This window comes from Acanthaster planci, linkage group LG17 (assembly GCF_054643075.1).
Source record: "Acanthaster planci isolate LZ-2023a linkage group LG17, COTS_SCS, whole genome shotgun sequence".
NCBI classification, from domain to species: domain Eukaryota; kingdom Metazoa; phylum Echinodermata; class Asteroidea; order Valvatida; family Acanthasteridae; genus Acanthaster; species Acanthaster planci.
The window spans coordinates 6399316-6976031 of NC_141793.1; the positions used below are offsets into that span (position 1 = coordinate 6399316).

Here is a 576716-nt window from a genome sequence, read left to right on the forward strand (position 1 = left end):
TGTTTGGACTTGGCGTATTAAAGAGGTACAACACACTGCAGAAACTCATGTTGGAATATCAATGCGAGGGGGATCGCAGTGAGATTTGACCATAAAGTGTGACAAACCTAGCAGTCGTCACCCAGACGTTGCGGTGTGTGCATCGTGCATCTCTGAGGTTAGCAAAATGAAATCTGTCTCCATGCCTTCACCGAAGTTCATAGACATGTAATGTGTATTTTTGCGGCTGTGCACACCCCGATCGTAGTATCGCGCAGATGACATTTCGGTTGCAACTTTCTAACGTCAGTTATAAAGACACGTTTTAATTAACTTCCTATAAGGACGCTTCTATATAACACTTTATCAGTAATTTATTGATATAAATCGTTTAAATAAATAAAATATGATCACAGCACATAGGCCTAAGTGAAATGATAAAAATCCGAAATCATTTTGTTTTCAATCCAACACAAATCTTCACATCCTGCACATATTTGAGCCAAAGAAAAGATACTTTATACCAATTTTCTTGAATTACAATGCTCCCAAATGAATAAGGGTGAAGGAACAGAGGTGAGATTGAATACTGTAACTAAACATAGCGACGTTACCAAACAAAATTACTCAACAGTGTTGAAGTCTCAAGTCCGTGCCTAAGTTCCTTCACGAGTCCAGACAAAAGTAACAGAGTGAATGATAACAAAGAAACGCTTTTGTCGCAATAATGATGGCCAATTGATGGACTCCATGGACTTGTGATGGACTAGACTGCACCACTTTATACATAGTTTTCTACCAAATATGCAGGGGCGTTGCATCAACCGAAAAAAACCCACGTGATCAAGGTTAAGCGTTTTCAGACTCACTTTCATCTATTCAGTGCAGTTTAATAAATAAATAGCTCTGATATATCACACGTTAGGTGATTTAACAAGCAATAGCGCTATGAACATTACTCTACCTGTGTTCATTCCTTTCCTGGTTCTCTGCCTGAATAATTTGTTAAATGCGTGTATCTAACAGGTACTTAAACACACAGGTAGTTATATAATCAAGGAAATACCTCAACCGATGATGACAACTACTTTTATATAGTACATACAGACAACTTAAGGCTGACGAAATCTAAAACTGCAATTAACGTATGTTAGATCACTTATCACGTTAGTGCGCCTTCTTTCGCCCGCGAAAACCTGCAGCCTAATGTCGCCGGAAAACTGACCAAAATCTCGACACAAATCTGCCCTATTTGGGCCCGAGTGCCAGAAGAAACTATCACAGTCAGGTGTCGTAGCTGACTGGTGAGCTTACGGTTGTATTTGTTATTTTTTTGTTCTAAATAGAACAGTGTTTTTGCAGTTATACACGTTGAAAGTTCTAACCTTGCCACATGGAATCTGCACGTTACACACGACTGTGGGGACGCCATATTTAGACCACACGGCTTATGCAATCCATTTTGATCAGTGCAGTGTCAATTTAGCGCATTTATAAATACACATGTACAATTACATGTATAGGTATCACATCTCTGCTGGGCGAAACTCATAGTATTAATCTGTAAAGAGAACCTTGTTAGTGCCAAAACAATTTCGGGCATTCACGGGAGAAATTTAAGCCATAATTCTCACCATTTATGATTTATAGAGAGTTCCCGCTTAGAAGTAAGAATTGCAGAATACCAACAATATTTCATGTTTTCAGTTTGGCTCGGAATTCACAGCTTGGATCGTAACATGAATGAAACATTAATATTTCTGAGTCCATAACTACAACTTGGAGCATTTTCTACTTACAGTGTACAATGCATGTACGAGACAACCCAATTTTTGTTTCATATGTGATAGGTTTGTTCACTTTTTTACATTTAAATTACCTTGGTAAGTTTGTGTTTGTGCTTGCACTATTTAACCTTTAACTATTTGGATAGTTGCAGACAGCAAAGTCAGCAAAGGGCCCGAATGTCAGAGTTCGAGGCGTAGAGCAGTCACATCACGTGAGCATCACTATAAATGTTCTTCTCTAATTAATAGTGCTATTTCTCGACAAATTTCCAAATTTGTTATTGAATATACCGTACTTTAATTGTTGGTAGACTTGATTATGTCTGTATAATTGTTTAAGTTTAGATTTCTCGATAAACTGTGACAACGTACATAAAACCTTTTCTGATTCGAACCAGTTTGTATTTTTCCTTTATTTTTTTTTCAGTCACCAGAGGATAAACAGGTAGTCACTCAGACATGATTGGGACAAATAAACGTTGATAGTCCAATTGATGGTCACGTGTTGCCTGTTTCTGCCGTCTGTGTGAAGTGGCTGAGAGCCCCCCCCCCATAACGGCCTTGGGAGCAGTTAACAACGTATTTATACTAGCAATGACTATTGCCTTAAAATAGCTCTTCAACTGATATTCATTTCATCAGTGTGCCTAAGACTAATGTTTGGGTACATACCGCCAGTCTCGTGACACATAGTTATTTTAATCATGAATATTTCATAGAACGCAGTGGGTTGTGTTTAATCATGCTTAGCTAAAATATCTTTTGCTTTCACCAAACCCGAAAATAGCACGAGTGTAATAAGCCTTTAGCGAAGTGAATTTGAATAAATCTGGTACACTGAGTTATCTGATTGTGTGCCTTTGTCAATCGAAAACAGTGTATTGGTGCCAGGCGTCTCTTATGTAACTAATCACGAGGTAAGCAACAGTGTTTTTAGTATGGATAATTCAAACAATGATGTTCACGTGAATTTAAAGAACTCAGTGTACCAGATTTCATTCAAATTTAAGTAACAAAATGCTTATTAATGCCAGTGTTCAAACTCTGGCATCTATAAATCAAAATAGTGTAACGTGGCTTATTTTTCGTGCGAGTTACAACGTCCTTGTAGCCAATAGGTAGTCTGAATGCCTTTCCCCTGCGAAAAGAGCCCAATTTGATAGATAATTATTACCGGGGTATGTGTTTCTAAAGCGCATTTGACAGAATTCTACGTAGAAGTTTTGTAGGGTTTTAGGTTGTTTGGGTATTTTCATTGTTGCTGTTACTGCTGCTGCCGTCAGTCGGTCAGTGTATCGGTCGATCGGTGTGTCAGTCGGTTGGTGCGTCGGTCAGTGTGTTGGTCGGCGTCGGTCAGATGGTGTGTTTGTCGGTCGGTTGGTTGGTCGTTCTGTCTGTCTGTTTTTTCTATTCACTCGGGTTTTTCATGCAACTTTAGTTTAAAGAATTAAAAGCTGTTACCTTAATTTCAACGGCTCCTCTCAGACGAACGATGAAACATCCAAAGTTCTTCAATAAAGTCAGTGTATTAGAACTAATGTGTATCTTCATAGCTTATGAAGATGAGAAAAATTACAGAAAGATTATTCGGAATTTTACGAATAATTTGTGGAGGTTATCGGACATATATGAGGTCGTCTTCATTTTACTTTCAAAGGTAAGTGATTTTAAGATTATTCATCCCATTCAACAAAGTGCTCGGTGTTTTTCACTTCAGTGATACTGGTACACATTCGGAACCCACAAATTAAAGTTTTTACGTACTATATCCCCAATTTAAGTAATTGCGTCGAGTAAGCTACTCATAAATGAATAAGCGCACCTTCTCCAGTTGATTCCATCCGTGATGCAGTGTTCACCGTGTCACCAAACAGACAATAACGAGGCATCTTGAGTCCCACAACACCCGCTACACAGGGACCTGAGACATGTTGTTGGATATGCCAGAAAATAACACACTACTTTTAAGGGGTGATAATGAATTGGATTAGAATGCGTGCAGTCTTTCTGGAAGCTCCGAGAGAACAATGACATAATCTGAACTTTGAAGCTTTTCATGGTGAAGGTAGCAAGCTAGTCGAAGAGGTTTGAGGTAGTACCATGCAAGAATATCTCATTTATGAGTATGCGTGGTTCTGAAAAGAACTGGGGGGTACTGCTTTTGCTCGAGTACTTTTGTTTGGGTCCCGAGTTAACTTCTTCACACCTCACCGCATCCAGACACAATCAACAGCTTCTGCATTGGAACCTCTGCAGTCTCCCGACGGCGGACAGAGCACACTGTCCGAAACCTTGAGTACCCTCCGGTTCTTTTCAGAACAACACATACTTTATTAAAGAGATATTCTTGCATGGTGGTACTGCGAACATTACAACTAAACAAATGGCATAATCTCCCAAATGTCAATTATTACTGCGGCAAGTAGCAGTATCAAAGTCATTACTCGTTCATCATGGAAAGCAACGGGAAAAGGGGGGCAGGGAATAAGGTTTAGTCTGTGGCTAAATGCAGACAGCTAATAGTCTGGTTCCCTGGTAAAGCAATCTTTTGTAACCTCTGGTAACCCCAGTGGATACAAATAACGAGCGACCTATATTGTTGGGATTGCCAGAAGCTTGCTCTCAGCTTTTGTCAGTGCCTTCAAACATTGAGCAAATAACCAACCATTTCCAGTCAACTTTCGGCCACCATGGGAGTTGTTCAACCAGGTGCAAGTACGTCATTTCAAAGCACAATATCCAGACTTTCCAAGAAGCCGCGATATTAGAACTTGTAAAAACAAGTTGGGTTGTTTCGGAGCATTAGGTTTTGCAGTATGTGAAATGTAATGGGCTTATCTTACCGGTATGTATCCCAGCCCGTAACTGTAATTTCCTGTCTTGCTTATGTCTTATCTTAAATGAGTCTACCGCCTGGATCAGTGCCAGCGCCATGTTGCCAATCTCCCGCGCATGTACATTTCCATTACGGACGGGGACTCCTGAAACCACCATGTAAGCATCTCCAATGGTCTCAACCTAAAAATAAAATAAATAAATAACCTTCTTTTGAGCTCATAAATCATGAAAGTCAAAGGTTTGGTTTTGAAATCATTCACTGGTATAAAGTTTGTACATTTACATTTGTTCTTAATAACATAGCACAATTTAGGCCTACCTTATAGACGTCAAAATGACCAATGATGCTATCGAAGCACGTATATAAGTCGTTCAACAACATGACTACCTGAACAAAAGGATTATTCATTAAACTACAGTTACTGTGTGCATACAAAGCCACAAGAGATTCAAAGGACGAAGATTTTTGTCTTGTCCGATTGGTTTGACTGCCATGCTTTAGACAATACCTTGTGAACAGTCAAGCTTGCCAGCATAATAACCTATCATTAGCATAAAAATACTGCAAATATTGACCAAATAGTGCGTAAAATGCTCTTATTTCACTCTAGTGTACAGATGTCAGATGCAACCAGGAGTTTTCGCACACGCTTGAGGATCATGCACAAGCTCCAATGAACAAAGGGAACCTTATCCACCGCCACTCTAATTATTCTGAGTTAGAACAATAATCGAGGTCTGGAAACATCATTTACACTAGACTAATAATAAAAACGGCATACGTCAGTCACGAGAGACATATGCAGCAAGGTATGAGACGGAGAGAACCCGCCCTGCTTTGTGTCGGTCATTGTCTCGCAGGAATCTGGGGAATTCCTTTCAGACACCTTGGGGGATGTGTCAAGTAACAATAGTCTGGAATGTGTATAGGGATTGGACATGTTGGGGGGGTACCCCTCAGTCTCATTTTTTGCTGGGTATAACGAGAGAAGAAATATTGACTGGTAGCAGAACCCCCAGGGAAGCTATCTCCATTATGTGCCAATGTCGTTTACCCATGGATTCACTCGGAAAACTGAGCATAAAAGCCAACAGTACTCGTATGGCGGGGATCCTAGTGGGACAGGGGACACGTCCCTCTCCTCCGAGCATATTTGGAACGGGGACAGATACGGCAATTACCCATTCCCAATAATTTTGCTCGTGTCATATAAATTATGTGGTTCATTAATTGGCTTGTACTTCTGAACAATCAGTCCGATTTTTTTTACCCTTTTTTCCTAGGAGCATGACCATTACTGTAGGAGTTTTACATCGAAACACATACATGTACATGTGCTACAAATGATTCTTGGAACAGTTAAATGAAGAAAAATGTGGGTGGGTCACTAAGTTGGAAGGAGGATGGGTTTGGTGCATGAGTAAATGGCCTCCCCACCCTGTATACTTGAAAAGCCGTCTGGTAATAGCGCATACAAGATTCGCCATTAAGAAGCAACACTAGAGTTTCTTATTTCCATTTGCAGTCCTGCTCACCTGCATGGGAGTGCTCTGGGCCGAGAGTTCTGTGAAACCTTTTATGTCACTAAAGAAGACAGTGACGCTGTCATATGATTCCGGTTCCACAGCCTTGCCCTCTTTCAGACGGTCAGCAACAATCCTTTGTAAAACAGAGTGATCTCATATTTTTATCAAGGTCAAACTGAAATCCCTAAAGTCATCAAATTGAACTCAAGCGCCTCATATTTCAATTCGGGAATATTTCATTGTGTTGTAATACCACGTAATAGCGCCCTCTGAGCACTACAATGTATGGGTTGCGTCATGTTCGCTAATGTTACGAGTTTGGGAGAATAAAACAGGATTATTATATTACCGGTGTATAACTGATTCTCTTTCACCATAAAATGTAATGCCATGTAAAAGCCTTCAATACAGCGCACTGGTGTCATGTATAGTCCGCTACCAAGGAAACATCGTTTTAAATTTTACAATACGGCTCCGCGCTCGGGCTATATATAGAACGTGCGACAGCGAGTTTCACAGCGCTCTCTACCGTAGGCAAAAAATCGGCGCTTACGGGTGGCAGAAACTTATGGAACGCAAAAGGGGCAAAAACTTGGAGGCAACACATCGATCGTTCTTCAACATCGATCGATCGTTCCCCTACATCGATCGATCGTTCTTCTGCATCGATCGTTCTTCTACATCGATCGATCGTTCCCCTACATCGATCGATCTCTTTTGATCGATGAAGAAAGAGCGATGAAAAAAGAGCGATGAAGAAAGACCGATGAAGAAAGACCGACGAAGAAAGACCGATGAAGCTACATCGATGAAGCTACTTCCTTTCTTACGCGATCCCATTTCACGGCCGAAAAAAAATTCTTGCTACGGTGAGAGGGAAATTTGTCAATGCGCATGCATATTTTGAAATCGTCTGCCGAAAAAACAAATGTTTGCCGTCTGCTGCGCGGAATAATGGAGGCCGAAAGTATAAACACTGAGGATTTTTTCCTCATTTATTAGTGCAATGGACATTTCTCTCTCATCCTATTGAAGCCCCTTTAATTTCAACAAAGTTGACAAAGAGGGACTATTGTTAAATCTGAATTTGGTCCAAACTTGTTTTTGCAAAAAAAAAAAAAAAATTCATGAGGACCTTACCGGTAACGGATTGTGCGTGATCTTCTTTCTTGAAGACGGCGGCTACCGATCACCATTTTTCTCCTTTTTAAGCTCATATTGGCCCTTAACCGCAGAATGGCGGCGCATGCGCTGGCCCTTCAACAATTACGTGTTAGACCTTTTTAAAAGTGGAATCATCGCTTACGGAGCCCGTGAAATAGATTCTGTGCGAACGGCGCCTCGCAGGCGCAGAATTCCACAGTAAGCAGCGCCGTGAAATTGGCCTCATGCAGGGCCAAGCCCAATTTCTTAGAGCTGCTTACAGCAGCATTCCGCAGTTCAATGTGTATGTTTTGTACGTACATAGCTCACCATTGAACCTGGTCATAGCTTGGAGTAATAGCGTAGGAATATCCGGTTGTTGTGTTTCGGGTTGTACGACAAGACAAAGCGTAGATTCCAAAGAGAAAGGGGTCTGGTTCTTCGGATTTCCCAAGCGCAGAAAGGAGAAAATCGAATGGGTACAGTACATGTACATTGAACATCAGTACGTATTTACAAATGCACAGGTTGGCTCCAAAACACCAACGATGTAATTTATACTACTTATGATGGAAGGGGCCATACTAATAACGGCGATCTCGTGAGCACAGAAAAATTCACTATATAAGGTCTTTTCACAAAGCACTAAAAATCCCGCTTATATTAGAAAATAATGGCAACAACGATTAAATGGGATTTTCTGAAGAAACACAAATGAACAAAGCAAGAAAACTTGCGAGATAATGATCATCAAAGTCGCATCCCGGTACCTTTTCAATGGCCCGCTCACACTTCTTGCCAAGGCCATTTGTGCGCATGCGTGCATAATTATGAATTTAATAGTGAAAAGGGCTATAACTCATCACGTTTCATGTCTGAGTTAAGAAACCTCACGAACATTTCAAGGATGCATCTGACATAATCGTGTTTTCCTGGCAAACTACCCAGACGTACATTGTGAGCTGTCAATCTTTCCTTAAATGTTTGGCCACGTCATTCACTGCAAAGGAACAAATTCGACTCGTGTCCAATGTAAGGGCGTTCAGTTATTGCTTTGTTAAACTCAGCAGCACTAGCTGGATTAGATGAACTCTTCACCCAAGCAGGACACAAATTTTCAACAACATCATAACCGGGTGTTAGGATGTAATGCATGGCGGGCAATACAGGATTCATTAATTTTGAGCATTAACACAATGCTGGGCAAGAACAGTAACTGTTGTGGTATAGCCTAATTTTCCATCGTTTTCGTCATTTTCTTCACAATTTAGCTGACCTGACGTTTGCAAGCTGATACTTGCAAAACACAGCAGGTAAATTAGTTGACAAGTTGGCAGCCTTTTCACCGGCATAATACTACCGGTACTGATGACCCGAATGACTTGATAAGCAAAACCAAAACCTACCGATCACACCGACATTTCCAAAATAAATGAATCAAACACCAGGCCCTAACTGGAAGTGAAGTGAAGATTTTTCAAAGAAAATTGTTTTCCATTTTGTTATTTACCGAGGTAGCAACTCATACAGCAGCGTCTCGGCTCGCTTCTTCTCCTCTAGAAAAGCTGCGGTCCGCTCGCCAACCAACTCCTCTAAATTGTTGGCATACTGCTCCATCCGACGCAATAGGTTATCAAGGATACATGTGTCCAAGTTATTCTCTCTAGAAAAAAAGGTGAATCGAGAATTTTGTATCTGTCACAGTGGGAACCAGCAGCTGAAGTCGTGCGACAATATGAGAATAAGTACAACCAACACCAAATTGCAATTCCCATGCCATGCTCTTGCGAACGAAATATGCAGGAAACTTACGAAAGGGACACACACTACCAATAATATAACATTCCTGGATGTGTACATAGTTCATCAGTATATCTCTATTTGTCTGTCAAAAGGCGTAGATCGTGATGGAATCGAGCAATATCACCCCCACACTTTGACCAGGAATGGGCCATATCGGAACATCAGCACTACTTCTTTACCTTAAAAGCAGATCATACAATCGATACTGCTTGTGATATGTGTTTGGCGTTTAGGTTATGTCTACTTCTCTTCCAGTCTAACAAATATGCTGATTTCATCATCTGCTCCTAGTAAAGTCACATCTACGTCCTTGTTGCTGTCGTTAGCTTTCAGTTCTTTCCCACATCCCATCAAGGACAATATTCTCTTAGACCATCTTCTAGTGTTCGGAAATTTAGAGTCAATTGATTGAAATTTCGAATTTGAGGTTATAGCTCCCATCGTGTAATTATTACGGAAAGGAGTCTAGTAGAAGTAAATTGTGTTCTATTTTATGAACTTTTCCTGTGTCTCTCATTGTCACCAGATGAACTTTGATCTCCCCATTTCAAAGACGCAGCACAGTGTCTCTCGATACAAAGTCGGCTGGCACTCCTTTCGAACCATCCCCCATCCTGAGGCTAGTTCGACATGGGAGTCGTGCCAGCCCGGACAGTTTTCGACAGAACTATATAGGCCTATAATTACCGAGAGACCAATTACTTATATAGAGACTACGGCAGTGCAAATGTACGGTGTTCAAACTGTCTTCTTGATTTTATTACATGTACTAATAAAAGTAAGCTTTCGGGTCCTGAAAATTCTAATTGTTGCGGGATCATTCGACACAAGGTGCACTGTCCAAATTTCACAGGCCCTGACATGTTACCGCTTGTAACCCTTGCGCGGATCGTGAACCAATTCTTTCTCGGTGGGGGAAAGATGTTTGGGGACAAACACATTCCAGAATGTCTACATGTATTCCCTTTAAGCTAACAAATGAGAATCCATTTGGGGCCTTTCTTACACGTATTTGGAAAGAAATGAAATAGTAAATGAATCGCCCGGTTTTCATTACTTTTACTTTTCAAAAACTAAAAAAATGTCTGTGCTTTTGGTGGGCAAGGCTTTGCGGTACCCATTTCCATTGGCTACTTTCTTCGCAGTGAATCACATTTTCTTGGAATCTTCAATTGATGGACTTATTTGAAATATTAACGCGACTCATTTCTTCCATGTCATAGAGGTGCACGCAGAATGTATGCGCACTAATGAAGCTTCCCAAATATTGAGAAGTGTGTTAGCCTATCCCAGCATCGATAGCTGCAGTGGGGACAACCAAAGGAATGGGACTGCATTTTAAAATCGATTACGGTGTTGTTGGTAGCCTCTGTTGCCGGAAGTTAGTTGAAAGATGCCAACCAAACTGATGCTCCAACGCGCATACCACTCGCGGGTCGGGGAGGAAAATAACAAAGCAACATGATCGTGACTCTAAAACCCAACCTGTTGATTTTACTCATTGAGACATGAAGCGAGTTGGCTGTTGGTCTCTCCTGAGGGTTCTCTGCCCAGCATGCCTGAAACATTTCAACGATCGTTGTGTGGACATCCTCAATTCGAACTGAAGGACGGAACGGTGCTCCGTTGGCCGCTGGGTATTTTATTTTTTCCACTACATCTGTTAAGAAGGAAATAACCTTGGTCAAGGCGTTCGTCATTCGTCACAGCGCAGCGCGCACCAGCCGCTCGCTGACCTAGAGGGCGTATTTGAAACCCCATTCTCATGGGACTCACGAACAGCGCTCTTCGGTCGTTGATTATGAAGTGCAAAAGGAGTTCAGCTGCGCTGAAGGTCAAGATAGCAGTCGCCATTTTGACACCAAATGAATTAAAAGATGGCATGACATTTACCATCTCACATTAAATAAAAACCCTAAATATCCATATTAAATGGTCAGGGTAAATTTTCTCCAATAGCCATGAGTATTTGGCCTGGATTTTATTTTCCTTATTGAGAGTGTTTTTTGTTTTACAAAACCAACAGTAAGTTACAGTATGTGCCTATATCCGCCATCTTAAATTTGTTCTTGATGTTCTTCATCTACTCCCCAGAAAGTGGGAGTGAGAATCTTGCTCGCGAACAATGCTCGCGTGTTGATTCTTCCCCTTCGAAACCCGTTTTCGTGTTCGTCTAACACGAGAACGGGCTTTCGCTGCCACATAATAACTGCATAATTCAAGTCGGGCCGTAAGGTGGAAGGTTAACTGAACGCACACGTGGCTATACACGTACATAAGTCAACAATACTTATTTTGCCAGCTGATCAGAGTAATCGGAGATCAAGTTCGCCTTTGCTTTGCTTTGCTTTACTGATTGTGATTGATTTTTTTCCAACCATTTAAATTAGTGGACAAACAATATCTGGCTTTCCGTCTCGGAAGGTCCGCCATTTTACATGGTTATCATGCATGCCAGGTCATGCTGATGCATTATGCATATATCTACTTAGCTGCAATTGGTCACTGTGTACTCATCGCACGCCTGCATCTATCCATATTCGCATACGAGGTCGTGCGCTAAAAATCTATCAAAAGTGAAGAAAAACAAGCATCCGCGGACGGTTGCACCAAGGCGCTCGTCCTGGTTCAGCTGATTTGCATATTTCTTGGGCCTGCGTGAGGTTGCTCTTCGTCTTGATTTTGCAATGTATGCAGGTACGTGCAGACGTACGCAGGTAGGCCACGTACCGGTACTAGGTCAGCGAGCGGCTGGTGCGCGCTGCGATGCGACGATTGACGAACGCCTTGACCAAGGCTAAGAAGAAAACAGCGTATTATTGTACAAGAATGGACTGGCGATGAGGTCACTAGAGCAAATCTACATGCGCCCCGAGGGACTGTGAGTAACCATGCAGAAGCAGGGTCGGATGCAGGATTTCCCAGGGGGGCGTAGACGCGGCTGTAAAATTAGGGAAGCAGAACTGTAGCTTTCCATGCCTTTGTCACATTTATGTGAATAATTCCCTCCTTAGCTCTTTTTCTTCTCTTTTTATTTGTTTTTTTAGGGTGATAGGGGGGCGTGCGCCCCCCGCCCCCGATTCGGCCGCCCCTGAGAAGAGGATCCGATTTCCCAAGGCTGAAGACTAAGGGGAAATAGGACACTTTTCTTTTCACTCACAGGCCCGAGGGGCCATTGATATTACTTCACGAAGTAACTCCCATCTTTATTCCACCAGTTTAAAGGTTTTTATCATTTCATTTCCTGTAATCCCATAAGATAACGGACTATTCACACTCTTGTCAAAAGTTTTATTAAACGTTTTATTAAAAACAGTGTTAATTTTAATTACGGGTTTTGCCCTTACCCGATGTATACATTTATAAACACTGTATACACTATGCTTGTCCGAGAGCTTGTGAAAAAATTCACACGCTTACTCGAATGGGACTCAAACCCACGACCTCCTGCTTACTAGTGCAGACGTCTTAACATCTCCCCGATGCAAAGTTTGTGGTAGCCGCTGCTACATCTGACTCAGACCGGCCAGCCAACCCCTCCAAGGTCAGTGGTCGAGTGGTTAAGACGTCTGCACTAGTAAGCAGGAAGTCGTGGGTTCGAGTCCCACCCGAGTAAGCGTGTGAATTGTTTTCACAAGCTCTTGGACAAGCACTGAGTATACAATGTTTATTAATGTAAACGTCGGGTAAGGGAAAAAACCCGTGATTAAAATAATTTATTAACATATCTCGACGCAAAATACATCTTGACACAGAACTTTTTGTTCATGCTAAGCCCTAAGCATCCGAGGAAACTACGCAAGGCTATAATGTTTCAGTTTGAAAACAGCACGCGTGTTGGGATGTCACGCATGTTGCAGGCTAGTTGCATAATTTCCACCGGTCATTTTGCAAGTGGTATGAAAATGCATATTCTTGCCCCCGTTATCATAGTCTGCTGCCGCCCTAGAAATTAGATGCCTGTCTAAGATCTTCTTTTGATATGGGCCCTGAACTGGACTCAAAGAGGGTGAGATTTTCTAGCAGCGGGGCGCTGCTTTGGTTGGTAGTTGGTTCACGAACGACTATGAGATGCATGTGTTGCGTGCGTGTCGCTATCAACAAAACGTACACTCTCGACAAATGTGGCTCATCTCAAATGATGAGGGGTTGCTTTTCAAGGCGGATAGCGTTTAGTTTATGACACCGATGCGTATAGAGATTGTAGAGTGATAGTTCGCGACCGTGGAATTAAAAACAGGAAAGTCTTGGAGCCAAGACTAATTAGTGAACCGAACGAAGCCCGTATTTCAGTCAGCGCAGGATAATAAACCGGCAGAGGTGCTTAATAATATATATATATAGACACACACACATAAACTTACACAGCAACGGATCATTTTGCCAATGTATACAACAGCGGTATGTGTGCAGATATCGTTGGAATAAATGTGATTTGTTTCATCAGCACGTTTATGGCAAACGTTTTATTTGCATAAATCTGCCCATGGATGTTCAAAGAGTTGGTCTTCTGCCAATAATACTTGTCCACTTGCGGATATTTTGAGAATCAAAAATTCAAGTACATACATGATGCAGTGCATGACAGCTTTAATGTGTGGTTCTTAGAAGTATGTTCAAGACACGTTACGGTTTTGATGCCCTTGCAATCACAAACGAAGAAAAATAAAGTTTCCTTTTATTACCCAAATCGCCGGAAGTAATGTGCGTATAAGAATGTTGAAATGAAGCATATTTTACAGATACAAAAGGAATGTCAAAAACCAACAGAAATAATTTCGAAAGGTCAAGCTCGGCTCGGCGAGTTCTTGTTGTAATTTCTCATCTCGCCGTGGCCCGGTGAGACGACCCGTCATGAGAGAGTAACTCGCTTGAGCCTAGAAACCACTTTGAAAACAAAATTCAAAATCCTTACGAATTAAAACTCATAGATGCTTACCAGTGATATCCATATACACCAACTCAGTGTTGTAGGGTCCCTCTCTTGTAACCACTTCACTCATAATGACGCCCACACTGTAAATGTCGCCCTCTTTTGTTGGGCCTCGCAAGGGATCTCTCAGTATTTCTGGGGCCACCCAGAGCGACTCTGCGTGTCGAAAAGGGAAACAAGGCACGGCCACGAAACAGGATATGCAATAGTAAGTCTGTAAGTAACACCAGTTAACTTAAATGGGTTTGAAAGGATACATGCGTTAAGCTAGTGGTAGTGAACGCCGACGGCACTCAAGATCTCAAGACGCAGTCGCAGAAAAAAGGAGCCGCTGCGTGACGTCATTTCACCAACAAAATGGCGTCCGAAACTCGGAAAATTTTCACTCGAAATGCCTTTTTAGGTTGCAATACTGCATCTTTAGGCCAAACTGATACACTAGTGTGATGTCTTTTGTTTACAGTCAGCTGTTTTGTGGACAATCGGAGCTTCATTTGTGAGAAATCAGGAGAAAACGGACAAAATGAGTGGTACTGTGTGTTTGGAAAGGCCTCCTCTGGCGCAGACAGTTTGCAAAGTTAAACCTGATCAAGTTTCCCGACTGTCTGCATCAATTATTGCATCGGTCAAAGTGTTTTCATATCTATGTGTATCGTCGCAAACTGATCGGCGATGTTTTCTTCGTCTCTTTACTTTCGTACGGAAACCATGTCTTTAGTCAGCTGAAACTGTCTCTGAATCTGAGACTAACGACTGAGGCAAGAACACAAGCGACGCTCAGACGAATAGCACAGGTAGAAACATCTTGATTCGCAAAGACTATGGTAATTGCGCTAACAAAAAAATTACAAAAGCTATCCTGTGAGTTTATACCAGTCTTGCTTCAGCCTACCTTACCGACCTTTAAGGATTTATTCAAGCAATCGATAGCGATGTCCTAGTATTAAAGTTTTTTTTTTAGGAATGAACTGGTTGGAAAAGAAACTTCTTGTCATGTAGCCGTGTGAGCCCTCCACAAAGGATAGGTTGATCAGGGTTTTGGTAACGTTTTCTGGCATACCAGTAACCAAGAACTGCAACGTATCTAAAGATAACCGTAATACAATATGCATAATTGAAATTGGCACTCATTTGTGTCAAAAGGTGCACGCATGTACCACAGGCCTGACACAGATCTCAAGTGCATTTTGACAAGTAGTCTTGGGCCAAGACAGCAGAACTCGCAAGCAGACTCGATCGAGCATATGCTGCGCGCGCCGATTTCTATTGCGCCCTCTCGTGACTTAATTTCACCAATCGATGGCTTGTTCTACCGTCTTGGAAATCTCCTACAACCGAGGCGTGGCCTTTGTGTGCAAAATAGTAGTTTAATATGGAAACTCACAATTGACCCTAGGATATCGATGCGCAATAGGATAAAATACAGAACGTGATAGCGTTGGAGCGGGTTCGCATCAATATAGTCAGTTTGTTATTTCTTTAGTTTTGTTGTAGGAAGTCTTTTACAGGCTTACTTCTTCGCTCCTTGTTTCAATGCATCGACCGCGGCCATTTTTAACGGTGACAGTATTGGTACTTTTAATAGTTGTACGTTCAGCGTCGCGTAGTAGTAATACTGCTTGTGTAATGTGCATTATATCGCGAAGTAGGTCACGTGATACAGGTCATTGATCTATATTCATCACATAAGGATTCAACTGGAATTTCCCAGGCGCTGATTGGTTCCTTCAGAAATCCGAAGGAAAAGTAAACAAAAAGTTGAACGGTTTGTTGGAGATTCCCAAGACGGTAGAACGAGCCGTCGCGACGGCTCGTCGGTTGGTGATATGAAGTCACGAGAAGGCGCAATAGAAATCGGCGCGCGCGGCATAATGCTTGATCGAGTCCGTTATTGAGTTCAGTCGTCTTGGCCCAAGACTATTTGTTAAGGCAAGGTTCGCATTCTTGGCACAAAAGCAAACACGAAAGAGAAATTGTAAAGTCAGATCAAATATTGGCGTTGCGAATTCATATAAGTTGAATACCTTTCAACGGAGCTGAAATTTCGCTGCACGTTTTTCGTGAGGTCAAATACACTTTGTTTTGCCTGAAGTATGAAGCGATCTTTACGATGGAACGCTGCCAAGAAGGAGGTCAAATGTACGAAGTCAAATTGCATTCTTTATCTTTTTATGTATTGACACGATAATGAAACAACGTTGATTATAGGAGTCTCAAGGCAGGTTCATATACTTCACCCGAAAGCAAACACGACCGCGAATCTGTACCGTTAGATTAAATATTCGTGCTACGAATTCGCAAAAGTTGAGTACAATCTTTCGTGACGTCAAATTCGCTTTGCTTTCGCATTCGGAGGAGATATGAACCAGCCTGTATGTTTTCACACTCCTCGAGGACAAATGGACAAACGCCACGTATCCTCAAGAGTAAGTCTTCTCATGTTCAACCTCACATCTAACCAATTTTCAACCGTTCTTTTTGTTCATACAAACTGCTCCATTTTTCCACTCACTTGTCATCAGTGCATGGTTGCCGCGCAATTTTGCTGCGTCCTCTCGGAGAGTATATAATCCAAAATCAACCAGTTTCAACACAAAACGGCCATCGATAAGGCAGTTAGAGGAGTTCAACCGGCCGTGCACTGCCAAGTTGCTTCTGTGAAGGTATTTCACTCCCTGCAATGCAGAAATAATTATTTTCTCAGTGACATATTATGACATAAGGTTTCACGTTCAGTTACGCACATTATACCGTTTCAATAGAATTATCTCTGTTAATTAAGGTAATGGGTTAACTTTCTTATATAGGACATAAAATATAAAACAAAGTGTAGATCGTTTTACCTTAATGACGTCATTAATGAGGGAATATTTGAATGGCCAGTCGAGTTTAATTGAATCATTCTGGAGAATGTCCTGCAGTCGGGTAAACGTTTACAAACAATGGTTATGCATTTATCTTTAAGAAATAGCACTCAACATAATAATTATAATTTAGAGACAAAGTGAGTTGTATTTCTTGATTTCGTACGAAAGTGACATAATAGTAGCAAGCCTATCATTTTCAAACGGAACTGAGCTCCGCACGAGCTAAGTGAAGAAAGTAATTCTAAATCTATTTGTTAAACGGCATCTGTAACTCCACATGCACCTTTACAGTATGCTTAATTTAATATCTTAATTTGAATGAATTTCTTTGTACACGAGGTCTAATAGACGTGACTCGTTCGAGGTTGAGAGCTTTCAGGATTATGTGGAAAAAAATCTTGATTCGTGAGTACATAATGTATGTCCTTATCCAACGTAGTTACTATGCCTTGAACACACCATGAGGCTCCCCTTGGAGCAGTACTCGTTGATAATAGCCATGTTGGGAACATCCACACAGAGACCGATGAAACGAGCCACATTGGGATGATCCAAATCATGCATCTAGTGAATGAAAAGAAAAATGCCGAAGACATTTCATACACAAGAGAAACAATTGGTACAGCATTAGAACAATGCAGATCATTTCTGCATTCCCCATGTAAATATAATGCAACGCGAAACCGGAAAGGTCAAAGAGTCGAAGGGTACCCTGCTATTATTTAATTCACTTTTTGGCCGGGTAAGTCGAACTTTTATCCTTGTGATATTGAGATCGATGTCCATAGGATACACGACATCATAGCACGCTCTTTTTTATTCCTAATCTGTCTACCTATAGGTAACACAAATAAAACATGAATATAACCTCAAATGAAACATTAAAGACAAAACTGACTGTAGAACAAAATTTTAGACCTGTTTCAATTCGATGAGAAGATTTTTCTTCAGGTCGACATGATTCTTGTTGGCGAGCATCTTAACAGCCACAATGCGTCCCTGTATGATAATACAATGTTTATTTTGTCTTCAAACATATGCATTTGGAATTAACAACATGACTGTTTGCGAGATGGAGATTTTTATAAGCTTCCTCATAACGGATGGCAGCGTGCTGAAATGCTTCTCGGCATAAGAACTGTAAAAATGAAAAGCACGACAAAGTTTCGCGTCTGTATCGCCTTGGAAATTTCAGCGCAGCAAATAAGCCTACCACTGTCAACGTTTAACTGACAAAAACGTACTGAGATATTAGCTCATGTATTTTTTAGGGTAATACCAATTATATTTATTAGTTTTATTTGTTGCCAATGCAGGTTCCCACATCCATGAGCAAACCTGTGACGTCAGTCAGACTAAAAAAAACTCGGTCATTCATTAGTTTCATACTTTAAAGGGGATTAGAAAGTTGGAAAAAGTGTGTCCTGAAATAATTCATCGCACAACCCTTTAACCAGAGTTAAGTCATTTTAACGTGAAGTCAAGTCGAGTCTTGGCAAAAATTAAGCTCCAGTCAAACCGAGTTACAAATATTTGACCGCAATACAATAAACAAAAACAAGACTGGCTCCGTACACTTGTCCAGACGTGTTTTAGTGCACCACGTCGAGCTGCCTTTACAGATCACCAAAAGTGAAACAGGGATCTTATATCTGTTTAGCTTCAGGTGTAGATTTTTGTCCTCTGATTGCTTACAACGTCAAAACTAAAATGCGTTGTACAAATCTCTTTATAATTATTTAAATGTAGGCATGAGTCCATTTATGTTTGAACATTAGCTAGGGCATAAATTTAACCGGCCTGCCATAACGAGCTTTCATAATAATCGAACGAACAATGGTGAAACCACGAATTGGGAAATGTATGTTAAGCCCAGTTCCGGGTTACCTTTACATGCTACAGAACCGAAAGTTAGGGATACCCGACGCGGTTTATGATTGTTGTACCGTGAAGGAAGGGCCGCCATGCACCAGTAGGAGATTGTAATATGCAGCGCGACGGGAAAATTACCCACCGGCACCTTTAGTTACGGCATTTTTTTTTTTTTTTTGGAGAAGAAGGAGAAATGTGGTTTTATTGTGGGCACTCGAGTCTTATTAGCTTTTGCTTTAGTCGGATCTTCTGATGAAGGACTCGAGTAGAGTCCAGTCACTTGCAGTCACTCACAGTAAGTGGAGTCGAGTCACCCGTCGGGACTCGAATCGACATATGCAGCAAGGTATGAGACGGAGAGAACCCCCCCCCCTGCTTTGTGTTGGTCATTGTCACGCAGGAATCTGGGGAATTCCTTTCAGACATCTTGGGGGGATGTGTTGAGTAACAATAGTCTGGAATGTGTATAGAGATTGGACATGTTGGGGGGGGGGTACCCCTCGGTCTCATTTCTTGCTGGGTATACTAATCGAGTAGCTAATTTGGGACTCCAGTCAGATTCTAGTCATCGACTTAAGTCAATACAGCTCTGCCACCACCTTACCTGATAACATAACGTCCTTGTGAATCTCTGCTTCAGTTCTTCAGTTTTCACAGAGGCACTTCCCTACGGAACAAAAAACCTTAACTACAACAACTGTTATCGAAGTTCGGACTACAGTTCACCATCCATGAATCCATGAAGTTTTCCCGTGTGTTAATTTACCATGTTAATAGTGCTGTGCATTTGAGAAATTAGTAAAAAAGAAGGTGTAATTGCTGCGTTAGAGCCATTCACTTTGTTCATTATCTCATCATCGAGCGTACAAGCCATGCACTGAACAGGGGAGAGTGGTTGCAACGTACGCTTTCAGAAAATATTTAAATTCTATTTAATGATATACACGTTTTGAGAAGGGCAATAGATCTAAAAGATGTAAGTACTGATGTGATGCTCGTAAAACTGATTTCACAAATCGATGTTCCCTTATGGTGCACAGTGGCGTAACTAGGGTTAAATGTCCAGAGAGACACCCGGGGTGCACTCATTTTTTCAAGGGGGGCACCACAAGAAAATAAGATGCAGCTGCATAGTTACGTAAACTCGACGGCGATTATTTACAGGCTTGACATGGGGAGGGGCACCCAGGGGGGGGCACAGCCATCCGTGTATATCATTAACATGGAATTTTTACTAATTCCGCAAGTTACACCACTAATGGTGCACGACAACGTAAAAGAGATTTACTCAACCTTAGTCATGTAAAATCATGCGCTGTAGTATAGCCAACATCCTTTTTTGTAGGAAATTGAGTTTTCGTCATGCCAATCTCCAGTAATCACCATTCCAATTATCTCCTCAGAATTATTTGAATTATTTAATTAATTAGAAACAAAAAATTGACTGGAGCGGGTTTTGCACCTGAGACCTCCGGAACACTGTATCGGTGTTCTATCAACTGAATTATACAGCCCTAGGTTGATGGCCCTTCCATTTGTCAATACGGGCAACTCACAATAGTGCGCCACCAAGAGTTAACAACACGTTGGCCAATCATAACGACATTTGTCGACAAATTTCGCGCATTTTGATTGGTCAACGCGTTGGCAAACTCTTGGTGGCGCACTTTTGTGAAACGGCCTTATTATCCTTGTCCAAGGGAGCTTGTCAGAAGCCCTTAAACCTAAAGCACCATCTGTAGCCAAGAAACGCGCCATTAAATATATGATGCAACCTAGGAGAAGTGCTAAAGAGGAATCAATCAGGAGGACACAGCTATTTAAACACAAGAAATGAATGCAATTTCCAGTTGGGTTGAAGGACTTACCAAAGAAAACGAGGAACTTCGAGGATGCCCCTGTCCTTGTCCGTAATTGCATTGTGCCAGCTCGTCCCATTTGATTTGCCACGTCCTGCTTTGGATTTGTGCATTCCGCTTCAACTTTCTGTGGTGTTGGGTGAACACACATGGGGGATTGGTTGTGCTTAGGAGCATGGGATACAGGTAGATCATTGTGGGAAGTTAGGGTCTCTGTTGTAAATGAGGTAATGAAAAGAACTGAAGAACCCAACGCAACTCAACTGGAGCATACTGCCCAAAATATTGCTTCCTCCACCATGCAAATCTTAAGATTTGACATTAAAATGTTTAAATAAAATATATTTGGCTACTTTGCACTCAAGTACAGCGAGCCATTTTGTTATTGGAACATGACAAGGTCATTAATTAGAGAAAAAACTCCTAACGTTACAATAGCTCCACTGAGATTTTCATTGCGCGAGTTAGCATATGGCCATCCTCGTTCTCCATATTGCACCGTTGTTATCCATCATTATTGGTAAAAGAAATAGAGATCAGTGGGTCGTGGTCCTGGTTCCAGCCATGCCTTGCATAATTGCAATACCTACTAGTTTGTAACTCAAAAATTGAAGTGCATGGATTGCAGTCTATGGACTTGACACGCAGCATAGTTTACTATGCTTTTACTTGTATGATTTGACTGACTATAGCCAATCGGCGTCATTTTCGTATTGCAGCGGATTGTCCCTGAGGACTGCCCGGGTCGGTCTCGACCAGCATCGGTGAGCGGTCTAACCTCTGCGGCAAGTCTACCGCCAGACCCGCAGCACACCACCAGGAGAACACCCTCACACGCTCTCTCACCAATCACAACCGGAAAGGGAGGGGGCGTGGAGGGAAATTGGACACAGGTTTTGCGCCTACCCTTGTCTTACCGATTTATAGTTTGAGCTAATCAGACAACTTTGGAATTATTGCACGCATAGGTTGTACAGTACGCGCAGACAGAAATACAAATTCCTATTAAGTTGACGTAGTTAACTGGCGAACCAATCAGCAAACGAGCACTGAGTAGGCGAAATAAAGTTTCCCAACCGGAAGACGTTACAGGAATAAACCCTTCCCCTCATAAATTCTAATTTGCATGCGTATAAATGGCGGCAAAAACTTGAGCGGCCTGTTGAAAAAATACAGGAGCACAAATTTCAACGTCATTTTCTCTAAGCTTCTGCACTCATCTCTTTTTACTTATGACTTCGGAAGACCCTATAAAATTATTATAGATATTACTTTCTGGTCTGAAGGGATTTTACACTGCACTAAATGAAAAAAAAACAGTCTTTGCTTTCTTCCCAAGTGCACGAGGTCAAAAGAAATTAACAAGGCTCCTTTCCGACCATGTCCAATTAAATAGTTATGTACTTCAGGGTACTATGCACTACTCGTACTAAGTTGAATCACGGAATGAACGCAGAGTAAATTGAGGGTTGGCTTCAGACTGGTTTAGGTTTGTTTCGCCACGTACGTCATCGACCAAGAATGGTGGATGGTACCACAACGTATGGTGAAAAATTTGTTTTATAGCTCACACGGAACACAACCCTACTGATTTCTTTCACCGTCGTGCAGATCAAACGAATGAAAGCTTTTAAGTGTTTATTTTGCTCTCCAAAAATTCCTCCCCACCAGAAAGAAATAGCCATATTGATTTTAGAGGGTTTTCTGAAGACGAAAATAAAAAAGGGCAGAAGCTGAGAGAAAATGATGAAATTTGTGCCCCTGTATATTTTCAACTGGCCCTCAAGCTTTTTGCCTTCACATGGCATTTACGCGCATGCGCACATAAATAAGAATTTATTAGTGAAAGGGTCTGTGGAAAGGACAGCCGCACAAATAAACGGCCGGTGAGGCCAGAGTGCGACAGTGCTAAATGGGCCGACTCGAGCGCGCGTCATGTATGTACACCCCTATTGATCTCCATTATGCACCCCTTCCATTTAGTTTGTCCGCGTGCGCTAAAAATGTTAGGCCTACTTGTTAAAATGGCGACTCCAACCACCAAACGGTTATACCAGAGATCTTGTTGTAAATGTTGTGTAAATGTTTGCTGGATTTATACCAGAGATATGATCAGGCTTCAGTTTTCATCTTGTGATGTGTTTCTTGTTAAACATTTCTGAGAAAATGGGGTGAAAGATGTCTGTGTACGTTACATTTCCGAACGTAAAAAAGGGTATTTTAAAATCGAAATTTTGAATTGTTCTTCCACACATGCTGCAAATCTTGATAATTGAAAAGGTGTTTGAAAAAGGTAACCATGTTATGTTTACGCTATGTTTGCGAATTGTTTATTTTCAAATTTTGGTAGAGTTTATTGTTTAAATCACTTTTTCAGAATTTTTCTCAAATTTTGTACAACTGGGTTCATATCACACGGATGTCTAACGTTGTCTTATCAGTTTTTTAGTTATCAGGTTATCTCCGTGAGCTTTATTTGTTTGTATTTGTTAAATGATTTATGGTCTCCATTTGCAGAAGAAGTGTCGAAACAGTGTCTAATCGAGTCTGCCCAAAATTCACAATAAAGTGATCGAGTGCGCATGCGCGAACTCTCAACAAAGTGGTGCACAAAGGCATGAGAGTGAACATACGTGACGTGCCGATTGACCAATGGGTTTATTCCACAATGGCCAAACTTCCACGTGCGAGCTTATTAACATGTTGTGATCCATTGATCGGGTTTTTACAATGAGAGGTGCCACAATCAGGACTGATCATAGAGATATTTGTTTAGATTATGAATTTAGGAGTTGTGATTTCCAACTCGATATTTTCGTTCACAAAAGCCTCCAGCCTGTGAACGGCCGGCAACATGCACAGCTGAGAGCATAGGTTTGCTACTATTTTGGAGGTGCGAATAACAAACTCGCATGGCTCACCCTTATAAGGTTGAAAAGAAAACCAAAGTTCTGGCCATAATCGTGAAAAAAGCGATGCAAACCTCTTCCTGAGAGTCACCAGGCGGCGCTATTCCTGTCCGGTTTTTCATTGTTTCTTGTTTAATGGGCGCGTATTTTAAGTGCAATCCTATGACGCGTTTCATTTTCAGCGTGCGCTGTTCCAAACTGGCTCATTCGCATTATTACTGGAATATGTACCAATTAAAAAAAAATACCCATTTGTTTCAAACAAGGCAATATTTACCTGTACACTAAAAGAATAACGACAAGGCTGATGATTAAGATACAACAGGATATGACGATGAAGGTCGCCAAGGTCACGGATGGATCTTCAAAAGAAATAAAAGGAACGGGTGTTTGTGGCTTGGGGAATGCTTTGTTTTCTGTTCAAATCTTTTTTCCCTGTTTTCTGTATTCTGATAAAAAGAATCTGTCTGATAACCCAACAGCTAACCGGCTACTGTGACAAGAATTAACACTGATTTGAAACGTGGCAAAACCATAGTCTATTAGAAAAACAATGTGTGCAATACTATCACACCACAGAGCAATTAACGTCAGTCATAGCAGTGTCGACGCTATCGCCAACAGCTCGGGCTTCACAACTGCCGTTGTAGTTTAACATGAGCAAAATCGAAATCTGAAAAAAGAGCATAGCTATATATACCCACCGTCTGGTTGACATAAAGGATTTTCGTTGTCGAACCCACAGGGAGGAGTGTCCGCTGGTGGCCCTGTGGCCCCTCCGGGCCAAGCAACGTCATCCACAAATTCCAACTTCCCAGTAGCCCCATAAAAATTTGCCACAATCTATGAAAGGGCATATGAAAAAGTGAGGTACCTGTGTACATTGTGTACCAAATGTACGTGTATTCTAACTTTTGTTCGTTTTCTCTCAACATCTCCTGAACATTTTTAGAAAACTCTACAAACTTATCTCACCTATTTCAGTATTTTTAGTCCGAAATGAACTTGAGACTGTAATTATTGAAAGAAATATTAAAAGAAATTAGCAGGGTTATTTTCTAAACGAACTTAATTGCTAACTTTGCTCTTTGTTGTACCATGGACCATTCTCGCGACCTGAACTGCAGGCCACTTGTGGTTTTCCATTTCTTAGTCTAGGTTCTGTTCATGGCTTTCCCTGCTATCTGTCTCTGTCTCTGTAGTTCTAAGCTCGGTAAAAGACATGTTTTGCTACAGCAAAATGTAATTTTGTAATATCCCACAGCAGAAAGCGTTTTCACCAACTTTGAGGACCACAGCCACAGCGTACAAAAATTTTTTGTGTCAGATATGAAGCCTCACAGGGTGACCAAGCCGAGAATTGAAAATCACCAGAGTTGGAGCTGATCATTCGCACACGTATTGGTGCACTGTACCCTGCATTATCAGAATCGCGCTACTGGAAAAGTATGGTGTAGTATTTACGACACACATTTCTGCTTCTCTCCAGCCTCTTCCAAGCCGACGCAACTACACGACGCGACGGCACGACAGCTCCCTTGCGTCGTGCTGTTGCATCGCGTCGTCGCATTCTTCCCATTACGTCCCACGTCGCATCGTGTCGCGTCGCCTGAACCACGACGCAACGCGTAGTGTGCTGTCGTCCTTTGCTTCATGGTGTTTACATGGGGAGCCTTTACTGTTTTCTTTATTTCCGTTCCCCGCGCTTGCAAATACGCGCCTGAGCCACAGGCCTTGATTTTTCTTGTTTGTGTTTCATCCATTCTTAACTTTGAAATAGTTTCTCTCATATATTATTTAAACAATGAAAAAAGGAGCAAACAGAAACCCCCGTACGTAGGAATTGGGTCATCGTCGTTAACTTCATGAGCAGCACATTTTCAATGATATTAGTCTGTGTTTCTGAATAAAACACTGTCGTTCCGGTGTTTACATGAAAACTCAATTTGTCCCTACGCCGTAAACCGGTAACACAACGCCCTGTACTGTGTCTACGGGCAGCTGGCTATAAAAGTCAACTACATTACCGTGAAGTTTCCATTAGCTGTATCAGTCATGTCCCAAAGTGAGTAATCGTAGTCACGATCACCATTCTCATTCACCGTAACTTTCCCAGCGATACCTGTTGGAAAACAGTGCACCTGTCAGTATTTACAAAAATTCTGTAGCACTGGATTGGTGACATCAGTAACAACGCACAAACCAAGACTTGTAACATGTAACGCAGAAATATCTAAAACAAAAGTGAACAAACCAAACTAGTAAAGGAAAACAACTGGCGCTAAAATAACACGGAAATTTGTCAACTGTATGCACAACAACAGCGTCACCCATTATGAAAAATTAAATGTGCTTCCCAAGTCCTTCAACAATATTGTTACACCACGATCTAAATTGTAAATCTCTATTGGTCGCGAATTGATCACGTGATATGCTACAGGCGCGTTTGTATCATTCACTCGTTGCGTGCACAGGCGTTGTTGCCAGGCCCAAAAATGATGGATAATGGTGATGTGGTGTATCTCTATATCTGTATTGTGTAATCTTGGGTAAGAGGGTGGAGAGCCACAGTGGATACGCGCCAATCATTGTAGGAGATGTGCTCTGCTTGCATGGGGGACATTGAAACACTGTGTCTGTTCGCTTGTGATACTTTCTTCACTCTGATCATGGCGGAGCACCCAGCTATGCTCGTGTAACACGAGTATGCTCTGATTACTGCTTCTGCTGCGATTGCCATTGCTGTTTATATATAACGCCCATGCCAAGTCTCTTCTCAACCACTCTTCAAACTTGTCAATACTTTTCAACGGAATTTTGTGTAAATAATGTCTTTAGATTCAACCAGTCTCACAACTCCTAGTGCTTCAGGAATCACAGGTTTCTCTTTTAAACAAGTTCGTTATAAATCCTGGATTTCTCTCCCCCCGCCCCCCCCAAAAAGAGGACATCAAAATCTATAAATTTCCTTGAAATTTAATACCTAATCTACTGTTCATGTGTTTAAATTTGCCCAAAGTGTAAATAATTTATCTCAAATTTATTTTTTCAAATATTTATTTTAAATTTATTTCAAATATGCATATATTACACATAAAAGAACATTCTAGTGAAATCCATGACCATGGTGTAACAAACTAATTGTTGCCTGCAGTGATGAGCAATGGGTTTTGTACTACCCTCGAGGGCAAATGGCACCTTCGGCTTTGCCTCGAGTGCCATTTGCCCCTCGGGTGTGCAAACACCATGGACCCCTACACAGCAGGCAATAAATGCAAAAGGACCACATATGATGCAAACGTGTTCGTTTATGTTCATTCCCAATAAAATAATTATGTTCAGCACATTATACAACAAAATAATAATAACCTAGTCAGCGTGATTGTCTAAAAGAAGCTGGGCATGTTTTACGAAGCACTTTACACTTTGAACGACTTACTGATAAAAACAGCATTTTGAGCCTATTTAGTAAATCAATTACCATCGAAAGTCCTGTTCCACATCTTTCTAGTCAGCGACAAGCCGTCGGATAAGTTCCCATGTTCTCCCAAAGTTTCGTTCACGGCGAGGGAAAACAGAATCACGGCGTCATGGAAAGTGCCCGTGAAGAAGTTGTACTAGTGAGCACAAAAGTCAAACCATAAATATTTTAAGAATATACACCATTGCTAGGAGACATCGCTGAACAACTAACGATATCATGATAATTCATTTTATCAAATCCTAAAAGATAAAATGATTTATACACAGCGCCATAAGAAGTTACATTGCTCACATATCAATTAGACATTCCAAGTGCATGCGGGGGGGGGGAAACGCACGTGGCGGGCGCGCGAAACGTGCGTGACCTGACTGGAATGTTACACAATGTATAACAACTGAAAATGAATTGCTGGCCCTTACGACAAATCAATCATTTTCGTCACAGCCTTACTTCGCAAGCACACGTGTGACATTGTTTCTCCACAGAATGAAGCAAAGAAAAATATCCCGCCACCTCCCCATTTCCCCCATTACACAGCTTGCGTCAATTTTGGTTGGGGGAAAGGGCAGATTCGGAACGGAACCACACGGCCAATTGTTGTAAATAATCAGGTAAGGTTGTGTCATTTCAATTAAGCAGTTGTTTATGTAGAATGTGAGGAATATGCACTAACTATAGTGCCCCACGTACCACAAGGACTAGTCCTGACTGTTAGTGCCAACGGTCACACGGGCAGTGCTTGTTACCCCTACTATTGTTTCAATTGTTATTTGATTAGCTTACGTGAAGTTCTTGTAAGCTTGGACTAGTTGACTCAATTACATAGGTTTTCCTAGTACTATCAGTGCGGAATGTCATGATGTTACACATTCCCTGTAGTAGTCATGCACAGGGTATAACAATTAACAGACAAATAATGGGGCTGGGATTTCATCTGATCGATTGCCTTAGACTGGGATCTGGGCTAACATTGGTGGGAATTGGATCTCATTATACATTGCCTCCAGCCTAACATTGATGGGACTGGGATTTCATCTAGACTGGGATCTCGGGCTGAAATGAACGAGACTGGGATCTCATCGGATAAAGAACTGCTTAGACTGGGATCTAGGCTGAGTGAGACTGGGATCTAGGCTGAGTGAGACTGGGATCTCATCGGATAAAGAATTGCTTAGACTGGGATCTAGGCTAAGTGAGACTGAGATCTCATTGGATAAAGAATTGCTTAGACTGGGATCTAGGCTGAGTGAGACTGGGATCTAGGCTGAGTGAGACTGGGATCTAGGCTGAGTAAGACTGGGATCTCATCGGATAAAGAATTGCTTAGACTGGGATCTAGGCTGAGTGAGACTGAGATCTCATCGGATAAAGAATTGCTTAGACTGGGATCTTGGCTGAGTGAGACTGGGATCTCATCGGATAAAGAATTGCTTAGACTGGGATCTAGGCTGAGTAAGACTGGGATCTCATCGGATAAAGAATTGCTTAGACTGGGATCTAGGCTGAGTGAGACTGAGATCTCATCGGATAAAGAATTGCTTAGACTGGGATCTAGGCTGAGTAAGACTGGGATCTCATCGGATAAAGAATTGCTTAGACTGGGATCTAGGCTGAGTAAGACTGGGATCTCATCGGATAAAGAATTGCTTAGACTGGGATCTAGGCTGAGTGAGACTGGGATCTCATCGGATAAAGAATTGCTTAGACTGGGATCTAGGCTGAGTAAGACTGGGATCTCATCGGATAAAGAATTGCTTAGACTGGGATCTAGGCTGAGTGAGACTGGGATCTCATCGGATAAAGAATTGCTTGGAGTGGGATCTAGGCTGAGTGAGACTGGGATCTCATCGGATAAAGAATTGCTTAGACTGGGATCTAGGCTGAGTGAGACTGGGATCTCATCGGATAAAGAATTGCTTAGACTGGGATCTAGGCTGAGTAAGACTGGGATCTCATCGGATAAAGAATTGCTTGGAGTGGGATCTAGGCTGAGTGAGACTGGGATCTAGGCTGAGTAAGACTGGGATCTCATCGGATAAAGAATTGCTTAGACTGGGATCTAGGCTGAGTGAGACTGAGATCTCATCGGATAAAGAATTGCTTAGACTGGGATCTAGGCTGAGTGAGACTGGGATCTCATCGGATTAAGAATTGCTTAGACTGGGATCTAGGCTGAGTAAGACTGGGATCTCATCGGATAAAGAATTGCTTAGACTGGGATCTAGGCTGAGTAAGACTGGGATCTCATCGGATTAAGAATTGCTTAGACTGGGATCTAGGCTGAGTAAGACTGGGATCTCATCGGATAAAGAATTGCTTAGACTGGGATCTAGGCTGAGTGAGACTGGGATCTCATCGGATAAAGAATTGCTTAGACTGGGATCTAGGCTGAGTAAGACTGGGATCTCATCGGATAAAGAATTGCTTAGACTGGGATCTAGGCTGAGTGAGACTGGGATCTCATCGGATAAAGAATTGCTTGGAGTGGGATCTAGGCTGAGTGAGACTGGGATCTCATCGGATAAAGAATTGCTTAGACTGGGATCTAGGCTGAGTGAGACTGGGATCTCATCGGATAAAGAATTGCTTAGACTGGGATCTAGGCTGAGTAAGACTGGGATCTCATCGGATAAAGAATTGCTTGGAGTGGGATCTAGGCTGAGTGAGACTGGGATCTAGGCTGAGTAAGACTGGGATCTCATCGGATAAAGAATTGCTTAGACTGGGATCTAGGCTGAGTGAGACTGAGATCTCATCGGATAAAGAATTGCTTAGACTGGGATCTAGGCTGAGTGAGACTGGGATCTCATCGGATAAAGAATTGCTTAGACTGGGATCTAGGCTGAGTGAGACTGGGATCTCATCGGATAAAGAATTGCTTAGACTGATTTCTAGGCTGAGTGAGACTGGGATCTAGGCTGAGTGAGACTGGGATCTAGGCTGAGTGAGACTGGGATCTAGGCTGAGTGAGACTGGGATCTAGGCTGAGTGAGACTGGGATCTAGGCTGAGTGAGACTGGGATCTAGGCTGAGTGAGAATGGGATCTAGGCTGAGTGAGACTGGGATCTCTTCTGAAAAATAAAGAGAAAACAAAAGAGAATTGGAAACAGAATGAACAAAATGAATTAATATCAAAAAACATGTTTGGGTGTGGCCAGAAAGGCAATAGAAATTTCTCCCATGTTACTAATTTTGGAGTCTGTGTATAATATGATTTAAATTCAACAAATATCCATTAAAACCGTTGAAGATTAAATACACTTTTGGGTTATCTATTTATATTCAAGTTAAGGCGGAAAAGTGAACTTTATAACGAGAACCATTTATTCCTTTAGAAATTAAATTATCTTCACAGGACAGAATGCGCTAGTTGCTAGGAGAGGATGTAATTTTACCTGTAAACTGCTCGATTTAAAATGAGCAGAGCCCAAGAATTGCTGTTGAAGTTACTGATATCCTGACTTACTTTATTTCCAGAAGGCATTTTTAAGGCAAGATGTCGGCATCCACGGATACTATATGTTAATTTAGTTTTGTTTTATTTCATAATTATTCATATATTTCGGATAAAATTGTAATTTTCAATGAAAGATTAAGTACGGTTGAAAATAAATTTGCAGGGTAAAAATTGACAACGAAACAAATATAAACTTCAAAACTTAAAACACAGGCCTAACTGTAACACGAATCTGGCCCGCACATTAAAATGAATCAGGTTCACTTTGGGCATGGTGACGGATGATCAAATCCAGGCCTGAATATGTCAACATTTTGAGATAAATTTATCACTGACACCATATTTTTGTGCATGCATGAAACCTCCTTTTTGATGTCCACCTGAAAACTTGTTGTGAATGGAGATTATGAACCCCTGTACATTTTGACCCGAGACACTGTGTCCTGTTTTTGCCACAGGATATTGTCCTGCTATCCTCTGCCTCCACGGAGCATCTCCCCTCTCGGATATTGCGCTCTCACGTTTCAACCTTCGCCGAGAAGTTTGAAAGTGTCAATACTGATTCTTGGAGGGAGGACTGAACTAGGTTTGCTACCACATTCCACTGGTTCATCTTCCTGATCAGCAGCTTCATCGCATCCTGGTCAACAAATTGACTGTATTCCTCAATCGTACAATGAACGCCGGCTAAGCATTCCTTCGCTTGTCCCCACCGCCCATGTAGAGCGCTGGGGTGGACTTTTTTTTCAGGTTGCTTGAAGTATAGTCTGATTTCCTGACCAAAGATTCCATGACGACTCTTGTAACAATTTTAGGCCAGTTATCACTCATGGATATGAATAGATCATGACGCAACATGTCAAGGGTCACAGGGAAAGACTTTGGGTGGGTGTGACGACAGTGACATCACAGACAGATTAGCCTCGGGTTATTTACGTACGGTTACACCTTGGTTACACAACCACATCTGGCAAGCATCTATAGTCGTTTGCTGCATGTTCAAAGCATCAGCCATCAACTAGGCTTTCCTTTAACTTCGATCGCGCGCATACTCTGCGCTGATCGATTCACCCCGGCCCGATCGCGACTCTTCAAACCATCATCAATCTCATTATGCGTACAGAAAAGGCATAAAAATACCCGAATATTGACGATGCTATCCGAATGTGGACAGGACGCTTTCGGAATACTTCAGCTATTTTCAGGAACTGGTGGAATTCCTCCAGTTTTGGTCAAGGACAATGGGCAATACCGACCCTTGATTCGACGAGAATAGTCAGAATGATTGGGTCTGGTATCCAGACCTAAGTGAGGTAAAGACGCTTAAGTTTCTAGGTACTGTCATTGCATATTTATTTCAAGATCACGGGCTTCATATGAAAGATGGACAGGTTATCCTTACGCAGCCCACAAGGTCACTGAAGCCACCAGCGGCCATCTTACCATACCGAATACAAAGGTAATACAAAAGCTGCACGTCATACATGTACATTGTAGTTACTAGGGCAAGCTAGTATTTGGCACCCGTAAAATGACCGCAGGTAGCTTCATTTGGTACAAAGGTATATTGCAACTCCATATATTATAATATGGCGTCCGTGGCCGCTATTCACCTATTCCAAGTGAAACCAACTAATGCCGTCCTGAGCTCGAAGATGAAACGTGAAGTGTTTGGAAGAGATCAAAGCGCCATCGTGACCCCGGAACAGTGTCATTAGAGCATAAGAACGGGATAACGACATCCCAAGAGCGGGATATTGACACACTATCTCGGAACACCGATACCATAAGTATAGTATGTGGACATCATGAGCCATTTTATCACGTGATGGCATTATCCTGAACGCAAAATGTCGATTCAGTGTTTAGGTACGAAGCCCAATTATTGCCATTTTTACTGGGTGATATGTATTTCGCAGGGTGGTGCATAGGGCCCTTCTTCTCAGGGGTAACTTTATCCTAAACATAAGCGATATCCACATTCCTTTTCATGATGTCTTTGTCCCATGAAAAAAAAATAATTTCAGGGTGTCGTCATCCTGTGAAACGTTGCGACAAGATGTCGACATCTTAGGCCTACTTGTAACATGTCGCCATCCTGACATAATATTATTTGGAATACCGATAAGTCAAATGGCACGTCCATAGCTTTGAAGAAATTTAAGCTGGGGGGGGTCCTGTCCAACCTCAAGAAAAAGAAGAAAACAACACACCGGTTCTCCAGGCAAGCTTGTCAAATTGAAATCGCGCTGTTGACGGCGCTGAACCTCGGCTTGGAACTCCGTGAGCTGGTCGCTGTTTGGTTCGAACAAGCGAAACGTCATGAGGGCTTCATAAGCAAGTTTAGCTTCAGCATCCATACTGTCACCCTGCAAAACAATATGTCAATCAACTCAAACAAATTTGTGCATTAATCACAAAAATGAATCTTGGACTCAACGAACGTACCACGAAGCAAGTAAATTTCTGCATGGTTTTTGTATGATGGTTTCATTATATTTCTTTATATTTCTTGTACTACATACATGTACATGTACTTCAGACCTCTAAAATATTTACGCGGCTTCCTCTTTTCTAATTTTAATGCATCGTTTTACAGCGCCTTCAAACACATGGAATACCAATATTAGAGGCCAACCAGGTCAGTCTATCAGTCTATCAGAGGCCAACCAGGTCAGGCTATGGGGAAGTAATTTCTTTTGTACACATTTTATTCTTCATTATGAAAGCCCTGGAGTTCCATCTAGTATACCTATTAATAAAAAGTGAAATATATTTTTTGCTTGTTCGTTTTTATGAAATATATATTTATTTTCAACTTCTGAAGTTTGTTTGTTGGAGACATACATTATTCACATTGTTCTTATGAGATCTAAATTTAGAAACATCTTTTTTATAACTTTTTTGGTTTTGTTTTGTTATGATTTTTTTATTAGGTTTGGTTTTATAAGATATATTTTCCCGTAATTCAGGAGATATGTCTTTTCACGTTTTGAGAAATCATTTCTAAAAAAAAAATCAAAACAAGTAACTAAAACAAACGAACTTTAAAAAAATTTCCTAAAAAACGAATTTGAAACACATGTTAAACTAAAAGAGGATTGACGGTATTCGCTGATACTTTATGAAGTCGATTGCATTTTTAATATTTTTAAGAAAGAAATTATCGCATATGATTGTTATAACCTTAAAATGCGTAGAGCATGTAGTCGTTGTAAGTCATGGGATTCTGTAATACACACTAGCATTTTGTGCGTGACAAGACTTCTCATGAACTAGCATTGATCGGAACTGTCTTAATCCGATAAAATGCTTTTGTTTGATAAGTCTTCCTTTTTAATCACCTACATTACACAGATTCCTTAGAAACAGACTTTAATATTCGTCCACCCAAATGGTCAACCCAATTCCCAATTTCCATTTTAAAAAAAGCCACAACCTAATTCAATTAAGGTGCAATAAAATCTTCAATTTTGTAGCATTTTAACCGCCCTTCTTACGGCACAATAGTATCATGTGGTGATCGGTGGTTAACCCTAACTCCCTAGGGTGTGTGCAAAATCGTATTAAAATTGGAGGATTCGGGAATGTTAGGGTTAATGTTGTGCAAATCCATTACTAGTTTTCCTGCAGGAAAATGAAGGAAAAGAAATCGACTTTTTGTGTTTATTATTTTGTTTTTAAACAAAATTTTGACGGGAAAAAACATATGACAACCACGACGGAATTCCTTGTTGATACATTTTCAACTATCGTAGCGGTGCATTTCTTTTCATTGTTCCGAAACGTCATGAGTTTGGTTCTGACACCCAGTGATAAAAAATAAGACACACCGTGTCACAGATGTCCATTTTTATAACAGCTTTGCAAAAAAAGTTGATTTTTGTATACAGTGAGCTCATTGCAAACATAAAGGTGACTAAGAAATTATTTTCCAAATTAACCTTGATCGGTTTGAAACAGTGATTCTTAGTTTCATCATGATTGCTTGTAAGTCATTTTGTAACCTTGGGAGCGAACGTGCTCCTGGCTGCAGTAAGTTCCAGAAACTTGCTCAAAATTTTACATTACAGCATTTCATTATTTAAGGATAAAATGCCTTATTCTCAGACTGATAAAATAGATAAACACCAATAATTCCAATAATGACACAGCTCTTCTTCATTCACAACTCATCACGGACGACAAGGCCTTTCAACACAGATTAATAAAATCTTGAATGAACATTAATAATGAACTAAAAACCATCCAGGCACAGGATGTTCCCCCGCTTAGTGCTATATGAGCTACGGGAGGAATGGCCCTATTGAACCTACAGGGAGCCATTACCATTGCCTGTCATCAAGTATTGGAACTATCGTCATAGTATTTACATTTCATGATAGGTAAATTTCTACTCTCTGAAATACACTTACTGGCCTTTATGATAGTGTACGAGAAATTTAGCCTGTGTCTGTCGAATTCAAGCTAGAAAAATGCCCTCCATTGTTAGCAAGAAAACCCCTATGCTGCCTTCACTTAGCAATGTGAAACTGGAGGTGACTATATTTTTTACATAAAATTCTCCTGTTGAAACCTACGGGAAAAATTATGGTTCTAGGCAGACCTACTGGACACCAATGACATCTAGTAAACTGTAAAGCAAAATTGGTTAAGATTTAAACAATACGGATAAATGTCCTTGTTATATCTATTCAATTGGTGGTGATGGGGTGGAGGTGAGCAATTTGACAATTAAATTTCCCCAATGTGTTTCCCACAAAGGGCTGTGACAAAGTGACCTCAAGCTGCACTTACTTCCCCACCAGAGCGAGCAAAGTAAGAATTAAGTACTATTGATACAAGCTTGTTTTAATTTTTCATGAAAGTATAACAAAAGTTTAACAAAGTTTCTTCACTGAATTTTGTACATATTGCATGAGCTACGTGCTTTTAAAATTTTCTACACAAACATAAAGAGTTCTTCCATCCGATGAGCTGACACTTTGCAGAATTCTGTATTTTCTAATCATTCTGCCATGTCATTTGTATCAACTAAACTTCACATAACGACAAACTTGTTGCTAAAAAGTGCATTGTTTCCAAAGTAATAATTCTATGTGGGACTAAACCCTACCGTATAGAAGGGTTTTTGTGTCATAAAGTGCAGTGTCCTGTTTCAATTGTATGAATTTACACATACAGTTCCACACCTCGCCCAGAATAACCAACCTATTGAATATTCATGAAAAAGTTACCAACCCTGCCCTTGATTGGTTGTTCCTGATCAGCTCAGGATAATGTGTTCACACAAGATTTCCAGTGGCATTTTGTGCAGTAATTCTCCATGGTGGAACCATAGGCTAGGAATACATGTACTGTGTATCGCGCAAAGCAGTGTGCACTACTACACTAGTATTTCACCAGATCTATACTGCAGTTCTTTAGTTTCACATGTGCTATAACTTGTGGGTTTTAAGGTTAATTCCGTCGGCATTGTTCATCCATATCTGAATTACAATACCAACTGAAATTCTGAGAATAATTTGTGGAATAAAGCACCCGAACCGTGTGAATTTAATAAATACATTACTCTCCTCCAATCTCTAATCTGAACATATCATAACAATAACTGCCTTCCGGGCTTTTTTTTAATGGATCAAGCTGAAAGCACGCTCTTACTCCATTCATAAACACCTCTTTGGGAAGTTAAACTTCTAACATTTTTTTCTGTCTTTTCGCTTGATGCTTTGCAAATACTCTTCCTGTGTTTCTCTCACGATCGTGACGAAGCGTAAACACACATCTCTCCATCCGTTCCATCATGCCCAGCACACAAGGAAATTAGTCACTTTCTTGAACTTGTCACTCCCTATCCTGTGCTGCGTTGAACATTAACCAACTACTTCATAGTACACTATATACACTTGTTTGAGAAGAGCAAATTACTTTGTGGCATTCAGGATTAACGTTGACGTCTTGAAACCGCAATTTTGTTCATGCCATTAATTTCGCTTCAGAAATAATATAGGCTTTCCTGGCCAGTTTGAAAGATTTTGCAGCCCAATTCATGTCAAATCATCCCTTTAGCACGAATTTGAATACACATTCAGATCATCATTCAAGTAACCAATAAATTTGTTTGATTGGGTTATGAAAAGGTGTGATCTCAAAATTCTGTCCTTCAGTTTGTAAAGGACAAATTAAAGGGACATGTAATAAAAATAGTGTACTAACCCGGAAGTGGCCCCTTTGTGTTTAACTCACCTTATTTTCAATTAAGCCAGCAGGCTACCTTTTCTAAAACATGACTGTTATCAAAGAGCAATATGGGGCTCAAAATTTACGGCTCGTAACTCTGAAAAGATTTCATACACGGTAGGAGAGTTTAGACATGCACAAAAAGTGATTCTAAAAAAAATCACTGCATTGTTCCTTTACATTGACATTCAAATTAACAAAAAATAGGCATTCAAATCAGTCGAAGCTTGCAACTGCGTGTGGTCATTCCAATTCGCCAGTAAACAAGCATTTTGAAATACTAGCAACAGAATTTTAATGGGTAATTGTTTATTTATCTGATAAACATTTTTTCATGGGTCCCATTTTAGAAGGAATGTATACTGAAATTGTCTCTTTAATTATTCTACCATTGGTCTGGGTAAGTACCACTCTAATTGATTTAAGCACTACAGACCTGAACGTGGCAACTGTACGTGCGCGGTAATTACGAATGTGGACCGAACACCTCTACTCAAAGCGGTCGAAAGTAATATCCAAGGCTATATATAATAAAAGTATTTGACTGACAAAAAAAAACTACGAAAACTTGTTATGCACACGTAAAAAACATGCGCACGAGACCTGATTTGCCATAAGTTACTGAAGAAAAAAACCATTTTCGACTCTTAAAGGAAATGGAAAGAGTCCGTATTTTCATGTTTTCGTTCTGTTAAAACGGTAATAAAATAGACTACGACAATAGGAAACTCAGAAAAGGTAAAACTAAACAAAATTTTGCATCTTGAATTTAATATTATTGTTTGTGTTTTTGTGTGTGAGCAAAACCTACCAAAGGGAATGCGTATGGTGAAAACGGAAACACAAAATCGCACAACAATATTAAAAGATAAGCGTTCACCACTGACAATAATGAGAACGACTCAAACAACTGGCATACTTTCAACTGCAGATTCTTCAAAATCAAGATGTCCTGCCCCAAGAAAGAATATGGTTGCCAGAAATCTATGAATCATTACGCCTACAGCTTCAATTTGGACACCTCAATGTTTATTTAAATACATTTTGGTAGTTTTATCGGGAAAATCTATATTTTATACACATAATGGAAAAGATTACAGATTTGCAGTGACAAGTATCAAAATTTTATGTTGAGACGTTCAAAATATATGCTAAACTTAAACATTTCTTCTTTATTATGGATCTATTCTGGCCAATTACCAGCGAAAAAGTCCGCTGCTACATCTGACTCGAACCAGCAAGCCGGTGGTCGAGTGATACGACATCTGCACTGGAAAGCAGGAAGTAATGGGTTCGAGTCCACCCGAGTATATTCGTGGTTTTTTCAAAAGCCCTCGGGGCAAACTCTGAGAATACAGCGTTATAATGCACGTCAGGCAGGTCAGAAATCTAAAATTAATTAACATCTCCTCAGCACAAATTCATCCTTGTAATGGTTTTAATGTTTTGTTTTGTTTTTTGAACAATTTTAGTCAATCTGTTGCGATCAGGCTTGAGTGCCGTAGGTATAAATAATGCCCCATTCTTTTAGCATGAATACTCTGTCCGAGAAAAACCGATCTGTTACACTATAATAATAATTATTATTATTATTACCGCTAATGGGTCATTAGGGAGACATTCCCATGAGAATGTGCACAAAATCGTTTCAACTTTACCATCCCATAATTCAATATTCCCTAATCTGATCTGAACCAAACTTTGAATGTTTTCATTTTAGACCGTAATTTATCATCTCTCAAAATTTGGACGGTAAAATTCGGCCTCCTTCTGGTAGTTTGAAAATAGGAAGACTCTAAAATGTCTCCCTAAAACCCAAAGTCTCCCTCATGCTGAAAAAGTTACCACAAAACGTCTCCCAAATGACCTATTTGTAAACATACAGGTATTTAAAAAGCGCCTTTAACATATATTAAAGCCCTGTACACCATTATTACCCCTGTTCACTGGGCCCATGAAACATTCCAAATACCATCTCATCTCAAGCTGGGGAGTATACAGCTCGATGCAGCCACTATTCGGCGCAAGGCGGCTAAATCTGCCACAATACCCATCTGTGCCCTCACAGGTACCCATTATCTTGATTTATTTTGTCCTTGTTTTTGTAACGCTGGTCGAATTGAGTTGCGTGTATGTTAAATCAAGGCATGACCGTCCCCTGTGATTGTGTAAACAATCTTTTTTTGTTGTTGTTTTTTTGTCTACATTTCTCTTCTAATTCAAAGGTTATCGTGTTTACATGAAAAGCTAGTTTTTGCTTTTCTCTGAATTTATTGAAATCTCATTCTGTTTTCCCTGTGTAGTTCAAATATATTCAAAAATATACCTGTTGGAATTAACTGCTAGGAGATTAAGTTAGAGCCTCGATCAGTGCTGGAAGGCCTCAGACAAAAAGGCCTACGAGTTAACGATACAATTATTTGAATCAGAATGGACTGGTTTACAAAAAAACCTTCGAGTGCCATTTAGCATGAATAATTTCTGACATAAACAGTCATTTAATTCAAAACGAGTGTGAACAGGTCTCGTGCAACGACTTTTCATGCAATGGTCTGGAACACCTGTGTAATCATATCTGTACTTTTATAAATTATGTTTTACAGTGTTGTATTGCACAGAAACCTATTTGTATTCTTTTTTGACTACTAATATTTATGATAAATATACCTTCCGAGTGATTGCCGTGTTTGCTACTGTCGAAACAAAAATCCACCATAGCACTGGAACAAAGGAATTAAACGGAATCTATAAATCCCCGACTGCGCATTTGTGTCCTACCTGTTCCCAAGATGGGTCCCCAGGAATGAAGCTGTAGTGCAGGGAGAGAAATACGTATTGGCCGTCAATGAAACCAGCCTGGTAGGCCCGTACCATCAAGTCCCGCTGCACATCAAATGGTGTCAGGAGAATTATTACTGTGTAAAAATATGAGGATGATTAAGATGAAATACGTCGGACTGGAGGTCATGTGACCACAGTGACATTCCTTTTACACTAATTGAGTCACAGTGATTTGGAAGTCACGCACCTGATTGTCGCGGATTTGCTGTATTTTATCAGGTGTTTTTTTTTCTTGGCTGAAAAAGAGTGTTTTGTTTCACTCTTATTATCTGCTAAAACACTTGATTTTTTCTCAAGTTTGTCATATGGGTAAAAGTCATTATTGGTTGAAATGATTCCATAGATTAAAATGGAAAAAAATAAGTGGGTTCCTAGCTCTACAAACGCCAATCCTACAGGATGAAGGATAAGTAACGTCTCTTAACCACTTCACCTGCAAAAGTGCCTAACTTTAAAGGTTAACAGAAATAGAAAACATTTAGTTTACGTGAAGTATTTCAAAATAACAATAAATACGTAACCATTTCAAAAACATCAGAAATTTAGCGTTTACCCCATTCATCGTGACCCTAACCTGAATAAAACGATCCTAGGTTTCCCCGCCCACACAAAATGCTCCCAGGCTAATTTGATGACGTCATCGGCAGAACGCCTACACGTACAGTACATTTGACAGTACAGCGTACATGTTGTATCGCACGCTTGCAACAGACCACGTTTTGTTTGATGTAGGTTGGCTCACAGACAAACACTGTCTCGGTTCAAGGTAGAATTTAAAAACACAGTCCTGGCTAGCACTGTGTTTTTGATAACAGCTCACTGTAAGAAACAGAACACCAGTTGAAATTTTACGGTAGGCCTACCGCTGTAATTGGCTCCCACATTTTTAACATCGTGGTCTACCCCGGAATGCATTTACTAGTGAGCATTATTAAAGTTGTCTACAGATATAGGTAAGGATTTTGAACAGGAAATTAACAAACAGCGTTACATTTTCACGCTTACTTCTTGATCGCTGGGTAGCAGAACGCAAAGCTTCTTGAGTTGATCCACCAGTGTGGGTGACGGGGATGTAATCGATACTAGCCTCTTCGAATCTTGCCATTAGATTTCTGCCTGTTAACTTGTATAAGCCGAGATCACCTTCGGACCAAACAATAGAGCATCGTGTCCACGACCACCTGCGAAATAGGGCCACTGCAAAACGTCCCAGTGCGTCTGTGCGAAACGCAGTGCGCGTCAGCGTTCGGTACTGTGTCTTGTCATCCAGCACTCCCGAGATCGCGGCGCCTGAAAGTACTGCAGTGTTCCAGTAAGCAGCAAGGTCACCGACACTTTCGCATTGGAGGCTGCAACCCGGACCGAAAAACACCCTCACGCCGCGACGGTAGTACAGTTCAGCAGCAATGGACGGAGCCGACATAACTGACTGCTTACATATCGGACCGGTGGACCGGTATTCGTAGGACATGCTGAAGTTCCAGTAGACGCTGATATCCACACGTCTTTTCACCTCCTCTAGAGCAATGTCAATAGCGGGTTGAATTTGAAATCGATCAAAGGGTTCTGGGCTGTCCATCTCCACCAGAAGTGCAGCCCGGATCGTCGGAGCTTCTGCTAAAGCATAGTCATTTTCTAGTGATCGAATCACTTTGTAAACTAAAAGCAAATGAATTAGCCAAAAACGCATTATCAGCATTTTTGTCGAAATCCACGGACTGAGTAGTAATCGACTGACGACGTACATCAGCTCATCTGCCAGGTATAACTTGAGTTGACTGAATTTATACACGGATGTCCACAGCCCATAGCCTGTACGGTCATTTAGTTGTTTGCTCGTGCGCATGTGCAGACGACCTTGTTGGCAAGCATGGTCGCCGCTTATGCGCGTGAAAAAAGCGAGGTTTTCGCAGCACTAGGAGATTAGAGCTTGGGCAGAAATCAGGCCACATTGCAAACGTGTCAATTGCTTCCAAGAAAATCTTTACTTTAGAAAGATTACCGGACTGGCGACAGGACCAGCTTTAACGTGTAAGATTTGGTAATTTTTTCAGAATTGTTTATCATTATAGCATGAGGACAAATACTGAAGCTTGTAACGGTGCTTCATGCAACTGTATTTCCCTCCAGTTTTCTCTAAGTAAATGAGTTTTCCTGAAAACAAGCGCGTTCATTCCCAGCAGACAGCCAAACACCCATTATCCACATGCTGCTGGGTGCTTTTAAAAAGGCAGTGCACACATACGGCCGATTTTCAAGATTTCCAGTTTTCAAAATTCTTCAAAAATTCATAATTTCATTTAATGGACGTTTGCATCCACACGAGTGACTCTTTGGTGCTACTCTAAGCAGACAGGCTACCTTCATTGACTCATGAATATTTCAGCCAGGCGTGCCTCCCTGTAAAGAGAGCCCAGAATTGTGAGGTGTTGCGTAATTTCCTTTAGTTTGTCCCCAGTGAATGCGAGTGGCGTCTTTTCAAACGCGGTTGGATTAGCAAGCAGCGGTGCTGTGTCCTTCATCAATAGGGTCCTAGCGCACTTTTGTCCGCGGTGCTAATCTGCGGGCATGCTTTGCCCAAAACAGTGTTGTACAATTTAATTAAAATCAGTGACGGATTACCTTCGAAAAATGCAAGGCGAAAATGATGGCAATTCCCAGCAGCAGGACTTTTGTTTCCACTAGGGTCTTTTGTTACACCGACCAACTCTTTTGTCCCATTTCGGGGACCCCAGCTCTGCGCATTAACCAATGGTGCTCGAAACGGGGTTCCCCGGCAGCAAGTGGTTTTAATCTTGGCATCTACCAGGGGCGCACTCTTTGGGCAGTTTTGTCAGTGTCATCATGACCATTTCAAGCAGCCGAAAGAGCTCGTATTTGGACACAAACGTGAAATTTTAGTCCTGCGCTGCGGTACAGCCAGGGCATTCTTTACAAGTGTTGTCTTGTGATGAGGGCTGGGATTCAGGTCTAGGCAACAAGATTACGTTCTTTTTTATTTTGTTTGTGTGGATTTCTCTGCTGACAAGAAATGTAGCAAGAAAAAATGATCTAAAATAGCAAAAAAAATGGGGGTTTTAAATTGAACACTGCCGGTGTTATCAGAGGACTACACCAACACTTTTCACTAGTGTTAAAATTTGGGTGTTACTTTTAAGACCCTCCAGGTACTCTAACACTTATGTGACCGGCTCCACAAAATTGGGTATTATGGGATTTTTGTTTTCAAAATTAGAAAATTTCAAATTAGCACATTTAAAATTTGTTACATTATAAACTTTAATTTAGTGAAGCCCTTAAACCCTGTTGCATTTTGCAATCTGGAGATATATTGATATTTGCATAACCATATAGGCCTATATATTAGCAGAATTGCTCTCAGGGATAAAGCCCTTTAATCACAAGAAATGGAAAGAGAAATCTGCCAAGAATACAGTCTTTTAATACCGGTACGTATAGCAACAGTTAGGTTTCTTGTATGAATTGTGAAAGTACTGATATAATAGAAGCCACTAAACCAAGAAGTAAAAAAAGCTTCAGTGTGAAATAGCACAGAGTCCCTTAATTGCGATTAAATTCACCTTTTTTGACAATGGTATTTTTCAGGATTTACTAAAACATAGGGGGAAAAGTTTGGCTGTCCCCTTCCATCACAAGTCAAGAAAGTAACACAATGCTTTATGTCTAGGAAACATTGGGAAGCCCGGGTCCTTAATAAGCCACCTGAACAGTATATAACCTATACGAACAAACGTAAAAAAAATTGTGCTTCGGTTATCTGAGACGCACATTAGTCCGGCATTTCATCGTGTTTGCTATTTTAACAATTAATGTGGAAGGCACGTGATGGCTTCCCGAGTGAGGAAAAATGAAAACAATCTTGGAAATGGCTTTTGTAGGGAAGCGTATTCAGGACATGCCTGAAGAAAAATTCTGGCCTGCTATTTCGCCCGGGCGAAATAGTAATCCGCCAGGAGGAAATAATAATCCGCCAGGGCAAAATAGTAATCCGTCCAGGCAAAGTGGTAATCCGCCCGGCATGTCCTAAATACACTCCCGTACTTGGGTGGGCGTGATTGTGCAAGTAACGTAGTCATATATGTGACAGCAGGTTATGAAACAGTCTTAAGGTACTATTGCAAAGGGCGATCACTCAAGGACCCTCAAAGCACATGCTATTACAATAATGCTATTACGATAAATGGAGCAAAGTGCAAGGGCCGAGACATGACACGAGGTGATTCAAAGAAGCTGCAGTCTCATGACCCACCATCACATGTATAGCATGACATCGCCGTATTAAATTCTATCAAGCAAGGCTACACATTATAAGATGGGGTAGAGGCCCTTGAAAATTGGGCAAAACTTTTAATAACGGGGCGAAATACAGACTCTTTAGTAAGTGCAAAACAACAGACAGAGGAGGATATGGTGAACTGATTTATGATAAACGGTATACGCATGTACCAGCAAAATTTTTGCGACCCTGGCAGTCTTAATCAATTTCGAACAGTTGTCATAAATGGAAAGCAAAATGTCAAGTTCTCCGAGGCCATATTTTCGACAATTTTAGCAATTAGATTTTACTGCCTTTAGATGTAACTTGCAATCAGCCATGTGTACGAGGTGACAATGCATTGTCATTTTATGTGTTAATAAATGACAGGGTCATCTTCAATTTCTACACAAAACAAACAGACAAACGAAGAGAGGCGGTCGCTGTTCGAAAGTCAATTCCATCCCTCCCATCAGTGCAATGTAATTAGTCTTGCAGCTTCCAGAAAAGTGTGTCACTACCCCTATTTTTAAGCGTGATGAAAATGCAATTGAATAACGCATGCGAGGCATCACGTATAAACTTGGCGACGGTCTAAATTCTATGGCGAAGAATCCAGCCAGCGGGAAGAATTATTCCAGCTGGCAAACATTGGGTTGGAGGGTGCGCACTGTAATAAGTCAGCTTGAGTTTCGGTTTAGTTTAGGTTGGGATTTATAAGTTGCTTGCTTGCATCCTTCCAGAGCTTGCTAGATTGCTTGCTATTGTATTCCTCGATAAAAGAAATCACCCTTTGAAAAACTATCTTCATTCGGTAGTCCACTTTGTTATCCAAACTTACTTTTTGATATTTGTTATGTACTAATAAGATATTACGAAAACTTGTGGTGCCGCCAAGTACATATTTTTGTTTTGAAGTTAGTGTTTATGAAGTTTTTTCAACTTGGTTTAAATTAGAAATTTTTCCAAATTCATTTGTACAAGATATATATTCTCCAGTTCATAATCATAAAATCTATTTTTAAAAACAATTTTAGAAACATTGTTTCTAGATTTGGAAACAAATCATTAACATTTTGATCAAGTTTATTTTCATGAGTTTTTTTTTTCAAATTAAAATTCAAGAGGAATATTCTTTCAAGTTTTATTTTGTATCTCATAAAAACAAACTTGTAAAGCATCTCATAAACACGAACTTTAGAAAATAGGCCTATCTCTCGAAAAAACTGTTATAAATGATTGAAACGTTTCTATAGGGACGCGGCTTTATGATCGTATCTGTGGCAAAATGAATAGGAACAGTCCAGGAAATCATTAGGAACATCTGTTGTATTTGTGGGGTAGTAAAACGGTATTACATGTAACACAGAGCAAGACAAGTAGTTTCATTATTTTAATACAGTACATGACTGGTTATTCAATCGCCATCCTTAAGTATATTTTAAGTGGATAAGCTAACAAAACAGCTTTTGTTTTTATAATGCATAACTGCAATACATATTCTTGATTTCATTTCACTCTACTTCTCTTCGCCAGAGTGGATCTCACCCAGCTACAGGGTGATTTTCACGTGCCACCTTCTGAGATCTCAGACTAATAAATTAAACTAAACTTCGAAAAAAAATAGGCCTACTTCAGTTTTGAAAATACAAAGGCCTGCTTGATTGCACTTCGGGTAAGGATTGACTGCGGCACTGTAAAATGGAAGCCCATTCAATTCAATCACTTGGCACATTGATTTTTTAAAGTGAAATTTGGCTTATTGGTTGAAATGATAAAAATGTTAGAAGTTAAAACACGTAATCAATTAAACATTAAAAGAAACAGTTAATTTAAAAGTCCAAAGAGAATTCCTCACCGACACAAACAAGCAAATATGTTTGGATATTCTTTATCTCAGGACTACGATCGGCTCTTTTTTCACAGAAGTGTTGATTCGTCAAAGTGATAAAAGAAAAACGTAAAATGAGGCTAACTGGATATAAGCCTAGTCAACAAATATTAAATTAAAACATCAGTTAATCAAACGGTATTTAAAACATGCAACCACAATATGAAATTAAATGAAAAGGACCAATCCGTCTTCAAATATTTTTGGTATTGCTTATTTAATTCATTAAATATACGAATTGCACTAAGTAAAGATGAAAATTTGTGTCAAGTAGTAGGCTTATGTGCGAATCTCCCTGACCTAGTGTAACTGATCTCAGAATTGAAAGGACGCGTCCTCTCTATACAAATCAGGTCAAATCGATTAGTTGTTTTACATTAATAACAACGATTCTGCTGGCCGCTCTGGTGATCCTAGGCCTCTTGAGTTTCTTCGGATTGTTACTGTTCAGAAATTAAATCATACACACTTGAAAATGTTGTGACTGATTGAATAACACTGTGTAAAAAGTTCATTCACCTACATGTGTTCACCTGCAAACGCGCATACCCTGTAAAAGCCACAGACATATAAAATACCAGTACCTGCAGACCAACAGCGCCTATGGAATGATACCATGCACGATGGGTACCCCCCCCGTCCAATCAATATACAGACTCTAGACTATTGTTACACACACACACACCCAGAAGTCTGTAAAGAATTCCCGAGATTCTGATCAAAAACGACCAACACAAAGGCAAGGGGGTCTCTCCGCCCCACATCTTGCGTCATAATGTATGGAATTCAATGTCTGGATACCAGACGGAATAAAGTGGACAGTTGAAAAATACATGCGTCTAAAACAGCAAAAAACTGAAATTAACCCAGAGAGCACAGATGAAAAATGCTCTTGAAACACAGAGATAATCTAAAACTTGTAACGTAAAATAAGAGAGGGACTATTAGCAACTTAAAATCGGGTATTTAAAAATAACACTCCTGTGAAACCTACAGTCTATGTGCAAAGGCATACTGCGCTGAAAGCCACAAAAGGAAGGTCGACCGAAATACCAACTGTGCATGCGCTCAGGGGATTAATGCAAGCACATTCCTGTGGCATTCATTAAAACATAGGCAGATTACCTGTCTTTATAAACAACTTTTTTTCTGAGAAAAAAAAGAACCAGGGACTAAGGCATTTTCTATGCTGCCTAAAACCGAAAAAGGTTTGTCACAAAACCTAAAACAATTTGAACATCGCCCAGAATGTAAAAAAAAAGAGAAACCACAACTCTGTCGTTAAAAGTGTTCACGAAACCTAAACACAGGCACTCAAGCAATTAAAACCTGGACAAATGTACGTTACAAAACTTATAACAACGGGTCAAAGATACAAAATTTCAAAAGCCTCAAAGAAAACGAAACCATCAAATCCTTCCACATGTATTCAAAACCTACCAGCCATCAAATGCTCAGTTTAAACCACTAAACTGAGTCTAAAAAAGGATCGGATCGAACTATAATCTAAGGAAAAAATATTAGCTACAAGCCCAAAAAAAGACTGAATCTGGATAAAAGATTATCAAATAGGTATTGAAACATATTTTTGCATTATTTTACATACAAGAAAAAGTGATGGAAAATCATACCCTTATCAAAAGAAGTGCATCAATTGAACAAAACAGAGAGGCTAACCCAAAATCTGTAAGTTTCTGCTCCTTGAAAAATCCGCTGGCCGAGTACTTTCATTCACGAACATGCACTCTCACCTGAAGTTAGTTTAGATCTTTCCTCATCGAACGCGGGTCACTGATGTACATAGCTGAATGGGGGTATCGGGCATAATAACGCACGTGTATTCAAAAGAGCTTTCAGGACTTGTCCGCGCTGGTTCATTGAATCTTTAGGCCAGAAAAACTTTTCAAGGCGCAGCACCCAAGTCCGTGGATGAAATCGTGACAACTTCCACAAAATATTGCAACTATTCTCGATTTTATAGATTTATTCTTCACGTAACAGGCCTGCTGATACAAAGCAGCGGGTTGCATCGTCGGAGAGCGTTATGTATCCAGTTTTACGTCGCCGGAGCACACAAACAAGATTTCACAAGAATTCAGGCGAGAATATGGATGTCGACGTGTCAAAACGAGTCCAACATTACGAAACATTCTTCTTGTCAAGCTTTAATCTATTGCTGATCTACCAATGTGTATAGCTTTGTCAGATGCCTGGAGCCAACGCAGTCCCCTTAGCGAAGTTACAATAATGTGAAAGACCCTTCAATTGCATTGTCCTTAAGCTATGTCGCACCCGAGGTTTGCGCCAGCATGTATAGATGTCTTGGCTACAATTAACGGTAAAACACTAAGTGAACCGAAAATAACTACGTTTCTGAATGGTAAGAGTATATAAATGTTTCATTTCATCAAAGACAGCCGCAAATTACCAATAAAAACCTATGCAAACTCATCGCCCCCAAAGGAAATGATATAGTCAGTGTTTGTAAAATGTCAACGACAGGAGGGTCCTAGAGGGGCTGTGAATGAGTGTAGTGTCCACATTAGCTGTGGAGAAGACTTTTGTTCCCTGACTGATGGCTTGCGGATAATCTGCCTAAATAAATTGGCTTTGTAAAAGAAAAGACCCATTCCAAGTTAAAGCAGACAAAATGGGGACAATGCGTCTATTACAAAAACAGGAGGAAATTAACCTTAATTTTCATTTAGGACACACTGTTTTTATTACACAATGATATTAAGTTAAAGTCGTATATGATTAAAAATGCTTTTGTGGCTTCAATGCACTGACTGGTGTGAGCCCTGTAGATCTGCCATTAAGTGCAGCAGGATGAAGTTATTCTCATGTACATGTATTTGTGTACCAAAATGTTCACGTAAAAAGATAAGGCCAAAAAAGTCTCGAGTTTCTGGTCAGCGTGCGCGTTGCCGTAGGCCTGCCTATCGGCAAAATATGTATTTTTGATTTGGTATAAAACGATGTTCAAAAGTTGCCAAACTCAACTGGAATCCTGCTACTTCGTAATTTTAACGCCCTTTTGATTGGTACGGTTGAGTAATTATGTACAATACAGGTGTCTCTGTAGTTCCCCGTACATGTAGCCGGGCACTCTTTTTCAGATAACGTAATATCTGTATTATACATTTACATCTAGGAACAAGACAAACGAGGTGTCCTATGTCCTGTTAACATGCACAAGCTGAAAGTGCTTTTAAACAGTAAAAGTGTGGGGGCCAGTCTATTTCAGTGTTGGTAGCGGGGGGGGTTACGTGCGCATGTAGTTGCGATGGACGTCGCACGTTTCTTACATCCTTTCCAGAAAAAAAGCAAAGGTAAAAAAAGCCGCGTCGCCGCAGCACTTTTGGAGCCAGTTCCTGACCAAAAACCGGAGACTTTTTTGGGGGGGCCTAAAGCTCTGTTCTCAAAAGCTGTACAGACATTGCACAAGATTACGGGAAACCACATTCCCCAGACTTATGTACATTTATCTTAATTGACACTTGCTACTTGTATTGGCACTTGGTTTAAATAAAAATATTCAATATCTGACAGAAAGTGCATATTTTTAAAAGACTCCATTGACGTAATGACGTATCATGCCAAAACATGATGTTTATCTTTAAGTTCAAAGACTGCATATGTTTATAAAAGTACACTTTGACACATTCAAATCAGAACAAAAAAATCGAGAAGGCAAACGCTCGCTGACGAGCAATTTGTCTTAAATTTGAACCACTTACAACACTTCTTTTATATTTTTATATAATATTTCAACAAAAATAGTTTAAAGTTAGTGTTAATATGTTCCCAAAAGTCCCCCAAACCACAAGTACTGAAGGGATGGCAGTTATGTAACAAAATACTATGCTGCCGGAAAATTCCGAAATTGTTCCAAGTTTTCAAAATATATCTCTTTGATACTAGTCGCTGTCTTTAGCACTCGTAAATGGCTTAGGCGTTTAAATTAACTCCCCAGTTATCTTCCTGCAATTTTTGTTGATGGGTTTGAATACTTGTGCCACTTAAACACAACATTTGATAAAACTGCCTTCAAGACCTAATGGACGCGCACGTTCAGCATCTTTAAAAGGGCATATTGGCATCCCGACATTATGTCATTTTTTACTGCGTGACGACTGCTCAAAGTAACACAGAATAGAGCCTGAAAGTAAAAGGTCACGCAGCAAGCTTCCGGAACCCTCGCACAGTCTGCCCATGGGATTTTACATTTGGCCGTCTTATCACATTCGATAATTTTTGGAAAAATAGTTCCTTACTGAAAGCACCCCATGAAATACTCGTGTCGGAATTTTACCTTTGTCTTCCTCAAGTAATATTTTGGAAAAGTCACCTGAAGATGGGTCGGGTTGGCGTAGTGGTTCTTTCCTCGCCTTCCACCTCTGCGGCCCGGGTTCGAATCCAGGCCCGGTCAACATGTGGATTGGGTTTTCAGTCCCTACCTGATTCCGTGGGATTTACCCAGAATATTCCTCTGGGGTTTTCCTCTCACCTCTAAAACTGCTTCTCATTGTCTCCTCTCAACAGGTTTCTTCAGGCCTGCGAGCTACAGTGCCAAGGGCGCTTTTGAGGAATCCTTGGTGTCATTACCAGAAATAAATAATAATAATATTAAAAATGAACTTCATCAACGACCTTTCACGTCCAGCGATATCGTACCTAGGTCTCTTTGTACATGCACGTTTGTTTCACTCGCCGTGCTTTCTTGAAAACGAGATTGTACAACCTTGCAAGGATTTACCTACTTGCAGTCGATGGGTTTCAGATTCCGTTGAGTTGACATCACACAGTTGTTGTCAGCAAAGGTTAGATAAAATATCAAAATCTTTCGTAAAAGTAGAATACTGCTTTATGTTTATTACCTTATAAATTATGAAAACGTGTAAAATATTTCGATCTGTTTTATTGCGACTTTTACCCACCGACTACCATAAAATTTCAAACCGTAAATGTTCATCTGCGTACGAGACTGCATGCCGCATTGAATTATTCTTCATGTATTTTAGATTTTCGGAAGTGATGGGTCAATTTTTGGCAGGATATTTCTCTTTTAGATCAGGTATTTTTTTCAGTTTCTATGAATTGATATACTAGCAAATATTTTTCAAAGCCCTTTTTCCAAGTCGGATTTTTATAAGAAGAAACTGAGCGAAAAAATATTACAAATTCTAAAATCTTTACACGTTATTTTTCCTATCCAAGGGTTCCGGAAGCTCGCCATCAGGGGTCAACTTTCATTTTCTATCCTTATCAGGTCGGGGCCCAAGGCTGAATCTAGCGACGCCGCTGTCCCCTGCGAGCGGAACAAAGAGGGCGTTTTTGTTTTGTGGTTGTTTTTTTTTTTTTTACTCCCTGAATAGGCGCGCCATGAGACGCGCAAGTATATGTGTTTAACGCGAAGCACGCCGAGTACGTGTAACTAATTTATTCCGGCATGAATCCGGTTCGTATATAAAGTGTCACGTCACGTCAGTTTAACCACGCACACTGCACATACACTGCACAGAGTTATATGGATTTGATCGCCGTTTACATGGAACCATGGAACCGGAAGTTATCGCGTAACTTCAGCGAAAGAAACTGAAAACTTTAATCTGACCTGAAAGAGAAATATCCTGCCAAATACTGACCTGTCACTCCGGATATTTTCTAAAATATATGAAAACCATTGCCATTACGTGTTCTCGTAAACGCAGATGAAATGTTATGAAATTATAGTTTATGGTAGTCTTTCGTTGAAAACTAAAATAAAACAGATCAAAACATTCAGAGGATTTTACAATTTATAAGGAGGTAAACTTTAAGGAATAATCTGCATTTACGAAAGAATCTAACGGTTTAATCGAACCTTTGCTGATAAGAACCCAGTCAGCTCAACTCCACTCCATCTAGAACCAGGTAGAGGAATCTTTGCAACGTTGTCCCATCTCGTTTTCATATATAAACACATGACGAAGTGAAAACAAACGTGGATAAACAAGAAGACCTAGGAACGATATTGCCAGAAGTTAAAGGTCGTTAATGAAATTCGTTTTTTACCCATCTCCAGGTGACTTTTCATAATATTACTTGAGGAACACAAAGGTAACATTCCTACATGAGTGTTACTTGGAATGGTTTCAGTTAGGAATTTCCGAACGTGGTTGGACGGGCCCATGTATGTAAAATCCCCATTGGCGGACTTGCAAGAGGGTTCTGGAAGCTCGCTGTGTGAACTTTTTTACTTTCAAGCTCTATCATTGTCCCTCTAAAGTGCATCGTCAAGATTTCTTGACCGAAATTTTCCTGGCAGTGTTGGATTTTGTACTACTAGGTACACCACTACAGCGGACAGAAACGTACTTGAAAAGATCAGAGTTTAGACTATAGTTCCTCGTCCCCCTTTCATGGCAGACTGCCAAAGTAAAACGACGTGTTAAAGGAAATAATTTTTTGCTAAGCTTTTAGGTGTAGAAATGTTTCTGAGAAGTTTCATCAGTCTCCTCGTGCAACCTACATGATTTTGTGTGGTTTTTCAAGAATAGCTGTCAAGAATGAAATCTCAGAAAGGTTTTAAAATCTCGCAAGAATGGAATGAAGTTATGGTCGCATCCGTAAAATAAGTGATGTAAGCACAATCTAGCGACGTCGCGACCTGGTTATGACAAGGAACAAAATGAGTGTAGCAGGTCACAAGTTGCATTGTCGATATAGGAATTGCATATATCATGAAGAAACGAACAGTTATTATAGACCTAGTTTAGTGACACTGCTGCAGAGATGTTCGTGTGGAGGTATGTATTGGTAGACCCTGCACTTACCGAAGAATAAAACCAAGGTCGATTAATATATTCTAAGAATCCCTCGTTCCTACATATTGTTCGACACTTGTGTCCATTCACCAGTCACCACTTTTGGGATACTCACGCTTGGCCGGCTATTTCCTCAATAGTACTGTTCACCAACCACATATTGGAACTTTTGAACTTGGCAATCTTGGCGGCACGCCCACGGATGCTGGCAGCATGCATTACAACTGTGGAATAATTTGCCTTTTTCTCTAACAGAGAATAAAACTTGGGTCCCCATGGGAAAATGTTGGTGTCTAGGGGTTTGATCTTCACATACACAGGTTTGTCAGCATGTACGAGTCCATTCAGAACGCTTTGGTCAGCGAGAAGCTTCCCCTTTTTGTCGTTTTCCTGCATAGTTTGAATCCATGTATTTACGAGCTGCAGTGTGGCATTCGTTGGCTTGTAATATACGAACCCGGCACAGTAATCTCCACGATTCGTCCGGACCGGATAAGGTGAAATTGAGTCAATTAAAGAAATGTCGAAATCTCCCTTGAAGAATGGAAAGGGATCCCGGAACCAAAATGTGTCAGCGTCTGAAAAGAGAACGTCCAGGCCTTGTTGGAGCATAGTCAGGAGGTAAGATTGGCGCTTGTTAAAAAGCGCGTAGTACTGACGGCGTTGAGTGCGTAGTATCTCTTTACTCGTGGATTCTCCGGAGTTGGTCAACACCACATGTACAGCTGGGTCAGCCTCTGCTCTCTTACTTAAATATCGGTAACATTTCTGGTCCTCTGCAATGATGGTCGTGTTCACACAGACTCCTATTCGTTTGATGCTTTCCAGCATGTTTAATGTGATATCTAGAAAGCCTAGGTTTGTTGTACTCAGCAACATAACCTTTGACCTCTTCATGACGTCCCCTAGAGTGCAGTTTGAAAGTGGCCCGCGGATATCATTTTGGACAGGCATGCACAAATGGACAGTTTCATTTTTCAGTGTTGTTTTATTCGAGCTACAGTTGCAAGCATTTGTAACTCTGGCTTTTGGTGAAGGCTGCAATCTTGATCCGTACAAAACACCTGGATTTTGCGAATAACCTGCGGATTGGAACAAATACATTATAATTTCCAACTAAGGAGTTCAATATAAAAACTGAACCTCATGAGTGTTTAGCATTGTCAAAACACAAAGAAACTTCGGTTATGGGTGCCTCTAATAAGATTAGATCTTGTATCATCAAAAATGAATCCAAGAAGTATGCTTGTGGTCTTCGATATTAGCGCAGTTTAAACTGAAGACGCATAAAAGGATAAAACAGGGATAATAGCCTTACTTGGATTGTAGACAAAAACCACAATAATCAAGCAGTGGCATGCCTTCCCACAGCGGGTTAGGGTTATCTTCTCTCCTTTCCCCCAAGCTCCAAATTTCTTAATGCTTGACCCCTTTTCCCACGAAATGCTTATTCCCGAGCACCCCTTTACGAGTGCTTTTAATAAATTGAGCCAGTATGACAAGGGCCGCTGGATTTCCGATTCCGTCCCCTTTAAACAACGCACACAGAAAACTGGTGTCAGACCACCTCCCCCTCCCCAACACACAGCTTTTCATTTTCACGAGTGCTTGAATGACCGATGGAATAAATGTAGTGTAGCTGAGTCGTTTGATTTGGTGGGGTGATGTGTTTAGCATTTTGTACTGATAGAAACAAAACCTGTTTTTCATCAGTCACTCCACCTCCTTTGAAAAAAGGTATAGGAGGAGTCTACACGATCGTTGTATGTTGTCAGTAAAATTGAAATGTAGACAATTTCCGACAACAGGGTGCGCTCTACAGGCAGCATAGCCGCATTCGCGCAACATTAAAGAGCAACTCAAAGGAAAATATGTTTTTCTCTAATTTTATCTGTTCTAATAAATATGGAACATGCACATCGAATGCAGTGTCATTTATCTTCTGAGCTCAACTGTAACAAGCTAAAATGGCCTTTTTCTGTTCACGCCAAGATGCGAATTCTGAACATGCTGAATGTAGATTGCGTCATTCTGAGAAAACAGAGAAACTGAGGGGAACCCTCGCCCTGTGTTCGTAGTGGATAAGCCTTCTGCATGTCAAATAGTGCATGTAGCCATTGTTTGTAGCCATTGTTTGACATGCACAAGGGTTTATCCACTAAGAACACAGGGTGTGGGTTCCCCTCGTTTTCCATGTTTTCTCAGAATGACACAATCTACATTCAGAATTCGCATCTCGGCATGAACAGAAAAACCCTTTTTAGCTCGTTATAGTTGAGCTCTGAAGACAAATGACACTGCGTTCGATTTGGATGCTTCCATATTTATTTGAACAGATGAAATCAGAGAAAACATTTTTTCCTAAGAGGTGATCTTTAAATGCTCTCGTGGGAAAAGGGCGCTATAAAAAATAAGGCATAAGGAATAAGGTAGGCCTACTTGTAGGGGAAAGGCCACGTTACAAAAAATACGCGGTAAATACCCACATCCCCAGTCAGTACGCCATCTTCAAGTACGGATGCATCTGTCCTTTTCAAAAAAAAACCGATTGACTCTTACCAATAAAAACGAACATGCCATATCAATGAACAGTATTATTCAAAGTGAATTATCCCACTAGCCTGTTCGAGGTACAGTGGACACAATAGGAGGGCGCTATTTGGCTTGTTAATATGCTCCAAATTTAAAAATTAATTCATTAATTTTCAAAAAACACTCTCTTCAAGCTTCAAAAAGACAAGCACGCCTTTTGTGAGTTAAATTGCAATAAAATCTGGTACACTGAATTCATTCACTTCACGTGAACATAGCAATTTGAATTCTCCATACTAAAAACAGTTGCTTTTCCTCGCGTTTCGGGGCAAGCGTTTGCTTGATAGATGCCTTGCAACAACACTGTTCTCAATGGATAAGGACACAGAGGAACCAGTCCATTCCAGAGATGGTGGTCGTTATGCAAAAGCTAGCCTCAATCACAGGGTATAGCAACAGTGTCTCTAATTCAAATTGTTACGTTCTTGTGCAAACAGATAACTCAGTGTACCAGATTTTATTCAACTTTAGCTCGCAAAAGACGTATTGGAGGTGATGTCATGCCAAGGGAAAACGATGTATAACTGTAGGTCGTTAAGAAAAATCAACCAGTCACCCTCAAGAGATGGTAGCCTTTGAGCGCCGTAAATCAACCTATTTGCATCAAATAAGAAATTTAATATCCCTGACACTTTATCAGAAGCCATAAAGTGACTGCCAGATGTATATTTGAAGGATTTTATTTTTTTCTTTTTTCATTTATGTTTCTGTGTCTCTTGAAATACTTACTTATAATTAGCATGATGAAAGCTGCTGATTGAACAAAGAAGAGGACTTTATACACGTGCTCCTGGGCCATATTCACGGTGTACTGTTAAAAATACACGAAAAGTAAAAAACGCACTGTAATTATACTACATACGGAAAATTAATGGTAAATACAGAACAACATAGAACACATTTTACATAAAGAGGTGTACATGTAGTGGGAATTCGATTCATACAAGGATGCAGATTTTGTAGATGGTTCGAAATGATGACAGCAAATTTCCCAGATGACTGAAATTCGAGCAATTTGTTCCTCGATTAATAATTCAATTCAGCCAGATAAACAGGGCAGGAGACTTGCATTCAATTCAGTTTTGTTTACATGTGTGCAGTATAATTGTGCACGGAATCGATTGCACAAGAGGGTTATCGGAGAGGGAAAATGCAATACAAAAAAGTTGTAGAAGTGAATGTACATGTAGGAACGACTTGATTTAGAGAGTTTCACATGGCGGATAACTGAATTCGTGACAGAAAGATGCTCAATTCTCCCGTGAATGTGGCCGGACTTTTACGCTAATGGAGGCCAATCCCTCTTGTACTAGCAGCTGCAGGGCTGAATTACGAAGGTCAAGCCCAGACAGCTGCCAAATCATGCAATTTGCTGAATTTTACAACGAGCACAGCTACAGATCGATAGCACTCTCCTTATTAAAGAAAGCTGCGTGCTCATAATCAACAACTGTACGAGCATCACGTGGCCCATAAATGAACTCAGGTAAGAGGTGAGCACTTCACGCACAAAGCCACCCGTACGAGACAGAGTGCTGTTACTCTGGATCACCGCTGTTTCGGCACGGAAAAGCGGTTGTGCGCATATTCCCAAGATTTGCGCCATTTAAGTGCGCCCTCTTGTGGTAAAAAAGTACTATGAATATTAATGAGCCGAAAGGGTCATCTTAATTAAATCCTTTTTGAGAGGAACTGTGTTAATGGATATTTATAGAATAGGCATATTAAAAAATTAAAAATTGGCATTTAAATTGTCAGTACGTTCGGCCATTTTGGTTGCCGGATACGCGTGAGAAGAGTGTCTAAAAGTTAATGTCTGTTGGTGATTGATCGACGATTACGGGATTTTTGACCGTTGTCAAAGCTTCAAAAGCATCGCTCCTAGAGTTTTGCCAGTCTAGGCTTGACATCCAGCGTGAAGAATGGACCTATTACAATGTATTTGCGCTCTGTGAACTGTGCAAAGCTAGCGGTATGCATTTGCAAGGCATTACACGACACGCTGATTTTTGCATTGATACACTACATCTTGGAGGAATATCCACGAGAGCTCTACGTGCGTGATGGTTTCATGGGCGTCCTCACCGTGAAGGAGTTGCTTCAAAGTACATGCCGTCAGGTACGTATCTTCAAATAGCATTATTTTTAACAAGTTTGACAAAGACATACATATACACGACAAATAGGCCTGTGTGTTTACAACATTGCACAGTATATGTACGATCATTTACAAATATGTCGGTTTTTGGTTTATAGATTATGTTATTATTATTTGCAAACCGTGCTTACAACATAGCTAAGGCTATGCATGTCTCTATACATCAAAAGTTACTGCATGGTTCAGAATATCTCTGAATATCTTCTCATCAACAGGTGCTGAACTTTGTGGATTACTGCAGTCATGTCTTTCTGCATTTTTGAGCCAACTGCTTTGGTGGCAGTTCTTGCACTTGACCCTCCCATTCATGAGGACATTCACAAAGTAGTGCTTGGCAGGTTGGATATGCAGAAGGCTGATTTGCTCCTTACATACTGGGCAAAGAACTGTTCAAGGTGACGATTTGGAAAACAGCTCTTCTAGGCATTCCAATCAACCAATGTGCTCACACTGTGTTTCGGTAGATCTGTTGAAGATTTTGCAGTAGTACTTGCAAATGAAAGAACTATCATCTGACTGAAAATTCTGCCCCATTGCCGGAGTCGTTGTTTGCCTAAGCCACTCGAAGTTCCTCTGCACAGTTGCCTTGGCAACTGTGTCATAAGACGAGCATGTTTCCCTTTCGAAGGACGACCACCTCTTTTGGAAATGTTCACCTTGTCACAAATGAAGCAGGGGGTTGTTGGAGGGTTGGGGGCCAATCCTTTGGCACAGGGTGTTTCTTTGCAAAATAAAGATTTGAACTGCAAAGATGGCACATGAAGGGTGGGTGGCAATGTGGCCCATCGGTTTCTACATTGATTTTATACTTTGCTTGTATCTTCTCTTGATTTTCTGAGCAAGGCTTAGGTTGTCTGTTATGGATTTTCCATGGATGAACTCTGTCACCACATATTCTGTATAATTTGTGGAGATTGTCTATGTAATCAAAGAGCCACTTTCCAATAGTCTGTCAATTAAAAGTAATAAATTTACATGCCTGTATCCTTGAAACTTTTGTCAAGAGTAGCTTTGTTCTTTCCTTTTTGATTGGTATGTAGTTCCAGAACTATTTTTTTATTTAAGGTATTAAAAAGCGACAAATTAAAACAAACGGTTTCAGTGTAAGAAAACAATTTCAAATTTTCTTCCAAAGCCTTTCAAGTAAAAATGATCCACATAATATGTAGCTTTTGAAAGAGGACTATTTCATTTATCAACCTCTGAGGATGTTATTTAAAATACCAGTCATTTAAAGGTTTTGACAATACCCCATCCAACCTGTTTATATATCAGGAAGTGGAGGTTATCTTGCACTGCTGGGAGGTCATAATTTACCAAAGAATATCGAGTTAAAGTGCTAATCGCCCCGCATTTTTTTCTCGTCAGGCGGGTATGCAGTAGTCAGTCGGGCAGACCGGTACCGCGCTTACGCGGGCTACCGAAAATGGCGGTTCAGGCTGAAAATATCACCCATGTGAAGTCCACATTTCTCGAAAACCTTGGGGTTTGCACAGAAGAGAAAATACAGTTTGTAAGATGAAGAGTTGTTTTGTGATATTATGTGTTGTTTTAGGCTAGGAAAACTCTAGGTCATACAGAATTTTCATCTGTAAATCTTACCTCACCAGAAACACAAAATCAGAGCAGCTCAGTTTAAGTTCATAATGAGGACCGTGAGAATTCGTGCCAGGCAAGCAGGTGCTTAATTTCATGAAATTTACATCTTATTTTCAGTTTTTGGAAATAAAAAGTCCGGCCCAACATATTTTCAGGGTAAGATAGGCATTTTCCTAAAGCGTTTTGTGAAACTAAAATTGATAATAGAACCAGAATGGTCCAAACTAGTGATTTTTGTGAAAAGCTCTTCTCGTAAGCGGTAGTTTGTTTACGTTTCGATGCGATTTTTGAAGGCTCGAAACAAAGCATTCAAAGTTTTTTCCGAAGTTTTTAAAACTAGGATGTGGTGGTGAAAGGTATGAAGGCTTTAGATTTACTGACGGTTTTCAGCTAGATTTTTTTCTCTTCCCGACCGAACGGCGGACGCATTTGCATATCGACCTAACTCAGCCAAACATTACATGACATATACATTGTTTATAATGAAATTGATGCACTGGGGCGTGCTGTCTTGTGTTTAAATTTATTTTAGGTAGTTTTCATTATTTCCCTTTTTTCTTATTTTTGTCTCACAGTGGGGAGGGGATCGACCCCTCAGATCTGCACCTGCTCCATCTAAGCAAATGTGTTTCTTGCCGAATAAAATGCATGTACGAATAATTACATGAAGCATGTTTTAAATACCAAAATACACTCGGCTTTTTAGAATTCCGTGCTTCGGTGCAGTTTGAGGTCAGACCAACATCATAATCTGCAGTGTGTTGGTTTGAAATAATAGACCCGTAAACAGGGTCATTTGTCGATATCGTATACGGGTCTAGACTTACCTATAGACCTTTTTCACCTACGTGACTAAATGTAAACAACACCACCACGTGTGGACCGCCTTGGCCATGGTGATCGCATATATTCCTATGGACAGCTTCAGCCAGGTGCAAGCGCACGTGCGAACGCTGCATGCTTGACTAGTTTATCTTGAATAGGTAGATTACCATCACAACACTATGCGCTCATTACCATCACAACACATCATAGGTCTCCGTGTCTCTGCACACATGTACACAACTTACAGTTATTTCCCATCGAATAAATTCATGAAGACCAGTCTTCTCAACTCATTGCAATCAACTTAAGCGTGCTGAGCAAACTTGTCTTCCTGGCCGCTACACGAATGTACATGTACATTATGTATGTTTCCTGAATTTTATGGCAGACCTATTACATGTGCATGTACACACGTACATGTAAGTACATGAGCTGACATGCATGCAGGGCCGGAAGTGTAGCAGGCAAAACCCAGAAAAACGTCTGGTGTATGTAAATTACATGCAAAACTGTCACTTAAAGCACAAGAACTGTGTAAAAAAAAATAACATTTCGCATTGCTCTCATGCTCGTGGTCTCACAAGAAATTATTAAATTAATTCTTCGCTGGTACCATGAAATGACCTGTGCTAACTTTTGAAAAACTAGAGATTTGAGCACTTCGTAAATAATGAAATCGTGATCGCTACGAAAATGTCAAAAAGGTATTCCCAGCAAATTTTATTTTTAGAAATCGTTCAGTTTACACGAGGCCTATTCAAAACTGTTGACAAATAAACGCTATTTCGTACCCGCATTTAAAAGTGCCATTTAACGAAGTTCATCGACTAGCCATTTAAATGAATTGATTCAAATTTAAATTATGGTTTCGCTCATTTAAATTCGTCGAAATCGCCTTGGGAATCGGAAGAGATGGTCAAGAAATCAATTCAATCAGATGACAACCAATTTCATTATGCTTCCATTCAAATTCGTTTCTGTGGCATCATTTTTATGTTTCCCCATTCGCACGGTAATTAGGCCTATACCCATACAAGTGTGGGACTTTTCTGGAAAGTAAAACAGACAAAAGGTGAAGACTGCAGAGAAAACAAACCAAATTTGATCTCATTGTTAAACTATAATCCTGTGTTTATTTTTGCCTCTGTCAACTGTTCAATTTTTTTAATGTTGCTGACTGTTAAACACCAATGAATGTGTGGGAACTGTACCTAATACAATTGGGGGCGTCCTGAGCGTTACGTCTTCCACTTTCTTGACCGTCAAGGGTATACAGGTGGAGCTTAATAACCGGACATTCCGCGTAAACGTGTACGAAGACGGGTTTTGTGGGTATATACAGGCATGGCAAAAATACACGTAGTGTGAACCTCCACGAAGTTAAAAGGGTATGAAGACGTGAGGACTCCGCACACGTCCACTGTTTCCTTCTCCGAAAAACCACTTTAGAGGTATTTGGGGGTCAGGGTTATCTGTGGCATAAGAAGAGGAACAGTCCAGAAAATCATTAAAATTGGAGCTCGAAGCAGTTAGCAGAGTGGAAGAGAAATGAGTTGAGTTTTTGAATGTCTACACTGTGCATGTGAAACAAGTGTGTGAAATAACGTGTTTAAGAAAAATAAAGGTACCTTGTAGAAGTTGTAGGGTATACATACCAGAATAACGGGTGTTACCCCCATACAGGCCTTACGGGGTACTTAAGCGGTACCCTACAAGGATTTTACGAAAATCATACATGTATTAGGACGTTTCTCGAAAGGGAAATTTTCCAAAGTATTATCCATCACAAATTGCAGTATTTTATTTATAAGAACATTCAAGCCAGGGAAACTACGCTGGTTTAAATAAGAGCAATTCAAAACCGGCACTTTGCACAATAATATTTCATTGGCGTTTCAAAAACAATTCAGAACAGTTCTAAAAGCAAAATGTTGTTTACTTTCATAACTAATCCTAACCAGCATCTGACCAATAGACTTGTCTCTGTATTTCTCTGTTTTCACGAAATCAGACAAAAAGTCACCTCGTTATTTGGGCCAAAAAGAGACAATAATATACCTGTACGAATCAGGATGCGACTGTAGTGTAAACATGCACGCAAACGATATTGAACAAAGAGTGTTTAACTTTTAAGCTCTGAAATGTAACAAAATTCATTCATTTTTTTCACGGGCGTGTTTTCACGAATGACAAAAAGAGTGAAGGCTTTTAGGTTTTGCTGTTTTCACGAAGTGAAAAAAGGGTAATTAATGACTTGCTATTTAATTTTTAAAAAATTCTGCAACTGGGTGTGGATTAGCATTATAAAAATCTTGCGTATCATGACTTCGTACACCATTCCTAAATCTGTAACAACAAAATAGTCGAAGAAGTGCTATGGAATGGGGACTATTCAAACGCGTTTATCTTGGACTGTCTACTATTTGCATGCTATAAGGATTGCTGGAATGTGGAGTGTGCCATATCATCTTTACTTTAGCAGTACAAAGTTTACTTAACTTTGTACAAAATTGTAGATAATGATGCATTCAAGAAGTTCAATTACTAGTGGCGTGACGGGAGGTAGTATCACACAGACGTCACGAACGCACGAGTTTTTACAATACGACAGAAAATAAAAAATACACGGTCGGTTTCTTTTCTTGCAAATATAATTTACTATATTGTCTAGGCCAACGATGTCCCACTAACATTTTCAACAGTTTCGATTTGCCAGTTAACGGCGAAGATGAACTTGCTGGTTGTCGTTTTTAATTGGTAGCTGTGATATGGCAAGTTTATTCTTTGTTTCTTTGTTAATTTCTGTATAAAAATAACCGCTTTTCCGAAATAATTTCTTTTGAATGTTGAATATTTCTAGATTTGACGATTTTTCATTACCAAGTAATAATATATAATAGAAATGCCAGCATACGTGCTTCATGTACTGTCTTATCACAGAATAGGTGGATCCGGTCATTCATAAAGATCATGGTGTTCATCATTAACAAATGTAAACACATCGAACTCTAAAACTGCAAATTTAGCCATCATACACACGTTACTTTAGTCTTTACAAGCACGCCATCCGAGGGACAGGAGCTCAATCTTCCGGATCGTCAGCGTTAAACAGCCATACATGTATTCTCGTTTTGTAGCAGTGGATGATTATTATTATGATTATTGACGGTGGAGATACATGTAACATCGTTACAAACCTTATTAATTTACCCCCAGAATTGTGGGGTCCGCTCTGCTCCACGTGGGAGCAGAGCGGACGTCGGATCGGACCCCGCAGTTCCGGCTGTTGTTGAACTCCACATCGTGCTTGATCAATGCGCCATTGCGCACGTACCCAACCAACAAGCCACGTTATGCATGCCGAGGCAACAATAATAGGCATGGTTTTGTTCTGCAGCTTCCTTCATGGGGCTGTCTTGCTGAATGAAATCTGCAGGGACAAGAGAGTTTCTAAGCATTAAACAAGGCATAACATACCTTTCAGGTAAACCAGTGAACGGGAAGCTCCAATGGCACTTGTCGTAGCTGTTACCGTTGACCTGCTCCTACTACACAAGCTGTGTACTGTCATGGAGTCATCGTAGATTGGTCTGTGCATGCTTTGTGCATGTGGCACGGTGTGTACAATTGTACATACGTACATGTACAGTACATATACGTACGTACAGAGCGAGGTTGGCAGTCCAGGTTTGACCTTGGGAGGGCGTTCCGGTGGTTGCCAGATGCTGCCAGCATTTTAAGTACTAGTTGCCACCGTACCGTGAGCTAGCAGTTGCGAATGCTGTTTACCACCATGGAGGTAGGCTAACCTTTACCGTGGGCTCTGTAGCTTTTGCTTCCTTCGGGTTCGTGACAAGGGCTCTGATTGTTTTAATCCTCATACATTTACAAAACATAATAACGCGTTATTTATTTGTTGTTTCTTTCCATTTTGGGTGACAAACACATTTCCAATGTGTTTATGATGGTGGATTTATCCGTATACGTTATATTGTTACCATTATGATGGTGGATTTATCCGTATACGTTATATTGTTACCATTATCATTTAGAGAAGATGGTAGTGTTTCATGTGAATTGTGATTCCGACTTGTTCCGAATTTCACCGTGGAGGGCAATTTCTAAAAAGACTAAAACATTTTTGAAAATTGTTTTGACAATTTATTCGTATACCTTTTTTTGCCAAAAGTAGTGTACACGATTTGCACGTACTGCAACTTTGGGAGGTATGTATTCATTCCACGGACTTTGATATTATGAGTTCATTGCTTTGAGAAAAAAATCAAGAAAAATACTTGTCATTTTTAACGCTCAAAGTGCAGTTCCTGTAAATTTGTTTTGCAGAAATCCATGGGAACAGGACGTTCCCGATTGCTGGATAATCCAGTTGTGAGGCTGATCTTCAGTGCATTAAGTGCATTTTTCCACGGTTTCGGAAAATTTACCTTCAACAATGTCTCCGACGACAATGCTACGCAGAAAAAAAATCGAATAAACAACCCTTCATGCATTTGTGTAAGTGTGACCGCCCTCTATTGTGAGCAGGCTGGGAACACACTGCATGCACAACACGAACACAGTCTAGCTGCAGCAGATTTCACGAAACGTAGCGTAACTTTGAACAATACATGTATCAGCATTACAACACAAATTTTATGCCGTAGCTGCGCAGTATACTTATGTTCGATTTCACGAAAATTTACCTAGCTGCACCACATTTTGGAAATATTAAATGTCTTGGACGAGGACAAAAACGGCTTTTACGAGGCTGTTCCTTTCCAGAATAACAACAGTCAACAGTCGTTCAACAACCTTCGTCAGCCATTTATTTTGAAGTCTCGCAGTTCTCTCACTGAGCCAAACAACTCTTCATTACCTTCTTTAACAAAGTTGGACGTTTCTTGTATAAGCCTTTTTAAGTTCAGCAATGATTAGGCTCACCCGAATGCGATAATCTTTCCTTTTCACTTCGTTTGGCGTAACTTATATACGCCACGAAAAAAGACTGCGAGAGTTACGCCATAATTTGTTCATGGGGCTATAAAAAGGGCTCCATGATTTGTTGAAGAAGTCGCACAATTATGGCCGGTTCATACTTCAGGCGAATGCGAAAGTGAAGCAAGTTCGAAAGCACGAAATACTGCAGCAAAATTTCGCTCGAGTTGGAACTTTTATCAAATTCGTAACGCGAATATTTGATCTGACGTCACAAATTCGCATTTTGTTTCCGCGCAAAGTATGGACCGGCCTTTAGTGCGTAAGTTTCGTGAAATCTGTCTAAATTTGTCAGTGGAGTTACGTTAATGTGTAAAGTTTCGTAAAATCGGCTGCAGGAAGTGGACCCTTTACTGTTTTTATAACGGTGAAACTGTAATGGGATAAATACAGTTTTACCGTTTTTGTTTTAATAAAATTGACTACTGTACAACAACCAATGACTACCGCCTACTTTTCTCACCACAAAAAAAGTAGTGAGGATGATGCAATAGCCCATCCGCCACCCAGAAGTTGGGAATCTATATCCCATCCCCAAGATTTACGCCCATGCCGGATTAATAAGTGAAGGTCATGTAGGTCAAGTATTCCCATCTTGTTTGTTGGGACATTTATCACAAAGAGGCTATTTTTTTTCTTTAAAATCAATATCTATTCCTTCTATGTTTTATTCATGCATAAATAAAGTGCTTTCCAAAATGTTGAGGAATGTAGTGACTGAAAAACTTCATCAATAAAATAACAAAAAGTCTTAAGTTTAATTTTACACACTCACAGGAAATATTGCACTGAAAGTTATTAATCTATTGCATAAAATTAATAAAAACCGACATGTGGTATGAAGAAGTGTAACCGTGAGTATAAAATGCCGGAACGCAGCTAAGAACAGCCAAACTAAGATACTGCCGTTTTTACCACAGACACTTGTAGATTAGAATTTAAAAAACTTGAGTTCACAACCTGACCAAAGATTTACATTGAAAAACTACATTATACTTTCCGAAATGAAAAAAGTCAGTTTTAACAGAGAACGAATATGATTTTATGATTTAGACAAAGTTTCTTTCATTGCATTCTCTTTGAATTTCCTTATTTGTTCTTCATTCGACGGAAACGTCAGCTTTCTGCTTCTCACTTTGGTTTCATCTCTGCCCTGAAGAATCGTGTCGCTCATATCACATTGTCTGTTGCACGATTTGGGTTCACTGCGTCCGCAGATAAGGTATTAACACAAATCATGGACTTCTTGGATTTTTTTTCCAGTGAAATCTGGGGGAAATAAATGACAAATTGATAGTTCAGTTTTTGAAACCACTTTTGCCGATGCGTAATGTCTCAGACGGTCCCAACTTTGATGTAATGAAGTCTCATATACGAAGCCTGATAGGCTAGCTATACTATACTATAATACTGTCTTAAATTTCTTACTTAACAGGCCTGAAGTCAAGCATAATTCAAGTACAAGTCATGCAGAAACTTTCTGTAAGTGCGACTTACATGTCAAAAGCTGTTCCTTCTAAACTTGATTTACCATCTATCTCTAGCAATGCACTACTGCGCACACCTCAACTATTACTGCTTCCAAAATTATCCATTCTGGGAGCAGAATTCAGTTCTGTTGTCGAAACAAAACGTGTCCAAAAGTGTGTACACTGTTAGAAACTTTCTCCTTAAAAAAAACCAGAAAAGTGCCTGCAGCAGAGTCTCGAGAACTCCTGTAATTTTTCTGCATAGTTCTTCTCATAATTTACAGCTTATCTGTTTTTAACAGACAATCTGTATGTGATAAATGCGATTTCTCTTTAAAAACAGTAAAGTGTCTGAACCAGAATCTTGAGAACTCCTGTAGTTTTATTGCATAATTCTTGTTACAATTTACAGTTCATCTGGTTGTTTACAGAACATCTGCTTGTGATAAATAAAGTTTACATATAAAAACACAAACTCTACAGACTCTGTTGTAGGCACCTTATTTAAATTTACAGAAACACCAGTCAAGCAACTGCAATATTCTGTAATTTGAATGGTTTATTCCTCAATAATATGCAAAAATTTAATTACATGTACAGGTAATTACTGATCTTTCTTCATACCTAGTGGACCCAGATAAAAACATCCACACGGCATACCTGCAGGTAGTATTTACTTAAAGTTTGTCCCAACTGGCAGTTAATCTGGACTCATATCTTTCACATGTTATCTCTGAAACAGTTTCATCTTTGAAATTGTAAACACAACTAAAAAAAACCTTAAGTTAGAAGTTTGTGCCAACTTGCAGTTAATCTGACGCTGAGAAAAATGTAAAAATTATGGAAGGATACAGGGTCTAAATGTCCTGAGTTGCAACAAGTGTGATATTGATCAGTTTGCCAATCTGCCTCGAATTCCATGATTCCGCGAAGGAGGGCAATAATTTTGGGAGCGACAGTCCTTTTCTTCTTCTTCTTGCCTCCGGTCTTTGTGGTTACCACTGGGCCCTCTGGGTTGATGCCAATCAGTTCCCTAAAATACAAGAACAGAAGTTATCTGGCACATTTCTAAATATAACAGAGCTCAAAGGTCTTGCTGCTACAGAGGGTACAATACACCAATCTTCAAAATGGGACTGGGTTGAACAATGAGAATTCTGAGAGCAAGGCAAACCATGGGTGGTGGGAATGCCTTCCATGTAACCCGTTCACAGTGTATGCCCTGGTAAGCCCATAGGAACTTGTCTTTTTTCAGATACTGGCTCAAGATTAATTAACATGGCAAGAGGAATTTTGACAAATCATAATACGAGAGTGGTGCAAGAATTGTGATAGCGGACAACCGGTTCAAAAGCTATGCTTCAATACAAAGTTTCATTCACGAGAACACCTTGGCCTTGTTCAAAACATCAATTGAGACAATGTTGATTTTTAAAATTTAGAAGAAAATTGAGAAATACCAAAAAAGAACCCCGAACAAAGAATACTCCCCAATCATCAAAACTAATCTATTTAACATTGTCATTAAACTGCCGCAAAAACAAGTGAATGCAGACGTCACGGACAGGATGAATGCCTCAAACTGAAATTTTAGTCACTCCCGAACACCATTATGACCACAGTGAGCCCGTGTGAAGTTCCGCTGTAGGCTATTTTATTTCCATTTGGCAAATGGTCGCAATGTGTACGGGGGAAAAGACAGCTTTTGAAGGAAGATTTGACATCCTTCTTTCAATTAAGGACAGTTTCTTGCAGTTCCTAGCATTGATATCTTAACAAAAAATTAGACGTGATTGGCACACACACTTCAGACATGTACAGCACATGTAGGTCTGGTACAGCACATTCAGGATTTCGTAAGGGATTCACTTGACGGTAAAAATATCCATGCATCCAACAAAAATCTTCTACCCTGGTGATAACAGGACCTATGTGTTTTGAATCCCACATATATTTAATCACAGTTTGGTTTCGACGACCTGATTGAGAGAGATTTCAACATTTTGATCTAATACCCACCTGAAACACAGCGGCAAACGTCACAAGGTGTGCGTGAGGCGGGCGCTCGAGCCGGTTCCGGTGAAGAACTGGCATGGTTCCCGTCCATAGAGATAACATACTAATAAGGTTAATTAATACTTATATCCCTTCATTGCGTCTGTAGATGTCGTCGACCAGACATGGGAACTCGATTACCAGTCTTCGCTGGTCATGTGATGCGTGTTGCGCTTAAAGAATCGTAAAATTAATGTAAGAAATGAAAACATATCTTTCATTTATGTGATTCCTTTCATCCACGAAGCACTGTAGCAAACTACAGAAAATTATTATTTGGGGTATGACAGAAAAATAGATTCTTGGGGAAAAACAACCAAATTGTTCCAATGTTTTCATTTCCTCTCTTTTATTTAAGAATGTTTATAAAAAGGAAAGTCTGAAACTAACAAATTTCCCGTTAAATTACATAAAATACTACATTTCAATAAAATAAATGAAAAATTAGATTGAAACCAGTTGTTTCGTTGCTGTCAGGATTTTTGCTTTAAATAACAGCATTTCTAGTACAATAAATGAAAATTCTGTTGAAAGCCAGTTATTTCGTTTCTTTAAGAAGTTTCTCTGCAAAATTACAGGTTGTCTGCGACTAAAATGGTTCATAAAACAATGTCGTAAGAAAACAGATCTTTTATTAAAAACGAGGTTTTTAATAAAAGTTTAGTTTAAATTCACGATGTACACTGAAATTATAGAACATCAGTATATGAGGTCTGAAATTATACAAAATGTCTTGAAAACAACAACAAAATAATGTTTTTAGAAATCTGTTCTGTTAAATTGCAGAAAATTTCCAGTTACAACAATTTAAGGAGTGATTCTGTAATTTTTTTTTGTAAAATCTTCTGTTTTTTTAACAGTGTATAGCAAAAGTGTACAAACAACTGGCCATGTTTAGACGATGCAAGCAGTGTACTCTTTTTTTAACCCAACAATTTCTCACTGGGGGTGGTCCAGCCCTCTCCCATATCCAGATGTAATCATTTTATGCACGTACAGCCCTATACACAGCATCAGACTTTGGAGCAATCGTCAACCAGATAATACCACTTTTGATTACATTACAGATCACGTTTATAGTTTTGATTTAGCTTTACCAGGCTAGACTGTGACCATCCTGCAGTCGATGTGAATTGCGGCAAGAGCTGGTTGAATGCTGCAAAATATCGATTTCTCCATATTTAAAACCTTAAACACGCACACTGGATAAAACAGCGCTTCCATATTGTCCCAACAAATTGGAATTAAATTAAACTTTAGAATTAGATGTTGATTTTACAACAAACCGCAGCACTTCACTTGAGAGGTGACTTCACAATGACAACATTCATATTTGTTGTATTCTTGGAATTTTCGTCTCTTGTAGCTAACGGGATAGGCCTACCGTTGACACACAGACCTTGTATTTTTCATTCATTTTTGTGGTTTGGTCATTCATTTTTTTTTAATGTAAAGCCATCAGATTTGTATTAGCAGAGGTTTTTCGTCTACACCGTATTGATAAACGTTTAAAAAGTATTTTCTACCCTTCTTCAGTAGGGGAATAGTAGTTTAAACCATAATGAATGGTCTTTACATGTCGGTCTTTTCACGAAGGGACAAATTCTTTGATATCACTGTAGAATAAGGCTTTTTCGAGAAAATCGCATTTGAAGTTGGTCTCTCTTTCAAATGCCTAACTTTCCCCAGTATTAAGCATGCCTTTGACTTTATTAAGTATGCTAATTCTACTGCATGGAAGAGGGGATTTAAATGACACAAAACTGCCAGATAATAGGCCTATTCATAGATAATTAAAACTGTTTATTTTGTAAACAAACATATTCGCCTCTTCGTGAAAGCGCTAAAATTCAGTCACTTCTGTTTTGCTGTAGCGCGTGCCGGGTGCAAAACTGTTACATTTTTATACATTTCCAGAGCAAAATTTGCCTCTTCGTGAAAACGGCGAAACGAATTTGCCCATGAATTTTCCCTTTATTACTAACACTTTATCTATGGAAAAAATTCCTCTTCGTAAAAACGGTGGCGATGTGATTTTAAAAACAAACTATGAACGAATGTAAAAATACACTAAAATTTTGGTTGATTTTCTTGACAAAAGGTATAATATTGCGCTCTTTGTTTTTAACAAGGTTACAGGTAAGATAGTGAAACTATTAACCAAGCATAAAATTGCCTAGGCCTGTAATAATGGTGGAGATCTTTGCGGGAAATTTGTGCGGTTTTCTTCATGGGATAATATGATTTCGAAAGTGTGAATTCACACTTAGTAGTCCACTTGTCATATACTCATCCAAAAAAAGATAAAATCCTGAGTGTTATTTCGGGGGGGAAGGTAAATAAATTTTGGAAATTTCTTTATGTCTGAATTGCGTGGTTTGAGGGTTAAAAATACATTCGTTATATCATATCCATAGGAAAACTATGACGGTGCTGCAGTGCAATCTATGCGAATTGGGCAACAGCTGGGTGCATGTTGATAAGGCCGTCAGCTGGGTGCATGTGTGCTCAATATTGGTTTACATTTGGACAGAACAACACGTCAATATTGTGCCATGAATTCGTCGGGCTTTCGATTTTACACACCACCATAGCATTTCACTCAGCTTGCAGTGTAAATTCACAATCATACACTGCAAAAACTTGGGTGTTAAATTTAACACCCACGAGCTGCAATGGGGATAATGACCGCGTCCAATAAGAATGACCGGGCTCGAGACGAAACGGCGAGGGTGTGATGATGGTTGCAAATTTTGGATTGATTCTCCCACAAACTGGAACTAGATTGAGTTCACAAACTGTCTCTTCTGGAACAATATTCAGCTCTGCACTTCACTTGGTCTGGATGGATTTTTCTTACAAGTGTCGCTCCACAGACAACTCGCCACCAACTTACAGCCCGCGTACGATATTGTCTTCCAAAATCTCTCTTGTAGTTTGTGTGTCTCTCTCTGTTTCCCGTGTCTTTGTCTACTGGAGCCTGTTCTTATAGTCTATACAATGCTTCCGGAAATTTCTTCTCTTAACGTAGGTTTCTTAAAATCTGACAAGAATCTTACAAGAAACTTCTGGGAAAAAAACAGATAACTGGAAATATCGTCAGCTTACTAGAAATTTCCCGGACGTACAAAACGCGAATAATCATGACTACATTGAGGTCATTCACTGCATGGCCTGGGGTCAAACGCGGGTCACACACAGAATCGTGTGCGGTACCATTACATAATCTGCCTCACGTACAGAGACTTTGTGTGTATACATAATAAAAGTAACACCAACGGTGTAAAGTGTGGTTGTCTGATAACACCAAATAGTGTTGATTTTAACACCACCGTTTTTGCAGTGTAGCATACTTATTTGTTCTACTCCTGGCATTTTAGATTGTGAACTAGAGCCCATTGAATATACACAACTACGCGCAATAGAGACTTTTACATGTATATCCCAAAACACCAAATTCTAGACATGTTTAGATGCTTCAGATGAACATATAAATTTAGCCATTTAATCCAGGTTTCTTCCTATAAATCAATTAATAAAAATCTACTCTGTTGTGAAGTCATACTTACTGGCCCACCTGTCATAATTATGCTTATCCAAAAAGTTTACAAAAGTCCTCAAAAGGTCAATAAGATACGGTCCTTCTTACATCCAGCATGACCTTCAGTATTCTCGGTGTTGTTTGTCAAACACTTTAAAATCCTTCAGACCAACACGTCTAAGTTGACTCCCCGTGTGTAGGTAATAAGCTGAACAGATATACGCTACAGGGAATGACATTCTTATATTACAAATAGATTGCAGTAAAGTTATTTTATTGCTTCAGGCGCAGTGCGTTTAATGAAAGACACAAAATGTATTTTTGCGAAGGATCAATCTGTCGACAAAACTAAACGATGTGCTTAATTTGAAGCTTTTTTATGGCCAGTTGAGTGAAAAAGGTTTGTAGTAGCACCATGCAGGAATATCTCTTTTGTGAGTCTGTGTAGTTCTGAAAAGAACAGGAAGGTATTCATGTTTAGGACAGTATATGCCGTCCACAGGAGACTACAGAGATTCCAATGATGAGGGAAGTGCGAGAAGACGGACCTCCCCACCAGACTCAATGAAAACAGAGCCCATGGCAGGAAAGGAGAATTTGAAAAGTCAGTCATCATCAAGTACTCCCACACCGACGACCACCAGATCAACTGGAGCCAAGCCGAACTCATCACCAGCATTGTATATTATGATCCTCGCTGCATGAGAGAAGCCATCGAAATCTCAAACACAACACAGTTCCCCAAGACATTGGTTTCAATATCAGCGACTTCTGGCGCCCATCCTTACATCCCAGTCCAATGGGTCTCCTATAACCTAGGACATGTTCCCAGCCTATGGGTCTCCTATACCCTAGGACATGTTCCCAGCCTATGGGTCTCCTATAACCTTGGCAACCTTCCCCCTCCGCACGCTCCCCTCCTGTAGATTGACACATCACTGATCATCTGGAATCTCATGTTCTTCTCTAACGCCCTTAGTTGTATCCTGAGTTAGCATCCTCTTCACATCAGACACCAAATAAGCATGGAGGAAGGACACAACTCTAGCACTTCAAAGTGCTCGATGATCGTCGCCGCCCAGCCAACGAATAAAAGAAACGAAGGCATGAATGGTCACTTTCCTATACTTCATTACATAAAAATTTAAGGATGCAGATTGCCAGCGGAAAGATTGCAGCGGCGATCATATGATACGAAGGGGTGTGGTTGTGAAACAGCTGCAGCCGATTTCACGAAACGTGAAATACTTTGAACCATGGGCAAGCCTTGCACCACAAATTTATGCCGTAGCTGTGCAATGAACTGACATTCGATTTCACAAAGAGTTGCGCTGCACCACGTTTAAATGATGTTGAATTCTTAGACGATGACAAAAACGGCTTTTACGACGGCTGTTCCTTTTGGTATAGTCATCAAACAGTCGTTGAATAACGTCCACCCTCCATTTTGAAAAGGTTTTCGTCTTTTCTTCGTCGGAACCGGACAAAAAGTGTCGCAGCCAAACAAGTTTATGATTATTTTTACAGCAAAGTTCTTTGTGTCTCGTATAAGCCTTGTCAAGGTCAGCAATAATGAGGCTTCGCTTCGTTGGGCGCAACTTAGTAGGCTACGCCTCCTAAAAATCACTGCGTAAGTTTCGCCACAATTTACGTTAGGCGCGGACTTAAGGCGCCTTTCCATCTGTACGTTTTTTGTTTTGTTTTGTTCTGTTTTGTTTTGTTTTTGTTTTTTGTTTTTGTTTTTTTGGTGCGTTGCATACACAATAATGTTCATGCGTTTGACTCTTGCGGACTGACACTCCGACACACGTGTGCGTTGCATTCGGCTATCAAAATCGCTCCGGTTCCGTCATGGGTAGCTTTTTTGCGTCCGTGAAATTTTAACGCATTAACACATCGTGTACGCAATGCACCCAAAAACGCACATATGGAAAGCTGGCTTTACATAGTGCGCAAGTTTCGTGAAATTGGTCTTAATTTATTGCGCTATTACGCTATTACGTAAGTGGAGTTACTACACCTCAAAAATATTCATCAGAGTGTGGCGAAACAGGGTAGCTGCGCAGACTTGTGTTTAGTCTGGGTCATTAATAATTCAGGCACGTCTTAATCATGCATTAAACATGCACGCGGCAACCAATCAGAGGCGCGCATTACCTTAGGTCTGGGCGCTGGCTGCGTGGGTTGCCGGGACTTCTCAAGATGGCAGCGTGCTAACCAGAGCTCTGTGGAGTTGTGTTGTTTTCTGAGTTTCGAGAGAAAATCTGACGTACGACCGCTGGTGGTTGGGGATCTACCTCAAGTGTACCTGGTGCGATCGGTTAGTGTGGTGCTTGTTCTCAGTTGCCGGAGCTGCCGATTATATCAGATCTCTTTGAAGATTGGGAATCGTTAGACAGTCTCGTTTATTTAAGAAGCAGTAGATTATAGGGTTAGGGAACCCGAGCGAACCAGTTAATTGGGGAATTAGCGAAGCTTAGACTAGAAGGATTGTGTGCCGTTGTTCCATGCTTGTTGGCATAGCGACGGTTGGTTGCGGTCCTGGTCTGGGAGCTTGCTTTCCTCGTTGAGGTTTACTGGGTGCAGGTTTCCGTTAGAGTCTGGTGAGGACTATTATAATCGCCTTCTTAGTCAACTTACCTGTGTTATTTCATAATAACTTGAAGTGGGTGAGGGTTATTTAAGTCACCTTAAACCTTGTTGCAGTTTGGGAACTGTGTTGCTTTGTAAGGCAGTAGAGATTATTCTTGTATAAGTGTACCCTGTTGTGTTGTACAGTTACGAAGATTGTAATTGCTTGTGTGGTCAAGACTTATCAGTTATAAGCCATCAGTAGATTATTTATTTAGACTTGAGGGTTACCCTGATCACTGCGAGGGTTATTCTGGTGTAGGTTAAGGATAAGGCTTATTAATCACGTTCGTGGTGCAGTTGACCACGTAGAACTACCTCCCCGTGAGGACAATTTTGTATATAGTTAATTGCTGTTGTATATAACGGATAACTGAGCACTGACATTGAATAAACCAATCATATAATTGCCTTAGAGATCACTGGTCACCGTGAGATTTAGTCAGTCCTGTATCACTTGTATTGACATTAATTATAATCTTTATTGACATTGGGATCAATTACCTAATCACAGAGCGGTGGTAAACTTCCACCAAACGAACAGCCCCTAAGGCATAGTCCACCGTTCGTTAACTGATATCCCCCCTTGCGTCAGGATAGCCGCTCATTCTTGCGTAAGGTTAATAAATATATTTGTGGGGTAGGCCAGGTCAATTCTATCTCCGATCCGGCCAGTCTGCTGGTCCGCCACAAAAAGGTGTCAGTTGTCACGCCGCAAGAGCAAATCGGAGCGCGTCACTGGCCGACTCCACCTCGCGTCTGGGAAGTAGAAGTGATTCGCGACTGGTGACGTCATGACGGTGAGTGTCCACTTCGAAGCCGTCCGGTAGTTTTTTCTGGTAGCATAAAAAAATTCCGTCTGGAACCCGCCGCGCAAAAATGTAGTCTGTGTCATGTAATCTTTACGGAACCAGTCTGGAGTTGTATCCTGATAACTATTACAGTAAAGACCCAAAACGTACGTCAGCACCAGACTATTGAAGCCCTGTTTTTCTGCACATCTGCGCTCCACTATCATAGGCCGTTTTCCAATACTCAACTTCGTCTCCGTCTCAGGCTTCGTATAGGAAACCAATCCCCAATTGTGGGCCTGAAGCGTTTAACTTAAATTGAAGTACTGTAATGTCAGGCTCTTTTGCATCTTACTTGATGTTTTGTGGCACTATCAGAGTTACTATTGCGCTTATAACCTCAAAGTCAGGAAGTAAAAAACAGTTGAAGCCTGAGACAGAGCCCAAGTCGAGTATTGGAAAACAGCCATTACATGGAAATTTAGCAGCTGAGAAACAACAATGGCGTCTGTCAGTACAAGTGACGTGAGTTTGAATTACTGGTCCCGAGGTGTAGGTCAGTTTGACTACCTCCCTCCGCTTGGTAGTCAAACTGACCTACACCTCAGGACCAGTAATTTACACTTTTTTCCCTCAAACCATGCTGTATTTATATATTACGCCATTGCGTAAACCGGCTGCTGAAATCAGCAGCTCAGATACTACCAGTCTGAGCTCAAGAACAGTTCCGTGCAGAATCAAATTTCCGGGGTTCCATGGGGGAGGGGGACTTTGAAGATTTCTGCAAATCACACAAGACTTAATATAATTGCTACAGCCACTATAATGATGGACTCGTAATTTCGAGTAGCAGCCTTGTGCACGGCCGGGCGCTGCTAGGGGGATGTATACCCCTCCCCCATAGTCAGTTTTGTCGGCAAAATCACGGTGCTATTGGCATGAGCGGAAACAGAGGGGGGATAGAAGAAGAGGTAATGTAAGTGTCAGGTCGGGAAATCTGCCAAACTTTCGTACTCCTTCCTGAGGTCAGGCATTACCACACAATAGATTAAAAGGTATTTAAATGAGCCCTCAGCCATTTAAAATTCTAATCTATTATGTGGTGACGCCTGACGATAGGAAGGAGTACGACAGGTTGGCAGGTATGCATTACCATGTCACAGTCCATCAGCACAATTAATGATCCCATGGCCTTATGACCGTTCAAAACGAAATTGCTTCAGTGCATGCTTCTTTGAAGGAAATGGAATAGCCCCCAAATCGCATTCCTCATCATTTTCATGTTCAAAACACATAGAAAATGCTGGAGGGCACAGTCCCCTTTTCACCTCCCCCATCCGCCATTGTCTGAGCTAGGATATAATTATGCAATCAGATTCCAGGTTGCAGCATTTCCTGTATACAGAGTGTCCCAAAAAGGAAACCCACGAGCAGAGGCACAATATCGGTTTTTATCTTAACTCAAGAGTAATAGGGGGTCCTAAGCATTGCTTTTATACCCTGGATGTATCTTATGGGATCATCACCGTTTTTAAGAAGAGACAAAAGTCTATCGGTGAAGTGAAATCCAGGTTTCGAGAAAACCGCACTTAAAGGTGGTCTCTTTTGCAACGATCATTTCTCCAAGACTTGACTTTTCCTTGACTACAAAAAAGACCTCATAAAAGATCAGTTCTTAGATGACACCAAAACCACAAAATCATATTTAAAGGAATCAATTAAAATTGTTCATTTTGTAAACAAACCCATTTGCCTGTTCGTAAAAACGCTGGATTTTGTGTGCATAACTTCGTGAGAACGATTCTTATTGTTGAGTGCCAGGTGCAAACTGTTACATTGTACAATCCCCGACTCACTTTTGTGCGGAGGCTACCATTATAAGGGCCAAATACCAATAGTTTTTTCGAGTTACTGTCTCGCCATGGCGAGTTAAATAACTGAATGTGTATTTCACCGCGGCGAGTTAAAATATCTTGCCGGGACATCAAATTGATATCCCGGTTTTAGATTGCTAATCAGAACAAAAGGGGATGTCACATTTCAACAAAGCTTGTCTTCCAACACAAAAGAAAACAAAAGAAATCTTATTTTGTGTTGTGAATTTCCACATTCACATGAGGGGTAGACAGTTTTAATTCCTCCCTATATTTTCCAAGCCTCAAACAGAAGCAAGCAGACTTGAAAGTTACATTTCAACTTTCATCAGTCCAAATTTATTATTTTAAAGTGCTGAAAATGGAGATCCAAAGCAGTACTTTTACAAACGCAACGCATGAAATACCTCACAGCTTTGAACGCTCAAAGCATTTTAGGTTACTTATTAGTGCCCTAATATCCTTAAGTGAACACGTGTCATGCACAGGAAGTGTCCACCCGTGTTCAGATGTAAAAATGAACTTCATCCAATGAGCTCTCGACAAAAAATACCTTATGTATATGCCCTTCCCAGCGCCCTGCGCTGTATAGCTGATTTGTGACGAGTGAACGCATGGATGTGAGGTCAAAGAGCCTGGGGATTTCAATTCAGTTGGTGAAAAAGTGTATGTTTGTTTTCCTTTCACCTTCAATTCACATTTTTCGCCTGTTAAAATCTCCTAAATCATAACAAATTTCAATGTTACAATAATATCATTGAGGATTGGTCCGAATGGCAACACACATTGGCTAAAAATATGCATGGGGGTCACTATACGCTGTTTTCGATTTAAAAAAAAAATCAAAACTAATGGTGCAAGTAGGTCTTTAACTTAGCACGAGAAATTTAAAATAGGCACCCTTAAACTCTAAAAAAAGGTTACATTTATGTTTTAATAACAAATTTACTGCTTTCAGTAAGTATGAAATTTACCACATAAGGGCCAGGGTTAAGAGGGTCTTTGCAACCTCGGTCTTACACCTCAGCACGTTCCCAGAAGGATAAATCCAATTGCGGTTAAACTGATGCACGTGCACCATCCAAAAGGTGCCTTTCCACATAATACGTTTTTGGGGTGTGTTGCGTACACGTGTCCATGGATTTCAATTTCACGGACACAAAAATCTACCCCATTAATAGCACACGACGCGTTGCGTTCGGTTGTCAAAATCGCCCTAGGAGCAAATTTGAAAATGATAAACATATTTGGAATATATCTGGTGAAAACCAATATTTTCCTTGAACTGGATGTCTTCCCAACAATCTATTGCAGTTTTAGATTGTTACCCAATGTCGACATTGAAAGCGAAAAACAGAACCGTGTGAAGGTAAGGGGTGCAACTGATAAAAAAAACCATCACGTGATGTTTTCAATATAAAAGATTATGACTGTATACGATTGTCCGTAACTGCCGCTCTCAAAGGCCCGGACACATTGCTGATTACGTTGATCCATGGACCTGTTTCCCTATATTCAAACTGTCACTCCTCACTCACTGTTATGTTGCCCACCAACCACATGTTCGAGCTCTTAAACTTTTCCACTTTTGCAGCGTGTCCGCGTATGCTGGCGGCGTGCATCACAACAGTCGAGTAGTTGGCTTTTCTCTTCAAGAGCGTGTAGAACTTGGGCCCCCATGGGAAAATATTGGTGTCAAGCGGCTGAATGTTGACGTGCACGGGTTGGTCAGTGTTAAGTAGGAAGTTCATTACGCCCTGATCCGCCACAAGCTTTCCAGACTTCTCGTTGTCAGCCATAGCTTTGATCCATGCCTTAACAAATTGAAGTGACACATTTGTAGGTTTGAAATAAACAAAACCGGCACAGTGATTCGATTTGTCAGTCCGAAGAGGATAAGGGGATCTAGAATCAATCATAGACAAGTCGAAGTCTCCTTTGAAGTAGGGAAAAGGATCTCGGAACCAGAAAGTATCAGCGTCGCTGAACAAAACTTCGTATCCCTGTTCAAGTAATTCCAAGATGTACTTCTGACGCTTATTAAAAAGCGCGTAGTACTGACGGCGTTGAGTGCGTAGTATCTCCTTACTCGTGGACTCTCCGGAGTTGGTCAACACCACATGTACAGCTGGGTCAGCCTTTGCTCTCTTACTTAAATACCGGTAACATTTCTGGTCCTCTGCTATGATGGTCGTGTTCACACAGACTCCTATTCGTTTGATACTTTCCAGCATGTTGAGAGTTACGTCCATGAAGCCCAAGTTTGTCGTGGACAACATGACGACACCGGGTCTCATCTCAACGTCTGCGAGTGTGCAGTTGGACAGAGGTCCGCGCGTTTGGACAAATGCTTCGCCATGGTACCGGTACACTTTCTTGGGGTCTTTTTGTTGACATTCACAACCATTGGGTACCCTTGGATATTTACGAATAAACCCAGGATACCCAGCAAAATCTGCAAAATAAATGGAATGGGAGTATTATAACGTTGGTTAGTATTTAAGTTTAGACTACTTCAGAACTATCATCCAAGTAGGAAATCGTCTGGGCCCACCTAACTGTACACATTCATTTGCTGTCAAAGGAGCACACGTATAGTCAAATAAGGTATGCGTTAGTTTTGTTAAAGTTCAAAACATGCTGATATGCGTCGTAGTATGGCGAGGTCGTCGAAAAATTGTCGACGTATGCCAGCGTATGGCTCATACGTCCCGCATAGGCAAGCTATAAGTTCTAGGTAAGCTATGGGATCGTTGACACACGTCCATACACGTTACTTGTAAGTTACTCATAAGTCGGAATACATCGAGGTAATGTCTATCTTACCTATTTTTTATAACCTATTTTCTAGCGTATGAGCAACGTGCTTGGAACTTATGAGTAACTTATATCGAACTTATCTCTAAGGCATATTGACAGACCGGTACATTGACGTATTTGACATGTTCCGGACGACCACAGAACTTACTGGACGTGTTTCAGTAAGCTACCGTAGGCACTATATACGTTATCTATAAGTTATCGAAACGTTCTATGTAAGTTATTAATAAGTTATGTATACGTCCAACTCTTTATGAATACGCTACGTATATGTCCAAAATTGAAAAAGAAAATCGATAGTCCAGCGTATTCGCCATTTTTCCATACGTCGGCACTGACGCTGGCTAAAATGTCAGTGTGTGACAGGGCCTTAACCAACATCAGCACAACAGCAAAAACCTGAAGTCATGCATACCAATCACCAACGTCGGTATGACTGAACGTTACCAGGTCGACTTCAAAATGTTGGCTGTTTGCCAACAGTAGCGCCGTAAAAGTGAACGCGACAGTTCCGACGATTGCCGACGTCGGTCCAACATTTCATTGCTCTAGGCCTAGCTCGGAGAAAACTGTCTGTCGAAAGTTGAGTAAGTATAAGTTTACTGAATGACTAATATGTGCCGGCACTTGTTGAAGCAAATTCAAATACTTCAAAATTAACATCATTGATCAGCATTGATTGATTCAGTATCAAAGCGCAGCCACAGATGGTTTTTTCTGAATAGAAAAATCACGTGAAGCTGCAAAAGCAAACAATAAAGCTGTAGCTAGCCTATTCAGAGATAAAGTTGCCTTTTCCTGATCAATAACATTGAATAAAGAGCATTCATGTTTTGTTTTGCTTTTTTAATATCAATTTGGTAAATGTAGCCTGCAATCTGTACGGAAGGATTAGTGTCAGGTGCAACCTGTAACTACTTCAATCTCCAGTTGGTTTCACTCCATGTGTCCTACAGTAAGAGAAGCAGAGTCAGAAATTAGAGTTTCAATACATTTGAACAGGACAGTTCCTTTTAAATATATCAGAGCAGTTATTGTAGATTTCCCCTTCACGTCCTTAAAGTAGTGCACCCCATTTATTTGTCTCAGCCCCAAGGCAGCCCATGGACTGATTACTTCGACCTATGCTTCGACATGTGAGGCTATTTGAATACCTAATGAGCCTCATTAGCCTGTGCACAACCCATAAAGAAACAAAAGACAACCTCAGCTATGTGGCTTTGGCCACTGCTACATGCACTTCCCAAGATTAACTACAGTCATATTCTTTACTTCCTTTCTTGCTTTGCAGATAAGGTCAACGATTCATAGAGGTTTTCAGGTTTTGGTTTATGAATCTATCTTTAGTGACATCATTGTCAAGCATTTGGTTTTAGTCAATTTTATTGGATTTTTCATTCTAAGGTTTGGTTTAAGTGGTTGATTTTTCATCATGATATTTCTGTGAATAACTTTATCTTTGTCCTTATATGTTTAAAAATTTGGATTTGGCAAATGAGTCAGTTTCTCCCGACTTTACCATTCAAAGGTCAGTTTAGATAGAGTTTCTTAGATGTGCAAGTTCCCCACAATGTGCATTTTCCCCACATTATATAAGATTTTCAGACTTAAATCGCAAAGCCCCAGTTTCCTTTGGCCCCTTTCCCGTTAGTTCGCCCCAGATGTACCCACTCGACCATCAGAAAATACCCTCGTCGCTTGCAACCTCGCGCGAATTCATACTTGATTCTAATGCTACAACCTGGTTCCAGCATGGCCTCAGTAATAAGTTACGGCATACGATGACACATATTGCAGACAAAATTTCATGAGTAACTGTAGCACAAATCATACCTAATTTGTTATGTTATCAGGAACAGTCTTTTCTCAAGATTTCAATGAGACGATCCCTACTCAGAAAACTTTATACTTCCCCAAACAGGACATGCTACACTGACGATGTTTAAATAATTGGCGAGAGATAATGGAACGCCAAAGCAGAATTTATTCACGGAAACAATCTACATTACAAAATATTCCACAACTTTAAAACAAAATGGCAGCATTTTTCAAATCATTTTCAAACGCAGTCAAAACATGTACCAATTTTGTAAGAAGTACATTGTTTGTCGATTCAACCTATGAAAATGGATGCCAACATTAAAAAAAAAGTCAAGACTCTCGTGAAAAATAAATGTCAGCCTTGTTAAAAAAGAATCTGCCCAAACTCCGTGAAAAGTAATTTCGCGTAAAAAACTATGGTAAAGTCTGCCGAAAGACCTATGCCAATAATTATTGTAAGAAACATGCCAACCCACTAAAGAAATGTCAACATTGCAAAAAAAAATGTGCCAACCCGGTGAAAAATGAATGACCGCCATTGTTAAAAATTAGTCAAGATTCGCGTGAAAATACATGTCAACAGACACTCAAAAAAAATGTCAGCATACCGGTACACTCGAGAAATAAACGTCAACGCACACGTTAAAAACATGTCAACAAACACTACATGTACACGCGAAAAGTGGCAATAGCGGTCGTTGCTTCAGCAGGTCACGCGACGAGTACGCACTCTAGATTACAGACGCAGATATCCAATAGTCGTACAAAAGCCGTACAAAAATTTCAATTTTCAATATGACTGTTTGTGCACAAAAATGAGTCAGTGCTGTAAGTTTCTATGTAACATTTGCGATTCACCATAGTGCACCTCCAAGAGTTTGCCGCTTTGGCCAATCACGATGCGCGAAATTTGTCGACCTAATGCGCGTTTGGAAAGGGTCGACAGATTTTGCGCGTTGCAAACTCTTAGAGGCACACTATTGTGAATCGCCCGTATCATAGCTCTGTGGTTAAGACGCTCTTCATTACTGTTCTTCCATTCTGACGCGCACAGCGAGCTAAATAAAGTACCGAAGTGACTATGTCACGCGCATAACTAGTGTGTGAAAGGAATTAGCTCGAGAACCTGGGCGTGAACCAACAAGGGCGCGTATTCTATCCGTTTGCACTGTACTTTCTGGTTCAAAATGACGTCACACTTCGGTACTCTATAGAGTAATGAAATGTTCCACTCTATTATAAGGGAATGATACATTTCATCTCTCAAATGAATTATTCTTGTCATTGTACGAAAGTGAAACATTCATTATTTGTTTTATATGATGTATGTATAAATCCTCTTATGGTGTGCTAGAACAAACGGTCCGCTCGTATTTACGTTCCTCATTTTGCAAAACAGATTTGCACAATATTAATATAGTTCCCGTCCATTAATTTATTTTTATTGGGGATGAAATAATGGCAAAAACCAGTCAAGTGAAGTTCTATTCAACGAGTACCGTGAATAAAACGAATACTTCAGTGACGTGATCAACAATTAACCAATCAAGTGACGAAGATTTATGTAGGTATTGCACAATCACGAATCGGAGGTCTATTACTATGGTCACACGTTGCGCTCAAGCATCTTCAAAATGCTTTTGAGTCGTGCATTTAGCTAAATTTTCGCCGTTCCGTCCATGCCCATATTCTTTTGTATTGTTGTAATCAAATTCAAGGGTAAATCCACAATCTATTGGGGGAAGTTTTCTTGGCCATTGGGACGATAACATTGCGACTTTCTAAACGTAACATTTAAACAGCTAGATTTTGGGGATTTTACACATATGTTGGAAGGAATAGAAATGTAAATAGCCCCCAAACCGTCTTTGAATCCCTAGTTTCATCATCACGTGCGTATGCATACTCTTTCCCTTGAACTGTTGCCCCTCCTTTGGCATATTAAGAAAAAAATGGACTGTTATTACCATCATAGTTTCAAAAAAAACTCCCTATCGTGTACGGATTATACTCTTGTAAAAATGACAAAACTGAATAACTTATGAGACAGAACATCCGACAACCAACCTCTTATGTGAACAAGAGGAGTAAAAGAAGTTTTTTAATTATTTTATCTTTATCACTTCTGAAGAATTTTTAACTTAATTTCTGCGCGTATTCAATAATTAATTTGTGCAAGAAAACGTGACCCTGTGCGGTTTCATAAATAATGAACAAGTTCTGCATACACGCCGTTTGGATGTGTTCAATTCCCCATAAGTATTAAACATCTATCCACAGAGAGCCACAACAAGGAACGGTGAAACAGAGTGACAAATCCTGCCAAATGGGACCCTGATGACTGTGGTTGCTATCGAGACTGTTAAGCATTAGAAACAATTTTTAGAACGTACTTACTGATAATGAAGGCAATAAAGGCGGCTGACTGCATGAAGAACAGAATCTTGAACAAGTTGTCTGTGGTTATCACACTAGCTTTACTTATAGCAAGAGCCATTGCAAAAGAAATGATTAAATTGCCACGCTGTAACCTAACATCGACTTTTTGCCCAGGACTTTTTGCCGTTCAACCTTACCCTCTCTTTCCTGTCTATAGAGGGCGCAGTCATTGCATTCGATTCGCTCAGACTGAGGGGTGCACTGAACGAATTCAATCTCCATTAAAAACAGTATAGAATCAACGGAGTTTGGGCCCCATGGCAGGCAACTGAAGTCCCTGGGGCTTCTCAAACAAAGAACAATGTGGTGCTTGGTCCTTCAGATTTCATTTGATTTTAAACAATGAATTTTTCATCATCTGCCAAACACAAACTCACCCCCCTCCAAAACAATGAATGTTGCCAAGTCTTCTCAGCAGCCATTTTTCAAATGACATCCCTCACCTTTCTGACAAAATTTCAATCACATTTTTGTCTGCTTTGCCCCCAGATGGGTGCCCCTGAATCTATAGAGATGATTCTGGGCCATACTTACACAATTCCACTATTTCTTGGCCCACACAGACTCTGTAAGGGCTACTTTTAAGCGCCTTCTCCTGGTGGAGAATTTTCCTTCAATTATTTGGGAGACATGCAACCTGAGTGCTGGGCGCGACCGTCGCTCGTCGCGTAATTTTTTGTATGGGCGTGGTTAACTGCAAGCTCGATCAATTTAGTGAACACTTAGGTCGAGTTCGGCGGCCTGTTCTTGACACGGGTTTCTCGAACGCCCGAACGGCAGGAACGCGACTCAAAAACACTGTTCTCGGAACAGGATCACACACCACCTCTTCGTCAGGGTTTTACAGGAACACACGGAAAACTCGCGAGATTTTGATTTTTGAAAAGCTGCAAAAAGTAGAGAGATGGCTTCCAAATCCATAGACAATGGGAAGTTTTGCAAGATTAACATTAATTATTTTCCGTAACACAGAAATGAATGTTCCTGTTTATACAGAAAAGAATTCAGCCCATCGAAACATTAACTCTCGAATAACGTAGCCTACATGGACGCCGCCATGTTGCATGTTGCTTGTCACTATACCAGCGGTAACCGGTTGTTTGTTCCCAGCGTTCGAGCGGCCGACCCACAAACAACAAATCGAGCTGTTCGTGAACAGATGGGAACATGCCGCCCAAACTCGGCCTCGGAGACTTAAGTTAGAAGGTAAATTTCGGGCTTTACTTTCCTATTATAAAAACGTCCTCTTACCAACTAATCCCCCCAGAAAAAATAACTGCATACATATAGGCTCGAATCCCAAGTTGCCGCTTACAAGTCGAGCACTTTTCTGAGCTACCATGCAACTGGCCGAGAGAGCAAACTTTATTATAATTGCCCCCCCACCTTCCTACGAAAAACGCGAGCGCAACGGTATGCCCACCTTATTAAACTTACTCCTAACCCTCCTAGAAAAAATTACATGAACAGGGATAGGATGAAAAGGGCTTTTATGGCATTAATTGTAAAGACTGGACGTAGGACATCGCACGTTGTGTACAAAATGCGCGGTCGAACAATGGCGGCGCGTTGCATTTCAGGAGAGTAATGTCATGCTGTATACTGTGTATTTAGTCAAAATTAATTGTGGAGAAAACCTTTTTCTCATGGGACGGAGGCTAAGCCCTCGACCTCTCTCACGAAAACAAGCAAAAACTAAACACATATATATATATATATATATGAATATCGTTTCCGAATCACGGAATTAACTGACCATTCTCTAATTAAAATAACCCACTCGAAATCGATGATATTAACCTGTTTTGTGTATGTGTGTTTTTTTATTCGTTTTCCATATCTGCGGTCTTGCTTGAGCAATATCTTGACTTTGCGTCGGTGCAGTCGTGATTTGTTCAGTGTGTAAAAATTTGAGAATTCGCAATACCCGCCAGTAAATATATGATGTCCAAACTGTCCACTTGCTTTTCTGTCTGATTTCGATGAACCAACACTGAAAAACTTCATCAATAAAATGAAATAAATTTAGTTTAATTCTTAAATTTAGTTTTACACACTCACAAGAAAATTTGCACTGGCATTTATTCATATATTGAATAATTTTTTTCAAACCAACATGTGGCATACTGAAGTGTGAGAATGAGCGCAGCTATAATGAATGTCCAAACAAAGTTACTTACTACAGACACTTATAAATCAGATAAAAAAAACTTGAGTTCACAACTTGACCAAAGACTTACATTTAACAACTACTTTCCGAAATGAAAAAGTCAGTGCTAACTGAGAACAAATATAATTTTATAATTTAGACAAAGTTTATTTCATTGCGTTGACTTTGCTTGTTTGTTACTTCATTGAACAGAATCGTCAACTCTTTAGTTTCATCTTTACCCTGAAGAAGAATTCTGTCACTTACATCACATCGTCTGTTTTGGTTCAATGTGTCTGCAGATCTGACAAAAACAAATCATGGCTTTCTTGACATCTTTTGGTAAAATCTGGAGAAAAACAAACGACAAAACATTCAGTTTCTGAAACCAGAAGTGATATTTCAGACGGTCCCAACTTCAATATAGTTAAGTCCATTACACTAAGCCTGATAGGCTGAATAAACTGTCATAAATTTCTTATATAGGCCTGAAGTCAAGCATTATAAAATACAATAGGCATGCAGCAACTTTCTTTTAGTGCGCCTTACATGTCAAAAGCTGTTCCTTCTTCCAAACCTCAAACAGTTTTTGAAAACTTTGTTTGAAACTATGTCACGCAACAAATGCACGCAATGTTCGTTATTTACCTTCCTGAAAACAGGAATACGCTCAAAGACATAAATATCCGCCCAGAGTTGAAGTGCACCCCAAGCGGCAAAGGAAAACGTTATTAAGATTAATAACACAACACAGAGTAATAACTTATTAAGATTATTTATGTCAGTGGTTAGTACAGACATATAAACGCCACTAAGGATTCTGTGCTTAAAGGGTTAGCGCAGAATGGAGATCGTAAGCGCGGAATTCTGCTGTAAGCAGCACCATGAAATTGGGCCCAGAACGCGTGCAAGAACCCGCTTGGAAAACTTACAAACATCTGTCTTTCCTTTGCCGCTTGGGGTGCACTTCAACTTTGGACAGAGACATCAATGGCTGAGTTCGGGCGGCTTGTTCCGTATGTTCACGAACATATCGATTTGTTGAAAGAAACCCGTGTCAAGAACAGGCCGCCCGAACTCGACCAATGTTTTATAGCGTGCAAAATTGCGACGCGTGTTGTCGCCCTTTGCTTCATGTTTTTTGTAGAGGGCGCCTTTACTGTTTTCTTTCATTTCCGCCCCCCGTGTATTAATCGTGCTCCAGGTAGCAGGCCTTGATTCTTTTGTTGTTCTTTTTCATGTTTTCTTTCTAATTTTGCGTTTTCGTTAAGAGTAAGTTGTTAAAAAAGGGTTTTTGTTATTGTTATTTTTGTTTTCTTTAAATTGGTTTTAACTCAAAAGTAGTTAAAATGTGCGTTGCGCATGCGTCGAACTATGTCTCCCAGAAATAAGTAACATTAACGTCAGCCACAACAGCTTTTCCTGCTGTAATTATGATCTTTCTAATAATTATTGTAAATCCATTTTAATTAAGATACAATACATAAATCATTATTACGTGCTTGCTAATATAACACGTGGATCTGACGAGATATTTGCGTGGTCAAAGAGAGTTGAAGAAAAGACACCGTCATAATGATAACAGAGTCTACAGTGTTTTATTCAGAAATACGGACTACTATAATTGAAAATGTGGTGCTGATTAAACGGGAAAGACTGAAGGAAGAATGAAGGACCGCTTGGAAACTGCCGGGATGGACCTTTCGTTGTAGTGGCAAGCTCATAATGTAATGTTTTTGCGCGGTTCTTATATACTGTATTGATTAATCGTTCCATTCATCAAGTTTGAGTGCATGTATTTTTGTCATAAAACATACCTTGTGCAGTTTGTAGTTTCGGACAGGAATCTCGTACACTGAGACTTGGTATCAACGTTTCCGTGCAAAACCGTGTTGAATCGATTGTTCCTGGAAAGCAGCGCATTTAGGGTAAATTTTGAACCTTTTCAGTTGCTGCAAATGGGAAATACTGTGCCAAGAATTTTTGAGGACTGCTTCGACAAATATCCAGTATTTCCAAACTCACGCCGAACTGAGAAAAGCGACGCATAGGCCTCGCCGACTGCTTGTGTTGTATTGCATGGATCTGCCGGTACGGTGTATGTATACGGTGCTGTGCTGCTGGTCCACCGCCAGGTTTGCGTTTGGGTCCGCCACAGTACTGAGCCCCGCAACACTGCCTGGTTGCTTGCCGTCGTCCTCATTTATCGGCGAGTAAATGGTTACTTTCATAGGGACTGAATCACAAGAACAATCCTATGTGTTCATCTCTTTTCCTTCGACACACTGAACATTGTAAGCTTAGCAACAAACAAGCCCGCATAAAGACTTGAGCTGCACATTACAAGGTACATGTAGAACGCGATTCAGCAAAGATTCCGGTCTGGGTACTGACTCCTACACTGCCCGCCTTATTATAGGGCATTCTCCACGTTCAATGTCTCGCACTCCATCATTTCAGAACAAATCTCACAATTATTTTGACCAGCTAATAAGAGTAAGATTTAAGTTTATACATCTTGGAGATAATGTAAAATATTTTGCATTTCTCCACGTCATTAAAACTCATGTTGATGCATTCCGGGGTCACATCGATGCCAGCTTACATGTTTATTCATGCATGCATCATGCATGGCTGCTGTGCAGTGACTTTCTCCCCATGACGTCATCAACCCAACGTAAACACAAAATTTGACCCCGCGTGTTTCCGAAATCGGCCCAGTTGGTTGTGGAAAGAAAATCGTCTCTTATTTCTTTCGTGTTGATTTTCAGGAGATAAATCCATTGTATACTGGATTCTAGGTGGCCAATCTACCTCCAAAACCCTCGATGTCGAAATATTTGAAGCCTTTTTAATACCACTTTAAAGAGTGACGAATTCTGGTCTTACGGTTATTATGTGAGAGCTGTTCCTACATACGCTAATTTTCTATTTGATTTTTTTTACAATTTTTTTCAATAAAATATGACAGAAATTATTTAAAGGTTAATAATGGATGAAACACAAACAAGAAAAATCAAGGCCTGTGGCTCAGGCGCGTATTTGCAAGCGCGGGGAACGGAAATAAAGAAAACAGTAAAGGCTCCCCATGTAAACACCATGAAGCAAAGGACGACAGCACACTACGCGTCGCGTTGTACGTCTTGTCGTCCCCGCGACGTGCGACACGACATACGACGCGAGGGACGACAGTGCAACGCCACAGGCGACAGGAATAGCGACGTTTAGGCAAAACATGCAACAATAAGGAAAGGGTGTCTTAAAGACAGCACGACGCAACGGGCGACGGCACGACGTGACGCACAACTCGACGCGTCGTGTGTGTACAAACGTAATGGCAAGAACTGTTGCGTCGTGCCGTCGCGTCGTGTAGTTGCGTCTCCTTGGAAGAGGCTAGAGAGAGGCAGACATGTGTGTCGTAATGGAGATATCTATTAGCGATTATAATCTGCTTCCAATAGAGATGAACTATTTCTAATAGAGATACATGTATCTCTATTCTAATCTCTACTACTAATAGAGATATCTCAATTTTGTTTCCTGTTTTGGATGCCCTCTAAAATCTAGGGTAATTGGAATGAATTTATACACCGAAATGCAGAAAGCCAGGGCCTTACTCGGTAGCGGTATGCAGTGGAAATGACACGCATTTGTGAGCTGGAATTGTAGTAGGAATGGGCGGACTATTAGCTCTGCGTTTAACGTAGTTGAGGGGCGCTCCAGGGTTCTCTAAGTGACCAGGTTTTCAAACCACAATCACACTACCCCAATCTCCAGAAGTGGAAACGAAATAGAGATATCTCTATTTGTAATATAGATAATCTCCATGGAAATAAAGAGATCTCTGTTTCACTATTAAAGGTTTGCTTTACATGTCTCCAAGATATCTTTATTTCGTGATTAAATGTTTACTTTGCACGCCATAGGCTTTGCACTGTGAATGGCTACTTTTTTGTACATCAGAGAGACTTTGCAAGCGTCGCCTTGGTGACCTCTTCGCGGAACACTTGCGCAGTGTGCGCCAACAGACACCGGGTCCATTGATTTCCATTATCCGCCCCGAGCTGAAGTGCACCCCCAATCGGCGAAAAGAAAGACAGGTGGTTGCAAACGGGTTCTTGAACGCGTTCTGCGTGTTCGCAAAGACCATACATGCCGGAGGAAATTAGCTACACGTACTCAGCGTGCTCCGCGTCAAACACACATTAAACTTGCGCGCCTCACGGCGCACTTGTGCGGTAAGTACCAAAAAACCACGCCCTCTTTTGTTCCGCTCGGAGCAGATAATGGAGATCAATGACCCAGTCTCACTGCCGTGCACATTGATCTCCATCCGGTTCGTGAGTGTGACATTACTTCAGTTTAAACCACGCCCACTGCACATGCACTGCACCTAGAGTTACATGTATTGATCATCGCTTACATGGAACCGGAAGTTAACGCACAATTTCAGCAATCGCCCAATGGGAGCCTGCATATCGTTGCGCGTCCGCCTTTGTGACGAAGTCACTTACGAACTTGATAGAGGTCAATCGTCGTGACGTATTTCATTTACTCTAAAGTGAGCGAGGAGACAACCTCGACTCTATGGGCTGCGTGTGTGATGGGGGGGGGGGCGTGCAGAATGCAAAAATGACACTGACTGGCTATTCAGGATGAATATAGACTAATCTGATTAGACGCCTAACTGCGGTGGCACCGCACTCAAACACCCATTCTTCAGCTTGACGTGCATTTGGCAAATCACGACACTCTGTTGGTCGAAGAGGCATGTATACGCCTGCGTACCACCTGTCCACGAGCGTTGTGCCACTGCAGTTATGGCTTCTAATTCTGCTGGTCGAATTAAACTATATACATAAACGTAAAATGAATCGCACGCGTATTTCAAAAGATACACGTATTCTCCTGCTTCACGCACGTACAAATCTGTGTCGCGCGTAAACACACTGACAGTGGGTGCGTTCGATTAGCTTCCCTGAACACACCAGTGTTACACTCAAGGGAAGCCTCAAAATGAGGCTTATCGAACGCTGCAGAGTGTTTTCCAAGGCATCCTGGGAAAAAGGTCAAGTCCCCGCCTCGTTTCATCATGTACGTCCATGCTCGAACAATCCATCCGTGACGTCATTACACTCGGGCAGCCTCCAGAAACCTGCTCGCCAGCTGGGGTAGTGGTGGCTGACACCATGGCAGGCACGAACATCAAGTGATGGCTAAACGAACGCTCTCGTGTAAGTTTGACTTACACGTGTAAGCTAATCGAAGGCCTAATTTAAATAGCCCAAATTGGGTGCGTTCGATTAGTTTACTCGTGTAAGTAAAACTTACACAGAGCCATCATTTAGCCATCACGTGATCTAGTCGTTCGGCCTGCCCTGGTGTCAGCCACCTGACTACCCCGGCCGGCTGGCGAGCGGGTCTGTGGAGGCTGCCCGATTGTAATGACGTCATGGATGGACTGTTCGAGCACGGACGTACGTGGTAGAACGTAGCGGGGGCTTAACCTTTTTTCCAGAATACCTTGGCCTCATTTCGAGGCATCCCTTGGTGTAACACTGGTGTATTCAGGGAAGCTAATCGAACGCACCGACAGTGGGATATTTAAAACATACAATACCTGGGGTTAGATCGCTAAAGGATGCATTCCACCAAATGGTCATATTTCTGCGCGCGAGCTCATAAATATTTTGTGATCCCACCGTGTTTTTACAATAAGACATGCCATACCATAATCAGGAGGGATCATGGAAATAAAATCCTGAATTTGGGGCTGATAGTTTCCAGTTCGGGGTATTTCTTTCACAAAAAGCCCCAAATTGCGGGCCTGTTTTGGATAGAGGCGGGTGGCTACATTCAGAAATGAGCGCTGAGTTTTACTGCTGTAATGGGGCTTTCTTCCTTGAAAGGCGAGTAAAATAATTTTCGTGGCTAACCCCCATGAAATTGAAACTAAAAGTGGTCTTCTGGCCATAATCTGAAATTCCAGTGAAAACGCTGAGGCCAACCGCTTCACGAGAGTCAACAGGCGGCGCTATTTCGGTCCGATGTTGCACTGTTTTCTATGGGCGCCTATTTGGTGTAGTGCAACCGTAACGCGTTCGTACGTACGTCGAGTCGCGTGTTTATAAATGGAGGCGACATACGATGCCAACCTCGATCCCCATGGGCTGAGTGCGCGTTCCTTCAGATCGCGCAAGGCATGGTGGGAACCAACATTGCGCGGCAAGATCGTACCCATGGAAACGAGGTTGCCCCACAAACGCATGACACGTTCGCTTAGACGTAGTCGTAGTCACTAGCTGTTTTGAACAGGGTGCAACCTGAAGGTCAGTGGTCTTATATAGTCATCATATTGACAAAAACATATACAGTCAGTGCTCTTAATTCATCTTATTGCCAATAAGATCAGATAAATTAAGAGCACTGACTGTATATATTTTTGTTGATAATTTTTCTGATCACGGTGCTATGCAGCCCTTTCATATTTCTCTGGTCGTAGTCTTAGTCATGTCGCGCCGGCGCCATTTTATCGACAAGAAAAGAACTCATGACGTCACGCAACGTCAACACGTACTCGAACTCCATCGATATTATGCACAATTGTTCATTAATTACATTACAGAGATAGTACATGTACAGCTTTCTACTACATAGAAAGTAGAACTAATGTGCATGTAGCCTACCAGAACTCGAGCGACTGCCACGCTGATCGACTGAAGAACTATGGTAACATGTGTAAGTAGTATAGTAATATTATTAAACATTTTAAAGCCATGTTAATGCCACATTTTCAGACTCGGTCATTTGATGATCTGATGATGGTCTAGCCCCACTAGTGTGATGTGGCACGGACCCTCACTCCTGATCCATCCTTAGCTACACATCCGTATACACAATTTCGTGTCGGCGTATTGAACATTTCGGCGCACCCACTTATCATCGTGGGCGCAATTTCTTTTGCTCACGGACATGATCCTTGACCTTTCTGCTTTCTAAAAACCATTTATTGAATGATTTCACTCGCGTTATTGAGGTATTTTCCAGTCTTTTTGCCTTTAATCTAACAGGCTCGCTCTCTCAGTTGCCATCTTTAAAATAAGATCGTTGAACAATACGTCACTTGACCCGTCGTCGTCTCGACGGCTGTTCCATGTCAAGACATATGTAATAAACGGACTGAGCGATAAGATTCTACTTGTACCAATGGGGTCTTATAAACGGACTGAGCGATAAGATACTATATGTACCAATGGGCTCTTACAAAACTTTGGCAGCAGTTTAGATGTCTTGACATGGAACAGCCGTCGAGACGATGAGGGGTCAAGTGACGTAATCTTCAACGACCTTATTTTAAAGATGGCGACTGTGAGAGCGAGCCCATTAGATTAAATGGATAAAGGCAAAAAGACTGGAAAATACCTCAATAACAAGAGTGAAATCATTCAATAAATGGTTTTTAGAATGCGGAAAGGTCAAGAATCATGTTCATGTGCAAAAGAAATTGCGCCCATGATGATAAGTGGGTGCGCCGAAATGTTCAATACGCCGACACGAAATTGCGTATACGGATGTGTGGCGAAGGATGGATCGGGAGTGAGAGTCCGTGCCACACTAGTGGGGCTAATGATGGTCATATTCTACTCCGTCATTGTCCATGTGACTTCAGGCCAATTACATGGTGTTCATTACCGTTCATGCCTTCAGCACCCTTTTCCTAGAAATTATAATAATCATAATAAGGGAATAAATTTTTCTTTTTTTTCTTTATCTAAACAAGTTGTTGGTGATATCCTCTTTCATATCAGAAAAAAAGAGGGAACAAAGCTTTTGGTTTTTGAGGAAAATTTAGGGGTAAAACGGTAGTGGGTCCTACTTTGAGAACTCGAAGTCATTAATTCCGTGATACTACGGGGTATCGAAGTCAACTCCATGATACTATGGAGTATCACGCAGTTAGTGACTTCAAGTTCTCGAAGTAAACTAAAACGGCAGCATACATGACTGACCCGAAGAGCTGTGAACGACGACAAATTAGCAAATGTAGTCTGGACCTGGATGGAGGTTTTTTGATAAATCCAACATTGCTGACATGGCTGAGTTAGGGAGTCTGGCACTTTTCAGCTTTTTGTTTGACCCCCACAAATTTAGTACCATTGGAAAGAAAATTTTAAAAGAAATTAAATGGTATAAAGTTTAGCTCAATAGCTGTAAGTATAGTGAAGTTACAAATTTTTTGGTTGTTGAAATTAGGTGTAATTAGTCCATCTCTTTTTGGGGGTGGACACAAATGTTATTTTCATCAATGTATTTGAACCACATGAAGTCTTGTTCCTCATCGGTTCCACTTCCAGGCATGGCAGAGTTGGACAAAGATCTGTAGTTAAGTCACAGAAGAAGTGTAAAGTAAACAATATCTTTTATTATGGAGAACTTTATCAATAATAAACATAGGATACATGTACATGTATACAGTAACAGGTCGTTTGAGTTGGGCTTGAAATGTTTAGGGATGTGTGAAAGGTCACTGAAGTATAGATTTGATATGATATTTTGTCATCAATAAATAGCTATAAAATAGGGGACCAAGTCTGTCAGATGTCGTAAGTTCCTTTAAGTCAGTTCATTTTTGACAGGGTCTTTTGGTAACATTTCATTGAAACAACACATGCGGTTTATGCGCTTGTTATTTGCATCTTACTCCCCGTTCACCATGCGTCAATCTGATGCACATGCATACACCATACAGTATGTGCACAGCTGCGTGACAGTACCCTAATACAAAAGGGCTGTTCGGCACCAGTTTGAAATCGTTTTTGGACAAAAAACAACTTCCTTTTCTTCCTTAAATTCCAAGCTTCCAAGTAAACACCATTTCATATACATGTACATGTATGTTTCATCAACTCCTTATATGTTTTGGGGGATTTTCAACAAAAAATGCACGTTTTTCGTCACCTTTTTGTAGTCTTCACAAACCAAAACAAGGCTTGGCAGTGCTTTAAGGTAAATTTGTGCACCTTACAAAAAGTGGCCAGCTCCATGTACATTTGTACATGTAGCGTATAGCAGACATTGGCCCCCTGTTCGTACCGGTATATGTTGTCTTGAGTCAGTGTATGTACAACTGTTCATGAATATAGTTTGTTCAAAATGGCGAATGGAATGTTTTGTGAAGGCGCATGTACATTATGTATATGTACTTTGTACATGTATTAGTGTACATGTACATACCTCGTAGAGGCTGGAGGGCATATTTCACACACTTTCCTGGCCTACTTATGGTGTTTTACACAAATGCACACCTGTACATGTACAATTCTATGCATGTTGCAGTTAGGAGTGGAACTTGAATCCAGTTGGTTTTTGTTTTTATTTAGTTTTGACAGTGGACTTGTACTATTCATTTTCTGAGTTGTGAAACCAAAAATCTGACAGAAAAAAAAGAATGAAGAGTCTGTCGCAAGGGAAAAAGACACTTTTGCCTTTTGCTCAACCCAGTCTCAACTCATGTGGGAGAAATTGGTACATGTACATGTATATTCATTAAAATACATGTACATGTAAAAACACATGTACTGCACCTGGAACAAGTTCACTTTAATAATGTCTGCAAATGATTACATAATAGAGAAGTTTAGCTGCAAGTTTTACATGAACACAAACATGAGGAAAGTGTGGACTTTTGCTGATGTCAGCGCTTCCTGTGCATTGTTTTTGCAGAAATCAGATGATCAGACGTGTTTGATTTTTCTGAAATTCAGGCAGTTGGATTTGGAATTACTGACTTTGTCCCACCACAGCATTTACAATGTACATGTAGTTGGTGTGTGGTACATTTTTGTAACTTCTTATACGTTTTTAGATTACAGTACTTCAGGTACACATCTACAGTGTACACGTATATAAAGCACCAAATTGTTGCACAGTCCACATATATCCCACATACCTGTACTATCCTGTTTATGGTCCATCTGTTCTCAGATTTCTTGGAGATCAAGTCTGCCTAAGTAGATTTCTTTTCTATACATGTACCAGAATGATATTGTACCACAGACACATCAGACTGTGGCTTAGCAATGCAGTGAACTTTCTTTGCAGTGCAGGGAACTTGAATTCTTTTTCTTTTGTTTTTCTTGACAGTAACCCTGCATGTGCAGACACTTGAGTGTCCAAAGTAAAGTACAATGTACACAGTTACATCAATTCAAACTTTCTGAGACCCTGAAAAGCAGAAAATACCAACAACAGACTGTACTGCATACCGGAAGACAACAGCAAGTCACATTCTACTGTAATTAAATAGGCAAACAAATTTGGTGTAGCTGCACCCATCAGAACTTGTAACTCGGCACACCATAGCTGACTGGAGAATGAAAATTGATATCCATAATCACATTCTTCCTGAGAGATGGCCAGACCTTAAAGAGGTGAGTTCTTTCAGGGAAACGGAAGTATTCTAGGTTTTCTGCTGTGCCATGTACATGCAATCTTCAGCTACATGTACAGTACATGTACTTCAAGGCCCTGAGATGTTAAGAAAATGCTCCGCCTCCTCGCCCCCCCCCCAAAAAAACCCCAAAAACTAAATTGTATCTTCACCAACTGCAATGGCATTCAAATTGTACTGTAGCACTTTGGAGTCTTATAAAATTGGAATGGCTGATGATTCTTACTTTACAACTAACACAACAACTTTACAACTTTCTACAACTAATGGATTCAGTTGTGTTGAGCTTACAACTATTACTTGTACTTGGTACTGTATGCCATGGTCCAGTTTTCTTTACAGGTTTGGATTTGGTCAGATTCAAAAGGTTCCAGTGGAAAACACTGGAGGATTTTCATGAATGGATGTAGTTTCTTTTGCATTTTGTTCATAGAGTTAGACAAACAGTCATGACAGTTCCAAAACAGTTGTGATTGAGTAATGCTGAAATACATGTACATGTATGTGCAGAGAAACATAAAAGGGCTGCGTAGCACCGTGATCAGAATATTGACAAGAATATAATATAAAATCAGTGCTCTGAAATATGTGACTGCCGAGCTTCTGGTAACTGAGTACCTTCTTCAGAGATTGCCGAGCTTTCGATGTAATTCCCTGGCTGTCCCTTTTCCCTTCCCCCTTGATATTTTATGTATTTTTCTCAAAAGCCTGTAACCTTGCTTACAAAAATTAAAAAAAAATCTGTGGTCAGATTTGTCTCTTTCAATGAAACCTTGTTAACAGAAGGTCTCATTTTCTGTGGCAGCGATATGGCTATGGTGGTTGGATCCAGATGTACCCTCACTGTGAGGGCAAGTCACGCATGATGAGAGATGGTAAACTGTTCCGCATCATTGAGGACAACTGTTACAAGCCTGAAGAAAGATTACGGGAAATGGATGCCACAGGTACTAACTGTACACAAAAAAAGGGAATTGTTGCTGAATTCCTTTCACCATTGCTAATTTCAGCCATGAGTGTCAGGTGATGGATCTAACTTTTTAGACAAACTAATTTCTTTCAAACATTTTTCCTCAGACTTAAAAACAAAGAAATTAAAAGCTGTTCATCTTACCACATACATGTATTTGGAATTTATTGTTATTTATTTATTTATTTTTTATCCATTTATTTATTGTTAATGTTTTTTATTTTCAAATAGCATCTTTTTGTACATGCACTGTAGGATTTACTTTTCATTTCATACAGTGATGTACATGTACGTGTAGCTCTACTTGAGAGGCATGCAAGTTTCTTTAGTTCTAGTTAATTTGTAATATGTTTGTCTGCACTGGTAGTTTCTATATACAGTAGTATTATTGTTATAAGTGTCTGTGGGGCCTCTAGTTGATAAGCTATGCTTCTTGGGTCTCCATCTATCAACTTAATGTGTACCATCTTTATCTCTTTATATTACTGTAAATGGAAATGAAGTGAAATGAAGTTGGTTTTTTTATAGCATGGAGCACATGCAACCAGTTTCCATTTGAATTTACTGTTGAGACAGGGGCACAGGGCACCCTTTGAAATGACCACCCACAAGCCTCTGTCTTCTTTGCCAGCAATGTCCACAAAGCTGATTGTCTCCATCCATTTTCTGCTGACTGGCAGTGAAGTTAATCCTTTCAAAGATGTTCATGTCATTATGTTCTCTGCCCCCACCATCCATCATACCCATTGACCTAATCCATGACTACTGAAAGAATTTGAATCTTTCTTTGTGAAAATTCTAAACGTTACATGAAGGTGTAACAGTGCAGGCGCTGTCCACAGTCCCGGTGATGTTCAGCTACTGGGCTAAGCCTGAAGACACTCTGGATCTCTGTCACATTCTGAATGATGACTTGGCCAAGACTGTCCAGAAATACCCCAAGCGCTTTGTGGGCCTAGGCACTCTCCCCATGCAGGCACCAGAACTGGCTGTCCAAGAGTTAAGGAGATGTCGGAAGGTATCATGTCTTGTGCTTTGTTCACTCCACAGCTGGTTCCTTAAGCATTTAGCTTGTTGTTTCACTAGATCTTTTTGATTTTAATAATTGCATTTTCAAAAGAATTTAATTTCCAATGTGTAGGTTATACGTCTGTCCACCTTTAGAGTATTTTTAACATACTCACATGTAAATATTTTAGTAACAGATTATGGAGAAAGGCTGCTTTCACAATGACAACAAGTTCAAGCTAACAGATTTAGGAACTGTGAAGGTATTATTGATGTCATTGGTACATGTAGTTATTGATCTTCTTTGCAGGAGCTTGGCTTCCCTGGCGTGCAGATTGGCTCCCATATCAACGATTGGAATTTGGATGCACCAGAATTACAGCAAGTCTTTGCAGTAAGCAACAAACATTAAAAAAAACACAGCCTATTTTCTTTTGTATTCATCGTTGTCCGGTGAATTTAGGTTGCAATAATGCAAGGAACAGCATTTATAGTGGAGTACTGCAGGGACCATCAAACACAATAAATTCTGGGTGTAACCAACACTAGCACTGTAGTATGGTATCAAATACTTGCATGGTTTCTGATAAATCATGATAACTGTACATAAACCAAGAGCACTTCTCTATTGCTACCTTAAGGTCATGCTTAAGACCATACATGTACTCGTACCTCTGGCAATTGCAAGAATTCTAGATTTTTAATGTTTTTTGGGGGAAACCTCTTGCCTTCGGCATTTGTGGACTGGAACATCAATATTTTGAACACAGGAACTCTAATACTGAATCTAGCACTTACAGCACTTTCCAGTTTCCATGTGCTATGGTACACATGAAAGTGAGTTTGATTTACACATACTGTGGGGCACTGTACATGTATGAGTAGTTTGGTGTGTGGAAATCCAATTTGTGAGGAGCTGACTTCATTGGTTCCCATGCAGTTCATCTTCACTGTAGATAACTGAAGTAGGGAACCAGATATGCTTGTGCTTGAAGTAGTTTCGCTAGCATGTGCCTGCATTATGCTCATATTATGGAATAACACAATGCGGGCATTGTTTTGTGTCACAGTTGAACATTGCATTAAGTTTGACTTCTTAATACAGTTGACTCCCGTTATAACGAGCTCGGTCATAACGATAACCCGGATGCAAGGAGCATATTCTCCCAGTCCCGAACAATTTGTGTTCATTGCTATGGAGAAATATTTGGTTATTACGTGCACGAATATTGCGAGACTCCGCCTACAACGACGATTTGTGCCGACCCCATGCCAGCAAAAGTATTGTTCTCAACCCATTTACAGCGACTTTTTCCAAACCGTATTATCTGCAGCTGTCAACGACAAATCTTTTGTCCCGATTCGGGCATCATACGTTTTCCCAGTCTGTCAAGACCTTATCAATGCACCTTTGTAAGAACTTAAACGTAATATTGTTTCATCTCACCAATCTTTAATCAATGACATTGCGCCCTCTCTTTTCCCATTTTGTTAAATGCAAATCTAATGTGAAACGCATCCCCCTTAAAACAGGTGCAGGAAAATATGCCCTACAAAAAGCATCAACATAATCCGAAGCTATTATTTGCATGTATAAAAGAAAAATTCCACTAGAAAAATAATCTCATCTACATCTCAACGAAAACTCCGGACATACTGGTAATAGTGACGCCCTCTTTTGACTGGTTTTAGCCAATTCATGACGAAAGCAAAACGAACACTCAGGATGTGTGACGTACATGTACTTACTGGCACGGACTTGAATGTTTCTTCTCACTCGGCTGTTCTTCTCGGCTTCTTCTGATCCAGGTTGTCAAATATTTGACATTAAAATGTACTTTATTGATATCATTTTATTCATCAACATTAGATAAAAATTTAGCTTCAATAAGAGACACATAACATTGGCTTTTCATGTGTTTGGCGTGCGGTATCGTTGTACCTGTACATGATTACAACAGACATATACGTGGCTATAAACTTGTTCAAAATGAGTTTGAAAAATTGCGCTCCGGTTTTAACGACGCTCCGGCTATAACGACAGAATTGTGAAAGTCCGCCGGCCCTCGTAATAACGGGGTTGAATGTATGTCAAAATGGAAGTTGAAAGTGCAGAAAATGTAAAATTAATTACTGAAAGAGTGAAAAATGAGTTTCCCTCTCACTGGCTAGAATAAAAAACAGCGATCGGATGTTTGTTTTGTGTTAACGTTACATAACATAATATCGATTGAAAGCAATGTGCTACCATATACATCCTTTTGCCAGGAAGCCATCGCTAGGCTTACAACAAAGCCACACGTGTTTACTCTTTTGCAAGCAAAATAAAAGCTTGAGTCATTCAACAGCACAGTTTCTGTTCATGAAAAGAAGGGGCCAGGAAACCTGTAGGTGCTCATTATGTGCAACTGATATTAGTCAGATCTGGTGCACACCTATTTTACCCGTATTTTCCTGTACATGCTTACCCAATTTCATGATTTTTTGGTGTGGACTTACAACCCCCGGCATCCCTGCATGGTACAGTATGCTGACTTTAGTGCATGTTATGAAAGGCTCTAGGTTCCCCTTGATCACTGCGAAATAATCTTGGCTACACCAACTTCAGTGGGGTACTCACACAAAGACATCATGAGTGATACATGTTCAGATCGTGTGTATGGATGTGGATATTACAACATACATGTACATGTATAGGTACACGTACCGGTATATGTACATGTCTGTGTGAAAGAGAGCACACCTGCCGGATGTCATCCCCAGAGAATGCTATTATTTGGTAAGAAAGTGCCCTCTCCTGTTCAAGTATTGAGCCCATAGTTTCAGACCGTCATAGGCATACATGCACTCTTTGTGGTTTTGTGTAGGCTGCAGAGGAGTATGACTGTGCAATTTTTGTGCATCCTTGGGACATGGAGCTTGGTGGTCGCATGTCTAAGTATTGGCTACCTTGGCTAGTCGGTATGCCAGCAGAAACAGCTACAGCAATGTGCTCTATGATCTTTGGAGGAGTCTTGGAACATTTCCCAAAGCTCAAAGTCTGCTTTGCACATGGAGGTAGGTGCAACATTTACATTGGGCTATTAAATATGCTGCATTTACTTTGGGAGTACTGCAAGATATTTAGAAATTAAGAGGAAAGTATTAACCACTTCCTGCTGGGGCATTTATCAACGTTGATGATGCTGGGCTGAATATTTATCATTTTCTTTCTGTTTTCAAAATTCTTTAAAAATTCTTATCTTCATTTATTGGACACTTACAAACACGTGAAGGCATGTCTGGTGTCCACTCTAGCCAGACAGACAAAATCTATTGACGCCTGAGTATTTCAGCCAGGCCTGCAGCCTTGTAAAAAGAGCCAGATTTTGTGGTGTTACTTAATATTCTTTTGGTCACGAACCTGGCTCAGTGCACTGCTGACCTCTTTTCAATAGGGGCCAGATTAGCATGCAGCGGTGCTGTGTGGCTCATCCCTGTGGTGGTGGAGCGCTTGTCCCCAGTGTAATCCGCTAGCTCTCAATGCCCCAAACTGTGGTATACTGTTTCAAAACAAGGCAGGATTATCTCCACTTTTGAGAGTGAAAAAATGTTGGTAATGCCCAGCAGCCTGGTCTTTTGTTCCGAGTACGGTCTTTTGTTACAAGGCCCTGTTCCCTTTGTCTGAGTTTGGAGACCCGGCCACACATATAAAGCATACATTTCCAGATCCGGAGTCCCCGGCAGGAAGTGGTTTAGATAACTGTAAGTCTGACTCAGCATGTTAATATTTCAGTGAAAATTCTTTACACTGCTTTCCCACCGTACACATCCATTCAGATGCAGTGCTGGTTTCACATTGTTTGCTTGCCTCCACTATGTTTAAACAATAGCCACCATTACTTCAAGGATGAATAACCACCATGTTTAAAATCTGGCTGCCAAGTTAAACATTTTGGATGTTGCATTTACATTCTGGAATATTTCATCTTACTCAATACCTTGATGAAAAAAGCAGTTTATTGATGTCAAAAAATTACTTCAAATTGTTATGGAGAAGAAGTTGATCTTCCCCAAGATGCACAGAAATATACCAGATCTGTGTGCCAAAATGGGGGCGGGGGGTCCTTAGGTCTGTAAGGGTCCTGAACTTCATGCTAAGGCTTTTCCTCCCACCCCATGTCAATATTTTATCATTTCCCCACCAAGTCAAAACTCAGAGAATACTGACAGTGTCCGCTATAAGTTGTTGCATGTTGTTTTGTTATAACCATAATTATCTCACTTCTTTGTAAGAGCTGATGACAAAAAAATAACCACATGCTTAACTTAAGTCAGTTCATGTACCAGTGTACCGGGACCTGTAGATGTCTTGGCTTTTGTAGCAGGTATTGGTACTAACATTTGTTCCAACATTGACTTCATGGCATCACTTCATGTATACAAAATGCACACCAACTCAGTGCCTTAAATGTTCAAGGCTTGCTACTGCCACTTTATAAAAGGTGTGTTACATGGTTGAGTACGTGTTGATGTACAGTATCAGTGCCAGTCCATTGTCTCTTCCTGCTTGATGCAAAAACTTGCTACCTGTATGACTGATGTCAACCTTTCAAAATATACCAAACACTTTATCTGTGGCTATTTTTTTCCTACATGTACATGTAGGTGGTGCTTTCCCATATACCATTGGCCGCATTGAGCATGGCTTCAACGTCCGCCCAGATCTCTGTGCCGTTGAGAATACCGTCAACCCACGCAAATACATCGGTCGCATCTACACAGACTCCCTGGTTCATGATGAGAAGGCACTCCAGTTTCTTGTCGCTACAATGGGCAAGGTAATCAGAATTGTAAAGAGAGGATGGGGAATGACATCTGGTTTGAGTTGTCTGTTTTGCTCTTTCCATCATAAATTTTGTCAATTTCTATCTTGGTTGCCTTTGCCTTGCACTGTCTGAGTGGTAGCAGCTGTTACTTTTGCGGTTGGCAATATTGCTGTGTGTTTTCACTGGCCACACTTGGATGCTGTTTCCTTTTGACTGGTATTTGTTGAACAAAGACTGAGAAACCACCAACATAAGGTAGAGGGTGTTTTTAAGTTGTGATCCACTGTTCATTGCAGGCTTAAGTTCAAATTGTAATTTTGTCAATTTGGTAACATTGTAAATATTGTAAATAGAAGAAAATGGTATAGCATGCACAGATACATGTACCGGTATGTAACCTGACCTGAAAGGTATAAGCTTATATAGATTGTTTAAAGCCCTGTTTGACACTGCAGCTGTTATCATGCAGCAACACCTACAGCCAGACAGTATTTGTGTTCTGTCACTTCACAGCTATCTAAAAACTGTGTGAAATAAGACAAAACGCTACTACCAGGGGACAAAACACGCAGTTTTACTTTGTGTTATCAGGTTCTGATCTGCTGTGGCAAAGGCACATACACATGTAAGCTGTCACTTGCAGATTCAAAGGGTACAGTAAGTAGTCACCAAGAAGACACTATTGCAGTACTTACCAGGAATACACTGTTACCTTGCCCTGTAACATGTACTGCCATACCCAAAAAGCTAAACATTACATACAGTACACTTGCAATATCAAAGTCAGTTAACTCAAAACTCCACTTATCTTGAAGACATTCTTCATTCTAGCCTGAAGAATAGGCTTCTATGTACAAAAGTACCACTGTATCTCAAAGTACCCACACCAGTACATATGCTTAACTAAAAGTTTTCATAGGACTAATCCAAAAATCCGCCACGAAGTCACTGACAATTAGTAAAAAAAGAAACATTCTGCAAAGCACACTTTGTCTTTTCTGCATGAGGACACACGCATGCTTGCTGCCATTGTAATTGACTGTCGCAACCATCACCTCTAGCCTAAATAAATCCCAGCTTTTAAGCAAGCCTGATTGCTATCGCGGCCCAAATGTAGCTGTGTGCATGGCACTGCAGTGTGCGCTGAAAGAAAAAAATGAAATGAAAGAAATGTCACAAAAAAGTACACAGTTTGGGGGTTTATTTTATTTATCAATAGAACAGAAATCTTACCTGAGAAAAGCCCATTTTTAGAATAATCTTATTCCTGGATATAAGGAAAGAACCACTAATAACGTCCACCACGTAGCCATCATGGGAGCAAGTAGGGTTACTTATGCACTACGGGTGTATGTGTGGACAAGACTCAGGAACTTCTGTTTGCTCAAAATCTGGATAACTCCAATTTTTTATCCGTTCCCCTGCAGTTTTAGTTATTGAGAGTTTACTGTATTTCATTCCACACACTTTAAGACAGTGTGGAAATGCATGCAAGACTGGCTGTCGGTAGAATAATGACTTTACTTCCACATTCAAACACATTTCAAGCAAATGGGGAAAAAAGAGGGCAATATCTGACCACACGCCGTAATTCTATGCGGTCTGAAGTTTGGTGCTGGAACTCTATCTTGTCCCAGCTTCTTCTCATGCATATGGGTGTCTCTGTATTTGATTTTCAGGACCATGTAATGCTTGGCAGTGACTACCCATTCCCCCTTGGTGAGCATCATCCAGGAAAACTCATTGAATCTGTCCAGGAGTTCACTCCAGACCTCAAGGTGAGAAACCATTCTCTTGTGAGGTAAATGTGACACAGTATGACACAAGCACATATTCAAGTAAAAGTCAGAAGACAATACCTGCAGATATGGTACCTCCCAGAAAGCAGTTACAATTCTTTATCTTGTTTGTTGATGATATAACTTAGGTTTAAATGTAGTGAAATGCAGTTCCCTTCTTTTTAAGACTCTGCAACTAGATATTTGAACCAAAGAAAATCATGATGCAAAATGTATCACAGTATTACATGATGAGAAGTGTTGGGGATACGGAAGGGGTGGGTTTTAAACTTATCATCTCTTCAACAAAGTACAGATATCACAGATTTTTAAAGGGTTCAAAGCAACGTTGCTACTACTCACAGAATTGCATATTCGTGCATATTGCATCCTCAGTAAACGAAGTACGGGCAATTAGAAGTGAAGTCTCCAGTTCCAAAGGGATTGTTTGCCTGTAGTTTGTATAAATGTGTGTATGCCAGTAAAGTAAATCAAGTGAATTCTCATCATCACCCAACAGTTGAGCCAGATGTGACATTCATGCTTTTGTTACTGGTATATGACAGGATGCTTTACTGGCTGGGAATGCACTGGAGTTCCTAGGCCTAGAGAGGTCACAGTACGAGTCCACTGACCCTGTGGCATCAGCCTCAAACACCAGTAACAACTGCTCAACCTTACCAATGGAGATGGAACCCCCTCCAAAGAAACAGAAACTGGATATCTGAAAAGGGATCTCAAAGACGGGGAAAGACTCAAGGCAGAAGGAAGCTGACAGTACGTAAAGATAACAAGGGAAAAAGATGGCATTGTTTCCTACGCGATGTTTGCCTCTCCTGTAATCAAGATGTTATGATTGTCTCAAAAACTAAAAGTCTAATGACCATGGTCACTTATGATGATTAGCAATGAGTCAATTTTCCTGTATCCACAGGATCTGAAGGCCTAAATCTACCAATTTAAATTGTACACAAACATGCACCTTAATAAAACAGTGCTTTTGAAGTGGTCATTTCTCACAAAGCTACCCCATGTAGACAGAATACTGTAATGAAACGTCTCAAAAAGAGATTACTTCTCAAACCTTCCTATGCTGAAGTCACTCTTTGGATCACTTAGTAAACACCTCAAAGAAGCACAGCCGTGTTGTGTTGTGCACTGCACCAACTGTCCCTCACAGGAATACCAGATTGCACTTTTGTGCTGCCCAACAACTGTGCTTCACTGTTTCAAGTGCATAATTGTGCAGTAAACCAAATGCAGTGAAGAGGACTGCACAAAAGACCCTGTGTCAGTTTGTGCTGGCAATCTACTGTGTACACACTGAACCTGTGCATGGTTGTGTTCCATATAGAAAACACATGCAAGAGAGTGACTGTGGGCACTTGTGCATATTTGTGCTCTAAAACCAAAGGAGGGTTATCATTCTTTGCATTCCAAATTGAGACATCTCTTTAGCCTGAACAAGATGCTGAGCAAACTATTTTACTCATTGTTCCTATTAAGTGTTGAGGATTGTACTTATACCAAGCACTTGCCAAGGGTGTACGGATTAGTACATCATAATTAAGTAGAAAGGTGTGACCTCCAAACAGTCTATGGCCAGTTAAATCACTTCTTGTCTTGTTGCTGCTCATTTGATGTCAAGACTTGACTCTGACATTGAGGGACTCAACCTATCCCCCAAAAGATGCCATGATGATGTATATGCAGGGGCAGATGAACAAGATGTATTCTTAAAACAGTATTTTCTGTTGTAAAAATGTAAATATATCATGGAACTTGCATTGCAGCATGTGCGAAGCACATTGTAAAGTTTTTGTGTGTGTTTATAGATGACCACTATGTTCTGGATCGTGTTAAAGGGAGTGTCTCAAAATTTGGGAATGTTGATGGTCCACTGGAATGATCCTGTTCAGAACACTGGCATTTCTTTGAAATGTGCTGTGTTCTGGATAATAGCAGTTGGGCATACGTTTGCCTACTTTAATGTAGTGGAATGGATAAACCCCCATGTACATGTAGCACAAAGCACAGATATATACATTCAGCCTCATCACAATGTTTCAAATAAGTTTTGTTGACTTTTGGACAGGTGTTACATCATAAATGGTATATTACTTTTATACTAAAAGCCTTTTTTCACAGCTGTAAAAATAGAACTCCATGGAATTCATAAAATCAGACAAATGAGTTTGTTGTAAGTGATGGAATTTTAGCAACAGGAATGCTGTTGTGTTGTGGGTTGTCCAGTCATTGTTTTTCCCCCAGAACCCTCAATATTTCTATCCTCATATCCATAACAATTTGCTGAACAAGGTACTGATTTAGTGTTACAGATTTCAGGTCTTAGATAGTTCTCGGACAAGGACCTGTAAGTGGTGATTAACAGACAACATTGTCTCTGAAATCTCACAACTTACATTATCAGGATTTTTAACACTGCCACCCAAATAAACAGTCACCGGTAAATTCTATTGTAATTATTCCCCAGGTTGTATCAAATAAAACAAGTGTTATCCATTAGCACTCCAAAAACAAGCAAAACCTACTCTCAAAGGACTGTTATTGGCAAGGACATTCATGTAACTGACAGATTTCCAGTGAGCAAATGCATCGCTACAGGTTGTGGGAACAGTCCCATGGAATGAAGTGCTCTTGGCTGTTCCACTTGACCGTCTCAATGAAACGGTGTGTTCCTAATGGAATGCTTGAGCATTTGGCTGTTGCAACATGCTGTTCCAGTGAGAATGTTCCAAGCGTTCTGAATTTTGAGACGTTTCAGAAGTGCATTTTCCATGACGGGGTAGACATCGATATGTACATGTACCATTTTCTGTTTTGTTTTAATTTTGTTTGTTTTTTCAATCAGATTTGAATGTTAAGTTTTGATGTCATCATCCATGAAAAGTAGTATTGCAGTTGCCTTGATCCACTGGCACCAATTCCTCTTGGCAATGGTGGAGTTTAGGAACATCAAAGGGAACAGATCCTCCTGTTTGTTGACCAGATATGCAATAGACAATGACTTCTCTGTGTTTCTTCCCAATATGGGGATACTTAAAATGATCTTCTATGCTGCAACAAAATTAGTACATGTATGAAGGCACCTTTCCACATATGTTTTGAGTGTTTGTTGCGTTTCACTTTTATGGACATAAAAATCGACTCCATTAACATCATACACTGTGGGTTGCGTTTGGCTGTCAAAGGAGCAATTTTGATGGATATGCAATGCTTGGCACAAGTGTTGCCATGCACATGGAAAGGTGCCTTGACTGTTGTAAGGTTAACAATTCTGCCCCTCCAAAGTACAACTATGGGAATATGCATTAATCACAACGTATTCACCTTCATGAAAAAAAAATTTTTTTTTGTTGGAAAGTGGAAGTTACTAAGAACCATTTCATGTACATGTAGTATTGACAAGCTTATAATTTATAGCCCATCAACAGTGTAATTTATTGGAAATGAAATACATCATAAATAAAATTGTCATTTTAAACACATGAAAGACAGAAATGTGACAGTTGTGTCACACGGAATATTTTTTGTTGGAAGAGACTTAGTGTTGTAGTCGAGACCATCACAAGACCATGCACAAGACCAGTCACAAGTAGCAGTGAATAACAAAGGAATGGATTTGTTGCAGTTCATTTGAATAGCTTGTGACTTGAATTCAGACTAGAGGTCTTGTGTTGGTCTTGTGAAGGTCTTAAATGATCTCAATTACAACTCTGAAGAGACTCTATTTCAGTTCTTGAAATCCAGAATTTGTTATTGTAAATAATGTATGTTGTGCTACTGCTGCTGGAAATAAAACAATGATAGTTCCAGAAAATGTTTTGCCCAAATGTTATCACTTTGTAGACATGTACGGTACATTTTAACGTGATGAGATTCCTGTTCATATGGATTACTCTTATTTGTGCACTGCAAAGCAGTTAAAAACATTTTTCTTGATGTATATTCGAACCTCGTTAACAAGAGGTCCTTTGGACTTGGCAATTTCCCTTGTTATAACAGCAACCTTGTATTATCTGGAAGAAAAACAAAGAATTGGGGCCTAAAAATGTCCTTGTCATGAGCAGGATCTGGTATAAACAGTGCTCCTATTAATGAGGTTTGACCGTATTGCATTTCCTGACATTGTGGATGATACTTCAGATCTATTGTGCATGGCTACGTGTGCTGCATAGGTAGACAAGGTCATATCTCAACCACTGCAAGTCAGGAAAATTGGTTTGTGTGTCTTGCATAATTTCCATTTGCTTGGCTCAGTTAGCAGTGTCACCAGGAACAACTCAACCTATGACACTTCACCAGAAATAACTCAACCTTTGACACTTTCATTGCCTCAGTACTTGCAAGGTTTGTGCTGATGCCTTCCACTTTGTTGTTCTCTGATAGAAATTAAACAATCAGCGAGCACGGTGAGAGACATGTTAGATAAGAAATAGTACATGTAACTTACTTTCGCCTTCAATCTGTCAGGTTTGTGATCCATGGAGCCAAGGGCAGATGGGGACAAAACTTTTCAAGTGGGTGGAAAAGATTTGGGGAATTTCTACAACCGTTTATGCCCCTCCCCATTTACCAGTACATAGAGCATGCTGTTATTCTACCTGTACAAATTATGCCCAAATGATTACTTCTGGAGGCTAGTTTTCATCATCATTACATCATGAACAGATACATGTAGATGAGCCTTCTGGGCTGCTGGTTAGAGCATCCATCCTGTTTGCAAACTCATCAGTGGCTGCAAGAGCAACTCATAGAAGAGCATCTACCATGGTAATCTCTGGTCTACTTTGGTTCTAATGTCAATCCTTGCACTGCCTACGTGGAGCACTTTGCAAGCAACCAGCTCAGTTGATAGTGCCCTACAAAAGCTATCCTACCATTTTGCTACCCGAGGTAGAACGCTATACAATTCCTGTTTAAATATACAAATTTCCCAGCCAAAGTTAATGCCAGTTTTAATGAGTTAATATAGTGGGTAGTTTTTATTCGATGGATAATATTGCAGTTTCACAAATCTGGAGTTTTCATACTAATAGATTTTGTTGCAAGCAACAAACATACAAGTCCATATACAGTGTTCTAATCACATCCACTGTGCAAAATTCAAAGATGAATTCAATAAAGAGACTGAAACTTGGACAGATACAGGTGCTATTTTCATTGCGTGGTATTCCTCATGCATGTAGATTGCGCTGTTCAATGTCTAGACCCTCCCAAAGTTTGTTGTTCTTTTTGTCTCACTTTTCCAAGCATCTGAAGAGAATAGTGTGGAGGAGAGACTACAGAAATGCACTTTGTGAGACGTTTATTGAATAGTTGCATTACAATAATTTTTGTTATGGGTTATTCTTTTGTGTAAGTCCATCTTTTCACTCATATTTCTGAAAGAACAAATCAGTGGATATATAATTATACCAAGAAGTCAAATGAACCGTTTAAAGTAATCCTACACAAATGTCAATGATAGTGAGCATAAATCCATGTATCAGATCCAGAAGAGAATAGAAGTGAACACATGGTACAGTGGGAAAGTCTGAGCTTTTTAAAGCTCAACTGTTGAACCACGGTAAATGATGCAGTCAATGTATATGCACTACATCCTGTGATGTGACATATCATCATGGAATAACGGAAACAACTGGCATTAAAACAGGTTGTGCAACATATCGGATTCTGTTTTTTAAACCTACAAAGCCACAGCTGGATACCCATAGTTTATAAAATGAGCCTGAACATAAAGTTTCATAACCGTAGTTGATGATTAATAAAACTGTTTTGTTCATTACTGCCAAATATACAAAATTTAGCATGAAACCTTTTATGAGTGAACGAACATCTTGTAAATATTTGTATGTCACAAGCACCATACACTCTAAGGCACCAGAGCCGATCCCCAAGTTATAGTTTTCTTTGGCAAAAGAACATCAGATTTAGTGTTCTTGGCAACAGATTGATGCTGAAGGTTCTAGAACTCTTTTGCAGCAGAACTGGTACTGTAGATTTTAGTGTTCTTCATTCTTCAGCAACAGAATTGATGCTGGGGGATTTAGAGTCCTAAAGCAGCATGCTCAAGGCTCTAGTGTTCCTTAGCAGCAGAGCATATACTCTAGCTTCTTTGGCAGCAAAATCGATGTTGTGGAATTGACTGTCAATTTTCATCCATGTCCAGCCTTCTCTCTCTGATCTTGCTCTTTCAACTCCTCCTCATAATCATCAATGACAGTCCGTATTCTCTGTGTCAGGAGGTCCAGGCCAAAACCCTCCTTGGCAGAGACAGGGATGACATCCTCAAAGTTCATGACAGATTCTGCCATTAGCTCTTCAGAAATACTGGCAAAATCCCCTGCATAACATGAGAGAAAAGCAAGGGGGCATTTGATTTCTCAACAGAATAAAATACAAACAAATCAAAACACAAAACCAAAACACGAAACCAGACATAACACAAAAAGCAGCGGCAAGCTGCTCATCAAAGGAGTGACCTAGGTTATATAGTGGGATTCTGGACAGGTTAACAATTGAATGCTTACAGAAGCTTCCTTTCATGCTGAACTGTCTGTTTGTCCCTATCTGCTGGGGTCAAAGTTTCTGGCCCTCATCGCTTAGGGGCATTAGTGTGTCATAAGAGTCTATTTAATATGCTCTGGGACCTTTTGAATTTTAATATACAGGATGACAAATAAGGTTTCCTTTTTCCACCGGTATGCACACATTACATGATCACTGATGATACCGTACTCTGCACGTTAACAGACTCTCATCTGATAACATTAAATCTTTACAGCTATAATGCAAATGCTGGGTTTTTTATTTTGTTTTGATATGCCACAACAAAGCAAAGCAAGATACACTGGGGAGCATAAATTCCACTTCAAATATATATGTTCCAATGGGTATAAATTCCATACAGAATAATAAAATCACAATTTAAACTTTGGGTTAAAAGAAATAGAATGGATAGAAGATAAATCCTTAATGTTCAGAGCATTTAGAATGTACTAGGGAAACAAGTCTTTTAATGAGGAATTGTCATACTTCGCACTGAGAATGTACAGGGATATCAATGTGATTGTAAGCACACCAAGCCTGGAAACTTTGGCTAACATACAGTCATTTGCAAAAGTTTAAGACCACTTTGAATTTTATTGGTATTTCTAAGCCTGCATTACACTGTCTCACTGAATGATTACTTAACAGGATTTTACAGTGGTATATACCCATTTGAAAGACATTTTTGGCAAAGGCAGGTCTTGTGTGACATTTTGTCTGCAAGGCAGCATGGGTAAAAAAAAAGCCAGTCTAAGCAATCAGAAATAAGGGAAGGCACACTGAATATTAGACTGTTAACATGTCAAATCATGGAAATGTAGTCAAAAATGTTCAACCAATGTACTAAGGTTACACGTTAAAAATAAACATAAATTGCCATGATTGATTGGTTTAAGTTTGGTTTTCCTTCAGGTTAATGCATTTTCTGTGGGTGATCCTAAACTTTTGCAAATGACTGTATACTAGATATAGTCAAATCCAGTAGATTTTTTTCTGAAACCGACTCCAAGAATTCCAGCCTCGCTTGGCCACAAAGGCCACCTGCCAAACTGCAAATTCTCGGTTTGAGGCCCTGCGTGCTCTGCATGCTTTGATTTACACAGTGAAAAGGCTCATTGTTCGGTGGCATGCGGCTCTATTCACGCTTCCACATTCCTGTTGCCTCTTTTCAAAGTGGGGACTATTGTGTAGCTGGTGATTATGATGCAAATTTGGCCTTTTCATTCTTGGCAACACACAAAGGCCAATCACCATATATACAAGAGCCACTGTATGTCTTCTTTCACCATGTTTGCTCGAGCATGGACCAAAAAAATTGGCTGAAAAGCAGGCTGAGGGATCTCAATTTTTACGGCAGCTCTTACTACTTCCGGTGCGAAGGGGTTAACAGGACATTCCCAATGGCCACCTTTATGGTGAAAAACACTGTGTTTGGTCTTATACAGAGAGACTGCTATGGAAAAGTGGCTCAGAATAATAATGATCACATGGCTTACTGCTATTGGTGGAGGCCACAGCAAATCGCTGGTGATAGTGCTCCCTGGGTCATTAGATTTGTCTATAGAATGGGGGGGAGGCAAGCGACAAAATTTTGGGGCCTGAGGTACAAAGTGTCTCGAGCCACTTACTCTCTTGAATTAACCGTCTTGCTTCTCTCATATAACCATCAGCACCCTCCACATCTATCTTGTTCAATGCCAGAATGGCAGGTTTACCAGTCAGCTCTTGTTTATACAGCTCAAGCTCCTGTGCAGAAAAGACAGAGAGAAAAAAAATCTGTTGACATTTCTTTTTACACTTGTCTAATATGAGCACGAAATCAACATGTTGCAAGTTGTTTTGCTTCAATTTCAACATCAGTAATCACACATGATACGTGTCACAATTTAGGTATGAAGACTCAGCCTGCTACTGATGAATGCATCTCTAAAGTCTCAAGTTGACAGTTAAATTAAAGTTGGTTCAAGAGTAAGCATTGTTTTTCTTGAATTAGGGGAAGAAGATATAACCTTTTGCAAAAGCTTGTGAATGAAATTGGCTAAAATTTGGTTAATTGTTTTACTTCTGTGTCTGCAGCCAATTAAATCCTGTTATCAGTTATTACAGAGCACAGTCCATCTCCAACTTTATCAGCATTCTGGCTATCAACCTTCCTGAATCTGGTAACCAGGGACGCATTCTTTGAACTAGAAATGTTCAAGTGGCATTAAGCTCCATGTACTGTACAAACCTGTTGGTTAGGCTCTACCTTCCTCAATCCCGGAGGTTTTGAGGGCCAATAGCACTGAAGGGTCTGAGGTATACATTTGTGTGGTACACATTCCAGAGTGTGGTAGCCTGCCTCATGAATGTTTCTGCATTAGGATTTTGGCCAAGTCTCGGGCAAAAAATCAAGTTAAAAATGATAACACACTGAAATTTGTGCATTTTGTTCAATAAGCATGTCCATTTCCTTTCATATTTGGGTAATTCCAGAAATTTGGGGGCCCTTTTTTTTGGTGTTCCTGTCATATCTGACATATGATTTTGTAAGTTCAGAACACATTTTCTAATTTCTAAGAGTGATGAAATAATGCAAATTACCTGCCAAACAAATAGTAATAGTTTGAGATCAATCTCAGTGATATTTCCATGTCAAATAACAAAGGTCAGATGCAACAGTGACCCAAAATGTCACACCTTTGGACCCCTAATTTCTGGAATTACCAGTTTCACCTTTTCGGCAGTTCTCACTATAAGTTGAATCATAAAACAAAATCATTTCTCGTATGTTTTTCTCATCACTTAAATATTGCGGGTTCCCATTGGTTGGTTGGCATATTACAGATGGGCCAGGAACCATTCCACGGCACTGGAGCCACACTAATACATGTTGGAAACAAGTTAGAAGAGTCATGCAAGCACTGTTGAAAACACTAAAACTAAAAAAATATTTAATGAAGATTTCTGCAAATTGAGACACAATGTCTGTCTGCATAAAATCCTTTCCTTGAAGTGGTAAAAAATGCAAGATTTTCATATCAAAGTCACCAGTGTTGCATGCACATACTTGGTGACAGGTTTATGATGATCTGGACTGTGCTGCATGTTGGCTGTTGGTCGTTCACAGATTTCTCAAAATATGGAGGGCCTGACGTTTCGATCCTAGCAGAATCTTTCTCAAAGGCAAATGACAAGTGGACAGGACAAACAAGCAAACAGATGACCAACCAAGTATGGGTGAATGCAGGAGGACAAAAGGAAAGGTCAAGAAAGATGCAGGCTGGATAAAGGGGACTGCATGAAAGGCACTGTTGAACAACAAAGGATTGTAAAGTGGGAAGAGATTAAAGAAAAAATACAATGGAATGAACTGGACTCTAAGTGGGAAGGGGGGCATAATCTGCAAACAAAAGAGATAAAAAGAAAAAAGTGTTAATTAGTAGTTTCCCTCTTGGGTGTTCAGGCCATGGGGTTCTATGGTGCGCAGGCGTTTGATCCAAAGCTTCTCCCTGTTAGAGCAACCAGCATCTTTATGGTGCCCAAGTGATTCTATGCCCTGTAAGATCATGTCAGACATAGAATGGTTAGGAGGTTTGAAGTGGTGGCCTGCAGGGGTATCTAGTCATTTGGTGTTCACCATGGATCTATGGCCATAGAAACGCTTCTTGAGAGTGTTCTTAGTCTCTCCAACATACTGAACACTGCACACCCTGCAAGAGATAAGATCTATGACATTAGAAGAGCTACAAGTGATAGTGCCTTTGGTTCTGTGGGTGGTACCGGAGGAGTGTCCAAAGAATGTATCTGATTCCAGGATATGGTTGTGGCAAACAACACATCTGTTAGAATCACACTTGAACGTGCCATGCTGGGAGGTAGGAAGGGTATCCAAAGGGGGCACTTCTGCCCGAATGATAAGGTCCCAGGTTGCAGGGACACCTGTAGGCCACAAGTGGGGTGTCTGGGATGGCACTGGCTAGGCGGTCTGAAGTGTGGAGGATATGGTGATTGTCGGTGATTATTTGCGGAGGGGAGGAAGACAAGGATGGAAAGTGGTGACCAAGGGAACCATGGGGGTTGTTTCGTCATGGGGGGGTCTTCTCCTTGAGTGCAAGACTTCTAGGGACGGAGTGGGCCCTATTGATAGAGTGTTGAACCTCGTGATTTCCTTAACTTATGAGTCAATATCATCAGTCATAATGTTTGGTACAAATGTATAGAAAACATAAGAGCCAAGGGGAATGTGCGGTATACCTGATTGTTTGGTATAGCAGTGTTTGGTATATCAATGTTTGGTATAGCAATGTTTGGTATAGTAGTATTGCACTGTAGTGTAGACTGCATGGGTTGCAATAATCTAGAAGTCATATTATATCATGAAGCACTTTAATTGCTCAATGCTAATGTATATGTCAAGTACAAGAAAACTATCAGGGTTATTTTCCCATGAGAGACCAGTATGCATTCAGGTACATGGTAATTAGAAATAAGGTTATAAAAGGCCTTTAAAAAATGTGGTATTAAGTGGCAAAGTCCATTTTGGGGGTCGCCTTATTGGACGTAGTCTGGTTCCCTGCACAAAGATTCCTGGACGACCCTTGATAACGATTCGTCGGGTAGTCAGAATCATGGAGTCTGGTATCCAGACTATATGGAACGAACTTAACCAATGCCCGTGTGTGGATGAGTATATGTTTTCTGTATGGTAACTGTACAGAAAACATTCCTCCATGATCACGAACATGTACATCCATACTGCACTGTCGAGTCGTGATGTGATATGCAAGTGGCTTGCCGTCTTTGCTTCATCCTTAGGGGCACATGATCAATTATTGAATTGGTAGGATAATAATCGAGAACAAATTTGCTGGGATCGACCATGGAGGTAGAAATAAGCCACGGTAAATCAAAGCCATTGAATTAGTGCAAGGAATCATAATGTACATAGGCAATACATGTGTACCTGTAAGTCGGCAAAATGATGCCTTCAGCACAAGTCGGCGTTCGCGTAAGTCGTCATAATTTCTTGAGTTCCGAAAGTGCCGACTTAGCCAGAGTTTACCGTATCTTTAAGAATAAACTTCTGTATTTTCTCAAGTATTGCTCAATTTATCTTTACCTTCCTGTGGCAACAATCACAAACAGTGAAGACATATGTAAGCAAAAAATATCAGCAAAATTTTACAGTTGGAAATTTGACACTGAAATCTGACACAAATGCTAGAGACAAAACCAATGTTAGAATGATGTAAAATAATAAACAGTGCCATTCCATGATAGTGACTGAATACCTGATTGAGAAGCATGACAGTTTCAAAGGCACTTCGGAATGGATGTCTGTCAGATAGTTGGAAGCCATGAACATCTACCATAAAAAGCAACAATTTGGTCCTTTCTACGTGCTGCAGGAATCGGTGGCCCATGCCATAGTTCATGTGAGCGCCCTCTATCAATCCAGGTAGGTCAGCCAAACTAATCTGGTTATAACAAGCAAACAAAAAAAATCTTTTGATGATTACCAGTACGACTCTTTCCGCTGGCTAATTTGACAAGCCAACCCTTAGAGGGACTGAAAAGAAAAAGTGAAGTTCTGTACACATTCTGACAAAAATTTGAAAGTAACATTCCTATAAAATACACAGGTCAAGTCTGACTGGGCAAAAACTGTACTGGCATATGAAGTATGAATGTCTTTAGGTGTTCCCAAGTTTCAAAGAAATTTATCTCAGTATGCAGCCGAGTTAAAGGACAAAACACTTGTCAAAAGAGCTCAAAAGAGCTCTAAATTCACTATTAAGGTTATGGTTCCTGCATGGCTGTTATGTTTAAATTACAAAATGCACAAACTAGATGTGGGTCTACTGTATATTTGCAAAAACTCAAAGGAAGACACAGAAATAAACTACCCCAGTGACCCCAACATTCAAACCGAGTCTCATGCTAACATTTTTCTTTTGAAAGTTCAGAAACTTGATTTAAGTCACTCCACAAGGCCAGAGTAACGTACATCAAGGAACCTTTTCAAACCAAAAAAGTTCAATTGTTGGGCAATGGGAAAGAAAGTAAGTACTTACTTGTCTCTGATCAGGATATTCAATTACTCCAACTTGAGGTCTGATGGTTGTGACTGAAATGTAAAACAAAATTTCACATTGCAAAATGGCATTGCAGTTTTAATGCAGGTTTGCAATCCAACCTGGTCCCACTCAACAAATAAGCTCACATCCAAATGTATCTTGGACTCTAGACTTCAGAAAGCATTTTCTTAACAGTCTTTGCAAAGTCTTGCACATTAGCATACATGAATATTCCAGGCTCTTAAAGGAAATATGAATTGGGAATTCAGCTCAACTCATTTTCATACAAATTACTATGCACTACAATACAACCAAGATTTAAATACTTCTTTTCATGTGCAGAAAAGTTATGTTATGGGTATCTGTGCTCGGTATGAGTAGCACATTACCTATCTGTATGTCATGTTATGGGTATCTGTGCTCGGTATGAGTAGCACATTACCTATCTGTATGTCATGTTATGGGTATCTGTGCTCGGTATGAGTAGCACATTACCTATCTGTATGTCATGTTATGGGTGTCTGTGCTCGGTATGAGTAGCACATTACCTATCTGTATGTCATGTTATGGGTATCTGTGCTCGGTATGAGTAGCACATTACCTATCTGTATGTCATGTTATGGGTATCTGTGCTCAAGATGAGTAGCACAATACCTATCTGTATGTCATGTTATGGGTGTCTGTGCTCGGTATGAGTAGCACATTACCTATCTGTATGTCATGTTATGGGTATCTGTGCTCGGTATGAGTAGCACATTACCTATCTGTATGTCATGTTATGGGTGTCTGTGCTCGGTATGAGTAGCACATTACCTATCTGTATGTCATGTTATGGGTATCTGTGCTCGGTATGAGTAGCACATTACCTATCTGTATGTCATGTTATGGGTATCTGTGCTCGGTATGAGTAGCACATTACCTATCTGTAAGTCATGTTATGGGTATCCGTGCTCGGTATGAGTAGCACATTACCTATCTGTATGTCATGTTATGGGTATCCGTGCTCGGTATGAGTAGCACATTACCTATCTATAAGTCATGTTATGGGTATCCGTGCTCGGTATGAGTAGCACATTACCTATCTGTATGTCATGTTATGGGTATCTGTGCTCAAGTTGAGTAGCACAATACCTATCTGTATGTCATGTTATGGGTATCTGTGCTCGGTATGAGTAGCACATTACCGATCTGTATGTCATGTTATGGGTATCCGTGCTCGGTATGAGTAGCACATTACCTATCTATAAGTCATGTTATGGGTATCCGTGCTCGGTATGAGTAGCACATTATCTATCTGTATGTCATGTTACGGGTATCTGTGCTCAAGATGAGTAGCACATTACCTATCTGTATGTCATGTTATGGGTATCTGTGCTCGGTATGAGTAACACATTACCTATCTGTATGTCATGTTATGGGTATCTGTGCTCGGTATGAGTAGCACATTACCTATCTGTATGTCATGTTATGGGTATCTGTGCTCGGTATGAGTAGCACATTACCTACCTGTATGTCATGTTATGGGTATCTGTGCTCAAGATGAGTAGCACATTACCTATCTGTATGTCATGTTATGGGTATCTGTGCTCGGTATGAGTAGCACATTACCTATCTGTATGTCATGTTATGGGTATCTGTGCTCGGTATGAGTAGCACATTACCTATCTGTATGTCATGTTATGGGTATCCGTGCTCGGTATGAGAAGCACATTACCGATCTGTATGTCATGTTATGGGTATCCGTGCTCGGTATGAGTAGCACATTACCTATCTGTATGTCATGTTATGGGTATCTGTGCTCGGTATGAGTAGCACATTACCGAACTCTATGTTTTTAATTTTGTTTCACATTTGTCAAAAAGAAATGACTATGAATTTTTATCTTATGTGCATTGAATCTCAAGAAATTATCCAGCATCCATTTTTGGATATCTTCCAATTGAAACATGCAAGCAAGGGATGAGAAGTTTGACAAGTGTCCTGCACTATCATACCAAAGCCAAGTATTTCTTGTCTGATAAGAGTGAGTTCCCACAGCAGTACTGTTCTACTTACATGGGTAGTCTGCAATTTTGGGTTGACTTCTTGACAAAGCTTTCAGCAACGTTGATTTACCTGCATTTGGAAAACTGGGATGCAGGAAGTGCAAATTCAGATACACTCTAATTTACAAATTCAATGAAACATTGTAAATGTCCACTTATGAAGAAAAAGAAAGGTAAAAAAGGAGAAATTCAAGGTAGCCACAACAATTATCCAGTTCAATTTTCACGAATGCTACACAGTGTGCACATCCATGACTTAGTATGGTGTAACCTCTGCAATCATTTCACCCAGTTTAAGTTGTGCCAGACAAAGTGGAAATGAACGATTTAACAAATTAATCATTTTCAGTTAAGGCTCATTATTGCTCAACCAAACAAGATTTATACAAGACACACATTTTTGGAGAGGGAGGAGGTAATGAGAAGCTAGGGAGAACTTAACAATTTTCTGTGACTGCTGTAACATTGTTAAAGAACATCCGCCATAAAGGCCATAATTGTCTCAATCCAAGAACTTTAATAGAACTAAAATGTTGCACGGCTAAGCAACTTTCAGTGAAATCGACCGAAGTACATGTTTATTGCACAGCTATGGCAAAAATCTGTGATGCAAGGCTTATGTATGGTGCAAAGTTACTCCACATTTCATAATCTTATAAACATGTAACTTAACACCAAACCTTACCTTAATGCATGCAACAAAATGTTCACAAATAAAAGAACATGTCAAATTTATTGCTATAAGAAATTTGAGTGACATTTCTAACATTAATGATCAACTAGAATGACATGGATGTACTCCAAAACAAACATTCCAAGGATTCACTTTATCCACCAACCACCAACAAACGTGAAATACTGAAAAGTGTAGATACATGACGTCGTAGGATGCCAAATTCAAATGTGCATTTTGCTACTATACGAAATAACATTGTTTTTAAAACTGAGCCAGTTCCACATTCCAACAATGCATGCTAAAAACAATGAAGTGCACCCAATGTCATTCAGAAATAGTAATACATGTACACGCATGTGTGATCTACTCTATCAGCATGATCATTCCCACATGTACTTGTCAAATGACTTTTGTCTTTTGAAAATGCTAAACTGTCTAAAACAGCCCGTTCCCACTTGATCCACCAATTGGGGGATCTGATCCACCTTTTGTCACATTGCTGGATCAGATACCTCAATTGCTGGATCAGATCCGGCAATTGTGTGTAGTGGGAACGCTAACTGTTACAAGGTGGATCAGGATCAGATCCCCAATTGGTGGATCAGATCCAGCAATTGGTGGATCACGATCAGATGGAAAGTACAAAAGGTGGATCTGATCCGGCAATTTGACCTGTCAACATCCGTGTGTGCACAAGTGGCACGAAACTTTTCCGGTCTGATGAACAAAGAAATATGTTTTTTGGCATGTAGCTCATGTGAAATTTTTAACGTGCACAGCATGCACAATAAACAACTGCTGAACTACAGGCTAGCAAAATGTGTCACCACACATGCGCGATGCATGCATGCCGCGATGTGTACCTAGCCCTTTTACAATTTTCGTTGTGCATTCGTCTGTTTCTTATCCTTTTCCATTTGTGTAATTTCACTTGTTTCCATCAAAAACTAATTCTGTGTTAGCGTATAGCCTGCAGCGTGTAACAGAGTATCAAAAATGGAAGCAAAGTTTGAAGAGACAATGTACTAGGCTCTTGGGCTCGACATTTCCGTCCAAAAAGGTGGATCAAGCATAAGTGGGAATGCGACTTGCGGTTTCATTGCAGTAAGATAACGATCACACCAAAATGCCGGATCAAGATCCGCCTTTTCCCAATTCAAGTGGGAACGCGCTGTTATTGATACCACATCTGGCCATACCCAACAAGTCCAACGTCTGCGATGAGTTTCAGAATCAACTTGATGCTAAGGCATTGCCCCTTCTGTCCAGACCATTTATTGCCATTGAAACCTCCTGGGCCTCCTTTTGCAACCAATGCTTGTTTCCCTTCCTGATCAAGATCTCCTGAAGACAAAGAACAATGGAGAATAATCCCCAAGAATTTACCCCCATAGCTGTTTCCTCCTCTTTTACACAAAATTTTCAGTAAAGCATTTTACAACATAACAAGCACTGCAGATGACCTAAAATTATGTGCCACCAGATGATACTTAAACAATTCATCACTGTTGTTGTTGAAGTGATGTCCTCTCATGACCAGTGCTCATCCCATGAAACAAGTGTTTATCAGTCTCATCATCGTTATGACTCACACTAGCTTCCTCTTGTTTTTATGTTAAGGAAATTTTTCTTTTTGTGTTAAGGAAAGTTTGAGGAGGTAAGCTGACTACACAGCTATACGTAGATATCAACTAGGCATATGAATCCATTAGCCACTTGGAACTGTTTATGATGTGTGTGTGCAGTGTGAGACGTTTCTACTTTCTATGAATAAAATGTTTCAATAAACTCACCCAGAACTTGCCCTTTATCTGTTGTGACACATATGCCAAGTGGGGCGTTGATGGTGACATCATTTCCTTTTGACCCTTGCAAAGCTCGAATCCTAATCAACAAAATTTACATGAGTAGGTCAGGTGATAAAAAGCAGCATTTTCCTAATCCTCAACAAAAACAGTGACACAAAAGAGCCTCAAACAACACAAAATTCCATACTCCAGAACATTCAGAAATTGAATGCAGGTGCAAAACTTGGTTGCACAACTGAGCAATGCGTACAATGTACCTGTACATGTAGGTTTTACATGCAGGATCTCTGTATACTTGGCTGGGGAAGAATTGACTAGAGTTTCCTTCACACTGTTTGTAACCTTCAAATACTGTTAAAAATCCTACAGCAATTTACACATAGGACACGAAAAAGTTGGACTCTTGATTTCTAGAATAAGCAATGCACATGTACCTTTATAAGGACCCCCATACTTTTGCAAGGATTCCTTCCAAACATATTAAAATCAAATACAATGCCATAAATCAATGACTGCTGTGTGCCATTAAAAATTTGACAACACATTCTGGAGCTATGTGGCCCAGTAGTTAGGGTGGGGGGTTGAATCTACATGTAGCTGCTTGTTACAGGTGCATGTTGTGACCTTTGGCAAGTCACTTTTATTCCCACCCAGGTTAGGGCAGAAATGGTTGTTGCATTTGATTAGTTGTTTTTGCCAGAAGTAGTCAGCATCAAGCTGCACATTCCCCATGGAGCTACAATAGTTTAAAGGATGTTTGTAACACCATGAACATAGTCCACAACATGCGCCTTCCATGTAATTTGGCGCAACCATCAAGATTCTACCGTAAGCAAATTACATGTACGGTCTGGTAAGTGTTGAAGAATACTCTCAATGTGTAAGGTCAAGGGGAACCACTGCCAAGTAAACAGACACAAATGAGAAAACTAGGGTGAATCGATCAAGTCCACTTTTTTTATTCCTTATTCCTTGCTTTCACTGACCTACTATTTTCTCCTGTTCCAGCAGAGTAACGTTTCTTGTTTTTTAAATCTTTCATGGTGACAGTCTTGCTTGCTTTGACATAGACATCTCCACCACTGCCTCCTTCCCCACCATAGGAAGGATAGCCCTGACCACCACTTCCACCCTTGACATAAATCCTAACTTGATCAATGAAGTTAGTTCTCCATCGTCCTGCCTGTGTGAAAACAAACATTACATTTTGGCAAAGAGATGCATTGGAACCAATTATACATGTAAATCTTGAAATCTAATCAAATCAAGAAAGGATCCATGGATGAAATCTGGGGGCTCAAAGTTTCATGACTGCAAACAAGGTCAAAGATTTGAAATACACATAGCCGAATTTGCATGCCTATCAGGCCTACATGCATCTCTTTTAGAAGTAGTTGCACAGTACGTTCAACTGCAGGCAGCATATACTTCAGACACAGCTAAGGAAGACAAACCTTGCAGGTAACCCATACTCATAAAATGTAGCAGATAAGAGCTAAAATTGTCCACTGGTTGACATGTGATTGTTGACCAAATTTGGTTGGTTATTTTGCCAAATCAAAACCAAAAAAGTGGCAATGACAGCCACCTCAATTATCACCGAAAGGGCTTAGAATCTGGTGGAATACTACGGAAATCTATGCTTTTGGATAGCAACATTGCAGTGAAGCACAACACTGCAATACTGATCAGTTACAAGCTTTTGTAATCACTATAGCTTTTAAGACATGACCAGTCCGAAATTTCAAATTTGTTAATAGCAACAGTGAACCTTCATACATAAAGTATACGTTTGTTGTTAAGAGGAGACTATCATTAACACCAGATACCATCAGGTACCCTAACGAGGTAGACTACTAACCCCAGACTACGGCCACTTTACTAGACTACAGGTATTCTTTGCCCTAGAAAAAAAAGCTTGGCAAAAGCCCAAACTTTGTAAACAAGCTTCCTGTGAGGCCTATGTTTCTCTATTAAAGTTTAAATAATTTATTAATTTGCCTGGATGTCCATTCCCCCTCTGTTCTCGTGACCTAGGACCAACTTGACTTGGGATTGAGTTGACTTCAGGCCAAGTTGACTGAGGACTGAGTTGACTGAAGACTGTGAGCTGAGGACTAAGTTGACTAGGGGCCAAGCTGACCTGGGACCAAATTGACTTGTGATGGAGTTGACTTGGGACTGAATTATCCTGGGACCAAGTTGACTGAGGACTAAGCTGACTGGGAACCAAATTGACTTGGAACAGAATTGTCCTGGGATGGGGTTGACCGAGGATCAAGTTAACTTGGGATTGAGCTGCCTACATGTAGGGTCTGAGTTGACAAAGGACAGAGTTGGCCTGGGACCAAAATGACTTGGGGGGCAAGTTGACTTGGGACTGAGCTGAGGACTGAGTTGACCAAGAATTGAGTTGGCTTGGGACCAGCTTGACTTGGGACAGAGTTGACTTGGGACCGAATTTACTTGGAACTGAATTGTCTTGGGACTAGGTTGACTGAAGTCTGAGTTGACTTGGAATTGAGTTGACTAGGGTGAGTTGACTATAGGACCGAGTTGGCCTGGGACCAAGTTGACTGAGGGCCAAGTTGGCTTGGAACCCAGTTTACTTGGGATAATGCATGCAGTTGAACTGTTATGGACAATTTCAGTATCATGAAATTCAGGTGATGTCAACAATGGGTTTCCAGAGTTACGGCTACAGTGTACATGAACATCTACCATCAGCGTGTCTCTGCACATTTCCAATGGGATGAAGGGCCATGTACATTTCATTCATACGTTTTCCGATTTGAAAATGAAAATCAAGCAACCAAAACACAAGTTGTTTTCCATTTTTTTTTATTTGCAAAAAAAAAAAGAAAAAAAAAACAAGTTCTTTCTCGCCTATCATTTGAAAATGAAAAAGAAAATATGTTCCTTTTTCCATTTTTCAAAGTGAAAATGAAACAGCGCAATCTGCTGCTCCAAGAACGAAAACAAAAAAATTAAATTTTTCATTGTGTAATGTAAGAAACGTCTTTGTAAGCCATCAAATCAAACATGGTGAACTAGAGGAATACAATGAACCTGTTGCTTATTTATAAGGAAAAGGAAGAGCAACTCACAAGAAAATTTTTCAGAAGCTCAAAGGTAACTTTTATTTTTTGATTTTTGTTTTCATATCAGAAAATGGAAAAACGAATTGTGTTTGGTTGTGTGATATTCGTTTTGAAATAAAAAAACAAATAAACAAAACGTACACAGACCCATGTACATTTCATTCATTTGTTATATTTGAAAACGAAAATTAAAAAAAACAAAAATAAAACATTTTTCCATTTTATTATTGTTTTTTGAAAACAAATGAAAATCAAAAACCAAAGTCGTTTCTCAATTTAAAAACGAAATATGAAAATTGGAAACCAACTTGTTTCCCGTTTTGCAATTTAAAAACAAAAGTTTCAACACAGAGAAACAATTCCTTTCTCGTCTTTTACTTAACATAAAAAAGGCAATCACCTTCTTTCCCTTTTTCAATGTGACAACAAATAACATTGTAATCTATTGATCCAATTTTTGAAGAGTGAAAAACAGTTCCATTTTTCATTTGTAATGCAAGAAATATCTTTTTTACCCACCAAATCACTGAAACATGGCTAGAGGAAGACAAGGAATTTTTTGCTTCTAAGTAAAAGAAACAGCAACCCGCAAGGAAATTTCTCACATTCTCAAGAGCAACTTTCATCTTGAAAAGTGTTCAGAGAGATCTGTGAAGCATCCTTGAAATTACATGTGCAATCATCAAACAAGCTTGGAATTTTGCCACATTGCACTTTGCCCTATCCACTCTTCGCCCCATTTCCACATTGCCCTATCCACTCTTCGCCCCATTTCCACCTCGCCCCAATGTAAACTTTAACGTCTTTAACTTGCATGTAGTTTTAACCTACTGGTGAAGGTTGCAATGTCAACAGTTTATTTGCCCAGCCAAACTAAAGCTTCAGATTCATGTAATTTGCCAAGGAAAATGTTATAATAAATATGATTATTTCATTAACAGTCTGTAGGCGTCAAGCCTATGCAATGTGGGTGGGTCAGTCACGTCATGTAGCCAGGCAACAGATTGTTGAATGGATAAAGATTGAATGGATAAAGGCAAAAAGACTGGAAAATTCCTCAATAACGTAAGTGAAATCATTCAATAAATGGTTTTTAAAAAGCGGAAAGGTCAAGAATCATGTTCGTGTGCAAAAGAAAAAAAGTGTGTGCGCCGGAATGTTCAATACGCCGACACAAAATTGCGTATACGGATGTGTGGCTAAGGATGGATCGGGAGTGAGAGTCTGTACCGTACCACACTAGTGCAGTGGGGCTAGATAAGTACAGTACATGAATGATGAAGTACTCAATTAACGCTAGGCCTAGTGTAGTGTAGTACTCGTTGACTCACTAGAGTCATGTTGTGTACCTTTGATGCAAGGCTTATACTTGCAAACACCATGTTGCAACAACCTGAATGTTCTACAAAGCGATGATCTAACTGTAAGGAGAAGTCTCATGCATGGGCAGACGGGTAAATTATTGCTCGGATGAACATCACACACATGCACTTCATGCACTTTTCACATGTGTGAATTGTGCGCCCTCAAGGGTTCGTTCGCTGTTGTCGTCTGCGCCGCGTCGCGACATACGTGTATGTGGCGCCCTCTCTCGCATCGAACCGGAATATTTTTAGATGTCTTGCCTCATCGAAGTCCTGCACTGCAGTCAGGGGGTCATTATATTTCGCTGTAGAAAAACACTTGTTTAGAGAGAAAAGTTATGATTCAAATGAGAAAATTCAAGACCCTTATAACTCGCCAGGTATGTGTTTGTTAAGCTTGCTTTGGAGTAACATTTGTTTCCACGTGTCTCAGTTACTAATCGCTCATCAGTCATGTCTTCCTACAGTTGTACCTTCAAGGTTTACATGTATCCTATGCTTTATGGTCATAATGATTGATGATGTGACAAGTCATGATGACAGTAGCCCGGCCCAGGTAGGTAGGTGAACTCCCTGACCGTACTAACTACCACTACGGAGGGAGTCCAGTATATAAAGGTCAAAACCAGGCGAAAAATTTCACAACTAAATTTTCAATACTTTACCTGGAAAAAAGCTGCATCCTGACTCCACTTCAGCAGTTGTATACAAAGTCTATGGGGATTGAAGAGAATTTTCTAAGTATTTCCCAACAACATCAGTAAATGTTTCTCAATCCAGAATTCGTCTCTCCAGCATTCCTGTAATGACTGACTTTTATTGAGATGATATATGATGAGAAAAGTGGAGTCAGGATGCAACATTTTTTCCTTTTACCAAAGAAGCCAATTTGACATCGGTAAATCCTATGCGTCCTTATTTCCACAGCCAGTGGGTTAAGAAATTTGATAAATCACCACAACAGACAGAAACAGGACAATAAACTCCGAAATAACCTTGAAATTCTTGTTATTGTTGCTGACTGTTTTTAGCTGTTCTCTAGTACATGCAGTTCGTACAGTATGCCGGCCCAACTACGTATATTCCGCATAGGATCAGGAGATTCCGAGCTGTGTACACGCACAATGTGGTTCTCAACCCCAAGTGCATGCAACATCCCGGGCGAGGCTGTGGCTCATTTTGGTGACGGTAGACCCATGAACATGTAACTGCATGCAAGCTTACAATTGAGGGAAACTGAAATTTAGGATTTGTACTAATCCCGGCCATTTTTTCAACAATTGCATCGCAAGCCTTTGTATAATGTGTTAACAGTTCGACTTAAAAAAGACTGACCAATGGTGTCCACAAATTTCGATAAAAACTCCTGACATTATCCAGCAAGGCTTTGGCAAATTTCTTTCGCTAGCAATGTACATGTACTCCTATTTGTTGAGTTGTCCCATTTGAAAAGTGAAGCTTACGGCCAGAGAATTTTTCTTTTCTTTCTTTTTCAAGAAGCGCAGGTACAAATACATGTAAGTGTCATTTAAAAAAAAAACAAGACTTCTGTAACACGAGTCAATAAAGGCGATTTACCATCATGATCTCTTTGGCTTTAATTTAAAAACAAAAAAGCACATACGTGTGTTGTCTTTTATATTCATTGCCTTTTTTGAAATGACACATTTTCAAGGGATCTACTGTCAGATAACCAGACAGAGCTCTAGCATGACCATAAATTTCAACCTCCCCAATAAGCCAGTGAATTTTAAGACAAAGATGTTCCAAATCAATGAAAAATGTTGACAAAAATATTGGAAGGCATGAATGATTACTGAGGATTCCAAAAATGCTACATGTGAAAGTTTCCAGCTGTTTGATGTGAGGCAAATTGAAGTAGGCCTCCGTTAGGCTTATGGTTTGAAGAGTATTTTCTGGCTCCTCCCCCCCCCAAAGTATGCCACAGACCAACTCGCTTGACATTTTTTAAAAATCAACATAATCTAGCTATCTACTGCTCTAAAATTCAACTCGTCATTGCCAATCATTCCAATTAAAAATTCAATCTTGCTTTAATGTCTTAGATTATGAATACAAAAAAAGGCTGATCACCATCACAATTTGTGTGTGATCACTACTTACCACATCTTCGCCAGCACTCTGCATACTGTGTTCCCAATCCGTAGCGTCACTCTTGCCTCATTTATCAAGATAAGTTACTGTTTCTTAATAAAAATCGGATCTCTACAATATTGTGTATTTATACATATTTAATCATAAAAATCTATGAACAAATTAAACACTTCAAAGAGATCACTGATGAACTTCTTCCTATACAAGCATCCTGCATAAAACAGGCATGCTAACCGAGATTATTTTTATAAAATAGCCGTTGTTTTGCAAATTTATGTTTATAAACCTAAACATGAAGCAGAACAAAATATGAACATTTTAGGGGTAACCTAATCCAATAGGGGATTAATTGGTCAGTCTGAAGCCCCTGATCCAAAAAAATGGAAAAAAACAAAAAAGTTTATATCGGCAGGTGGGTTATAGCCGCGTACCAGTAACGGTCTCCGTGTAGCAGGCATGCAACAGACCTTTACTTGAAATCGCGCATGTGTAATGAGTGCACGCAGCTCGGATTCCTGTACATGCGTGCATTTTGCAACTCAAGAACGATGAATTACGCCTACTACCGTAAAAAACAGTAACGTTGTCTCTGTATGTATTTTCCTGGATTTTGTAGTCCATGGTTCATTCTGAAATTCCTTAACCCCCCTCAGACGGATAGATCAAGTCATGAAGAATTTGTAAATCTGAAATTAACCAGGAACAAATTAGAACCAAATTTTTGGTCATCTTGTACACAAGTCTTAGGACCTGGACATCAGTCATAATGTAATGAAGACTGGTATCCAACCTGGGCTAGATGACATACCAGATAGGCCTAGCCTAACGTTCCATAGGCCTATCTGGTAATTCATGGATTTTGATTAAACATGTTAGAGTTGTAATGTACTCAAGCTAGTTTGGTACTTGTATGCCAATCACTGGCTGTAGCTACATGGTCATAGCACTCTGCATGAGTAAACAAAGGCACGATCATGTTTAGCCATCTGATCTGGCCGCGCTGCATGTTTAAGAAAAATTGTTTCAAAACAGGGAAATACAGAGAAGGAGATTTCATGCAGTATCGACCAATTATGCAGAGCATTCAGGTGATCAGCTGGTCATGCCCAACATGATAACTGCCCCTTCCAATAAACAATTTTTTACTGTATGGAATGTTCTTTGCTACACTCTGTATACATATAAAGGGGCCCAAAGGTGTTGATAGCAGTGTTAATAAGTCATAATTTGATGTATGTCCAGCTTCATGCATGTCATGAATTTAAAAAAACCCTGGCCACTGTGGAAGTGGCTGGATTTGAAAAAATTGAAAAATAGTAATAAAAGCTGTCTTGAAATTAAAATACCATACAAAAAAGTTCCACCTCCCTCCCCCAAAGCTTGGATGCCAAGCATTTTTATACTTGGCCCTGCTTTAGGGCTGAGTCAATTCGAATAATTCGCTAGTTGAATATTTGGCCTTCAATTTGATCGAATATCTGAATATTCATTTGTACCGACCAGCAGATTGTTGAGGAACAAACCATATACAAAATCAGTTGTAATGATGCACACAATTGTAAATTCTGATCACTACAATAGCTTCTCACGTCTAGGAGTATCTCCAGCCATTATTTAGCAAGGTTAAAAGACGAACAATACTCCATGCCCTATTGAAAATTTCTATTCCTTTTAAATTGTGTAATGAATAATTAAAATTTTGAATCATTTTTCATTTGAATCTGCTTGAAACAAGCCTCTATGGTGCAGTTTTTCTCATTTAAAACAAAGGAAACTCCCCGTTCCTTTTTATGAATTTTGCATTCAAATATTCAAATTTGGAAAATAATATTCAAATATTCAATAATTGATCAAATATTCAGATATGTACAATGTAGATACTCGGCACAACCCTACCTTGCTTAGTTTATATGAATGAATTGGTTGTAAGGATACCGCATTCTTTTCCCTTTAGTGCTTTTTAGTGTGTAAAAAATATTATCTCCATACAAGGAGTATTTTATCAATGCAGAAGATTATGTAGTGTTGGTTGGAGTACAGTTGTCCACAGGTGCTTGAGCCCAGTTAGAAACCTCCTGGAAGCATACTAGTAGATCTCTTCTTTGCTGATGAGATGTTTCCTTTTAGCACTAGTCTGGGCACGTACACTAATGGTGGATATACTTGCACATGTGCTTTATAAATGAGTCAGTCCAGCATTTCAAACAAGCCAATGTCTTTCAGAAACAAAGTGCATGTGAGAGTCAGTGTATGGCTGTGCTGACGGGACAGGCTGTTGCTCATCCACATAGCCTCGTAGTGCATGTGAGAGTCAGTGTATGGCTGTGCTGACGGGACAGGCTGTTGCTCATCCACATAGCCTCGTAGTGCATGTGAGAGTCAGTGTATGGCTGTGCTGATGGGACAGGCTGTTGTTCATCCACATAGCCTCGTAGTGCATGTGAGAGTCAGTGTATGGCTGTGCTGACGGGACAGGCTGTTGCTCATCCACATAGCCTCGTAGTGCATGTGAGAGTCAGTGTATGGCTGTGCTGATGGGACAGGCTGTTGCTCATCCACATAGCCTTGTAGTGGGAATGCGCTGTTGGAATACCAAGATGGGCTGGCTTATTCACACATATGATGCTCATGGTAGCACACCTGACCCTTCCTGTTCTGTCTGGTGTCATTTCAGGGCAGTGGTAATAAAGATGACAAAAGTCCAACTGATGAAGTGGCCAGAACACCTAGTCCTGTGGAACCCATTCGTTATAAGGTACAATGCCTTGAATTCTTTGAATATACTTTCCACTAGCACTTGGTGTAAATTGCAAGGTGAAAATCCTAGTGAGTGTCAAATACATTATGTAACATACATGTACATGTACCCAGTACCGATCAATTTTGAGTGCAAAGACCTACGGTATTTAAAATTCAGAATAATGTACAGTGTACATGTATCTCAATTTACATGCATTTTGAAGTTTGCAATCAATTAAAGAATCAAAGAATGTGCCTAAAATGTACAAAAATAATGTTGGGTATATAAATTGACTATGAATCTTCCATGTAACTTCTGAACTTCAAAATAAACCACTGTTACCTTTTCTTCCATGTTTTCTTGTACACAGAGTGAACAGAGAGAGTTTGCCAATGATCCTGCTGCTGAAGCAGAGGTGAACTTACTGGCATTGTGCTTTCAAACTAAGTAGATCCTTTTATTCAAGTGCTTCATTTGAAGTCCCATCAGGGCAACTCAGACACTTATCGTCATCATGCTGTAGTAATGTTCAGTGACTAAAATATGACGTATACGGGAAAGTTGGATTTCATTTGTGTCAGTGAGAACGGTCGTGTGCAAAACTGACAATTTGCCAGTATTCAAGAATGTTTATAAGTGCTGTTGGGAGAATAAGATCATAAGATGACTGATGAGATTTTCTATTGTATTTTGCCTCTTAGAATAACAGATTCCATTGAACACTAAACATTTATTATTTTGAATTCCAACATTCACTTTGAGTTAACCTTATGACCTTTGCTCCATGACTACAGATTATTGATAGCATTGAGAAGGAGTACTTTAATGATGAAGACTTTGATGGTAGTGAGTTTGAACTCCTCAAGGTGCCAGAGTTGGAAAAGATTGAATTGAGCAAACTAACTGCTGATAGAGACCGACTCAGGAGACAGCGTCAGGCGGTACAGTTCTCACACTTCTCAGACATTTTAAACTCAGGGTTTTTTGTCCTTCAACTTAAAACCTGTCCTGTATCTTCAGTGTAGATTCTATACTTTTCAGAATTCTTATTTATCAGCCCTCTTGGTCCAAAGACCACAAAGTCTGTAAGGTTTACTAGCTTAACCCTCCTATGCTGAAGTCACTCTTTGGATCACTTAGTAAACACCTCAAGGAAGCACAGCTGTGTCATGTTGTGCACTGCACTAACTGTCCCTCACAGGAATATCAGATTGCACTTTTGTGCTGCCCAACAACTGTGCTTCACTGTTTCATGTGCATAACTGTGCAGTAAACCAAATGCAGTGAAGAGGACTGCACAAAAGACCCTGGGTCATTTTGTGCTGGCAATCTACTGTGTACACACTGAACCTGTGCATGTTTGTGTTCCATATAGAAAATACATGCAAGTGACTGTGGGCATTTGTGCACATTTGTGCTGTGAAACCAAAGGAGGGTTAAGCTTCATTAACATTCATCTCAAATGATGTTGGTGGTAAAGCTGTTGAACAACTGTATTTTCTCCAAAATTAAACATTTAACCATGCTGTATGGCTGTGTGTAGGTTTTCTGTGGACACCCTCCCTGATCTAACAAAAGCAAACTTAAAATGCATATTTGTTGGATTTAAAAGGGATTTGTTTAAATGGAACACCAAGATAATTACCACATAAAATAAGACTGTTGTAATGAATGCGAGACAGAGACAACATGGGGACAGATGACATGGGTCATTGATTTTGCCTGACATACATGTATATGTACATGTATATGTACATGTATGTGTACATGGGTGATCAGGAAAACAATCCTCTAGTCAGAGCTGCAGAAATCCACTCCTGTTGGACATGCATTGCTTGATTTCATGGATTCACTGCTAGTCCTAGTAGATGTAAGTGCTCATTGAGAGTAGTCAATGAAGAATTTGACCATATTTTCTACTCCTCAGGTTTCAAAGAAGGTGTCTGATGTCGTGCTTGAGAATCAGTCATCATATAGCAGGGTAGGAACTAGTCTCATTGTTTTCTAAAACTGAATTTCCATCTTCTGACTTATTTATTCTGTTTTCTTCAGTTTTCTGAACATTTATTAACAAAGTAAAGCAAGGACATAACATGCATGTATTAAAGACATTGAAGTCACCAGTTCCATTGATTTCATGGTATATTCTTTGCCCCTGATCCTGTCAATGTCACTTTAATCAAACCCACATTGTAATCATGCACAATGTATAATACATGGAAATCACCTCTAATTAGCTGCTGTACTGTTGTTCAAGTTCGACCACTTTGTTACATGATGGTAACCCTTTACTGCTAGTACTGCCAATTGTAATAGACCCAGCTTTTCTTTAATATTAAGTGAATGCAATATCAAAATCTGAACTGTTTGTGTTGTAGGAACTACAACGAGTGACTGATCTACAAGCCAGCTTACAGACAGCCAACATCATCTGTACTAATGGAAGAAGGTATCCACAACCTGTCATTTTTTCAGTGTGTATTGATTCTCTGCACAAATATTAAACATCTGGGGTTACCGTAGATGCAATATGTTCTAACAAGCAGAAGACGTTTCCACAAGTGATTGAGTAAAAGGCTAAAAGTGGAACGTTTGTGGATGGATGGAATCCCCTAAAAAGGGCACCCTATAGCAAATTAAAACATGTTTTTGTTTTGCTTTTAATTTGACCAGTTGTTTCCCATCCATTTTTAAGTGGTAACCCTGTGACATGATCATTTACCTGTGACATGTTCATTTCCCTGTGACATGTTCATTTCCCTGTGACATGTTCATTTCCCTGTGACATGTTCATTTACCTGTGACATGTTCATTTCCCTGTGACATGTTCATTTCCCCATGACAGGTTCATTTCCCAGTGACATGTTCATTTACCTGTGACATGTTCATTTCCCTGTGACATGTTCATTTCCCTGTGACATGTTCATTTACCTGTGGCATGTTCATTTACCTGTGGCATGATCATTTACCTGTGACATGTTCATTTACCTGTGGCATGATCATTTACCTGTGGCATGTTCATTTACCTGTGACATGTTCATTTCCCTGTGACATGTTCATTTCCCTGTGACATGTTCATTTACCTGTGGCATGTTCATTTACCTGTGGCATGATCATTTCCCTGTGACATGTTCATTTCCCTGTGACATGTTCATTTCCCTGTGACATGTTCATTTCCCTGTGACATGTTCATTTACCTGTGACATGTTCATTTCCCTGTGACATGTTCATTTCCCTGTGACATGTTCATTTCCCAGTGACATGTTCATTTACCTGTGACATGTTCATTTCCCTGTGACATGTTCATTTCCCTGTGACATGTTCATTTACCTGTGGCATGTTCATTTACCTGTGGCATGATCATTTACCTGTGGCATGTTCATTTACCTGTGGCATGATCATTTACCTGTGGCATGTTCATTTACCTGTGACATGTTCATTTCCCTGTGACATGTTCATTTCCCTGTGACATGTTCATTTACCTGTGGCATGTTCATTTACCTGTGGCATGATCATTTACCTGTGACATGTTCATTTACCTGTGGCATGATCATTTACCTGTGGCATGATCATTTACCTGTGACATGTTCATTTACCTGTGGCATGATCATTTACCTGTGACATGTTCATTTACCTGTGGCATGATCATTTACCTGTGACATGTTCATTTACCTATGACATGATCATTTACGTGTGACATGTTCATTTACCTGTAGCTTTGTCTTTCATGCACATCGTACATGCAGGTGTTATTTTGCACAAATGATGGCACATAATATTTTCTTATGTGAGGCATCCAAATAATGCCATGTCAACGAACCAGAAGTTGAATATCACCAAATACAAGACTAGTTTTTATTTTGTGACAAATACCTTAAAAAGTGAAAAGAAAGTGGACATTTTGTGTTCTTGCATAGACAACTGGCCATGGCTAAACAAGGTTTCACGGTGGCTAGCTTGAGTATTCTTGCCAACTTCAGGAGAAGACAACAACTCCTTAGCTTGATGAAGAGCTTACACACAATCAAAACACTGGTCTGTATCCAGATCCCTGATTGATATTGATATCAAATAGTTATTATAATGAGCTTTAGCTTCAATATGACCACATCTTATTTCTGAAACCATTTTGGCTTTCTCAGTGCCGTATTACATAGATTAAGTCCAATGATAGCATCGTATCCAAGCAATCATAATCATGACCATGTACATGTAGACATGTATTTAATGTTAATGATAATCAAATGCAAGCAAGTAAAAGGGCAGCAGGAAACAACTTAGTGATCCTACTAGTCACTTCATAAATATCTGATACCCACATAGAGTGTCTGAGATTTTGAAATATAAAGATTTATATCAGGTCATATTTAAACAGTCGTTGTAGGTTACATTTTAGTTTCTTGTAAGGAAAAAAGTGAAATATCACCTAATGTGAATGTAACTATTGTGTTTTTTTCATATCTGTTTTCTTTTCCTATGTTTTCTCCTCAACAGCAACAAACAGATGTTAGGTTACGGGAAATGTTAGAGGTGAGTCCTTTGACAGCTCAAGAAGGACCTACTACAGTCAGGCCATATTTCCTTTACAATGGTGCAAATGAAACTAAGAAATGACAAAATTTAAAATTGAAATTGTAAAATTGCCTCATTTTGCTAAATGTATGTTCATGTCTTTTTGCATTTTACCTCTCAGGTAGTCCTCGAAGATAGAATTGTGGAACTGAAATCACGTTTTCATTGTGTACTCACGTGCCCCATGCAGTGTGGTTACACTGGTTCTTACTGGTAAAATGGCACTTCAATAAATGGGCTGGGCTGGGAACCATTTTAATACATTAGTACTGCAGGCGCACTTTGTATGTCCAAAGTTGCCAATAAAATTTCAGGCAAGCATTTTTTAAAAAGATTGAAACCAGCAAGATGTTTATTAACCTCCTACGGTTTTACAACACAAATGTGCACAAATGCCCACAGTCACTGGTGAGCATGTAGTTTCTATATGGAACTCAAACATGCACAGGTTCAGTGTGTACACAGTAGATTGCCAGCACAAAATGACCCAGGGTCTTTTGTGCAGTCCTCTTCACTGCATTTGGTTTACTGCACATTTATGCACATGAAACAGTGAAGCACAGTTGTTGGGCAGCACAAAAGTGCAATCTGATATTCCTGTGAGGGACAGTTGGTGCAGTGCACAACACAACACAGCTGTGCTTCTTTGAGGTGTTTACTAAGTGATCCAAAGAGTGACTTCAGCATAGGAAGGTTAAAGATTTCTACAAGTTAGGTAACGAATGCCAGGGTCTATGTGCATATTTATTTTCTGTTTTGATGGGGGTTCTGTAGGTTAAACCCTGGCTTTGTAGTGATTATCACTTTTTCCCTATCTGAATCACCAGTGTTGCTGACGCGTGCTAGGCAGCTGGTCTATATGGCTACCTATAGACACACACACTGTTAATGTGCACAATACTCATGAATGATATGGAGTACATCAACTCTTGACCTCGCTTTCTTTATTAGTACAATTTTCCTCCACTTTTAAGTTATTATCATCAATCCTTAATAAGTTTCATTTAAAGCAAATCTGTAATGTTCGGTAAAAACGTAGAGAATAATGGAAACCAAGGAGGGTACCGAGTATACCCAAATGTTTAATGTTTAATATAGCTGTGTTTTTTTTACAGCAATGCTCCACTGGAATACCAGACGTGATGTGAATTATAGCAAATATAAAACCCTTTTATGGACCAGCCACAAAGGAGATGAAGGGAATTCGATGTATGGATGTATTGTCTTGACTTCCGATCTGGTTTAGGATCACTTTTAAAGTGGCTGTCACAATGAGAGGCATATGTAGACTGTGATTGTCAACCTTAACAACCCTGTTGCACTTCCTGCCTTACCCTAACATTGAGGTTCATTTTGTAGGAGGAAGATTACCCAGGAGCCATTCAACTCTGCTTGGAATGTCAGAAGGCTGCCAGTACATTTAGGCATTACAAATGTATCAGGTAATCTTCTGTTTTGCCGTAAATTTTGTTTCTTTCTTTTTTTCTCTCTTTTTTTTTTTTTTTGCTACCTGTGTACACAAGACATAGCCAGTGACCCAATTATCCTACATATGCATGAAGATCCTTGTCCTTCATATGAAACAAAGGCCGATATAGTCATGAACTAATTGGGCTGTGTGCAGATGGTTCCATTTCCCTGAAATAACTGTAAATTTCAGCATTGGGTTTGGCTCTTCACTGAAGTCAAAGAATGTGTACTATGAGGTAATAATTCACAGTCTGTCCCTTTCCCTCTTGCTTTGCATACTGTGGTCAGTTGACTCTGGCAAGTGGTCAAGTGATTGAGGAAATAATTCACAGTCTGTCCCTTTCCCTCTTGCTTTGCATCTTGTGGTCAGTTGACTCTGGCAAGTGGTCAAGTGATTGAGGAAATAATTCACAGTCTGTCCCTTTCCCTCTTGCTTTGCATCTTGTGGTCAGTTGACTCTGGCAAGTGGTCAAGTGATTGAGGAAATAATTCACAGTCTGTCCCTTTCCCTCTTGCTTTGTATCCTGTGGTCAGTTGACTCTGGCAAGTGGTCAAGTGATTGAGGAAATAATTCGCAGTCGTCCCTTTCCCTCTTGCTTTGCATCCTGTGGTCAGTTGACTCTGGCAAGTGGTCAAGTGATTGAGGAAATAATTCCCAGTCTGTCCCTTTCCCTCTTGCTTTGCATCCTGTGGTCAGTTGACTCTGGCAAGTGGTCAAGTGATTGAGGAAATAATTCACAGTTTGTCCCTTTCCCTCTTGCTTTGCATCCTGTGGTCAGTTGACTCTGGCAAGTGGTCAAGTGATTGAGGAAATAATTCACAGTTTGTCCCTTTCCCTCTTGCTTTGCATCCTGTGGTCAGTTGACTCTGGCAAGTGGTCAAGTGATTAAGATGTGAACTTGCAAGCAGGATATTGTAGTCCCACTATCTGAGATGCCATTGAGTAACAAGGTGCTTCAAAATTATATTGATGAAGAGCAAAAAGATTTTATGAAATGTGAATGCATTATAATACATGTAGTTGCCATTGAATTAATATCGCAAAGATTACCTGATATCTGTTTGTCTTCTGTGTCACAGTGAGCTGAGTTCCAAGCTTCAGGATACATTAGAAATGATCGAGGTAAGAGAACAACTTGGGCTACAATTAATGAGCTGAACTACCATTTGTCAATCACTAGGTGATTTTGCCTGGTACTCGGGATATATTTTGAGCATAGGTTAATACTAACAAAGGAGATTATTCATCCACCGTTTCTGTTGCTCACGATACTTCTTGGTACATGTACATCATTATTACCCCCTGCTGACTGAGCCTATAAACGTCGCTAAAATCATCTCTGCTCCCTGGTTAGGTTACCAGCTCAATGCTGACATTTCAGGTTCAAGTGGCTTACCAAACACACCAATCTTCTCTATCCTCATAGGTACCTACTTACACTTCTGGGTAGAGGGAGACAGTGCAGAGAAAAGTGACTTGCACATATTGACCAGTGATAGATGAAGGGTTTTTTGAGTGAACCTGGGCAAATATAGAACAATCACATGGTACCAGTATAACAATAATAACAATGCATTTAGATAAAGTGCCAAATCTGTAAAAATGCTCCAAGGTGCAGATACAAAATACAATAAACACAATAGAAACAGAGCAATCTATAATAAACAATTAAACCCAGAATACCTGTGATACATACATGTACATGTACGTATATTGCTTGAATGGTATTTACTGCTTCCAGCAAACATTCTATCAACTGGCCAGTATTCTTTTCCTAATTACTCAGTGCAGTAAGGCATCAATTTAAAAGTTGAATCTAATAGTTCTCAATCAGACATCATGAAGAATGACGCAATAGTCTGTCATTTTTCCTGGTTCCTATTGTTTTGGGGTTGAGAAGAGTCTTGAGGATCTTTTAAACGGCATTGAAATGCAGGATTAAGATCACCTCTGGACATCTGAAAATGACAGCCTTTTTAATGTGTTATTCCACTAACTCAAAGTCAACATAATCACACTGCTAGCCCATTCTGGGTGCAGCCTCATTAACGTTGAGTTAGAGTACCAGTTTCAATAAGGTACCTGCAAATGTGCCAACTGTACATGTTGCAATGACAGGTGTCAAGAGTTAAGCTTTATTGTCGTCAGTGTTAGCTGACTCGATAATGCACTTGCATTTAAATGAATATTGTCAACATGGAATAGCATTAACATTGTATACTTGACTAGACGGCCTGTGTACCCCAGTATATCAAGGGAAAATCAGAGTTGATAAGTATTAGGACAAATGGGTTTATCTAAATCCCAGGTAGGACGTGTCTGGTTGCTGGTTTCCTTTTGTAAAAAGATGACTCATTCATTAATCAAGGCAACCTCTTTGTACACCAACAGGAGCAACTTGACCAAGCCTTAGCCAAGACCTGTATGAACTTTGATGTCAAACACTATGAGAAAGTTCAAACAGCCTACACACTCTTGGGCAAGACACAGGTAATTGGGGGAACTCACAGACTATTAGTAAACACTTAGTTTGTGTTTTGGTCAGTTCTTTTTAGCAAGCTGCAAAGCAAATGTGAGTCTATGTAATACCAATTTCTATTCATCTTGCCAGCCATCTGTGCCTCCGCTTTTCACATTATAATTAAGTTGTTGATCACAGGTATATGCATAATAGCATGTCATTACTGTCTGTTTTTGCTTTGTTTTCATCAATACCAAAACCTTATGTAGGATTATTGGCTTGAAGTGTCTTTTAATGATTATTGAATGGAGAAAGTTTGAAATATAGAAAGTTTTAAATTCCTAAAGTAATAAATTCAAACATTTCAATGTATTACATGTACAAGTACAAAAATGTAAGTACATGTACAGACACACAGTGCATGCCTATAGAGGTTATGCACAGCAGCCATCTGGCCAATCAGTGCTTTTGTTATGGGGGATATGCACAAAGGGTCTACTCATGCATATCCCTGTGGAACAAAAACACTGACCGGGAAGATGGCTGTCATGCTTAACATGTGTACAGATTACATGTACACTAACAGTAAAGCATTTGAAATCCATTGACTTTCCCAGAAAATACTAATCCCGAATAAAATAAGAGAAATATTCTAAGATTAAATGCAGTTTATCTGCCAAAGTGATGCAGAATTTTTTTGTAACCATTCACTCAATATGCTGAAATTTTTGTGCCTCCAACATTTTGAGAGGTCTTTGTGAACATGTAAAGGAACCAGGAAATAGAAATATTTTTATAAATTTTACTAAAAACCCTTGAAATTGCATCTTTGGGTTTCAATTAACTTGATTTTAAATTTTTGTTTTGAAATTTTGAATCCATATTTTGATGCTTTTTGGTTAATATGCTAATGTTATTTGCATATTTATGAGCAGAACTATGGTGTCATCCAAGGCACCGAATTTCAATGTTGCATTGATTTGTGCACAGAATATTTGCCAGATTTTTTTAACCACTGCTATGGCAGATTTTATTTTCTTTGGCAATTTATTGCTGTGTAAGTATAAGCAATAATCCAGCAAAAATCCTTTTCACAGAAATGTTCCCAGATAGCAAATTTGGGATTCACAATTTTAACATGAAACCCCAGCAAAAATCCTTTTCACAGAAATGTTCCCAGATAGCAAATTTGGGATTCACAATTTTAACATGAAACCTTGCAACCTGAACCATGCCTTCCTGGATTTACATCAAAGTAAAAGCGCCCTAACTTGTCCAGAAATGCTTGGTCAAGTTTTAATGTTTGAAAAGTGCACCGTTCAGTTCAAGAAACTCAAACAAGATGTCAAACAGTCTTCACATATGGCAAAAGAGTACAGAGATACATGTACACAAAAAGTGATTCTAAGAAAACTTCCTGGTGCCTTTAAGTTTGAGTTTCACAATTACAGAAATGAGAAATGTAAATTAAGAAAACCAGATTTTCAACTTGACTTCTTTCTTATTTATTTGCAGACAGCCATGGATCAGTTACACATGCACTTCACCAGTGCAATTCATAACTCTGCTTTCACCATCGTTGTGGGCTACGTAGAGCTCATGAGTGGGTCAGAAGATACCAACTTCCAGAAGATGCAGTACAAAGACCTCTGTAGTGTATGTTTGTTATCTTTGCTCTTGTTTTGGTTTGGCACAGATGTGACAGTCAGAAAGCTCTGAATCGGCCAAGAAAATACAAAGTGGCAATATGCTTTGTAGTTGGGGAGGGGTAGAAATGATGTCAAACACTACAGCATACTATTTGTCATTGTCAAAAAAAACTGTGAAAAGCATTTACCACTCGCCGCCGGGGATTCTGGTTTCAGACACACATGCTTTATACTCGTGGCAGGGGTCTCCAAAATCAGACAAAAGAAACTGGGCCTTGCAACAAAAGACTGTACTCATAACAAAGGACCAGGTTGCTGGGAATCACCTACATTTTTTCACTCTCAGTAGTGGAGATAATCCAGCCTTGTTTTGAAACAGTATACCTTGGTTTTGAGGATTACCACCAGGGACAAAAGTGCTCCACCACTGCAGTGATGAGCCACACAGTACCGCTGCACGCTAATCTGGCCCCTATTGAAAAGAGGTCAGCAGCACACTGTGCTAGGTTCGTGAACAAAAGAAAGTTACATAACACCGCACAATTGGTGCTCATTTTACAAGGCTGCAGGCCTGGCTAGAATACTCGGGCGTCAATAGATTTTGTCTGTCAGATTAGAGTAGCCACCAGACAGTCATTCGTGTGGGTGTAAACGTCCATTAATTCAAATGATAAATTTTTGAAGAATTTTGAAAACTGGAAATCTTGAAAATGTCCCGATTATGTGCACTGCATTTTTCAAACCACCCGGCAGTAAGTGGTTAACAAGATCCAAGAGGTCAACTGTCTGAAAACCAAACCGCCTCAAAACTCCCTCAACACCAACCACTGAAAGAGCCAATGGAGATGCATAATTGTGTTAGCTTAGCTTACTGCAGTATGTGATTGCTGACTACAGTCTGTGTAACTATGACACCTTGTTACAGCTGGCAGGGATAGGGGCATGGAAACCCTTCTCTTAGTAAACTTCAGCACACATGGTTTCAAAACTCTAATCTTTTTTTTTTCTTGTTTAACAGCATGTCACTACAGACACCTACATTCCATGCTTGGTGGACCTCTGCAAGGCATTATGGGAAGTGATGAAAAGTTACTACAAGACAATCGAGTGGCATGAAGCAAATGAGGATCCAATCAGCCCAATAGCAAAGGAGCAAATAGGTATGACGGACGTCTCAGAATGAAGAATTCTAATATTTACATCACAGATTGTAGCCATATACATGTACACTGAACAAACAGTCTGATAATGCTGTGGATGTGAGGAGTTGGAACTTGAATGAGCACACTGTTGAGTGTACAAAACAGTAGATCTGTATGAGATGACTAGAGCAGTAACTCCTCATGAGTTGGAACTTGAATGAGCACACTGTTGAGTGTACAAAACAATAGATCTGTATGAGATGACTAGAGCAGTAACTCCCCATGAGTTGGAACTTGAATGAGCACACTGTTGAGTGTACAAAACAATAGATCTGTATGAGATGACTAGAGCAGTAACTCCTCATGAGTTGGAACTTGAATGAGCACACTGTTGAGTGTACAAAACAATAGATCTGTATGAGATGACTAGAGCAGTAACTCCTCATGAGTTGGAACTTGAATGAGCACACTGTTGAGTGTGCAAAATAATAGATCTGTATGAGATGACTAGAGCAGTAACTCCCCATGAGTTGGAACTTGAATGAGCACACTGTTGAGTGTACAAAACAATAGATCTGTATGAGATGACTAGAGCAGTAACTCCCCATGAGTTGGAACTTGAATGAGCACACTGTTGAGTGTACAAAACAATAGATCTGTATGAGATGACTAGAGCAGTAACTCCTCATGAGTTGGAACTTGAATGAGCACACTGTTGAGTGTACAAAACAATAGATCTGTATGAGATGACTAGAGCAGTAACTCCTCATGAGTTGGAACTTGAATGAGCACACTGTTGAGTGTACAAAACAATAGATCTGTATGAGATGACTAGAGCAGTAACTCCTCATGAGTTGGAACTTGAATGAGCACACTGTTGAGTGTGCAAAACAGTAGATCTGTATGAGATGACTAGAGCAGTAACTCCTCATGAGTTGGAACTTGAATGAGCACACTGTTGAGTGTGCAAAACAGTAGATCTGTATGAGATGACTAGAGCAGTAACTCCCCATGAGTTGGAACTTGAATGAGCACACTGTTGAGTGTACAAAACAATAGATCTGTATGAGATGACTAGAGCAGTAACTCCTCATGAGTTGGAACTTGAATGAGCACACTGTTGAGTGTACAAAACAATAGATCTGTATGAGATGACTAGAGCAGTAACTCCCCATGAGTTGGAACTTGAATGAGCACACTGTTGAGTGTACAAAACAATAGATCTGTATGAGATGACTAGAGCAGTAACTCCTCATGAGTTGGAACTTGAATGAGCACACTGTTGAGTGTGCAAAATAATAGATCTGTATGAGATGACTGGTGCAGTAACTCCTCATGAGTTGGAACTTGAATGAGCACACTGTTGAGTGTACAAAACAATAGATCTGTATGAGATGACTAGAGCAGTAACTCTTCATGTCATTTCAGAGAAACCATGCCGCTGTCCAAAGAGCAGGACTTTTGCGAAGTAAGATGGAACAAATTCTGAGTGATGCACTCTAAATGCAACACGCAGTACAACATATGCAACGAAATATGCGACAACATACGCAACAACATATGCAACAACATATGCAACAACACAGCAGGGCATTGTCTGTCAGTATTATTACTCAGTACAAAACATAAACAGAATTCATCTACGGCACATACAAGCATGTTCATGTGTTTGCATTGCTTTACACCTAGCAACATTAAGTACTGATTTACTGATTTTATGTTAAGGTTTCTGGCATGGCAGCTTGTGGATGCATCTTTCTGTAATACAGAAGTGGATATGCAAATAGCCTTACTAAAGCCAAACAAAATTTTGCACAGTTTTGTGAACAAACATGAATAATACACCCAGGAGGCTTCACTTAGTGTGGCGACTTAGTACTCTAGAAACTGAATATAGCACTGTCTCACAGATGTTGACAGCACAATCCAACAGTGAACAACTCGTTACAACTTTATACAGGAGCATGTGGCCTAATGGTTAGGGTTTGTAGCATCTGATCATAGGGTTGGGGTTCGAATCCAGCTTGCTGCAACATGTTGTGATCTTGGGCAAGTCACTTTACCCCCATGTGCCTCTCTCCACCCAGGAGTAAAATGGGTACCAGTGAGGGTAGCTTTGGTTATATTTAGCCATGTGTGCCTAATATGGCAGCATCAGGCTAGTAACCTCCCCAGGGAGCTCAGATGGTTTCAGAAATGTTCAGATGATGTGAGCCCAATGAGCACGGCAAAGATAATGATAATTAGTGCATAGCAACATTCCGTAATATGTGCTATGTAAGAACTGACTATTATTATTATGTGGTTGCAACAGTGTTATGATTATGAGCTCATGCAGGGAGGGCTGAGTTGGTTTGCTATTTCTTCGAAATATTCCTGGATGCTGGTACTTAAGTGCACAGTATTGTTAGTGAAGAAAACTTCATGCCAAAGAGATGAAACATTCACACCTCTCTTGCTGAGCTGTTTTGGTACTTTCTAATATCCTGGCTTTAGAGGAAGCTGTTGGGACTGATATGGAGGCTTCATTCAATCGTCGTTACATCAAGACTAAATTAGGACATGGTCTGACTAGAATCTGGCAGGTAAGATACCTGCTACTACCCTGTGGATTATGATGTAATCTCATGACATCTCATATCAAGCAAACACGCTGTTATCATAGACAAGTAGTCTGAATTTTGGCTCCCACTGAAGGTTAATTAAACACCTTTCTTTCTTTTTTTTCAATTTTTTTTAAAGCATGTTTATTTTGTCTGTTTTGAAAATCCAAGTCCTGTATAATGTGTGAAAAATTCTATTGACATTGGAGAACTGAGGAATGCTTAGAAAAGTTAGCTGGGCATGGACCACTTGAATTATTTACTGCCTTTCATTCCCACCTGTGCAAACCTGAAGAATGATAAACCTTCTTGGGATCCTACTGGCCTGTTGTTTTGGCAGGCAAGCAGGAAGAATTCACATGTACAAATATGCAAACACAAGGATTGTGAATTTGACAAATGTATTGTCCAGCCAATAGTCAGTTTTCTGCATTCAAATATGCAGCAACGCATGACACCATCCATTTTCACCAGACTGTTTTGGCATGGTCGCCATTGTTATTTTTAATCTTTATGCTTCTCTTTCCATAACCTACTTTGTTCCATTTTGCAATAGATGACTTGTTGCTTCCCTCAGTGCCACAGATTTGTTTCCAAACCACACGTCTAGATTGATGTTAACATGTAAATTATGAAATTCTTTGCTGTAAGATTTTGATTCCGATTTAAAAGAATCCAATAGTTGAACTAACAGACTTGTATCCAGGGTAACACATCCAGGGTAACACATCCATGGTAACACACTACCAAATTCCTATACTTGAGAGTACATGGACGCTGTTGTGTTCCTGTTGACCTGGAATTGGGCTATTTTTCTTACAGGATGTACAGCAAAAGGTCAAGATATTTCTCCTTGGAACTGATTTGTCCAATTTCAAATATGATGATTTCATCCATGTCTTAGATCTTGTTAATAGGTAAGATATATAAACAGCCATTGTTGCGTGAGGTTGAAACAGGAAATTAAAAAGCAAATTTCATTGGGCAACATTCCTTAAACAACATGGAACGACTGAATGAAAAGTACTTGATTGAAAGTGCCATTGCTGTAGCTTATCTCAAAGTTTGATCAGTGTTGAGTTTGTTTGACAAGGGATCCCTGCTGGAAATTAGTTTTGTCATCTACTCTTGAAATGTTGCTGACACATCAAAAACGTTTTGGTCCAAGTGTAAAGTAAAAGCACATAGATCCATTATGGAAGAGATACAACAAATGAGTGATATTCAGTTGGCTCTTTTACTTTTAAGACTTATTCGCGTTGGTGAGGAGTTTTGCGGCAGTAAATCAGAGAGTCTTCATGATTCTGTGAGACAACAGAGTCTAAACTACTTCAAGAACTACCACAGGTAAAAAAATTATGTTGCACCCATTGGCGGGGCCTCATTGACATCCTAGAAAGCTCATATCTTTTTTCTTTTGACTTGGGATTCTTTTAGCTATCTAGCCACAAATACCTTGTACACATTACTTTGCAACTATTATCATGCAAACTGTATTTAAATTTGCATTAATTTGAGACATTTCAGCAGTTAGTTCTTCACAGTATTAATTATCTGATACCCGCAGGTCTCGTCTGGATGAACTCCAAATGTTCCTGGAGAACGAAGGTTGGGAACTCTGCCCTGTCAAGCCCAATTTCACCATCACCAATTTGCATGAGTTTCGCTTTGTCCGGCTGACAGGCCTGACTCCAAGCACTGACCGCAGTAACCCGTCCAGTCCTTCCATTCAGAGTCAGGCTAAGGATAGTTTCTTCAATCGATTTGGGGATCATGGGAGTCCATTTGACCGACGAATGGATGAGGAAGAAGGGGAAGAAGTGATTGGAACAAATGGGGTAAGTCATAAAAGTAGCTTCATAAAATCCATTTTTGTCCATTTTTACTTTTAAGTGCTGAGGTTTTTTGATTGAGTTTTCCAATTTTTGGTTCAGGTTGAAGATATTGATGATGAGTCCCATGGTAATGAGGACTCAGATGATAGTGATGTACCTGATGAACTCAAACAAGATTTCATTGATGAATTGACTGAAGAGAAGCCCATGAAAAGGTGTGTAGCCCCTTGGTGATGGAATACATAAAGTGTGTGTTACATTAACATGCACAACATTCCTCTTATGAAATACCACATAATGTTACAGAACAGTGCATTACTACATGTATGGAGCGCCATAGGAAAAACTGACGTATGCATGCACCATGTACATACTGCTGCACACACAGACACCATACGGTGTCTTGACACTGACTCCATCAAGGTATCGTGTTTGTACCAATGAGAATATCGCTCTGTACTCAGCTGGAAACAAAGACAATCTGGTACTCAATATAAAAAGACCAGTGACAAGTATTTATACAAGTCATGCACTTTAGTCATCTATATGGCAGCAGCATGGATTTTTTTGGGGAAGTTTATTTTTTTTTCGACCGACCGACCCCTCCCTTGATTGAAAAAAGATATGAGAACCATAGAATGTAAAAAGGCTGTCCTCAGTTGAACAAAATATTTTTCTGTTGCATGGTGATGATGTGATGAATTATGCCCTTGCTAAACCTTTGATGTAGAACATGTCATGAAGTGCACTTTGGTGTTGGCGGTAGCATCCTTTGCGTATCTGTACATTTCTGACTGTCTTCATAAAACATTCTACAACTGTAGACTCCTACACATTTTTTGTTTTCTGTAGTGTTAAGAAGAGGAGATCCGTCACAAAAGGTCCTGTGCCAATTCTAGCCAACACAACACTTAACGTTCTACGACTCTTTGGTAAGCTGCAGTTTATAGTTTATGAGGGAAGGTAGTACACAATGTGTGGTCTTGGGGTGTTGGTAGGTTTGACTTCCCTTATCTTTGAGATGTGAATATATATAATGCACTATGGGTGGAAAACCTTCAAACTGTGTTGGCTTCATTAGGATATAGTTTCACTATAAAAGGAATCAGTATGATTTAGTGGATTCCAAACTTTAAAGTTCAAGTCTTGTGTTAGTGAATGTTTCTCTACAAGTTGTCACACTGTTCTTCCTATTCAGGCAAATACATGCAGATGATGACAGTTCTCAAGCCTATAGCCTTTGATGTTGTTCTGTGCATGTCACAACTCTTTGACTACTACCTATTTGCTGTATACACCTTCTTTGCTACAGACATGGTAAGTCTAAAAGTACTCAACTACTGTGTGCACTGTGAAACACCTTATCTTGGTAGAAGTTGAACACTGATTCCTGTAACGACACAGTCATTGGCTGGTCTTTAACTGGAAATGTGCATTTGTTTATCTTTAGCTGAGGGCAAAAACTGATTGACCAGATTTTTGTGATTTAACATTTGAAATTGGAAGTCAAGAAAGCGGCGTTTTCAAATTCCAGCCAAACAAATTGTCATGGCAATCTAGCTACTTATCAAGAGTTGCCAGCAATTCCTATGAATGTTGTTAGTGGAGAATTAATCTTAATCTGTGAATGTTGTCCTTTTACCAGAGTGAATCATTTGGGTTGAGCTTGAGTAACAAGATTCGTACCACTCTGAAGCGTATCAGTGACAACATGATACTGCATGAACCCCCACCAGGCATGCTGCCAAACCCCATGGAAAACAGGGTGAGATAAACACACATACAGCCTATGATGCAGAAATACTTCCATTAGAAGGCAAGCTGTGAACTGATTGCATACATCCCCAGCTCTGCTCCATCAAGGGTCTAGTGTAGGCTAGTCAAGGCTTGTTTTCAATTCATCATAAACATTCCTGTGTAACATCTTGTAACCAGTGTTGTATTTGAGTCCGTCACCAGTCCTTTCACAAGTCCAGTCACAAGTCCCTTCACAAGTCCAGTCATAAGTCCCTTCACAAGTCCAGTCACAAGTCCCTTCACAAGTCCAGTCACAAGTCCCTTCACAAGTCCAGTCACAAGTCCCTTCACAAGTCCAGTCACAAGTCCCTTCACAAGTCCAGTCACAAGTCCCTTCACAAGTCCAGTCACAAGTCCCTCACAAGTCCAGTCACAAGTCCCTCACAAGTCCAGTCACAAGTCCCTCACAAGTCCAGTCACAAGTCCCTTCACAAGTCCAGTCACAAGTCCCTTCACAAGTCCAGTCACAAGTCCCTCACAAGTCCAGTCACAAGTCCCTCACAAGGCCAGTCACAAGTCCTTTCACAAGGCCAGTCATAAGTAACAGGGTGAACAATGCCAAAGGAATGCTTTGGTCACATCTCATTATAGCTAGTGAATTGGCCTAAGACTGAATGACTTGTGATGGACTCAAATCCACCACCGTAACTTACATTTCCACTTGTAACATTGATTGGAATCCTCTTGTTCTTGCATTTACCATGTTGAATGTATGAGAGCATCAGTAACAAAGAATAAACACCACAACCAAGCAGAAAACTAAATACCTGTGTTAGGATTCGATGGGACTTTCTCCTTCACATTTTTCCTCAGGTTTTTAGACCAAGTTTACTTTCTATACATTCTCACCCATAAAATGAAATCTGTGAATTGTTTTGCATTTGTATCTATAGGAACGGATAGGTTTCCCTCATGTGTCCCCCATTGTAGAGTTGACTGGTGTTGAGCAGCTCCATGGATTAGCAGAGAGGATTGTAGGAACAGACTCACTGTAAGAACTCTATTCAAACACTATCCGTCTATTACATCATCTCTTACTTTAACTGCAGTTATTTTTGTAAAGTCATCTTGAGATGCACAATAAAGAACTCACTTGAGATGAGTTTAGAAGCTTACAGCTAAAGTTTGATATTTTTCATCTTTTACTTTGGTGGCAGAAACCCCAAATATGTAAATGTATAAATTGCCCTCAGATTTTGGCCATTGGATAGGTTTGGTTCAGTTTAAATCAACCAATTCTTGCATTTTTCACTCTGTGGAATTTAAGATAAATTTGACAATAATGAAAGTTGAAATGTTTTTCTCAGTTTCAATACTTTTTTTCATCGTACAATAAGGTGGTCCAAATCTGATCACATGATCTTCTTGTATCTCATTGTCAGGAGATGGTGATTTGGCCAATTTAATTTCTTCAAGTACTAAAGCAGTGTTTATAATGTAAAACTGTACATTAAGATTTCTCCTATATTATACACAAAAAACCATGTAAGATTAGTCAGGTATCAAACATTATTACAGTTCCCATAGTTTGTTCTGTGACTTTTTGATCAACTATAGACTTAATTTGAATTTCTTAAGGTTTAAACTGGAAGGACTCAGCAGCGCTTGATGAAGAAATTATGATTTAAACCTGGGGCTTCAAGAAAGATTTGAGATTTCTGTTCAACAGAACCTGTTCCTTATGTTGAATAGTATGACTCTATAATGTTTTTCAATAATATTCTATCTAGTATTAAAACACTGATTTTTTTTGCTGTTTTTTTCATCAACAGAGTTTTCTTAGCAGAACAGTTTCAGCTTCTTCAGCCCCATCTTGAGTCTGTCATTCCATCATCCAAGAAACCATTCCTGCAACAGTTTTATTCACAGGTGCTCCTTGCATCCTTTAATTTTCTTAACAAGCCTAAGTGTGTTTTGTGCCTGATGTGTTTTCCATGTCCTAGCGACAGTATGACTTGCGTAATCAAAATATTGAGTAGTAGAATAATTGCCCTTTACGTATTCCTCAGTGCCAGGGCCACATTTGTTTTTAATATACAGATTCTTTAATCTCTGGGCTGATGAAGTCTTTATAGGTTTAGCTTATATTTATAAAAGATTGGCTTGCCAATCTTGTGGAATATCAGTATTTGATGCAGGCTGCAGTAAACTCGTTTACATTCACTAGGCATCGTAAAACAAAATCTCAATTACTAATGACAGTTTTGTGCAGTTATACCAAAATTGGCAGAATGTCAAACACATCTGCAGCTTCCTTGGACGGTAAATCATACAGCATAACATATCCAATGCACTGCTTTTTCCTGGCTTCAACGTTTCAACTGATCCTGCATGTTTCTGTCTGTCATATATCAAGTACTTGGCTATATTTGGAAGAGTACTTGATTTTGTTCTTTTAGACCGTGAGTGTAGCCAGTGAGTTACGTCGTCCTGTCTACCGCGGTGTAGCCTCCCGTTGTATTTTCTTTGAGAGAATTCTACAACTCATGTCTACAGTCAAGTGGGACATCAAAGAAATCATGTCACAGCACAGCACCTATGTAGATATACTTCTACAGGTATATCCAATTGCATTCCTTGCTATTGTAAGTGATGTGAAAAGTACATCCAGCTAGTTTTGGTCCATCTGAGTGTCACTGAAGCAGTCTAAGTCAGCCAGTGAATCATGCAACAAAATGACTGTGAAATTGATTTTCTTTTTACCCACCAATTTGGGAGCATTTGTGATCCTTGTCCAAATAAAAAAAAAACATGAAGTCGTGTATGAAAACTGCATTCTCTTGTTTTTCAAATAAGCTGTTTGAAAAAGAAAAACTTACCAGTTGTTTGAAACATAGAAACCTGCCCTAAGTAGGATGTAGTTCTGGGTCCTCCGCAATACTATGCATGTTCTACCATTGGTGTTTCAAAATGTTGCAACTAAACATAATGAGGGACAAAGTGGTGATGTAAAGTCCATGATTGAAGCAGCTGTAAGTAATGCAGTTCATTCACATGAACATTTAGGCAAGTGATAATGCATTTGTTTTGACTCTTAAAGCTTGATGATATTGAATAATGGTCATGTATTGGAGTTTTATTGTCTTGTCTTGACAATAGAATGGTGTCAATCTGAGGTGTGCTTTAGCTAAATCACTGAATTCACTGAATATTAATTCTGTCACGCTTTGTTTTTCTTGACAGGATTTTGTGATATTTAGTGCACGACTAGATGAAGTGGGAAAGTGAGTATTTTCAGTGATTTTTTTCTGATTGTATTTGCAATATGTACTTTCATTTTAGGGTAAGGGAAACATTGTCAATGACAGCATGTCAGAACTATTCCACACTAGCAAAATCAACAAAGAATTACATAGCTGCTGGTTTTATGGTCAACTTTTTAATAAGTTTTAAAAAGGGAATTTTGCTAAACTCTACAAAACAGCAAATTCATAACATGGAAGCTGCAATGTTAAGCATGAATGTGCCTTGTAAAAAGTGCAGCGATATTGTTAAATACCACAGTACATGCACATTTTACTGATGTTGAAATAATGTAACAAAGGGATATTGTCCCAAGCTTGAAGTGTGATGTATCCTGTGGGATTCACCACAGGTTTAGAGTATTTGATATGCAATGTATATATCAAGTGACTCACAACTGAAATTTGATCATCTTTGCTAGGGTATAACATCAGGGCATGTTCATGTGTTTCTGCTTGGTATTCAGATTTCTTGGCCTTTTTTACCCCTTTACAGACGTGTCTCCATTCCAGTTCCAGTCTACAATATCTTGTGGGGTCATCTCGTGCGGTTAGCCAACCGCACATTTGTGGAGGGGTGAGGCAATATTTGAATGAATAATGAGACAGACTTTCAAACATGTGCCCATGATTGCTTAGGTAAAGTCCCCGATCATCTAAGTTCATCGTAGTGTATGTATTGTTGAAGCAGCTATCAATACAGGCAAGGTCAGGCGTTTCTTGTGGCACTGAAAACACTTCTTGTACATGTAGTTTTACAGTTTGACAATGCAGTTTCATAATTCTTTCCTTCTTAACAAGGCTGTTGTGTCTTAGTAAGCACACATATCAAGGGAGATTCAAACAAAAGGATGTAGCCTGTGCTAGGCTACCATATTGCTTTCAGGCTTCTGTGTTCTATTCGCTTTTGTCTGCCACACTTTCTCTGAAACATATTGACTTACATCAGCAGGGCAATAAACTTTATCAGTTCTAGAAATGACTGAGTGTTGTGTTGCTTGTACTAGTTGCTGTGTTCTTTGAGAAGAATTTCACTTGTCTTTCTGCTGACAAGGTTTGCCAGTGCTAAGAAATGCAGCAATGAGGGACGTGCATTGATGCAGCTGGACTTCCAACAGTTCCTCCTTAAATTGGAGAAACTCACTGAAGTTAGGTAGGTATTGCCGTGTTAATTGGCACTGTTTCACCAATAAAACTCATCACCACTTGCAGTGCCAGTTCTTTGTTTGGTTAACAAAATTTGACAGGCCTTGCTGCAGAAAACAAGTATTAAAATGGAGAATATTCCTAGTGAAGCCAGTCCAGAATGTTATACAATTACCAAAGGCTGGTCTTGTCCAAAAGTACCTGTATGTTTATCATATAAAAGGAACAGTTTGTTTTGCCTTTTCCAGGTGCAACTAAACATTGTGGCATGTGACTCTTCTCTTGCACAAATCAAGTCCCAACTATGGCTTTATTTCACAGTAGCATTTGATTTGTCTTTCTTTGTATTTGGTGCTTCAAATTCCAGTCTTGAATAGAGATAACTTACTTGTGAATCAATGCAGATCATCTGTGCTGAAATACACTTTTAAATTGTAGGTGTAATTGAATCCTGTATCCTTCATTTGGATTATTTCAGACCTATTCCTGACAAGGAGTTTGTTGAAACCTACGTTAAAGCATATTACCTTTCTGAAGCCGACATGGAACAGTGGATTAAAGACCATCGGGTAAGTTATGCATACTACTTTTCTGATAAAGATTATCAGCAAACTGAATAAAATTTTGAATGGTTCAATGTTATATCTGTGATATGTCAAGACTTTGATACGAATTTGAAATTGGTTAATGGTTTGTTATGGTGTGGTTTTTGTGTCAAGACTTTGATACAAATTTGAAATTGGTTAAGGTGTGGTTTTTGTGCTGTTTTGGGGGGTCTTTCATGGGGAGCGGTCACATTTCATATAGAGATATTATGCATAATTTGTATTTTTAGGAATACTCAATTAAGCAACTTCTCAGCCTTGTGAACTGTGCAGTCAGCTCCAAGAAAGCACGCCAACGATTGACAGGAGTTGTTGAAGAACTGGAGAGAACAAGGGCAAGGTGAAAGGTCAAAGGGCAGAATTGTGCAGTACAAGTCAAGTTTGAAATGTCTGACTTTTGGGTATAGAGGGGTCAAAGTGTGCTGGTAAATTTGGGGAAAGTGGTAATTCATCATGTGTGCAGCGGAAGGGGATTCAGGCATATTTTTCCACAGAAGTCTTTTTGTATGTCACTTTCCACTAAATCACGTGACTTATAGTGGGTATCAACCCCATAGCAACCAGTGTTTTTAGTGTTGTTAACAAAGAATACAGCAACGTTACGGGATGGCACCCACTACATCAATAGTCCGAGTACGGTGCTTACAGTCGGCTTTATTTCTGGAAAATGTTACTTGTGACACACTTTGCTTTGAGTGGACGCCGTGTTTGCTACTATACATGTAGGTCACGTGACGTAGCTGGCGCAATTGATGTATTGGATGTGTTTACATGGAGTACAGCTTGAATCCACATCTTAACGGTGTCGAGTTCCAACATTGGAGACTTTAACAGTAGACGTCACACAAAAAGGTTTTTGTATACACAGAACATACATGAAAAAAGGAGGAAGACAGTGAAAGGATGTTAAAGGATGCAGGCCAAAATGGCCGAAAAAAGAGAGGGAGCACTTTGACCCCTCCTGCCCCCACACACACACACATGAAAGCCATCCCAAATGTAGAAGCACAATTCAACCAGTATTATGCTTAGAAATGACATATATGGAAACCCTGGTATTGTTTGATGCAGATTCAGTCTTTGTACAAAACACAGATTTGACTGGATCACAGAAGTCATCTTCATGTACATTTATACTGACAAGTTCCCATAAACAGGTCTTGTACTGTAGATTTAAGTTACTAGCATGATGTGTACAGATATGGTATTGTGATCCCATGTGAACTTGTGAACTTCTGTTTTCATTGTAGCACTACTGACCAGTATCACTGTAGTCTAAAAATGGTACATATTTCTACTAGTCCTCTTGCAGTCCAAACATTTAATCACTTGTTGCCCTTTTGGGTAACAAGTTACGAGTCGGCCTTTTGTAATGTTTTATATGTTGTTTTAATAGTGCATAAACACAGCACTATGGAAGATAAGACTGTATCATGTTCATGATGTAATTTGTTTGGATATTTTCTGTGCCATAAGCTTTCCTTTATATGTAATTAAACATTTTTAGAGGATTTGAAAATCATATGCTCTCATATTAATTTGATTTGCTCACACAACTGTATTCATCTGTGTACTGATGTATGCCACGAGACATGATGGACATGTCTACTATGAGAGATACAATTTAGTTGTAAGTGGACATGCCTTTGCTATGAAATCAATCCTCCTGACCATAGGATTCTGTTGCAATATGTTTGATACTGCGCAGTGGACACGTTCATCCAAAACAAAATGCTCGTGTTCTTAGGAATTCTACACATAACCTATCAAGAGAGTAGAATGCCTTGTGTGGGTTTAGCAACTTAGTAGTAGAAAGTGAAAATATATACTACATCTGTATATTTTATGGTTATTCAGAGTGTACAAACAGTTACACGGAAACTGAGCAAATATTTTAATCATTTTATTGGTCAAAATGGTATCCATACAAGGAGTAAAAAAATGTAAATTTATATAAATTATCTGAAATGTGAAGAACACAAATTCAGGTTGAATATCGAATTTCATTAATTCCAATTGTATACACAAGTATAAACATAAAATCATAATCAAATATGTGATGCTTTTAAAATATGTAGGCAGTTTGCAGCTGCTTGAAATAAAACCAAATGAAAACTTCTACACAATTGTATCGTTGATTACCCATTTCATGTATCATGCATACAAGATGACATTCCACCATTTAAAATGAAGAGGTGTTGTATTTTGGATTGTTAGTTTTCATCTTCATTAAAGGGTTACAGAAATACAAAACATTTGAGTTCACATGAAGTGTTTAAAAATAACAATAAATACATAACCTTTTCAAAAACATCATAAATTTAATGTTTCTTCCATTCATTGTAACCCCAAACTGAACAAAAAGATCCTATTTTCCCCCGCCCACAAAAAATCCCCTATTCTCTCCTTTAAATGTTCAGAATAATGATTTGCATTAAAATACTCAATTGGTAAACAATCTCAAACAATGATTTACATTTTATCATATGAAATATGCCAAGGCGTTTAAGCTCTGAAGCAATACTAACATGCTCAAGCTCTGAAGCAATACTAACATGCTCAAGCTCTGAAGCAATACTAACAAATATAGTGACTTTAAGGTTTTTGGTAGGCTATCTCCTGAAAGAATCCCTTCAACTTCACAAACTTAGGAGAATGAAGGAGTCTACAAGTCTGACAACTTTGGTGGAAATGCCAAGTCTGACCTACTTTGATTGGTGGAAATGCCAAGTCTGACCTACTTTGATTGGTGGAAATGCCAAGTCTGACCTACTTTGATTGGTGGAAATGCCAAGTCTGACCTACTTTGATTGGCGGAAATGCCAAGTCTGAGCTACCGGTACTTTGATTGGTGGAAATGCCAAGTCTGACCTACTTTGATTGGTGGAAATTCCGTACACATTATGCAACATCATGTCATTCATATGCAATTTTGAATAACTACATACATGTACCATCGATGACAGGTCTGATTGGCTTATCAGTCAAGTTGGACTTACTGACTGGTGACACATGTACAATCTTGGACACTGACACCATCGACGCTGTCATGGAAAAGCTATAAAATGAGGGCGTTATATGTGAGTGGCCGAGCGCAACGACCGTGTATGTGGGATGGCTGACTTGGGAAGAGCAATGTAAGTCTGAATTGATTCAAATCAAGGCAGCATACTGCAATTAATCATCTCTCTATCACTGGCAACTACCGAGCATCATACTGTTAGAAAACCAACAGGACTTTTGAGTTGTCACACTGCTTTGGGTGCCCACAATAACAACCATACATGTACATGTATACAAAGCACAAGTACATTGAATTGTAAATGAAAACATTTCAGACTAATTGGAAAGAAAATACCAACTTACAAAATTGTCCATGCAATCAAAGGAAATTGCCTTTTTTGTTGTTTTTCTTTTCCGTACATTTTATTAGTGCATAAAAACAGCACTTCTGCATTTAGCTGTGGCTTGCTGTGGTTTCCTTCACTAGACTTGTACTGTTACCCATGGATTACTGTGGGCCTGGGTGATAGAAAACAGCAGCTGCCCCCATACCAGTGCCAACACACATAGACACAATACCATACGCTCTGTAAAGGCAAGGAAATATTTCAAAATCAATATTAACTGACAGTTTGATGCTGTACACGGGGAGCAACTCCACAAGTTGTGACCATGTGTAACAAACCCGGTCAAAGTAGAAATACATTTCATTTGTCTGAAGATACCTCGTTGGTGTTCAAAATTCTGAAGTACTGCAGTCTTCATACCCATATAGTGGTTAGGTACAATATCTGTCCCTTTGTACATGGACATCAATCAGTTGGATATTCCTCAACATCCATACCGTAAAAATGCACAATAAAAACAATGTTGGTGAACTACACAACTACTGTAACATATCCTTTTATTTATCTCATTAAAATGCACCCATCAACATTTCATTGGATTTTGTCCTTTTTTATTGATATTTGACAAGCACCATACATTCACTGCTGCCTGAGAGAAAGAACTAAAGTACAAATACTGCAATGGCTACCACAACCCACGCCTTGTGATAGAATGTGTGCCCGAAAAAGGGAGAAAATGATTGCATTTGCCTTACCGTCTGCCCCTGCGTTTGAGTTCATGGAGAAGTGTTGCCACCTGGCGTGCGCCTGTACACCCCAAGGGATGTCCTAGGGCTATGGCTCCTCCCAGGGGATTGACCTTTTCCATGGGAATACCCAACTTCTTCACACAGTAAGTAGCCTGTCAAGAAGAAAGGATTATCACAGTCATGTACACAAATATTCTAGATTAAAAAAAATCAAACTGTACGAGAAGTTTTAGCAGGCTATCAGTCTAGAGGCCAGGGCAGTAGCTCATCTCAAAGCCTAATTGCAGTTTGATACTCATTTACCAAAATAAGTTTTATGATTTCTTAAAAGATAATTTTTGAAATTACATTTTTTTCTTCTTCTGTAACAACCATTTTTTGTAATAAAATAATAAAACAAGTAGCATATTGAGCACAAACACTAAAATCAGCTGAAACTCAACAAATGAATACACTGCCTCTTTGATTTCACAAAACATGATTTCAATATGCTCTCAGGCAATTGGCCGAACTAGAAAGAAAAAAATATTTCTGTGTATATTATTAAAAGAAAACCTGAAGGATTCTGTACGAAGATTTATTTCTAAAACAAGATAAGCACCATTTTAGTCCTATGAAGTTCACTCTCTCATGGTTACCTCCAACCAGTTTAACCTCTTGCTGCTGGGGAACCGCGTTTTGAGCACCCTGGGTTTATACGCAGAGCCAGGGTGCCCGAAATGCGACAAAAGAGTTGGTCCATGTAACGACAATACTCGGAACAAAAGACCTGCGGCTGGGAATTGCCATCATTTTTCAGCTTGCATTTTTCGAAGGTAATCCGTCACTGTTTTTAAACAGTATAACACTGTTTTGGGCATAGCGTGCCGGCGGATTAGCACCGTGGAAAAAAGTGTTCCAGGGCCCCATTGATGAGCGACACAGCACCGCTGCATGCTAATCCAGCCGTGTTTGAAAAGACGCCACTCGCATTCACTGGAGACAAAGGAAATTAGGCAACACCTCACAATTCTGGGCTCTCTTTACAGGGCCGCAGGCCTGGCTGAAATGTTCAGCAGTCAATGAAGGTTGCCTGTCAGCTTAGGTAGCCACCAAACGGTCATACATGTGGGTGTAAACGTTCATTAAAAGAAATGATGAATTTTTGAAGAATTTTGAAAAATGAACATCTTGAAAATCGCCCGTATGTGTGTACTGCATTTTTAAAAGCAACCAGCAGAAAGTGGTTAAAGGGGTTTTACTTAGTAAAAATAACTCAATGAGTCAGATCAGTAAAACACAACATTTAAGGAGACCTGGTACACTCTCTTTGTTTTTAACTAATCAATAAATGTGGAAATATTGCTCAATATTTCGATGCTCTAAATTTCATTTTGGAATGAAACCTTCATGTGTTTTTTGGCATCTGAGAATTGTTTCCAATTCACAGAAAAGGAATTTTTAGTTTCAATTTTTGTGATCAGTCTGTGCCAAACCTCACTGTAGCTATCAGTCGACTGACTCCGAATAAAATACTAATTCTTTCAAATACCTCTATGCACTATACAAATTCTTCAAATTGCCCAGCTCAACATCATTAAAATTAAAAACAGTCTCTACTCCTTTTTCTTGGTCCCAATTTTCATAAGTTGTTACAGAGTACTTCAAAAAGCAACATAACAAAAAGATTACACAAGATAGGCAATTCATGTACAGGATCCTCCTATTGAGAGAATGTTTTTTAAAAAAATCTTTCCACTTCTCTAACCTGACTGGCAAATGCCTCATTGATCTCAAAGACATCAATGTCATCCACTGACAGACCAGCTTTCTTCAATGCCTCTGGTATGGCATAGGCAGGTCCAATTCCCATCACAGCTGGTGGTACACCTACAACGGCAAATGACACCAGCCAGCCAAGGATTGGTAGTCCAGCTCTCTCAGCTGTAGAACGCTTTGCAACTAGTATCGCTGCAGCTCCATCACTAACCTGACTGGAATTCCCTGTCAGCAGAACAAGAAGACTCTTATAACCTTTCATCATATGTTACATTTGTGACCCACTCTGCTAAAATGAGTCTCAAGTCACCAGAGCCACTTTGGAGTTTTACTTTGTATTTATAGCCGGAGGTATTTGAGGGTTTTGTTTCAAAGATCCTTTCAAAAGCCTGTCATGAAAAAGTGACTCTGGCGACAAGTGACTCATTTTGGCAGAGGGGATCACATTTGTGCATATTTTGTCACCTTCCACATTACTGCACCATGCTGGAATTACTTGCAATTCAATTTAATTCAATTATCTAAGATCCACAATCCAAAGGACAATAATTTACAAATAGATCAACAACATTGAAAACTATAAGAATTTAAAAGGTACAAAACTAAAAACCTTAAAACTTACAAAATGAAAAGAATAACAATACAATAATTGTAAGATTACAAAGTAACAATGGTGACATAAGAGCTAGATAAAAATCAAGTAAAAAAGAAATTAAATGTACATCTGTTTTAAATTTGGAACAAAAAAATACAAGGAGGTTTTTATTATGGAAGGATAAATTCGGCAACATTATAAGTATAATTAATATAATTTCAATAAACAGTAAAACTGCATGCCAAAAAGTAAACAAAAACCACATAAATCTAAGATTTATCATTGAGGATGCAAACAAGACATGGAAGGGCACTATTTTCATACATTATTAATGTTCTCTTATTAAGCCGTAAATAAGTCTTCACACTAAGTTCCGTCGATCATAGATAATTGCCGATATTGATATATCAGTGACCCAATATTGATAATACCGACATATCGAATTTTTACAAAGAATGTTTTCAAGCTCAAAACCAAAGGCGTGATGCCGAACACCTTTTGCAGTTAGGCGGCTTAGGCCCCTACCAATTGGTTCTAACCGTGCAGCACGCAATAAGTCTGCGGGAGCGAACTTTTTTAATCTTTCCCAAACAAAAGAGCACCTGACACCAACAACCTGCAATCAGAACGATATATTCGAATGCAAAGGCATGCATACTCTGACCAGTCCACGATCTGAGTAGCCGGCTTCATTGACGATGTGCTTCATTTAAATATAAATTTTACTTGCCCAAACCCTGGTTAAGTTGCTCATTCCTCCTTCAACCAATCACCATCGATGATATTGCTATGCCACAATACTACATGAATATACATCACCCCCAACTATTGCATGTATGCAGAGATTGCGCAGGAATCTGATGCATCATACATACAAGTTTGAGCAGCGGCTATTTCTCAACAACTCGACGATTTTTGCCTGGTGTCAATGCAAAATGCATGCAGACAAGTACCAGGCAAAATTCACTAGTGTTGAAGTCACAACCACATGTAAAACAGTCTTCGAACTTCTGGCCATCAAAGTTCTGCTGCACTCGCACATGCAGTAACCAATAAGGTTTGGTACCCAGACACAAGGGTATTTTACAGTCTGTGTACGCATTTTCCCTTGTGTGGAAGGGTGCCCTGCTAAATGTACCGTGTGCTTATTAGACGCGAATTTGTACATGTACAAGTAACGATGGAAGGAATCATTGAACACCACTTAGCCGTTTACTTTTTACCACTTTTATAAGATTTGTGAAAAGGAAATGGCAAATCAAAAGTGCTTAATGTGAAAAAAAATGCAAAGTTATGCAAATTACTCGCAACAGATCTACCTGTTGTCTGTCTTCACTTTATTGGTCTGGAAGCCTTGGAAGTTGTAAAGCAACACAAGTATCTTGGCATGACAATCTCTAGTGACTTGTCTTGGAATTCCCACATTTCAAATGTTGTAATCAGAGCTTCTAGGATTTTTGGATTTATTAGACGAACACTTTGCTCTCAAGACTCAGTCTCTCTAAGTTTGCCTTTTACTGCCCTTTGTAGCCCTATCTTAGAGTATGCCATTCCTGAGTGGATTCCCTATCAATCCAGTCTTGTCAATGCCCTAGAAAATGTACAAAGGATATTCACTAGAGCTTGTTTCAGTTACAATAGAGATCTTAGTGACCCAGCATGCCTTCAATTCTTAATCTCCCAACCATTGCTGACCACCACAAATACCAGCCGTTTACTTTTATTTTACATTGTTTGCACAAACACAATGACACTGACCCTTGTCTCCTTTTTGAAATAAACACCCAGTACCTTGGTGGTGTGGTAACTGATATAAATGTATTCAACGAATGTATTTATACATATACATGTATATATATTTTTTCTCTCTCTCTTTTTGTCAGTTTTTCTATTGTTCCTTAATTATTTGTGTGTGAGATTTGTCTGTTTGGATAGCTCCTTGTATAGTGATTTATTTTGCTTTTGAGTAATCCACGGCTTGTTCTCTATTTGTAATGTAATCTTCTATATCTTGTGCTCTATGAATTTTTATCTGTATTGCCCGAAAATAAATGAATAAAGGTAGATTTGCTGACTGCTAATCTTGGCTACAAAAAACTGACTTTTATTTCAAGACAAGACATTGTCTGTAGCGACAACTACTTTATAATTATTTTCATGAGATCAGTGCCTCTGATACATCGATTTCAATGTTAAAGTGATATCGTTCATATTGATATCAAAGCAGAATCGATATATCAGATATTATCATTATATCAAGGGACCTTACTTCACACTAACGTTTTGGAAGTGAGGGTGGAAAGCTAAAGTTTTTGACATTTATTAATCCTTGTTATAGTAGTAGTCTGCAATAGTACATGTATGTTACCAAGTTTAAGACAAGAATTCTCAATTGCTTTCACATACCTGCTGTTGTTGTGCCACCTTTCTTAAATGCAGGTCTCAATTTGGCAAGTCCTGCCAATGTAGTCTGTGGACGGATGCCATCATCTTCAGTCACCTGACCATATGTGATAAAAGACATTATCCTAGGATGTTTACAGGTGCACTAAAGAATGGACGAATTGCTTGAATCTGTTTTTTTCTCAATGCTGATGTGAGTGCCAACAGTTGTACAGCAGAGGTACAAAATACGCATTAACAAGAACTCCTACCACTGAGTGGGGAAAGATGACCACTGCTGCTTTATCTCTCTTGAGCCAATTATAATTTTGCTAATTTCATATTTCATAAAGTTCAAATCTAGCAAAGTAACAATTTGGAGGAAATGATTGGAAAATATTGACAGAATTAAAAAATTTCAAAATAAAAGTGCATCTTTGATACTGACCAAAACCTCTTCAGAACTCCCAATCCCATCCCTCCATTCGCCGGTGTTCCCAGATCAGTTTTGATTTACCGTTATTTCTCTTCAGAACTCCCAACCCCATCCCTCCATTCACCGGTGTTCCCAGATCAGTTTTGATTAACCGTTATTTCTCTTCAGAACTCCCAACCCCATCCCTCCATTCACCGGTGTTCCCAGATCAGTTTTGATTAACCGTTATTTCTCTTCAGAACTCCCAACCCCACCCTCCATTCACTGGTGTTCCCAGATCAGTTTTGATTTACCGTTATTTCTCTTCAGAACTCCCAACCCCATCCTTCCATTCACCGGTGTTCCCAGATCAGCTTTGATTTACCGTTATTTCTCTTCAGAACTCCCAACCCCATCCCTCCATTCACCGGTGTTCCCAGATCAGCTTTGATTTACCGTTATTTCTCTTCAGAACTCCCAACCCCATCCCTCCATTCACCGCTGTTCCCAGATCAGTTTTGATTAACCGTTATTTCTCTTCAGAACTCCCAACCCCACCCTCCATTCACCGGTGTTCCCAGATCAGCTTTGATTTACCGTTATTTCTCTTCAGAACTCCCAACCCCATCCCTCCATTCACCGGTGTTCCCAGATCAGTTTTGATTTACCGTTATTTCTCTTCAGAACTCCCAACCCCATCCCTCCATTTGCGGTGTTCCCAGATCAGCTTTGATTTACCGTTATTTCTCTTCAGAACTCCCAACCCCATCCTTCCATTCACCGGTGTTCCCAGATCAGCTTTGATTTACCGTTATTTCTCTTCAGAACTCCCAACCCCATCCCTCCATTCACCGGTGTTCCCAGATCAGTTTTGATTTACCGTTATTTCTCTTCAGAACTCCCAACCCCATCCCTCCATTCACTGGTGTTCCCAGATCAGTTTTGATTTACCGTTATTTCTCTTCAGAACTCCCAACCCCATCCCTCCATTTGCCGGTGTTCCCAGATCAGTTTTGATTTACCGTTATTTCTCTTCAGAACTCCCAACCCCATCCCTCAATTTGCCGGTGTTCCCAGATCAGTTTTGATTTACCGTTATTTCTCTTCAGAACTCCCAACCCCATCCCTCCATTCGCCGGTGTTCCCAGATCAGTTTTGATTTACCGTTATTTCTCTTTCATTCCCATCGTTGTCTTCAACCTTTGTTGTGACTGGCAAGATCTCATCCTTGAACAAGCCTTGAGCCTTGGCTCGTGCTGCCCTACATAGAACAGACATAAATTCCATACTCGTGTCAATGTATGGATATTGATACATCTACATAGGCTCTTGTCTTTTGATGGGATTTAACTAGAAAAACAAGGTTTACTAAACAAAGATACACACACTGTAGAAAGTGGATACACACACAAAAACATCACTGTGTACAAATATTCCAACCTCTAAACCAGGGTAAGGTGTCATTATGCCAGAATCAGACAGATCACCTTGAGTGATTTTAAACTGGTGATTGGAATCTCCATGACATGTACATACCTTGTTTGAGGAATTAACCCCAAGATATAAGTGACTCTGATTCCCTTGGAGTTGAGGTGCTGTATTTCACAAAATATGTCTCAATGATACAACGTATCATTTAGTTTGTCATGTGTTGAAACCCTATCACATATCACACACTCCTCCCCCAAAATGAAGAGATTCTACGTTTTGAAACACTCAAATTACATCCTTCTTTGGAAGACACTTTTGACAATAACTAACAAGAACAGATTGAACACATATATTTTATTCACTTCATTTGTGAGTCATAGCCCATCTGGTCCTGTTGTTCCCGAGTGATTCCAAACTGCTCAGCCACATTTTCTGAAGTTATTCTGAAATCAAAATGATAAGAGTTACTTTACACATGCCATTTTTGGCAACTGCTTTTCAGGGATTTTGTCGGCTCTCAAGTTGGAATATTTCTGAGTGACATCACATAATTCTCAATCTGGTCCTCAACAATGGATAAAGCTATACCACATACAAACTACACATTGTTGCATTAATGTGAGTGAGTTTCCCTAACATACATGTAAACTCCAACATAGGTCATTCTGTACCTTCCAGCTTCACAGAATGATATGTACATGTACATGTAGGTGTAGATCAAATTCCAGTCATCTCCAATTTACGTCCCTGTATATTCATTCTTATGTCAGTTCTATATCCATTCATCTAACTATTTTGATGCTTTCTAAACGTCCACGCTTAGAGATTGGATATGAGCCAGGGAGGTGGTGGAAGACAGTGTTGTGGTCAAGCCCTCTGAAATCCTTTGAAAATAACCACAAATAATCTAGTTTCAAGTCAAGTACAAACTGAATTGTGAGCAAGGCATTGTTTCTCCCTCGCTCCTATAACCAGGATTGTATACATTTGACTTAAGATTTAACTTGTGATGGACTTGAGTATGGCCCTGGAGGAAGATGGATTCATGGATTGAGCCTCTTACCCCATAGGAATAAGGCAGTCCCTTGCCTCAGCATAGTCAAACAGTTTAGGGTTAAGGTCCTCGGCTGCTCCAGATTGCTCCATTCTGGACATTGACTCAACTCTGTGAGAGGAGAAACCAAATTTTTACCTGTTCAGCTCAAAAGAACAGTATTTGTGCAGGTAGTGCTAAAGGTATATTGCATGTCCAAAACACTATCCACACACTTGCTAGCTACAATGCATCATTTGTTACAACTCCATTTAATTTCCGACACTTGCTAGCTACAATACATCATTTGTTACAACTCACATCGAATTTACAACTTCAACCATAAAGGAGTCGGGGGATCCCTTGACATTTTTGCAATATTGTTGTGTTAATGTTTTCATGTGCCAAGCCTTCAAGAGTTTTTTAGTAACATCTTGTGGTCATTTTGACACAAAATTTGGTACAAATACGTTCTTACAGTCACACAGTACCAAGTTTTCTGAGACAGGCCTAGGTCAGGAGTAAACTTTTAAATTATTGTGTCTGCTGCACATAGGCCAGCTGGCACGTGACCTTAAACTTCAAAGGACCATAACAGCAAACCATCATTTGGATTGACAGGGGTGAGACTGACCAATGAAAAGATAGCTGGAAACAGCTGAATAAAGGCATAAAGAAGCTGAACGGTGAAAATCTCCTATACTTTTGTACACAGTCAGTGAGAAAAAAACCTGAAATCCAAAACCAAAAAAGCTGAAATCCAAAACAAAAAAGATGAAATCCAAAAACAAAAAGCTGAAATCCAAAACAAAAATGATGAAATCCAAAACAAAAAAAGATGAAATCCAAAACCAAAAAGACGAAATCCAAAACAAAAAAGATGAAACCCTAAACAAAAAAAGATGAAATCCAAAAACAAAAAAGATGAAATCCAAAACAAAAAAGATGAAATCCAAAACAAAAAAGATGAAATCCAAAACAAAAAAGATGAAATCCAAAACAAAAAAAGATGAAATCCAAAACAAAAAAGATGAAATGCAAAACAAAAAAAGATGAAATCCAAAACAAAAAAAGCTAAAATCCAAAACAAAAAAGATGAAATCCAAAACAAAAAAAGCTGAAATCCAAAACAAAAAAGATGAAATCCAAAAACAAAAAAGATGAAATCCAAAAACAAAAAAGATGAAATCCAAAACAAAAAAGATGAAATCCAAAACAAAAAAAGCTGAAATCCAAAAACAAAAAAATTGAATCCAAAACAAAAAAGATGAAATCCAAAAACAAAAAGATGAAATCCAAAACAAAAAAGCCGAAATCCAAAAACAAAAAAAGCTGAAATCCAAAAACAAAAAAGTTGAAATCCAAAACAAAAAAGATGAAATCCAAAAACAAAAAAAGGAAAACCAAAAGAAAAAAAGGCGAAATCCAAAAACAAAAAAAGCGGAAATCCAAAAACAAAAAAGTTGAAATCCAAAACAAAAAAGATGAAATCCAAAAACAAAAAGATGAAATCCAAAACAAAAAAAGCTGAAATCCAAAAACAAAAAAAGCTGAAATCCAAAAACAAAAAAGTTGAAATCCAAAACAAAAAAAGATGAAGTCCAAAACAAAAAAAGATGAAATCCAAAACAAAAAAGATGAAATCCAAAAACAAAAAAAGCTGAAATCCAAAAACAAAAAAGATAAAATCCAAAAACAAAAAAGTTGAAATCCAAAACAAAAAAGATTAAATCCAAAACAAAAAAAGATGAAATCCAAAACAAAAAACGATGAAATCCAAAAACAAAAAAAGCTTAAATCCAAAAACAAAAAGGATGAAATCCAAAACAAAAAAGATGAAATGCAAAACAAAAAAAGATGAAATCCAAAACAAAAAAAAGATGAAATCCAAAACAAAAAAGATGAAATCCAAAACAAAAAAGATGAAATCCAAAACAAAAAAAGATGAAATCCAAAACAAAAAAGCTGAAATCCAAAACAAAAAAGCTGAAATCCAAAACAAAAAAAGATGAAATCCAAAACAAAAAAGATGAAATCCAAAACAAAAAAAGCTCAAATCTAAAACAAAAAAGCTCAAATTCAAAACAAAACAAAAAGCTCAAATCAGCTGAAAAGCTGAGAAATCTCTTAAAATGCCACACATGTATTTGTACTGGTAATGAATGTCTTTACGTGCATGCCACGTTCTAAAATATTAGGCATGGAAATCTTCTCCCCTTCAGTTAGTCTCAATGAACCTGTCTCAATTTCAGCCTACATGTACATTAGCATACATTCAGCAATTTCCACAGTGACCTGGACCAGATCCTGTACAATAAATGGGGACAGGATAATTTGTGACCAGTCAAAATGAGCCGAAAGTCAGCATTTTCAAAATTGAGATATTGATATTTTTAATTCAGCAGAAAAAAGAGCTTTCCAGTGGTACAGTATGTACAGGGAACATTTAGGGTAAAAGTTAGTGACATTATTCTGGCAGCTTTCTTTGTTCTACACATTGTTTCAACATTTCAGACCAGGCACAAACAATGCTGGTGTCAACACTGCTGAGAAAATGACATTTTAAATAGATGATCCTGCAAAATACACATATGTATTTGGAATTTAATACGAGATGGGTTGCTCTTTCCAAATATTACAAAACTCAAAAACTGTCCACTCCAACATGACTTTGAACATTCAAAATAGGAAAGAGCAGGATGCGATTTTACTTTCATTTTGTCAATGTGACAGGTTACATTTAGCAATGAATTTCAAACCATATAAGGTCAATGTATAATTACTGTTTTCTGCTAGACATTTTATTATTTCATTACCTCCATGCTTCATGTTAAGGTTAACTCAGCTAGGAAGGTAGATGATCCCATGGACTTTTAAAAGCTTCCTACTCAATGTTTTGACAAATACACACCCAGAGGCGATTCCAATATCGTATACTCCATTCTTAATGCCTCCTGCAATATTCATGAAAGCCTGGAGACCAGAGGCACACTGACGGTTGACTGTGTTGAGGGGTACTGCTGAAGGAATTCCACTACAACCAAAGTAAACAAAAGAATTTCTTGGTACCAGCTTCATCAAGAAGCTCACCTGCAAGACTCAATACTAATCTTCACCACAATGCTTACTCCTCCATCTTCATGACAAATAAACTGTGATTTCATCACCATGATCAGTATTACCAACGTTATTTTTACCGATCACAAAACTGCCCTTTCCCAGCCCTCTGCAGACCTCGCTCTTGCCATTTCACATTGGAATATGTTGCTAGTTTGGTAGGAAAGCAAAACAATTCACTGTCAAGGTGTACCATGCAGGTTTTAAAGGGAATGAAGAGTTCTTTTTTTAACGGTAGATATTTCCAAGATGGCAGATAAATGTGTGTATTTTGCTGATATTTTTCATCCAAAGAAATTGTTACCTTATAGATTTCAACTTGTGTATATTGCTGAATATTTTGATAGCAGCAAAAGTACCACAGAATTATTTGCAACAATGCAAATTTAAGAAAATAAAAATCTGGTAGTGGTGGGGGAAAAAGGAAGTGAATAGAGACCAGAAACTTTCGCTGCACACAAAAGTGAAGGTAATAATGTTGGAGAACAAGAGAAGGGTCTATACAAGCCAACACCAAATTTCTAACATTATAAATCATCTTCATGATTATCATTAATGAGTGCAACAAGTCTACGTGCATGTATACTAATGGCACTATTCTATCCTCCATTGATTACCTTATGAATGAAGTCATTTTAACGATACATGCTCTGTAAAATACATAAACATGCAAGGGCATACAGGTAGATTGGCATGAGGGTTAACAATCGCACTACGCTGTACCATCACATTCATAACTGACTACTGCCGGTCATCATATGCTTGTCTTCCTCTTTACAATTTCATAACTCCTCTATAAATGTTCTCCAACCTGAGAAGCTGACCAATCCTGGCCAGGACTTGCCCGCCTCCAGGAGCAAGACAATTTCCAACCACAATGTCTCCAATGTCTGTAGGAGCAATATGTGTTTCCTCTATGGCAGCCTTGAATACAGCTGTCAAAAGTTCATCAGCCTTAGTATCCTGTAAAATAAAAGAACAAAATTACATGGGGTCAGTTACATGTAAAATTAGATCTTGGGTATACTTTGCTGACTAGTATTCTACATTTTCTGAAAGTGTGGATACTTTCTCTGATAAAGCATATTTTCCCAGATAAATGTTTCACTTCATCCATGGTTCCACTGACTTACACACAAAAAGTGATGATTTTGAGTTTGTGTGCAGTACATGTGTGTACTGTGTATAACACAGCTACGTGTATGTACGCTGTGATGCCTAAAATATGTTTTTGTGTATGCACGCTGTGATGCCTAAAATATGTTTTTGCATTGATAATGTTAATTTGTCAAAGCATCTACATAACTAATGATGACATTCTGCATATTAGCATATTGTATGTGAAAGAATCTTCCAGAGGCTATGTAATTCTGATCAGGAATGTTTATTTTGTCCTCTTCCATAAACAAGTATCATACGTTGGGCCCCCTCCTACCAATTTTTTTTTTCACTTTGATTGATGTAAACCTACATGTATGACTGTGAACTGATCTTAATTGTTTTTTTTCTACAAATTTACAGAGACAGCACTAAACTTTCATAATGAGTGTTTTTCAGGACTTACTAAGATTTTGCAGTTAACAAATCTTCATGTCCTTCACTCACACTATCATTGTGAATTGCTACCAGGGTATTTATTTACAAGAGTGAAATCAGACCAAGTGCAAGTTTGAAATTTATTTCCCATTAAGAAATTATCCGGAGCCATGAATAAAAAAAGAAAGTGATGTACATGTACATGTATCCTGCCCTTTGTTTCAATTACGTTCAATTTAAAACAATAAGAGAGATAATATTGTGACATTTTGGTTTTTAAAAAAAGAAAAACCGATCAGACAACCATTTTATGTCCCTGTTACTATTGAGGGCACTGTTGCTCTATGTCAATCAGGGAAGAGGCTGATCATTTTATACATTTTTGTATAGAAACAGTGAAACTACATTTTTCATTGAAAACATTTTTGAGACAAGGATAATCATTGCTTTGTTGCCCTTACACAACAATGTTCACTTAAATCAGCAAAAATTTAGGCTGGGAAATATGAAAAACTCTAGCATTTTTGGAGCACACATCCATGTTACCAGTACATGATGGTTTTCTTCCTGGGATGAAAGGACACTTTTGCTCATGAACTTGAAAATATTCATTCCCATCAAAATAAAAAAGGCACTGAAATATCCTAAATACCAGCAGCCCCCCCCCTTAAAATAACAATGAGGCTCACAGACCTAAACCATAACGACATCACACTTTGTCTACATGTCTGCTTTCCTATGGTACATGCAGCTTAATTGGAAAGTGCATATGGTGTACATGTGTACATGCAAATGTACCATATATTGAAAAACAAAAGTGCATTTTCATTATATAAAAAAGCCTTGTTTGCAAAAACCCATTCAGTCAGAAACCGATGGTGCCAGTGCAGGTCTGGGAAAAAATAAGGTGCAACCAGTTCACCGCCAAATAAAAAATAAAATGAACTAAAAACTAGTTTATCATAGGTACGTGTAACAAATAATATACATGAAGGAGAGAATTCCACACCTCCAATTTTCCCTGCAGTGACCACTAAGCCATCTGAAAGCAATCAAGTGTCCTTAAACTTTATATTTAGCAGAGGAAACATTGAGGAAATTACTTAGGTTCTTGCACAGGGCGTATATGGAACTCTTTCCCAAGCTAACGTTAGAGTCTGACCTTGAAAGAGCCCCGCTTGGCTTTACCGATAGGCGTCCGTTTGGCCCAAACCACCACCACGTCGTCCTCCCTGGGAGCACGGGCTGGAATCCTCAGCGAACCCATCGCTCCACTTGCTCCCCCCAGCGCAGCTGTCTCTCTCTGGGCAATCTTCGCTTGTGTCGTATGCAGCTGTGGAACAGCTAAATGGCCGGTAATTGTTTGCAGCCGATTCATTTTGGATGTCTTCGTGGCAGTGTTTGGGATGACAATGTTCAACTCTCTCAAAACCCGTCCCTTTTATTTTCAATTATAAAAATGGGTAAAAGTTCGGCTACGTTGTCCTGCTTATCTCAATGGATCAGCGACGTCGACCTTTACCTACTCTCTTGTTGCACGTTACCCCGAGACTAGTTTCCTCTGTTCAAACTCATCAAATACTGCATCAACGCGAGCGAGGTAACAGCCTAAAGTACGAGGGCCGGTGCTTGTGGCATATGCAGCAAGGTACTAGGTATGAGACGGAGAGAACCCCCCCCCTGCTTTGTGTTGGTCATTGTCTAGCAGGAATCTGGGGAATTCCTTTCAGACATCTTGGGGGGATGTTTTAAGTAACAATAGTCTGGAATGTGTATAGGGATTGGACATGTTGGGGGGGTACCCCTCGGTCTCATTCCTTGCCGGGTATGCACTATACTGTAGCTTGTGGAGCCGGTGGTGTTAGGTTTTTTTCCTAGAGTTGCATTTTATATCCAACTCTGGTTTTTCCCCATAATTCTCTTGTCAAGAGAGCTTTCCACACAAGCTCCTCCTATAAACGCAGGAGATTGTTAGACTTCGCTCGTCGCCCAGCAGGCCAGTGCTGGGCCCTCCCCTGTGTTGGCGCCGGGCGACAATGCATCACCAGAAAAACTTGAAGGACAGGGTAGCACTGATCATCATGGATTTATACCGTGCACTGATAATGAGAATGCAATGGGGGAAAACAAAAATGGAAACAGTGCTCACAAGAAAATGTTTGGTGCTTTTGTTTCAGTGTTTTTGATAGAGAATAGCAGCCACCGGCGCCGTGGGTGCAGCCAGAATCAACAGTTCCCATAAAAATTTGTTCACTCCATTTATACATGTATAATCCCTCGGAGCAGCCACGCCCACAAAGTAGGACTTTTCTCCACGCGGAGACTTTTGTCACCGGGCCAGTTCCTATGGTATTCTATAGCCGCCAAAATTGCGTCGCGTCGTCCCAACGCCATGACGCAACACTACGACAGCTCTGTCGCGTCGTCCCATCGCGTCGTGGCGTCGCCTCCTTTTTCGTTACTTTTATGCTGTGTTTAATGCATTGCGTCGTGCCGTCTGGCCGTCGCGTCATGTTGTTTCGTGTGCCGTCCCTTCGTGCCGGCTCGTCTTGCCGCCGTATCGTGCCATCGGGACGTCACGTCTTGCCGCCGTCACGTCGCGTCGCCTGTCATGGTATGGCTTTATATAGTGTGGGTTAGGCTGTCGCGTCGTGCCGTGTCGTCATCCGTTGTATCGTGCCGTCGTGCCTTACCTTTTCTAAAAATGGCTGCTGATTACTAAGGCCAATAGAGGACTTAGGCTATGTCACAGGTCCTGGAAAAAAATAATATGTGTGCCTAGGTTTGCACTACACCAAACATTAATAGGCCCTAGTTCCAGTTCGGGATATTTCTTTCACAAAAAGCCTCAAGTAAATTACGGGCCTATTTTGGATAGAAGCGGGCGGCTACATTCAGAACTGAGCGCAGTTTTACCACTATATTAGGAGTATCTTCGGGGAAAGGTGAATAAAAAAATTCACGTGGCTAACCCCCATAACATTGAAAAGAAAAGTAACCTTCTGGCCGTAAGCTTGAATCAAAGTTTCCAGTGACAAAACGGAGGTCAACCTCTTCCAGAGAGTCAACAGGCGGCGCTATTTCGATCTGATTTTGCACTGTTTTGTATGGGCGCGTATTTGGTGTACTGCAACCCTTTGCACGTACATGATGGCCGAGTTCGGGTGGCTTGTTCCCGAATGTTCACGAACAGCTCGATTTGTTGTTCGCGGGTCGGCCGCTCGAACGCTGGGAACAAACAACCGGTTATCACAAGCAACATGGCGGCGTCCGTGTACGGTATTCGAGACTTAAGGTTTGGACGGGCTGAATTCTTTTATATATAAACAGGAACATTCATTTCTGTGTTACAGGAAATAATTAATGATAATTTTGCAAAACTTCCTATGGTCTATGGCTTTGGAAGCCATCTCTCTACTTTTGCAGCTGTTCAAAAATCAAAATCTCACGAGTTTTTCCGTGTGTTCGTGTAAAACCCTGACGAGGAGGTGGTGTATGATGCTGTTCCGAGAACAGTGTTCTTGAGTCGTGTTCCCACCGTTCGAGCGCGAGAACACGAAACCCGTGTCAAGAACGGACCGCCCGAACTCGACCGGTAGAAACAGTCGCGTCGTGCCGGCACGTCTTATTTGCCTTGCGTCGTGGCGTCACGTGTGCGTCTTGGCGTCGGGCGACGCGACGGGACGACGCAACGCAATTTGGCGGCTATAGAGCACCGCACGTTTGGGCACAACATTAAAAAGCATTATTGCTTTGTCTATAGTACGGTGGCTATTATTCGCCAATTCGTTGTGTACGATCCTTCTTTCGGCGTTATATCGCCGTAATATAGCATTATAACGCTGTACTAACGCTGCATTCTTGCGTTGCTGAAAATCGACAATGAGACTATCGGCACCATTTTGTAATTTTGATAAGCATTTGATACATCGTCGTGGCAGTTTAGCCAGATTCAGGTCGACAAAAGCTCTGACGAGAGCAACGTGGAGGCCAAAACGTAGATTGAGAAACGGTAAGTATTTATGCAATGGGTGTGGAGTAAGTTACCCTTGTATAAAGCCGTTCATTTATAGCTAACCCTTTAATGTGACGTAATTTACGTGATGACGCTCCAGTGACAAGAATCATTGGGACCGTGACCATCGTGGGTACGGGTATTGGTCTATGTGTGTACAATACTTGTAGAAAATCTGAATTCAATCCAGGGCGGACCCAGGGATTTTAGAGGAGGGAGTAAGGCCCGATCATTTTTTTTTCGGGGGGGGGGGGTGAGGGTTGACCCAATCCCAAGAATCCCAAGCGACCCCAAACATGAATCCAAACCCCAATTCTCTCTCCTCACCTATCCTCTGTGTGTGTGGGGGGGGGTGGGGGTGTGTGTGTGTGTGTCTCCTCCTCTCCCTCTTTGTCTCTCTTGTGCACCATTTTTAACCAATCAGTTTTAGGCCTTTAATTAAATGCATGAACACGCCGTAAATAATAACGGCATTGAGTTTCACCGTATTCTTTTGCAGGTTCCGATCTGCTGCTTCAGGGAAAGAAGATCAGTTTGTTATCCAAAGTTACATCACAAGACGTCTCATTCCTCACACGAGTGGTTGGGTGCTCAAACTGACTTCAAAAACGTCATGGACTTTCACAGTGAATTAAACAAAGTCCTAGAATGGAATGTGTGGGTCATGCATATCCTTTAAGGTTTAGCCTAGGATGTTTATTTGACCCGTTACATCCATAGATCATAGAGGAAGGACAGGAGGAGTTGCAGCTCTGGCATTCAATGATCATCGCCGCCGTGTTAAACAAATTATAGAAAACATTTCAAAAATACCCAAGTACTGAGTGCATCTTAGCCGGACAAGCAGGGCCAGTAATATCCTTGTAATACTTGTAATGTTTTGCTTGCAATTAAATACTAACTATTGCTGTCACCGAGAAATAAAGAAAAATCCCTGATATTAGACCTACTTTTCCATCGTGAATAACCTTTATTTTTTGATACACTGTTCCATTATCCATGCAAAGTTTGCAATTTCATTCCCCTCCCTCCAATTCATCAGTTTTCAAGACTTGATACGAATTTGGCTAAGACTGACCAACAAAATGTTGACTACTGCTGGAAAGCTAAGTTCATAAGGAACAAAATGCGCTATTTCATCATAGGGAGTAATCATGAAATCTCGTAAAAAGCGCTTTTATACAAGTGCCATAATAGAAATTATTCAAACAAAACACAAAATCTTGTGAACAACGGGGAAATTTATTCCCAAAATAACTCCAAAAGAAAGCGTTCATTAAGGGCAATGGCTCCACATGTACATTTAGGGCACACAGCGTAACACAAGCAACTGCGCAAGCATTAAATTTGATGTTGTTATGAAATCATACCAAGCACCAACAAAGGTATATGAATATTCCATTTCCTATACCTCAGTACACAAAGTTTTAAGGATGCAAAGGTATATGAATATTCCATTTCCTATACCTCAGTACACAAAGTTTTAAGGATGCAGTAAAACAGGCAACTTCAGTTTTAATCTCGATGGATATATAGAGTATGGCCACAAATAAAAGAAAGAAGTGATGGAGATTTTAAAAGGTATAGTGTGACTCCAACGGCAGAGTTTCCCAAGTATCAAGGCAACATCCAAACAATTCCACTTCTTGTACAGTTTAGAGTGGATCATTGTAAAAAGGTGATGGTTGTTGCTGTCCAATTGTCAAACAAATTGCTGAAACTCCACCTAAAGTAAAGAAGGGCACATGTTTGCGGTTATACTGTAAATTTTGAAAAATGAACGCAAAGCCATTCGGCTCGTTAAAAAATATTCATGACGCTTGATAGATATTGCAAATTTAATTAATTTTGAGCCGCAAAGGTGGAAAAGCGTTTCTCCCCGAAATCTGACAGTCTAATCACTTTCAGCGCAGGTTTATTACGAAAAGTTAAAAACAAAGTTAATATGATAATGCATTGCTGCTTTTCATCCAGAGTATTGCAACCAGAACAATAAGATGCCATAATCGATATTCAATAATGAAAATCGATATTTGTTGTAAAATGCTGAGGATGAATCGTTCTGATTTTGTAAGTTTAACTGTTTCTATAAACCCATGTTTATTGAGATGATTACACAAATGAATGACTCTAGCTTATTATCAGCGGTAATTTTTATTTCAATGCTGTAACTTAAAATTTCCTACCAAACCAACGTTTGTTGAGATCATTACACGATTACCTTTACAAATTAATGATTGTAGCTTATATATTATCAGCGGTCCATTTTTGGTGTCGACTTTGTAACTTAAGTTTAAAGTTTCTAGGCCTATATAACCAAGGTTTGTTTTGATCATTTGTAGATTTCCGTATGGTAAGTAACTCTAGCCTATTATAATTTTTTATGTGCAAAACGTTTCATTCTAGATTTTTTTTGTTATTGAAGACGAACGAAAAACATCCAAAATTAAAAATGGCAGACCTCAATATTCAATATTGTGTTTTATAAATCTCCGGCAAGAACGAATAATTATGAGAACCATCGAAACTATCACAAAGATGGCTTGAATTGATGTTGATACTTGTACAAAATGTTACTTTTCGAGCTCAGAGTAAAACTATCAGGTCTTGACTGGATGGTGGAGGTTAGCACTTTGACAGGATAGGTCCTTTGGCTTTTTCAAGTAGGTTACTACTAGAAATATTTATTTGTTTCGAAATTGTTTACCTTGTTCCGGTTGTTGACAAACACAGGAAAATGAAAATCCAAATCGGGCTTGTGCAGCATACGCCACAGGTGATTTTATACTGATGATTTGTTTCACTTGATCTTTAACTGTTTATCGTTTACCTTTTCTTTTTCCCTTTTTTTTTCATATAGCCCTATATATCCTCCTATTCTTGTTGAGTATTAAAAGTTCTTTGTTCATTGGCCTTCTTTATTTATCTGAATCTCACAACTGACACTGATCCTCAATTCTGTTTCCTGCCCGAGATTTGTCATGCCAGAGTCCTGCTCTTATGGAAATGGGTCTTTCAGTCCTTTATGTTCAGACGGAACATGAGGTGTTAATTCACAGGATCACGCTAAAGCTCTTTGTAGGTGTCTTCTTAGATGGACAGCCTCTTCTCGAGTATCGGGGGACCTGCGTCCAGTGACTTCCATCAGTAAACATGCATAGTTGAAGAGGTTCTCATCGCAAGGATAGTTGTTTTTGAAGAGGGATTCCTCCTTACACACATTCACTCTATCCTGATCCACTGGTTCCAGGAAGTCCATGGTGTTGTACAACTGCGGAAGTTCAAATATGGTCAGGGGTCAGCCATCTGCTACATGCTCTTGTTTATTGTTCCTAATCCTGTGTCCATCCCACAGTTCCGTCATTTTGTCCAGATCATCCTGTAAAGTAGAAGTAACTTTGAATAAACAAATCATTTGAATCTTTCGAGCCGAAGAAAAGTTGTCGAATTCTTTAACATTCATAAGAGAAATGACTTGGATTGACATTTACATCGAAACATGGATTGACCAATAATGATCATGTTGGTAAACCATCCTATAGGCCTATGTATTACATGATAACCTCAAATGAAGACAGTCGTTTATACGCAGGCCTACCTGCATGTATCATTCTCAAGAATGTGAATCGAATTAGCTCTCTGTCCAAACTGTCTCCCGAGAAGTAACTGTCATCCTTTATGCATTGAAATAAAGTCATCCAGAACTCTGCGCATTCTTTCCTAAGCTGATTCCACACTCGATGCATTGGTTAGCAGTACTCTCCCCAGTAATGATGCTATGCCTACCGCTAAGCCGATCCCAATGGACCCTTAGGAATCTTTGGAAATTGAGTACATGTCCATTCTCCGTCCCAAGATCAGTCTTAACGACAGTTGGGCAGCCACAATATGTTTCGATGGGATTGATGAAAAAACCACTAATAAATTGACGGACTGTTCGTAGTGGCGTTTGCTTCCAACCATATTATTTTTCGGGAGAAACTATCAATACACTCACTGATGCCCACTTCGTATAGCTTGAGTTTGTCATATGCGTCTATGTGCCAAATAAAATTCGGTCCTCGCCCGATGCATCTGCAATGTACAAGCCGGAGCCTTTTCGTAGTGCAACACCCTCTGGATCAAGACGGAGTAACAATCTCCGTACTCTATGTCTCCTACAACGAAACCCTCCTGAAGTAATCTGCAATGCATAAACCTGTGGCCGTGCAGCTGACTAGATTGCTGAAGCTGTTCTTGAAGGAACCTTACAATGTCCGCTATAAAGTCAGATTGATTCTTCCGACGATACAGTCCAAGATGCCGCAGGTGTCGTTGTAGTGTGGGCTTACTCAGCGCAACTCCATGAATTGTTGCTGAAGTATGAAAATTAACGATAGAGCCACCAGCGAGACTAATGAGCGGGGAATAACTTTGAAAAAGACAAGTTTGACCAGGCCAATTACACGAAATGCAAAATTACATGACGGCTGGAAATTCAAATATGGATATCACTGCGTCATTTTCTCAAGAACAGTTTCTTTTCAACTAAATGATTGAAATAAGATGTTTAAACAATCCAAAACACGACGAGGGGAATTTCAGGAAGTGTACCTTTAACGAGGGGCCCTGCAGGAGGTGGGATGGAAGCGATGGTTGATGTAAGAATATTAACGCAAAACGTTTCATAATACACCAGGTAATCAAAAATTTCTTTTAAAAAAGTATTACATATTTTAATAAAGGCATGCTTCAGTTAACAAAGACATAGTTAAAACTTACCTAAAGGTAGGAGAGGTAGTCTGGCATGGCCTTCGTAGCCTTTCCATCTAGATTAACTGCTTCTGTTGTTCGATTTAACTAAATGATTGTACGTTTTATGGACTGAAGTATGGCGATATTAACACAGTAGCGTGGTATAACGCCATAATACGGCATTATAACGCTATAGTTTGTGTTATAGCCCCGTAAGAAAAAGGGTCATGCGCAACGAATTGGCGAATACGAGCCACCGTACTATGGCCAAGCAACTGTACCTGGCTTGCTGGGAAAAAAGTGACGGCAATTATTTGCGACCGAAGATTTGGTCGTAAATTTGGTCGCAAATATTGATGTCCTATTGAAGATTGGCGATGTTCCTCTTCGGCCACCATATATATCTCGTGCTCAGCTCATGCATTGAGCTTAACGCATATGCGTACCGTACCGAGCTGCAGCCGTACGTACACAAACAGTGCGCACTGTATAGCCAACAGAAATGGGTGGACTGACGGGGCTAGACCTCGGGCTGTTTCCTCCCAACATCGGGGCTAAAAATAAGTGATCCACTGTCAGTTGTATTCAATTAAACCAAGTGCTCAAAACCTCTGTCAAGATGTTTTGGTCAGACTTTTCAAGAAACTATGGAGAAAACGGACAGAGCGACGCGGATGAACCGCGAGCCAGTTCGTCAGCTTCGTTGAGTACTTACGGTAGTGCCCATTCAGATGTGTTGGTTCGTGATGCTGCTGAGTTTGCCACCAAAGCTACACAGTGCGATCGTGCAGGGCAGTATCAAACTGCCATATTCTACTACGCTGTGTGTATATCAAAACGTGATGTTCAATTTATCAAAACTATAAAACCTAGAAGGCAGATGACTGATAAAATTTGTAAAATTGAGAATTTGGGGCATGTGGGGGAGTCACAAATAATAATAACATGTTGGCTTAGGGCCTGAATAAGTATGAGCATGCATTTTTTTTTCAAGTTAAGAAAAGAAGTTAATGTTAGGGCCTAGGTCATCAGGCCAAGGCTATACTTACTAGATACCCCCAGAACTGTGGGATCCTGTGTCCGCCCCACTCCTAATGTGAGAGCAGGGTAGACGTAGGACCGCACAGTTCTGGGGGTAGCGTAAGGCTATTCTATAAGTCAGACATCCGGGAACTTCTGTACATTATTGAATAACACAAAGAATACCTTTGCCGTGCTTAAAAAGTCCATAGTGACATCACGCAGACTGCAAGAATATGCTGCGCTACTACCGTGCCGAACTCAAATAATTCAATTTTTAAAAGTTTGGCATTGCAGTGCATAGCAAAGCTTTAAGTTTTAACAGGATTTGGCTTGGCAAATTGAATTCGGCACAGCAAGCCCTTCAGGCCAACAGTGAATGCTGCGCCATTGTCATTCCAAATGGCAGTGGTGCAACACTATGTAAGTTCAGTGTTTAGTGCAGCTGCCATGCTATTGTCACAGCAGTAGCTCGGTGTCTAGTCTTGGCCTAAGTTACCTGCTTAATACCAAGGGGATTCTCGCTAGGGCTACCGGTACCGTCATGGCCATGGCAATGTTACTAGCTACTGCCACCTCAGTGAGGAATTCGACACACATGCAAATTTTCATCAAAATTTCTTGGCAGGGAGACCTTTTAAACATGTTTATTTGTTCTAGAACTATTTTTGACAAGATGAGATAATTTAACCCCTTCGCGCTGGGAAGCGGCAAGACCCACCGTAATAATTGAGATCCTCAGCCTGCTTTTCAGCTATTATTCTCGACCCAAGCTCGAGTGAACACGGTGAAAGAAGGCAGACCCTGGCTCTTGTATATATGGTAATTGGTCTTTGTGTGTTGCCCAGAAATGAAAAGACCGATTTGCATCATAATCACCAGCTTCACGATAGTCCCCACTTTGAAAAGAGGCAACGGGAATGTGGAAGCGTGAGTAGAGCCGCATGCTACCGAACAATCAGCCTTTTCACCGTGTAATTCAAAGCGTGCAGAGCATGCAGGGCCACCAACGGAGAATTTGCGGTTTGGCAGGTGGCCTTCATGGCCAAGCGAGGCTGGAATTCTTGGAGTCTGCTTTCGAAAAGAAATTCCTGTCGTCAAGGGGTTAATTGCTCAGCTTGGACAAAGAATGGCAAATTGCTCATATTTTGAATTAAATGTTTTGATGGAAGATGTGTTCCTTGATTTGATTTTAAAACTCAGGGCTGTTGGCAAGCTTTTCATGGCCAATAAAGTAAATTTTGCAGCTGTGCATTTTGCTTTAGCATAAAAATAGTACAAAAATTATTACAATCTGTTTCATACCCTCTTTAAAAATAAGCAAAACTACAGCCTTCTTCCCGTTAAGTGGGATAAGTGTGGATGGTAAGATTTAGAATATCTGTTCAAAGGGTGTTGCAATCTGCCTAGCTCTAGCTTTTAGTAACCTAGCACCCATGCTGTCAATACCTGTAGCCTTACCCACCTGAAGGGAAGATAGCTGTTGTCTTTGGTTGCTTGCTGGAGTGCCTTGGCCTTAGTCCAGATTCAGGCCAGTGGTCTGCGGTTGGTTGCTGGAGTGCCGTAGCCATAGTCTAAATTCAGGTCAGTGGTCTGTGGTTACTTGCTGGAGTGCCTTGGCCTTAGTCTAGATTCAGGCCAGTGGTCTGCGGTTGGTTGCTGGAGTGCCGTAGCCATAGTCTAAATTCAGGCCAGTGGTCTGTGGTTACTTGCTGGAGTGCCTTGGCCTTAGTCTAGATTCAGGCCAGTGGTCTGCGGTTGGTTGCTGGAGTGCCGTAGCCATAGTCTAAATTCAGGTCAGTGGTCTGTGGTTACTTGCTGGAGTGCCTTGGCCTTAGTCTAGATTCAGGCCAATGGTCTGCGGTTGGTTGCTAGAGTGCCGTAGCCATAGTCTAAATTCAGGCCAGTGGTCTGTGGTTACTTGCTGGAGTGCCTTGGCCTTAGTCTAGATTCAGGCCAGTGGTCTGCGGTTGGTTGCTGGAGTGCCGTAGCCATAGTCTAAATTCAGGTCAGTGGTTTGTGGTTGATTGCTGGAGTGCCTTAGCCATAAACTAGACTCAAGCCAGTGGTCTAATTGGTTGGTTACTCGAGTGCCATAGCCTTAGTCTAGATTCAGGCCAGTGGTCTTTGGTTGGTTGCTGGAGTGCCTTTGCCTTAGTCTTGATTAAGGCCAGTGTTCTGACACCCATAGTTGGAAAAGCCATGGAAAGGCCCGTTGTCTATGAGATCATTTCAGTTATAGAGTACACAGAAAGCTAGAGTACATGGACTTCATCTTCACCTACTGAAGAAGATGTGCATGTATATTTTATGTTAGCACCAAAAGCACAGTTCCCTTATTTTACCTTTTACATGTATTTGTGCAATTTTGGTCTTCATTGAATTATCTTCAAAGTTCCATTCATAATGTGCTGCAATAATTCACCCCTATTGTTTTACTCACAAGGGTCATGCATTGCCAATGTATGATGTGACTCCAAAGAATATGATTTAAAGGCGAATAGGTGTCATTCTCGGTGCTCATTATGACATAGTGACTATTTTCATTGAAAATGGGACTTCACATACATGACACCGTAGGCAGTGATGTACATGTACATAATGTAAGCATGGGAGGGGACATTTGAAGGGAAGTGTCCTGCAGCAATGCATGTCGCCATTGTTTGGCAAGCACAAGGGTTTATCCACTGCGAACAAAGGGTGAGGGTTCCCCTTGTTTTTTTTCTGTTTTCTCTGAATGATGCAATCTGCAATCAGAATTCGCATCTTGGCATGAATAGAAAAAAAGCCCTGTTGAGCTCTGGAAACAAATGACACTGCGTTTGATTTGATGCTTCCACATTTATTTGAACAAATAAAGTCTAGGAAAAGATATTCTCCTTAGAGGTGCTCTTTAACCCAAACTTCATTGTCGTTAAATGTAAAATACTGACAAATGATAAATATTAAATTGAGAAAACAAGGAAATACATGTAAATTAGTCTTTAAAATGATCCAAAAGTATGAATGGTGTGGGGTTCGCACTTGCTGTGTACACAAATAACTTGTCAGTGCCGTACACTAAGACCTTGAGTGCAGAAAACATGGAGAACAAAACAAAGCCACCTTTAGTGTCAAACATAGTTCTTCAATGTTCAATGTCAAAGTTTTCAATTTTCGCCCATCCAAGTTTCAGATCTAATTTATGTTTGATCTTTAAAGAGGCTTTTTCTTAATGCTTGAGTTGTCATAAATTGCATGGCATTTCAAAGATAGTAGAAAGAGGTTTTAGGTGGTGTTTTTGTCTTTTGTCTCCATGTTGCATTGTTTGTTTATTCTCAGAGGCACAATATTCAAAGTATAACTTTTTTTAGCCACATTTGAAATTTTTTACTGAAGTAAACATGCTTCCATGCTTCTACCTTGATTCAGGAAGCCATCCAAGCCATGTACAATGCATCCCTTGCTGTTCCAAATCTCAACCTCGCAGAGCGATATTCAGAGTACACCAAGCGTGTCAAGGAACTTCATCAGATTGGTATGTTATGTAGTTGGGAACTTTGGGAACCTTGAATCTGCCAATTCCAACTCGAGTAATTCATTAAAACAACCATAAAGCTGGCCGGTTTACAGTATTGAATCCACCATTGTTTGGAGGAATAAATCTGCTTTTTACAAGCTTTCAATTTTTACTAAAAACAACTTAGTTAATCAACTAGACATAATGCAAATTTGGATGACATGTATACGCACTGTAGATTTTTCCTGTGAATGTACACGTCTTCTTGTCAAGTTTATTTTGCAGAATTCAGATTGATTTTGAATCCGTCTCTGCACTTTATAAATTGATTTCTCAGTCACTCAGAACTCCAGACAAGTGGCAACCCCAGTGAAGTCTGATGATCAGATAGCTGCTGAGAGAGCCAACTTTTTGTTAAGACAAGCATTTGAGGAAGATGAACAGGGTAACCAAGAGGATGCCACAGAGCTGTACCTGAATGCTGCTGAGATGTGCATAGAAGCTGTTGAGTACATGTATCTCTCATGTGTTGCTTGTTGTGAAATCAATGTCTACCACCAAACCCCAAGATCTTAGACCCATAGTAGCAGGTGGGGATGGAATGTGGAAAGGATAATAAGACATTAAATACATGCCAAGTCTATCAAGAAAGTTTCAATTCAAACAAAACTTTAATTGCATTGGTTTTTATCAACTCTGCCTGGGAATTAGTACTTTTCCTGTGCAATGGCTATGAATTAATAGTCATTTATCATCACATTTTATACAACACCCGTCATCTGATTGGTGGATCGTTTATCACATGGCATTAAATTATTTGTACCAACACACAGCTGCCGCACAATGCATGTGATGCCCACGAAGAGTGAAAAATTTCCTAACAGCTGTGTGTTAGAAATGGATAACGAACACCTTCGGATTGATGCAGCTGCCTGTGGCACAAGTTTCTCAGTGCTCAAGTCCCTCCGTTCACAATTCTATGAAATAATTATAAGAACTTGGTTTTGTAGGTAATGCTGATACTGTCAACATAAGGAGACTGATCAATTTGGCCAAATGATTAAATGAACTGGGAATGTCCTGTCAAAAATTAACAGATTCACAACTGGACAACTTGCAGTTGAATCAGTTAATTAATCCAGCTATATACCCAGAAAATCAGATGATGAGAATTTATACAGGTGTTGTATAAAACAAAAAATGACTGTTTTGCATTCATGAAGTGGTAACGATAATTGCATTTAGTGACAGGTGAAATGCTCTTCTACTCAGCTTCACCTCATAGAATAGACTGTTTTCATCTTTCACCTCCTACAATTATTCTAACCATCACACTCATAAACATTCATTATTCCAATTACTTGCATAGCATTGAAATGGTATCTGATCAAAGTTGCTGTCAAATTGTGCACAAGTCAAGTTTGAGCAGTAGTGGATTCCAATGATTTTTGCCCTTCCCCGTTTTTTTATAATTGAAATATTTAATGGACCATACAAACTCACCGTTTAGATGGAAGTAATGATTTATTTAAATAAAGGAGATAAAGAAAAAGTTGGAGTTAAAGAACAACAAATAAATCTGAGAATGTAATTGCAAATGAGAGTAAAAGTGTTTGGGAAAAAATGCTCATTTGTCAATTTTTTGAGGTTACCATGCTCACACTTAAGTAAATATTTCCAAATAGGTCACTTGGGAGACATTTTGTGGTAAATTTTTCAACATTAGGGAGACATCGGTCATTAGGAAGACATTTCAATGTCTCCCTAATGCTCCAACTACCAAAAGGAGGAAAATTTTTATGGTCCACATTTTGAAAAATGATAGATTAGGTGTCTGAAAGGAAAACATGCAAAGTTTGGTTAAGATCGGATTAGGGAATATTGAATTATGGGACGGTAAAGTTTGAAAAATTTCCTATTCCTATGGGAATGTCTCCCAAGTGACCCATTTTTGGTCATAAGAATTTTGAACGTTATGTTTGACTTTTGTGTGCTATTTTCTTGCAGGGAAGATCTTGCTCATCTGCTGATCAGAGAACAAAGCTTAATAGACTAGCCAAGCAAGCACTGGACAGGTACGTGTATGCATTCTGATCCGTTAAAAGCCCACTCAGTATTGTATGAAGGGGCACAGTTCCTCTCTGTTGTGATGAAAGACAAAGAAGACTGCATCCATAGTAGCAGCATCCACAGCAGGATTGAAGTTATTGTTAGTAAGATCACGTACGATCAGGCATATTGATTTAGAATTAAATTATGCTGCTTGTAACATTTTGTAACCACCTTTTCCAAGCGAAATAAAAAATGTAGGATTTAGCTATGTTCCTATTTTAGAAGATTGATCATATTCCATAACCATAGCAACGGGTACCGAATTTGTTACTGTTTTACCTGTCACATGAGCTGTTGAATTATATATATGAATGTTATGCAAGGCCAATAACTTATAAATACACACAGTGACTGTAATTGTTACCAAAAATAAAAAACGACAGATACTCAGCTGAGGAAATGGAGAATTGCCCATAGTTGTTTGTCTGCTAGGGTTGCCTTCCCCCAGGTGGAATGACTTGAAGGTGCTGTTGCATGTGTAGCTTGTAGGCTATGGCTGCCTGAACAGTCAAGGTAATATATGCAACGGCAACACACCCAATCTCGCCTGATGCTTGCCTGGTGCCTTTCCAGCAATTGCTTTCTGGTCATTCTGACAAAGTTGGCCACATTATCTGAGATAAAGATGTTATAAGATGAAGATGAGCCCTTATTCTTTAGAGATGTTGATGCTTACTTCAGGGTGAACTGTCAATCCCCGTAGCATAACAGTCGACAATTAATGAGACGGGGTCGGCTGGGAGTGTTTGTGCCCGCTGAGTTTGGCTGGCGTCCAGTATGATTTGCCTGCTCCACTTCACGGCATCACCTCCTTTGAGCTTCTTGTCATCTGCAGGGAAATGGGAGAAGAGCTCTTCACAGGACTGGTTTCCCTCAGATCCCTCCGGAATCCCATGGATAATTATATTATTTCTTCTACTTCTGTTGGAGAGGTCATCGACTTTATCTTCCAGTTTTCCAATCAGTTTTTAGCGCCATGTGCATGATTGTTAATAAGGCTGGTATGTTCTTGGATGTGTTCGTCGGTCGTTTCCAAACTGGCCTTCATATCTTCGATGTCGTGATCATGATTTGACACAGTTTTTCTTACTTCTGTTAGATTTTCCTGTACCTCTGAGACTCTCTTACCCAGTGCTGTAAGAATCTGGAGGATTTTTAACCTGCTTCATGTGTATTTTGACCATGGTGTTCTGACAGTTGCATTGATGGCAGCCATCTTGATCTTTGTCTGGAACATGTTGTACTGGTTGATCCATGTTTGCAATTTGTTTTGCACTGCTTGATTTTTTTTCACTTCAGATGATTCGACCGTGTCAGGTAATTTATAGGATGACAGTTTGGTAGTAAAAGATGGTCATGCTTGGCACAAGATTAAATGTTACTAGTATGATACCTGTGTTAATTGTACATACCCTGCTCAAAAGAATTAAAGGAACAAGAGAACAGAATGACCCGCATGACACACATAATTGCACATTGTTGAGTATTGTTTGAGAACCAATTGACAACAATTGAATGATTTTCACATAACTTTAATGCCTCTTGTTCTAATGGTAGCCCATATAGACCATGGCAAAAATATTCTGTTCTCTTGTTCCTTAAATTCTTGTGAGTAGTGTATGTTGGACATGGGAAATCTGTAGGACAGGGGAAATGACTTCTTCAGCTCTTAAACTGTATCGGTTTTTCACCGGTAAACCATAAATTGACTTTAAAAAGTTTACACTCTGACTAGAAATTTTCTTTTCTTGTCACCTATTTCCTTATTAGCAGGAAATTATTTGAATTTACTTGAAGCTGTAGAAATGGTTTTCCTAGACATTGGTCCGTAGAGGTTCAGGTGGGACATATCCCTCTACTATTTAAGGTGGGAGATGAGCTGTAGCATTATACCCCAGGTTTACAAAAACAGAGTAGGGAGACAGAAAAACAGTATGACGGGAGGCTAAGAATCAATACAGAAATGTAAATTTTACATAAATGTCTCGTTGGAATTGTCAGAAAGAGGACTAAAATGCAGCTCTGTATGCTTGTATCAACTGCAGTTTGTAAATACCTTAGACAGTCTCCCTATTCATCAACAGACAATGTGACTGTGTATTAACATTTGATAATGCCCACTGCGTAAAAACGCGCTGGCACTTGGATTTAAGACAGTTTAATCCATTCGTATTAGTCAAGCGTCTGTGTGCACTGCAGCACACAGAACTTGCCGCACTCACACCAAGTCCTTATAAGGAGATTCTTCTGGACTACCTCCACAAGGAATATACCATAAAATGGACGGGGGTCTTTTGGAAAACAAAAGTAAAAGTCTCGAACAAATATACTTGGAAATTTATCATATTTGGACTTGTTTTGACTCTCTGACTTAAACAGCATTCATAAATACCTGGGACAGTTTTTGTACTTCTATGGCCAAAACACGTCATGTGACCGTGTATTAACATTTGATAATGCCTGCTGGGAAGTGATGATGCCCGCTGAATAAATCATGCACTGGCACATGGATACGAAACAGTTTAATCGGGTTTGATTAGTCGGCAGTCTGTGTGCATGCAACATGTGTGGCATGTTCATTGAAGGGGATTCTATTGGACAACTTTCCAGAGGAATATACCATAAAATGGACGATGGTGATCAGGAAAATGAAAGGAACATTCTAGAACAAAATCATTGAATATCTATCTGATGTTGACTGCATTTGACTGTCTGAATAAAAAGGTATTTATGAATGGGAGTAACTCTGTGCTTGGCCAGTCTTATAGTGACGTTTAAGACCTTGCTCAGGAGAACGAATGCTGATAATGCCCAAGCGGGACATAAGTCGCATCCATTCTCCAGAGCTGGTCTTAAAAGTATGTTAGTGACTTGCTAAGCTTATATATTTATTCCCTTATTAATTCACACACAAAGTAATGCCCCTAATGTCAGAAAATGTCAGGATATTGGATTTTAACATTGTCATCATTTCTTCACTGGGAGACTTTAATTTACTCTATTGGCCTTTTCACACAAACATTGTCTTATTTTTCTGCAGGGCAGAGCAACTGAAAAAGAAGAATGAGCCAGTGCTACATCTTCCAGAACCTCCATCCACCTTGCCTGACCTCCCTTCCCTCTCACCACAACCCTCACCCCATCCATCACCCCGTGCCTCACCCAAGCCAGCCAAGAGGAATACCCACAGTGGAAGTGGGTCAGCTGCAGGCAGCAACAATGCAGGGTCTAACAGTGGTAGATTACCTGCCTTGGGAGGGGATGGTGGACCAAGCAAGGCAGGAAAAGGAGGGGTTGGAGGAGGGTCATATACACCAGAAGAGATTGCTGTACTGAGGTAATAAACCTCTTTAGACATGGAATATTGCAGTGTTGGAACATTACTGATACGAGAGCTGCTTTGAATAATAATGGTATTTTTCAGTTATGTTTGAAAAGGCAGTTGTACCCTCAAGCACTGTGATCAGGTTTTATTTCTTTTTATAGGACAACCTCATTTATCAATGGCCGTGAGTTCCTTCCGTACATATCGCAAGCTGACTTGAAAGAAAAGTTTGCATATTCTATTCCTTTCACGTAAGTTTTGTCTAAGGCTTTCCTTTGAATCATACACTAGAATCACTTGATGGACAGCTTAGAATTTTAATAGAGAGCTCAATAATTTTGAAGATTTTGTGTTTCTTATGTAATATTCTCAAAAAGGAGAAAGGGGATTGGTAACACTGTTCCTAATATAGCTAACAATTGGTCAAGCAGCTTAAAGGTGTTTGCCCATTGAAGATTACAATTTGACAATTTCTCATGCCTTCAGTTAATACAAAAAATGCTGGTTTATTTCATAAGATTGTATGCATGCACAGCACCCATTGCAACATCAGCAGACTGTTGCAACAACTCATTGCATTATGTGTGAAGTGACAAATTGAGAACTAAGCTATAATACACTCTTGTGGAAATATAAGTGAGGGATGAATGGTGACAAATTATGCATTATTATGCAAATTCATTTCCTTAAGGGCAAACAATGAATGCTAGCACTTGTGTCTGTTATTCTTTCTTTTTTAGAGATAAATGTGGTCAGCTTGCCTTGGCAACTAAGCAGAAATCCAGACTTGCAAATTTTCGACGGCCTTCAGAATTCTGTTCAGACCCACAGATGATCTTTGCCATTTCAGCCTTCAGCATAAAACAGGCATGTTCCATTTCTTACATTCAGTTAATCAAAATCTGCTGAAATGGTGTACTTAATTTGCTGTACTTTGAATGAATTTAGGACCTTAACTTGACTAATGTCCCATTTGTTTCCACTAGGCTGAGTTACATTGAGATGCCAATTGGGCAGTAGGCTAGCTATGGGTAAGAAATGTGGCCCCACAAACTCTACCTACAAATTGAATTGCTGGTCAATGCCAGAGTTTTCCATCAAGATTTTTACTCTTAGTTAGAGTACCGAAATAAATATGTCAAGCGCACTATTATGCGTGTGAAAGGTATAAGCCTGAACCAACATACACCCAGTCTCCATTCTTTTGCGCTGCACTACCCAATTTCAACTGTAGCTGCAATGAATAGAATTTGTCTGTATTTGTGTACTTTTCTTCAATGTATGAATACGCTTTGACAATCCTGTTGCATTAAATGCATCGAAAAATACACTTCTGTAAACACTTGATTTATTCATGCTCTCCTGGTCAACTGAGGGCACTATTGCTGTGATGTCATCCAGGGAAGACATCGTTCAGTGCATAGGTTTTTCTGTTCAAATAGTGAACCAAGAATTTCCGTAGTGAAAACGTTCCTTAGAAAGATATAGAGGGATTTCACATTAGTGCCGTCTGCGCATATTCGCATTGAAACCGAGGCTCTCTGTGTTGAACTTTGTCGCGCGCGCCTGCAGAGTCGACACAGTACATGCAGTATCCGGTTCATAAGTGTGATACCACTTCAGTTTAAAGCACGCCCACTGCACAAGATACACGACCATCGCAGGTACATTAGTTCGTGGTAAATTGCCGTTATATTTCTTTGATTTTACGTGTCGAGTCATCCTGAAAGACTCTTCCACAAACATTTGCTGCCTGAAAAGTCTGAATTTAACATACCTTTATGTAGTTTGTGTCTTAACTCCTTACTTTCAATCGTCTGATCGTATTAAAAATTGAAGCTGACACATACAACCTTGTTTTCAAATGCAGAAGTGCGCAGATCGACGCTAAAAGCGTCGTATTGAGATCCCGCTATTATAAACAACAATGAATCAAAGGAAAGAAAATTGACTTCAGCAAAGTCTACAAAAAAGCAGTAATTTTTGTGCATAAACAATATGACATTGACAATGTTACATTGACAATGTGACATCACATGTTTGCTCATTGATATGGAAACACTTATTTGCATAAAAACCAAACAGGCTTTGAAGTAGTGAAACAACAGTCGAAAATAATGTTACCTTAGACACAGAGGTGCATTTTGAAGGTTGTATTTAAACAAATTGATTGCAGCTACATGTACCTTTTCAATGACATCACACTTCAGTACTCTGTATCTATATCCTTCACAAAGGAAAAAAGAAAATGTCTGACAGATAATGCTCAGCCCAAACCAAGAGCACACCTGTTCATTCAAATTTGAAAAGTTTGCTGCAATGAATTTTTCTGAAACACTCTTTTTCTGTATCTTAATGCTCTTCTCGATGTATGAAAGGTGTTTGACATTGAAAAGTGCACTTTTTTAAACATTAAAATTGTACTGCTTTCCTTGACAACTTGGCACTGGTGCTGTGTCATTCAGGGAAGACAGAGTTCAGTGCATAGGTTTTTATGTTGAAATTATGAACCCAGAATTTACTCACTGAAAACATTCATGAGAGTTGGTTGCTCACTGGCTTGTCTGCCTTAAGCAGAAGCACCCCTTCATGGTTTGAGCATTTATTTTGTTGGTGGGACATGACCACAATGCATGCATTTCAAAGTTGTTCATAAACCAGCCAAGTGCAGTGCCGCTATGAAAATTGTACCCTTTCTTGGTTCCATTCAGGTTGAATTGCTTGTGTACTTGCCCGACGATGAATCACAAAAGAAAAGACAATTTTTTGCGTAGGCCAACAAAAAATGTAAAATCCAGCAGTTTTTAGGGTTTGTTTGTGCACAGACCAATGTACGTAAACATAAATTTTTCCCAGGATGACATCATGCTTTGCTTATGAATATGGAAATATTTCAGCGTAAAAACCCAAAAGGCAGTAAAATACCGGTACCCTTGAAAATAGTGAAATAATAATTGAAATGGGGTTACTGGAGGCACAATCATATGTTTCAGAGGGTTGTATGAAAACTTGCATTGCTTAGGCCCTTCAACTAAAAAAACCCCTCATTAGTTTTACTCAGCTCATAAAACCAGATACAACAGATTTTAATTTGCATGAGCCTACCAAAAGCAAACATGTACTGGTACTGGATTAGTCTTAAGGTCTCCTACTTATAATGTTTATTTTTTTCCTCTTTACCGTGTCAAAAGGTTTAGTTGACATGCATTTAAAAGTGAAGCCAAGATACCAGTGAAATAGCAATATCACAAAAACCTTCAGTTGATGAGAAATTTGTTTTTCTGTCACTTCAAGTGAATCAGTCTTAAGTTATGCCATTTATCCCTAAATTCCTGATTGCCCATAAATTGAGACTCTTTCCTAATTACAAACCTCATTTGAATTTGTTGGTTTCATTTCTCTTCTAGACTATCGTCCAGGATTGTTCCTTCCTGGCATCACTGGCTATCTCAGCAAACTACGAGAGACGTTTCAAGAAAAGTGTCATAACCAAGTGAGCTTATCATTTATCAGTTTGATCTGTTCCCAGGGGCCTTTTGAAATTCTTCCTGCATTGATCAGGAATGTATTAATTTCTGTGTGTCATTGGTTAACTAAGCCATTGCTGATAATGGTCACAGCTAGAGCAGCTATGCAACATTGGATTGGTTATGATATGATAAGCATGAATCCAGCTTGAGAAAGTCTGTTGAGTAATGTTGCACAATAGTACATACACGTAAGAACGCAAGATTAGTACGTACTGTACCTAAGCAAAGGAAATTAAATATTATCTGAACTAGAGACTTGAGACAAGTGCATCTCTGTTTCTCATTGTGGAAAATGAACGTGCAGCTACTCACTCTTGGCCATGACAATGATTTTTAGCTGCCTGCATTAAGTAACTGTGGAAGTGACCAAAGCTGTTTTTTCGGTAACGTAAAGATTTTCGTAAGTAGATATACCAGTGTTGTAGTACTCGTACTCGAGTACTACTCGAGTCTTAATTGTACTTGAATTTCCAAGTACTTTTACTTCAACAACAGTTCTTGTACTCGGGCTGCAAAATACTCAGAATAAAATTGAACTCGAGCATCAAGTTACTCGTACTTGACTAACAGTACTCGATAAAAAATCATTTAAATCCTGTTACGGCCATTGAATTACAGTGGTACATGAAAATTGATCCTCGCAGACCAATATTCGGTTCAATCTGACAAACACAAGACCTACTCATTTGCCGTTGTTAGCCAATTACGAACGCGAAATGCCTGTGTGTTCCTAGTCTTGGTTTGAAGACCCTCTGTTTATTCTGCAACACAAACCATCACCAGACCTAGAGGCTGGAAGGAGCATCGTCACTGCGTATATTGCCTTGGAAAGTACGTGTACACCACATACTACATACAACAACTGATCGTAGCACCGCGAAAGGTGTCTTGGGTCCACAACTAGTAACACTCAATTCAGTGTTAGCTATAGTCTGGTTCCTGGCCCTGACATAGAATTAAGAATGTAGAATAACATGGGCATAGGAATATGAAGTCTGGAAAGCAGACTTCACCCATTCAAATTTATGTATTCGTTCGCATTGTGTTTGCATAGGCGAATGCATCACGAGGTGGAATCATACTGGTACATGCACATTGACATGGCCACAAGTAAGCACAGATCACCAATCACAACTCCATTGTAATGTGTATTGTTTCAGAATGTTATTCACATTTTTTTGGTTGGCATGACAATCATACTGAGTTTTAGTTGGTAACGTTTGTTTTTAAGCAAGGTTTTGGCACTTCAGTAAATTTTGTAAGCAGCTCGGTGAAATCGGGGCCATGCATCAACGGCATTTGCTTATTCTTGATGTTTTACATTTTACCTCTGAGTCAGTGCTTTTGCTGTTGTTGGTGCATCAGATCTGATGATTTTTCTCTTGCTGTATAAATGTTGTACTTGTGAGTTTTGCCAAGGAGCCTGAAATACATGTACCCAGTATGGGACTAAATCTAATACTGATTTGGCAATGCTACATGTATGGCAGATTTTTATAAAACCAATCAGTTGCACAAAAAGTTTGTAGATCCATTGTTCATATCCATTTAAACATTTTCACACACAGATTTGACCCAGACTTGGAGTACTCTGTCTTGTACTCAAAATTACAAGTAGTCACACTCGGAGGTACAAGTACTCGTACTCGCACTTTGGGGTACAAGTACTTGTACTCTTACTTGCACTCGGAGGTACAAGTACTCGTACTCGCACTCGGGGGTACAAGTACTTGTACTCTTACTTGCACTTGGAGGTACAAGTACTCGTACTCGCACTCGGGGGTACAAGTACTTGTACTCTTACTTGCACTCGGAGGTACAAGTACTCGTACTTGCATTCGGGGGTACAAGTACTTGTACTCTTACTTGCACTCGGAGGTACAAGTACTTGTACTCTTACTCGCACTCAAAGGTACAAGCACTCGTACTCGCACTCGGGGGTACAAGTACTTGTACTCGCACTCGGGGGTACAAGTACTTGTACTCTTACTCGCACTTGGAGGTACAAGTACTCGTACTTGCACTCGGAGGTACAAGTACTTGTACTTGAAAATCAATTCTGGTACTCCGCTGGTAAAATACTCAGACTTTCAGGTACTCAGAAATGTAAGTACTCGGCAGTACACTGTACTCGGAAGAAGGTATTCAACTACAACACTGAGATGTACATAGAACATGAGCAGCTCTTGAAATTTTTGTTGGTTTGATGTTCAAATAAATACCTTCAAAAGATTAGTCCAAGTTTAACAATTGTTGAAGATTGTACCATAAACTGATTCTAATGTTCTCTTTAATCTTCACCTTCCAGAATCTTCCATTTTGCCAATTTAGGTAATTTAGGTCAGCCCAAGTTCATAACCTCTACACTCATGAATATTGTGGGTTTCATTTCTCAGAATTATTTATCCTCAAGACAAGCAGGGCAAACCGATCTACAATCCTTGTGGAAAATACATGGTGATCCTTCGTCTGAATGGAGTCAAAAGAAAGGTCAGTCTGAGCCAATGAGATTTGTGCATTGGGAATAGTCTCAGAAGACTACTCAGGACTTTAGACACAGACAGATTTTGGATGAATGATTCTTCGGATTCATTTTCTCTTTGATTCAGTTATTATTTTGTTTGGCTTATGTCTGAGAACATATGTAGATGTGTATTGCTTGTATAACATTGTGAGTGGCATGCACCTGTAGATAGACCTGCAAGAGTGACAAATTACATTATGTGATTTTATATACACTGGTCACATGCTCTCAGCTACATGTAGGATCTCACTTCATTCACTTCAGTGCTTTTAAGCTGTAGGATTAACTCAACTGGAATGCCATTGAGAGAAGAATTATTTCTGACCAGTGTTAATCATTCTGTTGTGCAAACTTCATCATTGGTACGTGTATAGGAAAAGGAATTTTTAACCCAATTGAAGGAGAAGGGTCATACACATGTAGGTGCATGAGAGATGATACCAATTATGAAGACACACAAATATGTATCCAAGAAAAACCAGAGGCCTTTAGAGACTCGTGCTAATTTGAATTATTGCCAATTTTCCTGTGATTGCAAGTCGATCATAAAATATGATGCTTCTGTTTTGTGTGCCACAAAGTAATGTTGTACATGTACATGTAGTTTTCTGATGTTCCGTGACAATCCTCATCCGAATTCTGCATTTATCGTGAGATTGAATTACTTGCATGTAAAGTGGTAGAAATGAGATTAACATTCTGAAATAAAGCTCATAGAGTGTACCATTGGGTTACTGTGCTGTTTATGTACATGTATGTGTACCTCAGAATGCTTGACAGTGATTGTACTCTGTCATCAGGCAGTTTGAGATCATTTTCCTACCAATTTGGAAATCAGTACAGTCTCTGTATAGAGGGATTTCTCTTGCCATTTATCCCTTGCTATCCAGTCAAACTAGCCACACTATATTTTACATTGCACAGAAATCTTCCATCTAATCTGTCTTTTAAAAAAGAGAATCATGCTTACTATACAGTTGCTGTGAGCAGTAATAATTGCTTTCTGGCATTATAGTTTTATGGAGATATTGTCGGCATATTTTGATCAGGTAATTATTGATGACTACCTGCCCATGGATAAGCATGGAGACCTGCTTTGCTCATTCTCCAACAACCGCAATGAATTGTGGGTGTCTCTGCTAGAGAAGGCCTATATGAAGGTTATGGGAGGCTATGATTTCCCAGGATCTAACTCGGTAAATATAAATTGATACATACATTGCCCGTCTTTATTCCATGTAGGATGATCTTCTACATACATTGCCCATCTTTATTCCATGTAGGATGATCTTCTACATACATTGCCCGTCTTTATTCCATGTGGGATGATCTTCTACCTACATTGCCCGTCTTTATTCCATGTGGGATGATCTTTTACCTACATTGCCCGTCTTTATTCCATGTGGGATGATCTTCTACCTACATTGCCCGTCTTTATTCCATGTAGGATGATCTTCTACCTACATTGCCCGTCTTTATTCCATGTGGGATGATCTTCTACCTACATTGCCCGTCTTTATTCCATGTAGGATGATCTTCTACCTACATTGCCCGTCTTTATTCCATGTAGGATGATCTTCTACCTACATTGCCCATCTTTATTCCATGTGGGATGATCTTCTACCTACATTGCCCATCTTTATTCCATGTAGGATGATCTTCTACCTACATTGCCCGTCTTTATTCCATGTGGGATGATCTTCTACCTACATTGCCCGTCTTTATTCCATGTAGGATGATCTTCTACCTACATTGCCCGTCTTTATTCCATGTAGGATGATCTTCTACATACATTGCCCGTCTTTATTCCATGTAGGATGGTCTTCTACCTACATTGCCCGTCTTTATTCCATGTGGGATGATCTTCTACCTACATTGCCCGTCTTTATTCCATGTGGGATGATCTTCTACCTACATTGCCCGTCTTTATTCCATGTAGGATGATCTTCTACCTACATTGCCCGTCTTTATTCCATGTAGGATGATCTTCTTAGCACCTGTATTTGAAACACTTTTATGCTTCTTTGCCACTGTGAGGCTTTAACAGTATCTGTTTTCCTAAATTAGACAGAATTATGGTAGACATGGGAACAGTTTCCAAGAAGAAATTCATGCCCAGGTTTTTATGCCAAAAATAACTGTTTCTGAAAGAAAATAGGAACAGTGTATATTTGATTGTGACATTTTCAAACAGTAGTTGTGCACTATGTAGCCTTCCTTCCCCATACCGTCGGAATTGCAGCGGTAATCATATTGATTTGTATCCTTTCACAGAACATTGACTTGCATGCCTTAACTGGCTGGATCCCAGAACGACAGGCCATCAAACCAGACTCTAAGGAATTTGACAAAGACAAAGTCTTTGCTAAACTCAAAGACCGCTTCCATAAAGGTGATGTCCTGGCTACCTTGGCAACGGGTGTGATGTCAGATGCGGAAGGGGACCGGGCAGGACTGGTGCCTACACATGCATATGCTATGCTGGATATACGTGAGATAATGGTCAGTTATTAATAACAAACACAAGGAGGTCCACACAAAATATTTGGCATAATGGTCATTTGATGTAGCACTTTTCAGTCACAGATGCACATACCTGGCAGTTCTGAATTTAATCCCATTCAAATGTGGCAGCCTGCCCCACAAAATGTGGTGTGAGGACTTTGGGTCAACATTCACACAGAAGAAACAAAGTTAACAATGTAAAACACTGAAATCTCTGCATTTTGTTAAATGTATGCTCTTTCATGTTTCACCTTTTGGGCTGTCCCCGCTGGTGGTAGAATTGCAGATTGAAATCACATTTGCTCAAGTCATCGCTTGAAAAATTCATGCAAGATGTAGTACAATTACAGTGGTTTCAGTTAAATGGCTTTGTAATAAATGGACTGTGCTAGGAACCATTCTAATACTACAGCATTTGGAAGTCTATACAAAAAGTCTGAAGTTGACAACGAAATGTCAGGCAAGCATTTTTGAAAAAGATTAAAACCAGCAAAATATTTATCACAGATTTCTGTAAGTGGAGAAGCAAATTCAAGGGTCTATCTGCATATTCATCTCTGTTTTGCTGATATTTTGATTTGAAATCTTCTGGCTTTGTAGCCATTATCATCCAACTCACATAATTAGGACGTACAGGCAATGTAGGCTCTCCATGAATAATACCATGGAGGAAGGACACAGAAGGAGTTGTAACTCAGGCACTTCAAAGTGTCCAACGATGGTCGCCGCCGAGTCTGACGAATAATAGAAAATATTCCAAAAATGCCTTATTGCTGCCTGCATCTTAGCTGGACAAGTGGGGCCAGTAATACCCTGGCAATACTTGTAGTTTTTTACTTGCAATTAAATACAAACTATCGATGTGACCAGGAAATAGAGAGAGAAAAAATCCTGATATTAGACTAGACCTACCTTTGCCATCATAAATAAACTTTTAAAATTTTGACACACTTTTTCATTATCCATGCAAAGTTTGTAATTCTAGTCTCCTCCGTCCAATATACATCAGTGTCAAAGACTTGGAATGAATTTGGCCAACTAAATGTTCAGTACTACTGGAAAGCTTAGTTCATTAGGAACAAAATGTGCTATTTCATCACAGGGAGTGATCGTGAAATCTCATAAAATACGCCTTTGTACAAATGCCATAATAAAAATGATTCAAACAAAACACAAAATCTTACAAACTTGGCTATTTATTCCTGAAAGAAGTCCAGACAAAAGTGTTCGATAAGGGCAACAACTGCACATGAACACTTCGGGTATACAGCCTAATAAAAGCAACTGCGCAAACACTACATTTGATGATGTTGTTGGATCATATCAAGCACCAACGATGGCTGAATATTCAACTTCCTATACTGCAGGACACAACGTTTTAGGGATGCAGATTACCAACGAAAAATTGCGGCGACGATCATGGGGTACAAAGGGAGCTTATGGTTGCAAAACAGCTGGTGGGTAGTAGGCGTGCGCTGCGCTCTGGCTATGGACATACCGGGCATGCTAGAAAGTGGTAATCGGCCAGATGTTATAGCCCAGGCAGTTCAAGCTCCTTCTGTATCCTTCCTCCATGATGATACAGACCATACCAGCTGTCAGCCATTGTTCCATCTTACATGCAATGTAGGCTCTCCATGAATGATACAGACCACACCACTTGTCAGCCGTTGTTCCATCCTGAGTACAATTTTCCTCAACTTTGAGTCGTCATCATCAGTTGTAACTAATGTTTCTTTTATGTAAAGCAAATTTGTGATGTTCGGTTAACGTGCACAGAAAATTTGGGAGCCAGTGGGGATATTTGGTATACGTGAATATTTGTCATACCAGGGTTTGCAATATAGCAACATTCCACTGTTTATTAGAACTGCTGTGAAGGAAATATTTGCTGTTTGATAGATGATACCAAAAAGAACGAGGGGGAGCCGTACTTTTCCATTATTTTTAAAATGTGACTTTGATTTTGCAATGGAATGTCTTAGTTATCTTCCTATTTCTTTGTTTCAGGGCAAGAAGTTATTACAGCTCAAGAACCCTTGGAGTCATTTGCGATGGAAAGGCAGATACTCGGAGACAGATGAGACAAACTGGACTCCAGAGCTTCAGAAAGCACTCAACTTTGACCCTAAGAATGCTCAGCAATTTGACAATGGTACTTCGTCACCTTTTTATTTCATTGGATCCACTAATGCTTGTATTACAACCATTGGGGTTGGACTTGGTTGGGAGACAGAGTATGAACCTGTAGATCTAGCGACTGAAAAACTTTATTTCAGAAATTTACTTTTCAGTCTACAAGGGCCCAGGGATTATGGCTATAGCCTGTGTTATCCAACCATTTGTCTGGGTAGTTATCCACACTGTTGAAAGCCGCATCCGACTTTGTCCCAAGATGTCAAATATGTGTCTTGGCCATAATTATGCTTTTCGTTACTGGGTTAATAGTTGATAAAGCTACAGCACACATTACTGATATGCAGGTGCTGGGATGCACAAGTTTTGAGTCACAATGCCTCTGCTACTAGCAGAGATATTTCATTCTTTTATTGATTAATTCTATCTTACGTTTCACTGTCAGGTGTGTTTTGGATTGACTTGGATTCCTTGTGTCACTTCTTTGATGTCATCTACATGAATTGGAACCCTAAACTTTTCCCTTACACATATGTCATTCACAGGTCAGTTCTTCGTGTTTTGTTCTTTAGGAATCAAATGAGCAATATCTTGCACTATAAAGAAGTTTGAAATTTGTATTGTGGGTGTCTGTAGGCATGATTGACAAGGGCAATGTGTTGTACATGTATTTTAGGAAGTGTAAAATTCAGAGATTTGAATGTGTTCAGTATTATATGTTGCATGTATCCATCCCTGAACTCCAACCAGATAAACTCCGACCAGATAAAGTCTAACCAGATAAACTCCAACCAGATAAACTCCAACCAGATGTACTACTGTTTATATTCCTTGCAGTGAATGGAAGGCAGGGGAAGGTCCAAAGAAAGACAACTTCAATTTGTCCAACAACCCCCAGTACAAACTAGACCTCAGAGGAACTGGGGCTGTGTGGGTGCTGCTGACCAGGCATATCACAGACAAGGTGAGATAGACAAATACATATACAGTCTTTGTTTAAATGAAAGTCCAGTTATAGTGAACATACATAGTGTTACACACATACACACAAGGTCCTAATGGCTGGGATTAAGTGCCTTGGAAACTCTAAATATTGTTGATGTTCTCTGGTGGTTTCGCAGCCAAGTCGAAATTAGCTGTTCTGAGCTGATTCTTTCCCTTTGTTAAACAGAATAGCAGACATAACAAAGTACCACATGTGCAATTGTCAACTATTTGCTAATTGGTTCGAGTTATTGTGATGAAATATGTTACAGCTATTACAGAGGGAAACCGTGACAAATAAACCTTTTAAATACGTTTTCCTAGTATGTTTAATTTTTTTTCCATTTAAAATGTATGCTGCTGGTGGTAGCCAATTCTGCTATAGTTGTTGTCATGAATTCAGGCCTAATGAGATGGGCACAAAATGCTCATTGAGGCAGTTACAGCGCTCCCTTATAATGCTTTCTGAAACTCCTTTCTCACATTCACGGTTGTTCTTCCATTGATTGTGTTCATGTGACTTGGCTACAGTGCTGTCATTTACAGTGCTTTTTAGATACAACACTCAAAATGTTAAGTCCTAGACTCAATAATGTGGAATGTTTTCTGTTAAAACGCCCAAAAATTTTGAGGTTTTAAATACATCAACATGAATGAAATGGCTTGAATGGAATGGCCAGAGTGACCATCCACTGCAGTTGTATGAACCAGGTGATAGTCCAACAACAAAATTGCTTCAAAGAACTGAGCAGAGACAATGAAACACAGACATGACAGTGGGAAAATACATACACATAATGAGGAATCTAGTTTGTAGAATTATGTGTAACTTACAGAGATATGTTAACCAAACCAAATATGTACCGCATTAAAGTTGGATTACAGTCACACACTGTGAACCACTTGAGGCAAAATTACATTGATTTTTGTTTGTGTTAGGTTTTTAATGCTTCAAATGGTCCACAAGAAGAAGAAAACTTTGAAGTTCAATTAATCTTTCCTTTTCAGAGACTGAAATATCAAGTTTTGTTATGTTGACAAGTTGGCCATTAAGTCAGTTACTCATGATTTTGCAAAAAAGTTGTGACTCACTTTTGTGGAGTATAGAGAATAATGCATAAGTACCAGTAAGTTAGAGGCAGATCAGTAAATTGTTGTGCCAAATTGACTGATAGGATAAAGCAAATTTAGGTGGATAATTTGCTATTAAAACAAGTAACCATTTGTTTTGGTCTTCAGTGTCTGATGTGATTTTTAGGTGAATGAACTTTGAAATCAACCATTTGGCAGACTTTGTAGTAGTGGAAGTTGAGTGTGAAAAAGATGAATAAACAAACATTTCATGTTGTATCACTTACATATACCTACATGTATAGTGTTTGAGAAGGGGTCTGCGCTAACCTTACATACCTATCATGGACTTGTGAACAAAAGATGTCCACATGATGCAGGAAAGGAAGATGTTCTGTGGACTTATACATGTCCACAGGACGTTCCCCTTTTCTGAAAAAGGGGCTTAGAGGCATTTTGGGGGTTGGGGTCATCCGTCTTAAAAGGAAGAGGAATAGTCAAGGAAACCTTGTACAAGAAGCCAGCTGAAAATCATGTTCCCAGCTCAAGAAAAACAAGTATTTTCACTGAGTTTTCTCAACTGCATGAAAAGAAAGGAATGTCCACACTAGGTATGTAAGATAAGTATGTGTGTGTGGGTGTGTCTCTATTCAAAGTGGAAACTTCTTTATTTTACTTTGTTTCGATCAGCAGGCTAGTTGAAATCTATCGTGTTATACAGTGTACACGTATGTAGTTAGCAGCAAAGTTGACCAATATGACTGACATTGGGGCTGGAGACTGTCTTGACTCCCAGTTTCAGTGACGTGAATTCAGCTTTAGACATGAGTTCTAAGCAAGATTAATTATAACTTGGATTCAGATGCAAACTAAGTGATACCTGACACCAACTTTGGCTTGAATCAAGTGGCTATGACTCAAAGGTGAAGCAAATGGCATGACTAGGGTTTCTGCATGGAAACAGAAACTAGTCAGTTACCATTCATTAGGGGAAGTAATTGAGGGAACTTTTATAAGGCTTAGGCTAACATTAGCAGATGGGATAAAGATGGGATAATAATATACATTGACAACCATGAGTAAGCTGTCAAAATCCAGATAAAACTGTAATGGAACTTCAATTCAGCGCACGTACATGTATGTACATGTATGGTGCTCTGTCACATGCAAGTCATGTCCTGTAGAGATTTGTGTAAGCCATAGATAAAATATTTTTGATCCAATTCAGCATATTTGAGAATTTGATGGGAGTGGTTTGGAATATTTATATCATGTACTAGTATATTACGTGTCCATGCAACTTGTGAGAAATTGTTTGCTCTTAGTAATAGCAAATTCCTCTCTGTGCATTAACAGTGGAATCTATGCATTGCATTGTTGGTTATAGAGTACTGATGTTAATACGTCACTCGCACAATTAGGTGTGTAAAAGGCTTTTAGACTCAGTGCGTGAATCAACATGCACGTGTACTCCATTCGTTTGCACCGCACTGACTGGTTCAAAATGCCATCACAATTCGGTACTCTACAGTACATGTACATTTCATACATACACTTACGTGTACAAATAAATACCTACAGTGCTGAAGAAAGAAGACACAAGCCACTCATGAAGCTTTCTAATTTTGTTCACTGGAAATTTCCATGGTGGTCAATTATTGAAGGCATTATTGTGTAATATTTCCCTCATTTCAATGAGCACCTTTTAACTCTCCCAATCTAAGTAATTTTCAAAGATGTTTAGAAGTCTTTCATAGCATTTTAATTTATGTTTTGATAAGGGTTTAATTTTATTTCTTAGAAAAGGAAAAAAATGAAATATAGCTGTCCTAGTTGTAGGCCTAAGTGAAATTTGAATTTTGATAACCTTTATGTAACGGACCCTTCCACAGACTCACAAACTGTGTAATCAAACATGGCTGCAGCAGTACAGGTACATGTAGGTGACATTTTAAGTGCTATTTAAATATTCATGCATTAAGAAACATACATGCTTTTAAATCCAATAGAGCATAAAACAAGTTCATACATAAATCTTTCTCTACATAACAGCTGTATCTTGCCTACTAGTGGCTCATAAACTTAGGCTGTTAAAAGAACGTCAATGGGTGAAACCAGACACCAACAAAGGTTACTATGTCTGCCAATTTAGGCCACTATTATAAACAGTAGGCAATACTTGAAAGGTCGGGTACTGGTACCATGGCAGGTTTGTTTGTTTATTTGTGTTTTTTGTTTACTTTAGACCCTCTCTTCTGGTTTATAAAAGCTAGTAGAAAAAGTCAGTCAAAGTTCGTAAGTTATGAGTAGGGAGCATGTCAAGGGACAAGTTATGAACAATGGATTTAAAAGATTGGCTAGATAGGACTCAGACAGCAGGAGTAGTTAGTGAGTTTCAAATCCATGCATAAAATATTGTAAAGGATACCCTGATGCTTTTGAGTCCATCACAAGCTCTTTCACAAGTCCCTTCACAAATTCAGTCACAAGTCCAGTCACATGTCCCTTCAAAAGTCCAGTCATAAGTCCCTTCACAAGGCCAGTCACAAGTCCCTTCACAAGGCCAGTCACAAGTCCCTTCACAAGGCCAGTCACAAGTCCCTTCACAAAGCCAGTCACAAGTCCCTTCACAAGGCCAGCCACAAGTCCCTTCACATGGCCAGTCACAAGTCCCTTCGCAAGGCCAGTCCTAAGTAGCAGGGTGAACTACATGTATGACAAAAGAATGCTTTTGTCACAGCTAGCTTGTGAATTGGCTTAAGACTGAATGATTTGTGATGGACTTACGGGGACTTGTGACGGACTTACGGAGACTTGTGACGGACTTACAGGGACTTGTGATGGACTTACGGGGACTTGTGATGGACTTACGGGGACTTGTGATGGACTTACGGGGACTTGTGATGGACTCAAATACAACACTGACTTTGGGATGATGACTGTGTGTTGATGAGATGCAGCTGACTGCCTGTTAGAACAGTGTGCAGTAAATGGAGAGGTTTGGGTTAAGTTAGTGGATGAGACTCAAGCAAGAGCACTGTACATTCGGATGCGAAGCGGATGCACATGCATCAGTTTGGGATGTATGTGGTTTCATGTATGTGCATAGTCATTCAGTGTCTGTCCAAAACCATATCTGTTTCAAACTTCAACACATGCCGGTAGAAGGCCACTAAGTAGTGCTTATTTAGACTTCATAAAGTGCACAGGAGATTCATGTACATGTTTGAGTCACTACAGTTCTAAAACACTTCATTTTTTTTAAATATCAAAATTAGCCATTTTTGGTTTTAGGAGTAGACCTTATCCAACTCATGTCCAGTACAAAAAACAAGCACCTCTGAAGTATTTCTATTAATATCCGTTGACCTGTAAATTAGATACAAATTGCATTGTAACAAAAATAAGGGACTTCTGAAGCTTAAATACCTGTGTTTTTGATATTGCTCATATAAACTGTTATTTCAGACAAATGCTGTATATTTGATCAAATTCAACACAAAACTACAAATTGTAACCTTGGATACAAGACAGCACGCACTTTGATGATTTTGAAATTTTGGTGGTTTGATTTAATGGTTTCTGGAATTACCTAATGAAAGAAAATTGAAGAAATGTGTATCTTAATCAATTACATGTAAACAGAAAGAAAAAAGGAATTGAAGACAGAAATTTTATGAAATCTAAAATGAACAGCAATTAAATACTGTTTAAATGAGTAACAGCACTTCTAATTGGGATATGTTTGTAAATAAATTTCCCAACACCTGGTTTAGAAAGACAGGTTTGCAACTTTTCATAAAAGTATCAAAAAAACTTTTAAAATACACCATTTTAATTTTGGCTTGCAGTGTGAGTTCTTTGGACATTTTTTGTTAGATAACTTTTGCACATTTCATTTTTGCAAATGTTTTGGGGACATGAATAAAAGCCATTTTACACAACATAGTAACAGCACGCCACCACATTACAGTATGTTTCCTTCTGGAATAACTTTTTGAATGTTTTGTTTTGTTTATTTACCTGTACATCAGGATGACTTTGCAGACAACAAGGAATTTATCACCTTGCTTGTCTATAAGGGAGGCAAGAAAGTGTACTACCCCAGTAAGTCTAGCTGTCATACCCTAGGAGCTCTGTACAATTAACTCTCTCACTGAAGACAAGAGCCAGGCTAGGCAGATACATGTACCTGACTACCATGTGTGTTAGATGTCTGGAGAACATGGCAGATCCCATGTGTTTGCACATTTTCAGACAAAACTTACTCGTTCAACTGTTCATGAACAAGTGCATGCACAAACAGTTGTTGAGTTCTTCTTGTACAGTATAGACTATTAACATATTTGGACAGGCCATTACATCACAACCTAACACGTTGTGACCAATCACAAATTTTTGTCTAGCAGACCTCAGAAAATTGTGGGTGTTTCCATGGCATGGCGTGCTTTTCTTAAGTATTGGATTACTGAGAAAAAAGCACCAACTGAAATGTTCCGTTTGCAAAAATGGATTGGCTGTGCAAATGAATGGATGGTACATATGCATGTACATTTTCCATACATTTTTAACCTCACTTCACAAGAAGAGTAAGAGACATTCATCATTTCCAACTAGAGATGATGAAAGTTGTGTTATTTTAACCAGACTTATGCCAAGCAAACAAACTGAGTGACTGGCCATGCCTATTTCAAGGTATGTGAGGATGCAAAAGCCAGCACAAGCATGGAATTTATGGACTAAGATAGAGATCAGTTTGCTGCCAGACCAAAACACAGCCAAAACTACCGGTATGTACCAGAACGTGCTAGGTGTGTGACCTAATGGCCAGTCCTTTACAAATTTAGCAGTTCAAAATGCACAGAAGTTGCATGCATAGTAGCAAGTCCCCTTACATCCATTATACATGCACTATGAGAGAATTGTTGGAAATAGGTCTGTAGATGAACATGGATTTGTTCAATATGCTTTGCTCATCTGACATCCCAACAATGGTGAAATACTGACAAAAGGACAACAGCAGACAATTTGCAAGATACTGCCTGCTTTGTACACTGTGTACCCTGCAGTCAATATGGCTGCAGTAGTGCACATGTAGATGGACATGCTAAACGATCCCAGTTCATTGTTGTCCTTAGAGTGGGAGACTGTCATCTCACTTATTCTCATCTTGACTTTAACCAGCTGTTTTTATAGCAGGATCAAACTTAATTATTTTTGGGGGGGATAATAGATTTTTTTACAGAGGCACTGTTGGAAAATGGAACAAGAAAAAAAAAGGAAAAGTCACTTCTAAAATGAGGGCAACCATCTCACTGTTTTGGTGGGTTGGTAAATGAAGAAACTCGTTGCAGGTACATGTATTACAGTAGAGTGATTTTCAGGCTTGTGTTTTTCCTGTGTAGATGACCCTCCTCCATTCATTGATGGGACAAGGATCAACAGTCCTCATTATCTATGCAAGATGCTGATCCAAGAGAGAAGCTTATTTACAGTTGTAGTTTCTCAATTTGAAAAGAGCAACACCATTCGCTATTCACTTAGGGTAAGCAGCCTATGGTGGTCAATGTTGACTATTGAGAGGGTTGGATAGTTCCAACCAAGCAGAGTCTTTCACAACTGTGCATCCACTTGTGTAAGTCATTCAAATACTGATTAGTAGTTTTTGTTGCATTAATAAGGTGTCCACCCCCAATCCTTGATGCATTAAATGTTGCAATTTTGCAGGATCCACAATTACTCCTAAACTGCATGCATTTCAACTGGTTTAAAACTATTGACTGGGCTGTGAATGTTCTTGATCTTATTAGCTGGTCAAGCCAGCTACTCAGACATGGCCAATATGGCCTACTGCACTCATGAATGGTAACACTTTTGTTTCCCATAATGTCTTTATTTCCTAGTAGTCCCTATTACCTAGTAACAAGTATATGTTGTTGTGTTTCTGCTTGTTACGATAAAACTTAAAAAATCCGTTGGCATTTTGCAGGTCTACAGTACATGCGAGTTTAAGCTGAGCAAGATGCCAGAACCCTACACAAATACCAAACAGGTCAGTCCACCTCAAAGCACCTCAAAGGAAAACATGTTTCTCTGATTTTATCTGTTCAAATAAATATGGAAGCATCCAAATCAAACGCATTGTCTTTTGTCTTCAGAGCTCATCTATAACAAGCTAAAAAGGGCTTTTTTTCTGTTCATGCCGAGATGCGAATTCTGAATGTAGATTGCGTCATTCAGAGAAAACAGAAAACAAGGGAACCCACACCCTGTGTTCCTAGTGGATAAACCCTTGTGCATGCCAAACAATGGATGTGGGCCAAACAACATGCATTGTTTGGCATGCACAAGGGTTTATCCTCTACAATAATTACATGTATGTGCATATTATCCACTCCAAGGAGGAACAAAAGAGGGCGTGTTTTGAATGAAATTGACAGTCCTTGGGTACGTATTCACCTCATAGTCTGGAATGTATGGTCTTCACGTGCACACCAAATGCATGCTAGAACCTGTTTGGAAAAGTTAGTACCCTCTGTCTTTCTTTTGTTGGTGAAGGTACACTTCAGCTCAAGGCAGATAGCATGTGAGGAGTATTCAGGCTGAGCTTGATTCACACTATATGCTGTGTCAAAGAATGAAGCTACAAGTAGTTTGTATGCTTGGAGGGAAGAAATTTGAGGTTAATGTTTCAACATTGTCATTATCATTTAGAAGTGTGCGATGCTTGTTTCGTATGGTCAAATAAAAGTTACAGTGACTAAATTGTAGTTTTTATTTTCCAGATAACTGGAGAGTGGAAGGGTAAGACAGCTGGAGGGTGTGCCAACAACCGAGCAACATTTACCAATAACCCCATCTACCAGGTTACCTTACAAGAAAAGACAAAAGGGAACTTCTTCATGATTGACCTCAAGGGACCAAGGTCAGGAACATGGATATTGCATTGTGTACTTGCCAACATGTTAATGAATCCTATCCTAAATCTGTTTATAGCTTTTTTGAAAGGTTTATCTAGAACCAGATTTTACAAATTTGGATCTTATGTTGATGCCATGTCGTCCATTTGTATTACCGTAAGCATAAACAATGTCTGTTAAATTGTTTGATTTACAAACATTATTAGAGCCACGTAGGTTTTCATTACACAGTGGGAATCCTAATTGTTGTTAATCATTGGCAGATTTTGTTGACAGCCTCTGCTGTATGCGACAGTGTTTGAAATGTTGCCAAATTAAAAGTACATTCTCATTCCTAGTTAGGAAAGGAGTCTGGGCCTGGGGCCAGTCACAGTCACATTGAAGCATTGTAATTTTAGACCCAGACACAGTTTAACAACTGTTCAACCAAAGTTCTTTAGAGGCTAAAATTTGGACCCGTGCAAAGCAAAATGACTTTTATCTGTCTGATTTAGTACATACATGTAAAGTATTGCATGCTTTATGGTCATTCCAGTTATTTGTACAATCAACATTAAATTCCACTTTACCGGTGCTGTGGGGGTTTTCTTCTTTATTCTGCTATTTTCGCCTCTTCACCTCATGTCTTCATGTGTTTGTCTTGACAGGATAGTGCCATTATTGGCCTTTTTGTACAAAAGTTTGTCCTGGGATACTCGTAGATTTCCACAGTCCTTGCCCTGCTCAACAAGTAGAGTGTATATCCCAAGAGATATGCCTAATAACAAATACCACTGGAACATTTAGCTGCAACGGATGTTTAATGCCTTCTACACTAGCATTGTCCATGCCATTTGCGTGATATTTGTATTCATGTTGAAGCATTTTCCTTGTGTTCCTGTAGAGAGTTTCATGTTGGGTTTGAGCTTGTTGCGATTGCAGCAGAGGGTCCTGGTACAGCAGCATTCAGCAAACAGATGACTGGAGATTACAGGCATGTACCAAAACATCTTCAAGATTTGACCATATTAAGGCTGTCCTTTTCTAATGAGTTGAAGCCACTCATTCAGCCACTGTGGCTAATCTCCATCATGTTTTTTTGTGATAAAAATTCTTTTAAAAGGTCTACATGTATTATTAAAAAATGCTTATTTTGTGCTGTTATTGGTTGTATTCTGGTAAAACCAGGCAGCATTTGAGTTTTGTTTGAGTTGAGAGTCACATATCCACTCAACTTATCCCCTAATAAATGGCAGATGTTGGATCTCATGCATGTTTTCACCATGTATGCCAACTCAGTCAGAGTTAATAGGTGGAAAGCCTTGCGGTAGCACCATGCAAAGGAATGTATCTCTTATGAGTATGTGTGGTTTTGAATAGAACTGGGAGCAAGCCTTTCCACCTATTGCTGTGTTTCATGACAAATAGCCTGAAATTCCATCCAGTTAGACGTGTTGGTCAGCAATGAGATCTGTGTCTTAACTTTCTGGATGATATTAGGTGGAACTCTGCTGTTTGTTTACAATCTGGAAGTCAACTGAAGATTTCTTCCATAATTAATCTTCAAGTCCTTGTTTCATGTTCACTTACTTTTGCTTTCGTTACAACAGCAACAGCATTTTAGATCATGCACATAGCTTGAAAAGGCAGTATTCATCAACGTGATGAATCAGCCGGAGGCATAATAATAAATTGACTATGTCCTTGACAGGGGCCAATCAGTTGCATTCATACCAGGCCAATTTCTGGAATGTAACAATTTCTGGAGAGTACGATTTGTAAGTTGCAGTGTTGCATCAAAAAGAACTTGGAATTTGTCAAGCAGTTGACAACTGATGGACTGGCAACAAGACCGCTAGATTTAGCTGATCATTTGGGTTATCATTTACTAGATTAACCACTTCGCTCCGGGCCGTTGTTCAGGCTGCTGGGCTAGGCACTTTTTCATTTTCTCCCGTTCAAAATTTTTCACAAATTCATATCTTCATTTATTGCACACATACAATCAAAAGAATGACTATCCTGTGTCGACTCTAATCTGACAGGCAACCTTCATTGATATGTGAGTATTGTTGCCCAGTAAAGAGCCCCCATTATGCGGTGTCACATAATTTCCTCTTTGTGCTGGGAATAAGCCCAGTGTGTTGCTAAGCTGGATGGCCGGTGTTGCTATGCAGAGCGTGTGGGCCATGAGGGTGAACCTGGCCATTCAATGGGCACATCAGCACAATGAATGCTGCACGATGCGGCCAGATTCTACTAGCGCGCAGCAGGTATTGTATCGCTAATCGCTGGAGCCCGCGCTTTTGTCCCCACTAATAATTCATGGACACTGGCAGTGGCAAACAATGATACTGTTTCAAAATAGTTGTCATTTCATCACTGATGGATTATTTAAATATAAATGTATAGTGGGTACGGGCAAAAGCCTTTTTTAAACGATAGATTACATGTACCTCTGCTAATGGCCAGCACTCTGCACTGACGGCATACGAACCTTCATTGGCAAGTCCCAGCAGCTCGGTCTTTTGTTTCCAAGTTTGGTCACTGCGGCCATGAATAAAGGCCCAGTTTTCCGGTCAAGTGAACCCATTGTTGTCCATCAGTGATGGAATTACCTTCACTGATGGCCCAAACTTTTGACTGACAGCAAGTACCTTTTTCTAAAAATGCCCAGCAACTTTATCATCGTTTTTAAAGAAAGTTCCGATTTCGGGCACCCCTGCCTCATGGGCCACGTACCGTGTCTCCAGTACTGGGCACCCGAGTGCAAAGTGGTTAAGTTCAGTGGTTGCAGATGTACTCTCCAGATACTGATTTGTTCCATGATTCCTTCATATTTTCCAGCATTATTTTGGGTGTTCGGTTATTGTTGTTCTTGATACACTGTGATTTCCTGATTTTCTTTTAGGGAATTTCCTAACTAAAAGGTTAGTAGTTTGCATTCTAACAAATATCACTTCCTTGTTATGCAGGCGGGGTTTCACTGTGCTTCAACTAGAGGATTTACCAGGAGGAACATATAATGTCCGACCAACAACATTCAGTCCAGGGCAGGAAGGGCCATTCTTCTTGACTCTGTCTGCATCATGCCCAATGAAAGTGGCTCAACTTCAATGATGATTGCAGAAGAGTCAGGCAAGACAAGAAACAGGGATGAAATGACAATCTGTGCTGTAGGACATTTCTCCATCAGTGGACACTGGACAACAGCAGAGCTCCTTTTTGTGCTTGTACAACTGGAAATTTGTTGCCTTTCCTAGAGCATGCCATTTTAGTTGTGCAATTTAAGTTTGCATGTGACATGAGTGTCAAGGAAGATGTTAAGATTGCAGATCATACACAAGAGAGAAATATCCCCAATTAAAAAAATCAGGGGGAACAGTACAACTTTTTTGGTTGTTTTATAGATATATATACACCAGGTTACATACAACTTTTGGGGGCCCTCCCTAAAAATCTCGGCCTCCCCCAAATTTGTTTCAGGATCCACCATCAGCATAGAGCATGTAAACCAGTGCTGTGGTATCCGAATTCCAGACCTACACGATTAATGGTGCATAAAGGGCTGGCTCAACCATCTTGTCCAGTGGAGGTTCTTCAGTCTTAACCACTTGCTGCTGGGTGCTTTAAAAAATGCATTGCACACATATGGGAGATTTTCAAGATTTTCAGTTTTCAAAATTCTTCAAAAATTCATCCACACCCACCCACACAAATGACTGTTTGGGGGCTACTCTAAGCTGACAGGCAACCTTCCTTGACTCCTGAATATTTCAGCCAGGCCTGCCACCCTGTAAGAGAGCCCAGAATTGTGAGGTATTGCGTAATTTCCTTTTTCCCCAAGGAATGTGAGTAGTGTCCTTCAACACGCGGTTGGATTAGCATGCAGTGGTGCTGTGGAGCACTTTTGTCTGCGGTGCTAATCCGCGGGTACTATGCCCAAAACAATGGTATACTGTTTAAAAACAGTGAAAGATGATGGCAATTCCCAACAGGAGGTCTTTTGTTCCGAGTACGGTCTTTTGTTACATGGACCAGCTCTTTTGTCCCATTTCGGGCACCCCGGCTCTATGTATAAACCCATGGTGCTCGAAACGGGGTTCTTGGCAGCAAGTGGTCAATAGAAATACTGATTTCTGTGATTAGTTTGTGACCATAAAATTAAATGATTCACAATGAACTCTGTTTGTATGAGCAACAAATTGACACATGAACATTTGGTCATTAACCCCTTCTCAACGGAAATTTCTTTCCGAAAGCCGACTCCAAGAATTCCAGCCTCGCTTGGCCGCGAAGGCCACCTGCCAAACCCCAAATTCTCGGTTTGTGGCCCAGCGTGCTCTGCACGCTTTGAATTACATGATGAAAAGGCTGATTGTTCGGTGGCATGCGGCTCTATTCAAGCTTCCACATTCCCGTTGCCTCTTTTCAAAGTGGGGACTATTGTGAAGCTTGTGATTATGATGCAAATTTGGTCTTTTCATTTCTGGGCTACACACAAAGGCCAATTACCATATATATATGAGCCAGGGTCTGCCTTTCACCAGGTTCGCTGGAGCGTGGGCCGAGAATAATAGCTGAAAAGCGGGCCGAGGATCTCAATTTTTACGGCGTGTCTTAACGCGTCTGGCGCGAAGGGGCCAATGAGTCTACAAAGGTGTATTGTTAATGCCATCATGTCACATGTGAACTATATCCAAAAAAATCCATGCATATTTTCATTCATTATGTGTTGGAATTTGATAGAATTGGACTAGGTGTCAGTTCTCATATTTAGCTGTTTTACCAAGCCTACAAATTCATCCTTAGTAAAAATAGTTTCCACTGATCTGTCATAAAATTAACTCTGAACCTCTTCCTGCCGGGGCATTTATCAATGTTGATGATGCTGGGGTGGGATATTTATCATTTTTTCCGTTTTCAAAATTCTTTAAAAATTCTTATCTTCATTTACTGGACACTTAAAAACACGTGAAGGCATGTCTGATGTCCACTCTAGCCAGACAGACAAAATCTATTGACGCCTGAGTATTTCAGCCAGGCCTGCAGCCTTGTTAAAAGAGCCCAGATTTTGTGGTGTTACGTAATATTCTTTGGTTCACGAACCTGGCAATTTAGGTATTTAGGTTCCAAACCTTTTCAAAAATAAAACTGACAAGAAAACTAGAAAATTGAGTTCATTTTTCAAGAAAACAACATTTTATTCTCTAAAATAAGACATGTATATGCAACCCCCAAAAGCATCATAAAATACAGATACAGAACAAACACTGTACAGAGGGAAGGAATTGGGAACGTATTAGAATACTGAATGCCTTAAGAGTAATTTAATCCACACATGGAATATGTTGGTTTTTATGTTTGAACATTGTCTAAGTCTGAGGTGTAAGTTTGTTTTATACTTTGACAGTTGTAAGATCTGTTTATTCGCCAAAATAATGTCGGTTGTGCAATTCAGTACAAAAATCTGCTTTAAAAAGGTTTTATCTTGCTTGTGCTTTCCTTTATCTGTATACCAATCAGGATGTATTCAAGGTGATACAAAACTTGCTAGGAAAAAAAGAAAATTAGAGACTGCTTACCAAAGTGATAGATAATTCAGTAGTAACAACCAGTGGTGTAAATTGGGTGAAACTAGGGGTGGGGTGCAATATGCAACCCATTTGTTTGTGGAGGGGCTGCAAGCAAATAAACTGCAGCTTACATGTATATGTATATTTTTGAGGGAAGGGGGGCAGACATGCTAGAGGCATCCTCTGTCTCATAGTTAGGCCACTGGTAACCGTTTCATCTTGGAATCTCGCGGCTCTTTTTGGCGGGACCCTTCAATTTTACAATTACCCATTGGAACTTGCCACTCTTGGAACATCACATTCAAGCAGAATTCCTTCACTGAGACAATAAAACACCATTTGAAGAGTGTGTTAAAAAATGTGGATACAAGTGTCATTTTTGTACCCTTTAAGAATCTTCTCCTGGCTGCAAGTTTCCACATACGTACATGCATGCATTTCATGTACATGGAGTTTAGATACACCTAGTATACTGCTTTCATATTTCATAATCGAAAAACAATCACTTTTGTCCAAAACATATACATGTATGTTGGAAATAAACTCTTCATCTGCCTTTCCAGAAATAAAAGGTACCTTCTCATGAAGGTGCAGCATTTTCTAGATGAGACTTTCATGACTTTTATTAACTTATAAATACATTCGGTGTGCCCATGACCAATATTATAATTGAGGGAACTTTTTATCAGATCTCCTTCTATTGCCCAAATTTTCCTTCCTTAAAAATTATCTGGCCATTTTATGACTGCTGAATGGTTTGACACATCAGTGAACTTCTGTGGAGTATATTGATAGTGCATGCAGGCTGGAATTTCAGACTTGCTTCTGTAAATAGAATACTCTAATTTGTAAGGTGAACAATGCACATGTACATGTACCTTCAAAATTCACTCTCAGAACTGACATTTACAGTTAATATTCAAAGTTTTCAGTCACACAGAAAAGTTACTGAAAGTGGTGTAATAGTAAGTGTTAAGTTTAATTTTACTATAAACAATGCATATGCAAATCATGAATATGCATGAAGCACAACTCACATTGGTACAGTGGTTGTATGTACAATTGTATACAGCTGTTAAAGACTGATATAATATAAATGTACAAAATTTACAAATTCTCTCTACAAATGACAAAACGCTGATTCTAGAACATTAATAAATCATGAGCTCAAATTGGATGTTGTTTTTGCATATTTTGATGTGTTTGACCTGACTTTCATTGTAAATGTTTAACATATCAGGGCAGTAATGATTATTCAGTCACGTACAATCATCATCAATTCCATACACACAACTCTGTCAAAGTAAAGTGAAGCAAACACACCAAAACTGTGTACTCAGAAAAACAAAAATTCCTAGATGAGCATTCAGAAAACCGAATGATTAGTTGCTCCAACTTAACTGGCAGGAAGTTATTTACCAACTAACAGGACAAGCACTACCAATGACATAGTTGCTCAGGATCAGGAGTAACACAGTGAACTTGCACATGCATGCTGCAACTAGGGAAAAAAACGACGTCTTGATGGCCAAAATTTTCAGGTAAGGGAATTAATTGACTCAGGAAAAAACTGAGTGTGAACAAATCAGCCATTTGAATGCTCAACCCTTTAGCAAAATTGGGCCAAAAAATAGTCTTCAATTTCAGCCTTACAATCTGGAGATCAAAACTACATATCACAATCCAAAAGAAGTGATAACTTACATGTATCAATGATTTCCAATCAATTTTATCTACACAATCCAAGTCAGCACAATTTTTAAAAGAGACACACAAAAAATACACATGGAAATATGAACATTGCGAGTAAGAAGATGGGATTAGTTCAGCTTACTGCAATTTCCATGTGTTTGTAATCTGTTTCAAGCACAAACACACCATACATTTCCAAACATCCAGTGATGCTACTTTTCTCAAATCTGTAACTTGGACATTACTCATCAAAATTTACTCTCACATATCTAAGGTGCATTATCCACTCATACAAATGTACCTAAAGTTTGGACATGCAGAAAAAGACATCAAACAATGGCAACATTTGTTTGATAGGAGCACGGTTCTGTTTTAGCTTTAATTTCATTCACATTACTTTGTGCGTCAGCCACAGTGCTACTGCTTCAATATACGCATACAAAACTCATGACTTCAAGCTGATTGGCTAAACAGCATCCTAGAAGACAAAGAACTCAACTACACATGTACATGTACATCCATTATTTACATGGTCAGCCCAGTGTTACGTTATTAGCCTGAGAATTCTTGTTACGGTCATTAGTCCTAATATTAAAATGACATTGGGTATTCTCAGGAGTGGTGCTGTGTTCAGCGGCGTCAACGTGCTGAAGACTGCTGTTGTGGAGTTATGTGGAGACAAGACGTTACACTGTGTACCCTCACAACACGAAACACACCTCTATGGCCCAAAGGAAAAGAAAGACAATGCTCATTTAGAATTCATTCTAATAGCAGTGCTTATGAATATAGAAGTAGGCCTGTACACCCTGTATTGTAATTCAGTCAGTACTCATGAGAATTTTCAGCAAATAGTGTGGGAATGATTCACACCACTACACCATTACACGTAAGTCAATGGATTTACTTCCAAGGGAAAACACAAGGGGAAAAACTAATTACCCAACAATCTTCCACTTTTTATGTGTGGCATCACATCACTTGCATGTATGCTTTCAGAGATAAAACATGTCTATTTACATGCAAAAACTGAAGTTTATGCATATTTTATAAAAAGTAAGAAATGCTGATTCCTTGTGCCAAAACAATCACATATCCAAGTGCTAAAAATTCCCTCAACCTTGGATACGGTATGATACAGTCCATCTCACAGTCCCAACAATAATGCAGGGACTGTTATTCAGACTTCTTGTTACCTCTGTTACTTTACCAATACACTTGATCAAACATATGGTACATGAATACTTTAGAGGCAGCAGCAAACTGACATACATGTATGATACAATCAGCTGTTAGACCACTATGATTTTTTGTCGAAAGTTGAAATTTATTTCAAGTTTGTTTCTTCGTCCTAAACACAATATTTGTTGAGCTTGGAGATAGATACAGATTCTCCAAAACTTTTTAAAGACATAAAAATACTGCTCTGCAGCAAGATGTGTGACCAAGACAATGAAACTGATAGAGCCTTAGAATTCCATGTGGATCATATCGTACATCTGTCTGTGCATTTTAGTTAGACTTCATTGGAGACTTTCGTGTGAGGAAAATACTGCAAAGAATATAAGACTGACTGTTGTGATGTGGAATTTCATGTTTTAACACCCTCAAGGGTGCATAGCAATCTTTGCTTCACCTAAAGAGGGGGGTATGGTGCTGAGTCCCTCAGGTGGCAAAACATCATATTTCACATCACAGCAGTCAGTCTTAAGGTCTTTGCAATGTTTACTGTTAGCTGCATTCTTTCTTCTCTTTATGTCCTTCATGCAGCTCCACCCTGCTATGGCACCCTCTCTACCCAAAACCTTGGCCCAACACTGATCTTAGTCAGTACATTTCTGGTTGCATTTATGCATTTCATTTTGCTTCACAGCCTTTGTTGCACAGGAATAAGGTTTCATCAAACAACTTACATGAAAGTGTACACCTTAGACCACGCCCTTACTTCAAACTCACCTGTACATGTTTTGTGCTTGTGTCTGTACAGCCTACTGTATTCGTTGTACAGTCTTCTGTTAGAGCACATTTCTTGTTGACTAATATGCTTTCTCCAGTCTTTTGGTTCACATAATGGGATGAGTAACAGTATTTGGTTCCTAAAGTCAAATAAACCAATGCAATAATGAAGTGTGAGACAAGCATTGGAGCATAAATGAACATGTCCTTCAAACATTGACATATGAGTGATCATATAGGTATATGTACTTCCCCCATGATGCAATCAAGGTACATCTGAAAATTCATTTAAAAACAGTTTGAGTAGAATTTGTATAAAAAATATACACTGAAAACAAGTAGTGATATATTTCAGAACAATGAGCACAAAATGGAATCCTCTACCCCTCCCTAACAACCCATTGACACTGAAGTCATGGATAGAGCAGTAACATCAACCAATTTGGAATCAAACACACAAGATAAATCATCATGTGTCATACCACAGTACATGTGTTTGAACTTCAACCCTGCTTCATGGTACAAAACACACAGTTGATACCAATCCTGGCTGCAATACTCTCACAATGGTGCTGCAAATCATGTACATCACTTTGTTGTAATCAGTATGGTCAAGTGTTTTGCCTACCTTTTGGGCAAAATGCATCATAGGCTCTCTCATTGCATTCTCTGTTACTCTTCTTGTCTATGCAGGTGAAACACTTGACAGCATTTGGGAAAGGAGTACCTAAATATGAATACAAAATATCAAAGTGTCACCCTTATACAAACTTGAGTTGGTCACTATATTTATATGCCTTATGTACAACAGCATCAATACCCTAGGAAGCACTGTTGTGAGCATTAAATCAAGCATCCCCTGACTTATGAGGTAAATGTGGCATTTTTCCACATTTATTTGATGCTGCTAATGAAGCAATCACCCTTGAGAGTAAATTTTAAATGTAATTGGATTTAGCCACAAAGAAAAAAAACAAAACAAAACAAAACCACTGAAACACTGCATCAGGCAAGGCCAAGAAACCATGGATAGGATGGATTGGTTTGATAGCTTCCCCGGGTTAAGTTGAATTAGCCTAGTGCCTGTGATGTCATTCTCATGGCTCATATAGGTCCGCCATGACAGACCCTGCTGCCTAAAGCAGGGTCTTGCTGGCATTCCTGGGTGAATTATGTCATGTGTATGCAAAACATTACATATAACTGTAGTTGAGTCATTTCAATTTACCGGTAACAGTAGGACAGAAATGATTTGTTACCTGTGTCTCTTATTCTAGCTGATATTGTTTCAATCACTTTCAAAGAAAATGTAACACGAAAACTGTGATTGTCTTTGCCTGATTGACTTTGACAGTTATATTCATGAGGGTCCAAAAGAGGGTACATGTATGTATACATTCAATTACCTAACTGCCTAGCCATTTGGAAAATTAGGTTGGATCCATGACTGGATTCACCAAAGATGTACGGCCATCATTTCTATTGCAGTAAAAGAATAAGATGTGAAACAAGGAATAACCACTCACTATCATCATAGGAGAATATCAGTGTAGGCTCGGTGGGTGCACAACATGAAGACATGAAAACCAAGCAGAAGATGGCTGCTGACAGCCATTGCTGTATAACTTTTGGCCAACAGACTAACATCACGAAATGCTTCTTCACAGCGTTTTGAAGGAAAACATCATTAAGAAATCTGAACAAAAAAGAAGATGAAAGGTACAAAAACAATGTTGAGTATGTTGGATTTGGTTGAACATTGACAGATGGAACTTATGAAGTAAAAGATACTCCTTACTTAGCAAAAAGAGTTGTTCATCAGAAAAAATAAGTCATGAATTACATCAAATAAAATATGCACAGGTAATAAGTTTTTGCTGGAGGACACATAAAGCTTTCTATGCTAAGCAAATATCAAATTCATTATCCTGTGGTTTTAAAATATGAATATTTGTAAGGGCGCAGTGTTGCATTGGAGTCCATCACCAGTCCCTGAAAGTCCATCACAAGTAGGCTTTTAGCCTACTGTCACAGAGACAGACACTTCTTGTTCCATGGTTGTTGCTTGGTACATGTACCAACACTTCAAAACCCATTGGGCATCTATTCTTTCTCCAATCAACCAGGTACAGTACTCTACATGCATACTAGTAATATATGCATGGTCTCCTACTACCATGACAGTACACACAAGCACATGGACTATAAAAATGAACAAACAAAAGTTACAGGTTCGGGGAGTCAGATTGGCAAATAGGTACTTTCCTGTGGCCTGGGTTTGAATCCCACCCAGGCCAACATGCACTGTTATCTGATTTCATGGGTTTTCCTAAAAATACATGTATCTGTCTGGGGGTTTCTCTCATCTCTAAAAGTGAACATGTCTTGGTTTTCTTCTTTGATTCCCCTTGGGCCTCTAAAGCGAACAGTTAACTGATGGGTTTTATTTAGTTAAATACAGAGTTAAATAAATTAAAAATAGTTGATGTTTTAACCAGAGGTCTTCCATGAAACCTATGGTTTGGAACACCTCTTGTACACAGTAGAACACTAGTTGGGAGGGGGGGTTGAGCCCCTAAAGGTTCTCTTCTTGCCTTTTTTTGTTTGGCTTCCTAAGAAATCATGAAAACCAATATACACCAACATGTATGTATCTGATACTTCTGGCTCTGAGTGATATAGCCATAAATCCCAGTCCCCTATGGTATGACTGGAGGAAGGGGACTTTTGGTACATTCTGGTTCAAACCCCCCTCCTATCCTGGGTGCACAACTGCACACCAGACATGGGAATGTCTGTCCTGAGTTTTTTTTTGTGTGTTCTCTAGCTAGCCCTAACAGCCCTGAATACTACAAAGTACTAATAGTAGTAAAATGTAATATTCAGTGCTGTCACTTGTATGTAAAAGGACATGACCTTATAAAAAACAACAGATAAGACAATATACATGTACCATACAGTGCTATGGCACTATACTGAATACTGTTAGCCTAGTTAAGGCTAGTAATTCAAATGATGTACACACAAGGAGAGCAAAATGCTTAAAATCCCTTGGGAGGCAATTACATGCAACATAAACATCAAGAAAAAGTTGATGATGAGGAAAAAAGCAATCTGCGAACACAAAGTGATGACGAGCATGCAACTTGCACCCGTCAGTGAAGTAAAGTCCTTTCAATTGTCATAAATTAGCACTTTGGACTACTATGAGAAACGACATGTCTTTTGAACAGAAAAACAATATGGTAAATTGATCTCTACTCAAATATCCACTTTATCAAGACACCACTGATTGCATGGAACTAAAACTTGTCACTACAGGTCCATGTACATATACTGGTATGTACATAGACATGTATGTCAGGGTAAAAGTGGAGCCTAATGTATATGTATACATGTCTAGCACAAAATATAGGTATCTACTGACACAAACTGGCTTTAATTAGAACTCCAATCCACCAACAATAAGGCCGTGACCTTTATGAACAAACAACAGGCAACAAAAATAAATCTCTTTATCTGCTCAAACAGATTTCATCAAACTCACATGAATTCTCCAGACGGGTTTATTTTGAAGTCTTAGAAGGGGTAGGGTATGTAGGCTGTCTACATATACTTTGTCCATATAAGTTCTACATTGTTGACAGTTGTTCAGCTGGATGACATCAAAACCAAGATACCAGACTGCAAACGTGCTGTCAATATGACATCAAAACCAAGATACCAGACTGCAAACGTGCTGTCAATATTGTTACCTTTTCCAATATAATTCTTTGGCTTTTCCAGGTTGCAGGTGCACACCTTTTAGTGCCAAAATACCAAGCACCAAACTGACTACTGGTACTTACAAGACAGTACTCGACCATTTGTATATGCTACAGGTATATTTAAGCTAATACTTGTAACAGTGATGGTACAATTACTAATTTGAGGCTTTGCATCATGAAAATCAGTGTTTGGACTTTAAATTGATTTGCAGTAACTACCAGTGTTACGGTAAACCAATTAACCCAAACACTGATAGTACAGTCAATGCAAGTTGAAAATGTCATGAAAGAAGAGTTGCATATATTTCTTAGCATGCATTAAAACAAAAAAAAGGAATTAATGAATTTTTAAATCACTTACAAGGCATAGCATATGCACGTAGACAAAATGGAAACCTGTGCTTCAGGTTAATGGACTAGTGTCTGTGAAGAAAGATATTACTTCAGTCATCTTGAAAAGGGAATGAGATATTGGTAGCTGACTCAAGAATGGAACGTCATTCGAAATATAATAGAAATTAGCAAAGTAATCCTTTACTCAATATTTTGTCAATAATTACAATTGTCTTCGACTGATGAAACGACAGTAGAGAATTCAACTAATTTTACAAAGACATACTCTTTAGAAGATTTTTCAAAAATAACCCAAATTTAAGAGTGCACTAAATTATTTGAGCTTGAACTTTTATACTGACAATAATAAAGTTGTTGATATGCCCCTCCGGCATCTACTTCATCTCACTTGCCGTCAGACTGGTAGTGTAAATCAAGTTGTAGGTACAGCTACTGCACTTGCATGGTACAGTACATGTGTGGTACATGTACATGTATGTGGTAAACACAACTGTGCACTTACAAAAATCACAAATGGACAGATTCAAATTCATAAGTACAATATGCAAGATCTTGGTGTACCGTTATTTTGCTTTTTAAAAGTTTCAACCCTGGTAACTTTACCTGTCATGGCTCCCCCCCCACAAGTTGTCCTATAGACTGATTATGCCTACTAAGTCACAAGACCTGTAGTGGGTATTAAACATTAACATGGCATCCACCGAAAGTAAAGTGTTTCATAAGTGGTACCATTTACCACAAAAAAAGCTGACGGTAGGTACCATACTCACACTACTGATTTTCCGGGTATTATTCCGTAACTTGACTATATTGTTTGTAAAGTGTAAACACTCGAATGTCAGTGCATTGTACATGAACATGTACGTCTGCCTTCTTCTGCAGGTGTCAGTATTTTGTAGGTTCTTCTCAGACATTTTCCATGTAATGTAATATGTAAATTTATTAAAATACTGGTGTGGGACTATACTCATTTTCATATCATTACAATGTAGTACCAGTACTAACCCCACGCCAATAACAAGTACATGTATGTCAGTTACAGCACAGCACCTGCAGGTCTGTAACCCAGGTGAGTCACTCTCAATTATGGTTACTACATATACAGTATCTCTGGACTGATGGAGGACTGGTGAATCCCACCGAATTCCTAAGAATGTCAAGTTGTGATTTCACTCACTGGACTATGCATTTGCCACACTCCACTGCAATGCCTTTCAATCACAATATAATGTCCTATTGCATTCACTAGGTACATGTACATGCATCCTGTGTAAATTTATACAACGTTACCCTACAATGCCTTGCCTATTAGATGATTCATAGAGCATGTGACAGATTATGATGAAGGAATGAAACCACTGATCACTGTATAAGCTGCAAGCAGCTTGTTTAACAAATGAGGTAAAAAATCTTCTGCACCTGGTTTCCCGACAAACCCTAATAATTTTGTAGCTCGACCCTAGAATTGTTACCGGCAAGTAAGAAAATACAAATTTTCAAAAACACCTCTGAATAACATCTTTTTCACATTAAAATGAGCATAAAGTCAGATTTTTTCAAATTCAAGCTTTTGGTATTTTTGAAATCTGCAATAAAAAAGCTTCCTAACGATGTAAAATTCATGGGTGTACGACCCCAACTTCTCTCGTTAGAGCCTTGGAAATGTGTTGAGTCTCCATACATTTTACAGAATAGTTTCCTAGAAAAGAGGCTTCAAAGATGTGCACATGTATTAAACAATCACACGGAATAATGTATGTTGAAGAAATTTCCTAAATACATGTGCAAAAATAAAGCAGGCCATACTGTGAGCTTTCAGACGATACCAGAATTGTGTGGGTAGGTGTACAGTAGACGAAGGGGGAGGGAAAGTGCCAATCTAATACTGCATGGTTTATCATTGTCCGTGTCTTTGTTTCAACATTTCAGAAAATAATCAGAATGGTCACCATGACAAAAATGGGCTGAAAATATACTTTTCTGATTGCAGAATTGTCCCAAAACTACAGAATGGGTAGAAAAAGAGCTGTAGATACAAAAATCATAAAAAGCCAAAATTGACCACCCCTTCAAAGTTTGACTTTGGCCCGCCGTACAGCAAAACAGTACTGTGCGACTTTACGCCCATTTTGTGGTAGTGGGTCACATATGATTTCCTACTTGCATTTGCAACTTTTGAAGAGAAACTAAGGCTATTTTCATAAGTTCCCTTCACGTTTCGCTGTCACAGTGTGAAAACACATGCACAAAGCTCAATGCATTTAAGCAAAGCTGCGCTGGTTCCCGCCATGCCATGCCCTGCCCATGCTTAAAACACGTGATGGAAATGTGGCAACCAATCTATATATCCTGGTCAAAAAGGTGTTGTTACACTACTGGCCATCCAAGTACACAACCTTGCAGCTAAGAAGATCTGAGATGATTTCTGCAAGTTAATTCACAGAACTTGGTCTCTTTATGTCTATGTATGCATTTTCTTTGTTCACAAGTTTAATTTGAGATTGTTTTGCTTGTATTTGAAGTGAGCGTGTTTCCACAAATTTCCTTCTGCGGCACGAGATTTATCATCGGCCCATATGGATGCATCACGCCCGCTTACCATGCGATACATGGACATTGTTGGCCAGTTTGCCACCATGATCAATATAAAATTTCTAAAGTCAATGATTCTTAAGAATTATGGACAATTCACAACACTGTGTACAACGCCAGTCAGGTGACTGGCGTTGTAATGCTTTCATAGCTTTCATCCCCATTTATGCCATTCAGTCAGCACAAAAAAAGACAGAAAAACATTTTCTGACCTACCGACCCAATTTTGGGGAGGCATGTAATGGGAAGCAGAACTACAAGTAATTTTGGGGGCATAAGGATATTTTAAACAGATGAATATTCAGTTAAACCATTCCTACAGTCTGAGTATATTTGCTATTTTTAAACAGCAGAGAATTAAAGACACATGGGTATGCATACCCCTTGTTTTACATCATTTGATAGCTAAGGCACAATGAAGCTGTGCAGGTACCACATACTTGTTAAGTAGGCTAATCCTAGAGGAGTGACTGTTGGTGAATTCATAAGCCAAATTGAGCAATCTAGAGACTATCTCTGATGAATGAGTAATATTATTGCCAAGGTAACCAATTTGATGTTTCTGAGTCATCCACATCACTTCATCAATGGGTACTTTGAAGTGTATGAAGAGACTGCAATAACCAATGAGAGCAAGCTGTTACTTGATACATGAAGCTAATGCACAATGAGTGTTGCTGTCATTTTTCAATTACCAACATTGGCAGTGATGTTGTATAGGCTGAATGATTCTCAAGTGGTCACAGAGGCGATGTGGATAACTATCCTTTAACATCATTGTATTTTTTAAGAAATGTAATTAATTCTTCAGAGTACCTTTGGATTGCCATCCCTGTACGTGTACCTTTCATTTAAAACTTTCTGCCTCATGCAGAAAAAAGCACCCTCCGGAAATTGACCGGTGGGATTGAAATATTATTTTGGTCATTCATGTACATGTACATCTTTAACTCTTGCATCCACAATGCGAAGCACGTGTCAACCAACTACTGGACAATCTTCAACGTTTACAGAGAGAATGTCACCTCTGAGCACCATTCCACATGGTTATGTTTAAAGTCTCAAAAGATCAAGCAGCAAATATAATTCAAGACTAAAAGGTGCTGCGCTCCTGATCAATGTGACTAAAAATAAATCCCACGCCTAAGATTGTTTTTCCCCCAATAAGACAATACAACATTTCTAAATATTGGGTTGAGAAAACACTATAGACATGAAACGTGAGCATATTTCTGGATGAGCTAGCCTGGGAATCCTGGTTGGATAATATTGTTGACACACACTCAGTTTGTGCCAGGCTAACCCACAGCATCTGTGACTCCTTCCTGACAGACAGGCTCAGTTACACTTGCCTAATCTTGCCCTTCACCGTCACACAACATCAAACAGATGTGTTGCTGTTTGTGACAAAATTCATTCTATGAAAGACCGGACCACTTTCAATGAATAATAAACAAGGCAAAATGATCCCGTCAGTGGTGAGAATATGAAATTGTTGCTTTGGTAGGTCGTGTGATCAGGATTTCACAACATCAAGTACATGTACATAAATTTCTTTAAAAAATAAACAGGATTGGCATGGTTCATACATGTTATTACAAGTAATCAACATTATTTGGGGCACCCTTTTTCAATCCTGGACTTGTCACTGACTACAATGCTCTTACACTGTAAGGCACGCAGTGCACAAAATTTTAAAAAGCATCCCTAAGAAAAACATGTTTTCTCTGATTTTATCTGTTCTAATAAATATGGAAGCATGTACATGTACATGCATTGTTTGGCATGCACAAGGGTTTATCCACTAGGAACACAGGGCGAGGGTTCCTTTGTTTTCTGTTTTCTCTGAATGACGCAATCTACATTCCGAATTCGCATCTCGGCATGAAAACTTCCTGATACTGGAAGGTGTTTGCATCAATCTTCAAGTTTCAAACTCTACCTTGGACCATGGTACATGTAACTTGAGCACGTGAGGTACATGTATGGTCAGAAAGTTGTCAGGTAAGCCTGCCAGACTCTACAAGACAGATTGTCTGCCAGTTCGTCACTTGTAAATACAGCGCCCTCTACTGGTAATGCTATTCAGTTGTGCTCATGTCACCTGCATGGTGCATCGGCCAAAATAGTAAGACCAGTCTTGGGGCAAGACCACTTCACAAACAGACTGTACACAGTCACGTAGTACATGTACATGAACACACTCAGGCAATGCACAAAGCAAGTTCTTCCACGTGTACATGGACAAGGTACCGGTATAGAGTCTACACCACAACAATGGCAAACATGACAAATTAGACAAAGATGACCAAGACCTGAAGTCCTAACAATAGACTGCACAATTTCATGATGTACAAGTAGAGTCAGTGATTAAAGCAACGTGTGCATGTATTTTGACTTACCTTGTACTACGTTTGACATACATTCCCATAGACATGTACCTTCATCAACATTTTGCATTCCTGCTCCATCCACAATTGAAGTACATGTATTGATATCTCTGACATATATACACTCATTGCATACTATACAGAAACACAGGAAAGGTGACACTGGACCAACAGTCAAGTCCAAATCAATTTCAAATTTATGACTGCATCTGCAAGAAAAAAAAATGCACAGATGTATCCTACATGGACCTGGTCCCACCACTACATTACCACCTGACGGACCTGGCTTCAAACTGACATGCCTACAGAGAGTTGATCACCTGAGAGCTGCTTTATGGACATTGGGCGGAGGACACCGCTCACATGGTCTGTCAGCTTTGTGAAAACTTATTCCAACTGAGGTAAAACTTGAAAGCAACTGATAATTTATGATCAAACTTATTGTGGCTGGTTGTTAAAAAGTAGGTCATTTCTTGTGGCCCGTGTGTTCTTGGTCATAATAATAACAAACAGTTCATGGGTTTTGAGGCTGATCATAAAATGTCTAGAGTTCCATATCGGGTGCAGTTGCCATGATTATGTCAACAAGTAACATTTCTTTCTCTTAAAAGTTATAAACTTTGAAAAGGCCTCCCTCTTATGAGTGAAATCAAGCACAGGGTGTAGACACCTTTGGGCAGCATCCAAGGAAAGTATACACTTTTATGACCAAATAAACTCAAAAAGATCAACACAAAAAAGATACCAAGCCCTATTTCCTCTTAAATATTGTAAGGTAACACTGGTAAGGACACCCCTTCTGCTTCATAAAACAGAAAATTTAGCCTAAAATACTGAAATCTGTCCAAACACATGCAATGCAATGGAAGACATTTTTACACTACTTACAGAAACATAGCAAGATCAACACAGAAACAATAAAAACTTGCTCTCAATGAAACACTCCAGGTGGTAAGGCAGGGGTCTTACTCTAACACTTGAGTCAAAGTAAACCAGTCTCATTGTTCGGACAAATTCAACAGATGACCAAGGAATAGCCGGTACATGTAGGCCCTACACTAAATGCATATGGCAGGTTCCTCAAAATATGTACCATCAGATAATGTTCAACTTTGGGGGTTCATTTTTCCTGAAGTGAACAGCAGTGAATTAATTTCCAATGTTTGATGTAATGAGGGAAGTCATGGCTGATATCTGGAACAATAATGACCGTGTCAACCTTTCAACTTAATTGGAGTTAATTAATTAAAGTCTCGAACGTTGCAATTTCGAGGGACATGAGCTCCTTGTTAAAATCCAAATTTACTGAGGAGTGATAATCCCTGAGGTTATTTTTACACAGATTTATATGCAGTGAAAGGTAAAAAATATCTACACATATTAAAACCATAATCACAAAATTAAAAAGTACCTCTCACAATTAATCGGGTCCCGAAGTCGACAGTCGCAAATGTCAATCGATTCTGTCATTATTTTAAAAAGTCAGCTGCAAAAAGCGAGTAAAATCCATATATCGATGTACAACACAAGCTTTAAAAAGAATGCAAAAAAGCATTGCCAAACCATCATCCATTTACGACTGGACCGATCACATTTTCTTCAAGTATGTTCCCAAAAACTGCAGTCCAAAATCTGCAATCTGAATCGCCCATATGTAGGCACTGCATTTTTACATGTACGTATGATGCAAGATATGGGACGGAGAGAACCCCCCCGCCTTTGTGTTGGCCATTGTTTGATCAGAATCTCAGGAATTCTTTACAGACTTCTGGGGGGATGTGTTAGGTAACAATAGTCTGGAAAGTGTATAGGGATTGGACATGGGGGGAGTACCCATCGGCCCCATATCGTGCACAGTATCCATTTTTAAAAGCACCCGACAGGAAATGGTTAAGGAGTTTTTAGATGATAGTTTGCAATCATTTTGACACCAATTTTGTGAAAATCAAACATAGGCCTACATGTACCATTCTTGCACAGCGTACATTTTTTTGAGACAGGTCGGCCCACAATGTATACTTTTTCCAATCGGTGCTCAATGCACATGGACTGGCACACATGAACATGTGGCCTTGAACTTCAAATGACCATAAAAACAAAACCACAGGTCTGATTGAGTTTAAACTTCACCTGGAATGTCTTTACATCCATGGCAAGTTCCAAAAAAATTGAGTCTAGCCTGGCTGAGTTCTGGGGGGGGGTAGATTCCCCCATGGGCCAAATAACCCAGCTCTTTGAGGGTTCAATAAGGGTTGACCTCCAGAGGTAGAGAGGTGCATGATACAGTGTGATACAAGGCCATTTGAACAGCACAATTTCACACCCATTTAAGGGTAATGAAGGGGCTTGACCTGGTGATACAATGTATACCACCATTGCAACCCATGCAAGGTGGTTTCAGTTAGATAATTATTAGTTTCATGAAAGTTTAAGTGTTTATGAAGAGCAGTGTTTTGCTCCAACCAGCAGCATGACCCACTAGAGAATGCCAGCAGCTTCCAGCTGTTTGAGGCTGCCATCAAACCCCTGATCTGGTTCCACCTCTGTATCTGGAAATCTAGGTTAAAGTGACATCAACAAGGTGATTTATGGCACTCTTGACATCACAAAAGATTGTGCAGATTGTTCCAAGAGCATTCACCCAAGTGAAGCCGTAAATTACTATTTCTTTGTAACTTCAATGATCAAGAGAGATTTAAGCACTAACAGCTGGGCATCTCCATCTGATGGCGGCACATCAACAGTACTTGGAGAAATTGGTCAAGAGAAATTTCTTGTCACATACAGGGAAGTGACGAAGCCTTTCAGGCAAAAGAATGTGTTGTCACTGGGCATAGGGATTTGTCAGGTCCAAGGCACCTAGTAATAATTATGGCTGATATATTAAAGGTATAAAGATTTCATGCAGTATATGTAAATGTGTGAATTGCCATGAACTTCAGTAAGCAGTAAATCAATGGCATTTAAGTCCAAATACCCGGTACCAGTTGATTAAAGGAGATCTGGATCAATCTAACTTCAAATGCTTGGACACTAATGACAGGTTTGACTGTGCTGTGGGATGTTGACAAATTGAACAGATCCAGTCTTTAAAGATTTTCAGTGGTGTTAAAAGACCACCTGACTCTTGCAACAATCTCTCTAATACTGAGCTGTCGGTACATGTACTAGTAGCACCAACCAAACCCTAAGTCCAGCTCCACTCAAGTACCCGGTACATGTATCTGGTTTTTACAATTTAGAACCCTAATTAATTACACGTAATACGTGTAGTAAAATGCAAATCTCAAACACTGATTTCAAAAAAACAAATACCGGTACATGCCTACATAAATACATCTACATGTACAAAGTTTATTATGATGGGATTCATGGTGTTTTGTACACTAAGGGAAGCCGAGGGTGCTCTTTTTCCACATGGGTATACGAAACCCATGGACCCCATCACAGCACATCATAGCATGCAACAATTATTTTATACTATGGTTATATATCATAAAAATGCAAGGCCACAGTAATGAAATATATATTTGCAACTGATGAATGTCCCTGAAATTGTCTTCAACAATTGATTGGAATTACCATAATTCTTGTTCACATTTCAGAAAAAATCTTCTATGAAAGATGTCCAATTCTGTCACTGATATTGGTCTTAAACTGTGGGTTCTTCCTGTTGTGGTGAAGAATTTACGAACTGTGCAGAATGTTCTGAATTCATGCTGAAGTTCCTATTAAAATCAAATTAAAAAAGCCCCATCGCCAGCTTCAGGAGTTGGGGGGCACACTACCAACTGGGGGGAGGGGCACATCACAAGAACAATATGAGTAGGTTATTTTAATGCTTGTAGTTTTTACAGATGGGGGACCAGCTGTTTGTGGGGGAGGGGCCTCTGCTGCCTCCCCAACAGACCTACATGTACATGTACATGTAAGCTGGTGAAAGTTAGTCTCAATTCAATTCCAGGACTGCTTCAACCTAACCAAAAGATGAATCAAACATCACTTGCTCAGTGTACTTTTAAGTGGATAAGTACCCATGCAAGTCCAAAAATTGGGCGGGAGCCTTGACTTCACTGTACATGTAGTTGCAATTAATTCATTTTCAATATTAGAGAAACTGGACAGACTGATTTATAATCATGCTTGTAATTGTTTTGGCTGTTCACTGATACTCAATACCCTGAATGTCCTCAGACTCAAGTGATAAATCCTCCTGATATCCTTCCAAACTGATGGCTTATTACTTCAGAACTTTGATAATAAGCAGCTTAGCTGTAGAATTCTGGGTCAAAATCCTCAAACAACAAACCCTGTTGAAATATGGCACTTCAGGTATGGTCAACAACCCAAAAAAGGCTGGAAAACTGCTCTCGAAGAAAGACTTTATGTGGCTACCTTTTCAGTACATCTTTATTGCACCAGAAATAAAATCTGTTAGTTGACCATGGACATAAATTTTTTGAGGGATATTGGCTTTTGAGGGTAAAACTGTGATTTATTCAGTTGTGATTCCCAAAGAAATGCACTAGACAAGTAATACCAAGGGAGTGCCAGAGGGTTTGAGGAAATGCTTTATGGTCCGATTATGCTTCCTTTCTTTCATCACTGACCTAATAATATTGTGATAAGAATCTCTCTTTTCATTTCACAGTGGAGTTTTGTACCTGTTTGTATTGTGTATAATTTGTCATACTAGTTAAACCAGGTCAGGCCAATGACATCCCTCTAGTCCCAAGGCAATATAAATGTCTGTTGATACGTGATACCAACTTACAAAAGTACAATGTAGCAGTGATACCAACTAACAAAGTAGCAGTAAATTTGACCTTAGAAGTTGGAGTGAAACTGTAACCAGCATCTCAAATTCAAAACCATTTGGTTCATGTAAGTGTATAGTACACAAATATACATCATACATAATTCTAAAGTAGTAACAGACACCTGCACGTTCCCTTTTGTTCAGAATAAATTGCAGTTTTGTCATAAATCACACACTACATATTTTTAGCTGAGCACCAAACAGTTGCAGACAAATATACAAAAAAATGGGTGGTGGAGAATTCAAGTTCCTTAGTCTGGCACGTACATGTACATATCATTCATGTCATTTGACATCAGAAATTAACATTCTAATGGGTCCAAAGTCATATCATTTCGACTTAAATCAGCTTTAAAGGTTTTCCAACAATAAATGTCCTCAAGTATAAGATGAAGAGGAAAATTAACCTTAATAGCAGCAACTCAAGGAATGTCAAATACATGTACTCTGGCCTTTGTGTAGTAGACAGGGCTGTAATGATAAAACCAAATCTGACTCTATACATTCAGTTACATGCCTGAGTATTTTATTCATTTGTTTATGTTAAACTGCTTTTTAATTTGACATTTTGGAATTTTCAGAAAGTGTTGATATGTACACTGTTGGCATAAGTACCCAGGCCTTTATCATAATAAGGGGACATTTTCTTTTGTTGGCAAAGTCAGAATTGAGTTGTGGGTAACTTTGACCAAGGTTGCCCTTGAGAAAAATTAGATTATTTTTAACTTGAACATGACTTCTTCGGTTATACTCTGTTTTTGTCAGTTGGGTCAAAAAGGCCTGGTTACTGGCTATTTTTGGAAAATACAGAAACCATAAGATTTTGTGAAACACATTTCCGAGTTGACCCCAAACGAGTTGATTACAGACTTAAGGTGATCGGCGCCCTATGTCTAGACTGTACAGTAGGCCTACTGATTTTGAAGGATGCTTCCTCCGAAGGTGCCGCACAAAGTTGTTCTCAACCTCTCTGTGCGCACCTTACCACAGAATTTGCATTTTGCTTTTCAAAGCCAAGCTGCTTCTTGATGGCTTATTGTAAAGCCGAAATGGATTATCTGTGACAGGGACACATTTTGATGAACTGACAGTGAGGGTAAGATGCGCGAGCAAAATAATGACTTAATGACTAAACATGATGCCTGCATGTGCGCAGTATGTACAGTGCATGTACCTATGAACTTGTGTATAAAAAGGTGGACAGGACATCAGTCAACGCTGCATATTTCTTTACGCAGTATGCTGGTCCTAGCATGTCCAAAACTTTTCACCTGTCCAGTGATTCCAAAATGATCAACTTTTTGTGTACCGAATTTAACCTGGAGGCTCTATATTTACAGATTTAAAAAATGAAATGAAGTACATGTGCCAAATAAATGTGTATAAAGGAGTTTTATGGTGTCACTGTCACTTTTGGTTTGCTGTGCAATGATGACTGGCACAAGTTACCAGACGAAGGCTAACTGCCAGCAAGTCAATCCTTTATGAAAAATGTTTTTACACTGCACTGCAGAGGCAACTCTGTCGAATTGGTTTTGCACTTTTCACACATGCTTGCCATTATCCAAGACCCGAAAGTGATGGTTCGTAACCAAACAATTATGGACAACAGATGTGGACAGTTGTTCCAATGAAATTTCTGAATTTTATAAACAGTCCTGAGTGGACTTGATTCAAGTCTGGTAAGTAGTCAGAGTCAGCCACTAGCCGAGTCCAAGCCAAGCCAAGTCCAAAATGACCCTAGTCTGAGCCGAGTCAGGAGTCCCAAAAAATTGAACTCCATCACTGACGTGCACTCGTGTACACATATGGTACATGCCCAAGCTCTAGTCTGTAACCCGACCGACGCCCTGACAGTTTTGTCCTAAGCAAGCAAAACTCATATAAGTTTAAGTTAACTTTTTCGGGTCTAAATTTTCTATGTGTAAAACCACAATATGAAATTGGCTATTTGCAAAAAACAAGAAATCTCGTAACTTACACAAAAATTACATGTAATTTAAAGACAACATCATACATGTACTTTGTAAATTTAGCAGAAAAGGTAGAATTGACCAGGAATTAGGCCACTTTTAATATTTCATTGACAGTTGTGCACTGTTGTGCAGTACTTGACAAATCTCCCCAAAACATGGTTGCCCCCGGGGCAACTGCTTTCATGAAAATGGTTGGCCGGGGTTTCAGCTTGGCAGCCCAGATTAAACCTTGCTCATGAATGTCATTTTGCAGTAAACAATGAAACAGTGTCCAACCACAAAATATCCGACTGCACTCAAACAGAAAAGATTTGACATCATCTCCGGCTGACACACAGTAAACTGCACTAAAAATATAGGTGACTTATTTCTTGTACTTTTTATACATCAGGGCTCAAAAATTGGGCTACCCATCACAGGATCAAGTACATTCCTCTCTAGACAGCAGAATTTGTTAGTTTACAGGAGCAAAATTAAACAACTAAAGGCCAAACAAAATACTAGTTGTGCTTCCTATTACCATGATTATATTGAAAACAAAAATAGGTTGAGTAGGTGGGTAGTAACTTTTTCTTTTCTTCTTCTAAAGTTTTGGGTCAAAAATGTTAACAGTGGGAAATTTTTTTCATCCACTGTTTTTTCCGTGGATTCATTAATTAAGGATCAGTCTTGTCAAAGATTATATCCAGGTCAGAGTCTTTTTGGACAGTTATACATTTATGTTGCACTGACATTTCTATAAGTTAATGTCCAAAATTTGTTTGAAAATGAAGCACATTGAGAACTTAAAACCAGCACGATGAAGCGTGACACAGTAACTTTGTGCGCCCAGCCCGCGCCAGTTGAACATGTAACAAAATCTAATACCGGCTAAATGAACCTTACTCTACTACACAGACATGCACATATTTCCCTCTTAAGGTGAGTTTAGTGAAGCACAGGCAAAGCACATACTCTGGACATGGCCAGGAGTCTTTCACAAAATATGAAGTCAAAACAAATACATGTATTGAGAAATTTTTTGTGAACATTTTGACTGGTTTTTACTGCATTTCACTGAAAATATACATACATGTACATGTAGGAGTGGGGTCAACAGTATACAAATATATAACATGGTTTGAGGTCTGACAGTCGATGTTAATTACATGTACCTGAGGTGTTGGGAACTACTTCCCTTGGCTTTGCATGGGGGGGGGGAACTAGTTTGTCAACTCCCAATACCGAGGGGAGCTAACATCAACTGTCCGACCGAAATAAACCATGTTATAGTTAAGCTGGGGTCTGGGGAATGCCCGGTTAGACAATTTCCATGTACTTTTGATGTGAACATGAACTCTGCCCTACTGGTCTCTGGCAGGAGACTGGTCTCTGGCAGGGTATGAGCGACCCTTGTGGTGTGCAGACTTAATACATTATCTCAAAGCCAAACCCTTCGGCTGGAGGTCGCTAACATTGTATTAGTTACATTTTGGCAGGACTTAAGAGGTTTCTGGGCTTTTCTCGGGAACGTTTGAGACCTGCACCTTGGTGGGCTGGCAGTCACAAAAAGATGGTTCCTTGTGGGATAACTTACATGTAAGCCCTTTTCCGTTGGCTTTAGTGTTAATACCTACTGGTATTTGGGCAAACTTTTAGACATCAGGATTTTTTGTGTTCCTTTTAGTTACAATTTCATAACTGGGTGGCACCTTGGATAAGCCACAGTCACCTTGAGTCCAGTTTTTATCTGGTTTTGCGCCTCTTGTCCTCCTTAACTGGATGATCTCCACCCTCCTGACAACTGCAAAAGGACTGGACCCCTACATTTGTTTTAATGTACTTCACAAATATTTTTTTAATAACCTCTGAAAATATAAACATCATCATGAAAGAAAGTCCAATCCTTTTGCAACACAGTAATTCTACAGCATTTCCACCACATTTTGGACAACCTTCTTTGTGGCGGAGGCATCCTTATTGTCCACAATATTTTCCAGTTCGACATCGCTCAGCTGAGGAAAATGCTGATTGTCTTTTACATATGCTGCAATCTTTTTGTACGAGCTGCATACCATTGCTAGGCTGGCGCCACCACGAGTGCATAGTACACACCTGGGCAATAGTTCCTGGATTTTCTGCTACTGCTAATGTGTTTCTTGTGTGAATGATCATATATGCACTTGGCACACAGCAAAAATAGCGGCTGGCGCATGACAACGAATGCACTAATGAGAGATCCGTAATCGGTCATGAATATGTATGAGGTATAGTAATGTGTTTTAACAGTTGGTCTGCCGGAGGACAAGTCAGTCACAATGACCTCACATTGATTTAAACTAAACCTTTACTTTAAAACTGTTTCAACACACTATCCCCTTCTTTGTACACACTACCAATACATGTACCATATTTAGAAGACCCTCCACTGCTAGCATGCCATGAGTTGTTGATTTTCAATGGACAGTGTAACTGAATGAACCAGGTAATCTCAGCTCTCAACCCTTCAGTCTTTGAGCACCTGCCATGTATGCAATGCCCAAATGCACACAGCAATTTAGACAGTAGCTCTTCATCATTGAATCAACTGACAACAGAAAATTGTCACTGACTGATAAGAGCCTGTGTTTAGCTGGTTATCTGTATACACAAGACAGATGATCCAAATTCCTCTGGTTTTTAATCCCTAATTTCAGTTGATACTTTTTCCGTAGGGATTCTTTTTGTAAACCCTATTCCTACATGTAAAGGTATAAACTTTAGCTCTGCATTAGTCTAAGAACTTTCAATTTGCATGCTACATGTACATGTAGATGTAACTCTAAATGTAACAGTGAAAGTACGAGAATACTTGAGACACAATGTACCCAGTACCTGGCCAAATGAGCAGTGCACAATGACCGTTTGGGGCCACACATACACACACGCAATGCTAATCATGCTAGTACCATTTTCCAACCAGTAATTACAAGTACTTGCATAATAAAAAAACATAGGAAAATCAATCACACTAACAACTGTGACCAGCATACCACTTTTAATCTCAAAGAATTGTACTAACATTGAAAACCTCTCAGAAATGACATTTTCCAAAGGTTTTGTATCAGAAATGTAAGTAGTGACTCATCTCTCCCCACATCACAAATCAAGCTTTTTCGTTGACCTCCGATAACCAGCCAAACCTGGTGTGTTTCTCCATAATATGGACTGACAAGCAGCCATAGCAATCTTGACCACACTTGAAAGCCATTTTCAATGGATAGATTTATGAGTCTATCAGCAGCTGCTTCAATTTAGGCCAGGATTTCACCACAAGAGCAAACTTTACTTTCAAATTGAACCTAACATAATTTATTCACCTATTTTTATTAATATTATTATCATACTACACTTATATAGTGCCCTAATCCCAATTGGCTCTCAGGCACTTTACAATATCTATCAATAAAAACAACACTCATATTAAAACACTCGCATTAATACATTAAAAATACAGCTACAAATTAAGATAATGCACGAAAAAGGTACATTTACATTAAAATAAGAAAACTTAATTAAAATTTTTGGTTAAAAGATTTTTTTAACAAACTAACTGATTCTTACAAACTCACGCTGAGGGGGAGTGCATTCCACAGAACTGGAGCCGCTTGTCTGTTTCCAAAATCTTTTGTTGTAATTCTTGGAACAGAGGGGGCTAACTGATCAGCAGAGCGCAGTGCCCAAGATGGTCGATACTGCTGGATCATAGAACTAATACAATTGTTACTTGTTACTGGACCAAATGACCTGTGACTTGGCTTAGACTTGCAAAAAATGACTGGCTACCATCTTTGGAAAGGAGAAGGGAAGGGAAAGAAACCTCGACCCACACTTTAAAAAGTTGCTTACCGTGGATCCATTCTGTGGTACCAGACTAGGGCAGTGAACCTTGGAAATAAAATATTCAATCAAGTAACTATGAATACACAGTGCAAACAAGCCTTTTGGCACCTTACTAAGTGGTTCTAGTCAGTCCTTTGGGACTTCTTTCATTTTGTCCAAAATTCAACCAGTTTGCATGGAACAAAGTCTTAGGCCATCTGTAGGGATCCACTGGGTAAAATGAAGCCCCTCCTACCAGCAAAGGATCACTTAGAGCTTGATTTCTTACCATTATAAGACTAATATTCCCATATTTGTACAAACAGCCCAGGGCAATGGGTCTGTTAACACAATGCTAAATGATTTTAACAGTGACCTGTGCAGTACTTTCTTCTAAATGACAATGAATGTACACAAATTGTACATTACACAGTTAGATATGTAATAATGAACAGGAAACTGAAACTTCCAAAATACTTTCAAACATGCACAGAAAACAAAATCTGTTGTTTATGTTTGTTTGTAAGGACTGACATGTACATGTATGCATACTTGAAAAGAACTGTCAAACTCAGGAAATCTTGATGGTTTCTGCATACCGGTTTAAATTTGCAACAGCATTCAACCTGCTTTTTCATGTAAAATGTTTTACTATCAATTGAACATTCTCTGACCTAATTCCCTGTCACTGATGAAGGCTGGCAACCATCTTTAATCCTTCAACCTGCCAAATCCCAGTTAAACAAAATACTTCATACCTCACAATGGAATGATGAGTTGACAGCTAGTATCCAGCTTAGCAATGACTTTGACAATTCAGTAATTCAATGCAAGTGATCATTCCACCTCAATAAGTACAAAATAGCTGGAAATGAATAAAAGTTTGGCCTTCAAAATCAATTTTGATTTTATTGAAAATAAACTGATCCCTTGATAATCCCTCCAAATCTGCAAGACCCTTCAATGAGGATGTTAGACTGAGGACAGTGAGGAAGTTTGGGATGTATGCTCATGTAGTACAATAGGGCAACATATGAAAAACTGTAACTGAGAAAACATTTTTTGCAAATCGTTAAAGCAGGCTTAAGTTCAAGTTCATAATTTAAAAAGAATTCCATGTAAGACCTACACTGAGTGCCTTGTAATAACATGGCATCAGATCTGTTAAAGAAGGCAATGCTTGAAGTGAAAAATTAGGCCACAAAAACTGATACATCATTTGCATATTTATAGAAATCAAGGATATCTCCAAGAGTTTAGCAATTTAAAATCCATTATCACTAGTCATGAAAATTAGAATCAACATTGTGGGCTCTAAAACATATCTTCAAAAATGTTGTGTTTCAGTTGTTAATTTTGGAACACACACATACATGTGTGTTCAGCTTGTGTAAAAAAGCCAAGCAAGGGATTTTTACAACCAATACAATGCAATGCTCTAAACCATTAGCTGACAGAAAACCAGACAATCTTGAGAGGACGACTAGAAGAGGCCCTGAGGGCATGCAGGCACAGACATGACTCAAAATGTATGGGGGTTTAATCAAATGGCCTTGTCCTTTTAGTAGTCCCTCCTTTACTGCCTCTTGCCTCCCAGCCCTAGCTCCATCATGGTGAGGCACTGATCAGATGAATGACACATCCAACCACCAGCATTCTCTGCCATCCTAATATGATTGTTGTTTGGTGAGTTGTAGAATAGGGGTCAGTGATAATGCCATTGGCACAGAAGTTTGGGGCAGATGATTAGGAGAGTTTTATTTACTAAATAATCAATACAATATACATGTACTAGTGATGTACATAAGTGTACACTGATGCATTTGGTCTTTACAAACTCCCTGTATTTAACAAAAAATGTTTAGATGTACAATTTAAGGAACTGCATACCCCATTAAAGCAAAGCAAACCCAAACAAAGCACAGTGTACAAGTTCCTGCATATATAACTGTATATAAGAAACCAAACTTAATTGTCCTAGGAAAAAATGCATGAAAGATTGACTGAGAATGCCAATTTTATTTTGCCCAAAGTGCTCATCAATAACCTTTGGACGCAAAGATGAAAGGTACAGATACTTTTATAGCATACTACAGAACATGTGCTATTGTACATTCCCTTTCCAAATCGTGTAGATCTTTTCTTCTTTGTCCATTATGTGGTTTCATTATTCGGAACCAGTTCTTCATCTCAACAGTTTGGCACTCACTGATGCACAGTCCTACTTTGTGGTATACATGTAGGTGTAACTGTTTCAACATTTATACATTTGAATAAAAATCTTCAATAGAGGCTTTGCGTGGTAGCCATCTTGCAGGACAATTCCACATGGTAGCTTCCTTTGTGCATACCCATTGGAACAACAGCACTGGCCTGCAAGATGGCAACCCTGCAACCTCTATACATATTCAAATTTTCTCCAACGTACCATTTGAACTATATGTACAGTAAACACAAATTTGAAAAACTATCGTGTGTATGTATCATTTTTATTGTCTTCCTACTGCAAATGGAAATAACTAGAGCCTTTTTCACACTACAAACTGCTAACCCAGGGAATCTGCGCCCCAGGTTAAAAATCGATTCCCGGGTAAGTGTTAACCCGGAGGAGCATTTCACACTTACCCTGTAAACCCGCAGATTCTGCTAACCCTAGGCGGCGCTAACCCGGGGCAACTGTCAACCCTTTCACACCACGAAAATCTAACCTGGGGAATTCGGGGAGCACCTTGAATATCAATTATACAATGTGACCCCGGTTTGACCAACGCATGTGAAGTGTGGTTTGATAGCAGCAGGTTCCCTGATCTAGCCAAAATCAGAGGCACATACCACACGCAAAAAAAACATGCTGTAGAAATGGGGCACCGTACCAGTGTAACATTCACACTGACACATACACGTGCTGTGACCCTGCATCTTGCGCCATTGTTTTGCTTCAACTTTGACCTTACATGATAGTTCCAGGTCGTCATTCAAACTTCTCTGAGCAACTTTACCCCAGCAGTTCACAAACCCTGCATGCTTCCTCACTTGCAAAGATAACCCGGGAATGTTTCAAGGTGGCTGTTAACCCTGAGATGGGTGCAGGGTTAGAAATTCCACAGGTTAAGGGCTTTTAATCCGGGGCAGAAAAAGTGTAGTGTGAACACAACTATTAACCCGGGAATCTCAGGGGGTATTTTTTTTTGCTAACCCTGAGATTCCCCAGGTTAACTTGTAGTGTGAAAAGGACTCGTGTCTCAAACTGATTAAAGGATCCAGGAAATGAATTTTTCTTAGAACACTTTTTGTGTATCTCTGTACTCTGTCTTCCATGTATGAAGACTGTTGGACATCTTTTTTGAGTTACGTGAACTGAACGGTGCACTTTTTCCAACATTAAAAATTGACTAAGCATTTCTGGATAAGTGAGGGCACGTTTGCTTTGATGTAAATCCAGGAAGACATGGTTCACATTGCATGTTTTCATGTTCAAATTGCAAATCCCAAATTTGCTATCTGGGAACATTTCTGTGAAAAGGATTTTGCTGGATTATTGCCATATACTTACACAGCAATAAATTGCCAAAGAAAATGAAATCTGACATAGCAGTGGTTAAAAAAATCTAGGAATTTTCTGTCCACAAATCAGTGCTACACTGAGATTCAGTGCCTTGGATGACATCATAGTTCTGCTCATGAATATGCAAATATCATTAGCATAAAACCAAAATAGCATTAAAATTTGGGTTAAAATTACAAACAAAAATTTAAAATAAGGTTGGATGCAAAGATGCAAGGTTTTTAGTAAAATTTATTAAAAAACTAATTGTATTTCCGGGTTCCTTACAATAAACATGTAAGAGGAAAACTCAGGAAATTTGATTTTTCACTGACTGCTACATATTCAGTATATTCTATAACCAACATGTAAGAGGAAAACTCAGGAAATTTGATTTTTCACTGACTGCTACATATTCAGTATATTCTATAACCCTATATAAATGTTGATTCAATTGTTTGCTGCAGTTGACGTTTTCTACAATTGTCATACACAGAATTTTGGTGAATGAATTTCTCGTGTGACAGATAAATTTTTAAATGGCAAAGTATAGGTAAATGCTCATCAAATTGAAGGTAAACTGGTGTTCTCATAGTGTGGGATCTGAAGTCCACCCCACTCCCCCTACTTATACCCCCAAAACTGTGGGGTCTGAGATCCGCCCTGTTCCTGGGAGCAGGTCGGACGTTGGACTCCAAACCCACAGGTCTGGGGGCAGTGTCCTAAAACATTAAGCCAGAGGCTTGAAGAGATAATTGAAACCGATCTTTTGCTGGTTGAAGACTTTACAGTGATTTGAAAATGAAATGGACAAAGGTTACGAACATTATAATCGTCACTGTTTATAATTAAGTCTTTCCTAGTGTAACTTTGGCTATCAGTTTCTAAGCCCACCCAAGTCCTAAGTACTCCGTGAAACAGGTTTAATACATACATAATATTTAATTGTATTTGGAATCGGATTACCTGCTCTTTTCCCGTGTTCAGGCAGGCCAAGGTGCATAAATGCTTAACTGCACTGAATGTGTGCCAATTCGTAATGATAGCCGTGATCTCGTGGGAGAAAGCAATGTACAACACCCCAACTTTAAATGAATGCAAGCATGCATGTATTTCATCAAAACGTGTTATCTGGTGACCTGGCCTGCTCAATTTAATGGACAGCACACAGTCAACACAAGTACACACGTTTTCACTTTGCAATTCCAACACAAACAATAATGGATTTGGGATGCTGCTGAGATCCACATGGGACAGGTTTGACTGAGCTAGACATTCCAGTTACCAGTATTTCTAAAATAACTGTTGATAGAAAAGAGGGGAAAATGACTGAAAGGTCATCATCAGTAAATTCATGGCTGTGGACATATGAACTAAAACAAAAACAAAACAAAAACTGAAATTTAAAAAAGAGCACAGCAAAAAAGAAAGATTTAAATAAAAAAAAATCAACTCTCTTTATGAAAATCTCATCCAAGAATGTTACCACTGGTACAGGTCTTTGACTATTTCACAGAAAAAATGATAACATTTCATAACAAAACAAGGACAACTTTTTGTGCATGTAGTGAACTGTGAAGGATTCTACAGAAGGCACAGCAAGGGGGTGACTGGGAGACTAACTAGTAGTTTGGACACAAATATCATCAACAGTTTTCCATGTTCAAAATGACCATTTTCAAACCCGAAATAATACTACATTTACATCTGAGTCTACCGCTAGCTTTTATACTAAAACATTCTGCCATGTCAAAAATTTAAACAATAAGATACCTCCTTGGTTTATTATTTATCAATGAACCATTTCAATGGCTATTACATGTACACATTTCCGAAAATAAAGCACATGTGTGAATGAGATACACAATACCAGTACATACTCATACCCGGCTACAACTTTATAGGCTTAATTTACAACTTTGCAGGTGCCTTCATCAACATCTCAATCCAATAAAAAGAACCAACAACAAACTGGCAACAGCTATGGCATTGCGCTTCTGTCACAGAACAAACTTTATGGACCCTAATGTCACTCTAAGGGGTCCTTGAGGGGGGCAGCTATTATGGCACCCATTCCACTTAACTACCTAAAATATTTGACTGCCATGGTAACCTTTCCACCTGTACTCATGTATAATATAACCTACAATCTTATCACTAAAGATGCCAATGGTGCCCACAAATGAGTCACCAACCATCTGATAAACTGAGAGCGGAAATTCTCCTCATACTGCTTTCATATAAAACTTTAATACCTCAACCAAGTGTCCAAACTGATAAACGTGTGTCACTGTGTTCATATGTACATGCACAATTGTATATCATCAATTTCACACAGTGTCATAACTTTTCGTTGACAGTTCCTCTGACATGGTGACATACATGTACATGGATTCCTCACAATTATGATGTACAGCCTCTTTTCTAATTAATTCACTGCCTACAGACGGTAGATATGTGTAAAGTTACAAGTTAGTACTTGCATAAAAACACAAAGTTTGTGGGTTTTTTGTGAATATGAAAGAGTATGTGACATGCTACCTTCCCATCACCCGATTTATCTTTCAAGATGTCATATTTTGTCAAACATTACCATGCACACCAACTGCCCTTTTATTTGCAGCCAATTTTACTATTAAATGATCATAGCATTGCCACTTCCTTGAGTTCATTTTTATGTTTACTCAGCTGTTAAAATACATGCAGAAAATTGGCAATATCTGAAGTAGAATTTCCAGCACGGAAGAGGCCATGTATGGTGAAGTCTACTGGGGCATGTTGACTGAGAGGAGCAAGTGCATGTAATAATATTAAATTGCAGGCCTTTGCAGGGGAGGACAATAGAAGGATTTCACATTAGCTCTATCTGCGCATATCTGCATCCAAACCGAGGCTCTCTGTGTTGAACTTCGTCGCGCGCGCCCGCGGAGTCGACACAGTACATGCAGTATCCGGTTCGTAAGTGTGGCGCCACTTCAGTTTAATCCACATCCACTGCATCGCAGGTAAATTGACGTTATTTTTTCTTTTGATTTTACGTGTTGAGTCATCCTTCCACAAAAAGTTGAAGCCTGGAAAGTCTTAATTTAACATACAGCCTCGTTTTCAAATGCCGAAATGTGCAGAACGACGCTAAAAGCGTCGTATTGGGATCCCTCTATTATGCCAAACACAAGAGGCATGTCAACTTGTGCTACAGGCACACAATACACTTTTGTTGTATAAAGTCATTTATATTTCTGTTTTTTAAATCACCATAATAACAACATCTAAATCATTGATGGTATAACAATGCACTTTATTTTCTATCTGATATGATGTCAGGTCCAAGCACCTACAAATAAAATCCTGTCTGTATGAATTGCTGAGAAAAATACATGACGGAAAATGCTGGCTTTAAGTTGCATCCAAACCGTCTGATATCCTTGTCAATAATAACAAGAAAAAGTATTATAATCAATCAGATGAAGAGACAAGGTAAATGCTGACAAATATACTTATAAACGTAGGCCTACATGTACATCATTTCTAAGCATATCAAATTGTACAGAATAGGATTAGTTCCATATGCATATGAGTCAATCCATATTTATGTGCTGCATCAAGCAAGGTGGTGCTATTCTTAGCATGAGCAAACCTTTTCCCCATAGCAGAAATTATGCACAAAAGAATGGTATTTCTTACTTGAATTTGATGAGCTGGTGTTCCCATCTTCCTTGCAGAATTTTTCAGAAATCCAAGTTTGTAGATTTCATCGTACCTTACTTTAAATTGCTCTTTTAATTTTTTTGTATTTCCATGCTCCATCATAGTCTTTTCATAAGTGACTTGGAATAAACTGTTCATTCACTCAACAGTAACTTATCATCCACACCTCATTGCTAAGCTAAGTATAACCCTCTGGAGAATTGTGTACCCACAGCAGGCACAGAGGCCTGTGATGTCTCCAGAGACTCTTCTGCCAATTCCTCGGACTAAACCAAGACCTCTCAGAACAACTGCAAAATCCACATCCTCTCATTATCTCCACAACTGTACAACATCCATTGGAGTATCGGTAACCTCTTCTATATTCTTCGACAGTAACAGAAAAAAAACCACCCTTATCCACCAGATAGGATTCAGTTGAATGGCTCAGACCTTTCTAAAGATTATGGGGGGGGGGTCTTAATATAACTGTTTGCAGAAATCCCATTTAATCCCACAGCCACCATGAATGGATAGGAAGCCTGTCCTTAACAACATTTGTTTACACCACTTGCTTCACATACCATTAGAGAACAAGGCAATAGTCAAAACCTGTTGAAGCAATCTTCATGGGGATTAATCCCCCCCCCCAAGTGTGTTATCAGTATTATTTTACCAACTGTACACTGCTGAGACTACTGACATACTGAGTACTGCCTTTATGTTTTTGGTGAACAAATAACACACTTTACTATAGGAGAATGGACATTTTGACAGACAAATGCTTTTATGAACACTTTCCAGATATACTGGTATTATAGTGAGATATATCAAGATTGTGTCTACAACATACATGCACATGCACAAGTAAACAGTGCTCTGTGGACTGTGTTTCTAGTCAAAAATTGTCTGGCTTTTACCAAACACCCAGGGGAGAGATTGGAGTAAATGGGTTGGCCAACTGGGAAGTTGAGACAAAGATTTACAGGGGGATAGGGGAACTTATGAAGGACTGCCTGTGGGAAGAATTAGTCCCCCTGAATTGGTGATGATGGGCCAGATGGAGACATTACTGGAATTCTGCAGAGAAAGGGGTAACAAACAACCTGGAGAGAAATATCAATGTCTAATAAATTATCATGAGCAAGTTGGTATCTGGTTTATTGTAGCTGTGAGGTCGTTTCAAGAAAACAGATGGGGTATCCAAATAACAGTCAAGTTCAAAAAGGAAAGGGGGCAAAATCAGAAGACCTACTTATGTGTACAAATCAAGATTGACCTTATGCCTTCCAGCATACCACTTAATTAATAGGGCCTACAACTTTCTACATGACCACGCTGAACAGGTGGGGGGGGGCTTGGAAGTTGGAATATTTTTAATTTTGAGGACCTGAGAAAATGTCCCTTCCCCAACACAGTATTTTGTTTAGATGCTGAGACGCTATTTTCAGTGTGTGTAAACCTGTGTTCCATTGAACCTTCTGCGTAAAAACATGAAATACAATATGTTCAGAGAACTGACATCACTGTTAATTTTACTCCATGATCATAGAAACTTGCCATTTTTTTACTAAAAAGTCAGGTTAGTATGTATGTAAGGGGAGTCAGGGTGGCATGGGGGAGTCAGGGTGGCATGGGGGAGTCTAGCTGGTATACTTCCCTTTTCCTTATCTTCTGTCTCTGCAATCAGGTTCAATTCCTGGTTCTGCCCACAAGTGGATTGAGTTTTCAGTTCCTGATTCTGTGGAGTGTGGGTTTTATCCAAAATGCTCCTCTGGGGTTTTCCTCCAAACTCTAAACCTGTGACTGCTTCTCATTGTTTCTTCTCTACAGGTTTCATCAGGCTTAAAAGCTACAGTGCTTAGTGAACTTTAGAGGAATCCTTGATGTTGTTGCCAGATATATGTTATACTAATACCAGGCCGCACAAGTTTTACAGTCTCCCCCATTAATCCAGTGGCAACAACTCTGTGCTGTAGTTATTTCCAGACAATTCCATGCATTAGCTGACGATTTCCAGTATCCCCTCAGCTAAGGCAGAGTGCACATTGCATGGACAGTCTGGATTTATGCAGCAGTCTTGGATGGCACAAATTAAGCCTGCAGAATTTGTCATATCTAGGGAATGCAACCATTAAGGCTGGGTTAACAGCCCACCAGCCAAATGTAGCTACATGCACAGTATGCACTACAGACAGGGCACTGAAAAGAAAATGAGAATACATCACCGAAAAATCCCATCATCACAAGACAATCACTCAAGACAACCAATGTAAATGTACATCATTTAATAAATATACCGGAAGCATTCACGAGTACACAGTACACATATTTCTACATATGCTTGTCATTATATACTTTTTGCTGGTTCTTATCCTGGTTGGCTGAAACAAAATGGGGTTCACTAATACATGACAGGCTAGTACATGTACATCAAATCCGCATTGTTGTGAACTAGAGGTATTGCAAGACATAAAGTGTGTGTACATGTAACTTCCAGATGCAAAATTTCTGACTGGTTACAGCACCCTCACAAGGTACAAACAGTGAACAGCAACTCACAAGTTGAATCTAAGGAAATAAAAACATTCCTTTGGTTGGTAATTGCTTGTTCAATTGTTATGGGTTAATGGTTGAATTGAACAGTTCAATTATAAAACCCTGAAAAGACCTCCAGGAAACAGGACCCAAGTTCTTCTAGTCACAGTGGATACATACCCGTACAGTGAAACTGCCCTAATGACCTTATTGTCAGTCATTATGTGAAGGCATAATGAAACATGATATACAATATGTACACATGTCTACATGTACATACCGGTAAATAAATGTAGGCTACACCTGTTTCAAACTGGTCAACTTGAATTTATCAACATAAATTGTCAGATGGGTTTGCTACATTGGTTTCAACAACTGAGGTCTATATTTGTGTAATGAATATAGCATTTTGTTTGAGCCCCAAAGCTTTTTTCTTCTTTATTAATAATGTGTATTATTATTTTCTTATATAGATCTTATAATTGGCTAAAGAAGATATTTACTTACATGTAATTAAAAGAAAAATACAAAAAGTGATAGAGTGCATAAGGGACCCCACTGTGAAGCAATTAATTCAAATAACTCAAGATTTGAATTTATCTCCTCAAAATAAGCAGTTTAATTTTCTTATTTTATTGATCCTATTGGTGTATTTTATAATCTAAATTTCACTTTCACAAGTTTTCATATCAGCCTTATCCAAAAGTGTTTCATCAAGTCATCATTAACCCTATCAGTCCTCAGTCCTCCAACAGGTGAAGGATTGAGGACTGTTAGGGTTAATGAATTTACCTTCAAGCAAACTTGAATTCTCAAGGTACAAATTAAAAGATACAGTCCTATCGTGTATTTCTTTAACTGAGACAGTGTTTGCCTGTGGGCCGAGCTTCATCGAACACAACATGGTCTATTGCAAGCGTGCGATGCTGCATGTACGGTGTGCAATGGACATGTACTATGTACACTGTACATGTTAGCGTTCTGCTGACGACATCATATCAGCCTGGGAGTGCGAACGGCCAAAAGGGGATTTTTTGTGGGTGGGGAAATGCAGGATGTTTTTCTTCATTTTGGGGTCACGATTAATAGGGAAAACATTGAATTTATGATGTTTTTGAATTGGTTACGTATTTATTGTTATTTTGAAATACTTTACTTACTAAATGTTTTCCATTTCCGATAACCTTTAAATAGATGCGCACTCATTACATTACGTTTCAAGGCTCCCTGACTGTTTTCAGGATGGCATGAGTAAAGAAGACTGATGATAAAAATCTACCAAACTGTTCTGCAGTTCATTCAGCACAGAATTGATGCTAAGAAAACCAAAAAATACCTAAAAATACTCCACAGACTGACAACTTTGCAGCAAAAGCCTTGAAATTGGATCTGTCAGAAAATGAAAAACCAAAAATCTTTGAGAATCTTGAGCCTGGCGCACTGAACAGCATACTGAGGCACTTTATCTTGATGCATGGTCAACTGAAATACGCTCTACAAAGCAGGAACTCTTGAGCAATGAAGGCACCACCGTTCAACAAGAAATTTGACATCATCATGGAACATGGCATAATAAAGTATGCCCGTATCTTGTATACCAATCAGTCTCATAGTATACTGGACACAGATACAGATACATGTACATGTATACTAGATTATTCCATGTTCCACTCATGATCGAGTAAATGTGTGTGGAAAATCTTTATTTCTTGTCAGTGCATGGGCATGCACTGCCTATGCAAAATGCATATGAGCTAGAAAAAAGTGATCATGGCTGATTTGGAAAGCTATGTTTTTGTTGTGGTCAAATAGCCACCACAAGGATGAGCCAGGATTGGAATGCTACCAGCAGTGCATGGGCTACAAATGGATGAGCAGGAATGCCTGGACTTCAGTCTGTCTGATCAATGATGGCATGCACACTGTATCCCATTGTGACATGATGAAGTACATGTACATGAACATACATACGTTGAGAGAGATAACCCATGGAAGAGTTGGGTGATCGCTTGTTTCTGTTTCACTGATGGTTTCTTTCATACTGTGCGAATGAAACTTTTATACAGAGATATCATAGAGGCATTTGGAGTTATGGCGGTATTCATGAAAGTAATATCCTATTTTCTTGACTGGGTTAAAGTATAACTACGAAGTACAGGTAAACAAAGCTTGAGTTATAAATGGAAATCCAATTTTGAGTTAACAAGAATTTACTGTATGCTTATCAATAATGGTACCGTAGGTCAGCAGGCACTTTTCGCATAATATTACAAGGTGCAATTTGCAATCTTTAAAAAATCCTGAACGCTGAATAAAGTTCTCATAACTCTTCATGAAGTACATGTAAATGTAATTTGTTTTGGTGTATTGTTAACCAGTAGCAAGAATAATCCATTCTTATCACAATCATTGCACTATTTCCCCAAAGCATATGGAGGTAAGGTTTCTTTCTCCCTGCCCAAAGCAAGTCTCCCATGCTCTGAAAGTCCCTAACCCTCTTGCCAGCCATCCTGGAAACATGGCACCATCAAAACTTGGCACTTTGCATATCTTCCCACATGTACACATGTACATGTAGTGTGCAAAAATATCCCCCCCAGCAAATTCATCCCTAACTAGCTATGGTCCATGTCTGGGTAACCTGATACTGCTAATGGACGACTTCACTTCAAAGTGAATGATATTGTAGTTTGTACTTTAGCAATCACCATGGGTACCAATGTGGATTTTTCTGGGGGATATTTTGGTTGATGGTAGCTAAAGCATTAGAGAATGCTGTTTGGACAAGGGATACAGAAAACTGCCACAGGTATGGGGTAACAGTAAGTATTCACAGGCCAAAATGGTCAGGGACTTGTAAGAAAATGAACACATACATGTACTGTACATTGTGCATGTACATGTATAGACAGGCACTACACTTTCTACACTGTAACATGCATAATATCTAAGGGCAAATAATGTGAGGGTGGGAAGGATGTGTACATTTACTTGTACCCCCTCCCCATTTCTTAACCATGGCTGTATGAGACTATAATTGCTCCCCCTCCCAGACTGTCCTAAAAAGGAGATATGGAACAAGTAACTCCTGGAACATATACATGTATGTTTCTTACCAGAAAGTCAGACCACTTTCTGATTTCACAGTAGGTACTGGACTTACATGTGCCTTCAAACTGTCACACCTCATAGCTTCAACTCATATACAGGCCGTTCAAGATTAGTTGAAAAGATTTCCAAAATTGTTGGCCTTCCAAACAAGCTCCCCCCCCCACAAAAAATTGGATCTGGATCTGCCCTTGGACTCAGTACTCACTGTACTCAGAGGGGCTACTCTCATGGTCTTGGATGGGTGAACTCCTATACTGTAGCCTACATGTACAAGTAGATTGACAGCTTTCTCTAGTAATTTATATTCAGAACATACCATCTAATTGTACTTGTAAACGTGAAGTGTACTAACATAAATACCTCAGAATAATCTTGCTGTTTGTTAAATACCTCAGAATAATCTTATATAGTTTGGGGAACTCAGCATGTTGAGAACTGCATGAGAACACGTAATGGAAGAAACACTTGATTTGCATCTAAATTGTACCACACAGCAGGGATAATAAGCACTTTGCAAGTTAAATTCAAATAATATCCGGTACACTGAATTCTTCAAATCCACGCTAAATAACCATAAATTTGAATACTCCACACTAAATATACATGTTCAGTTGCTATACAATGTACCTCATGATTCAAGGCGCACTTTTGCTTAGTTACATGAGAGATGCCTTGCACCAATACAGTGTTTTCAATGGATAAGATGGGCAAACAGGAACCAGTCCATTACAGAGATGGTGGTGCAAAAGCCTGCCCCAATCACGTGATATACATGTAGCAAGAGTGTCCTTAGACTGAGAAATTCAATTTGTTATGCTTATGTGCAAAACTCAGTGTACCACACTGTAATCAAATTTAACTCACAAAAGGCTTATTGTACCTGCCAAGATCTCACACTCAAGGCGTAAAATGGAATGTTACCCTATACTTTGTTAACTTACATGTATTTTGTATTGTTGAGTTATTATGTACATTAAGGCTGTATAAATGTAAGTTTAATCAACATACATGTACACGTACATACACCAAACTTTGAAGTACCTAAACATACTTATGTATAGTCCCTACAACTGAGATGAATGGTAAGTTTAACACTGCTGGAATGCACACCTGTCAACTGAATGTTATCAGTTAAAATTTGACAAGAAGTCAATACAAGTAGGTGTTTATTTTCAAACTTGCTTACTGAGGTCATGCCTTACTATCAACCAGTGAACTCCAGACTTTGATCTTTGAACATGATGTTGTTTTGTTCTAGCTGAGCTTAATCAAATCTACTTTACCGCAGGGTACAGTATATGCTAAAGTAAGGCCCAACTGTAGAGTGTCACAAATCACCTTTTAGATCATACATGTACACATGTGGCGGCCAGAAGTTTTCTTCCAGAGAGCCAATGATACTGTGTGCAACATACACTTACAGAATTTAGGACTTGAATGCTCATGTTTACCCAAGACTGACGATGTTAATTCTTCTACTTGTTACTTCCCCAATTACAGGTGATACTTCTTCCAATATACGTGTACTGGTGGGCCGCTGGCTACATGAATCTCTTTGCACTGAAAGTGGCCAGAGGCACCACTGTACTTTTCTTTATAACACCATTATTTTATGGGGCTTGACTTGGAGTGTTTTTTCATGGTTTAATACATATGGGCAGTACTGTCAAAGAAGTGTCTTTATTATATTCCTTAAGTCAAATAATAAGACTTCCTTCATAACACATACAACATCCATCATTTTTGTACCATTTTTCCTACATGAACTGTTTTATTAGTAGTATAATGCATGTACCTGTACTGTACATGTACATGTAAATTTAGGAATACGGAAAGAGAATCCATACCTTTTGTAGAAATTAATGTTCAACAGGTGTAACTGCACAGTGAAATGGTCCATGACAGGACATGCAAAAGCTACATACATTCTTTTTAACCCTAACCCCCTAGGCTCCTGCACTAAAAAGCATACTGAACCTCACAAAATCCAACAGGTTCATGTACTCGTCTATGTACTAGTACATGCAGGTTAGTGTACCAAACCTGATAAACTCCAACAGAATGAGCCCCTTGGAGTTTGAGTGATATGGTATGGATGGGTCTATGTAGTATAGGATGACTTGCATTGAACAGTACCAAACCTGACAAAATCAAGCATAGTCCAACAATTGGTATAGCAAGTCAGACACTGCACACAATGACTCCTGTGTGTCCCAACTCGCACAGAATCCAACACCATCTCCCTGGGCCTTTCATCCCAAGTCTCACAAAATTCAACAGCAGGTTCCTAAGGTACGGTACCAAACCTGCCAAAACCTGCCAAAACCTGCTGTTGGAGTATGGCAGGTTTTGGGCAGTTAGGGTTAACTGCTTATGATGTCAATTTTGCAGCAAAACCACAAACACATGCAGAATCATTTGCCTAAAATACTTTTTGGAGCAGCGATTCACCAAGCATCAATACTGCTCTTACATGTACATTTGTGTACACCCAGTATATAGCAGTAGCAATGATTGGTCATTTAACACTTGATGCCAGGATTACTTTGTAATGAAGTGGCTCTGGCTTAGGATTTATGTCAACAGATAATCCTAGCTTCTATAAATTACAAGATACCATAGCAACAGTCAATTACTAATTTGGACTTTCTTTAATGCTTTTAATACCAGCTTCATTTTTGCTTTGACTGGGTCCATTTCTTGTTGCCAGGCCCTTAGCTCATGAGACCCCCCACTACGGGACTAAACTACAGTGTACATGTACATGTACTTTCTACAGTGCAGGCTGTATACAGTGGCTAAGTTCAATACACAGTTACCTCCAGCACTCATCCATCCCTTAATCCCTCAGTCAGAATGCATTGACAGGTTCTCTGCAGATAAGTTACAGTTATGTGTACCAGTACATCATAGTACTTAGGTTTACACATTCTCATGCATGAACTACATGTACATGTAGTTAACAAAACAGAGAAAATGTGTTCAGTGCCTAGATTAGGAGTACATGTACATGTACATGTATGCGCATGCATGTGACAGCTCTGGGAGATGACACCGGAGAATCCTAGGTTTAGCTGTAGGATGCTGAATGTGGCACTGGTACATGTACATGTACCTGACTGTACAATTCTTGCTGCTACATGTACATGTATGTTGGGGCCATGGTGTTTTGTACACCAAAGGGAGAAATGACACCCAGGCGAAGCCCAGGTGCCATCTACATGTATCCACAAGGGTGTATAAAACCCATGGACCCCATCAAAACAGGCGCTAATAATTGTTTTGTTATTCACTTATCATGGTAAATTTTACAACTGCAAGGGAACAAAGTGAAATACACACATGTACATGTACTAGTACATTTTACTCTATCAAAATGTATCTCTTTCACTAAAATTTCTTCACCAACAGTGTTTAGTTGAAAAAAGTTTAGTTGAAAGATTGCTGGGTTCCATCATTTGTCTAGAAATTTCCAAGGGAATTTTCCAGAAAGCTATCTACATCTAAGTCTTTTGTGGGTAACATCTGCAGGGTCTCTCTGTTGTGCCTTGCACGATGCAGAACTGCCGTATTTGCACACGCACATACATGTAACATTCCATATTTTACTTTGTGCCAATCAAATTTTTGATCATGTTTTGGGAATGAGAGAAAACCTCTTCTTTAAAACCAACCTGATGTCATCTCCTGAACAGTCAGGTACAGTGACATTACTATGAAACTGGCCCAGTTAAAAATAATAAATGAACAATGTAAATGAAAATGACAGTTGTGACAGATACACATGTACCTGTACACTTCACTGTCCCCCACAGCGCATCTCATGCACATGTAGGTACATGAACTAACATAGTACCAGCATGTCTGTACAACTTTGTCCCAAAGTCACACGTAGAAATGACAATTTCAACCGTACAAGAGATCAAGGTACATAATGTTCCCTGTGGGATTATGCTGGCACTACATGACTATAGCATCTCAGTGAACATCACTCATTTTCTTGAGATCCAGTAAGTATGTGTTTGTGGCACATCATGTGATTCTTGACCAATAAACCACTATGTTGCCAGATAATAATGTTTGGGCATCATTGCCTAAGGTCCGTACAAATGGCAACTAAGATACAGCAGCCAAGCGATTCTGAAACAATGTACAATACATCTAACTGATTCAAAGCCATCAAAAGAACATAATGCAAATCTTGAATTGGAGTTGGCTAGTGAGTAGATGGATATGCAGTACAAATACATTGCTTCATCTTGAAAAATCTCTTGATTCAAGTATGAGGCAGTGGGGAGACTCAAAACTCAAGACTCGATATTTACATGTATTCAAAGATCAAGACACTAAACTTTAGAATCACTTTCAAGAAATTTTGCACAAATAAAGAGAATTTTGAAAAGATAGGAAATTTTACTCCAATCCATCAGATGTACATGTACGTTCATACATGTTCAGGTACATGTACATGTATTGTTACTAATCAGAAAGCCAGGTAATTTCCATTTAAAATACAGCATGAACAAGTACGCTTCCATTGATACATGCATCTCTGTCAAAACAGTAGTATTCCCAATAGTTACCCACACAAACCATAACCAGTGGTGCCAGTGCCACTATACTGGTATACATGTAAAGTCCCCTTGCAGCAGATGCTGTGCATGGGAAGGATGGAAGGAATGTGGAAAGGAAAGAAATCACTGACAGATGAGGAGATAGGATTTAGGACAATGTCCTCTGTAGCTGGCTCATGAAATCAATTACTCATCACTCTAGACACAATTAGTATAAGATACAAGCAAGCTAATTCTGAAAGTTAATGCAGTGTGTACAGATTACATGTATGTATTAACCTCTTTATCACAGTTTGTGAAGTATCTGGTACCACATACCGGTACATGAAACAATGTGAAAAACGTATTTGGCATACTGGTAGCTACATGTATTCTGCCATTTGCCAATGCCATTATGCACTTAGTGTAAATGTCAAAGTTTTTACACTTCATTTATTCTCAGCCGAGCATGCTGAGTTCACATTCTTTGCTACATGAACAAGCAGTACTGAAACGAAATACACCTGTCCTAATTATGAACTACAATGCACTGTGTGTCTGTAGCGCGGGTAACACTGACAGTACTGCTATACATGTACCATGTACAGTAATAGAAAGTATGAAAAGCCCGTGACCTTCATATGTTCACTATGTGTACATGCATGTCAATGTAATGTTCAATGCATTTTAGAAGAGAGCATGACAAATGAATATATGTAGTTCTGTACAATACAAAAGAATTCTACAACGGAAAATATGATTGGAATTCAGTATGAAATGCATGTAGATAAAAACAAAAGAAATGTCAACACAGTATAACGTGTATGTACATGTAGACATGAACCTTGCACTCACCTGAGTGACGAAAGGAACTCACCAACAGCCAATCATTTGAATGATAGTTCAAACTTAACTCTCCAGAAGCACTGAGACTGACCTTAGCAACTGAAGTTAGGATTACCACATTTGTTCCAGGTATGCATACCACATGTACATGTATGTAACATCAGCTGAATTGGAGTCTCTGAGTACACAGACACAACTGTTCCCTAGCCAGAGGCCTTGTGAAACTTGTGTTAGTGTGAGGGTCGGCAAAATATCTAAAGCCTTCTGGACAGTGGGGATCATAAAACGTCTGGCAGACTGCTAGTTATATGAAAAATGATATTGACGAGATTGTGTGCATGACTGTAGTGTAGCTAAGTGGATGGATCTATTGTGAAAGTAGGGGTGTTGAATCTTAGAAGTACTTCGGTGAAAACCAAAATGTGCACACATGTGTTTGATTTGCGTCATGGATCTGGTCATTTTAGTTGATTAAATATCAGCTACAATTCAAAAGCTCAATGTACATTATCTTTTAAGTATAAGTACATTGTATTATGCAAGATTTGAATTTGATTGAGGACCCAATTTGAGCAAGTGTACTGAACATACAGGTAGGTGCATTTCAGTGACCATGAATTTGATCCCCAAAATGGGACATGCTCTGAAACATCCTAAACTTTAAATCAGACACTAAAGCATTCACTGTGTACATGTACACGTACATGCACATGTACATGTACATTAAGAAAATTCAACCCTACAATTATCCACATCAGTGTGCTTCAACCACATGTACAAGATTGTAAGTCTGCTGTGAATAAAGCTTCACAAACTTTTGGACATGTATAGTACATGGACATGTGAAAGTACATGGACATGTGAAAATACATGTACATGTACCATTCTACAAATTTCTATAAACAGGCATCCACAGTACATGTGTAGTGATGAAAACAGAAGCGCCTGTGCTAGCCTTATGTGAAAACAGCCGAGGAGTTTTGATATTTATAATTTTACAGTTATGAATGCACATTAATGACATTATCCCAAACCATACTCTCTGTAGAGTATCCTAAAAACAAAACTCATTAGTTAAAGTACCGGAAGTTCCTGTGTCCCCACCCTTAACAATGTTGAAATAAACTCCACTTGTACCACCCAAAAGGTAAGTGAACATGTTATGCTGTGCATATACACTGTACATGTATACTGATACAGTATGAAGGTGAACTTACTGCTGTGAAGTTTAATAAGACATAGCAGGATACAAGGGGCTACCCACTGAGAGCAAATAGTCCATGGCAACTTCTGTTCATTGCTTAAGTACAAAGTTCTTATAAGCTGACTTTAATTGGGCACATGTGTACATGTACAAAAGAGGATATTTTCACCTTAATTGGGAACAGCACTGATGGACTTGTTTTGAAACAATTTGAGTAAAGGGCTGGATGGATCAAAAGAACGATGACTAACATCAAACATGACTGAAAACAGACGAAAGAAGCATACACACATGGTGAAAAATAAGAACGCTTCAAAAACAAAACAGGGAGCGAGAGAAGACTATCCAGATGCACAACAATTTGCAGGATCCCATTGGACAACTGCTGAAGTTGTGCATTAACTTCCGGTTCCAGGGTTACATGCAAGCAGTGATCAATTCAAGTAACTCCGTACAGTGCATGTGCAGTGGGCAGGGTTCCAGCTGGAAAACTTCAATTATTAGCCAAAGTTGATTTTATAGCCATCCTACAAATTTACGAACGATCATCATGTATTTTTGTAGATTTGTTTGACAATAAAGATAAACAAATAACATGTTATTCGCTCTGATTCTTTTCAGTTTGTGTGAATTGCTTTTCAAATGGATCAATTATTATAAACAGACTAACATTAAATAAACACTACATCCTGTACAACTCATATTTCAAATGTTGGAATTTATTTCCATAGAATATACCACCGCTGTTTCCGTCTGTATTAAACAGGGAACACCTCTTGTACGCATGCGTCAGTTTTTTGACGAGTACGGGCAAGTTGCATAATTCATGAATCTTGACCCATTTTGTAAACACTGCCTAAAAGTCATGATAATACTGTATATTCACGATTTTGATGAATGTTTTCGACCACTCCCACACGTTTACACTTTTTACTGACAAGTGCAACAGGAGAAGCGAACTGAAATGGATTTCTTAAGCGCAAAATTTAAAGCTAAACTGAGCTGCTCCGATTTTGTGTTTCTGGCGAGGTAAGATTTACAGATGAAAATTCTATATGACCTAGAGTTTTCCTAGCCTAAAACAGCACATAATATCACAAAACAACTCTTCATCTTACAAACTGTATATTCTCTTCTGTGCAAACCCCAAGGTTTTTGAGAAATGTGGACTTTACATGGGTGATATTTTCAGCCTGAACTGCCATTTCGGTAGCCCGCGTAAGCGCGGTACCAGTGCCAGACTACTAAATGTACATGTACATGTATATCACGCGTGGGCGATCTGCCCGACTGACTATCGCATAACCGCCTGACTACAAAAAAATGCGGGGCGACAAGCACTTTAACTCGATATTCTTTGGTAAATTATGACCTCCCAGCAGTGCAAAATAACCTCCACTTTCTGATATATAAACAGGTTGGGTGCGGTATTGTCAAAACTTTTAAATGACTGGTATTTTAAACAACATCCTCGTAGGTTGATAAATGAAATAGTCCTCTTTTCAGATTACAATGTACATGTACTTTCAAAAACTACATAACATGTGGATCACTTTTACTTGAAAGGCTTTGAAAGAAAATTTGAAATTGTTTTCTTACACTGAAACCGTTTGTTTTAATTTGTCACTTTTTAATATCTTAAATAAAAAAATAGTTCTGGAACTGCATACCAATAAAAAAGGAAAGAACAAAGCTACTCTTGACAAAAGTTTCAAGGATACAAGCAAGTAAATTTACCACTTTTAATTGACAGACTATTGGAAAGTGGCTCTTTGATTATGGATCACATACACAATCTCCAGACATTATGCAGAATATGTGCTGAGAGAGTAAATCTATGGAAAATCCATAACAGGCAACCTAAGCCTTGCTCAGAAAATCAAGAGAAGACAAAAGCTAAGTACAAAATCAATGTAGAAACCAATGGGCCACATCGCCACCATCCCTTCATGTGCCATCTTTGCAGTTGAAATCTTCATCTTGCTAAGACACATCCTGTGCCAAATGATTGCCCCCCCCTCACCCTCCAACAGGCCCCTGCTTCATTTGTGAAAAGGTGAACATTTCAAAAAGAGGTGGTTGTCCTTCCAAAGGGAAACATGCTGGTCTTTATAACTCTTGACAGGGAAGAGGAGAAAGCCAAGGCAACTGTGCAGAGGAACTTCGGGTGTCTTAGGCAAACAACGACTCTGACAATGGGGCAGGATTTTCAGTCAGATGATAGTTCTTTCATTTGCAAGTACTGCTGCAAAATCTTCAACAGATCTACCGAAACACAGCGTGAGCACACTGGTTGATTGGAATGCCTAGAAGAGCTGTTTTCCAAATCGTCATCTTCAACAGTTCTTTGCCCAGTATGTAAGAAGCAAATCAGCCTTCTGCATATCCAATTTGCCAAGCACTACTTTGTGAATGTCCTCATGAAAAGAAGTCAGCAGTGCACTGAGCCAGGTTCGTGAACAAAAGAAAGTTACATAACACCGCACGATCTGGGCTCTTTTTACAAGGCTGCAGGCCTGGCTGAAATACTCCCGTCAATGAAGGTCACATGGTCAACTAAGAGTAATGCCTGAAGATTACTTCGTGCGGCTATAAACAACCGTTACATGAAATGATGAATTTTTGAAAGATTTTGAAAACGGAAAAAATAATAGTCGTGTCGGCCCAGCATCATCAACATTGAAAAATGCCCCGGCATGAATTGGTTAATGCATCTTGTGTGGGTCAAATCATAAGACCATTCCTTCTAGTCGAAACTGGAAGTGGACTTATTGTTTAAAAGTGGTAATACATGTAGATATTGAGTTGATTTGAATGGTGTTAGTCTATTGGGATAATGTACTCTTCAAAACATGTACTGATGATGTCACACAATTGTCAAGTGCCTCTAGTGACAGGTTGCTGTGGCCTTGTGGCTAAGAGTATTGGATTCACAGTGGGCAGGTAAAGTCGCAGGTTGCAGATTCGAATCCAGCCTGGGGTCATGGTGAGTGTGTCCTTGGGCAAGGCACTTTGTCATTCATTGCTTCTCGCCATGCCCCAGGAGTAATTGGGTACCTGTGAGGGTATGTGATTGATTGAGCCGCTTTGCACCGAATAGTGTCAGCATCGAGCTGTATGCACAAGGAGCTGAGATGGTATTTGGCAATCTTGCAACTTCATCAAAGTTACACAAACTAAAGCCTAAACTTTCTACAAAAATACTGTCCTGATGACGTTGTCAAATGTCAAATTACAAGTGTTTAACCATTTGTTCATGTTAAATCTTTAAAAATCCACATAAAATCAACCGTGACTTCCTGCAGCTTGCCTTTTGCACCAAGTCATAAGCGTAATCTTCAGTCTTCATTTCTTCTCGTGTACGTTACTTCGCTTGACCCTTACTTCCAGTCGAAACTGGTCCAAACCAGAAGTGCTTTATAATTTAAAATTGATGATAGATACAAACCTACTTTCAACTGTGTAAGTCTTTGACACTATAGTATTCCTCAAATCATACAATGGTGACACCATGCGACATTTGAGCCCACTCAATCTACCAACAGGTTGGACAATTTCAAAAATCTATTTTGAAGAGATGTCTGTGGCAAAGTTTGCCAGCATCGCTTGAAAATTGGTAGGTACATGTGCATGTATAATGACCTGAATCCCTGCAACGTTTGCGCAAAAATTGGGGCTGTTGACATCAGACCACGCGACCAGGTGGTTTCATTATAATGAAAAAAAATAATAGTGTTTTCATTATAACGAAAACACTTTTCATTCATTAAAAATCGCTAAAAAATCAATCAAACAGCTACCGTTTGAAGTTGTCCATCAAAAGCTAGAGTAAATATCTGCATCTATAGATTGTCTACAGTGTTTGGCTCATTGCATTGTTCACACCAGTACACGCTGTGCGCGGCTGATGAAAAAATGCCATCTGCTGAAAATGCTAGCAACTCCACCCGTAGGGGTAAGAGCCGTAGCAGTACGAACCATATACTTTGTACATGTAAAGTGTGTGACAGAGCCCCTCTATTTTAGGGGAATCAGGCAAAATGCCAAACTTGTGAAAGGGAAAGCGTGTGGGTGTGTATTGTAATGCGCTGCTGGAACGGTCACACAGAGCAGAATTTGATTCTGGCCTGCTCCGTGCCGGTAAATGCACTGTAATTTTCTAAGGTACATGTACCGTATGATTGGGCCCTGCATATACTGTGAGTGTTAAATTTTGAACTGCGGACTTAATGACAGCTGTCTGACTCCCGCCCATTCCAACTTCATTTTCATCAAACCAAAAGAGTTTCCCAAAACCGTTCGGTGTTTGTCTGCTGAAAAACACAACATTCGTTTTGTGTTACAGATTATATTCACAATGTTCAAAAGCCTGGTCTAAATACTGATGGACTAGTAAAGACCTTAAGACTACATGTACATGTACGATATTCATTGTAAGGTTCCCTGTCCTTATTTATCCATATGTACATGTATGTATGCAGTGTACATGTGCTGATAATGTACACAATGTGGACAAATTCATAATCTGTACAATGAATATGGGAAGCAGAAATGAAGACGAAGTGGTAGCTACAACGTGTCTAATGGAAGGCTGAGTATGAACATTAAACTGGCTTCTGTGAAATGGTCAAGCTGTAGGCCCCAAACAAAATATTCCTCTTTGGCATCCCCCCTTCTGTTTACAAAAAGGGTCCATGCAGAGGGCATTTTTTACACATTTCTCGGAAATGCACCTACATGCATGTGTCCCATTTCAACCTTAATTTGAATTTTTCTTCTACCGTTTTTAGACTGTGATGCTCTTTTGTTTTCAATGCTAATGCAATTTGCAGGTATAGTATGAACAAACAAAGGTGATGTAATTTTTGAAAAAATGCTTGGAAATTACAACTAGTTCAGCACTCAAATTTACCAAAATTTAGCATATACTGCTGTCTGAACTATAACTTAACAATGATTATATACTGAAATTAAATGACATGAAAGTAGACAAGTTAGCATTTTCTCAGAAGTTCAAATTGTTAACAAGAGTTAACAAATTGAAGAGAACCCCCCAAATGAACAGTCTTCCTCTTGTTACAACACAGGAAACAGTACCCTCATTCGTGAGGGAAAGCATGCTTGATATCATATTACCAACAGGGATATCAAATACATGCACACTGTACATAACGGTACATTGAAAAGGAAGAGCAAATTAATTGCACAAAATATGATGCCATGTAACATTCACATCAAATGCCTTTCAAATATTCCCACATGAAATCCATATACATGTATGCCCACTTACATACATGTATGTACATGTATATATTTGTATGTTGATTTTTAACAAACATACCTGTACCAGTACATGTCCATACTGATGGCAATGGCTCCGTCATTTGAATTTTTAAAGCATATATACAATAATAAAACGCCCAAAAATGAAGAAATTGATCTTATTAATCAAACTTTGGATATCAGATAAGGAAACTGGAAATTAAGAAATCACACAAAACATCATATCACATCAAATGCCAAGCAACATAACGGATGTGTGTCCACGATAACCCTCCTCAAGATCTTCGGCAATGCTCTTAACAAGAATGTTTTTATAACAATAAGCCATATTCCTATTGGACTGCAGCCAAATGGGACCATACCACAGTATTCCTTTGTGTCAGTCTACCACACTTTCCCTTTTGGACTTCTAGAACCACCTGGGAGATTTTATTTGCAATGTGAGACAAGCAGAACATTGTAGCAAGAGATCACAGTCACTATCTGTAACATTACCAATCTTGCAAACCTGACAATTGATCAACATGATTCACTCACACAAAAGAACAGATTTTGGTAAACAATAAATATATCACAAAAATTCAATGAGTGATAACGAGATAATTTAACAGTTGAACAACGAAATTGACTAAAACAGAATTTGAAGCAATGACTTCTTTAAGGGTAATTCCAGAAATTAGGGGTCCATTTTTTTGGTGTCCCTGTCACATCTGACATATGATATTGTAAGTTCAGAACACATTCTTTAATTTCCAAGAATGATGAATTATGCAAATTACAAATGTACCTGCCAAACAAATAGCAATAGTTTGAAATCAATTCCAGTGATATTTCCATATCAAATAAAAAAGGTCAGATGTAACAGGGACACGAAAATGTCACACTTTTGGACCCCTAAATTTCTGGAATTACCCATTAGCAAAATTCTGTTGGACAGTGCATGTACTGTACAGTATTACTCTATGAGCATATCCACACTTGAGCAAAAACCTGGCTCTGGTATCATTTACAGGAAACCTACACCCCACACCAGAGGCAATGGTTGAGAAATCCAATCTATGTTGTAAACTAGCCCATACATTGGTATGTCAGGAGTTGATGGAATTAGGCCAAGCATAATGCCCCTTAGATAAACTAATACACCTCCTGAGGGGATCACATTCTACAGTACATTATAGCTGTAATTGGCAACAAGTCACCAACCACTGTTCATGGCACATGCAAGTGATGTACCATTGTGCCGAGAACTGAGATGAAAGGGCAGGTTTGAACAAGGTTTGAATCATGCTTCAATCCCATTTCTTTGTAAATCCAAAGATAAGAGGTCAGAATTTACTACAATGGGGCCATGAGGTGGAAAGGGAAAGTGGGTGCTTCCCCCACTTCTTCGAAAAAATAGGGGGAACAAGAAAAACAGAGTCAACTGGATCAAATCCAAGTCCAAGTCACGAGTCACAAAGGTCAAGTACAGGTACAAGTCAGAGTCACCTGTCACCATGTATTGGAAACACATTTTCAGGTTCTGCAAATGTTTCATTGGCAGAAATGAATCATTTTTTCCTCTAATTTCCTCCTGCAGAATTGGCATGCTGCACTTGAGCTTCCGTTGCATTTCTATCAAATTGATAACCCAAAAATTGACGACTACTGGTACTCTAAGAATGGATGCCATAACTGATCTCTGTGCATTCACAAACACGCAGACCGTACTGATGTCAGATCGTCAGACCCATTTATAACAAGCTGCAACTGAGATAAACTTGGAACAGGAACACACATGATTCAAGTTTTTGCTTGGCAAGGCACCAGACTGCATCCAACAAGAATAGTCTGATACATCATCGTGTATTAATGCAGTATCAAATTTGGAGTCTGAGTCCGCAGCCCTGAGTCCGAGTCATTTGTCAAAGTGACTCGAGTCCAAGTCATTCAAATATGACTGGAGTCAGACACGAGCTCAAGTCTGAGTCATGAGTCATACGAGTCTGCAAAGTACTCCTGATACATGCAATGACACTGAAAACGTTCATCAGTGTTCTGGTTCATTTTTCCTTGGAAAATTCCATTCTGTCTCAGAAAGGGTATTGTTTTAATATTCAGTGTTTTGTCATAAGTGGATAAGCATTTTAACAAAGTTTTAAAGCAGAAACAATCTGTCTCATGACAGGGTGGAAGTTTTTCCCTGAAGTTAAATATTCAATACACAATTATTGAATAACCTGCTTTACAGCAACGCTCTACTTTAATGCAGTACCGGTACAATATTTATTAGGCTGTGTTCCCTGAATAAGGTTCTAGGGGGAAAATTTGAAAGAGTTTGTGGGATTTTTATTTTGCATGATATGTAGAGGAACTTTCATGGACTTTTCTTGGGGTTGTCAGGTTGGAAATGAGTAGAAAAGCTGCCTTCAGATTTTAGAAGATTTCAAATTTACATTCATGCAATACAAGTAGCACAAATTTTGAAACAAAGTAAGTGTTAATATAGCCAAGGTTCCATTGAAGTTACAAGGGCCAAGCTTTATGAGAAGTATGAGAAAGTATCGAACCGATCTCTGTTTTGTTGAGGGAAGGCAGGTTTCAGATTTGCCATCTATCATTAATCTGTAAGCTATTTTGTTTTGTATAAAGTCAGATAATTAATCTTTTTGCTCTTTAAATAATGTATTTGTTACAAGTCTAAAAATACTGAAATTCATATGTTCTCATTTTACTGTGCAGGCCTTTTGAAATCATGTGCTGAACAACTTCTTAATGCATAAAGCCTGATACAATGCTGACATCCATGTATATTACATTATTCATTGTGGGTATTGTATAAAGTCATAAACATACATGTACATGTACATATGGATTTGGCTCTTGACAGTTTAATGTGGTGTCAGCAGAAATTTGTTGTTTTATCAGACAATTTCTGGGATTTTGCTTTTTTGTGGATTTGGCAATGTCTTTATTTCTTGTAACTGTTTAATTTTTCCAGTTGATAATCCAACAAGCACTGAGGGTCAGATCTTCCATATTACCTGAGATGAAAATGTGACATTCCTGGAACAATGCTCCAAAATCAATAACAAGTCACTGTCATTGGCATCCCAAATTGTGAAAATCACACATATAGCGTTTGTAAATGTTCTTATGCAGTGCACATTTTCCAGGCAGGTCAATCAAAAATATGTATGGTTTCAATTGACGTGCTTGATACATGTCAGCACACAAGCATGAGCCCATGAACTTCAACTTGATCCCAACAACAAAACCATACATGTACAATGTACATCAAATTGAGTTGAAACTCCAAATCTGTACTGACAATGAGAATCTTTAGATAAATGTATGTCAAGTTTTAAAAGAGATCCACCAAGGGTCAGTCAAGTTTTTGGGGACAGAAAGCACCTCTCCCCCGGCTGAGAGATAGTCTCCTTATCTCCCCTTCCCCGGGCTATCTTAGGGTTAAGGGCAGTGAGCAAGCATCCAACCCCTCCATTCTTCGGTCTTAAATTCATTCCTTTCCCAGCCCTGTGGTTGGTTGATCAAAGTTTAAACTGTCTTTTGCTTTGGTTCTTCATAAAGGTGAACATATCAAATGATAATTTCACACTAAACAATATTTTGCTATCTCCAAACAGCAAAACTTTCAGAGCAAAACAATGTGTAGTACGCTTGATCTCCACAAGTTTTCTAATTGCTAGACCAAAGTTCTTTACCAACTACCGTTGCTGAGAAATACTGAGAAATGTGAAAAATTATCTGCTGTACTTAACTTACAGGGTATGATAAATCAACAGTACTTTGCTTGGGACATGCACAAAATCACAGGATACCCAAAATCCACAAGTTTTAGCATAACAATCTGTGTTCTGCAACACTGACTTCTGATTAAAATGCAAGGTCATGAGAAGCAGATTACCTGTCAACAGTTCAATCTTTTTTCCTCTGTGGGCAACCATGAAGGTAGTTCACTAATATTTGGATTATCATTGATTGACTGTGCTTTCATCCAGTCACAAAAAAATGGACATTCTGTCAATTAAGGGATCATTTCTATCCTTTCCAAATGACCTGTGAAGGAACTCAAGGCTCTTTCTTCAGCTTGTGAACATTGGTTAATGATTTTTCTTTCCAGTAAATTTTACTCCAACCAGCACAGTTTGCCTTGTTTTTCACCATCATGTTCCAGAAAGGTCACTACATGTACATGATAAAAAACCTGGTGTACATGTACATGTATGGGTGCATGTGTAAAGATTTGCCATTACTACAAAGTTGCGCGCTACATGTACAATGTACATGGAAGGGCATTTACAGGTGGGCATTTACAGGTATGACTGAAAGTTAATCGATAATATCCGATCTATCGATTTTGCTTTGATATTGATATGAATGATATTACTTTAACATTAAAATCTATACGTCAAAAGCGGGGAGAGATAATGAAAAAAAATGAAGCTATAAATTATAATTAAGTAGCTGTTGTTATAGACAATAATATCTTGTCTTGAAATAAAAGTGTCCGTTTTTTGTGGCCAAGAACAGCAGTCAGCAAATTTACCTTTGATTTGTTTTTTCCTCTTCACAAAAGATTATGGTAAAAAAGTAACAACTATGTGGTGTACAATGATTTTTGCATCGTTTCATACATTTGTACATGTAAAAACTTGCGTGTATTAAGCACGCTGCACATTTAGCATGGCACTTACTACACAAGAGAAAATGCAAACTGTAAAATTGTAAAATACCCTTGTGTCTGGGTACCAAACCTCTTGGTTATTGTACGCATGGCACAGCGGAGCTCTGATGGCCCAATCTCATTCCCATGGGTGCGATCTTGCCGTGCCATGTTGGCTCCTACCATACCTTGCGCGATCTAACCCTTGGTATTGGATAATTTAAATATCCCACTATTTGGGATACTTAAATTAGGACTTCAGTCAGTGTGTTTATGTGAAACACAGATCTACATGTACATGTGTGTGATGTGCAAGCGAATACGTGGGCATGAGCGAGCAACTTTTGAAATACGTGTGCGATACACTTTGTGCTTAATACCCAGTCAATGTCGATTTTGTATTCTACATGACCCAGGGCTAGTGAAAGAATGTGCACGCAGCCCATGGAGTCGAGGTTGCTGATGGCCCGAAGCAATGCTCGAAGACTGTTTTACATGTGGCTGTGATGTTAGGGTTGCACTACACCAAATATGCACCCATAGAAAACAGTGCAAAGACAGACCGAAATAGCGCTGCCTGTTGACTCTAAGGAAGAAGTTGGTTTCCGTTTTTTCACTGGAAATTCAAGATTTTTTCATACGCCTTTCCCTGAAGACTGAGGTACTGTCCTGGGAAGCAATGAGCAACTAAACCAGGGTTTAGGCTAGTAAAAATCACTATGTCAATGCATGAAGCTGAGATCATGGACTGGCCAGAGTATGCTGTTTATGCATGTCTTCGCATAACTTTGAATATACCGTTCTGACTACAGGCTATTGGTGTTGTCAGGTGCTCTTTTGTTTGGGGACCATTAAAAAAGCTCGGAAATTCCAACAGACCTATCACGTGCTGTACGGTTAGGACCAATTGGTAGGGGCCTAAGCTGCTTAACCCCAAAAGGTATTCAGCATTATGCCATTGGTTTTGAGCTTCAAAACATTCTTCGATAAAATTTGATATATCGGTATTATTGATATTGGGCCGCCGATATACCCGGGATCAATATCGGCAATTATCTATAGTCGACAAAGCTTACTGAAAGGCCCCTTTAGGTTTGTACATTACATGTACGTGTACATGTATGTAAAACATATATATTTACAATAGTTACTGATCAATGTGTTTATGGGATGATTCTCTAATACATCATGGCTACGAGTACAAGGTACTGGCACTGCCTACTGGGTACCAGTGCATCAGTTTCGGTACTGAAAGTCAAATACAATAAAACATTTGAAAGACAACATACACATTTTGGGTACAGTTTCTTTTACATGTAGCTTTACTGTGTATGAATATGATGCATAACAACAGATTCAGACATAAAATCAGTGTACATGTAGGTTTGTAACACCTTATCTACAGAAAAAGAAATACCACTTTAACTTTATGGGCAAAATACCTCTCATGTACATGTACGTCCTGCAAAAATTTCTTTGAGAATCTTTCCACTTCCAATGCACTTTTGTGGGTTCCAGTGTACGCCTGTCCTGTTGTAACTACATTGTACACCACCCTGACCACAAAATTCCAATGAGACAATGCAAACTGAAATTATTTTTAAGCTGTACACCCACACAATCGACTGAACAAGTACATATCTGTCTATACATGTACATGTACCGGTACTTTGACAGCAGACAAGTACTGCACTTACCAATTATCAAAGGTGATAAGGCAAAGCACTCATCAGCAGTGATAGTCTAACCCACTGTCCAATTTGTCTTGGACTGAAATTCCAAAAAGTACATTATTTTTAATATATCAGCACTACGCATTGCAGCCCCAGCCAAGAACTGATAGTGATGTTGCCATAAATGCGTACACATCAAACAGAGACAGCAAGTCACCCCAGCACTGGTATCCACCTTTTGTGTGCTTCCAATCATCTCTAGTGTTAGCCTACGGGGCCTGGGTTCAATGCAGTTAACGTGACAGCTCCTGAATAATACCCATCAATGTTTGTCAATGGTACTTACATAAGGCATTTGGATGATGCTTCAATTGGAGTCAGGTATTCTTCTGAGGGTTTGATCTAGACAACTAGTTTTTTCCTCTCGTACCGGTCTGCACTGCTCTTTACATTCACAATGATCTGCAATACAAATAGTGAAATGGATTGATCCATTTAAAATAGGGTTGCAGACTACAGAAGAAAATGGGAAACAGAAATTAATGCATCTTCTTAACAATGAATCCTCTTGGTGCTCACAAATGCCAAATTCACAACCGCTAACTTGAAGGTAGACCAAAGGTAATGTAGTTAAATTACATTTTAATGTTAAAGTTTCTTTATCTGGCAATCCTGGCTTCCCAAATGGACCAATCCTATCACAACGCCTACAGGTGTGCTGTGATACCAGGTGGACTCCTACATGTACATGTATGATGGGCATGTTTCATTCAGAAACAGAGTGGGTGTTCAATTACATCAGCTTTCTGTACATGTACATGTATACTCTTCATGATTACATGTACAGTACATGTAGGTGTATAAGGGAATAATTAGAAAGGAGACTGTCCTGCAAACTGGAGCAAGTACAGCAGCTTCTGATCAGACTTCAATGAGCAAGATCTTGTGTGACAATGGGAAAGGTCAAACACCTTTATTTTTCAAAAGGTTTTGCAACGCATGCTTGCCTCAATCTTTTCCTCCAATACATACATGTACGAGTGTACGGTATGCAATATACAATTTACTCATGTCTTCCCCCATTATCATATTGCCAGTAAAGCTCTTTTATTCTATTGAAAGCAAACAGAAATGAGCTGAACCAAAGCATAACTTGAGCACACTTTCTTCTCTACAGTACCTTCTCTTTACTGATCTTTCCAACACCACACTTCTGTGCTATACAGGTAGCTCCATGTACAATTTGAACACATACTGTCTGCACATCCCCCTTTTCTTATGTCAAGCAAAATACACCATGATCAAGTACTGCAACTCTCCCTCGCCATTCTTTGTTTGGCAATACGGCATTCTGAGCAGCTACGTATAATGTACATGTATGTAATACACGGCGCAGATTTCCTCCTCTTTGGTTCAATTTAAGTTGTGGTAAAAACTTCACCAAGGTAGAACTGTGATTGTGGTTGGAAAATGCCGGTCACTAGAAACACAACTGGAACAATCCATACACATGTACAGTACACAACAAGGCAGATGTGCAAATTTCTCACAAGAAATAATGATGTAATGTACAGCCATGCCATCTGATTTCTTTCTTAGATTAGAGGCCTCTTCAAATATTTTCTTTTCTCACCTGCCCTGTCAGGTTGACAGTAATGTTTAAACTGGAGAAAACCAATCCTACAGTGTAGAGAAGAATAAGAAAACCCATCTACAGGCTGGTTCATACTTAGCGCGAAAGCAAACATAAATGCAAATTTCTGACATCAGATCCAATATTCACTTTGTGAATTCTTAAAAGATGAAGACATTTCAACTAGAGCGAAATCTTTGTGTCGTCAAATTCACTTTGCTTTTGCATTCGCCAGCAGTATGATCCGGCCTTTACAGATATTTGAAGAGGTACAGTACATTGCAATTGAAGTTTAACGCTGCGAAAAGGATTGAGAAAAATTGCGAAAGGAAGTTGCATTTGCATTTTGACCACAACTTTTCCCCCCTGCAAATTCGCAGCAAATCAGATGCAAATGGGGCAAACAATGTGTGAAAATGGTGCGAATTTTTGCGAACACCGCATGAAACATTTGGGGAAAAAAATTGGTGTGTGAAAACAGTGTGAAAGGTTGTTAGAGTAATGCGTAAACTTGAGAAAACAAAAAGTGTGGTGCAGTGAAATGCTCCACACTGGTCCCACATGTACAACTACATTGTATCATGCAGTGAAGAGTCCATTCTGAATGCTGCACTGCACTTGGGGCCACGGCCGACTCACCACATGGAGTGTGCTGTTGGGCACCAGTAGTCTGGTGCTAGTAGCGATCACAGCATCACTAAGTGCAGACAAGCACTTGGCTGTCCATGCAGCGCAATTGCGACCACGTGCTCACCACCGAGAGCCGTGCCAGCGTGGGGGTTGTTTTCTTGGATTACCATAAATAAACACTCGTCAACGTCGGAGAATAAATTTCAAAAGTTGTCTGGATTTCGAGTAATTACATGTACAGCTGTATACAGGAGTCTCCGAGTCATGAAGTCACGGAGTATATGAAATGTGTACATACATGTACATGTAATTACAACAAACTCAACTTTCTCTGCCGTGGTGACATTGCTGTGATTATTTTCCCACATATTATTTATTTTCATGGTGTAGTTTGGCACACAAATAATCAACATTTAGATACTTAATGTAGCATTTGGTTACCTAAAGATTTCTTTTTACTGATAAATAAAATCAGCCGCTTAAATTGTACGTACATGTATATCTACATGTAGCAAATCGTGTCTTTTCATCGATAGTGTTCAGCGTGACAAGTCAAGTCTGTTTTCATTGGGGTTATCTGACATAACACTTTCTGTGGTCACATGGTTATTGGAAAAATTCGGCAATTGGACTGTCCATAAATGGGTACGTAGTTAGCAGTCGGGATGTCGCGGTGGGTGTGGATGCAGTGCATGTTTCATGATGCAGCATGCACGAGGTCCTGTGGCAGTTTTTGAAAGAGATTTGGTGATTTTTTTTATCGGCGTCACGAAAACGTCAAGATAACTGGGTACAAGGCATTTATTCTGAAATTATGGTACAAACATCTGTCAATACATGTAACCGTAATTCACATACATGACAACATGTGGATGCACGTACATATATATGTACATGTACATGTACACAGAAGTACCAGTACATGCACATGTGTGGTACACATGTTGTGCATCCATCCAGTCTGTTACAGTGCTGTTACGTCCTCTTGAGAATGCTATAATAGAAATCTACTGTAATTCAGCTGTTCCGGTGTTCATTGCTGGTCTCTGACCTCCACCACAGCCAGCTTTGATTACACCTGTCGCATTGTATTTTGCTCAAAACCGAGAACACACTGACTTGAAATTTTAATGCTGTCTTCTTCAAGTAATCTTCTGGAAATTCCAAAGACTGAAAGATTATACTTTTTTCTCAGACTATTTATCCTCCACTTTCCATATTCAGAGATGCGCATGTTTGAAACCACAGAATGAAAGACTTCCTTATGTCTCCATGTAAAAGCATAAATGCTACTTAATGAAGAAAGCGCGCAAAATTATTTCCCCACAACCAGAGAATTATGTGAAAATCTGTTCCCATTTGCGGGATAAAGTGTGAAAATATTTTCCCACTTGTGGGAAAAGGTGTGAAAATCTTTTTCCACTTTAGGTAGTTTTTCACAATTTGAGAAATGAAAACGAATTCCCTGGGAAAAGAAACAGTGTGAAAAGATTTTCCCGTTTTGGTCTTAACTTAAATCATGATGTACATGTACTCGTGTACTGTACATGTACATTTGCATCTGTCAGCATATCACATACTGATAAACACTGCAAAGCTCAGAGTGGTTTGGAGTACTCTGAAAATGGAATAGGTTTTATACTTCAAAGGCTTCCTTCTGAAGAACTGAGCTTGGCATTGAATGCAAGGCATTGACAATTCTAAGCTCAGCACACCTTTCCTTCGTGAGATCCCATCTGAATGAGAAAGTTATTTGTAAATATGCATACATGATATATCTGGTCAAATGTCCTGTTCCAGGCAAGTATGATTTTTTAATATTGGAACTTTTGTGCAATTTCAACATTATTGATGGAATCCATTGTAAGTTTCTGTATTTGTGAGCACAGTACCAGTTTTGTAGTCCAAACCATTTTGTCTAGACCAAGGACTGAGACTGAGGTATTCAAAACTGGGACTGAGACCAGCCCTCTCCAGACACAGACCAAGGCTTTTCCAGGGCAACACCAAAAGTGTACATGTATGTACACGTAGGACACCGTTAATGAGGCATTTCAGATTGAACCCAACCCTAAACCAACACGTCCAACACGAAAGCCCTTTCACACAAGTGTTGAAAACAAGGGTCCCATGCATTGCAATTGGATCAATGTCACAAAATAGAAATATTGTGTCATGAGACAGTACATCCCTGCCACCAAAATGCATGGGGCACTGTGAGTTACATGTACCGTAGTTGCATGGATAGAGACATCCAAAATTTCAAACTGATGCAAAATCCATGCGATGATGATTGCCAGGATTGGTCTTGTACGGTATGCACACCTTGCTGTTGTCGTTGTGCAAGTGGTGGTTCACTAACTTCACTGAAAGCTACAAAATACTACTTTGTCATAAAATGTAGCATGCAGTGCTGTGGCCTGCATGTATGTGAGTACATGACCTTATTGTTCTCTGAAGCCATAAAATACCAGTACAATAGATAAAACAATGGATCATAAAGTGCTGAGGCACTATGAATACATGACCTTATTGTTCTCAATAAGGTTAACAATGGAAGTGCCCCAGCCAGAAGTAGCAATTTGTAGGGCTAGGTCCTTTAGTGTCATATTACTATATACATGTACATTGTAGTTTTGGGAGAACCGAGTCCTTTACCCCCGGTGATATGCCAGGGGGTTAGGGTTAGCTACATGTAAGGTTGCACTACACATGCTCAATGTGCAACCATAGATATCAGTGTAAAATCAGTGAAAAATAAGACGGTCTGGTGATGTTCAGGAAGGGAGTGTGTTGCACTAGAAATGCACTGCTGTGACAATTTTCTTATAAAGTTCACTAATGTTTGCCTACTCATTCTTTTAACCTTCATTCCCCCAAATAGAGGTACTGGTACATGTACATGTAGCAGTCAAACTTCAGCCTCAGGTTTTGAAAGATGTCGCCCATATCTGTCCAAATTGGGCCCAAAAGTTAGAGATTTTGTGATTGAAATATCCTGAGCTGGAAGCTGCGAGCCCCCGAAAAACCTTACTTGTAGAAAAAGTTCTACTAATGGTCCTAATTTTGGCCATCTTGTATTGAAAACAACCTGTGAAGCTCACACTCAGGAATCTAGCAACATGTATTGTTGGTAAAAAGTGCCCCAAATCTATGCTGCATGTGGCTACTTGTGAGTCAGATGAATGAAAAGCACCCATGACCATTACATAATAAAGATATAAAAACCTACAAATGACAGATGTGCACAGCTAACGTATGTTCCAAGAGTTAAATAATGTTTCTTCAAGTTCATCACCAAATTTGAGCATGAATGTTTGTGAAAACTGCCCTCTTGATGCCAACTTGGGAAACATGCAGTGAAATGACTTGCATCAAAAAGCACGCACATGGGGGATCACTGGTACCCTGTTCAAAGAGTATTGCAGTACCAGTGGTAATAATGTGTAATAAGGGATGGCAGTTCACACATTGCACTACACCCTGTGAAAGTCAGTCTGTGATGAAATTGTCCTTTGACAAAGACACCCCAGCACCCACTGTTACAGATGTGACCCCAGCACCCACTGTTACAGATGTGTTTCCAGCACCCACTGTTACAGATGTGACCCCAGCACCCACTGTTACAGATGTGACCCCAGCACTTACATGTACACGTATGTAAAAGGTCCTCAAGACACATCACAACTATGGCTATTAAGTCTAAGCTATCCTAGACAGGTAGATATGGGCCATTCTATAACTTACATGTAGGGATCTAAATTTTTCGTGTCCATGGCACATCTGACCTACTGTATGATTTTGCAAGTTCAGAACAATTGTATAATTTCCAAGAGTAACGCATTAATGCACATTACCTGTTGCACAAATAGAAATAGTTTAAAATCATTTTCCATGTCAAATAACAAGGGTAAGGTGTAACAGGGACACAATATGTCATACTTTTGGACCCCAAATTTATCCAATGACCCATATAAGTATTTGATCGCAAGAAACTTGTCCTTTTGAGACAAAGACCAAAACTCCTTGCAGAGAGGTGTGTGGTTTCTGTTGTAAAGGTTAACGATATACTCCAAAATAAGGATCACTCATTGATCAGCCTAAAAGCTTGTACAGTACAGTGACTTCAGATGTAATTACATGTAAAGATGAGGCTTGTGCTATGTATCAGTAAATGTATGTAATCGAGTTTAAAGATGAACATTATCATTAAGGTGCATTTTGATAAAAGACAACAACCAGATCTTAAGATCCAAGACTCACATCAATACACAACAGTGCTTTTGAAATCAAAGCCCACCCACAGCTCTTCAAAAGTAATGTTTCACATGCAACCTTTGCCCAAATATGACTGGAGCTAAACAGAGACGATCTTCGACTACTGGTAATGAAGACTATCTCTGGTTGGTTTGTTTTGGATGTTCACAAAACATTTTTAACATTACTGGTACATGTGCACTGCCTAATTATAAAAGGGGGACCTCTAATCAATTACTGCATGACTAAAAGTAGCAATTGCTACAAAATGCACAAGCTGCAAAGGGGGCAATTTGTTTTACTTCGGTTGCAGCGTCACTTGTCCCTTCTTTCTACTTTCCAGCAGAATCCCTGACGACTTTGTGTTTTCACCAACTTTGAGTATTCAGGGCAGGGAGCAGTATGTACACACATATTTTGAAGCTAATTGAACTGTAAGAGTAGCTATTAAGATACAAAGAGCAAGTGGGAGAGCTTTGTAACTTGCACAGAGGGAGGGTGGCCTTGGGGGAGACAATTTGGGACTATAACAATAAGGCAAGATGCTAAGAGAGGAAGGTTGTCATTCTGTGGCCTTGTGGGATTGTTCCCCCTTCTTATGAGGCCTCAAAAATCTGCATGTTGCCAACTAGCCCAGCTTTACTTACTGGTCTACCTTCAGTTTGGAGTTATGGGTACGTGGAAGTCTGCCTAAGCCACAGTTAAAGAATCATGAAAAGGCAAGGACTTTTAAATTAAGAAAATGCATTTTGGAACGTGTTTGGTTACAAATGTTCAATGGCCAAGGCCATTTCACATATTTTGGTGAGCATAGCCATACGCCTTGCTGTGGGAAGGAGAGCCAAGGAAACGAACACCTTACCCTCAAGAGTATGAGGCAGGTGTACAAAAGGATCAATTTGGCAACAAAGCCTGAAAGTTGACCCCTGATGGTGCACTTCCAGAACCCTTGGATGGGAATAATAACATGCAAAAATATTAAAATTTGCATTTTTTCATTTGTTTATATATTCAGTACCTCTTAAGAAACTCACCTCGGAAAAAAGCTTTGTAAACTATTTGCTAGCATATTAATTTATAGAAATTGAAAAATTACCTGACCTGAAAGAGAAATATTCAGCCAAAAACTGAAACTTTCGAAAATCTATAATACATGAAGTCCAGTGCAATTTGTGTTCTCAATAGCAGATGAACATTAACAAATTATATTTTCTAGTAGGTTTTCAGTGAAAGCAAAAATTAAATTATCAACATATTTCAAGTTTTAAGTCATTTGTTTTTTCTGTAATGCCAAGCGTATTCCTCTCCGTGATATGTTGTGCTGCAGCTATTTTCTTTAGCAGTTTGGTTATCAATGCCCAGGTTTCTGCTCCATAGGTCATTGATGGAATTATGAGTTGTTCAAAACACCTTCCTTTTCAGGCATAATAGAATATCTCCTCTCATAATGTTACTCAACTTTCCATATTGGCATCAACCCAATTTAATCCCTCTTTGAACTTTTTGATCTTGATTCTTTTCATTCAGACTAAATCTTTGTCCCAGTAAGATGTATTCATCGACTTCTGAAATAGTGTTTCCATAGATTTTGACAGATCTTTTTGGCTCTAGTGTGTTTCTCATTGTCTTTGTTTTCATCATGTTCATTTTCAGTTCACATAATTTGCTGGCATCTGCAAGGTTCTTGGAGCATTTCCAATATTTCACTTAGGCTCTCTCCTTTAAAGACAATATTGTTTGCAAATCTAAGATGGTTAATCGATTGATGTTAATCGCTCTTTCTTCCCAATTCAGTGAATGGATCTCTAGATGGGCTGTGATCAGCTTGGGTGAGATGGTATCACTTTGTTGGACACCTTTCTTCATTTTAATCTTTTTGCTGTGTTTATGAAGAGTGACTGTATTTGCCATAAATATCCTTCAGTAATTCCAGATATACATGTAAATCATTTATATGATAATGTGATAATGTGATATGTGATAATGATCCAGAGATCTAGGTTGGAATAGTAGGCACACAGACCTACCGGTATCAAGTGGATTCAATATAAACAACAAACTCTAAAAACAAAATTGGTTGTTAAATTCTGACCCAATGATGTGCATATATTTTTATTCATCTACCCTCTACTTTTAAGAATTTACGATGAAATCAGAATGCACACTTTGTAAGACCCAAGACTTTCAGGTGTGTAAGGATAAAAGCTGTGTAACTACAGTACAAAAGAATTGTTACACAATGTAAAAAACTGTTACACACCCTAAATAATACATGCAGAATAGTTAAAGATATATTGTACCTGTACATGTAAAGGCCTGCTACATGGATACTGCTGTTTTAAAAAATTAAACAAATTTAAGAACTCGATCAGAGTAAAATTACTCACGAGGACACTATTCTTTGATTGCATACGTGTATTGCATGACGACACCAACAGCAGAAACTAAGACCATGCAATAGAATGAGTTTACTACAAGCCATGAAATTGCTCCTTTGTTTCAATGAAACCTGTTTTCAATTTTTGTTTCACCGTTTTAATCTGTATTTTGGGGCCTTTTGATTTTAATGCTAATACAACTTTACTTATTCATGAGCAAGACTGTGGTATCCTGTCAGGCACAGAACCTCAATGTTGCACTAATTTGTGTGCAAAAAAAATAGCTTTTTTACATTTTGAAATTGTAAATTTCCATTTCAGGGTCAATGTATTTGTATACATGTACATGCAGCAACAAGCCAACGATCACCATTTTCTCAGATACATGTATGTTTTAAGGGTCAACTTTGGGGTTAAAAATGTGAACATGAAAACAGGTAAACTGCACAATAAGAGTACCCTCACTCCCTGAGAAAGGTCCAGAAAATGTTTAACGCTTAAAAGTGCATTTGAATAAATTGAACTCCAAAGGATTTTAAATACCAGTAGTTTTGATACATTGAAGGAGAGTATAAATATGCATTACATAGTAAAAGCTGCGCCAAAGTAAAATGAATTGCATGTTTCCTTCTAGCCACTGTCTCAAGCCATTACTGTAAGAGATTTATAAGCAAATTATACTAACTTTGGTCAGTAAGTTCTTAATTCATACATGTAGGGTAGAAAAGTCTCAAACTCAAGTTCAGAGATGTAATGTCTCACAAAAGCCAGTTTTTTTTCTAAACATTCAAGTCCTGCTGAATCAACAACAACTGCCTGACAATTATTTGAGTCCCCAGAGTGTACGTAAGCTGCCAGTCAAATGGAATAATATTAGACCTGGTTGATTTTCTTAAATTGACAATGCAATTCAGCCCTTGGCCACTGAAAACCAGCTCAATCATACTGACCTTTTATTATGAAACCGCTAAAGGCCATCAGGTCCACAGTACTGGCCTGATTCATAATTTCACACTCACACTTGATACCAGTAGGTCAACCGACAAAGAAGAAAAATGCATAAATCATGGTGTCCGTGTAGAAACAGCATCACAGTTTGGGTCATTTCTAGAAAATTCCATAAAATAGGTTTGTGGCAGGTCAGTATACAGTATATATCTATGCTTGATGATTTTATAGGAGATACATACATGTAATCTTTTCAATAACATTCTGCTGATTTTGAATGGATGAGATCATCCATAAGAACATTTAAGGTTTAAGTGACACGACACGCATACTCCTGTCAAAATATTGAAACTCGTTGAGCACTTTTGGACAAACACACCGCAACATCCAATTATTTCAGCACAAAGGGCAAACAGTTACATGTAGCTCTTCCTGCATCAAGACATTTGTTAAATTCAAAGTACTGTACTGGTAGTTCATTATTTAGTGTAAACTACCATTCTATTCAATAACATGTGAGTAAATGTAATGATAACGTCTTGTAACACGCATGCACTGTATGTATCTACCAGTAGGCACATCCGCGCACCTGATCAAGGTATCACAATACATTATTATCCCTGATCAAAAGGCCATAATTATTCCTAAAATCCATCTCAGCCCCCTGGGGAGTACAGAGCTTGATCACTACCAAGATTCAAACCAGAGCCTATATGTGAGTCACAGACCCTAACCACTAGGCAACATGCCTCTGCAATCAATGTTAAAGAGTCAGAATATGTGAACTGCAGAGTATCATAAATGCTCCAAGAAGATCAAAACTTTCTGAAGAATAACACTTGAAGTACATGTATTTTCCATCATAATTCATAATGGTGTAAAATGTAAAACCCAGAATTTCAGAAGATACAACCACTGACAGGGGCATTTCTCTGAATGGGACCCTTTTTTGCATGTTTTACATTGTTTTAAATCCCGTAGCTATACAGTTGGGAAATACATCAAAACTTATTTTTAGCAAATGTATAGGAGTGAGTTCTTCCATGTCCATCACAAGATTTATAGGACTTAAGTAAAGGAAAACAGTTGGGTCTGGTGAATGACTACAGTTCCTTGGTTTTTCTCCTTGCAATAAATCTGCCAATGTGGTGGTAATCAGCATTCAACACAGAAGTGCTCCCATCTGAATGCCACAGTCTGTGCCATTAACACGTTTTATTTCCTATTCATTCCCCTCAGCTAGTGAGGTGACTGACCTCAACCCAAGTTCAACCAACAATTCCAATCAAGGCTTAATTCCACTTGTTCTTAGCTGCAGCTGTTCAATATTTTAGCAATTACATGTACAGGGCTCATACTCATAACTGTCTTGAACTGTATGATGACTATGTACATGTACATCCCAATATGTATCCTAAAGTAATAACTGAGGAAAATACCTACAACTGGTACTGATTTTTCTGTTCAACAAACACTAAATTGCTTTGTGTTTGTGAACCCAACCCTGGGGGCATTTACACATTGTACAGAGCGAGCATTTCCACAAGCACTTCTCAAGTAGTGAACAAATACATGTAGTTCTTATTCCCTTTAATTGACCCTTTGCTTAATTCCTAGCTTCATTTCTATTCTCATACATTTGCTGTACATTCAATCTGAAGTAGGCAAGTTATGTCAGTATGTGACTGTTTAGAAACCATTTAGGCTTATCCCACAGACCAGACATAACACTGCAGAGATCAATGTCTGACATAATGTGCCTTCTCTGGGGTTCATCCATTAACACGGAAACATTGCAGACATGGCTGACCTATAAAATAAGACAAATGAACAGTATTTCTTTGCCTGGATACTAACATTACTTGGATCGAAGGTTACAAAGTCATAATAAACACCCTGTCTCCAGAGGGCCCGGAGTTCTTTGTTTTTCCCACAGCTCAGATAAACACATACTGGTACATGTACACTAACAGCACAGTTTCAAAAATCTTGCCACTACAGATTCTGAAACAAGTGGCCATAGTGCAACAAAGTACCGATACATGCACTTTTCTTTTCTAAGTTTTCCTTTATTCAACATGTGTATGTGTATTTGTCCAAGAAATTTCTGATATCCATACACTGGCTTAAAAAAAAAAGGAACAAGAAACGGTCCAATTACCAAGCTACATACATGTACATGTCAGCAAACTCCCTTTTGAGATGTGCCATACTTAAGCCTTAAACCATCACCCCAGACCTGATTTTACTGGACAGATTGGTGGAAAAGTTTTTTGAAGTGGCTTTAAAGTCTGTGCCTGCATAATGCAAGAAAAAGTGTATTGATCTAAGAATGAAACCACTTCAGTACTTGCTTAATGCATTTGACCAACAACACAACATTTAAAGAAACTAGGACCACTTGGGGTATACAGGTTGGGAGCCAAAGGCCAGGTATGCACAGGATCATGCTGGGTAGATGCGCATCACTTGGCTTCTACCTCTGTGTTGAATCTCTTTCAGGTCAATGTCTAGATTAGATTTCAGTAATGGTTCTAATTAAGGTGTTTGTTATCATCCAAGCACTAAACTGAATATCTCTACATTGTCTTCTCTCTGCAGGTTTCTTTAGGTTTCTTTGTGAAAATTTGTAAGATGAAACACGTACCGAACTTAGCACATGGTGCAAAAGAACAATATTTCTTTGATAAGGGAAACCCCACATGTACTTAGTAGGCCTACATTTTTTTTTTACTTTACATCTTTAAACAGAGTTCAAGGTAATTTTAAGGCAAACATTTATACCTGATTAATCCATTTCCAATATATGGCTCCATCAAACTGAAATCATGTAAGGGTCAAATACCAGTACACGTACACTAAAGTGCACTTTTTGGATAGGATTTCATTTATAAATTTTGCTGGTAAATTGCAAAAAAAAACCAAATCCATGGATTGGTGTTGATCTGGGTCAAGATGTTTGATCCCAGATTTAATCTGGTTTAAAGTGCCTTGAACAGGTTTACTTCAGAATGAAATATTTAAATGGCATGAGTGAAGTGATTTAAATCTGACAACAGGGTTAGAATGGGTGAGAAGGTCTGCATGTTTGTACATGTATGTAAGCATTTTTGTACTTCCAGGGCTCCTGTGCAGGAGAGAACACAGAATACACTATGGACTATTTATGGAAACAAGAATTGACAGGAGCCAACGACAAGGTCAACAATGTGAAACAAACACCCCCATCAGTGTCCATCAATGTTGTTTTTATTTTTGAAGTACTTGTACTTCAAACCAGAACTGTTGGGGAAAACCAAACAAAGTTGAATGCTGGAACCATGGATCAGTAAATACATGTACTGGAGAGAATGTCTATTAAACATTTATGTCATGTAACTTCAGCACTACTGCTGTCAGACAGCTAAAACCCTTTCACATTTTTTTTGGGAAATCTATAAGAATGTCAGGAGCTTGGAGATGGAATATTCTTCCCATTAAAAAAAAAAGAAGCTTAGATGTGTCTTAAAACCACCTTTCTTATGACATTATTTAAGCATGCAATAGACATTCTCATTCCAATGGACACACTTGTTAATCATCCAGCATACTGCATCCTACATGTACATGTACAGTAGAGTTTATTCCTGCTCCCCAACAGGATTTTGGGAAAGTACAGTTTCCTTACTTTAAAATGCTCGCATCATTCTTCAAGAAAGCAGCAGGAAGTTAAGAAAAAAACAAACAACATTTTGTCATTCATTTGGACAGGGACCATCTTGTCAGAGGCAAACCAACAAGCTATTGTCAGACAGCTTGGGTTGCATATTGTGTAGGTACATGTAGGTGTGTTGATGCTCGGCAACATGTGATAAGCCACTGTCTATTATTTCAAAGAGATACATGTAACACATAACTGTTGCAACTCATAAATCTAAAGTCCCTAGCCCCATCCATGGTGTGACAAATCATGACTCTTTATACTTTCATCTTGATGGGGACACGCATGTTCCCCTCTTGAAGCCCACCTTCTTTTATGTCTAGGGAAGGCAACAACAAAGAGTTCATACAGATCCCTGACCACTAAAGAGATTTTTTCAAACAAAATGAGGTAACACCCACTTCAATGGATGGGCGGCATCTCAAATCTTCAAAGAGCTTAAGGCTGGTGTTAAGTCAAGCAACTTCTCTGAGGACCTCTTCTGTCATGGTTCTTGCAATTAATAATACAAGAGATGACAGTATTCGGCATTGGGCTCAAAGAATACTTGAGTTGAATGTTCAGAAGGATAAAGTGGTTCAGACGTAACAAGCACTCATAAGATTATGACAGATCAGAATTTTACACAGGGCTGGAGCATTCTAGGATTTCTTTTCCAATCTTATACTCTAGGTTTCACAGGCCGATGATTACACAGCAATGGGGTACACATAGCATATACATTTACATATATATATGCTTGATCAAATTTCTTCAAATAACTTCTAGAATTTCTCTAACACCTATTTGTACATTTGTATATTTGTACACACTTTACAGTAACAAAACCTTTATAATGGCAATTTGTGTTCAATTTCAGTTGAATTATACTGTGTCTACATAAACAAGTACAGTACTTCCCCGTATGTAGGCCTACATGTTCATGTGAGTTTGGAAATAACCTTCCTCCTGCTGCGTCCATGAGAAGTCATTTTGTAATCAAACTAAAGAGATGCTTTTGTCTGTATAACAGCGAAGCTACATGTACAAGTACAGTTGTACAATTCAATTGGCACAGCACAATAGTACACACTGCATGTGTGCAGTACGTGCCTTGTGAATAAAACTCAAAATGACTTGCTTTTCTGTTACCTGCAATATCCAGCAACAGAACAAATATTGGATTTACATATACTTACACAGTACAATGGTCCAGAGCTGCTGATCTAAGCCAACCAACACCTGACACCCCTAATACCAAGCTAGCAGTCTCAACTAAACTTCCTTGAAAAGTGTTTATAACGTTCCTACTTGGACTTCACCAAGCTTGCTCCATCCACTAGCAGTACAACCAGGATCCTTACTAGTACACGGTCCATTTACTTGATGATTTCATGTATTGTAAACTTTGCCAAAATCTCCTTAAAAACAACCACTGCTGGAAGCAATACCAAGTTTCTAAGTTGAACAAAGCTGACATGTACATGTACTTTATGTCTGGATGAAAGAGAGGAGATTAACTGTTCTCCTTGTGTATGCCTTTATGCTTTGACTACTCTCATTGACTTACTTATTGATCTTAGGGGGACACATCAGGGCCACTTAAACATCCTGTTTTAATCCCCCTTCACTCCCTATGTGAGTTCCTATGTGGGAATGCACCTAGAATTCACATACTGGTCAGATGTGTATGTACATGTACATGTAGGCCCATACAAAAACAACTTGAACATTACTTTAACCCTAACAGTCCTCAGTCCTCCAACAGGTGAAGGATTGAGGACTGTTAGGGTTAAAGTGCACTGTTATTATTATCATTTATTCCGCCAAACAAAAGTGAACCAAACAAATTAGAACATGTATATTAAAAAAAAAGACAAACATCAAACAACCAACCAAAAGAACCAACCAAGACCGATGTTACTTTTAATATGTAGTATTTATGATGGTTTTCACACACAGAAAATAGAAGTTAATTGTGTTGAGTAAAATGAGTGAAATTATCTAGTAATGGTGCACAGATGGTGCACTTCCCAAACTATTGCAGTGGATTAAATTTAAACTTTTAATACTTGCTTTCAGAGCCATTTGGGGCAATGGACCTGCTTATTTCAGTCTCCCACTTAAACAATTTAACGAAAACCTGGAGCTATTTCAGCTCCAATTCTCGAAGGGAAACGTCCAAAGAAAATCAGTGCCGGAAATAGAACAATAAATGTCCGTGCCCCTTGGCTCTGGAATGACTTGCCTGTGTCATTCAGACAAATTACACTAAGAGAAATAACATGTAAACATTTTAATATTTGCAATTATTTTTCAATGTACATGTACAGTAAACTCCGGCTAAGTCGACATCATACAAGTCGGTACATTGCTTGAGTCAGCTTACTAATAAAAGTCCAGAATGTCCCCAGTGTGTTTCCATTGAAATTTGTATTTTCCAAGTCGACTTTTATAAGTCGTCATTTCGCTTAAGTCACCATCTTATTTTCAGCCCCTTTTCCAAATAGAACACAAGAACATTCCTGTTTAAGTCGGCATTTAAACAACCACACATTGCAACTGCAACTTCCCTGCTACAGTTTGCAAGGAAATGGTGTCGAGTAAAAAGTCACACAGTATTGCTTACTGACGTCTGTTTATCGTCTGCTAATCAGCATGGCCCGTGATTGCTGGGTCTGCATTATGTTACTGCGAAGTCACAAGCTTTGCTCGGACAAATCCCTTATCAGCCAGTGTACACTCAAAAAAGCTTCTTATTCCAGTTCAAAAAAGTGGAAACTCGAGATGAAAACACATAAAGGAAAGTACCAGATAATCCTGGAATGAAAAAGGTGGATCTGGCTCAGAAGTTTGGCATTTGAGGAACCTTGTTTGACATCTTGAAAAACAAGGACAAGATCATTGAAGCTGTGGGAAAAAAACGATGCCAGAAATGGCAGCATAAAGTGTGTCAAATAAGTAACATTCGATGATGTGAATTCTGCCCTTCTCACATGGTACGGTAAACGTCTTGTTTGCCTGATTTCAAATCAATGGAAAAATGTTGCTGGTGCAGCCCTGCAAAATTCGCCACTAACCTTGGCCATGAGGAACCCAAGAAACTAACCCAAAGTTGGATTGAGCAGTGTGCAATCGGCAGAGTGCAAAGAGCAGGTCAATATGGTGGTGTTGATGCACTGTTTTTACCAAATGGAAGGAAAACTTCAACAAATTCTGGATAAATACCGTCCAAGGGACATATAAACAATGCAGACAAAACTGGCCTCTTCTGGCAGATACTCCCTGAGAACTCCCTCAGTTTCAAAGGGGAATCACACCACAGAAGAAATGCATCACACTACTTGTGTGCACTAATATGGACGGATCAGAACAGTTACCGATGTACATGTATGAAGGACTAAAAGATCACATTTCTTCAAAAATGTACGCCACTTGCTTGTCACCTACTCTGCAAATAGGAAGGCTTGGATAACATCGAGACGGTTTGACAAGTGTCTGAAAAAGCTGTATCACCACATGGTGACATCAAGGAAGGCAAATCGCCATGGTCATGGATAACTGTCCAGCCCACCCACAAAATGAATACAAAAACATCAAACTGGTATTCCTGCCACTGAACACCACAAGCTGCACCCAACCCATGGAGGATGGTGTAATCAAAAACCTGAAGTTCCACTACTGACGGATTCTGGCAATGCATCCTCTGCAAGCAGCGGAGGGAATTCCCCCTTCAAGTGGGATCCTCTTGATGCACTGTTTGCCACTGTCAAGACTGCTTGGAGTCAGATGACCCAAGCTACAATAGCAAACTGCTTCGGCAGAGCTGGCTTTGCATGCCCACACCCTGATGAGACATGCCCAGCAGCCATTCCAACTGCCATGATGCCCCACACGCACAGGAAAATGAAGGGTAAGTAAACCAGTTCCGCAACACCCAGGAGAATCTGTCAGACATCTTCGGCCAAGACTGGATCCCATGTCAGCAGACAATGTCAGCACTGTGCGGAAGTTGGTGGAAATACCCAGGAGCTCACTGATGAGGAAATTGTCAAATCTGTGCTGTCGGAAAATGCCAACTCAGATACAGGGTGCAGACCACTAATTCAAGTGAGAATTTCTGACCAGCTCATTAGCATTAAAAGTGCCCCCACAGTATCTTTTGAAAAAGGAGACTGTTTGGCCCCCAAAATGGTGAGATTGTGTAAATCGTTGCCAGGATCAACTCCCTGGGTCTTTGAGCTTTCATATGAGGGCAGAAGGGCTGAAAACTACGGTTGAAAAATGGTCCTAAGTGCCCGAGAAAGTTGAGGGTTGCCACTTGAAAAATGGCTGCAATCAGACTTCGGAAAAATCACTTTTTGGGGGGTGATTTTGTTTTGTGGGAATAATTAAAAATGTAATTGGTTAACCCACAAAAAAATTGAAAAGAAATTGAAAGATAAGCGACCAGACAAGAATTTCATTTGTGTTTCAGAAATCTCAGGGATGTTGGCATGCATGCTATTGGGCCCTGAACGGTGCTGATTTTACACTGTTTTCAATGGGGCTTGAATTAGTGGACTGTACCCTACAAAGGCAGAAGAACCTGAATCTACTGACGACGTAGAGGCCCCTAGCAAGCCTGCACTGCCACCTTCTACTCGCAAGGCATTCAGTGCTCTTGATGTTATAAGGTGCTTTGCTTTGTTGACCGAAGTTTTCCTGGAAAGCCTGATTAAGTGAGGGAATTGTGTAGAAACATTTCTTGTGGCTGAGAAGCCCAAGAGATCGAAACAGTCACAAATCACTGATTTCTTCTGAAAGGACAATGTATAAGAACTCTCTGGGTGGGTCCGTCACATGTATCTTTACATCAAATACTATAAGACTTTATCATTGTTTAGTCTTTGTGTATGATGTAAAGCATGGCTAATAATAGTTCCAAACAAATGTTTTTCAATGAAATAGAGTCTTCCCATTAATAATTTAAATTTGTGAGAAATTTCACCCTAGAGTGTATTTGAAATGCAAGCATTTCAACTGCTCCACTTGAACAAAATTATCTCATCTGAAGTTTTTGATATTGGCGAAATTTTGGATCAAATTTGCAAGGTTGAAAAAGTTTACCAAAGACATTATTAAAGGAAACACAAAGGAACAGTAGTCAGGCGATGGGTGTTTTATTTTAAGGCTGTTTAACTTTGCAATTTCCTACATGTTTTACATGTATGCACTGAACACAGCATTCGATCAAAAAGGGGTTTCCCCAATATTGTATCAGAGCAACTCAATACCTGTAGCCCTCTGGGTGTCTAGCATGCGTGCTGTGTATTTTGGGGGTCTTGTTATTGAGAGATGTGGTTGATTCACCGACCCACACGCACGTGCACACAAGCATGCACAACACACGGTGTCTCAGCTCAATCCACTATGCATACATGCATCGCGTTGCTTGCTCACACTCACCTCAACCATGAAAAAGATTAAGCCAGAGTAAAATCAAAGCCATGCTTTATGATTGGTGCGATGAATTACATGTACACTGTACAAGTACATGTACTGCATTCATGTATGTGCCTACATTGTAAGTCGGCAGAATGACGACTTATAGCAGGTATCAACCTTCGCATAAGCCATCACAAATTTTCAAGCCCCCCCGTGCCAACTTAGCCAGAGTTTACTGTACATGTACTTCTAAAAAAAAATAACCTCAAAAGGGACCTTTGTAAAATATTTACTTGTGTATTATGTACATGTAGGAAAGAACTGTTTGCCAAAAATTGATCTCTCACTTTGAAATTTCTAAAATACACAACAACCAGTGTAACTTAGTGTACTCGTATGCAGGTGTTGCATAAAACTTTTGTAGTGATTGACAGCTCAATGACTAACTAGTCATCCAGTAATTGCGAAGTATGATGTCTACATGTCAGAGGTGTGCCCCTACCATTTTGACTACACGCATGAAGACCCTTGGGTGATGTACACGTGTATATACATTTTACATGTACAGAGAGAGAGACCAAACAGGACAGTGGAGACCTTGTTCATGATTCACAGATACATGTACCAGTATTTGTGATCCTGTGGATGCAACAGTACGTGTACATACATGTATGTACATGTAGGTAGGCATCCTTCAGTTCTTGAGATGATGTCCATGCTGGTATTGACACTGACTCCATGACAATCCAAAGCATTTCCACTGGGAACAGTTGTTGAGTGGCTGTAGGTTGATCTGTTACCATTTTCCTGGGTTTTGGAGGGGATCAGAAAGAAGGTTGACAGAAAATGGGGCTTCCCTGTTTCAGCCAAACCATCTTGACAGATTACTTCTGTGTGAAAGAGATGATTTCACCCTCCAAAGCTTAGCGTTTGCTTGCGTCTACAAGGATTGGAGTTATGTGGTGTGTAGGGTTGGATGGAGGGTTGTTCCTTGACTGTTGTGAGCACCCTTCTGTCTGAAGTGATCTCTACGATCACTACATCCATATGATCTTATGCAATCCCCGATGAGTTCAGGAACAGGGGCTGGCTCTGAAGCAAAAGAGTCATTGGCATCAACCCAGTGGCCTACCAGAGTACTAGCGGTCCAGTACAGTGCTTGAATGACTGACATCCCATATGTTCTGTGGGTTGCCTTGCAGACAGCAGTTGCAGTACCTGTATCATGTCTCTCTGCAATAGGTGAAACTGGATGTTCAGTGTTACATGTAAGTCCAATGTTGAGTCCAACGTCCAGTGAGTCCTCCTGGTCTTATGAACGGCCTGATGAGCAAGAAGCTCATGACTTTGTAGTGTTTTTGTTATCCTCCAGTTCCCTATCAGAGTATTCAAGTGATGCTGAAGGATGAATGATTATTGAGCAGCCTCAGATGACTTGGGTAGCTGAAGGACGTACAGACGGTGGCTCCCCCACAAACGCTGTTGTTGCACTAGTGCAGTCAGAGCGGGTCACGGTATTAATGCTTTGTAAAGCTGCCATGAAGTCCGCCAGTGAAACACCATGATATTCTTTTCTAGGGGAGAGTGCCATGCCTTCTTCACCTTCAAATCGTCGAAGGAAATTAAAGATGTACATGTATGTTTTCTTGCAATGCAAGGCTTTGGAAGTGGTACTACGATAAAAAGAATTCCTGATAAGTGTTCATATTCAGAATCCTGTCATCTGAAGCCTGGCTTGACTTCAACCTGGTTGAAGGGCCGGTCAGTTTTGCATTACTACATGAAAGTTAACCCCTGGAGTGCTGGGTTGTGAGCGATGTGTAGATAGGCCAGGTGGGGGCAAAAACCTTGACGCCCACGGGGCCCATGCCAGACCTTTGAGCTCCAGCTGGAGTGTGAGTGATGTGTGTAAAGTTATCTTGACTGGGTACAGCAATCGGTGACCAGTGTGAAGTTTGTTTAATCATTCCTCCATGGTTCAATGCAGTTGGGTGTCATTGACAATTCCATGTATGACTGTGGATCCAAGTTCCAACTGGGACCCATCAGTTTTTAGGATCCAAGTGGGACCCATCTACCCTACCATTTTTCAAGTGTTTAGCTCTGGAGCCATCCAAAGAAATTTGTGTCTCAGCCTTTTTGGCCACAGTGCCCCTGTTGCTTGATGCTGTCATGAATGGGAAAGGGGGAGCAGAGGGAGACTTATTCCCCCCCACAAGAGGCAATTCCACACCAGGAGACTGACAGTTCGCCCCTGATAGGAGGTGAATGAACCCCTTTTCCTCTATGGGGTTCTCGGGAACTACATGTACATGTATGTACGTTGCTAACATCCTGGGCAGGAGAATGGTGCAAATGACTGACTACATGTACATGAGTATACCATAGAGCTGCGTATACATAGCTTTGTAAAGAGAAAAGAAAAAAATGAGGAACAGAGGGGGCTGCTTCAATGGGAAAGGCTAGTCTACTTGGCGGTCCAGTCCTGCAACAATGCAGAATATACATGCAGTACACAGTTCATGGTCCTAGCTCTATGATAGAACACAGTATACATGTACATGTATCAGTGAAGCAAGGAAGCTTGAACAATTAGAGTGTGTAAAATGGAATACAATTTGCTCTGATGCTACGAAAAAGAAGGGCAATTATGGGTGTGGCTTTGCTATGCATTGCGCTACACAGAGGGTGCTCTACTGTTGATGAAACCTTAACAATAGAGGGATTTCACAATAGTGCCGTCTGCGCATATCCGCATCGAAACCGAGGCTCTCTGTGTTGAACTTCATCGCGTGCGCCCACGGAGTCGACACAGTACATACAGTATCCCGTTCGTGTGACACCGATTCAGTTTTAACCATGCCCACTGAACAAGATACACGACCATCGCAGGTACGTTAGTTCGCGGTAAATTGTTATTTTTTCTGTTGATTTATCGTGTCGAGTCATCCTGAAAGACTCTTCCACAAAAATTTGCAGCCTTAAAAGTCTGAATTTAACATACCTTTATGTATTTGTGTCTTGACTCCTTACTTTCAATCGTCTGATCGTATTAAGAATGGAAACTGACACATACAGCCTCGTTTTCGAACGCTGAAGAGCGCAGATCAATGCTAAAAGCGTCGTATTGGGATCCCTCTATTGGCCTGATGGCACTACGGAAATATGCATGGGTAGATGCTAAGCCTACATGTACATGTATTAGGGTAAGACGAACACTGAAGACAGATACATGTACAATACACGTATTTTCTGCTCTAAAATGCTTCTTAACATATCATTTTTGTAATATCAACTATACCCCGGTACTACCAGTATCAGACAGGGCTTGACATGTACTTTTGAGTCGCATATTTTGACTCCTTGATACAGTGCACATACCTGCCAAGTCTCACACATTAGGCACGTGACACACGCATTTTGACCAAATCTCATGCTCGCACGCATCAAGCTCAAAATGTCACACATTCTGCAAATGATGACGATAATTCACAAAAACTCATGCATTGGACAAGGTCGGCCGCGTACATCAATTTGCTTTCTATATACTGTACTGTACATGCGCACTGGACTGTATTACAGTATTAGCCTTCAGTCAAGGCTCACCTGGACACATGGCCCACACATGAAGAAGACAGGCTGTGCAGAGTGAGTGGCAAAGCTCGTGAATTGTGTGCGTCCTGAGTACACGCGTTGAGCTAGTCGCCACACGCGCCTTGATTAACGCCTATGCATTACTGATGACTCACGCCACATGTAGGCCATCTCCGAAACCGGCTTCTAGAGCTTCGGCTAGGTCTACATGTATTTTCTCGGCATCTCCAGGTAGAGCGAAGACCTACACCTACCAGTAGGTCTAAACAACAGATCTGGATGCAGCATAAATAGATCGGCAACGCATGCTGTACTGCCGTACTATAAATTTTCCGTTCCGTCGTGGACGGGCGCTGTAGAATGTAGTACATGGGCCATGCACTCAAACTTTTTCCCAATTTTTTCATTGACATTTTGTATAAATGTTAACTTGAAAACATCATTTTCATGACACAGTTGAAAACATATCGCAATGTGATTTAGTTTTGCGATTTTTAAAAAAGAATTATAACGAGCCCCGAAGACATCCCAAGCATTTCATGCATTAACTTTCATGTGGTTTTGATGATGTCACCATGAATATTTTATTCAAATTATGACGTCACAATATGATTATGCATTATAATGGACGTGGGTTTCAATCGGACAAAACAATCTCACGCATTGGAATTTCTAAAACTTGGCAGGTCTGACAGTGCATGTACATGCACACTGTATGGCATTGTTTGCTGCTGTAAAGTACATACATGTACACCTACATGTACCGGTACATGCAGGATGTTTTCTATCCCCTCGCTATATTCTTTGACAGAATTCTCACAGACAAGCAACCACTTCATTATTTTTCTGCAACTTAAGCTACTGGTACATATAGATGTGCGTGAACATGAGTAGAATTAGCAATACAAAGGTACATGTACTGTACATGTATATATTGGAAGCATCATGACAAACTGTGGACGAGGTAGATTAGGCATGCCTGATGACTGCCTGTAACCAATGTAAACAATAAAACGGGGGGGGCGGTATCAGCCAGTATTGAAGACTTGAATGGCACCCTGCTGAGATCATGCTGAGTCTGCTCCATTGACCAGCAGCAAACCTTCTGTCAGTACTACAGACATTTAATAAGTCATCAGCATTTAACTGCATTTTATTTTGAGGTTCATGTCAGTCTATTGGTTATTTATTATTAGTTTATTATTTTTGGTTTTCAAATGTTATCCCAAAAGGTGCTCAAAGAGAATAAAGAAGATCCTAGGTCACAAAAAGAAGGTGTAGTTCATGCCAATTTTAAAAAGTAGGAATGCATGAAATACACTGTAAAGGACAAATTAAATCTTTTTGAAATGAGGGGACCACTATAACCTGCCTGAGTCCTTCCCCTTCCATCACAATATCATGGCCATTATTAAAACTAAGCTCAAAATCAGAATACAAATAGAAATTAAAAGGATAATTTGACATCCAAAGCATTCATGGCTAAATGCATGTACATGTACATGAAGGTGCAATTTTTGCAAATTTGTTGACCGAGCAAATAGCAGTATTGCCATTGCTGCCAAATTTGAAGTAGTTAGATTTTAGTCCTAATCCCTTTGGTGCTATACAGTACCGGTATGTACTGTACATGTGTCATCTGAGAATCCAAACACCATACACTCTACCATACTGGTCTGGCAATGCCTTGCTATTAATGAAAGACTTTACATTAAACTGAAATTTGCATGAATGATTAAATAATTCTTTGGAAATTAATATATCAAAGAAGGCATGAAGCTTGGCAAACGGAAAATAAAATAAAATGCATGATATTTTTGGTGCAATCAATCAAAGGTTGTGAACAAGCGGCAATACATTTTGACAGAAGGAAAACGCTGAATGTGTACTACATGTACTTATCTTCCACTAATGCTTATTTTTGCCACTAAAGATGTATCAACATACTGGTATGTAACTAAAGATTTACTCAATAAATCTGACCATTCAGGGTTTACCTGCATTGATGCAACAACTTCACACGAATAGTGTTCTACCTAGGATGAAATTAAAGGAAAAGGGCGACGTGCTGGATACGGTGGGTGAGGGGGGTGACTGGACATTATTTGTGACCTGAGGGCCCTGTTTAATATTTATTACGTTAAATATGACAGCTTTGTTTTAATCTCCCATCACATCATTCAATGTCATTCAGTCATTGCAATAAGCAAAATTATCAGTTTTACACTGACTTCTAAGTTCTACTCTTTTCTCCAATTTTTTGGGGGAGGGGACTTCGCTTTGTGGGTTTTTTTGCTTTTACTAAGGAAAGAGGCAAATGTCTAATAAATATCTGATCCACATTTCATTACTGCACAATTGTATTTTACATGTGCTTGTTCTTGTTTGAGAAGCTCCATGGTACGAAATTGTTTTGCTGTGCATCAATGAAAACTAACTAGCTTAATAGGCCTTCACCTTGATTCTCATTTCATTTTGAAAAACTGCATACTGAATAGATTCTTAGGGTTTCATCTCAAAATGTATGATTTTTCTACGTACAAAAACAGGCATGCCTACTTTAAAATTAACGTAATTCACCTAGGCCACTACCACTGTTTGTACTTTCTTGCTAGGTTCTAACATTTATGTCAAAAAGAATACGTCACATGATCATTCCAAACTTATTATAACAAGGTTAGATGTTTGTGCTGAAAATAAAAAAAGGTTGCTCTTAAAATACACGTAACAAACACACACTACCAAAATAAAAGAGAGCGATTAACGATACCAAAATTACGAAGGAAATGTGAAGATATGAAAACACGACAAGACTGTGCATGGATATGGTACTATGCTCGCACCGGCCACCGAGACCGCGTGTGTGCCACCAAAAATCGTCTTCTTGAACCACGACAAAGTACATCAAAATAACCATCGATATAAATGCATTAGAAGAAACTACAGAGAAAGACCAGGTTTGTGACAAGTTAGTTGTAGCTTAATTCGATCAGTTTTCGAGGTGACACTTTGAAAGGATCGGGCAACTACCGTGCTGCCAGCCATGCCATCGCGGCTAGGCTGAAGCTGTGCACACTCCCAAGCCATAGTCTGGCTCCAGACCTGTCTACGCTTGTATTACCTTGTCAGCAGTGCGACAGGGAACCAGTATTGTGCATGCTGCGCGTAAGTGATTCTCCACAGAGCTGTGAAAACTTGGGTGTACGTGTGTACGACCTAGCTAGCTATGCCGCGCTGTAGAAGATTCGTTCGATTTCCGAGCAGTTTGCCTATGTTCCGGTGCCTTTTCGTCGGTGTTTTAAAAGAGCTTTTTTAAAATCTCTGACATGTCTGATTGCAATTTTTCTTTAACTTAATATTAGCAACTCTTCCCCTGGAAAATATAAGCATATCGATTGTGTATTGGGGGATTTTCAGCGTGTCGGGGTTTTTGCTCAACATACATGTACATGTGTATCAGCCCAATATGCTTTTGAATGCCTGGCTAGAACACTGCACATGAAACACTTCTACACATGTATTTCATTCAATACTAATGAGAGAACTAACAATTGTAAACAACTGGCACATCTACATGTGAACAAATAAAATTCCACTCACCCCTACTTCCAAAACAAGGATGTGTGGTTTTCAATAAGTACATGTACATGACCCTGGTAGACAGAATTTAGAAAAAGAAGGAGAGTTTCAACTCAAGTTGACATTTGAAGCATTGAGCCAGACAATGCCATAAAGTACAGCTAACCCAAAGGAATAAGTGAAAATTTGGGCACAAATACTAAATGTGACCTGGACTTTTTTTTATCATTTACAACTTCATTGATTATTCTTGATGTGACAGATAGAAAATGTGCTGAGATCCATTCAAGTGAATCAGAACTAATGGAAACAAATGAAAGCATTTATTGTGAGATCAACGAGTGTGACACTTGGACCCACAGAATACCACCTCTGAATCAGGCTCCAACAGACACACTGACTGTATCATTACAGTCACTTGTCAATGGCTGAAAATCCCACAAACCTCCACATTATCCCATCTGTCAGTGGCTCTCTGTGCCCACAGTACCTTACATGTGCACATGTATCAAGTGCACACTTTCAGTACATGTACATGTACATCCATATGTACTGTACATATACCGAGTAGCTCAAGGAAGTGTAACTGAAAGAATTCTTGTTTAATGTTTGCTTGCTTGAGTGAACAAATGGATGGATAGACACAACCAGCATTGTCTACCCACACTCTAGTTTCCTAGTTACAATCAAAAGGCAAAGGCAATTGGACTTTGAACGTCTTTAAATAAAGGAGTTAACCAAAAAATGGCTGAAATGTTGAAGATATGGATGCAGCTGAGAATCTGGTTGCAGAGACTGTATGTTGTTCTGCCAAAGTTTACAAAATGAAGGTTTCTGTCGGAGTTGCTGGACATTGTCCTTTATAATGGCTGCCAATTACATGTACATGTAAGTGGGATGTGGTATTTACATTATGGCATTTGGAGGCAGGATTCACACTATAGTTTCAACAAGGTACCGCACATGAAGAACACTGATGATAGGCACATGAATAAATATGGAAACAGACATAGAGTAAGCATTGGGCCTTACAGGTATTCTCATACATGGAGTCTATAAATATGTATGCATATGTACCGGGACATGTACATCAAACATCCAAACAATAGCTTTGTCAATATCAGCTGTTTTTATCCTCTGTATGATTTTATCCCCCCCAAATTAGAGGATACCCACCCATTCCACTGATTTCTTCAACTTACATACATGCATACCGGTACAATGGAAGAGAGTTTGGCTAAGTGAACAAATGCATTCTATCAATTCACTCCTGACAATTTATGGTCAAATCCCACCAAAATAATACCTGTTTCAATTAATATGTTATATACTGATACATGTACAAGCATACTGGTACATGTCCTGAACTCAAAACAAAAAGAACTAAAACTAATATCAGATCTTGTAGGCAAGGATTCATTCAATGTTCACTTCACTTAGCAAAAGTACCGGTATTTTTCCATTATGAACCTTAACAGCTGCCATTGCCATAACTGTAGTGCTGCATTTCATAACCTTCAAGCAAAATCAATGAAAAGAGGGTAGAACATGTACATGTATGTAGTCAAAGGCTCAGCAGGCCTTCCTTTAAACAAGCCTCTACATGTAGTTTAGAAATCCATTAAAAACAATTCATGTTCATTTAAATGCTTCCACGTTTGTTTCACTTTTTACCCTCATAACTTCTATCCCTACATTAAACTCAAGGCCAAGATAGATCTGCTGAGTGTAACTGCTCCCATAGCACTGACCTGGTAAACTATGACATTGTCATGCTCTAATTTGTTAACAATTTCATCATCTTTTTCACTTGTACATGTATGGGGAAAGAACCCTTGATACCTAACTTTTTGTGACACACTTTCTTTTAGCACTGATCTCTAATAAAGAAAGGTTCCGTGCTCCCCAACTTGAACTGTGTCATAAATTACCACCTGTATAACACTGCTTCCAAATCACTACAAACACCTTTGGCAATGATGATGTCACGTTAGGCCTACTGTACATGTACATATATCGTATGTTAGCCTACCCCACACAACAACCAGGCTTGGATTGAGAGAAGGGGACTTCAACAGTTTAAACCTGGCCTGAAGCTGCAAACAAATTACAATGCAGTCCAATAACTTGTCTGATCAAATTAAATGTGTAAGGGTCACTGGTTTGCTGCTATTGTATGCCTTCATTGTCCAAACTTCCAAGCATTCGCCTTTCAAAAACCTGTGCAAAAGTCAACTCAGCGGTAATTTCATTTCAGTCTTTTCTCAAGTTTCTGATATGCTTTAAGATGTGAAGGCTATAGTATGTAAATGTGTGGGTAAAAGGGATGGCTTGCCTTGTGCATGTACGATGAAGAAAAGTATTACCCAGGGTAGAATGATTCTTCAGTTCAGAGGCGTTAGTACAGACAAATCTGTTGTTTGTGCAAGAAGGGCACCATGCATGTACATGTACCTAGTAGTAGTAGCTGGTTGAAGTTACATGTACCTATAGCAGCAGATTTGTCTCCCCGAGGGTTATAGGGGCTTTTATAGCTCAATGTTTTGATAGGCCAGGGGGTAACAAATACAGTGTGTGTGTGCAGTCTTTTCAAAAGGCCAGCAGGGATTTTATAGTCCCCATCCATGCACTGCTTTCTTTGGGCATATTTACTCATTATTCAACTTCCAAAATTTGGGCTCCTTTTCAGGTGTCAATCCCCATGTTTAGACAGCACTTCAACTTGGTGTGGGCAGCTTGATACTAAAGCCAGAGTTTCTCCTTTTCCCTTTAAAAAAATCTAAACAATTTTCTTTCACCTTTCCATATCAATTGTGCCCCATTCCTATTCTTATTCTGCATCACTAAAATTGGCCATTTGCAGGATTAAGTAACAATTAGGGTATTCTGTATAAATCTGATCTAACCACATTTGAATGAAATGAGTGCAAAGAGTTTGGGAAATACAAGTCTGTAAGTTCAAATACCAGACCTTCCTAATGATACCGGTACATGTGCATATATACACAAAGTACACATGCATTACATAAACCTGCAGAGCCTCAATTAAGGAAGGTTTGTTCAAAATATATCAAAGGTCCAATTTCAGTTTATTTGTGCATGCAGTTTGTGTTTTACAAGTAGGTTGGGCTCCAATTTACATACTGTACTGTTACAAGGTACCTGTATTCATGTATGTAGGCACCAAGCATTCAGCCTAACTAACTGATCTGTGCATTTACAGTAGGGGCAAGAAATTTACATACACAGTGGTAGAAGAAAAACAGTTTTTCTCACATTTCAAAACTTTACTCATTGCTACCAACTTTTGTTTTCATGAGGACAGACAAGATAGGTCTCTACTTAATGTGCATAAGTGCATACATCAAATAAGAACACTCACAGACATATACGATCCACATTTATAGTTACAAAAAGCAATATTTTACATACTCCAACCCTATGTTTCTTGTCACATCTCCTAGTTGCAGAGGACCATTTTCTCAAGTGTTTTCGAATGACCATAAGGGGGCAAATGTAAATTTCACAAAATGATTTTTCAGAAATATTATCATTTTGAACCATAACAAATGTGTCTGAGTATTTTCAATTGAAGTACACAATATAAACATTAATAACAATTTATCTGACCTTATAAAGAAAAAGTTGAAAAAACTATTTCAAACAGCAACAATTCAAGCAAGTGTATGTACATGTAACCTTTTTCCCCAGCTGTACATGTACACGTATTGTACTAGCTGGTCAGTGGAACCATGGGGCTGTTAAACACAAGGACTTAGAACGAAGTCCCCACAGACCGTAATCCAATTAACCGCTCTGGCCAGCTCCATAGACAATGCACCATTTCCAGCCCCAAAGAAATTCTTTGTACACAGTGATCGCCAAAGCTGGGTAGCTGGTAACCCACAGATTCGCTGTGTTTCACTGCGGCATACTAGAGTAAATAAATAGTGGAAAGGATACATGGAGAAGATGCACAGATCCCTAAAGTAATCCTCAGGAGTTAGTGAGAGATCCCAGCAGATGCGATCGAAAATTCTGAATCAGCAGTGGTCATTTGGCAAAAGTCAGACGTTTTTAAAGTCAGTTATGATATTTTGCAGTTCCGGCAGTAGAGATCAAATAACCAAAATATGAACTACAGTATTTATATCATAAGTCGTAATCCCAGAGGTTCCTATGGTTAAAACTAGCTTGAAACATACTGCAGGAAAGCATCTGACAACGTGACGAGGTTTCATGCTGAGCCAGTTGTGGCCAATGACATAAACAATAACGAATCTTCCCATATTTTGTGCGTTTTTTTATTTTCTTCTGAACTAGCTACATTCTTTCAGTTTTCTTGTCATGTAATTTTGGAGAATTTGTGTTTGTCAGTCATTCTGTTTATTATTAACAAAGATGTTTTGGGGTGTAAAGACGTTACCAGGCTTTCTTCCTTTTCTGGAATATCAAAATAATCACTAAAATTATCAAAATTTAAGTCTCTGGTGACAGTGGTTTCTGTCTCGATGGTGGCCATGTTGAACATGCAGAGGTTTACTGACACACAGGCACGGTATCCACGATCCTTTGCAAATGCAACTCCAAGCATTCCTTGTGGCCCGCAAGCGGTGCATAATTTGTTTTGTCCTTGCAGCACGTGCAGTGCTTGCGGTGGCCATCACTGATCATTGTATGTGCTTACTCCTTGTGTATAATAGCTCCATGGTGGAACTGGCTTCAGCAAGCTTACTGGTAGTGGTATTCTGAACTTCAGTGCCAGTAAGCAATATTCTACAGAGCTGAAACTTGAAGACTTACATGTACCAGTATGATGCCACATGATACATGTATGTGATTTCAGGATTTAATTAATTTCACAATGGAACATATACCTGTACATACCGGTACATGTACCACCACATACCAGTCGGTTAGGAAACATTTCTGTTGCCTGTTCTTGGTTCTGCAGTCACCACAATACCTGTGTGTGTGCTCTGTGCATGTGCAGTCAAAATACAAAGTATGTACTGTAAGTTTATGCCTGTTCAAGAACAGAGCATAAGGCTTTTCCGCATTTTGAATGTTTCTTACGGGAAGGGGGCTTTGAAGAATAGACATTAAATGTCACATTATTTTCGTCCAGCTATCTGGAAAGTTCAATTGCACATGGACTCCAAGAGACATGAGGCTTTCAACATTGCACCTTTTATGTCATGTGACTTGCTACTTGAAGAGGTCATCATCACACAAGCTCAATGTTTGTTTATATCCCTTCCTTTTCTAGTTATTTACAAAGTTTCAACACAATGGGATATATACTTCTGGAGTCAGGCTTTCAGAGTACACCTTTAATGTCAAGTGACTTGGCACCTGATGACATCATCATATGAGGTCAATTTTCGTCTATAACCCTTACATGTACTTTTCCAGTTATCTGCATATTTCAACCCGATGGGAGACGTACTTCAGAAGGTATACTGGTAGGGCTTGAAGAGTGCAAATTTAATGTCACGTGACTGATGACGTCATCATCACATGTGCTCCCTTTTCATCTTTCGTACATCCCTTTCGGAATTTCAACCAAATCAGACATGTACTTCGGGAGATATAGCCTCTGATATTTGCATCATAAATGCCATGTCACTTGATGTCATGATGCCGATTTTTCTTGGACCCTGTCTACCCTGAGGAGGACTGAGTGTGGACCTAATACATATGGAGTCAGATTGAACAAGGGCCTAGTCTTGCTGTTGAAAAACATGTAAAAAAATATGGGAAAATATTAAGTATTTTAAATTCCACAATAAATCAGGTGATGACACCGTTATGATGTCATGTTTTGCGAAAGACCTTTGCTATAAGTTGTCCAACAGTCAAGTTATCTTAACAGTCGAGTTGCCCTGAGTCGGGTTGTCTTAATGCACTAGTTGTCCGGTAACCATTCAGACAAAGGTTTCTAGGTAAGTGTTTTGCCTACAGTGAAAGAGCATTGGAGTGATTGGGTGTATATGGGTTCTTGATTGGAAGAGCAGAGGAATCATATCAGACCAGATTTGATCAAGCGGAGAGCAGATCTGTTTCCAAGATTGTGTGATGTTACATGTACCTTGTGTGTGTGATGGTATGAATCATTAGCCACCAGGCATAGTAGTAGGCAGTTCGACAATATTTTCTGTGTGAAAAGAGCCTACCTGAGGCAGAAAAACTTGGGCAGTATTTCCAAGGACCTAGTGAGCAGTTTTTTGCTCTTGAAACACCAAGGAGATTTGCGCCCCTCTATACAACCACACAACCGTAAGTTATTTAATTTACTCAATAGACCATCATCTTCTTGTATTACCAAAAAGGGTTGCTCTGATTTTCAAAAAACATAGCATCAACTCTGGAGGAAAACTGAGTATTGTACCATTTAGTAGATTTGTTGATTTAGAACCATCCGAACATTTTGAAGATTAGACAGATGTTTGCAGATTGAATTAATGCTTGAAGATTAAACTTAAGCTTGAAGACTAGCCTACAGTTGGAAAGAATTAGTAAATTTTTATCGTTTGAATCAACAAGAAGATTACGAATAGAACTGACATGTATTCTGTAAATGGAAAAATGTGATAATCGATTCTTGTTAATGATGTCAAACATATCTAGTGAAAGAAATACCTAAATATTTTGTAAATACAGTAGATGGCTGTCAGGTAAAGGAGATGAGGCTAGAAATAGATGACATCTAGGGGTACTGGAGCTGTGCAGCTGTAGTACACCCAACCTAGAAGGTGGCGCTTCCAATAATCAACCAGCAACTGATTGTACTTCTGGTTGCTACCTGTACATGTATCAGTATAATAAGCCCACTCTTCCTAGAACTTTATAAAAAAAACCTTGTATTAAAATTTTGTGAATTTTTAACTTCAGAGAAAGAGTGGAATTCAGCAAATAAATTCATCAATAAAAACTGAAGTGATGGAACAACGTGTGTGTAATTTAAAGGCAAATTTAATTTGGAAAAATGAAAATACCGGTATTGTAGAAACTGCAAATAGAAGAAATTATTGTATGTCATCCAAACCTATCAATGCATTGCGAACATCGAAAAGGTTTATGGCAGACTACCCCGCCACCCACCTCTTCCACATCATAGCCGGCTATGATGTCACGCTTGACCACTCACACACAAAATACGCACAGGGCTTCACCTACATTACCTCATTGTAAAGTGCTCGCGTTAGAACTGCCCATGTTTGATTTGCCTCGCTTTGGGACCGCCGCCTTTGCAACATCATGGCCAGCTACCGGGTTCTTGGTTTGGACTTCGATTTTCTTTCTCCTATCACCATTCATTTAGTGTACATTCATTGACTATGCATCCCCACAAGGAATCCCATCTAGTTACATGTACCTTTCGCCCAGTAGCTTTATTGCCCGCTTGCAACTGCACCCAATTGATTTTGCAGCTTGGTCTGCGCTGCACCACGGCCACTTCAACATTGTAATCAACGATTTCAAGGGGGTCATTTTCGAGTGGTGGGGTATTCTGCAATTACTCCCGACTTTCTAGCATTGTAGAATGTGTAACTCACTAACTGTGACAAATAATACCAAGATTGCTTTTGTTATTCCCCTCCTGGGTGCCTGATTCTGTCCCCATTCGTAGCGTTACCCTCCATGATTTCCAAATTTGGACAGACCTCAATTTTTTTTAATTATTCACGACGGCAAAAGTAAATCTAATGTTAGATATTTATTCCTTCTATTTCCTGGTCACTGCGATAAGTTATACTTGCAAATTAACAGTTAATTGCAAAGAAAACACTACAAATATTCCTACAATATTACTTGCCCAACTTGTCTGGCTAAGCTGCAGGCAGTAATCAGGAATTTTGGAATGTTTACTTTTGTTCGTCTGACCGGGCGGCGATGATCACCGAGCACTTTGATATGCCAGAGTTGTAACTCCTTCGTGTTCTTCCTCCATGTTTATGTAGGCCTACATACATGTATATCAAACATGTACGTGTGTAGGTAGGGAAGCTAAATTTGTCGATTTTAACTCTGTTCTGCCCAAATCGAGTCAGCATAACGTTAGGCCTACACGTGTACGGAGGTACAGTAGTCCAATGCGGGCCCAAATAATGGAGGCTTGAGGGGAGAGAATTTCATGTACGGACGCCACTAAATTTTTCCCTACAGTGACCTATAGTATTAGTCAAAGCACTGACATGATGGAGGAAGGATTTTACGGGTTATGTACCAGTACGTCCTGTATGATGTACATGTAGGCCTATGTATGTTACCACGGACACGGCGGAGGGCCCAATGCAATGCCTAACACTGCCTGAACAACGTTAGATCAAGTGGTAGTGAAAATTTTCAGGTATTCACCAGTGTTCACCTAGAATTTTTCAGACCAGTCAAGCGGCGTCCGTACTCTTTCCAAATGGGCCAAACAGGAATCTTACCTGAAGGTTTTTAAGTGGTTTTGCCAAAATAGGTGCATTGCCCAGATCACCATCACCATCGTCTAGATTAGGGAACACACGCACGTAGCCGGGATGGATTCCCTCACCGTACTACATACATTACGGCACGCACGCATACGGTACGGGACAACCGAAGACCGTATCTTTGGGCACAACCAAAGATCCTATAGCGCCGCCTAGCGGCGTTATGCGTTCTTTACGCACAACCCAAATGGCGACACATGACTAGACTTAGATCGCAACATGGGATCGCGGCGGTATTTCGATGCAGCATAGCAGCACTCTGTGATGTATTGATACAAACTATTGTGCGGTCAGTACCGTTCCATGTCACAAAAACATTATCTTAGCTATTTTAGAACTAAAACCATCTTTCTGCCATCCAGTTACAAAGTAACTACGTTTTGGTCACAAAAAATTACATTTTCATAATTACATTACTTCAACGTCAAACCGCAACAAAAAAGGTTTCCATAAAATGGCAAATAATTTTGACCACAGCATTTTCGGTACTTATATTTTACAGTTGAAGATTCTCAGAAACTAATAAGAGAAAAAATTCCTCAGTAAAAATTCCTTTCAGAGAGGAATATTTCACCCACAAAACTTTCATTTCTCAGTACGCATCTTCAGTGGAAGTTGAAAGGCACAAACCTACTTCCAGATTGAAAATAAAACAAAGCCTGAAGCAACAAGTGGATGAGAAAATGGGGTTGGGAATACGAACGAGCTGTTTCAGTAGCTGGGCCAAAACAGTAAATTAGTTTTGTGAATGTGATTCAGATCAAAACGGTGGTGTGGGCTACACCACACCATTCTAATCAGAATAACTAGTCAGAATACCTACTTTCTAAGAGAAGCTTAGAATGCTGTGTTTGACTCTGCTCCTTGCTCATATCCAGATTGACATCTTTCCACATTCCAGTAAACAGTACTATAATAGGATAATGAGGCAAAATGTACACTCGCTCTTGACTTAATAACCACAGTAGTTGCAACTTTTTATGAATCATGACATATACTGTACATGTAAATAAGTTTCACCTGTAAGTTTTGAAATGTCTGTAATATTTTGTCTCTAATGTATGGGAAAATAAATACCTTGCACTTTGACTTTGGTACATTTTGGCAAGATTTACCACATAAATGTGCTGGGATATCAATGTGACCACTGTGGCTTATCCCCCATCTGGATCCATCCTTGGGTTTAGGGAGGTGAGAGTGAGCACGTGCATTGATTTGACAGATTAAATGGACTTTAAGGAGAGGGCTACAAAAAGGAGGGGAGTGTATTGGATAGTATCACCTTGTACATGTGTGAATTCGTGACAATAGGTGTGGGCTATGTTATGCGCATTGATGAAAATATTAATTTATGTACAAGTTTACCTCAGTACAGCTTTGAGTTCTACAATGGCACAGTCTGATTTCAACAGGAATAACATCAAGTTTATAAAATGATGGTAAAACAGCAGAATCATAAGTTAAGTTACTTTTAATAGTTTCCATAATTAAATGAAGTAATCCAATTCCTAATAACAAACACATGAAAAGATAAAATGCAATTTCTTTTCAAATAAAAACTGCCAACTACTAAAGCTTTGAAGTGCATGAGGTATAAGTCTTTAAGTCTCAAACAACTTGCTAAAATGCTCTAGGACATCTCACACGGGATGAATTAGAGTGCATCCATGCAGGCCCATTAACATGAGCTGCCAATACTAATACATAACTTTAAAGAAACACTGACTGCGGAAAACCAACCATGGGTCATCTCCATGCACATACATGACATTCTGAAAGGCAATCTAATGTTGCTCTTTTTTCTGTTCTCAGCAAACTGACTTCTTGGTGAGTTCTAAGGGTGGGCCGTTCACACGTTTAAACGAAAAAAGTTCCAAATCCGTTTGCAGATTTTCCCAAAGGTTTTGACAGAACCGCCCCTTCTAGAGGTTTGACGTTTTAATTGATGTGATCTGGCATTAATTTTTTCGTAAACAATGCCAGTTACATACTGTTTTTTTCCCTTTTGGCATCCATGTGCTTTTTGAGAAAGAACATGGATTCTAAACCAATAAAATTGCTTGTGTTTTAAATGCCCTAACTCCAATCTACCCTTTTACATTGGTTGGACCATATGCATTGTTGAACTATATAATTATGCATATATGAAAACACCGAGGTAGGCAGCGGCATCTGTAGTGTTGGCTAAACATTTAAACATTATAGGAAAGTTTTCTAAACGTTTTTGAAATTTAACGTTAATCCCCACCCTTAGCGAGTTTCCTGTATTTGGAATAATGAACATTTTCCCCAACAAAGTGTCATGTGAGAAGTTGGAAACTGCTTTTCATAATTCAGAGTCCAGCACCCCACCTCTGAACTACTGTGCTCTTAACATCAACATAAACAGTTGTAAGAAAACAACGGGAAGCCCGTATGTACTTACTGGAGCACTTCAATTTTTTTGGGGGGGATTAGGGCTTCTTGTAATCCATATCAGTACATTTGAATTATGAATAAGGCTTCACTGAGTGTTCCTAACCCCAACATTTATTTACCGCAAAATAACCGTCTGCTGTAACAAAATCTGCAAACTCCAAGGAAACTATTTCCCTGTCTTTTTAGTACAAACAGCCTCTAATGAACACTATTGACAATCTATAGTAAACAGTAAAACAGAACTTACAAACTTTTAACAACACTGTGATCTATTCACCGCACAACTTACAGTATGTACAAGTTGCAATTGTAGATTATATACACAATATAAATAATGTTCGAAACCTCCAAAAGGACCTGTACAGAAAGCAGATATCATGTTACAATCACAGCTACCATTTTCACACTTATACATTTTAAAAATGGTCTCCAGCATAAGAGTATATACAAAAAACACTGTAGATACCAACTTGAGTCTTCACTACATTGACAGCATATCCTTATCACACAGGACTCCTAATGAACTACACAATGCAATCTCAGGTTCAAAAGTTAAGCTGACTTCATGCCAAAATGCAAATTTAGAAAGGAAATGTTTAAAAATCAATGGAAACAAGACCAAGTGTCACCATCATGTCACTTCACTTTTGGCACTGTAGATGCCTACATTATCTACAAAAGTTCAATCATGCCCTGCTTTTCACTGATGTAATGATGTCATCAGAAATGTCTGTCATTGCACATCTAACATACCATTAAAATAATGTCAAACTTGCAATTAGAAGATTAGAAACGTTCAAACATTAGTAACTAATTTGTCTTGTGTTGTGATACCACACAAAGGTCCAAACTTGGTGAAATTGTGTCACTTATGAGGCATCTTTAACCACTCCCTGCCGGATGGAATTTGCATATACGGGACAAGTTGCCAGGCGATTTTCAAGATTTTCTATTTTCAAAATTCTTCAAAAATTCATATCTTCATTTACTGGATACTTACACCCACACAAATGACCTTCTGGTGGCTTCTCTAATCTGACAGGCAATATCTATTGACGCCCCGAGTATTGCAGCCAGGCCTGCCACCCAGTAAAGAGAGCCCACATTGTGCGGTGTTGTGTCATTTCCTTTGTTCCTGAAATTGTCCCCAAAATTTGTTCCCGAAAATGGTGGTGGTGTCTTTTACAAATGCGGCCAGATTAGCGTGCAGAGGTAGTGTATCGCTCATCCCTGGTGTCCCTGCTGATAATCCACGGGTGCTGAATGCCGCAATCAATGGTATACTGTTTCAAAACAATGACGGATTACCTCTGCTAATGCCAGCACTCTATGCTAACAGCATACAAAAAGTTAATGGCAATTCCTAGCAGCTCGGTCTTTTGTTCTGAGTACAGTCTTTTGTTGCTAGGCCCAGCTCCTTTGTCAGATTTCAGGCACCCCGGAAATGCATACAATGCCAAGGTCTCTGGTACTGGGAACACCGGCACCGAGTGGTTAAAAGAATGTTGCAAGTACTTTTTAAAAAAAATATCTGCATAAAGAATCATCCAATTATGTCATTCTGACTTCACCTCAAGTTTACATGTAACACGTTGTACACATAAAAAACAAAGTTTCAATCAAATCAGCTGTGTATAGTTGTAGAGATATTGGCCTACAAAAAGGAGCTATCTGGACATGTCATGTGACCCTCAATGTTATCATGAAGTCATATCTCAGAACGCATCTTCAGTGGATGGTGCAAAGCTGAAGTTGACAGAACTCGCAAATGTGCACAAACCTACTTCCAGATTGAAAACAAAACAAAGCCTAAAGCAACAAGTGGATGAGAAAATGGGGTTGGGAATACAAACGAGCTGTTTCAGTAGCTGGGCCAAAACAGTAAATTAGTTTTGTGAATGTGATTCAGATCAAAACGGTGGTGTGGGCTACACCACACCATTCTAATCAGAATAACTAGTCAGAATACCTACTTTCTAAGAGAAGCTTAGAATGCTGTGTTTGAAGAGTAAAAATGCTCCTTGCTCATATCCAGATTGACATCTTTCTATACTCCAGTAAACAGTACTATCATAGGATAATGAGGCAAAATGTACACTCGCTCTTGACTTAATAACCACAGTAGTTGCAACTTTTCATGAATCATGACATATACTGTACATGTAAATAAGTTTCACCTGTAAGTTTTGAAATGTCTGTAATATTTTGTCTCTAATGTATGGGAGAATAAATACCTTGCACTTTGACTTTGGTACATTTTGGCAAGATTTACCTCTGTGTACAACATAACTGAACTGTCATCAATGTGACCACTGTGGCTTGAAAACTGACGACAAACATAGGTAATGAAAGGCTGGAGCACATCTACACAATTTGAAAATTACTTGTCAAATGAAGTTTACAGATCAATGTGGGAAAAAAAAGTTTTCTGAATTACAATTCCAGCTCAAATGAAATGTTGTCCTTTGTAAAATAAACAAACAAGCTAGCAAACGGTATTCTGGAGATGAATTTCTTAACAGCTACATACAAAGCCGTCATGTAGCTGTTATAGTTAACCATGTCATTCTTTGTGGGTCAGCAGCACAGGGCCTTAGCACAGAGATGCTAAGCAAAGTCTTGTTTGGTTGCAAGTTTATGCACAAACAAATATGTTTTCTTCCTTTTTTTCCCATCACTGAAGAGCACACATTGTAAGTTGATTGTACACTTGTCTCCCCAAGCAAGTCTTTTCTGTGCTTGGCATATATGTATTTCTGGACCCTGGAGTATCTGCTTCATTCAAGCTGGTTTGCAGTGATCAAACTGCTGTATCTGTCTGCTCTGCAACTGTTTGAACATGACTCCAACTGTACATTACGATGTTGACTCCGAGTACAAAATGTTGCCTTGTACTAAACGGTTCAAAAATTGGAATGTCCTTTCAAAGGCACATGTGAAATCTTGTTACGTTAATGAAGGAATACATACAAGAAATTGTTAGATGCTAATGCCTTGCAAGGAATATTCTTATAATATATCCAAAAACAAAAATGACTTCTGAAACCATTCATGACTTGAATTGTACACAAATATGTGACTGAAATGAATACAGGTTTTCAAGTTCTTTTCTTCAATAAATCTCAGACAGAAGTTTTCAGCTAAATATCAGGTCACATTTCATTGATACGTTTAAGAAGCGGAATCGTCAATTTAAGTTTCGACCTGGAGGTGTGTAGTGTCCCAGTCAAATTTGGGGCTTTGCACACACACATACTTACCCTCAGTACTTCATTTAGTAAATCAAACCATACAACACTCCAAGTAGATTGCAGTAAACATTTGAAATGTAACATTCCTTGAACCCTTCACACGTCATCTTTACAGAATAGTGTTTGATGGCATCAGTGAATACAATATTATGAAGTATACTTGAAATATCTAAAGGTGTCCATACATCTACCATGACTGTCATGAATGAATGCAAACAGCAAGGTATGGTCAAAAGATAGATTGACCCACCAAAGAAACACATGTACAGAACTCAAACTGTTCACACTGGGGTATAACATCTTGGGAAAACTAATCCGTGCAAAGGTTGGCAGAGAAAAGTAATCATTTGACTGATCCAGACCCCTATGCCGGCAATTCAATGTTAACATTGCAAAATAAGTTTAACCGACTATTATACGTGTATAAGACTAGTTTTTCTCAGCATTAGCTGCTTAATTTTTTATTCACAGTATTTGTCAATGTACATTTACATATTTATTATATTGTCCATGATATATTAACCATTGCCAATGTCAGCATGAATAAATAAATAAAAAGGACAAAAAATAAAACAGCCCTGTCTCTGAACCCACAAATCTGAAACTGATTAAGTGTGTACTTAAGTTCCATACTGAAACTGGATATACGCCCCTCTAAGTATGTCAATGTAACATAATCTCTAATGACATCATCATGTAATTTTTCAGTGCACATCTTGACTTCCCCAAAGGGGCAAAAGTACTGTATTGAAAAAAGAGTCTATGAGACTCATGGCAGAAGAATAATAAGAAAAGAGAAGAAGAGATGACAAAAGAAAGGCCTTTCCACACATATGCAGAAAGCCAAGATTATTAAGCCAGTTTAAAAACAAAACCACACCCAAATTACTAAATAACCAAAAACCACATGTTGGAGAACAAAAGCATCTAAAAACAGTACCAAAACAATGAACTGTTACCAAATGAGGGTTTTCTTTATTGGTGGGGGTGTTTTTCTTTTGGAGATTAGTCCTTTTTAGATTTCTTTCTGTTTCATATGACTTTGTAGGAATAAATCAATGCTAATGCTAACAGTGCCCTGACAACCACTGTACATGTTGTGCATTTCCAACACTCTGCAATGTAACCAATGCTACACATCGCAATTCACTTTCGCACACTTTTGTTGTGCTTATCAAGTCTCAAAATCAATGAGTTTAACTATGACAAGGACACAAAGCACATACATGAACATGTATGCTCATTTTAAACCTACCCTGGAATTTCGTAGCATTCTAACTCATTTTTCTGTGGTTTTTGCTAGATTATATAATATCCCCAAATACACAAGCTAGTTATGATTTCCTCAACTGGATAGTCCTTTTGCATCCTCCCCTTGTCTTTTCTTGAATGGAGAGTTTGGCCTTGGAGTGTACCTGGGCTCATTAGATGTTGCATAGGAGCTACCCATCTTGGTGGTAGGGGAGAAGGAGGCAAAATAATCAGCAGCAAAGGCCACTACATCTTCTGGTTTGCGTAGGAGAAGGAATTGTAGGAAGTCTGCAAGAAGCGCTTTGAGCTCTGGATGGTGTCTCATGTAGGTAGCATGGTCTCCCTTCAGTTCCTCCTAGGAAGAGAATGGCCAATCTCTTGATTTTTTATTTCATTACACAATGACTGCCCTCAATTTTCATTTCACTTAACAAAAGCGACTGAAACTGGATTCCAATTTACTTTCAGAATGTGTATATACATTACATGTACCTGATCCCTGTTTGTTTTCTAAACATTAAAATAAAGGGGAAGTTATTTCCTCTTATGCTTAATTCTGAGAATCAAAATAAAAAAATAATGTTCTAATCAGCTGGATCCAAATTTGAAGTGCAATGATAAATTAGCCTAGTTGAACTATGGCAGACACGAGGGCACTACATGTATTAAGTCTGGGTAAAATCATTTGTGTTTGCTCAAAATTACCCACTTCAAATAGTGTCTTCCTATTGTGTCTGCCGTGCTTCAAATAGGCTGATGAAAAAGGAAAGAAAATGATAATGGTAATACATGACTGGTAGGAATGGTATGATACTGCTGAGATTGCAGATTTCAATCCTGTTTCAATCAATTTTTGACAGTGTAAATACATCCAAAGGCTGACAAAAAATAAACTTAGTAAGTACCAAAGTATTCCACCATGCAAAGAAGGGTTTCCCATGGCATGGTGAAGAGTGTTTGTGACCAAAAATTGGACAAAATCAAAGAGCACACGGCAAACGCGTGAGCCACTGACTGTGTATAAAATGCATGTTATACCAGATGAACATACTGGCATAACGTGAGCCATATGTTGAAAGACAGACAATGTTTTTTTAATTTTTTGAAATAAAAATCAAATTCCTTCTACCTCAACTAATAAAAGTTTCACTAGGATACACTCTAATGATACTCTCAACCCACTTTCTCTCTAAAAGCAACAACCTGCTAATAAAATCATAAACAATTTATTTTGGCCCAAAACTCATGCCCTTACTTACACAAATGTTTCAAACTAAGACTGGCCAGAGATTCATTTTGTCAACTAAACCCTAAAAGAGCTTTAAGGAATTTTTAGAATATGAATTCTTTGCAGTCATTTTGAAACCATTTTTGCAAAAATCGAACATACCTTTCTCATGCAGCATGCATTTTTTTTCGAGACAGGTCAGCCAAAAATGTTCATGTATACTTGCTCAATGCATGCCTACTGGCACGCATTTAGCAGTAAACTTCAAATGATCCTAATAAGAAAACCATATGTCTGCTTGAGTTTAAACTTCACATTTGCAATGATATAAAGTGTCGGTACATACATATCAGGTTAACCCCTTCGCGCCGGGACGCGGATAGAGCCCGCCGTAAAAATTGAGATCCTCAGCCTGCTTTTCAGCTATCATTCTCGGCCCACGCTTGAGCGAGCACGGTGAAAGAAGGCAGACTCTGGCTCTTGTATATATGGTAATTGGCCTTTGTGTGTAGCCCAGAAATGAAAAGACCGAATTTGCATCATAATCACCAGCTTCACAATAGTCCCCACTTTGAAAAGAGGCAATGGGAATGTGGAAGCTTGAGTAGAGCCGTGTGCCACCGAACAATCTGCATTTTCACCGTGTAATTCAAAGCGAGCAGAGCACGCTGGGCCACAAACCGAGAATTTGGGGTTTGGCAGGTGGCCTCCGTGGCCAAGCTAGGCTGGAATTCTTGGAGTCGGCTTTCGGGAAGAAATTCCCGTCGTCAAGGGTTTAAAAAAAAATAGAGCGTGGTACAGCCAAGTTCTTGAGGGGGACCAAAATAGCCTGGCTCTTTGAGGGTTAAATTTGTTCTTTAAACCAAATAATAAAAACCACAAAGTAGTTGACATCAGACCTTTCCAACAATACATTAAGAGAAGTATATTTGGAAGTAAAGATTCTGACTTGAACTGAAGAAAGTTTAACTTCACTCGCACAGAAACAGTAATCAACAGGATCAGGATTATTCAATATCAACTTTCGCAGACTGACATTTGAACATGACAATCCTATGCAAAACAGTAAGATGATAAGGCAAATCACCCTACCTTGCAGGAATTGATGCAATCATTTTATTTGGGCAATAATTTTTCTTTTGACAAAAAAGGGAAAATAAACACAAATATAGAGATTATATTTCAGAATTCTAATTGTTACCAATGAAACTGATCTCTATATGTAGCTTTACATAATTTCACCTACTTATGACTTTAAGTAAGCAAAATTTATACACACAGAAGGTCTATCCACACATACAAAACTCAAGAAAATAAGACGAATGTCCCAATTAGCTTGTTTTGTACTGACGCAAGAAGACCACTTTGGAAATATTTTGGCTGCATTTATCTAGCATATACATGTACATGTGTGTACCTTCTTGTCAAGAAACTTTGAATACAGCTGCATGTCTTCCTCCCAGTTTAGAGGTTTACGAGGTACTGATTGCTGTTGTCTCTTCTCTTCCTCAGGGACAAAAGCTGGTAACTGCAACAGCCTCATGGTTACTGGGGAACCAACTTGGACCCGACTTGTCAAATGGCTGTAAAAAATATCCAAAGAAAACGAACAATGGATGCACTAACTAATAAGTACTGACATGTTCATGCCTCTGGTATTGTAGTATTCTCATAAGAATTCCACATACTAACAATAAATCATTGTACGGTATAGTGCTGTTCTTGGAAGTACCCCGATGACAGCAATACTATTTCTAATATTTGTCCTCTTGAATTAATTGCACTGGTTCCCTATCAATCAAGAGCATGGCAGTGAACAGTGCAAATCAATACTGCACTTGCAAGTCATTATGCCCATGTATTATGGGCTGAAGCAGTGTCACATGTACGTGTCATTAATGCTGAAACATTTCTGTATCAAAGATACATGTACATGTAGTTGAAAATTGGATGTGGTGATCAAATTAATTTTGTATGTATAAAATCATCTGCCTGATACAAATTATGACAATAATGGATAGTTTTTTAAGGGAGTCTTTGACTCATTCAATGTTGTTATTGCTTGCGAGATTTGCTTTTTCCTTTCACAAGCACACCCCTTTAAACAGAAGAAAATGATTTGGTAGCCACTGGCTTCTAATGGGGAAAAATCTAGGCATCAGCACTTTCATGAAAGTTTAGTAATCAATTGGCCCCAAAGGGAAAAATATTGACTGCAGCAAAAAAGGCAGCAGTAAGTTTTGATCTTAGTCTACAGTAAACTTATATGCAATTAGAACATGTAATAATAAACATAGTAAGTTTAAGTTGGTACCTACTGTACTTAATTGTGCACAGATTTGATAGAAGTCTGCACACACACATGTAATATAAAAACACACATACATGTACCCGTGTTTACATTGTCCATCCATAACCATGGAAACATGACCCAGCCTGACACAAATTCACCTCACAACATGCATATGTATGTACACGAGCGCCAATGAGGTCAACCCACGAAATCTGGGTTCTTGCCAAGGGGTTCAGCCACGGGCGTCATCTTGTTCATAGTTTCAGCGTGTTGCAGGACACCTTGCTGCATGAATTACCCTATTTCTGACAATCTGAATCACAGTGACAACCTTTAATTCTGGAATTAGCTCTGTTTCAGGCTTCATTTATGTTGCAGCAAAAAATGGAGCCCAAGCTGTGGTTTATAAAAGGCCCTGGTGTCCATATACAGTGCATCAACAACATATGTTTAGATCAGGCACCAACCAACACTGACTCGTACCGGTACCCCATGCAGATTGTGCGTATGAATGCAATATACGTGTACAATACATAATCATGTAAAGTGCACTCAATAAACTTTAAATTCATGATGCGATTTACCCTGCCATTTCTACCCTTCTGGAATGAATTTTGAGTACATAATCATCGCTTTTTTATTTTTAAGCATACTCAAAATTGTTCAAGTACTTTTTGTATGTAGTTTTTGAGCTAAGTCAGTCACAAATGGCAACTGTAAGGTGAAAATATGATTGTACTGGCAAAAATTTGATTGCTTTTGAGACTGATTTACCAGGCGCTATTTAAAGTGTTGCACACGCAATATGATGCTGATTCAGGAGGCTCTAAGTCTAAGGACAGTGAGGTGAACTCCAAGCAAGAACTGAAGATAACACTTGTACGGCCCATTCACAACATGCACAGTCGACTCTCATTATAAAATCAAAAGGTAAAAAACAAGGAAATGAAGAGACATTTACAAAATGAAAGAACGTCTAAGTTTTACATTGTTGACTATACTTTGGTGTAAGTGTTGGCTCAGAATCCTCATTACCAAAACATTTTGTGAGACAGACCACCACACGTTAAAATGGGCTGTAGTTCAGAACAGCTGTGTGCATCTGTGACTACAAAATGCTATACAGGACAGCCGCTATACCAAATGTTTGTGTGGAGACCATCATGTTTGTTGCAGTGACGTTCCACTGTACGGTGTCTCCAGTGATATGAGTGACATATAAAATATGTAATCAAGACAGCACAGGGAAAAAATTCACAATCAACTGCAGACATGGAACATACATGTACTACTTTACAGTGTGTAGGACTATGCAAAATTCTCACTGCATTCAATGCTCATGTATATTCAGACCAACAGTATGCATGCCAATTGTCCAGAAGACATCCCCTTATGTTTCATTTTAGGCTAAGGATGTCATCAAGTGGCCATGCAAAACACTTTTGATTGAATGCTTATTGTAGTTGTTCAACACAAAGGCAAGTCTAGAAACTGCTGTGCTTTTAAGCCCAACCGGTGTCCAGAACATATGCAACTTTGGTGTGGTTGTCTTTCGCTAGGTCACAGTAATAGTGCTTTCTGCTGTAGTGGCATGTTGCCAGATCTCTTGGTTGTTGAAAATCTCAAATAAGAAATCAGTTGATCTGTTGGAATGAAAACTAATACGGAAAATTGACGCGATTGGTTTATTGGGCATATAGGTGGTAATGAAAGAGGCAATGCATGCCAGCTACCCACGGAAGAATGATTTGAAATCAAGTTTATCTGTCTTCAAAGAAATGTGAATGCCATACATGTAGGTTGCTGGTGGAATCTGTTTGTGAAAAAAACAAAATAGACTTGATTTGATTTGTAAGCATCCTGGCGTAAGTTTTTTACACACTCAGTAATTCACATATCCTTCAATTGTTTCTTCAAGCATGGTCTAAACACATCTGCTTTCAGTCAGCAAGAGGTGGTGATAAATGTCAAATGTCTTATCGTAACTTTGCTGAAAAAGGCCAATCCAGGATATTTTCTTTCTTTTCAGTTTTGGGGTTTCTGATTTGAAGCTTTGAATTCTGCGGGTAGATTTGTTTTCTAGCTCTTCAGAAATTTGGATTTTTAGTCCCAACACCACAGGTAGATCAAACCAACAACTGCTGAAAGTTTTCCCATGTAAGCAATCCCTGGGTAAGTATTGCTCGGAGATTTCTTACCCATCCGATAGGAAATATGTCTGCCATGTTGTGGGTAGATCTGTGCTGGACTGAATTGTCCTCTCAACACCTGTCACTCTTATCTCTTCATCCCCCACTTTCTGAGGGCGCTCTTCAAGAGGTTTCTGAATCCAAAAGAGAATTTTGAAGGAACGTTACCAATTTTACCAGTTAACTCTAGAAGTGTCAGGCCTTTTTTAAACCATCCATCCCCTAAGTAGCTATCAAAGAGGGCATGCATGTATAGACACTCGTTATGAGTACATGTACATCTATCATTGAGCATGTGACTTGAATAAGGATACATACATATATTGGCTGACCTGTCTTGGGAAACAATCTCCTAAATGCTTGGGGCCCCCCCAAATGCCCTACAACAATGGAGAAAATGTTCAGGTGGACATATCCCCCTCCCCACTCTTTTAGGGTGAATGATATTATTTATCTGCCTGAGGAAAGTCATGCTAAACTGTCCCATCCTTGACCACTTGCTGCTGGGCACATAGGCTTTATACACGAAACCGGGGAGCCCAAAACCGGACAAAAGAGCTGGGCCTTGTTAACAAAAGACCGTACTCAGAACAAAGCACTGAACTGCTGGGAATTGCCAACATTTTTTCAGTTGTCAATAGCAGAGGAAATCCGTCATTGTTTTGAAAGATTATACCACTATTTGAGGCATTCAGCACTAGCGGATAACCACCGGGGACAAAAGTGCTCCAGCACTCCAGCGATGAGCGATACAATACTGCTGCACTTTAATCTGGCCTGCATTGAAAAGACGCCAGCAGTGCACTGTGCTGGTTTTGGAAACAAAAGAAACTTATATAACACCGCACAATCTGGGCTCTTTTTACAAGGAGGCAGGCCTGGCTGAAATACTCGGGCGTCAATAGATGTTGTCTGTCAGATTAGAGTAGCCACCAGACAGTCATTCGTGTGGGTGTAAACGTCCAGTAAATGAAGTGATGATTTTTTGAAGAATTTTGAAAAAGAAAATCTTGAAAATCCTCCGGTTTTACGTCATGCAACTTTTTAAATTCCACCCGGCAGCAAGCGGTTAAGCATGATTCAGTATCTAAACTGCTGACTGCAAAACTGTAACAAATGTCCACATGACTTACATATGTGGCACAGCAGAGATTTGCCTCTGAATCAAAGGATAGGAAGCTCATGTTGCCTGGAATTCCCTTCTTGACCATCACTCTCTCCAGCATGAGGTTGGAGCCTACACAGTAAAGCAAGGATACAAAGGGCACACTTCAAAATGAGAATAGTCCATGAGTGAAAAGTGGCATACAGTACATAGACGTCATTGGGATTACTGCTAAAATCATCACACTGTGTAAGTCATGGTGTAAGATACAACCAGGGCAAATACTGCACATGAAGATAAATCATTCGGGGAATGTATCATAAACGCAACTTTCGGAATAGTTAAGGTTCACGTAGCTTAATACTGCAGCTAAACAGCCATAGTGAACTAAAATTAATTCACTACAATATTGCCAGTCTAAAGCATAGTTAACAACACGTAACCATCCTTTCGCAGGTTGGCAAAAAGTCCGAAAATTGCAACGCCCACAGGGTAACCCCAAGTAATGTACAATGCATGAACACAGTCACTGCAAATTCTTACATACCGGTATACCGGTACGTGTATCAAATCTGTAATGCTGTAGGGTGTGTGAGAAACTACATACTAAATTGGACGACAGGGGATTGCTAGGGTAAAAAAAAACCTATTGGAAAAAATAATACATGTAGTTCATTCAAAAAAGTTAACCTTTGTCTTCCTTGGCAATGTTCTAATTCACCTATAGTGGCGTGTAAATGGAAACTTTGAGATCCTTGGTGGCAGCAAACATATCTGTTCTGTTTACCAGTTCTGAACATGAGTGCATAGTTCTGAGCATGCATGCAGAATTTTATTCAAAAACCTATGATGTTAAATTTCAACTTACAAGTTACTTCTTTGCTTCCTAAATGAATATATTATACTCAAATCCGGAGGCAATAATGTGTATGCCTAAATTGATGTTTTTAGCGAATAGAATCAGACGCAAAGGAATTTGCATAGTTAGTGACCGTTTGGGTAGAATGAGTGCAGTGGACTGTGACTTTTATTCAATATCTTTCTTTTTTCCTCCTGTTCCAAAAGTTTTTATGCATTGAAAAACCCAAAGCTCTCCCCAGGGTCACATGATGAAGTAGTTGATGAAACAGGTGACCACACAAATCCACTTCTTCATTTCAACATTACCTTCAGAGATGAAGCCCTTCATTGCATCAAGGCTATACATCTGAGATGTCCTCTGAACTTGCTGTAGATAATTCAAAAAGAAACAAAATCAAAAATACATTTGGGCAATTCCATGGTCAGTTGCATTGACAATTTTCTGTGTCATTTCTTTATCTTGGTGTTATTAGTTTTAGATGGTTCAGTCTTTCTGTTAAGTTTATACACTGATATGAACTGGAAACCCAAGGCTTTGAAGAAATAATAGTTGAAATCTTGTAGGCTTTGTACTATGAACATCTTGACATTGTAAAAAAAGATCAGTCACATTACACTAAAAGGACAATTCAAAGCTTCCTCAAACCAAAACACTTGAAATGATATTAATATGTTACAAATAACTCCCGTAGAGAAGTCTCCAACTGTGTATTTACACATGGTAAGCAAGTTGAAATATTAGATATGTACGGGAAAACCCTGATTAGTCCCATTACAATCAGTTGCATTACAGTTTGTCCATTAATTTAGCCAAGCCTATATGAAGCCTCATCTATATTCTTGTTGAATGAAATAGGGTTCATTCTTTATAAACAACTTTAACAAATGCACACAGTTGATATCAAATACATGTATTTAAGTTAACCACTCCTTTTCTCTTAAAAATGATGGAAACAAGAATTCTTCCCCAACAGCTAGTGTGGGTCGAGTCCACTAGAGAATACCTACCTAACAGTAATTACATATGCAAATTTCCCATATGTCTATAGTTATTCGCTGAAAAGACTGGATCATCCACTATGCACTGCGGTCACGCCGCCATGTTCATCCTTTTTTAAAGCGACTAAAAGTGTCGTAGCCAGGTGGGGAGGACAGGCAGGTGATGAGGACTGTTTGGGTGGGTATTCGCTGGTAGACTCAACCCACACTAGCTGTGGGGGAGGAGTCTATGGCACACTACCTACCCAAATAGTCACTACATATACAGATGGGGGCTGGCTACAAAAAGGATAAATGTCTGCCTGACAACAAGGATACGTATATTATGCATCAATAATGATGACAAACTTGTATGGTAAGGGAGGTCAGGAACTTAACTCATCCTAATATGGTCCTTGCTGCAGGAGACTGCACAGCAGACGGTAGGATCGTCCTACCATGTACAGAGTCACTTTGCAGGATGCCCCTCAGGTAGCAAGGGGTGAAAGTAGAAGGAGACTTTCTAACATGCAGCCTTTCAGAAGTCTACAGTAGAAAGCCCTTGAAATTAAGGCTCAGATGTAGAAACCTACCTTTACATCATGGGCCCCAATGTTGTTTTGACTATGTTTGTCAGGGCATGATGGCCAGTCTGGCTTGGTGAATGCAATGGCCAACAACGTCCAGCGGGTGATGGAGTCTGTTGCTGCTGGGCGATGGGACCTTGTGGTAGCAAGGAATCATTTGGTGCCAGTCCCCATCCAGTGCTTTGCTTTACTAGTTTAGTATGTGGACTAGGCACCAGAGTTTTTCCGTAATGCCTGGCGGCTCAAATGATAAGGTCTGACAATTTTTTTTGGTTGGTCAAAAAGCCAACGGATGGAATGAGGCTGAAATTATGCAGCTGCCAGTGAGAGTGAGCTTCGGCAGAGTGGACCTGCAGTATACTGTCTCCTGTGGAGGCACCCACAGCTGGGAGGAAGGCTGGATGGGTGCTGGCACACCATAGGGAGACATCAGTGGGGGGCTCAAACAAAAGAGGGAACAATAAGCAAGTGAAGGGCTTTTGCTTAGGTCCCCAGACATGATTAGCTGTTTGGTATGAGGATGTTCATTGGACATATCACACAGGAGGTGACAAAGGGCTACGTCATCAGAGATGGACTTGTTTCCAAAGCCAACATGTATAGGGTACAACACATTGGAAAAGGTAGATAACGAAATCCACAATAGTGGTCAGATGTCAAACAGTCAGAAAAATGCTATTCCCATGTAGACATGGCTGTAGTGTCATCAGAAAATCCTGCTGAGCAGAGGGATCGTTGGAAGATATCCAAAACTGTAAGTGTGGGACCACAGGCATCCCGGTGTAAGATCCCTGACTTGGGCTGCTGGAGGGAAGTCCAGTCTAATCAGAAGGATGGACAGCTGGTGAACCAACAGCCTGTTCAGTCCAGGGAACCAGGGCTGACACTGCCAGAGCTGGGCAGATTAGTAATGTCCGGCAGCATTTGTGCTCTGGTTTGGGAGGACCAGAGGGATCAGAGAGATAGAAGAGAAAGCACATTGATCTGTAGATAGAGCGATCCTGGCCTACGTCCTCAGATGCGGTGCTGTGGTGGAAAACACCAGGAGCAAGGTCTTGTTTAGTCATGACAAGAGCTCGATGTAAGTTCTCATAACATAAGAGTGCTCTGACTATGCCAGGGAGCAGAGTCCACTCAGTTGTTGTGACTGACTATGCCAGGGAGCAGAGTCCACTCAGTTGTTGTGACTGACTATGCCAGGGAGCAGAGTCCACTCAGTTGTTGTGACTGACTATGCCAGGGAGCAGAGTCCACTCAGTTGTTGTGACTGACTATGCCAGGGAGCAGAGTCCACTCAGTTGTTGTGACTGACTATGCCAGGGAGCAGAGTCCACTCAGTTGTTGTGACTGACTATGCCAGGGAGCAGAGTCCACTCAGTTGTTGTGACTGACTATGCCAGGGAGCAGAGTCCACTCAGTTGTTGTGACTGACTATGCCAGGGAGCAGAGTCCACTCAGTTGTTGTGACTGACTGCCAGGGAGCAGAGTCCACTCAGTTGTTGTGAGAGAGCATGACCGCTATCATATTATCCAGTTTTGCGATATTTTGATTACATAGTCTTTTATTTATTGTAAGCTTTCCATGTCAGGATGCTCAACAATTTTTTGCAAGTGTCTTTGACTTGAGTAGTGGAAGTTCAATGGTCTATGACTTCGGATGGCATAAGAAAGCAGGTGGAATTGCAGCAGACTCAGACTCACTGACCAGCAGTCTGATGAGGTGGAGCCAGGCAAAGGCTGGAGGTAATTGAGTGGACTGATGTGAGGAATTTCTTGGTGGTGATGAATCTGTTCAGATTGGTTTCCGATTGATAATGAGATGCCATTTGTCTGATTCCTGGAAAACTCCAGAAAAAAATATTTTCAACGGTTTATCCTGCACGCTATGTGTGCTTTGTTGGCAACACGCCGTGCGGCATCTCCATGTGAGACTACAACATCCACACATATCGAACACTGGCTACGGCTCTTCACCGTCTGATCAAAATTCCAAGCTATAGTTGTAAAACACACGACCATAATGCCACTCACCCATCATGTGCGACCCCATAAAAACCCGCGAATTAACTCATAAATTCACGGCTAGGCATAGTTTTGTTTGGCTACAAGTTGTATGGCACACTTAGCATATAACAGGCACAGCCAGGTTTTTGCCTTTATAACGGATAATCATGCAAAAGTGTGAAAAGATCAAGGGCATACATATATAAAGTGTGCTGGAAAACTTTAACCAATTAGATTCTCAGGGGTGCCTGTCTGGATGATGGGCAATGGGCATGCAGTGGGCTGTACGTACACACGTGCAGCCACTCTGTCACAGCCATCCATAGTGTGCAGACAAAAATTCTGTGCACTCACGTTTTTCACCCTCAACTCCACAGAACGTATTTCTAGATTGGAATAAATTTGTAAAGAGAGAACATGTTTTTTAAAATTCGAATAAGATTTCACAAATCCAACATTTTCTCAAGATGCAAAATTTTTAAAGTCCAAACATTTTTTAAAATTGGGATACAATTGTTGACTCTGAATATATTTTTAAAATTGGAACACTTTTCCCAACGTAAAGCTGTCATTCAGCGCACAAATTTTACCAAAAATGTCGTTTTATCCGAGTTGAGAAAGTATCCAAATTGAGAAAGCCTCCTAATTTCTAAAACATCCACGATTAAAAAGCATCCAAGCTTTTTTATGGTGTTCAGCCTGAAGTTCGAACCTTTTTGGATGATTCAACTATTTTTGGCATGCGCATGCGTAGGCAAACTCCTACAATCGTTCAAGCTATGTTGCCTTTAGGGCCTGCAGACTCATCTCCGTGTAGAGTGCAGTACGTACATGTACATACGTGTATATGTACGTTGAGCAGACTAGTCTGTGCATTTCGCAGGTCAGGTCATCAAAGATGGAGGTGTGCTGTTCGGATTCCTGCAGCAGCGTGGCAGCTTCCAAAAATGGTCACGAAACTCGCCACAACTAGGAGGTGAGACACTGTCATTGTTTCTTTGACACTAATACACCTACAAGTACGCTGGTTGAGCCTCAGAAAGCACATGCCGCAAATGGTTTGAAGGCGCCATACTTGGTAGCAGAAATGACCTTTCACTGATAACAAGGAACTAAAGATCTGCCATTCTCAGTTGGGTATATGGGCATGATGGGTATCCAAGTACTAGTCACGCCCTAATCACAGTAGCTCAGCTTGGAGCACATAATGACATCATGTGGATTATAACTAAAACAAACATGACAGATCTTTGCTATGGATTCTGCTTTTCGTAAGCATTAATTTTGCTGTTCAAGTGCTTCAGGACTGCAATGTAAAATTCCACTTTGATTTAAAAGCATTCCCACAACAGCACCAAAAATTGGTCAAATTGGTCCTGCATTCTCAACACATCCTAATGAATGCCAATTACACAGACCTCTCTGTGTGCATGTGATGAGTTCTCATCAAAGGGATGTTGCTACATGTACGGTCCTTTGTAAAACATGTCATCTCTTATTCCTGTACAGAACAGATAGCTGTACAGAGCTGTGATTATGCAAGTAGCACACAGTGAAAGGTAACCTGACAAAGAATAAGGTTAGATTCTATAGGTAAAATGTAATTCACAGTACACTGGTGATCCATGGAAGACATGTACCTCTCCCTGTGTGATGACTCTGTTGACTACATATTGGCCATCTTGTAATATAAGAAACGTCTTCTTGTCAAGATGATTGTCTTCCAGCTGGTAAAAAGAAGAAAGAATGAAAATCACAACAAGAATACTACTGATGTAAATGTGTTCAACACACATAATGTTATCCATTCATTTTCTGTTAATTTATGAATGATTCCATAACATAACATGAACACACATGTACAGGTACAGTGTATTATTAAAAAAAAATCAGTCACAAGAGGGTGCAGTTTAACTTTATAATTTGAGAGACATCAAATGACCTCAAAACGGAATCTGGGCCATACCCTACAGTATATGGACCAATGTGAGTAAGATCACAATCAGACCTGATACGAGTGCACGCCTAAAGTTAATGATACCCATTTGACATGAACACATGGCCGTCTTGTTTCCATGAGTTTAAAAATGGATCGAGGGAGGGGGTAAATGGGGGCCATGCCCACCAAAAAAGATCCAAATTATTTGTTTTAGGGGGAGGGAGGCCAATAATAAGCAACTGTATTTGGTAGACCTACGGTACATGTACTGGTATTTCACTTCTCTTCCTTCAAACGTGTAATAACACAACCAAAATATAGACTTATCCCTCAGTAAAGCCATCAAAGCACCCTCGTGAAACTACATTTTATCAATCGACGCAGTTCCCACCAAAGGAGGCATGGTTGCTAGGAACATTGCACCCTTTCTTGGTCCGGCTCAAGGCATATACAATGTTAATATTCAAAGCATTATTTTGCTTTGAATCAATCCCTTGGTATACAGATAAACAAACTGCCAGTTTCAAACTGTTGTCAGATAAACACTATGGTAGATGTCCTTACCTTTACGTATTCATGATGCTGCTGCTCTAACGTCTGCAGATTTTTTGACACATACGCTGAAAGACAAAAATGTCTATGTTATTAATTACACACATACATGTAAACATGATAAATAATCACTTGACAATTTACTGAATAGCTGCATAAATTTGAAGTGAGTATGGACATGAAATGTGATAACTGTTTTCCAGATCTTTGTTCATTTTGTAAAGTTGGAAAGAAAATTAAATGCAAAGACAACTCCTACGAGACCTCAGATTCTTGATCTTAACTGTGTGCATGTGAGCAATATAAGGGTCATTCCATGAAGGTGGGTAACACCTGGTTATTTGCTTACGGTCTGAAGTCTTTGAAGTAAATTACACGTACATGGCTACTCAAATAATTAGCCAGTTAAATTTACATCATAAAAAGAACACATAGAGAGGTATACTGTTGAATCATTTTGTTCATATTTGTGGAAACATTTTATGCAACATAAAGCACAAAACAGTGGTTTTTGGTTTCGTAAAACCAGCTTTCTTGTGACAAAATAAATAGGCATTTAAGAAACGAAGAGAGTGGGTTGAAAGTAGATGTAAACATTGTCATTTTTTTTAACATGTTTGCATCTGCATTTATGTCAACCCTCAACAGTTCACTATCATCAGGGATAAACACAGTAAAGATCAACACAAATACTGCCATCCAAGCGGCTATACATGTATATGCCACAAAGATTACACTTCATTCGAACCCAACCATACCGACCGAATACTGGAAAACGCTCAGCCCGACCACATGGTACCTGGTCTGGAAAATTCTGCCAAAATGAGTACTTGTACATGTACATGTACCTACCCTGAAATTTGTTCTTGTGGTATATTCCATTCTTTATTGCTTTATTTTTGTTGGGATACTTGCTAATATTTAGAACATAACAAATGAATTTATCTTTGTGGACTCCAAGGCCTCTCACTTGTTTCTGTCAGAAGGAATTGAAGTCAGACGAATAGTAGGTACAGACCGAGGGGTGCTTGTGAACTTGAGGTAATATCCATAAGGGACGATTGCTAGCACACCCAGCTGTCCGAGGTGACTTCTCCCCAGAACCATATGAAACGTTGAAGTAGCCCCCGATGGGTCTGGGATCGGAGGGCAGGAGTGAATCTGCATGTCAGCAGCGCCTAACCCCGAATGATCTTCCCCTAAAATCCTTGGAGCTTGGAGGGCTGAGAAGAGGAAGTATGGCCATGGCTCGTCTGCAAGCTGGGTGGATAAAAAGGCCTCTAGAGATGAGCTGGAGTCCCCTTGATGCTGAGGTCTGAAGGGTTGAACTTGGCAATCATCAGGACAGAAATGGCAGGGAAGGGCCAGTCTCAGAGATTCGTGGAAACTGAGTTCGTTGGTTGTGTCAATCTGCTTAGCTTCAGCCTCCATCATTTCCATGAATTTTCCGGAGAAGAGGTCTTTGGCATAGAGAGGGAGTTCCCGTAATTTTGACTTGACCCCACCACAGGAGATATTCATGGTATCCAAGGTGTTGGAGCTGCATGTGGAAGTGATCAAGATGGAGATCCAAATGAACTGCTCGAAGATAGTTGATGCTTTCATCAAGTGCTCGGAGAGCAACGGTCGCTAGGTCCGAAGGTCACAGGCATGGGATAGGTACTCGAAGAGAAGAGCCAGAAAGGCAGTAAAGCAAAGGCCATGGCATGAAGCTTTGCAGGTCCATTTGTGCCTGTCTTTGAAAGGGATCTTCCAAGTAGACCTCTAAATGTGGGAGGATAGCTTAGCTTTAGCGGCTGTGGAGATTTCAGGGACGGAGAGAAAGTTCTTATAGTCGGTTTCTGGTTATGTGCTTGGTCCAAAAGTGGTGCGGTGACACTTTTTTTCCTTCTTTTATTTCTTTTTTGTTTGGCCTTGTTACTATGAGAAGTGTGAATTAACAACTTTGAATAAATAAAAAGACCATAAAATATGACAAGAGGCAATGGTTTCAGTTATCTCACTCAAACAAAAGGCCTCTATTCTTGGCAATATTGAGCTTGTTATAACACAGTAGCACAACCACAATGAAAAAATTTAATTTGAAAAATAAATGTTTCGCTCCAGTTTCTGGTTTTAAATGAAATTCTCATTAGGTAGCAGTATATGACATTCTTTGCACATTGTTTTCTGCTTTAACCCTAAATGCCCAAAACCTGCCATACTCCAACAGCAGGTTTTGTGAGGTTTTGGCAGGTTTGGTACCGTACCTGAGGAACTTGTTGTTGAATTTTGTGAGACTTGGGATGAAAGGCCCAGGGAGATGGTGTTGGATTCTGTGTGAGTTGGGACACACACAGGTCACTGTGTGAAGTGTCTGGCTTGCTGTACCAATTGTTGGACTATGCTTGATTTTGTCAGGTTTGGTACTGTTCAGTGCAAGTCATCCTATACTACATAGACCCATCCATACCATATCACTCAAACTCCAAGGGGCTCATTCTGTTGGAGTTTATCAGGTTTGGTACACTAACCTGCATGTACAAGTACATAGACAAGTACATGAACCTGTTGGATTTTGTGAGGTTCAGTATGCTTTCTAGTGCAGGAGCCTAGGGGGTTAGGGTTAATAGACATGATCAGGACAGAGGAAACAAGCTGCACGTCAAATACTGGTATGAACAAAATTTTTAAAAACCGTTCAGGTCCAGAGTCAAAGTGAAAATAAAATTCTCATGAGGTAAATGATATATTGTGCACATTGTTTTCTGTTTAAAATATTTGGGGGAAAAAATTCAGCTCAGAAATAAAATTTCCTCTCACTCTAAGTCTACCTTTGTTCTTGGCAAGTGACGATGCATGACTTGTTACATGTATGGTTATCATACATGTGTAACACGATGTTCATGACCAATGTACGCACTGCATCCACTGCCTCATCGACACTGATATACATGTAGACTGGCCCCTCATGATTTATTGCTTAAAAGCGTTTTCAATTTGTATATGTAAGAAGGACTTAAGACCACTTCATTTGTCTGCTTCACAGACGTGGGCCCGGATCCAAATCAATTGGCTATGGCCGGAAATTACACCGAGTATTTGGCAGCATCCACGGCCACTTCCCATAGAATCATGCGTAATATCAAGCCGCAGCCAACTGATTTGGACATGGCCTTCGTGTACACATACCGGTACATGAATGATGTCACCTGATAAAAGTGCCCAACTGAAATATGTGTAGGCCGAGGGGGATTCCTTCACCGTACATACATGTATTATTACTCAACACCACCCATCAAAAACCCATTAAAATAACGTGGTAGCAGAATTCCTGCTGATCAAGTAAATTTGGCGGCTTTTGGAATTCGTTTTACGCAAAATAAAAAAAATTTCTTTATTTTGCCAACGTACAGGTCTACAGCAATGGGCGCAGTGACCAGAAACCGGAGACTTTTTGAGGGGCCTTAGAAAAGTGGAAATAAGTTGCTGACCTGGCCGGGAAAGGGCACCAGTTTTTCACACCAGCTAGAACCTTGAACATCTCTATGCAAGAGTGGTCTAGAGGGAGCTCCGGTGCTGATGTCCTCCAGTTTAGCAAGGTGGCACTTGAAGGAGGCATACAATAGAGCCTCAGTCGTGGGAAGGTTAGCAGGTAGGCCCAAGATCTGGATCATACCCTTTTGCAGGAAACGGAGACATGCCTCCGAAGGAGTTAAGTAAGCGGCAGAGTTAATGTCTTTGTCGTAGGACGAACCACGATCTGCTTGAGTGGAAACGGAGACGTCATACGTGAACTGTAAAAGGTACCTGAACCCGGATAGGTTAAAGGTTGGAAGCCGTCATAGACTCAGATAGAGCTCTGCAGGCAGGAGATCCGGAGCAGTTACCTGGGGAGTGTGGTTTGACTAAAGGCAGCGGGCTATTGTAGACAGAGAGGGAGTGGAATTCCGTCATAAACTCAGGTGAAGAAATGTCTTGCTAAGATGAAGAGAGAAACTTCTTGTGCTTGGACCCCGTAGAAGAAGACAGGTGTTTACACTTCTTATGTACAGGTGATCCGGCAGTAGAACCAGCGGATAGAGTCTGAAGAGCCAGGGCATCAAAAGCCCATCCGGATTGCAGATTGCACTCTGCCAATAGGAACTGGGGAAGCAGCCTCAAGAACGCTCTGGCTGAAGAGACCCAGCAATTAGCCGGAAGACAGGGCGATGTATGGAGTTCGGAAGCCGCAACAGCATAAGAGGCCAGTGAGCTCCGCTGCCCGGGATACAGCCAAGGTTGAACCTGAATAGCTTGGTGCTGTCTCTGTTGGGTGCCCCCCCTTCCCCGAGATGACAGTTTGTCAGCCGGAGGCAGGGTAGCGTCCAAATCATATCTTTGTGTGCGTGCGTCTGAAGGCAGTAGCTCATGGCGTGAGGTGGTGGGTGCTGTTGGCGTGGGAGGCTTGGTGCTGTCCCTGCGCGTGGTCTTGTGAGCCATACTGGGGAGTCGGTGTCATCTACAGTAGGCACTGATAGGGAGACCGCCATTGGACCTCAGTGCTTGGGAGCTGGGCATGGAAATGTTCGCGCCGCCAAGACCCAGCTGGCAGGGGAAAAAAGCACAGCGCCACCCCTACACTACCGTTGACTGCAATGCGATGTGGTGGTGGAGGGAACTGAGCATTCGGATACCACTCGCTCTATAACTCAGACCCTGAAGTGTGGTGTGGCTAACCCTGGACTGGACAGGGAATGGTTCTGCCAGCAAGTGTTGGCACAGAATCTCACAGTATAGTGTGCAATGCCATTTGATCATCCGCAGACCGACTCCTGTCGGTTTATAGGGGAGAGTGGGGCTGCGGAATGAATTCCGCACTACCTGTACCTCTCATGCCCCAACAGTCCCAGGGCCGCCCAGTTGACCCTATACATGTATATGTATATCTACTAGGAAGGTGAGGGACCACGGAACGAATTGCCGCACTAACTCATGGAACTCCCATTGACCCTATGTAGAATACTCAGTGTTAGAATAGCATTGAGTCAACGTGGAGCCTGTGAAAATGCACACACAGAAAGAGAAACAAAATGCCACAAACACAACAAATACACAAACCCACTCATTACAACTAAAGAATGCACATTTAATACAATATGTTACAGTTGATCAAATTAACACAAGAACATGTAGCGAAATGGAAAACTTGAGATTTCAAAGATGCCAAAATTGACCTGTTTGTTTGGAATCAAGCTAAGGAAAAGAAGGACAAACATGGCAGCTGCTCCGCTATCAAGTTTTTAGTGAATGGAATCATAACACAAAGGAAATTTGCATATTTAGAGACTGTTTGGGGTAGGTTCAAAGCAGAAGACTATTAAGTTTAATCATAATAAACAGCATTGGTACACACAACAGTACACCCAATATTTTATCAGATTGGGTGGGTGGTCCAGTTAGGGAGAAAATCCAACATACCATTCTTATAGAGCACAAGAATTGGCCGCAGGGCTAAATGTTCGGGGCACACCCAGGATTGCACACTTTTTTAAAGGCCACCATGAGAAGTAAAAAGCTACAGCTGCATATCTACAGTATATAAACTCAATGGAGATATGTCACAGATTTTACATTCGGGGCGGGGGGAGGCACCTGGAGAATCCGCTGGAGGGCATGTGCCCCCCTCCCATCAATAAACAGCTATGTGGATAGTACACATAATGTGATGCATGTACATATACACAGACTTGTCACCAGGCTGAATTTAGTGCCGGCTGATATTTTGGCAAAGTGCTATGAGAGGAGCTCTCACGGGTCACGGCCAGGGGTTGAGGGCCCATTCAAAAGCCCTTGGTGGACTCCAGGGGCAACACCCCAGTGGGGGTTGAGGGGACGGAGCCCCTAAAGCACCAGGATTCTGGGGGTTTTCCGACGTTGGTTTTGAGAGGCATGTAATTGGAAGCGGAGCTATTTTTTTTCTTAGGCCTTACTTGTAAAAGATCTGAAAGCTAAATCTGACGTTAAAAAGGTGACAACCTAACTAACGGCAACATATATAGATTTCTCCAAGTAAAAGAGTGCGAACATGCTCACTACTGTACCAGTTTAATTGTAAGTACACGTATAGTCTATACATGCAGTTCCAAGTTAATCTTGCATCCTATTCGTAACATCTTACCAGTGACTGATGTTCCCATGGGTACATTGTCCAGGGCTCCATGGCTGTTGGCATGAATTAGCAGGCACTCTTGACCACCATGCCTGGCCAGCTCAATACTGACTGAGAACTCTCCTAGTTCTTTCCCTGTGTCTGATGTTGTCACTAGAGCATCTGTGAAGAGGATGCTTTGCAGATCATCTGAGGCTGCAGATTACACAATAAAACAATCAAGAAACAATAAGGTTACGGTATCTCAAGGGATCTTGTTTGTATTCTCTCTAGGATCATCATACAAAAACAAATATTTTCCTCATCTGGAAATTTAATATTAAAACATGGTGCATGAAATTGAACACACATGTAAGTACACCCATACTGTGCAACTACAGCTTAATTTGTGGTGCGAGGCTCATAAATGGTTCGAAGTTAGCTATGTTTCATAAAATTGGCTGCTGGTACAGAACCACGTACACGTATACTGCTTCATTAATTGTTCAATAAAATGAATTTTTATTGATATTTTTGAACAATCTAGTGTTCCTTAATATTGCTTTCAAAATTTGTGATTTTTAAGTTTTTAAATCCAGCGGTTTATTTTATACAACTTGTGTTCAATTGTTAATTAATATGTAAATAAGAGTAGTTTTAAAAGAATTGAGTCATAAATGCTCAATCAGCACTCAGTGTTCTAGCCAGGCATTCAAAAGCATATCGGGCCGATACGCTGAGCTAAAACACCAACATGCTAAAAATCCCCCAATATGCAATCAATGTGCTTCTGTTTTCCAGAGGAAGGCTTAATGTTAAGTTTAAGAAAAGTTTCATTCAGAGATGTAAAAAAAATTCATTTAAACACCGACAAAAAGTTCCCAGAATATCGGCAAAATGTACCGAAATGGAACGTACACACGCACAAGTTTTCACAGCTCTGTGGAGACATCACATACATGTACGAGCAACAAACACAATATGGTTCCCCCCATGCAACTGACAAATCAATAGCAAGAGTAGATGGGTTAGGAGCCAGACTATAACTCTGGATTGTACACAACTGTGATGGCACAGCTGGCAGCACGGTAGTTGCCCGAACCTTTCAAATAGTCATATGCAGCAAGGTATGAGACGGAGAGAACCCCCTCTGCTTTGTGCTGGTCATTGTCTCGCAGGAATCTGGGGAATTCCTTTCAGACATCTTGGAGGGATGTGTTAAGTAACAATAGTCTGGAATGTGTATAGGGATTGGACATGTTGGGGGGTACCCCTCGGTCTCATTTCTTGCTGGGTATACAAATAGTGTAGCCTTGAAAAGTATTGAAGTAAGCTACAAGTAACTTGTCACAAAGCTTGGTCTTCCTCTCTGTAGTTTCTTTTAATGCATTTTTTTTTTAGACGGTTGAGCGAGGTGCAACTGGAACAAAATGGTGGACTGTGCAGAGGTTTTAGCACATTCTTCAGTTATTTTGTTGAACAGTGGGCTAATATCTTCCTAATGAGAACAAGAAAACCATTATTAGTGCAGGGCTGAAATTTCACCCCCTCGTGTCCAGTTTTCAAACAATGGATTGGTGACCGCGGCCCACGCTATAGCATCTATAGCTATAGGCATGGAGGCAGCCATAAGAACCAACATGACTTAGCTAATTCAACTTCAAGCTTACGTGTATGTTATAGTTATAAAGCTACATTCAAAAGAAACATATGCAACCATACGTATGAAGCCACACCAGGTTGTGTTTGTATTGCGCATGCCCAATGTGTATTAGACTTTCGTTGCAGCCGTTCATTGGTATATCAACAGTAAAAACACCATCAACCTGTGAATTGCGGTAGTCAAGCGGTTACAGCATAATGGTTTGTGACACATGGGGTGTGGGTTCGAATCCCGGGTCAAAATTGTGGGCAGGGAGGTTTTTTTACAAGGAAAATAAAGCCTGAATGTTATAGGAGCCTAATTTCACAAGTACAGTTTTTACGGTTGGTTTAGCATCTAGATGTCATGCATTGTGCATAGTTGTGAACCGTGGTTTGGCTTCATACGTGTGATTGCATATACAGTGGAACACCGCTATAACAAACAAGACAGGGTCCACGTTAAATGTTCGGTACAGCGGTCATTCGGTATAGCAAATTTAACTGCCGAACGTTTTGTTGCCATGTTGAATAGCACCCTCTCTTGTCTAACCGTAGTGCACTGGCACCCTCTTGTGATACATTGGTTCGCTGTTTTCGTGATGTTTTGCCGTTGCATTCAAGTTTAACCTTTAATGTTCTAGAAATGTATCTGTTAATTATTTTTGTTTTTAATTTAAACTTGAGTCAAAAAATTGATATCAAGTTTATCCTTGATATCAAAAAATTGATATCAAGTCGTGAAACTACATGTACCGCTGAGGATTGATCTCTGATGCATGCTGTGGCAAATCTTGGTTGATTTGTGTATCAGCGGCTCTCCCACTGTCTGACTTTTTTATTTTGCACTCCCACTTTTATACCCAGCAAGAAATGAGACCGAGGGGTACCCCCCAACATGTCCAATCCCTATACACATTCCAGACTTTTGTTACTTAACACATCCCCCCAAGATGTCTGAAAGGAATTCCCCAGATTCCAGCAAGACAATGACCAACACAAAGCAGGGGGGGTTCTCTCCGTCTCATACCTTGCTGCACATGCCCACTTTCCCAAATTCTAGTTGAAAATCTGTGGATCATGGAGTTAAGATAGTATCAGTTGCCTGTCAGGCAGTGAACATACATGTACAAGTAGTGCATCAGTGAGGTGTATAATTTATTAGACAAAGACTTGTATCACGAAAATGGGTAGAAACATTTTCCACAAAATAAGGTTTTGTGTACATGCAACAATGTCTGCCCACATGTTTCCATGCAGCATGGTCTTCTTAATATTGATTAAGGGCAGTTAAAATAATTGAAGTACATATACATGTAATTGGTAAAAGTGGTAGAGAATATTGTCATTATCACCTTTTCTTAACCCTTACTACCCTAAACCTCCCATGCTCCAACAGCAGGTTTTGTGAGGTTTTGGCAGGTTTGGTACTAGACCTGTTGAACTTGCTATTGAAGTTTGTGAGATTTGGGATGAAAGGGCCAGGGAGATGGTGTTAGAATCTATTTGAGGTGGGACAAACAGGGTTCCATTGTGTGCAGTGTCTGGCTTGCTGTACCAGTTATTGGACTATGCTTGATTTTGTCAGGTTTGGTACTGTTCAATATAAGTCATCCTACATGTATACTGCATGGACCCATCCATACCATATCACTCAAACTCCAATAGGTTCATTCTGTTGGAGTTTATCAGGTTTAGTTCAGAGACTTGCAAGTAGATGTACAGTACATAGACAAGTAGGCTTGTGTGTACATGTACATGTATCTGTTAGATTTGTGAGGTTCAGTATGCTTTCTAGTGCAGAAACCTAGGGGGTTAGAGTTAAGACAAAAGGAAATTAGAGAAAACTTCACAGGGTGTAAAACTGGAACTGAAAAAGCTAAACCACCCCATAGTGCTGACAGTGTTTTAGCCAGGATGAAATCAAAGGATGGGGCATCTGCGTGACATGCCGGATATTATGACTGGATATTATTTCAAGTAGCTCTTGAAGGTTTGCATGGTGGAATACGATAAGGTAGAGGGTTTGCGAATACACATGGAGCATTTTCAAATCCCTGTTCTTGACAACACTCGAGTAACACAGGAACGTTGTTCTCGAGCATGCTGTTATGAATGCGCAGGTGAGTGTCACGTCGATACAAAGCAATGCAAAATGGCAGACAAACATAACAAACCTCTGATTTTACACATTTTTGACAACGATACTGGTGACGAATGTGAAGCAGATCAAAATGTAGCCCCCATCCTAGGAGCCCTTCTTTCACTTTGGCTGTTGAAAAGGCTGCCTTTGTTTTTCTAAACTTTTCTCAAAGTATGAAACTAAACGTTAAATAAGTCAGTGGAGTGACAACTGTGGTTAATTTTACATCTCTTAATCAGCCAATCTTGTAAAATCATGGCATAAAACCAATGGTGTAAACCTCCTTTAAACCAATAAACACTTTTGGACAACAGTTTCCTCATATATCAAGGCATAATGGTTACTTGGTGGTTACATGTAACAAACAGGGGGAAGCACCTACATACATGTACTGTCAGTAGTTTGTATCCAAACTTTTCAAAAGGGGTAATTTCATTAATGACTACCGCTATCCCCCTTGGTGTATGTACATGTAAAATCATATTGAAATTGGAGGATTTGGGAATGTTGGGGATTGACTATGTGGCTGCCCTTTCTAACGCACTGAAGACAAACTCCTGTGTTCTCTGCCCCTCCTTACATGTACATACAAAATACATGTACACATCACGAGAATGAAAAACTCATCAGGCTTTGGGGGTTTAAAATATGAATTACCCTTTCTAACTTGTTATTACACAACCAGAAATCCAAAAATCTAACCCTGTGTAATAAAGAAAGCAGTCCTCTCTGCATTCAATGAACATGATAAAATACTCACTGATTGAATTGAGGTAGGCCAGTGCATCCTGTGTGGTTGGTACAGGAGATACAGCATTTGGGATAATGGCATCTCCACTGTGAAAAAAGACACATTGTACTCTGTTATTTACTTTAAACAGCAACTACCACACATGTAGTCACTTTCCAGTGCAAGTACTGTACCAGTGCTACAAGTAACCGGTATGTACAAGGTAAATGTGCATGAAGCGAACATGTAAATCTGCAACACCTACATGTACATGTACATGTACATGTACACTGTAAGCAGTACAAGGTACTGATTTTGCGAATGTTGTTAAAAACATGGTCTATCCAATGCATTTTAATAAAACCTTTGAAAGAGAACCTTTGTGTTTCACTAACCTCATTCTTAACCTTTTTTGGGTTGGGTTGGGTTTGGGTTGGTTGTGGCTTGGTTTGGGGGTTGGAATTGGTTTGGGTTTGCATTCAATGTGTATCCACTAGAGACCGGTTTTCGAGGGAATAACAAGACTTTTTCTTTTAATACAAAAAATGGGTCATTCCATGAGGTTGGGCACAATTTATGATGGTGTCCTTGTTACATGGGTGACTTGTACCACCTGTCATAACCTGTAGAGAAGGTAATTTACTCTGTAAAAATAACACGCACCTTTGTGTTCAGCCTTGCAAGTTGTAACAATGTCAATTTGGAATTCATATGCAGGGAAATACAGTAGCTGTTCATTTTTACGGAACCCATGTAACAATTGACACCATCACAAATTGTGCCCCAACCTCATGAAATGACCCAAATACAAACAAATGCAAGATGTCGACTAATATCCTTATTACCTTCTGTAAGTCAATTTGAAAACAATGATCAAAACTTGATGACCACCACAGCTTTAGCCAAACGGAGTGATTTTCAGTGCTCTTATGAATGCGCCAACCATCACTGACCATGACCCATTTTTAAGGGTTGTACAGGGGTATGGTGCCCAAGTGAGGCCATGCACGACATAAATATTTGTAACCGTGCTGCTTATCTTGTGCTTTATCATCTTATCTTCATCTTATCCTTTATCACCGGAAGTCATCTTTTCCAAAATCAACCTCTGCTTTTTTACCTGAAAAATATTGTATTAATGATTTGAAATGTCAAAATCAGAAATAAAGAAAAAACTATTGCAGGTGTTTCTTTGCTTTCAACTCTAAAGTTTCCCTTTGTTTTGTGTTTTTTCAACTGTAATACATGTAAATTGGCAAATGTTTTAAATTGAACACACTTTCGTTTATTTCTAAAACTGAAACAAACAACATGCTTTAGAACTTACTATGGAGATTATATCATTGACAATGATTTACTTGGCAAAATAATAAACATGCTTGAACTCTGCATTCGGCAAACTGAAAAAATGGCTCATAAATCTCCTGACAAAAGAAGGAAACTACAGTAATAAAATTTACTCCTCTGTGGGTCGGAAGCATGGGAGACTGTGACAAGGTGTGACAATAAAATGTATCCCTTGCTAAGAGAGGGTTGATACTGCAACAGTACTTGATGTGTGTCCAGTGCAAGCAGTTTTTGAACATACTGTACATGTACACTGGCCCCAAGATGTTAAATTGATGGAGTTTGCAAGTTCAATGGGTGGAAATCAGCGGAAAACACAGCACTTGTCACTGTCATCAATACCGGTATCTTGAGTTGCCGTCATCATCATTGGTGGTGGTGGTACTCTGAAGCGATGTTGTGTTCTGCTGCAGGAGCATGACTTGGGCCAGGTTGAGATGGAGAAATTGCACGAGGCTTCTTTGCACTGATGGTGAATAGTTCCTACGGGCACTTGCCCTTGAACGCAGCACTGGACTTGTGCTTCTGCAAGATGAGAGAGTAACATGTGTTTTCCTGTTGGATGTCACATGTTGCTTGTAATATCTAATGAAATCTATTTTTGTCAAAATATTGATCCATATTAGTGTATTTTTTCTATTTTGTACGCCTTTTACGGTAATATTTGTTGAAAGAATGAAATGAAAGAAAAAACCCTACAGTACATTAAATTACCTTTCTTAGAAATACATGTATATAAGTATTAATTTAGATGTTTAATATGCATGCAGGAATTGATAATTTTTATGGAATTGATAATTTTTATGAGCATTTGCAACGTTTCAACTCATCCCTTCAAATGTGAGGGCAAAACAATTTGCTAGGCAAAGAGAAAATGATGTGAGGAACATGTCTTTTCTAAGCATCTGTGCTTTTCCCACATGCTCAGTTGTCAATCGAGTCACATGGCTTCAGTCATACACAAACAGCAACTTTGAAACATTATAAGCTGAAACTCTGAAAGACACTATAATGAATGTTAATTGCCCCCACAATGAAGAATTTTTTGTATCTTGTAAACTAGGCCTAAATACATAAACTTTTGATATTTATGAGTGCAACTTACCGCTAAAGCATAAACTTTCCACATTTTTGGTCAGCGGGGACAAGATTTTCAGCAAGTTTGAAGATATTTTACGTCACTTAAAGTTGTTTACATCGCGCAGCATAATGCAGAAGGTAAGGATGCAAAAATACCTGTAGAGCTTAAAATACTCTTTTATTTGATGTATAACTCAAGGCATTTGACTAAAGCACCGTCAAGCCTTGTTTTGGTTTGTGAAGACTACAAAAAGGTAACCAAAAATATGCATTTTTCTGTTGAAAATCCCCAAAACATGCATAGGAGTTGATGAAACATACATGAAACAGTGTTCATTTGGAAGCTTGGAATTTCAGGAAGAAAAGGAAATTTTTTGTCCAAAATCGAAGTCAAACTGGTGCCGAACAGCCCTTTTGTATTGGGGTACAGTCATGCAGTTGTGTACATATGGTGTATGCATGTGCATCAGATTGATGCATGGTGAACGGGGAGTAAGATGCAAATAACAAGCGCAGAAACCACATGTATTGTTTCAAACAAATGTTATCTAAAGACCCTGTCAAACACTAACAGACTTAAAGTAACTTATGACACCTGACAGACTTGGTCCCCTATTTTTATAGCTATTTATTGATGACAAAATATCACATCAAAACTATGCTTCAGTGATGTTTCACACATCCCTAAACATTTCAAGCCCAACTCAAATGACCTGTTACTGTATACATGTACGTGTATTCTGTGTTCATTATTGATAAAGTTCTCCATCGTAAAAGATATTGTTTACAATACTTTACACTTCTTCTGTGATTTAACTACAGATCTTTGTCCAACTCTGGTATGTCTGGAAGTGGAACCGATGAGGAACAAGACTCCATGCGGTTCAAATAAATTGATGAAAATAACATAAAAAGTGATGGACCAATTACATGTAGGATGGGTTACTACATGTATATCACATTTGCCAATCGAAATAATAATTGCTTGCTCACCTTCCTGAATTCTCCTATCCTTGCTGTTGTTTAACTCTTACTTTTTAACTGATTCATAAACTTTCGTTTGTGGTTCAATTTATTTTCCTCTATGACAGCTTAGAAAATCTGTGTGCGCACCGTATGCAAGCAGAGGGGGGGTCTCTATTGTAACAATATCAAGAAATACATGTACCTTTTACAGTCGACTCTCGTTAATACGAAGGCCTTGGGACTTACTAAATTAGCTTGTATTATCCGGAGCTCGTCTTACATGAAAGCTGCCGTCTTGCTTTATATATGTATCGCCAATCGACCGTAGGTAAACCGTACATGTGTACAAGTATACTTAAATTTCGGTTAAAAGGCACATAGTATCGTTTTTTTACATGAATTTGATTTTAAAAAGTTTGTTTACGAAAGTAAGATACAGTTTAATGAGTAACGACTTGTAATAAAGAATAATTATAAAATGTAAGAACGGAGGAAGCAGAATTTCCAACAGTCATGTCGATTCAGAGTGACACGGGGGGGGGGGGCTTTGGTCTTGGGGAATTTTTAGGGGCGGGGAAATCCAACGAAAGATTTCTTTTGTTCACCACTATCCTAAATACTGAAATACCGTAGCACTTTTGGGAGCACTCGCTTGTGTTCAGGTGGTATGCGAGCCGCCACACAGAATTTCTATGTTGGGTACAGGCAAAGGAAATGCCCACTGTTCGTCTCTCTTGCAGGACACAAATGGCTTGATTCAGTGTGGGAACACTGCAGTGCTGTTCTACCATGTCTACTGTACATGCATGAATTACCTAAGCACCTTTCAAAATTGAATGAACTGGCTGAATTGACAAGTTGCCTTCAAAAAATCTTGCACTAAATAGACAGATTACAATAAATTTGCACCCAGCCAGTGCGCAAAAAATGCTTGTTACATCCGAGCTCCTATTGCACATTTTTCCCCATAGGAATGTATACAATTTACTTGGGACTGGCAAATATGCTCGTCTAAACCACAGTCTCGTCTTACCCAAGCTTGTATTACCAAGAGTTGACTGTAATGTGGCCTTTAAAGCACTTTGTTTAAGAAGATAAAAAGAATGATTTTGTTTCCCAAGGAAACAAAATAGCCTCATTTTGTGATACCGTTCAATTTACCTGTTAATTGACTCCATTTCTTCAGTCTCCTCCTTAAAGATGCCAAACGCAGGGAGAACGAGATGGGAACAGTTGCGCTGTCACCTTACACTTTATAATCCAAAAAGGAAAGACTTCTTTTTTTCATCAGAACTTGTTTACCCGAATCTTATGATGCAGCAACAATTTCGACATTCATCTTATTACTTGAATTGGTGTTTTACCGAAGGAATAATGAATATATGAGTATCGAAAATTTCATTTTTTGGTGGACTCATTCTTTCATCGTTGTCTGAAAAACTGTTAAAATATCTTCTTTCTGAGTTCTCACTCTCCGAGAGTTATAACCTTCTCATTAGACCTGAACTATTTTATTCAAAATCAAAAACTGGGCATTTTCGCAGTTAAAATGTGCCTTTAGACACCTTTGGCCATTCGAAATTGACATACATGTACAGTAGGAACCCAGCAACAGACATCCAAGGGCAGGGTGGTGTTAGAAATACATGAATCTGTCAAAGACATAGATGGTAGGTAATGACGGACACGGTCAAGGAGAATGTACAAATTTCGGAAAAATTACATCTTTTATTAAAAATTGTCCAACATACGGAAACATGCAGAATTTTTCTGTTTCAATAAAATGTATCCTCAGGTCATAAACTGTTAATTACCTGGGCAAATATTGCAGTTTAGGAACTCACTGGCAACACAAAATTTCTGATACTGCAACAATAGAGTCAGGCCTACCACAATAATATAGGAACTGATTAGGGCTATACACCTAATTTTAATAATAAAAATTCATATTCATAACTTCACTATGTACAAACAACTATTGAGCTAAATTTCATACCATTCAATTTCTTTTAAAATTCTCTTTCCACTAAATTTGTGGGGGTCAAAAAAAAAAAAATTGAAGAGTAGGTCTTGCCCTACATGTACCAGACTCCCTACTGTAACGTTAGTGTAGGGCTCCTTGACATCAGGACCTCCAGACCTCCAACGATATTTGCCTGCAATTTAGGACCCTGTATTTTTCATACATTAACTATGGTATTTTGGAAGACTTCTGGAATGTTTCTTGCACAACTGTCCATTAAGGGACCCTCGGGAGGACTCCACTGGCTTACGGTCATGAATGCAAACCATAATGCACTGTGTACGAAGAGAGCCACTCCATTAACTGACGTAAATACATGCCCAGGTGATGCCTGCGTGGTGGTCAGAAAGTTGGTCATAAAAAGCCGTCAATTCCACTCACCTTAAACCATCTGTTATTTTTTCCTCCATTTTCGATGGGATTCAAACGTCAGTAATAGGCGAATTTCTGTATAATTCGAATATGTTTACAGGCGAAATTGTAATCACTAAGCGTTTACCCCGTACCTAGCATTACTCATCCTTTTCTAGTGGCCCTAATCATGTATATGAAACCATATGTACCGCGCCGACACGCCGTCAGACGTCTCATCTCAGCCCGTCAACACCGCACACCGGTACCCCGTACCGGATTTATTACATGCGCCCAGTGCACGGCAACATGGGCGATGGTACGTAGGTACGATGGTGCGTAGGTCACTATGGAATTATGTAAATAAGTCAATCACTTAAATATAGGGTTAATCGGTTGAAGAATTCATCTGATGTGATTTGACGTATATATATTTCCTTTCTTTTTCCTTGCAAAATATGTAAACAGCGGCTTACTCTCTGTGAAGAAATCTGAAAGTCGCTTCTTACAACCCTCCTAAAAAGAAAAAAAATGAAAAAAATGTTTGGTAAATCTCCCCCCTCAATTTAAATGGAATGATCTAACACACTTAGCAGCAGATTACATGGAAAATACAAACCAAGTGAAACAATTTTGTCTGCTGCATGAAAGCAAAACATAAATTAATTGAAAAGACATGTTGCAGTCAAATTCTGTTACATAATAATTTCTCCACCAAAGTGCTAGTGGAGCATTTGAAATTAAGATATATAAGCCTACTTTCCTCTCTTCTCAATAAGGAGGCGCCATGGCTTAGTCGGTTAAAGCGCCTGTCTAGTAAACAGGAGATCCCCGGTTCGAATCCGGGTGGTGCCTTGTACAAGATGTACATTTTTCTGATTGCAACTTGATGCTATTGTTTTTCCCCTTTCAAAGCAAAATTAAACCTTTCCCTTGGAATTTGCCATTATTATTCTTTTCAATTTTTCATACTGCAGAACATAGTACATGTACAGTGTTTGTGCAAAAGAAGTACAAAATACATGTAAGTACATCATAATAATAACAGTTTTTATATAGCGCATCACACCAAAGTCTCGCGGCACTTCACAAGACAATTAATGGAACCGACAAGTTTGAAGGACTGTGTTAAATTCATTTTCTTTATAGACAATTCTGATAAGGTGTGGAAGAGAGTTCCAAAGCGATTGTGATGCATGCATGAAGGAACGATGTCCATAGGGAGCACAATCTGTATCTGAGTTGTCAAGTTTATTTCTCAGAACTTTAATTTTGTCTGAGAAAAAGTTTGCAAAGTTAACAGGTAACAGTTCAAACGTTGCGGCAGAGGGGAGAATTTGCAATGATGACGGTGTACTCATTGTATTGGTAATTTGAAACAGACATTTTGAGTCACAGTTTTTCAAGTGGCTCTTTGTGATAGATTTTGTTTCTTTGAAAATCTGCCTATGAACCGCCAACTTTGGAGATTTCCAACGTCGCTCATGAAGACGCAGCTCATGCTTGGCTGAATGAATGTCATTGCTAAACCAGGGTGCATGAGGACGGGCTCTAATGTGACTTTTTGCAGGGGTGCGTGCTTATTAAGCAAATCTCTGAGAGTCTGCCCGTACTGAGTAACCAATGTGTCAAGATCCGTGGAAGGGGATGTGCACATTGGAGAATTCAAGATGTCCTGACGGACAGGTATATGTATTCAGATTAGAAAGCTTGGACCCTAAATATAGTATAGATCCCCCTCCTCTGTATCACTGGTGTATTTTGCCTACCAGTGGCTGGTGAACTGTGGCTGGCCGCCTCCAGTGTAAAGAATTTCTGTAGGTCCAAGGCAATCCAATAAACTCTCCTAAAACTGTGAATATTGATAGATTGCTCAGCATGGGATACCTCTTCAGCTGGAAGAGATGCATGTCAGCAGCATTTCAAAACTTTTCAGTTAAAACCACATTAATAACTGCTATATGACTTTGACTTATGATGCAAAATTTGGCTGAAATTGTCTCAATCATTTTGAGGAAAGGCTATTTTAAGGCAACAGTTGCTGGAGAAAATCTGTTTATCAGGCAACAAAACTGCACACAAGACAACACTTAAAATGATGTCACAACACCTATTCAATTATAAGGTCATACTTTCACAGTGGTGCTTTTCTCACCCAGTATCTTCTGCATTTCTACTTGGAATCCAATTTGAGATGACATAAAACATTATTGACAAAAAGCACTCAATTAGGAAGCTGAAAACCTTTTGTACGGAAATGACTTTATTTTTCACAATTCTTCAAAATTCTCCCCCACAAGCTAAATATTTGGTCACAACTATCCAATTAAAAAACACAGATACTTCAGAAAAGCCAGGATTTGAATACATAATGACCAAACTTAGAAGTATCTACTTATTTAAACAACTTTCATTATGTGAAAGGTAGCTAAAAGTGCCTTTTTATGTATTTGTGGTTGTAGTTCTGCCATGTCAGTGCACATACAATTTGAATATTTTACCATTAAAAAGGCATCTGAATAAAGCATTCACAAAACTAAGTCTTAGGCTACATCTGAGTCTGTTGTCTGAGCTACAGTAGCTGTTGGTCTTCACTCCATTGGAGGTACCCAGAGACGTGCAGACAATACACTCAACTGTAGCTCTGGTATAATAATACATATTGCTATTACCATGCCAGTGTTTGTATGAGCACAGTGCCCTCTGACATATTTCATTTAGTGTTTGCCTGAGCAGCAGAGAATGGAAACAGGAGATACACTTTGAGCTGCAACATAACTCTACACCTTGCAACATGTGCGAGTGTGGTAAGTGAAACTTGTTAAATCACAAATACTTCCAGTACTAAAAACAACATATTTGGTGGGGTACAAATTGTACATTAACCACAAGGACATAGCAGGGGTAAAATTACAAATCTGAAGCAGATTGGTGGTACCTGTCACCTCCATGGTAAGGACAAAATCATTGCTACAAAAAGACAAATGCAAAGACTTACTCCTGACACACAAGAAATCCGGTACACACACTGCAGTATGTCCTTCATTGGTTCTCATTTGTAGGCCACATAATTCAAAATCAAAAGGCCACACAATCAAAAGTTCCTCCATGCAGCCCATAGTCTGCATGATCAAACAAGAGTAAACAGTTCTGACAATAAAACAGAATTGGTATCTATTCCAAAATGGCATGACTATGTCTCAGCTCTATGTAGCATGATTATTGTCTACAAGTTGGAAAAATCAACTATCCCTCTTGCTGAGTGCTGTCTTCCTGTCACTGGTCCATTTACATAGGGTAGTTCAGCAACACATCCTGTCGGGCCAACTCCAACAACATAGGATCATCAAAGAACTTGTTGATACTGACATCCTCACTGAGGCCCTACAGATATATGCAAGCAAAAAGTAAATACACTCACTCTTTAAAGGTTCCTATGGAATTCTTGGTAACCATACTAAATAACAACATATACAGTCCTTCAGTCACTACTGCATAAGTATTTGTAAGAGCTCCAATAAAACCATCTTTCAAGGCCTGAACACATCATGATGATCACTGGAACAATTTAATGAACACTTGAGTCCCAGAACAAAGACCACAATGAAATTTCAGAAATAAAAAAATAGTCATGTGGAAATTGTGTCTTTCACAGAAGTGACATTACTTTGGTCTTTTGAACTGCCAAACCAATACCAACATTTCAGGGAAAATATAACTGTACAATGTTGAAAACAAAAACTGCTGTGAACATGTTTCTACAGGGTGTCCCAGAAAAAAAAGCAAGCCCTGAGGAAAGGGGTTAATATGCTTAAACAATGAGATATGATTATAATGTATAAGGATCTCCGAAATGTAGAAGCAGTATTCTTTCTAATGATACCCTGTCGGCATCCCTCCTGTCATGCATGACTGAACACCATTGTCTTGAAAATGGGGCATCCGAACTCAGTTGTAACACTTTGGATAAACCAGGACACCCTGTATATTTCTTTACAATGACCTTGGCCTTTTGACTTTTTAGATCCTAAAGTGATCTAGCCTTCCCTTTTATTAGAGGACAAAGTCATCTTTTCCACACCACATCAATAACCAGATGTGCACAACAATAAATCACAATACCACTGCAGCTCTATGGGTCCTGTGCCCACCAAGTCAAGAAATGATACCAAATGTGTACAACAGTGACTGAATGAGAATTTAATGCATCGGTCGGTAGTATCTTTGAATGGAAGGTACTTCAGCATCAGATCATGATAAAATATGCATCGAAAATGTCTGTCGATATTAGACACGCTCTACATTTTATCCTCAATGGAAAAGCGTACAAGTAAGGATTCCAGAAATTAGGGGTCCAAAAGTGTGACATTTTGGTGTCCCTGTTACATCTGACCTTTGTTATTTGACATGGAAATATCACTGGAGTTGATTTAAAACCATTACCATTTGTTTGGCAGGTAATTTCCATTAATTCATCAGTCTCGAAAATTAGAAAATGTATTCTGAACTTACAGAATCATATGTCAGATGTGACATGTCCTGGAAATTGCTCTTATCATTTGACAGCACATTTAACTTGTTTCTTTATTTTAGAAGCATCAGCTTTATCCATGAGTTCATGAGTTTGCAGTCTTATATCTCCATTTGTTGTGCGAGCGGAAGTTTCCAGCAGCCTGGTCTTTTGTTACGAGTGCCGTCTTTTGTTAGAAGGCAAAGTTCCCTTTGTCCGATATCGGAGACCCCAGCCACGCATATAAAGAATACATGTCCGAAACCGGAATCCCCGGAGGCAAGCGGTTAAGGCACTGCATCAGTGTGGAGAATGCACAGGGCTGAAGGGTAGGAAAAAATCAGAATTTAACAACGTAAATACCTTCCTTCTTCTGGTCTTAATCATGAACTCTCGAGCAAGGTGCATTGCAGGTTGTGGCTCAAGGGGGCGTATCACGATACTCTTATCCAAAGGATCACCAGGAACAATCTAAAATGAAATATTGTAAATCGTACATGTATACAACTTTGCATCCAACAACAGTGCTCTATGACTGTACTTACAATTTTAAGCTCAACACATTCTTAAATTCTGCAAGAAACTAATTTTCAACACTTGATACTAAGACTAAAGGGCAACCAAAGCACCTACATGCATCTTTCAAGACTCTTATTCGTTGTGGTCAATACATTTCCATGATCTTGACCACAAGAGTATTAAATGTAAACCAAACTGCTGAAGGTCTCAGGTTACTATGTTTTACACTGAGGTTATATTTCACTTCTTCCTGACTTGCCCATGACTGCCTGTCCAAGTCATTGTCCAGGCTATGTCTCTCATGTATAGCAACTTAGGTGTCATTTCTTTCCTGTTCTTTTTAGCTGTGACATCCTTTCTGCTCTCCTGAGCTGGGACATCCTTTCTGCTCTCCTGAGCTGGGACATCCTTTCTGTGCTGAGGTTATGTGCTGAGGTCACTTTAATCTCCTTCAGCTTTACCCCTTAGAAACAATAACTACACAGACAAAATATATCCAAGGTACATGTAACTGAAGGTCTGGCTGCTGTAACACAAGTGAAAGGAGGTAATGTTTGTTGTTCAACACAATGGTCAAACATATTTTGACTTTAGAGGCTTGCAGGAAAGGAACCAAATCACTTCGCTTCATTTCAGGAGTGAAATGTTGAAGAAAAAGAAAAGTCTCCTTTAGAAACCTCGGCAGGTGAGATATTGAAGGCCTTTTTTTTACCTCATGCAGAGTGCGAAATTAGAACAAAAAAGTGCTCGGACAAAATGTCACAACACAATCAATTTTGTTTTGCTATTACCAGCTTTTAATCTGCCATATTATATAAAAGGTAGAGTTGTAACGTGCAGTGTAAGGGGTCAAAATTCACTTTTTTTTTCCTGTTCCTACGAAAACCGCACATGCAGCCGCACTGGAAACCCCACACGCAGCCGCACTGAGCAATTCATGTTCGGGCGCAGGCCGCAATGATATTGTTTTTTAGTTTGCGCGATTGGGCAGGCCATGTCATAAATTTGCTTGCTCTAATTGGATCAACACTTGCCAAAGATTTCTCAGAATCCACAATTATTATTTAACTAAGGCCTACTGCATACATGCAGTCTTTTATTAGGCCCAAAAAATACATGATGTAGTTGTGCTGAGCATGCAAGCCTCTCAAAAATGGGTCAGTAGGTCGGAACTTTTTTAGGGTTTGAGGGCAATTTTGTGCTGATTGAATGGCATCAGTGGGGCGACAGCAGCCAAAAGGATCTCAGAAAGTGAGGAACAACTGTCGTAATGTCTATGCAAAAATTTCTATATATGGCAATTCACAAGAAACTTATGAATAATTCACATCACGATGGCAAACTGGCCAACAATGTCCGTGTATCGCGTGGTAAACGTGCGTGATGCATCAGACCAGCTGGCGCTAAACCTTGTGCCATGAGCAAAGCAACCTCAAATTACACTCGTGAACACAGAATATACATACATAAATAAGAGACCAAGTTTTGTGAATTAACTTGCAGAAAACCTCTTGCAACATAACATGGATGTCTTTCCAGCCTGCAGCCTTTTTGCATTTACGACATGTACGGCCGATGAAGAGTGTTTTTTTCCCGGACATTCAGTACATGTACAGTATGGTTGCTACAGTTCCATCACGCACTCTTTTTTGCACGGGTACGGCGCGACAGGAACCAGAGCAGCTTTATTTAATGCATAGAGTTTTGCACATGTTTTCACCACTGTGACTGCTCAAAGAATTATGGGGCAAGTAAAGTATAATAGGCGTGGGGCTAGGTGACATGCATGGGCTGGTGATGAGCTATCAGACCTCATGAATACCTTGGGCATAATTAACATAACTCTAACACAAAATTAATAATAAATCAGACGCCATAATCCTGTATACTGTATTGATATTTTAAGAGCTGTTATTAATATGTTGGTCGGACAATTTGTCCGAGCATCTTTGATTTTGTTCGGAAAAACACAATAAGTGCTCGGAAAATGTCTGATGTCCGACTGTAATTTCACTCTCTGTCATGAAAACTCTGGAGAGCTTTGTCAGCCAAAAAGGCGAGTAAAGTTGAACTAATTTCATCTTACATGCTTTTTTCCATCAACAGACTCGCTCTGGTTTCGACTCTGACTGGGTCCAGTATCAAAACTGAAAGAACATGCATCCATGACTTCAGTGGTGCCACTGGCAGTAGGTTAATTTGAAGTCCAGTCAGCTTGGAGGGTGGGCATACATACATAATTTATATCAATGTCAGCCTCTCTCCTTTTTAGGCAACTTTGATAACCAAAAATGACCAGATGGTTCTTTTTGAGCAGCTGCTTTTCATATTGATTATCTTGCTAGCAGCACCGAGGGTCAACTACGGCACAGCAGTGGAGGTAGCAGAGTGCAGGCTGTGCAGGCACAACACACACACTGTACCAGGGAGTTTATATACTGTACCAATCAAAACACATGTAAACAATGCACGGGTTGAAATTTCTATGCCATTCAGATTTTACATACTTGATTATTTTAGGAATAGCATGAAATAATGAAAAGAAATCTGTGATGGAATTTTTGCACATCCAAAGTTCCTCCAATCATGACACATACTGCCAGGGGTACATCATAGCTGTAACTATTATGGCCGGTAATTTGCTGTATAAAGTGATAATTGAAAGGACACTTGGACAATTGCAAGGGCAACAACAGCAATACGCATCTGTACCGATGACGCCACATTTTTGTTATGTGTCTGCTTTCCTATTGTGCTCAGGGAGCCTTGGCCCCCACTGGCTCCATAGGAAGTACATATGTAAATAAAGCATGCTGTTATCAGTACACAGACCTATTGCTACTGTTGCCTTATAAACTTCCTGTATTGGAAACGACACTGTCCTTTTTGCTACATTTCATACCTGCCAGTGGTGAAAGACAGACAGACAGAATGCCTGCCCCTGAGTGTGTGTTCTCAAGTCAGTCTCAAAGCCAAAGGAGTCAATTGCTGGAATGAAGGCCTTGATGGTATACAAAGGTGAGCCAGGTACAGGTGCATCTTGAGTAACATGACCTCTGTGAAAAGTGAAGTGTGAAAAAGACACGGCATGATTTCTTTTATAAAAACCAAATAATGACCATCTCGTTCAAGAGCAGCTCTTACAAATTATAGCACACTTTGTAAATTGAAGGATATTTTTTTCATTCAAAAATAAACCGAGCAGAAAGAAACGCAAACACTTGAAATATAATTTGTCATGCAAATAAGTAATTACAATAAGGTATCACATCCACTCAGGCCAACCAGACTTTACTTTGTAATTTTTTATCTCAGCATTAAAAAGTGTTTCACATGCACACGATCGCTTTTAGCAGAATGTAATGTTTCACATTTGTGCCACACTGCAGAAAAAGAGACATGACAGTTTTTTCTTTATGTTCAATACGCAGTTAAGGTCTCAGCAGATAATATCAACACGCCACTTAGCATCACTCTGGAAGTACTCTGATGTGCTGAACCATTCAATTGAGGAATGGCTGTATGCACTCAAGGTCATTTGGACAAGTGAAGGAGTGCCGGCAGCAGAGAGGCTTTTTAAATGGTTTCAAGTACAAGCAACAAAGCACCATCTACATTTCCTGAAAAAGAGTTCATAATGCATGAAAAGGGATTACTATCCAATAAGGCACACCTTCTCCTTGCCAGCACAGTGTATACAGCTGACACGCAATCAGCTGGGGCTTGCACCTCCACAAAGTAGTATGGTTCCATCAAGCGGGGTGTGGCCTGTTCAAAGAATGTGAATAATCAATGTATTTTAATATTCATGAACTAACAACATAACTGAACAGATCAGTGGCCTTAAATTTTAAAAAAATGGTGAACAATGGTGGTAAACAAGACAACCGAAAACATAAATGTAAATATTGACCCATCTTTAAATTCTGGTCTCATAAACACCAGATCTGAAGCTCCGTTTTGGTATGCTGCTGGTAATCAATTTGGTGCAGTGCACATATTAGTCAATAATACTAGTTATGCAAATACAAGTGAAGTCCACTTGTTGGTCGTGATAGAATTTTTTATCAAAGTAATGGAGGTATTTAACCAGTAACTCAGTTCATTTAAAAGCAAGCAATTGAGCTGTAATAAAGGTGTCCCTTGGAGCAGTAAAATGATTTCAATTGAACAATATTTGGCACAATGTGAAAACAAAAATTTCAATAACATTTTATTTTGAATTATTTTGAATTGATTTGGAAGTTAAGTTACAAGCTGAGAAAATGTTATATGTACTATATCAAGATATCCTCCCACATATGATCCCCTTGCCACTGCATCAAGGCTAGGTGGCTACCAGTGGGATTCACTCAAGCACACAAACAAATCAACTAAACCAACACAGAGAACAGCATACACATTTACATATAGTGGGAACTACTGAAAACGTGTGCAGTATCCTTGGAAAGTCAGCATTTACAACTGAAACATCATTTACCATAAGGAAGGCGGAGTAAGCTACACGTCTGGCAGTGGGGATAATTTGACCTCCTCCTCTATGAATCGGTTCCCCAGCTATGACTGCGTCGAGAATCTTGAACTTGACATTCCGAATGGCTATAAAAAGATCAAGTAATTATTATGTCAGTATTCATATTGTACTTTTACCCCTACGTAGCTTACTAAGCAGTTCCTGGACCTGCTCAATTTTCTCTCATGTACACAAACCTACAGCTACTGCTGAGACCAGCAGCATTGCTACACACACACTGACTGGCAATGAGCTCATTAGTGCATGTCTATGTCCCTGAAAGACGACGAGTGACCAGAAGAAGGTCTTCTTTTGGTCGAGGGAAATAGGACCCTTTTCTGGTCACTCACAGGCCTGAGGGGACAGTGGTGTGCACCAGTGACCAAATCTGGCCAGTCCATAAGTGTTTTATAACACAGTTCAAACTAGAAAAATATTTTTTCAGGGTCTAACTGTTTTAATTCAACTTATCACTCAATACCAATTCAAAAATTGAAGGTTAATTTCAATTTTCATAGACGCCGTCTAATTTTGAGTGGTTGCTTACAAATAGGAAAAGAAATCTTCCAAGGTTTTAACTGTTTCAATTCAACAACGTTTTAAAATGAGCCAGAGGTCATAATATTAAACCAGTCGGAAACAAACTGGAATTGATGCGCACACAATGTCTAGACTTGTGTCAAGTCACGCTGTCGACAAATTCATGTACTAGCCCATATAAGTGAACCACATGTGACCTATTTCAACAAACCAGGATAAAGATCCAGGAAGAAGTGCGTGTCATCTTTTCTTCCATGTGACCTGTAGATTGGACCCTACAGGTTTTCCTTCACTGGCAGGTTGCAGATTCATTGGTGCCTTCTAACCGACAGATTTTGGACCTAGATGTGTGTTCATATAGTGAGGATCCTTAGATATACAAGGTGTGCACAACAGTGCTAAAGCCAGAGCGGCCTGTCTCATAAGCCAGTGACTGCCAGTGCTCATGATGAAACATCCCCATTAAAAAAAATTCCCTTCTAAAATATACATGTAATTACCCTGAGATGTGTACACCAAACAGGAAACTTGAGAAATTAAGTCAATTTATACATAGCTGATAACTTCTAGGCTTCTTATATAAATGTGAATGCTTTAAGTTCATTTAAGTTCTGCTATATGACAGCAATTGAACATTTTTAGTTGAAATCTAATACAGACATGTTTTAACGCATTATTGTGCTTTTAACATAGTTTAAATCAAGAAGCATCTAGCTTTTAAGGGGAGAATGGAATCAATACTTGGGTATTTTGACCATTTTCATATACTTACGTTCATCGCATAGTGGTCCTTCCCTTGTTCCCCATTGGAATCCTTGTACAATGCTGTCCTTTACGGAGTTCAGCAATGCCTTATCCACCTAAAATGCAAACAGTATTTTCTAAACACAATTCTACAAAGCTATGCGGGCTATTCCAGGGCTATTATTTATCTTCCATAGAGCAACATCAAAATGACTGAATGGTGATATAGGCTATTATCTTTTGCAATAACTGGGCCAACCAAAATACTGAAAAAACCTAACAAAGTAACACAGGATTAGTTATAAATATAAATACAGAGATGCAGCCATTGAAAAGTTGACTTATATTTGGAAAACGAAAGCATACAAGTATATGCAAAAACACTGGAATATAGGTCTAAAACATTTCCCCCTTCCCCCCAAAAGGGAAAATGAAACAAGTAATAAAAGTGGCTAAAGCTGATTTTCCTTGTTGATGGAACAAGAAAGATGCATTTGTATTTATAGAGCACATTCAAAGTAAATAAACAAGGTTGTAGCTACATGTATGTACATGTACCACAACAGTAGGGGACTCACAGTGAGGGTGGTGCATGATGGCATCACACCTCAGGAACAGCAGAAAGCATCACTATTTACACTCTTCTGGTCAGTTCAGCTTTTATGTGAAATTGTGCACAACTCCATTTCATTAACTGCATCTCTGATAATTATTTATCACGTGATTGAACACAAGTTTCATTACTTTATGGAAAGCTACAACATCTAATAGACAAGGCTCATCAGCATGGGATTATTTCATCTTCATCTTCGGTGGGATTATAATTACTGTATGTATCCCAAGCTAGTGTACAATGTGATCAATTAGCAGCACAAAAAGTCAGATTGTCTGTAATCTTACAAAGTACTTCCTGTGCTACTACTTGACCACATGGCACTTTCGCTTAGTACTTAAGCTTGAGAAACATACATTGACTGCATAACTGGCTTTCCCACAAGATTGTTATCTTGAACAGAGACACCAGACACAACCGTCAGGACAACTACTGTACAATTGGAAAAACTGTCCATGGTTATTTTACCTTGTAACTATTAGCAGCTCCATAGTTTTATGATGTGATTCATTATTACAGACTGCACAAAACTATAGTTAGGTTGTTGTTTTTACTGCTGGCATAAAGTAACAATGAAAAATATATACTGTGGAATGCCACTTAAACCCTCCTTTGGTTTTACAGCACAAATGTGCACAAATGCCCACAGTCACTGGCATGTATTTTCTATATGGATCTCAAACATGCACAGGTTCAGTGTGTACACAGTAGATTGCCAGCACAAAATGACCCAGGGTCTTTTGTGCAGTCCTCTTCACTGCATTTGGTTTACTGCACAATTATGCACTTGAAACAGTGAGGCACAGTTGTTGGGCAGCACAAAAGTGCAATCTGATATTCCTGTGAGGGACAGTTGGTGCCTGTGCACAACACAACACAGCTGTGCTTCTTTGAGGTGTTTACCAAGTGACCCAAAGAGTGACTTCCACATACATGTAGGAGGATTAATCAACACAACTATATTGACAATATGGATATACCAAACATTCCCCTTGGCTCCCAAATTTTATGTGTACTTTCCCAAACTTTACAAATTTGCTCTAAATAAAAGAAACATACTTAGAACAAGTAATAACTCAAGGTTGTGGATAACTGCACTCGCAATGGAACAGCAGCCAACACATGGCATGGTCTGTGTCATTCATGGGTTGCCTACATTGCATGTATGTGCGTATGTCAGCAGGCAGTCACGTCAAAAGGCAGTCACGTCCACAGGCAGTCATGTGGATGGGCTGCCAAATACATGTGTGTAACACTTGCAACTGTGTGGAAAACTTTGCATGATAATTGCTGCAAAGTCGTGATGTCTGACCTCAAAAACTCACCAAAAAAAAAAAAAATACATACGCTGACTTGTACCTGTATGAACCTCCAGTGTTATTGTTTTAGAATGGTTCCCAGCACGACTCATTTATTAAAGTGCCTTTTTACTAAAAAGAGCCAGTGTGACCAGAATATATGTCGCATGCAATTTTTAAGAGAACTCTTTTTATTTTGTTATTCTACTTCTAGTGAGGACTACCCAAAAGGTGAAACATTAAAGGAGATGAACATACATTCAACAAAATACACTTATTTTAATCTTTGGCAAGTGCTGACTTCAAATCCTCATACCAAAACATTTTGTGGGGCAGGCTGCCACACATTTGAATGGTACAGATGTCCATGTATGCATCTGTGAATGGAATTTACAAAATCAAACAACTACTCTACTAAACATTTTGTGTGGACCCCATCATGTTAATTATAGTGGCATTTCACTGTGTTTGTGTAATGGAAAGCATCCAGGATGCCATATGTCGTAACGAAATGTACCGATTAACAGCCAGCTTACCTCAGATGGTAGGGTGTCATCTACTAAGATGTTAGGACCTGTAGCATCAGGTCCAAAGGCCCAGATAGAACGAGCAGCCAGTAAATCCCAGTCATACTTGGTCTGGAAGAACTCTCCTAATCTCTTCCTAGAAAGAGAGAAAATATCAATGAAGTCAGATGATTTTTCAACAGAAGCTGTGAGCTTAGTTAGCACTGGAAACAAAGTATAGCAATTTATCATTATGTTTACAATGCAACACACCCAGCAACAAACTGCAAGAAACCCACACTGCAATGTACCATCATTGAAAATCTAAACTGTCAAAATGCAATCATAAATCATTACGCAGTCATACTATAAACACAAGCTTAAACGTCAGTACTTGCATTTCTGACTATAACAAACCTTAGTAAATCTCTACATTTTGATAACTGGTTTATTAATTGACAATCATATTGCAGTCTTATGCTTAATTACGCAAAATTTGGAACATTAACGTTTTTTAATTACCTGTATATCAATTTGCAAAGAATCAAATTATGTTTAATATTTACAGGATAATATTGAATTAATAAGTTGAAATGGTGGAATAAGGAGAAAACTGCACTGATTTTTTTGCCTTTTCAACCCATTATTGTTTCCATTTATTTCTTCACAACCAATCTGCCAGATTTGTTTTCACCTGTTCCAGTTGATCTGTACAACTTCATTCTCAATGTCTTCAGCCAGACCTTTTTCCAGAGGCTCAGCAATCATGGTCAGCTTATTCCTGGAAGGAAATTCCTTGAAGAATAGTGAACATTTCACTGACAAGCAAGATGAACAACTGACCTACTTCAGACTCCATGGATTGAATCATCTGACAAAAACATTTAAATCCTTCTGATCTAGCATTCACCATGATAATTCTACATGTCCTCACTATTACCTTAAATATTCTGTTTTGAAGCAAGCTCTTGAGTTAAATCATGAAACTGTGACAGACTTATTATAATGAATTGATACAAGCGAGTCAGGTATGAAAGGAAGAACGGAGAGTTGGAGACTCTTTAACCACTTCTAGTCAACAATTTTGGCCTAAATGGAAAACAAAAAAAATTTAAAAAGCAAAATGTTTAAAAGGCCAAGATATTTGAACAAACATTGAAAGACAAGCCTAACATCACTAATAGTGGCCCATGAGCGTAATTTGTACAATATTTGTGGGATATTTCTCACCTCAACTCTGTCTTTTGCAACATTCAAAGGCTTAGCAGGGAGTGGTATTTCCTACAACATCCCATTGTGCATGGCCAGCCAACCATGTACAACATACAGTCTATTTCCATGAACTTGCAAGGCATTACGAGCATGTACAAATACAACAGGAAAAGCTCAAGCATTGAATACATATACAAGTAGAGACTGGGTAAGCTTGACAGTGCATTTAAGCTACCGGCCAGTAGAGACTGGGTAAGCTTGATAGTGCAATGAAGCTACCGGCCAGTAGAGACTGGGTAAGCTGGACAGTGCAATGAAGCTACCGGCCAGTAGAGACTGGGTAAGCTGGACAGTGCAATGAAGCTACCGGCCAGTAGAGACTGGGTAAGCTGGACAGTGCAATGAAGCTACCGGCCAGTAGAGACTGGGTAAGCTGGACAGTGCAATGAAGCTACCGGCCAGTAGAGACTGGGTAAGCTGGACAGTGCATTGAAGCTACCGGCCAGTAGAGACTGGGTAAGCTTGACAGTGCAATGAAGCTATCGGCCAGTAGAGACTGGGTAAGCTGGACAGTGCAATGAAGCTACCGGCCAGTAGAGACTGGGTAAGCTGGACAGTGCAATGAAGCTACCGGCCAGTAGAGACTGGGTAAGCTGGACAGTGCAATGAAGCTACCGGCCAGTAGAGACTGGGTAAGCTCGACAGTGCAATGAAGCTACCGGCCAGTAGAGACTGGGTAAGCTGGACAGTGCATTGAAGCTACCGGCCAGTAGAGACTGGGTAAGCTGGACAGTGCAATGAAGCTACCGGCCAGTAGAGACTGGGTAAGCTGGACAGTGCAATGAAGCTACCGGCCAGTAGAGACTGGGTAAGCTGGACAGTGCAATGAAGCTACCGGCCAGTAGAGACTGGGTAAGCTGGACAGTGCAATGAAGCTACCGGCCAGCAGAGACTGGGTAAGCTGGACAGTGCAATGAAGCTACCGGCCAGCAGAGACTGGGTAAGCTGGACAGTGCATTGAAGCTACCGGCCAGCAGAGACTGGGTAAGCTTGACAGTACAATGAAGCTACCGGCCAGCAGAGACTGGGTAAGCTTGACAGTGCATTGAAGCTACCGGCCAGTAGAGACTGGGTAAGCTGGACAGTGCAATGAAGCTACCGGCAAGTAGAGACTGGGTAAGCTCGACAGTGCAATGAAGCTACCGGCCAGTAGAGACTGGGTAAGCTTGACAGTACAATGAAGCTACCGGCCAGCAGAGACTGGGTAAGCTTGACAGTGCAATGAAGCTACCGGCCAGTAGAGACTGGGTAAGCTTGACAGTGCAATGAAGCTACCGGCCAGCAGAGACTGGGTAAGCTTGACAGTGCAATGAAGCTACCGGCCAGTAGAGACTGGGTAAGCTTGACAGTGCAATGAAGCTACCGGCCAGTAGAGACTGGGTAAGCTTGACAGTGCAATGAAGCTACCGGCCAGTAGAGACTGGGTAAGCTGGACAGTGCAATGAAGCTACCGGCCAGCAGAGACTGGGTAAGCTCGACAGTGCAATGAAGCTACCGGCCAGCAGAGACTGGGTAAGCTCGACAGTGCAATGAAGCTACCGGCCAGTAGAGACTGGGTAAGCTGGACAGTGCAATGAAGCTACCGGCCAGTAGAGACTGGGTAAGCTTGTCAGTGCAATGAAGCTACCGGCCAGTAGAGACTGGGTAAGCTGGACAGTGCAATGAAGCTACCGGCCAGTAGAGACTGGGTAAGCTCGACAGTGCAATGAAGCTACCGGCCAGTAGAGACTGGGTAAGCTCGACAGTGCAATGAAGCTACCGGCCAGTAGAGACTGGGTAAGCTTGACAGTGCAATGAAGCTACCGGCCAGTAGAGACTGGGTAAGCTCGATAGTGCAATGAAGCTACCGGCCAGTAGAGACTGGGTAAGCTCGATAGTGCAATGAAGCTACCGGCCAGTAGAGACTGGGTAAGCTGGACAGTGCAATGAAGCTACCGGCCAGTAGAGACTGGGTAAGCTGGACAGTGCAATGAAGCTACCGGCCAGTAGAGACTGGGTAAGCTGGACAGTGCAATGAAGCTACCGGCCAGTAGAGACTGGGTAAGCTGGACAGTGCAATGAAGCTACCGGCCAGTAGAGACTGAGTAAGCTGGACAGTGCAATGAAGCTACCGGCCAGTAGAGACTGGGTAAGCTGGACAGTGCAATGAAGCTACCGGCCAGTAGAGACTGGGTAAGCTCGACAGTGCAATGAAGCTACCGGCCAGTAGAGACTGGGTAAGCTCGACAGTGCAATGAAGCTACCGGCCAGTAGAGAATGGGTAAGCTTGACAGTGCAATGAAGCTACCGGCCAGTAGAGAATGGGTAAGCTCGATAGTGCAATGAAGCTACCGGCCAGTAGAGAATGGGTAAGCTCGACAGTGCAATGAAGCTACCGGCCAGTAGAGACTGGGTAAGCTTGACAGTGCAATGAAACTACCGGCCAGTAGAGACTGGGTAAGCTGGACAGTGCAATGAAGCTACCGGCCAGTAGAGACTGGGTAAGCTGGACAGTGCAATGAAGCTACCGGCCAGTAGAGACTGGGTAAGCTGGACAGTGCAATGAAGCTACCGGCCAGTAGAGACTGGGTAAGCTGGACAGTGCAATGAAGCTACCGGCCAGTAGAGACTGGGTAAGCTGGACAGTGCAATGAAGCTACCGGCCAGTAGAGACTGGGTAAGCTTGACAGTGCAATGAAGCTACCGGCCAGTAGAGACTGGGTAAGCTGGACAGTGCAATGAAGCTACCGGCCAGGAGAGACTGGGTAAGCTGGACAGTGCAATGAAGCTACCGGCCAGTAGAGACTGGGTAAGCTGGACAGTGCAATGAAGCTACCGGCCAGCAGAGACTGGGTAAGCTGGACAGTGCATTGAAGCTACCGGCCAGCAGAGACTGGGTAAGCTTGACAGTACAATGAAGCTACCGGCCAGCAGAGACTGGGTAAGCTTGACAGTGCATTGAAGCTACCGGCCAGTAGAGACTGGGTAAGCTGGACAGTGCAATGAAGCTACCGGCAAGTAGAGACTGGGTAAGCTCGACAGTGCAATGAAGCTACCGGCCAGTAGAGACTGGGTAAGCTTGACAGTGCAATGAAGCTACCGGCCAGTAGAGACTGGGTAAGCTTGACAGTGCAATGAAGCTACCGGCCAGCAGAGACTGGGTAAGCTTGACAGTGCAATGAAGCTACCGGCCAGTAGAGACTGGGTAAGCTTGACAGTGCAATGAAGCTACCGGCCAGTAGAGACTGGGTAAGCTTGATAGTGCAATGAAGCTACCGGCCAGTAGAGACTGGGTAAGCTGGACAGTGCAATGAAGCTACCGGCCAGTAGAGACTGGGTAAGCTGGACAGTGCAATGAAGCTACCGGCCAGTAGAGACTGGGTAAGCTGGACAGTGCAATGAAGCTACCGGCCAGTAGAGACTGGGTAAGCTGGACAGTGCAATGAAGCTACCGGCCAGTAGAGACTGGGTAAGCTGGACAGTGCATTGAAGCTACCGGCCAGTAGAGACTGGGTAAGCTTGACAGTGCAATGAAGCTATCGGCCAGTAGAGACTGGGTAAGCTGGACAGTGCAATGAAGCTACCGGCCAGTAGAGACTGGGTAAGCTGGACAGTGCAATGAAGCTACCGGCCAGTAGAGACTGGGTAAGCTGGACAGTGCAATGAAGCTACCGGCCAGTAGAGACTGGGTAAGCTCGACAGTGCAATGAAGCTACCGGCCAGTAGAGACTGGGTAAGCTGGACAGTGCATTGAAGCTACCGGCCAGTAGAGACTGGGTAAGCTGGACAGTGCAATGAAGCTACCGGCCAGTAGAGACTGGGTAAGCTGGACAGTGCAATGAAGCTACCGGCCAGTAGAGACTGGGTAAGCTGGACAGTGCAATGAAGCTACCGGCCAGTAGAGACTGGGTAAGCTGGACAGTGCAATGAAGCTACCGGCCAGCAGAGACTGGGTAAGCTGGACAGTGCATTGAAGCTACCGGCCAGCAGAGACTGGGTAAGCTTGACAGTACAATGAAGCTACCGGCCAGCAGAGACTGGGTAAGCTTGACAGTGCATTGAAGCTACCGGCCAGTAGAGACTGGGTAAGCTGGACAGTGCAATGAAGCTACCGGCAAGTAGAGACTGGGTAAGCTCGACAGTGCAATGAAGCTACCGGCCAGTAGAGACTGGGTAAGCTTGACAGTGCAATGAAGCTACCGGCCAGTAGAGACTGGGTAAGCTGGACAGTGCAATGAAGCTACCGGCCAGCAGAGACTGGGTAAGCTTGACAGTGCAATGAAGCTACCGGCCAGTAGAGACTGGGTAAGCTTGACAGTGCAATGAAGCTACCGGCCAGTAGAGACTGGGTAAGCTTGACAGTGCAATGAAGCTACCGGCCAGTAGAGACTGGGTAAGCTGGACAGTGCAATGAAGCTACCGGCCAGCAGAGACTGGGTAAGCTCGACAGTGCAATGAAGCTACCGGCCAGCAGAGACTGGGTAAGCTCGACAGTGCAATGAAGCTACCGGCCAGTAGAGACTGGGTAAGCTCGACAGTGCAATGAAGCTACCGGCCAGTAGAGACTGGGTAAGCTTGTCAGTGCAATGAAGCTACCGGCCAGTAGAGACTGGGTAAGCTGGACAGTGCAATGAAGCTACCGGCCAGTAGAGACTGGGTAAGCTCGACAGTGCAATGAAGCTACCGGCCAGTAGAGACTGGGTAAGCTCGACAGTGCAATGAAGCTACCGGCCAGTAGAGACTGGGTAAGCTTGACAGTGCAATGAAGCTACCGGCCAGTAGAGACTGGGTAAGCTCGATAGTGCAATGAAGCTACCGGCCAGTAGAGACTGGGTAAGCTGGACAGTGCAATGAAGCTACCGGCCAGTAGAGACTGGGTAAGCTGGACAGTGCAATGAAGCTACCGGCCAGTAGAGACTGGGTAAGCTGGACAGTGCAATGAAGCTACCGGCCAGTAGAGACTGGGTAAGCTGGACAGTGCAATGAAGCTACCGGCCAGTAGAGACTGGGTAAGCTGGACAGTGCAATGAAGCTACCGGCCAGTAGAGACTGGGTAAGCTGGACAGTGCAATGAAGCTACCGGCCAGTAGAGACTGGGTAAGCTCGACAGTGCAATGAAGCTACCGGCCAGTAGAGACTGGGTAAGCTCGACAGTGCAATGAAGCTACCGGCCAGTAGAGAATGGGTAAGCTCGACAGTGCAATGAAGCTACCGGCCAGTAGAGAATGGGTAAGCTCGACAGTGCAATGAAGCTACCGGCCAGTAGAGAATGGGTAAGCTCGACAGTGCAATGAAGCTACCGGCCAGTAGAGAATGGGTAAGCTCGACAGTGCAATGAAGCTACCGGCCAGTAGAGACTGGGTAAGCTCGACAGTGCAATGAAGCTACCGGCCAGTAGAGAATGGTAAGCTTGACAGTGCAATGAAGCTACCGGCCAGTAGAGACTGGGTAAGCTGGACAGTGCAATGAAGCTACCGGCCAGTAGAGACTGGGTAAGCTCGACAGTGCAATGAAGCTACCGGCCAGCAGAGACTGGGTAAGCTCGACAGTGCAATGAAGCTACCGGCCAGTAGAGACTGGGTAAGCTGGACAGTGCAATGAAGCTACCGGCCAGTAGAGACTGGGTAAGCTTGTCAGTGCAATGAAGCTACCGGCCAGTAGAGACTGGGTAAGCTGGACAGTGCAATGAAGCTACCGGCCAGTAGAGACTGGGTAAGCTCGACAGTGCAATGAAGCTACCGGCCAGTAGAGACTGGGTAAGCTCGACAGTGCAATGAAGCTACCGGCCAGTAGAGACTGGGTAAGCTTGACAGTGCAATGAAGCTACCGGCCAGTAGAGACTGGGTAAGCTCGATAGTGCAATGAAGCTACCGGCCAGTAGAGAATGGGTAAGCTCGACAGTGCAATGAAGCTACCGGCCAGTAGAGAATGGGTAAGCTCGACAGTGCAATGAAGCTACCGGCCAGTAGAGACTGGGTAAGCTGGACAGTGCAATGAAGCTACCGGCCAGTAGAGACTGGGTAAGCTGGACAGTGCAATGAAGCTACCGGCCAGTAGAGACTGGGTAAGCTGGACAGTGCAATGAAGCTACCGGCCAGTAGAGACTGGGTAAGCTGGACAGTGCAATGAAGCTACCGGCCAGTAGAGACTGGGTAAGCTCGACAGTGCAATGAAGCTACCGGCCAGTAGAGACTGGGTAAGCTCGACAGTGCAATGAAGCTACCGGCCAGTAGAGAATGGGTAAGCTTGACAGTGCAATGAAGCTACCGGCCAGTAGAGAATGGGTAAGCTCGATAGTGCAATGAAGCTACCGGCCAGTAGAGAATGGGTAAGCTCGACAGTGCAATGAAGCTACCGGCCAGTAGAGACTGGGTAAGCTTGACAGTGCAATGAAACTACCGGCCAGTAGAGAATGGTAAGCTTGACAGTGCAATGAAGCTACCGGCCAGTAGAGACTGGGTAAGCTGGACAGTGCAATGAAGCTACCGGCCAGTAGAGACTGGGTAAGCTGGACAGTGCAATGAAGCTACCGGCCAGTAGAGACTGGGTAAGCTGGACAGTGCAATGAAGCTACCGGCCAGTAGAGACTGGGTAAGCTGGACAGTGCAATGAAGCTACCGGCCAGTAGAGACTGGGTAAGCTGGACAGTGCAATGAAGCTACCGGCCAGTAGAGACTGGGTAAGCTTGACAGTGCAATGAAGCTACCGGCCAGTAGAGACTGGGTAAGCTTGACAGTGCAATGAAGCTATCGGCCAGTAGAGACTGGGTAAGCTGGACAGTGCAATGAAGCTACCGGCCAGTAGAGACTGGGTAAGCTGGACAGTGCAATGAAGCTACCGGCCAGTAGAGACTGGGTAAGCTGGACAGTGCATTGAAGCTACCGGCCAGTAGTGAATGGGTAAGCTTGACAGTGCAATGAAGCTACCGGCCAGTAGAGACTGGGTAAGCTGGACAGTGCAATGAAGCTACCGGCCAGTAGAGACTGGGTAAGCTGGACAGTGCAATGAAGCTACCGGCCAGTAGAGACTGGGTAAGCTGGACAGTGCAATGAAGCTACCGGCCAGTAGAGACTGGGTAAGCTGGACAGTGCAATGAAGCTACCGGCCAGTAGAGACTGGGTAAGCTGGACAGTGCAATGAAGCTACCGGCCAGTAGAGACTGGGTAAGCTGGACAGTGCAATGAAGCTACCGGCTAGTAGAGAGTGGGTAAGCTGGACAGTGCAATGAAGCTACCGGCCAGTAGAGACTGGGTAAGCTGGACAGTGCATTGAAGCTACCGGCCAGTAGAGACTGGGTAAGCTGGACAGTGCAATGAAGCTACCGGCCAGTAGAGACTGGGTAAGCTGGACAGTGCAATTAACCTACCAGCCATTTCTATAACAAATGTACAGCCAGGTTACATGTCCTTCAGCATGAAGTGGTCAGAATATGTCTTACCACATAATGACCACCTTGTTAGGTGACTACTAGTGAGATTTCACTGTATAATGCTTTCCCACAAATCCACTGGACAAGTACAGACAGCAGATTGTGGTGGGAACTGCAACAGTTGTGCATTTATGGTCTGAAAGAACAACAGACTGGTTTAACATTAACTTACTTTTTGTTGGGTGTCTCAGCAAAACATTTGAGTGATGAAGTCTCTACCACTGTTTCACAGAAGGCCACCACAGGATCAGCAACTTTGATATCTTGAGGTAAGAAGCAGATAAACCCATAGAAAATATAAAAAGCAGCATATAGAAAAGAAAGGCAGCCTCTTACAGAAAAGTACATTAAATGTACTCTTCAGGCAATCTTCAGTCCTTTACCAACTGATACATTCTTTATCAGCTAGTATATAACTAGAAGTATTCCAAGAATGTTATTTTAGCTCCTTACAGAATAATTATAAATATATGGTATGCTATTACATCAGATTCATTAATACATGTACCTAAGACAGTTTATCCCTTCCTGCTGATCAAAAGCCTTCCATGTGGCCTGTCCTAAACAGTTGATACAACACCAGCCAACAAAAAAGTAGCCCCTAAAAATGGCATACTCGTACAAGTATTTCTATTTCTACACCAACTAGCTTTCAGTACTTGGGGTGACGTCACAATCTTACAAAGAATTTATTTTATCCTCTTGACGAGGAGAACTTTTTTCTGAAAGCCGACTCTAAGAATTCCAGCCTCACTTGGCCATGAAGGCCGCAAATTCTCGGTTTGTGGCCCTGCGTGCTCTGCACGCTTTGAATTACACAGTGAAAAGGCTCACTGTTCGGTGGCATGCGGCTCTACTCACGCTTCCACATTCCCGTTGCCTCTTTGCAAAGTGGGGACTATTGTGAAGCTGGTGATTATGATGCAAATTCAGTCTTTTCATTTCTGGGCTACACACAAAGGCCAATCACCATATATACAAGAGCCAGGGTCTGCCTTCTTTCACCATGTTCACTCGAGCATGGGCCAAGAATAATAGCTGAAAAGCGGGCTGAGAATCTCAATTTTTACGGCGGCTTTTACCATCATCCGCCCTGAAGGGGTTAAAGGAACTAAACTGTTCCAACAAATGTGAGTCAGTTTATTTCAAATCATTTGGCAATGAATTGCAATATAAAAAACCGTAAAAAAACAGAGCAATAAATGTTTTTGCCCAAGCCTGAAAAAATAATTTTAAGTGCGAGCACTGTATGCATCAGGGAGGAGCAGGGGGTATCAAGAGCCAAGGGCAAAATGGCAGTATGTGAACCTCTTCGATTCTTAAAAGGAATATTCAAAGCCCCCCCCCCAAAAAAACTCATGTCAAATATTTCCACTTACAATTTACACAATACATATTGACTTGCTTGACGCAATGCATGCATGCTTTGGTCCATGGAGGCTCATTCCAATGTTGGTGGTGGCACCCCCCACATACACACACACACCAACATAATTATGGGGCGGCGCAGGCATCTGGGAGTTTCACAAAATTGCGGGTAGCAACCACACCGCACAAATGAAAACAACTGCAACGAGAGCGGATGTACGGACAGATCAAAGAAAAAAATGTGTAATCAGATCCTCGGACTGGCTGGTGCATGCGTACGTTGCCATGGTCGCTGTTTTCACCAGCGCGGTACCTGCCATTTTGCAAGAATCCCAGATGTCCGCGCTGCCCAATACATAAATGGCTGTTTAATGTACTTCCCTGTTGAAAAATAAAGTAACCAAATTATCCAAGAAGTTTATAAAAATTCACAATTGTCAGGTAACATTTGATTGCACAGCAACATAGAAGTGTATTGCGATGAGGAAATACAAGTTTCAGTTGTTTACAAATTTTAAACAGTCATTCTTGTTGGATGACCCTCTGGATCACCAATGGCAATATTGGCTATTTTTGTCTGCTTGACTATCATTTAAATCATCCTTGTGAGAGTGCTTGAGGCAGAAACATGTCACTTAACAGTTGCCCATGAACATGGACTGGAAAAAAGCATGCAAAATAGAGAAACAGCAAAGCAGACAAACATTTCTGAAAGCTTGGCAGAATTATTCAAAAAGATACTGGATTACTGAAAAAGGATCCCACAGCAGTCAATTTCTTATTCCTGGTTATTTTCTTATGAACAAAGGCAAATGAAAATGCACCAGCAGAAATCTGGACCTGACTTCACCAAACACTGCACAGTTTAAGAATACAACTTATGCATCTTCCATAATTTGCCATTGCCATTCATGCTACCTAAATTAAATGTGAAGTGGAGCCCTACTCATAGGTCATAGACTAGTTTGTACAAGATGTAACTTCTATGAAATGGTTATAAAAGCCTAGTGTTATGCAACAAAAAGGTTGTCCAAACTAATGTAACAGGCAGTGCACAATTCATGAAATCACATTATTTCTAGGGGCAGGATTCAGCTAAAGGTAACAATAAGGCTAACAATATCAACATTTTATGAAGCAAAGTAAGCCCGCACACAGTGACTCAATCCAAGAAACCAACCTATTTCAGAGTACATCTTCCTCAGGTCATGCATAACACAATCCAAGTACAGCTCACCAGTGCCTAAAACCACATGTTCACCCGACTCTTCAACCTGCTCAGAAAAGAGAACAACTTCCAGTAGAAACTGTCGATTTTAACAGATATTTTTTTCATTTATACATGTACGTACATGAGTCCAACACATACAATAAATTACTTTACATTTTTGTAGATGACTTTATACCAATAAAAGTCTACTCAAGTGATGGACCTCTTTCTACATCTTCCAAAATCAAGTTCAAGTAAGATCAATACTGCAATACTTTCCATTTCTTCTAAATTGTGATGCTCCATTTTCACGAAAGTACAGCAGTAAAACAATATGTTTACTTTTCATTAGTCATACTTTCTATCACAGTATACTTCTTAATTGCGACCACTTGGCACACCTTAGTTGTGATGAGGGGGTAGCTTTTATTGATCTTCCGTAGTCCATCTAACATTTTAGGTAGTTCAGAAGGATTGACAGGTTCCACAGCAATCTTGATGACTGAGCTGGTGTTGAATTTCAGAGGGCGAAAGATGTAGACCTGAGGGGTACCAACCACGACAAACAAAATAGAATTTCAAAGAGCCAATCAAATACAACACATTTTGTTTGATACCGATTTTGAAATCCATCATCGTTTCAGAGTAATGCTGCTTATAATTGTGATTCAGGGCCTTTTGGGTTTTACACTAATGCAAGTTTCTGTACTTGTGAGCAACAACATGCTGTGTAGGCAGAACTTTAAATTAAGTAGAAACTAAACTGCATGCACTGTATGTCAGTACAATATGTCACCCCCTTCCCTTCACTGAATATGTAAAGTGCATCTCATGGCAATAATGGTACTTAAGGTTCTGGTGTTGATAAAATACCAAATTGAAATAAGCACTAATGACACACATAATACTACCCATATACCCACAAACAATAACTTAAACATTATGTTGTGAAATGCGGTTGAATGGATAGACAAACAGTCTGCATCCAAACTGAGCATCCATGTGGATGGAAGGAAATAGGTATTACAATAAACTCTTGACAACTCAAATTTGGTTGGCTCAAAACTCTGCTCATCTCAAAGACATTCTTTATTCCAGCCAAAGAACAGGCTTTTATGTACAAAAACACATCCATTACTCAAAATGCCCAAGCCACTACCTTTGCTTAACTCAAAGATTTGAAGGGCCGATCCGAAAAGACTGCCACCAAACCACTGACAATGGGTGGAAAAAGAACGCAAGACTTTAACTATTAGTCATTCCGCAAAGCGCACGTTGTCTTTTCTAGTGTCATTTTGCATCAGAACACGTGCATACTTGCTGTCATTGTAATTGACTGGTAGCAACCACAACCGGTACATCCTGCCTTTCAAGCAAGCCTGACTGCTAGTACTGCCCAATTGTAGCCCACACGCTTGTAATCCAATCATTGATTCTTTGTGGTAGCCATGTGGCCACACTGGAGGAAGCTTTGTACATGCCGCAGCTAAAGCCTGGCTGCCATCACCGGCCCAATTGCAGCACTCGCAGGCCGCTCACATAGTGACTGTCCAATCACAACCTGTGTAAACACAATGTGATGGCCATGTGATCACCAAGGAAGCACAACGACCACCCGGTAGTGCAGCAAGCTTTGAGGATGCAGGGAATGCTGGGCTGGCTTTTTCAAACTCTAAATATGGTATCAGTACACTTTGCGATTTCTCCGAGGTCAGACTTGTTCAAAATCAGCTGTGATGGAGAAAAAGAAGCAAGAAGTTGAAAGCTTTGCCAATAAGGTCAAACTTATTGAAGAAGTTGGAAAATGTGGAGCAAAATGAAGGGCAGACATTGTGGTGGAAGGGGAATTCCACACTGTCTTCAATCCTGAAAAACCAACGATAAGGTCATGGAGCAGTTTGAAAGCGTATGAAAATGGCGGCTTATCCCTAAGTGGAGGAAGCTCTATTGATTTGGTTCAAGGCTCCGTGTGTCAAGAACATTCCTGTGTCGGGGCCACTTTTGCAAAAGAAGGCTCAATCATTTGCCAAGCTGTTGGGCCACATCAACTTTACATGTAGTGATGGGTGTCTCTTTTGCTTCAAAATATGACACAACATCATCATATTCGTCATCGCTGGAGAGAAAGCTGCAGTCACTCCTGAAATAATGAAAGATTGGTTGGAAACCAGCCCACGTCAAGTTCTAATGGCATAAGAACCGCTGGACATTTTCAATGCCGACAAAATGACCATTTTTTACTGCCTTCTGCCAGATCACTGTCTGACCTTTAAGAGGGAGGCGTGCAACAACAGTAAGAGAAGTAAGGAGCGCCTGACACTGATGGTGTGTGTCAACATGGATGGCAGTGAAAATCTGCCTCTTCTTGTCATCGGCAAGTTAAAAAAAACCAAGATGTTTTGTGAATGTGAAGTAGCTACAGACGCAGTACAAGGCAAACAAGACTGCCTGGATGATGTTAGAAATCTTCGAAGCCTGGGTTCGTAACATCAACAAATTGTACAGGAAGAAAAAGGGAAAAATTGTAACCATTGTTGACAAACTGTCCAGCCCACCCTGCATTACCGGCATGAAGAACATGAAGCTGGTTTTTGTTCTTCCCAACACAACGGCGAAACTCCAGCCAATGGATCAGGGTGTGATACAGAGCTTGAAAACACACTACCGCCGATTTATCATCACTCCTTGCAGCAGTTGAGAAAGAGTACAACCCCACTGTACCACACACCATGATCTTTTACAAGAAATCTTGGAAAACTATGAAGGAAACAACCATTGCCCACTGCTTCAAGCACGCAGGGTTCAAAAAACTGCAACTGCAGAAGATCAGGACACAAAAAGTGAAGCAGCTGACAACATCAACACTGCCACATCAAGCAATGACCTTGTAGACCAGCTTGGAGATGCCAGGGTAGATATGACACAACACTGGAGTCGTACATCACAGTCGATGCAGAAGTGAGATGTACCATGGAGCTAACCGATGAAATCATCACAGATGCTGTATCATCCAACTTGGCAGAAAGTAATGATGAAGTCGACAAAACCTACCCCGGCCCCCCCGCCCAGCTGTCTCCACTACCAAAGTCATGGAGTGTGTGGACAAGGTGCATAGCTTTGCACTACACAGCGACCACGCTGAAGGCATCTTCGATGCAATCTGTGACATCAAGGACTTCTTTTTTCATTTTTGAAAGGGCAAAGCGAAGCAGAAGAGATCACGGACATCTTCAAAAAGTAAAAAACGACAGGCACTGTTGGGGGCGCTCATCGTAGCTGCCTCATTGAGTTTTAGCTGCTCACGTTTGTTCGATTTTATTTCTAAGTTTTTAATATGTTTTGATCAGCCATTTTCATTGGACTATTATGCAGATTTTGTGACAGTGATTTGCTTGTTTGTGACCATTACTGGAAGCTTCTTGGTCTCTGATAACGATTCTAAGTGTGTATACGTGTATGTGTGGACAGCAGTGCATATATGAAGACCGTCATGTTGACCGTTTCGTTGGTCCAGATCATCTGTTGCTGTGTCTTCATGCTGTCAGCGTTAACTGATCCCATCAGAGTGATATTTCTTTGAAAGATGTCTACGTAATGGTTGGCAATACTGAAATTTATCCAAGGGATTTTGCCTGTAACCTTGGTGTAGTGTTTGACTGCAATTTAACATTTCATAGACAAATTTCGCAGGTTATATTCACACGTTTTTCCACTCGCGAAAGATTGCTGCTGTTAAGAAATATTTGTGTACTGAGTTTCTTAGTAGAATTGTCCATGCCTTTACCCGGTTAGACTTTTCAGAATCAGGTTCAGAATCAGGCAGCTAGGTTATTAACAGGTACTAAAAAGAATGATCACATTTCTCCAGTTCAAAACCATCTTCTTTGGCTCCCAGTTCAGCAGCAGATTAAATTGAAACTTTTAACATTTGCTTTCAAGGCTGTTTGGGGCACTGGTCCTGTTTATCTAAACCTTCCACTCAAACAATTTCAGTGACAAACAAGAGCCAGTTCAGCTCCAACTTTGGAATGTAAACGATCCAGAAAAGTCGCTACTGGCAACAGAGCTTTCAGATTTGGAACTAGGTGCCAGTATCATTAAGACAACTTAACGCTTTACCGATTTTAAGACACATCTCAAAACCAATCTTTTAAAGAAGCCTTTGCTATGTTCTGTTACATGTACAAATGTAGAGTTGTAATGTGTATTTGTGTGTTTAATTTTCTTAAACTGTTCATTATCTGTGTATGTTTTAATACTGTATATGGTTCTTGTGTAATTGACTTCAGCAAATTTTTCACCAGCCTTGTTTTGATGATTTACTGGGGGCAGAGTTTTGATGTGTATTTTGTCTTTCACTTTTAATTTAGTATTTTCTTCTGGCAATTTTTAATGTTGTGAAGCACCAGTGACAATTAAGTTTAAGGTGATGTAATTATTATTATTTATTATTATTGCACACCAAAAACGGCCTTTTCAGCCCCTTATGGCACCATGTGACATACATCCCCGTTGTAGCCAAATCTCACTCAAATTTTAAAAATAGGATAAAAATGAAAAGGCAAAGGGAATAAATAAACAAATAAAAAACACATGTTTTTTTATGCTCAAATGTTTTGAAATGCAAAATGGTCACCTCAAGTGATCATTAAGGATCAAACAGGGAAACCCCGGCCCCGACCAAGGGGGGGCTGGGCGTCGCACTTTTTGCCATGCTGTTTGCAAAACGAAACAAACAGCATGAAAGAATTGCCATAAAAGGAAACAACTACATATGTACTTATAATGTGTTCAATTACCACTGCGCAGTCATGTAGGGTTTCTTGTGCACTCTCTGTGTAGACAAGACTCAGGAACTTTCATCAGCTAGAAATCCGGATCCATTCCCTAAGGTTTGTGTAATCGTTTACTGTACAAATGTTTGCACCTGCTTCACAGCTCACCGAAAAATACAAGGGGCTATCCATTCTGGGGATACATTAAAATCTCCCTTGCAATCAGACTACATGGAAATATATATATATATATATAGTAATGCTGATTTTATTTAACATATATTTTTTTTTATTACTGGTGGCTGTAGAACAAGCAGAGACAAAAAGATACTCTATAGGAAGATGAATCTCAGACTGATACACGTACCTCATCCAGCCCTCTGCTCTCTGTGATGGTGGATGTCTTGACAATTGGTTCATCTACACCCTCTATCAATACCCAGTTGCCTGCTGGCACACGGTTCACCTCAATTTTGTATCTAAAAGGAATTTAAACATTCACACTTACTTTTCATGAAAGGTTTTTTGTTAAAGCATGATTCTACTTTTGGAACATAAAAACAGCACAGAAATTACACCCCCAGTAAATAGAATCTATGGGTTCCAAAATTCTATAAAGTAAAAAGAATTCCTGTACAATCAACTGTGCACTGTTTCTGTACAATATAATGTTAGTTAAAGGTGCTATTAAAACCTGTTGTTATAATTATTATCATCATTATTAAATAGAGGGCATACTAAATATTAGACTATTAACATTTCAAATCATGGAAATGTAGTCAAATAGCTGTCTAACCATGATCTTAAGATTACACATCACAAATAAACGTAAGTTGACATGATTGATAGTTTAAGTTTGGTTTTCTTCAGGTTAATGTATTTTGTATGGGTGGTCCTAAACTTTTGCAAATGACTGTACCGGTACATGTACAGTATTTTGACAGTGAAAACAAGTTGAGGTCTTGAACTTTTTATGATAAAAACTGAAACCCATGACTAACTGTCATGGCAGCAATGACGCATGTATGAGTACTCTCTCATGTGTAAGTCATGTCATGTGAAGAAAATAAACGGTTTATTCAATGACCTATATTTTGGAATTATTTATTAGCCCAAGTGACAAAAATTCAGATTCTCAGGACACAGAATTGAGTTTCATTTGAATTTCTTGACTTTTGAATTTGACTTTTTCTTGTAATTAACTGATTATAAATTACCAAAACTCATTCTAACTTGGCTGGTAAGAAAACAACATTGTGTACAATTAGCAGGGTGAGTGTGTGACTGCACCACAGTGCATTGGATTCCTAACACTGTATGCAAGTTGACAATTACACCTTAGTATCAGTGACACATTGGATGACATAAATGTAATCCGAGCCCACAAATGAAGCATTCAATGATACAAGCACAGCTTGTCTTCCAAGCTTCGAAAATTGTTCACTATGAGTTCAAGTCAATAATATTGATAAATGGGACCAATGATTCATGTTCAAAGTGGAATTATGCTAATAGGAGTCAACTCTGCTTTAATGCCAACAACTGCAGCAAGATGATAATAAAATGACAAATGGCTCACATAAAACACACATGCTTACATGTAGCCTTAAACAAAACTGAATAGAATTTCAACATATCCATTTTGCCAGATATTTGGCTTTAGAGAAAGCACTGGTTAATTTTGGTAATTTTGAAGTACAATTAGAAAAGAGCAATACACATACATACATGTACTTTTGAAAGTGACAAACCACCTCTTCTCTGTTCTGTGATATTCAAGCTGAAGATGTGACAGCATTTTCTTACAAACAAGACTGCCAATTCTTAAGTCAATAAGTACAGACTGTACATGTAGCTCTCACCTTGCTTCTGAAATCCAAAGCCTCCCAACCAGACTGATCCTGGAATCTTCCTCATCTTCCAAGGTGTAGTTCTCTCCAAGAATACGCACTTCTTGATTAGCATGGATAGTGCCACTCATGACACGCCCAAAGGCATGGAAACTTACCCCATCCTCTGTGCTGTACATCTTGGTGGTGTGCAGCATCAGAGGACCCTGCAGATGGGTGATAGAAGGTGACAGTTGAATTTGGAGGCACTTTTTCTGACAAGCTGATCTTTCATGAAAATGTGCAAAACTTCACAAGCATCTGTGCTAGTGAAAATATATTAGCCCCACGCACATTAACAGCCTTTAGTCATGAAAAGGTCAAAAAATTACACAAGAGGCCCTCCGCTCCATTTAGGTTTGCTCAATATTCATTTTTGTGTAAATCAAATTTCAGGAAATTTCCATTAGATTGTACCGATTTCATCAATATTGATATCATTTTATAAAGTAGAATCATTAAAATTAGAGACATTTCCTATTCCTCATTTCCACTACTATGGACACTAACCAGTGCGGTACTCCAATGTCAAAGTTGTAGCATCTGCCTCAGTACATGTGCATGAACCATACAGCTTTATATATAGCTCTACGGCATGTACATGTTACACATACAAATTTTGGGATAGTGGTTACATATAGTCCAATCAATGTCCTTAAGTCCCTAAATGGTGACCATCCCGAGAGCACTGTGGGCCTTAATTTTATTTTCCGGGTTGGGTGAACCCAACTCGAATTCCATTTCTTATCTGTATTCTCATCCCTTTGGCCCAGTAGAAAACTAATTTAAACATTCCTAATTTGTATTATCTCGCCTCAAACTGGTTAATCGTATTGTAAACAATGTAGACGAACATCTTTCTCACGTGCAAAAACACATGGAAGCATGCATGCAGCAAGCTCAAAAGCGATTGGATACCTGAGACGAATGGCTGGTTCAAGCAGGAAGGAACAGCTGCCACCAATGGCAACAATAAGGAACTGTTGAGCAGCGACTAAAATGGAGCCGTCTACCAAATGATCCAAAAGACATGAGAAAGAGCCCAAATTCCCGGGTCTGATGATGGTCTGTCAACAAGAGCATTCTTGGCCATACAGTATTTGTGTAACTGTTACATGTCAGCCTGCATATGTACATTGTACTTATCAATTGGTACCAGGTTGGGACTAGAGACACCGGGTGATTTTCTAGTTTGGTACAGGGAGGAGAAAATGAGTTTATTAAGAGTGGAACTTTGTGGTTTTGTTTTGATTTAGTTTGTTTTATTTTCTTTTTCCCTCTTAAATTTGACATTAAATTGACAGGCAATCATTCAAAGCATTTGTGTCTGCTGTTTTTTGTTCTTCCATTGCCTTATGGGTACAGGTATGTCTTAACTCTTTATTTGACTGAGGAAAAAGGCACTAAAAGTGAACACACCGATCAATGTTCAAAAACAAAGGATGTCAGAGTCACAACATTCCTCTGGAATTTGCTGCCAGGAAATCATTGTGGCTAGGGCATTAAATACAGCACCAATTGTGCCATGAAGGCAATTGAGTAATTCTCTGTGCATCCTTGAGAATTCTTGGATTATGGCATCAGTAACGAGCACAATGGGCACTGGAGTTGCATGACTGAGCTGAGCAGCAGTTCATTTCATTTGGTGCAGCACTGTACAGAAGCAATAACTTTACCACATGAATTTTACCACACTGCTTGTCCCAAGAAGTTTTTGTAAATTTTGATGTTGGTATTTTTGGAAAGCATGTTCTGTTTTCAAATGCATCAAATAAGTGACACATATGAAACTTCTGAATGGCACAAACTACAAGGACAATGTAATTAAGCTTTCACTGAGTGCAAATAAAATATGCCTTCTACATGTACAAGGGCAAATTCCAAGAGAAGGTAGACATGACACTAACATTTCAAGTTTATAACATTGCAAAGAAAGTAGTTATTATGTTTTACCCATATGTTGAAGTAAAAGAAACAAAATGAATTACACTTCAGTCTCTTAAAAGGAAATTTCCACACCACCTTCCAAAATATTTCATTACCACACAAAAAATTTTAAGCATTTTGGTCATGTAACACGAGCTACCAAAACAATTTTTTTTTCATTCTGGAGAAATTATGAGAAGTAAGTTGTTGGTTTGGATAACATTCTAAACTTATCCCACCTTTATTCTGTAAGCATAATGTTTGGAAAAATAAACAATGCCATCAGTTAAAAAATATCATCAAAAAGTGTAACACGAGTTACGGTATTATGTAACGCGAGTTACCACCATGTAATGCAAGTTACCAACTACAAATGCAAGGTTCCACCAATATGAGAATGTTAGACCCTTAACTGAGCTGGGGTGTGCTGAACACACTCAGATGCAATGCTTCACAGACTGTGGGGCACTGAAACAAGAGGGTAGCCTACATGTAAATGAACTCTGCCTATTGTGTACGTGTATCAGCATGAGTACATGCCACATTCTCTAGGCTTTCACTTTCAGTGTTTGTCCATCCAATTAAACCCCCAGTTTATCATCTGAATCACTGTTGCAGCATCAAGATAAAAGGGAGTGTGTTTTATTAATTTTTACATATAATCCTTGACAAGAAAGAAAAGACTGAAATATTTACAACAGTCCTAGGCCTACAAGTACAAGTATGTCAAATAAATGTAAATGGTACTCATGTACTTTTCCTGTTATTGTACTTCAGACCTTAATATTTACAGTGACTTCACTGCACACTGCTAGCAATTTTCTCAATCCTACATGCTAATTATGCTCACACAACCATGCAAATTAACAGTCTGAACTGCAGGGTATGAATGTGTGCTGCCATGGAGCTGTATATGTACCTGTAGCTCCATGGTGCTACATGTACCTGTACATGTACACTGTCGGATGCCACTTGTGGTCCCCGTCCCCTCCCTAAAAAGACATTTAGGTCTATTCAAATTATGACTTGCAACATTCAATACAAAGCCGGAGCTGTACTAAGGACTTACACCTTATTTTCTGACAACTGTGAATAATGAAGTCAGATAACGATTTCTAAAAATGTAATGAAATTATTGTGGTTTTTATAGTAGATTTTTAAGTTTAACTTGCTTCAATTTACTGTGGAAATATTTTGTTTTATTTCCGACAGAAAGACAACATGCCTGTAACATCTGCTGAGAAGCAAAAACAATACAGACAATGCCTAAAAGCTACTGGCCAGTAAGGTAAGTTCAAAGCACACCAAGCAGTAGCTTCCAAGAAATGTCATAACTTTTTTTTTGACGATATAGGTTCGTCAATAACATAATTGTTCTAGATATATTCATTTTACTATTTACTAAAGTGTGCATCTGTAAGAATACTTAATATAAGATGCAGAGCTATCCAAAGAGGTTAATGCCATGGATTTATGCCAGGCTGTTTGAATGGACATAATGTCACGTGAGTTACCAATATATACCGGTATGCTCCTTGCGTTTTACTTGTACATTGTTTCTAAACTTTAATGTTGTTACCTAGTAAGTCATAACCCATTGTCAATTCAAGGTAGGAAAAGTTTTATCCAGATTGCTTAGTATGAGGAGACTTTATGAAGAGGGGCTTCATAACACGAGTTAGCGAAATGAAACAATTCAAGAACTGTCCTCCTATACTCAGATCCCATTTATTTGGGGGAAACAAGCTGGGAATACAAGTAAAGGAAAGTCAATCTAGCACAGGATTTGCACCCCATACCTCATATGACTGAGGCAGAGGCAGTACGAGCTGTGCAATAAATCTACAGTGGATGTACAGGGCATGTTCGTAGCGTGCTCTTTGATGTCTCAATGTGCATTGTATATGTACATGTACATACATGTGTGTACCTATCCGAACCCGAACCCGAACCGAAGTTCAACAAAAAATTTCTGAATCATGTCCAAACCAAACCCGAACCTTGGCACCTACTTGCAGCACTACTTTATGTTGAGATCACTGAAAAGATTTGGCTTTAATCATAATGAGCTCTTAGTTACTTATAGCTCTTATGTTAGGCCAATGGTTGAGTATGCCGATGTGGTATGGCATTCTAGTCTAAGGCCGAGTCCAAATCACTTGGCTATGGCCAGAATTTACACAATGGCGACTTTGCCTTAGAAAACAAATAGAAATTCAAAAGTCTTTCTTCGTAATAATTCTTCTTCTTCTTTGGGCAATAATCTTCTTTCCGAACAAGGGTAAATGAAATTTTATGTCCAAGGGAAAATAAAGTGAACCACCTGGGTTACAAATTAAAAAGAATATTGGCAATGCCACTGTAGCTTACCTATTAGCTGTATACAACTGCCAAACCTGGTTTGCTACAGCAACAAAGGACAACTAAAGGATCACCAAGAATGTACGTAGATGTTGAACAACCTTGCAGCAATCCCGGAATGGGAACACAGGAATGAGAGAGGTGCATTGAATGCACGTCTATTTAAAGATAAATGAGGACGTGCTTGATCGCTCCCATTACGCAAGTTATTAAAGAAAATAAAAGAGATCTGAGCTGCTAAACACTTCATAAACCAATGGAATTGCTACACAGGCATAGTATGCATGTGTCAACATCCAATGGGAACACATCCAAAGATATAACTCTAAGATGTCATTTGTATAAGGTATGGTTAGACAAACGAAACATGGTTTATACAGGGCAGACTGTCAATAATAGCTTTCTAAGGTACCAGTACTATCAATACCTCAGGAAGCTAATATCAACTATCAACTCTAAAGCCATGTTACCTTGGCACTTTTTGTATTAAAATAAAGTCCAGTGTCTAAATTAAAAGCAACAGTGACAAAAACCTGATTCAGTAGGACTTGTTTTCATGTGATTCACATGTAGTTGGGGTTTTTGTGATTTTGTTTCAGATCAGACAATCACAACAATTTGCTTTTACGTTAGTTCTAAATCCTCATAATAGAAATACCGTATCCACCACTGAAAATAAACATAATATCAGCATACCAGCAGGGTCTTCACACATGCTTGTCAAGGGTGGATTGGGAGGGGGGAGGAACAATATCCTAGTATACAATATCCATCCTGAGGTCTTCATTCTTTCACATCTTTCTCATTTGGAAAGACACCTCCTGATACTGGCAAGGTTCAAACTGTCCTCACACTCTAAGTCACAACAACATGAAGTCATTCAGATATGGTGACCCCACTTTCAATGGTGGAGTCCCTTGCTAATAGTATCTACTGTTTACCATACCTCTGGATCACATTCAATCATTGTGTCAACCAAGTCCGAGTCCACAGGTCCAGTGTACAAGTGTTCTATCTTCATTTTAGCAGCAGCTACAGGGGATGGGACATGATCCACACACATATCAACAAACCCTGCAGGAGAAACAAATGTGGCAATGCAGTTGAAAACCTCAGAAATAGTCAATTGAAATGTAGCAAAGAAACATATTGCTTTCATGTGTATCAGTTGCACTGAAAGTAAAGTAACAGATATATCATAAAAGCCCTTACATTAATGAAAGTACCGATAGCTATTCCAGAGGTTTTCACATGAAAACCCTGTTTTGCATCAATGAGCCAGTTCGATATTCCAACAGCGCATGCCCAGTGTGAAGCTATTTGGGAACAGCTACGCACACGCATGACAATCTGTCCACATGCTGATTCATGTGCACACTTTGTTCCTGAAAGACCTTGGCTTAAATACTGAATTGGCTCATTGTTGGTGTCTCAGTGGTCAGTTCACATTTTGAAGTTCAACTGTTAAAGTCAATAAAGAAGCAATGAAAGTTACACTTTGTGTTTGCTTTGGGTTTTAGGACATTTCGATAACTTTTAAAACTATTTTTAATGATTAAACATAATAAAGCCCTTTCGTATTTTTAATAGTAAATTGGCTTGTCATTCCAGATGTGGTTTGTGCAAGTAGATAAAGACTTTTCATCTACAATGATTAAATAAGTCTACAAAGTGAACCCAAGATGGTAAGTTTGCAATATTTATCCCTAACTCTTGGTTGTACTGAGTATAAGGGATGCATGAGGGCCCTTTGTCTCTCGCCTCCCGTTTTACCTGACCACTATATTCCAAAGGTACATGTTCTGTAGGTGCAATGTTGTGTTTTCATAAACGGCCAAATATGCAAGCATGTAAACCATGTGTCATCCTAACTTTAACACTACATGTACGTACAAATATTGTACGATTCCTCAGCACATTTCCTACAACACTGCACATCCAGTGTAAAGGTTCCAATGGATCAGGGTATCGTGTAATTTATTATCAATCATAAAATATATCTGACCTGTAAAATCACCAAAGAATTTACTGCACACAAGTTTGAGTAGCGGTTTAATATTCATCTTCATTTCTTCCTTAGTCAGATGAATACCAAGCTCATCCAGTACTCCTGGTAATGTACTGTCCACATCACCCACAACCTGTTCCACAAATTCAACAAAGTAAAAATGAAATGCTTCGGGCTAACTTTAATATATGAGTCATCTTCCAGCTGTTGTTGTTCCTTGTATTATCACCCTTTCCTTAACTAGCGCTGTGTGCACAAGAAGCCAATGACAAGAAAACAACAGGCCTGGCTGACAACTTGGAACCTGCCTCCATTAGGACTAAACCAAATTAAGAAAGAAACATCTGACTCACCTCCTCTTATAAACATGTACACAAAGCTACCCCTCACAGCTAAGGGGAGGGAGGTTCCATCCCCTCTGTAAGAACTCAACCGTGCCAAGCTCAATTTTCTTGAAAGTTGGCATGCATGTAATGACACTCCTTATCATTACAAATGTAAAGATTGAACTCAATTTGGCATATGATTTGCTGTTACGGTCACTTGAAGTTCAAGGATACATGCATGCCAGCCCACATACATTGAGCACTGAAGTGGAAAAAATATATATTTGTGGCTGACCTGTCTCGGAAAATTGAACGCTACACATCAACGGTATGTACGATTTTCACAAAACTGGACTAGAAAGGGCAGCAAAAAATCTAAAAACTTCTCAAGGCTTAGCTTCTGAAAAAATGCACTGCAGCAGTATCACAAAAAATGTCAAGGGGACAGCCCCCCCCCACCAGCTCTTTTAGGGTTAATGTAATATTAGTTGTCATACGGGCATGACTGGGACACGGAATAATGTAGTGCATCTGTGTCCAGTATACCTCGAGGCTGAAGACTGAATGGTACACGGGATAGAGATGCACTACATTATTCCGTGTTCGACGAGCTTGAGCATGATGATGAATTTATCTTCAAGCAAACTTGACACGCAGTAAAGACGTTAGTGGGGTCTATGGGTGCCACCGCACCAGTTTTGAATTTACAGTAAACTTTGTAGCTGTGCATTCTGCTTTTCCAATGAAAACAGTGCAATGCACAAAGTTAGAATAGTGCATCACGCAGGGTTTGACATGGTCCGTGCAACACAGTTATGGCACTGTTTGTTGCCATGGATTGACCAATCAGACCTGAAAATTCAAGTTTACTTGAAGATAATAAAGAACGGCATGCACCACCCAACAACATTTTATCATGTTGACGTTCAGGAATTACGAACGGCAACTGAATAGTGTTCGGTAGGTTTTGTGCGCAAAATATTGGGAGCCAAGGGCGATGTTCAGTAAAGCCAAATGTTTGGTATACCAATGTTCGGTATAGGGGCGTTCCACTGTCCTTGAAGTTCTTGGCTGAAACTATCAGTTATGGGCATATCTTGTTGAGATTATTAAGATCTTATACTGTCATATATGAAAACACTAATATTTGCACACTCAATGTTGGAGCAATGTCGACGATCACAAACAGCGAAAGTCAAGAAAGTACTGAAGTCAACAACATACAAGTAATTAGAATTACACTGATTATTCCACACTAAAAGTCTTACAATTCATAAGGACTGCTGTGTAATTTTTGAAAAATTCCAAAAGAAAGTCTGCTTTCAAACAAAGCTGTGTCAGTTTGACAAACTCATTACGTAGTACAGCATGCACACAAACATGTATTTTCTGCATCATGATTCACTGTATTAAAGGAAGGTGCGGACCACATCAAAATAGACAAGTGCTTGGAAAATAACATCTTCAAAGTTAAAAACCACAAAATAAAGTGAATCATTCATTATCTCATTTTGGAATAGAAAATGTTTTGCTTACATATTTCAATTGCTGTCCAGATGTGTGAATATGTTAATGTGCCTCAACTGAACCAAACATGTAATTGCCATTTATCATGTAATCATAACTAAATTTAACATTCACTGAAATTAAAAAAGTGTGAGGAGATCCATCAGAATGTGATGTCATTGTTACTGGATATGTTCATGTTGGCTGTCAAGTACTATCTCACAGAATATCAACCTCAATGCATTTACCTGAGCAAATAGTTTGTACATGGGTTCCAAAATGAACTCGACAAAGCTACGCTGGGCTGTACTGACTGGAGACTTCTTGGTAAACTTCCGGCTACAAGAAAGAAAAGCACAAACCAAAAAAAAAGACCATTTCAATTCATATTCTAGGTTGATATTGACTAAGTTAATAGTTGTTTCATCCATGCCAAATTTTTAATAGCTGCCTCAGCAATTGTTTGCAGGAACACCTTTTGTTTTTTGTTTTTTTTCCCCTTTTTTGTGCATGTTTTGGGGGGTTTTGTTTCATTATCTTGCTTTTCCATTTTAACAAGAAAGAATCAACACAATGAATTAACTAATTTCAGCTCACATCTTTGGATTGAAGTAGATATCTCCCCAGAGTCGCTTAGCAAACTCCTGGTGGTCAATGCCACCATAGGAATCAGCATAAATCTTGGCAAACGATGCGAGTGTGAAGCACATGCTGTATTGTGAACTGGCAAAACAGACATTGCCCAGTAATGGTGACACCATCATCGGCTCAGCCTCATCAGAGTACACACTAGGAAAGACACAGAAAATTAGTATTACATATTTTGAAACAAACAACACTTTGATCCAAAAAATTTTAAGAGGCATTAGAAATCGTTCTTCAGTGGCACAATATACATGTACACTTCACCATCAACCCAACAAATAGTGCTCAAAATAAGCACTCAAAGATAAGCTTACTTCAATTTCAAGTTCAAAATTATCCCATCTTTAATACTGTCTTTCGGGGGAAATCTGAGATTTGACCTTTTTGCTAATAAAGTGCTCGTAAACTGTGGGAGCACACATTTAACTGCTGTTGTCCTAAAATGACGAAAGATTGACATTTCATTTACCATTGAGAAGTCCACTAAAAAAAAAACCTAAAAACTTTGAACCACGTATATAAAAAGAAAATATTATTTCTCAATCGCCGCATCAAAGTAAATGTAATTGTATTGGAATGCTAGTGGAAGGTACATTGAACTCTTACATGTATGTGGTACAGTGTACATTTTGCACTGCTTGAATCATTTAGACACATTTCGGCACAGAACTCATATTCAGAAACAGTTCTCTTCAGAAAACCTCATTTTGAAAGTGACCAATGACTAATGATATACATACATGTGCATATAGTAAAGGAATGTACACATGTCTACCAGAACATGCCAGATTAGGGCTTTGGCTTGTTTAACCACTTCTCACCTCATCAGCCCATTGATCTCTGTAATGATGTTCCTTAGTTTATAGTATGCATCAGCAGGTGGCAGCTTCAGCTCTAGCACCAGTCTGTCGATTTTGTTGATACAGATGGTGACAGCAACCTGCTCCTGTACAGCATGCTTAATGAGACGCTCAGTATTCAACATGAGACCTTCAGCTGCATCAATGAATATCACAACACCATCACTAAGACGGTATGCTGCTGTCACCTCATCAGAGAAATTAACATGCCCTGCCAAAAATAAAGCAAAAAATGACACTTAAAATATTGAAGACTGCAGAGAAATCAATTGCAAGATGTTAAGGCTGATGCTTGGTCACTTAGTTACCAAATGAAAAAAATGAAGTCTCAAACTGATGTTTGTATACTGCATTTTGTGTAAACACTTTCATTTCAATCCCATGTTTTGTAATGAAAGTAAGTGTGAATGCTGATATTTGTCAATGTCATGTCTTTTGTTCCAATGTCATGTCTTTTGTTCCAGCTTTTGTGGACAGCAGATTTTGCCACTGTGCTCTAGATCTTTTCCAATTCCGTATTAACATTAGTTCTGGACATTTAGCTCCCTGCAATGTACATGTACTATTGATAAGTTCTATCAATCAAAAGGGACAAAACGTTGGTGTAACAAATAACGATTCGGTCACTGCATGCTGGTTATCAACATTGCAACAGAAGATAATTGATATGAAGTGAAGATAAACAGAAAGATACTGGGAGAACAGGAATGCATTTTTTTTTTCAGCAAAAATAGAATACTGAACAGGGTTAGGCACACTGGCAGGTACACAGCTGCTAAGGAACAGCCTTGCAAAATAACAGTTTTTACAAAGTAAAAACAACGGCTTTGGTGCATTGAATGAATAGGTCCAATTGTGTACAATGCCATGTATAATGTACTGTACATGCATACACGTGAACGTGGTTGATGTTATATCAAAAAGATCTTTCAGTCATGATTAATCAAATACATTGTGATGTGTTTAGAATAATAAACTCCACTATCATATGACAACATGTTTAATGCACATGTGAGATTAAATAAAACAAATACATGTACATGTGAAAGAATCAATCCACGGATTTTTAAAAAACTTTCAATCACCATAGATGATGACAAAGCTATCAGTAACTAAACAGCATGCACACGTTCATGCAGGCCTGTGCATGTGTACATGCAAGAATGTGAAGATTCATCAACTGGAACCCCCATCCATGTACATGTGAGTAGTCTTTCTAACACAAATTGTGTCATGAAGAGACATTTTTATTTAATTTTCTGTTCTGATTTTCGACACTAGCTGCAAGATACAATTGTTCAATAGTCCAAGTTCACTCACCCACTGCAGCGCGGGCTGCCCATGCGTGAGATGGTCACAGAAGAAACATGATGTCATGAAGGAATATTGCGATTGGATAGCTTTGTCTTGCAAAGTGTACATCATCAAAACACAGTCTCATTGGTGGGTATGCAAGATCTTTTTGCAGAAATATGAATAATTCAGTGTGGGTGATTGTTGGGCTCTTGAGATGCAAGAATAGTCAAGCAAACTTATTTTGGGGCATATTTTTATTGGAATTAGAAAGGGAATTTCTGTTTTGGCACTTATGTAATCAATGTTAAAAATCACAGATTTTTTAATCATGCACTACGCTTGTCATGACGATAGGAAACTGGCAAATATTGTGTGTAATATCTCGTTAGTGTGCATGATGCATCTGGCCAGGGCAGGGCACTAAGCCTTGTGCTGCAGCTAGTAATTTTGTGGAAACACGCTTGCTTCGAGTACGAGCAGTACCACCTCAAATTAAATTCATGAACACAGAAAATATAAACATACATGTAGACATGAGAATTGTGAATGAAACTGCAGAAAAATTTGTGACGGTAGTGTTTCTTCAACTTGCAACTATAATGCTGCATTCGTATACCATGTAGTGGAACGTACAACCTTTTTTGGCAGGAACTGTACATTGACTGGTTGCCGCATTTCCACCATGCCTTAATTAACAATGCTTCGGCCCGGCAGGAACCAGTGTGGTGCTCTGCGCACATGTTTTTACCACCACAATTTGCAAACGCTCAATATAAATGGGTCGTCAACAATGGTTTTTCAGGCAACGGAGTCACAAAACGTTTCGTTGTAACAGAAATATCATACAATGCAATTTCACTGAAACAGATTTTCTCCCTGGAGAAATGTGCACATTTTCACCGAGACCATAGATTTGGGTTTGTTATAACCGGAATTTCGTTATGACCGATTTCGTAATAACGAGAGTCAACTGTATGTTAAATATAAGATCAAACTCCACAGATATACAGGAGCACAAGGCACAGTTACCAACATGTGCACACAGTCTATCATTTTAATATGGTTTGCATCAGCAAGTTATTTTTATACAACATTTTGCCCTTTCTCTAATGTGTACATGTATATTGACAATGTATGGTCAGTGTGGTCCAAAGAATGCAAAAAAGTCACAAGCTCGCTCAAGTGGGGTTTGAACCAACAACTTCCTGCTCATTAGTGCAAACATCTTAACTACTCGACCTCCGAGTTTGCCAGTATTGGGTGGCTGGCTCATAGTCAAATCCAATGCAGCAGCAGGTACTGCAAAAAGTCAATGACATTGATCTCATCCTTAATCATTGACTAACTGTTGTACCCACTGTTCAAATGTCGGCAATTAGTAATCGGCAATCATGGGTCTGACAACATTTTCTGACAACAATATGGACAAACATTGAAAAAAGATCAACCACTGATCGACTGGAATGACCAGTGACTAAATTCATTGTAGCATTTGTACATTCTAGTTTGTTGGAGACAAATTGAATTTTAACATTTACAAATTTGAACAAAAAAATTAAAAAATGTGCAGGAAAACCTATTTCAATTTAAAATAAAAAAAATCAACAGAGCATGTCTAAAGAGTTGTCAGTATACATGTAATTCACTGGAAATGCATTATTCATGAGGTCACAATCTGCAGTCAATGATTCCTGTAGAAAGCAGATGCAAGAACTACCCAGTAGTACAGTCTAGAAAGTTTTGAAATGGTTCATCAAATAATCTTAAGAAACTACTGGACGATACAAATACTTACCAGGGGTATCCATGATGTTCATAAGAAAGTGCTTCCCTTTACTGTCTGGCATAACTAAAGTAACAGGTTGGGCCTTGATGCTCACACCCCGCTATAGTAATGGAACAGGCCAAAGAAATAAGAACAAAACAAGTTGTAATACAAAACAAACTATGTAAACAAAACATAAATGCATCAGCAACTTTCACATTTCTTATATCATTGTTTTCACTTCGTAACAAACCAGGGAAAATCAATCATCTTTCGATTTACAGTTTTTGCGGCCATTTTGTTACATTTAATTCAATGAACAATTTGGCAAAGTTTCTCATTACAGTAAACTCTGACTAAGTCGGCATCGCGTAACCGGTCATATCGTCCAAGTTGGCCGTTTGACAAAAGTCCCAATCGTCTGTAATGCATTTCCATTGAAAATTTCATTTCTACGTCGGCATTTATAAGTCGTCATTTCACATAAGTCAGCACGTTTTTCTCGGTCCCTTTTCCACAAGACCACAAAAAGTCCTGTAAGTCGGCATTAGAAAATAATTGTGCTTCAGTATGAGTTTCCTTCACCGCGGTTGCTGAGAAGTTTCTAATGACAAGTCCTGTGCCCGCACAGCCAGCTTGAGAACATCAATACCAGTAACCCCTCTAGTGCTGTATGCATGCGCTCTGTCCATTTTCAGGGTTGCCTTATTGAACGTAGTCTGGTTCCCTGCCCGAAGATTCCGGGACGACCTTTGATAATGATTCATCAGGTAGTCACAATCATCGGGTCTGGTATCCAGACTACATTAAACGAACTTAACCAATGTGCTTGTGTGGATGGGTGCGTGTTTTCTGTACCGTAACTATATCATGTACATGTATGTACTGCACTGTCGAGTCGTGATGTGGTATACAAGTGGCTTGCCGTCATTGCTTTGTCCTCAGGGGCGCATGATAAATTATTGAATTTGCAGAATAATAATCGAGAAAGAATTTGCTGGGATCGACCATGGAGATAGAAATAAACCAAAGTAAATCAAAGCCACTGAATTAGTGCAAGGAATCATAATGTACGTAGCCAATACATGTGTACGTGTAAGTCGGCAAAATGACGACTTACAACACAAGTCGGCATTCACGCAAGTCGTCATAATTTCTTGAGTCCAAAGAGTGCCGACTTAGCCGGAGTTTACTATATTTTCAAAGAAACATCTGACAAAAAGCCCAGTCTCCATGTTTCTTTGTTTTTGTGAAGTAAACAAAGCCATCTCACAAGTAGAACCAAAAGGGGACTATAGAAATCATTGTGCATGAGGAGGATGTGGAGCTTTACAGTACATGCCCAATTTCAATGATGTATAAGAACAACTACTCGTGTTTAAATATAATAACAATTTTCTCATATCTTCATTTCCATAAGTGACAAAAACTCTGTGAACTGTAACAGTAAAAAAAGTAAAGGCTTCCACATTTTGTTTCCACAAAGTTTAGTTGTTTTTCAATGAATCAGACAACTTTTCATATACTTGTTTGAATTAACATGATTAAGAATGAACAATGCATATTTCCTGTGACAATGCAAAAATGTGCCAACTTTATACTAACAAGCAACCTAATATGTGTCATGAAAAGGGGATCATTTTCAAATGAAATTATCTCATTGGTTATGCAGGATATTGCAGTGTTTATCACTTTGTGAAAACGCTGTAAATGTAAAATGCAACTATCACCTATTTCTCCCCACTGAGAAACCTGGGGAGTAGGCCAGGTCTGGAGATAAATGTAAGCTACGAGAAGCCTCAGAGATCCAAATATCCTTATTTCTGGAACTTACATTTAACACTTACGTTTAACACTTAAATTTTTCCCAATGGTGGGATTACCCACACCTTAGGTGGGGCAGCCATGAGGAAGGAGGGAACAACAGATTTTTGTGTGCAACACACAAGAGCAGCAGAGCACACTGTATATCAACAAATACCATGGAAAATGTGAATACTGTTTTAAAATTGTGACAACAAAAACATCTATTAAATTTGTCTCATACATGTAGATTTATAAATTACCTCTTGTTCTGTGAAGAGGGTATCTGTATATCTGATCTGAAAGAAGAGAGAAGAAAAGAGCGGCACTATATGATGCACACCATAAAAAAACACAATAACACCTATTGCTGTGCATGTAGTTATATTCAGAATACATCTTTTTTTCATCTTTAAGTCAAAAGAAAACCCATTTTAATCAGTTACTTACACTACCATCCTCCTTAACTCTGAGCTCTGGGTGGGTCTGTTCCATCAAGCAGTCCACAAATGATGTCTGCAAAGGCAAGATAAAATGAGACAATCACGTAAGCTCATTGTTGGAATGCTCATTCCCTGCCAGATGTAGCATATAGATAGTGCAGCAGCTGTACAATTGTGGTGGACTTTATTGCACTTCGCAATCAACCGCTGCCAATAAACCTACACATACATGTACACTGTTCCATATGTATTAACACCATTCTTCATGTATCTCAGTGCATTTTACCATGCAACTACAGGTAACGAAATATGCAGACATTTATTTTGCATGTCTAAAAAGCTGCAAGTCCCCTACCTACATGTAAAGCAGAAAAATGCTACATACATAGTGCATCATAATCAGAGGAAAGTTGCTAAGGCCTGGCATAAAATTTTTAACACAGGCACAAATTTGACAAAGTTCATGTTTAGGTCTTTGAACATGTATCATGGAGTACCCTAAATTTGCGCTTACAAATATTCGCACATCTTACTTTCTCGTTGTGAAGCTCTTCAATGAAATTATGCATCAACATTAATTTGGATGGACCATGGAACTGGCCAGGTATCCATGTGCACCGGTGCCACATGCAAATTGACTTCAGGCTATGAAATCAGAGACCCAAGAAGTTGCTTCAATCATGCAAACTCCTTCGTTGGAAATCAGTTATACATCGTAATCCAGAGGGAGTTACATCGGCTACCAGTACATGTGCAACACAAATGCAACACATGGGCACTGTGCTCCACGCACAGATACATGTATACCGTATAGTTCAATGAACAGACGTGACATTGTGCATTTTACATTGCTTTTCTTACATGCCTTTCATCATGGTCCAAATTTTAGTAAATCATTTGTCGGTAATGCATGATCATCGGGCCACAGAGCACTGTGATTGGTCAGCAATGCCTCACAAGGATCATAGAAAAGGAAAATTTTTCACTCAGTTTTCCATCTACAGTGGCCCGAGGTGTGAAGCTTAGAAAGAATGTTTCTTTATGAATTCAGAATTTTTGTATGTGTAATATTTGTTTATAAAGTCTCCTCGTCCTTGATTGTGCATTTGGTTTCTGCCAAGTTATGGTGGGGTCGGCCTGCATGGCCAGGCTAGGATATGGTGTTATTTTACCAACGCCGTAGCCAGACTATTCCAAGGATTAAATCACACTGCTTTTCCACCTCATGCATAAGATAGTTCTTGGCCCCCACACATGTAACTTACTTTACCCATCTTTTCTCTATTCTTGTGCTACAAAGCCCCCTACATAAATTGTTGTAGTGTCACTGTAACACTGTGATACTGTCACAGAACTCAGCAGATGAAGCTTAGGGAAACATCAATGGTTTAAGTTCGGTCAAAGATGCGTACGGAAATAGGGCGCTAATTGGGAGGTCCAGTGTTGCGGTGGCCCATGGAGCTGACACCACGGTATTACCAGACACGCTGCAACGGAAACTATCTGACTTAGCAACTGCGTGCCTGAGTTGCACTCAGTACATGGCATGTTCATGAACATGCCCAGCTTAGGCTGTGTTCATGCACGAAAAGGAATTTCAGGGCAACGAGTCTTGCATGTCTCCACGTATTCCAGGCTAAGTCCTAACCTGAGGCTAACCATACAACCTCAGTGCATAATGCAAGCATGGACGGCCTTATTTGCTGTAAACACTTGCGGTGGGTCCGCAACCGCACAGCCTATTACGACTGCAAGGTCAAGAAACTCTGGGGGAGCGAGAGCCATATTTTACAACATGGCTAAACCACCATCAAGCTACCTTTCCATTGTGTAAATGTCCAGCCAATGTCACATTCCTGATCAGTTCTGCATTGTCCATCATATCAGCAAGATATCTGAAACAGAAATCGGAAAGTCTTAAAGAATCTTGTGATGAGCAAAATGAGACCAACTACAACCACATTAAAGCTGCACTAAAACAGAGTTGAAAATTGTGATTTGGCCCACAAATAGCATGTACTGTTGTAATTCTTCACATATATTTGCCAACAAAACATTTCCAATGTTTTCTTAAGTCTCAAAGAGAGCAGAGTTCTAGGTCTTTATGTCCAGGCTAAAAAAGCCTTTTGCAAAAATGGAAGTGTCGTCATCAATCAATTTAAATGTACATATCCTGCATTATGCATGTACAGTGTATGTACGATGACGTAGGAGGTGGTACTCAATCGATGCATGCTAGGCTAGTATGTATGTACACATGTACAGTACACGTTTACAAATAGCATACATTATACATGTACTGTACATTGTACATCGCGAAAGTTCCACAATATATATGTCTGAAAGCGAAGTACATGTAGTCTGGGAAGAACACAGTGTTGACGAGGAAGAAGTTCATTTATCTGAGGCCAGGAACGAAGATTCATCAGATTCAGACTCAACAGATAACCTCGAGGGTGAGGTAAATGTAGTTGAAATATGCGGTGCCGAGGCCTACCACTTCGAGCCAGCAAGAGCACTCGCAGTGACTGGACGATTCCAATGATGACAGGGACGGTAGTGCTGTGTCAGCTTTCGGTGGACAAGAGCACGATCAGTTTTTGAACACAGATTTGTAAGCCTAAATCACAGTTTTTCGTTGCCACTGAAATGGCTGGTATACCTTAGGACCTATTTGGACACATACTTTATGCACTCCGTGTACTCCATGGAAGAGATTCGAACTTTGAAGTCTCAGGCTTTTTGGTTCAACACGTACATAGGGCCAACATGACATGTTTACTCGGCTGCGTGTAAACGTCTATATTTTACTCATATGGGCAATTCCATGACAGAGTGGACACGGCCCTAAATTTCAAATCCATATTTGAAAGCGATTATCTATAAAATATTTATTCATATAGTTCAAAATTTGTGGAACAACTTAAAATAATTGAATTGTCGCAGAATTTTTGGAGAAATGGTCATTTGAAGTGGAATGGTAATTTTGAACTAAAAATTTTCCAAAAGTGGGAAATTCTTTGTTTTATTTTATAGAAATTTAAAGGTTAATCTAGTCAATTATGCATTTTCTATAATACATATGACACTAGAATTCAAATTTTAAAAAAGGCATGGCTTGACTTATGTCATGAGAACGTCATGACTAAATGTTCAAAGCTTATCTAGGGAGTGTAACGTGAGTAACCAAAATATGATTTTTTTCCCCTAGGTAGTGAATATATTTCTTAGTTTCAATGGTTGCTACTTTTAATTATCATTCTCTTGGTGATCCCCAATGTAAAAACTAGGTTATGATGTGACTATTCACTGTTCAATGTGGCGAGGTGATAGAAGTTGTAACGTGAGTAACCATAGGTGTAATGTGAGTAACCGGGATTAGCAAGTACATGTATAAGATTATATGAGCAGACTCTAGCACACGGATATGCTTTATATGCAAATAATACACAGAAATGCTTTATAAGCAAATCATATAGCATTACCCATGATGCACTGCACACTGTCTGAAATGAGCACATGGAAGAAAAGCACGTACTGTTGACCATCTTTGGAGGCTGGTGTTATCAATGTTGGCAGATTTTGTGAGTGTTTATCTTTCTTTATCATGTTTATAAATCCTACATACATGTACAGTGTGTTTTAGTGAAATTGCTTTTATAAACCATTTATTACTGGCCAAGTACATGTAGATCTAGAAAGATTTCTGTCTTGCATCTATTGTTTCTTTAAAGTAACTTTATATCAGATTATTTGCAAGTAGGCCTATATTTGTACAGTATGATTTTTATCACTAGGGTGGGCAAGTTATACTTGGGCTTTATGAAGATGTTCAGTATTGGTTTTTTTCACATGTTACTGGCCAGGCAGAAATAGCATCAAAAAGTATTGTTTTTGTCTTTTAATTACTGTTTTAGAGGGTGCAATATCCAGGGGTACTATATGGTGTGCTATATCTAGGGGAAGTGCTTGCTCACGGTGGTAAGAATGAATACCAAGTATCAGTAATGCATCCAGCTGGAAACTGCAACTACAAGTGGCCAACACCAAGAGATAAGATCTTCTATCTTTGAGGAAAGCGAACAACCGAGGCCACTTCAACTTTTCTGTTCAATCATGCCTATAACCTTTGATCACATGGTTACTTTAAGATCTACATGTACGTTTACTTTCTGTACGGATAAACGACCTATGCAAAAGGTTGACCTCTAATCCCTTAATTTTAGATTGTTGAGATCTATAAAGAAAGTGAATTGGCACAACATGCTACCCTACAACTGTGGGGTCCCACGTCCACTCTCCTCCTACGAACATAGTGAGGCGGATGTCGGACCCCACAGTTCTGGGGGTAAGAACATGCTTGACAGTTGTTTTGATTGTTTAAAAATTTAATAAATAGATATTTTGTTACTGATACCTCTACACAAGTACGTCAAAATTTATGAGGATAATTTGTTAGTTTATGGCTTTTTGTGTGTTTTGCACTTTGTAACTTGAGTAACCATAAAGCAAGTAATCAGATGTCTGGTGGATTTCTAGAAAACCAAAGATTCCAAAAGAGTTGTATTACTTTCACAATTTGTGCTCCACGGCGAGGTTCTTAATTCATTCAAAAGAACTTTCCAAAGCTTGTTGGTATTAAGAGACTTTTTGATTAAAGCTTGTTGGCCTTTTCTGTTTGTCCAAAACTGTAACGTGACTAACCAATTTTGTTTGCCTTATGTATCATGCTGAATGCTTTTATAGTGTTATCTTTGTTTATTAGGTATGCCCTCGATACTATGGAGTTAACAATAACTGAACATTTACAGGAAAATAATTACAGCCAAAAGAAATTTGAAAGTACATGAAAAACATGAAGTGAGTAACCATGGAATTGCCCATATTGTGTTTTGGTGAAACTTTTTTATCTGCATGAAAATCATACTATTGGTTTTCCACATTATTAGTTATTATTAACTTGTCATGTGTTTTTATTTTTTACTCAGGAAATATCGCCACATGGCAAATGGTCAAGCTGTTCAGTGGTGTTGGGGTTGGACACCACAACAGAGTCCCGTTGCCATCGTGCATCATGGACAACATTCGCTAAACATATCCAAATGCAGATGGCGAATACAAGAGATTCCAATATCCTCAGTCGGATTAGTGTTTTGTTTGTTTTTGTATCTAAATGTAGGCTGAAAATATCACAACTCACCATCTTTTACACTGTACATATGCATGCCAATTCTTTTAATCTTCAATACAACTCGCTGCTTTTGACTTACTGCTGTCAACCTAGTCTATAACTGTACAAGCAGGTTTTCAAATCCACACTGTGGTCAAAGTGCATGTATTAAATACTGTACCATTGCATAAGTAATACATGTACCTTGAAATAAACTAAGTGCATACCAGCATGAAGCATGTACACGTGTATATTATTTCAGCACCCATTCAGTTTTGATCTGTGCCTAACAATTACCGGTAGGTATAACTTTGCCAAATTTAGCATCATTTGAAATGCAAAGTGCAGCAGCCTGGCTGTAAAACACCTATTCATAGTAAAGGAGCATCCAACCGGTGGTTGGCCCCCAAGTCCTGGCTGTTTTCATACAGTTTGAAATCTGTGACATTTCAATAGGCCTAGCTTCAGTTGCGAATATTGGCATATGCAAAAGGTCATCCTTCCAGGCTCACCAGCTTAATCAACAGCTATGGGAGATTCCTCAAGTTGAGTTTGACAGGGTTCATACACCTTTGTGAAAAAGGACTTATATATTCCAGGACTTTCCAGGTCAGATGTTTGATTTTTCCAGTCCGACTTAATTCAGGTTGGACACACAATACAATATATCAATACAATACAGCAGAAGATTGTGAAGTTATAACATAACAATGTAAAGAAATCAAGCAGCGCAGCAACAAAGACATGACAAGTTTTCTGACAGTGACAAACGGACCATGAGGTAGGCCTACACACACCTGGCGATCATAAAAAGTTAAGGTAAAAGGTTCGACACAGTCACACTTTAACTTTTACACTAAGCTTTATTAGTTTATAATGATTGGAAATACATAATTACGTATTAAATAAAGTACATAAATATAACCCTAACCCCCCTAAGGTATATGTAAAAACATTGAAATCGAAGGATTTGGGACTATAAGGGTTACTACTGAATAATTTCATAATGGACCTTTCCCATGAAATATGCAAATTAGACACTGGATGGCAAGCGCAGCTGTCATCACCATTGTCAGTGTAGGAGAGCTGCTCTAACCATAACCTGGCACGATGAAGGTCAACAAAAACCATATCACAGCCTTTGTCCGATATTTCAACACGTCTTTCTTGAAACTAAGTGAAGTTTTTGGGTGCCCCGACATTGGAAAGTAACAATTCCTTGCCTTTAAGTTTTGCACTCATGCCAAACTATACCAGAGCAGGAACGGCGTGTATGTGCTCGTGGTTGAGCGCGCATAGAGATTTAAGCAACTTTGCCAACCAGTGGTAGTAATGCGCACATGCCTCTGCCTTATTAACATATTTCATGGGAAAGGTCCATTATATCAACAACAGACAGTAGTTCACTATGGAGCTATAAAAAACAAAGGTAAAATTGGACTATAAGAAAGTTTAGTAATGATATTCTTGGTGCCCTGCGCATGCAACATAGAAAGAATCACATTGTAGGCACCATCCAAAATTGATTTAGCTCATAGTGCTGTGTGCAGCATAGGTGTGTTGTGTAGACCATGCATGGTGAATAATGTACAACTCTATTGCGCCATGCACTAATGACAATGTACGCAGGACGGATTTATCACAGTAAATTTTCGGTCACAGCTTATTTGATCATTTTTATTTCATTTTAAAAGTAATATTGATTTTAATGCAATTTCCAGGACTTCTTTTGGAAACCAATCATTTTCCAGGACTTTCCAGGATGAGTATAACATTCCGGGATTTTCCAGGTTTTCCCGGAGGCGTGTGACCCCTGGTTTCATGATTGACAAAGTGAACTGAAGAAGACGGCTGGATGAAATGCAAACCACAAATGGTGAAAATACATAACAGTATACATACCTGTAGTTAGAGCCAATGATTTTTACATTTCAAAAATGGGTATTTTCCATTTTGCCAAATACCGAATTCCGCTTCAGAAATTCAAATTCCGTTTCATACCTTCGTAAGCATGAAAAGGAGAGCAAGTTTTAAACTATGGAAACCATTTGCTCAAGCATACCCCTCTCCCAAAAAGAAACAGTGTTTGGATAGACTCTGTAATGTTTCCATCTTTTTTTATAATTTTCTGTAGTGATAATTTGAAAAAAAATCCACACAATAAATACGGCATCCCCCATCCCTTGATTTGCCACCGCAGCAATCATCAAAAACTTGCCAAGATTAATCAACGGACAATTCATGTATCACTCATGTATAAACTCAAATTACATTTAAATACAAGTACAGTGTACAGTGAAGTCATAGAGTACATGTAGGTCTTGCATGCAGCAGTCGATCACAATATGTTAAAGTTAGCCATCGTCCCGCCATTTTATTTAGCAGTGGTTTGACAAAATTGAGAAATTTAACATTAAATCTGTGCCTTGAAATGCAAGTATGTGACTGAAAACGTAGCCCTTCATCGAACACTTCCGAGGGCCCATTTAACTACATGTATGATACACCAAGCTTACCGGGTTTTGTTTAATTCAAGAAATATGTAATAAGTCTTCCATTTTGGTACCACGATTTCATCGTTTTGCCATGTGGTTCTAGCTTTGTCTCAAGGCATCTATGCGGATTCACAGAAATTTTGCAAGTTCCGTTTTAAGCAGTAATTTCCATTTCAATGTGCTGATTCCACGAATTCATGTATGAACTGGCCCTAAGTTTGGAAGTGTTCAGATTCCTTTTAAGCAGAAAAATTACACCAAAAAGTTACGCCACCACACTTTGATTTAATGTTTTACTGCAATCAGCAGTAAATAAAGATTTCAAATGATGACTGACAGTATTTACAAAATACTTCAATTGAAAATCACTTACTCCATGTCATACGTTGTCAATGGAAGATCTTGTTCTGTCATTGTAAACTTTTTTTGTTTCACTGGTGCAATGATGGGATCTGATAAAAAACAAAACAAAGATGCAAATCATAAAAACCATAACACACATAAAAAGGTATTACTGACTCACATGTCTTTCATGTGCTAACAAAGTCCTTTGGTATCACAGCCTATACATTCACAAACTGCGGCAAGTCATGCACATAGTGTCGGTTTCATAATGCCACGCAACTGAGAAATTTTCACAGTTGTAGAATATCTCTCATCTGTAAATGTACATGTAAAACACACAACAATGCCAAGTTCAAGAAAGGTTTGACTTTTTATTGTGGAATCAACCAAATATGGAAGATGTTAAGAATGGGATATGGGCCTCTCATTTTGTATTTCTACCAATCGTGACCTGAACCACCATCTCCAACCTCTTCCATGTTTGGGAGACTTGGACTCTGTTTCAGTCGGATATCAAGAAACTTAAAACACTTGCAGATGAAACTAAAAAACCACTCTCAACATTAGAAGGGAACATTGCATCACCATCCAAAAGCTGAAGCACAGCATATAAAGTCCATCATACAGCACATCCACTAAGGAGGTTAGGACATGTTGTGAGGATAATAACTGCCTCTCTGACACCATCCTTTTCAATGAGCTAAACTCTGGAAAGGGACAATAAAATGTTCCTTTTCCCAGCACTTTCAAGATCAAAGCGGCACTGACAAACTATTGACAAGAAATACATGTAGCATGTAGCTGCCTGAAACTGTCCAACCAATTACTGGGGCAGATCAGCTCCAATCTTGCGTATCCATGATATATGAACCAATGGGTGAAGAAGATGAAAGGAATGACTCCTCAGTCACAAGGAAAAGACAATTCTGGTAAGTTTCACTTTTCCAACATCCAAACTGCTGGAAATTCCTTGCAAAATTTCCTGGGCATTTCAAAATAATTCCAAGACTGTACGGCATCTTACAGTGAATCACATATACCTTTGGCGTTTTTTGACAAAAAATGGGTCTCAACAAGTTGGAATAACATTGTACCAGTAAAAACTAAATTAGTTGAAAACATGGCTTAATTTTAGCCTGCCTCACCTGTGAGTGGCTGAGTATCTTCTTCATGTATAATGGTCTCGACATCAGGTCCATACACTTCCTCAGCTGTTGGATAGTACTTTTTGTCTTCATGAAGCACAACAGCCTGGGATATGTCCCCTGCCTCCACTTGTTCATCTTCATCCTCCTCCTGAATTAACCGATAAGGACTAGTAATAGTACACAGGCTCTAACCTAAAGAATAAGTAGCTATAATTGGATGTATCCCTGTTTCCACTATGTCGTAGATGTAAACTGACCTGGTGATGATACACATAGTAAATTGTTATAATTTACCATCACCACCAGGCTGAACAAAATACCCAGTAAGTGAAGTAAATTCTTGTTAAAGCCACACATACATGTAGGTTATACCATTGATACATGTAAAATCATAAAAATGAAACAGCCAAACAATCCTTGAAAATCTTACTTGAAAGAAAGTAAATAACAGCCTTGGTCAATCTGTAAAATATTTCCACCCAGACTAGAGCTGTTTTCGAGAAAAACAGAAATCTTGTTCTTTTCTCGCAATGGTCGGCCGACAATAACTTGGAAACTTCCCCAAAATCAAAGGGGATTTTCCATTTTAGTTTTACACTCACCTCTGTTCACCTACATTTGCATTTCAATGCGCATGCGCAACAAACCTCGCTGAAAAAGTCACCCAAGCCACACCCTCTGCCCCCACTGCATGTTCCCCATACAAAAGGCCAGGTAGCACTAAGACTCGTCCTAGGGAGTTTTTTTTTTTAGATCTCTCTCCCATTTTGTGTTTTGTTTTGTACGGGGAGGGATGGCAAACAGAGGTGAGTGTTTTCTTACTAGAATGGAAAATCCCCTTGGATTTTGGGAATTCCATTACAGAAAACAACTCAACTCTGTTTGCAGAGTCTAAACTAAGCCCATGGCAATATGAAAAGGTTGGTTACACAAACCAGAGAGCTGCCCATCTAGTTGTGAGAAATGGTAGCGTTTCGGGTTGTATGGGCTGCTGATCAGCCAACCTGTTTGACGGCTTTCCTGCTCATGGGACCCTCCATTTGAACCACATCCTTCAGGTAGCATGAAGAAGGTGATGAGATTCTTCCAGCAGCCTGTTTTCATTATACCTGAAACTCCAAGCTGGTGGGACCAAGATGTCGAGGTGCTGCATGTCTCATGGGCTTCCTCAATATTGGGAGGACTTGCCTTCAATCTTCAATGAACGATCGTAGTCACAGAGGCCAGGTGATGAAGCTGGATGGTCATAATGAACAACTTCTTGACATCACCTCATAATGGCTGCACACGAGCAAAGAAGTATGTGGAAGCTTGTATGGGGCACCACCATAAATCCTCTGTCATTGTTGAAATTGCTGTCAAACTTGGGACAAAAACATTTGAGGGAAAGAATCGGTTGAATGCTTCGTGGTCAGAGACCCTATGTGTGGAATGAGGCATACGCCGTTGGGTTCATGGCACAAGTGGCCTGGTTCTGTGGACCAGGCACAGAGTTGGCCTCCTCGTCGAGTTGTTCCAGCAGCCATCAGAAATACCATTTTAATGGTAGGCTGATGAACAGCAGAAGCCTCTGCTGGTGCAACGGGAGGCTGGAGAAGCAATGATAGAATAATAACTTGATCCCAAAATGCTTGAAGAAATACATGTCGATGATCTGAAGACCAGAGGTAAGCCAAAGAAGAAGACAGAGAATGGGATCGATAGCCAGCATCTTGTACCACTTTGTAAAGTGGAGAAGTCAGTCACCATAAGCTGTGTTGGGCTGCCCAGGCTGTATGTACTTGCCAAAGGTCAACTTCTCTGAGGGAGACTGTGACAGCATCCAAGTACACAAATGAAGGGAGGCTGGATCCAGATGCGCAACTGGAGACCTGGGTTGAGTCAGGTCTTGGAAGTTGAGGAGCCTGACTGAAGAATGAATAAGAAGGTCCAGGAAGCAAAGGAACCAAAGCTGCTGTGGCCAAAATGAGGCAAAGAGACCATTTTGGATAATTCTGTCTCTCAAGAGCTACTGGAAGTACCTGTTCAATCAATAAGACTAGTGGGGAGGTGTTGGGATGACTCCTGTCCAGTCATAATTGAATGCACTGACCTCTCACTGTCATTGAGCAAAATTGTCAGGTGAGTGGCTTGAAGAGCGAAGCGTTGGCAGAATGATAGAAGTCCAGCCTGTCTGCAGTCTAGAGACAGTGGGGCTCATGCAGCATGGTCTGATGGTACTTGTTATCAAAGGGAACAACAGGCTACAACCATCAGCCGCAGATGGGCAAAGGCCACTTGGCCTCAAATACAACCTCTCAAAAAATAGGGAGGGGAGTGAAGGCCAACTGAAAAGGCACCCAGGCCGTTTTGAAAATGTGTGTTGTAGACAAATTAATTTACAAAGTGTGTTCGTCCTTCAATTCCAAGAGGGTGCTATTAACTTTGAAATTGCAGCCCCTTTTTATTTTATTGTACTGCTTATTTATAATAAGCCCTGTAATAATTATACTGAATGGTTGTACAATAAGTAAATCAGTAAAAAAAGTGACTGTGCCTGTTACTATGTGGTGTTGTAAGGGCACTGTTGTATCCATTACTGACCACAAGGCCCCCAAACTGCATGTACATGTAGCTGTGCTACATGTATTTTGTGTGTGTATGTTTTGTGGAATGAACAACATAAAATGGGACAAAGGCTACCAAAGATCACCATAAGGTGACCAAAAACTTGCCTTATGCAACGTAAACATACAGTCGACAATTCCTAAGAATTATACACAACTTACGCCACTATGCACAAAACGCTAGTCAGATACATGTAATCACGATGGGAAACCATGGGGAAAGTGGTCAACAAAGGTCATACATAGTGTATTATCACTTGATAAAACCAGTGAAGCAGACAAAAAACCTTGAGCTGTGCTAAGGAAATTTGTGGGAACACGCTTGCCGAACTATGTGTAAATGGAAAACAACCTCGAATTAAAATCATGAACACAGAAAAAGAGAGCAAGGTCTGTAAATAAATCTGTACAAATTTTCGTGCAACGTGGATGTATTTAAGATGTGCGGTAAGATGCACATAACAAAACCTGGATATCAAAGAGGGTACCTAACGTACAGTGGCGGCCACCCCACTGTGCTGATATTTAGTGAACAACAAACGGTAACCAATCAGGAATGCTGCAGGTCCAGTACTATGCACTACTGCGACATGAACAGTGTAGTGTACTGACACTACATGTACATGTATCTTGTTCAAAAAATACACTGTCCAGGTGGCGCATACCCAAAGTCTATCCAATTCTTCTTTGGAAGGCGTGGTGGTACAGGGACTAGAGCTTCAACGAGTTCAGTAATATCTGTTCCAAGCGAGAACAAAGATGGTGCGTTCTTTTGTTGTTTGGCTGTCAATGAAAAAGGCAATCCTAACTCATTGCGCAGGTGTGCAAGTTATTGGCACCTTTCCATATATGCATCAACACTTGCGCCACGTGCTGTGTGTCCGACGAAATCACTCCCGGAGTGACCCCAACGGCCCAACGCAATGCACACATGCATTATGTTAATGGGGTTGATCACTCTATCTGTGACAGTGAAACACACCAACACACAATCCACCCAATCATACAAATGGAAAAGCACCTCAAGGGCACGTGCGCAAGGCACACTGAGAACACCCAACCAATTTACACTCAAAACACGGTCTGCACATGTCAAGTCGCCAAGCACACACAGGAATCCGGTTGGAAAACTTTGTACCAGAGGGTCTGTCTTGAACCCTTACCTGACCAGAGCTAAAAAATACCACTTCGTGGGAAAATGTAGCGCTGTGACGTAAATGAGTAAAGAGACCCATTGTTTCATGAAGCCACAAAAGACAAAAGATAAGACAATGGAGGAGCCCCGCCCAGAAGTAAGAATTGGTAGGGCAAGGTCCTTCGGCCTCAACTTACTAGGTAAAATATTGCAGCGCTGAGTCCACTGTCTCAGGCAATATGCCAGGGGTCAGGGTTAACCGGCAAGGATACAATTTGAAGTAGGACTGAAAGCAAACACATTTTCACCATCGCAAAAAAGGAATGCAATGCAAAGGAAAACCAGACGTGAATGGAATGAATGGTAGTGACCAAATGTCATACGTGTGCACCCTGAAGGTTCATGCAGGTCTGCACAATGAACCACCATGATGATAACACAAAGTGCCAAACATTCAAAATGGCCCAAAATATGAGCTAGTACTACTTCGAGTACACACTTAGTGTCACTTTATGTAGGCCCCAATAGAAAAAGTGGGAGAGGCACACTGGCCAACGAGGTCGTAAGACATGTAATGATAGATTAGCCCACTGCAAACTAGAGAGGCTATCCTCATCAGTGGATGGATGAGAAGAAAAAGATGCCCAAGAAGGAGATCCGGAACAGTAACGATTCCAATACGTCGCAGGGACCACTCAAGAGAAGAGTTTGACTTCGGTGTCGATCCAACAAGGGAAAGCAAAACCATAAATGGGAGCAAGAATCGCACAGGAAAGTCCATGCGGTAGAACAGCTGGGGCGGTCATGGCAGTCGTCAGAGTGATGTGGAGAAGCGGCCCCATGATCTAGAGGGGCAACTGCGGCGTCAGTCTTTGTAAAGTGTGAAGAATGCCCCGGATGAGATATGATAAAATGAGGACAGCTCATAGGAGCTCATAAAACATCATTGAAACTCAGCATGCTTGCACCCAAACTGGCAAGGGTCGTTTGGACTGGCCCTTGGATGAGGACGAGGTTAAAACAGCTGCATCTGACCTGCAACAAATGGCTGGGAATGTGACCACGCAGCTGACATTTCGTGGCTAAAATGTGATGCTGATGTAGGCGGTGGTGATGTCCGGGGCCTCTGTAACCGGGCAGGGCTTGCCGGATGTTCAATGACTGTCGGGCCCACCGTCCCACATGTACATGAACATCAGATTCTGCTGCTGCCACTTGCTCACGTAGGCCACCAAAAGAGTGCGGGATTTACTTGAGACCAGACACAGGCTTGGCCTCGGGGAATACCACAGTCTTATTAAAATAAGCATTGATTTTTGTGTGGTGTGTACAGATATTGTAAGAGTCATTACAAGTGGGTAAAGGCAGCAAAAACAAAGTGCTCATTAACAAAACCCATTGAAAACTGAAACAAGAGGAAAATAAGTCTAAGGTACATGTATAAAGTAAAAGAAAAATTAGATCAGTTCTGTATGGTTTCAGTAGCTCTGGTTGGTGAGGGGACTGGCTATAGGACGAGTGCGGGGGAGGGGGGCAGATTTTGATATGCATTTTCCCATTATGCCAACATGTAAATGCAAGAGTGCTTTAATTTTACTGTGTAAGTCCAAAAGACCTCTATTCATCTATCCAGACCATGGGAGAAAGGACTGTGTCCATAAAACACAGTTTTTGCAAGTACATGTAGTAAAGCGTATTCTAGAAATCTAATGTCAGTTTTCAAGGAAGTAAAATCCATAACCTTTGTGGCTCGGTGAACCAACATGTAAATTGGCAGACATGCCAGAGTGCTCTAGATGTTCAGATTTTCCTGTGTACATGTACGTCCAGGGACCCTCCATCTCTCTGCGAGTATTTCGACCATGTGAGAAAGGATTGTGTCCTCTCAAAACTTTTTTAAATAGAAATTTAGCTTAGTTTGCAAGTGTTAAGGGTTGCAACCTTGGTGGCTCTGAGGGTTCAGCCACAGACAGATCGGCAGTTTCCCTAGCCTTTACCATAAGCGCTGTCCTCCATGCTCCTGTACTGTACTATAAGCCAGAAGGTCCCTGAGACAATATCTGAACTGCTGGAAACACACGTCTGTGATGTTTGCCGCTGTGTGTCTGTTGCAAGGGTCACCTGCCATTTCATCGCAAGCTTTCACACAGTATAATGCAGCATGTTAGCAAACATCCCTCATTTTGCAGTACTGACTGTTGCATCACCGGTACAGCAAAATTCTTTGAATGATTGGAGTATAGAGCACCAGCAATTTTCTAGCCATTATATACTGGTACGTGAATGCTTTTTTATCAAGTTTCCTCAAACATTTGTGTACGAATTCCGATACGGCAAAATGTGATTTGCCTGTCAGAGGCTGCCTTAGCTTTGAACCTGTCTATCTTCTAGATTTTGTATCTCTCTTTCACAAGCAATCTTGGGCATTTTTCTTTCATCGGACTCACGGACTGACACATTAGCAGCATGACTTTCAGTGCTGGTTTAATGGCCTTGTTGCCAGTGCCAGTATTGTGCCTTACAACTTTGGTGTCTGAAATATATAAAACAGAAGATTACAACAATCCCCAGAAATGCTGTGAAGAGAATATTTTGTTTTTCATTTTTTTCTTATTTGTGACTCCGAAGGAATTTTTTTGAGGGAAATAAAGTGCAATTTGCCTTGGTATTTATAGCTCTGGACAATACAGCTAAACTTCATACACTAGATCTGGATCGAATATAAAAATCTGTAATAAAGCATACGTGGAACCAGAAGGCCTGAAGATAGATTCGTGAATCTATGATGACAGCAAAAGCAAAGGTGTACAAATACATGCGTAATGAACTTCCGCACACACAATCTTTACAAAAATCGCACGCTTTGCACTCACTTGACCAGTCTCCGTAATAATCACAAGGATTTCACATCCCTGCAAAATTGTGGAGGTCTGGATTGTGCAACAAACACACAGGGACCCTTGCAATTTGGTGAGAGGGATACACTTTCACATAGTACTACATGTACATGTATATCTGTGCAATTTCATCACAAGGGATCCGTGTTTCAGCACTTGTATGAAAGGGCCTTAGAAACAGCTGTTGGTGACCACAAAATTGACTTCATCCCAAATTTCACATACATGTACATTACTACTGGGTGAATAGTGAATTTTACTAATTGATTAATCACACACGAACTAATCGCGATTAATCACGAGTAGTGGCAAAAATTCCGAGACATGGTGTCAACACGTGAATATGGTGCTTTCATCAGTTTCATTGCAGAAATTCTGCACAAGTATAATGCACACTATGCAGCAGCAAGTACCAGGGCAAGTTTGTTTTTCTGTGTTTCTGCTTTTATGTATTTTCATTAATTCTGAAATCTGGAAAGCCAGTGGCAGTATTCTACGTAGCTGCTATAAAATTATCACGATTATATACAGGTTATGCTGGAACGGTTGCAGCTTGAGCTCCAGTTGGTTCCGAGTACATATGACGACTACATGTGACTAAAGGCCATTTTTCAACTTCGTCTCTGTCTGAGGCTTCGTCTATAAAACAAATCCCTTATTGTAAGCCTGAAGCATTTTAATTAATTTGAAGTACTGTAATGTTTGGCTCTTTTGCATCTAACTTGATATTTTGTGGCACTGTCAGACTTCCTATGGCATTAACAACTTCAAAGTCAGGTAAAAAAAAAGACTTTGAGGCCTGCGACGGAGCTGCAGTCCACCATAAAAAACAGGATGCCTGGCCGCCGATTCCATTCTGAACGTGTATAGGACAATTTTAATGAATCTTTGTTGTGGAAGCTCTAATACACATTGCAGATTCCTTCAGTTTCAAAATAAAAAAGCTCCTAGCTTGTCTGAAACTGTTTGAATAGAATAGTTCTTGCCTTTAAACGTGGGAAAAAATCTGATTACTCAGTTACTTTTATTCCAATTTCTCACATTAAGAAGTTCTAAATAACCTCCCTGGTATAGCCCACAGACATTGTTGTTCAGAATTCATTCATTGTTTAAGCATGTGAGGCAATATGAATAATTCATCACGAACCGATGGACGGATTACTGGCCAATGATTGCAGCCACAGTCTCCCGGACGTCATTTTTGCACTGCTATACTGGGCAGGTATCTGGCACACTTTCAAAGATTGGGGCTGCACAGTGCATGCAATGCGGCCACGTGGTTGGGTTTCGGTGCCCGTCTGTCTCAAAGGGCATTCTGTCTGAACTTTTGAGGTCTGCCAGTGCAGTACGTGATCACATTCAACCATTACCTCGGGAAATTCTCATTTGTGTAAAATGTGTTTTTTTACAAGTGTTTTGAGTTCAATTGCATTACGGTAGATAGAATGAACTAATCATTATAAATTATACAAAATAAGGTAAACAATACTGGAAATCAGAATTTCACAAGGAGAAAAATTGTTTCATGAACATGAAGTATGACAGTTGAGGCATTACTCATCGAACCTACCAAGCTAGTTATTCTACAAACCCTTCACTATGTGTGGAAAAAAATTATGAAACAAAGGAACTTCCAAATTTTTGTGGATGGGGCAGTAAGGCTGTGGATACAGAAGCCTTGGATACTTGCAGTTGGCAACTCTTGCTACATTTTTGGACTAAGGTTAATTGTAGGAAAGGCTAAAGTTCGTTGAACCGAACTGCCGCCAACCCAGTCGACCACAAGTCTGTCAGTGGAGACTGCCGAAATAAAGCAGGTGTGCCCTGGATCATGATCATGTACAATGTGGTAGGGTGTGTAACGTAATCGGTACTCCATAACAATCACTACTCGCATTTCTCTACAGTTACTACATGTAATCGTGCTGGCGCGATTAATCGATTAGTTGCAAATCCATGAGTCGTGAAACGAGCAGGAGGAACTAATTGCGATTAATCAAGATAATCGCCCAGCGGTAATGTACATGTATATGTGACCCTCGGTGTAGCGAGAGCCCTTTAAAAACTGGTTACAGGATTCAACTTCTCAAGTTCTTGCTGGTTTATTCTGAAAGATGAATACGGGAAAGGATACAGTTTGAAGGTGTTCCCTCAATTCCAGCAAGCAGTGGAATGAGGTAAGCCCCCCCAAAAAGGGTTCGTCCTCCGATTGCATGTACATGCCTAGGGTCGGTAGGTCGGAAAATTTTGGGGGGTCCATTTTTTTGTGCTGATGTAATGGCATGAATGAGGGCAAAAACCTCCACAAACTGTCTCAATCACGCTTCAACTACCAGCAAAACAACCTCAAATTAGACTCGTGAACACAGAAAATACATACTGTACTTCAAGTCAGGGTTCTGCCCAGGATGATTTTAGTGCCGGCAGGACTATCTAAGCGGAGCGCCACCATTGGTTGGCGCGGAGCGTACCAGAAAATTTTTGGAATCTAAAAGCCCCCAGATGGCCGGAAACAGCACTTTCTGGGTGTTTTCAGCTGTGTATACACAGCCTAGAATTAGGGATCTCATGTCTGAAATTTCTGAAATTTAATTAAACAATTGAAAATTTGTAATTTTGGTCAACTAAGATGAGGTGATAATTTTAGACGGGCAATTGAATTAGAAAAAAAAGTGTAGAAATAAATATTGATTTTATTCTGTAAATCCCTTAAATATTGAATTAATTTCTCTATGATGCCCATAATTTGTTATTGCTATTCAAATCATTTTTCATTTTTTTGTGTGTTGAAAATAAGGCGAAACATGCAAAATCTTGGCGGAATATTTTCCTTATTTTCTTTGTACAAAAGTTCGTACAGTATGCATATGGGATAACGACATTCATAAATGTGTGCAGGGATTTTCTGAACAGTCATTTTAAAGTCTACATGAACATAATGTAGATTGGCCATTTGCTTTTCTGACACATCTGGCCATGTGTCACGTGCATACTGAGCGCGTGTATCTTGCCATATGGAACTCGTTTACGGAAAAGGCAAAATCATGCTGTTACTTTTGAATAAAAAAATTGCGGAGTTAATATTTTCACCGTGGGATAAACAACAATTAACGAATGCGGTGCGATCGTTGGTTTAAAAAACGATCGCAGTGATCGTTTTATGTAACATCGAGCAGAAAATACATGCACCGAATGTTGCTAACCGTGGTCGGCGCGGCGAAAAACAGTCACGGTCGATTGTCAGTTTTGCAAGTACATGTAAAATTGTTTTTCTGCCAGATTTTTAAGTGTTTAAACGAAGTGTGAATGGGGTCATTTGCAATTTTGTCTTTCGAAAGTTAAGCCAAATTTTCTTTTCAAGTTGTGAAACTGGGTAAAATGCGGGACTGGACAAACAACGCTGTACATCATGGAGAGGGGGTTTTCCGATCTTCGCGCACTGAGAGCGTTGCATATGCAAGCCTATGTGTGGCCTTCCAACCAATGGAAAGATTTGGTACGCACTATGTACACGTGCATTGCGCGTACCAAAGCCTCCTATTGGTTCATGTTAATATTTGGTCCAGATATGTTGCATATGCACGTACGTGGGTGCGCAGACGATATGCATGGCAGTGCAAAGTGAAATTTACGAAGAAATTTTACGGTTTCTTCACGATCTTCATATCTTCACGATCGATCCCTCGACCAAGATGCTATTTTATTTGGGTTCTTATCGGGAAAACGTGCCGGTCAGAAAAGTTGATTTGGCAGATTGTGGCGGTCGGCAATTCTGCGTGCCGGTCGGTCCCGACCGGTGCCGACCGGCAGCGGCAGATCCCTGTCAAGTATACTTCAAGTGTAAGAAAAATATTTCAGAATCTTTAAGAATTGTGGCACTGGCTTCATACAGACTGTCACAAAAACGTATACAACAATCTTTTTAAATTACACCATTTAGATCTGTAATCCTAAAGATGGCAAATATACATGTAGCATAATCAAAGTAATGAGCACTGATTAATATCAATAATTAAAGTATAATAAATGAAATGATTTACCTGAACGATGAATATGGGAAAAGAAAGTTTGAAGGTGTTCTCTCGGATCCAGCTAGCATTGGAATGATGCTAACGGTCCGTACTCAAAATATCTATTTTGTCAACAGACGATTATGATTGAACCATGAACATGAATATTAATGAGAAATTAATATTACTAAACCTTCTTTAAATAAAAAAAAATGGGGGATATATTTTACGGCAGTGACATACATACTCGTTTGAGTCCATGCCATTTCATTTCAGTGGGACTTATGGCTCTGGAGATAATGGCCAGCAAAGAATTCAACTTGGAAGGAATATCATGCAACCTCTGTTGATGCCATCACAATGTACAGTACATGTACATGTAACTGTACCAGATCAATCTACACATAAAGGTCATTCCTTGGTGCAACTTTGATAAAGGCAAAAGACTGCAAAGTGACCAAAGTCACACCTAGAAGTCTGTGTACAAAGTCAATGGATATTTTACTAAATATTAAAGAATTGAATAATACCGGTATATCATATGACGATGTCATCATAACGAACTTCATAAATATGATCTAGAGTAGAAGTTCTACCTACATGTTCCCCATGAATTTCTTTTTGATCAGACTTTGTTTAGTGTGTGTGCGTGTTTCGAACATCATACTTTTTGCTGACATCATCATGACTCAAAATTTTTCAAACAGCCCGCATACAATACATGTACCTGCATGTACTCGGTATACTTGAGGTCATGCAAAAAGAATTTGAAAATACCTTGCTTATTAAAAAGATATGTTGAAAAGAATATCAACATACAAAAACAAATGAATCTAGGGGCCCATGATTTCAAGAGTCAAAGGTTATCATTTTCCTACTCCTAGAAACTAAAATTACTATTAATACAGGAACATGTCCGGCAAATTTAGCCTTTTACCCAATTTCAAGCTTAATAGAAAATACAAAGGCCTTCAAATTATGCTATCAACAAAACCAAGCAATTTACAATGATTTATGGGTATAGTACCAAATGTAGCACTCCACTCATACATTCTGTGGCTACAGATACAAAATCAAGCCAGAATTTTCTTTCCCTTCATTGGGTATGTCAAAGGTAATTTTAGGAATTTGTGCACTACATGTACTTAGGCTAATCTTGGTCAAGTCACAGGGGACTTTTCCTGATTTTCATGTGATTTCAAATGGAGTGACCCCTGACATATACATACTGTGCAACTCACTTTTTTCCATCCCTAAAAAGAATAGTGATGAATATTGCAAGACAATGGCCTGAAAGAGCAATGTACATGTGTAGCATAATCTGACTATCACCAAGGCACTTACAATTTCCAACTGTGGTTCAGGACCTTCCTCTTCTGATTCCTCATCTTCTGAATCACTATCAAGCTCAGGTCCAATATAATTACCAAACTCATCATACAAATCTGCGTCCATGGTGCAGCATCAACAGATCTGTGGTAGAGCTTAAAGTTCACGTAACCTGTTTCTTCACAGTTTTTAATACCTAAGAAAAAATAGATAAAAAGTGACAATCACAAAATGGCATACAAATCAGAAATGGTCGACTGCAAAAACTGCTATATGTATTCTATTTGTTTTGACATTTGTTAGTATTTATCAGTGACATTTTTCATGTGAAGAACAGTGTTTTTTCACAGATACAATGTAACTTAAAACTGATCCAAATTCTTTTTAGCTTTTATTTTACACTTACTTCCCACTGCTTTTAGGGCCGTGTCAATTCGAAAAATTTACTACATGTAGTCCAATATTCCCCCTTCAATTAAATCAAATATCTGTATATTGACACAGACCAGCAGATTGATGATGAACAAACCATATACAAAGTCTGTTGCAGTAATGCAAGCAATGTACATTATAATCAATTTAACCCTTCATTTACACTCTCGCAAGAAATACTTGTACAGTAAGTGTACTTAGCACTGGGGAGATGTTAATTCGTAATAACAGGTTTTGCCCTTACACCAACATGTTTGTCTGAGCGCTTGCGAAAAAACTCACAACCTTACCCTTGTGGAACTCGAACCCACCACCTCTGGATGGGACGTTTACACGTTTAAATAATAACAATTATTTTTTATTAGCACCTTTAACTAACTTGTAGATCAAAGCACTTGCCATAATTATTACCCCCTCTCACTGGGCCCATGAAACATTCTAAATACCCAACACAAAAAAAAGGTCCAAATCGGTTTAAAGATTTTCCCAAACGTCTCAATGGAACCGCCCCTTTTAGAGGTTTACCGTTTTGGTTGATGCAATCTGGCATTCACTGTTGTTGTAAACGATGCCTGTAAAATGTAATATGATTTTCGAACACTTTACTGCTTGGTCATATCAAAGGAATACCATGAATTCATCTTCAGAACTTTATGTCAACTACTTTTATTGTATACAATTGGTTGCGTTTAAGGGTTTTAAATGAAACCATGGTACCAAGGTCTCTGCTAAATCTGCTATTCTGAATAAAAAAAGGCCGAGTTTTATGTACCTCCACTTTTACTGTATGAATCTTTTTATGTACATGTACACAACGGAATTCTGTAAAACCCAGTATTTTCAAAAGAAACGCCTTAATAGTGGTTAAATTAAAGACATCCAAAATTGTAACAAGATCCCTGGTAGCTTGTGAGAGCCGAGGATAAATACGGTAGCAACTACATGTATGTAACCCGGGCCTCTGCCAACAAACAGAAAAATTCTATGGAAGAATATTTTTACATTCGTTTCAGTATTGGACTGATGAGAACCCCTTCATGTCAAATTGAATAACCATGGAACTTAATAATTGAGATTTAGCTTTCAGTGTTTAAATTTGCTTCATTTACTTTATTCTTTCATACATTGGAAAGACCACAGGCCTATACTTTTTCAGTCATGTTTAGTAAGGTCACTGAAGTGTCACCATTTATTTTTCCGTGTGTTAGCCTACACTGTAAGTTTAACCCTGAGGATTACTTGTAATGTTACTCAAGAGGATTGCTGGTATATTACATCCTTGAAACGTCATCAGATTATTCATGGTTAAATATTCACGGGTCTCTCTCTCCATGGCTCGGAATAATAGATAAACCCCATCTGACCCATGAAATAAACCACCACAATTTTGTTTTTCAACCCAGTCATTTGTGTACTGTAGAAATGTTCTTGCCTTTTCATCAACACAGTCTACTTTCCAGGATTTGCATGTAAGATATTTACAGAATATCACGGCTGTGTCACTTTTTTGTATACTTACATGTAATTGTCTATACAAAGAAAATGGAATGTATCCAGATACATACACTGTATCTCAAAACCTGTTCCTCCTGGGGACTTAAACTCTCAGACTTTATTTCACCTTCAGCTGGGTCATCAATGGGTTTATAATCTTTGCTGTGTTTGTCTTAAGTCACAACCTGTAGAACTGCCTGTAATAAATATTGGCAAACAAGGAAGACATGCTGTCCCTTTTCATGCAATCCTAAGGCTTGCAAAAGTTCAATCCACTTCTCATTCATCTCAAGTCTACTTATGAAAACCTTTCCAAAGAGTCCTGATGCCTTCAGGTTTAAGAAATTTTGTATCTCCAGCTGTCCACCAATTGTAGCCATGCAGAACTCCTGAAATTCTTGAGTGTCTTTCTTAGAAATCAGATTCGCAACCAGAGTCAGCATACAGACAGCAGTTGGGTACATGTAGATTCCAAGGCAGACTGGGTGTTGCTGCAGCTGATGCAGGCCACTCTAAAAGTAGTGGTGGATTGACGTGTATCGGCTTCACAGTACCTTGCTTCAGGATATATGACAGCTGTTTCAAATAAGTTTTGGGAACAAGTCATGTAATTGTTAAATAGCACTGAATGTGGTACAGGTAGGTGGCTTTATACATGATTTTTGTAGAAATCGTGACTGAAATACAGATTTGTTTTTCTAAAATTTCCCAACATGCTTTTGTAGTGAAAATGAAGATTTAGGCCTGTAAAGAAATAATACAAAACTTACTAGGCTTTGGAGGTTTTCAAGATTTTTTCTTTTGGGGGAAGCTGATGCTACATCTGTTGTCTCTGCTTCAGTAACCTTACCCTTGGGTGTCTTCTTACATGTCTCGTAAGTGTGCACCAGCCTGTCAGAGGCCTGTCAGTATGTACCAGCCTGTCACTATGTACGCGCACGGTCATTGCAGTTGTTTTCATCGGCGCGATGTGGTTGCTACACACCATTAGTGTTGGGCGGTTCCAGAATTCTCAGAGCCGGCTCCGGCTCCCGCTAAGGATCGCGATTGCGAGTTAGAACCGGCTCCCAAAAATATAAAGAAAAACAAAAGACATTAAAAATCTGTCGCTGCCATGGCGCACACATCACACCGGTGTCATCGCCACTGCACTCACCAATAGCACAACAGACTGGCTTTTGGCCTTTCGTGGGCTTTAAGATTATCCACAGACGGTATTTGGAATTTTATTTTTTTCTCTTCGTAGACTAGTCATGGCTGGAATAAATCTGCAACATGTATGTACAACCATGATACAACTTAGTACTGCTTCCTCCTGCACTATTTTCCACTCTACGTACATGTACAAAAAGACTTTAATCTTCAGGAGCAACAACCAATTCACCATTGCAAGTACATGGAACTTTACCAATAACACTTATGGAATCGTCGACCATGCCGTGGAACTTCATGTATGGACTGGATCACGTGTACTTATTGAACATGTGCCAATCAGATTATTCATGGTTAAATATTCACGGGTCTCTCTCTCCATGGCTCGGAATAATAGATAAACCCCATCTGACCCATGAAATAAACCACCACAATTTTGTTTTTCAACCCAGTCATTTGTGTACTGTAGAAATGTTCTTGCCTTTTCATCAACACAGTCTAGTCATGGCTGGAATAAATCTGCAACATGTATGTACAACCATGATACAACTTAGTACTGCTTCCTCCTGCACTATTTTCCACTCTACGTACATGTACAAAAAGACTTTAATCTTCAGGAGCAACAACCAATTCACCATTGCAAGTACATGGAACTTTACCAATAACACTTATGGAATCGTCGACCATGCCGTGGAACTTCATGTATGGACTGGATCACGTGTACTTATTGAACATGTGCCAATGTATCGTAAATGGCCATGGACCATGCATAAATTTGTCATACCTCCACAGTGAGTGCATCAAAAACTCTGATATGTCCACTATCTTGTAAGCTATGCCACTGCCCTGTTCCATGCATGGAACCAGCTCTGAAGTGAGAAGTTGAGAACTGAGACCCTCGCAGGTGCATGACTTTGGGCAATGGCTAGGCTATTTCTTAACCACACGACGATTTTGCCTGGTGTCATTCATGTAATACAACACATCACTTGCAAGTACCAGGCAAAACTCACCAATGTTGAAGTCACAGCCACATGTAAAACAGTCTTCGAGCTTCATGGCTTCCAGCCGTCAAAGCTCCGCTGCACCACACATGCAATAACTAATGTGGTTTGGTACCATGAAACAAGGGTATTTTACAGTTCATTAGCGTACTCATTTTCCCTTGTGTGGAAGGGTGCCCTGCTAAATGTACAGCATACTACACACGTACATGTATGCGGGAGTGGCGGTGACTCGAATTGGATGTTTGGAGTAGTCACAGGTGCAAAGGCGTGACTGGGACTTGGATTTGATGTTTGGAGTCGGCTCTTTGAATGTGGAACCGCCAATGGTAGGTACTCAGATCTTCACAAAACCAGAGCCGCCAATTCCAATTTTTTTGTGGAACTGCAGTTCCACTCGGAACCGGGATTACCGCACAAGCCTACACACCATTTTGCAAAACTCCCGGATGTCCACATTAGGGACAAATTAGGGATTAGATGAAATTAGGGACCTGGTTACTATACGGTCATGCACGTTACAGTTGTCAGTTCAAATTGTTGTGGCATAAGCCTTATCGCAAATACTGCAAAGGTGATTTTACACTGGCGTGCAACAGACCTTCAAATTGCACATGCGTAGTGAGTGCACACAGCTTGGATTCCTGTTCGTGCGTGCATTTTGCAACTCGAGCACAGATGAATTACGTCTGCTAAAGTAACGTTGTCGCTCAGTGTATTTTCATCAATTTTGTAATTTGTGGATCATTCTGAAATTCCTTAACCCCCCAGAAGGAAAGATATATGTAGGGTCACACTCACAGAGAACTTGTAAACGCGTTCTTCAGCAAGGTACATGTACATTTGTAAACCAAGATTAAGAACAAATCTAAACCAAATTTTTGGTCAGTTTGTAAACATGTCTTATATTCTGGACGTCAGTCATAATGAAATTACGATGTGTGGCTAAGGATGGATCGGGAATGAGAGTCCGTACCACACTAGTACTAGTGGGGCTGGTAGGGGCGAAGTGGAAATGGGGCGAAGTGGAAATGGGGCGAAGTGACCGACACCCGTTTTCGACAGCTAGCTCCATGCTTTGATCATTTATGGTAGTGAATTGTTGAACTGAGTAAAATCTCCCCTTAAATTTCTTCTAATAATTTCAATAAAATGATCAGATGAGGATTTGGGAAAAAAGTCACGTGTGAATATTGTGGGAACCTTACCTACTGAGCCTGAGTTACGTGCACGAAGCAAACACGTTTCTCAAGGGTCCGTCATGTCCGTTGCAGATTTCTGCTAGTCTTTAATCAAGGCGCGCCTGGGAACCACATATGGCGACAAGGGCGCCTTTCGAGATGGATGTTAGACTTGACTCAAGTCGAGATGCCTGTCACGTCTTTGTTTATGCTTTGGATACAGAGTACAGGCGGAAGGGCTGACTGGGGAAGAGCAACGTAAGTCCGACTTCATTCAAGTCTATATGGCCGTCAAACGCGCCTGGACTAAAGGCTAGACCCAAGCGTCTCCATAATCCTCCCCGAGGGGGGTACAGTCCACTAATTCAAGCCCCATTGAAAACAGTGTAAAATCAGCATTGTTCAGCGCCCAATAACATGCACGCCAACATCCCTGAGATTTCTGAAACACAAATGAAATTCTTGTCTGGTCACTTATCTTTCAATTTCTTTTCATTTTTTGTGGGTTAACCAATTAAATTTTTAATTATTCTCGCAAAACAAAATCAACCCCCCCCCAAAAAAGTGATTTTTCCGAAGTCTGATTAAAGCCATTTTTCAACCTCTCGGCACATAGGACCATTTTTTCAACAGTAGTTTTTAGCCATTCTGCTCTCATATGAAAGCTCAAAGACCCAGGGAATTGATCCTGGCAAGGATTTACACAATCTCATCATTTTGGGGCCAAACAATCTCCTTTTTTCAAAACTGTGGGAGGCACTTTTAATGCTAATGAGCTGGTCAGAAACTTTCACTTGAATTAGTGCTCTGCACCCCGAGGGTTGCACTACACCAAATACGCGCCCATAGAAAATAGTGAAAAATCGGACCGAAATAGCGCCGCCTGTTGACTCCCGTGAAGAGGTTGACGTCCGTTTTTTCACTGGAAATTCAAGGTAATGGCCAGAAGATAATTTTTTGTTTCAATTTTTTTTTGGTTTCAATTTTTTGTTTCAATGGGGTTCGCCACGAATGTTTTTTTATTCGCCTTTGAACGAAGATACCCCCAAAACAGCAATAAAATTAAGCTCTCATTTCTGAATGTAACCGCCCGCCTCTATCCAAAATAGGTCCATAATTTCGGGCTTTTGTGAAAGAAATACCTTGAACTGGAGACTATCAGTCCTAAATTCGGGATTAAAAATATTTCTATGAAGCCTCCTGATTATGGTCTGTCTTATTGTGAAAACCTCGTGGGATCACAAAATATTAATGAGCTCGCACGCAATACAACCATTTGGTGGAATGCACCCGAGCTCCTCGCTGAAGTGCACCCCCAATCGGCAAAAGAAAGACAGACATAAATAACCTATAGGGGTGCGGTGACCCAATTCAAGGAAAATTCTCCGCCAGGCGGAGGCGCACAAAAAGTACCCCCAGAGATTGTTTTTAAAAAAAGGGGGGGTCTGTTTGGGCCAAGAAATGGTGGGATTGTGTCAGTATGGCCCAGGATCATCTCTGCAGATTCAGGGGCACCCGTCTGGGGGCAAAGCAGACAAAAAATGGGATTGAAAATTAGTCAGAAGAGCCCAAGGAAGGTGAGGGATGTCATTTGAAAAATGGCCGCTGGGAGGGCTTGGCAACATTCACTTTTTGGGGGGTGAGTTTGTTTTGGGCGGATAATTAAAAAATTCATTGGTTAACCTACTAAAAATTGAAAATCAAATGAAACCTAAAGGACCAAACAACACATTGTTTTTTGTTTGAGAGGCCTCAGGGACTTCAGTTGCCTGCCATGGGGCTCCAAACTTGGTTGATTTTACACTATTTTCAATGGAGCTTGAATTGGTTCAGTGCACCCTATAGGGTACCGAAGTGTGGCGTCACTGTGAACCAGAAAGTACAGTGCAGTACGCGTGCTTGTTGCTTGACGCGCTGGTTCTCGCGCGCTAATGCCTTTTACACACTAATTACGCGCGTGACGTATTCACTTCGGTATTAAGTTATTGCTTCACCTGACTCGGACCGGGCAACCAACCCCGGCAAGCTTGGTGGTCGAGTGGTTAAGATGTCTGCACCGGTAAGCAGGAGGTCGTGGGCTCGAGTCCCACCCAAGTAAGCCTGTGAATCGTTTGCAAGTTCTCGGATTAGCACTGGGCATACAGTGTTTATCAGCTTTTATATACGGTGGGTAAGGGCAAAACCCGTTATATAAATTAATATGTCCCAACGCAAAAATACATCTTGAAAAAAGGTTATTTATTTTGTGAGTACCCAAAAAGCACGCCCTCTTTTGTTCCGCTCAGAGCAGATAAAGACAAAAATGCACAAAATGCGCGGCCGAACAATGGCGGGGCACTGCGTTTCAGGAGGGTAATGTGATGCTGTATGGTGGGCATTTAGTCAAAATCATGATTATGGAGACAACCTTTTTCTTATGGGACCGCGGATAAGCCCTCGGCCACCCTCACGAAAACAAGTAAAAATAAACGGAAATTGCAAGAATATCATTTCCGGAATTACTTGACCATTTTCTTATTGAATAACCCACCCTAAATCGATAATATTAACCTGTTGATGTGTATGTGTACATTTGTTTTTGTTTTTAAATTTATTTTTCACACCTGTTGTCAACAGTCTTACTTGGGCAATAATTTCCCTTTGACGGGTAGTCGTGATTTGTTCATCGTGTAAAAATTGAGATTTTCACCAAGACCCACAGTACCGGTACAGGTTTTGCCAGTAATTATAATGTCTAAACTGTCCACATATTTTCCCATGTAATTTCGATGAGTCAACAATAAAAAAAAATCATCAATAAAATGAATTAAAGTCTTAATTTTACACACTCACAGGAAAAATGTACTGAAATCCATTCATATATTGAACAAAATTATTGAAAACGGACATGTGACATACAGAAGTGTGAGAATCTTTTCTGTGAGAAGCATGGGCGCAGCCATAACTGAACAGCCAAACTAACTTACTGCTGTTTTTACCACAGACACTTATAAATCAATTTTGCAAGTTGACCAAAGATTTACACTTAATAAGTACGTTTCTGAATAAAGTCAGTTTTAACTGAGAACAAATAATTTATAATTAATGATACAAAGTTTCTTTCTTAAATTCATTGCGTTGTCTTTGAACTTCCTTGCTTGTTACTTCATTCAACGGAAACGTCAGCTCTCTGCATCTCGTTTTAGGCCTACTGGTTTCATTTTTGCCGTGAAGAATTCTGTCACTCGATATTACATCGTCTGTCATTTTCCCGGCGAAATTTAAGGCAAACAAACATTAAATTAATCATTCAGTTTTTGAAACCACATTACACTACCCGAGTGTAATGACGTCACGGATGGACTGTTCGAGCATGGAAATGATGGAATGTGAGTTATAGAGACCGGGGGATACCAGAGCAGCCCTTCTTTTCCACTTTCCAGATCAGAAGGGACTTCCCCTAGAACTCGGGATCCCAAAGACGCTCCGAGAAAAACTTAAAAAATTTCTCAACATTTCTCTAAAAGTCAAATGCCCCAAATTTTTGCCACAAAATTTGAATACGCTAAAGTAGTCGCCGTTCACGCTGTCTGGCTAATCGACAACGGTTACAAAACGAAACGCGATTTAATCGAGCAGGAAAAGCTAGACGTGCAAAACACAAAGCACCACGTTTGTTTAGTTAGAAAGACCAAAAATGGCAACAAGTTTACAAGCCAAATGAAATATTTATCCCCGGTGATTTACTCGTCGCTTAAAAAAATGAAAAATAAATAGAAACCAGACAAATATAAAAAAAATATGATAGACCATAAAACAAACGTAAATTGTTATTTTTGCCAAGACACGATCAATTTGATTAACTTGGTAGATTCACACGGTTGCTTGCGCTGTTTAAATTCCGACTATTTATTTGAATGCGCCGATTGTAAAGAGTGTCACGATTGTCACAAATTTAATGTAACGACTGCACTAAATGAAGTAAATGCTCTACTTGCGACCAATGCAGCAGATGTATAAATTGCGTGGCCTGTTTCAATTCATACGACTGCGAAAATTCAAATGCCTTTGACAGTTGCGAAAACTGTTACGAGTGCAGCAATTGTATCGAGTGTTTTGGTTGTACGGCTTGCACCTGCTGCGTAAATTGTATCGAGCTGGAAGGTATGGATCACGTGGTGTCGTGGACGGCAAGCATAAAAAGCTGCGGCACAAAAGAGACGATGAACCACCACCTTATTCTGCGTCTAAACTCGACTCTGATTTATATGAAATTGTGTTAATTAATAATTGAATATGACGTTTACGCTTCGTTATTTGATCATAAAAAGCGACCCATCGACGCGTCAAATATCGAGAAATGTATAAAGAAGAGATGCGACGCTCAGTCATTCATTTATCCAAAAGATGTGTATTACGGAACCCACGGTTCGCTTTCTTGCCGTGTTGAAAGTTTCAAATAAATCGGCATTGCAAGCATCTAGAGGATTTGGGCGCGTTCTGAATCTGGATCTGATTTTGAAATGGAAACTCCCGCAAAATTAAAAGTTGATTAAATTTGAGAATTAGCCAAGTACAATTTATAAACCTCAGTTATTCTCAAAGTCAGGTCTTTATCCATCACGGCTTGATCGTCTCTTTAATGCGGTTGATCTGACTTCTCAGTTTATCGGTGTTTCTATTATTTCTAACCTACCGGTCTCTCGATGTGTAAATCGCCCAATTGCTCCAAGAGTTCCGCACTTTCTACATCTGTCGTCGCTTCGTCTAATTCATTTTTAACTTGTTAAAGCTTATTGTAGGGGATCCGATGATACCATTTTAATCTGTTTCATGTCTTTCCTTGTCGTCCTTAGTTTCTGTTCATAACTGGTTGTCCGGAAAACATTGCGCAATGATATTTAATTTAGTACGTGTAGTTCATTATAAGCGCTAATAGTTGAAAATGTGGGCCAAAGACCTTGAAATGTAATAACATTTGTTTATTTTTTTATCGATGTTCTTTCTGTTGTAAATTTCCGAGGTTTGGCGGCCTAGTATCAACTTTTAGTTTTTCTGAAGGGTTAGACTGTACTACACGGGCACATAAATGTCGCCCCAAAACCGGGATTTGGCACCGCCTGTCCGACTCTTTGCAGGGTGCACCACTACAAATAAATTCCCATAGACTGCAATGATAAATCCCCACACTTTGCAATAATTTTAAAAATACTCACAACTCTCACAGGTGTCCAGGCTGCACAGAAATACGATGATCGACATGTCCCCTTTCATTTTCCTTTCAATTTTCGGGGGGTTGACCAATGAATTTTTGAGAAATTTTCACCAGAAGCAGACCACCCCTAAAATGAAGAAAATGTCCCTGCCCAGAAAAGTAGCCATTTTGAAAAGCCATCCCTCTGCAAAACGGCCAAATAGTGCCTTTTCGGACCCAACTGCATCCAAATTACTCAGAATTTGAAGCCCAGAGTCCGGGCCAGGGGTTCAGTGCCATATTTCTCCAATGCCTCAATTTCATGGCTCTCAGGACTCTCTAATATAGAATATTTTAAGTGTATAACTTTTATTAATGAGTTCGGCGGACATATTCAGGGCCTTTTTGCGAGGGTGCACCCTGCAGGTAATCAAGTCGTTCCTTTTACTCCCATTTTGTAGCGTAAATTTCATTATCATGTGGAAACTTTTGGGGTCGGATGGCCTACTACCTTTACCGCAGTTTATCATAGACAGGTTTAATAAGGATGGGGATGGCTTTTGTTGGGTTGAAAATGTGGAATTTAGGTGAAGTTCGAAGAAAAGTAGTGCCGGAGCTTTAATTTAACGTTGATTTTTGACAATAGAGACATGTACGTACGTGCGTTGTGGTTGTGTAAAACGACACCTGGGTTGATGTGCAAAACTTACAACATTTATTGGATTGTGGAATTAGATTTGGACTTTCTTTGTGTCATTGGTAATTTAACTGTAACACCTTTACAAGTTAGGGATTAAGTGTAGTTACTCTCGAAGCTTGGACTGCTCGCTTTAAGTTTAATTAGTAGGCACGGCGGCCGTGTTGGATCCCCGGGAGTGTGTGTGTGTGTGCGGTGCGTGTGCGTCCGATCGTCGGTCAGCCAGCGCACGGGGTTGACCTGGCTGCTTGCGTCCATGACCCGTGTACCCGGCGCTGCCATCATGCCTATTCAATTAAATGTACATGTATGTTGTGGCACGAATCAGTTATTGCAGAATAATATTTGTGCAGCCATGTTTATTTTTTAATGAATACTGTGTAACAAATTATTTTACAAGACCGCCTGCCCGACTCTTTGCAGGTAGCAGTCTCCGGCCTGACTATTGTATACAATAAACCCAATGGAGGGAAGAGGGCTGAACACTGGTTGTACATACATCTACTCGTGAACCTGCGTGCCTGCCCCCCCTTTCCTCCGCCCCCTTCCATCGGCCCGGTGCTCCACATTATCGTCCAACTGATCTAATTTACCCTGGTTTAAAATTAGCGCGCCTTTAGTCGTTTGTAGCGATTTGTTTAGCGCTTTTAATTCTCGCAAGTTTAATCCCTCCGTGTCTGTTTGCACTTTTTTATCTTCGTTGACGTCTTGCACAATTTCGCTCACTTGCTTGGCCGCTTCGGGAAATTTTTTAACTCGATCGTTTCTGGTTTAATCGTTTTTAAACTTTGAGCGACTTGTTCTATTTTAAGGCCGTTATGTTCAAAACCTAATGTATATCTAATAAAATCCGACCCATTATAGCCGGCGTTCCTAGCGTTTATGGCTATAGTGTCTAAGTTTACCAATTTACCGGGACTTTTTTTACTTGTTAAAAGAACTTCATTACTTAACCGACTTTCCCCGCCTTTGAAAAATTAACCTCACGTCAGTTCGGCCCATTTTACTGAAATATTCATTAAAAAAATGTCTACCATGGGATAAGTTATAAATGCCCGCGTGTCAAGTTCTAATGTACCTGGCGTAGGATCGACGGTCAATTTCGGTCTGACTGAGCCGTGAGTGAATGAAGTCGTGTCAAGTCTACTGCTAATTTCTAGCGTGTCCAAAGAACCAAGGCTTCAAAATCTTGATCGTCGTCATACGCTGAATTTGATTCCCCTCTGTCTAATAGAGGTATTTCTTCTGGATCAAATCCGCTTTCTGATATTTTACTTTATTATAAACGAGTTTTTATTTTTACTTTAAGCGGATGGTAAACTCGCTGGGAAAATGCCATGTTACACAAGCCAGCTTTGCGTGGCTAATGCGCCGCTCGACACGGCAGTCAATTTTAACGCGTCTTCTACCGATAATTTATTTAAATCGGGCGGTATAATTTTAAAGAGCTTATTGCTCAACATGGCGTATGTTATTGAAATTATGCTGACAACTGCACCGTGGTACACTGTGTTGGCGACGCCGTTTACGTCTATAGCTTTAGCGTTACTCATTCTTATTATATATGTTTTTAAGCTTGAATTTTTATATTTATTCCATGTCTAAAATTTTGAACGCCGGTGCGGTCGTTTAAACTTTTGGCGGCGTTTGAAAAGTATGAACTTTCTCAGGCGTTGACCCATTTTTAAAAATTAAAAACACGGCGAGCGTTCCAATCGCTAAACTGCCTAAAATTAAATTTCTGTTTTCTGTGACTGTTTTATAAATCTTTATTTCGGGCTCGGATTCACCAATTTCATTTTTGCGAGTTGCTGTTTCATCTTTTTATTGTGTTCGACTAATTTTTTACCCTGTTCTACGCGTTTCGGATTTTTAACTTTGGTCACCGTATGTACCTGGCTCTTTACCGGACTCGGGGCCGGCGTTGCTGTTGGCTGTTCTTCCGTTGACATGTTCTTTTATAATACACGTATTTTTATTAATAGCTAAATACTTCGTAGTTATTAACGTTTCTACCAGAAAAGATAGGTAAATTTCATACTTGTAACAGAGCTCGCTTAGGAAGTGACTCATCGTTTGGCTAATTATTGGATCGTTGTTTAATTTAAATAAAAATAAAAAAGCTATAGCCGAGCTCACGCAGCTCGACTATAGCATTTTAAAACAAATAAGTAACTTATTCTAGCTCGTCAGTTAATTTAAGTTTGTCAGATTTCTTTTTGTTGTTGCAACTCCAACCACAGAGGGTACAATTTGACTTAAAGTGACCTATTGACTTATTTCATCGTTCAATAGTGCACTCAGAACTCAGATTTTTTATCCACGAATTGGAGCTTTACCTTACAATCTGGATAAAAGCAGGGCTCATGGTGTTCTATTAACCCGCGGCAAAAATCGGTGTCTATGAAATGGTCAGGGTCAAATCGGCTGTGTTTTTTGTCTTCTTGGCGGCAATTACTGATCCATCTGCTAATTGTTACTTTTATGGGATCATTGAACAACTTGCAATTGTTTCGTTCTTTACCATGCTCACAAATAGCAGATCCACCGTGGCACATATGATACAATAATGTCTTTGCTTTCCGTGAATGCATTTGTGCCGGTCACTGGAAATTTTTGCCGTTTCGTTAGAGCTGATACAACCAGTACATATTTTACCATTACTTTAACTTTAAAAATATCCAGGCCTTTTTCCTTTCGGCAATTATTGCATATCTTAGCAACCATTTCAAATCTTGGCAATTTTTAAAAATATTTTCTAAGTTTTATTCACATTAAAAACCACGAAACCGGGGGCCTAGTATTAACGACTATTTTACTAAATTTAAAATTTCTTAAATGCTGTTTTAATTGATCACGTTTTTCACAGAGTATAACATCATTTTCGTCGAGCATTTGATCAAATGACGATTTATCTTTACAATAAAAAACGGCCACCAACGCCGTATTGCTCCTGTAATCTTTCAAAACGGCGTTATATTTCTGTGTCCATAGCCAACAAGAATGCAGATAATGACGTCCTGAAAATGCCATTCGACTCAGGGCGGGCACACGTGTTGCTATTTTTTTGATCGCTTTCGATATTTAATAATTTGGTAGGCTGAACAATCGTCAATAATAAATAAAGTATTTACTCCGTCAAACGCCTTTTGGTATAATTCGATCGTCTCATTTAATTTTACATTTTAAATAACGTGGGGCAAATAATTACAATCGCCTCAAATGTAAATTTACACTCGTGTTCAAATAAATCAAGCCACCATTTCGTTTTGCCACTTCCCGTATCACCCACGATTAGTGCGCAGTGAGGTGATTTATACATGTTGCCATTCATTTACTTTAACCCAATTTAATGCTTAATAAACTAAGCTCTTAAAATTTCCGCCTTCCACGGTCAAGTGAGCGTCCATTACTAAAAACACGTACATCATTAAAGACCCAGCCGTTTCGGCCGTTCTATCCATTTGAATCAAAATATCTCCCCCTCCACCTAATGGTCTACCGGAACCGTGCGCCAAATTGTCGTCGGAACTTCTAAAATCGAGCCACAGGCCGTATTTATCTTTCAAATAAGTGGCCATGTCAACGCCGGTTAAATTTAGGTCTTTTACGACCGCTCGACCTGACTCAGTCTTCGAATCTCCAAAGTACTTGCAAATTTCGGCAAAATGTTGGTATTCAAACGGCCCTTGCGAGTACTATTGATTCGGCTTGCCTTCGACCGTTACGCTCGTTTTCGTAATGTGCGGGTTGTAAAATTTTCGCAGATTTGAAACCATGGGATCTTTAAATAGGATCAAAACGCCTTTAAAATTTTTAATCTTCTGATCAATATAATGTTCCATAATGTGTTCGATTTATTGACTGTCTGTTCTTTCCACGAATGAATTCGGTCAAATAAATAATAGGCCTACACGAGTCCTTTGTGCTTTTGTCGCAAACTCGTCGCCAAATTGCGATTGGTGACGACTTCGTATTCCAAAGTCAAGTCCGAAATTGAATACTCGGCTGATGTATCGACGCTTTTTACGACTTTATCGTGCAAATTAAAAGTCAGTTGATACCTTAACGACTCTTTGAAACTTAAGGGATAAAAAGGCCCGTGATCCGTTAAAAGGGGCACGTCTAGCGCAATCGCGTAATGATTTTTAAAGGCGTCTGCTATTGCCTTATCTTTGCCGTCGTTTAACGTTGCACGCAACCTGGAGGTGGGAAAACAATCTTTTTAAAATAATCACTCTTTAAATCGTGAACGTACGCCTCGGAGAAGTACTTGTAGCCCTTCCCCAGTTCCTTCCCACCGGTGCTTTTTGATCCCCCTTTGGCATACTTTTCTACAAACCCAAATGTAAGTGTCGGGGATAACGCTTATGTCTCTCGAATTCGCCGCCATCTTGCGTTGTGTGTAGTTTCTGGTACCGCCCATGGCCTCGCATTTGGTTCACAAAATGTGACGTCAGCATAAATATTAAGAAAGGCGTATGAGCGTTCACTTTCCGAGGTTGATTCTGATTTGGGAGGATAATTAAAGCCTAACACTGAACTTCTGAGAATAAAGACCGGTAGACATATGTAATACATTTAAAACGAATAGATGGACCCATGGGATGGACCCAAGGGACCATGGCTACGTGTACTAATTTGGCCCGATAGTTTGCTGATGAACACAATTTCAAACGGGGCTTCTTTCAATTGAGTACTGTTTCAGTGGTGTGCCTTGATACGAGTAGGTTGAAATCTGAGTAATTTGGACAACTCGGACCTTACGAATTGCCTTCTTTATTTGGACATGCTAGGGATGTCATTAAGAACAGTTTATACATTGTTTTTTACTCCCAATCAAAAGCCGTAAAATTCACTGCAAGACAGTCCTTATTGTCTTTGGCCGTTACAAACGTCATGCTTATGTCAGGGGTGGGGAGCTGGCAACTTAACCCCGCCCTATGGATTCTCTTTCTTTTACAAAGGATGTAGGTATAAGAAAGTCATCAGTATATTTATTTTATCAAATAGTGGCACCAAAACCCCACAAGTATGGTGTTCTAAAGCGGACAGTACGTCTTGTGTGAGTTTGAACGTTGTGTTTGTGAATTGCAAACGTCTTGTTTGTGAGTTGGAACGTCGTGTGTGTCAGTTCGAGGTGTTTGTGAGTGGTCAGGGCCAATGTCATGGATCATTAGCATGATTTCTTCCTTGATAAAAAAAGGATTACCAACCAAAAATCCATGCCATTTTTATGATAAGCGACATCAGGTGAACACCAGTCACAGGCAATATATATAACAAATAAACATTTTGGTTGGTAATCCTGTTCCAACTCACACACAGGACGTTCAAACTCACAAACACAACGTTCGAACTCACAAATACGACTTTCAAACAAATACACGACGTTTGCCTGTCCACTTTAGAGCACCATAAACAAGACATCACACTGAAATAAAGCCAGAATGAGCTTTTCTCATTGAATGAACCCGAAGCAAAATTCACTTTTTAATTCCCCCAGCCCCCAAAAACCAACAGCTGCATAAGTCACTGCCGACAATTCTTCTGAGTATTTGCCAGATAATTATTTCCAATAGACATCACAGATATTCTTAACAACACAAAAAGGAATGAAATCACTGCTTTATGTCTTTCTTCCACTAATAAACACCAATGATATTAAATACGCTGTTATGTAAGACTCTTTTTCACGGTAATGAAAATTTCACCATACCTGACCAAAATAACAACCCTATTTACAGCAAAATGGCCAGTGGGGTTGTGTGCTTTTAGTTAGTACACCAGTGATTTCTTAACGTTTTGGAAAATTACTGTGGCGGTGGGAAGATAACAAATAGACCCATCAATTATCTTGTTTTGTGAAATAAAAGCGCTGACAGGAATTCTAGCACAATGCAGATTATCGCATTTTTGTAAATATACATGCAATGAGGGGAAAACAGTAAATACGGCCAGATTAGTGAACCCGGAGAGAATCAAACAGAAAAAAAATCTTTTCTTTGCATGTGCCTATAACTTTCAATTCCAGCGTGTTATCAAATGTTTTGTAATGTTCACCCTTTAATTAAATTCAGCTTATTGTGTTTCAAGGAACATGTATTGGGTTCAAGTGGCCTTTTGGTGCTGAAAATGCTGACTTTTGTTCAAATATTTTCTACATTACTTTGTGTTTGTCGTAAGTTTGAAATTGGCACTTGTAAAACAAAGTTAAAAGTTTATAAATCTTGCTGGTTGGGGCCACTTCATTCCTTTGGAGCCTCCATACTTTCCTTATATGCCAACGCTACAAGTAATTTTACAACGTTGCAAGCAAACTCCAACAACTCAAACAACACCACGGTGAAGTGTAGCAACTATTCTTGGGTGAGTTTGTTCCAAGTTTTCCATAAATTTCGCCCACATACCGCACATCATCTGTAATAGCGGGAATTTCGGTCATTGCATATCCATTCGAACTCAAAGGAAATTGACCAGAATAACTCATGTCTTACCCATCTCTGGTGATGTTCAACTAAACCCGGGCCCCAGAACTATAAAAATCCCAAGTATCCTTGTGGAGTTTATGGGAAAAAATGTTAATGCAGACCAAAAAGTCACGGAGTGCGAGATTCACAATAGTGCGCCTCCAAGAGTTGAAACGCGTTAGCGAATCACAACGTGCGAAATTAGATATTACATCAGCTCATCTGTGTTGAAGACTGCTGATCGCACTGCCCCCACGAAAAGGATATTTTGCTGATTTCAATGTAGGTCAAATTATGGGCTTCTGAGCACGTCATACAAAGAATTCATTTTACTTGTCATCATAGAGTTGTCAACTCGATCTGTACAATAAAATCAGTTTTATACAGCATGTCCCTCAAAATGGAACCCAAATGCAGTAATCATTTTCTCCCTGGGTATTAATAAACATTACATCAAATTAAAGCTGACATTGTTTTCTAACTGTATGGACAATTTGAAGCTCTACCAATGATTCAGAGATATTTTCAGCTACGTAACACAGAACTCTATTCAGCTCAGTATCCTCATTCTGTATGCCATTTTCAATGGTCTTATGTGTTTAATGGAACAAACGTAGCTGCGTAGTTACTGCGTCTTATAAAAGTAACTTTGTCTTATATAACCATCTGCGTACTGCCTCATCGGATTTAAATGAAGACTTAAGTTTTGAGGAGATAACATTTTAAGTTTGACTTGATACTAAAACAACAATTTCCCTAGTAATCATTTTGGGTGATACTAAATGTCACTTTTAGGTTGCGTTTCTTTGGGGGCAAAGCTGTATTACAGAAGTAGTAATATTATACTTGAGGGCCTTGTCCTTGGCAAAAGGCTACAGGGTAAAAGCCTGGGCATAGACCTTTTCGCTGATAAATTCATCAGTGCCAAGCAGTGCACCCCCACACTGGAAGCCAAGCTGGAATAAAAGGAACCACTAGGAAAAGGGGTTCCAAGGGCATGACAACTGCTTGTGTGGTTCCCAGACCAAAGCTTTGTTTTGGGGAAGCAGCAAAATATTTTATCAAACGTTAATACTGTAAATGTACAAGTGAACAAATTTAAGGTGTTTCCTTTCTCCCTGGCAAAACAGAACTATCTTAAATACTGAAGACTTTGCAAACAGCTCAAAGCTGAAAGTAGTGTGTGCATGTGTCTTTGCACAACAGCAAAATTTTTAAACAATTTACCTGGAAAATTTTGGGGCACATTTTTGAGCACATTTTTAGACGAGGAACAAAGATTAGGGCTATTATACTGGTGAAAGCATGTACTATCAAAGTTATCACTGTTCATGGCAACGATAATAGATTAACAAGTTTGAAACATCAAAACTAACAAAAAGAGATGAATCCATAAAATTTAGCAATTCATATCCACAACACAACTACACATAAGAGTTGTGCTGCATAATACAATAAATGATGTTGCATATGCCACATACGTTCACCCTCACGACTTCGCAGCGCATGCGCACACGATCACTTTACTGTGGATTCCGATGCAGGTGGCGTGGGACACTGTTCCGACTCTTCTTTCCGCACAGTACAAATACATCTTTTAAAAATCTAATTATCTACAAAACATCCACACAGAACCAAACTGAAGCGATCCAAGGATTCAGGTCTTTGAGGATCACAGATGAAGGTTAAAATCGACTATACTCCTAAAAAAAGGATAAAAACAAATAAAAATGTCTCCTTCAGTGGAGAAGATTGTAACAATATATTGCGCCGCTGCAAGTTGGCAGATCGCCCACTCTAAGTGCAAACTAGGAGTTTTGGCGCGCGTTCGCTCAGACATGTGAGTGCGCAGGGATGTGTATCAGCAGAGAGAGCGGAATGCACGACAGCATTTGGGCAACCTTCAGTTGTCGGACGTTAAGTTTTTGGTGAATATAGACAAGAAACGAAAATCACGGGCAACGGGGTGAACTTACTGCTGTAAGTAGCCTTTTATCTTGTTCTTTCCTTAGGCTATGAAAATTCTAGTGAAGGCCTACACATTTCCAACTTCCGGAAGTCGATCCCCCCATCAGGCAATCGCCCACTGAGTTGTTCTACAGTCACTCCTCCCTTACAACCGGCCGCTACCACATACCACCGGCCGCTGATAGACTATTCCGGCCGCCGATATTTTCCCAACCATTATTTCGTTGGACACCGAGCAACAAAATCACTGCCACGGCTGAGAGCGAGTAGGCCTACAGAGGCTATTGTGAGAAAACCAACTGCTGTCAGTTGTCAATTGTTCAGCTGAACAAGAAATTAAAAGAGGAATATTTGAGGCTGAGCAGGGAAATAGAACGCCTTTCACAAACTCTCAGCAGCTACTTTGCCAAAAGCTGCTCCAGCATTGCAGTGCAGAATGGAGACCAACGGGCCGCTCCTACAGGGTAGCTGCATCGGTTGCACGCGAATCGGCTACGCCAGGGACTGCAGTACCGAATGGAAATCAGCGGGCCGCTCCAAGGGTAGCTGCGCCGGTTGGACGCCAACCGACCGCTGCAGGGACTGCAGTGCAGAATGGAGATCAACCAGCCGCTCCAAGGGTATTGCTAAGAGTGGAAAAAGAACGCCGGCTCGCCGATCTCAAGAAAGTGCATAATGTTCAATTCGCGCCAACACCGAAGACCCTGCGATAGAAACAGAGCAGGGAACAGATATACAGAGTCAGCTTAAAGAAATAGCTGAACAACTAGAGATGATGAAGAAAAAGATCCAGACACGTGGGACTAGCCGGAAGGGTTCGAATCAGAAGAACACACGCGGACCCAAGTGTTATGAATGCCAGAAGTATGGCCACATGAAACAGCAGTGCCCAAAACTGAAAAAAGCCGATGTGTCATCGACTGGTGACACCAGTTCAAAGCCGATCGAATCAAAGGAAAATCCGGGAAACTGCGACGTGCTGCGTCTGAAGGCCAAGACCCAGCAAAGACAGAGGGGACCAACACAAAATTACCTGGGAATGTTGCTGCTGCAAGGTTACATGTTGACGCCCAAGTCAACGGGGTTGAGGTAGTTGCTCTTGTGGATACTGGTGCCACGTTATCAATTCTATCGAAGAAAGTCTTCACAAAGTTACCTGAGGAAGCCCGGCAGAATTCAACAAGCACGAACACGAAGGTGCAACTAGCAGACCTTGGTCTTGCTAGGGGAGGTGGATGCAACACTTCAGCTTGGTGTCGGCAAATTCGGCACAGATTTAGAGTGGCCAACATTACTAACGATATGTTACTAGGTTTGGATTTTCTGCGAACCATGCAGGATTGCCTGATTGGCGTTACAAATCGAAGTCTGGACTGGGGGGGGGGGAACTGGAGCTGCCCAGTGGAAAGCCGGCAGAAGTGCTGTCGTGTGATTGTTGTGGATACAGTTGTCATTGCCCCCCACACTGAGATGGTTGTAGCAAGGAACTTGGAAGACCCTGTACCGTACAGGATAATAGGACCGAGTGATACCTTGGTGAAGAAAAACAACCCGATGCTTGCCCCCACCATAGTAAGTATAGCTTACAAAACGCTCCCTTTGAGATCGTTATAAAGCCCACTGAGAGTTCAGTGACCTTGTATAAGGGAACTACAGCCGGGACATTCCTGATAATAGACGCAGTTGGGCCTAGAATTGACTTGTCGCAGTCCGATCTAGAAAAACCACAGGAAAGAATTAATCGCGTGAGCCATCCAAGGGAGAGGCAGGAAAAGATGGGTGAAATCCCACACTATATTTTAGAATTGTACATGACGAGTCCAGAGTATCTTCACAGGAAGGAGACTGATCAGTTAAATGAACTATTGATTGAGTACCAGGCACAGTTTGCCTCAAAGGAAGGAGACTTGGGCCGAACAGATCTGACGAGGCACCAGATAGAAACAGGTAACATTGCACTCATCAGACAGCCTGTGCGACGACTTCCTATTCATCAGAGAGCTGTAGCCGAAGCGGGAATTGCTTCAATGCTTAGAAGAGGTGTCATCTAGCCAGCGTCTGGACCTTGGGCCTCACCCGTTGTCCTGGTCCGTAAAAAGGATGGAAGTGTCAGATTCTGCGTGGATTACAAGTGACTTAATGCAATCACCCAGAAGGACGCATATCCCATTCCCGCATCGATGACACAATCGACGCTCTAGCTGGATCTACTTACTCCAGTATCTTTGACCTTGCATCTGGGTACTGGCAGGTGCCCATGGCGGCAGAACATAAGCCCCAGACAGCATTTTCCATATACTATGGTCTGTTCCAGTTCGAGGTGATGCCATTTGGCTTATGTAATGCGCCCTCGACTTTCGAACGCCTTATGGGGAAGGTGCCCACTGGGCTGCAATAGCAGACTTGCCTAGTATACCTAGATGACATCATAGTGTATAGTCGAACATACGAGGCGCATCTGCAGCGCCTACGGCTTCTCCAGGATAAAGGTTGCTTGGTTGAAACTGCAACCCAAGAAATGCCACCTTTTCCAAGAGGAAGTTGCCTTCCTTGAACATGTTGTGTCGTCAGACGGTGTGAAAACAGATCCTGACAAGATTCAGCGGGTTGAAAACTGGCCGGTTCCCACCAATGTTCGTGAGGTGCGAGGGTTCCTACGCCTCGCCTCCTGTTACAGGAGATTTGTACCGAGCTTTGCTGAGCTGGCCCGACCTCTTCACCGCCTGACAGAGGCATCACCATTGGACAGAGGAATGTCAAACCGCTTTTGACAGCTTGAAGAGAAGGTTGGTTTCCTCCCCCATCTTGGCATACCCTACAGCCACTGACATTTACACTTGACACAGACGCTAGTGACTGTGGCATAGGGGCTGTGTTGTCCCGAAAGCAAGACGATGCAGAGACCATCGCCCGAGTGTTCGTTGATGACTTTGTATGTAGACTTGGCGATTGCCTATTCCAGTCGAGCCTTGACAAAAAGTGAGCGTAACTACTGTGTCACAAGGAAGAGCTACTTGCGGTTGTGTACTTTGTGGAGTATTACCGCCATTACCTATATGGACGAAAGTTTCTTATCCGAACAGGCCATGGGGCATTGAGATGGCTCTTTGGATTCAAGGAACGATTGGGTCAGGCTGCAAAGTGGATCCAACTCCTAGCTGAATATGGGGTTAAAATTCAGCATAATCTGGGCAGGCGTCATAGAAACGCAGACGCTATGTCAAGAAGACCGTGCAAGCCGTGCACTCGCCCAGAACCATCAGATTCAGAAAGAACGTCCCCACCAGATATTGCACCGGCATGTCCTATTGTAGAGAAGAACCAACAATGGGAGATGAACAAATCTGGGCCGAACAGATCTGACGAGGCACCAGATAGAAACAGGTAACATTGCACTCATCAGACAGCCTGTGCGACGACTTCCTATTCATCAGAGAGCTGTAGCCGAAGCGGGAATTGCTTCAATGCTTAGAAGAGGTGTCATCAAGCCAGCATCTGGACCTTGGGCCTCACCCGTTGTCCTGGTCCGTAAAAAGGATAGAAGTGTCAGATTCTGCGTGGATTACAGGTGACTTAATGCAATCACCCAGAAGGACGCATATCCCATTCCCGCATCGATGACACAATCGACGCTCTAGCTGGATCTACTTACTCCAGTATCTTTGACCTTGCATCTGGGTACTGGCAGGTGCCCATGGCGGAAGAACATAAGCCCAAGACAGCATTTTCCATATACTACGGTCTGGTCTGGTCTATGGTCCTAGCTGAATATGGGGTTGAAATTCAGCAAAAACCGGGCAGGCATCATAGAAACGCAGACGCTATGTCAAGAAGACCGTGCAAGTCGTGCACTCGCCCAGAACCATCAGATTCAGAAAGAAAGTCCCCACCAGATATTGCACCGGCATGTCCTATTGTAGGAGAGATGAACGGTTTTTGCTGGCAAACCCAAGAATGACTTATCAATCCAGGAACCTTACCAAGATGGAATGTGTCGTGTAGCACAGAAAGTCGAGACCAACTGGCCACAGAGTTTCAAGAAAGCTGAGCTGAGAGGGAAGTAGCTAGCAGACGAGACGCTAGGTAAAGTTATTGGATGGTTGGAATCTGGAAAAGACAGACCTACTTGGCGCGATATTTCTGTACAAGGCGCTTGGTGAAAGACTCTCTGGGGATCTGGGACTAGTCATGCATGAGGAACAGTGTTCTACACAAGAGATTGGAGGATAACACGGGCGATACTGTCATTTTTTGTCCCATCAGAGTTGCAAGGGGAGATCCGGACAAGTTTACACAACAGCCCAACTGGAGGACATCTTGGGGTTAAGACGTTTGAAAAGCTGAATGGTCGCTTTTATTGGTATAAGATGCGGGAGACTGTAGCAGACTGGTGTCGACGGTGTTTGGCATGCGCCCAACAGGAGATGCCAAACTGTCACGCAAGGGCGAAGCTCCAAAAGCAAATCTCGGGCTTACCGATGAAGAGAGTCGGCACAGATATTACAGGACCTTTCCCAGAGACCCAACGCCGTAACCGATATGTGCTAGTAGTTTCGGACTACTTCAAAAAGTGGTCTGAAGCCTATGCCATTCCTTCTATCGATGCAGAGACCATCGCCCGAGTGTTCGTTGATGACTTTGTATGTAGATTTGGTGCTTCTCATCAGCTCCGCAGTGACCAAGGTCGACAATTTGAGAGTAATCTTTTTCGTTGGATATGTAGCTTATTGGGCATAGACAAGACAAAGACCACGCCCTACCAACTGGAGAGTGACGGGCAAGTTGACAGGTTGAATAGAACTATGTAGACAATACTGGGAACATACACAGCGGCAAATCAAAAGGATTGCGATAGATATTTTTCTACGGTGATTATGGCATATAGGGCCTGACCTCACGAGAGCACTGGACAAAGTCCAAACAGGATGGTGCTTGGTTGAGAGACCGATCTTCCAATTGACCTCATCTGTGGTTTTCAGCAGGAAGAGGCATAAGAGACCCTGGCCTATGCCAACGAACTGAGACATAAAATGGAGCACTCCCATGACACTGCAAGAAAACACTTGAAAAGATCAGCTCTCTAACAACGCCGCCATTACAACCTCAAAGCACACCCAGAGCTGTACCGCAATGGCGACGCAGTGATGGTTCGTGTTGTCAGCAGAGAAGTGGGACTTTCTCCGAAGCAACAGCCAAAATGGAACGGCCCTTATCTAATCAAGACGATAAGTGACGTAGTGGCCAGGATTCAGAAAAGTAGCAGACATAAGCCTAGAGTGGTACACGTAAATTTGGTCATGACTGGACAGGGACAGTCAGTCAGATCATAGTAACACTGAACAAGTACCATCAGAACTGGACAATGTTGGGGATGAGGGAATGATCCACAATGGAGGAGCAGGCACCATGGAACACGAACCCTTGCCTACGAACATTCTGACGAAAAGACGCAAGAAACATCTGAAGCCTTGGCGACTTCTAACCTAGACATTGACGAACCAAGGCCAAAGGGACGAAAACGCAACCCCGACAGATATAGGGAATGGTCACTTTAGCACCGTCTTTGTGTGTGTTTCTTCCTAATCTGTGCAGGTTGATCATGGATCGTGACTGAAGCCGCTCCCCTCAAAAAGAACTGGTGCGTAGAGTGCAACACTGGATTTAAGTCTTTGTCAGCGTACCGGAGGCATGTGGACAAACATCACGTGCAGAGAAAGAAGTTAAGGTGCCCATACTGCGATAAGACCTTCACACGCAATCACGATCTAGATAGACATTGGGGATAAATCACCGTGAAAAGGATCGCAGCCCACAACGATCTCCCTCGGTACCCAGGACACTAGGAAGAGACATAGATGTCTTGAGCGTCTACGCAGAACCTGTACACACAAGCATCCCTAACCCTACGAAGCCTTGCCCTGACAAAGACCACCATTTATGTGCGGACGTCTTCAAGAGTAGGAGAGAATTCATCACTGCCAACACATTGGGACGCATCATCACAGACCGATGGTGCATTGGAGTTCAGTCAATGGAGCGGATCACCAAAGAGCTCATGGATGGCAAAGAGGTAGTAGCCTGCATCGTGCGTGAAAAGACAGTACTAATTCCATCGTAGAGGAGCATTTTTGTTAAGCCACAGTTCGTTATTTTAACCCTAGGACGAAGCACCTTGTCCAATACAACGGCCAATGCAGTACCGTGTGTTAAAATTGTCCAAGATTTATTTTGTGGATAAAACGATCCCTATTCAATGTCTTTTTTCAGTTTTCTTCAGCATAAATCAGATGGAAACCTTCCTAAGAAGACTTCCCAGTATGTTTTGTGGGGGAAGTGTCCTTTTTGGGGCGTGGTCTGCAGTGGGGTGATCCCGAGGAGGCAACCTACGTCAATTGTTGACACTAATGCAGGACGTTGTGCCAAAATTGTCTCAGATTTGTAAAACGATCCCTATTCAATGTTTTTTTCTGTTTCTTTCAAAATATATCAGAAAGAGGCTTTCCTAGAAAGACTTCTCAGTGTGTTTTGTGGGGGAAGTGTCCTTTTTGGGGGCGCGGCCTGCAGTGGGGGGCGCGGCCTGCACTGGGGGGCGCTGAATTCAACAATACGGAAATACATCGGCGATACCGAAAATATACGGGAAATTCCCGCTATGCATACTTGAATCACCGTGACTCACTCATCCTGGGCCTTTATAGCACAACAGCTGGGCCTAGACAGTGTAAATAATTCCACGTGGCCAGCCTCCCCAGACCCAGGCTCTGCCCTGTCAATCACAAGGGCTTATCCAGGACTCCAGGTCAACACATTATCTGTTTACAGTGCTGGCGCCAACCACAAGCTTCCAGACACATTGGCAAGCATCCCTGACATTGGCTTGATACATTTTCCAAAGGGAGAAGGAGTATTTTAGGGGGGAATAGGTATTGCGTGTATCATCATAAAATAGCAGTGTTTTGTGCACAAACATATGGGAATGGATATGGACCCCCCGTTTCAGTCACTGCCAGGGCCATACCAAGATTGACACCCCTCTCAATAGTTAGGTGGGGAAAAGTTAGGAAAAGCCACGGGAGTTCGATCAGATGATGCGTGGCAGTTAGTAGAACGATCAAATCACGCGATTTCTGAGACTCTTTAGTCTTGAAAAGAGAACATTTTCTAAGATAACTGATTTATCACTTCTAATGAATAAGTTTTGCTTGATAGAGCTAATGAAGTAAGAGACAATTTTCGTTACAAAGAGTGTCAATCCTGTTCGTTTTAAAGAAAACAACAGATGATTCTAGAAGTGGTTTTTCCAGGGTTTTCCTTAAATTCAGAAGGTTTCTTTGTATAACCGTACCCTTGATAAGTGGAAAGTTTTCATGTTGTTACTAAAATTAAGGTATTCGCTTAAGGTTTCTGAAGTTGTAAGAAAATGCAGTTATGGCAACAGTGGAGTTTTTAAAGGTTTAAAAGAAAAACAGATGTGAGGACACATCCCTTCTGAAGCAGGGGATAATGTAACAATACTGCGCCGCTTACATTTACTGAAAATCAAAGGACAACTCTGATCCCATGACTTCTTTCTGATAAAGTTCATCAAACAGTTCGTTCTGAGCCACAGAGAAGTACTTTTTCCAGTCGCCAACTTGCCCTGTAAAGAAAACATAAACAATACTTGAAAAGCCGCATGTCATCTTTAGTAGCATTTTTGTGGTTTCCTTTCCAAAAGTATACACGAGAGTTGATTAAAACGAAGTCAGCATCATAACCCGCACCCGTGTCTTCTTTGAAATTTCATTATAATCATACCTATTCTCGCTTCTGACGTCAACTGTTCAAATCCTCCACCAGTTGCTGCTTGAAAATTGAAAAGTCACAGTTTGTCGGCTAAGAGCCGCCCATCGCATTTTCTACCACAATTTACCTTTGCGCATGAATGATACCATCTTTTCCTTCGGTGGCTGGTTCAATACCTCGCAGTCACTTCCAAACTCCAATACCATGTCTGGATTGGCTGTAGGGTCCTTTTTCATGTTTTGAAAACTGCACTTCTCTACAATTTTCTGTATGTCTTTTTGCGTCACGGGTCGCTCTAAGAAATCGGCAGTCAGTTGTACAGCACTCTTCAGATCCTTAAAGGTAAGAAACCCATGTGTACTCAGAGTCAGAAAAATACAGAGTCTGCACACATACATGTACTGGAATTGATCGGAATATTTAGGTTGTAAATTCTTTGATCGACATTGCATACGTCAACCAACGGGTTTCATGACGGAAAGTATTGAGAAATCTTTGTCAAAGTGCGGTTTTGACAATCTTATAGAACATTAAGGTACAAAATACTGTAGGGGTACGAGTTTTAGCAGCCGTCCAGTTGAAGTAAAAGTAATTCATTCGTAGAGGTCATGAATATTCAGTGGCTATTTGTTTCAGTGTACTTGCTTTTACAACTACTGGGTTCTTTTTGAAAAGTATTAAATATCGTTTGTGGAAGAGTTAGTGAAATTCTTAGGTAAAATTACTTTTGTCACTGTTAGCTGAATAATTTAGACGATAGATACATTTTCAATTGGATTTTGCGAACAATGAGGGGGTGGCACCAAACACTAGAATAGCACGCACATAGTTTCGCGCTCTCTCGCTGCTGTCTTCTTGCTGCCTATATTAGTGACACAACAGCATCACAAATTACTTTCTCTTTTCCCGGATTTAGGGGATAAAGTCATTCGCATTTCTGCCATTGAGCTTGTCCTGCAAAGTTCATAGAAGATATTGATCTGTGTGGCTTTCAGTTTGATCTATTCTTGCGGCGCAGGGCGAGTGACATTCGCTGAGTGGTCAGAGTTTCTTTTCGAAGTTGAATGGCCTTTCTGTATGTTGACATTGCACACAGTGCTGTACTGCATTAGTCAATGGCAGCGTAACGTAATGTACATACATTATGGGTTACGCGCGGAGCACAATTGTGCACATAGGTTGTAATTACTCTGTCCCAGTACTTAAATTGCATACTCTTATGAGTTGTCAAGATGTTTTTGTGTGTGTGTATTTATGACTTCAATACTAGGACAGAATGGAGCGTGCCTTGCGAATAAAAAGGAAAGATTTCTGTCGTAAGATTTATGTTCAAGTATGTACATGTGCTTGGGTTTGTAAAGGCATATCAGTCAATTTGTTCAATATTCATCGTTAAAATATACTCTTTTGCGTTGCTCAAACGGATCTTTTATTTTTGTTGTTTATTGTTCGTTGACAAATGCTTCGGACGAAAGTTTAATCTAGAGAGGCACATGGAAAATATCCATGTTGAGGAGGAGTCAGACATGAATGAAGTTGACGAAAGCTCGGATTCTGTTGAGGAGGTCGATGACGAAACCTCGGATGAAGACAGTTCAGATTTGGAAGACAATGCCGCCTACCAAGATTGGCTGGCTGAAGCTAAAGAAACACATAGTGGGATGAGGGATGAAAAATATGACAAGTTTGTCAACGAAGGCATGGATGAAGATCAAGCCAGGCAGAAGGCAAACAGAAAGACCCTCTGGGCAGTCAGGAGTTCCTGACCTATATTTGAGGGGAAATGAAACTCACAAAGACATTGTGGATGATCTCGATGGAAAACTTGATAAAGGCATGAACGTCAACAAAGCTTTGAATAGAGTTTTGCCTAAACATGCTGAAAAAAACTGCCGGACTGTTTCATGACGCCTAAGAGGAGCGTGCCTAAGAGATAGCAGTCTGTAGAGACCAATGGTTCCAAAAAGAATGAGTACATGTAATGCCTATGATTTCAAATTTAACAAACTCCTAATCACGTTTGTATTAATGAAGAAAATTATTGTAAAAAATTAATGATAAACAACGGGCAATAAAACATACCAGTACGAGTCTACCAGAAACCAATATATGAAGTCCATTGAATTTGTTTTGTGTTCTTACTTACCGGTATGACTATCCAATAATAATTCTCAGGTCCTCAGGTCAGATACTGGCCGGGAAGTTAAGTTCTGCAAAATATTCCACAGCACGACGAATAAATTTACCCCTTTGCTACGTGTTAAAAACCATCAACTGTCGTCATGCCGGCCTACGTGTACATGGCTGTGTCATGTACTGTATGTGATAGTTTCTCCCACATTTATTTTTCTCACTGTCGCTGACTACTGCCAGCGTGTTACGATCCCCATTACAATCACACGTACCTTTTCAGTAATTTGAAAAAATACAGCCGCTAGTACATGTTGAGCAGTTCAAACTTTCTAAACTCAGTCACATGATTTATGATTTTGCATTCGTTCGACAACACAGTGCGTAGTAATAAGCCTACATGATTGACATCCAGTTCGGTAGTTTTCCATGACTACATGTATATGAATGCATGTACTTTAACCCATGCATGAACTGTAAAACGAAGTTGAAACCGGATCGCCCATGCGTGCACTCACCTGTTTCACTGCCTCATGCATCCAGTTCTCAAGATTCCTGTCTCTACCTGATCCCAAGGTAAAAGCTGTCCTCACGAGCAATACATAACGAACGATTCCCTGTCGTCAGCATCACAGCGTTGCCTGTGAACTCGGCACATTTAAAATCACTGCGCGTGTGTCGGCCCTTTGTGCTGGACAAGATGGGACATGCTGCTCACTTGTTTACGGCAGTCGATGACTCAGTGCCGTGACGTCACGGACTAGCTTGTCCAGTATTACACATCAAAGGCTTCGTATTGGGCTGTACCATTTTCTTCCTGTGGATAGGTAGGTTCCCACGTTGTTGACTTCCCTTCTAAGCATAACTATATGCGAGTATACATTTCTCTATTTGTGTACGTATAACATATTTGTATAGCTTATTTTGAGTTTTTGTTCATCGTACATTTACTTCAATGGAAACATTCGCCCCAAATTGACTGATATGCCTTTTCAAACCCAAGCACATGTACATACTTAAGCATAAATCCTACGACAGAAATCTTTCCTTTTTATTCGCAAGGCACGCTCCATTCCGTCCTATTTTGAAGTCATACGCTTTTACAGATAAAAAACAGTACGCAGAAAATGGACAGAATCAGAAGAATATTTCAATTATCAAAAGTTGATGCCTCGCTTATTGAACACCCCTCTTAGACATGGTACGGGCTGGCTCCTCAAATTATGTAAATGAAGCTGAATTTCAGCCAAATCCTGCGTTCTGATTGGTCGAGAGGCTAAAATGACGATGTAATATCGACTATAGTGGCCCTAGGCACTACTTGTACTTGCATATGAACATGATCAGTCAGCCAACTATTAAACATACACACATGTATTGGCTTCTGTGGATTGGATATATATGTAGTAGTTGTCTTTGTGACAGCTCATGGATTTATTTATCTAAAATGTGGATGCAACATGTATTGTATAACAACCATAAAGCAAGTATTATAAAATTGTAAACATATTTCAATGTCTACAATTGGCAGGGTTTTTCTTTTCCTGATCTGGGATTCACCAAAGTAAATTTCTGGTGGGCAACTATAGTCTGGTGGTACATTTTCTTCTTGATGATGCTCAACTCCTCTTCACAAGGGTGAACCTGACCACCCTAAGGTTCACTGGGGTGCCGCCTCGTGACAATACTGTAGGTAAACGTGATCTTAGCTAAGAATTGGAAGTGTCAGGAGAAGTTTTGAAATGATTTTCTTGCAATTGATACTGTGTGGGTAGCCTTCTTGCATATGTGTTTTTTTTATTTATTTCCATTAACTCTTTATATGGGGATTGTGGTGACGCCGGTCTTATAATCCCGTTGTTATTATTAATTTTTGAGGACAGATTTTCTTCTAAATGGTTTTAATTTCCTAATAGATGTCCTCTGCACCCTCAAACCATTAAATCCGAAAAAAACAAGGAAAAGGTAGTGAGCTCTGATCCTGCCGCAGTTCTTTGTTTTCTTTCAGTAACTGATCCGAAGGGTAACATGGCACATGAAATAGCCTTTGGATATGTTATTTCCCGGGGTAGAATTACTCAGGCACGTGCCTTCTGGAAAGCCAATAAGCTTCTCAGAGGCCGGACATATGGAAGTGTATTTGGGACATGGTTAAAAAAGTTACTATTTCGTACGTACGGATTAGTATTTCATACGGACGGAATACAACTTCGTACGTACGATTTACTATTTCATACGCACGGATTTCGTACGTACGGATTACTATTTCGTACGTACTTTGCGAAGTACGTTGCAGGACACAAATGGCAGTACACGTCTATATACTTGTGCTCTAGTATATAGTAAGGCAATAAACCTTATCAGATGTTATTGATGGTGCTTTCATTTGAATGTGAGGTGCTGAAATTCATGTCCAAAACAAACGTTTCGACATGGATCGTCAAGAGATCATTACATTGTATTTTCAGCTTGGTTTCTGTACATGTTTTCCGTGGAATTATCCAAATTTGAATCCAAGACTGCAGTTGACAGTTTGGACGATTGATTGTGTTGTGTGGCTATCGAAGCCGCATGTGATCAATGCAGGCATGTGTTGGGGTGGGTACGCCGCTTACCGTGACTCTGGCAATGCAACACGCAGATAACTATGCCGTACGTACGAAACAGTAATCCGTACCATGTCCGAACCATGTCCTAAATACACTTAGATACGAACAGCCTTCAGAGGGTCGTTTGTGCTCATAGGCAAGGCCTGGGCAAGCCAGGCACCAGTTGATGTAAAAAAAAAACCAGGATGACTCCCATCTGGACGATGTTTGTACGCAGTTGAATGGCACTTGGCCAGGGACCAGCTGGATTTTTTCCCTGCTCAGGGGAGGCCCCGTAGTTAAAGGTAACTAAACCAGGCTGTTCAGCATGGACAAAGATAGGATTACATCGGAGGTGATTGCAGTTGGCCTTTTTTGTCTATTTATTTATCAAATAATTAGCAACAACGGCGTACACAGGAGACGTCTGTGACTTTAGTAGGCCCTAAACGCATCGTTACTTAGATGCATGGCTGCGGTGGCTATGTACTGTCATGTGCTGCCGCTTGTCATGGCAACTTGTTATGGATGATAGGCCTACACTGAAGAAATGGTACACTCGTTATAACACTTTTATTTCATGTATTGAAGTCTAATGCACATTGTGTTTAGTTGACCTGAGTGCACTTGTTTTCGTTTTGTTGGAACAGGTCTTCAAAGAAATTTACATGGAGCATCACTCTGAGCCAGACACCCTGGCAGTTGGTGGATACCTGAACAATCTTCAAAGCAAAACTATCTAATTCAGGTTACGAGGGCTATATGCAACACTCATCGCTTTAGCACTTTTATGATATTGAAGCAGTCGTCACAATGAGGATACATGGAGTAGGAGTTCTTAAAACAATGGAATCGGGAATTCTTTGCTCTTGTAAAAGGAAGCCCCCCCCGTGTTTAAGGTCAGAAAGTCCAAGTAAAGTTCATGTACATTGGTTTAATGAAAAATAATGAAACATTTCTTGAAAGAAATGTGGTGTTTCATAAATCTCTAGCCTAGTTTTTGATGACATAGTGGAAATATTCTATTAGTACTTCTAAATTGCGATATTCATTGATTGAGATTAGAATAGATCTGCGGTTTATGTTTCAGTATATAATACTGTTCGTGTGTTGAGTTACTTTTGATTTTGTTCATTCAAAATACAACTAAATAGATTTAACTTTCCCATAACATTTTATACAATTTTGACATAAATTCAATTATCGGGTATCCTCGAGTTATTCTACACAGAATCTCTGTACTTTTTAATCGCAGAATAGTGTGAAATTTCTAACCGCTTTTACCGAGATATATAGTAAATTTACATACCGGTTTTCAAAGTAAAATATAACCAAACTTTTACGAACAAGCTTACCAAACACCTGTTTTGTAAAATTTTACCTACTTTTGTTGCAGGTTCTATAGCACATTTCAATTGTGTAAAATTTTACATAACCTGTATATTTTTCTGTGTGGGCACTCTTTGTAGTGAGTGTAAGCATGTGTCATCTAAATCAGCGCACACATTTTCTCTCGCGCACGTGATCAACTTGTAATGATCCCGCTAGCAAGGGAGGAGATGCATCAGTTCTCACCCGATTTTTGGAGGGTGAACCAGCTGAACCTTTTGCATGGTGACCCTGAAGGGACATGAACAATCGTCAATATTGACGTGAATATTCACGTCTAAAATTCATGACTTGCCAGAAGTCGCGAATATTGACGTTTGTTGTTAAGACGATGTATTAATTTATATATGGAGGCTGTAGACAAAGATTTACAATCCACTCCGAACGGGAGCAAAAGAGGTTGTATTTTTGAATGAAACTGACAGTCCCTTGGTACCAACTATTACCGACCATTGATCTCCATTATAAAGACTGGATAGGAGATAGCGTCCAAAACGTGTCCCGCGTATGCGTGTTTTCGTGAGGGTATGGTTGTAGGCCAGTAAAATGGCTCAGAATTGCCTGCGCCGGCCAAATCGCAATTCGTAAGCTGTCGAAAAAGCATTTTGTGGGCTATGAACTTGAAGATATGTAGGGAAAGAAAGGTGGAGACTAGTCACAGGAATATCAGCTTCTTTTCGAGTGAATTTTGGATGAAATCAGTGCCCTACAATGGTCTATTTTGCTACGGAGTGTAGGCATCTCTTTTCAAAGTGGCTGCAGACTTCACGATTGTTTCTAGGGGTGATCCTTCGTGGATAAAAATATCTGATAAAGTCATCGGATAAGCCATTAAAAATTGATAGGAAAAGAAAAGAAGAGGAGATGTGCTTTAATTTGCCGTGTGTTTTGAATACCTGAGAAACTTGTATTTTTGGTAAGATCTTGCCGCGCCATGTTAGTTCCCACCATGTCTTGTGCGATCTGGTATTGAATAATTTAAATATCCCACTATGGGTGCGTTCGATAAGCTTCCCTGAAAGCCTCGACATATCAGTGAGGCTAATCGAACGCTATTCCGCGCCAAGGTATTCTGGGGAAAAGGTCAAGTCCCTGCCACGTTCCATCATGTCAATGCTCAAACAGTTCATCCGTGATGTCATTACACTCGGGCAGCCTCCAGAGACCAGCTCGCCAGCCGGGGTAGTGGTGGCACGAGGATCACGTGATGGCTAAACGAACGCTCTCGTGTAAGTTTGACTTGGGGAGCGGGTTAGCGTGGCGGTTCTTTCCTGGCTTTGCACCAATGAGGCCCGGGTTCGAGTCCCAGCTTGGCCCAGGCTTTAAGTGCATTTGGTTTCCAGTCCATACTCGCTGTCGCAGGTTTTCTCCGGGTACTCCGGTTTCCTCCTGCCTCTAAAACTGGACCTTCTTCCTAACTACGTAATGTGATGCTGATTAATAAGGTGTATGAATAAACGTACAGTTATTGGCGCAAATAGCCTGAGTTGCTAAAAGCGCCATTAAAACAAAACAACAAGAAGTTTGATTTACACGTGTAAGCTAATCGAACGCACCTAGTTTGGGATATTTAAATTAGACCCTTAGTCAGTGTGTTTCGTGCAGCGCAGATCTACGCGTGCGTAACGTGCAGGAGAATACGGGAGTGCGAGCGCGTAGCTTTTGAAATGCGCGTGCGATTAACTTTACGTTTATGTATATTCATTCTGAATAGCCAGTCAGCGTCATTTAAAATGTGCAATGTAGAGTTTCGTACAGTTTTATCTTGACTTCATTTTTCTTCCTTTTGCCCAAAGTGCGCGTGGCCCTGTTCACTTGACTTTTTAGTGCGTCCATGCACATCAAGAAAATTCTCTGCACGTGCAAGCAATGGCTCGCGCGCACGTGTTTCCTATCTAGTTTTAATTCTTCCGATATCTATGGTAAATAATGAACCTTGCGAATTTTCTTGCGTACACTGTCAACGGAGTTTTCAAGAACTGGTTGAGGTTATTGTTCTTCGAAGAAAAACTGAATTCTGCACCCGAGGAATGGATAAAGTTGGAAAGAATATTGGTTGAGGTGTGCGCAGCAGTTTCCGGAGATCGATGGTAGTTAAATCAAGTTTGGAAAAAGGAACAGCTTTTGATATGTGTGTGAGGGTCTGGGGTTTCCCCTTGAAGAACATGACGTCATTAGTTAGGCACCTTATTTGAATGTGACCTTTGTGTAGCAAGGTGCTATTCGGTTGGTCCACTAGTGGTAAAATAGGGTCGATATTTCGGTATTATTTCATATGTTGTTACTTTTCGTGTCATTCTGTGTAAATTCCAAGTATAAGTCACTAATACTACGTGGTTATTTAGGCCTGGTCATTTGTTACGGGTAATTTACTTGTCACCTTCATGGTCAGTGTAGTGATATTTGACGTGCCGGTATGCACCCTGTGAACTCAGTCGCGGGCTTCGGGGGTTGATTCGACCTAAACAAGACCATGCCGTTCTCTGCCGTCGTACCGTACTTAGGAATTCCATCAATGTGATTAATTGAGGGACTTTGAGAGCCCCGATGTATGCCTGTGCTACATGTACATGTAACCGGTGAACAGCTTATTTGTGAGGCCTGAGGCCGGTGCTGTACATACCTGTACCAGTAGCTGTATTTTCATTCACTCATCTCAGCGTCAGGGTAAGAGACAAATTCTCTTTTTATTAGCAGGATGGTAATATTATTGTTGCTCTTTTTTAATTATGTCGGAACACATGACATGACATGTGGGGATAACTAGTGTCACTTTTTCTTGTTTCATACAGGTTTTTTTGTACACTACATTTTACTATTGCTGAAAAGCGTAATCGCTATCACTCCGGATGAATGTTTTGACTTGAGCACCATCTATTGAATGCAATCAACGAATAAACCACTGGTCTAATCAACTGATGTAATCAACGTGTTGTGGTCCCAATTGTGATTCTTTGCTAAGTGTCTCCCCTGATCCTCCCTCGGGACGGACTCCCCCTTTGAAGCGATCCAAGGGTCAGACCACTACTTGTGAGAAGCACTTTCAGAAAATTTCTGCACGCCTTGTACTTTATAATGCTTGACTGTAGGCCTAGACGGGCCTAGTAAGAAATTTATGACAGTGTAACTAGCCTATCAGGCTTAGTATATGAGACTTCACTATCCGCTCCGAGCGGAACAAAAGAGGGTGAAGTTTTTTTAGTACCGCATAGGCGCGCGTTTATAATGGAGATCAATGGCACGTTTGACGCGGAACGCTGAGTATGCGTAATGAATTTATTCCTTAAGTACGGTCTTTGGTAGTCTGCGCGCACACGCACAATGCGTGCAGAACCCGCTTGGAAAACTTACCTTTTTTACGCTTGGGTGCACTTCAACTTAGGGCGGACAGCGAAGTTGGGACAGTCTGAAATGTTACTTATTGGCAAAAGTCGTTTCAAAAACGGAATGATTAATTTGTCGCTTATTTTTCCCTGGATTACACCGGAAAAATCTGCAAGAAAGCCATGATTTGTGTTTATTAGATATGTAGATGCACTTAAACCATACTGGCGATTTCGCCACAATACTTTCCTTGGGGACCGTATCATATAGTTTGATTTTGCTATAGTAAGGTATTACTCTTTATTGGACTAAAAACTTCAACAACGAAGTACAGACAGTGGGAGCTACAAACGAAATTGAATCTGGGATTTGTAAAAACCACAATTCAGTTCACGCTTAGCATTATATGTGGTATCCCGATTACACAGTTCGTTTTTTAGCTCATGCGTAAGGGAGCCCTACATATTATTTCTGTCGACCTGGTACGCTTGAGACGAAATAGATTTTTGAAGTCTTTATTTTGTGCTCAAAATTCCCTCTATAATGATTTGAGAATTTCCCTATTCCCTATAATGATTTGAGAAGGCTTTCTGAAGAAAGCAGTGAAAGTACCTGCTGAACCTTTGAGACAATGACATTTGTAGCCCAATTTTTTGCCACCATGGCCATTTATGCGCATGCTTGCATAAATATAATGTTTTAATGGGAAGGTTCCGTCGCAAAAGCAGCTGCCAAAAACGCTCCATAGTAATAGACCCAACTTGAGTCGAAGGAGACAAATTGATAGTAAACTTAAACCCCTCCACATTTTTTAACCCTAACCCCCTAGGGTGTATGTAAAATCGTATTGAAATTGGAGTATTTGGGAGTGTTAGGGCTAATAGCTTTGGAAAAGCTTGGATTCAATTCGTACGTTTGCGACTTGGTGGATCCGCCCTAACTTTTAGTTTGCAAATACATAATTTGCGTTGATATTTAAAATATCGGCACACTGCATCGTAGGATGAACTACAAACAATCAGTGTATTTATGCACAGCTCTGTGGCAGAATTGGACCTGCAAAACAATCCGTCGTCAGTCTATACTCGAATTTAAGGCGTCATCTTTTCACCCGGTGTTGTGTTACAGATTTGGAACAAAGCTATTCACAAAAATCAAATTTTAAAGCATGCCGGAAATAGAAAAATGTGGAACCGTTCCAGGAATATCCGTTGTATTGAACTACGATCTTAAATGTCAATGAGCTAGGTAGGTATTCGCCCCGAGCTGAAGTGCACCCCTTATCGGCCAAAAGAGAGACAGGTGGTTACAAGCGGCTTCTTGCACGCGTTCTGCGTGCACGCAAAGACCATACATGTCGGAGTAAAATAGTTACGCGCACTCAGCGTACTCCGCGTCAAACACGCATATACTTGCGGTGAGTACACAGACATATTATACAAATATTGACTGCTTCGAGTGGTACAGTAAAACTAACTTCTCTCAGTGATCCATGGAGCATTCAGGAAAAAGCCCTCGGGAAAATAGAATGCTCCATGGATCACCGAGGGAGGCAAGTTTTACTGTATCGCGAGATAAAGCAGTCAATATTTGTTTTATAACACCTCCCAACAGATTCTGCAAAATTTAAGCTAAAAATCAATAATGAAACACCAAACTGGAATTTACATTCATCAAATTTAATTCAAGAATTCCAGGCGGGACAGCAACGTTTGAATACATTCATTAACCGATGTTGTTCGCTATGAGCCGAAATACACTATGCTTCCGTTGTAAGGATATAGTTCTTCGGTTACTACGGGTAAGCCTGTAGGTCTTTTTCAGGATGAGGCTGCATGGTATAGCCTTTTTGAAGTGGTGGTATAAAAAAAGTAAAACTAGCAAGCGTCAAATGGCACAGAATCTGTGGGTAAGGTGTTATGAAAACGCATAGACCGCTAGTCGTGCGCGTATAACCGTGGTTTCGAAAAGTATGGGCAAACAATGGACGGAACGGTGAATGACAGCGCGTTCAGTGCACATTACGCGCAGCGCGCTTATATTGCCTGTATTTGTTTACATGTGCTTCCAAACACGTTTACTTTTTTCTTCGGTACTGCTATCTCTTCTTTTCAGCTGTTGCAACCGCATTGTTTTGAATCCCTATGGGCCAGATTAAGTAAATTTGTAAAGTTTTTTTTGCAATTAAAATATGGCTTCCTAGAATTTTATGGCTGGAATTCTTTAACTGTGCGTAAATTCCCTGTACCAAAATTGAATGAACCTTTCCCATGAAATATGTAAATAAGGCAGAGGCATACGCATCACTACCACTGGTTGGCAAAGTTGCTTAAATCTATTGCGTAACAATACAAATCTCCATGCGCGCTTAACCGTGAGCACATACACGCCGTTTCTGCTCTGTTATAGTTTGGCATGAGTGCTAAACTTAAAGGCAAGGAATTGTTACTTTCCAATCTCGGGGCACCAAAAAACTTTATTTGTTTTCAAGAAAGACGTGCTGAAATATCGGACAAAGGCTGTGATATGGTTTTAATGACCTTCATCGTGCCAGGTTATGGTTAGAGCAGCTCTCCTACACTGACAATGGTGATGACGGCTGCGCTTGCCATCCAGCGGTAGAAGCACGTATGCGCCTGTCTGATTTGCATATTTCATGGGAAAAGTCCATTGGGTGAATTTGCCCATAGTTTTGATTTTGGTCGGGCGCCGCGCAGACCACCAATACCCCTGTAGTTTAGAATAGGACTTAACGGTCTACGCGTTTATATGTCGGTGGGTGAGTGCTAAAAAACAAGCCCACTTATGTTCCGCTCGGAGCGGATGCGGTATGCGGTAGTACCATGCAAAAATATCTCTTTCCGAGCATTTCTTGTTCTGATAAGAGCCGGAGGGTACTTAACGTTTAGGACATTTTGCACTGTCAGGAGACAATGCCAGTATGCTGTCCGAAACACGAAAAAGAGTATACCGTCTGAAACACGAGACAGAGTATACTGTCCGAAGGGGGAACGGGTTAGTGTAGTGGTTCTTTCCTCGCTTTGCACTAATGAGGCCCGGGTTCGAGTCCCGCCTTGGCCCAGGCTTTAGATGCATTTGGCTTCCAGTCCATGCTCGCTCTCGCAGGTTTTCTCCGGGTACTCTGGTTTACTCCTGCCTCTAAAACTGGACCTTTTTCCTAATTCCTTGATGTGATGCTGATAAATAAATTGTATGTATAAACCTACAGTTATTGGCGCAAATAGCCTGAGTCGCTGAAGCGCCATTAAAAAACAACAACAACATCCGTCCGAAAAGTTGAGTACACAGCTGTTCAGAATGAGATTGTCCCCCCCCGCCCCCTTCGTGGTTAAAACACTTGGCTTGTGTGCTATCCAATCCCATGATGCAATCAGAATGCAGAGGGGTTTGTTCTTACGTGAATCATTAATTAACAAAACTCTCACCTTTTTCATGTCTTCGTATTTGATGAACAGAACGTTTGAATCGTGCCGCTTTTTCCACCAAAACAAGTTGTGCTCGAACCAATCCCCACCACAAACTAACATATAAACAAAACAAAAACAAAATGCGTTTCCAGTTGTGCGATGATTTCAACACATGAAATCGGCAACTACACAACTTGAAATATTAACTAATATTTACTGATTATAGAACTATTACAAGGATTGCACTATACGATAATTTAGTCGTTTCTCGTTTTCCCAAATGGGTCATTTCATAAACTTAGGTCTACTACTTTCCAGTCCAGATGTGCTTGTAAATTGAAAATCCCCGCTGCATTATTTCTCCACGAGGGATTGTACAAAACAAACTATATACACCTGCTAAATGCAAAAATCTATAATCTGAAGTCAGTTCTGAGAATAATTAATAGAATTAACGGGCATGGCCAGTTTTTTAGGGGGCAATACCTTTTCGAGCAGGCGGCAAAGCATTCGTTAGCCAAAAACTGAAAAACAGTAACTATTAACGATGAAAGGGCTCGTTCTGAAGCACGTTTAAGCAAACTGTTAATTTTCATCCCCTTCTCCCTTTTCCTTTCTCTCGTTTCTTTTCTGCCCTCTTCTTTTATTTTTTCCCAAGGGGTTACCCTCACCGTCGGACGTCAGTAGTTGTAACAATCAAAATAGCAATAACTCCAACTTCGCCTATATTTTTTTAAATACATTTGTGAACTAATTACATTTTTGTTGATTCCATACACAGAACTCCTTCTCAGAGAGTTAAATTCTATTATTGGTCTTCCTGGCTATCTTAAAAGATTTGATAGGTGCATAATAAAAATTATGCATAGCACTTTATAAAGTGATGTCACTGTTCATTATCAACGCGTAACGGTATGATTCTCAAATACAGGTTTTCCCGGCCAATTTCGGAAAAGGCGCAGTTTAATTGTAAAACAAAAATTCAATTTGGCCTGAATTTTGAAAACGACAGAAAACCTGGTTTCAGTTTCTCAAAACGGGCATTCAACTTCGTTTTGCATCCTTCAAACAAATATTTTCAACCAATCGTAATATCTTTACGAACATGCGGAATATCTGGAATAACAGACAACTATTGATCATCGCCGCACCATTATTAGTTTTCATATTCGTAGCAGCTGGAAGTGTCCCGCACTGCGAAAGCGTGTCCGTTCACAAGAATATTACCATCTGATCCACCTCTCCTCAAAAAATCGGTCTTATCACTATACTCATAAACATTCATAATATGCACAGTGAAAACCTTTTGGCATGGCATTTAATGAAGTCAGTTAGGCTTCATCACGCTCTCCACATTGTGGCGCCCATACTGCATCCTTTACTGGGTTCATCCATTGCGTTCGCTAACTCGTGAAACGGCGTATGGAGTACCCCTTTTCTCATTTCCAATCGGCCCTTTTCTCTGCCGCCGACCCCATCAGTCTGCAACTTCTGACCACGAAAAAAGTTAGGAAAATATTCTTTCCAATTTCGTGGTAGAAAAACGGGATAGTGTGCATATTTCACACCGATTGGGCATTCGCAATTTGGCATTTTCCCCACATAGCTTGCAAGTGCACTAATGTAAAAAAAAAAAAAAACCAGAAGGTACATGCACAGTGGCGAGATTATGTGACTTTAATGGTCAAGATCATAATCATTCATCTTTCAAATAACTGAATTTCTCGTGATGCTCTATTTTTCAGCGACTGTTTTGAAATTATAAGTAATTGAACAAATACAAGTAATTTAAGTAGACAACGAGAAATTTGAAATCTCAGACCTACCGATCAGCTCCCTGAAATGCCGACACTATGTTATACTCAAACACACTTGCAGGAAGTTGTTGAATCGAAACGGTTGGAATGTGCTACCGGAATTGTCTGAGTATTTTGAGTATATTTTAGAGCGTTTTCGCCACTTGGCTCACGGTCTAAATTTGAAAGGGATGAACCAGATGTAGTTTCTGAAATTTGTTATAAACCGTTCGGGAACACTGCTTGGTTCTATTTCTGGATCAATTACAAAATTATAAGCATACCATACATACTGAATTTTTAATGATTTTTCATCTATTTTCACTATCTCGTTCAGCATTTATGATCTACTTTCCATATCCAAGATTCTGCAGTCATCTAGAGCGGGGCAGAAAAGGGGCCATGCTTTTCCGAGCAATACTGGGATCAACAAAGCCGCAGGCCTCATTTCCCCCATCTCGCATGAGTGTCAATACTTACCATCCTTATTGATAAATCTTTCAAAGAATTTCTCCCAGCTGGGGTATGTCTGTAAGGTCGTGTCAAACTGGTGCATGTGGTAATAGGAGACTGCCACATCTTTTGGGTTGCGAGCTACATACACCACCTTCGGTTTTTTCTCAAAAATCTGTCTGGGAAGAAAAATGGGTGCTAGATGCGTCTTGATCTTTCTGGATGTGTCGCATGGCATCTTGGGCAAGAGCGAGTGCGTCGGTGGGATCAAACCGACCTGAGAAAAAAAAATGTAAAGCTCAAATACTACATTCAAACTACTTCATTTGACGTTATCCGCCCTGAGCAGAAACACTCCCTGATCGGTCGAAAAGAGCCACATTGGTTGGGGGTGTTCACTATGTTGGTAGGAATGCGCCCGCAACGCTTACGTTTCATAGTCGTTCTAGAAGCAGCAATGCGCAGTTAGTACCATTGAGCCTCCGTTACTTAGGAAACATTGCCCTCTTTTGGTCCAGCTCGGGGACGCGTGACGTCACTGTGAACCAGAAAGTGCAGTGCAAACGAATGGAGTGCGCGCGCGTGTTGGTTCACGCTCTGGTTCTCGCGCTATCGCCTTTTGCACACTAATTGTGCGCGTGACGTATTCACTTCGGTACTCTCTGGAGTACAGACGTGAATACGTCACGCGCAAAATAATGTTAAAAAGAGGTTTTAGTGCGAGAACCAGCGCGTGACCCAACACACGCGCGCGCTCCATTCGTTTGCACAACACTTTGTGATTCACAGTGGCCTCACATCGGTACTCTTTCCGCTCAGAGCGGAAACAAAAGAGCGCGTGTTTTTAATGAAACTGACCACAGACATAATAAACGCACGAACTCACCGCGTAGGCGCGCAAGTTCATGCGAGTTTGGAGCGGGGAACGCTGAGTACGCACAACAAATTTATGCTGGAATGTATAATCTGCGAGTGTTTGTCGAACGCGAACAGAACCAAAGATTGTATAGCGCCGTGTTGAAAAACTTTAAGCATTTTCGAAACTAGCGGGTTAGGCTTAGGCTGCATCCGAATCTCTTGTCTAGAGCCAAGTCTAGGTCTTCGCTCCATTGGAAATGTGTGGAGACGCGTATAAAATAGACCTAGCTGTAGCTCTAGAAGCCCGTTTCGGACACGGCCTACATCTTCGGCTTCGCTGTTTCCAGCCATTTTCAAGCAGCATTCAAAACTGCATGCAGACGCTCTGACGGGGACCAGAAAAACCGAAGACCAAGCCTAATCCATTCGTTTCGAAGTGCAGCTTTGTATCAGTCTATCTTTCTTTCGCCTGTGAGGGTGCACTTCCGCTCAGGGCGAATAATCTCCCATTGGAACCCCGATGGAAATAAGCCTGTGTAATTGGCTTTCTTGGGTTATCCTAGAATTAATCAACCGTATCATGTTTTCTTTGTGTACGGTTGTTTCTTGGTTGGTTGATTTCTGAATAAAATAATAATAATAATTGATCTCCATCACAATATCCAAATATTGGCTCCTTCGGGTAGTATAGTAAAACTCGCCTCCCGAGATGATTCATGAAGCATTCTATTTTCCTGAGGTAAATACTTTACAGCAAGATAAATGAGTCAATATTTGTTTTATAACACCTCCCCACAGATTCTGCAAGAGTTAAGCTAAAACTCAAGAATGAAACACCAAACTGGAATTTACATTCATCAAATTTAATTCAAGAATCCCAAGCGGAACAGCAACCGTTTGAATACATTCATTAACCAATGTTGTACAATCCTTGTAAAAGACCAGCATCTCATCAATACGGGCGATTCACAATAGTGCGCCTCCAAAAGTTTGCAACGCGTTGACCAATCACAAGGCACTGAATCTATCGACCCTTCCGACAGATTTTGGGCACTGTGATTGGTCAACGCGTTGCAAACTCTTGGAGGCGCACTATTGCGAAACACCCGTACTTTAGATTCAGCAAACAGAGTTCAAGGAAAATTGTGGGAATTATATAACAGCTGGAAGATTACTAAATGTTCATGCCTTCAAATCTTCCATCTGTTCAACTTAAATTAAAAATTCAAATCTCGTTTGAAGAAAATTGAAAAGACTCAGCTGTTCAGTTTATTCTGAACTGACTTACATGACTGCCAAATTACAGGACTCCTAGTTGTAGAAATTAATTATGCATCCATGGAAATGGAAAGTGCGATTGGATGTTGCATCAGCATTAATGTTCACATTTGCAGCCACTGGTGATGAAGTATTCAAATTACCTTGGTGAACTGGTGAAATAGCTATGTCTCTCAAAATAAGGGATTCTTGAGATGCTGTCGACAATGAGGAAGATTGACCCTGTGTTTGGCTGGGTATTACGTATTAGGTTTCGTGTTCTCGCTGGTGTGGCTGTGATTCTTGATGCTCGTTTCTGAGTGATGGCCAGAAATGGTTATGATGTCTCTGGATTCGAAGCCAGCATTGTCAAGAATTGTAACGCTTGTAGCTCTGAAGCAATGGTTAGTATACAGCTTGTCACATTTTGCTTCCATGGAAATAACCTTGAGTTTGTTGGACAGATTGTTTCATTACAATGTCATGTGTATGAGCCGGGGCAAAAGTTGTCTTTCGGTCTTTGCCAAAGAGATTCCAGTTGGGATGCAACTTCTATGAGTACAGGAGAAATTTGTTCACAGCACAGCGGGGGTTCCCGAGTACTTCATAAATAAGACCTGCTTGGCTTTGTCGTCATTGATCCCATGTTATTTTGCGTCAGGTGATCACGTTCTGTAGTTGCGATAAACCGCAGCCCGTTGGAATCAGTATGCATTTTGAAGTCCGTCTTTTTCCTGTCTCTTACATTTTCCTTGCCTCGATTGCAGAAATAAATCATAATGTCTATGAACACCTCGTTCTGAAGACCATCTGATGTGGCGATATTCGTTTATACGTGAAGCATTTATTTTGTCCATGTCGTCTGAAGTAATGGAATTTTTATGTTCTACATACCCCTCTCCAATTTTTTCAAGTGAACGAGTACCACTTTCAAGCACCTTTTGGATCGCTCAAATGCTTGATCCTTCACAATGTCGACTGGATTGCTTTGTTTTTGAAACGCTCCTTAAAGGGTTTCTGTCAAGTTACTTACATTTGAAGGACAATGAAACTCACCAGGACATTGTGGATTATCTCGAAGGAAAACTTGAAAAAAGGCATTAAGTCAACAAAGGACACTGAGTCATGGGAACGTTGAACATCAACATCACGGGAACTGGATCTGCTTGCCCTAAAGACGGTACTCAGTTACCGAAAGCTCGGCAATTACATATTTCAGATCACTGATTTTATATTATATTCTTGTAAATATTCTGGTCTAGGTGCTACGCAGCCCTTTCATATTTCTCTGCGTAACACAGGAGTTGTGTTTACAGAAACCACATTGTCCCGGTGTAAGAATGTATTTTTCAAGATGTCTACTGATGGGACAGTGAACTATGTGCTCCAAAAACTTGCAACATATGGAAGGTAACGAAACTGGTCTGTAATTTGTTGGTGCTGATTTATTCCCCTTTTCGTAAAGTGCTGTTACATTTGCTTATAACCTGTCCTCTGGAAACTCGCCAGTGTCAAATGACTGCCGCAAGACTCTGGTCAAGAACGCCGCAATTTCCTCTGATGTTTACTTAATATTGTCTGGGCCGCTTGCTTTATTAATTTTGATCTATTTCAGGAGTTCAAAGACCCCCTCAGAGTACCTCAGTAGGCACAAAAGGAATCATGGGGATATCTTCAATTGTGAAAACAGATTTAAACAGATCAGCCAGTGCCAGAGCATTGTCTTCGTCAGTAAAGTGGTACACACCATCCCGTTTTACATTGGAACTTTGTGGTTCTTCTAATTTTTTACTCCTGGTGTATTTCCAAATCCCTCATCGGATCGTCTTTCAAATATGCCATTTCTTTGATATATTTCTGTTGTTCTTTGTTCAACTCCTTTTTAACAAGCTTTGTAGGCGCTGTAAATTTCTCCCATGTAGCTGGACTCACACATCTCAGGATCCTGTTTTTAATTCTAAACAAGTCTTTTTAGTCTTGCTGTTGAACCAAGGTACGTTTGACAAGATCCGGAGAGCCTAGAAGGAATGTCTTCTAGCTTTGTAAAGATCAGACGTTCCAGTTTGCTTCAGTATCTTTGTACGAAATTGACCAACATGTGGTTTGCCAGTACAAAATTTCCCTTTGACCCTCTTTATGGCCCTCCATAGACCTGACCTGGGTGACACTAGCCAGTTGACCCAAATACCTTTACAAGTTCTTAACAGATTCAATATTATAATTCAGTTGTGGTAGGTTTTCTCTCATACATACACGTATAATGTTATACTACAATCACTTTGTCATTTGCCACGTCAGCTACTGCAGCTTCGAAGTTGAATAAGGGAATTTGCCAGTTTTTGTTCTTGGATAGGCTCAATGTCGTAAGTGTTCTTTATTCCCTTTCAATGATAATGAACGAATTGGAAATTGCCGTATGAGAATTTACACCTTGCCACAAGTAATCCGATTTAAATTATACATAGCTTAACTACTGCTTATTAAGTTTAGTTTAGATTAGATGTTAATATTTTGCGTAGATTGCACCATCATCGACATCGATATCGACATCATCGTCATTATCGTCAGATACACGCAGAATAAATGATGGTGATATGTGCGTAATATACTGTTGCGTTCCCTAAATATCAAGTCGATGGTAGCATGGACTTTATTAGTGTCTACTGGATGTGATATTTGGGGTCAACAATTTATTAAAAGGTGGACGTGAAACAAGGGGTTTGGGTGACAGTCAAACTGGATGGTTGGTTTATTGCTCTCACTTCTTTTCATCAAAGTTCAATGTGGGTTTGTAACCAAGTTAGACGGAGTGGGTTACTGTACGTGTGTGTAGCATCGCACAACTAGGTTTAACTCATGGTGGGAGCTGTCCCTGCGGGCCATTACGGGTCTAGCAGGGGCTGGACGGGGCCAGCGCCGGTATGTACCGACCGCACTGCAGTTCAGACCGCAATGTGTTGAGCGCAATGATAAGATCGCCGCACTGTGTACCATTGGCTCAGCGTAGAGACGGGGAGGACTGGGCTAGTTAGCAGGACAAGGGTGGCGAGGGACACGGGGGTGTCTCGCCCGGCAATCGGTTCGGACGTAGCGGTGACGGGCCGCTACGACTCTCACTAGCACCCTGGGCTAGTTTGTACCGCTCTCGCATCGGTCCAAGCTAAGCTACCAAGCCCAATCACAGCATGAATAACTTAATACAAAAGTAGCGTCTCTGCTACATGTCCATAATGCATAGCTGAGCTAAATAAGAGACCCTGAGAAATGCAAGGACCGAGAACGACTAAAACCAGGGGGCGCTAGAATTCCAAGATTTGCGGGTGCGCAACAATACTGATGCGTCTGATTCGGCAGTGGCAAATGTCTCTTTGAGTTTTTTCCGTCACATTCCCCAGGTTCAATGACAGTGCTTTGAGTAGTGTTGACTCTTACCGACAATGAGTGAGATCACAGAGTCCAAGCAATCCCGAGGGACCGTTAAGGGAAAGATTACCAAGCTCAGTAATGAGCTCAAAGTATTGATGCAGTCAACTGATAATGCCGAGATAGTAAGGGAGAAGTGCTTAGAGCTAGATGGCGTTCTGCGACAATTCATTGGTGTTCATGGAAAATACGCCAGTCTTCTTGAGGATGAGGAAGACAAGCAAGAAGCTGAGATTTATCTCTCTTCTGTTGAAGGAACTACCTTTGACCTTATGCAGCAAATAAAGGAATGGTTAGAAACTGTCGAGAGTTCTCCAAATGATCAACAGATACAACCTAATGACTCAGTAAGCCAGTGTTCATCTAACCAGCAGTCGAGAGCAAGGGCTATTAAAGGTGGCAGCAAAAAGGCAGCTCTTGCGGCTCAGACAGAAGGTCTCAAGAAACGGCAAGCTCTGGAGGCCCATGAATTTCAGATTCAGCAGCAGAAGGAGGAGCTGGCCCTGCAGACAATGATAGCAGTCGCAGAGGCAGAAGAGAAGGCCTTTACTGTGTATGAGGACGAGGGAGCACCAGTCGAGGTGGGCCAGAAACTGTTACAAGATCAGCTGGAGGAGATTAATAGCGCAGTGTCATCACAGACGACAAACAAGAACGAAACTAGGGCGGCACCAGCAGATGACCCCATCTTGAAGTTGATTAAGCAAGGTCAAGAACAGCAACGAAGGCTGATGGATGTTATCCAAATGCCACGTGCTGAACTTATGACTTACGATGGGGACCCCTTGAAGTACTGGGTGTTTGTGAGATCATTTGATAATAGCGTTGATAGCACTGATGATAATGTAAAGTTAACACGCTTGTTGCAGTATTGTACATGTAAGGCTAAGCATGTAATCCAATGCTGTTCAGTTATGGACCCTAAAGAAAGGTATAGAAGAGCCCGCACCTTGTTGCAAGAGAGGTTTGGTAACAGTCATGTCATTGCCGAAACATGGATAGATAAGATAAATCATGGCCGTACTGTAGGTCCTGGGGATAAACAGGCTCTTAGAGAGTTCGCAGATGAGTTGACCGTGTGCTACGAAACCTTGAAGGCTATGGGGTACGTACAAGAAATAACTACTCAGAAGGTTCTCGTCACAATTGCAGAAAGGCTGCCCCATTACCTGCGAAATAGATGGGTTAAACAAGTATGGGATATAAGACATAATTGCTATGAGTCGCCTGATATAGGGGATCTTGTGCACTTTGTAAAAAACGTAGCCGAGGAGGCAAATGATCCAGTTTACGGAAAGCTCAGTAAACCTCAAGATGCACATGTCGTACAGAGAAGGGAAGGGGAGTTCCCAAAGAGCAAAACCTCCCTGCATGGAGGCACTGGTAAAGGAAGCTTTGCAGTTTCGACTGGTAACGATGTCGGACCTAATGTCACGTGTGTTGTGCCACGGTAATCATACACTGTTTGGTTGTGCACAGTTTAAAGCTAAGAGACCTGATGAAAGGTTGCGATGTGCAAAGGAAGCAAAGCTTTTCTTCAATTGTCTCAACCCAGGGCAAAGGTCAAACAAGTGCAGATTAAATAGAACATGTAGAGTAGCAGGCTGTAGCAGGAGACACGCAAAGGTTCTCCACGTAGCACCTGTGGTTGCGGGTGATTCTGGATCCAATGGATCTGAAGATGTCAAGCCGACAGAATCGACGACACAACAGGTACAGAATGGATTTACAGGAGCAGAAGCTGATGGAAGTTGTAATCTCACTGGGGCCGGCACTGTAAGGGTAGCTCTTCCTATCGTTCCCGTCATTGTGTATGCAGGCAATGGCGATATTTTTGTCAATACTTATGCACTGCTAGATAATGATTCGACGAGTACCTTTTGCTCAGAGGAGCTAGTCAAGCAGCTACGTGCTACTGGAAAGAGTCAAGAGCTATCACTGACAACCATTGAGAAGTCAAACAGCCGTAAACACACGACGGTTGTCAGCCTACGGGTTAAAGGATTACACGGCGAGGATGCAATTGACCTACCAGAAGTGTACATGTACACAAGGTCGGCACTTCCAACCCATTCTGGTCACTTGGCGCGAGCTGAAGATATCACCATCTAGCCGCACCTCAGAGATATTGAGCTGCCAAAGGTCGACAAGGGATGAATAAAGCTGCTGATTGGACAAGGTGTCCCAGAGGCTCTCATGCCGCTAGAAGTCAGAAAGGGTGAGAAGGATGCCCCTTACGCAACAAGGACGCAGTTTGGATGGTCTCTTAATGGGCCACTCGGAACGACGAAGAAGTGCATTGCCACCTCCCACTTCATTACATCTGACGACACTTTAGACAAGCAGCTGAAGAAGTTCTGGAAATTAGACAGTGCAACGTCACTTCACGATGACACGAAGGGAATGTCGGTAAAGGACAGAGAGGCCTTAGCGATGTGGGAGGAGGGAGTACGTGTTAATGACGGGCACTACGAGTTGCCAATTCCTTTCCGGAGTTATCCTCCCGATTTAGTTGACAACCGTTTAGTTGCAGAAAAACGTCTTTCTTATTTGGGTCATAGAGACGCAAGATTGCGGAACCAATATACCAAAGGTATGAAGGAGCTCGTTGACAAGGGGTATGCAGAAGGCATACTAGATGAAGGGGTTCAGCCCTCAGATAAGGTTGTGTGGTACCTTCCACACCACCCTGTGTAGCATCCAAAGAAACCCGACAAGTTGCGCATTGTGTTCGACTGCGCATCCAAGCACTGTGGAAATTCTCTGAATGACCAGGTGCTGAGCGGACTAGACTTGACTAACAAGCTGTTGGGAGTACTTTGAGGTTCAGGCAGGAGAAGTTGGCAGATGGCAGATGTCCAAGCCATGTTTCATCAAGTAAAGGTCCCTCAACGGGACCGAGATGTTTGGCAGTGCTTATGGTGGCCTGATGGCGACAGTTCTCTACGGCCCAATGTGTATAAGATGACTGTGCATCTCCTTTGTGGTACTTGGAGTCCGAGCTGTTGTACCTTTGCGTTGCAGCGTACTGCTGAAGACAACAAGCAAGGATTCCAACCAGACACGGTCAAGGCATTTAGCAACCAAAGCAACCATTTAGCAACCAAAGTTGGAATTGATGGGAGCGACGCTCTCTGTCAAATTGGACATCATGGTCCGAAAGGAGCTAGATCTGCCATTAGATGAGTCGATGTTTTGGACGGATAATTCCATAGTTCTGCCGTGTGTGAGGAATGAGGAAAGACGATTCCATACATTCGTCGCGAATAGGGTTGCAACTATCCATAGTGGTTCAGCCCCGAGTCAGTGGCATCATGTAGAGTCTAAGCTTAATCCTGCCGATGATGCGGCAAGAGGACAAACAGCCGAAGAGCTGCTTGGTAATAAGCGATGGTTGTATGACCCTGAATTCCTCTGTGCAGGTGAGGACGAGTGGTTGAGGACACCGAGATTGCGTGGTCTTTCGGATGGAGACCCTGAGGAAAAGCCAGATAAGGAGGTGGTGACCACATATGCTTCAAATGACACAAAACAAAGGTTGTTGCAAAGACATTATTCCTGGCATAGATTGAAAAGGGATGTAGCATAGTTGCTTAAGGTTAAGGCATAACCGAAGGCCAAGTCAAAGAAGCATCCACCAGTTGACATGCAGACGTTTCTCACAGTGGACGAGATGGAGAGGGCAGAAGATGTTATCATAAAGTATATTCGGTATCAGTCATTCAGTGAAGAGCTAAGGACCATTGGGCAGGGCAGGGAAGCCTCTGGAAGATTAAAGAGCCATATCAAGAAGTCAAGCCCCCTCTATAGGTTAAACCCGTTATTGTCAGAGGATGGTATCTTAAGATCTGGTGGTCGTCTCAAAAATGCACCGGTGGATAAACAAGCTAAAACTACAGCCATCCTCCCTAAGGGACATCATGTAGTAAAACTGATAGTGAGACACATCCATCAACGGTCTCGACACTCTGGAAGAGAGCATGTACTTTCTCTCGTGCGTCAGAGGTATTGGCTGATTAAGGCCAGATCCACCGTCCGCCAGATTTTGCGTGACCGTTTTGTATGCAAGCGTCAGTCTGCAGTCTCTGTTGAACAGAAGATGGCAGACCCTCCACGTGACAGAGTCATTTCGGAGAAGTATGTTGGTGTGGATTGTTTTGGCCCATTTGTGGTTAAGCAAGGCAGAAGTCTCGTCAAAAGATATGGGTGCATTTTTACATGTCTGTGTATCAGAGCAGTCCACATTGAGACTGTCCACACGTTAGAGATAGATTCATTTGTTAATGCTCTAAAGAGATTCGTTTGTCGACGAGAACAGCCAGAAGAATTCAGGTCAAATAATGTTACCAACTTCTTTGGGGCAGAGAGAGAGCTTAGAGAAGCTTTTCGTTCCTGGAACCAACAAAGGATACATGGTTTTCTTCTACAGAAAAAGATCCGGTGGAAATTTAATCCTCCAGCAGCCTCTCACACGGGTGGAGTTTGGGAGAGGCAAATTAGAACAACGTGTAGGATCATGAATGCTCTCATGAAAGAGCAAACCATGCACGATGAGAGTTTGATAACTCTCATGTGTCTTGTGAAGGCTATTATTAATAGTCGTCCGATTACAAGTGTTTCAGATGACGTCAAGGACCCAGAGCCTCTGACGCCCAATCATTGTTATTACTTCGTTCAGGTTCTGTGATGCCACAAGATGTATTTTGTCGAAGGGACTTGTATAGTCGAAAAAGGTGGAGACAGGTTCAGTATTTGGCAGACATCTTTTGGCGTAGATGGGTTAGGTAATATCTGCCCACTTTGCAGCAGAGGCAGATGGTTCAGACCACAGAGAAATATTGCAGTGGGTGATGTGGTTCTTGTTGTTGATGATGAACTGCCAAGAGGCAGGTGGATGATGGGTCGTGTAGTCGAGACTCATCCGGGACCAGATAATTTGGTGAGATCAGTCAAGGTAAAGGTCAGATCGACCGTATTGACTAGACCGATCAGAAAGCTCTGTTTGTTGGAGGAAGTAGAAAGGGCTGAGAAGCCTAAGGCTTAAGATGTTCACAAAATTTGTTGTTTATTGATAATTCAGTATCCGAGAGGTTCGGATGGTTGGTTTTGTGATTACTGGTCTAAGTTGTGATAAGGCGAATTAACTACAGATGATATATTAAATAAGTAGTTTCAAGTGCGCTAGGGTAGATTAGATACGAGTATACATGAATAAGTTTAGTTTTCATTTTGCTAAGCTTATTAATTACATTTATTTAAAACCTTGTTATAATTTGTTCACATTAACCAACTGTTGAATAGCAGGGGTTTCCAATCGAACCATAACTTGATGTAGGTAAATATTTCGTCAAATGACTTCTCATTTAGGGGCCGGGATGTAAAGTTAGATTGCCTAGTTGTTGTTTTATAATAATTCCATCTAAATAAGGTTTGTCAACTTAACTCAATTCAAATACATGTATTGTATATGCGGAACCCTTTGCACGAAATTGACCAATGTGTGGTTTGCCAGTACAAAATTTCCTTTTGACCCTCTTTATGGCCCTCCATAGACCTGACCCGGGTGACACTAGCCAGTTGACCCAAATACCTTTACAAGTTCTTAACAGATTCAATATTATAATTCAGTTGTGGTAGGTTTTCTCTCATACAAGCACGTATAACGTTATACTACAATCATGTTGTCATTCGCCACGTCAGCTACTGCAGCTTCGATGTTGAATGAGGGAATTTGCCAATTTTTGTTCTTGGATAAGCTCAATGTCGTAAGTGTTCTTTACATGTATTCCCTTTCAGTGATAATGAATGAATTGCCAGTGTAAAATTACAAGCAATTAAAATTTGAAATTGTAAATCTCAATTATATATCAACATAAAATCAATCGTGAGACATGTTAGATTGCCCTTTCCTGCAAGTGTGTTTCGTGAAAACGCAGGCAGAGACAGGCCTTTTATCTGAGAGCACTTTAATGTGGCTAAGCTTTTCATGACAACAGGAGAATTGCACAGGTCAGGGGTCAAGCATACCAGGCATCTCTAGGTGGCGCTATGCTGCAACTGGTACAGTACACTCAATATCCCCCCTTAAGATGAAGGAAAAACGACAATCAAACCCAACACTTTATTTTTTAAAACATTAGCAGCAACGAGGTAATCAAAGCTGATAATTGTAGAAATCTCAGCACTGAAAAACTGTGTTTCATTTGGTTCAGTGGATGATGATTAGAATGTCTGATATAGTTCTGAATGGTGAAAAAAAGTTGATAAAGTGTAACGGAACTAATGGCATCCTACTTTAACAAACCTGAATAAAACAATGCAGTGTCCGCATTATTGTAATTATGCCTCTACACAGTGCGTGTGCTATGCGAAAGGGCTTGTTGTTAATTATGTGTTACAAAGTTCACAAATCAAGTCATAAAATGGGTTTTGTGAGTCTACCGTACTTCTACCGAGCTTGACTGCAGTGATTGAGGACAGGAATGCGACTTGATCTCTTGGTGGGTGGGGCAACAGGAAGGGCTGGTGAGCTGGCAGGAAGGAATATTGCCTCGGGGGTTGGAGCTGTTGAAGGTGTTTTGGGTACCGCTGACTTAGGGGGTATCTTGGCATCTGGGCAACAAGGAGATGGAAAGTACAGGGGCACGTAAGGAACGCGGGCGTGTTTTGCGGGACGGAGATGACGGCGCGTTCGTCTGTACTGTCCTCCATCCGGGGTAGTCACAAGGTAGGCCCTCTTTCCCAACCTCTTTGTTACGGTAGCCAGCTTCCAGTCTAACAGCAACACCGATGGAGAGCGGTGGGAGTTCTTTAAATTTCTGTGCTCGTTTGTATGCGTTGCAGTGGCATGTCACTTATGGGTTTTCTGGCTGGCTGCGACATGACTATTTTGGGGAACGAACTCCAGTTTGATGGGGGGGCAGGGCAGGTGAGAATTGGTTCGACGACCAAATATTCGTTGGGCAGGACTGGTTGACATGCCTTCAGTGGGAGCATATTACGCAGGTTCAGCATGCCAAGGTATAGTTCTTCATGCCTAGCTCTGCATTTTGGGAAGAGCCGCTTGATGATCTTTACAGTAGCTTCAGTTTCACCGTTCGCTTGGTGATTTCCTGGACTGGACATGATGTGTTGGAAACCCCAGTCTTTGACTAATTCCTTGAAGGTGTCAGATGTGTATTGCGATCCACTGTCACTGATCACAGTGTCGGAGATGCTATTACGGGCAAATTGCTGTTTCAGCTTCGTTACGAAGGTCTGGGCGGACAAGTCAGGCAGGAAGTCGACTCCAATGAAGTTACTATGGTAGTCGCTGGTGACAGGGTACGGTCGTTCTTGCATTTGGAAGATGTGAGTACCGATCTTCTGCCACGGTCTGGCTGGTATCTTGTGCAGAAAAACAGGCTTGGGGCTTTGTTCGGACATGTGCACGTCGCACGTCTCGCACGATTCAACATACTGCTGAATGTCTTGAGACATCGCAGGCCAGAAGATGAGGTCTTATGCTAAACGCAGACAGGTGTTGGTACCTAGATGATCGACAAGTACCTTATTCTTCATGTCAATGCACAGGGAGAGAGGAATGACACCTCGATCACCATGGAGGACAATGCCGTCTTGGACAGTCAGCTCATCGCGATAGCTGAAGGGCGGAAGAACTGTTGGGCAGTTCTGTTTTGTGTCAGGCCAACCGGTCTTAATTGTGTCAATAAGTCAACTCAGCGTTTCGTCGGCCTGAGTGGCCGCGTGTAGCTGGAATAGCCGGTCAACAGAGCAGGGAGTATGTTCGAGGTTATTCACGATGAGTTTGTCTTCTGCGACCATGCCAGTGAGTGGTGCATGTGACAGTGCATCAAACAGGTGTTGTTCCTTGCCAGGACGGTAAACAAGCTCAAAATTGTCTATCTGTGTGCAAAGCAGTAGGGACTGTAGGCGCTTGGGGGGCTTGGACAGAGGCTTCTTACTGATTCCAACGAGCAGTTTGTGATCAGTGACCACAGTCAGGGTCCTCCCATAAGTATACTGGTGGAATTTCTCAAGAACAAAAATAACAGTGAGCATGTCCTTTTCGATATGAGCATAGTTCCGCTCGCTGGAAGTAAGGAAGCGACTGGCAAAGGCAACGGGCGGTGCCCTCTTGTAGAAGAGCAGAACCAATGCCATACAGTCACTGGCATCGGTCTCTAGAGAGTCTGTTCTTTGACAGGGTCGTAGTTATGGATGGTTGGCGTAGAAGTGATGGCTTGTTTGACCTCTGCGAATGCATTTTCCCAAGAGAAAGACCACTGCCATGGTATGTCACGCTTCAGAAGGTTGAAGAGAGGATGGGCCATGTCAGTCAGATACCATGCGAGGTAGTTGACCATAATCAGGAAACGGCGAAGTTAAGTTGTTCCAGATTTGTCAGATCGGAGGAGAGAACTCGGTGATGGCACGAATCTTTTCAGGGTCAGTTCCCAAATCATCCGTGGAGATGATATGGCCCATGAACAAGATTGTCTCCACATTGAGGTGAAGTCTGTCGCGGTTCAGCTTGATGCCTTTGTCAGCGCACCTTTGCAGGAATTTGTCGGGATTGTCGTCATGCTCTTTCACGGTGCGTTTGTGGATGAGCACGTAATTGGCTATGCATACGATGCCAGGGAGGCCGTACAGCGTTTCCAGAAGTATGCGTTAGAAGATCTTGGAGAAGACAGATGTACAAAAGGGTAGGCGGAGCCAGCGGTAGCAGCCAAAGGGGGTCTGGAAACTTGTGATAAACTGGACTCCTCATCAAGTTGAAGGACTGAAGCCCAGTGAGGTTTCACGTTTTCAGGCTGGTGGGAGGTGACATAATTTTCGTCACGAAAGGAGCGGGAAGAAGGTTGACCGAGGAGCCAGTGTCGAATTGAAATGTCACCTTCTCTTTATCAACAAGCATGACACACTTGATGTCGTGGCTGGTTGGGTTCTTTGCAACGTTAACCAAAACTTCATTTTCAGAGTCAGTGTGTCGTCATTTCCAAAGTGGTGAACAAAGTTTACCTTACGGCCTTAGACAGGGCACTTAACTGCAAAGTGATTTTTTGCTCCCTTTTTTAACATGTTTTGCCATATGCCAGGCACTGCTCTTTGCGGAATGGATGAGAGTAGGGACAGATATGGCATGCCTTGCTGGGAGGGCTACTCTTTGAAGAGCGGTTGGCAGCCCCCTGAGCTTTGTTTCTCGCCTTTAGACTTTGAACGAGTAGCAGACAGTTTAGGAAGACGGTCTGTCTTCATTGTTTGGTGCTGCTGAGTGGCAGTTTCAGAGGATTTGCAGAGGTCAATGCACGTACTCAGGGTGAGGGGCCGCTCGAGTAGAAGTGCTGTCTGGACAGTGGATTCCTTAATGCCTAGCACAATCCTGTCTCGAAGGATACTGTCCTTGCAGAAGTTGCAAGTTTTCAAGAGACTCCATAGAGCAGCAAGAAACATTTCAAAGGTTTGACCATCTTGCTGGTTTCGGCGATGGACCTCGAACCATTCGTTTTGTGACTGCAAAATGTTCTTTTGCAGTGGCTACAATATGTTTTTATTCACTAACATATAATAAAAAAGGGGGTTGGTTACAGTAGCTACAAGGAAACAAAGAAGAAAGAAGACACATCCAAACTACATTCTAAAATCAAATTAAAATGATGCATGTAAATGAAAGGCAAATATACATGTATTCTGTAACAAGAACATACCATAGTTTCCCCAAAGTCATACCAGTCTCTTTCATTAAGTGCAGTACTGGCACATGAGAATACAAAATCCCCAAACTTAAAGAGCAACTCAAAGGAAAACATATTTTCTCTGATTTTATATGTTCAAATAAATATGGAAGCATCCGAATCGAACGCAGTGTCATTTGTCTTCAGGGCTCAACTACAACAAGCTAAAAGGGCTGTTTTTCTGTTCATGCCAAGATGCGAATTCTGAACATGCTTAATGTACATTGTGTCATTCTGTGAAAACAGAGAAAAGGAGGGGAACCCACGCTCTGTGTTCGTAGTGGATAAACCTTCTGCATGTCAAATAGTGCATGTAGCCATGGTTTGTAGCCATTGTTTGGCATGCCCAAGGGTTTATCCACTACGAACACAGGACGAAGGTTCCCCTCGTTTTCTCAGAATGATGCAATCTACATTCAGTATGTTCAAAATTCGCGTCTTGGCATTAACAGCAAAAAACCGGTAACGCAACTGACAACCAGCGAGTGCATGCTAATTCAAGTCTGTCACACACGTCACTTGAAACTAGTTCAGCCGTTGCATGCAACCTCGCCAGGGCCGGTGAGGGAACGGTAGCCTTGCGTTAAGATAAGGGCGCAGGGACAGCAGCAGTTCTTAAGTACCTACACACTGACGGACGGCGGCTCAACACAGACCTTCTGTTCTAAGGAGTTGATGCAGCGTATTTGCATCTAAGCCAACAGAGACACCATCAAGCTGACAACGTTAGATCGGAAGGAGGTGGAAGTCGAGACATTCGTCGTCAATCTAGAAGTAGCCAATGGCAATGATACCCAAGTAATTCAGATACCTGGTGTTCTTCCTAGACCGAAGTTGAACATTGGTTTTGGCAGTCTTGTCACCAAGGACGAGCTCAAGAGTTGGTCCACCTTCGTGACATCACTATACCTGATGTTGACATTAACGATGTCCACTTGCTGATTGGAACTGATGCACCACACGTTATGGTCCCGCTAGAGGAGCTGTATGCAACTATCACTGCCCTTGGTTGGACACTGATGGGCTCAATCGACCTTTGAAAGAAGCCCAAGATAGCCACCTCATATTATATAAAGTCCGACGTGGACTTACAGCGTCAAGTCGAGAAGTTCTGGAGGCTAGATGATGTTGGGACTCCAAGCAGTGCAGAGATTCTGTCTGTCATTGAAAGAAAGGTTCTTTCTTTGTGGAAGAGCTCCTCGTGCAAAGATGGCGCTCGCTATTCTATGAGCATTCCCTTTAAAGAGAGACTGCCGCGCCCTCCTGATAACAAACTGTTTGCTGATCGGCGTTGGACGGCATAGGGAAAACAACTCTCCAAGGACCCTGTACTACTGGAGAAATAAATCAGCGATGTGAGCGACCTCCTGAAGAAAGGATATGCCGAGGCTGTGCCCACCTATGATATTGACAGAACCGATGGTTTCGTGTGGTACCGTACTTTCCCTACCCCATTCCTTCCTACACCCCCACAAACCAGACAAAGTACGCACAGTATTTGGTTTGTGGCTCAATTCCAGGGTACTTTGCTCAACGACAGAGTCTACCAAGGTTCTGACCTTACCAATAAGCTTCTCTTGTGGTTTCATCTTGACCATGTCGCCTTGGTGGCGGACATAGAGGGTATGTTCCACCAGGATAATGTAAATACCGAGGATTGTGATGCCCTCCGCTTCGTATGGTGGAGCGGAGGTAAGGTCAGAAACTGACACGTCACCTATCGGATGACCTTACATCTCTAGTGGGTTTGGAGTCCCAGATGCGCTACCTTTGCGTTGAAGAGGACTGCCTTTGACTCTCAGGCGGGGTATGACGCAGAAATGTTCGCACCATCGACTAGAATTTTTACGTCGGTGACTGTTTGATAAATCTGTCCCAACGGAATCAAAGGCCGTTCGCTTAGCTTGTCAGTTACGTGATTTGCTGGCCCTAGGTAGGTTTGGGCTCACAAAGTGGTTGAGCAATTCTCTAGTCCCTGCCACCTCAAGAGTGTGCTAAGATCATAACAAAAATGGATCTAGACCACGAGATGCTTCCATCTGAGAGAGCTTTGGGAGTGCTCTCGAATGATGAACCGGACACCTTTGGATTTGACACTAGGTTAAAAATAAAGCCTGCCATACGTCCGGGGTTACTTAGCATCACAAGCTCGATACATGATCCTTTGGGATTTGTACGTCCCTTTGTCCTGCGGGCAAATATGTTGTTCCATACAATGTGTCGTCTCAAGATTAGGCGGAATGACCCTATGCCAAAAGAGAAATCCCAGCGGTGGCATCAATGGCTCAAGGCCTATCTTTGGTGGAGAGGATGAAGGTGCCTAGATGTATAAAACCAAAACAGCCAGCACCACGTCATCTATGCAGTTGCATCGTTTTGCAGACGCATCTGAGAAGGCTTATGGTACAGTCAGTTACCTTCGGTCAGTAGACGCTGAGGGTCAGATCTGTTGCACCCTTGTATTGCCAAGGCAAACTTGCACCACTGAGAGCTACTAAGATCCCACGTCAGGAGCTCGCTGCGGCAGTTGTTGCAGTTAAGTTGGATGAGATTATCAGGTGAGAGATTCAACTTCCTCTCATTGATTCAGCAATCTGGACGGATAGTATGATCGTGTTACAGTATCTACGCAATGAAGACAAGCAATTTCAGACGTACGTCGCAAATTGAGTGTCCCAGATCCATGAGCATTCCAACCCATCCCAGTGGATGTATGTGGACTCAGCTTTGAACCCTACAGATGACGCCTTAAAGAGGCACGTTTCAGCGCAGCAACTTGTCGACTGTGAACGCTGGACAAATGGACCTCCTTTCTTGTGGAAGGAACAATGTACCTGGCTCATGCAACCAAATTTCAAGTCTCTTCAGCTTGACAAAGATGCGGGGGTTTCCAAACCTCAACACCTGCCAGACTCCATCTATCAGGACGGTAGGAGTCGTTTGCCCCTTTGGACTCGCAACACCGTGAAATTCTAAGGATCGTTTAATCGTTCAGTTTTTATGATTTGTGTGTAATTTCCCTTGATTTTTCATTTTGTAACGCTTTGTGATTTCATCATAATCAATTAGACCGAATTATTACAAGTTGGATGCTTAAATTGTAAAATGCCATTATTTGTGTTAATCATTCATTTTTATTGATTATTGCAGTAGTTTCTGTAGCATTAATTTGCTACAAGACCTTTAACTTTTTGAAAGACGCTAAATCAATCCTGACAGAGGAAGTCTTGACTTGCCACTCAAATGATAGAATAAATATCGGTGCTTATTTTCTAAGGCTTTGGGTTTGTATTATGGTTCACACATGCGACCCGCCGATGATTAAGACACTTTAATGGCTGTCCATCGCTTCCCCTTCTAATTTTGGTAACGTATGGTGTTCCATACATGTCATCGCCGTCGCATGCTTGGATTTTGCGTCGCGTTTTTGGATATTGCGTTGCATCTTTCCATTTCGCGTCGCATTTTTCAATCGACGTCGCATTTGTGGATCGCAGTCTCACCTTTCTTAATCACGTACCTGCTACGCGATGTGAATTAGTCAAGCAGCCAAAGTCGATGGTCGAGTTGACACTGATGTTGATTGACCCACCTGAAAGTCGCGGTGGTGTAGCAGTCCGGGACATTAGACAGCTGGAAAGGTAGGTGTGTGTATTCTTACTGATATTTCCCAATTTATGATTCTGGAGTACTAAACTATTTTCTTGAATCTGTGGAATGGTATAATAGTATACTGGGGTCGTCTAAAGTTCTCAAAATTTTCACTGTAGTACACAGAGTACTATTTCTCAAACCCCCCCCCCCCCAATTAGTACGTATCGAGGTATCCACGCAAAATCCAAAAATGCGGCGGGGAATCCGAAAATACGACGGCAAAAATGGAACACCATAGTAGCACTTTCTCCATGGGCTTTGTGTAGACTCAAAGATTCTGTGTGAGCCTTGTGCACCCTACGGTTCGTTGTGATCACGATCTGGCATGGTGCCAACAAGCTTGCTGCAGCCAAACCCGCATATGATGAAAAACTCAACCACCAGCCCAACGCGTACATACTCATGGCTGTAACGGTAACAAGCTGCAATAATATCTACACTGTGAGTACGCCTCGTGGTGACGTGCAATGACGTCAACGTGGCATCACCTAACATTTTTCGTAGAGCACATCCTTTTTGATTCCATGCCAATGTCCTACAGGTCGGACTCACAGTTCTGGAAATACTGACCTGCAAAATATTCAACTTTGCAGACGTGTCATGTAACCTCTGATAACGTCATCACGACGTGATCCTTCTTGGACTTTTTGCTCTCGAAGTTTTACCATGTAAACTTAACAAAGATACAGTATTGCAAAGTGATCTAAGCCCCCAGTATAATGTTTATACTTCGTACAAAATCGATTCGTTTTAGAAACATTCAAAAGTAATACGCCACATGATGACGTAATTACATCCTCATTTCAGAAATTCCGTCTGGAGTACAAGTTTCAGGTACGAACTAAAGTTTTATCAATCGGGGCTTGCCAAGTTTGTGTTATAAAAATTTTGATGACGTCATAATGACGTCACAAACTGTTCCAGTATAGCCACACATCTACATTGCCTACCGAAGGTCTTGCAAAAGGTTTTTGAAAAAAGTTGTGTTGTTACGGAAAAACATTAAAAGGAATGGTGTAATAAAGCGAATTAAAATTATTTAAATCATGTGATGACTTCATCATGATGTCACTTTAGCTTTCGGATGTAAATTGGCTTGGTATATGTCGCTGCAAAATTTAAACATTTGGTTCTGAAGATATACGGCTGTGAAAAATTCAACGTTGAGAGCGTATCATATGACGTGATGACATAATTATTGTTTCAGTTCAGTCTACAAGTGCAGTTGTCCCCCAAGGTTAATCAAGATCCTTTGGGAGTTCTGCAGAGCCCCCGGGCCTTCGTCCATGTTGTGGTCGGGGCCTGGTGTCCGAGCCCCTCCAGGTCAAAGTCGGTGTGAAACAGGGCTGTGTCCTCGCACCGGTCTTCTTCAACATGTACCTGGTAGTTGTGACTCTTCTTTTCCGAAACCAGCTCCACTTGGAGGACGGTACTCCGACACCAGCTCCAGGGCAGCCTGTTCAACCTGAGGTACTTGCTCGCCAAGACTAAGATCAGATATGAGAACATCTTTGATATCCAGTATGCATAAAATGCCGCTTTCGTCAGCCACTCAGCAGCGGTCCTCCAAAGGATCCTTGATACCATGGCCAACACCTACACCAGCACGGGGCTTATCATTAATGCAAGGAAGATGTGGTTCTTCCCCAGTGTATGACCTCTGGAGAACAGCCTCCTGGCGCATCCTTTTTTGTGGGGTCTGAGGACATCATCCAAGTCCACAACTTTCTCTGCCTTGGTAGCCCTCTGAGTTCATCCTGCAACATCGACGACGAGATCCAAAATTGGATAAGTCAAGCATATTTTTAACCGAGACATTACCATCTCTACCAAAGTTGCTGTCTGTAAGGTTGTCTGCATCTCTGCCTTGTTGTACTGTTGTGAAGCCTGGACCATCGAGGGAGCTGACATTGGAAATATTGAGGGTTTTTACATCCACTACCTGCAGCGGATCCTCGGGCTTACATTGGTTGATCGGGTCCCGTATGCCACCATCCTCCAAACAGTGGGATGTGTTAGCAGGCCCTCATCATTCAACGGCAGCTCCGCCTGGTCGGACACATCAGCCGCATGTCTGAGGACCGACTTCTCCGCCCACTGCTCTACAGTAAGCTCTCCACTGGACGCCGTAACATCGGTGGGCAGAAGAAGCAATTCAAGTACCATCTGGAAGAGATCTCTTAGAAGAGAAGTGCTTCAATCACCGACGCTAATTTTCTTCCTCTTTTCTTTCTTTTTGCAGTGGAGCCTTTGTCATTGTCAAATATACACCTGTGATACATCACTTTCTTTTATCTATCGAAACTAAACATGGGAATGACTGTTTTCTTGCGTGAGTAATTAAGTACTTGGGTAGGTTAGCCAATATTTACTTCTCGAACTAACCCTGTCATCAGGACAATGGTATTAGTTATTTTCCCTATTTTTTCCTTTTTTTCTGGGAGAGGGGGTCGACCCCACCCCCTGGATCCGCCCCTTGGCCAAGTTTGACCATGGAGTTGGGTATTGTAATCATTCTTATTTCCAACTCCGTGAGTTTGACATAAATCCGAAGGTCACAAGTGGGCGCTAGACAAAGACAACGGTCCACAGACGTAACTGACATGCCTGACGGTTGCTTTTCAAGGTGGGTGTTCCATATCATTGGCGACCTCTGGACAGTCGCAGTAGCCTTTGGTTTTATATACTGTAATTGTTTAATATATTCTTGACAAAAAGAAAGGGCTTCTCTGCAATTACGCAAAAAAGCCAGAAAGAAAAACTTAGGGAAAATACTAACGATCACATGAAAATAAATCGGTGTCATTATTTTAGAGAATCATGCCCATGCTGGTGTAAAGAGTTGGCGCAAATTGCTTATTAAGGTTGCATGATGGAGTACACGCGGGACAGAAGGACGGGGCAAGTCTGAGCATTTCACTGGTGAAACACAGTGTTTTAAAAAGTTTCTATAAAAGTGTTTACAGATGTGTTAAACTCTAAGAACCGTTTTACAGCATCTTTCTGGGGGATGAGGCCTCTTCGGCAGATAAAATATTTGCCAGTTGCCAGATTTAAAGTTGACCCCAGGACCCAAAACGTATACGCCTCTTACCTGCTGTATACTCACCTGTGAGTAATGACTTATCCACGTGTTCTCCAGAAAGGGAAATCGGAAAAAGACGTGCACCTTCTTATGTAGTTCGGCCTCCAAACCGTCCATTATCAAACTGATGATTTGTTGCATCCATGTTGTACCTTAACAAGCGAAGAACATACCTAAATATCTTGATTTTCAAGTATCGTTTAAACACTTTACAATATCAAGTAAGTGACGCAGCGGAGATATCTAACAGCAGAATTGTAGACTCGAGCTACTTAATTTGGACTCAGTTGGACTCGAGTCGCTATTTTTTGACTCGTGACTTGACTTGTAACTATCAGCTTTTGACTTGTGACTTGACTTGGACTTGCAATAAATGACTTGTAAGTTGACTTGGACTTACACATTATGACTTGTTACCAACCCAAGTCAGAAAACTACTAAATCGAACCCATTAAAGATTTAAATTAATAAATATTTAGCGTACGACGAGTCGTTTGGCGCACGACTTCTACTTCAGTTTTGTCTGCGCAATGCCCGGTCTGAAATCACATGGCTGTGGCTTGAAATCACAGAGCTATGTATAAAAATTGTGCCGTGTAATAGTCCGGTTGTAATTCACGCGAAGCCGCGCATTATTCGCTCTCCGCGGTGTAAGGTGCTGTATAATCATAGACCTACATAATTTAACATAGCTCTATGCTTGAAATCTATGATTCCGTCTGTGGCTGTTGCTGGCCCCTACCCTATAGTCATGCTTAATTTCACGCCGTAGCCAAGTAAAAATTCAAAGGCAGCCCTTCGTCTATATGAACCCCGATCTGGACCAAGGGAGGGCGAAATTTTCCCAACAACGGAGACTCCTTTGGTTGGACCCGCCCAAAATGGTTCACAAACAACTATGAAATGCAAGCGTTACGGTAGCATCGTTACCAACAAAATGAACACTCCCCACCAGCATGGTTCTTTTCAACCGATGAGGGGGTGCCTCTATTTAAGGTGGATAGAGCCCTCAATAACGTCGTCATAACTCAACGACAGAGCTCACAGTCATGTAGTCATGTTAATAATGGCAGGCATTGGGTATCACTTGACAGTTGTTAAAGTATTACTGTGCTAGTATGTGCATATACCGTAAAAGCGTATAGTACTAGTAGCGGAGTTGTAGACTTGAGTCACTTGACTTGGACTCGAGTCGCTATTATTGTGACTCGTGGCTTGACTTGCAAAAAAATGACTTGTGACTTGACTTGGACTTGCCCATTATGACTTGTTACCAAGGCAGAAAACTCTTCAATCGAGCCCACTGCAGTTTTAAACCGGGCCTATAAACTTACGCCTTGTGTCCTTAAAATAAAGTCGTTTACCCAATGCCACGTCTGAATCACTTCGCTGAAGTAGTCGTTCACATTATTTTGTTCTGCAATGCTTACGTTTTTCATTGCCCCCCCCGACTTTCCTGGGAGCCAATCAACAGCTTTGTTTGAACCTCAAATTGAATTATTCATTTCAGTTCAGACGTCACTCAGCCTAGAATTGAATCCGAAAATTGTTGTGTTATCTGTGCACATTGCAAGTTTTTGGCTGCTTCCCACAGATCATCTACCAAAAAGTTATTAGGTCAGAGACGACGGAGCGCCAAGACTCTAAGAGGCAACAAAGCGTTGTGGTATTGCACCGTGCCACCGCGGCGATAGTGCGACACGGCGCAATGTTGTCGTGTATAGAACACCATAGGATACGCAACTGATCTCTCCCCTTTATGGAATTCAATATCTGCCGTCGCCCGTCGTCCGTCGCATTTTGCTTTTTGTTGTGTCCCAATTCTGCCATTTACCAGTTCCAAACATGCCATTTTCCGTCGTGCATCGCCCGTCGTGCGTCGTCCGTCGTGCGTGGTCCGTCGTGCGTCGCCCGTCGCGCGTCGTCCGTCGTGCGTCGCCCGTCGTCCGTTGCCCGTCGTGCGTCGTGCGTCGTCCGTCGTGCGTCGCCCATCAAATGGCTTGCAAAAGCCGTTGTTTAACAAATGACAATGTGACCTTTTCCCGAATAAGGCAAGTACAAATCCCACCTGCAAAGCATATACTAGTCACATAATTAATTCCAATAATGCTATACTACCCCTGCCCCTTAACAAGAAAATATCGCCTCTCTGAGAATTCAACCAAGTGTTTTTTTTGGGAAAACATTTTCAGCAAAAATGTTCCGGCCAACTTATCTACAGTGTTATTCTAATTTGCATACTCTAAAAATGTGCCGACTTGTTTTCATCAAATTCCAGGACGAAATCTGCCAACCGATACAGATATTCTATCTTGTCCTCTCAATTTCACCTTGAAATCCAGAAATACTACACGTGCTGTGGATAACAAACTGTTTATTAAATGTACTGTTAAGGGGCAATTACCACTTGGTTTAAATTTCAGAAAATATGACGTGTTGTTTTTTGTGGGTGTGTATGCCATGGTGGATAGACCAATTAGAACAGGTTGTTCAGCACATCAGCATTATTTATGGGGCTAACAAGTAACGTTACTGTTTAAAAGACTTCTGTGAGCCAACCTGCAAATAAAGTCATGTCTAATTTGGAGTAAACAGCAGATTTCACCATAGGTATACTCGCCCTCAAAATAATGTTGAATCAGTTCGTCTCTTATGAAAACTATTGGGAATCAAACATTGTAAATAATCTATTATTTACATTCCGTTCTGTGGGATATCGTGCCGGGACAGACAGAAATATCACATAGGCTATAGACCTAAAGTTTGGCTGTTAACGAGTAAAGTTACGTCTAGAGTAACTAAGTTATCGAGAAAAACAATCTATTTTGTTGATTTATTTATGTAACCAAAATGGTACTGTTTCATATACACGTTACTTAGCCGATATCAGGATATCATTTCTTCTTTCAATTGGAGTTTGGCGCAACTGCAAAAACGAATACATGGACATCTTCTAGTTCTATTGCTAAAATGAGAGTCAGGCATGGTGGATCGATCGAACAAGGACATGTACATGTTAAACGATCAAGGGTCAAAGTTAAAAATACCACTGCGCAATCGTGACAAAAAAACCAAGGGCGACGCACGACGGGCGACGCACGACGGGCGACGCACGACGGGCGACGCACGACGGACGACGCACAACGGGCGACGCACGACGGCAGATATGGAATTCCATACCCCTTTTAAAACCCCTTCGCGACAGATGACTGCAGACGCCGCGCCTGGAATAAAGTCTAATTTCCGGATGTTTGCGGTAGCCGCATACCACACCTGCAACTTTTATTTAGTGTACGCTTGTAGATACTGGGAGCTTTGCATTGACTGGAAATCTGGGGCAACTAGGAGAGTTGGTCGACCCCACGATACTCTGGCAGTAAATTGGATTTTAATCATCAGAACACCCCCTTTGTCTTTGACTGAATACCGTGGATAATCTCAGTGCAGTGTTGCTGACTCCACTGTCAGGGCTTATGCAACGCACTTTGTGTGGGCCCAAAGCGCGATGAATACAGGCCATTGACATGGTGTGCGCGGCATTGTTTACGGCCCCGCTGGGCCCAGAACAGGTGCACAGCACCCCAGCACCCACGCTGGGGAGCGATCGAGGCCTGCCAAGACTTCGTCCATTTAGTGGACGGCTGATGGCAACTTCCCCCGCCGACGCGACTTTCAAGGCACAGCGGGTGTTCAAGTGCAAGAACTGTTTCAAGAGTTATCACACTTAAATCTTGTGTTTTTCTTATCTATTTATTTTATAATAATGGGAAAGATTCAGTTAGAAGGGGGCTGTGTTAGATATATCATTACATTCAAAAAGGGGGTTTGAATACAAACTTGCAAAAAACAAAACTTAGAAATATGCAAGAAAGTTATGTGCGTACATAGCACAAGATGAAAAATGGGCAAATTTTACGGGTAATATTGACTGGTATTAAATGAAATAAAAACTTGTGAAGCGCCCTCTATGTACATGTACAAGTGGGGGCTGGGAATTGGTGCTTGGCATGCAGGACTACTGGGGTGCGGGAACACGAGCCACGGTGCCCGCCTGTGGCAAGCCTAGACCTTGTGAACTTAGCGGGCGCTGCACGCTTTGCTATGGCCGAGCGTCATTGGGTAGTGTTGTCGTGTGGGTAAGGCAAGTGCTGGGTGCCTGGTTACTATGTTAGATGGGATCCAATACCCCAGCATGAATCGCGGTCACATAGAGCCGGGCTTTGTGCAGTGTGCGACCCAGCAAACTTGGCAGATAAGGCCTGGTCACCTTACTACATGTCTGCGGTTGCCGTTGGCAAAATTGGGGGGAAAAACCGGCAGCCAGGTAGGACGCGGTAAAAATATCCCGCCGTCAAGTGATTTTAATTAATTAATTAAAAAAGAGCAAAAGGGGAAAGAAAGATTACTCAGTCACTATCAATACATTGTCACTTTTAGTTTTGAGGAAACTATCATTGAAGCGATTAAAAATTAGTTAATAATAAACAGCGTCTGTGGAGTCAAGTATAGCTTTGGGTCATCCCCTGCATTGCATTCTCCATAGTTAAGAAAAATTCTCAGACTTTTTTTTTTCCTTTCGTTCACCTCTCTAGATTAGATGTAACGGCAATGTAAATGATTTACCAGCCTTGGGGTAGGTAATCAGGTAAATGTCGTCCTGTCGAACTTGAAATGATTCCAGCTCCTCAAAGACCTGCCTTGGCACCCCTTTAGGCACACAGACTCCCCGATGGTAGTACTCCAAACATTCGCCAACTGCAGGCTCTATACGTGGCAATGATAGCACCATCTTCTGAAACCCTTCGTGAAATTTTAAGAACAGTAACATACAATACTAAATAGTCATATTTTGAGAGGTTACAGAATTATCTTATGTTAAAAAAAATGAAAACTAGAAAAACATAGCAGCCTCCTTGACGTTTCACTTTCTTATTAATTAAATTGCTCTCAGTATCGTCACAGCTATATCAATATCTGTACTGTAATTAGTGTTTGTCTTTTCTTTTCTTTTTCGATAAAAAATGAAAACTTGGGACATGCAAACCGTACGCATGAGGTTTCAGGAAATGCAGGAGTCCTTTCCGCGAAAACACACACACCTGTGGGATTTGAGTACTATGCATCAACACTCCGCACATGCTGTGCTTTCATTTACTGTTCCTTTAACCACCTGTAATGGGCAGAAGTCGTCTTGCCATAGAATATTTCTAAAATATGTACAAAATGTTAAATACACAGAGAATGTGGATAATTAATGGTACAAGCTGTATTCGAACAATTTGTAAGCAGAGCCTGTTCTAACAAGTCCCTGGGTTTGTAAAGACAAATCACATGAAATTTATGGATGATGTGAATTATGATTTTTTTTACCCGATGATGACATTATTCACACAGAATGCCACTAACCTCTTGAAAATCACCTTCATTCTAGTGAAGTATTACATAGAATAAAATTAAACATAAATATTAGTACATAATAGTATCTATTTAAATATTTTGTTTCAAAAGACGTCTTGGTCCGGAACTACGCTTCCTTAGTTATTCGGTCCCAATAACTTCATAACGGAAACAATATATGCACGCCAATCTTGCTTTTTCGAGCCACTGAAAAATCTCAACAGTGTGAAATCTTTTATTGGTCAACTTTAGTCCCCAGCCCTTAAAAAAATCACAAGGCAGTTATGCGCTGACTTGAAAAAACACCAGAATATCTTCCTCATTTCTTGTAACTAAACCCATTGGTAAAATATCAGCAGATCATTCTCTCAAGCAATGAAGTGTTGCGCACCATTAAGACAAATCGATTTTTCTATTAGGCTATACACAATAACCTCTCCAACTGAAAGCCAAATAATGAGAATGGGACTGTGTTTTTCATTCTTTGATGGAGTCGCTTACCGACCGACTGGCTGACCGACCGACCTGGTGACTGAGAAACATTTATTAGGGACATGCCTCTTACTTGAAGTGTAGTGAAATGAACTTTTCTTCGATACAATTTTCTGCAACTTTGTATTATTCTTCAGTACATGAAAACTCTTTTACTTCCCATTTGGTTAAATGAATACGGGCGGATTCACAATAGTGCGCCTCCAAGAGTTTGCAACGCGTTGGCCAGTCACAACGCGCGAAATTTGTCGACCGTTTCCAAACGTGCATTGGGTCGACAGATTTCGCACGTTGTGATTGGCCAACGCGTTGCAAACTCTTGGAGGCGCACTATTGTCGACCATTTCCAAACGCGCATTGGGTCGACAGATTTCTCACGTTGTGATTAGCCAACGCGTTGCAAACTATTGGAGGCGCGCTATTGTGAATCGCACGTATTGAAAAGTGCACGTTTTAAACACTAAAAGTTACAAATGTTTTCCTTAACAACCGAGAGCGCTGTTGCTGTGATGTTATTCAGGGAAGACATAGTTCACCGCATATGTTTTCTATTCAAATTGTGAACCTAAAATTTACTTACTGGTAACATTTCTGGGAAAGGGGTTGATGCTTGCTTACTATTATGCACATAAACAACACCGTGGGAGAGAAGAGAAAATTTAGTCCAGAAAAATTTACAAAAAAGCAGGACGTTTTTGTGTACACACCAATGTAATATTGAATCTTTGTTCTTGGGATGGTCGTAGTTTTGCCCATGAATATGGGAATACTCATTTAACATAAAAGCCAAAGAGGCAAATGAATACCCTTTGAAATAGTGGAACAAAAGTTGAAAATAAGGTTAAATTAGGCACAAGGGTGCATTTTGAAGCTCTTTATTAAAACAGCACCTACCCTAATAAGCCCTGTACTTCGGTTGTCAACAGCTAAAAAGAAAAATGCAATGTTTCTTAGAATCACTCTTCGTGCATTTTTACCACAACACGCCCTGCTAGTATATTAATAACCTCTGTTCAAGCCTGGATCCGCCACTGAGTTTTGTCCGCAGTATGGGCTATGCAGATGTATCAGCGTAAACAAGGAATTTCTTAGGCATAATTTAGGAACTACCACTGACGTACACAGCGACAAATGTTTGATCATAAATAGCAGTTTATTCTCTGGCAAAAACGGAAGTTAATGTCGAGAGAGAACGGTTTCGTTAATGACATTTCCCATATAGGCTATAAACACAAGCAATTCTTGTACCTTAGTGTTACAGTTTACCGTTACCGCAGAGAGATACTGTAAAAAAATACATTACAAATCGTAGTAATATCAGTTCAGCCCAAATGACACGTCATACACACGTCCAACTAGGCCTCACGTAAAGCCTTTTATTGCTGTAGCTTCCGTCTTCTCGGTCGGCAAACATTCATAACCTGTCTCTTGATTGCCTCGAGAGCTAAAACTGTGACTTAACAGATGCCTTAGCAAATGTTCCCTAAGAATATTCAAGAGACGTGCATTGTACAGCTATATCAAAGCTAATAGTTACAGGTGTACGTTTATAGTGTATCTTCATTTTTCATGAAGTAAACAAATCAAAAGCCGGGGGGTTCAAACCTATCCTTCTTTATACGCCACAAATTTTCTGTCTTACCGATTCACCTTGAGTTTTATAACGCACACATTTTGTTACCATATTTGCACAATTTGGAAGAGCCATACGCGTCAGAGTTTCTACCTTTTCAAGTTTACACTGCATGAACATAAATAGTTTGCCCGATTCAGGTCGAACTTTTCAAGTTTTAACAGCATGGGTTTCCCTATTACTGTAAAAATCTGTCCCCACAAAGCCGAGAAATGAAGGGGAGTTTAAACCGTTGGTGAGTGTGACGGTGTCGTTTTGACCCCTTCAGGAGTTAAAGTACCCTTAAAATGTTGGTCGGATCAACGTTAGACCCAGAACGTCTACCTTCGTTTAAAGTGATAAGATATGGAAATGTCAAATTGTATGTACCCATCCCTACAAAAAACAAAAGCCATGCAGCAGTGAAATACTACTTAACTAAAGAAACTCCGCTCCATTTTCAGTTTGAAAACCTTGTGCACAGACCAGAAGTACACGTACAGAAATATGTACAAGTGCAAAATGTCATACCTTCATATTGTACTCAGCGTTGTTTCATGCACTTATGATTTGATACAATCGATCAATAAATCGAAGGAAGTCTTACCTTGCCAATCCACCATAGTGACAGTGCGCTCGCTAAGTTGAAGGTCTAAACACAACAGCTAAATTCTCGAGTCTAGCTAATTCCATTGAGCAGGTTCATGTGTCAATTGTTCAAAGGCAAATTGCTGATACCAACCCAACAACCCCAAATGTATGGTGTTCTATATCTGCCATCTAGCATTTCGTATCTCACAACTAGTGTTTATTTATAAAAGGCGTAATTATGTCGCCTCTGCGTGTTAAGTCAAGACGAGTGGAGTACTTTGGCCGCCACCTCGAATCTCCTTTTTTCATAGACTGTGGCTAAAAAATATATCCAGGGAGAACCGGTCTGTGCAAACATAGTTCAGAGTAATCTATTGATTTTAAGGGATCCAGGAAATGAATTTTTTACGAATAATTTTGTGTTTATCTCTGTACTCTTCTTCCACGTATGAAGACTTTTTGACATCTTTTTTGCGTTACGTGAATTGAACGGTGCGATTTTTCAGACATTGAAAATTTACCAAGCATTTCTGGACAGGTGAGGGCGCTTTTGCTTGATGTAAATCCAGGAAGACATGGTTCATGTTACATGTTTCCATGTTGAAATTGTGAACCCCAAATTTGCTATCTGGGAATATTTCTGTGAAAAGGATTTTTGCTGGATTATTGCCATATACTTACACAGCAATAAATTGCCAAAGTAAATGAAATCTGCCATAGCAGTGGTTAAAAAAATCTAGAAATTTTCTGTGCACAAACCAGTGCAACTTTGAGATTAAGTGCCTTGGATGACATCATATTTCTGCTAATGAATATGCAAATATGCATTAGCATTAAGCATCAAAAGCATCAAAATACGGGTTACAATTGCAAAGCAAAAATTTAAAAGACAGTTAATTGAAACCCAAAGATGCAATTTTAGGATTTTTAGTAAAATTTATAAAGATATTTTTATTTCCTGGTTCCTTTAACTACTTTCAATGAGGTTTCAGAATTCCAAGAGAGTTGCCGCTGGGAATAAGAGTTTATAAAAGGGAAGGAAAATGAGAGTTTCCCATCAGCATCAACAGGGTCACTCCTAATCCTTTCTTCTTTCTTTCTTTGGGATGTTTCACAGCTTCATTGACGTAGGCTCTGCCAACCAATGTTTTTTAGTAAGTTTTTCCCGACCAGCACGGAGAGAAAAGCTTGGTTGACGTTGGATTTCACTCACTTATTGTGATATCAATGTACTTGCATAATTAAGCTTCCTAGAAAGTATTTACGAATTTTTTTAGACTTCAGTTTTATACGTAACTAGGAAGTAAATTTCAGTCCCCTGCAAGGTTGTGATAGTGGTGAGTGACGCTTATTAACACACAAAACTCATCCGCATATGGGCCCTATAGATGGATTTCACATTAGCGTCGCATGTCGTAGCTGCGCATATCTGCATCAAAACCTAGGCTCTCTGTGTTGAACTTCCTCGTGCGCGCCCGCGGAGTCAACCCAGTACCTGCAGTATCCGGTTCGTAAGTGTGATACCACTTCAGTTTAAACCACGCCCGCTGCAAAAGATACACGACCATAGCAGGTACGTTAGTTCGCGGTAGATTGCCATTGTTTTTTTCTTTTGATTTCACGGGTCGAGTCGTTCTACAAGACTCTTCAACAAAAATTTGCAGCCTGAAAAGTCTGAATTTAACATACCTTTATGTATTTTGTGTCTTAACTCCTTACTTTCAATCGTCTGACCGTATTGAGAATTGAAGCTGACACATACAGCCTCGTTTTCAAACGCGGAAGTGCGCCTATCGACGCTAAAAGCTTCGTATTGGGATCCCTCTATACGTTTCCCCAGAGAGCGGGAGATTCAAAACTTGTAAATCCGGCGTTCGGCGGCGCGAGTTCTTGTTTGGGTATATCAGCAATTTTGTTTATGAAGAGTACTGTATCAGCGTTCTGAGAAAGCCTACACTATTTATCCTCTACTGAAATGCCCTGAAGAATGTTGTCATTACGAACACACAAAAGAAACAAATAAAGGCTCAATCCGTCTCCTTGACGACAACCCCGCTCTATCTTAAACAATTCTGATAAAACCCGGTGCGGTCTTTAAACCATTACTGAATAAAGGGTCCTAAATTGAAGAGATCCAAGATTTCAACAACAAATTCGTGTGAGACTCAATTTAGCACTTTCTCAAAATCAATTAACAAAAAGACACCAGGAACATTACTGTTCTCTGTATAATTAAGCAAATCATACATCAAGCGAATATTCTCCCCGTACAGCGTCCCTGCAAAAAACTTTTCAATTTTCATGGATAATTGTGGAGAGGCAAGTTTTCAGTCTCTCTGAAATACAACCGCAAGCTAAATTATACGAAGTATTCCATAACGAAATCGGTCTTCAGTTCTTTGAGAACTGACGGGGCTTATCCCCGTTTGGAAGCAAGGTAATGATAATAATGTTGGGTGACTGAGAGTCTGAAATTCTTTAAAACTTTCAATATTTCCTCACAAGTCAACGGGTCGCTTATTTTTTCCCTCGTAGAATTTGAAGGAACTGGGGGGTTACACTGTCAAAAACAGACCGAAGATTAACGGTTTGCTTTGTTCTGAATACGAGTATAATTTCTTGTAAAAAAAAAACGGGCCTCCTGAATAATTTCCCCAGAAGTCTTTAAATCAGTACCGTCTCCCTTAGTACTTCTGCTAATATTCCTATCATTCCAGTTACGCTTCTCCAAATTAAAAAAATCCTTTGGTGGTTTCTCTCCATGCTCCATCCACCATGTACGGGATCCAACCATAACACGGTCCATTTTTGATTCACGCAAATTAACAAGACAAAGTTGTTTCGTTCAGTGCACCCACCAAACTGTTGTCACCGCTGGCAATTCTATTTGACAAATCTTTAATCTCATTCAATATTCAATATTAGTCTCCTTCTCACGAACTGTTTTCTCTTCCAGACAGCGTGAGAAATTGTCTTAGACATGATTTACATCAAAAGCATTTCTAAGAATAGCTGGTCATGTCCCTGGGATGCATATCGTGTAAAAAGGAGCGAGAATATGGGAAAGCAGAATAAGAATCGATCACCTCGAAAATAATTTTTTAAAAACCATATCAACATAATCCTCATCTGAGAAAAGCGAATTGTTAAATTTCCAGTAACCGGCCCCTTTTCATTTGAGTAAAATCCAAACAAATGTCAACTGAAGAATGATCTGTCCGGAACCTTGGTTAATATCACATGAAACTAGATCAGAACCGAGCTCAGACGAAATTAGAAAGAAGTCTAACCAAGACCGTTTCAAAGAGGAATGCTGTCTCTTGGTAAACCCCTTAGAGTTAGGATTTTGAATATGCTAGGGATCAATAAGATCAAGATTTCTACATGAACTACATGATTATTAACATGGAGATAATTCTCACACTCACGTTCAGTATCTAAAACTAGATTCCAATCACCACATATAATTGTATGGGGATTGTCGAAACCAAGAATAATATAATAAATTTTGTCGTATAAAGTAATAATCGTAATGCTAAAGCCTTAACTCTCCAAACTAAGAGCCAGAAAATTCCCATTTCCATCAAAGCTAGAATCATGAATTTTAAAATCGAAACAATCATTTAATAAAAAAGCCACTCTTTTGGCATTACTTTTGTAACAACTAAAGTAACAGTCAAGCCCTAACTCAGCTCTAAACCTGTCTTGCATGGAATCTGTACAGTGAATGTCTAGCAAACAATAGATTGAATACCATTTAGATCTAAAATAAATTCCCAACAATTCTCCTTTTAGAGTGGTTGGCAACATTACGGCAGTTCATGGAGGCAACTGAAAAACAACGCAATTGCCCTTTTGTGGCATTAGAGGAACTGGACATTTTTACATAGTGTGCCTTTATATGTTGGGCGTCGCCCCAAACACGCAAGTCCAACAAAAAAAGAACAAGATTGCTACTCAACTGAAATCAGTCCAGCTGACGGACATGGACAGCTTAAAAAACGAGAGAGAAAAGGCCGAGACCAAAAACGAATAAAATAAGTTCTTACCACTCCACAAAAGAAAGTAAATCATCAGAACTGAACTAGATCTCATAGCCCTGAGCTTTTTGCAGTTTATAACAGCCACCCTTCCCCCAAAAAAACAGCATAATTGTTGTGTTGCCATAAAGCCACCTAAAAAAACTCATCCCGAACACCTTAAATAAAACGCACGACTACTAGATCAACAGATGACCTGCAGGACATGACCGAGAATTCAGGAGAAGGGGCTAAACCTACCGGTATAGTCTACACATGAGCCAACAACTTTTGAAAAATTGAAGAAAAAAATTCCTCATTGGATACCAACACTAAAAAACACGTTTATACATAAGCAAACCCACAAAGAGAACAAGGGTTAGCACAATTTAATTATTCTTGACGGAGCTCGAAGGCCTTACCGCTGCCCAATCTCCATCGCCCCGCGTAGACCCTCAACACTTGATACCTTGGTCACCATAGGGCCTTCATGCCGTCTCTCTAACATTTCTCTTCTTCCCAGTCTAGAGCCGTTAGGTCATAACGGTCCAAGATGTACATTTTAGACCCCTCCGAAGCGCGTCACCGTTCCTTCATTATCTTGACCTTGTCCTGGTAAGACAGCAGCTTGACCAATACATGCACGGGACGGTCGTTCCTGTCCTGCCCATCACGATGGGCCCTTTCAATGGGCAGAGGGTTCAAGCTGAACCCGAAGCGAGTCTCGAGAATGTTTTTCACCTCCTCAGCGCAATTTTCGTTATCAGACCTTGTAACACCGACCACTTAAAGGTTATTACTCCTTGAATATCTTTCTTGTTTATTGACCTGTCCCTTCATCTTGGCTGTCTTTTCCGTCACAGCCACCAGCTCAGATTTCAGAGAACCAACGGTCTTCTCTAAGCCGGACCTATAGTCGTCTCCATCTCCACGATTCTTTGATGTTTAAATTCTATAGAGGCCGCTAACCCGGTCTCGAGCTGTTGTTGACCCTCCACCAACTTCGTCAGCGAAGAGCGGACAAATACCTCAAAATTTTCTTGGTTTTCAGCATTTTTCTCGGCCGGGCACAACACCGATGACACATTCGAGGAAGGACGTCTCTGCACAGAGCTCCGTGCTTTTTTTTTTGTAGGCCTGCATGTAGTTCCTCCACCGTGTGCAGCCCACCATGCCACCGAAACTACGTGGTGGCAAAAGACACGGTACCGCTGGGGGGGGTGTCGTCTCCCAGCCCGTGGAATCGCGAGATGAGGAAAGCCGAAGTCCGGCCGAGATGAATTGGAATGTATTAGTGGAAGGGTCTGTAGCATGCCATCCGAAGCAATAATGGGCGACTCGCAATACAGTGTGCCACCAAAAGTTTGCCGCAGACGGGCCACTTTTCAAGTTTACAGTCGACACGCTGCTGAGATAGAGCGCACTTTGGTACAGAACTTGGGGATATTTGATCGAGTCATTCCCCACACCATACAAAAACCATCATTTTTACTGCCTAACACCCATTCTCACTCACCAAATTTGAATTTTCAACCAAGATAAACCAGACATTCTGAAAAATTAGAGTTTCCCGCGCAACGCGCAGTTAGCGAATGAAACTTTTCGACTTTCCATGTCAACATCTTGGTGGCACATTGCTTTGTGAATGGGCCCTGTGTGTAATTGTTTCCTAGGCGGGTTAGGGGTAGTTATGATATCAAGACCCCTGCGCATGCATAAGAGACATCAGGATTCGTGTTACGGACGTCGTTGAAGCTACCAGAAGTAAAGGTGCAGTCGCGGCTTTTTTACTGTGCCGGAGGTTTGTGAACAAAACGCTAACCTATGGAAAATTACTACGCTCTTTGATACTTTTGTTGAAAATATTCAATAATTTCAGTGCACCACATTTGATTACTGCCCACAGGTTACTGTGGTGATCATTAGGAACAAGCCTTGCAAACCCCATGTCCCATGTAATCATGAAATAATTAAAAAAGCTTGAGTTTACATTTAAGTCCACAATTTAGTGCAGGCCGAGTATAAGCATTCAGGAAGTGCTCGCCTGGTTTTTGTCGCTTTGTGCGCGTATTCTAGCGGTTTCTCTCAAACAATATTGTTTGTAGAATTCGACAAAAAAAAGAGAAAGCCCCAATTTTTCTGGAAATTGTTATAGCATTTTTAGGATAGGAATTTTCTTTCACAAGAACAGAAACACGATGAGCATATGCTGCTTTGTGATGCCACAGTGTGCACAACATTTGGTAAGATTAACTCTGATCCTCAGGCATGTCAGGATTCTCAGGAAGGGCTGTCCTTTGCATTTCATTGATAGATTTCTGACGATTACCTTTCATATAAACAGAAACTGAAAGGCAATTGAGACGTTCCTGACCCCTTCCCACCCCCACCCCCAAAAAATCAGGTTGACAAGGCATGAAGTGCATGCACTTGAAAATTGTGGAGAATATTTGCCATACCAAAACATTGACACTAGTCTGACTGGGGGCCTGCATGAGAGTAAAATAACTCCAATTGTTGGCCATCACTCTGTTAAAAAGAAGTAAAATAAAATTCATTAGGCGATTAAAAATCAATACAATGCGAGCCAAACAAAAGTTTTCAATTACAAAATTGTTTACAAAGAATGAGCCAAGTATTGGGATAAAAATCTTTATGTGATACGAGGCCGTCAGGTTTGGTCGTGTTAAATCGCCAGTGAGCCTTGTACATAATTGTACATAACCTATTCAGAGAACTGTGAAAATATTGAGCTATAATTTACGCTTTCTTCGGTGCTAACGTGGGACATGAACTCTATCTGCAAGAGTTTGTGCCTACTAATCACTATCGTAACCCTTGGGCGCTATTCGAATGTGGTGCACCGAAATCATTGAATATTTTGACGAAAATATCAAAGATCATAGCAGTGCCAGTGTTCCATAGGTTGGTGTTTTGTTCACGAACTTTCGGCACGGTAAAAAAAAAGCCGCCATTCTACTACTAGTGGCTTCAACGACGTCCGTGTCACGAAAGCTGATCTCTATGAGTAGTACGCATGCGTACGGGTATTGATATTATAGGTTTTCCCGGCCAATTTCAGAAAATGCGCAGCATAATTTGTCAAACAAAAATTCAATTTGGCCTGGATTTTGAAAACGACAGAAAACCTGGCTTCTCAATTCTCAAAACAAGCTTTCAACTTCGTTTGGCATCCTTCAAATAAACGAATGTGCATTACGTTTCATTTAAGAGGTTACAAATAAGTGATTGGGATTTCAATTTAACGTATTTTTTGCCAATTGTAACCAATAGGCCCCATGCAATCTTATTTATTGAAAATCTGTCTTTTTCCGTAAACTGTCGGCATTGAGTGTTCATTTTCATTTGATGTAATTCAAATTAAAAACATTTGCGTTCAAATTGAAATATATAGGGTTACAGAAATCATGACACCACTTTGATGATGAATGTAATGTTACTCGCGAAGGATTAAAGTACACTCGGAAATGATGCTGCCATGACAGCTTCCACTTTCACCGAACCCCCGATTTGTGCGTTTAGGCGCGATCGTTCTGTTGGGGACTGAATCTGCTTGCGCTCAAGAAGGTACTCAGTTACTGAAAGCTTGGCAATCACATTTCCAGAGCACTGATTTTATATTATATTCTTATCAAGGATTATGGTGTACACCTATTTGGGTCGATGATTTTTCTGTATCTTTCCGTTCGGCCATTGCAAGAAGACCATGTGTGAACTCTTATGTGATTATGGTCAAAACGAACCGCGAGAAAGACAGGTTACCGGTACCACAGTGTCGGTGTTTGTCGGTATGTTTTTATGGAAAGCATGAATGGTCTTTTTCAGTCATGAATATTCAAACATTTAATCATCTTCAACTAAGAATATAACTTCTGTTAACACACACATCAATTCGAATTCTTGACCAGGCCTACCTTAAATATTACACTTTGTGCGAAATTGCTTGTAGATTTGAGTTCAAATTAAGATGAATGCAGGATTGCAGAGATGCAATCAATATCGCGTAAAAATGAATGTCAACATTCTAAACCAGTGCAATATCGTGAAATTGCACGCTGACTCTACATGTATACGACCGAACGCACCCTCACTGAAATAAAATTTTTATTTGTTAAATAGAAACGGGGATTTGAATGTTTGTTCCATTTCGCACGAAAACGAATGCTGCCATTACTAATTCATCTACACATTTTCTGAAATTGGTCGGGAAAACCTATATAATTACCCCAAAACCTCCTAGGGCAAAAAAAATTACGCGGCCGTATTACGTAAATAGAGCCTAAAAGTAAAAGGTCACGCAGCGAGCTTCCGGAACCCTTGCGTGGTATGCCTGTGGGGATTTCACATTAGGCCGTTCCATCACGTTCGATAAATTTTGGAAGAATAATTCCTAACTGAAACCACCCCAGGAAACATTCATGTTCAAATTTTACTTTTGTCTTCCTCAAGTGATACTTAGGAAATTTACCTGGATGTGGTTTTACCTTAGAAATTATAAAAGTGTGTAAAATGTTTTGATCTTTTTTTCGGCTTTTATCGACAGACCACCATAAAATTTCAAACCGTAAATGTTCCTCTGCGTACGATACTGCCGAATTACACTGTTCTTCGTGTATTTCAGATTTTTGGAAGTGATAGGTCAATTTTTAGCAGGATTTTTCTCTTTTAGGCCGGGTGATTTTTCATTTTCTACAAATTGATACTAGCAAATATTTCCCAAAGCCCCTTTTCTGGGTTGGATTTCTTAAGAAGTAACTTAAGGAAAAGATACTACAAATTATGAAATCTTTGCACGTTATTTTTCCTATCCAAGGGTTCCTGAAGTGCGCCATCAGGGGTAAACTTTCAGGCTGTGTAAAGTGTCTTGAAGTGAAGCGACGTGTGTGCGTCGGTACGGTTCGGAAGTATGTGAGCCCTTAGCCCACGTTGGTTGAGGTGTTATCCTCCAGTAAGAGAGACCGGTCAATCAAAGTTGATGATACTTGATGTTGGGTTTATTGATTTCCAGCCTTAACAAAATCCTAGCTATAACAAAATCCAGTTGTGACAAAATCCCAGCAGAAACAAATGCCAGCTGTAACAAGTCCAGAGTAAAAATAACATGTATCGCACAGTAATTATCTGTGATTAATACAATCATGTTTGATTCAAATTATAAATTACAAAGAAATTCTCACACGGTCTAAGGATGTGGACACGCATCAAACTCACCCAGCACCTCGCCAACAATCTCTGAATTAATTACATGTACTTAAAGTGCTGCATGCGTTCAAGGCTGTTCTGCAATATAACATTAAATTTTAGTATAAATAAAAATAGCAATAATAACAGCACCAAAGGAGTGATTGTCTGCAAAGTAGAATGTAAACCCATAATGATCCGAAGGTGTATTTGTGCAGTTGTGTCGCCCATTGACAACTTGGAAAGATTATAAAAGCACGCGCGCACAAGCTGTGAGTCCTGGGTCAGGGGTCACAGCGGAAAAGTACAATGTACACGTTATATGCACCCATGGTGCGCGCGCGCCGGTCCACCCGTGCCGCACTGCACTACAGGCACGTACATTGAAACGACACAGGAAACACGTGAGGAAACGTTACGTGACTGAAGTCACTGATCTGACAAGAAGCAAAATGTCCCCAATTTACAAATAAATACTGTACATGGCGTTCATGAAAAGGTCACCAAGATACCCAGTGTCCCCCTACAAATAGCGGATATTTACCAGTTGGCCAAATTGACTACCAGAACGCTGGAAACTGTGTGCTTAAGCCACAAACTCAGTGTTTCCCTCGTCCACGGCCCGGCATGATCAGGTCAAGACGGCAGTAAAATGGGCGGAGTCCCAAGACTACTTATCAATATTCATGAGGTCCCTACCGTATCTATTATATGTTTACATTTAACGCATGGCTCCAGATACGACAGAGGAAGGTACGAAAGGCAAGACACGAGAGGGGAGATATGAGATGGCAGATATAGAACACCATACAAGAGGAGGGATGCCCTGCCGATAACATTTCAGTAGGGGTTGGGTTGTGGTTGTGTAATTACACTACTCAACCTTTCTTTCAGAAAAGGCTCGCTACCCTGGCAGTCATTACAGCAGGGGGAGTATATAGAATGTGCTTTAAAGTGGAGACATAATGGGTCGAATAAACCTCTTGTCATTTACTGTTACTAAATTAAAATAACAAACAACAGCCTCCAAGGCCTAGCAAAGGAGCACAAGAGACGGCTTGGGGTAACACCATGTGGGTAGCTTACTTTATGGAAGAGGCATGGTTCTGATACTTGAGTGTTAATTCGACGTTTCGACAAGTGTTGTTGGTTAAAAATAACCAAGAATATAACATGTGACCGTTTCAATTTGGGCGTCAAAGATCACCCACGAACTTGAAGATAGAAGGACATTCATTAAGGAGAGAATGTTTGTTTACTATTTATTTGATTGTTTCTTTGACTTCCTTTCGACTGCTTCACTCAAAGGTTTGTTTTAATCCGAATGTGAGACTGCTAGTGATTTTTCAAGTACAAGCACTGGAAAAGAAAAACAAACTCCGAAATAAACCTACCTGAAAAATGTGAATGCCTCTATTGCTGAAATACTGATATAATACAGCACGGTGAAGCGATGCAAATTAGCTGCATGATTATCGCACTGCTGTTTGCTATGAATGAAAGACAATCATCATTGTCTTTTCCTTCCTCCATGGTAGACTTAATAATCCTAACCCTCTAAGGTGTATGTAGCATCATATTGAAATTGAAGGATTGAGGACTATTAGGGTTAATACCGTTAATTCCTGGGTGTAACTTTGATCACCAACGAGAAGGTAACTCCACGCATTCTACCATTCTCATGAAATGGAAAACTTCTGAAGACCAACTGCATTATATCCAGCAAGAAATGAGACCGAGGGGTACCCCTCAACATGTCCAATCACTATACACACGCTAAACTATTGTTACCTAACACCCCCCCACACACATGTCTGAAAAGAATTGCTCAGATTCCAGTGAGACAATGACCAACATAAAGCAAGGGGAGGTTCTCTCTGTCTCACATAATTGCTCGATATGTACTGCATACATGAATGGTTCAAAGGCAACAAGCTGATCAGTGAGTGTACGGCGAGGACAGGGTGTTACATAATATAGACCCCAGTCTCCGCACATTCCCTACGATGGTCACTCTTCAACCAATTCGGCCATTTTGTACACGAGTTTACCTCGTGGCTTTGTAAGGTCACTTGCTTTTATCGCGGGTTAATCGGCGAGTAGGTAATCCGTGGAACGTTTGGATTTAAATATCTTCCAAATTTCCTTTCCTGCTTGTTGCTTGTTTTACGAATATCGACGATTTGGTGCTTTGGTGTTGTCAGAAAGACGGCCAGCCCGTTACCTCGATTACGTAATCACGTTTATAGTCGGTATGTTCACCAACAATTATGGTATCAACACTAAAAGCTGATAGTCCAACAACAAATACATTCCTGCTCTATTAAATTTTATACATATATTGACAAAGAGTAGAATCCTGTTGCTCGGGAATATGGCGCAGTTTCAATACATGTAATGGTTTCTAAAGCTTAAGAGTAAAGAATATCGATAAATTGGTTTATTTGCTTTAGCGCACAACATTCAGGTGTTCCTTGCTCCAATATACAGCAGATAATATGCCTGAAGCCTTAAGGGATTCAATTCAGTATCAGCGAACGTACAGTCTATAAATAGGACAAGTAATGAGTAACGTACCTTTACGTCGATATCAACTAGACTTGCTTCCAGCTTCCATCCGGTTTCTTCTCACTATTTACGGCCATGGGCTATGAAAATAATAGGGTGGAAACCAATCTAATGCAAGGCGATCATGTCGGATCGATAACCTACCACTCTGATTAATTCATTCGAATAGCGACGATAACGAAGCCAGGAGCAATCATTATAGGATCCAGTTACAGCAGCGTGGTTTGAAAGGCAGCCTACATGATTCCCCAAATCTAAAAAAAAAGATTGTCGAATTTAATTACTTAAAATCAGTCGCTGTTCTACAGGGTGTTAAGGGGGCTTTAGCCCCCCCCCTAGGCCCTAAAACGAAAAAGCAGTAGCAAAGATTAAAGGTGAATTTACGTGCGAAGGGTCCAGTCCCCCCCCAAAAAAAGGGCTCTAGAACCGCGCCTGCTTTAATTCTAGCTTATTGTAAAGGAATTATGGTCCATCTGCGAAATCTCTCCGCACGATTGCTTTTTATGGCCATTTGTAAATTTACTTATTATCTTTAACAAATTTCCGTCTAATCTTGTTAACATGTCGTCCTGTATTCTAAAGCTAATGTGTTTGTCCGGCTTGAACATCGCTACCAAAGGTGACAGGGCAGATGCTACCCGCCTTTTGCTGAAGTGCACCCTCACCGGTGAGAGAAAGACAGATAGTACCAAGTTTTGCAACCGGGTTCTTGCACGCGTTCGGGGTATCCACTTTTTATAATGGAGATCAATGGTACAAACGAATGTCAATTTCGATTCGTTCCTGATCGGAGCGGATAATTGAAAAAGAACTCGCACTATTTGCCATGCTTGTACTTACGATGGGATCCTTGCTTTAATAGCCTACGTCTTTGGCGAGTTCTTCGGAGTTCAACACGACGTCGTAACTAAACAAAGAGCTCTATGCTGTAGCGACGGCCGATGATATTTTGAGAATAGGCCCATGTACAAAATAGAAATAACGAAAGACAGTAACCATTTGTGTACCATATCTAACTTATCTATCAAGAGTACAGGTTTTCCTAGATCTTGCCAATTAAAAGTTTCTTATGTCGTCTACTCTTGACCCAAAAGAAGTCCAGAAGAAAGCGTTCGATAAGGGCAACAACTGCACATGAACACTTCAAGTACACAGCCTAATAAAAGCAACTGCGCAATTATTCAATTTGATGTTGTCAAATCATACCAAGTACCAACGAGGGCATGAATATTCTACTTCCTATACAGCAGTACTGGACGTTTTAATTAAGGATACAGATTACCAACGAAAAATTACGGCGGTGTTCATGGGGTACAAAGGGGGCTGGTGGTTGTGAAACAGGTGGTACGTAGTAAGCATTCGCTGTGCTCTGGCTATGGACATATACCGGGCAGGCCAGAAAGCGGTAATTGCCATATGTTATAGCCCAGGCAGTTCAAACCCCTTCTGTGTCCTTCCTCCATGGTCACAACAAAGGCGTTGCAAGTCCAGGTTTTTTTAATGTACGTCCGTGGCTAGAAAGCCATGATGGCTATGGCCAGGTGTCCAGTCAATTTTATCCAAGATTGCAGCTTACATTTTGTAGCAAACTAACGCGGTCGAACTTCACCGGGTTACCAAATTAGAATGGGTTGGTAATATTAGTAATCCCAATTGTACAATTACACTTGCAACTTTAAATCCGAGAGATTGGGTATAACACCATTCAAGGAACTTCAGGAACTTATACAAATTATACACGAATCTCCAAAACTCTGAGCGATTCGAGCAAATAGTTCTTAACAGTTCAAGAGCTCACTCGGTGAAAACCCGATTCAAGGAGTGCAGTATACAAGAGAAAGACTGTGAACTCGGAAGGTGTCGTAAGTCCGAAAGGCTAATAGTTCGGACCGTGTCGATCTATGGCTCAGTCTAGGCTGAGATGGTTCAAAAATGAAAATGGTCCAAAGATCCGGTAGGTTTAATCGATGGTGAAACCTGGCATAATTTGCTAGGTGTAGGAAATTTGGAATATCCGGAAGGTTTGGAATATCCGGTAGGTTTTGAAGGCTTAGAAGGTTTTGCTGGAGTGATATATAAATGCGCACTGTAGGTAATTTGCCAGAATATTTGAATAACTGAACAACTGGACATAAAGTCGTGGGAACAAACACTATGCCAGTGGAGGAACTAAATAAAACACTCTTACTGTGGCAACCATAACCTTTGGTCGATAATTCTAACTTGCGAATACATGCAAAATTCTCTACACGAGAGCCTTTAAAGTTTAGCTGCAATAATTATTTCCAAGACAATTTTTCTTCAACTCTGTACTCTTTTTCAACGTATGAAACCTAATTCAAACTTCCATTTGGTTCAATGGATTGAATTAAACTTTTTAAAACATTTAAATTTCCTTTGCTTTCCAGGAAAACTGAGGGCACTGTTGCTGTGATGTCATCTAGGGAAGACCACAGACACAGGGCGTTTTCGAAACGGAGACTTGGGCTCAAACTTCAATGCTGGCAGCCATTTTGAAGCCCCCATTCCAATCCGAGGCTTCGAATAATGCTTTGAATTGGAGGTTCCATTTTTTCTCCAAAACGATACTAGCCTTGGTCAAGGCGTTCGTCATTCGTCGCAGCGCAGCGCGCACCGTACCAGCCGCTCACTGACGTGGGTACCTGCTTACGTACTGTACATGTACATTACGTACCTGTATACATTGCAAAATCAAGGCCAAGACCTCACGCGGCCTAAGAAATGTGCAAATCAGATGAACCAGGACGATCACAAACGCCTTGGTGCAACTGTCCGCGGAATCTGTATTGGGCGGTGCTCGTTATGCTAATGACAAGAGCCGACGGGTTAAGTACGCTTTTGGATTGGTTCATTACTACATAGGAACTGCATAATTCAAGTTGTCGTAAGGTAAAAGGTTAACTGATGACCACGTGGCTACACAAGTACATGTACATTATATGACAAGTGTTTTTGGCCAAACATGCAGCTTTAATCCCTCAGCAGCCAACAAATTGACTAGATCCTGTATCAAAGACGTCAGAGGAGAAACGATTAACGCTTTTGGCTTTGTATCTGGTCTGAGAGCTCCGAGCAGAAAGGTGCAGCCTGAAAAATAACAGATTTTCCGTTGTCTGTGGGCAAATTCACGAAAACGTCGTGACCCCGCAGAACGTATTCTAAGGCTTTTCGCTGCTCGGCACGAAAACCACCCAACTTTTATCTGCAGGGAAATTCAAGCACGATGCACGACGGGGGACGGACGACAGAAAACGGCATATGTGGAACTGGAATATGGCAGAATTGGGATACAACAAAAACAAGAGGAGACGGACGACGCGCGACGGCAGATATGGAATTCCATACTGAGGGACGCCTTGACCATGGAGGAAGGAAAACATGCCTTGACCAAGGCTACATGGATACGAACAAAACAACACGTACACCAAAAATTAGAAAACAAATAAGGAGTATCAATGTAAGTGATATATGCATTTATCAGTATCGGGATACTTCGATATGTTTACTGCTGACTGAACTTGTGTAAAAGGAAATGTGCACGTTTTGCTATGAGGCCCCTGCCAATTGACTGAAAGCGGCAGGCTGGTCCCACTAAGGCCTACTGTTTCATGTTAATCCAGGCATTTGAAAAGAACAGGTTTTAGCATAGTAGGCCTAGGCCTGGTAAATTTATTATTAGTAATGACATCAGGATTCCTCAAATGCGCCCAAGGCACTGTAGCTCACGTAAAGCCTGGAGAAACCTGCAGAGGGGAATATGGTGTTCTATAGCCGCCAAATTTGCGTGGTGTCGTCCCGTCATTTCTTTTATTTAACCGAGTGGTATATGGACTCAGTTAAAAGTAATAAACAAATAAAGACAACAGGGAATGTGGTGGTACGAATACTACATTCAATATTTTATTTACAACTTGTACAATGCCTCAAAGTGTGAGAGAATTTATATTTATACAAATAAAAAAAAAACCACAGTCAATGATCTCGACCTGTAATAGATATAAGAAAGAAAACTAATTATTAAACACACAATTTTTTTCACATTTTGATTTGTTAATTTAAGTTAATTTTACAAGCAAGTGCAGTCTAAAATATCTGTATCTTCCAAGATACAAGCTTGCTTGTTTCATGCATCTAGCATGTTCATGACAATATAACATATCTTATTAAATGTGTACTCTAATTTCAGATTAATCCACAGTTGCACTTATTTCCATACAGTCCAGCACATAAAGAAAGCGCTGTTAATACAAGTCCTGTTTACAACATATGCAATTTTAAGTCCCAATTCCTTGTACTTCTAGTTTCCCATCATTGGCAATAGAAAGTATTATAATAAGATACCTGTGTAATTTATAAAATCCTAGAAACCGTGTTAAGACAGTTCCCTTTATGATTCTTGTGGCTTATGGAAAGTAATAGACAGTGTACTAGTATATCAGACCTATCAACAGCGTCTAGCTGGCAGTACGTAGAGCACTGCTACACTTTAGGTGTGAGGAACTCAAGGATTGCTGTAAAAATACAAGAATATTTATGAAAATATACGCAGATAAGTAGAGGGCATTTTGAACAACCTGATAAAAAGTTTATAATCACAAGTTTGCTCAATCGCAAGCCTCTATTTCCCATGTATTCAAGTTCTCTTAATTTAATTTCATGGTTCTTCGTATTATCTCTTATGTACAGTAATAACTTGCAAAGGCCTCGATTATCTTTCCCAAATACAAGATGGCAAGGAACATGTCATAGCTTATGCTAGTCGAGGACTTTGAAGGTCTGGAGCAGCAAGCAGGGAGCACAACTTAATACTTGAATAGGGAAGAAGACTCTGGCCACCAGGCAAAACGTTAAAATAAAACGAACCACTTGTGAATCCCACTAAATTGGACCATCTTTATTGATGTGTTGATCAAACCCGAGAGACAATTCCATTACAACAATAAAGACAAGTCTCACTTTACATCAATATAAAATTAAGTATCCAAGGTTTAAAACTTAAGACCAGAACAAATTAAACTAGAGACTGAATAATAAAACCCCAAAACTAGAACTGCCCAGGAGATGAAACCCTAAATTTGAGGGAGTCATGGTGTAACCTATAAAAGAGTAAAACAAGTCATGTTGTATCATTTCCAATAATGCAGTTGCCATTTCAGCAATTACATTTACATGAACTGTCTTCCAATAATTGATACATTTATACACACGAGTAATGTTTATACCTTAAATCAGGCATCCACCGAGGGTTGGTCATTCCACCAGTACTGCACCAGTTTTCCATTGACGACATGTACTTGGGCCACACCCCAGTTGAGACCACATAGCAGCCCAAATAATACAGGCTGATGCAGTGAGCAGAGACGACAGAAAGAATCACACTGCCCATTCCTTTCTAGGGCATCTTATACTCTAGTCACACTTGACTGTACACAGTACAATTAAAGGAATGCATTGTATAGCTGTAGACTATTTTTCAAGTTTAGTTGGCAATCTGGTTTACTGCATGCTCAGCAAGAACTTGGTACACTGACTTGATGACTTGGACATGCATTTATGAAGAAATTCAAGAAAAATCCCTCCCGGTATGTAGTTGCTGTCCCTCCCTTGAATATATGTGAGCTTCAAGTAAAGAGAAAACAAAGATAATTAACAGCACATTTAAGAAAGATCTTGTTATCATTACACTGTCCTAATGACTTCAATCTAAATAGAATGAAAAGGCGCGCTGGGAGATGTGTTGGTATTCCTGCAATAATTTGTGCGTAATAACCCATAGTAAATTTTAGATAAATAACCCATATAAACGGCTCCACTATTTGCTAGAAAATGCCCTTGACTGAATAAAGATTTCGAATGATAACTTACCCAACTAAATACTTCTGAACCCCCTCGGATGTATGATGATTGCTGATTTGAAACCCTGGTCCGAATTCCGTGAAGCGCGCCCTCACGAGACGGCCGTGAAATCGTGGCACTGCTGCAACAATAGCTGAATAGTAACAGTTGCTATAGGTCCATGAGATATAGTGAACAACTATGTGATACATACAAAGATGGTACACCATTGACTTGCCACAGGCAACTGATTACATTTATGATGTGTGTAATGCATTACGCGTCCTGCCGCCGCATCGTGCCCTGCTGTCTTGCCGTCGCGTCGTACTGTCCCATCTTACTGTCTCGTCGTGCTGTCGCTTCGTGCCGTCGACCTATTGCCTCGTCCCCTTCAGCCGTACCGTACCGTCGCATCGTGCTGTCACCTCACTGGTGGAAATAGGGGGCGCCCTAAGAGACGGAGTTAAGTTCCATTAGATACCATTATTCATGATCAAATCTTGTAGGCCCTAGTGGTGCATTCCACCAAATCATTGGATTTCTGCGGGTGAGCTCATTAATATTTTGTGATCCCACGGGGCTTTCACAATAAGACATGCCATAATCAGGAGGGATCATACAAATATTTGTATAAATCCCGAATTTAGGACTGATAGTTTCCAGTGGCTGGTGACCACTAACGCCAACAGAGGGCGTATGTCACAAGTCCTGGAAAAAGAATGTTTCATGCTCCTTCGCTGCGCTCATACGCATGAAAAAAAGTTTTGTGTTTTACACCGACTCTAAAGGAGGAGGCAAGAGAATAGAATTGCATTTCAGTCATTTTATTGAGACAACATGGGAATACGGGTCTGCATGCACTGCAATCTGAATATCCAATTAAATTTAATTGCAATGAAAATTTACAAACAATACTGGCGACCAAGACATGGTGGCTTTACAACAGCCTCGGTTGCTTCACAACAGCCTAGGTAGCTTCACAACATCACGGCTAAACTTTAGCCTTAATTAACAATTTACAAGCTTACAGGCTGCAATAAACTAACTGCCTAAGAAAAACGATTATAACTGTGAAATTACATTCTGTACAATTTTACAACTGTACTGCAGAAAACTCACAAAGCATAAATTATACAGGGTGTCCCAGAAAAATTGTAACAACTGAGTTCGGATGCCCCATTTTCAAGACAATGGTGTTCAGTCATGCATGACAGGGGGGATACCATCAAGGTATCATTAGAAAGAATACTGCTTCTACTTTTCGGAGATCCTTATACATTATAATCATATCTCATGGTTTAAGCACATTAACCCCTTTACATTATTTAAAGCTAATCGAGTGGCACATCGTGACCTTAAACTGTGAAGACCGTAATCACTAGTATCTGTAATACCAATTGATTTCAGAGCATATATAATTCTCTGCACCTAGTGTAAGCTAGTGGTTTATTCCGAGTACGCTTGTAAGATTTGGTGGAAGAACAAAATTTAAGGGGTAAAAATAAACTCATCGTCCCAATACCTATACCGGGTCTGTGCAAAAACCTTAGCAAAATACAAAATGGCGAATGACTCTCTTGAGAAAATGGAATAAACGTCACATTACGCTGCCTGAATGTATAAGTTTTTGATTTAGGAATGAAATCCTCATAACCTTTGCTGGTGGGAAGAACCAAAATATGATTGCATTTCATTTCTGCAATTTCATTCTGTCTTATATACACATAACATGTAGTGCGAAGCTGCACAATCATCTTTGGCAAAGATGTCCAGTATTTTCTTAAGTTGCTCCAAAGTTAAAGGAACCTTTTGAGCCAGAGGGTGGTGAAGATCTTTTCTGAAACTAATCAGCATAAGTTGAACAAGAGGAGAATCTACAGTATGGATGTGAACAATCATTAAGGAGTGAAGCCATTTTATGGTAGCAGCAGTTGTTGTAATGACACTATCAGAATTGGACCTGAACTTGAGTTCAGAAAAATAAACTGTCAAAACATCTTCCCCTACTGGAAACAAAGACGAAATTTATTCTCAACCAACCATTTTACAAAAAGTCGACACCTGTAAAAATATGAATTGCATGTGCCCTCCGACTTGGAAGCAATAGCCTCACACAACAATTATTCCTTACGACCGGAAATTGCAGGTGGAAATTCTAGCCAAAAAGGTTGCTGGAGAACAATCTGTGTAAAAACAAAGGATAGCATTACCGGACACTATATACACTAAATAATCTGAATTTTGACGGCGCCCACTAGATTCTCACAAATTCAGATAACCCAAGCAAAGAATTTTTATTTCTTGCATGAATTAGGGCAAAATTTCCAGGCACTGTAATCATGTCTACTATGAAGGGCTTGAAGGTTGTCCGTAATATTGGCCAAAATGGGCTGGACAGTCACCACGGGAAAACCAGAAAAAATGAAAAAGAACCTGGGGAATTAAGGAAACCGGAGGAACTAATAAAACATTTTCAGCGGACCAGTCTTGCGCAAAAGCGTCAATGGCTTCGGCCCCCGGATTCCTAAATCTGGAAAAGAAATGAGGCAATTTGGCATTATAGTAGGAAGCAAAACAGTCGACGGTTAAGGGACCCCACCTGTCAATGATGGATTTGAAAAGTTCATCAGAAAGACCCCAATCATCAACGTCTAATAATTTGCTGACAAAATCGGCTTGTTCATTAAGAGAGCTGGGAATCCATTCAATTTCGAGATAGATTTGGTTTTCTGAGCAAAAATAAAAGAAAGCCAAAGACTGGAGATGAGGTTTCATGCTGCCAACTTCAATTACTTTGGAAGCCGCTTGATTATGTGTGAAAACTTTGACATGAGATTTTGCGATCAATAGCAAGAAAGAACATGATGAAAAAAACACTGTTTCCAACTCTTGCCAAGTTTAACTTTTTTATTTATTATCTGAGGAAACTTTTTTATCGGCCATGTGACCATTACTGCAAATAACAGCTCCCGAGGTGAAAGAACTGGTGTCTGAGCTGATGATTTTGTTCATTTTGGGAGATAGAAAAAGAAACATTGGTTTAAACGAGAAACATTCTTGTGCCAGAATACGCCATTTGCGAGTTAAATTTGAATAAAATCTGGCACACTGAGGTATCTGATTACACGTAAACATAACAATTCGGGGCAAGCTTTTGCTTAGCGACCACCCTCTCTGGAATGGACTGGTTCCTTTGTGCCCTTCTTTTCCATTGAGAACAGTGTATTGTTGCAAGGCGTCTCTTATGTAACTAAGGAAAAACTTGCCCCGAATCACAACGTATAGCAACAGTGGCTTTAGTACAGAGAATTCCAATTGTTATGTTAACGTAATTTAAAGAACTCAGTGTACAAGATTTTATTCAAGTTTAACTCGCAAAAGGCTTATTCAAGTGAGCTCGGATAGACAAGAATTATCAAGTCTGATGATCTTATCCTCATCTTTAGCTATCGCTATGGTGCTTTGACTATTTCTGGACATTAATCTACTGACACTACTGACTACAGGAGATAAAGAAATAATCCGGCTAACTACAGAATGTAAATTCCTAACCAAACAATTGGGGGATGATTGTAAAGAAACAATAGCCGATTGAAGTTTTTGAACACGATGATCCAAAACCTTAAGAATTCCACTATTAACATCCCAAGAAATGCCTAACCAAACAATGGACGAGGAAGGCTTCCATTTACTTTTGTTAATGTTATAAACGAAACCAGCTTTCACGAGATCTGATTTTACATGAAGCGATATATCGGCGGCTAATTTAGACTGCTCAGAAGGAGGAAGATTGGAAAGAGGAACAACAACTAAACCATCATCCAAATACAACACCATGAAGATGACTCATGAACGCCAATGAGAAACAAGGGGCTATTTTAGCTTTGTGAAAACTAGAGGAGCAGAAGTTAGTCCAAACGACAAAACTGTGAACTGACAATACTTCTGAATGCCACCTATAATCCAGGAAAAGCCTAAATATTTTTGAAATTGAGGATGAATGTCAACGTAATGATAGCCGGATTTGAGATCGAATGAAAATAGAGAATTTGGCTTGAAATACTGCAAAACAATCTTCCAATCTTTGAATTTGAAGTGATATTTTGTGATAATGTTATTCAACTGACTCAGATCTAAAATCAGACGCTTTTTATTCGAGGCTTGACACACCACTGAAAGAGGGCTAGTAACATAAGAGGGGGCCCCCCTATCTTGATAATTCTATTGGAAGCCAGGAGTTCCGAAACCGACTCTGTGACAAAACCATAATTGTGGAGAGCTGAAGCGTTATTTGGTAGGAAATGAGATGGGGGCTCTTCTGAAAACCATAACATAAGACCCTCCCTTGTAATGGACAGAATCATACCAGGTGCACCAATACTGACCCAAATTTCAGAATGCAACTTGAGTCTTCTGTACCTTTGACATTGACAGTGTCTGAATTTATATCAGGATAGCGATCACAATGTACACTGTATATGTCGGAAACTTTGTCAGCGACAGAGCTAGGACTTGGATGATGCTTCAAGTTCCGAGTTTGCCGAGTTCTGAGGTTGCAGTGGCAATGGAAGGAGTAAAGGGGCGAAAGGGCAGTGCAAATTGACCTGGGATGTCTCTGGCAGGAGTGGGAAAGGGTTGATATCTGAGCCTGGATCCACCTTCGTATCGTGCAACATTGGAGTACTTGTGTAGCAGCAGAGTACATGTACATGTATATTGTTTTGTCAATTAGGCACTCCATACTTAACAACTTCCGTTGTCAATGCATGCTGGGATTGAAGGATGTTATGTTAATGATGTTAAGATGGCTGACACGGTGACAGTGGATAATGATGATTGATTAAAACCTTTTACACTTGAATGGAAAGAATCTGGACCAATGGCCCAGGTTGCTGCAGTTGAAGTAGTTTTTCTTACAATGCTCGACATGCCTGTAAGTTACAGGCATGTCGAGCATTGTAAGAAAAAAGAATACCAGGCAAGACATCTCTAATAATATACAGACTGAGCGATAAAATGCTACATGTGCCAATGGGCTCTTCCAAAACTTTGGCAGCAGTTTAGATTCTTGACATGGAACAGCCTTGAGACGATGAGGGGTCAAGTGATATAATGTTCCACGATCTTATTTTAAAGATGGCGACTGTGAGAGCAAGTCCGTGAGATTGAATGGGTGAAGATGAAGGCAAAAAGACTGGAAAATACCAGGAGAACATGAGTGAAATCATTCAATAAACGGCACTAAGAAAGTGGAGAGGTAAGGATCATCTCTGTGTGCAAAAGAAATTGCGCCCACGATGATAAGTAGGTGCGCCGAAAATTTTCAGTACGCCGACACAAAATTGCGTATACGGATGTGTGGCTAAGGATAGATCGGGAGTGACAGTCCGCGCCACACTGGTAGGGCTAACTACAGCCCTATTTGTGGGGCTACCCCAGACCCCACAGCGGTCGATTAAAAAAGTAAGGACTCGGCGAAAACGCCTTCTATGAAACTCTTTTGCGTGAATGGATCACTCACCCCATCAAACCAGCGATGTATTACTTTGGGCGATTTCCAGTTCGTAGAAGTCTGTGAAATTTTGGTTTTGATTTGAGCCATTCGTTTACTCATGTAGGATGTGTCCTTCCTCCATGGGTACGGGTGCAGTGCACTGATCTCTATAATAAAATCTGGATAGCGCATTGGCTGTTCTTAATCTTGTTGACGTCAACGGCTGCCATATTGCTACTCCCAAACAACGAAGCGGCAATGTAAACATTGTACATGTACATGCCACCATGATGCCACATGTTCTCCATGCGCGGACGGTGCCAGTTGTGGGCCGTGTTTATCCCATATTTCCCTGGTCACTTTCACGAATGACAACCCAGAAGCACATCGTGTTGGGCACTTAACTGCAAAAATTGGCAGGTCAATGGATGTAGGCAAACATTTCACGGTAAGTGACACAGTAAAAAGAATGACGCTTCGGTTAGGCCGTGGTCATAATGGTTAGGCCAAGCCATAGCATAGGCATACCGTCATCGACAGTGGGCCCTAGCTAGGCCTACATGCTAATGTGAGACGTGTTCGGACACGGAAATTGGGACAGTAGGCTTGGGGTTAGATGTTCGTCCGTTTTCAGGAACAAAAAGGTTAACTGTGTCAAAATAAAGCCTTTTCAATAGGCTCTGGGTAGGCCTCGGGCACATTCCGTAATTAGTCAAATAGATAACCTTGAAATTCGGCCCCATACTGGCCTGATGTTCATGCACAAAAAACACAGCTCTGACAAGAAGTGACAATTTTTTGACTCCCCTAATACTTCGCACACAACCACTGAAGATGAGGCAGGGCAGGGTACAGTCCGTTTTCCTTGTAGAACTATCATGTTGAAGTTTAAAGGCAAGACAACTTTTTCCCATATTTAAAATTTCCTTGGGGCACAATTCTCATCTGAAAGTGTGGATCATAAAACAAGGAGAGATAGGCCTAAGTGCTTTAATCAATTCACAGAATCATGCTTTGATTAAGACTGGCTAGATTGCTCCTCTTAAACTTTGGGGGGGGGCCCTGTACAGTTACTTTTTAACCATTTTCATCATCTACAAAATCTCAGCTGTTTTTGTAACTGGGCCCCGAAGCCTACACCGGTGGTAAATGTAGCTTATCATATTTCCATTTACTAAAGAACATTTCACTTGAAGTTCTGTATTGGCTCTTCATGGTCTGACGTGTAAGCAGCTGTTCTCTGAGTATCTAAATTTAAGAACAATTTTATACTTAAATTTTCATGCATCTTTTATGCAAGATCTGATGTGTAACATTTGGACAGGCTATTGTTTTGGAAACAATTTTACTTCTACCTAGTATAGTATGTGAATTCCCTGTGTACTGACCATGCATGTGACCACTTCTTAAATATAATTTTTCTATTTGTTTTGAGCAGAAGTATCCCTCTCATCAGTTGAAAAGAGCTGTGTTGGTCAGGAGTGCTCATTTTGTTGGCAGGGATGTGACTACACCGTGTACACTTCGCAGGCATGTGTGAACCAGCCAAGTTCAGTTACTTGGTCCAGCTTGGGGCTCATTGCCCTTATGATCCATTTTGGAAAGTTTAATTGGTTTCAGCACATCATAGTGTATATACATGTAGTTGTCAATTTATTAATTCATGACCTGTATTGAGTAGCATGCATTTGTTGGATTAATTGCAATACAAGTGTGTGGACATAATTTTCCCATTACCCTTTTGTGTTGGCTCACTCTTACTGATGAAAAGTACCCCAGGTTGACTTAGTGTGCTCTTGGTCATTCAGTGTATGGTTTTCCTTGAGCATTGCTAAGAGTGGTTCAATTCCACTGGTACTTCATGAAGTTGTGAGACACACATTCAGGAACCTTTGTTATTCTGCAGCGTCACTTTTGACTTACATGTACTTCACAGAAATGTTCAACCAAGGATTGCCTATTTAGAAATTCCAAGTGAGGGCACCACCACTTTGCTATTACCTGGCAAAAAAACCCCAAAATATAATATTACATCTTCACCTGGAAAGTTTGGGACAATTTTAACCCTTTTATACCAGGTATACATACATTACAAGGCCTAGAATTTAACAGAATAGGCATGATATTATTGTTCTCATAACTATTGTTACTCCACAGCTTTTAAGAAGAGTTGCCAGATCCATTATTTGGGTGAAGGACATTTCAGGTATTTTTTGTGTCCTGTTCATAAATATGCATGAACATTTCTTCAGTTTAGCGTGCAATATTTCTTTGTTTTATGTTATAATCAGAAATATTTTCCAGTCAACAAAGCTGCAAGTAAACAACAGATTAGTCCATGAAATGTTAGCTTTGCTTATTATACCACGTAGCAGATTTCCACTACAATATGCACAATAATTTGTAATCACCAGGAACAAGTCCATGGTAGTGAAATGGAAGAGGGGGAGTCAAAATCATTAACAAGTTTCAAATCATCAACATTGGGAGATTTTAAACAAAGATCTAATCTTTTCGTTTGAGTAGTTCTGATTGAAAATCCACATTTGCCATCTTGGCTTATACTCCACACAAGCCCTGTCATTAAAAAAAATGTTGACACTGTATAAGCATATGTACTATTCACACTGTCTATGTGAATACATGTCCAAATGGGCTTGAACGATCATGTGTGCATTTAATGAGTTTTAAAATTCAGTGTTTACAGGTCACAATTATTGTGGTCTTATGTCCCGGGTACATTGTAAAATACTCTCTCCATAAATATTCACATGTACATACTGGTTTATGGAAATAGCCCCACAGGAAGTTGGAGGTGGTCATGCCAGCTATTTGAAAATCCTGTGTGCTTGTAAGTTGTATTGCAATTATTGTGGCCTTTTGTACATGGTATATAACAAATTATACTGTCTGTGTTCCACAAATATATATGTATACACTAGTTTATGTAAAAGGCCTCACAGCTAGTTGGAGGTCACGGTGGTCATGTACATTTGTTTTCATTTTAAAACATATTGTAAATGTTGCAATAGTAGCCTCTTCTCTGACACTTCATGAGGTTCACCTTTTGTAGATATTTATGTATACATACTGTTTGCCAGTCAACTACACACACTTAAAAGAAAGTGTTCCACCATGTGTTTATCTTCACTCTAGCCTAATATTATTTCTTGACTTCCCCACTGAAATGCAAGTCAAAGCTGTAAAAAGAATGCCCTTGGTTTACCTTCAGCAATTTATGGACAACTTTTGGTCAAAACAAGTGCTTTTTAAAATTTCATGCATGTCACTTGAGTGCCACCATGAAATGTCTCCAGTGTATACGTGGTGTCAAGGGATTGGGATGCCTTACACACATAGTGTTTATGAAACTCTTTGTCACATTTATTTTTACATTTAAGAGAAGGAATTGAGAAGAATTCCACACGGACGTGGCGGACGCCGCCTGATATTCCGTGTGTAAATCCTAGGCTTTCTTTTCTAAGTAAATGACTTGGTTTTTCACTCCAAAATTAATCTTTTCTGGACACGTTTATGCTTATTTGTCACTGTATGTCCGTAGCTGGAACTTTTCACAGGAATTTTACAATAAATTATGTCAGTCGGACAATGATTGCGCGCGCACACTGTACCGGCTTGCGCAACATGGCCATCGCCAGTATCATGCCGGGCCTGTTCGGCCATGGCCTAAGTCTCCGTTGTCTCGGCAAGCTACTTACTACACATCGTTACAATTCATTTGTGATTCTTGTATGACTCGCTGAGAATGATGGTATGAATTGAATAAAGGCTGGTTGAAAAAATACAACTATCTGAGCCAGAATGTGGGGAATTTAATACTGCATGTCATCATAACTTCGTACGTTACAACTCGCCAAAATGGGATTATCCTGGCGGCCGAGTGGTGGCGTCATTTTGTTTGTGCATGCGCCATCATATCGATAGAGATCAGTGGTGCAGTGCCCCAATTCAAGGAAAATTCTCCTTCATGCAGAGGCGCACAAAAAGTCACCCCCCCCCACAGATTCTTTCGAAAAGAGGGGTCTGTTTGGGCCAAGAAATGGTTGGATTGTGCTAGTATGGCCCATGATCATTCAGGGGCACCTATCTCGGGGAAAAGACGACAAAAATGTGATTGAAAATTTGTCGAAAGAGCCTCTGGAAGGTGAGGGATGTCATTTGAAAAATGGCCGCTGAGAAGAATTGGGAACATTGACTTTTGGGGCGGTGAGTTTGTTTTTGGCGGATAATTAAAAATTCATTGGTTAACCTACTAACGATTGAAAAATTGAAGGACCAAACAACACATTGTTTTTTGTTTGAGAGGCCTCAGGGACTTCAGTTGCCTGCCATGGGGCTCCAAACTTGGTTGATTTTACACTATTTTCAAAGGAGCTTGAATTGGTTCAGTGCACCCCCATGGTTAACCATGGGGGTGGTTTACTACATGACACAGCGACTACACTCCCGATCGCTAACCGATGTCAAACACAGTCGGGATTTGTTTGGTCTGGGAACCAGACAGCGTTAGAGAGAGTGATCCGAATGCTGTTTTATTAGCGACTATGTATCTCGTAATTAAGCCAGTGTACGTACGGGGGTGCAGTGTCCCAATTCAAGGAAAATTCTCCGCCAGGCCGAGGCGCAGAAAAAGTACCCCCCAGAGATTGTTTCGAAAAGAGGGGTCTGTTTGGGCCAGGAAATGGTGGAATTGTGTCAGTATGGCCCAGAATCATCTCTGTAGATTCAGGGGCACCCATCTGGGGGCAAAGCAGACAAAAATGGGATTGAAAATTAGTCAGAAGAGCCCCAGGAAGGTGAGGGATGTCATTTGAAAAATGGCCGCTGGGAGGGCTTGGCAACATTCACTTTTTGGGGGGTGAGTTTGTTTTGGGCGGATAATTAAAAAATTCATTGGTTAACCTACTAAAAATTGAAAATCAAATGAAATCTGAAGGACCAAACAGCACATTGATTTTTGTTTGAGAGGCCTCAGGGACTTCAGTTGCCTGCCATGGGGCTCCAAACTTGGTTGATTTTACACTATTTTCAATGGAGCTTGAATTAGTTCAGTGCACCCACGGACGTGTACACATGCGTGAATGCAAGGAGTGTGTCGAAAACAACAGCCGTCGGGTATTTGCATGGGAGTGTGTCATCATCGTGCTGGATGGGGATTGGACGAGCGAATGGCGTGCGCTCCGCGCGCCACGCTATGTTTGGCAACGAGTTCACACTCGATCCCAAGCAGAATATGTATTTTGGTTCACCATTCATCAACGTTCATTGGCAACGTCATGCTCTGGGATGTACGTAACAACGCTGTTTGGTTCCCAGATCCCGACTGTGTTTGGCATCGGTCAGCAACACAGATCGAAGGGTCCAGTCCACTAATTCAAGCCCCATTGAAAACAGTGTAAACTCAGCACTAGGGCCCAATAGCATGCACGCCAACATCCCTGAGATTTCTGAAACACAAATGAAATTCTTGTCTGGTCACTTATCTTTCAATTTCTTTTCAATTTTTTGTGGGTTAACCAATTACATTTTTAATTATTCCCACAAAACAAAATCACCCCTCAAAAAGTGATTTTTCCGAAGTCTGATTGCAGCCATTTTTCAAGTGGCAACCCTCAACTTTCTCGGGCACTTAGGACCATTTTTCAACCGTAGTTTTCAGCCCTTCTGCCCTCATATGAAAGCTCAAAGACCGAGGGAGTTGATTCTGGCAACGATTTACACAATCTTACCATTTTGGGGGCCAAACAATCTCCTTTTTCAAAAGATACTGTGGGTGGCACTTTTAATGCTAATGAGCTGGTCAGAAATTATCACTTGATAGTGGTCTGCACCCCGAAGGCGCAAGATGGATAACTCTACCCAAAACGTGTAATTACCATGAGCGTCATTTGAGCAAGCGATACGCCTGCGCAGTTTACGATAATGCTTCGGCGCAGGCTCACCACGTGCACGTGCCTGCCGCGGCGCCTGCATTGCGCAGGCGTATCGCTTGCTCAAATGGCGCCTTTGAGACCACAACGTTTTACGTACATGTATATTCACGGTGAAATTCACCATCTTGCGCCGCTACGCGGCGCTATACGATCTTTGGTCAGCAATCGGGAGTTAGTCGCTGTACTAAACCATGGAGCACTACCTCCATGCATGGAGGAAGGAAACCACGAGTAAATAAATGGCTGAAATCGAAACCAAAATTTCAAAGATTTTTATGAACTGGAAATCGCCCAAAGTAATACATTGATGGGGTGAGTGATCCATGCACCCAAAGAGGGTTTCATAGTTGGTTAGAGGGCGTTCTTGCTGAGTCCGTACTTTTTTAATCGACCGCTGTGGGGCCTAGGGCCGTTTTCCAATACCCCACTTCGTGTCCGTCTAGCCATGGATGGTCTAGCTCGGGCTTCGTCCCCGAAACCAATCCCGATTGTGGGCCTGAAGCGTTGAAGTCAAATTGGATTATTGTAAGGTTTTGTTTGCTCTCTTGCATCTTATTTGATGTTTTGTGGCACTATTAGTCTAATTAGTGCGCTTGGAGCTTCAACGTCGGGTAGTAAAAAACCAGTTGAAGCCTGAGACGGAGCTAGCCCCACTATGTTGTTCCAATCCCCACTGTTCTGGGGAAGAAGGTATTGTCTAAAACCCTGGTATGAGAATGTATTTGAAAATAACAACAGCAAGAGAGATGGCATCTCTGTCAAATGAAATAAACAACGCTTTAAAGGGTGCAGGCATGTGGCCTACATGTACATGTACTCGCAAGGGTTTGTGACTGTAAAAGGTCAGAGTTTGAATCCTCTAGCTGCTTATAATAACATTTGACCTTGGGCAAGTAAAGTGTATAGGAATATTAATTAATTGGTACCTATGAGGGTAGATGGTTGTTGTGTCTGATTTGCTGTTTGTGTCTGAAATCCAGCTTTCAGCTAACTACCCTCTAGGAAGCTCAGATGATTTTAGGAATATTCATTGGCCCTGTGAGGAGGAATAATAATGGTTAGAGCCTTGTATCCTCTGCTTCGAAATTTGGTGCCATATAATACTGTTATTTTATTATTATTACTACTACTACCACATGTGGTTGCATACAAAACTTTTGCATCACAGTCAAACTACAGTAAAGTGTAAACATATTTTTATTTATGATTTTAAACCAAAAAATCATAAATAAAAATGTGTTTACACTTTACTTACTTGGCCTTAGGTCTATACATGTGTAAACTACATTTACATGTACCTGTGCCCACTTCCTGTCTAAGAATAGGTCGAAGAGAGGCTTATAGGAAGGCTTATATTTAGGTGTGACTAAATGAAAATATTTTACATTTGGATTTTTTTCCAGGCGGCAACCAAGCATACATGTACCTTGGAAAAAGTGTGGATTGAAGTTCTTGTGGTACCTCAAGAAGCTGAACATACGGCAGACTGTTGGAAAGAATGGCTCACAGAGAATTCATGAAAGGCCTGACATTTATGACGCTTAAAAATGTTACTGGTGTTGGCAGTCGTGAAAATGATATTTTGTTTTCAACAGTTGTCAATGGCAGCAATTGCAAGCATCAGCGTGAAACTGCCCAAGGACATGTAGTATTCTTTCCTGGTGATACACAGGTAAAAACAAACTGAACAAGGAACAGTGAGATCATTCTACTACATGGTTGAAAAATCATTGAAAAATACAGATCATTCTAGCTTGTGGGTTCATTACAATTTAATTTTTCAACAAAGACGCCACTTTTCCGACTGTATAGCAGACTTAATATTTGATCAGTATTCAAGAAGTTAAGTAGTAGTTATAAACATGCCAGTTGAAGTTCCTTAGATTTGGGCTGTACAGAGGTATGTAGTTCCTTAGATTTGGGCTGTACAGAGGTATGTAGTTCCTTAGATTTGGGCTGTATAGAGGTATGTAGTTCCTTAGATTTGAGCTCTATAGAGGTATGTAGTTCCTTATATTTTAGTTGTATAAAGGTATGGAGTTCTTTAGATTTTGGCTGTATAGAGGTAAGCCTTTGAGGTTGTGTCATGTTACTCATGAAGGCAACATCATAATGCTATGCACTAATTTCTACCTATAGACCTTCTAAATTTAATTTCATTGAATGTGTACCTCTGTAGATATTCATCCTTGCCAAATACACCTCAAAAGAGGGTCATTGACAACTCATGCTCAGGTCATGCATGCTGCTGATGTAAAACACATTTTTCTCTCCCAAGACTTCATATCTCTGAATTTTTTGGAGGGTGGGGAGAGGCGTTTATTACTTCCATTAGTACATGTTGAAGAAGTAAAAGACACAAGTTCTGAAATTAAAATGACATAATCATGAAATCAGTTTAGATTATCCATGAGGTGAAAGAGTGATGACTGGACTATTTTAAATCTGATTTTGTTTTCCATCGTTTTTGTTGTTTGCTATTGTGAAAACTGATGATTAAAAATTTAAAATAACAGCTTTTATACAAGCCAATTTGAAGCACTTTTTATCCACCATCCTTGAGAATATCATAAAAGAAACCAATTTGTTTGTAAGTTTTGAACAATTTCACATGGGGCATGCCTTTTCAAAACAACAAGACTTAGTATTGTCATGTTTTTTCTCACTACCGTAGCAATGGTAGATTTGTCCCGCCAAAACTTGTGAATTTGATCCTGTACCTACAGGACTTTTCACCTGCTTTTTTGTCGGTGATAGCGAGGATTGTCAATTTGAGTCTTCAGGACAGCAATGTTCCAGCAGCATTGAAGATCACCTATGTTCGCCCACTGCTGAAGAAGCCAAGTCTCAATCTAGAATTGTTACAGAGCTACTGGCCTATGTCAAACCTACCGTACCTCTCAACGTTTCTTGAGCGGGTAGTGTTCTCAAGATTACCATGTACTGATTATTTAAAATTGAATGGTCTCTATGACAAGTGGCAATCAGCGTATCGTGTCCATGTGAGTGTTGAGACCCTGTTACCCAATTTGTCTTCACATATCTTGTCAGAGATGGATGTTGGTAGACTCACAGCAGTTGTTCTTTTGGACTTGTCTGCCTTATTTGATATGGTCAACTACATGTACAATATACTCCTAAACACCTTGTCATCCTTTAGTATTTGCGCCTGGGCTCTTGATTGGTTCAAATCATGCATGAGTGATAGTCATCAGCAGGTCTCTGTCAATGGTGCCAAATCTGATCTTGTTAAACTCAAACACCTGGGGATCTGTAGGTGGGCCATTGTTGTTTAGCATTTATCTTAGTGGTCCTAAGCAAGTCTTGCAGTCCCATGATGCCAACTACCACTGCTGTGCTGATGACGTGCAGCTCTCTATGTCATTTGCACTAAATCAAGATGATGCCTTACATACTCTCCATAGACTTGAATCCTGCATTACTGATGTTTGTGTGAGGTTGAGTTCCAATTCACTTTAACTTAACAGTGAGAAATCAGAACTAATTCTGTTTGGTTCAAAGTCACAGCTTGCAAAAATCAATATCAACAGCTTAACATAAACACTTCTTCCGTGTGTCAGAGACCTGCAGAAATCTTCAGGTCATCTTTGACTCATTTTTGTCAATGTCCCTCCATGTTTCCAATATTTGTAAGTCTGTTAGAGTTCAGCTCTGTAATCTGGGTGTCATTCAGAATTACCTTACCCACTCAGCCACCAAGAAGCTTGTCCATGCCTTGATTTCGCCTTGTTTGGACTTTTGCAACTCGTTTGGACTACCCTGCAATCAACTTCAGAGACTCCAGAATTCTGCTGCTGGCATTGTGACACGAGCTCCTTCCCGAGCTCACATTACTCCCACTCTGCTTTCTTTGCACTGGCTTTCTGTGGCTGAATGGATTAAGCACAAGCTGTTACTGCTGGTTTACCACTGTACTGCTTCTCAATCATGTCAATACAACATTGATTTATCTCCATACATTCCACTAAGGCACCTAAGATCATCTGATACTTTCCTGCTTGGCATCCCACATACTCATAACTCATGCGGGAATCCCTCTTTCGCTTATGCCGGCCGGCACTTTTCTCTGGAACAAACTTCCTATTCATATTCGCAATTTATCACTCTTAGAATTTAAAGCAGCCTTTAAAACATTCTTGTTTCCTGGTTAATCTCTTCTGACCTGTGGTAAATGTTTTTTCATGTTAATGTATCGATATTTGTTTGGACCTTTTCAGTAATGTTTTGACCTTTTCAGAAATGTATTTGATGCATATTTTATTTTGTAAAGGTGTTTTGCGCCTTGAGCATCATTTGTGATGGATTGGGTGCGTTATAAATTCTCAGTAGTATTATTATTAATTTAAATGTGCCAGTTTGACTTAAGGCCAATCTATTATGTCCATGATGTTTTTATTTAATTAGTTTTCCTAATGTAAGTTAAAGAAATTTTTATGAGACTTCAAGTGCAAAGCTAGTTTACTTGGGTAAACCCCCCTTGTCGAAAAACTTAACTAAAACTATGTTTAATTATGCAAATGAGCGTCATTGACACTACAATTTTTACATCATGGACATTACAAAATGTGTGTTATGGACATTACACCTTTTACTAAGAGCATTAAAAATACCTCTTAAAGCAACAGACTGGTCCATTTATGCCAATATCCCAATGTACAGTATGGTATAGTTTACTAGGACCTCCTGTGGATGAACAAACTAAATCGGCCAATGACTGAAACAGCTTTAAAAATAAAGCTGAAGCTGAATAATAGTGGTGGGGTTGGCCGATTTAGATCACTCTGATTAAAATCAGTGATCTACATCACAATTTAGATCTAATGACTTATTTTGAAATTACTGATATAAATCATTTTAAATTTGGGGGGAAAAGTAGCAATTTTTAAGTTTTTTAAAAGATTGTAATTTTTCCAGGTTTTGCACAAATTAACTTATCCCCTCCTGTGAGCCCTTCAGTTCCCTATGAGAAGTATGAATGCACACATTACACACGATCAGGGTTGGCAGGATGTTTTGTTCAGTTCAAGTGACTTAATTTGATTTTGAATTAGCTGTTTGGATTCAGTGCATGAGTCACGTGTAAAGGATATGTCATGATCTAATTCTGCTACTACATCTACAAGTTCCCTTGTGTTTATTGGGATTAGAAATGGTGGTCATTATGCAGTGAAACCAAAACAAGTAACTTAAATGTTAACATTTAGCACTTTTTCTTAAAACTTACCATTTGTTAACACTTAGAACCTCCTGTAAAACTGATTCCTTACCCTTGGTAACTGTACCTCTGAAGCAAACATCTTCTTTGCAGGAGCACTACATGTAGGTGCTATGTGACATGCACCTAGGCTCACACAATATATAACATGTTTTGTAATTTTAATCAAATAACTTGATTAAATTTCTAAATTTCAATCCAAATTTGTTTTATTTTGTAACATTGGGAATAAATGAAATAAAATGAAATTTGCTTGCTTTGGAATAGGAGATATTGTAGACTTTAGTCCAATTGTTATAAACATTGAAAAATCTGATATAAAGTTAAAATTTTTTTTTTCATTCTTTTTTTTCAAATCCAAAAAAAGGTTTACCTTGCGTAGTGGCAACTTACAAATAAACAGCCAAACCAGTTTGCCCACACGTTGTCAAAAGCAGTCATTCATGCGTGTAGTCTGTACACATTCTACACAGTTTGTAAAAGCAGGGTTCTACACAGTCATTTTGTAAAAGCCACTTCTCATAGACTTATGTGAGGACAAACTGATTTTGACTTTTTTGTATGGCTCACAGCTGCTCGGTTTCAAATTTCATCCAATCCCAGGCATATTTTGGGTAAAATTTCACTTCCAAGTTGCACTGAGTTTGGCAATTCAAAAAAGATGTGCCCACCATTTGGAAATTCATCATGACGGCACAAAAATATCGGTGTTAAAAAGTTTGATTTATCTTGTCTTTTTGCAGGTTTTGAACCAAAAAAAAAATTATACATTTACTATAAGTGCACTTGCTTTTGTATTTTTTATTACTTGACTTGTGTATGTGTTTCGGACATTGATTTTTGTTATCAGAAAACAAAACATAGCGGAGTATTTCACATAGAATGAGCAAGGGAGGCTGTAGTATAGTTTTCAGGCACATGTACACTGTGTAGGTTATCTCTTTATCCTGTGCATACATATAAATATGCCAACAGTCAGTTCAGTCATTTACCCTTGTGCATGTACATGTATATGTTAAATGTTAATGGACAAATTTCCATGCAATTTAAACATTTCACGTAACTGATTAATGGTCACATGCTTCATTAACTATGTTGGTTCAGTCAGTCAGATATAGTAGCCAAAAGATTGATCTTTAGTGGTGTTGATCAGGCTTTTGCTATTGCAGTCCCAAAGAGTAGCAACAGCCACTTACTGCATTGTGGCTGTTTTAGTTATAGCAGTTGTTTTAAAAAGTTAATGAGATTCAGGATCCTGAATAGCATTGTCGAGATCTGTTATGTACATGGATATGTAAATTAATAACTTACTTACAATGTAAAGTGCATAGTAAATCATGTGCCCATTTTTCAAATAATTTATTTGGTAAAAAGGAGTAAATCTATTAAGACAGTACCTAAACTGTGATGTTGATTAATCAAAGCATCCTTAAATTATAGGATATGTTAAAATTTTGACCTACATGTATGTTTGATTCTTAAAGGGACGTGTAATATAAATATTCTAAAATTCTCTACGTTACATTTTTGTGTTTCAGTTAACATCAGTTTATTTTTTGGTTTTTTATTTTTATCTGTATTGTGGAAATTTCTTGGTTTTAATAATGCTGCTTTGTATTTGTATATTCATGAGCCAAGCTTTTATGTACAGTAATTCAAGGTACAGAACATTGATTTCTGCATCAACAATGACTGGATTATTTACACTTCACTATTGAAAATTTCGATTTCATTTGCAAGTTAATGTGTAAGTATATGGAAATGAAGTTCAAAATTTGAACATTAAAACATGCAAACTGAACAGTTTGCATACCTTTTAGAAAAACGTGGTCAATTCTTCATGCTTAAAAAAATGCACTTTACAGTTCACTGAAACTCTGAATTGATGACAGTTTTTATATATGTACGTTGAGAAAGTGTTGATAAGTGATTGTAAGAATGGTTCATTGCATTGTTCCTTGATATTCATAAAGTGTGTTGCCTTTTACCACCTTCATTTTTGAATATTAATTACAGCTGACAACCAGTAAGTCCTAAAACTCTATGCTTTGCAAATGTTGACTAATTGTGCCATATGCATTTTCATTTCTCATTGCAGAATTTCCACGAAGTAATGATGAACCACTTAACAAACAAAAAATGGGCATCATGGAGCTACGAAAACACATCTGCCCTCCTACACCAGCGATTTTTTAATTCATATGTATGGTTAATCAAACCCAGCCGCATCCATGAGAACACATTCAGCTGCTATGACAATTTTCTCCAAAGCACTACGTTTGGTGCACCAGCGAGTTTTGAGAACTTTGAGAGCTTATTGCATCTTCGTCACATTCTTCTCTCTGCCATCAGCTTAGTAAACACACGGCAAGGAAATGCAATGAGCGTGCAACCCCTTTCTAAAGATACTCCTCTTTCCATCATAGGATTTAGTAAAGGTTGTGTTGTTCTCAATCAGTTCTTATATGAACTTGAGTCAGCGAAAAAAAATCCTGAGTTATCTGACTTCTTGAAACTGACCAGTGCCTTCTATTGGCTGGATGCTGGGCACAGCTTGACTTCCAGAATCTGGATAACAGATGAGAAATTACTGCAACAGCTAACAGATTCATCAATAAGAGTAAGAGTTCATGTTTCGCCACGGCAGGTGAGGGATCCAGGAAGACCGTACATAGGAGAGGAAGAAAGAGTGTTTGTGGAGGTGCTAAAGCGTCAAGGTGCAGATATTCAAGAAACCCTTCATTTCACTGATCAAGAACGCTCTATGGAGCAGCACTTTCGCATTCTAGAGCAGTTTTAGCTTTGTTGTTTAGTACACTTTCATTTAATAGCCTGTGCAGTGATGATGCACCATCTAAAGCGAAAATTTCTACGTTCTTAAACATTGACTACATTTAGCATGTAGTTTTTGGAAATGGAGATCTATGGGTTACCGTTTTTTTAGTAAGCTTTTCCATTTCCTGGCATTAGCTGCATGCTTTGTTTTGTTTTCAGTGTTGGTTTCTCTGTGGTGTTGTTTTATTTGTTGAATAATGCTGAATAAATAATAATAATGACTTTTTATTGATAAAAATCATCATTTTCTCCACAAATGTTGCTTCCTCATTCATAGTCTCAAAAGTGATCTTTCTTTAGCCTGAATACAACAATGCCAGTTGCATTTGGTCATGCCAACAAAGGCAATCACTCAAGAAATTAAAGGTCCTTACTAAGAATCAAAATTTCAAAGACATTTCAAATGTAACAGGTACTGTAATGGAAGGCATTTGCTGAAATGATTGATAATGAGAATACAGGTTATTAAGAAAATTGATATATCATGTGTAAGAGAAACTGGTTGCAGGACATGTAGCTGTAGTTTTGACATTTCTCAGTATGCTGCACGTAAAAACATTTTCTTTCAGCACAGGGTTTAGAGGTGCACAGACCGACCAGGTTGGCATCCTCAGTTAATGACCCCAGTGGATTAAACGAAGACATTCTGGGTTTGGTAGTGGAGGCAATATCCATATCAGTGTTGGAGCAAAAGCTTTTATCATCATGGCCAAGGCTAAGGCCTTCAAGCGCCAACACCAAGGCCCTACAGAATAAATTACTAATATAAAATGTCTCATTATAACGAATCAACTTAATTATCGCTGGATTGGCAGCCATTTCAAGTCAATGTATTTATGTATTTTATTTATTTACCCAGGGTATGTCCATAAAGTTACAAACTGGTTTCCATTGGGGCCCTGTATTCATTACAAATTGCACTGGCTTCTGTTTAGTGTAGCTTAGATGCGGTAACTTAAGTTTCACCAGTGTCAACCACAGAACAAAAGGAGAATCACAACTAAAGGTCAGCACATTCAATCCTACGATGATCCTTCATTCCACGGTGAAATGTAAGAGGAAAGTACAAACCAAACTAAATTCCTTATATGGCTCAAATGTTTGGGAAGGGCTGAAGTACAGACTCCAACTATTAATGGAAAAGTCAATTCTGTAAACATGATCACTTAATGTAAGTAAATAAAGCTTTTTTTCCACGCACATCCTTAAATAAAGGGATCGATCCACAGTAAAGGCAGGTGGAGTTCAATGCGCAGAAAATGAATGCATAGATTGCTCATTCCTCTCCAAGTAGCACTACTTTGTTTTAAATCTACAAATAAATCTTTAAAAAGTTACTGATTACAACAAAGAATAAAATTGAACTTCGGGATGCCCACTACGGGTTGCAATGTTCATGTAACCATCTTCCTGTCTTACGATCACAACTGAGCTAAAAGTCGAATCATATCTTATCTTTGTCTCATGGTAAAATACTTGGAGGTCATGTAAGAAATATATCAAGCAGTAACAAAATAGAGCATGACTTTCATGCCTGTGGTTCTAGGGTGGATGACAATGAGTGTACAGTCTACAGACTTGATGCTATTGGCCGGAATAAGAGATTAACTGCAAAATTTGTCAGAAATCTGGCGAGAAAATTCATAAAAAATGGCTGCCTTCACGTGCTTCAGGTTGCACAACACCAAATACCCGCCCACAAAAAACAGTGCAAAATTGGATAGCATGCACTGCCTGTTGACTCTTGTGAAGAGGTTGGCCTGCATTTTTTTCACTGGAAATTCAAGATTATGGCCAGAAGATCACCGTATGCTTCAATTTCATTGGGGTTAGCCTACCCCCCGGAACTGTGGGAGACGACGTCTGCTCCGCTCCCACGAACCGAAAAGAAAACGAGATGAACGTGGTTGTCAACAACCATTGAGCTGTTTCGGAACTTTCTGTTTGGTGATGACATCATCACGACGTCATAACTTTAGGAAAGTTTTTTCATGAGGGTCTTTATTGAGTGTAACTTGATGTTGATCAAACCTCTGATAATTGCCCAAATGGTGGCTTGAAAATGTGTACAAAATCAATGGGCTGATATAAATATTGAAAAATCACTAGTAAATCACATGATGATATCATCATGAGGTCATTTCTTGGAAGAATTCTTGCACAAGGGTCTTTGTTCAATGTCACCTTCATAGTGACCAAATATCGTGAAGGTTTCAAAATAGTGGCTTGAAAATGTGTACAAGTAAATAGACTGAAAACACCAATGCGAAAAAGCTGCTCCTTTACGATGTCATGTGATTTGCGTTTAAACTGAAAGAAAACTCTGGAATATGTAATCAAATGAAGACGAAAAAATATGATTATTTTTTCGTTCTCATAGTAATGTACAGCCGAAGATCAGGACTACCCTCAATAAGATCGATAATTGCGAATTAAAACAAACGTGTACAAAATCTATTGGGGCAACTGCAGCTTTAATATCATGTCACGTGACCCCTGATGATGTTATTTTAACAATTTTTTTTAGGGAGCCTCTCTTCTTGAGGGACTTCAAGTGTACATTGAAGGAAATAATTCAGATTGACCAAAGTTCCGAGGACAGGCCGACGAAAAACGTGTACAAAACCTATGTGGGAAGGTTAAATATCCAAAAATTAATTTGAAAATAGGTGATGACGTCATCTTTACATCATAAATTTAGCAAAATTCTTCCATCAGGGTCTTTATTGCCTGCAACTTTGAATTTGATCAAACCTCTCAAACTAACCCAAATGCTGGCTTGAAAACGTGTACAAAGTCAATGGGCTAAATTATATATTGAAAAATCAATATCAAATCACATGATGGCGTCATCATGACGTCATTTACTTACAATAATTCTTGTATCAGGGTCTTTGTTGGCTGTCACTTTAATAACGGTCAAACATCGCAAAGGTTTCGAAATTGTGCCTTGAAAGTGTGCACAAAGTCAACGAGCTGAAATAAATATATTAGGGTGTCTGTTGGCTTAGACAGCGATCAAACGTTACGAAGGTTTGAAAATAGTGGCTTGAAAACGTGTACAAAGTCAAGGGGAAAAATTAAATATTCAAATTCAAAAAGAAATTGCGTGATGACGTCATCATCACAAATTTCTTCTAGGACCATCCTTGGATGATTGTCCAAAGACCTGCTAAATTTTAAGTCAATCGAAAATTGCAAAAGGGTAGAAGTCCTGCTCAGAACGAAAACCCATGTTATTGAATGGGATTTGTAGACTATTTTCCAAGTTTAGTTGGCAATCTGGTTTGTTGCATTTAAGAAGAAATTCAAGAAAAAACCCTCCCGGTATGTAGTTGCTGTCCCTCCCTTGAATATATGTGAGCTTCAAGTAAGAGAAAACAAAGATAATTAACAGCACGTTTAATAAAGATCTTTTTATCATTACACTCTCCTAATGACTTCAATCTAAATAGAATGAAAAGGCACGCCGGGAGATGAGTTGGTATTCCAGCAATGATTTGTGCGTAATAACCCATAGTAAATTTTAGATAAATAACCCATATAAACGGCTCCATTATTTGCTTGAAAATGGCCTTGACTGAATAAAGATTTCAAATGATAACTTACCCAACTGAATACTTCTGAACCCCCTAGGATGTATGATGATTGCTGATTTGAAACCCTGTTCTGAATTCTGTTAACTTGTATACACCGAGGCGCTGGCGCTAAGCGTGGCCTTTTTATGAAGCGCGCCCTCACGAGACGGCCGTGAAAACTCGGCACTGCTGCAACATGGCCGCCCCCAAATTTCACCAAGAAATTTGCTAACTGTTAAGGCAATGGCAAAAACGTAACACTTCAGTTGAAACGATAAAAAGTTGAAGAACGCAGTTGCGATGAGAACACAGTTTTTTTTTATTCTTACTCAAGCAAGCAGTTCCTCGTGCCACAAAGTCTAAAGGGAATGAGAGTTTGGGTTAGTAACAGATTGGCCAAACCAGGAGTATCACCCTCATCATACTTTGCCAGTCGCACCAGCCGGGCCACTGGGCGTTTGTACTCTCGGTCGTTGACTCGAACACTGACTACCCTCACTCTCTGGTCATCACCAGGAAACACTTGTGTAATCGTCCCCACTGGCCACTGAGACCTTGGGAGCTGGGGATCTGCTATCATCACAACATCTCCCTCCGACAGGTTTTCCTCTCCCCTTTGCCATTTCTGGCGGGTTTGCAGGTTAGGAAGATAGGACCTAACAATGTGACGCCAAAACTGATCGGCTAGTACTTGACTGTGCCGCCAATTCCTGCGACCCTTCAGCTCTCTCTCGTCATAGACCACCATCGGAAGTGCTAGATCCCATCGCCCCATAAGGAGCATGTTTGGAGTTACTGGATCCACGTCAGCAATCTCAGAGGAGGCGTATCCCAGAGGTTTTGAATTGAGGATACCCTCAACCTCCACTAGCACTGTGCAAAGAACTGCGTCAGTTACGGTCCTATCTCCAAGTACTGCCTTTAAAGCTCCTTTGGCTGATCTGACTTCCCGCTCCCAAGTACACCCAAAATGGGGCGCATTGGGGGGTTAAATTTGAATTTGACCTTGTACTTGGCAAGTCGCTGCACAATATCCAGCTCCATTGCCTTTAAAGTCTGCTCGATTTCTGTATTGGCCCCCTTGAAATTTGTTCCACAGTCACTAAGAAGTTCAAAGGGAACTCCTCTGCGAGAGGCGAAGCGCCTGTAGGCCATCAAGAAGTGATCGGCATCCAGACTTTCTAGAATATCGAGGTGCACTGCTCGGGTGGTCATGCATTTGAAGAGTAGCCCCCATCGGTTTTCCTGTCGCCGCCCAATTTTAACTGTCAGGGGCCCAAAACAGTCTACTCCTGTAGAGTAGAAGGGTGGCTTTTCCAGCCGCAGCTTGCATTCTGGAAGATCTTCCATGCGGGGCACCCTGGGCGTCCCTCGCCAGCGACGGCATTCTGGGCAAGCATGCAAGATTCCCTTTACCATACTGCGCCCCCGCAAGATCCAAAACCGGCGCCGCAAATGGGCGAACACTTGATCAGTACCAGCCTGATGACTAAAATAGGCATCAGCATCCTTTATCAGGAGTTTTGTGACAGGATGGTGTGGGTCAAGAACAACTGGATGGGGCTCAACCAAAGCAGTGTCTGTTGAGGAAGCCTTCCTTGAGCTACCTCCAACTCTAATCAGCTTGTTAACTGGGTCAAGCTCCGGTGCCAACTCAAGAAGACGACTATTTCAAGACAGCTCCCTATTGGACAAAAGAGCACCGACTTCCTCCTTAAAGGTCTCGCTCTGTGCCTTTCGAAGCAACAAAATCTCCACCTCCTGGGTTTGTTCTGGAGTTAGAATACCATCCAGCAACTGATCATCTGGGTACAGCTGCCTTCCAACTGCACTGACCAATTCTGTCCAACTTGAAAAGGCTGTAAAGTCAACATCAACCTCTGAGGTAGGCACTGTGAGACCACAGAAGACACTCTTGATTTCATTTTGTTCAACGATAGAGTTGACACGAGTTTGTGCCAAGATACATGCACTGTCCTTCTGCCACTCCTCTTGAGGGTCATGAAGCCACCCTGGGCCATCAGTCCATCTGGAGCCTTTCCCTAATTTGGAAACTGGTAAGCCGCGGGTGACATCGTCAGCAGGGTTATCCTCACTTCGAACATAGCGCCACTCCATACCCTCAGACAATGTTTGTATCTCGGCTACACGAGTTCCAACGAAAACCTTGAACCTGCATGACTCTGACTGAACCCAACTGAGTACAGTGGTGGAGTCGCTCCACATCGACGAGTATACTCAACATCAACTGTAAGAGCCTCTAGGACGACTTGCGCGAGTTGGGCACCAAGGAGAGCTGCCATTAGCTCAAGATGTGGCATAGATAGCAGACGCTTTGGTGCTACCCGGCATTTGGCTAACACAAAGCTTGTGTGGATCTCCCCAACGCTGTCAGCGGTACGTAAGTAGGCAACTGCCCCATACAACTTCTCTGAAGCATCACAAAAGACATGTACGGACCTCTTCGCCTTGGCTGTCTCGACAGACGGTGGTGTTTAACACCGTGACAACCGTATCTGTGGGATATACTCCAACTCCGTGCACCACTCTTCCCATCTCTGAGTTAAACCAGGATCAGTTACCCCTGGTCCCAATCCAGCTTTTCTAACCACAAATCACGAACAAGCAACTTGGCTCTAGCTGTGAAGGGTGCAATGTCCCCCAACGGTTCAAATTGACTTGCAAGGGCCCTGAGGGCTATGCGCTTAGTCAGCACATTGTGTTCTGGAACCTTGGCTGGGTGATACAGCTCATCACTCTTCCAGTTCCAGCATAGCCCAAGAGCTGGCTCTGGATCGCCCCCCTGTGGGTCCAGTGACAACGATTGTACCTGACGAGTTGAACAAGCCTCATTGGGAAGACTCTCAAGTACTGTGGGGTGACTACTCGCATACTTCACCATCTGGAATCCTACTTCTTGTAAACATTTGCGTGTGCTCTGGACAAGTTGGATAGCCTCTTCTTCAGTGTCTCGACTTGCCAGCTGGTTGTCTACGTAGGTCTCTTTCTCTATTGCAGACTGGACTCGTGGATACTGGTCTACCCGGTCCACAGCAGCTTTCTGAAGGGCAAATGTTGCACAGCACGGACTACATGCAGCCCCGAATGGAAGCACCAACCACTCTATGACAACCCATTTGTCATCATGCTCATCTTTTCAAAGGAACCAAAACATTGGTCGCTCTTCCGGTCGGAGTCTAACTTGATGAAACATAGCGGTTATATCTCCTGAAACTGCCACTCGACCCTGACGAAATCGTAAGAGAACATCCAACAGAGATGGACCCAAGGTGGGGCCGGCAACCAGTTCATGATTGAGGCTCTGGCCTCAAAACTCAAATGAGCAATTGAAAACGAGACGGTTTTTCCCACTACTTTGTACAACATGACATGGAATATACCAACCTCGTAGTTGGTCTGCCGACAAGTCATCCACCAGTCCAAGAACCCTGACCTGTTTCTGGTCTTGGAGTTTCCGGATGTACGTGCAACAATAATCTGCCAACTCTGAGTTTCCCTCAATCTTCCTCTGGTTTGAGGGGCCAATGCCAATACTGCTTGTGGGAGACTGGAAGGTTTCTTGTGGTTAGGCTTCCACAAGAGTGGAGTTTCAAGCCGCTTCACCCCATCAACTTCAACTTCCCTGGTGTTCTCTTCCAGCATGTTGATGGCAAGCTTGTCAATCCTCGAGCGGGTTACCTGCTTTTCATTTACCTGTGGTAATTTATCAACTGTCATAAATTGCTCCATCAATTGGTGCAGCTGCTGGTCTGGTTGCTGTGTAGCACATGATGTGAACAGAATGCCTCGGCCCTCCAAAGTTTTACCAGGGATTTGGAGACTTTGGTGACCAAGGACAGTCCAGCCAAACAAGGTGTTTACTGCCACGGGGGAACTACACTTTGGACCACAGCGGACTTCAGACGAAAGCGTGAGTTCGACATGGTCCGCACCGATGAGCACAGACGGTTGAACCCTGTGGGCCGAAAACAATGCTAGCCCTCGTAAGTGAGGCCACTTGTTTTGTAGATCCTCTGCAGACACACTGTAATCAACTAGCTGAACATCTGGGGCACTGAAAGCACACTGTATGCTGTACCTTTCACTGTCTCCACGAGCAGAGACTTTGAAGTCAACACATTTTCCCTTCCAGCTGGTGTCACCCATCACAGTGCTTATACAAAGTTGTTCTTCATGGCCAGGAATATTCAACTTGTCAACAAAAGACTGCAGGACCATTGTCCTCTCCGCACATTCATCCAACACGCCAAAGGTGTCAATGCGACCTGAAGGCCCATGCACTGTAAGTGGCACAACTTTAATCAAAACATCACGCTTGTAGTCCACTCTAGGGCTAGGCCCCACCCCTGAACACATCACTGCTTCCTTAGCTATGGGTTCAGAAAGTTCGTGGAGGCTGGTGCGGTGGTCACCTTCGCATTCTTTACACGTTTTAGGATACACACATTCCTTTTCATGTTTCTTTGCACATTTTTTACTAGTTGGTTTGTCTTCAACCACTGCACCTTCTGTTCTCTTGTCAGGCCCTGAAATTTTTGACAAGTTTTGAGGTAGTGGCCCGATTCTCTGACTTTGCAATACAAACAGCTAATCCTCTCTGGAGTCATTGCAGATGCATTGCTTTCACTCGGGGCCTTGGTCTCAGTAGCAATCTTCTTTCTGACTGCTGATGCAGTCGCTGCTGACTGAGGACTGGCTTTGGCCATGTAAGATCTGGATGGATACGGTTGGTTGGATGGAGAGTTCTTTTGCCCCTGACTCCGCCATTGTGAAGACTCCCTGGAGGACTTTGACTTGCTTGCCTTTTCTAGGAGGATCAAACTAGCTGGGCCAGTCTTCTTCTTTAACCATCGATTAAGATCATGTACTGTGTATCTCATACCATGGCCTTGATTCCACATTTTGGACAGGAATTCTGAGTGAAGCCTCTCAGGCAATTTTTTGACAAGCTCAGTGGCATAGCGGTGGTGCTTAAGCTCATCACCAAAGTCCAATTTTTCAGCTGTTTCTACTGCTGTGGCCAGCTCATCTGAGAAGTCACGGAGTCCAGACCAATCATTGTACGCAAGGACAGGACGGGCCTCTAGCTGATTGAGTAGGCCTTGGACTATTCGTGCTGGATCCCCATATGCCTTATGCAACTGCTTCATTGTCGCCGCATATGCTCCATCTCCCAAGATGAGATTACGGTCGGCAATGGCTAGAGGACGACCTCCGAGATGACTTCGTAGGTAGGTGAATTTAGTGGCATCTGGCAGTTGATGCATGGGGCCTTTCATGATGCTGTCCCATAGAGATCTAAAGGTTACATACTGCCTAACATCATGCTCACTGTCGAACTTAGGGATGTCCAACTTGGGGAGGCTATCCCTAATTCCAAAGCCATAGCCAAACGGGCCTGCGAAAGTCGTCACAGGGCCTTTACTGGCATTGGCAGCAGGAGTTGGGGATTTGTCCTTAGCCTTGGAAGATCCCTTAGAACAGTGTGAATGTTTGCTACCTTTATCACTCTCTGATGGGTCGTCACCATTGGAGGAACTTGATTCGCCCTGTTCTTCACCACTGGAAGTGCCTGTGTCCTCTCTTGAGGTCGATGGCTCTGGAACCTTGCCATTCTTGGTTGACTGCTGTCTGGGGGCACCATGCTGGGTTGGGGATTGACTGCCCACTCTTTCCATGGCGGATGCACCACTGGTTGGTGAGAACTTGGAAAATGGCATGTCACTGAACAAACGAACTGTGGGCAAAGACTGAACTAACACGGTGTTAGGAAGAAATACGGAGGCATTTGGGTTAAAGACTTGTGGCAAGGAACTGGCCACTTGTACGCCTGCTGCCTAGTGTGAAACATACGAGTCTGCCATAACACACGAAACCGGCGCATTTATTATCCCAGGAGGATGAGTGCTTGCCGCCCCGTGTGAAATGTATGCGCCTGACATGACATGTGAAATGTGCGCGCTTGCTGGCCCAGGAAGGTAGGTGCTTGCCGCCCCGTGCGAAACGTATGTGCTTGACATGGCATGTGAAGTGTGTTGACTTGCTGCCTCACGAGGGTTAACACTTGTCATGGGGATGGCCATGCTGTGCTGCATTAACGGTACAGGCTCGGGCATGTGCGCGTTAAGATTGACAGAGGTATTCATACCAATATCAGCCAACATGGATACAGAGGGCTCAGAAGTACTTACCCCTTCATTTACCCAAGCAAAGGTTCTATCTTTAACTGACTCCACCTGCCCTGGTGAGTGACCACCCACTTTTGTTTGGTCTTTTTCTTCCTGATAAATTACATCAATTTCATGTCTCAGTCTCTCAGTTTCTAGTTCTATCTCTGCCCGCCTCAAATCTGAGTTGATTTGAATTTCCATCTGCTTGGCTTGGAACTGGACTTTCGCTCTTTCCTCTTCCGCCTTCCTCCTGAGCTCCTCCAGTTTCCTGCGTGATTCCTGTTCAGCAAGACGTCTTGTGATCTTTGACTTGGATGATCTTGCTGAGGAGCTGCATGAGGTCCCGCTGTACATGGAGGGAGGTCGTCCTGTATAGGGCACATCAGCATCTGCAGGTTGCCTGGGCAGAGAAACACTTGGTTGATGAGGAAAACTTGAAGGCTGTATGATATGGTGGTCATGGGCTTCGGGAACATGTCGCGGATAACGCCCTTGGGTTTCTGGAACATGTGGCGGATAATGCTCTTGGGCTTCTGGTACATGTGGATTATGTCCCTGGGGATCCGGAACATGTGGCGGATAACGCCCCCGACGAACATGTAGGGTTTCTTCAGCTTGGGTTTCAGTAGTGACAGACATGTTGAACTTGACAGTTCTTAGTTAGCTGGATGTCATCCGGCTCGAAGGACCAATTTTCTGTAGACTATTTTCCAAGTTTAGTTGGCAATCTGGTTTATTGCATTTAAGAAGAAATTCAAGAAAAAACCCTCCCGGTATGTAGTTGCTGTCCCTCCCTTGAATATATGTGAGCTTCAAGTAAAGAGAAAACAAAGATAATTAACAGCACGTTTAATAAAGATCTTTTTATCATTACACTCTCCTAATGACTTCAATCTAAATAGAATGAAAAGGCACGCCGGGAGATGAGTTGGTTCTTTTCCTACCTCCATGGTATTCCAGCAATGATTTGTGCGTAATAACCCATAGTAAATTTTAGATAAATAACCCATATAAACGGCTCCATTATTTGCTTGAAAATTGCCTTGACTGAATAAAGATTTCAAATGATAACTTACCCAACTGAATACTTCTGAACCCCCTAGGATGTATGATGATTGCTGATTTGAAACCCGGTTCTGAATTCTGTTAACTTGTATACACCGAGGCGCTAGCGCTAAGCGTGGCCTTTTTATGAAGCGCGCCCTCACGAGACGGCAGTGAAAACTCGGCACTGCTGCAACAGGATTTGATGTGAAAGAAGAAATTAAAAAAAAAATTTAAAAAACGAAAAGCAAAAGCAATTGCTGTTTCGACCGGTGCCCGAAACAGCTAATGAGCTTTTTTCGCCCTTGACTCTACGTGACGTCTAACACAGCACGAACAGGGATTCTTTTCTAGTATTTTACCCATGGAAATGCTCCTCCATTTCCCCCTGAGGTGTCTATGTATGGTAGCTTACATCTCTTTGTTCTGAATACTAAGGAAAAAATGGGCTTGGGGGAGCGGAGTGGCCGTCATATCCCACTGTTCTGGGGGTACGGGTTTGCAGCAACTTTTTTGTTTAATTCGCCTTGCAAGGAAGAATAGCGGTAAACAATGCGCTCATTTCTGAACGTAGCGCCCACCTCTATCCAAAATAGGCCCGCAATTGGGGGCTTTTTGTGAAAGAAATACCCCCGAAATGGAAACTGTCAGTCCAAAATTTGGGATTTATAGAAATATTTCTATGATCCCGCCTTATTATGGTCTGTCTTATTGTAAAAATCCTGTGGGATCACAAAATATTAATGAGCTCGCGCGCAGAAAAACAACCATTTGGTGGAATGTACCCTCACGCTGCGTGCGCCGTGCGCGCAGGGCGAACAGATGATCAGCAGTAACACAAAAAAGACCAGTGTGACTTGGTAGAGCTACTCGAGCAGTAGACTTCAATCAAGTCGGACATAAGTTGCTCTTCCCTTGTCAGCCGGTACATAATACATGGTCGTCACGCTCGTCCCGGCAGCAATTTTTTTTTGTAGGTTGGCGAGTCAAAATACCATCAATTATTATTCATGATTCCCACGGCTCAATCAGCTGAACTCCAATTACCCAATATATGTGTACTGCCTGTACACAGTATACTTGTTTTGTGTGTACTATCACCATATTACAATAGTACATATTGTATTGCTATTTAAGTTCAATGCACGGATTTACCTTCAACAGTAGAACCGCTGTCCAAGTAATGAGCCTCACTTAAGGAATGACTAGTTGAACCACAAGGCCCTTTGGGAGGAAAGCAGGGCTGGGCCGGATGGGTCATGAGGCAGCCCACCGGCTTTATAAGGAAAAGTCAGTGTTCATTAATTTGACTAACCCTACCCTCAAATCCAAATGAACCAAACATATTCATGCACGCTGTATTAATATTCAAAGGCTAGTAGCTAATACCTAATAAGGCAAGGAAACTTGTATGATGGATGAAAAATGGAATGTCCAGCAAATGTATAAAATCCCTATGGGCTCTGGCAATTGAGCAGAGAGCCGCACATCGAGCCAAATAAACCACATTAACTACAGTACAACTTTGTCCCAAGTCATCCTCTTGTGTCGATCCATATAACCTGTTGGGTTATAGTACCGTGAATGCAATCCGATTACTTGAAGTTTTATCCTGTAGATGCTTCGTATCATATTCTGAGAACAGAATACATGAAATTAAGTTTAAACAGTAACTCTGTTGGGTACAGTTTTGGCAGTTGCAAAATGTGTACTGCCCCTTGAAGTCGACTAGTCTTTATTAATGTAGTATGTTGAGGGGGCTCCGCGTAGAGCCGGGGTATCAATTGTCTCTTGACAGACGAACAGATGCCCTGAGACACGGCTGTCTGATTTTGATGATTCTGGCATTTATTCCAACTCTCCCAAAATTTGAGTAGACTTCCAGTCAGTCACAGCAGGTACAGGTAATAAATGATGTGAAAGTGATGAGTGTCCCCCCTGATTCAAGAATTATCCCCTGGCAAACATATAGTGGTGAGTCTTCCCTCGTGACACTCAGGGCGCCATGTCGTTTTCCAGTGTTAGCAGCACGTAACAACAACCCAACTCCCCAAAACGACAACTTTTTACGTACGTTCCCACGGAAGACCCCAATTCTATTGTTCTCCCTGACCCAAGGTCACACACCGTCTTCCCAGATACAAGGTCTATTTTTAGAACATACATACAGATACCAGGTACTCAATTTAGAACAACGGAGCGCCCTCTCTTGATATAAATACAATTTACCAACGAGTTCAATAGTCAAATGTGTACGTGCTTAATACTGAAACTTATTTGATGCTGAAACCCTTCCGCTACATTAATTTTGATAAACATAAAGTTGTATTTTATTTTCATTCTGTATCTAAAAACAGTCCAAGGCAACTCAATCATCCTAGAAACTTAGTGCCCTCACCAGTCTGCAGTTTGGTTTGATTCATGGATTGATCGAGTTCAGTTCATACCCCTCGTTCCACAGATCCTGTCATGTACCACTACACACCAGACTTCCTACGAAAGCTGCAAACATTAAGAACCAGATTCCCAGCACAGCCATCATTGGGACCCATATGATGCAAGATATATGGCAAAGGGGATTTGCGATTTCAGAGGGGGGGGGGGTGCAGTAGGCACAATAGCCTTAGGGTGTACAGCTTGTGCATCACATGGGGGTCCGCCTTTCCACATATCATGCTGGGTATCTCTGGACCTTTGATGTTTCGTCCCTCTATACTAACATTCCCATACGAAGAAGGTGTGGGTTGGAAATGTTCAACAAGTTAATAGCCAGGACTCACCCATTTATTCCCGGCTGTTCGACCCGGAGGTGACTTCGCTCGACGAGGTCAGCCAAATCGGCGGCCTAGTATTAGTACAATACTAAAATTAGTAAAAATTAGTAAATTAGTAATGGAGCATCGCATACACTCCTGTCTAATGGGGGTGAAACTGCCAGTCTCTTTTTGGGCGAGTTGCCCGGTGCGCATGTGGACTGGCGGCCGAACGCCAGAAAGTCTCTCTTTTTTTAAGAGTCTGTCAGTTAATCACTGTCACTGCCCGGTTGATGAGACGGACGATATGCAGAACGATTCCTCTCGAACAGTTAAACAAATAAGTAATGAACTACGCTGGCTAAAATACGGCTAAAGCCATGGAGAAATTCTAGTGAGAACATACATGCGAAAACAATACGGAAGGGAAGTCCTTTGCATAAAAGTTTGTTTGTTGGTGTGACCTTTATAGGTCAAGGGTCGCTACATTAGCCCCCTCCAAGATGGTGAGACCATAAAAAGGATGAACCATCGATGGTCGGAGGAGCAGGAAATTCAGTCAATGCTGACGAATTCCACTTAGCGTTTGGGAAAAGATACATGAAGACCAGAGCGGGTTGTCTTGGCGACAGGAGGTGATGAAGGTGTCACTGAAGGTGTTGGTGGAGGTGGTGCAGGTGGCGGTGTGGATGTGGCCAACTTAGCAGGTGGAGGAAGGGTGGCAGGGTGGGCATTGGAGGAATTGGAGGTGGCAGTACTCTCGTCGGAGTTGTCATCCAGGTATGCCACCTTGAGGCGATCAATGCTAACCCGTTCGCGCTTGTTGGCGATGGACAAGGTGAAGAACTTGTCAGTGCAGCTGAGGATGGGGAAGGGCCCGTTGTGTAGTGGTTGAAGGTGTTTGCGGACGGCATCACAGTAGACATAAACATGGGTGCATGTGTGAAGGTCTTTGGGTACGTGGGCGGTAGTGGACATGACTCGTGTCGATGCTGGCGAAATTTGCGACGTGATTTTTGAGGCGGTTCACGAATGACCCAAGATCCAAAAGAGCCTTGTCGAAGGACGGAGCGATAAACTGACCCGTGAGGCTAAAGGTAGTGCCGAAAACCTCCTCAGCTGGAGAGCATCCCATGTCAGATTTGATGGTGGCGCGAATACCCAGAAGGGTGATGGGGAGGTATTCTGTCCACCGAGAGGGGTCAAGGTGGGACTTCAGTGACGCTTTGAGCTGTCTATGGAAACGCTCGACGATGCCATTGCATTGAGGGTGATAAAATGTCATTCCAAGATGTAGTACCAAGAAGTTTGGTGAAGTTGCTGAACAGTGCAGACTCAAACTGACGTCCTCTGTCAGTAGTGATAGTATCTGGAGCGCCGAAAATGGAAACCCATTTGCCGAGATGTCACTGATGGGAATTGCCTCAGGCCAATATGTGTAGCGGTCGATGCAAGTGAGAAGGTAGGAATGGCCATTACACGTGGGGAGTGGCCATTACACGTGGGGAGTGACCCAACAAGATCGATGTGAACATGTTGGAAACGAGCGTCTGGTATTCGGAAGGTGCCAAGTTGAGCTCTGGTATGACGGTACACTTTTGAGTTCTGGCATGAAGAACATGTGCGAGCCCAATGGCGGATATCGCGTTTTACACCCTGCCATACATAGCGAGCTGTGATGAGTTTTTCTGTGGCTGTGGCGCCCGGGTGAGAGAGTCCATGAATGGCATTGAAAACAGTATGTCTGTGTCCAGTAGGTATGACATGACGTTGGTTGCCGGTTGAGACATCGCAAAGGATGGTGCCCTTGGTTGTGGGAAGAGGAAAACTCTTGAGAATGATGCGCGAAGTGGAGTGTTGCAAACCTGCTGTCTCGTCGTCATCAACCTGGTCAGTGGCAATCTGTGCAAAGTCAATCGTGTCCTCGAATATGGCACCGACGTCAGGGCGGGACAGTGCATCTGCAACGACGTTGTCAGTACCGGCAATATGACGAATGTCTGATGTGTACTGGGAGATGAAGTCCAAATTGCGGATTTTGTGAGGAGAGTGCATGTCCAGTTTGGAATGCAGGGCAAGAGTAAGTAGCTTGTAGTCTGTGAAGATGCAGAAACGGCGGCCTCCAAGCATGTGTCGGAAGTGCCGAAAGACAGGTACACCGCAAGCAGTTCAGGGCCAAAGGTACTGTATCGGGACTCAGCTGCTGTGAGCTTCTTTGAAAAGAAGGCAATGGATTGAAAACCCCTGGGTTGCCCTGTTGGAGTACTCCACCGACTGCTGTGTCAGAAGCATCGACGACAAGGCTCAACGGTAAGACGATGTTGGGGTGAAGAAGGAGTGTAGTACTAGACAGAGCATGCTTGATGTCGTCAAAGGCCTGCTGGTGTGTGGGCGTCCAATCGAGAGGCTTGCGAGGCGTGCTGTTGTGAGCTGCAAGAAGGTCATTCAACGGGGCAAGGATGCGAGCACAGTGAAGGATAAATCCCCTGTAGAAGTTGACAAACCCGATGAAACTACGCAACTTCTTGGTCGAAGTTGGTCGGGGAAAACTGTTGATGGCTGAGACCTTATCAGCGAGTGGGCGGATCCCACGCTGGTCAACATGGTGTCCCAGGAATTGAAGCTCGGGTACTCCGAGGATGCACTTTCCTGGGTTTATCACAAGGCCATAGAGCTGCAACCTGTTGAAGAGGAGACGAAGATGTTGCACATGTTTGTCGGACGATTTACTAGCGACGAGGATGTCATCCATGTACGCATACACGAATGGGAGGCCACGGACAACCATGTCCATGAAGCATTAAAAGTCTGAGCCGCGTTGCGCAAACCAAACGGCATGCGGGCAAACTCATACAGGCCGAAAGGTCGGGTATGCACGAACTAAGTCGATCTTGCTGAAAATGGAGCAGCCAGCCAGACTAGATGCAAAGTCATGTAAGTAAGCGATGGGGGTGGCGATCAGGAACTGTGACGCGATTGAGGGCTCTGTAGTCCCCATGCAGTTGCCAATCACCCGGGGATTTTTTGGGTACCATGTGGAGAGGACGGGACCAATGGCTGTCTGATGGCCGAATGATGCCCAAGTCCAACATGTGATTGAACTCGTCTTTTGCAATAGCAACGCGATCCGGGGCAAGTCCGCGAAGTCTGGCTGTCACTGGCGGTCCTGTCGTAACGATGTAATGGGTAATGGCGGACAGGTGTACTTGTGGCTGGTGCTCGAGTAAGTTGCGGAAAGTCTTTGAGAATCAAGTCAAAGGGGGACTCACCGGTGGTCTGAAAGAAGACTAACAGGCATGTCAGGAGCTGCAGTTGCGAAAACTGAAAGGCTAGTGGTGGTGTCGATAAGCCTGCGGCAAGAAACATCCAAAAAGAGATGGTAGTGATGTAGAAAATCAGCGCCCAATATCGGTGCAGGTGTATCCGTAAGAAAGAAAATCCAGTGGCAAGTATATCTGTGGCCAATATTGAATGTCACTGATCTTTGGCCGTAAGTGGGTATGCTAGTACCGTTGGCAGCCTGCAAGGTTAAGGGGGGACGGGTGTTTCCCTTCGAGAACACTGGGAGGAAAATGCTGACAGCTGCTCCGGTGTCTACTAGGAACTTCCGTTTATGGTGAGGATCTAGATGAAGAACAGGCAGCCAGGTTGGGTACCAGGGGGAAGTACCGCGCCTATCCCCTGGTGGGCTCGTTTCCCTGTTGGGTGGCATGGGAGCATGGTGGGACACACTTGAGGGCCTCAGCACCATAGCGGCAGTGATACCAACACTCAGTTTGAGAGGCTACTGCGGTAGGAGGGGTCGGTGCACGCTTCTTGCTGGCTTGCTTGGACGACTACGGCTGTGGCTGCGGGCACGCGACCAGCGTTTGAGTTGGGCCTGCATGGAGTTGACTTGTGTGGTGAGTTGTGCGATTTGATCCCGAAGCTCACCGAGCTCACTGGATGGAGGTGGAGTTGTAGTAGTAGGGGTGACAGCGTTAACAACTGGTGGGGTGTAAACTTCAAGGATACGATCAGCAAGAATGGCTAACTGGTCAAGAGGAACTATGTCGCGTGAGGAGGCGAGAACAAGTTGAGCGTTGGCCGGAAGGCGTTGGAGGACCAGCTGTTTGAAAATTCCCTCTTCGAGTTTATGTTCACCAAGGAGTTGCCGCATGCGGCGCAGCAACTGGGAGGGTTTCTTGTCTCTGAACTCCTCCTCAGTAAGGAGCATCTGGAGGCACTTTAGGTTCGGAGGGAGAAGTGCATCGAATCATCTCTTCCTTAAGCTTTTGATACGGGTTCTCCGCTGGGGGACTGATGACCAAGTCACGCACTTCCTGAATGATTTCAAGGCTGGACGGAAGCGAGGATGTGTGCAAATTTCGTGTCTTCGCGGTGGATACCCCTGGTACGGAGCTGGGCCTCCGCTTGTGCAAACCAGATCAAGGGGTCGGCCGGACAAAAGGAGGGACATTTGAGGGAGATGGCCCCTATCTGCGGCTTATTGTCTGTATTTGCTACATCAGCATCGGCAGGAGTACCCTCTTGAGCCATGGCGAAGGAAGGTTTCCAGATTCAGATATGGCAGGGAACACAACACTGCAAAAATGCAACGTCAGAGTCACCAATTGTGGGTTGGAAATGTTCAACATAAGTTAACAGCCAGAACTCACCCACTTATTACCTACTGTTCGACCCGGAGGTAGCTTCGCTCGACGAAGTCAGCCAAATCGGCGGCCTAGTATTAGTTATGTAGCATCGCATACACTCCCGTCTAACGGGGGCGATAACTGTCAGTCACTTTCGGGGCGAGTTGCCCGGCGCGCACGTGGACTGGCGGCCGAACGCCAGAAAGTCTCTCTTTTTATTGAGAGTCAGTCAGTTAATTACTGTCACTGCCCGGTTGATGAGACGGACGATATGCGGAACGATTCCTTTTAAACAAATAAGTAATGAACTACGCTGGCTAAAATACGGTTAAATACACGGAGAAATTCCAGTGAGAACACACACGCGAAAACAATATGGAAGGGAAGTCATTTGCATAAAATTTCGTTTGTTGGTGTGACCTTTAAAAGTCAAGGGTCGCTGCAAAGGTATTCGTGCCTGCAGCTCTGCTCTCATGAAGAGCAGACACGCAACTCCCCTCATCAGTGATGTCACGACGCTTATGAATCTTGTAATAACCAAGAACATTTTCTCCTTCATGGGCAAACACTATCTACAGGCACATGGCACAGCTACAGACACCTGCATGGCTTCCTCCTTTGCTTGCCTCTTCATGGGTAATCTTGAAGAGCGCATGCTTACTTCAGCACCATGCAACCCTTGGTGGAGATACATTGATGGTGTATTTTTGATCTGGACCAGTGACAGTGGCAGTCTAGACATCTTCGTCAACCATATCAATTCATTCCACAGGAAGATTAAGTTCACTTCAGAATATTCCTGCTATCAGGCAAACTTTCTTGATGTCAGCATCCGGAAGGGGAACAACTTTGTGACTACTTACCTGGCGTATTCCAAGCCCAAAAAACTAGTGGATTATGGGCAGTACTTATGAATCTTCTTAAAACCCCGTGTGGTTCTCAATAAGGAAATAAATAAGACATTAAGGAAATAAACGAGAATCCCTGTGCATCCATACATGTACATGTGTCCTAATTAACATTGTAAAGGGGATCATGTGATCTACATGCATATTGGCCTACATCACCTTTATCAACATTCACAAACTAAAGTTTAAACAAAGTTAAACAAGACAATGGGTTTCACACTTAGACAACTGATTAGTATAGAGCAATAATTATGAGTCTTTATGATAACTATATGACGGGTAATAAAACATTAAAGGTGGTGTAGACCCTTGGTTTTTGTCATAATTTCACAAAATTGGCTGATTATGGTGTGTAATATTCACTGCAACCTACATTCCACTCACTTATTTCATGTCTGAGTCAACTGCTTTGTGAAAAATCGAAAAAAACAGCGCGACGTTTTTAACGCTTTAATGGAGGGTCTTGTAGTTTATCTTGCGTAAAATCTATGGATTATAGGGCGTTTGTCGTACAAGTGAACATCGTCCACGGGGGCAGGGAGGGGAAACTACAGTGGCTGATCTCCGCCAGGAATACACTATAACTCCTAATTACGGCGTAATAACGCCCTATTTTAAGGCGGAATAACGACCTCTTATGGCGTAATAACGCCCTATTTTAAGGCGTAATAACGACCTATTAGGGCATTATAATGCCCTATAGGGCGCAATAACGCTGTAATTTAGGGGGCAATAACGCCATATTAAGGCGTTACAACGCCTTTAAATAGGGCGTTATAACCTCACAATAGGGCGTTATTATGCCTTAAAATAGGGCATTATTACGCCGTAAAAGGGCTTTTATTACGCCTGAAATTAGGGCGTTTATACGCCCTAAATTAGGGCGTTATAAAGCCATAAAAAGTTTCCCTGGCGGAGATCAGCCACCGTAGGAAACAAGCATGGCAGATTTTCATTCCCTTAAAAAGGAGCAGTTTTCAGGAATAATCCGTGAATTTGCTATACTAGTAATGCGCCTTCTCAACAATGTAGCATTGCGGATTCACGGAAAAATTTCATCCAGGAACGAGCACAGCAGTCGACTCGAGTCCGTGACATCGAAACAAAGAGCAGGCCTATATGATGCACGCCTGCCCGCGATCGTGCTTATGACGGCACTCTCATGTCAGTTCACGTGTCGATGAAAGTCTAAATTTAAACTCCATTCATACTTGAGCCATTAAATTTACAAGTAAAAAACAATTGTGTCTTAAAACAAGGAAAACTGATGTGTGGGAATCGTACTTTTTGTGACAAAAATCATCATGCTGGGAAAAAGCTGCCATATTGGCCCGTACTATTATTATCTAGGGGTGATTTGAATTCGCAAAGTTTTCGCGTTAAAAATTTTGTAAATAAAATTCAACTTTACACTGATCCAATCAATTTTCTGCATTACACCTAGTAGTAGGAATGTGCCGGTATTTGAGCAGGCCCTCTTTTCAACTTCCCAGACCAGCACGGGACTTTCTAAAACTCGTGACCCCCAAAAAGGGACTTTCCACAACTGCTTGCGGTGCGCGCACAAAATTTGGACCGCAACTTACGCGCGCGCGACCTTTGACCTCGTGGCCCCGGAAAAGGGACTTTCTAAAACCTGTGACTTCCTCGCGACGTCCCAAAACACAAAAAGGGAATGTCCCCGGGGAATTTCCAATTAAAAAAATAGCTCCACTCCGGGCGCGCCGGGAAAATGAGATAAATTTTAAAACCCTTTAACATAAAAGAGGTATGAATAGAAAACCCAAACCACTACGCCGACCTTTCTTGAAAATTTTAGGCCTTTGAAAAAATCATTCCTGGCAGACTTTGCCAAACGATATAACGTCCCATTTCTGCTGCCCACTATAAAGAGTCATTCAAAACCGGGACTCGTAAAGGCGATTCAAGTGAGTCAACAGCAATTTAGAAATCTCACGAGACAGTCGTATCGTCAGCTTTTAAAAATAGTGCAAGACAATGACATAGAATTTACAGCCACGGGTTCAAAAGGCAAAATGTTGCGAACAGACTTGATCACCGCGATTAAAGCGTACATTAAGCCGCAGGAAATCGAAGAAGTGGACATTCGGAGAATCAGGCGATTTAGAGACAACTATAGAAACTGAGAATTGGTACCTAATTTCTATGCCGACAATCTTAAATGGACGACGAAACGTTTCGCAAGCAAAATAAATTGATTGAATACGAGGATCTTTTTTTCGAGGCCGGTATATCTCTAATTGCACTATCTTTCTTCTTTGAAATTTTCACCTAGCTTATTTTGTATATATTAAGAAAATGTCACAACAGTACACCAAAAAAGAAAAAATCGAGTCGCAGGCTCAAAGTGCCTCATGCCATCAAAGGCGAAAGACGCGAAGTCACCATCACGTACAACCCGAGCACGATCACAGCGGGTCACACGCTCAATGTAAAATTCCCTACTTTGGGCGGAGATGATGTGGTAGTTCCCGGCACTGCGAAATCGGCCTTCAAATTGGATTTAGACGGCGCTAGCGACAACAATCGAACCGTGTATAATAATATGTCGAGGAACCTAGTCTCCGAGTTAAACGTGAGTTTACAGGGTAATAAAATTGTGAGCTATCGCGATTTTTATATATTTCACAATTTCAAGGATAACTGGCTACCAAATTCGAAAACGAAAAATATGGCTTACTTTGGCCTCAAAAGGGAAAATGTATCAAAGTTGCGTCTGGGAGCTGCCGATGCGAACGCTGCTCCAAACGAGGGCAAAGATAAAGCCATAACAGACGCTTTTAAAAATCGTTACGCGATTGCGCAACACGTGTCCCTTTTAACGGATCACGAGCCTTTCTATCCGTCGGGTTTCAAAGAACCTCTCATGTATCAACTAACTATAACAGACTCAAAATGAGAAGTCTAGCAGAGGCTCAAAATTTCCTTCTGGAAGGACCAGTCAATCCCTGTTTTATTCTCCCTCCTTGCCGTAGTCCTCTTTTCACCCAACTCTCCTGACCATTTCCCGCGACTTTTTTCCTCGTCCCCCTCTTATATATTGTAAAACATTGAATCCACTAATAGACTCGGCCCAGTCGCTGGTATTATACAATTCCATAACACTACATCCTCCCGAATTTGGCCGATCTTCACCCGGAGATCGATATTATAAATGAATTGTCGCAACATGGCATGAAAATCTCGGCATTTTCACATAAACATGCAAATCTGGATAAAACCCTTATAATGAAAGTTGTTAACACTAATTTCGATTTAACTTTTTCAACTGCGGAAAGCTAACGTATTTACCTATTTCCAAAGATGTGCGTGGGAGTAAGTGATCACGCGGCGTAGTGTTCTTTGATACTGTCAGCGGCCAATTTCATTCAGATGAACCCCGTCTAGATTGTATCTTGGGTTCTTTAGGCCTCTATGCGACCATTGCCACCAACGATCTTCCACAAATGATCTTGCGTCAACAAGGCCATTGAATTCGCTTGCCCGCTGATCGAAAACCTCCACACTCACCTGTTTTCGAAACATCCCTCTAATTCTTGGAAGAACAGGAAGAAAAACAATAGCTTCGGGAATTATCCTCTCATCTGTGATGCGTTGCACAAATTTACAAAGTTTATCATAAACTCCAGAAGGGGAAGCATCTTGCGCACACAAGTCATTAGTTCCCAAGTCAACGATTAAAATTCTTGGTGCTAGCTTCCTTAGCTTTCTAATATTAATTCTCCTTTTTGCTTCAATCCGTGCCAAAGATCGACCCCCTTCCCCATAACAACTGACTGACACAGGTTCCTTGCCAAACTTGAATTTAAGTTCAAACTCTTTCGTGCCTCCCAGGCGCTTAACAAAAGTGTGTCCAAAAAGAACATAGGACAGCTTGCCCACAATGCTTAAAGAATCAGTTTAGGTTATACAAAAATCATAAAACTCTAGGCTACTATATAGTTAAGAGCAAAAGCAACATTCAAAACAAACTGAGACAAAGTCAGATTCTCGCTCAGGGAACTGGATTTCCCAAGCCTCCCTAAAAAGAGAACCTGGTGACACTATCAGCACGACGGAGTTCTTTCAGCGCTATTCTCCTGGAAAATAATCACAAAAGGGCACTTTGGTAAATATCTCCAACCTACGGTCAACGGTCCAGAGCCCGACGAGCCTGATTCACCCCGGAGAAAACTGGATACCCCAAGCCTTTCCTGCCGGAAGTTCCTTAATCTCCCAGTAAATTCTCAGACCTGTGGCCAACTTACGCTATCATTTTAAAACAGACCATGGGAAGTGATAAGGGCTCGAATGCACGCCCCTTGTGGATCGCTCTGACCTCCTGCGAGGCACTGTCCCCCCATACGTTCGGTGGGTGGCTCCCATACTTGATCCACACTTACGCCTTCTTTTTGTTGGAATTAACAGGGCTATGTTCACTCGGGCGCGCACTGGAGGGAGGCAGAAGATCGTCATAAGAGTCAGTTTCTTCCGAACTCTCCAGGGTTGACCCTGTCGATGGGTGCATTTTCAGAAGTTTCCTATTTACAGTGCGCTCATTTCCCCCTTGAGAAGGACAGATCTTTAACACGTCCCCCTCTTCATTTACTTCGGTTACAATTTATTTTTCCTGATGATACGCATTTTCAAGTTTGTGTCTTTTCAAGAGGACTCTGACACCTGGTTTTATATGTTCGCAATGCTTTATTTTCGAGTCAAAGCGGGCCTTGTTGCACTCTGCCGACTTTTTGGTCATTTTCTTCACCATTTCCCCAGCCTTTTCAATCAACTTCGCTTGAGCTTCTGCAAAGTCTTGCTCCCATGCTGAATCTGTGCGGCCAAGAATTTGGTCGAATGGTATCAGAGGTTCCCGTCCAAACATAAGCGTATATGGGGCTACACCCGTGGTAGAATGTGGGGTGGCATTATAGACGTAGACCAAGTGGGAAAGGAACTCCTGCCACTTGTGTCGCGTCCGCTGATCAACAGATTTGACAAGACCGAAAAGCGTGCGATTAAATCTTTCAGCTTGGGCATTACCCTCAGGATGATATGGGGTGGTATGTGACCCTCCTATGAAGAACGCCGTGGCCATTGCCATAACCACAATCTTACTTCCCGCGGGAGCCTCGGTCCGCCCATCACTTCCCCCGGGACTAGACCATTCTTCCAATATTCCCAAACAACATTAAGTTCTGGATCTGCGCGCTGTAGTGCGGCAAGCTGTTCTGGAGACCAAGAGGGAAATAGCCCCGGAGGTCCCAAGTCCAAGGTAGATTCCTTACCATCCTCACCGGCTTGCGTCGAGCATGCCCCCAAACCCTTCAGTGAAGCGTTGGTTTCAAGGACAAATGGTACTGTGAAATCAGGATAGGCCAGAACAGGGGCTCGCGTTAGTGCTTCCTTCAGTTTGTCGAAAGCTGCTTGAGCTTCCGGATTCCAAACAAACGCTGTTACCTCATGTGATTTCTTCCCCTTACCTCGGTTAACCGGTGGCAAAATGGCATGCAAGGGTGCAGCGACTGCTGCAAAGCCTACAACAAACCGACGATAATATCCCGCGAGGCCCATGAATGAACGCAGCTGCTCAGCTGTCTTCGGTTCAGGCCATTCTACAATCCGTTTTATCTTCTCAATATCCACTGCGATTCTCCTTGCACTGACCATGTGACCGAGATAGTTTACTTCGCTCTTAAACAGCCGGCACTTACTCCCCTTGACCCATACTCAGCCAGCCGCGCAAAAACATGATCTAGCCGCGACACATGCTCCTCCAGTGTTGATGAAAAGACCAGGATGTCCTCCAGGTACACAAGCAGTTCAGTGAGATTAAGATCCCCCAAACATTGTTCCATCACTCTTTGGAGTGTACTAGGTGCATTTGCCAGTCCGAATGGCATTCACAAAACTCGAATAAGCCAAAAGGCACTCTGAATGCCGTTTTTCCTATAGAATTGGCCTCCATGTGTAACTGATGGTATCCATGTGCTAGGTCAAGGGAAGAGAAGTACCGAGCCCCATGTAGGGCTTCCAGGGACTCCGCAATCCGGCAAAGGGAAAGAATCGCGCATCGTACGCCTTCAAATTGTGCGCTAAGGCGGTTGAATTCGTGGTGTCTTTGGATCCGAACAGCCAATCACAGAACTCCTCCTTACATTTATCACCCCTGAAAATCTTTTCGCGCAAATGCGAACAGTGCTTACACGATTTATACATCGGATCGTTCTCCGACCTTTCGGCAAAAAACTCACAAACCACGCGGGCTACGCATAGATTTGGCACGTGAACGCCGGCATCTTGAGTACATTCAAAATCAAAGAACACGTATTAAGCCACTTCTTTCTTACATTTGGCCTTTTTCTTTCCACCCGCCCTACAGTCACGGTCCGTACTCCTACCCGCGCTACCCACGTCCGCGTGTTGGGGCGTTTCGTCGTTATTACTATCTTCCACGGGTTTGATAAAACACTGATGATCGATCGATCCCACCTCTTTGCAAATGGAACAATACCTTTTGTACAGTCGTGTTCTCCGCGCTTGCTATTCATATTGATATTCACGAACACATCGCAGCGCTTGCACCGATAATACGTTTGACAGACTGTTTTACCCAAAATCGTTTTACTCTTGTGATTATCGAAACACCTTTGACTTTTTAAATTGCGGTTACATTCGGAACAGTGCACCCAAGTGTCTATTTCGCCCTCTGGGCAACCGGGAGACATACACACTTTGCAATCATCCGCGCATCTGGTGTGTTTTTCTCTGACATTATACCCGACTCGACACTTGTCGCAAAAATAACCCCTGTTTAAAAATGCTTTCATGGACGTGATCAGATCGTAATGATTGTCGTGAAAGTACAGGTAAATGGTATGTTGTCTAACGGGCCCTTTGAAAATGACGGCGTTAAAATGATCGAACGATATCACCACAAGGCGGTAATCGGGTAAGACGTCCTGAAATTTACGAATTTCCTCAATGCCACACGGCCCTTCCTTCACGCCCGCTTTAGCGTGCAAATCTCTGGCCTTGTATTCTTGCTCCTTTCGACTTTGTTTAATCTGTTTTAATTTGGGGTGTTTTTCTATAATAGCTATCCCCGTCACAATTGCCCTGGCGCAACACAGTCCCGTCTCATAATCTTTGATCTGAATGACCGATCCCTTATTTCGTAACATATCTTGAATTTTGACCACGCCGTGAGTTTGGGTCTTACCCCTTTTTGCATTCGCATGTGCACGAAATGAATATCGACCCTGTCGTCCAATCGAATGTGTTGATAGGACTGCAACACTTGTTCGATACGAGCCAGAAATCTCTCGACCGTTAACTCATCCACGCGTAAAAACGGGAGAGCGATAGGAAAATTCAAGTAAGTGGATTGAAACACCAACCTTACTCTGTCGTCGGCGGGGAGACCGTCCGTTAACCTCTCCAAAATGCTCTCAAAAATGGAGCCCAGGCGTGGTAAAAACTCTCGTAATGATAAATGATGCATGTCCCTAAACTGAACTCTGTAATCGTACGTCGTGGCTTGATACTTTTTACAAACTTCTCATTAACGTCTATAATATTGTAATAATCTTGCGGTCTCTCTAAGCGAATTCTCTTCCGGGGCGGCTGGTTTTCCTCGTCCTCCTCTTCCGGGAGCTCTTCGCCGTCCACTCCTCCGTCCTCTGGAACATCCTCCTCAAATTCTGCCCACGGATCATCGTTGTCGTGCCCGTACCCTCGCTGGTGCGGTGCGCCGTCTTCAGCCGGGTCCATTTGTTCCTCTTCATCCCCCGGACCGTCACCGGCCTCATGAATCAGAGCCAGTTCGCACAGTCTATGAAAAGCGTACGCCCTCTCATCTTCGCTGAGTACAATGGTTTCGAGAAGCAAGTTGAGCGCTTCGTACGTTTGGCAGTTTTGTATGTCTTGGTAGAAATCCATTGCTAACGAGATTCAACGTCCGTCGCTGCTCGTTGCTGATAGTAAAATGACCATCGCTACATAGCCCACCGCTATACCGTCCACCGCGGTTCTTTTCACCGAATTCCCCCATTGTCTAGAGACGGCGCCAGGAGCCGTCTATTGTCCGAGCTGCGGTCTCCCGAATTTCATTATTAGTGTTTGTCAACCCATTGGAATTGCCCCAACTATTATCCAAGGATTCATCCTTTGGCTGCCTGGGCCGTCCATTGTCCGAGCCAGCGTCGCCCCAGACCCATTACGTTCCATTGTCCCGGGATTATCTCCTTACTCGTCCGGTGGTTCATTGTGTAGGGATTGTCTCGCTACCAGTTTGGCGGTCCATTGTGTAGGGATTATCTCGCTACCAGTTTGGCGGTCCATTGTGTAGGGATTATCTCGCTGCCAGTTTGGCGGTCCATTGTCTAGGGATTATCGCTTCCTACTCCTTGATTACCTAAGGATTGCCTGGTGGGCCAGTCCGTATGCCATCACACATTGTATGACTCATCCACTATTTTTTATTATTAGCAAGGTCAAACTGTGCCGAAAATTTTGAACCCACTATGTTCATATTCATATTTCCAATATTCCCCCTCTACAGTCAAGGTCAACCTGTGCCAGACTTTATGACCTTATCCTATGCCTATCCCTTACCCAAGGTCATTCTGTGCTCTAATTTTTCACCCTACACCTCATTCCTATTCATATCAATATCATATTATTCATATATTATGCATATTAATGTGACCTTTTGCCATTTTTGTCGCAAAGGTCAAACTGTGCTGGATAGTCCCCCCCCCACTACTTACAAGATATTTCTGATTTTCGAATTAAATCAAATGGCGAGATTAATTTGCAATGTATCAAGTGCATGGATAAAATTATAGCAAGTCACAGTAAAAATAGATGCCCTCGTGGCAAAATAAAAAACACGTGCACAATCTGTGGTGATGCAATTAAAATTACCATTGATCGTTGGTTAAGACATTGTAAACAGCACGACAAACAAAATAATCTATTCAACCCCGAGAGAATTTTTAGAAGAATTGGTTGACGAGCATAAATATTGTTATTGTTTGGATTGTAAGGTGAAATTGCAATTTATTGAGCAAAACGACGACCAGGCAACAATAGAAAGACTCGACACGTCCATTTGGAATTTAAAATGGAATTGTGTCCTCGCTTGCCGGAAGTGTAATTTGATGCGCAAGTGCAATATGGCTCCCGAGTCAACTGATTTATAGCAATATATGTAGCTAATTTTAGCTGGTTATTAATTAATTACTTATTTATTTGTTTAATTTGCTTGAACTGAGTTAATATCAACTCAGTTCAAGCTTTTTTTAGTTCAGTTATAATAAAACATCAACAATGTTAGAATTAATTCAAGTAGTTATTGAGCTAGTTATCGCAATTAACTTGACCTATTATACAATTGAATACATACACGCAAAGCAAGCGTCTTACAAAATTATAAATCGTATAAATAAATGGACGATATTAAAACTACCCTCACAGACTCAAGAGACGAAGAAAAAAGCCACGACAATAAGCCCAACGGAAAAGATCGATTAGGTTCAATAATAGCATCCAACGAGTCAAAAAAATACCTAGGCAAAGAATATTCCGTCAAGGACATTGAATATTCACCAGCAGAACAGGAAAAACTTTTTAATCTATACGAAGCGCGCTTTGGGCGAGAAATTTGAAAAGAAACTTTTAGAAAGTTTGTATCACTTAGAACGATAGCAAAACGCGTCAGAATAGCCGGATTTCAAAGCAGATCAAAATTTATTCTTGAAGAACTCGGTTTTGGGGAATACCAGAAAAAAACGAGGCAAGCACAATCGGCATTAAACGCCATTCAATCTGAAAATTGAAAATATTGAAATGGAAGAACTACCCCAAATATCTGACCAAGTGAGTGACATTGTAGCCTCGCTTACAGAGAATCAAACAGCACAAACCGAGGGTTTAGATTATAGAGAGCTTTTAGGTTTAGACAAACAATTGCAAACAATGAGAGGGCAGTTACGATTAAACCAAGCTAAAATTACAGAAATTCAAGAAGAAATAAACCGTCTTGAGACCCAACCGGGCACCTCTGAAGATTAGGCTCGTTTACGTAAATTGCAAGATCAACTCGAAGGACTCCAAGCTCAAAGGTACTTAATAAACGGGGAACTCCAGAGTCAAATATCGCAAATCAAACGTTTAATTAATTACGCTTTACAGTCGGATGATACACTAGGTGACAAGATTCGAATGTTGTTTCGTGAACAAGGCGTCACAATCGTACGCATTTTAACGGCTTTTAGTTTGGCCTTTAGTACAGCGTTAGAGCCGCGGGAGCTCCTGCACCAGAACCAGAACCAACGCCAGCACTAAAACCTCCATCCAAAGGAGGTGTAAAAGATTGGATTAAAAGGCAATTGCAAAATTTAGCAAATGTGTTGAAGAAACTCGGATCAAAGCTTTGGGAGCATTACCAGGTGTCCTTGGCAACGGTTTTAGGTTGGCAATTCAACGTGGTGAGTAAAGCGGTCGGATGGATTGCAGAACACGTGTGGACCCTATTCGTAGGGGTTTACTTTTGACATACGTGCAAAACATGTAGACCAGGTTTAACTTGGAGCAAAAAAATAAACCCACATTCACGTGAATGTGGGCTATTTTTCCCCTTTTTTTAAAGTCAGTACTTGATACAACGTAAATGCGGCAATCACAATTGCAATCGTTCCTACGGTCAACGAAAATTTTTCTTCATTATGCGCGTCCAACGGCTTGTTTTCGGGACAAGGCGTTGACAATGGCTTTATAAAAGAGATAAACATAATCATCGCGGTAGATGACGAATATAGAGAAAAAATGACCGATGACTCGCGATGTTGTATTGCTGGTAGTGATGTTTCGGCTGCTGGTGCTGGTAGCCTTCATCAGGCAACTGAAGTCTGGATGCTGCTACTGTTCGCCCGCTACTCCAACCACCTGACCATCCTTGTCCGTTGCATCAAGAAGTCGGTGGTTCCCAAGGACCTTAGGGTCAAACCTCCGATCCGCACCAAGGTAGCCGTGAAAGCAGCAGAGACAGCCTCTCTCCTCTTTCCTCTCTCCGAGAATACACCTGACCCGAGCCACGAAGAAGACCATCCAGGCCGAAGTGGACTCCACTTTGGCCCAGATCCAGTCCACCTTCAACGAAGCTGACCGAACCCGGTTCACCCAGCACATCGACCGTTTGAGAAGAGTCGAGAGTTTGAGAAGTGAAACGCCCGCCAACTCACCAAGGTCCAAGACTTAGCCGAGGAGAGTTCGGCTCGTCACTCCACCAACACCCAACCGGGTCTACTGTGGATACATTGAAGTGGGTCGTCAACCTTTCTGCGAGGACCCTCACCGCCGTCGAGACATCTCTTCTTGTGAAAGGCCTCAGCTTCGCCGTCATCCCTGACAGCGTACCGGCTGCGGAGATTGTGGCCAGTGTGGAGACAGTGTTGAAGAAGCTTCACCCGGAAACAGCTGATCTGGTCCACAGAGAAGTCAACGGCGCCTTACGGAGAGCCCGCCCGCCCAGGAGTAACATCAACCGGGAGCAACGCATCGCCCTGAAGGCTCTACGGGAGGATCTTTCCATCGTGATCCCCCCCGCCAACAAGGGCTGTGCCAGCGTGATCCTCGACGCCGACACATACCGGAACAAGATGAACGAGCTCATCTCCACGGGCCCTTACCGGAAGTTGACGAAGGACCCCACCGACCGGCTCTGCAGGAAGATCACAGACCAGCTGCTCACCCTCAACAAGACCGGGGGTCTTGACCACACCACCTACCGGAAGTTGCGCCCCACCATCAAGCAGCCCCCCAGGATGTATGGTCCACCCAAGATCCACAAGCAAGGGACGCCCTTGAGACCCATCGTTTCGTGCGTGAGCTCCTTTGCCTACCACCTCTCCAAGCATCTAGCCTGGATCCTGTCACGGCTGACCGGCAACACACCGAACACCGTGCCCAACTCCACAGCCTTCGCAGAGTTCCTCCGCGGGCAGCACATCGACAGCCACGAGGTGTTGATCTCTTTCGACGTTGAGTCGTTTACCAACGTCCCCATAGACGACGCTTGCTGTGTGGCCCTTCGTCGCCTGGAGGAAGACCCTGAGTTGCCTGACCGCACATTGCTCTCCCCCACCAAGATCGTCTCCCTACTAGAGTTTGTCCTGCGCTCCATGTATTTCTTGGACGGTGGAGCGTCGTCATTGCACCACTGGATCAAGCCAGCCATCTACTAAACTACCTGAACAGCCTCAAGCCCAGCATTCGGTTCACCATCGAGAACGAGCAGGACAGCAGCATTGCATTCCTGAACACCATGGTCCACATGGGACCTGACGGCAGCCTGACCAGCACCGTGTACCGCAAGCCCACTCACACCGACCAGTATCTGGCTTTTGACTCACACCACCTAGAGTCCGTCAAGAGGGGCGTGGCCAAGTGCCTCCACGACTGCGCCTCACGCCTAGTCACCAGACCGCGCTGCACAGCCGCCGAGAGACACTGAGTCACCGCTGCCCTCATGGCGAACGGGTATCCAACATCCTTCATCCGGCAGTTATCAAGATCCAAGACCAGCCTCGAAGCGGAGCGACCGGAGTACAAGGCCTTCACCATTCTTCCCTTCATGGACGGTATTTCCGGACGCCTGAAGAGGATCCTGGAGGACCACGGTGTCCGCACCGTATTCCAATCGTCCACCACCTTCAGGAGCCAACTCGTGCGCCCTAAGGATCCTATCCTTTTGTGATGCCCACGTCTGTTAAGCTACTCTTTTGAGGAATGAAATCCCACCAGGCCAGAGTGACCGCGTCCAATTGCGAGATCCAGTCCACCGTATAAGTACTCGCAAGACCAGAGCCCTTTGGCGGTTTAGCCCAACCAAAGCCCATGAAAGTAGACCCCGCGTATTTGCCGTTTGTTATGTGTAAGTCGTGTGCATCATAATTTTTACATTTTTACCGGGAACAGGAATATAACCATTATCGTAATAATAAGCCGTGCTTAAACCGTTTGATAATTTATCCCTCGTTTGTCTGAAAGATTTATTTGAATCGACTCCGTATAATAGACATTTATCTATAAATTTCCTATGATCGTTATTGTTGTGCAACGCGTCAAATATGTCGTTGCTCGGATTGGCATCAAGCAGTCGTAAAATATTTGTCGTACGGTGTAATAAACGTGGAAATTAAACAAAGCCGTATGGATCAGGATCTGATAATAGGTTCCAACCTACCCCGCAAGCTGTCGTCGCACAGTATACCGCGAAATTAAATTGATTTTGGTAAAATGATATCGGATCGCTCACCCAGCGATTTACCACTTCACCCGTGGTGATTTTCGGTAATTTTTACGCGTCCGTTAAATTTGTAGACTCTTTTGAAAAAGAATCGTCCTTATTGACAACGATTGCCAAATGACTACAATTGTGTCCCATTTATTTTATACACCCTTGAAAACGGGAGGTGCGGTGGGTTTTACGTCACAGTAAGCGGGTGGTTTATCTTTGTATTTAATAGACTTGTGCAAAGTTATTCGCCAAGTTTTTTCATAAGATCTTTTTTAAAAACTGCCGCTCTTTCATTGGCTAGCGCTTCTGCTCTTTCGTTTACTTGTTATTCAAATTCTTCTTTGCTTTAGCGTCTTGTAATTTTGTCGACGTACTTGACCGATCTTTTCCTTCATCTTGTTAAACTTTTTAAGCTCCGATAAAATTAGTACAAATTCTTCTCGGGATATCATTGTCTTCGATCGCGTGAGACACATATTCATCTATTGTATTCAATTTAGCACCGCAAAGCACGCAGATTTGATCCTGATTTTGGTTTTGTGAGTCAGCCGGCGTTTGGCGTATTTTATCATCGCGTAAGCGTGTTTCTCTGAGACTTGAAATTGGTCTTTACGGCATTTGTGGGTTCTTTCGTCACGTCTTGGTAGCACACGGCAATTAGAGCCTTGAGCGGCTTGCCTCTCAAAATCTTGCCCACTAAAATTTGATTTACTTGGAATTCTATGAAATACGCTTGTTCGGTCGTTAATTTAATGTCCAGTTCTTGAAATGTCTTGCTAGATTACGATTTGGGCTTTTTATAAACGAAACGCTGATTATATTTGCCGCCCACGTTTTCTGCCTCGTCCGAATAAACGGGGCATAATACTAAACCGCAATCTCGACACACGAGTTTAAAGTCTATTTCCATCCTATTTGTATGTGCGCACGTGTCTTCTTTATCCATGATTGTCATTTATTTAAAGGACGTAAAAATAACTTCAGTTATTCCTGAGAATAACTGAGGTTAAAATTAATTCATAAGTTAATTCTCAAATTTAATCGACTTTTAATTTCACGGAAGATTCCAATTCAGGTTCAGATTCAAATTCAGAACGCCCAAATCCGCTAAACGCCTGCAATGCTGATTTATTTGAAATTAGTCCGTCATTTCTAACTTTCAATAAGGCCGTCGAAACCGTGTATCTAACGCTGACGTCGCAAGAAAGCGAACCATGGGTTCCGTAATAGACATTTTTTGGTTAAATGAATGACTGTGCGTAGCATCTTTTATTTATAAATTTCTCAATATTTGACGCGTCGATGGTCTCTTTTTATGATCAAATAACGAAGCGTGAGAATCAATTTTAACGTACATGCGATTTTTATCGGTGTAGGGCGGTTTAACGACGTATTCTATTCTGTTCAAATGTCGATATCGCGACTGGCTTTGTAAGCGTTTATCGTGCACGACGGCAAAATAGACTTGGCAGTGGCCTGTTTTTCTATGGGTGCGTTCGATTAGCTTCCGTGAACACACCAGTGTTACACTCACGGGAAGCCTCAAAATGAGGCTTATCGAACGCTGCAGTGTGTTTTCCAAGGCATTCTGGGAAAAAGGTCAAGTCACTGCCACGTTCCATCATGTACGTCCATGCACAAACAGTCCATCCGTGACGTCATTACACTCGGGCAGCCTCCAGAGACCCGCTCGCCAGCCGGGGTAGTAGTGGCTGACACCAGGGCAGGCACGAGGATCACGTGATGGCTAAACGAACGCTCTCGTGTAAGTTTGACTTACACGTGTAAGCTAATCGAACGCACCCAATGAATTAGTAGGCCGCCAAATTTATATCGTCTGGTATACGCATCATACGCCTTTGCAGTTGATAACAAATTTGACGATCTACAATATCATCGGCGTGCCAAATTTGTACACGAGATTTATGCTGTAACAGGTCGTGTCTGGCATCATAATAAGCAGGCATTTTTCTATGCCTCCATGAGCATAATAAATGGCGAGCTGCATTGACTTACGTGAGTGCCATCTTTAATCACGGGATTTGAAATGGTTAATTTGCTTCAGTCAAAAGGGCCTTAGGTGAGATTGGGATCGCTATTGCCGGCATTGAGACGCTCGTGGTCGTCTGAAACGATGTAAATTTGGGTTGACGTGGTTCTAATTTCCGGCTTTGTCATAAATTTTTGTCATAAATTTTTCTCATTTTTTATTAGCCCTTAATCAGCCCCGTCTATAAACTCGGGTGGAATTTCGACTTTAGTTAAATTTTCGACGTCGACGTCGTATTCAATTATTAACCCAATTTCATATAAATCGCCAAATCAGGTAGTGGCTCGTTTTCTAGCGCGTGCCGCAGCTTTTTATGCTTGCCATCTATATGCACCACGTGATCCACACCTTCCAACTCGATACAATTTACGCAAGAGGTGCAAGCGGTACAACCGAAACATTCGATACAACGGCTGTACTCGTAACAATCTTCGCAACGGTCCAAGCCGCTTGAATTTCGCAGTCGTATGAATTGAAAAAATATATTTAATAATATTTATTTATACATCTACCGCATTCGCCGCAAGTGGAGCAATTATTGCATTTAGTGCAATCGTTGCAATGGTCGCAATCATGACACTCTTTGCAATTTATGCATTTGCATAGAAGGTCAGCAACCGTAGGAATTTACCAAGTTAATTGAATTGATTGTGTCTCGGCAAAAATAACAATTTGCGTTTGTTTTATGGTCTATCATGTTTTTTATATTTGTCTTGTTTCTATTATTTTTCATTTTGAACGGCGCATGAATCACGAGAGATAAATATTTCAGTCGGCTTGTAAACTCGTTTACCGGTCTTGGTCTTTCTAACTAAACATACGCGGTGCCTTTGATTTTGAATGTCCAACTTTGCTTGCTCAATTAAATCGTGTTTCGGTTCGTAGCCGTTGACAATTAGCCAGACTGCGTGAACGGCGACTAAAATAGCGTTTTCAAATTTAGTGGCTAAAGTTAGGGCCATATCATTTTTATATCCTAGTTGAGAAATTTATCTCATTTTCCCCGGCTATTTTTTTTTAATTGGAAAGTACCCAGGGAAATTCCCTTTTTTTGTTTTGGGGCTTTCTGCGGAATTCACGAGTTTTCCGTCCCTTTTCCCGGGGTGACGAGGTCAAAGGTCGCGCGCGCGTAAGTTGGGGTCTCAATTTTGTGTGCGCACCGCGAGCAGTTGTGGAAAGTCCCTTTTGGGGGGTCACGAGTTTTGGAAAGTCCCGTGCTGGTCTGGGAAGTGGAAAAGAGGGCCTGGTCCAGTACCAGCACATTCCTACTACTGGCCTTACACTCAGGTTTCTTTAATTTCAGTTCACATTGCTAATGGTAAAAGAATGTTGGCATATTTGTACCTGCTTCACAGTTCATCCATTCAGTAATGGAGACTCCCACAACATCTGCAAACACTACCCGGTTCGTAAGTGTGACGTCACTTCAGTTTAAACCACACCCACTGCACACGTGCACACTGCATTGCACATAGGGTTACATGCATTGATCGCCGTTTACATAGAAGTTAACGCACAATTTCAGCGATTGTCCCATAAGGGTCTGCAAATTGTGAATACCATTCATATTGTACCAAATAAAACATTACTTTTATAACACAGGCAAAGAAATGCACAACCGAATTTTCAGTACTCCATGATAGTTGACATTTTCTGACATGAATAATACTGGATGCCGGCTGTTCGCATTCATCAATATTGCGGCAGCAGAAATCAACCAACCAATCAATTGATCAATCAATCAGTCAGTCAAGCAACCTTTATTTCAATAATGCCAAAAGATTTCAATACAGTACAACAGAATAGATTAATTAAACATGTAACTGATATTGTACACCTTGATAGATTGGGGACAAAAATCATTGAAAATGAACTCATGCGACTAGTCAAAAGAAGAAAAATTAAGAGAAAAAGAAGATAAAGAGCAACGCAGTAGTTATTTCATAAGCCAATAAACAGCAAGTTCATTACAATCGCATGCAATATAAGGCAATGAAAACAGTTAAATGGCAGACATAATATTGTAGCGTGTCCTGTCTATGGGCTCTGAAGCTGACAAGAACTACTCGGTCAGGCTCAAATCTCCGTTCCGGCAAAACTGCTCTGTTAATTATCACAAAAGCCAAAGGGCTGTCTGACACACAAAGCTCCATACACAAGGTGCCTAGACGGGGACTGCGAAGGTGCAAGGCGGGAAAGCCGCAGGCCGTTCGCATACCAGCGGGGGTAGCCAGCTATCTCCATGCGGGTCCGAGCTGGTGCCCCGGCGGCCGAACCCATTGGCGCTACAATATAAAGAAATAAATTGTACATAGATCATGAGACATGATGATCGGCATGTCGTGTCGGATCCCAGTCACGGTGCACACACGCACATGTACAATACGCACAGTTGGTAGATGCTGGCTCATTGGAGTTCAGTTGAGCAGAAGGCCTTATGAATAATTCATGTATTTTTGACTCACCAACCTACGGGAAAAAATCATTTGAAGCAAACTAGGGACAGGGAGCACCCCCGTACCTTTGTGTTGGTAATAGTTGTACTGGTATCTTAGGAATACTTTTCAGACATCTGGGGGGATGTGTCAATTAAAAATTGGGTAGAGTGTATACAGGGTTTGGACTTGTTGGGGGTACCCCTCTGTCCCATTTCGTGCTTGGTATAAACAAATTCGCCGGCAGCTCGCATAACCCTCATAAGGCGCCCTCATTTGATAGCCTTTCTTGCACAACTTGTTTCATACGTCACCAGTCAGTTAGTTTTGGTTTCAAGACGTTAGTGCTTGATAGCGGACACCGTCCGTAGTGCGCCCCCAACGACTCATAATTAGACTGTGCGCCAGCTCGCGCTAGTTGTGCGAGGGCGCTCTTCATCAGAAATAAAACACCTATCGATCATTGACGTCTTAAGCAAAGACTACCAGTCAGTAAGTCTGACGTGCAGATAAGCCAATCGGACCCCCCCCCGTGACATGTAGTTATTCATAATTGCATATGAACGACATGATCTTGCATACTGTATGCGGAATTTCCACCAATCAAAGTAGTCAGAGTTTTGGACTCGATTATAAAAACAAGTCCGGCAATGTGTTATAAGCTCATTCGCTTTGCACAAACCGCTGCCAAATTTGTCAAGTCGGGATTTCTGAACTGAACTCATAGTAATAAGAAGACACAAGAGGGCGCGAAGCAAGTAACAGCGCGCGGTCTGGCCTATCCAAAGCAGAAACATCACAGAGAAGACAGCACAGAGATCCCGACTTGAGTCTAGTCACACTGGTCTTGTTGATATTACCCCCCTCCCTTCGGGCACAAGACGTAATTTGAACTTAGACGTTTGGTTGAAATCTGGTTGGCATGTTGTTTCATCGTTGATAACAATAATGTGATGGATGCAAGTGCGCCCTCACGTGTCAAGCGCATTTTCCCGCGCACATTAGCTATCTCACACAGCCTAGCTGAACGGTTCCATCGTTTCATCATTCTATCTTGCATAATTAGAGCATCATCAGAAAGACTTCAAACAGCTTCTTAAGTGCCGGCTAGTGTAACTACCCAGGACTGAGTGGGTGTAATTTAGTGATTATGTGTTGTTTTTGCATGATTTTTTGGGGCCAAAAGCCTGACTCTGTTTGAAATTGAGGTCAACGTGCAATAAGTGCACGCAGGCGATGTACATGTATTTTATACATGAACCGTATGTGTGAACCCAAGTATATTTTGCACTGTTGGATTTTATTATACAGGGTGTCTATTTATAAATGATGAGTGAATAAACCGGATTGCTGTTTGCTGGTCAAGTTCGAGTTGTGTCTCCTATGTGGTCCGAACCGGGATTCACCTCCCATCTGTTGGGGTGTACACTTCAACAAAACCCTGGGGCTACGCAAGTAGTGACCATCACAATAATCCAACATTATCTGAACATCACTTTTGTGACGTAGTTCTGACGTTGCAAAAAGACTGTTATTAAACATTGGAAGTACGTTTAAAATCGATATTAGTTGCGAAGTTGTGATATTAGCAACTTCAATCCAATATTTACCCAACGTTGATGATCCAATACTGCATCGATGTAAAGATATCGACGATTATTCAGAGTTGAGTAATTGTTGACATTGTGTCGTAATATTAACAACCCACATTTAATGTTTAGCCAATGTAAGGTCTCAAACGTTGTTTGAAATCTTCAATTGATGGGCGAAAACAAATGGGGGAGAAAACAAACCAACTGAAACCAATTGATTGCCAATTGGACCAAATTCATTCCATTAAATTCAATTCAAAAATCAATTGATTTGAATAGCCATTTTTAGTTGGGGTGATGTGAACAATATATAAGCGCATAAACTTGCAAGGTTCTCACCGATACAACGGTAATTAACGGATGATGACACTGTCTCTGTCGTAGCACAACCGAACAAAATCTCTATTGAAGCTCTCCTCAATAAAATAGGGTTGACAGACTGATGGACTGATGAGCAACAATCGGTGAGTCGACAGGCTAATTGGTCGGGTCGACGGACGGACTAATTTGATAGGTCGACAGACTGACTAATTTGATGGGCCCCTGTAATGTTAGAAAAATAACACATTTACTTTTATATATGTTTATATATGTAGATGATACACACCGCATGGTGCAAATATTGTGTACACACACTGGTAGTAAAAGGCCATAGGTCATACACTGTGGTTTGAGTGTATAGCTTTAAGCTCTCTTAACCAAAACACAGCTGTTCAACAGTTAGGACTGAAAGAATGTGACAATTGCATAACACTTTCTTGGGTAGACAGTCCGTGTCCTCAAACCGAAAACATCTAGGGTAAGAGTCTTCACATAGCATCATAAAATGACTCTCAATCTTTGTTGGTGAGCATATACTAACCTTGAGATCTGGCATACAAAATCATGTAAAAACACTTGCAAAAGTCAGAGTGTGATGGACATTTCCATCAAGAATACGATTGGTCACTCAAAAGTTTGACAAAACCTTGTTCGGAGTTTGATTTGCATATAAAGTTCCCCATTGGTCAAATCTTTAATGGTTCATTGTGTAACTCTGGTAATCAGCAGATTTAATCCCAGGTCCCAACAACCTGCAACCTCCAATTTGATTAATCTCCCAAACAATTGGAACTTACATTCTGTTTCTAAAAATATTTGGTCAGGACTGTGGGAAAGTTCCCCCTAAAACAATGGACTGGATTAGCAAGTGGGGTAAACACTTTATGACCTCCATCATTGCATACCAGGGATGGTTCCGTTTGGGTTACATAAGGTTGAAAAATATCGTTGGAACGAAGGGAGTAGAATGGAAAAAGCAAGACAACCCACAAGAAATACGTGTATACAGTTTCTCATTTCCTGACAGTAATTTCACGGGGGAGCTGACATGAGTTTGTTTTTGGACATGAAAATGAAGTCCATTTTCCAAGTTAGTTCACCCTCCGCCATGTCAATCTAGCCCAGGTTAGACGCCAGTCTTCATTACATTACGACTGAGGTCCAGGTTCTAAGACATATGTACAAAACGACCAAAAATTTGGTTTTAATTTGTTCTTGGTTTACCTCGTCGAAGAAACTAACTTCACGTTTACAAGTTCTTCGTGACCTTATCTATCCGTCTTGGAGGTTAAAGGATTTCAGAACGAACCATGGACTGCGGAATTAGGGAAAATACACTGAGCAACGTTGCTGTTTTTCACCGTTATAGATGTAATTCATCCGTTCTCGAGTCGCAAAGTGTCCGCATGTACAGGAATCCGACTGCGTTCACGCACTACGCGTGCCCGATTTCTGGTGAAAGTTTATCTGGTTCGTAAGTGTGACGTCGCTTCAGTTTAAACCACGCACACTGCACATGCACTGCACATAGAGTTACATGCATTGATCGCCGTTTACGTGGAACCATAGAACCAGAACTTCAGCGATCGTCCAATGGGAGCCTGCAGATCGTGGCGCGTCCACCTTTGTGACGAAGTCACTTACGAACTGGATTGTACGCCTTTTACACGGAGGCCGTGACTGGTACCGGGCTTAAACCCGTCTGCCGATATAAAAAAAAGTAGTTCCGTTTTTGTCGGATCTGGTGCTTCAGAGAGACCTATAACCCCCTATTGATTTATGTTACCCCTAAAATGTTTATATTTTGTTTTGCTTTATATCTGGGTTTATTAACATACATTTGTGAAACAACCTGCTAGTTTATAAGAATAACCTCGGTCAGCGTAGCCCAACTTTGTAATATGCAGGGTTCTTGTATGGGAATAAGTTTATCAACGAGCTTTCTTTGAAGTCTTAAACATGTTTAATTTATTCGTAGATTTTTTATTGATTAAAGATAAATACACAATATTGTAGAGATCTGACTTTAAACCAATAAAACAGTAACTTACCTTCAGAACTGAGGAATAAAAAATTACATTGAGGGCATGGTGATCGTGATGAACAGGCGAGAGCGATGCTATACTAATCAGGGGCACAGTATGCAAAGGCTGTGCCGGCGTGCGCACGTGCAGTAAATAGTGATCACGCACAAATTGTGCATTTTGATTGGCCTTTCTTTTTCTTTATTCGTAAACCAAACATATAATAAGCAGACTGGATTTTTGATTGGCAGTGACAAGTTGAATTTTAGAGCAACGGACAGATAGCTAGAGTGTGTGGACTTAAAAAAATCTCCTAATTAATACGGTTTTGCGGGGTTGGGGAGAAGGAGATAACCCTCGGTGTAAATGTATACCCACTGGTTGATAACATGCATAGTGCCCTCACTTCATTATTGGAACAAGCAGACAAGCACATTGTTTTTGACCATGGAAGCTGACATCTTTACAGGGTGCACTGAACCAATTCAAGCTCCACTGAAAAAAGTGTAAAATCAACCAAGTTTGGAGCCCCGTGGCAGGCAACTGAAGTCCCTGAGGCCTCTCAACAAAAACAATGTGTTGTTTGGTCCTTCAGATTTCATTTGATTTTCAATTTTTAGTAGGTTAAACCAATGAATTTTTTAATTATCTGGCAAAAACAAACTTACCCCAAAAAGTAAATGTTCCCAATACTTCTCAGTGGCCATTTTCAAATGACATCCCTCACCCTCCTCGGGCTCTTCTGACAAATTTCCAATCACATTTTTGTCAGCATTGCCCGCAGATGGGTGCCCCTGGATCTACAGAGATGATTCTGGGCCATACTGACACAATCCCACCATTTCTTGGACCGAACAGAACCCTCTACTCGAAATAATCTGAAGGGGTACTTTTTGTGCGCCTCGGCCTGGCGGAGAATTTTCCTTGAATTGGGACACTGCGCCCTTAAGCATGTCTTTGTGTATGGTCAATATTACATCAATTTAACTCTTGATTTATGCATCATTTCCAACTTAGGTGTGTGAGAAGGCAAAGAGGCTTGTTCACAGTTTATATGGAGCCTACGGAGTCTAAGGAGTTATAGGAGCCAGTGCAACAAAGATTGTTGTACTGTATTAATAAATCTCCTGTTGACCTGAGACTTCTGTCGAAACCGTTATATTTCCCTGCACATTTTGTTACTCGCGACTTTACAACCCCCCCCAGCAGCTTTACCAGTGGCGTTTTATTCCCACAAGCCAACCTAGGTCTCGCCAGTTTGCGCAAACTGTTTCCAACTGTTGGGAAAGTCACCCGACCTAAACCTTAACTATCTGCCTTGGCCCCTCAGTTTGACAAACAGGGGCTAGGGGTCGTTTGGGCAAAAATATACCACCGATCGGTAAATGATTTGGTGACCCGGTCAACTGACACAATAATGAGCATGTTCGTATAACAAGACATAACCGGCAAGATCAACAGAACTTATTTAATTTACTTTTCTTTATCTTATAAATAATCACTATATTTACACAATTGGAGATACTTTTTTATACAAGAGTTACAAAAGAATAATCCAAAATACAACTACGAAAGAAAACTTAAATAATCCGTACTCCGCAATCCGCAAGGTGCTGCCAATAACCCGCAATAAGCATTCTGCAATCCTCAATCCGCACTCCTCACTTGTGTAGTATGTTGAGGGGGCTCCGCGTAGAGCCGGGGTATCAATTGTCTCTTGACAGACGAACAGATGCCCTGAGACACGGCTGTCTGATTTTGATGATTCTGGCATTTATTCCAGCTCTCCCAAAATTTGAGTAGACTTCCAGTCAGTCACAGCAGGTACAGGTAATAAATGATGTGAAAGTGATGAGTATCCCCCCTGATTCAAGAATTATCCCCTGGCAAACATATAGTGGTGAGTCTTCCCTCGTGACACTCAGGGCGCCATGTCGTTTTCCAGTGTCAGCAACATGTAACAACAACCCAACTCCCCAAAACGACAACTTTTTACGTACGTTCCAACGGAAGACCCCAATTCTATTGTTCTCCCTGACCCGAGGTCACACACCGTCTTCCCAGATACAAGGTCTATTTTTAGTACATACATACGGATACCAGGTACTCAATTTAGAACAACGGAGCGCCCTCTCGTGATATAAATAACATTATACCAACGAGTTCAATAGTCAAATGTGTACGTGCTTAATACTGAAACTTATTTGTTGCTGAAACCCTTCCGCTACATCCTCCCCTACTTTAACGATCTGCGCCTGAAGATCGCAGGGATTACTAATCAATACAAACTATGATTTTTTAACAATTTCAGTTAAATAAACAGCAAAACAGACCATGTAACACAATGTGTCCATTTGTACAATGATAACTCTTGCTACTCTTAGCAAAGCAGAATACTGACATACATCAAGTTAGAAAGTAGACCCAGAGGGGTTTTTTTGGTCAATTTACAAAACTCGAAATTCAAAAAACTTAACAAGCCGGCTGAGTGTCTTCTCGTAATGCATCATACCCAACTGGTTTAAGTGTACCCCGTCAAGGATAAAGCTAGGATTTCTCAGGGACCTGTGTCGCCACAGCCACCATCTATCCTCTGTGAATGTTGAACACTCTAGCAACTCATTGAAACATTGTACTCTTTCATTGAACTCTTCTAATGAAACTTGGTAACTTCTCATGCCACTTGTTCGTGGTAAAACGGGTAAGAATACAACAACCTCTGGCGTAATACCCCAACTTGAAAACTCTTTAACTAATTTACACATAGAGACATGTACCGCCTCCGGACTATTCTCCCTAGAACACAGATCATTGGTTCCCAGATCAAGAATAAGCACCTTAGGTGAAGCCTCCCTAAGTTGATTCAAATATCGCTGAGGGTCTCTTAGCACACGGCCAATTGTGAGACCACCCTCCCCAAGCCACTTTATCGAATAAGTACCTCTCGACAACTCAATATCAAAATATCCACGCTGGTGGCGAAGGCGTTTAACAAAACTATGTCCGAACAATACAAACATGTGAACTACTTCCATTGGTAGTGGGACTCACCAACACACATTGCCCGCTTGATTACACCCAATGATTAACCACAAACCTGACTACGGTGGCTGTAGACACTGCGCTGCTATCCAGTTGGGGCGCCCGCAAGGAAGCTGGATACCCCAGTCCTTCCCAACAGTCGGCCTTTAAACCAACCTTCAGCCATACACAGGGCACTACCAACCAACCCTTGGTATTAAATACTCAGCGCACCGCTGACCTTGGCAAATGAAATGGGTTCTTATGCTTCCCACGGGTACTCCGCTTGGATCTCCAAAGAGGCTTTACATCCCTACTAGACCCCGTGGCTGGCTCCCCTACTTTGTGTTGGTCAACCAGCTTCGCACCCGAACTCGGAGTTTGCTCTGCAGCATTACCACTGGTTTCAATAAAACCCCAATCAGAGTCATCTGACTCAGTTTCACTACTACTGCTTGACTCCCCAAATTCTGGCGGACAAACCCGTAACAACCTTCTGTGAACACTCTTTTGTTCCCCTCCCAGTAATGGTCGGATGTGATACACATCACCATGGTCATTAACTCCAACAACTACATAGGGTGTGCTCTCATATGCATTTGCCAATTTGTGTCGCCCCCGAAATGCACATTTCTTCAACAACACTTGTGTACCAGTTCCAATAGGTTTTGTAGTAGCTTTCACATCGTAAGCAGCCTTGTTACGGTTACAAACCTTAGCTACTCTATCACTGACTAGTTCGTTAGCTCTATCAATTAACTGTGACTGCTCTTTTACAAAGTCTTGGCCCCAATCACTGTCAGTTTTCCCAAGAAGCTGATCTAAAGGAATAGTTGGTTCTCTCCCAAACATGAGAGTATACGGTGCCTCCCCAGTCACACAATGTGGCGTGGCATTATATACAAACACTAAATGAGCCAAGAACTCAGGCCACTTGCGTCTATCCCGCTCACTAAGGGACTTAATTAATCCGAACAATGTTCTATTGAACCGTTCTGCCTGTGAATTTCCTTCAGGGTGATAGGGTGTTGTTCTAGATTTAGTTATCCCATACAAAGCACAAAGTTCCCGGATTACTTCCCCTTCGAAATTCCTTCCCTGATCGCTATGTATTCTACTAGGGATCCCGAAACGAGTGAACCAATGCTGTATAAGAGCTTTGGCTACCGTAACAGCAAGTTGATCTTTGCAAGGTACCGCCTGCACAAATCTGGTATAAACATCTGTAATGACAAGAACATCTTCATAACCACCCTTTCCCTTGTCAAGCTTCACAAAGTCAATCGCCACAACCTCGAGCGGTCTAAACGCAAGTAGGTGACGCATAGGCGTCCTGGGTTTAGGTTCCATGGCCTTCGCGGTTATACACTGCCTACACTGACTAATATAACGGCGTACCATGGTAGCCATGTTGGGCCAATAGACTCGCCTCCTTAAGAGTGAGCAAGTCCTGGTAACACCCTGATGTCCCCATCCATCATGACAACCCTGCATCACCCGAGGGATGAGACATTTCGGCAGTAAAATCTGAAACAACTCTCCATGCAATGGATCGTTGACCTGACGGCAGAGAACCCCGTCACGTTCAACAAAACGCGGCCACTGCCACACCCACGCTTTCAACTCGGGTGACTCAGAACCCAAATCCGCCACTGGCTCCCCTGGACGCCAACCTGCCTCCCAACGCCTCCAAACAATTCCTAACTCCGGATCGTCCTTTTGCAAGGCCGACAACTGGTCTGAAGTCCATGATGGAAACACACTCGGCGGGTTTCCGCTTGGAGAGTGATCCTGCACACTTGACTCACGAACGGCAGCCCGTGAGACATCTACCCGAAGTGGAACTGAAGTGGAGTGTACCATTGACTGGAACACCTGTTCAACCTCACTGGCTGAACAATAACAATGGCCAGGATACCGGCTAAGAGCATCTGCACACTTATTACTAACCCCTGACCTGAACTGAACGCCAAAGTTAAATGCAGCAAGTTGAGCAACCCATCTCATCTCACACGCCCCTAACTTTGCAGTTTTTAGATGTGCAAGAGGGTTATGATCTGTCAACACTGTAAATCTCGCCCCCACAAGGTAATCACGAAATTTATCGACAATCGCCCACTTTAACGCTAACAACTCTAGTTTAAACGAACTATAGTCGGGATAATTACGCTCAGCACCCCTAAGCCCCCTGCTAGCGTAAGCAACTGGATGTCGCCTCCCTTGCTCATCTTCTTGGGCGAGGCATGCCCCTAAGCCTTTCAATGAGGCATCGACCTCCAGCACAAACGGCTTAGTGAAATCTGGGTACTTAAGCACCGGAGCCTCCGTGAGCACGTGTTTCAACCTACAGAATGCCTCATCGGCCTCCGCTGTCCACTCAAACTTCTTTTGATTCACAACTGGCTTTCCCTTGACCAATGAGGGCAATAACTCATGAAGAGGTGCTGCAATCTTAGAAAACCCGGCAATAAACCTCCTATAATATCCTGCCAATCCTAAGAACGACCTCAGCTCCCCAGATCTTGTGGGAACCGGCCAGTCTTTGACCCTTTGGACCTTGTCGGCATCGACAGAAATGCCTTCAGAACTCACAACATGTCCTAAGTAAGTTACTTGTGACTGGAAGAAATGACACTTCCCCCCTTTTACCTTCAATCCAAAGTCAGCAATTCTGGTGAACACTTTACCTAGCCTACTAATGTGTTCCTCTACATCGCCAGAAAATACAAGGATATCGTCCAGATATATAAGAAGCTCGGTGAGGTTCATATCACCTAAACACATTTCCATTGTGCGTTGAAAAGTGCCCGGTGCATTTACAAGCCCGAAAGGCATCCGGGTGTACTCGAATAACCCAAAAGGAACACGAAAAGCAGTCTTTGGAATGGACTCCGTATCCATTACAACCTGATGATACCCGTGCGCAAGATCGAGAGATGAAAAGTAGCGCGCACCACGCAGAGCCTCCAACGATTCATCGATACGCGGCAGCGGGAACGCGTCGCGTACCGTCTTCGCGTTTAGCCTCCGATAATCAACACATATGCGAACAGCACCATCCCGTTTCTTAACGAGAACAATGGGACTCTCATATGGACTGCCACTCCTCTGGATGATACCCTGCTCCAAAAACCTCTGAAGCAACTCCTTAACCTCTCCAATATACTGTGGAGGTATCCTACGATACGGTTGACTCACTGGCACCTCATCAACAGTGTGTATCTTGTGTGGAACTTTGTCACATGTACCCAAGTCAAGTGAATCCTTAGAAAATACAGCATCGTGTTTCTGAATCAAATGTACAACACGATCTAGCTCTTCACTACTCAAATCACATGAACCTAAGTCCACTCCTGGTGGTAACTGATAATAACTTCCATCCTTATATACATGTATCTCAGACTTCTGTGGTTCATCGCTCCCCAATACTGAATCTGACTCTGGAGGACTCTGCTCCTCCGGACCCGTGTCGTAATAACTATCACCTGACAGGGTCATTATCCTATTGACAGAAACGTTCACTTGACTACCCTCCAAATCACAATCAACCTGAACGGCTGGGGACACCTCACTGAGGAATGCCACCTGAGAATGTGGGGGAATAGCTAACATTTGTGCACCCATATTAGCTACAAGAACATTTACCTTGTTCCCACGCACAACTTCACATGCATCATAGACCCTTAAGCCACTGCTTAACCCTGGATCCAACTGAGCTGATGCTGTTCCCCCTCCCGAAATTCTATCCCGAATTCCCTCTAGCACCACAGTCTTCCCTTCCCACACATTTGAAGGTACACGCACATTACACTTTACGGAACGCACTTCCCTTGGGGGAATAAATGTCGTGCAACGCCCCGTACGGACAACTACAGGCTTCTTTTGCTCTACCGAAACCCTACCCGGCTCCCTTTTAGTCAGATTATACCACTGTAATGTCACATTCCATGCTTCTGCATCTCGGTGTGAGGGATCTACCACCATGTTTCTTAACTGGTGCAAAACATTGCAACCCAAAAGAACGGGGCCACGCCCACTCCCCAAACCAACCTCGGGGCTCTCTTTTACTACAAGGAAATGTGCCTCAACCGTCTGGTTGAAAACCCTCAGGGGAATCTGGACATATCCTTCAACTGGTACCTCACAAGGTCCTACGCCAAACACGCGTAAATAGGTACCCACGGGCTCCACTCCGGTCACATGTGCGGCCAATTTACTCCTATAAAATGCTGCACTTATAAGGGAGGTTTCCGCCCCAGTGTCAAGAACAACGCTAACTGGGACACCTGCCAATTCTACCTGCGCCCTTGGACTGGTGCGTCCCAGTTTATCAAGGACTTCATCTACTGACCTAACATTGGAACCCATTCCCTTATCAGTCTGAAGTTTGGGCGGGGCCTCTTTCTCAAATCCCTCAACCACTTGGCCCACAGTGGTGAGGGGAGTCAGTTTAACTCTCCCCTACTTTGTGGCTGCACACCCCCTGACTGAACAGTAACCGGGTTTGTAGCCTTAGGGCTTGGCGTGCCACTATTACTAGTGCTTGCACTCCTGTCTCGGTTCGGACAACTACTCTTAAAATGGCCTGGTTGCTTGCACGAGAAACAAACAAGTTGTTTCCTCCCAAAAGGTTTCACAACTTCACCCTTGTCTACAACCTTAGACTCCTGACTACGAAGCAAATGCTTCATAAGATCAAGTACTTGATCCTGTTGCTTCTGCAACTGGGCCTGCTGTTCCTGCAGGCACTTGATAATCTGATGCTGCTGTTGCAACATCTGTTGCAACTCTGTACTATGCTTGGGATCGTTGCTCCCCATTGCACTATTAACAAACACATCGGATCTCTGATCATGTGTTTCCTCATCGCAATCTGCGACGACTTGCCTTGTCTGAGCACGCTTTGCCTTTGGAGCTCTCTCAAGGTCACGAAAAATCTCCAGCGCAGCATCACGCAATTCAGGAAATGTTTGTTGAGACTTGGACAACTCTAATCTCCTTAACTCAAGTCTGACACCCTGACTCTTAGCCCCCGCCACAAACTGTCCTATTAGAACTTTGTCGCGGAGACCTTGCAGCGAAACCTTCTCACTGTCAGAGGCCACTTCCAGTATCCGATCATACATTCTGATCAGAACCCTGGAAAAATCCATAAGCGTTTCATCTTCTAATTGTACACGCTCATACAATGCCTTATGCAATGACTGAACCGTTTCCCAGCCCCCAAAGTGCTTATGAAGAAGTTTCTTGAGAGACTCAAAATTTAACCCTGCCTCTCCATGGCATTTGATCTCATCCCGCGCCGTACTCTTCAGATGGTTCAACACAATTTGCGCTTTTTCCGAACCAGGTATCTTGCACTGTTGACAATATATTTCAACTTCCTCGAGCCATTCTTTGACTGTCGGATCCCCTGGTTTTACTGGCCTACCGGAAAAACATGACAACTTAACTGGCCTCTGTACAGTGGGTCGGCTCTGCTTCAAAGCATCCGTTAGCCCTTTAACTAACTGCTCGACCAGAGCAGACTCCGAGGTCGCCATTACACCACCATACAACAAGTACACTAACGTTACTCAGTAACTTTACAAAATTACAAAACCAAATCACAATTACAACTGCAATTAATAGGTCAACAAGTTTTACCTGCAACTGACTGGAATCCCACGTATATGTACAGCAATTGGGCAACAACCCGCTACATGAACCAAACTTCAAGCAAGTTACTACTACTTAAGTCCAGTCCAGTCCACTTGGTCTTGGAGATGGACAGCTTCCTGGCGGTAGAAATCCTCGACGAACTCCGTCCTCCGTTGCCACACACCAGACCGCTCCGCGTCCTTGGCCCCGCACGCCGACAGGTACAGCACGCTCTACGCCGGTCCAGCTCACAAACCTCCGCCTGGCTCAGCACACCCGCGTCGGCCCGGCCAACGCACGCCGCCTGGCTGTTGGTTGGCAACCCCGTACACCGCCGCAGTACCTCGGCGTAGCACACTACCGCACAGCTTGAAGTCTCCCGGCCCGCAATTGGAAAATCACCCGTCAAAATCAACAGCACCAGCGTCCAACCTGCATCAACACCACCCCATCCGTGTTACCAAAAACTGTAGTATGTTGAGGGGGCTCCGCGTAGAGCCGGGGTATCAATTGTCTCTTGACAGACGAACAGATGCCCTGAGACACGGCTGTCTGATTTTGATGATTCTGGCATTTATTCCAGCTCTCCCAAAATTTGAGTAGACTTCCAGTCAGTCACAGCAGGTACAGGTAATAAATGATGTGAAAGTGATGAGTATCCCCCCTGATTCAAGAATTATCCCCTGGCAAACATATAGTGGTGAGTCTTCCCTCGTGACACTCAGGGCGCCATGTCGTTTTCCAGTGTCAGCAACATGTAACAACAACCCAACTCCCCAAAACGACAACTTTTTACGTACGTTCCAACGGAAGACCCCAATTCTATTGTTCTCCCTGACCCGAGGTCACACACCGTCTTCCCAGATACAAGGTCTATTTTTAGTACATACATACGGATACCAGGTACTCAATTTAGAACAACGGAGCGCCCTCTCGTGATATAAATAACATTATACCAACGAGTTCAATAGTCAAATGTGTACGTGCTTAATACTGAAACTTATTTGTTGCTGAAACCCTTCCGCTACACTTGGGTGACTGCACCAAAGATGTATTTCAGATTGCCGGTGCTAATTAACTAACCCAACTAACGGGTAACTCAGGGCGCCTGCTGACACTCTGGCTGTCCAGTCTTTATCCGCTTTTCTAGACGGTGACCTTCGGACAACCCTCGACAACTCTGCCCACAACTCAACAACACAGTATTGTGACGAAACAGGGGTAGGCATGAATGCCAGCCTAAGTCATGAATTATTAAGCATTGCGTTGACCAATCAGCGTTGCGTAGAGTACTAGGTCTGGGCGCTTGCGGCGTGCTTAGAGCGCGCACAATCAGTGAGTGAGTTTCGCTGCTGGGTCGCAGAGTGGCAGGATCGTGGAGGACGCTTTCTACCGTTCTGTGCTGTGACTGTGCGAGGTATAGTGTGGACGCTGCACCTGGGGCGCTGCGTGTAGTGACTAAAACTGGTAGGTGTAGCAGCGAACCGTATTGGGTCTAGATTACTTTAGTGATAGAGCCGAGTGTCGTGAACCTAGGCTGGGAGCTAGTGGTCTTTGCTGTTGGATTGCTTGTCGTCTGTAAGCACTGATAGTGGGGTGACGGCTGGAAGGCAATCTTGTCATTGTGCTAGCTAGCCGTCAGGTTTACTTAATGTACTCAGATCACTGTGAGGGTAACTTCCCTTTCGTTAGATCGACCCTGTTTTGCATGACACTCTGTGTTATTTGTGTGAGGGCTAGCACTATTTAGTGAGGTAACCTTGGGTTGTAGGCTAGCTGTGTTTAAGTTAGTCGGGTGGTCAGTTAACCACGTGAGGCATATTGTATTGCCTTGTGAGGTGTATTGTGTACATAAACCTTGTGTGATTTCTATACCTTATTGATTTTTATTGCAATAAATCAAATACTTGATTATTGTTTTTGGAAATCCTGTGTCACTGTGAGGTTTATTTAGGTTTCCCTGTGTTTCATTACTGTATTGCCAGATAAATCCAGTCTTTCCTAATTGGTGGTAAACTTCCACCCAACGAACTGCCCCTAGGCTTAGTCCGCCGTTCGTTAACTGATACCCCCCCCCCTTGTGTCAGGGTAGCCGCTCATCCTTGCTCAAGGTTAATAAATATATTTGTGGGGTTGGGCCAGGTCAATTCCATCCCTGATCCGGCTGGTTACTGGGTCCACCACAAGAGGTGTCAGTTGCATTCGCCACAGTATTGTTCTACCCACGGTCCTTTCTGACCGATACTAAGAACAGTACACAATGAGTCAACTAATGTGGATACGCTACCGTTGCTTACTAACTGCTTAGATCGCGGAACCAGTACTTGAATTGCTCGGTGACTCTCAGCCGTATCGCACGCAAAAGGAGCGGATTTCTGACTGGCCTTGTCATCAAATGCAACCTGCCAACAGCCTGATGCGAGGTCTAGCGTTGCAAACCACTTGGCTCCTCTCAATGCATGGAAAGTCTCATCGACGCGCGGAACTAAGTGCGCATCTTTAATGGTGACGGCTTTTAACTTTCTGTAATCTACACAGAAACGCTTCATCCCATCTTTCTTCGTCACAAGGACGACATTGGCCACCCAAAGACTGTCCGAGGGCTCTATCACCCCTCATTCCTCCAGGTCAGCGACCTGTCTCTGGATTTCTTGCTAGTTAGCATAAGATTGGCGTCTGGGCCTCTCTTTTATGGCTCTTGCATCACCAGTCTTGATCTCATGCTGAACGACATCAATTCTGCTAATGCCATGGTCACCAGACGAGAAAACATCTTGGAAGTCTACCAAAAAGTTTCTCTACTTGTCTGTGGTACTGCACCTCTGGAGTAGAAATACTCCTATTGTACAGGTTTGCAAGTACTCTGGCAAGCCCTGCCTTGAATCTGTGGGCTTGTCCATTTTACTGTGGACTGCCTCGGGCTCTACCGCAGTGACCATTTCCATAACGGTCCCTTTCTCGGCTACTCTTTTGCCTTTTCCTGGGTTAAATACCTGCAAAGGAACAGTCTCGTTCCCTGTCTCTACCAGCGACCTGGCCAGTACTCTAGCACTGGCTCTTTCCGAGCTATCTTGCTGGGCACCATAGCCTCATGCCCAGGGGGAATCACTATGGTTTCTGTCACCACTGCTCTTCCAACAAAGGTCTCTCCAGCACTGCTGGTGCACTTAATTCTTTTTCCATTCACTCTCCACTCTTGAGTGTGGAAGTCCAAATACCCGCCTGTAGGCAAAAGGAAATCCATACCCAAAATACCTTGGCACTTCTTTTCTATGAATACTGTCTTGACTGGGTGCGTGGTTTTACCCACCTGCACATTAACCCAAGCGCCACCTTGGACCGCAAGGGGACTGCCATCGACCTGTTTTACTTGAACCTGCCCTGATTCAAGGACTGGTCACTTCTCTTTTGATATCTTGTATTAGACTGCACTACTTATTGAGGTGTCAGTTGAACCAGTGTCGATCAAAAATCGACATTTGGTTCCTCTCACCACTCCATCTACAAACAGTCCACCCTGGGGACGAGGATTGGTTACTGGGAGGGCTACTTTCCTCTCTTTTGGTATCTTGTATTAGACTGCACTACTTATTGAGGTACCGGTTGAACCAGTGTCGATCAAAAATCGACATTTGGTTCCACTCGGCACTCCATCTACAAACAGTCCACCCTGGGGACGAGGATTGTTTAATACTGGAAGGGTTACTTTCCTTTCTCCACCCTCTGATCTCTTCTTATCTACTTCCCTGTCTCTATGACTAGACTTCCTCTTAGGTCCTCTGCTCTTCCCAGCTTGCCTGCGGACCCAACGGGTGGCTGGACCTCGTTTCCCTGCTTCTGGGTTGTTTCTTACACTTCTTTGCAAAGTGCCCCTTCTCGACGCACGTAAGGCAGCTTGGTCACTTTTTTTATTCTCTGGGGGTTTCTTCCTCTTCGGAGGATTCTTCCCCACTTCCCCATTTTGGGCATTTTTGCCCTGCACCTGCTGTGACAGCTTAGTCAACAATTCTGTTAAACTGCCCTGCTCGGCCTTTAGCTTGCTGAACCTCTGCTCCGTCCTGGAGTCTAACGCCCTCGCCATCTTGGCGGGCCTAACATCGAGTATGCGCTGCTGCTCGACTTTCTCGAAATTATCTGTCTCGGGAGCTGTCTGAATGGCTTCATCCAAATTCTTTGGACGAGCCCGATTTTTGCCTTCCTGCACAGACCGACTTTCCACTGCTTCCAGAAAGTGATTCTTTGCCAACTGGTCACTTGATTCCTCCTGAATGTCAGGGTATGCCTTGACCACCACTTCCTGTATGGCTTGAACCAACTCTTGAAGAGTCTTTTTCAGCTTCTGTCACCGATGCCTCACCTCGACGAGGTAGCTCTCGCTTTGGCGTCCTGAGCCAAACCTCCTGTCAAGCACTTTCACCAGCCCACTATATGATCACTCCTGGCCAGATGAAACTTCGCCCACTAATCTTAGGCCATTTTCTTGCAGACTGGCAAGCAAATAAGAAGCAGCCTGCTCTTCGTTCCACTGGTTCACAACTCTACACGGTTCAAAGTGCCGGAAATATTCTCTCCATAGCACCTTGCCACTGTATCTGTATGGGATGACATTAGGGCAGTGGTTTGGCCTTTCCAATGTCTTACTCTTGTTACGATCCCAGTTGATCCAAATCCTTTTGTGCCTCCCTGAAAAGGTACGTGTGAAATTTACGCATGTTCAAAAACCTATAAAAGACTCCGTAGTCATTGATTTCGCTCTCAGTCAGTGCCTATATGCTTTTAGCATGTGCGTTTCGAAATAGCCGGCGTTGGGTCAGCACCTCCTTGTCGTCTACGCCTCGATTACTGCCGCACCGTGGCCAAGGCTGACACCGCTGAGGGACCGTGGACCCTGGAGTGTCGTGGCTCCATGTGGAAGCCGAATCTCGGGGATCGACACTGACCTGCCTGTCTGAACTGGGCTGTTCTGGCGCGGAGTGCGGAGGTGCTGGGCCCGACGACCGTGCTCTTTTAGCCGGGGCGGGGCCTAATTTTCTTCTGTTCTTGTGTTGGCTCCTTAAGGTAATCATACTCGGCCGAATATAATTTGCCTCTTCGCATATTAATATATTTTTGCCGGCTTGCTAATTTTCAGTGTAATTAATTCTGCTTGGCTGTGCTAATGTAAATAATTTCCTTTTATGCTTTTGACTGTTCAAATTCACGATGTTCTCGCATGAGAAGTTTAAGTTGCAGCAAACCACTAGATTTACTTTGTTTTAATTTACTGCTTTGCTGATTTAAGTTAATAAGTAAATGTTATTCCAAATAAGTTCCTTTATTGTCCTTTGCTCGTATGTTTTAGTGTCCTGATTCCCGTCTTTTGATTTTTCTTCTGCCGTGCATTCTCCGCACGTAACACTCTCCCCCTCACCAACTCGCTTTACCCTCTTCAGAGGCCGTGACACTTCTGAAGTGGTAACTGTTTTCTCCACCGGTCTATTGCTCACTGCGTCTACTGGACGATGATGTCACGGTGAGTTATATCTGCAGGAGTCTTCTCCGGAGTCTGCAAAGTAGGGCTACAACTCTTTGCATGCTGACCTACCTCACCTGAGCTCGAAAGAAATGACTCAAGTTCCGCTATCGCACTTAATGTGCTTCTTTGGGGTGTACTTTCCCCAAAATCTACTCTCTTCCCAGCTCTAGGAAGGAACTCCGGTGAGCTACCTGAACCCACCAAACTACTCGTCGTCTCTAACTGAGAGACATATCCAGACGTCACTGCTGGCAACCTGAATTCAATCTCTGAATCCACTTGTTTTAAGTCACACGCCCTTTTCTGTCGGGTGTGTCCTTACTTCCTTCTAAGGAAGTTTTCTGACCTCCCATGGCAGTCGCTAATTTCTTTGCCATGAGATCTCTCTCCCACTGCAAATACTGGGCTTCTACCTTAAGCCTTTGCAGCTCCATCTCCATATTCGGAGGGCTATGTTTACCCATACTGTTACACTACTGTGAACAATACTTAGACCTTCCTGCTTCTCACAGGGTTATTACACTCGGCAATTCCTTAAGTGTTCCTGACACCTAAGGCTCACTTTTGCCAATACGGGAAACTGTCCGAAATCTTACAAACACGGCCTCACTAACACGTGTCTCGATCAACAATTCTTACCAATCAATTCCAATCATCCCACTTTTGACAACATTTTTGTGGCGTTTTATTCCTACGAGTCAGCCTAGGCCTCGTCAGTCTGGGCAAACTGTTTCCAAATTTGGGGAAAGTCACTGACCTAAACCTAAACTATCTACCTTGGCCCTTCAGTTTGACGAGCAGGGGTTAGGGGTCGTTTTGGCGGAAATGTACCACCGATTGGTAATTGATTTGGTGACCCGGTCGACTGACACAACAATGAGCATGTGCGTAAACAAGACATTACCGGCAAGATCAACAGGACTTATTTAACAGGACTTATTTCATGTACTTTTCTTTAGCTTATATATAATCACTATATTTACACAGTCGGAGTTACACATTTTTTACAAGAGTTACAAAGGTGGAAAGCTTGCGGTAGCACCATGCAAGGATACGATCTCTCTTTTGGAGTCTGTATGGTTCTGAAAAGAACCGTGAGGAACTCAACGTTTCGGACGGTATACTTTGTCCGTCGTCAGAAAAATTCAAAATACAACTACAAAAGAACACTTAAATAATCCGCACTCTGCAACCTCTTACCTGTATCCGCTTTCCGCAATCCGCACTCCTAACTCGGGTGACTGCACCCGAAGATATCGGCGGATTGCCGGTGCTAATTAACTAACCCAACTAATTAACGGGTAACTCAGAGCGCCTGCCAACACTCTGGCTGTCCAGTCTTTCACCGCTTTTCGAGACGGTGACCTTCGGACAACCCTCGACAACTCTGCTCCCAACTCTACCCACACAGTATTGTTCTACCCCTGTCCTTTCCTTTCTGATCGATACTAAGAAGAGTACACAATGAGTGAACTACTACGGATACGTTACGGTTACTTGCTAACTGCTTAGACTGCGGAACCAGTACTTGAATTACTCGCAGACTCGCGGACACAAAAGGAGCGGTCACACACAGCGCAGTTCACTCGCTGCCTTGAGACTGCGAAACCGCCTACTCTCGCCTGCGAAACCGCCTACACCGCGCAGGACATTACGCACAGATTAATGCTAATGTACACGGGTACCAATACAGTGGTGTTGTGCATTCTCTGCGCCTATACAAAGATAACAATTATGCCATCTTTTAACTGAAACCAAGACTTCTTGTTAAAGCCATTTCGTCACACTATGAATGCAGAAATCGTTTGTCAAGTTCAAACTCATGCATACAACCTAATAACCGCAGCTGTTATAGTGAAAACTGCTGTGTTTTATGGTTTTCTTGTTACAACCGCCCGGAGTGAGTGACGCTGCGACACATCTCGTCCACAGACAAGTTTGTGATGAGAAATATCCCCTTCTGATTGATTCAGCGACACAACTTCTCAACTGAGGGAGGTTGTGACTGACAACAAGTCAACCCTACTTTTGATATTTTGCGACACAACTTTTATTTGGAGACAAAGTTGTGACTGACGACACGCCATCTTCCCCCCTCCCCCCCTTCAGATTGATTCTGAGACACAACTTCCATTCTGGAGACGAGGCTGCGACTGACCACACGTCCCACCCATTGATTCTGGGACTAATCTCTCATCTGAAGAGGAGGCTGTGGCTGCTGGTAGAGCATATGCGTCTGTATTCCCCTAAGTGGACACAGCAGTGCATAGTTCAGACAGAGGTGATAGGACAACAGGACAAATCACAATCAGAACACAAACTTGCAATAACAAAAAAAATTAAGTTATTGAAAGCCGAATATCAACTTACAATTACTGTGAACATATCTCACCTCATTATTATAATTTTAACCCATCACCACTTTACAAAAGGTCCGAATCCGTGGGGGGGGAGTCGCGAAGAGGGCAGGACCTCAGATATTCTGTTTCTCTACACTAAGCTGTATGCGCCGCAGTAGAAACCGTGATGTCCCTGAGCTTGAAGTCAGGGGGGCCTTTACAACTGCACATCAGTTCTAGCAGTACTTTGTTGTTTTAGACACACAGGCATCAACGTAGGAGAGGTCTACACAGGACAGTGTCCACTCAGGACATAACTAGGGAAACTCCCTTGGTCCGGCCACCGTAGCTAGGTATACCATTTTGTTGACACACAGGCTGCACTGTTAGGGGCTGAGTCCACTCACATGCTGATCCCTACCAGGGAACCCTTTTGTTTACATACAAACAAAAATGCTTTAAGTACGTGCACTATACGTGCACTATACTTGCACTATAAAGCAAATAATATGATAGCTTTCCCTGAAACTGTTACATTTAAGTGAAAGTAAACATACACTGTAAAATATTACTCTGAGCCCTATGAGTCAAAAATACATGTGTAGGTAAGACAGCTTTGAATTTCCCTACAAAATCGTACTCAAAATGGTGACATATAAGATACAAGATATGCTCTTTAATTCCTAACTAAATGTATATAATAAAGGAAAACAAAGATTCCACTCAAAGTTTTCCAACTGGTGCACTTTCTTCTCATTTTAAAGCCGCCGTGTGCCCGGCAAAACGTCGTAAGCACGCTTACGCCCTTTTGCCCGGAAGCATGATCTGAGTAGAAAAAATGTTCCCGGTAAAAGGCCGTAAGAAACACACTCTCTTTGTTTAGTAAAAACGGATAAAATTTACTACAAAATCAACACAGGCTGTGCATAAAGCAAACCTTTATATATCATTAAAATAAAACAGTTGCATAAATGCTTCCTTTTGCCCGGAATTTGTTTTTGCAGCGATTATTCTTCCCGGCAAAAGGTCTTCCGGGCACACGACGAAGCTGGAATACTTTACGACACCATGCTTTCATTACCAACTTTTGTGTGTCAGCCCAGTAGTGCTGCACGTTCCTGTGTGTCTACATGTACAATGTACATGTAAACACCTATGCACAGTATGTAAATCACTCAAGCAAAGAAATTAGCATCTCTCATTTGCATGAATAAAGAACTTTCTGGACCCTCCCATTATAAAAAAAGGGAATAAGTTGCACAACTGCATTTTGCTGAAATAGAATTAACTTTTGACAGCTGCAGTGAATGCTGATGAGGTACGACATAGATGCCATTAATTATCACCCTTGCGCGTATCGACTACTGTGATTGCTCCACCGGACGAAGCAGACGTGGGATTTCCAAATCTGCACCCACCCCCACCTTGTTTCAACAGTAACCGATCAACAACCCTCCGGCGAATTGGCATTTATCCTCATCAACCCACACTAAGCCAGATAAAGGATCAAATCTTGAGTGAAGAACAACGCTTCAGTCAACGTTCCATTGCGAAAAGATATTCCAGGCAATCCTCAAGAGGCTCTGGAACATCGACAAAGGCAACACTTGCTGATCAGGCGGCTGCCTTGAAAACGAGGCTTGAGTATGCAGACACTGAGGAAA

At 40.7% G+C, this 576716-nt stretch overlaps 16 protein-coding genes, 4 long non-coding RNA genes, 1 other non-coding gene and 3 pseudogenes across 36 annotated transcripts; 9 read left to right on the plus strand and 15 right to left on the minus strand.

Annotated features, from left to right (window-relative positions):
- Nucleotides 1-357: 357 nt before the first annotated feature.
- On the minus strand, nt 358-41276 carry LOC110989315 (atrial natriuretic peptide receptor 1-like). Its single transcript, XM_087147917.1, has 22 exons — nt 40546-41276; nt 39478-39614; nt 32673-32828; nt 26999-27134; nt 25545-25639; nt 24222-24360; nt 23795-23879; nt 20618-20735; nt 19354-19416; nt 17796-17876; nt 17337-17441; nt 16854-16925; nt 16523-16685; nt 14017-14166; nt 10563-10737; nt 8785-8937; nt 6141-6264; nt 4924-4992; nt 4610-4784; nt 3589-3687; nt 3228-3319; nt 358-2904 (listed from the first exon to the last, which is right to left on the minus strand). The coding sequence occupies exons 1-22, from the start codon at nt 41237-41239 to the stop codon at nt 2845-2847; spliced, it is 3141 nt and encodes a 1046-aa protein (XP_087004043.1). The 5' UTR covers nt 41240-41276; the 3' UTR covers nt 358-2844.
- A 3851-nt stretch (nt 41277-45127) lies between these two features.
- LOC110989324 (uncharacterized) lies at nt 45128-63306 on the minus strand. Its single transcript, XM_022253627.2, has 3 exons — nt 63168-63306; nt 55838-55919; nt 45128-53598 (listed from the first exon to the last, which is right to left on the minus strand). Exons 2-3 carry the CDS (start codon nt 55905-55907, stop codon nt 52628-52630), a joined length of 1041 nt encoding a protein of 346 aa, XP_022109319.2. The 5' UTR covers nt 55908-55919; nt 63168-63306; the 3' UTR covers nt 45128-52627.
- On the plus strand, nt 57026-58259 carry LOC110989325 (uncharacterized). The gene is made up of 2 exons (XR_002599591.2): nt 57026-57227; nt 57482-58259. It is a non-coding gene; the product is annotated as an uncharacterized LOC110989325 (long non-coding RNA).
- Nucleotides 63307-63368: 62 nt separating the features above from the next.
- On the plus strand, nt 63369-67060 carry LOC147796307 (uncharacterized). The gene is made up of 3 exons (XR_015428152.1): nt 63369-63489; nt 64035-64205; nt 66121-67060. It is a non-coding gene; the product is annotated as an uncharacterized LOC147796307 (long non-coding RNA).
- A 10214-nt stretch (nt 67061-77274) lies between these two features.
- On the minus strand, nt 77275-84245 carry LOC110989327 (uncharacterized). The gene is made up of 2 exons (XM_022253631.2): nt 84085-84245; nt 77275-79501 (listed from the first exon to the last, which is right to left on the minus strand). The coding sequence occupies exons 1-2, from the start codon at nt 84182-84184 to the stop codon at nt 78570-78572; spliced, it is 1032 nt and encodes a 343-aa protein (XP_022109323.2). The 5' UTR covers nt 84185-84245; the 3' UTR covers nt 77275-78569.
- Nucleotides 84246-92821: 8576 nt separating this feature from the next.
- Nucleotides 92822-109130, plus strand: LOC110989332 (2-amino-3-carboxymuconate-6-semialdehyde decarboxylase-like). 2 transcript variants are annotated; one of them, XM_022253641.2, is made up of 9 exons: nt 92822-93013; nt 96419-96705; nt 97531-97672; nt 98511-98713; nt 99014-99097; nt 101571-101760; nt 103351-103523; nt 105191-105289; nt 105856-109130. In XM_022253641.2, exons 2-9 carry the CDS (start codon nt 96649-96651, stop codon nt 106015-106017), a joined length of 1110 nt encoding a protein of 369 aa, XP_022109333.2. In that variant the 5' UTR covers nt 92822-93013; nt 96419-96648; the 3' UTR covers nt 106018-109130. The 2 variants fall into 2 exon arrangements, with proteins under 2 accessions (XP_022109333.2, XP_087003791.1); XM_087147665.1 differs by having other exon boundaries at nt 92822-93004.
- A 1471-nt stretch (nt 109131-110601) lies between these two features.
- Nucleotides 110602-127086, minus strand: LOC110989322 (GTP-binding protein 10-like). Of its 2 annotated transcripts, none has more exons than XM_022253624.2 (9): nt 126901-127086; nt 123437-123633; nt 122436-122527; nt 121842-121986; nt 119977-120050; nt 117919-117971; nt 117136-117321; nt 113491-113608; nt 110602-111656 (listed from the first exon to the last, which is right to left on the minus strand). In XM_022253624.2, the coding sequence occupies exons 1-9, from the start codon at nt 126931-126933 to the stop codon at nt 111469-111471; spliced, it is 1086 nt and encodes a 361-aa protein (XP_022109316.1). In that variant the 5' UTR covers nt 126934-127086; the 3' UTR covers nt 110602-111468. The 2 variants fall into 2 exon arrangements, with proteins under 2 accessions (XP_022109316.1, XP_087003792.1); XM_087147666.1 differs by having other exon boundaries at nt 126883-127086.
- On the minus strand, nt 114916-117112 carry LOC147796308 (uncharacterized; annotated as a pseudogene).
- Nucleotides 127087-127158: 72 nt separating the features above from the next.
- vps50 (VPS50 subunit of EARP/GARPII complex) lies at nt 127159-155815 on the plus strand. Its single transcript, XM_087147663.1, has 29 exons — nt 127159-127295; nt 131705-131785; nt 132141-132185; nt 132565-132711; nt 133698-133751; nt 134149-134219; nt 135688-135805; nt 136265-136300; nt 137702-137784; nt 138893-138935; nt 140205-140303; nt 141790-141930; nt 142942-143083; nt 145562-145650; nt 146491-146585; nt 146917-147015; nt 147236-147506; nt 147603-147718; nt 148356-148435; nt 148702-148820; nt 149149-149268; nt 150194-150291; nt 151073-151169; nt 151700-151858; nt 152484-152524; nt 153039-153119; nt 153597-153695; nt 154167-154257; nt 154524-155815. The coding sequence occupies exons 1-29, from the start codon at nt 127254-127256 to the stop codon at nt 154635-154637; spliced, it is 2871 nt and encodes a 956-aa protein (XP_087003789.1). The 5' UTR covers nt 127159-127253; the 3' UTR covers nt 154638-155815.
- A 368-nt stretch (nt 155816-156183) lies between these two features.
- On the minus strand, nt 156184-172189 carry LOC110989318 (3-ketoacyl-CoA thiolase B, peroxisomal-like). Its single transcript, XM_022253618.2, has 10 exons — nt 171822-172189; nt 169935-170086; nt 168918-169040; nt 166037-166138; nt 165336-165416; nt 164707-164803; nt 163152-163245; nt 160140-160375; nt 158399-158544; nt 156184-157883 (listed from the first exon to the last, which is right to left on the minus strand). The coding sequence occupies exons 1-10, from the start codon at nt 172035-172037 to the stop codon at nt 157805-157807; spliced, it is 1326 nt and encodes a 441-aa protein (XP_022109310.2). The 5' UTR covers nt 172038-172189; the 3' UTR covers nt 156184-157804.
- Nucleotides 172190-174245: 2056 nt separating this feature from the next.
- On the plus strand, nt 174246-214948 carry capn7 (calpain 7). 3 transcript variants are annotated; one of them, XM_022253621.2, is made up of 20 exons: nt 174246-174671; nt 183840-183945; nt 184265-184431; nt 185935-186002; nt 189080-189376; nt 189526-189615; nt 190105-190231; nt 192772-192857; nt 195291-195384; nt 196468-196614; nt 197693-197920; nt 199934-200078; nt 200505-200604; nt 200897-201023; nt 206149-206221; nt 207520-207659; nt 208104-208166; nt 208900-209039; nt 209918-210007; nt 211989-214948. In XM_022253621.2, the coding sequence occupies exons 2-20, from the start codon at nt 183855-183857 to the stop codon at nt 212131-212133; spliced, it is 2418 nt and encodes an 805-aa protein (XP_022109313.1). In that variant the 5' UTR covers nt 174246-174671; nt 183840-183854; the 3' UTR covers nt 212134-214948. The 3 variants fall into 3 exon arrangements, with proteins under 3 accessions (XP_022109313.1, XP_022109311.1, XP_022109312.1); XM_022253619.2 differs by lacking the exon at nt 174246-174671 and adding an exon at nt 179855-180231; XM_022253620.2 differs by lacking the exon at nt 174246-174671 and adding an exon at nt 179855-180110.
- Nucleotides 214188-303801, minus strand: LOC110989331 (ly6/PLAUR domain-containing protein 6-like). 6 transcript variants are annotated; one of them, XM_087147668.1, is made up of 7 exons: nt 303644-303801; nt 269427-269542; nt 269105-269177; nt 219764-219933; nt 218866-218964; nt 218238-218377; nt 214188-217002 (listed from the first exon to the last, which is right to left on the minus strand). In XM_087147668.1, the coding sequence occupies exons 4-7, from the start codon at nt 219882-219884 to the stop codon at nt 216826-216828; spliced, it is 537 nt and encodes a 178-aa protein (XP_087003794.1). In that variant the 5' UTR covers nt 219885-219933; nt 269105-269177; nt 269427-269542; nt 303644-303801; the 3' UTR covers nt 214188-216825. The 6 variants fall into 6 exon arrangements, with proteins under 6 accessions (XP_087003794.1, XP_087003797.1, XP_087003793.1 ...); XM_087147671.1 differs by lacking the exon at nt 303644-303801 and adding an exon at nt 295227-295247; XM_087147667.1 differs by lacking the exon at nt 269105-269177.
- Nucleotides 303802-305144: 1343 nt separating this feature from the next.
- On the minus strand, nt 305145-341123 carry catip (ciliogenesis associated TTC17 interacting protein). Its single transcript, XM_022254131.2, has 10 exons — nt 340765-341123; nt 334998-335074; nt 330484-330669; nt 324357-324412; nt 323494-323580; nt 318591-318651; nt 317452-317555; nt 316328-316452; nt 313254-313419; nt 305145-310963 (listed from the first exon to the last, which is right to left on the minus strand). Exons 1-10 carry the CDS (start codon nt 340791-340793, stop codon nt 310703-310705), a joined length of 1152 nt encoding a protein of 383 aa, XP_022109823.2. The 5' UTR covers nt 340794-341123; the 3' UTR covers nt 305145-310702.
- A 392-nt stretch (nt 341124-341515) lies between these two features.
- On the plus strand, nt 341516-341589 carry Trnat-agu (transfer RNA threonine (anticodon AGU)). The gene has a single exon. It is a non-coding gene; the product is annotated as a tRNA-Thr (tRNA).
- A 1390-nt stretch (nt 341590-342979) lies between these two features.
- eftud2 (elongation factor Tu GTP binding domain containing 2) lies at nt 342980-413412 on the minus strand. The gene is made up of 26 exons (XM_022254130.2): nt 413264-413412; nt 407989-408169; nt 395994-396144; nt 394877-394955; nt 388658-388733; nt 386846-386911; nt 386659-386694; nt 384623-384713; nt 381493-381742; nt 380624-380815; nt 380275-380365; nt 378192-378327; nt 377133-377260; nt 371873-372066; nt 370378-370489; nt 365637-365777; nt 365206-365299; nt 362830-362920; nt 354672-354758; nt 354008-354134; nt 351589-351676; nt 350244-350362; nt 349437-349531; nt 348666-348819; nt 345608-345715; nt 342980-344118 (listed from the first exon to the last, which is right to left on the minus strand). The coding sequence occupies exons 2-26, from the start codon at nt 408097-408099 to the stop codon at nt 344023-344025; spliced, it is 2913 nt and encodes a 970-aa protein (XP_022109822.2). The 5' UTR covers nt 408100-408169; nt 413264-413412; the 3' UTR covers nt 342980-344022.
- Nucleotides 408185-411040, minus strand: LOC147796309 (uncharacterized; annotated as a pseudogene). The gene is made up of 3 exons (XR_015428205.1): nt 411032-411040; nt 410670-410801; nt 408185-410475 (listed from the first exon to the last, which is right to left on the minus strand). The product of XR_015428205.1 is annotated as an uncharacterized LOC147796309 (transcript).
- Nucleotides 413413-424079: 10667 nt separating the features above from the next.
- On the minus strand, nt 424080-491478 carry LOC110989615 (sulfotransferase 1C4-like). Of its 3 annotated transcripts, none has more exons than XM_022254133.2 (7): nt 491159-491478; nt 477075-477251; nt 472476-472603; nt 450465-450714; nt 448207-448301; nt 435457-435664; nt 424080-435183 (listed from the first exon to the last, which is right to left on the minus strand). In XM_022254133.2, the coding sequence occupies exons 2-7, from the start codon at nt 477238-477240 to the stop codon at nt 435074-435076; spliced, it is 957 nt and encodes a 318-aa protein (XP_022109825.2). In that variant the 5' UTR covers nt 477241-477251; nt 491159-491478; the 3' UTR covers nt 424080-435073. The 3 variants fall into 3 exon arrangements, with proteins under 3 accessions (XP_022109825.2, XP_022109826.2, XP_022109824.2); XM_022254134.2 differs by lacking the exon at nt 491159-491478 and adding an exon at nt 490309-490410; XM_022254132.2 differs by lacking the exon at nt 491159-491478 and adding an exon at nt 480560-480746.
- On the plus strand, nt 438135-440844 carry LOC147796310 (uncharacterized). The gene is made up of 3 exons (XR_015428171.1): nt 438135-438286; nt 438991-439148; nt 440698-440844. It is a non-coding gene; the product is annotated as an uncharacterized LOC147796310 (long non-coding RNA).
- Nucleotides 452813-454488, minus strand: LOC147796311 (uncharacterized). The gene is made up of 3 exons (XM_087148198.1): nt 454485-454488; nt 453170-453362; nt 452813-453014 (listed from the first exon to the last, which is right to left on the minus strand). Exons 1-3 carry the CDS (start codon nt 454486-454488, stop codon nt 452813-452815), a joined length of 399 nt encoding a protein of 132 aa, XP_087004324.1.
- Nucleotides 491479-496223: 4745 nt separating the features above from the next.
- Nucleotides 496224-498605, minus strand: LOC110989618 (uncharacterized). The gene is made up of 2 exons (XR_002599661.2): nt 498219-498605; nt 496224-497972 (listed from the first exon to the last, which is right to left on the minus strand). It is a non-coding gene; the product is annotated as an uncharacterized LOC110989618 (long non-coding RNA).
- Nucleotides 498606-498649: 44 nt separating this feature from the next.
- Nucleotides 498650-501549, minus strand: LOC147796312 (uncharacterized; annotated as a pseudogene).
- An 8178-nt stretch (nt 501550-509727) lies between these two features.
- Nucleotides 509728-517948, plus strand: LOC110989616 (mitochondrial protein C2orf69 homolog). 3 transcript variants are annotated; one of them, XM_022254137.2, is made up of 3 exons: nt 509728-509948; nt 511040-511308; nt 516971-517948. In XM_022254137.2, the coding sequence occupies exons 2-3, from the start codon at nt 511135-511137 to the stop codon at nt 517670-517672; spliced, it is 876 nt and encodes a 291-aa protein (XP_022109829.1). In that variant the 5' UTR covers nt 509728-509948; nt 511040-511134; the 3' UTR covers nt 517673-517948. The 3 variants fall into 3 exon arrangements, with proteins under 3 accessions (XP_022109829.1, XP_022109828.1, XP_022109830.1); XM_022254136.2 differs by lacking the exon at nt 509728-509948 and adding an exon at nt 510002-510161; XM_022254138.2 differs by lacking the exon at nt 509728-509948 and adding an exon at nt 510170-510326.
- A 774-nt stretch (nt 517949-518722) lies between these two features.
- LOC147796313 (uncharacterized) lies at nt 518723-528706 on the minus strand. 2 transcript variants are annotated; one of them, XR_015428175.1, is made up of 3 exons: nt 528553-528706; nt 521317-528286; nt 518723-521071 (listed from the first exon to the last, which is right to left on the minus strand). XR_015428175.1 is itself a non-coding variant. In XM_087148088.1 (2 exons), exon 2 carries the CDS (start codon nt 527024-527026, stop codon nt 525677-525679), a length of 1350 nt encoding a protein of 449 aa, XP_087004214.1. In that variant the 5' UTR covers nt 527027-528286; nt 528553-528706; the 3' UTR covers nt 518723-525676. The 2 variants fall into 2 exon arrangements, 1 of the variants encoding a protein (XP_087004214.1); XM_087148088.1 differs by having other exon boundaries at nt 518723-528286.
- Nucleotides 528707-547729: 19023 nt separating this feature from the next.
- LOC147796314 (uncharacterized) lies at nt 547730-549329 on the plus strand. Its single transcript, XM_087148222.1, has 3 exons — nt 547730-547840; nt 548140-548981; nt 549074-549329. The coding sequence occupies exons 1-3, from the start codon at nt 547730-547732 to the stop codon at nt 549327-549329; spliced, it is 1209 nt and encodes a 402-aa protein (XP_087004348.1).
- The last annotated feature ends 27387 nt before the right edge of the window (nt 549330-576716 follow it).

Coding starts and splice junctions, on each gene's coding strand:
- LOC110989315 (XM_087147917.1), bottom strand. CDS start 41,239: ATGCTGATAATGCGTTTTTGGCTAATTCATTTGCTTTTAGTTTACAAA. Junction 27,135..32,672: donor CAAGCTTGCCTGGAGAACCG/GTGTGTTGTTTT, acceptor TGTGCTCACTAG/TACAACTTCTTCACGGGCAC. Junction 2,905..3,227: donor GAGGAGCCGTTGAAATTAAG/GTAACAGCTTTT, acceptor CTCTTTTCGCAG/GGGAAAGGCATTCAGACTAC.
- LOC110989324 (XM_022253627.2), bottom strand. CDS start 55,907: ATGGCCCAGGAGCACGTGTATAAAGTCCTCTTCTTTGTTCAATCAGCA. Junction 53,599..55,837: donor TTTCATCATGCTAATTATAA/GTAAGTATTTCA, acceptor TCCAATCCGCAG/GTTATTCGCAAAATCCAGGT.
- LOC110989327 (XM_022253631.2), bottom strand. CDS start 84,184: ATGGCTCTTGCTATAAGTAAAGCTAGTGTGATAACCACAGACAACTTG. Junction 79,502..84,084: donor CTTTATTGCCTTCATTATCA/GTAAGTACGTTC, acceptor TTTATTTTGCAG/ATTTTGCTGGGTATCCTGGG.
- LOC110989332 (XM_022253641.2), top strand. CDS start 96,649: ATGAAAATTGATATCCATAATCACATTCTTCCTGAGAGATGGCCAGAC. Junction 97,673..98,510: donor ACGGGAAATGGATGCCACAG/GTACTAACTGTA, acceptor CGTTACATGAAG/GTGTAACAGTGCAGGCGCTG. Junction 99,098..101,570: donor AATTACAGCAAGTCTTTGCA/GTAAGCAACAAA, acceptor GGTTTTGTGTAG/GCTGCAGAGGAGTATGACTG.
- LOC110989322 (XM_087147666.1), bottom strand. CDS start 126,933: ATGGTGTTTGCAAGTATAAGCCTTGCATCAAAGGTACACAACATGACT. Junction 121,987..122,435: donor AGATAAAGGGCAAGTTCTGG/GTGAGTTTATTG, acceptor CTTTGTCTTCAG/GAGATCTTGATCAGGAAGGG. Junction 117,972..119,976: donor CAAAATTGCAGACTACCCAT/GTAAGTAGAACA, acceptor TTTACATTTCAG/TCACAACCATCAGACCTCAA.
- vps50 (XM_087147663.1), top strand. CDS start 127,254: ATGATTCAAATGAGAAAATTCAAGACCCTTATAACTCGCCAG. Junction 136,301..137,701: donor GGTTACGGGAAATGTTAGAG/GTGAGTCCTTTG, acceptor TTCATTTTGTAG/GAGGAAGATTACCCAGGAGC. Junction 151,170..151,699: donor TGCAACAGTTTTATTCACAG/GTGCTCCTTGCA, acceptor TTGTTCTTTTAG/ACCGTGAGTGTAGCCAGTGA.
- LOC110989318 (XM_022253618.2), bottom strand. CDS start 172,037: ATGAATCGGCTGCAAACAATTACCGGCCATTTAGCTGTTCCACAGCTG. Junction 164,804..165,335: donor GGCTATGACTCACAAATGAA/GTGAATAAAATA, acceptor TGTTCTATGTAG/GGCAGCACGAGCCAAGGCTC. Junction 160,376..163,151: donor AGGTGGCACAACAACAGCAG/GTATGTGAAAGC, acceptor TTCTGCTGACAG/GGAATTCCAGTCAGGTTAGT.
- capn7 (XM_022253619.2), top strand. CDS start 180,028: ATGTTTTGGTCAGACTTTTCAAGAAACTATGGAGAAAACGGACAGAGC. Junction 183,946..184,264: donor CAAGGAACTTCATCAGATTG/GTATGTTATGTA, acceptor TTGATTTCTCAG/TCACTCAGAACTCCAGACAA. Junction 197,921..199,933: donor TGGATATACGTGAGATAATG/GTCAGTTATTAA, acceptor TCTTTGTTTCAG/GGCAAGAAGTTATTACAGCT.
- LOC110989331 (XM_087147667.1), bottom strand. CDS start 219,884: ATGTTAGTCTGTTGGCCAAAAGTTATACAGCAATGGCTGTCAGCAGCC. Junction 218,965..219,763: donor GATATTCTCCTATGATGATA/GTGAGTGGTTAT, acceptor ATTCATATTTAG/GTACTCCTTTCCCAAATGCT. Junction 217,003..218,237: donor CAAGCACAAAACATGTACAG/GTGAGTTTGAAG, acceptor TTTGGGCCATAG/AGGTGTGTTTCGTGTTGTGA.
- catip (XM_022254131.2), bottom strand. CDS start 340,793: ATGGAGGAAAAAATAACAGATGGTTTAAG. Junction 335,075..340,764: donor AAAATAACAGATGGTTTAAG/GTGAGTGGAATT, acceptor CTTTTTTCACAG/TGGAGATGCCATTATCCCAA. Junction 318,652..323,493: donor GAGTCATCACACAGGGAGAG/GTACATGTCTTC, acceptor AATTATCTACAG/CAAGTTCAGAGGACATCTCA.
- eftud2 (XM_022254130.2), bottom strand. CDS start 408,099: ATGGACGCAGATTTGTATGATGAGTTTGGTAATTATATTGGACCTGAG. Junction 370,490..371,872: donor CTTTGGATTTCAGAAGCAAG/GTGAGAGCTACA, acceptor AATTCCTTTTAG/ATACAAAATTGAGGTGAACC. Junction 345,716..348,665: donor CTGTCTTTCACCACTGGCAG/GTATGAAATGTA, acceptor ATTTCATTTTAG/ATTGTTCCTGGTGATCCTTT.
- LOC147796311 (XM_087148198.1), bottom strand. Junction 453,015..453,169: donor ATGACGACAAAGCCAAGCAG/GTCTTATTTATG, acceptor ATGAAACAATCT/GTCCAACAAACTCAAGGTTA.
- LOC110989615 (XM_022254132.2), bottom strand. Junction 435,665..448,206: donor AATACGAAGACATGAAAAAG/GTGAGAGTTTTG, acceptor CTTACCTTTAAG/GATCTGAAGAGTGCTGTACA. Junction 435,184..435,456: donor GGTATCATTCATGCGCAAAG/GTAAATTGTGGT, acceptor TTTTCTTTACAG/GGCAAGTTGGCGACTGGAAA.
- LOC110989616 (XM_022254137.2), top strand. CDS start 511,135: ATGGCTCACAGAGAATTCATGAAAGGCCTGACATTTATGACGCTTAAA. Junction 511,309..516,970: donor TCTTTCCTGGTGATACACAG/GTAAAAACAAAC, acceptor TTCTCATTGCAG/AATTTCCACGAAGTAATGAT.
- LOC147796313 (XM_087148088.1), bottom strand. CDS start 527,026: ATGCCATTTTCCAAGTTCTCACCAACCAGTGGTGCATCCGCCATGGAA.
- LOC147796314 (XM_087148222.1), top strand. CDS start 547,730: ATGCTGCTACTGTTCGCCCGCTACTCCAACCACCTGACCATCCTTGTC. Junction 547,841..548,139: donor AACCTCCGATCCGCACCAAG/GTAGCCGTGAAA, acceptor GATACATTGAAG/TGGGTCGTCAACCTTTCTGC. Junction 548,982..549,073: donor AAGATCGTCTCCCTACTAGA/GTTTGTCCTGCG, acceptor CTACCTGAACAG/CCTCAAGCCCAGCATTCGGT.